General features: G+C 46.8%; 5 protein-coding genes and 1 pseudogene across 7 annotated transcripts; 5 read left to right on the top strand and 1 right to left on the bottom strand.

Moving 5' to 3' along the window:
* Nucleotides 1–6,123: 6,123 nt before the first annotated feature.
* On the top strand, nucleotides 6,124–24,671 carry LOC114196759 (ADP-ribosylation factor 2). The gene is made up of 5 exons (XM_028087558.2): nucleotides 6,124–6,315; nucleotides 8,738–8,904; nucleotides 15,637–15,747; nucleotides 20,490–20,614; nucleotides 22,824–24,671. The coding sequence occupies exons 2-5, from the start codon at nucleotides 8,757–8,759 to the stop codon at nucleotides 22,983–22,985; spliced, it is 546 nt and encodes a 181-aa protein (XP_027943359.1). The 5' UTR covers nucleotides 6,124–6,315; nucleotides 8,738–8,756; the 3' UTR covers nucleotides 22,986–24,671.
* Nucleotides 24,672–150,989: 126,318 nt separating this feature from the next.
* Nucleotides 150,990–198,013, top strand: CRHR1 (corticotropin releasing hormone receptor 1). The gene is made up of 13 exons (XM_028087531.2): nucleotides 150,990–151,877; nucleotides 172,624–172,711; nucleotides 181,304–181,423; nucleotides 186,274–186,359; nucleotides 192,419–192,525; nucleotides 193,200–193,320; nucleotides 193,547–193,700; nucleotides 193,987–194,047; nucleotides 196,105–196,177; nucleotides 196,353–196,438; nucleotides 196,642–196,777; nucleotides 196,959–197,000; nucleotides 197,873–198,013. The coding sequence occupies exons 1-13, from the start codon at nucleotides 151,845–151,847 to the stop codon at nucleotides 198,011–198,013; spliced, it is 1,248 nt and encodes a 415-aa protein (XP_027943332.2). The 5' UTR covers nucleotides 150,990–151,844.
* Nucleotides 198,014–206,983: 8,970 nt separating this feature from the next.
* Nucleotides 206,984–209,062, top strand: SPPL2C (signal peptide peptidase like 2C). Its single transcript, XM_028087424.2, has one exon. The coding sequence runs from the start codon at nucleotides 207,008–207,010 to the stop codon at nucleotides 209,060–209,062; it is 2,055 nt and encodes a 684-aa protein (XP_027943225.2). The 5' UTR covers nucleotides 206,984–207,007.
* Nucleotides 209,063–240,106: 31,044 nt separating this feature from the next.
* MAPT (microtubule associated protein tau) lies at nucleotides 240,107–336,665 on the top strand. The gene is made up of 14 exons (XM_088028213.1): nucleotides 240,107–240,193; nucleotides 291,756–291,914; nucleotides 296,000–296,086; nucleotides 298,550–298,636; nucleotides 302,448–302,513; nucleotides 306,509–307,621; nucleotides 310,297–310,352; nucleotides 312,938–313,135; nucleotides 314,178–314,310; nucleotides 317,691–317,956; nucleotides 327,695–327,787; nucleotides 331,235–331,316; nucleotides 332,717–332,829; nucleotides 336,192–336,665. The coding sequence occupies exons 2-14, from the start codon at nucleotides 291,773–291,775 to the stop codon at nucleotides 336,405–336,407; spliced, it is 2,652 nt and encodes an 883-aa protein (XP_087884339.1). The 5' UTR covers nucleotides 240,107–240,193; nucleotides 291,756–291,772; the 3' UTR covers nucleotides 336,408–336,665.
* Nucleotides 336,666–341,555: 4,890 nt separating this feature from the next.
* KANSL1 (KAT8 regulatory NSL complex subunit 1) lies at nucleotides 341,556–521,795 on the bottom strand. 3 transcript variants are annotated; one of them, XM_028087410.2, is made up of 16 exons: nucleotides 521,734–521,795; nucleotides 520,031–520,168; nucleotides 471,615–472,986; nucleotides 393,778–393,919; nucleotides 386,705–386,809; nucleotides 373,042–373,154; nucleotides 372,071–372,266; nucleotides 355,321–355,492; nucleotides 349,329–349,511; nucleotides 348,651–348,839; nucleotides 348,163–348,311; nucleotides 345,643–345,764; nucleotides 345,032–345,089; nucleotides 344,684–344,796; nucleotides 343,656–343,908; nucleotides 341,556–343,361 (listed from the first exon to the last, which is right to left on the bottom strand). In XM_028087410.2, the coding sequence occupies exons 3-16, from the start codon at nucleotides 472,901–472,903 to the stop codon at nucleotides 343,134–343,136; spliced, it is 3,312 nt and encodes a 1,103-aa protein (XP_027943211.1). In that variant the 5' UTR covers nucleotides 472,904–472,986; nucleotides 520,031–520,168; nucleotides 521,734–521,795; the 3' UTR covers nucleotides 341,556–343,133. The 3 variants fall into 3 exon arrangements, with proteins under 3 accessions (XP_027943211.1, XP_027943212.1, XP_027943210.1); XM_028087411.2 differs by lacking the exon at nucleotides 521,734–521,795 and adding an exon at nucleotides 520,933–521,027; XM_028087409.2 differs by lacking the exons at nucleotides 520,031–520,168; nucleotides 521,734–521,795 and adding an exon at nucleotides 491,032–491,139.
* On the top strand, nucleotides 466,735–466,830 carry LOC114196767 (U6 spliceosomal RNA; annotated as a pseudogene).
* Nucleotides 521,796–522,734: the final 939 nt, after the last annotated feature.

Below are 522,734 nucleotides of genomic sequence, written 5' to 3'. Positions count from 1 at the left end.
CCCGCATCAGGCTCCCTGCTCGGCAGGGAGTCTGCTTCTCCCTCTGACCCTCTTCCCTCTCGTGCTCTCTATCTCTCATTCTCTCTCTCTCAAATAAATAAATAAAAATAAATAAATAAATAAAAATAACATAACATAATAAAATAAAATTTTAAAAAAGAGATTTACATTTAAATCCATGGATTTTGGGGCGCCTGGTGGCTCAGTCGTTAAGCGTCTGCCTTCGGCTCAGGTCATGATCCCGGCGTCCTGGGATCACGCCCCGCATCAATCAGAGCAGGAAGCCTGCTTCTCCCTCTCCCACTCCCCGTGCTTCTGTTCCCTCTCTCGCTGTGTCTCTCTGTGTCAAATAAATAAATTAAAATAAATTTTTTTTTAAAAATTAAAAAAAAATCCATGGATTTTGAGTCCAGTAGATGCTCTCCATAATGTGGGTGGGCCTCATCTAATCAGTTGAAGGCCTGGATTAAATAAAAGGCTGATCTCTTGGAAGCAACAGGAAATTTTCCAGCAGACTGCCTTCTGACTTCATCTGCAAAATCACATCTTCCTGGTTTCCTAGCACACTGCCTTTGGATTGGAACTGCAAATCTTTTTTTTTTTTAAGATTTTTATTTATTTGACAGAGAGAGAGTGAGAGAGGGAACACAAGCAGGGGGCGTGGGAGAGGGAGAAGCAGGCTTCCCGCTGAGCAGGGAGCCTGATGCGGGGCTTGATCCCAGGACCCTGAGATCATGACCTGAGCCAAAGGCAGACACTTAATGACTGAGCCACCCAGGCACCCCTAAATCTTTCTTGACTCTCCAGCTTGCCAGCCTGCCTCATCAAATTTTTGGACGCCTCCACAATTGCAAGAGCTAATTCCTTAAATAAATCTTTTTATTTTATACAGATATTTATACAATACACCCTGTTGATTCTGTTTCTCTGGAGAACGCTGTCTAATACATTCAACTTCCTGTCAGTGACAACAAAGTGATTCCAGGCTTCTACATAGGTAAAACTTAATATCACCTGTTCCTCCCTGATGGGTAACCAACATTTGTAGCTGGAGGCCTGATTCAAAGACTTGAAGACTGCATGGATATAATTCTATGTTCAAATTATGGCCCACTAAACATCAGTAAGAGCTCCATTGGAATGGGGCTGAATAACTTTCCGGTTACAGAGGTATTTTGCTTGTAACAGTTGGGTAAGAATTTAACTGGGGGAAAAATTTCTTCTGTGTTTTGAAGAGTGAAGGCAACAGTAACCCACGTAAACTGAACCAGTGTCGTCTAGTTTATTTAACAAAGCAATACAGCTTTTTGGTTCTTGCCACCTTACCCAGAGGAAAACTACCTTTTGTCTGTGGAAACTCTAGGTTAAACAAATGGTGCTGGGAACAGAGAGGTGTTTTAGTCACTTCGCGGTGTGGGTTTCAAACATCTTCCAGCAAGACTGCATGCAGGTGTTTCAGGGAACAGGTCTACGCAGTGAATTCACCACTGCATTGTAAATGTTGGAAATCATCCTCCAGTGGTCCTGTGTACGTGAGTGACAAGGACCGGCACCGCCCCTCTTGGAGAAGATGTCATTGTGGAGCAGATAAAAGTGGTCTCCAGAGCCCCTTTTACACCCTTCGCTCTGCAACCCCTCCTCTCTTTCCCAAGTTCTTTGAGCATTAGCAACCTCATATATTACACTTCCCAGAAGAATATGCAATTTAAGAGAATATTGCTGGGAAGAGCAACGCATAACCTAAAGAAACAAATTGCTACTGGTGGAATTTCAGAGATTGTGACATCTATCTAGGGAGCTTTATGTGGATAATGATCCTTACTTTGCCCCTTCAATCATAACTCACAGGTCAGCCACCCATGCCCTAAGCCCAGGCTTAAGGGAGCCTTGTTCAAAACCTCATTTTTACAGCCCCATGGTAGCCAGTTTTAGGAAAATGGAGTCGCCATCTGTTTGTTTTCTGTTGGAGAAAACTATTTTCCCAAAACAGTGGATAAGGCTAGGGAAGGGAGCAAAATGGAGAAAGGGTATGGAATTTTTTAAAGAAAGGAAGACAGGCTGATGCAATGCAGCATTTTAGCTGCAGTCAGGTTTTTTATTGTTGGTGTTTTTGTGTTTTTTGTTTTGATGAATATGTCTTTTCTCTTTGGAAGATCAAGGACAAACACCTATAGTCACAAAAATCAATTCATTCTGCAAAGTCTGAGTGGGCAGGAGAGATGATAGAATCCTCCGTGGAAAGGAATGAATGTTGCTATGGAAACCAGATGATCCTTTAGTGCAAGTCCCAAAGCGCTTGCCAGGCTGCCTAACCCTGCATATTAACATTGTGGGTCCAGAGAGCTGCTTGCAGTTCTTTGGAAAGGGATATTCAGATATTGGTCTGATGAGCTTTTATGCATCTTGTGAAAAGGAAGTCAGAGTCTCCTGGGAAAGGCTGAGTTGCCTGAAATCTTAAGACACTAAAGGCCCACAAACCACAGCTCACTGGTCATGACAATACTCGTTATCTGCGATAGTTCTCAGGAGGGCTTCTGAGAAAAAGTGAACGTTGTGTCTACGGTTTCTGGAGGGCTTTTTCCAGGGCAAGGAACATGTAGAGTAGGGCTCCTAGAGAAGAAGACATCTCTTGAGCAGAAGTGTGACCAGGATAGAGGGATAAAGGGGTGCCTGGCTGGCTCAGTCGGTAGAGCATGCGATTCTTGATCTTGGGGTCATGAGTTCAGGCCCCATGTTGGGCATAGATATAACTTAAGTTAAAAAAAAAAAGAATAGAAGGATAAGTTTACTTGGGGGAGGGTGGTATGGGTATACTGTGTGATGCTTAGACACTCTAAACTTAAATGTTTTCATGTGAGAATTAGATGAGATGATTACCATACAGTACCTAACACAGTCAGTACCTGATGCAGCAGTTACACAGATACTAATTACCACTACCAAGAGTACTATAATACTAGTAACCCTTTTAGCTGATTTTAAAGTCTAACTCAGAGAAAGAAAGCTATCTCCAAATGAGATGTTTCTCAGGGTTAAATGATCTCTGTTTCTCCCCAGAGCACTTTCTACTTGCCATGCTGTACAAATAACATTATATTGACAAGAAATGTTTTCTTTTCTCTCTCTTTTTTTTAAGATTTATTTATTTATTTGAGAGAGCATATGAGCGTGCATGGCGGTGGGGAGAGGCAGAGGGAGAGGGAGAGAGAGAATCTTCAGCTGACTCCCTGCTGAGTGAGGAGCCTGAGACTCGGGGTTTCCTCCCATGACCCTGAGATGATGACCTAAGCTGAAACCAAGAGTTGGATGCCTAACCGACAGCCACTCAGGCACCCCAAGAGATGTTTTCTATTAAGGAAAAAAACCCCACTCCATCAACATCACCATAAGCAATTCATTTATCGAGTCACCACAATTGAGCTTAATAAAACTTCCCTGAACAGTTACCATGATTTCAATTAAATCTTCTTCCTAATTGTGGGTTTTGGTTTTTTTTTTTTAAAAGTGAGTTTTGCATTATGAAATTAGTATTTTCTCTCAATCACTTAAAGAAAAAAAAATCACAACTCTGTCTCCTGAATACAATCATTAGTAAGTTAGACCTGTTTTCTTCTAGCCCCTCTCCCATACATTCCCCATGCATATTATTATTAAAAAATATATGATGGGTGCCTGGCTGGCTCAGTTGGAAGAGCATGTGACTCTTGATCTTGGGGTTGTGAGTTCGAACCCCATGGTGGGTGTAGAGATTACTTAAAAAAATAACATCTTAAAAAACATATACATATGAAACATATGTATGTATAAAACATACATATAAACATATAAAACATAAATGTGTGTGTATATATGTATATATAAACATGTCTCTGTGTGAATATGTGTATCTATATATGGTTGTAATCCTTTAACAATTGAGTGCCATGTGGGCAGGGACTTTGTTTCATTCATAGGCATCATGATGCAGATCTTGGGAAAATAATGCACATTCTCAGGTCATCGAGGTGGAGGGATAAAGCCCCATTATTATCAGCTCCAACATTCCTTCTGTAGGGTACAAACAGTGGTAGGAAAAATCTTTTCCTTGCTATTTCATCCTTTTTTCAGGTTATGATGAATCCATTTAAACAGCCTTCATAATTACAGGCAAAACAGTTTTGCATCTTTGACTTGGAAGTCAGCAGAAAGACATGAATAGATCATTTGTAGTGGATGAAATAAAAATACTAGTAAACTGTTGGGGACAAACAAGTAATCAAAGAAATTAAAATGAAACCAACATGAGATACTTTTTTCTCTTGGTTATCAAATTAGCAAACAAAATACATTAAAAAGAGCTTACCAAATGATGAAGTAAGCAGTTTTCACTTGGCAATGGGAAATGTACAAATGTACATTACCAAGTGAATGGGAAAATGTACATTTTGGGATGGGAATATACATTTGCATAGTCTACTCAGAAAATAATTTGGTGGTGGTGAGTCCACTTCTGGGGTTTTTCCTGAGGAAAAAAAATAGCCAGGAATGCTGGGGAAAAAAAAAGTTCACTGCAACATTATTCATATAGAAAAACTTAAAAACAATCTAAATGTTGAACTCCATGAAAATGATTAAATAAATCAGGGTATATCCATATAATGGAATATCACACAGCTTTCAGAAATGTTTAAATGCTAAGTAATGTGGAAAAAGCTCAAATTAAAATGTTTACTGGAAAAAACCCAAAATTTTATGTATTCACAGTCCGAACTGTAACAGTGATCGCCTCTAAATGATAGAATGACGGGTGATTTTTTTTTCTCTTCCCCCTCCTCTTTTTCGTCCACACTCTGGTGAGGAATGCCATTTTTCATGTATTTTAAGAAGTGACTTTATAGGGGCACCTCGGTGGCTCAGTCGTTAAGCGTCTGCCTTCAGCTCAGGTCATCCCTGGAATCCTGGGATAGAGTCCCACCTCTTGCTCCCTGCTTAGCAGGGAGCCTGCTTCTCCTTTTCCCTCTGAAGCTCCTCCTGATCGTTCTCTCTCTTTCTCCCACAAATAAATAAAATCTTTTTTTTTTTAAGATTTTATTTATTTATTCATGAGAGACGGTGGGGGAGAGAGAGAGAGAGAGGCAGAGGGAGAAGCAGGCTCCCAAGGAGCAGGGAGGCCGATGCGAGACTCGATGCCAGGACTCTGGGATCACGACCTGAGCCGAAGGCAGACGCTCAACCATCTGAGCCACCCAGGCGCCCATAAATAAAATCTTTTTTTAAAAAAGTGACTTTGTGTAATTTTTTATAGTCAGAAAAACATTTTTTAAGGAGTCACATAGAAAAACCTCTTATATATTTACTGTCATATATACAATCACTGTGACTGGGAAAGAAAATATGTGGTAAAGAGATTAAGACCTAAGCTTTTATCTCTGTTCGGCTTACTTTCCCTCTTTGTAGAATGGAAATTATAGTTTCTAACTCACAAGGCATTATGGTCATGCAGGTAAAGTCCTTGACATAGTTCATGGCACATGGTGTGTTCAATCGGTGTTCATTTTTCTGATTATGTCAAGTACTATTTACAGGAGTTGGTTACCTTTTTAAACCTAACCAAGTTGGCTAACCGAGTTTAAGGGGTCTGAGTTATCCAGAGGGCTGTGATACTGTGACATCTGAACAGTGCAGGTGGCTAGTATCTTACTCAACTGTTGAAAATCTGCCTCTAAAAGGCAGGGCTGCAATTTAGCTTCAGACTGAGTAAGAACTTTCCTTAAGCCTAACTTCTGTGTCAACGTCTGGGTATTTCCCACACAGGTCACCGCCCCAAACTAGTTTCTACTTTTAGCTCAACCGCGGCAAATTTCCTTAAGTAGCACTAGGAACTCGGCCCCGCCCATATGCCCCCACCCGGTTGGTTCGAAAGCTCCCGGGATTTGTTCAATCCCCGGGATTTTTCCGAGTTGATTGGCGGAGCAAATCGGAAATCCTTTGACTTTTCTGATTGGTCGCGTACGGCATTGGGGCGGGGCGTTATGGGAAGTGTCTCACCGGGACGCGGGGAGCTGTCATTGGAAGATGAACCCGGCATTTTCAGAGCTTCGTGCCGTCGCCTAGGTCGCGAGGGGCGGGCCTCCTCCGACCAGGCTCTAATTGTCCTTTGCATTGGCCAGACATGTCGTCACTCACGGAACTTCGAGGTCATTGGTACGAAAGCTCCAAGAGGCGGTGGGTGATTGGTTGGTTGTGGTTCCCGCCTCCGCGCCAGTCGCCATTTTGCAGAGGGAGCCGAAATCCGAAAGGCAGTGGTGTGGGTAACCGTGCTTAGTGCGGCGGCAGGTGAGTCGCGGGCTGGGGAGAAGGGGCGGCAGCACTTAAGGCCTGGCTGGATTTCCGCACCATCAGCGAGCGGGAAACCAGAGAGTGGCGGTTGGCCTGCGGAAAGGGGTTGGGCTCCCTTGCCTCTTCTTCACCCTCTGTGGGGCCGGCGCTGTCGGGAGTCCAGGGAAGCTTGGCGCGTTGCACCCGTGGTCCTCCGCTCTCTCTCTCGAGGGCCGATACCTCGAGGGGGAGCGGCTTGGCGGGTGGGCAGAAAAGGCGTTCCGGGCTCTTCCCGAGGAGCCGGCGCGCGTGCCCGCCCGCCCGCCCACCGCGCACGCCCCCTCGGCCACCCGCTCCCGTTAGTGCCCTGGGGGTCTCGCCGCCTTTCCTCCCTGATGGATAGTTGGTGCTTGTGGCAGGGAAGAGTGAGCGGGCCGAAGAGGCGCCAGGGTCGGGGACGTTTTTCCCCAGAGGGTCTCTACAGGCTCAGCGGGATTTGGGCACCTCTGGCAGATGAGTGGGAAGAAGAGGAAAAGAGAAGCAGCAGGGAAAAACCTCGGTGATATACTGTGTATAGTTGGGAGGGGGAATCGAGCAGGAGTATTTGCCTCAAAGGACATCTTAAGTGGGAAGTATTCCCCCCTCCACTTCTAGGACGTTCCTTATAGTCTTTCTCATCTATGCGCTTTGTCTTTTTTCGGAAACAAAGACAAGGCATCTCGAGTTTTGTTGCCCAAAAAGATTTTGACTGCTGCAGTGCTCCGGACGTTTATATACTTTACATGCCGACCTACTATGAATGGTTAAAACATTCATCATTCTTTGGTTGTAGCAGTTCACTTTTACTTCATTTATATACGGGACAAATGCTCTGCTTTTCTCTGGTCGTAGAATGGAATGGTGTATGCTTGGACGTCATCCATGTTAAGCCACCGCGGGAAACCGTTGAATTTTAGATGTGGGGCCTCTGGAATTTCGTGACCTCCCCTTTGAGATCACTAGGGTCCAGATGAATGAGAGGTTGGCTGTCCTTGTTGCATTTTCCCTCTGTTCTGCCAGGCAGTAAAGTTTTTCTTTGGCTAGCAGTTTATTTTATTTACTTATTTTGGGGAGGGGGAGAGGGAATCTTAAGCAGGCTCTACGCCCAGCGCAGAGCCCAATGACAGGCTGGATCTCACCACCCTGAGATCATGACCTGAGCTGAAATCAAGAGTCTGGCACATAACCGACTGAGCCACTCAGGCACCCCTGGTTAGCAGTTTGAAAGGAAAATCATAGTCTTTGGAACAAGGACTTTTTTTTATTTTTGAAGAATCTTTGTAGACTTTCAGGAGCTTGGTTAGAGGTGCAGGCATAGGACTACTTTTAAGTCTTTAGAATGTCAGGCTCACACTTCAAATAGGCTGATGTGTTAAAAGACTGTAGAATAAATTTCTGCAAAGCTAGTCTGTCTTTACTATTGCCTTTTTTTTTTTTAAAGATTTTATTTGAGAGAGAGAGAATGAGAGAGAGCACGTGAGAGGGGGACCCGCTGAGCAGGGAGCCCGATGCGGGACTCGATCCTGGGACTCCAGGATCATGACCTGAGTCGAAGGCAGTCGCTTAACCAACTGAGCCACCAAGGCGCCGGTTACTATTGCCTTTCTTTAAAATATTGAACACTTATGCTGTTAGAGGTCAATATAGTGACTTTTGGGAGGTAATGACTGGGATGGGAGACAAGGAGATCTGGGTTGCTGGTAATCATCATTTTGATTGGTTCATGACATTTCATTGAACTGTTTGGTTATCATGTGTGTTTTTATCTGTATGGAAATTACATTTCAATAAAAAGTTAACAGAAATTGGTTGAGAGTCAGGTGATGGTCAACACTGGATGCTATGGGATCTCCTCAACTCTTGCCCTAGTCAGTTTCTCTGTTAGCAGTGTGGTGTCACAATGCTGTATTTCCTCCCCTCCGAAATTGTTTTAGGTTCTTTTCTGGGTGTTGATACTGTTTGCTAGCCAAAGGCAACAACTAAATTTCTAAAGAGATACTGATATTTAACCTGCCTCAAGGACTTCGCTTCACATCCCGTTAAATAAACTGGTTCTCTGCTTCATTAGTTCTCATTTCAAGAGAGTTTAGGTGTATTTGTCTTGGCACTGCTTCCATACGTAGACTGACTAAAGCCTGCTGCCATAGTGGTAGCATTGAGACTGTGTTTCCACTTACCCACTTGGATGCTGCAGTGGAAAAGAATTTTCTGGCAAGGCATCAAAAGGCTTAGTTGAATTTCCCTTGAAAACAAGACACACTACTCTTTCTTGGCCGAATTATACTTAAAATTGTTTAAATTTTTTACTAGGAGTCACCTCTAATAGAACCTTTTGTTTATGTATGGTGTTTCTATATCTCTGTGAAGAACAATTACTTGACTTGCCTTTCTTTTCATTCAGGTAACAGAATTCAGTCACAATGGGGAACGTTTTTGAAAAACTGTTTAAAAGTCTATTTGGGAAAAAAGAGATGCGGATTCTTATGGTGGGTTTGGATGCAGCTGGAAAAACCACCATCTTGTATAAATTGAAACTGGGAGAGATTGTGACTACCATCCCTACAATAGGTATGTTCACGGCCTGTGACGAGACCAGTTTACAAGTTAGTATGTTACACATTTACATGCCTTTTATATTATTGAATACCTCTTTCTGAAAACCTTGTCTGCCCCAAGAGTGTAAACTTTTTGAGGCCCAAACTAGGTAATACAGAATTTCCTAATTGCTCCCTGGCATCTCTAGGACCATTGCTAGGTTTATGGGGCAATCAGAGGGACACATTTAGGATAAGCACAATTAACCTTATCTGCTTGCAAAAAAGAAAGATAATGATTAAAACAGGGAGGGCGCAGGGGTCCCTGGCTGGCTCAGTTGGTAGTGCTTGCGACTTTTTTTTAAGATTTATTTATTCTAGAGAGAGAGCGAGAGAGAGCGAGGGTGAGCTAGCTTTGTGGGGGAAGAGCAGAGGGAAAGGGAGAGAAACCCAAGCCAACTTCACACTGAGCGCGGAGCCTAACGTGGGGCATCTCAGGACCCCAAGATCATGACCTGAGCTGAAACCAAGATTCCGATGCTTAACTGACTGAGCCGCCTAGGTGCCCCAGAGCTTGCGACTCTTGATCTCGGGGTTTTGAGTTTGAGCCCCACTTCGGGTGTAGAGATTACTTAAAAATAAAAGCTTAAACAGACAACCAGGGAGGGCAGTTATGCCCTCTATTCCACTCAATTAGTGTGTGTCCCAGCCTAAGCCTGAGATGGGAGCTGGGAATCTGCTGTTGCCTCTTCAGCCCATCTTCCTTCCAGCTGGCCTTTCTAAGTGGAAGCATGTCCACAGGAAGTATGTTCCTAGGGTTTAAAGATGCAGTGTGATTTCCTTCACTCTGGCTCAAGCCAATTACTTGAGTTGGTGTCCAGCTGAAGAATCTGCTTTGTTCTAGTGCTAGAGGAGAACCTGGCAGTGGAGTTATTCCTGCGAACCAGCACTGTGTTTTGTGGGCCATTTGAGGATTTTGCAAAGGCAGGTTTGATAGGACTTAATCTTTGCCTTAAAAACTGCCTCTAGATCCAAACTCCTGAGTGAGAATAGGCCCCATGGGATGACATGTGAAGTCAGTAGTGTTCAGAATGTTGGATTAGTCACAGGAACCAAATGATCAACTTCCAACTTGGGCAGTAGTTTCAGAGATTGCAACATTTGGAGAAGGAGGAAACCAGCTGGAGAAAACGTTCACACCCACAATTTAAAAAATGTTATTAGTCCAAAATGAAAATAGCATAATTGCTTGGTTTTCTCCAATTATAAAAATTACTCATGCTTCCATAATGTTAGACATACAGCAAAACATAAACAAGTGTTAAAAAACACTACTGTTAAGATTTTGGTGAATATCTTTGTAAAATCGTATGCATTCTGTTTTCAAACTTTGCATTAAACAGTATGTTTGGATCTCTTTCTACATTATTTCCTCTCTGTGGAATGCTTTCCTGCCTTTTTCCTTAACTTCCTCCCCTTTTATGTGGCTAACACCAGCTCATTCTTTTGGTCTCAGTTTAAACGTTATTTATCAGGGACACCTTTCCTGATAGCCTGGACTGGTTTTCCCCTGTTAAAAGTTTCCATAGTAACCGGAACTTCTTAATAATTCTCAACACATTTGCCATTGCTTGCCCACTTCTCTTCCTTCCAGTGGTGTGTAGATAAGGGCAGGAACCATGTCTGTCATTTTCACCATTGTTCTCAAGCCCCTGGCAGAATGCCTGGCACATAGTAGCTGTCCAGTAAATATTTGGTGAATGAATGGGATACCGGTCTTGTAGATTGTGAAACTAATGGCCCCCAGTGCATCATCCCCCTCAGTGTCCACCCTCATGTGCAATCCCCTTCTACAGTGTTGCTGAGCTTGCCCACATGGCTTGCTTTGGCCAAGGGAACATCAGTAAATGTAATTCAAAGATTGAATGAATAAGTGCTTGTGCCTTGAGGCTTGTACTTTTGGAACATTGCCACCACCCTAAGAGGATGCTCAAAAATGAAAAGACCACCTGGAGAGAGATGGGCCAGTCCACTGCTCAGGGGACTCCATAGCTGGATGTGACTACAGGGGGAAGCCCAAGAAACCCACAGAATTGTTGGGTTCATTATTCTAAGTCCCTAAGTTTCGGGGCTTAAATAACAACTGATACAGATTAACATCAACATCAAATTTTAATAACTGGATAGTATTCCATTATATGACTGTATTTTTAATGAATTTCCATTGACAGTTGTTTCAGTTATTTACAGTGGTTCTTTTTTTGCAAACACAAACTTTACTCCTTGTAGTAATTTCTGGAGGAAGAATTGTTAAAAGTAATGTACATTTAGGGATGCCTGGGTGGCTCAGTTGGTTAAGCGTCTGCCTTCCGCTCGGGTCGTGATCCTGGGGTCCTGGGATTAAGTCCCACGTCGGGCTCCCTGCTCAGCGGGGAGCCTGCTTCTCCCTCTGCCTGCCGATCCCCCTGCTTGTTCTCTCTCTCTCTCTGAGAAATAAGTAAATAAACCAAACCAAAACAGAAAAACCTAATGTACACTTAGGGGCACATGGCTGGCTCAGTCCGTAGAGCATGTCACTCTTGATCTCGGGGTCGTAAATTCAAGCCCCACGTTGGGCACAGAATTTACTTAAAAAAAAACCCTTATGTACATTTAAAATGTGGGTACACATTGCCAAACTTCTCTCCAAAAAGGTTGTGTCACCAACTATTAAAAAGTGTTCATCTCCAGGGAATTTGCCAATCTGATGGGGAGGGAAAAAAAACACTGATTTTTATTGGAATTTCTTTTACTGTAAGTGAATATATTCAAACATCCGTTGGCCATTTGTATTTGTTCTGTACTCAATTTTATTTATTTAGTTTTTAAGCTTTTACTTACTTATTTGAGAGAGAGCATGTGTGCTCATGACAGGGGAGGAGTAGCGAAAGGGGGAGAGAGAATCTTAAGCAGACTCCCCTCTGAGCACAGAGCCCGGTGTGAGGCTTAATCCCACAACCCTGAGATCACGACCTGAGCAGAAATCAAGAGTCGGACGCTTAACCAACTGAACCACACGGGTGCCCCTTATTTATTTATTTTTTAAGTAGTCTCCATGCCCAATGTGGGGCTTGAACTCACAACCCTGAGATTAAGAGTCGAGTGCTCTACCAACTGAGCCAGCCAGGCACTCCAGTCTATGACTTGATTTTAATTTGGTTCTACTGTTTTTTTTCTTTTTGTTGGCATGTTTATATGTCTCTTAACAATTTGAAGAAGGACATCATGGGTCAGAAACAACTCTTGTCATGTGTTAGTTTTCTAGTCAATTGTCTTTCAACCTCATTTTTTTCTGTGTTTTGCCATATAGAATTTTATGTAGTCAAATTTACCAATTTTTTTTTTTAAGATTTTATTTATTTGAGAGAGAGAGAATGTACAAGTGGGGGGTGGAGGGGTAGAGGGACTAACAGTCTCCCTGATAAGTGTGGAGCCTGATGCAGCGCTCAAGCCCATGAGCCTGAGGTCAGGACCTGAACCAAAGGCAGATGCTTAACTGACTTTAACTGACTGAGGCACCCAGGCACCCCACCAAATTTTTTTTTTTTTAAAGATTTTATTTATTTGAGAGAGAGAGATAGAGAGCATGAGAGGGAAGAGGGTCAGAGGGAGAAGCAGACTCCCTGCTGAGCAGGGAGCCCGATGCGGGGCTCGATCCGGGACTCCAGGATCATGACCTGAGCCGAAGGCAGTCGCTTAACCAACTGAGCCACCCAGGCGCCCCCCAAATTTTTTTTTTTTAGCTTTGGTATCACTTTTAGATAGGTCTTCCTCACTCCAAGGTCATAAAAGTATTCACCAGTATTTCTGTGTTATTTTTATTTTAAAAAACATTGAAATATTTTATTTATTTGAGGTTTATTTTTCTGTTATGAGTAAGGTAGGGATTTATATTTTTCAAATGAGTAGGCCAGTGTTGTACGATAGAACGTTCTGCAGTGATAGAAGTGTTCTGTGTCCATGCTGGTCCAGGATGGTAGCCGTAGCCACAAGTGGCTGTTGAACACTTGAAATGTGGCTGGTGTGATTGAGGAGCTGACTTTTTAATTGTACTTAATTTAATTTTATTTAAAAAATTTTTTTAAAGTTATTTATTTTTTAAAGATTTTATTGATTTATTGATTTGACAGAGAGAGACACAGCGAGAGAGGGAACACAAGCAGGGGGAGTGGGAGAGGGAGAAGCAGGCTTCCCACGCGGAGCGGGGAGCCCGATGCGGGGCTCGATCCTACATGACCTGAGCCGAAGGCAGACGCTTAACGACTGAGCCACCCAGGCGCCCCAAGTTTTTTATTTATTTAAGTAATCTTTACACTTAACGTAGAGCTTGAACCCAAGACCCCGAGATAAAGAGTCGCATGCTCTTCTGACTGAGCCACCCAGGTGCCCCATCCATGCTGATATTAAATGCCTTCTTTATCGGGGTGCCTGGGTGGCTCAGGCGTTGGGCGTCTGCCTTCGGCCCAGGTCATGGTCCCGGGGTCCTGGGATCGAGCCCCGCATCGGGCTCCCTGCTCCGCGGGGAAGCCTGCTTCTCCCTCTCCCCCTCCCCCTGCTTGTGTTCCCTCTCTCGCTGTGTCTCTCTCTGTCAAATAAATAAAATCTTTAAAAAAAAAAATAAATAAATGCCTTCTTTATCATATACTAAGTTTTCATGGGGGTGTGTGTGTTTTTCTGGGCAACTCCCTGTTGTAGTCATTTGAACTTAATTATTTCACGTATTAACTGAGTTTTGATAATATCTTTAAAAATAATTTTATCTGTTTTCAGAGAGTTCCTGGTTACGTTTACTTGCTTATTTTTCCAGGTTACACTTAAGATCATTTTGCTAATTTCCTACCCTACCTCCCTTCCCTCATCACTTTAGGATTAGAATGGCATTGAATTTATACATTTATTTAGCAAGAATTGAGATTGCTGCAACGTAGTGAGTGCCCCTCACTAAAACAAGGCATGACTCAAAGTGAGATATGGAAAGTGAGCAGGCCCAGGTTGTGGTGGACCTTGACGGTCATGTTTGGGATTTGGGTGTGGGAAGCCAAGGAGAGATTAGTTTTTTTCCCCTATTTTAAATATTTCAGTCAAGCATAAATGTGTAGGGAAGTGATATGGCCACATAATGTGTTTTGAGAGTTTTGGCTGGAAAATGGTAAGTGGATGGAGAGAGGACGAGTAGCTGCAGATAGATTAGTTAGGTCCCTTCAATAATTGAGGCTACTGTCTCTTGGGTTCGGGTGACTATTAGATATTTAGGAGGTTGAATTGATAAGATTTGAAAATGAGATGTTTAGGGGTGAGAGTGTTGGGAGTGTCAGGGTTGCTGCCCAGATTCCCAGCTTGTGGGATGAAGTCAGTACAGGAGCAACTAGAGAGGAGCAGCTTAGAGGGGCGGGGATCTTTGTTTGTTTGTTTTTAAGTAGCTCCTTTCCCTGCTTGGAGCAAAATGGGGGGCTTGAACTCATGACCCTGAGATCAAAACCTGAGCTGAGATCAAGAGTCAGACATTCAACCAACTGAGCCACCCAGGCATCCCTAGAGGGGTGGGGATCTTATGTTCAGTTTTGACATAATGCCTCATTGGAGCCTTTCAGACATCTAATCAAAGATGTTGGATAGAGGTTAGATTATGAGCCTGAAGCTTAGGAGATCTGGGATGGGATAATGTAAATTTGAGAGTTGTTAGCAGAAAGGTGGTAATGAAGCCCCATGAGTGAATGAGATTACCTCTTGGGGCTGTGGAAAGAGGAGAATGAATGGGGCAGGACAGAATCATAGGAACTCCATCACTTAAGGATCAATCAAATGTGGTTGAGCTCACTGAGTAGACCAAGAAGGTTCAGCCATAGAAATACAATGAAAATGGGAAACCAGGGAAGAGTTTCAAGAAGGGAGTGAGCAGTAGTGTCAGATATAAAATCAAATTATGCAAGAACTGAAGAGCATCTGTTGGATTTATTGACATGGTGATCGTTGCTCACCTTGGTAAGGCCAGCTATGTAACATGGTGAAGCAGAAGGTGTTCTTGGGTGAGAGGTGACACAGTGGGTGCAGTGAATGTAACTAAGCTTCTTAGAGAAGTTTGGCGGTGATAGCAGGTGGAAGATGTGGAGTCAAGGAAGGGCTTTTTTGAAAGGTGTAAAGACTTAAGCATGCTGAGAAGAACAGGTTGGAGACTTCGGAGAGTTCCAGACTGTATGGGTGGATGGAATCGGCATTGGATAGATGCCCCCTTCTCTTCTAAGAGGGAGAGAAAAAAGTATGGGTACAGACGTAGGTCGGTTTCTACGCTGTGTGGTGGGAGGTGGGAGTCAGTCTCATTAATGGCTTCTGTTTGCTCTGAAGTACGCTGTAAGATCTGCTGGGAGAAAGAGGGGACGTGTGAAGTTGGAGAGAGTAGAGAAGGTTGGAGACACGGGTGCTGATGAATGGAACAGCAGAGCTGACTAATAGAGTCTTTTTGTAAGCTATAGATCTTTTTTTCTTTTTCTTTTTTAAGTAAGTGCAATGTGGGGCTTGAACTCAAGACCCCGAGATCAAGAGTTGCATCTCAATGAGTTGAGATGCAACTCTTGATGAGTCTGAGCCAGCCAGGTGCCCCCTGTGAGCTAAAGATCTTTGACTATCAAGTTGCTTTGTAAATTAAAAGTAGCGTCCAAATATTAGCTGAAATTCATTTGAATTGTTCAACAAGCCTTCATTAAAAATTTTCTTCATCTTCCCAATTTAGGCTTCAATGTGGAAACAGTAGAATATAAAAATATCAGCTTCACGGTCTGGGATGTTGGTGGCCAGGACAAAATCAGACCTTTGTGGCGACATTATTTCCAGAACACCCAAGGTAAAGATTGTCCAGTCTATGGCCTCGGACCCATTTGTATTAAATGTGTCTAAAGATGGATGCTTGAAGCAGAACTTTGTGTTCTGCTTTATTTGGACTGTCAGTCATTCCTTCTCTTCTGATGACCCACTTACACTTACTGGGGAGGTTTCTTTTTGGAAAATGGTCCCTGCCTTCCTAGAAAAAGTACTTGGGCATTAATGCCCTACATAGAAAACTGCTCTTAATGCAGACTAGTTAAAAAATGGCTATCCTGATGAATTTTATCTTTTGGTTAATGGAGAGCTGTATGTGCCTCAGACTAAGTACCAGGTTTTGGAGAATTTGAGTTCAGTAAACTCTTTTAAACTCATTGAGAATATCTAAAAATCATGCCACTGGTGAGAAAGGGATGAACAAGCATGGCTGGAACCCCACATACCAGCATCTTGTGTGGCCACGGTCCCTCCCTGCTGCCCTGCTATTCTAGAAGTGCATGAATCAACACGTGTATACCAGATCATTACCTTATTTCCTTATCACTAGTTTCTGGTTTTTTATTTATCTATTATTATTATTTTTTAAAACATATTTTATTTATTTGTCAGATAGAGTGAGCATAAGCAGGGAGAACAGCCGGCAGAGGGAGAAGCAGGGTCCCTGCTGAGCAAGGAGCCTGATGTGGGACTTGATCCCAGGACCCTGGGATCATGACCTGAGCTGAAGGCAGACGCTTAACTGACTGAGCCTCCCAGGCATCCCCTTATCACTGGTTTCTTAAAAGTGGGGTTTTAATGGGTCCACTCCCCCGTCAATCTACTTGAGGTTTTTTTCCATGGATTTTGTGTTGGATCGATGCTACCTTATAGAATATTGCCTCTCAAAATATCCATAAACTGTTCACCTCGTTTTTGTACCCTGATTTTTTGTAGAATCATAACCAGATGGCGTCTCCACGCTTGCTTTAGAACTTATTTGGAGTCTTAATTTTGAAGATTCCACAACTGGTGGTGTTTGCATCGCATGCATTTCCTAGTGAAGACTTGTGTTCGGTTGTCTCGTCAGACCCAGTGCCCACGCCAGCTGGCCCTTTACATTTTAGATCATTGTTTCAGCGCTTTGTTCGGTTTGTGGTTCTTGTCTCTGGATTTGATGATTTTTCCTCAAAATAGTGCATTTATCTTTTTTTTTAAACTTTTGTTAGAAAATTCAAAACAAAGAGAGAGGATACATAACGAACCCCCTTGTGCCCGTAGCCCAGCTTCCACAGTTACCACCGTTTTGCCCAGAGTATGTTCTAACAAATCCCAGACATGATAAATGAGGCCTTTTGCTCATACATCTATATCCTTCAGTTTTCATTTCAAACTGATAAAGCCTTTTTTTCTGCACATAATCTCCATGCCATTATCACACCCCCCAAATTAATATTAATTCTTTCATGCCAAGTACCCAGTCCTTAATTGAGTTTCTCCAGTTGTATCAAATATGTCTTTTCCACATTGGATTTGTCTGCATCGGGAACCAAAGTTCACACATTGCATTTCTTTGTTGTCCCTTTAGTCTCTCAGTCTACAACAGATCCTCTCCCAGCACTTTGTTTCTGTGCCATTGTTTTTGTTAGGTGTTTGTCCCACATTCTGGATTTCGCTGATTACTGTGGTATTACTTGTTTGTCTTGGGATATCTTGTAAAATGGTAGTTCTAGAGGCTTGATTATGGTTCATTTTGGCGGCAAGAATACCTCACAAGTGGTGCTAAGGATTCCTTTTGTATCACATCCTAACACAGAAGTTTGGCCGTCACACTTTTAGGGATGCTGAGTGGGTTCAGATGGTATCAGCCTAATTCTCCCAAAACAAAGTTCCCTTTCACGTACTGATTTTAGCATTCATGGAACACTATTACCTAGATCTGTTATTTCATCAGAGGTACAGAACGGTGATTTTTCTAGATCTTGTCATTTCATCTGTATTTGTTAGCTGAAATTCTTCTAAACAAAGAATTCCTTCAAATTCTTGGTTTCTCTGAAATACAGTGTATATAACAAAGGCTGAAAAAGTGCTTAATTCTTTCCTTTTATTGATCTTCAGACGAACAGCTTGATACCCTAGCAACTTCCATAATGACTCTTAGATTTTTCTATCTTTGTGTTTCAGTCCACTGCAGATAGTACTTTAGATACCCGGAGGGTTTGTTTATTTTGGCTTGGCACTTGCCATTTTGGCCAGACTGTTGCAGTTACTTATTACTTAATAAAATGAGAAAGCGTGGGTTTGAACCACAGCTCCGCTATGAAACCTTGGGAAAGTTTGTCTTTTCTCTCTGTTTCCTTATCTATAAAATGGAGGTAGTACCTGCTGTGTTGGATCATTTGGCTTAAATGAGACTGATTTTGTAAAATGCTTAGTTCTGTGGTTGGAAGGTAGACACTCAGAAGCCTTCATTAGTCTGGGTTCTCCAGAGGAAACAGAACCAATAGGATGGATGGAGATAGAGATAGAGATATATACACACAGACATATATATGTTTATCAGATTAATTATGAGGAATTGGCTCACATGGTTACAGAGCCTGAGCAGTCCCAGGATCTACATTTGGCAAGCAGGGGAACCGGGAGAGCCAAAGGTGGAAGATCCAGTCCAAGGGCAGAAGACCAGCTCCAGGATGGTCAGGCAGAGACTTCACTCCTCTTACGCTCTTTTCAGGCATTCAGTGGATTGGAGAGCCCCCCCCCCGCCACGCTGGGAGAGACAGTCTGCTTTACTCAGTCTACTGATTTAAACGTTATTAACTTCAGCTAGAAACACCCTCACAGACACACCCAGAATAACGTTAGACCAAACGTCTGGGCACCCCGTGGCCCCAGTCAAGTTGACACAGAGAATTAACCATCACCAAACCCAAATTCTGAGAGGTTTTACTTCCTCATTCTCTGGTAGGAGTCCTTTTGCCTGCTCGAGGTAGAGTCACATTCAGTCACCAAGTTGAAATGCCTTTTTGTTTTCAATCTTCTATTCATACCAAGCCCAATTTTATGGAACTTCAGTAACTTGCTGTGATGGCGGCCACCTGGCTATGATTTAGGGCCCTGGGGTGGGCCAGTTAGACTCTTTTTGAAACTAGCAAATGGGGACTGTTTGAAGAATGGATTTGCTGTCTGTGGTGGGTTCAGACATCTCAGCCAGAAGTAGCCTTGGATGCTGCCCCTGTTTCTCCTGCCAGCTTCTCAAAGGTCAAGCGGTCTTTCTTAATTTAAAATTTTTTCATCAGTATTGAGTATGACAGACTTAATGGTAGCTTTTAGCTCTCCATTAAGACACTTAACTGTGTGTTCACTTAGGCTCACTTGTATAGATTGAAATTTGAACTGTTTATATGATTTCTTAGTTGATATATAGAGTGCATAAAATGGTCCATTTCCAGTTCTCACATGGAAGGATTTTTCTCCTTGATTGTAGGTTCAGTTATTTTAATTCGTTAAATGGCCATACATATATATGGTTCAAAATTCCAAAAGATAGAAAAGTATACGAATGTACAGCCAGGGCTCTTCCTATTGGCTGAACCCACCAGGAAGTGGGAGGGTGACCAGTCAGCCCTGCGGCAGACGGCAGGTAGGGAAATGCTAGGGAAATGCGTAAATGTACAATTAGAGCTACATAAAACAAGTTGAACCTCTCTTTATGGCATAGCTCTTTAGATATGTAAAGACAGCTGTCAGTCCTTCCAATGGGTCTTTTCTCTCGATAACATATCCCCAGTATATCAGTTCTTTTTCGTCTGACATGGTATCTCGTTCCTTGGCCATCCTAGTCATTCTTTGAATCCTACCAGTTCGCCTGTGTTTTAGAGTGTGGGGTCTAGCAGCGACCACGGAATAGTCACAGGGTGTTCTGATTGTCGGATGATGGAGAAAAGGCCTTTTCTTGCTCATGTCCTAGAAACTGAGCTGCCATCACTGCTCTTGATACAGCCTAGGAGCACATTAGTTCTGGCAGCTGCTTCACATTTTTGTCGCACAGAGGGCTTATTGTCAGCTAACCACCAGATTCTTACTATCATTATTGCCTCAGGGACTACTGCTGAGAGGGTCTTCCCTGTTCTGTATTTGTGTGTATGTTGGATTTCCCCCTGTGGAATGCTCTGGAGATCGTCTTGCCCCACCGCTCCCTCCAGCCAGTGTGATAGCAGCCATTTCTGTGCAGGGGGGCAGCTGGCTTGGCTTAGACTCTTGCTTCCTGGGGATTTCTCCAATGCTGTCTAGTATGGGGTTCTGCAAAGCTTTCCTGACACCAGCTTCCTGGAGTTGGGCCAGACTTCACAGGTTAGGGGCACAAGACTCCCTCCCTTCAGACACCTGCTGAAAATGTGGGGGGGTTCCCAGAACATTGTCCTTTCCCTGTGGCATCAGGACGCACCACCTCCAGCCCCCTGATGCATGACTTCTGCAGGGTGTTGCCAACCAGGGATGCTTATCTGAACTTTGATGTCCCTGGTTTTTATTGGGACTTCGTTATGTAAACAGGATGTAGAAGTGAAGTGATTAAGCATGAACCTGGGGAAGGCCTGGATGCTTCTGAAGATAAGCTGGTGCACTGTGTGCGCGGCAGGCTCTCTTAACTCTGGAGAGTACATGTCCTTCCTCAGCTGATTGCTTTCAGTGAAACCATACGCGTAAGTCGGGAGAAGCTGTAAGGATGCAGAAACCTCTTGCCCTTTCCAGATTCGGATCACCAACATGCTTGTGATTTCTTTCCAGGTCTGATTTTTGTGGTCGACAGTAATGATAGAGAGCGAGTCAATGAAGCCCGAGAAGAATTAACGAGAATGTTAGCAGAAGATGAGCTCAGAGATGCAGTCTTATTGGTGTTTGTAAATAAACAGGTATATTATTGGCTTTCTGAGTACTGGGACCGAAATTGCTGCCAGACGTTCACTTAAAAATACAGATATTTAAATTAGATGTCTGCCTCCCTCTCTCTAGCCCCTACCATAACCTTTCCCTCCACCTCCTTTTTTTTTTTTTTTTTAAGTAAGCTCTAGGCCCAACGTGGGGCTTGAACTCACAACCCCGAGATCAAGAGTAGCATGTCCTACCGACTAAGCCAGCCAAGCACCCCCCTCCACCTCCTTTTTAGCTTATGTCTTCTGTTCATTCACTCAACAAATATGAATTGAGCATCTGCTAAGATCCAGGCATTGTTTTAGGTATTGGTGACATAGCAGTGAGCAGCAAGACAGACAAAAATCCCTGTGTTCATGGAGTTTCCATTCTAGTGGCAGGAGAGTCAGTCAAGTAAGTAATATGTAATGTGTCTGCTGGAAGTGTGGTAGAAGAAGGTAAGCAGAGGAAGGGGGCAGGCTGGATGTGGGAAAGGGCCAGAATGCCTCCATGATAAGATGACATCGGAGCAGACCTGAAGGCCAGCAGGAAGGGAGCCGAGTGGGGCTAGGAAAAGCACGGCAGCCAGCACAGCTGGAACAGAGGGCCGGGGGGGTGGGGGGACAGCGAGGGCAGAGATGGTTGCATCATATAGGGTCTATTGTCAAGGAAGAGAAGGGGCTTTTACATAAATGTAGTGTAAAGCAGTAAAGGAAGAGTGGGAGGAAGGTCAAATGTAGAGCTGTCCCGTCTTGGGATTCAAAGAGGATTGAAGCTTGGAAAAGAAGGTAGCATCGTGGAATGTACCAGCCTGAGATGATTTCAATCAGGTAGTGATGTGTTTTCCTTCATGAATACATTCGTTACGCGATTGAGCTCATGCTCTTCTGACAGGGCTGCATCCTGTTTTGTCACTTCAGATTTATCGAAGGCATTTTCTCTTGCCCTCCAGCTCTTTGTAAACATGATTTTGTTTTATATTTTATTTTATTTTATTTTATTTTGTTTTATTTTATTTTGCTTTATTTTATATTTTATTTTATTTTATTTTATTTTTTTTATTTTATTTTATTTTAATTATATTTTAAATAGGCTCCACACCCAGCATGAGCCAAATGCAGGGCTTGAACTCATGACCCTGTTTTGAGATCAAGACCTAAGCTGATCGGGACCGAATGAGCTACCCAGGCGCCCCTGTAAACATGATTTTAAATGGGTGGCTGGACCGTCATTCGCTCAGTCTTTACCCTACTGTTAGGTTCGATGCCAGTCCCGAATTTCACTCGTGAACATAATGGACTTTCAAAAAGATAATGACACTTGTTCTTTTTAATTATAAAAGCAGAACATGCTCATGGTGTAAATCTGGCGGCAGTTTAGAATACCAAGTGAAATATTCTTGCCTCGCTCTTCAGGGTAAAATAATATTGTTAAATTTCTTCTTTTTTCAGAGAGACAACTTTCTCTGTGTAAGCAGTTATATGATTGTATTCATATTTACGTTCTGGAGATCCACCTCCTTTTTCACTTAGCATATTTTGATGTCATTCCATATCAATATCTCTAGATCTACCTTAGTGTGTGCCAGGCACGGTTCTAGGAACTTGGAATTTATCAGAGGACAAGATAGAAATTCCTGCTCTTGTAAAGCTTGCGTTCTAGTTGGAGACAAATAATAAGTCATCAACATAGCAAATAAGTCAGTTTTATAATACAGTAACGTGTGGTGAGTGCTGCATTTGAAAAGATGAAGCAGGACAATTAGGGAGGGGTCCTGGGAGCTCGGGTCCTGAAGGCCTTGCAGACCACCGGGAGGACTCCAGTTCTTCCCCTGAGAGAGATGGATCCGCTACAGGGTTTTGAAAGAATGACTTGCTCTGACTTTCACTGGCTTGAGCATAGACCTGAGGGGAACAAGCACAGGAGCAAGGAGACCAGTTCAGAAGTTTTGTCAGTACCCCAAGTTAGAAATGGTGGTGGGATCGGGTGGGTAGCTGTGGAGGTGGCAAGAAGTGGTCAGATCCTGCGTCTGTTTTGATGGCAGAGCCAGTGGGTTTTCCCGATGTGGAGTTGGGAGGTCAGAGGGAGAGAGAGAAATTGAGGATCAGCTGAGCTAAGACTGTGACTAAAGTTTTGGGAGAAGAGCATATTTCATTACACAAATGCATCATTATAAACTGACTTTTTTTTTTTTGAATTTGCTTTTTCAAGGATCTTCCCAATGCCATGAACGCAGCAGAAATAACAGACAAGCTCGGCTTACATTCCCTCCGCCAGAGAAACTGGTACATTCAGGCCACTTGTGCCACCAGTGGAGATGGGCTTTACGAAGGCCTGGACTGGCTCTCCAACCAGCTCAAAACGCAGAAGTGATCGGAAGCGCTCCATTCCCTGTGCATTGTGGCAAAGTCAGCTGGCCTCTTCTGTGTGCGTGTGTGCGTGTGAGGAGCCGAGGATGGGTGTGTGGCTGGGAGTGGGAGCAGCGTTCTCACACCGTGCCTTAGACGTGCTAGAAGAAAACCAGGCTTACATTTGAAGAAAAACCAGTGTTACATTTTAAATGCTACCTTCCATTTCAGGATTAAGGGTCAGCTTAGGAGGTGATGGAGGGGTCCATAGGGCTTTCCTAGCGCACGACCTTCCTAGAGGCTCTGGGGGTGGGCGGGAGGAGGAGAGCTGGCATGGGGCCCGAGTGGAGCTGTGCCGTCCTGGGTCTGGCGGCTGCCTGCCTGGGGTCCTGTTGGACTTTGGTGGCCTTTTGTAAAAGAGGAAGGGCCTGTCATTCTTCCCCATCACTGCCGGAGCTAGCAACTCACTTTTCAGTGCTTTAAAGCAAACGATCCTCAAGAAAAAAAGGCACCTGCTTGCCGCAGGGTTGAAGTTCAGCTTTGAACTTTTCCCTTAAGTTATGTTCTTCCTGGTTTAATGTGCTTTATTTAAAGGAACTCGAGATCTTTTTCATTAGAGTATCAAGACTCCGTTGACACTAGAAAATCATCCAGGCCTTCCCTCATGCTAGTTCCTTCCCCTGTTTGCCTCTTATAAGCTAAATGGAGACCATTTGGGGTAAGTAACCCAGTGTGAGGCCAAGGCTCTTCACTGGGGCCACACAGTCAAGTGAAGGGCCGGGTTACGGAAGCGAGCTGAGGGTCGGAAGGGAGGTGAAGGTCGTGTTTGTGTCCTTGTATCACCACCTCGGGTTTCAGGCTCCTGAGACTGCTGCTCCCACTTCTCTGCTCTGTGCTGAATGTTCTATGCTCGAAGCAGGAGGTTCACTCCTGGGATGGAATCGTCACCAAGTTCAGTTGTCTCCATTTGACTTACGGTTTTGGTTAGTTTCTGTTCCCAGAACCACACACTGAGTTCTGAGAGTGAGAGAGGATCGAGAGGTTCATTTTGGAGATGAAATTCCCGGCAACCCCTGTTATTGCCCGAGTTGGTGCTAAATTTTGCTATGAAAAATGTCTAATCCTGACTGCTCTCCACGGTGCTGACTCCCTTTTCTGGGTGGCAATAATGTCCTATGTGGAGACGTGCTTTATGTTGTCTTCAAAATATTCACAGAAAGGCCTGGGGATGAGCTCGGTTTCACACGGTAGCCTAGAGCTCGTTTGCGCAAACAGCTGTTGGCCAAATGTGTACCTACGCGCTTCCCCTACTTCACCTTTGAAAATTCCTTTTTCAAGAAAAATGTTTATTCAAATTACAGAGGAGGGGAATGTAAGGTGAATTTTAACAAAAGTAAACCTTGTTTATTGATAATGAAGTTGATATTACTAGGAAAAAGTTTCATACCATGATACATGTGGGGTGTAATGTTTTTCTTTAAAATATTGACTTGAAAGAATGTTCATTGCAATACTGGCATCCAAGTCCAGATTTAGTTTTTAACCATGGAGTAATTCCTGAGAAATATTTAGGTTGTATGCCTCAAATTGGCAGGGACTGTGTCTTACACTTTTGTATTTATGGTTAGTACAGTGTACCTAGTACAGTGCTAGGCCTCATTAAACAATTGTTGATTGGTTGGACAATAAAGAACTTGCTTTGGAAGGAGGAGAGGACAGCCATGTGCTTCTCAATGTCTTGAATGATTTTAGAATTCCTTTTCCCCTCCATCTTTTTTTTTTTAAAGGATTTTATTTATTTGACAGAGAGCGACAGCAGGAACACAAGCAGGGGGAGTTGGGAGAGGGAGAAGCAGGCTTCCCACGGGGCAGGGAGCCCAATGCGGGGCTCGATCCCAGGACCCTGGGACCATGACCTGAGCCGAAGGCAGACGCCTAACGACTGAGCACCCCAGGCGCCCCTCCCCTCCATCTTGGCAGACTTACTTTATGCCTTTACCAATACTTCTCACTGACAGTTTTCCTGGCGCATTCAGCTGTGGTCTTCTAGGATTTAGGGCTGCTGATTGGGGGTAAGTGGGGCCACCTCAGTGTAGTAACTTTGGACTTGGGTCCCTGAATGCCATGTTGACACCCCAGCCGTGTCCCTTACTAGCTGCTGGCCTCAGGCCATTTACTCTTAGCTTCTGTATCTCTGAGCCTCAGTCTGCTTAATGTTAAATGGGGATAGTAATACCTGCCTAATAGGGTTGTACAGATTCAGTGTCTCGACCTTTGCACACCTTGCTCTGGGGTTTCCCTGGGAATATCTTGATGTCTAAGTGTGAACAGCAGTGCCGGCCGCAAACTGATGAACATTATTTATAGGAGAAGGGAAGTGGGATGGTGGGGGTAGGGGGCTACATTTAATCTCTCTCTTGCTCTATTTACTTCCTAATCCTGCTGAGTGCTCTGTCCTTTTCTAACCCTGGAGAATGCTAATGAGACCAGCCAGGACGCTTGTTCAACAAGCACATTGCTGTATCCTACCCTCACCTGTTCCTCTTCCTTTTTTAAATATTTATGTATGTTAAAGTTCTGTGGTTTCTAGTATATGCAACCACAACCACTAATTTTCAACAATCCCAAAAGAAACCCTGGATCCATTAGCATCCATTCCCCATTCTTCCCTTCCCCCAGCCCCCTGGCAACCACTAATCTACATTCTGTTTCTTTGGATTTGCCTATTCTGGGCTGGTGAGGGGTCTGGGGAGCTAGGGGTAGCTTTAGGAAGTGCTGAGGTGCTGTTGGCCTGACCACGCTCCGGCCAGAGGCATCAGTCTGAGGTACAGATGAGGCAGAACCCCAGGGAAAGACTGCCCCTTAGGGACCATGGCGTTTATTATCTTGAGAGGGAATGGGGTGCCACCAATACTTACGTGGGACATGGCAGAAAGTGGGTTGTGTGGTCACCCTATAGAATGGTAAGAGCTCTGAACCTGGAATCAAAGTCCGAAGCTGAAATTAAAGCTCTGCCCATTCACTAGTTGGATTCGGTTGGGCTACTCAACCTCTGACCCTCCATTTCCTCCTGGAAATGGAAGTTCCCAGGCTGACCTGGGATACAACAGCTCTGTGTGAATACCAACAATATGGGGTAATGTAGGGGTTCTGTGAGTCAGTTCTATAGACTGTGGGTCCTGTAGTTAGATCTATTTTAAATAATGTCTTAGCAGAGCTGGGAATATTTCCATGTGAGTTGCTTAGCACAGGAGGGTTGAAGTTTCCAGTGAAGTGAGGTAGGACACTTAGAAGTGACTGGAGACCTTTGCCCACAGATCTGATGGAGGTTGTCAAACGGTACACACAAAATCTGATGCACTGTGGAGATGAAATTTTTTTCCCTTTGAAAATTTTGATATTCACCTCACCAAAAAAGGTAGCAGCTTTGTAGAGATACAATTCACATACTCTACAGTTCACCCATTTAAAAGGTTACAATCAGTGGTTTTTAGTATACTCAGATCTGTGCGACCATTACCACAATTTTAAAACATCTTTTTTAATTTTTTTAATTTTTAATTTTTTTTATTTTTTTAAAATGTTTTATTTATTTATTCATGAGAGTCAGCGAGAGAGAGAGGCAGAGGCAGAGGGAGAAGCAGGCTCCCCACCTAGCAGGGAGCCCGATGTGGGGCTCGATCCCAGGACCCCAGGATCACGACCCGAGCCGAAGGCAGACGCCCAACCATCTGAGCCACCCAGGCGCCCTTAATTTTTTATTTTTTTTTAAGATTTTATTTGCGAGAGAGAGAATGAGAGACAGGGAGCATGAGCGGGAGGAGGGTTAGAGGGAGAAGCAGACTCCCCGCCGAGCGGGGAGCCCGATGTGGGACTTGATCCCGGGACTCCAGGATCATGACCTGAGCGGAAGGCAGTTGCTTAACCAACTAAGCCACCCAGGCGCCCTTAGAACATCTTTCTTATCCTGAAAAGAAACCCCGTACCATTTAGTATTCACCCCTCATCCCTCTCAGACGCCCCCCGTTCTAGGCAACCACTAATCACTGGTCTTTCTGTCTCTAGACTTGTCAGAGATGCTTTTTAAATTGCTTTGTCACACCCTGTGGTCTCTAGGAGCATCATGCGAAGAACTAATGTTTTGATTTTCATTTTTTCATCTTTTATTCTAACGCATGGCATGGGAAGGATGGCGCCGTGCATGCACAAGCCTCACACACGAGCATTGGATGGACTGCTGAACTTCAAGTGTGCAGTCAGACCAGCTACTAACTTGGCCAATAAATAACTTGCTGTGGCTCATCATCACTAGGTGGTGCTGCTGCTTCGTCCCACTGAGCTATCCGCAGCCCTGGCAGGGGTGGGCCTTGGGGGTGCAGCGGAATCCATCTTGCCTGGACACCGGGAGTAACCCAGAAAACAAGGACTGCAGGGACGCCTGGGTGGCTCGGTCAGTTGGGCGTCTGCCTTCAGCTCGGGTCATGGTCCCAGGGTCCTGGGATCAAGTCCTGCATCGGGCTCCCTGCTCAGTGGGGAGCCTGCTTCTCCCTCTCGCTCTGCTTGCTGCTCCCCCTTCTCGTGCTCTCTCTCTGTCTCTGACCGATGGGTGAGTGAAATCCTAAAAAAAAAAACAAACGGACGCAGCCAGGGATATGCCTGGAAGAGAAAGGCAAATGGGCACCCAGAGCAGGGGACTCGTGAGTGCCTATAATAAAGGTGGCAGCAGGCTGATGGTAACTGTGAAGCAGTGGTCACTGCTATCTACCGAGCATCCTGGAGACGTTCTAGGCACTTTACTTACGTCATCCCCCCCCCCCCCCCCCGCTCCAAGGCACATGTATTGCATCTGCTTTGCAAAGGGAGAAACCAGGGTTCCAGAAGATATAATGACTTTCTGGAGGCCACGTGGCCATGATGCAAATGTCGATCTGGGGCACTGGGACCCATGTACTTCCAGAACACACCGCCACCTCAGACTCTGCAGAAGACCACACACTGGCCTCCAGAGCTTGGCACATGGGGAGAGAAGGAAGCAAAAGTGCACCGTGGGGACAACTGGGGAGGGCCCAGAGCCCAGGGTCGCAGCAGCAGGTGCAGAACCGTGTCAGCTGACAGGAAAGGGAATGAGTGCTGGACGAGGGGAAGAGCCAGGGCGTGGGGATGTGAGATGCAATGTTAGGTCAGCGGAGACAGCAGCCAGGGAGACCTGGACCTACCTTGGACGCTTACAATGTTCTTTGGGAAGCAAAAACTACAATGTTCTAAAACTGGATTGTGTTGATGGCTGCACAGCTGTACGCATTATACTAAGAACCTTCAGATTGCTTTCAAAATAGGTGAATTGTATGGTAGGTAAATTACACCTCAAGAAAGCGATGTGAAATTTATAATCATGAAACCAATAGCAATGAGGGTGCCGAATTAGTAGGTCTCAGCAGTGCTGTAGCACTTTGAGAAGAGGGGAGAGTATCATGTTCGAGTAGAAAGCCTGGCTGATGGCTGTCCAGCCTCTGCTTGAATGCTTTCAGTGCCAGGGAGCTCAGTACCTCATAAAGCAGCCCATTCTAGTTTGGGATAACTCTCAAATCTTCAGAAAGTTGAAATCTATCACTTGCCGTTATCCTTTTTTTTCTTTTTCTTTTTTAAAGATTTTATTTATTTGAGAGAGAGCACAAGCAGGGGAGTGGGAGGGGCAGAGGAAGAGGGAGAAACAGGCTCCCCACTGATCAGGGAGCCCAGGGCTTGATCCCACGACCCTGGGATCAGGACCTGAGCCAAAGACAGACACGTAACCCACTGGATAAAAATACCAACCTCTCAGCTTTATATTTTAAATCTAGCCTTATTTCTTCATCTTGCTCACCAGGAATCCTCAAAGATTCTGTCAGGTGCTTTGCCAAAAGTAAGTATACAGGATGCATAGCAGTGTCTCCATGTACCAGTCTATCAACATGGGAAATGAGGTGAATTTGACCAGTGAGTATTTTGGCCATTAGTAACACCTGCCATCTTCTATAAGGACTCAAAACCTAGCTGTCTACAGGTCAGCATCAGACATGCCAATCTGTAATTTCTGGAATCCACTTTCTCCTATGTGGGCAATATTTCCCTATCTCCAATTTCCCCCCACTCCTTGTAGCTTCCTGATTTCTCAGTATTTACCAGTAGGGGTTCTGCAGTCACACCAGAAAGTTCTCAGATATATTTAGTTGGGATCAGGAGAGCTGAGCCCATGTACAGCAGCAGGGCTCTCCTTGAGCCTCATCTATCTTGGGTCCCAATTACCCCATAATCATGTTTGTTCACCTTTCCAGCTTGAAGATTATTCTCTTTAATGCAGGAAATGGAAGGAAATAGGGAGAAAGGAGCCTTTAGCTTTTCCCCAGTCTTTTATTAATATCTTTTATTAATATCATGTCATGGGCCTTGAACATCTCTTCCCTGTTGTTCTTGCTTGGAAAAATTTAGCTTTTAAAGGCTGCCTTCGTTACATGTCACTTTTATCACAAGCCCTCATTCTGGTATTCAATAATAATAACACCACCTAATGTTTCTTAGATACTTACCATGTTCCAGTCGCCACACTGTCTTACACATATTTGTTTAATTAGTAGACATTTCCAAAACCATCCATTCTTATAATCTGTCCTTCAGTGTTTCTCATTCATGTCCTCTTAAAATCTGAGTTTAGCCCTGGGCTCCCAGCACAGCCACTTGGATTTCTTTAAAAGCTGCTGCTCGTCCCTTCCTCCTGATTGGGTGGGCCCTGCCTCTGAGGAGTCTTGCATTCCAAGACCTGAAGGAGGGGTGCGGTCCCTGGGGCTGGATGGCTGACGCAAGGTCCTGACTCAGCCTAACTGATGGCTGCTTACATTTAACTAGGGAAAGATGCAGAAGATGGAGAGGTGGGCTGGCCCTAGAAGTGCAGTGGGAAGGAGTCCAAAGGTTAAAGTCTAGGAAGCTTGGCATGGCAGGAAGTGAAGAGAAGAAAGTCATTCCAGAGGGAGGTTGTAACAGTGTGACCCCATTTGCGAGGGTTCATTGTATGTGTTCACTAACCTGGGCTAAGGGATACCCAGATAGCCGCAAAAACAGTATTTCTGAGTCTATCTGTGAGGGTGTTTCCAGAAGAAGTTAGCATTTGACTCAGTAGACTGAGTAAAAGTTCATCCTCACCAATGTTGGGCTGGCATCATCCAATCCACTGAGGGCCAGAATAGAACAAAAAAGTGGAGAAGGGCAAATTCTCTCGTTTCCTTGTTTTTTTTTTCCTAATTATTCTTTTTCTTTTTCTTTTTTTTTAAGAGTTCATTTATTTATTAGCACGCACAAGCAGGGGGAGGGGCAGGCAGAGGGAGAGGGAGAAGCAGGCTCCTTGCTGAGCAAGGAGCCCAATGCGTGACTTGACCCCAGGACCCCAGGACCACAACCTGAGCTGAAGGCAGATGCTTAACCAACTGAGCCACCCAGTCATCTCCTCTCTTTTCCTTATTGAGCTTCAACATCCATCTCTCCTGTCCTTGGACACCAGAATCAGAGCTCCTGGTTCTTGGTCCTTGGACACTGGGACTTACACAGGGCTGATCTCCTTTGGCCTCAGACTGAATTATGTCATCAGCTTTCCTGTTCTCCATCTTACAACAGCATATAATAGCATATCTCAGCTTCTATGTAACCTAATCCCCATAATAAATCTCCCCTTATGCATCACTCTATGTCCTGTTTCTGTTTCTCTGAAGAAACCCAATACACCATCATTTTTCTCTTGAAGATTTTATTTTTGAGAGAGAGAGAGTGTGTGCGTGAGCAGGGGGAGGAGCAGAGGGAGAGGAAGAAGCAGACTCTGTGCTGAGTGCGGAGCCTGACGCAGGGCTCAATCCCATGATCCTGAGATCAATGACCTGAGCCAAAACCAAGAGTCGAACACTTAACCAACTGAGCTACCCAGGTGCCCCTATCATTTCTCTTTTTCTCTTTTTATTTTTTATTTTTTTTAAGATTTTACTTATTTATTTGACAGAGACAGTGGCAGAGATAGCAAGAGAGAGCACAAGCAGGGGGAGAGGCAGAGGGAGAGGGAGAAGCAGACTCCGCGTGGAGCAGGGACCCCCGACGTGGGGCTCGATCTCAGGACCCTGGGATCATGACCGGACCCGAAGGCAGCTGCTTAACTGACCGAGCCACCCAGACGCCCCTCATTTCTCTTTTTAACCATAAGGGTCAGAAATGAGTCCAAAGGAGTGGCTGTCTCCCCTACTTCCTCAGCCTGCTGAGGAGGAAGACTGGCAACAAGCAAGACGTAACAAGACGCTCTACTTTCAAGTGGAATGAGCCTTTCTACCTAATTCCCTGGAGAGCCACATTTCCTCACCACTCCTGGATTTTGCCTCTGTTCCGTTCTGTGATTTGCATTAAAAAAGAAAAAAGAAAAAAGATATAGCCTTCCCACCGTGCTGTCAATTTTGAGATAAAGGACTGAATTTTTGCAGAATCTTCCTAGGGCCTAGCACTGGGTAGGTGTTCCACAAATATTTGGTGAGTTAATGAATGACATCAAAGTGCTGTCTTACGCTTTTCTGGCTGGGTAGCGTACAGAAGAATCCCAGAACACCATCATTTGCGTTTCTTCCTTAACTGACCCTAGAAATTCTCCATCACGTATCCATGCTCAGATGCGTGGGTTTCCATGCAAGCGTTTTGCACACAAAGATTGTAAAATATATATTACTTGTTCATGTGACTAAAGACCCCAGAAGAGATTAACACCCCAAAGGAACAAATATTTCTCTTTTAAGGCTCCCCAACCCAAAGCAAACATCTCAGGGATAAGCATGCAGTTAATAAATACTTGGTTACTAATTAGGGACCATCAATATGCAAAATTGGTCAATTAAAAAGAACTGTGTTACAGATAATCAAGTAACAATTTATCTAGAACAGCTGAATCGACTGTGCTCTGCGTGTAGGGAGAGGAAGCCTCCACCCGCTAGAGAGATCTCCCTTCTAATCAGGCTTCCATCAGGATAATATTGCAAGTAGCTCGGGATATGGTTGCACTTATCTGCTACTCTTGGAACAAACCCATGGGGGATTTAAGTTGGGCGGCAGAAGAAGGCTGTCCCAGGAATAAATAAACACACTGTGAACTACTCCTGAGTGAATCCTCCACACACGGCTAATGAAACGTTCACCATCAATGAAAACCTGATTGGGTTGCTGTGTTTTGCAGCAATGATACTTAAACACAAGCTCAAGAATTTAGATGGCCAAGAGCGTCTCTACTTGCTAGGTGGGGTGTTGCCCAATTCACAAATCATTTAATAAAGCTATTCAGATTTTTTAAAAAAGAATTTGGGTGGCTAATTAACAAGACATGGCTCAGGAAACCATAGGTTTCCAATCTCAGAAAAATTGCTGAATTTAAACAACTTGAGTATCTTCTCATTAGGGCAGATAGCCTCAGCCTCCAAGCCCTGGCTGACAAGGCTTGCTGCCGAGTTGGGCACTGAACGGAGTAAAATATAACGTTCTCCGTTATCTTGCCCGTTATTGAGACGTGAAATAAATCTACTTCACCCCCTCGACAATCCCTTTTGATGAAACAGCTCAATTCTCTGTGTATTAATCTGTTGACGGGCCTGGGAGGATGAGCTGTCTGTCTGGGGGTGCTTGCTCCCCTCGGCTGGGCTGGGTGGGGTTTGGCTGGCAGAGGTTCCTTTCTGAGGGCTGGTGAGACAGAACCAAGTCACAAATCCGGCTTCTCTGACCCCTTCAGCCAGCAGAGTTTGCTTTATCTTCCACCCTCCATGCTGCTTCTCTTCTCAGATGGAAGAGACAGCTGTAGATGACAGAGATTTTTGTCAAAGGGCCTGAGCTGGAATCCCGCCTGGCTCCCCTGCCAACAGGTTAGGTGATGCTAGCTTTCCGAAGCTCAGCTTCTCCATCTATAAAATGGGTATGATAGTATTCACCAGAATCATTCGGAAGGTTGCTGGAAGGGGGTGGCGCCTCCTTGGCTTCCCTTAGCTTTGAAGAACTGTATGTACAAGTGCTGGTTTTGTCACCCGCAATCATCACTGGAAGGTGGATGACAGCAAACAGATGACAAGAGCTCTCAGGACCAGCCCCAGCAGCCTCCGCATTGACACAGGGCTGTCCTGCGGATAGCACTGGGGCCCGGAGAATGCTCCTGAGAGGACCCTGGAAGGTGGGACTACACCTGAGAGGCTGGGGCCATGGGGGAGGGGGGCCCAGCCTGGGTTTCTACTTCATGTAAGTCCTGGGTGTGTGCCCCAACAACAGGTGCCCCAGTGTCACATTTGGCTTCTCCTAGGGTCAGTTCCCTGTTTAACCAGTGATCCTCTGTTCCTTTTCTGCCCGCCCCAGTGGATGGAGTGGCGCGTCTTGCCTGCTTGGTCGTGCCCTTTGACTCCTGCGAACCACTGCAGCAGGTGGTATGTCTGTAGCCCCTTCAATCCCTTTGGGGCATCTTAACACTTAAGATGCCTGCCCCACCGCCGGCTCCATCTATCTTCTGATGGGGGCCACCAGCTCTGCTTTTGGAAACGGCCTTGTTCTGACTTTGTTTCCCATTGGAGATGAAGCGAGGCAATCTGAGAAAGGATCTAAGCCAGTGAAAGCGAGAAGGTGCCAGGACCCCCTAGTGGTGCTCAGAAGACAAAGGCCTGGGCCAAAGGGTGGGCTTGGCTCCAGCCTGGTGGGATTCTCCTCTCACCACCCAGCGTTTCTGTGACCAGGGGCTCGTTATGGGGGAATGCCTAGAGCCTCCTTCCCTGCCTGCACAGTGCAGAGGATGATACCTCTCGTTTAGGACGCAATAGCAAAGACTAAGTGAGATGAGTCATGCCACAGGCTTGGCAGGGCGCCTGGCACACGGTGAGATTCAAATTATGGTGATTAGTATTCAGTGAGGAGCAGAGGTGATGAGGTGGGGGGTATCCGACCAGAGAGAGGACACAGACAGCAAGTGAGGAGGCCCGACTATGGGAGCAAAGTGACAGTGGTGAGGAAGGTTTCTTGGTGACCCTGGAGAGCTACAGTGGGGACCCACCCTCGTTCTGCTGACCCCTGGGGCAGCCATGCCGTCAGGGAGCCAGGCAAAGCGAGACAACCATCTGGCCAGCTGTTTTCGCAACAAAAAGAGGTGATGGCTGGGGCTTGGAGAGCCAGACTCCTTTGACTACAACTGCCAGTGGAGGCCAAGACCTCCTGGAGAGCGCCCAGCCCTGATCAGCAACGTTGAGGCCCGCATACTGCAGCGGCCAGTGAGCGTGGGATCTAGCCTCCTGGAAGCCAGCAGAGAGTCCAGAGGGCCAGAGCGTGCACTGAGCCAGTCACAAATCATGAGAGGAGTGAAACGGTCCCTCTCTCCTTGTCAGTGATCCCGTCCCCCTGGGGCACAACCTCCTCTGTGTCCCACGAAGACGCCTCCCTACCATGATTACGGTATTTGTTACACTGCACAGTTAGAAGGGCGGGCTCTGAGGCCAGAACGCACGCGTGAGCTGTGTGACCTTGGCAAGTTGCTAAACCCCGCTGTGCCTCAGTTTCCTCAACTGCGAAATGAGTCCGGAGCGTCCATCGAGTTAATGTGTGTCAGGTCGCAGCTGGGCCTGGGTATGTAACGTGCGCCCCGCAGGCATGAGCTGCACAGCTGTGCCTGGTGCCCTAGGCGCCCCGACACCTCAACCTTCTCTCTCCTTTTACACTCCATCCATCTCTGTCTCCCCGCCTCTCTGCCTCTCTCTCTCTCCCTTCGCTCTTCCCTTGCTCATCCCCTGAGCAGACATGGCAGGCTGTGGGGAGGAGAGATGAGGGGCGCATAGTGATGGAATACAGAGTGAGCCCCGACAGGACTCTCCCAGGCCCCACCTTGTCACGGCCGCCACCGGCCCACACTGTGATGTCCATCCGGTCTCTCAGGCCCCCACAGACTTGACAGGGCTGCCATTGCCCTCAGCCTCCAGGGAGAGCTGGTGACCCTGGGGGAGGGGACCTTCCTTCCTGAGATGGGGGGCGGACAGCAGAGCTAAGAGTCGGGCTGCTGGGTGACAGCCTGGCTGTCAAATCCCAGAGCGCCTCATCTGGGGACAGTGTGCTTCTGCCCTGCTAATGACAGACCTGTCACTCAAAGGACACCACGGCATTGTGCAGGACCAGACACTGCTGTCTCTCCCCAGACAGTGTCATGGGGGCCTGGGAGGTTCTGAGGGGATAGTTAGGGTCTCCCCTCCCCCCCCCCAGTCATGTCACATCTCCCAGAGTCACGCAGAAATGTTCTTACGCACCTCAGTGCCTTTGCACAGGACATTCTCTTTGCCCGACCTGCCCTCCCCTACCTCAGGCCTCCTCCATCTGACAATGTCTCACATATCCTCCAAGGCTCAGTTCCTGGGGCATGTCCTCTGGGAAGCCTCCTTCAGGACACCAGGCCCAAAGGAATCCCGTTGTTCTCTGAGCTGCTCTGATGCTTTGCACCTCCTTTTCCTACCACAGTGGTCACGGTATTTGTTTGGGTGCTGTCCCCCTGTCACAGACAGTGAGTTCTTGAGGCGGAAGGCCAGGCCTCAGCTTTCTCTGCATCCTAGGGCTGAGCACGTAGTTGGCGCCTAACTAATATGTGCTGAGGAGGGGATTGTGGTTGCTGTCACCATCCACCTCTACACACGGGTCTTGATGCTGAGCAGGATCCAATCCCTCCTTGGTGTCTGGCCTGCAGCAACATCCTGCCTTAGGGAGAGGTTTAGAAAGCCAGCTGGATAGACAGATCTAGAACGAGGCGGCCTTTTCCTGTTGAGGACCAAATCTAAGCCTAACGAACTAGGAGACATCAGTTTGGAATTGTCTTTAAATGTACGTGAGGAGTTTGAGCTCAGAACCAGTTGAGCCTCTTGGTCCCGTCTGAGATGACCCACAAATGGTGAACGGCACCCACTGGAGGCAGAAGTGAGGCAGGACCCCCCCGGGGAAGACATCCAGGCAGATGCCTCACGGACCACAGGGGGAAACAACAAAAAGAGCAGTTTCATTTCAGTTTTGTAATGCAGAAACATTGAGTGTTCCGCATGTCTGCTTTTGAAACAGAGAAGAGAGAAGGTAAAACGACTTTAACAAATGAAGGAAGTAATTAGAAAAAACAAGTTTTGGGGCACCTGGGGGGCTCAGTCATTAAGCGTCTGCCTTCGGCTCAGGTCATGATGGGATCGAGCCCCTGCACTGGGCTCCCTGCTCAGTGGGGAGCCTGCTTCTCCCTCTCCCACTCCCCCTGCTTGTGTTCCCTCTCTCGCTGTGTCTCTCTCTGTCAAATAAATAAAATCTTTAAAAAAAAAAAGAAAAAACAAGTTTCTTCCATCCTGTGTGATGGGCAGTTGAGGAAGAGAGACAGCAGGGCAGAGAGAAGAAGAAGGGGAAGGGGAACAGAAAAGAAGTTGGGAGGATGCAGAACTGGTAACATGGGAGTGAAGGGCTGAGAGAGAGCGAACTAGAGAGAGCGAGCCCGAAGAGATGGTGGAAACACACACACACACACACACACGCACACACGCACGCACACACGCTCCTCCAAGAGTTGCTTTTTAATGATTTGTGTTTGTGTTTTGTTATTGTTTTTACCAGTTAAAGGGGGCAATTTTGAACACATTTCTCTTGTTTTCTGACTTCTAGAATGAGAAGCTCCTAATGAGATGTCTCGTGCCATTCTTAGTATTGATCTTTTTTTTTAAATATGTTTTTTTCCTTCTGAAAACTTCTAAGTCTTCTTTTTTTTTAAAAAGATTTTATTTTTATTTATTTGGCAGAGAGAGACACAGCCAGAGAGGGAACACAAGCAGGGGGAGTGGGAGAGGGAGAAGCAGGCTTCCCGCTGAGCAGGGAGCCCGATGTGGGGCTCGATCCCAGGACCTTGGGATCATGACCTGAGCCGAAGGCAGACGCTTAACGACTGAGCCACCCAGGCGCCCCTCTAAGATCTTCTTTTATCTTCATACACACTACCACAAAATCAGTGTGGACCTTTATTCATTTATTCATTCATTCATTGATGTGGGTACTCAGTGGGCTTTTATTTTTATTTATTTTCAATGGGCTTTTAATTTTTAAAAATATTTTATCTATCTATCTATCTACTTATTTAGAGCATGAACAAGGGGAGGGGCAGAGGGAGAGAGAGCATCTCTAGCAGACTCCCCACTGAGCGCAGAGCCCAACGTGGGGCTTGATCTCACGACCCTGAGGTCAAGACCTGAGCAGGAGTCAGTTTCTTAACCAACTGAGCCACCTAGGAGCTCCTCAATGGGTTTTTAAAATCTGGAAATGTAGGGCGCCTGGGTGGCTCAGTTGGTTAAGCGACTGCCTTCGGCTCAGGTCATGATCCTGGAGTCCCGGGATCGAGTCCCACATCGGGCTCCCTGCTCAGCAGGGAGTGTGCTTCTCCCTCTGACCCTCTTCCCTCTCGTGCTCTCTATCTCTCATTCTCTCTCTCTCAAATAAATAAATAAAATCTTTAAAAAAAAATCTGGAAATGTAGGTCCTTCAGGTCTGGAAAGTATTTTTGTATTACTCCTTTGACTCTGGACTCCCTTCCAGAGTCAAAGGAGTAATGGAGCGTCACGGGGGCCTGGGAGGTTCTGAGGGGATAGTTAGGGTCTCTATCCTGTATTTCTTCTGCTGGGCCTCCTAGGTGGATCTTTTATGTTCCTTATTTTTTCTCTCTCCTCTTTTCCATACCTTTATTTTTTTTTCTACTTTCTCAAAGATTTCCTTGACCCTATCTTTCAAAAACTCCTATTGGCTACTTTATTTCTGCTATCATATTTTCTTTCTTCTTTTTAAAAAAGTAAGATCTATACCCAACCAGGGGCTTGAACTCAGGACCCTGAGATCAAGAGTGGCATGCTCTACTGACTGAGCCAGAGAGGCACCCTTCTGCTATCAGATTTTCAGTATCCAAGGGTTTGCTCCTTTTTACCCCCTGATTATTCCCTTTTAAAAACAGGATTTTGAGGGGGTACAATTTATATATCATAACATTTTAAGTGTGATTCAATGATTTTTAGTAAATCTACGGAGATGTGCAACCATTACCACAATCCAATTTGGATTATTCCTTTTTGTATAGTCTTTTATTCTAGTTTCATAGGCGAAATATCTTCTCTCATCTCTCTGAAGGTATTAATGCCTGTTTCTTTGATGTTTTCAAGCTCCTCCCTTTGGTTGTTGGTCAGCTGGTCTCAGTTTCTGCCTTTCATGTTGGAGACTTTCCTCAAGTTCTTGGTTATCCTTTGCAGTTCACTAATATTTAAGAGTAAGACATTAAAAAGCCATCTGGATACTGTGTGTGCATGGGCGTCATTTGTCAATCGATGAACTTCACCCTAGGAGTTATATTAGGACCCTCTCTTTGAGCTTCCTCAAAAGCCAGTAGCAGTGAGTCTTTTTTAGGGGCCGTTCAATTTCTCTAGAAAAGAATCTACCAACCTTTCTGGGATTGAGGTGGATGAGTGGAGTGGGCTAGTGTTGATCTGGTTGCCAATATCCTTGGAGATGCATGGTGCGGGGGACCGGGGGTACAACAATTTGCAGATCAACTTTCATGTCAGCCTCCTGTTTTCCCTCTGGAGCCTCCCTCTTCTACCGTTCCTGCTGATGGGGGTTTAGACCCTCAATTTTTCCTCCTGCTGGGGGAGCGGAAAGGTGGTCACTTGGCTGTACTGAATGGGGGAGGGAATTCGGGGTGTCTTTTTACCGACCCCTCGGTTTCCAGTTGGGCAGAACCTGCCAAGTTTCCAGTTCTACGACTCATCCTTTTCTTTTGCAGTCCCTGGCTCCTGCCATACCTGTGTCTTGCCAAGAATCTGCAGCTTGAATTGGCTCTGTTTTCGTTAGCATCCCCCTGTGTAGGCACATGGTATTCAGATTTCTCAGCTCTGATAATTCTTCCACCTGCTTTCCATCTTCCAAAAATCTGTTGACATCTTTTGTCTTCTGCTAGGTTTTTTTTTTTTCTCTCTCATTCTTTTCATTCTTGTGGGCTCAGACATCTTTTTAATTCCTTAACTCACATTTCAGTGGCATTTCGGAAAGAAACAGTGATAAATCCATGTGCTTAATTTGTCAGGCTTTACCTGAGATGTGGGATTAAAGGCCTTTCAAGCTTTGTTTTTTTAGATGTTTTTGCAACCGTAGACATAAGGAGAAACAAGAGGAGGTCTCCTGTATTCTATACTAAATATGTTATAGATTCTCTTCTTATCAGAGTGATCTTTCTAATCTGGGTCACTGGTTCTTTGAAAGAAAAGGTGGAAAACTGAAGGAAATCTTGAGAAATGATGATCAAAGGGATGGACCTTGGATCCAGGGTAAGTTTGAAGGTGTTGGTGCTGTTTAACTGGGCAGAGAGGCTCAGGGATGGTTTAGTTATTCAGTGGAATTCATTTTCCTTAAAAGTGATTTTTGTCCTGATACGTCATGCTGCTCTGTCCTATTTTGCATTTGTATGAACTACCATGTTGCCGTAGAACAGTCATCCTAAAACTTGAGAGGGAGGAGGCGTGTGAGAGACTAAGCCTGTATTAATCAGGGTAGGTGAGGCAATGCTACTGTAATGGATAAATACTGATATGTCTTAACACAGTAAAGGTTCATTCCTCTCTCACTTCACCATCTTCTCGCTGCTTGGTAGCCCCCCCACCCACCCAAGAGGTGGCCTCGGGACCCATGCTACATCTATCTGTTTGCTATACTGTGTGGGACGCATGGCCTTCCAAGGTTCTGCAGAAGGGGACAGAGAATTGGAAGATCATGCTTTTGAGGGCCCAGACTGGAAGTGATTTATATCTTCTACCCATATCCATTGGCCAGAACTCTGTCCCGTGGTTCCAGGTTACCTGCAAGGGAGGATGGGAAATGTGGTCTTCTTGTGCGCTCTTAAGTAATGGTGTTGCATTGTCTCCGCCATCTGTCTACCAGGCTTTCTGAGGGGGGTTGCCAATATTCTTAGAGGGAGGGGAGATATGGTCTGTGTGTCCATAATGCCTGACCAAGAGGTAATAGCGTTCAATTAAAGTAGGAGACCGCCGTCAGACATAAAGAGAAATTTCTTCACTTTAAGGGAGTCTAACATCAGAATGGGCAAGTGAGAGGTGGCATCTATCCTTACAGATCCTTAGGAAAAATGTTTCTGGAAATTGATGGATCTATCTGCTTAAGAGGTGAACTGGATAATCTTTTGAGATCCTACCTAATTCTGGGATTCTATTCTCAAATATGCAGGCCTTAGGGTTTATAAAGCAGGACCACCAGGACCAGGGGTGGGTCCAGGTTTTGTGAAGCCTGAAGCTTACACTACTTTGGGTGCCTTCTATAAGAAAAATAGGTACCTTCTATAATTCAAAATTAGGTACAGAGCTTGGAAGGGGCCCTTGCAGGTGGAAAGCCTCAAGCGTAAACTTACTAGTTTCCCAATAAACCCTCCTCCAGCCGGGACAAACCCAGTGCTCCTTTGGAGCTAATAGATCCCAAAGTATATTCCCCAACAGACTCGCTCTTCCAAATTCTGGTTCACCCTCACGATTTTCTCCTACTTTTTCACTCAGCAAAAATTGTTGAATGCCCACCACATGCCAGGCACTGGGCTGGGCCCTTCATCACCCACCTAGGTTGCAGGGCTGAGCTGGAGACCAGCCCCAGAGACATCGGTCCTGTCCCCAGGAGCTCCTAAGTCCATGCCGGCAGCCTCAGGGCAAAGGAGGAGGAGGAGAATGGGCACAGAACAGGGCTACGTGTGACCTGAGGACACAGGGAGTCGTCTGTGGACGTCAGGCCCCTGTTTGCAGGGGAGAAATCCTTGCTGCTCTCTTTCTTTGAAAAGGAAATGTTCCTGCAGAAACTGCAGAGACCTCCGACCTGCTGTGGAACAGAAGGCTCAGCTGTGTCCTCAGCTGTGTCCCACAGCCCCTCCGGCAGACACATCACTCCTCTGGAGGGGCTGGAGCCTGGAGTCCAGTGTCACTGTGAAGAGTCAGCAGTCTGGGCTACGACACTTGGTCTGGAGCCCAGCTGTCAGCCCTGTCCCAACGATTGTCCCTGGCACTGTCTGGGCCTTTTCGAGCTGATCGAACTGCAGTGTCTGGAAAACTCCAGACCAACACTACTAGGTCCCTGCAACAGCTTGTCTTCTCTTAGAATTTGCAAACAGCAGAAAGTCAAACTAAGAGTGAATTCTGAAGCCCTCTCAGGAGACCAGGCCACAGGTTCGCTGGGTGACCCTTGCAGGTCACCTTCATCTCCCTGGGCCTCTTTTTCCTCTTCTGTAAACTGGGAAAATAACCCCTGGGCAGGACAAATTTTGTCACCATGGTCAAGGTCAGCAAGGATCTGGGGCGAGGCTTGGGGAAGGGACACTGACGTCTCAGAGTCTGTCCTCTGGTCCAGCTGCACAGGGGCTGGACAGGGGTCCCAGCCAGTCAGGTGGCACGGAGATAATCTAGCGGGTCCAGGCCCTTGGAAGTCCCAAATCTGCTTTATGGTTTATGATGTTCTTGCACGGTTTGCATGGAGACCTGGCGAGCCTAGGGGGAAGGAATAAAGACAACCAACCTGCTTAAAGTGCTTAAAGTGATTTGTCTGAAAATTTTTGCATCAAGACGCACTGTACCGAAAACAGCATTTTAAAAAGCTTTCTAATGAAGCAGATGCAAAACAACTCACGTTAGAGAAAGCTCCGTCCCAGCGCGCTGTTGGGAGAATGCAGGGTTTCTCAGCCAGAGAACCTGGGCTGAAGAAGAGGTCGGGGAAGCATCAGGGTAGAGAAGGTCTGGGAGGACTGGTTGGGGCTCCCCCGCCAGGGCTTCCTGGGATCCCGGTTTGTACCCGGAAACTCCGGGGCCCTGCATTCTGCTGTTGACACTAGTTCCTTCCCAAACCTAGCCGGTCTTCTAGTGGGGTCTAAAAGCCCACAGGGGCTTCTTCGGTGGACTTCAGGAGATGCCAAACCCACTGATCCACAAAATTTCATGTGGGTGGAAAAATTTCATGTGGCTGGGCTTGGAATTTCTTCTGGGAAGAGGGGCCTGAGCTCTCCTCCAATGTCCAGTGGGTTCTGCTTAAGAGGCGAACTGGATAATCTTCACTCTAGACTGTGCTGGCGGCAGGAGAAGGTGATGGAAGGGTCACTGGCAGAGTGGGGAATGCAGGCCACTGCCAGCTTTAGCGTTTAGAGCTAGCTACCTACAGGACGGGGACGCCTGGAACCTTGGAATGCATTTTCCTTGAGGAGGTCTGTCCCTGTGGAAGTCATGCTCCCTGGCAAGTAGCCAGAGTTTTCTTCAGATGGACTCATTCAAAAGCCCTGTTTGGCGCCCGAGGTGAGTGCTGGCTGCTGGGGACTTGAGGAAGATTAGACATGGTTCTTTTTTTTTTTTTTTAAGATTTATTTATTTGAGAGAGTGAGAGAGCAGGGGTAGGGGCAGAGGGGGAGAGAATGCTCAAGCAGACTCCCTGCTGAGCAGTGAGCCCTGTGCTGGGCTTGATCCCAGGACCCTGAGATGACGACCTGAGCCGAAATCAAGAGTCGGACGCTTAACCGACTGAGCCCCCTAGGCGCCCCCTGGACATAGTTCTTGTCTGCCCCTGTCAGATTCCCAGTCCAGGAGACGAGGTGCCCAGAGAAATGACCCTGGCTGGCTCAGTCAGTGGAACGTGCGACTCTTGATCTCGGGGTTGTAAGTTTGAGCCCCACATTGGGTATAGAGATTACTTAAAAATAAAATCTTAAAAATAAAAAGAAAGAAAGAAATGACAATACCATGCGGTCTGTGCTATAGGAAATGTAAAAGAAAGGGCTGGGCCGCACTGAGGGAGGAAAGGTTTGCTCAGTCCGGAAGCTGGAAAGCCACCCAGAAGGTGTGTGGCATGGGCCAGAGGGTCAGAGACATGAGGGTGTGTGTCCAGGCCGTGCGACCTCTGAGAACCTCGTTTCCCTTTTAAAATACATTAAGAATCATTCAGAGAATTGTTGAGAGTCCAAGGAAATCATGTTCACATAGCATGTCCACGGATTGGACCTTAAAGTGGGATTTGGCTTTTGGAAAGATCTAGGGGCAGCAAGAGCATCGGGGGTAGAGGCGTGGCTCAGGAAGGTACTTTGTGCCGACTCAGCAATGCTTCTGTGCTAAGGCTTGGAAGACTCACATTTGATGGTCCAGCAGTGTGCAGATTCAATGACTCAGCAATTTTGGATTCGATGGTACAAAGTGAGAGGACTGTTTATAAATCGGGGCTGCCGACGATCACAGTAACAATCGTTGTCACCAATGACCGAGAGCTTCCTACGCGCCGGGCCCCACCTGATGTTTGTGCATTAACTCACTGGGTCACTTGACCAGGCTAGTGGTCAAGTGACCCCCTCACCATGGGGCTGCTGCCACCCTCCGTCCCAGTTCATTCCTGCCCTACCCCCCCTTCTCACTCAAGCCTTCCCATCCTTACCCCCCATAAGGCACAGCTGTACTCAACATCCTAGGTCAGAGCCAGGAGGGACCTTGGAGAACCCCCCAGTTCAGCTCCTCATTTTGCAGAGGAGGAAAGAAGCCCTTCAAACAAGGGACTTTCTTTTCTAGACCATAGAAAAGGCTCCGGTACACCCTCAGAGGTGTCGGATGAATCCAGTCAGGAGGCCAGGCTTAGCCGCCATTTATTGCCCTCATGATCTTGGGTGGGGGTCCTCTGGGTCAGGGTCAGACCGGTGATAAGCTGGGTGTGTCCATGTGCTCCCCAGGATTCACATCCAGGCCATTCTCCTCTGGGCAGTCATTTTCCTCAGTGACCCAGGCTGCCTGGTTTCCCGTCAGGTCAAGCCCCTGAGGTGGGAGGCCCAGGCCTCTCCAGGGCTCTAGTTCAGGCCTTGCGGGGTGCGGGAGACCCGGTCAGGGTGTCGTGTCGACTTAGAAGTGTCACTGCAGCACGGTGAGGAGCCAAGCTCTCACCGACCTGCAGCCCCCCTCGCTTCCTTTGGGAGGACCCCCTGGGGGTGGGACTGCTAAGTCAAAGGGTAGCTCTATGTTCAGCTTCCTGAGTAGTTGCCAAACTGTTTTCCACAGAGGCCGCACCATTTTACATCCTTACCTGCAAAGCACAAGGGTTCCATTTTCTCCACCTCCTGGCCAACATTTGTTCTTTTGGAAACCGGATTCTTTTTCCTCTCTGATAGCAGTCCCCCCTGGGGGCCGCCCCCAGCTGTTCTCTTTAGACTCTGCTCTCAAACACCTCTAGCTCACCCTCCCCTCTTCCCTCCTCCCCTCTCCCCTCTCCCCTCTCCTCAGCCCAAGTGCAGCCACAGGAACAGGTGCTCAGACAGCGGTTCTCCAACCCAAGCGCAGGCCAAGAGCCTCCCCCCCCACTCCCCGCCCAGCAGGCAGGTAAAACATGGATCACTGGGCCCCATCCCCCAGAGCTTCTGATTCACTGGGTCTGGGGTGAGGCTCTAGAATTTGCATTTCTAGTAAATTCCTAGCTGGTGCTGATGCTACCTTCTCGGAACCACTGTGAGGACCATAGCTTGAAGGTACCACTTCCTACATTTTGCCTTCCGCGGTCCCTGCTGTGTTCCTTCCCTTCCTCATTTGCATAAAACAATAGCTCCTCTCACCTCACTTATGCTTCAAACTTCGCTTCCCCCAGATCTTCTTAGACTGGGCTGTGGGATGGGCAAGGGTGGAAGGGAAATGATTGCCCTGCTTCCTCAGTTCTGGCCCCGCCGTCCAGCCCCATCTGGAGCATGAATGTCCCCTGTTCTGACTCTGGAAACAAGATGGCCTTTTGCTGGGTCCCAGGGTAGCCTTTGGTCAGCTTCAATCAACTTTCCACTTTGAAGCTGTTCTCGGTGAGGGATTGATATTTTATTCAGTGCATTAAATGCCTGACAAGATTTGAGTGTGGTGAAGGATTGCCATGGGAATACTTCCCCAAGGCCTGGTGTAGGGGAGAAAGAACGCAAGCCTGGGGTGGAGGGCTTCTCAACCAGACCCCAGAATCTTCCACCGAAGCTCTGTCCAAGGTAACCAGCCACTTGCACAGTCCTCCCAGCTCCCATCAGCTCCTCCTCCCCTCCCCTGCTGTCCTCTCCCCAGGCTCTAGCATGGAGATCATGGCCAACCCTTGGCCTCAGGATTTGGCGAACAGTTTCTGGCATCTCAGCTCCAGCTTGGCTGCCCATTTTGCATGACAAATCACTTGCTTTTTGGAGGCCTCGATTCCCCATTGGTAAAACTAAAGACTTGACTATAGCAATGGTTTTCAACCTGAGTTCCACAGGGTTCTGCTGAGGGTCAAGGGATACTCCAAGTCTACCACCTCTGCTTCATTGGAGTGGCTTCAGCTGTATTTACTTTATATCTTGAGATTTGATGTCAACAACTCATTTGGAAGACAAAAGTCCTGCTGCTAAAAATCACTAGCCTCGAGGATCTTGAAGATTTTTTCTGCCCTGGTTTTATGGTTTGGATTCTGTGGTTCTTTGACCTCTACATCTTTTTTAAGTCCCAGCCCACGTGTGACCTCAGCCTTGAGTTTTTCCTCGAGTTTCTGAAACTCAGTGCTCAGGAACATGTGTTTCTTTCAGGACAGGGGTGGGGGATGGCAGGCTAGGCATGTTGGCCACTGTTCCAGTCACTGACCTGTCCTGGAGGGTGTCTCTGGGCCAAGCAGATGGGGCTCCCTGGCGTGGAAGAAGGAGGTTTGAGGGGATACCAAGAGCCTTTCAGGTATGTGTATGTGTGTTTTCCACTAAGGGAAGGTCATCTGTGAAGGAGAAGGAACCCATTTCACAGTCCCTGTGATAGGTCTTTGGGAAACGCCAGCAAACTTGCAGGCCCAGGGGAGGCATGAGAGCAGGGATCAAGTGGGACCCCCCTGTGAGGGTCTTTTCTGGATATCAAGTTGATCTCCCATGACTGAGTTGGTATGGGGCAACCAGTGGGCATAATCAGCTTGGCATACTGGAACATCTGAGCAGAAAAGGGACATGCTTCTGTGAGAGCCAGAAGGGAGGTAGTTAAGAGAGTAAAATTTGTTGAACTGGAGGAGCTGAGGCCATTTCTCTTGGGGAGAAGGAGGCAGGGGGTTCAGGTGGGTAGATGGGCGCTGTCTGTTACCAGACTCAGGGACACATATCCTCGTTCCAGGAAATGTGATGCACAGGCTTAGATTTACAGTGAGAGGGAGGCAGGTCTCTAAGTCATTTTATAGACCCTGAAGCCATGCCTGGGTCTCAGGCTGGAATATATTACGGGGTGGGAGCACCTCCTGTGATATGCCATAAATTGTGGAACCACGGCTACTCCAGAGGCACCGGAAACACTCAAAGGGAAGGAGGAAGGGAGTGGTGTGGCAGGATTGTGTGTGCGAAGAGAGTGCCCAGGTGGGGGGGGGGGGCGGGGCGGGGAACAGGCGGCCTGCAGTGAGGAAAAAGCTCCCACCCAGGAGACTCAAGTTCTAGCCCTGCTCTGGCACTTCTTAGTTGCATAAATTTGCTCAAGGGCCCTTACAGTGTACTAGAAAGGCTCTCAACCTTCCAGAGCTGGGGTCGAATCTCAACTCTACCAATTTTTAGTTGGATGACCTTGGCAACTTATTTGAATTCCCAAGCCTCAGTTTCATGATCTGTAAAGTAGGAATAACAACTGTGGATGTCGTTGTTTGTTGCCTGTCTAAAAGCTCATCTCTCCTTTCTCCTTAGATTTTGTTTGGATAACACATTCTCAGAGAAGGGCCCTTCTAGCAATCTCAGTGGATAAATTACAATTGGTCTAATCTAAGCATGGTCATGTCATTTTCTTTTTGTTATTGCTTGGTTTAGGAGTGGACTTACGGCCCAATTTTAACCAATGACTTCTGGGAAGAATTTTTTCCCCCTCATATGCCAAGAAGTCCTGCTGTCATCTTCCTGCCATAGATGAGGTTGGGTGAGGATGTGATGCTTGGAGCTGTGGCAGCCATCCTAAAACCATAAGGTGTGAAGACTGAGAAAGCAAAGCTAACATATCAAGGATGTTGGAGGAGAAAAATAGAAAAAAGACTGGATCCTAGATGACTTTACTGAGCTGCTTCATCAACCCTGGATTGCCTATCCCTCCGGACTTCTTATCTGAGATACTGACAGATCTTAATCCCTAAGACATTAGCAAGTACGCTGTTACCTGCAGCTGAAATATTCCTCCCTATAACACAACAGTCTCACAGGGTTGTTGTAAGGGTCAGCCAGATGTTAGTATATGGGAAATTCCAAGCCCAGGACTTGGCTCAGAGTAGGTGTTCAATACACACTAGTTTCCTCCCTCTTCCCTATTTTTGTCTCTTAATTTTAGATCTTTCCTGCTCTACCAATCTCACAGGATTGTGGTAAAAAAGCAAATGAGATAATTGTTATTTATTGCCACCATAATGCTCTCGTAACAACCACAAAACCTCAATAGTTATATCACAATAAACATTTCTTCAGCTCACAAATTTGGTTCTCTGTGGCGTAGGCTGGCTACTCTACAGGGCTGGTGGCGGGCGATGGGGTGATGGGTGTGTTCTCGGGAGCAGGAGAGGAAGCAGAAACACACAGAATTTGTTCCCGACTCTGCTTCCTTCCTGTTGGCTGGCATCACATTGGTTGAAGCCAGCAGTGTGGCCGAGGCCAGCATCAAGGGGTATGGTGAGATGAGACGCCATGCTCACATGGGCGGGCACCACCAAGTTGCATAACAAAGGGAGTAAGGAAGAATTGGGCCAGTATTTTTATCTCTTTATTTTTATTTTTTTTACAACCCATCTATCACGATAATATATAGGAAAGGACTTTATAATCTGTAAACATTCTAGAAATAATAGTGATGATGTAGATAATGGCCCATGAAGGAGGAAGGTTACATAAAAAGTCCAGAATAGGCAAATCTGTAAAGGCAGAAAGTAGATTAGTAGTAGCCCAAGGCTGATGGGGTTGGGGAGTTTGGGAGGTTGACAACTAAGAGGTGTAGGGTTTCTTTTGGGGGTAATAAAAATGTTCTAAAATCGATTGTGGTGATGGGTACACAACTCTGTGAATATACTAAAAGCCCTTGAATTATATCATTTAAATAGGTGAGTCGTATGGTATGTAAATTATACTGTAATAAAGCTGTGTTCAAAAAGGTGGAAAGGGAGGAATGAATCTGGATTAAGGAGGGGAGAGGTGAATCACCAGGTGGTGGCCATATTCCCCGTTTCCCAGAAAGCTGCCAGGATACCACCATATGTGACCATTAAAAAGCCAACTTGGTAAGGTTTTCTCTGCCACCCTTGGAAAAAAGTCTTGATTTTTTTTAAAGGATTCTTTTTTTTAAAGATTTTATTTATTTATTTGAGAGAGAGAATGAGAGATAGAGAGCACGAGAGGGAAGAGGGTCAGAGGGAGACAGACTCCCTGCTGAGCAGGGAGCCTGATGTGGGACTCGATCCTGGGACTCCAGGATCATGACCTGAGCCGAAGGCAGCCGCTTAAACAACTGAGCCACCCAGGCACCCAAAAAGTCTGATTTTATCATGGATTCTGTGGTGGGAAAATCACACTGTGTTTATAGCCATTTGCTGCATGGCCAACTTTGCAGGAGAGCAAGCCCCCACAAGCCAGGAGAGGAGCTGGGACCTCAGTGCATGCGGGGAGGGGAAGCTTTTCAGAGGCTCCAGAACATTGGCCCCCGTTGGACCCCACTGGCCTATGCAGGGGAGGAAACATCTTCCTTGACCCTCTTGGGGTCCCTGGCTAGCTCTGCCAATGAAACTGACAGGATAACAGAAAACCTTACAAATTAATTTAACCTACATTTTACACGACAGTGGAGCCATCAGGAAATAAAGACAGGGGGGAACGTTCCACCTGAGTGTTTTCACGTGAGGTTTCATGAAGAGTGGACAGTGTGTGGAAACAGAATATGTCAAAGAGCATGAACAAGGGTAGTAAACTGGGAGAAACTTAGCAAGGTCTCTTGGTTCAGTTCCTTCTCAGTCTTCCTCCTTCTTGGAAGATAGAATGCTCCTTTCTTCTGGGTATAGGGAGGACACCTGTCATGAGAGGGTCTTATGACCTGCTTCAGGGGAGAAGGGTTCAGAGAGAGCCTCCTGTTCACGCTGTTTTTTCAGACTTTCTCAAACTCCTTCAGCTTAAAATAGTCACTATGTCAAGATGCCATAATTTAGGGGTGGCATGTCCTGACCCCTGTCACCTGCTTCTGAGCTGGAAGGGGCATTTGCTGAGGCGGGCATGTGGAAAGGGAAAGGTTAGAGGGTGAGAGCGGTGATGGGGCTGGTGCGTGGGACCTACGGGGAATGAGGGAAAGAGGTGGGTTATGAGCTGGAGAAGACGAGCTCAAAGGTCAATGTAACAACCATCTCTGGGAACCAGATTGGTTGTTAACTGAGAGGGGGCCATGTCTACAGGCTCTTCTGCTGACTCTTTGAACTTGAGTCCTTAGGAAGCAAAATTTCTTTCAAGGAAACTGGCAATTGCCCCCAGCATCCCAGCAAGTGCATGGATACCTGGTCCAGGCTGATAGGAGCTTCCCCTTTCCCTAGAACTTCTCCTTCCACCCCCTTTGGCTGCCCAACTTCTACCTTGTCCTATAGGACTCAACAAAGACCTCTTCTTCTCCAGAAAGCCTCTCGTGATCCTCTGGGTGCCCCTTTGTGATCAATGCTATTCTCTAGATGAATGCTTATCATGCCAAATTGAGTTGTTTTCAGGTTAGACTGTAAGCTAACTAACTGTAAGCTGGGCAAGGAAGGAGGGAAAGAAGGAAGAGGGGGAGGAAGGGAGGGAGGGAGGGTCCCATTGAACCGTAGTGAGCAGCTGGTAGGTCTGGCATAGGATGGCCATTACTGGGGCAGGTCATGACCTTCCTGAGTTCTGACCAAGCATTGGCATTGCCTTGGTCCCCACTGCTCCACCACTGTGGTCTGCAGACATCCTGGGCCTCCTGGAGTGACTCAGGGAAACTGGAAACAGTGGCCAAGTCTGGACCCAGGGCTTGTTGCACTGGTTGCATGGGTCCAAAATAATGAATCATGTTCCATAGGCTGGATTCCCTGGAAGTGGAGGCTGAGACAGTTTACTGGGGATCAACACATGTGAAAGGAAGGGAGAAAAAACAGGATTGGGAAGAGGGGAAAGTGGAACTGGGAGGCCCAACAAAGGCTCAGCCAACTCCCAGGGGGTGCTGGAGCAAGAAGGGCCTGTCAGCTCTGTATCCGGGCAAGGCGGTGGGACCTTTGTGGCCCCTCCTTGCTCAGTCATCTGGGGAAGGCTGCCCTGGGGCCAAGAGGCTCTCTGCAGCTGAGAGACCCTAAAGGAGCTGAAGACCGGAGACTGTGTGCTGAGCCTTCCCCACACTCCCCACCCCTCACAGCTGGACAGTGAGTCCTTTCTTGAAGGGGGATCTGGGCAGCACGTCTCTGTGCCCACCATAGATTGACAGTCACTGAAGCTACAAGTTATTGAACACTTACACCAAGATGTACAATTAGCATCTCTTACAAGTGAGGAAACTTGAGGCTCTGAGAGGTAAAGTAACTTGCTCAAGGTCATACAGCTGGATCAGGAAGTAGGGGAGCTAGACAACTAGACAGGCTGACACTAGAACACCCGCTTTTTATTTTTTATTTTTTTATTATTTTTAAAGATTTTATTTTATTTAGTTGACAGAGAAAGAGAACACGAGAGAGGGAACACAAGCAGGGGGTGTGGGAGAGGGAGAAGCAGGCTTCCCGCTGAGCAGGGAGCCCGACGCGGGGCCCGATCCCAGGACCCTGGGATCATGACCCAAGCCGAAGGCAGACACTTAACGACTGAGCCACCCAGGCGCCCCAAACACCCGCTTTTTTGAAAAAAATATTTTATTTATTTATTTTGGAGAGAGAGAGAGAGAGAGCGCGCGCGTGCATGCAGGAGCGTGAATGGGGGTAGGGGGAGGGGGGGTGAGGCAGATGGAGAAGCAGACTCCCCACTGAGCAAGGAGCCCAATGCAGGGCTCCATCCCAGGACCCTGGGATCATGACCTGAGCCGAAGGCAGACGCTTCACCGACTGAGCCACCCAGGCGCCCTAGAACACCCATTTTTAACCACTGATCCTAAGTGCTAAGGGGAAGGGGCATAATTATACAGGGACCAAATAGATACTTTTCATGGTGAGTTTTTTAAAGTAGAAAAACCCAGGATGCCTGGGTGGCTCAGTCAGTGAAGTGTCTGCCTTCAGCTCAGGTCAGGATCCCAGGTCTTGGGATGGAGCCCCGCATTGGGCTCCTTGCTCAGCGGGGAGCCTGCTTCTCCCTCTGCCTGCTGCTCCCCCTGCTTGTGCTCCCCCAGCTTGTGTGCGCATGTGCGCTCTCTCTCTGACAAATAAATAAATAAAATCTTTAAAAAAATAAATGGAAAAGCCCATGAATATATATATATGTTGGGGGGGTGATCCCAAGGGAGCCCTTCACCCTTTAGCCTGGCCACATGCTTCTCACTGTCCCCAGTGGGGGTGGAAAAAACTCGGTTGGTCCCCTTCCCCCATCATCAACTGATCCTGTTGAGGGAAGGGACAACCCATGGGCACAGCCTCCTCTCCAAACCCCCTTATGTCCACTGAGCTGGGACTCAGGAAGCACATTCAGTGAAGAAAAACCCCGCAGTACAGTTCCAAAGATAGCAAAGGGGCCAAGGGAAATCGCCCTGCTGAGAGAATTGCTCACATTTTCATGCTTTTGCAGGAAGGGCTGCTGGAGGTGAGGGCTACCGGGGCCTGGAGGGGAGCTTGGAGGCTGAAGTGCTTTCTCCGTCCTGGGCTTCTCCAAAGGAGGGAGGCAGTATCCCTTCAACTCAGCCTTCTGGGCTGTGCTTCCATTTGCTCTGAGGTGGAGGAATGATTAGGATGATTCTTTCTCGGGGCTCAGAGATCTTTTCCCAGGTGCTGGCTCTTCGGCTGGTACTGATGTACCCTAAGCTGCTCATGCCTGACCTTCTCCAGCATGATGAAGGGGCAGAAGGACCCCTGTCCCCTGGTGCTTCTGTGGCTCCCCCTGGGGTCGGGGTGTCGTGGGAGTGGTATGGGGAGCACACCGTGTGATTCGCCTCCGGGGCTACAAACCCGGCCCGGGGTGCCTCTCACTCTCTGAGCTTCGAGGTTTGTCCTCCCCCATGAGCCCCCTCCCAGGCTGGTGTCCGCTCCATCCTCCATCTCCCTCGGGGTAGAGAGGCTGCAGAATCCATCTGGATAGAGAGCGTGGGACTGATGTGCTGTTTTTAGTTCTGTGGGAGAAGTCACAACAAGGGGTTGTAATTTCTCTGCAATTTCTCTCTTCGATGAGGCATCTGTTGGCATGCGGTGAGGAGATTCTCATCTGAGCACAGGACCTGGATCTGGATCCAGCCTCATGGGTGTGCCCAGGACTCCTCGTGGACCCTTCTGCCTGCCAGAGGCACTTGACTTTGCTCTGAAGGAGGGGAGAGTTTAGGGGCCTGTCATCCTTTCCTCCCCTCACTCCAGCTGACTCACACACATGGCCTAGCTCTCTTTGCCTGGAGTGGCACCTGCCCACGCCTCGATTACCTCTTATTTTGTGCTCTGTCTGAGTCAATGCTCCCCTTGATGCCACCCCTGACCCCCAGCACATCCGGTCAGCTCAGTCACCACTCTGACTGTGTTCCAGGCCCTGTGCTACGTGCCGGAGATCTAGAGATGAACAGGGACAGCCCCTGCCCTTGGGAAGCTGGCTGTGCGGGTCGGAGGGGCTTGTCCTAAGGCAGAATGTGCAGGGGGGCCTTGGAGCTCACAGAGGGAAACTCTCATCTTCTGGAGGGAAGTGATTGGCAGAGTGGGACCTCGGACCGCCAGGGTTTTGTTCCAGACCAGCCAAATACAGAGAGTATAACATTTGGGGGAAAATTATTTTAGATTTTGTAACAAAACATGTTGCTACATTTACCTGATGATAGACATTCCTCCTACGCAACAAGACACCTGGTAGGAAGAACGATTATTTAAAATAGGAAGCTTCCAAGTACCTATTTAACAATAGCCTAGCCATATCGGACACAACCCAGTCAATCTTTGTCCTTGCCCAGGGCAACAGGGTTGCCAGTGACAGTCCTGGTGACTAAGAGTGAACCCAGGAGCAGGTGCTGCTTGATCTGAGTCTTGATGGATGGGCAGGACTTTGCCAGGCAGAGGGCCTGGGGATGGGGAAGGAGTTCCAGGTGAGGGATGGAGCTGTGAAGGTACACACTATCTCCAGAAGAATGAACATGGTTTGGTTGGGCAAGGGTTTAAGGGAGAAAGAGCAAGAGGTGATCCTCAAATGGTAGGTGGGGCCAAATCCTGAGGGCTTTGATGCCACACCAAGGAGGTCATGGCTTTTCACCTTCAGTACTTTGCTCCTCAGAGACTACGAGCCCCTCAGAAGCAAGGACTGGGGTGAGGTGCCAAAGGGGCAACATGTAAGGAGGCACTCACTCTCAGAATCGTGCCAGTGCAGGGCTGGCCCCCTGAGAGTGAGTGAGTTTGGTCCTTTGTGACCTCTAGGTGCCTTCCTTGCCTCACCCTAGACCCAGCCCTGCTCAGGAGAGAGGTCACATTTTGTAAGCTTTTGTATTCTGAGGGCCTAAAACAGTGCTTGACCATAGTAGCAGACCAATAATTGCTTGTGGAATGAATGAATGAATGAATGAATGAATGAATGAGTGGGGTTTTTTTTTTCCTGTCTGGAATGTGTTTGCCATCCTCATGGCCAGTCAAGATGTGTCATTTCCTTTTTTCTTTTTTTTAAGATTTTATTTATTTATTTGAGAGAGAGCGAGAGAGCGAGAATGCATGGGTGGAGGAGGGGCAGAGGCAGAGGGAGAAGCAGACTCCCCGATGAGCTAGGAGCCCGATGTGGGACTTGATCCCAGGAGCTTGGGATTATGACCGGAGCTGAAGGCAGATGCTTAACCGACTGAGCTACCCAGGTGCCCCAAGGTGTGTTATTTCTTTTCAGGCTTACTTCTTCCCTGCAGCCCCTCCAGATAACCCTCCCCTAAGTCCTCAGCTCTTATGTTGTATGCATATCCCATCTCCCAACCAGACTGTGTTGTTCTGGTTTGGAGACAGATGTAGACAGTAGGTGCTTACACTGGAGGCATAATCAAATCTCAGAACCCTCCCTGGGCAGGCTCAGTAGTTCTAGAATATCCTGGCCTCTTGGATGGGAAGGACCAGTCAGGACCACTGCTGCTGCACAGCTCTTTGGGGTCTCCCTCCTTCCCCTCTTCTTCCCTACTCTTTATGGGGCCAAGGCTCAGAAAAGGTTCTGGAGGGGGTGTCTGCAAACTGCTCCTTCACAGTACTACCCACTTACCCAGCCTGCTTCCTTTCCTTAGCCCATTTGGACCACAACCACCTGGCTGCTGCTATGTAGTTACGAAGGCTCCAGAGGTCTTCTGAGACACCCCCACCTCCCTGCTTTTCTGACTGATGGCACTCCTTACCAGGTGTGGAAACCATTGGCTCTTGGCTAAGAAATGAGGTTAAACATGAACACTGCTGGGATGTGGAAGCTGGGGGTGATTAATGATGCTACTCAGGAAGGGTCAAGACATTCACATTTCTGTCCAGTGGAGGATCTGTTTCAATCAGGAAGTTGCTCCTGCTGCCCAAAGAAGCAGAATTGTCCCCTCCCACACTCACTTACTGCTGGAGGGAGGATGGTCACGCAGCATCGTGTGGGCCGTGCAATCACAGAGCTCCCAGGTGGGAGAGTTGCACCAGTGTACCCAGAAGGGGGCCACTGCCCCTCATCCATCAGATCTGGCATTCTGCAGAATATATCCCAGAGTGCACCAACCTCTCAGGAACACTCTTGAGAAAGAACTGGTGCTCAGGTGAACTTTGAGCAGCTATAGAGGATGGGACAATATGCAAATAACAACAAAGAACTGGAGACAATGCCAAATCTCTTGTACAGTGGCAACAGCATGGGGCCCCCAGAGAAGGTCCAAAGTCTGCAAAATACAGAACAGATTGTATGTCAACCAGAGTATCGGCTGCTCAAGGTCCAAAGTCTGCAAAATACAGAACAGATTTTATGTCAACCAGAGTATCTTCTCAGCCAATCCTGACCATACGTTTCTTACCAGCTGCTATGGTTGTTAATTACACTTGAGAGGCAGTGTAGGGTACTGTCAATGAGCTCTGCCATATTCTAGCTGTGCACCCTCAGGCAAGTTTCTTAACCTTGCTGGAACTTAGTTTCCTCATTTATAAAATGGAGATAATAATCGTTTCTACCTCATAAAATTGTAATGATTAAATAAGCCCTTAGAAGAGGGCCTGGCACAGAGTTGATGCTATGTAAGTATTGGCCAATAATGAAAATCAAAATATTTTCTGCGTAATTAATTGTATTGACCTCTCTTTCTAAGCCTGGAAGAGTTCCATCATTTAAAACATCAATTCTTGGGGTTCCTGGGTGGCTCAGTCATTAAGCATCTGCCTTCAGCTCAGGTCATGATCCCAGGGTCCTGGGATTAAGCCCCGCATCGGGCTCCCCACTCAGCGGGAAGCCTGCTTCTCCCTCTCCCACTCCCTCTGCATGTGTTCCCTCTCTCGCTGTATCTCTCTCTGTCAAATAAATAAATAAAATCTTTTTTAAAAAAAGCAAAAAACAAAAAACATCAATTCTTTGTCCTTTTCATGAAGTCCAATTCAAGAACATTTCTAGATATTATGGGTACCTGAGCCAGATGGGCCTTACCTGACTTAAAAGCCAAGAGTCTGGAGCCCAGTAAGGCGGGCCAGGTAAGCAGCACCCCCTCCTTCCTAGATCCCATCCTTTTAAGGTCCATCCCTGTGTGCATGGGTTCAAGTCACCCAGAAACAGCTCACCCTGGCCTTTTGGACCAGGCTGAAGGCAGCTCTGGATTCTTGCTTCATGTTCTGTGTGTCTGCTTCTCTTAGCAATAGTGGAGAACTTTATCTCCCCTCCTGGGAGGCACTGGCAAAGTAGAAAGAAGAAAGGTTCAATATTTGGCTGGGATATGTTTTTTCCCCCAATTCCCTTGTGCAGGAATGGGAAGAGCAGGTCCAGAATGGATTTTCTGTCATCACTGCTCAGGGTCCGGGAGCTGGAGCAGTGTGGCATCCCTGCCCAGCCTGGTTGCTGAAGTTGAGAATATAATAAACAGGGGAGGTGAGAGAAGAGGCACGTGGGGATGGGGTGCTTTGAGCCAGTTCTGGGCCCTGCTGATCCTGGCTTCGGCAGCAGCTCTGGGGGAGCAATCTGTGAGTCTTCGTGCACCCCCGCAGAGCTCCCCTCCTGGGTACCTTGCATTACCATCCTATTTGCTGTATTATAACTATGGATGGAGAGGTATGCCAGATTGTGGGGGCTGCTGATTGGGTTTAGCCCCAAAACCTTCTCACACCCTTCTTTACTGATCAGACTTTGCTCTCCTGGCACAGAAGCAGATGCCCTTGTGTCTCCCATCTCATCCCCTTGGACCACTTCCAATTCACACACAGTAGTGTTGGACAGCTCCATCCACTGCAAGCAGCACCTGGCCGTGAAGTCCTGGAAGCTGGCTCAGCCCTTGTATTGGGACAGCCTGGAAGGGGAGGGGAGGGGCAATCCTTAACCACTGGGGGACAAGGGGTAGGGTGAGAAGTGCTTCAGCCTCCAGTCCAGGGGTCAATCCTGCGGTGTACTCCACACGGCCTCTGGCGCTAACCAGCTCAATAACTCACCCTTCACTGGCTTTCTCAGCACCCCATTTTACTCTCCTCATGCCTGCTTCCTGCAATCATCTCCTGAATGAGAATTACCTGCATGGAAGTTGTCGCTGACTCTGCTTTCTGAGGAAGACAAGCGCAAGATAGCACGTGACTACCTAACTTGGCAAAGGTAATTGGTCCAAAAGACAGGCGTGTCACCCAAGCAGGCCAATCAAAATCCTTCCGTGGGAGAAAGGGAAGCTCTCTTTTGCAGGAGCTGCTAAGGTTGCCAGGTTCAAGTGCTTGGGCCGTGGAGAAGGCTATGGCTGTGGGGAGAGCGAGGCTGCCATGAAAGGAAGAGAGACAAGCAGGGACAAGAAAGGTCTGGGGAGAGTCTTGGCGTTTTGAGTCCCTAGTGTGAGCTCCAGAAGCTCCGGTTTCTGTTTTTCCCCAGCGCTGGGAGCCTGGAGCTTTCCCATCAAAAGAGGTAGTCAATGTCACAAAGCTGGTGTGAACTGGGGTTCTGTTACTTGCAACTGGGTGAGCCTTGGTCAGTAGAATCCTTCTTTGTCCCCCATGGGAACGAGAGCTCCTTGAGCTCCTGGAGTCTCCACTTTCCCTTAGATTCTAGGACAGTGCCTGAAGGCATCAGGTGCTCAGGAAACGGGGCTGAACAGGTGAATGAATGGATGTGAGTACCCCATCACGTGCGCCTTTGCGGTTCTTTCCCCCAGCTGTCAGTGGGCCTATCAGCCTGTTTTCCTATAAAATGGAACAAGATAATTAGGCTTTAGATTGTGCAGAAATTAAGAATAAAAAATTGAATAGATGATTCAGATCTCTGGTATAAGGAAAAAAGGGGCAATGGAAGGGAACTAAATGTACTTAGTATTTACTACAAGCCCTACTAGATACATTATTTCATAAAATTTTTTTTACATTATTTCATAAAATTTTGACAATAACCCCACAGGGTGGGTATTATGCCCATCTTAAAACTGTGTAAACTAGGGCATGGGGTGGTCAAGCACTTTGCCAGAGCTTTTACAAACAGTAATCATTACACCTAGGGTTTGATTGAAGCCATCCTAATCAACATCTGGTGGTATCTTGTGGTTTTAATTTGCTTTTCCTAATGTCAAGTAACTTCTCATGTGCTGATTTGCTGTTTGTATTTCTTATTTGGTGAATGTTTGTTCAATTTTTTTTATCCAGTTAAAAAAAAATGGGTTGTTTATTGGGTTTGTTTTTTATTGGCTTGTTATTGAGTTTCGAGAGTTCTTTTTATATTCTGGATACCAGTCCTTTATTAGATACAATGTATGCTTTGCTGATATTTTCTCTCAGTCAGTTGCTTGTCTCTTCATTTTCACAGTAGTATCTCTCTCTTTTTAAAGATTTATTTGAGAGAGAGAGACCTCGAGTGGAGGGAGGGGCAGAGGGAGAGGAAGACGGAGAATCCCAAGGAGGCTTCACGCCCACCACAGAGCCAATGCAAGGCTTGATCTCACCACACTGAGATCATGACCTGAGCCAAAATCAAGAGTCGGACGCTTAACTGACTGAGCCACCCAGGCGCCCCACACAGTAGTATCTCTTGAATAGCAGAAGATTTTTATTTTGATAGGGTTCGACTTAATCAATTTTTTCTTTTATGTTTGGTCCTTTTTGTGCCCTGGACCCAGAATTTGAACTGAGATCTGTGGGCCTCAAAGTCCTTCCACATATCCACTTAGTGTAGTGTTTTCTCAACATCTATCCTCAGACCAATGTCAGGTGGGCACCTCCAGAATCACCCCAAGGAGCTTGCTAAAGATCAGTATTCTGGGTCCTCACCCTGGGGAATCTGCTTCTGTGGTCCCAGGTTGACCTGGAAATCTGTATATTTAACAATTTCCTTTGTGGGTGATCTGCTAGGTGTCAAATGGGTTTGATGCAGGGCCCTTGGCATCCCTGAGCCTTTAAACATGGTTATTTCTTGGCTTCCAGCTGGGTTCTACAAAGTGTTGCTGATGGTGGCATTTCTTGGTCTGTTTCTTATTGTGCCGCCTCCTCTTCTTTCCTCCCCAGCTCCTTGACACAGTAGTCGACATTCAGCAGATGATCAAGACATGCTTTTGAACTAACCGACCTACCCTCCACCAGCAGGGGGGAGAGGCAGCCCGACTCCACAGCTGGCACTAAGTGGAACCAAGTAGAAACTGTAATTACTGACCTTGGTATGAAGTGCTTGTGTGCAACCCCTTGAGCTGTGGGCGGCCACTTAAGCCGGTTTCCTCAAACTCCAGCCCAGCTGGAGGGTTCCCCACCTGGAGTGACTGTTATTTTAAAGTACCTCCAAGATTGGCTCATTGGAGTTGAGAAGGACACTAACAGCTGTACCAGTCTCCAAATAAAAGAAAACTGTATTCATTTGCAGTAGGAGGTGGGGATGGGGAAATGGAGTGTGCTTTGGTTTAAGAGCAAAACAAGTATCTAGAGCTTTTGGCAACTTTCACTGGCATGTCAGATTGTGACCTGCTTTCCCCGAACAGACAGAATTCTTAGGGGGCAGAAATGAAGTTCACCTTCAAACCATGGGCACCAAAGAGGGTAGCAGGTCAAGGAACTAAGATCTGTTGAACCCCTACTCGGAGCCAGGTCTTTATATTTTATTTAATCCTTTCAATAACTCATAAGGTTGATATTATTATTCATATTTTGCAGAGGGTGTAAACTGAGGCTCAGAGAGGTTCCAGAACAGCCAGGAAGTGCTAGAGCCTGGATACAGAATGTAAGTGAAGCTGAGCTACTGTAATAAAGAGCCTTCAACTACAGTAGCTTAGAGAATGTTGATTATTTCTTTCTCATCTAACAGTCCCAAGTCAGTAGGAAAGCTCTGTTCCAGGCAGTCACTCAGGGACCCAGGATCCCACCATCTGTCACTTGACAAGTTCCTATAACTGGGGTTGGCAATTTTTTCTGTAAAGAACCAGATAGCGAACATTTCAGGCTATGCCAGACATATGGTCTCTGTCCTTGCTATGCAACTCTGTTGTATCATGAAAGCTGCCATAGACAATATGTAAACGAATGGGTGTGGCTGCATTTCAATAAAACTTTATTTACAAAAACACTCCATAGACTGGATTTGGCCCAAAGGTCCTAGTTTGCTGATGATTATGGTAGAACACTGGTTCTCAAAGTGTAGTCCTAGGGAACCAGCAGCAACAGCAGCATCTGGAAACTTGTTAAAAATGCAACTTCTTAAGCCAGTCCCCAGACCTATTGAATTAGAAACTTTGGGAGTGGGGGCGCCTGGGTGGCTCAGTCGTTAAGCATCTGCCTTCGGCTCGGGTAACAATCCCAGGGTCCTGGGATTGAGCCCCGCATTGGGCTTCCTGCTCAGTGGGAAGTCTGCTTCTCCCTCTACCACTGCCCCTGCTTATGTTCCCTCTCTTGCTGTGTCTCTCTCTGTCAAATAAATAAAATCTTAAAAAAAAACTTTGGGGGTGGAGCCCAGAAATCTGTCTTTTAACAAGTCCTCCGGCTGATTCTTATGCATGTTGAAGTTTAAGAACCCCTGTTCTAGAGCCCTGCCTCTCAGCCCTGGCTTCACATGAACACCACCACTGAGAGCTTCCAAAGCTCTCAGTGCCCAGACAATTACATTAGAGCCTCTGGGATGGGATACAGGCATCAGCACCTTTAAAGCTCCCCAGCTGATTCTCAAGTACAGCCAGCATCGAGAACTGCCCTAGAGCACCCTTACCATCTGCATGGTCAGAGTTAGTCTGCAACCTGACCTACCACACTGCTGCCTCTCCGAGGGGAATACCCTGCACTCCCCAAGGTCTAGGGTTTGGTTTCTCCCTTTGTCTTACCTTGCAAGCCCTCAACACTCTGGCCCCTTCCTGGGGACCCCACATGGGGCTTCATAATAGGGAGGATCTTGGTTCCAGTTTGTCAGGCTAACCCATCTCTGGCAGGAAGAGAGGATGACTTTGTGGTGGGTTAGAGGGTGTGGAACGGAAAGAAATCAGGAGGAAAAGGAACAGGAGAGGGAGGGGGAGGTGACTGCTCTGCTCTGGTCCAGAAGGAGGAGAACTTGGATATGGAGGCCACTAGCACAGTGGCCTGTCACTGGGGCTCAGTGAGGGCAGTTCCCTTCCCTGCCCATGCTATAGGGTGACAAAGAGCAGTCTCCAGGTATCTCCAAGCCTTCTTCTATAAGGCACTTACTGTTTGCCTGGAAGTACTCTAAGTGCTTTCCATCAGTTAACTCATCGTATCCTCACAGCAACCCTCTGGGGTATGGATTCTCATTACTCCCATTTTCTGGATGGAGAGACTGAGGCTTTAAGACTGCGGCTTTAATTTACACAGGGTTACATAGGTAGTAAGTAGTAGAGGTAGGATTCAGCTCAGGAACTCTGGCTGTGATGCTCTGCTACCTCTTTTCATAACAGCCACGATTATTATTATTCCCATTTCACAGATGAAAACACCCCCATGTAACTTGCTCAAGATCACAGAGCCAGGATGTTGTGGTGGCAGGAGTTGAATCCAGGTCTCTCCCCCACCAAAGCTCTTGGATTTGCCAGTTTGCCCCACAGCCTGGTTTCGGTACCCCCTCCCAACTCCCCTCCATCTGTCCGTTGGGAATATTCTGGGTTTGCACGTGTGTGGCTGACTCACAGGGGAGCAGGAGAGCCCATCCTCTGGAGTGGGAAGGCAGACTTTATTTCGGTTCGGAGCCATCTTGGGTTGATTCTGGGAGAGCTGCCAAACCCAGCTAACACATTTTCCCCTGCCAAAGATGCTGAGTGGGTGGGCCCCCGGGGGGGCCCCCGTGACACCAACTCCTCAGATGAGTTTCAGCACCCAAGGGAAAGACGGGCATGCCCGCTTCATCTGCCTTAACTACAATCTCTTCCCTGAGGGTAATTTACTGGTTCCAGTTGCTAAAATCTCTTTCTCACTTCCTCTCTGCTCTGGTCCAGAGCCAAAAGAAACCCCAAGAAGCCATTTGTTCCAGGCTTGCCTTTGGGCAACTGAGGTAACCCTAGTTATTCCCATTTTACAGATTTAGTAACTGAAGCTCGCTACGGCTTCTGATTGGGTTGTCCTCTTTCCATCAGCCCTATAATTTCCCAAATGTCCCTGATGATGAGTCACCTGGGGCACGTGTCAACTATCTAGATCACTAGGGCCTCTGCTCTGAAAATTCCAATACAGTAGGTTAGAGCTGGGGCCCAGGAATCTGCCCATCACCTGGGTGCTTCTTGTCATCAGAGACCCCTGTCAGGTGTGGGGATTCTCCCCCATTTCAGGCGAAAGACCTTGGCTGCCCTGTCCCAGGCTATCCCCCAAGTTGTCATAATTGCCGCTGACACTTGGATGAGTCTTGTGGGTTTACCTACTCACTTAGCAACATTTCCTTCCCAGCCCAATTTCAGGAAATCAGAAAGGCGCTGGTAGGATGGTGTGGGTGGTTCCTCCGTCCTCTCTGGCCAGTTCTGCCGTGTCCTCCAGAGGATGCTGGCTCTGGACCAGAGCAGAGAGGAAATGTGAAAGAGATTTTAGCAACTGGCACCAATAAATCCCCTCAGGGAAAGAGACTGCCAAGGGTCATCAGAGACCTCCCAAGTGTCCTCAGATATATGGATATCTTATCCTCACTTCAGCCAAATCTTCCAGATGCTGAGGGGCTCCCTATTTGCTAGAGGTCTCGAGCCCATTTGTTTCTGGTCTGTGCCGAAAAAACCAAAAGGCATTGGAGGGGGGAGTTTGTTTCAAGGTGTGACGGCTTTAAACTATGTGTGGAAATTCTTCAATACTCCATCCCATAGAGGTGGAGCCTGATTCCCCTCCCCTTAAGTGTGAATGGACTTAGTGACTTCTTTCTAATGCACAGAATAAAGTGGACAAGGCACTATTTGACTTCTCAGACTAGGTCACAAAGGGTGCTGTGGCTGCCTTCTCTTTCTTGGATTAACGATGCTGATGAAAGCCAGCTGCCAGGTTGTGAGGACACTCAGGCGGCCCAATGGAGAGATGCTCAGAAACTCGCAGTGAGAGACTGAGGCCTCCTGCCAACAGCTAGTAAAAAAGCCTTTGGCCAATAGCCATGTGGATAAGCCATCTTGGAAACAGGTCTACCAGCCCCAGTCAAGCCTTCAGGTGACTGCAACCCAGGCCAATGTTTTGTCAGCAACCTCATTAGAGACCCTGGTCCAGAACCTGCAGCCAGGCTGCCTCTGAATTTCTGGTTCACCAAAGCTGTGAGATCACAAGTGTTTGTTGTTGTAGAATAATAGAATACACACACACACACACACACACACAAACACATACACATGTAGAATATGCCTATATGCCTCCATTTCCTGGCACAGAGTTCCTAAAACCCTTGCAATTATTTAAATGATAAGAACACTAAGAATATCTTTTGATCTTAGTATTTGGTCTTTGTCCCTGGTTCCTGACACAGAACTCCTAAATCTCTTGGAATTTCCTGGGTGACAGGAGTGTCTTTTGTTTTAATGAGGTGACTCTTGGTAGGGCTCCTGGATGGTTTTAGGATGGGGGCTGGTCACCAGAAAGACCAAGCCATGATTGGAAAGAAGCTTGGAACTTTTAGTTCTGCCTCCATCCTTCAGGAAGGGGAGACGAGCACAGTGACTTAATGATAGGCCGTGCCCACGTGATGAAGACTCCAGAGCATGGGGTTCAGAGAGCTTCCAGGTTGGTGCATACATCCATGTGCTGGGAGGGTGGTGCACCCCACCTCCATGGAGACAGAAACTCCTGTGCTCCAGATCCTTCTTGAATTCGTCCTCTATATCTCTGCCTCTACTTGTCCATCTGTATCCTTTACCTTATCCTAAGTTATATAATAAATGGGTAAACCTAAGTGGTTCCCTGAGTTCTGTGAGTCATTCTAGCAAATCACTGAACCCAAGAAGGTGATCGTGGGAACCCCAATTTACGGCCAGTTGGTCAGAAGTGTAGGTGACAATTGGTATCTGGAGCGGTGGGGGGACAGTCCTGTGGGCCTGTGCCCTGAACCTGCGGGATCTGAGGTTACCTCCAGGTGGATAGTGTCAGAACGGAGTTAAATTGTAGGACACCTGCTTCCACCCATTTAGTGACCAGACCCTGGGGCTCCCTGGCACAGGCTGCTGTGATATAAGGCATGTGAGCACCCCAACAGCCCTTGCTCTGTGGGAGGCCCGCAGTAGGGTGGCCCTGCACACTAAGGACCTAGTGAGCAAGGCTGAAGATGTGGCAGCCCCGCCTTTGGCCCCTGTGCGAACTTGCCACAGCCCTTGGCAACACCCCCCCCCCCCGACCCTGCTTCCCCATCTAGACACACAGAAGCCTGTTTGCAGTCAGGCTGTCCTCAACCCCTGCCCTTGGCCTAGCTCCTCTCACCTCCACCCACCCAGATGCCAACAGCAGCAACTTGGTCAGGAAACGTGTGCTCGGAGGGATGAACCTTGACACCATCCTGCCACCTGGAGTCTCAGGTGTGAGGCTCTCAGCACTTACGGAGACATGATGGGGGATGCATTGGTCGAGGGGCAAACCCAGCCCTCAGGGGGCAGGGGTGCTTTCCTGGACGGTCAGGTCAGGGGTACAGGGCTGGGAAAAGGGTCTGGGGGCAGTCTTAAGTAGGTTGGCTGCTTAGCAGTTGCCGGAAGTTCCTTCCATCTCCTGGGGCCTTGGGCATTACTCTTGGCACCTGAACTCTTTCTTCTATATCTCCTTCTGCAGGCCCACAGCTTCCATCCTGCCATGACCCCAACACCCACCTCGGGGCCCTCCCTGCAGCCCACATGCTCACTGCCTCAGGGCCAGCCAGGCTCGCTCTGTCCCTGGAGCTTCCTGCAGCCTTACCCTCTTCCTGAAGAACCCCAGGGGCTCCTTGGTGCTTGTGAGGAGCCTGGCCTCCTCCTGCCATTCAAGGCCCTCCAAACTCTACCAGCCTCGGTCCAAGTGACTTGGATCAGAGCTCCCCAGGGCTCGTTGGGATGAAACCCCCTCTGTAGACACCCTGACTCCCCTGCACCCATCTCCCATAGGAGAGGGAGTGGGAAGACAGGAGAGGCAGATGGATGGGGTGTCTGCACAGCTTGAGGGGCAAGGTGTGGGGACAGGCAGAGAGGGCAGACCCCAGGATGGACAGATGGATAAGGCATCCAGCTCTCCCCTTTCCTGAATGGCCACAGGAGGAATGAGGTCGCTGTGCCATGCCTCTCGGAGAGATGCTGAGAGTGTGAATGAGAACAGCTTGTGAGGGGCTCTGACGGAGCGGCCTGGGGAGGAGAACTTTCGTAACCTTCCGGACCTGGCATTGAACCAGAGGACAAATCACATGACCCGAGTTACTCTGCCCTTTTAGCTTTCCTGGCTCACATCCCAAATGTTCTTACACTCTGCAGGGGCTCTTTAATCTGGTGAGGGGACATGGATGTGTCAGGGGAGGGCATGAAGGTTCTGAGCTGCATAGTGTATATGACATCTTATGGGTATGCACACACGTACATTTTGTCCTAGAATGTCTACAGCTTCTTGAAGGGGTCTGTGACTCATAAAAGGGTCTAACTTGGTACCAGGCTATCCAGACTGGACCCACATTTGCTGTTTACTCCCAGCAAATCTGGTTCTAAGTTTAAGGCCTGTCATCATTCACCCTGAAGAATCCCCACCTCTTCATTTTAAAACCCTAATACTGAACCTGCTTTGGGAGGCTTGAGATCAACCCTGCCAGGCAGGTGCACGCTCTATCCTTCTCTTCTTCCCAGGCCAGCCTCAGTTTCCCTGGACCAGCCTCATGTTATAGCCATACCCCACGCTTCAGGGAACATTCCCAGTGACAGGGAAATCATCTGCCCCATGCACATATCCTGCATCTCGGGAGCCTCTTCTCCAAGATTTTCTTTACATTTTAATTTAACTGCAGGGACTTCTGCTCATATAGGAGTTTTCATGTGTTTCCTGGACCCACACACAGTTTCCTAACATGACGTACACACGGGTCGTTCCTGTGATAATGTCAGTGGTTATGGCCAAATGGCTTCTTTCTTGGTCTTGTCTACCTTCTTCCTCAAACCTCCTAATCCTGAAAGCTGACCTCAGGATGCTCATTAAGACCCAGCGCAGCAAAAAAGGAGGTTTCCTCAAGGGTTGCCCTGTCCCAGAAGAACCTTACCTTGTTTTTTTCACATGTAGTGAGTTCCTGAAAGTGTCTGTGAATACCAAATATTCCAAAGTTGGGTTCCTTGTGCTACAGGAGAGGCAGTGTGTTCTGCTGGTTAAGAACATGGCCATAGATCTTGGTGGCATGGGCAAAATCTGCCACTTGCCTGGTATGTGGTTGAGAGAACGCTCTGCACCTCAGTTTTCTGAAAACGGGAATGTTTATAGTAACTATCTTGCAGGGTTCTCGTGCAAATGAAGTGATTTAATGTATTGAAAGCATGGAAACAGTGCTTTCTGAAGCAGGGTCTTACCCATTATATGTGTTAGCAATTATTGTATGTTTTAAGGTGGGTTCTGTACTCAGCTGAAAAAAAGATTGACTCCCTAATTATATTTTGCCTCTAAGACACAATCACTGACATCTATTCCAAGGCTTTGTTTTCTATCCCTCACGAGTGAATCCACTCAACCATCTCAAGACCAATGAGCACTCAGCTGAAGCCAAAGGTTTGCTGCTTTCAGCCAGTTGATGACTTTCATCTTAGTTCCAATTGTGTTAAGTGTGTGAAACTTCTGTTTCTTTTATTTATTTATTTATTTATTTATTTTTTAGATTTTATTTATTTATTTGACAGAGAGAGACATAGTGAGAGAGGGAACACAAGCAGGCGGAGTAGGAGAGGGAGAGGCAGGCTTCCCTGTGGAGCAGGGAGCCTGATGTGAGGCTCGATCCCAGGACCCTGGGATCACGACCTGAGCCGAAGGCAGATGCTTAACGACCGAGCGACCCAGGCGCCCGAAACTTCTGTTTCTTATTACTGTGCCTGCACTTTTATTCTCCTGTTTTTGCTCATTTTTTGCACCAACAAACACAACAATGTATTCAAACAATTATATCAACATGGTGTAGACCACAGGTGAAGTGGAATGGTAGTGCTTCAAAAATGGGACTGTTGGCCAAAGGTTTGTGTCACCTCATGACATCTCAGCATGTTTGCGGGTGGATGTGCAAAAGTTGGAATTTGGTGAAGGAAAACCAATTTAGGAATGTCAAAGTCCAAACTATGATGGTGGTGATAGTTCAGAAGCCAAAGACCATTGAGGCCAGGACATATGCTTGGGTTAAGGTTGTGATCTGCTTGTTGAAAGGACAATTTGTGACCAGGAAGTTGGAGACAGTCATCCTTCACCTTAATAGTAGACCCATTCCAAGACAGCTGGCTATAAAGCAACCATTCATAATGTGAATCACGTATTTTTTTTAATTCCATTATGAAGGTAAGCTGGTCTTCTATAAGAAAATGGATGGCTTTGACAAGTTTGGTGACAGGTATGTCTATGTCATGCTTGGATTGTGGTGAGAGAGATTTGAGAACACTTTTAATAATTATCTGTTCCTTCCTGTAGGAGAAACTTAATAGGGGGAGATTCTTAAATGGAATTGTGAGTTCTGCTGTGTACTCTGCTTAAGAAGTTCTGGGGAGCAGTGGACACTCAAGGCTGCCTCCTCAGTGTGGCCTGGATCCCTCTTCCCTTTTGTTCTCTGGGAGAACGTCTTATGTTATAGCTGATAACTTACTACCATCTCCATTCTTTACCCCATATTTCTTTCTTTAGTTTTGTGATTGGGGTGAATGAGACAGCGTTGGAATTCTTCACTCTCCTTACAGTTAGGGTTTATATAATCTTGGTATTCTCCAAGACTACCAAGCCCAACACGGGGCCTGAACTCATGACCCTGAGATTAAGACCTGAACTGAGATCAAGAGTCAGACACTTAGGGGAGACTGGGTGGCTCAGTCAGTCGAGCGTCTGACTCTTGGTTTTGGCTCAGGTCATGATCTCAGGGTCATGGGATTAAGCCCCACATCGGGCTCCACGCTCAGTGGGGAATCTGCTGGAGATTCTCTCCCTCTCCCTCTCTTTCTGCCCTTCCCCCCACTCACATGCTCTCTCTCTCTCAAAATAAATAAATAAATCTTAAGGAAAAAAAGAGTTGGATGCTTAACCAGTGAGCCACCCAGGCAACCCAAAATTCTCTTTACTTTGTTGGCTAGATCCTAGATTTTGGAGAGGACACATGTGACTCTGAACAAGTGTGTCTGGTGATGGACATCAAGAGAAGCTGATGCCCACGGAGGATTTCACCTGTCGACAAGATGGCCCTGTATACAGAAGCAACCAAGAGCCCCAGTCAGGGGATACCATCACCAGATAGCACTTCATAGGGACGAAACACTGAATTCCTTCTTTGCCCTCTCGTGGTAAGGCCCTGGGCTTTTTAATTCTGGGATGAAAGTTGTTGTAGTGATGTGGACCTGCTAAATGGACAAAGGATGGTGGCTATTATAATGTCAAGTGGAGTTTGGATCATATAAACATTTGTGAATGTTTGTTCTATTTCCATCCCCTCACACCGGTGGGCATGGGAGTGCAACAATGCCTTCCAAGCTCCTACAGGCCAGCCTGGCTGCCACTGTCCCTAGATGTTTCTGGGGACTCCAAGAGGTTCCAGACTGAGGAGAGCCCGGTCTTGTGGTCCTGGCCAGGTCAGGTTAAGTGGTTCAAGGAGCTCACACCTACCTCCTCTGTCCCGGATGCCTGTACATTGGTCATAGTTGATGGAGAAGGATGCCATGTCACATTCTACTGGTGGCGAGGGGCAGGTAAGATGTGCAGTGCTTCCCTTTGAAAGCACCTGAACTCAGGAGTTCTAGAAAATAAACTATTCCCTACCGTTATCCATCCTGGAAGCTCATATTTTCGTCAAGTTAATTTACTTCAAAGAAGATGTGATAAAATTGTTCAGACCCACTCGGAAATCCATTATAAGGGGTTCTGGCACCTAAAAAAATTTTATTATTTTCCTGATAATAAGAGGCATGCATGCTCATTACAAAGAATTAAGAACATACAGAAAGATACATAGAAAAGAAGAAAATCTCCCAGAATGTTATCTCTCAGAAATAACTACTATTATCATTTAATGGGCCATCTTTTTTTTTCTGTGCACAACTATTTACAAAATTCGGTGGTACTTCATATATAGTTTTGCATTTTGCTTTTTTTTTCACGTTGTACAACCAGAGCATGTCCCCACATCATGATCTATTCTTCAAAAACACCATTTTAATGACTACATAATATTTCATTGTCTGGTTATAGTGACATTTAGTTAACCAATTCTCTACTTGTAGGCACCTAGGCTGTTTCCTATTTTTTTATGATTATAAATGATGCTGTGGTGAACATTCTTGTCCAGGAAATCTTTATCTGGGCTTCTGTTAATTTCCTTGGAAGAAATTCCCAGAAGGGAAATTATAGAGTCTCAGCTCTGCTGTGTGGTACCTCTCTCCTCACTTCAAGATGCCCAGGGAGGCAAGTGGCTCCTGTCACCCCCAGTGGGCAGACTTCGCTGCCTTGGCGGCCCAGACTGGAGGATCTTTATGCATGCCCGGGGGAAGATGCAAAAGGGGCCCCACAGCCTCCCCAGGCTGTTTACCTGAACCCACTCCATGCAAAGCAGAACGTCCCCCTGCAGGAATCACTTCGTAATTAACTTAGAGACTAAAGCATATTTAATTAACCATGGAAACCCTCCCAGCCATCTGCCTCTGTTTTTATTTTGAGGAAGACGGCAGATCTTTTTTCCCTTAGTTCTCTCTTTTTGGGGATGGAGCTCATTTCCAGTATCTCGGTTCTTGTATGGAGCAGGGTCCTGCTCTGCTGGTGGTGCCCCCAAAGGGGCAGGCCCGGGGTGTAGTTTGAGGTGGCCGGCTGGGTCAGAGATCATGCAGGTCCCTGTCTGGGGGCAAGGCCAAGGCAGCACCTGCTCTGGCAGGGAACTAACTGGCCATCTGAGGGTCCTGGCCCCTGCCTCTTGGCTGTTGTCCTAAAATCTTAGGCATTCCGACAGGAAGGTGCCTTAGAAGAAAAGGTCAAAGCTCTTCTCTCTCAGGTGAGGAAAAGAGGCGTGGGGTAGCTCAGGGAGTGCTCGAGGACACAGAGTCTCAGGCCCTACTTCTTTGCTCCTTGGCTGTACCCTCAAGGGAAGGGGTGTGGCTTTGATTTCAGCTGTACTCTGTGGTCAGAGGATTCAAAGGGGGGGGGTCCTAAGGGTTATAATGGCCCACGGTGTCCAAGTGGTTTAAAATGTGCAAAATGCATCCCCACAACACATCTTGCTGGACACTCACCAGCCCCTGGGGGGGGCACTCACCCAGCCCTGGGGGCAAGGGAGACTGGGGAGGTCATGTGACTGCCTGCAGTCCTATAGCTGGCCAGCCAGTGTTGAGGCTGAAATGAGAACACTAAGTGCTTTGATCTGAATTGCTAATATGCCCAAGGGCCTTTTATTTCCAGGGTATTCCTCAGAGGGCCCTCCCTGACTGGTTGCTCAGGGAGGAAGGGTCTGATGGAACGTGAGTCCACATGTTTCTCTTGACATCACCTCCTCCAGGAGGCCTTCCTGGGCCCTTCCCCCCAACCCAGGGTGAGTTGGGAGGGAGGACCTGTTCTCTGCCCCTTTGTCACCCCACGCATACCTCCATATTATACCCTAAGCCTCTAAACTTCCTGCTGTACCCCCAATTCTAGCAAAGGGCCTGGCTGACACTCGTTGGTCAATAAATGATATTGAATTTAATGAGATTGAATGTAGACACTGGTGTGAGCGCTTTAATAGCTTCCCTTTCTCCTTTCTTTTCACTTTGGCAGGGGTCATCTGTGATCCCTCCAGGGCTGAGTGTTATGTGTGCCTTGGGATGGTCCCCAAGAGCCGCCATATGGACCCACTTTGCTGCCAAGATGGCTGTGTGCCCCAGATCCTGAGCTGTCAGTGGAGACAGAGATCTAGCCCCCAGCCCCCAGCCAGGTAACACCACTTCTAATAGCTGCGGAGACAGGCCTGGAGGGGACTCAGGAACATAGACCACTAGGTGGCCTTGTGCTTTTTTGGGCAAATCCTTTCCCCCCTCTGTTCTCTGACACTCATCTCCTCCTCTAGCAATAAGGCCATTTGACCGGCCCCTTCCATCCCTGATGTTGCACAACCGTGACTCCATAATGACCCTGTCAGAAGCCGGGAGTGGCAAGATGAGGACCAGGGCAAAAAGAGAGTCAACTCCAGCAAGAGGTCAGGACACTGGACCTGCTAACCAAGCTGAAATGCTTCCTGCATACCAAAGGCTCAAGGAGAGTAGAAAAGAGCAAATTTCCCGGACCTCCTTGAAAGTCCCTGCCAGGCTGACAATCTTTCTACTTTCAAGATGTAAAAGATGTATTCCCCGAGATAGACTCACTCATCTTCAATCATTTTCCACCATCTCCAGCCACAAGCAGCATCGAAGGTGATGAATTAGGACTCGATGGACACATTTTCCTCCAGAGCTGCGTGTTAAACCCTGGCTCTGTCAAAATCAGATTAACCGAGAAAAGCCCTCCGTGGCAGAGCCCTGGGGTCTCCCCCAGTGCCACCTCGTCGGCTCTTCTCTGAAACACAGTCAAATGAGGGTGGAGAACTCATTGTTTTTTATCAAGGACATGACCCACAGGATGGAAAAATGAATCAATGGGGAAAGATGAAAGTAAAATGCAGCTTCATTCAGGGAGCCTTGGGGAGAGAGAAAGAGAAAGGGTTACAGGCATTTGCTTTTACAATCAAGAATGGGGAGCATGTAACTCTCTCTGGCAAACACAACCTATAATAAAAACACACCTCAGTTATATACTGTGGCCAGTTACTGAGAGAGGCTGAAGGGGAGGGGGGCAGAAGGGTTCAAGGAATAGGGGAGGGGGAGAGAAGCAGAGTCAGAAACAGGTGACTCGAAATAAGGGGAAAAAAATCAAAATCAGGGAGGGAGAAAAAAAATATCAGGGAGAGAGAGACAGAGAGAGAATGTGAGCAACATACCCACATTCAAAGAAACAAAAATGCAGACAAAAAAGGAAAAGCATGCACACACAGATACAGACACTTGATGTGATGAGAGACAGAGATGGAGAAGCCCAAGCCAGAGCAAGGGACACATGGGGGCTGTGAGAAGGAGGCCAAGATTGAGCTCATCCTGGAAAAGAGTTATTTAAAATAAACAAGGCCATCAAGGGTCGTTTTTTTGTTCCCTAAAGAGAAAAATTTTACCAGAATTCCTTTTTTTCAGAATTACTTTGGAATGTGTTTTCCTTCCTATCTAAACTTCGAGAGGCACAGACATTCTTCAAAATCCATTTTCTTCATTTGCCAGGGCAGACACCCCTCGTTTATGGCTCTGGGAAGGAAGATACTACGCCTCAAGTGGTAGCCTTTTAGGAGGGCGCCACTGAAACTTTGAAGTACCTTGTGTTTCCACAGGTGCAGGCCTTGGGGTCTCAGCTCTCAGGTGCAGCCCATGGCCACATTCAGCTCCACCCTGTCCCATCCTTGAAGTAAAACCTCATTTGTTCAGAGACTGATGATTTGGAATCATGTCGGGGGGGTGGTTCAACCAGGGCCAGATCACTGCACTCTGCTTGGTGACAGAGTATGCAAATGAGTAATGAAAGTAAGATAGAAGCCAACGTGTTGAATGAATGAAAGGACCAAGCGCCAGGCGCTCTGGACACATCAGACTCAGCAGTTGCTTCCCAAACCTGCCAAATACTCTCACTTTTCTCTGCCAAGAACACCACTTCTTTCCTCCTCCACTTCTGTCTGATAAAACCCTTCCCGTCCATTGTCCATCAATCGATTCATCTGGATTTTAAGCAAGCACTCCTCTGCGAATCCTTTTCCAACAACTTCTTACTCCCTCTTGGGTTAATTGTTCCTTCCTTTGGGTTCCTGACCCGGGTTGTTGCTATGCTATAGGTCTTAGCAGTTTTCCATTAGAGCAGGCTTTCTCAACCTCAACACTCTTCTTTGGGGGCTGGGTACCGCGTTGTCGTGGGGCACTGTCCTGGGTGCTGTTAGGGAATAGTTGGTGGCATCCCTTGCCTCCACCTTCTAGAATACAGTAGCCACATCACCCCAGTTATAACAAATGAAAACATCTCCAGTTACTGCTGAATGTTGCCTGGGGGGTGAAAATGGAACCCAGGGACACTGCATTAGAACAAGCTGTGTCTGGGTGTGTCAGCCCCCAGAGAGGGTGCCTCCTCTGGACCCTAAGTAGTAGAATGGTGTCTGGCATAGAGAAGGCACCTGGATCCTATAGAGGAAGAATCCAGACAGTCGGATTGTGCCCATTGAATTGGCCAGGAGAGGATCTGTCATGTTGATCATTGAAATAGGAGTGCACTGGCTCGTGAGGTCTATAACCAGCTCCCTAGGTCTCTATTGAATGCAGACCTACTGTGAGCTGTGGGCCACATGCATGAGGAATATTAAAAGAAAGCGTCTACATTTAAGGCACTTGTGACGATCTAGTTCACCGAGAAGGTGTGTAGCCCGGGGGACACTGAGATAGGAACACCAAGCAGTTTGCAATGACATTCTGAAGTAAGTCCCTCCACAAGATGTTAGGGGGTTTTTAGAGAGGGAAAACCAGAGTGGGCTCCTATTCCTGTGGAGGGCTTAGGAGATTACATGGAACCTGACCTGGGCCTTTAAAGAGTGGTGTGGCCTGAGAGCCAGTTGACCAGGCCCAGGAGTTGGGTCTGGACTTGGGGAGGCCAAGTGTCTCCAAGTATGTCCTGAACAGCCTTCGTCAGGCTCACCTGGGATACTGGTCACAAATGCAGATTCCTGGGCCACCTAGGCTTGGTGAATCGGTTTTGCTGGGGTGGGCCCAGGACTCTGTATTGATGATTCTGATGCTTGATGAAGTTTGAGAGCTACTTCTGGCAGGGGGCGTGAGGCCTGCAACAGACTTAGGAATAACCTTGGTCTTCCATTGCGTGCAGCCTGCAGGGTTTATACAATCTAACAGAGTGGTTAAAGCACACAGACGGTGGAGCCAGAGGGCTAGGGTTCAAATCCTGGCTCTATCATTTCTAGCTGGACCACCTTGGGCAGTTTACTTGAAACCTCTGGGCTTCAGTCTTGTCATCTATACAGCGGGATTCACAATGTCCCTGCCTCATAGGATCTTTGTGAAGATTAAATATGTCAATACATACAAAAGATAGCATGGTGCTGACAGAGGGTAAATATTCTTTCAACAAATAGGAGTCATCATCATCATCATCATCATCATTTTAGCATTTGATGTTTGCTGAAGGTTTGACATTGGTCTTTAAAATATGGTCTGTCACCCATACACCTGCCTTGCTCCCCTCACCTTGCTTTCCGTTACTCCCAAACCTGAGGTTTAACTGGCCCCTTGCTCCTCCAGTAGGAAGCTGGGCCCTGATGCTCTCTGGGTGAGGGGAGAGGCAGAAGTGGGGAGCAAAGGAGCATCCTGGCAGGGTCAGGTCCCTCCCGGTCTGCGGCTCTGATGGGGTATACTCCCCAGCTCTGGGGCAGACATATTGGAGGCCCAGAACTCTTCCTGTCCTTGCCAGATGGCAGTTATCACTCCTCAGCCACTCTCTCCCTGAGGGGTCCCGAGCCAGAGCAGAAAAGAAGGGAGGGCAGCAAACGGCTCCATCTGTATGAAGGGCTACGGCCCCAGCCCTCCTCTTTGTAATAACATGACGCTGTTTCCCAAGCCCTGGCACACACGTCTTCCTCTGAGGCTCACGATGACCCTGGAAAGTGGGGAGGGAGGCCCGCCTTACCCATCCCATTTTTAAAATAACAGCTTTCTTGAAGCTGTTCTTGAGCTAAAATTCACATACTTTACAATCCACCCTGTTGAAGCGTTCAATTCAATGGTTTGTAGTGTATTCACAGAGTTGGGCATCCATCCCCTAATTTTAGAACATCTCATCACCCCCCCCAAAAGAACATTTTCATCACTCCCATTCCCCTCCACCCAGCCCTTGACAACCACTAGTCTACTCTGTCTCTATGGATTTGTCTATTTTGGACATTTTATATAAATAGATTCATACAATATGTGATCTTTTGTGTCTGGCTTCTCTCACTTTGCTTAATGTTTTCAAGTCCCACCGATGCTGTAGCTGGTGTCTGGGCTTCCTTCCTTTTAATGGCCAAATAATATTCCACTGCCTGGGTGTGCTACAATTTGTTTATCCATTCATCAGGTGATGGACACTTGGGTTGTTTCTACTTTTTGGCCACTGTGAATAATGCTGCTATGAATATTTGTGTCTAAGTTTTTGTATGGATATACTCTTTCTTTCTTTCTCTCTCTCTTTCTTTCTTTCTTTCTTTCTTTCTTTCTTTCTTTCTTTCTTTTTTTCTTTCTGACGTACATTTTCATTTCTTTGGAGCTACGCGTGGGAATACAATTGCTGGGTCATATGGTAGCTCTACGTTTCAACCTTTGAGCAACTGCTAGATTGTTTTCCAAAGTGGCTGCAACATTTTACATTCTCACTGAAGCGTATCAGGGCTGCAATCTCTCCACATCCTCACCAACACTTGTTATTATCTGTCTTTTTGACTGTAGCCATCCTGGTGAGTGTGAATTGGTATCTCATTATAGGCTCATCTCACTTTATAGATAAGGAAATTAAGCCTCGAAGAGGTGAAGCAGCTTGTCCAAGTACACTCAGATAGCCAGAGAAGAAGCCAAAATTCAAATCAGGCATGTCTCACTTCCAAATCCACCTTTTTTTCCCCTCTTGCATCAGGCAGCTCTCCAAGTGGAAGACTCTGGGCCTGGCCCCATCCCCAAGTCCAAGCCATTCTTGAGATTTACATCGGTCATGGGACAGGGACACTTTGGCTGTGAGCTGCTCATTGTTCATGCTCCTGGCCAGGCTACCAGCTGATGCTCATAGAACACCTACCATGGGCCCAGCTCAGGAGATATAATTGGTTAAAGAAGAACTGATTTCTTGAGATGCTTCATCAAATGAAAGATGGATTATTTTTTTTAGCCTCTAGATTTATTATTTGCCAGTGAAGGCAAAAAGCTGGCTCGAGGGAGAGGCAGGAAAAGAAGAATGGAGAGGGAGCCCTGGCAGGAGGCTTAGAGGATGATGGTTTGAGCCAGTTCAAGGAATATTTGGTGCCAATGGCGAAGATTATGACCAGAAAGAAGAGGGTCAAGTTAAGGTAGGTTGAACTGTCTTCAAGGATGGGGTTTAGTAAGTGACTGAGAAGAGATTAAGAGGGAGAGAAAGCGGGGCACCTGGGTGCCTCAGTTGGTTAAGCATCTTACTCTTGATTTCAGCTCAGGTCATGATCTCAGGGTCGTGAGATCAAGCCCCTGTGTCAGGCTCCCCCCTCAACGGGGAGCCTGCTTATCTCCTTCTCCTTCTGCCCTTCCCCCTGATCATGCTCTCTCTCTCAAATAAATAAATAAATCTTAAAAAAAAAAAAGAGGGAGAAAAAGCGAGGCTCGTCAGGATAATACCAAATGTATGCCTTCTGCTTAGTGAGTACTTCAGGGCGAGGCACTGGACTGGGTATGTTGCATATCCTACAAGATAAACGTTAAAGTCTTATTCTATGGATGAAGAAACCAAGGCTCAGAGAAGTTAAGTGCTTCAGCTAAAGACACACAGCTGGGAAAACTCAGTCTGACTTCAAACCCCATTCTCGCAACCACTGAAATATCTACTGAGTGGATAAAAGGAGTCTTATGGGGAATACACCACCAGAGATACTGGAAATGGGAACCGGTTCAGCCTCCCCTCTGGAAGGCTGGTCTTTTTTTTTTTTTTAAAGATCTTATTTATTTATTTCAGAGAGAGAGAGAGAATGAGAGAGAGAAACACAAGGGGAAGAGGGTCAGAGGGAGAAGCAGACTCCCCGCCGAGCAGGGAGCCCGATGCGGGACTCGATCCCGGGACTCCAGGATCATGACCCGAACCGAAGGCAGTCACCCAACCAACTGAGCCACCCAGGCGCCCTGGTCTTTTTGGAAATAGAAATACTCTAGAGCTGACGGTTTTCCCTGTCATGGCTTTGGCCTGTTTGGTCTTTCACACTTCAGTTTACAGCCTCAGCCCCTGATGTTTGCTCACTTGTTTATTCTTTTTTTTATAGGAAATAAAGTCAATGAATTTTTAATGAAATTGAGCTTGAGTAGGTGACCAGTGAATCAGAAAGCCTTCCAAGTCTTAAGGTGGTGGTGGCTGAGGGGACAGAAATTCATTCTCATCTGCCCAGAGGAGGTAGCGCTGCAGGGCGTGAGGCCCTGGGGCTTCCATAGAGTCTGGCACAGGATCACAGAAGATTAATCCTGCATCCCTCCATGGCAGAATCTCCAAGCTCTCTGGGAAATCTTGTCTCTCGGGGACAGCAGCTGGTAAAGGTGCTGCTGGGGGATAAAACATCCAGCTGCATGAGGATGGTCTAGCCCAGGGAGTGGCAAGCTTTCTTGTAAAGGCCCAGATCATTTTAGGCTTTGCAGAACTCCTATGATCTCTGTCACCTGTTCCTGTCTTCCTCCTCCCCTTCCTCTTCTCCTCTGTCCTCTTGTTCTTCTCCTTAAGATTTATTTATTTACTGAGAGAGAGACAGAGTACACACAGGGAGAGGAGCAGAGGGAGAGAGAATCTCAAGCAGACTCCGTGCTGAGTGAGGAGCCCACCGCAGGGCTCGACCTCATGACCCTGAGATCACAACCTGAGTGGAAACCAAGAGTTGGACGCTTAACCGACTGTGCCACCCAGGTGCCCCTCTTTCTCCTTTTTCCATAACCATTTAAAAAATAAAAACTGTTATTATTAGCTCATAGACTATACAAGAACCGACTGTGGGCCAGATTTGCCTCTGAGCCATAGTTTGCAACCCCTAGTCTAGAAGTATCTTGAAAACTAGCTTGGATAAATTGCTTCAATTCTTGGGGCTTCATATAACATATTTATTGACCACCTACTGTGTGCATGCCTTCATTTCAGAAAATGTTCATGCTCTTTGCAATGGAAAAAACATGAAGATAAATCAAGAAGCTCTGTTCCAGCTGCTGTGGGTGTGAGGTGAGAGAAACAGCATTGGGCCTGGAGAGAGAGGGCCTGGGTGTCTGGCCTACCTTGGTTTCCAAGGAACCTGCAGAACCACATCTGTAAAAAGGAGACAATAATGTATTCTTTGCTGGATTAAATAAGCTCATGAATAAAAATTTTAAAAGCACTATACAATAGAAGCTATATTTAGAGAGTTGGAGTTACACATACCTATGAATAATTGATTGACAGTATAAAACTACAATACTAGAGATGTCACAGGTTAGGAGAGAAAAGAGGCTGACTGAGATGCTGTGATTTGGGACCTACAATTTAGACATGTATCAATTAGGATTGGTTTGGCTTTGGCCAAAGTAATAGTGGCCTAAATAAGAAGTTGTCTTGCTCTCATTTAAAGTGCAAAAGTAGGCAGTCCAGAACTTGTGAGGCAGTCTTACGGTGTCAAGAATCCAGGATAGTTATTTTGTTCCATTATCTTTGCAAGTAGCTTCTATTCCACAAAGTTACTTTATGGTCCAAAATGGCTGCTAAGCCTCCAGCCATTATATCTGCATTCCAGGCATGTGAAAGGGAAAAGGAGCAAAGAAGAAGACACACACCAGCAGCCTCTTAAGAAAATTTCTTAGAAGCTGGCTCCAAATACTGTTATTTAGTTAACTAAGTAAAATTTAAATTAAAAAAATAAGTAATAAAAATGTTTTAAAAATCCACAAATAATTGGCTGTATGTAGCAGCAGAGGAGGCTGAGAAAGTCAATCTTTATCCTGAATGGCCACGTGCCCAGCTAAAATCAAGAAGTTCTGTTTTTTAAAGAGGACAATGAATATTACAATAGGCAACTAGCTATGCTACCCTAAGTAGCAAATTCACAGAAAGGACGGGTGTCTGGGTGGCCGCATCAGGGAGGGCTGCATCAAGGGAACGAGACTGAGCCTGGCCCTGAAGAAATAAACTGAGTTTTAAGTGGTAGACATGAGTGGAGAGGGCATTCCAGGCAGGGGAATGAATGTAAGTGAAGGGGACTGTACTCAGTATGGGGGAAGATCGTGGGCAAGCTAGCCTAGTGGGAACTCCAGTAGAGGAGGTTTGAGAACTAGTGCTAAAAGCTAGCTGTAACCAGTGGGGGGCCCTATACCTTGGAGGATGTATGGCTCCTTGGCCACTTTGTGACTCCCCAGAAGCTCCTTCCCTTGTCCTCCCCTCCCTTTGCTATGTCACCCACATAGCATCCTTCTGCTGGCCAGCCTCCCCCCAGGAGGTGGTCCTCAGCACCTTTTGGGTGGGCCCTCTCAACTAGTCTGTCCCCTCCCACCGCATCCACCCAGTCCTTGGCAGCACCTGGCATCTGTGTCTCACTAAACTCTGTCAATGGACATGGTTTCCCGCTCAGCGGTCTCTCTCCCCCGGCTGAGGACACAAGGCTGCACCCGCTGGGCTCTTTCAGGGTGAGCTGAGTCCTACTCTGTGTTCTTCTAGCTCCGGCGGTTTGCCGGTCAATGTATCTCTCCCTTCAGCTCCACGGAGGTGTCGGCCGGTGGGGTGCCCTCACTTGGCTTGGGGAGATGGAGATGGGTGGGTGCAGTCCCAAAACTCCCACCTGGCATCTCCTTTAAGAGCGTGTGGGCACTTCATGCCTGAAGTTTGCAGCCCTGGGGCCTCAGGGGAGATTCCAAAACAGCAGGGCAAATCCTCAGGGAGTGTCCTGATCAATATATTACATTTATTGACCACTAGCCACGTGTCCGGCACCTATAGCCCATTACCTATGAGGTTATTACAGGTGAAGAAATGGACAGAAGTGAGTGAGGACTGGAATCTCCTGCGAGAAAGTCATGAAAAGAGAGGCTGGGAAAGAGCTGGGGCCAGATTGCAGGGGCTTCTGTGCCAGGTTCGGAAGCACAGACTTTCTCCTCTGAGCACACTGAAGGATTGTGAGCAGGTTGTGATGTGGTCTCAGTTGCGCTTTTGAGAATTTGATCTCAAAGTAAAGTGTGGGATGGATTGGGAAGAGAGGGACAGATGTCTTCCCATTACAGTGTGAGTCCTGGGAAGGGCTGGGGTATGGGGAGGAGAAGCATGAGGGAGAGGGAAGGGAAGGTGGGAGAGAGGAAGGAGAAGGGATGAGGCAGAAAGGAGGTGGATGGGGTGAGAGAGAGGATTTGGGTGCTCTATTTCTTTCTTCATTTGGAAGCATGCAATTCCTGAGTGCCCGACACATGTGAGAGAGGCTTAGATAAACAGTCCAGGAACCATCATGGTCCTTGCTGGAGCTCACAAAGTGGAAGGGAGGAGGGAGGACAATGCCAATGGACATATGCAGGGCCTTTGGGGCTTACAAAGGGCTTTCACAAATAGCCCACTTGATTCCTGCATCTGTTCTATGAAGTAAGCAGGATAGACATTCTCCATTTCATAGACGAGAAGACTGAGGCACAGGCAGATTAACTTGCTCACAGTTATACAGGTAGGTGGGGCAAAGCTGGGACACAAACCCACTGCTCTTTCTGTTACATCAAGAACACACAGGAAAGGTACCCAGGGTTCTGGGGGGCATGCTGTTGGGCAGAATAGTTAAGGGCTGGGTTCTAGAGTTAGACCACTTAGCTCCATCTTGAACTAGCTGTGTGAACCTAAGGGCCAGTTTCTTAACTTCTCTATGCTTTATTATTGCCTTCAACTGCAAAACGGGGGGAAATGATGCCTACCTCCTAGGGTTGCTTGAGGCCCCCTCAGGATACTGTATGCATGTTAAGTGCTCAGCACAGGCTTGGCCTAAAGTGAGCACTCTAAGTGATTCTACCATTATTATTATATTTTGAGGTGGGTGGGACAGGGAGGACACTCCAGGCAGAAACAATGAGCCACCTCAATGGGATGTGGCAGGGACCCAGGCCATTGTTAGGACCTTCCTTCCATACCCAAACCCCCTATAATACCCAGTACTTAACCTTTGCTTTCTCTCTGGCATATTTTCCTCCCATCCTCCTCTTCCCCTCCTGTTCTTTGTCCCGCCCATTTCTCCCTCTCCTCCCTTATGCTCCCAGTTATGCTGGAAGCCCTGGGCGCTAAAGACTTTGCTGACACCTCCCTATCCCCTCCATGTGACTGTGGGCCAAGAGCCAGCCTTCCAAATTGCTTTGACATCCACTGGGGAGCACGTTCCAGAAATATCAGCTGTTCACCAGGTCTGCTAAAGGACATGGCCAGGGCATTTGGCTTTTCCTGCTGTGGGGCTGAGAGAGGTTTCTGCAGGACATTTGCCTTCCTTGTGCTATTTCTCCTGATCCTTAATCCAAATGGTCTCTTTTTATTAAAAGGAGATGTGCGCACACGTGCTTGTGCACGTGCGCGTACACACACACACACACACACACACACACACACACACAGAAAAAGAGAGTGACAGGGAGAAAAGAGAAGAGAATATTATTACAATTTACTTTCTGGTTTCATGGAAGGTAATCCCAGAAATGAAGGGAGAACTGGCTCTGTGGTTATCACAGCTGTTAGTGGGAGATTATTTGTTCATCAGCCTATAAACAGTTCCTAGCCTTGGCCAAGGTAATTACCAGCCTAGGTGGCTGGCCACATTGGGGCACAGGGGAGATGAGGCTGTCATTTCCAATTTACCAGCCTCCATTTGCTGTTTGGTCAAGGGGTTCAAATGAAAAGGTTAATTAAGAATCAGGGGATTTGCTCATCAGGTTAAGTCATGTACACACAGCACAAAGGCTGTGTCTACACACGGTAATGACTTTGAAAAACCAGTTGTATTCTGCATGCATTTATTGACATACCCACCTCTTCCCTCACTTATATTCCTTCCCCAACATATTTTCATCTTCTCTGGACCATGGGTGTGCTAGGTTTTGTTCATTACAGGGGATAGGAGAGCAGGTAAGGCATGGGTGCTACTTTTGTGGTACTCAGGAAATGGGGCTCATACCAGAATGGAGAGCAGCCTACAATGTGTGGGCTCCTTTCATACTAGCCATTTGCCCTGGGCAACTCACCTCTTTTGTCTCAGGGCCAGTTGGAGTAGATCAGCAATTTCTAATCATGATGGTCTATGGACAGAGTAGGGGTGGTTGATCTGTATCAAGATGGTCTTGAACTATTTTGGATAATTCTTTAAACTATGCCCCCTCCAAGGATTCTAATATGTGCCTTCCATACAATGTTGTTCAAATTTATTGGCACACGTAGTGGATGCTGTGGGGTCACCTTGATCCTTCTTGCAGGACCAAGGTCCTCATTCCCCCAGCTGCTGGGAGTGTTGGCAGATGATGACTTTCACCGGAGTCCCTTTCCAGGAATTGCCCTCAGCCAAAACAGCCATCTTACTTAAGGTCATGCCACCTCCCTGCTTCCTGGGGGCAGCCTGAATCCCACCATGGATATGGGGGCATAAATACCCATCTCTTTGTACTCAGAAGTGTCAAATCAGTCCAGAGATCTTTGTAGGATTGGCTGAGAACTTTGTTGAAACTTCAGACCAGTTCAGCAATTCTCTTTGCTCAGTCCCACTTCCTCCACTCTCTTTCCCTTCCCTCACCCCTGGCTTTTGATGCCCAAAGTACCCTCAATAAATTTCCTTTATGCAAATCTCCATTTCAGGGTGTTCCTTGGCTATCCAATCAGAGTTGGGTTTAGGATCACCAAGTCTGGTCAACCCCAGGGCTGTCCATCCATTCAGCAAACAATTGTTTGGTACCTATGATAACTCCAGCCCTGGAAGTCTTCCTGGATGAAGAAGGATTCCAAGCGGGCCTTAAAGGGCAGGCAGAATGTGGAAAGAGGAGGAGAGCAGATTAATTTAATAGAATCATTGTGTGTGTTGTGGTGATCATTACTATTTTGTGTCAGCTTGTGGAGCGTCCCCCACAATGGAGATAATAGCAAATGAGTAGGTTTTGAAATTATCCTCGATGGCCAAGTTTACTAATTCCAATTCTAGAATGGTGCTATCTGATCTCTAATGGGTGCTGGATTATTACCCACTGATTATTACCCTTTCTCTGAGAGAAAGAACAAGGGCTCTTCCCATAGCAATCCTGCCTAAATCACTGAAAATTCTATCATGTTCCTGCTACGTGATGTGTCCCACTGGCACCCTTTAAAGTGGTGACCCACATAAGGGTGCCTGAGTGCCTCAGTCCGTTAAGTGTCTGCCTTTGGCTCAGGTCATGATCCCAGAGTCCTGGGATGAAGCCCCACATTGGGCTCCCTGCTCAGAGTGGAGCCTACTTCGCCCTTTCCCTCTGCTCTTCTCCACTGCTCACTCTCTCTCCACTTCTACTCCATGGCCAGCATCAGGGAGGAGGAAGTTCCTAGCCCCATGGTATTATTTGCAGCCTTTGTTTTGAGCCTACCGTCCCATCCCACTTCCAATCTTCTCTGAATTGTTCCTGGGTACCTCTACCAGTCTCTTGCCCCTTTCCCCTGCCCAGGGCTTTTCAGACTCTCCTGGACTCTGATGACTGAGGTTGCCCTTCCAACTGTCAGCTTTTGACTCCTTCCTCATTTACGGTCCAGACATGTTCTTTACCCTATCTGTCTTCTCTCATGCCAGAGGTCCTCCCAGCCCTGCTTAGCCCAGACTCTATTCCGGCATTGCCCCAGGTGTTCTGCTAGCCTATAATCGCATGACCACAGACCAAGTTCAGCATTATTGGGAAGGGTATCTGCAGCTCTTAGGGAGTTGGGGTCTGTGGTTCTGGCTGGAACACATGACTGAAATGATCTCATTCTAAGCACAACAAGAGATGCTGTGAGGTCCCTTCTTTCAAGGGTCTTTCATCTCTACTCCCACCTGGCATGGTGTGGCTTCTGGGTCCTTGTGCAGGCCCCTAGGAAAAAGACAGGTTTGAGTGGAGCCCAGCCCTCAGTGAGGCAGCTGGAGGCTTCTCTTTGAAAGAAATCAGGAGGGAGACCTGAGAAATAGAAAACAGCCTGGGAGGAGGAGGAGGAAGAGGAGGAGAGGTTCTGTCCATGGTGCTGAACAGCAATCCCAGAAATAATTAGTTGTTGAGCTTCTATTTAAAGCTCAGCACTCACTGTGCACTCTGAAGAACCCAAAGGACACTAAGGAACCCAGTTCTTGCCATAAAAGGTCCTTTAATCAAGTTGGAGACAATAAAACACCCACATAAGGACACATAGGAATAATCCTAAATGGTCCATATAATGATGGGTCTCAGAAAACTGCACGGGAGAGAGGTTCTGGCTGTCTTGATAAAGGGGTCCCTGAGGCAAGCCCCATTTTAGGGTCTATGCCCTTTAGAGAAGAAAACATTTTATAATGAAGTGTTCTTTCTTTAGTCACCATAGCATCCCCTAGAGTATTTAAAGCCTAAAGGTCTTAGATATAAACTCGTTGATCTAACTGTAGCAGTTTAAATTTAGGTGCTAATGCTATGTTTGAGATGTAAGCATGTGATTGGCTTTTTAGTTATATCTTTAAAAAGGATTGGTGAGTAATTTTTGTCTGGGTGCCCATCCCCAGACCATATGGCCATGGTCTCTCAACCCTTGCGTGTTACAGTCACACCCAGCTGATCCTGTAACCAAGAGGCTCCAGAGGCTCACTGTTGAGTGCTTTCTCTTCTCAGTCCTTCCTCTGCCCTCAGCATTGTCAGGACCCTAGTATGATGGGACTATGCCCACCCCCCTTCTCCACTCTCAGTATTTGCCTCCCCCTTTGCCTTGAAAGGGAAGAGGCTGCAACTTTGGACTCCCTATTTAGCTAGGGACCTCCCTGCCTACCATACTGGGTTTTAGGAGGGACAGGAGGAGGCAGCCTGCTTGCACCTTTATCCAGACTGTATCTTTGTGAAGGTTAACTGCTCAAAGAGGAAAGGAATTGCTTTAGTTCTATCATTGAAATTGGAAAACTAATATTTCATCAGACTAATATACTGATCCCTGACTAACTTGCTGTATGAGGGGCAGGTCACATGTCTATTGGTCTCAGTTTCTCTTTTAAAACGAGAAGAGTGGACAAGATGGCTGAACAGGGTTCTTGCTGGTTCAGCCTCCCAGTCTCTGAATCAGAATGTATTGGTTGGGCCCTTACTTACATTGGACATCTACCTAACTTCCTGAAATCTTAACTCCCTGAGAGCTAATGCTCAGGGAATTCTCTATCCATGGGAACACTCTTTATTCTTATGTGGAATTGTTGTTTTCAACTTTATTTAGTGTCCCACAAAGGATCTAGGCTAGATAACATGAACCCTAAAGGAACACTTCCCTCATCTCTCCCTTGAGAACTTAATCAAAGCCAGACTCACTAACAAGCTCCTTTAATTTCCATTAACTCAAGAGAAAAGGCAGGGGGCATGACCAGCTCCAAAGCCTCACCACCTGGAATGAGAAAAGAAAAGAGAGAAGAAAGAATAAATTTTCACTCCTAGGATCCATTCACAGGGCTTCAGGAAGGGACTGAGTGATACCAAGAGGTGGCTGGCGCAGATAGCAAGGTTGGAGATAAGACATAAACCCTAATTCAGTGTGTGATAAAGATTACCCAAGAAGGTTTTCCAAGAGAAGCTTTTAGAAGAGGCACTGAAGCAGGCTTTGCAGAGAAATGGAGATAATCATATATTATAAAGACAGAAGCAGCAATTGGCAAGTTGAGAGTGTTTGTGGAGCCAGCAAGCTTAGTAGGCTCCAGTGAGCCAGGTGAAGAAAGTATGAGATGTGTGTGGTGGGATGCAGAACTGTGGGGTGGGCAGATGACCAAGGCATTGCATGCTAGAGTCTAGAGTTGCTTCAGTAGGAACAAGAGAGATGTTGGTCTTGATGCTGGGTCTCTGTGGATTGAGTTTTTGTCCTGGGACTCTTCAACTTGGGGAGACTTTAGTGCTCCAGACATAAGATGGTGTGTTGGTGTGAATATGTGTGGAGAAGACAAGAGAGATGGATTGCACTTAGGTCATTATGCTTTGATCCAAATTAGCTTTAATTTGGTCAAGAGAATTAACTCAATGTTTATTAGCAATTGGTAATTAGCTCCAACTCAGCCCAGGCCCCAGGGACTGGCTGTCAGGCTATGTAATTATTTCCTTGCCAAGAGAGAAGAGAATGGGGCTTCAATGTTTGGTAAATATTGGATTGGGGAAGATAAATGGATTTTTTTCTCTTCAGTCCATCAATTTTGTTATTCTCAATTGCTGTCCCAGTGGATCTTAAAACACCACCCCCCAAACATCCCTGAAAATTCTGTCACATTTGGCATGGCTGGGGACAGGAGAGGAAATGCTCGGATGGGTACCTGGTGGAGAGTTGGGGGCCCTTCTTGGAGGGAAGTTCAGCCGTATCTGGATGGGCAGTGGGACTGCACCAGCCATGTAGATTAAGTCATCTCTTACTTCTTGCCTCCAGCCCCAGTTCTTACCCTACTTTTCAGCTGCTATACTGCCTTCAACAAAAATCCAAGAGCCTTCTCTTCCAGGTCTCTCTCTTGCTTTCTTCCTAGCAGCATCAACACTGGAGGCAATGCTGGGTTTTACCATTCCCTGCTCCCACTAGCCTCATCTGCACTAGGGGCCAGTCTTGGGAGCTACAGGAAGGGTGGGGAAAGCATGTTGGATCTGTTGACATGAGTGAGTCACTCTGAGTGGGAGTAGATGACAAAGAGAATATGACTCAGTGAAGGGAATACAATGTGGGTGAAGGCAAGGGGTTTGCACATCTTTACCTGCCCAAAGAAATATGGAAACCCAGGGGCCCTGGAGAGGGAGCAGCTGGTGCCCACTGATATTGGCCTGATCCCCACCCCCCGCCCCGCGCGCCCATTCTCAAGTCTCTCTCTGGGTTGCCCACATGAATGGCATTGTCTTCCTGATCTTGTTCCCTCTGCATTCTTTGCCATTTCCCTGTATATTTTGTCTTGGTCCCTGTAGCCCTTCTTAGCCAGTGTGGTTGGTAAATAGAAGTTTCAGGCAATCTTAAACCACTGGCCCCCCAGCTACAGGGTCTACATCTATCAGAGGGGAATGGAGCTAGTTGCTAGTGTCCTGGCCTGAGTTTTGGAGCAGAATCTGCCATGGAGAAAGACTCTTAGTCACTGGACAAGGCAATGGCCTATGTGGCCCCTCTTTTTGGTGAATGGGGAGAGGGATATTATCCTGACTGCCATGGGCTGCTGCCTTCTTCTGTGGCCAGCACTTTGAAAGGAGCAGGAGGACAAAGTGTTGTGAGGAGGCCAAACTATATAAGGAAAAAGAGCAGGGAGGTGCTGCCACAAGCCACACAGGACAGATAATCACCTGCTTCGGGGCCTTTGCATATGCTATTCTCTTCATAGAGAAGGCCCCTTCCCATATATCTGGATGGCCAATTTCCTTACCACTTTCAGGTCTTTGTTCACATATCACCTTTTTAGTGAGGCCTCCCTGACCACACTACTTTAAAATGTCACTCCACCCTAGCATTTTCTAGTCTCCCTTCCTGCTTTATTTTTTATCCATATTACTTATGTCACCATCCAGTACACTGTATCTTCTGTTTATTTAGTATGTTTATTGGATATCTCCTTCCACTAGAATGCAGGCTTCATGAGGGTAGGGAATTTTGTCTGTTTTATTCACTGTAGTATCTCTTAGGCCTAGAAAAGTAGCTGGCATGAAGAAGGTGCTCAATAAATCTTAGCTGAATTTGTGAATTAATGAAGACAATTCTGAGTGCTTTTCGAACAGGTTATCAGCCTGGCAATGTGTTACCCACTGTAGGGGATCAAGTGCACAAGGTTTCAGACTAGGATTCAGGAGAGCTGGTCTCAAGGCCTAGCCCTGCCCCTCACCAGGGCTAAAGTGGAGATAAGGTAGCCTATCTTGCATCCCTTCAAGTTGCTATGAAACTCAGACCAGGTGATGCAAGTAAAAGCATTCTATAAATTATAAAGGGCTGCTCCTCATGGTCCTCCTCATTCTGACTACCGTTTTGACTGGGACTGACCTGAGTGATGGTATGATCAGGTGGGGCTGGTGTAGCTAGAGATTCCTTGGAGGAAGTGAGTCTTGAGGTGGGCTCTAAACATACACAGAACAACACTGGCTAAAGCCCAAAGGAACAAGGAGTTTGGGGTGAGAGAGAAGCAGAGCTTTTGTGGAGATAGTTTCTGATGCTATTTCTAGACACGGGGCTAGGAGAGTTTCTGGATGCTGTGGCCACAACTTCTCAGGCTAGTTACCCTAGCTGAGCTGTATTCTACTTAAGGCAGGCTTGTTACAAGGAACTGTGACCCACTGCACTGCCTTGGTGTGTTGTTGGTTGGCAAAGATGACAGGAAGCCTCAGGGCAGTAGAGATAAGCCTCCAGAGGTTGGAGCTGGAAGGTCGGAGACTCCAGCCCTTTTCCTGAGGTCCTGCAGCTACTCACTTTGCACAAGAGCCAACGAAGCTACCCTTGCCTTCACCCCATGCAAAAGAAATTTTTTTTTGTAGTCACCATTCCTGACTACAGTTTCTATGTGTCTTAGTGACATTCTTAAGAGAGGGTGTTTCTGGTGCCCTTGAATCAGCCTATGGATGGAGCCATCAGTTGCCCACCCCTCATCTAAGCCCTGTGGTCTGGAGGGGGAAAAGTTACATAGTACATGGCAGGAAGGTGTATGGCTTCTCCCTTTAGTGTTGTGGAGCAGGGAGAATTGATCTAGAAGGGCAGTTGGGCAAGGAAGGCCAAATGTTTGGGGGTAGAGTTCGAGTCCTCAATGCCATCTTGGGAGCTGGTGCTCATAGGGTGGATTCTGGGAGAAAGAACAAGGGCTGTTCCCATAGCAATCCTGCCTAAACCTTAAGCTGTATCTTCATTGTCCCTCCGCTCACTCACCAACCCCCAGTGCCGACCTCTGCCCATGCCATCTTTCTGCCTGGCTCCTCTCCGTTGATTCACACCCCACCTGTCCTTCAAGCTGAACTCTGCCCCACCTCCTCTAGAGTACTTCCTTGTCATTCCAGTCCCTTGGTGTCCCCTCCTCTCCTTCCTACCTCTCTCCAGGGTCATTTCCAGCCCCCTTGGCCCTTAATGTGAGCTTTCTGGTGACAGATGGCTTTTGGATCATCTCATATTGCTGTTTGGTTCCAATAACTTCTCAGGCCTTATCTTTCCAAGGTCAACAACACAAACATGCCCCCCCGCCCCCCCCAACCCCTAGGCCTTTGCTGGGCACACAGAGATCCTCACAGAACTACACAGTCCATTCCCCTCCGGGGCTGGAGGGGGTTTTCACCATCTTCAGGTCAAATCTCCCATTTTAGAGATGAGGGATCTGAGGCCCAGAGAAGAGGAATGTTTTGCCCATGGGCAACATCACAGAGGCAGGGGCAGCACTGGGATTGGAATTTAGGTCTCTTGGCTCTTTGCTCAGGAGAGAAGGATGAGAAGGAAGGGGTTTTGGCTGTGATATTAGTACCAAAAGGCTACAGAGTAAACCAGAGCCACGTTGGTCGGTGGTAGTCAGGGAGGCCTCCTGTATCTGGGAGTAAGTGCTCACCCACGTGGGATGGCACAGAGATGCCTGAAGGCCCTTCCTGCCTGGAGGGGCTCAGAGCCTGATATCTTACCAGGAGCCATTTGTACCTTTGGGGACAGGCACTTCCCCCCTGTTTTCTCTTTTAAAATGCAGATCCCTGAGAAATGGGCTGAAGGACACTGCCTGCCAGAGAGCTCTGGTGGGGTCCTTGTGAGGAAAGGGAGGGGTAGTAGTAAAGGAACCTTACGATGCCACCTGTTTCTCACCCTGGCTCCAGCCATGGGCGTGGTGTCTGTTTCCTTACTGACAAGTGATCCAAATAAAAGCCAGCCCGGGGATCCAGGGAGACAAGTGGACAAAATGACAAGTGGAAAAGGAATTGGAATGGGGAGTTGGGCCCTGGTGTGGGCTCCACCCTAACTGGCTGTGCAGAGTCGTCCAAATCTTGTAACTTTTCTGGGATTCTTCACTCAGTTGTGTAGGTTGGACCCGATCAATGACTTTCAGACTATTCTTTTCCATTCACGACTGCACAGCCTTGCTCCTCCCTTGGGCTCCTTTAGGACCACTCCAGGAGCTGTAATAATACAGACCCTTAGCCTTTCTCCAAAAAACTCATCAGAACAGTGACCAAGAATGGCATTGCAGGGATCTGCCCTGATTTCTATAACACAACTCAAATTCTTTTGCACTTGATGTTTAGGCTTGAGAAACTCCAGCCTTCCCAGGTCCCACTGCTCGGGGGCTGAGATGCCCCCATACTGGGTGTCTGGGTGTGCCCAAGCACTCATCCATTCAGGGGGTGACTGGGCCAGGGCCTGGTGTCCAGCCTGCAAGCCGTTCACTGATCAGAGGCTGCTGGGACCCCCATCGCCACCTCCCCCTGCCTGGACACCAGCCCACAGCGGATGGTGGGGAAAACAGGTCAAATGCCCAAGTTTCTCCGTTGGGATTGGGCAGACTCTACTCAGCGTCTTCTCTGGCCCACTCCCTGGGGCTCTGAGCTGTTTTTCCCCACATCCCTGAGTCTCCAGTGAATACTGCCACACAGGGAGCCTGAATTACCAAGGCTTTGAGGGAGTCTCGAGATGCTAATGGATTCCCTGGGGAGGACAGGCTGGGGAGGAGGCTGATGGGGGAGGCAGACTGTGCCGGCAGCTCTCACCCTGGCTCTGAGTCCTGCAGACTGCTTCCCCTGACATCCGCTGAGACACCCTGATCAAGGTCACTCCTACCTCCGGCGGGGGGGGGGGGGCGGGGAGCCAGGCTCAAGGGCAATGCTGGATTGCCCTGCGGGGGACTTCTAGGTGGCACAGAAGGCCTCCCTGGTGAACCCAGATTGAAATGTTTTCTTGCCCTAGGCTCAATCCAGTGCTGATTTCAGAATCTGAATGTGGTGGCTGCAAGGTGCCATTTGAAACCAGAGGAAGAAGGAAGAAAATTACCACTCACTAGGACCTGGTGGATGATGGTGACTTCCTCAGGCATCATCTTGTTCATTCCTCACTTCCCAATGGCCCCCTGCTGCAGGTGGCACTATTCCATTTAGAGGCATAGACTGCAACTCAGAGAGGGCAAGCAGCTGGCCTAGGGTAACACAGCTGGCCAGAGACAAAGCAGGAATTCTGCCAGGCCCATTGCCTAAACCAGAGTGAGGAAAGCCAGGAACTGGAACCCCATTTACAGGTGGAAAAAAGGGGACTGATGGGCATTCAGGAGGGCGCGTGATGTGATGAGCACTGGATGTTATACACAACTGAATAATTGAAACTACATTGGAAACCAAAAAATAAATAAATAAAGGAAGATATGTAGCAATTAGTAGAATAGTTAAAATTGTAGTGTGCCCTCAGGAAGATACATTTATTGTGGGTAAATTAATGTCTCAAAATAATAATTTCCATTGGGATTTGTAGGAAAATAAAAGGGGGACTTGTTTCTTCCTTCCCCTGCCCTGGATGGGTAAAGACTCTCTTCTTGCACCAACGCTCACTTGCCTCTCCTTATGAGATCCCGGCCAGGGCAATGTCTTTTTTCGTTCGAGAAAGAAGAGAACCTTCATTTCCTGCCAGCAGAAATCAATAATTTATGAACTACCGGGCCAGCCAGAGCAAAGAGTGATTTTTAAAAATATGCTTCTTAAAATACTATATTAACAAGTATTTTAAAGAGTGAAAATATTTGAATTAGGGGAAATGAATGTTTTACAAGCTGGTAGGGAAGCATCCCCCGAGATGGGCAGGGATGGCTGCGGAAGCAGGAGAGAATCTTGGATGGGGGCTGGCGAAGGCTCTAACCCTGAAGCCGCTGTCACTCTGAGAGGACGTAGGAAGGGCAGAGCAGGTGCAGAACTGGGTCCAGCCAAGGGCTTGGAAGGGCCTCCCGCCCTGATGCTTGTTTGATGTTGGCCACTTGGGTTCGGGTCTAAAACTGCTGTGGATTTTAAATTCTGGCCTCTTGGGACCAGCTCCCCGGGAATGGTCCTCCAGGACTGCCTGCGTGGGGGGCTGGAGGCAGAGTTACCCTCTATGGTAGACTGTATACTACTGTTCAGTAGAAGTTTCCTCTCCCCTCCTTGCTGTGCAGCTGATTAGACTGCCCTGCCCCCATCAGTGACTTTGGGGGCAGAACAAGCGCCCCCAATTTTTTCCCGTTACAGCATTTTTTCCTTCTATAGCACCGACTCGTGTCTCAGACCCCCAAGGTGCTGTGGTTGCATTTTGGTAGCCATCGATTGGAATGAAGTTGGGGGAAGGGATGCCGTGATTAAAAAAGCAGCTATGAACTACTGGGTATTTACCACAAAGATACAAATGTAGGGACCCGAAGGGGTACGTGCACCCCAATGTTTATAGCAGCAATGTCCACAATAGCCAAACTGTGGAAAGAGCCAAGATGTCCATCGACAGATGAATGGATAAAGAAGATGTGGTATATATACACAATGGAATATTATGCAGCCATCAAAAGGAATGAGATCTTGCCATTTGCAACGACGTGGATGGAACTGGAAGGTGTTATGCTGAGTGAAATAAGTCAATCAGAGAAAGACATGTATCATATGACCTCACTGATATGAGGAATTCTTAATCTCAGGAAACAAACTGAGTGTTACTGGAGTGGTTGGGGGTGGGAGGGATGGGGTGGCTGGGTGATAGACATTGGGGAGGGTATGCGCTACGGTGAGCGCTGTGAACTGTGCAAGACTGTTGAATCACAGATCTGTACTTCTGAAACAAATAACGCAACATATTTTAAGAAAAAAGAAAAAGAAGAAGATAAAAGGAGAGGAAGAATGAAGGGGAGTACGTCAGAGGGGGAGACGAACCATGAGAGATGATGGACTTTGAAAAACAAACTGAGGGTTCTAGAGGGGAGGAGGGTGGGGGGATGGGTTAGCCTGGTGATGGGTATTGAGGAGGGCACGTTCTGCATGGAGCACTGGGTGTTATGAACAAACAATGAATCATGGAACACTGCATCAAAAACTAATGATGTAATGTATGGTGATTAACATAACAATAAAAAATAAAAAAAAGCAGCTATGAATTAGTTACCCTTTAAAATTGATTATATTTTAGTATCTATGCCAGCCAATGAAGTAGCAGTTGATCAACATTTGAAAAACAGCACACACACATCAGAGGTGTTTATTCCATTATTGCTTGATACAGTATAGATTGATGGATTTCTTGCAACCCGAGACTCCAAGGTACGGGGGAAAGAGAGTGACTTTTGTTGGAAGGCAGACAACTTACCAGCAAGAACTCAAGCTTTCTAGGCCTCAGTTTTCTCTTCTGTAAAATAGTCATACATACATCTATGCTGAAGGTTTTTCATCATTTCATATTAAGGTAAAAACATGAATGACAAAGCACCTGGCAGACATGGGAGGGGTTTGACGAATTTTCTCTTTTCTGTTCTTTGTGCTTACTTGGTTCTGTGACCGCAGCCCCGATTTAGAGCTGACTCTAGCCTCATTTTCCCCATCTGCAGGGTGGGGAGCATAGTTCTTGTCTCAGACGACTGTTGGAAGATGGTCCGGAGTTCCGAATGTGAATGAACCCAGTGCACAGGATCCACTAAAGCAACTTTCTCCTTTCTTTCTTCTCTCCTGTCCTTGGCTGCTGTTTTTTCTTGACCATGTGCCGGTTACACCTTGTCCAGATAGCCTTCCCAAGTTCCCCACGCCACTCAGGAGCCTCCTTTAGGACAAAGCTCTTCTCCAGGAACACATTCATCCCAAGCTGAAGACCTGACCGCTGATGTCAGTAAGAGAAGACCTCATTGTAAATTAAAGATCCTGTTTCCCTGCCTCAACCATGCTCACATGCTCCTCTGACCTACAGTCCTGCACCTTAATTAAAGCAATTAGTGCACGACAGTGAGTGACAGGCTGGATCTTGCAGGCCTCTGCCAGTTTCACACTTGCCCGCACTGCTTGCGGCCAAGCGGGGTCAGCCTGTCCCCACCTGGTGTTTGTAATGGGGCCAGGCTCCCACCTAGGTGACACCGTGACTCTTCACAACAGACCTGGAAATGCAATTCCACCGGTGGGGAACAGCGCAAGGTAGGAGGGGCGTTTGGCTGAAGCAGGGACCATGCCTTTTTTTTTTTTTAGCACACACTTACTATTTTCACCTCAGTAACTGGGCCCCGGTGACCTGCATCAGCCTCAGCCTCCTGGAGACGAGGACAGGCTCTCCCCACCCACATGCCCCCTGCCTGCATCCTTTTGCCCTCTGCTCTGAGGACAGTGGCAGGAGATTAATATTACTGACTGAGCAGTTATTTGCTTTAGGCATGGCACTGAAAGACAGTTCTAAGTGTGGTGGTTGAGAGCTCCAGTTCTGGGTTTGGGTCTCGGGTTGGCTGTGTGACCTTGAACAAATTACTTGACCTCTCTGAGTCTCCGTTTTCTCAGCAGTAAAATGGGGCTGTAATAGCACGGGCTGGTAGGGCTGTCCTGGAGGCTAAAGTAGGTGATGGTGGTAGAGGGCACGGGGAGTGGCGTGTCAGAAGAGCTCAAGGATCATCAGATATCATTACACTTTGCTGATGAGGTGACTTCTCCCAATAACCCCATGGAATAGCTGACCTTATTCCCCCTTCAGAGAGGAGGACATGGAGATTCAGGGAAGTTAAGTAACACAGCAAAGAAAAGGCATTGAGCCCTGCTCTGTGTGGCTCCCAAGCCCCTGCTTTTGCAACCACAACAGGAGGAGACCACTGCGCCAAAGGCAGAAACAAATGCCTTCTGGGTGTCCTTGTAGAAACCTGCCTGATACCCACTGTCTTCAGTGAATCCCACTGTAGTGTGAGCCCTTGAGGAAGCCGTGGCACTGTGAAAACCAGGGCATGGAGCCACACCCCTTGGGGTTGGCAACAAGCCGCATGTCTCACTGACTTTGGGTCTTTGTGAGTTCTAGGCAGTCCTCAGCCTCAACTTCCTCCTCTGCACAATGGTCATGAACGAAGCCTGCCTGTGGCCAGGATTATGTGAACGCGGGGGTGAAAAGTGGTGTGGCGTGGTGTGTGGCACAGAGTAAGACGTTCAAGCAATGTTGACTCCTTTCTTCTCTACTTAAGGTTTTGGAGCTGGGGGCTACCTCCAGGCACTCCACCACCCAGGCCACCTCCTACTCAGCCCATCCATTTTTGAGCACTTTCTTGGTGTCTCACTCCGTATGTGGTCTTCATGCGGCACGGGCTCGACTGTGGGTGACCTGCTACCAGCTGCTCTCCAGCTCCCTGGGTGGTCTTGGTGAAATTACTGCTTCTCTGTGTGACTCAGTTTTCCCCTAAGTGGCTTGGTCAAGATTGGGGCCCCAGATAGCACCTCTTTGCTGGGCTATATCAGAATCATCTAGAAAAATATTTTAAAATACAGATCCCTGGACCCACCCGGTGGAAGATCTGCTTCAGTAGGTGGGATGGGATATTTTTAAATGTTTTCCCAGGTGATCCTGATGCTCAATTAGGCTTGGGATCCAACAGCCTAGAATCTAAGCTCCTTGCGGTTTCACTAAGCTGCTCTTCCAAGTAGGGGCCATGCTGCCTGTCTCTGTGTGTTCTCCTCCCTCTGGTGCCACTCTGCACCCCAGCCTGGGCTAGGTGGCTGCAGCATGGGTTTAGGGATTAGGACCTGCTGGTTGGAAGGAGGGACTGCTTTCCAAGACAAACAGGAACCTTGCCAGATGCTTTGGGGCAATCTCAAGCTCCATGGGAACTGTTTTCATTTTTTTACTGGGGTTGAGGCTCTTCTCAGCTGGGAAGATTTTGTTGATGTAATTAGATTCCCTTTTCTCATTCCTTCCAGAAGCTACCCCCCCATACACACACACACACACACACACACACACACACACACACACACACAGTGTTATCTAGACCTTCACTTTGCCCATATGTTGGAACAACTGGGTATATGGAAATCACTGAGGATGGGGGACAGGGAAGGGACGGCTAGACCTTTTCACTTGTTTCCAGTGGGGTGTGGCTTCACGTACCTGCTATGAGGGTATGGGGGTATGGTCCCATGGGAAATGCGTGCCCTTTTGTTGTTGTTGTTTTGGAGAGGGATGGGAATGGACTTTGAAATAAGAGCAACACATTATCAGCAAGAAACAAGGGTCAACCACAACACGAAAGATGGGTTAGACTGTAGAAAGAATCATTTTGTTGTTAATGATTTTATTTATTTGTAAAGATTTTATTTATTTATTTATCTATCTATCTATTTATTTATTTAAGAGAGAGAGTGCCAGCAGGGGGAGGAGCAGAGGGAGAGGGACAAGCAGACTCTGTGCTGAGCGCAGAGACTGGTGCGGGGCTTGATCCCACAACCCTGAGATCATGACCTGATCTGAAACCACGAATCAGACGCTTAACTGACTGAGCCCCCCCAGGGGCTCCTATTAAGGATTTTATTTGTTAGAATCAAAACAAAATCCAAAACTTACAAAAGGGTATCCTGTGATCCTGCTGCCGTCACTTCACATACTTGGTCCCACCCCACAGGATCCACTGCTCTGCTTTCTTACAGATCTTTCCAGAGACTGTCTACGTCAATAAACACAGACAGGGGAAATTTCTTCTGTTCTCCCTGAAAAGGTAAAGTATAATTACACACTCTATTGCCCCTTGGTTTTTCTTATTTGAGATCTTTCCATATCAGCACAGAGAGAGTAACCACGTTTTTAAAAAAGATTTCATTTATGTATTTATTAGAGAGAGAGAGAGAGAGAGAGAGCACAAACGGGGGGAGGGGCAGAGGGAGAGGGAGAAGCAAACTCCCCGCTGAGCAGGGAGCCCGATGTGGGACTTGATCTCAGGATCCTGGGATCATGACCTGAGCCAAAGGCAGACGCTTAACCGACTGAGCCACCCAGGTACCCCTTCCACATATTTTTTACAGTTGCTGGTATTCTATCTTATGGCCGATTCCTTTAATTAATCCTCTATTAGCCATTCAGGTTATTTTCCATTTTTTTTTTTTCCGAGAGATAATTCAATACAATACGCCTGCAAATGTGCACTTCTCTGCTTTATCTATGGGATAAATATCTAGGGGTAGAATTTCTGGGTCAGAGGGTATATGAATTTTTTAATTGTGATAGGGCCAAATTGCCCTTTTTGGAGATTGTACCAATTTACACTCTCACCAGCAATATACAAAAATGTGTTAGCAAATATTTTTTGTCTTTGCTGATTTGCTAGGTGAAAAAATGCTCTTCTTGTACGCTAATTTGCATTTCTTTTCCTGTGTCTAAGAACTATTTGTTCTTCTTTGTGAATTGTTTATATACTTTACTTGCTAGTTTTGCATCTGGATTGTTGTTTGTTTTTCTTGGATTTAGAGGAATCTTTACATATTAAGAAAACAATCTTTTTGCCTGTGCTAAGGGTTGCTAGTTTGTTGTTTGATTATGGGATTTTTTTTTCCCCATGGGAGAAATTTTGACTTCTATGTAGTCAGATTTATTAACCTTTTCGTTATGGTTTCTAAGTTTTATAATGTACTTTAAAAGGTTTTGCTACCTCCAAATTAATAGTATCTTACTGATTTCATTTTTTTTATGTTTAAACTTTTAATGCATCTGAGATTTATTTTAGTATAAGATGTGAGACAGGGATCTGGCTACCTTTTCCAATTATTCCACGCCATTGAGGAAATAGCCCATCCTATCCCCAGTGATTTGAAATATTATCTTCACCACATTCCAAATTGCTATTGCTCCTTGTTTTTTTTGTTGTTGTTGTTGTTGTTGTTTGTTTACGAAAAGTTTTACTAATGTGTTCTTGTTTCAGCAAAGTTATTGCAACAGGTTTAAAAGGCAGACAGACACACTATTACAGGCTCTAAAGTAACAAAGGAATTTTATACAATTAAAATATTGCTCCTTGTTTTTGTTCCAGAGATTTTTTTTTCTGTTCCATTGATCTAGTCTATTCATGTTGTTTTAATCACCATAGCTTTATACTATTTTAAATAGACGGTAGGTCTAGGCCCCCTCACTATTCTTTTTTAGAAGATTTCTGCGTATTCTTGCTTGGTTATTTTTCTGTGTGAACTTTAGAAAGAGCCTGACTAATTCCAAAAAGGAAGCCGCTTTGGCGGTGGCAGCGTGGGCAGGGCTTGCGGCGGCCGGCAGAGGGGGCGAGATGGTGCTGGACAGCCACAGATGACTCAGGGACGGACTCCCTCCTCTCCCCGTTAATCAAGGAGGGCTTTCTGGAGGAAGGGGAGGTGGAGAAGGTGCAGGAGGAAAAGCAGAGGGAGAACAGGATCTCAGAGCCGGGGAGAAAGAGGTCTCCTGGCAGAGAGGATTAAAGAAACTATTCTCTGGGGGAGAAGAAGCAGAGCAAGATGAGGTTTTGGGGGAGAGGAGCTAAAAGCAAAGCTTCGAGGAGGTTTCCTTGCCGAGACTGGACGCGAGTGGGTGGGTGAGGAGGTGGAAGCCAGCTGGGAGGGCCTGCGCCCTGGGCAGGTGGGGGGCGGCGAGGGGGTTAGAGAGGCGGTTGGCCTCTGAGTCATGCCACACACACGGCCTCAGCAAGCAGGCTGCGCTGGCTGAGCGGAAGGCAGGTGCAGACAAAATCAAAGCCAGAAACAACGATCGTCCTCTTCAGGCCTGTTGGTTCCCAGAGGCCCCGTCTCAAGTTCCTTCTTATGACTGAGGGTCCCTCCCCACCCCGGGGAACCGTGGCTCTGGGTTTGGACTGGACTGCTGTGATCAAGTGGGTGCATTTACTGAGAGAGAGGAATCAGAAGCCCAATTCTGAGAACTTGTGATGTGATTGTGCATTCTGGGCTACAACGGAAGCACCCCGTGAGGGGGGGGGGCATTGCTCTTTTCTGAGAAGTTGTCATTCTCCAGACTGAAGGCAGCAGGGGCCCCGTCCTGGGGACAGGGAGCGCAGAGCCCGGAAATGCCTCCCCGTCATGGGGGAGCTGGCTGGCACCGGGGAAGAAAGGAGGCTCAGTGAGTCTGAGTGCACTCACGGCCTTGTCAGGTCGGTCCAGGAGAGGGTGGATGAAGCAGGAAATGAATGTCTGGGTGCGTGGAGCCCCGAAGTGCTGTCTGCCCCAGGATTCACTCACCCCTAGCTGGGGGGGGAGCGGAGATCCTCATCTCCCACTACCCACCTGAAAGCAGGCTCTCCCCTCTGCAACCTCCTGGGCTGGGCCGGTCTGGGAGCAGGGACTGCTTGCCCACCTGAGGACCTAAAAAGGTTTCTTTCCTCAGCAGTTCCAGTCCCAGAATGTCATCAGGCCCACCCCTCTCTGAGACATCTCACCTGAAATGCTGAGGCTCAGGGAAGGCACAAGAGGGTCCCCTGGCCACACAGCAAAGTTATCGATGTGACCAGAATCCAGGTCGCTGGCTTCTGGCTGCGGGTCTCCACCTCCTCCGGGTCTCCCCGTCTGTGTGTGCTGTGGGGGCCCATTGAGCACCCCACTCCTGGGATCCTATGGTCCTCCCTAGAGGAGTCTGCCTCTGTCGGGCCGGGGGCGGGGATTCGGGGGTGATCTTCCTTCCCAAGAGCCAGGACATCTTGGGGGTCAGCTCGGGGTCACCGTTTGGAGGCACTGTGTTTATTTTCAGTAAGAGCGGTTGGAATGTTTGTTTGTGGTTTGCTTTTTGGATCCAAAATACATGCCATGGATATGAGGCCACCAATACAAATCTATAGGGAGCTAGTGGGGTCTAGTAGAGAATGTTCTTGCTCAGGAGCTGAGACTTAAACCCTATCTGGAAGTCACTCCTTCTCTGGGCCTCAGTTTCCCATTCTGTAAATTGAGGGGGTTGGACTAAGGAGTCTTAGAAGGCCTTCCCAGCTCTGACCTGCTCTGATTTCCTGAAAGGGCTATCAGGCCCATGACACTGTGTCCCAAGCACCTCGGTGGGGACAGGGGTGGAGGGAGGCTTTCAAGGTTTTTTCCCCCAGGATGGGGGTTGGCATGATTTGCATGGAGCACTCTCAGGCCTCCTGAGGGGGGCTGCTCTTGTACCTTCTGCTCAGCAGGTGGATGGGGGTCGCGGTGGAGGACTCACTGTCTACCCCATCAGGCACTTCACACACAGCTCAGTTTTAGAAGGAAAGTAGCTGCTGAAGAGGCCCCCAGGGACCCAGCCTGAGGCCCCAGTCCAGCACGAGAGACAGCCCAGGATGGAAAGGGCCAGGGCAATGGAGCCCAGTCCTCACTGCCTGGCCAGGCCAGCTGGGCTCCTCCTGCCCCCAACACTTCCCTCTGTCCGGGCAGCAAGGGGGACCCCCAGAAAGAGCATTTGCCCTCTTGAGTACTCAAAGGGAAAAATATGCACCAAGATGGTAAGAAACATGAGAAATGTCAGAAGTTCATGAAGTCAGGAACATAAGTTATGAAACAAAAGTCAAAGTTCCATTTGAGATGAAATAATAGTATTTAGAAAATCAAGAAAAAACCCAAATGAAAAACCGTGAGCCTTGCAGCATCACACAGGTGACAATGACATTTCGATGGCATCATCTCTGCCGAATCTTGCAGCCAGCTGCATGGACTTCTGGTTCACGCCGACAGATTGCAAGCTTTGCACATTTGGCACACATATTTCTGCTCCCCCCTCACTGGTACACAGCAGTATCCGTGCGTGTTTTCCTTGGTGTGAGAAGGTAAAGCAGGCTGCTGGAACAGAGGCCCAAGAACTCAGAAGATACAAGTTCAGTTCTTTCTCCTGTAATATTCCAGGTCAGCAGGCAGCTCTGTTCACGCAGACATCCAGGGACCAGATTCCTTCTGTGGTGTGGCTCTGTTGACCCACAGCCTTGGGTTCGAGAATCAAGGCTGGGTTTCCAGGGAGGCACACCCGTGTCCTATGGCTCCAGCCTGGAACCGAGCCCTTCTCTTTGCTCACGTTCTACTGGTGAACCCTAAGCAGCGCCAAGGTCACATCGACCTGCAAGAGAGGCTGGTTAATGTGGTCCCTAGCTAGGCTCTCATGCGCTTAGATACAACCTTATCATTGTGGAAGGAGGGGGATATAAACTTAATGGATCCCTAGGAGTCTCTGGATCTTTGAGAACTGTCATCCAAAAGTTTGCTTTTCCCCTTGGACCGTCCCTGCCTGCAATTATGCTCTTTGGCACTGTCTGTGTCTCTCCCTCTTCCTTGTTCTTCCTTCCCCTCCTTCTCTTTCTCCCTCTCCCTCCTCCCACCCCTCTCTCTTATTCTTTTTCCACCTCTTCTCTCACCCGAATACAGACCTCCTAGGACAAGCAGGATGGTTTCAAGTTTCCAGGGGTTAGGGTGCACACCTGTATTCCAGATGGTCAGAGCTAAGGACCATGGTGTACATCCCTGTCACCTTTCCCTGTACTAGCCCTTGACCACTTCCACCAGTGCTAAGCCATCCCCAGCCCAAGTGGCCCTTGAGGATGTAATTGAGAAACAGGTGGGCTGACTATACAACAAGAAATAAGCATCGATTTTACAGGCAGAAGACCATGGATTTCATGTTCTAATGCTGCCCTTTACTAGCTGTGTGATCCCAAGCAGATCTCCTGGCCTCTGCTCTGAGTCTTTATCCAAAAAAATGGAGCAAATGCAACTTCACCTTCATACCCCAAAGAGGTTTTGTGAGGCTGAAACAAAATAATGTTTGGGTAAGAACTTTGTATCTTTTTTAGTATTTTTCTCTACATAATTTAAACATGTTGGTTTAAAGTCCAAATTTTGTAATTTCAACATCTGAGGTCCTCTGGAGGTCTAATTCTGCTGTTTGTTTTGTCTGCTGATTTTCACTCATTGTGGTTTGCTTTCTTTTTTTTTTTTTAAGATTGATTGATTGATTTAATTATTTGAAAGAAGGAGAGAACATGAGCAAGAGCAGGAGGAGGGGCAGAGGTAGAGGCAGAGAGAAGAGAGAAGCAGACTCCCCGCTGAGTGTGGAGCCTGTTGCCAGGCTCAATCTCATGACCCTGAGACTGTGACCTGAGCCGAAATCGAGTAGGACACTCAACCAATGGAACCACCCAGGTGCCCCTCTGGCTTACTTTATGTATCTTGTAATTACAGGTTGTTAGCCATGTTCACCTGGGCTTTCTTTCTTTTTTTTTTTTTTTTAAGATTTTGTTTATTATTTGACAGAGAGAGACACAGCGAGAGAGGGAACGCAGCAGCGGGAGTGGGAGAGGGAGAAGCAGGCTTCCCGCTGAAGAGGGAGCCCGATGCTTGGGGCTCAATCGCAGGACCCTGGGACCATGACCTGAGCTGAAGGCAGACACTTAACGACTGAGCCACCCAGGCGCCCCTCACCTGGGCTTTCTTTATCCATGGCAATTCCGTGAGGCCTAGGTTAAGAGTGTCAGCTCCAGGATTAACATTAACACCCCAAGGTGCTCCTAATCTGGCCCGACTTTAAGTAAACTTCTTGGTTTGTAGTTTTCCAAATCACATAAACAGTGAACATTTGAATCCCAACCAGCAGAGGAGAGGAGCCTGTGCTTCCCAAACTCTCAGGCAAGATTGACTTTTTTCAACTCAGAGCCCAGGCCAAGATAGACATGTTTCCTTCAGCCTCTCTTTGCTGATGAGGCCAACTTTTCATTCTAGGTCCAGCCCTTCAAGGATCTAGGTTTTCTGCTGGAATCTCAATTCCAATTTCCCACCCTGCTTGAGTGCCCACGTGGATATTAAAACTTAAGACCCTATGTTAGGGAGGGGGGTTAATGCCCTGAGGGCAGCTTCAACCCTCAGTTTTCTTAGCATTCTTACTTCCTATTCTCTCTTCCTTGGGGGGCCCTGAAGATGGCCCTCACCTGCCTGTGAGCTCAGTGCTTCACTGAAAGTGTTTGTGGCATTTTACCCATTTCTAGGTGTTGTGCAGTAGGAGAGCTTTTCAGGATGGCCAGTGGACTCCGAAATTCCACTGTCTTTCAAGGTCTTTTTTTTTAACCCCTTCTCTCCTCTTTCCCTTTTCCTCTCTTGTCTTCATCCTGGTCTTCCATTCCTTCTCTCCACACTGAAGCCGCACTTGTCTGTTAGATCTCAACTGTTAGCTCTGCGTGTCCTAAGGGAACATTCTGGCAGGTTTTCTTCAATGCTCCTGGTTGGTTGGGCCTCCCCAGCTCCTCCCTTTGGTTCTCTACCTCCAGCCCCTTAATGTGGCCAGTGAACAGCCCCAGACACTCTACTGCTCCAGTCTGCCCCCTCAGGCTTTATCTTCTGCCCAGACTTGTCAGAATCCCTCTTTACTCCACTCGTCACTATTCCGCATGTCAAACTGTGCTCAGCCAGGAGGAGGTTTAGGTCAGAGCTTTTTATAATCTCTTTGGAGCTTTCCTCCTTTGAATCACTGTGAACATCATGCATCAGAAAAGCTCAAAATTTTGATCCTCAGAGACTCAAATGTCAATGCCAAGTCTTTCCTCCTAGCTCTTCACATCGGTGAGGTCCTAGCCGGTGAGGCCTGAGAGCTTGGAGGAGCCAGAACTTGGCCAACTTCTTCTTCCTGGAATAGATTCAGGGAACGCGAGAGAATTCTGGGGTGAGAGCAGGCAGAACTGTTCAAGAGGGAAAGAGGATCTTTGGTCCTAGTGTAAGGCTCATTTTTCTTCTTGTTGGCACTCCCCTCCCCACAGATTGGGCCCTGAGACCCTCACTCAAGCAGACTTCTCAGGAGGGTTTGCTGATACTATTCCCCTGGAGAGAACTAACAGGGACTTTGGACTGTGCCGCCTCTATCAGGGGATTTCCATGGTAATAGGGGCAAAGCCTTAAGCCCAGGGGACAAGATCCTAGGTTTCCAGGAAAAGGAAAGCCAACCACTGGGGATCAGGGATGCTCTTCTCGAGGCTACTAGAACTATACCTAGAAGATTGCCCGTGGATCCTCTAGTGCAGAGTCACTGTGCCCCAGCACCACACCTCATACACCGTGTCTCATCTAACGGTCATGACCACACTATGAGCTGCATTCTTACCACATTTTGCAGGAACCTGAGGCTGAGAAGGCAACAGAGGCCCTATGGTTGCTAGGTGAAGAGCCGAGGTTCAACCCCAGGCCTGACTTATCTGAAACCTGTCCTCCACTTCCCATGCTGAACTGTTCTCAGGAGGCCGAAAGACGGGTGTGCAGGCTGGCTACTGCAACTCTCTAGGTAAGAGCTGACATCTGTGTGTCACGCTTCAGGAGGCAGTGGACTCAGGGGTGAAGCTGAAGGCCTCTGGAGCCAGACTGGTGGATAGCTAGAGCACTCAACTAACCAAGTGACTGGGGCTGATTCTTTACTCCAGCCCCCCACCCCCGTCTCTCCTCTCCTGCAGCCAGAGTGAGTCTTTCAAACTCAAATTGGATCATTTCCCTCTGTTCTCAACCTTCTAACAGCTTCTCACCATTTTTAGAATAAAATCCAAGTGCCTCACCAAAGCCCATGGCAGAGGCTGCCAGTGCTCACCAAAACCTACATTCTCCTCTTGGTCCTAGACTCACCCCTGCAAGGTCCTCAGCCTCCTTGCACGGGTGGGGGTGGGGACACACGCCTGGTTCTTGCCCGTGGAATGTGAGTGGAGGTGACAGGTGCTGCCCCAGGCTGAGGCAGTTGAGAGGGACATGCCCTCTCCCCTTGCTTCCCCCACCTGCCAGCTAGATGTGGGGGATCCGGTGAGGACTCTGAGGAGATGATAGAGCCCCAAGGTGGAAAGTGCTGGGGTCCTTGGGTGTATGGAACAAAACCCCTCTACCCCCGCTCGGATGACACTAACTGAGCTGTTACACAAGCAGAAAACCAAGCCTTTCTGTGTTAAACCATTAGAGATTGGGAGGCTGGTGTAGCAGCTGGCTCGCCCTGATTAATACAAGGCCCTGCATGGTCTGGTCCCACTCCAAGCCTACGCGCGCATCTGTCCCTTTCTGTCGCTCTGCCCCAGCCACACCAGCCTTCCTGCTGCTCCCCAGATGCCCCAAGCTCATTCCACCTCTGTGCCTTTGCCAGGCATTGTTCCCTCCTCCTGGAATGTTCTTCTCCCCAAGCTTTGCATGATGCTCTTTCTCACTTTGTCCAGGTTTCTGATCGAATAACTGCCTCCTCAGAGAGAAACCCTCCTTAGGCAGGCGTGCTGTCTCTCTGCACCCCGACTCTGCTCTATTTCTCTCCAGAGCACTTGTCATGACTTGACATTCTATTATATATATTTCTTTGTTGATGTATTTATTATCTATCTCCTTCCCGTGTCTGTCTATCCCTGGTGCCTAGAACAGTGACTGGCACATAATAAGCATTCAGTCGATATTCTTTGAATGGAGAAATGAACACAGTTCTCTCTGATCTTGATTTGCCTGCTTCGTTCTCTGTTATCTCATCCATAAAATGGGGCTGTGTGTTGGGATAACAGGAGGCAATGCGGGTTAATCGTGGTACCCACACATCCCAGGAAGTGCAGGTTCTAATGTACTTAGGGACTGAGAAGGCAAAGGTTGTAGAAAGCCTTGAGTGGGTCAGTGGTAATGAGAAAACCAATTCCTTCTTGACTCTCAGATTTTTACTCAGGCCTGCCCCCCACCCCTCTCCTGTCCCCTCCCCATGGCTGTCGGAGGTCTGGAGACTTGAGGTGGGGGTGAGGAATTCACATTGGACCCAGTGCAAGGAGGCCCAAACCAATGCCATGTGCTGCTTAGAGCTGAGCTGAGGAGGGTGACATAGGTAGAAGATTCTTGTGGCTGCCCTCCCAGGAGAGGGAGCGGGGCTGAACTGGCCGGCTCTGGATCCTTGGGCTGGCTGCCAGCGACCACCACCGGCCCGTGGAGCTTCGCTGGTGTGGGGAATTGAACTAACGGGCTGAGCTGAAGGGAAGAGGGAGGTGTAGGCTACACTTCGGGCCAGGAGCCGCGGGACCAGCATCCGAGTGGCTGTAGCCACATGTGGAAGGAATTCATCCGCAGCGCTTCCAGCCTGCAGGGAGGAGCCCCGGGGGCTCTTGTGCTTGTGGCCCGGGGAGATGGACAGCTTCTGGGGGCCCTCTGGTCGGTGGAGACAGAGAAGGGCTTTCAAGGACACAACAGCACATGCAAAGGCAGACACTTGTGAAATAACAGAAGGACAGAGCCGCGGCCAGGTAGGATGGCGAGGAGTAGGTGACACTGGTGGCCCTAGATGGTGGGTGGAGTCGGGAGCTGGCCTTTACCAAGCCACATGTGGCAGAAGGTTGAGCACTGGACTGGGGGCCAGGAACCTTTGAAAGCTTCCTGGCCTAGGACATTTTCAAATCCCTGGACTGCCATGGACTGTGTATTCTTGAGCAGACCATTTACTTCCTCTGAGGAGAAGAAGAGTGGCTGCCTGTGCAAATTGCAAAGTGTTCAATTATTTGAACTGCGAGGTGGATGGGAACAGCCAAGAAATCCCCTGGGGCATCGGTGGTGGTGGGGGAGGGCTGACGGTCAACCAGGAGAGGACTTCGCTGAAAAGAGAGAGGGAGAAGACAGGGAGAGGAAACCCAAAATGGCCTGTGGGGAGAGGTGAGGGAGGAGAGGAGCTGACAACGGTTCCAGCAGGAGACCAGATGTGGCCGGTGGACAAGATCTTCGGTGTCTTGTGGCGGACTCAGCCCAGCTCCTTCGGGACAGGCAGTGAGAGTCCAGACTGGGTCCCTGTGGTTGTCAGTGGGCTCTGCACAAATATTCAGGTGTTCTCTCTGTCCAGGGACATGGCACAGGACTCGATCCCCTGTGCCTTTTAGGTTCTGTGTGGCCGTGTGACTTGATTTGGCCGGTGACATTTGAGCGGAAGTGACAGTATCACTTCAGGGGGAAACTTGAAGAGCATGTGACTCATCATAAAGGCAGAACCCTCTTGGCGCCCCACCCACAGCCTTGCGATCATCCTGCCACCTTATCCCTGCGGTGTCTGCATCTCTGTGCCTGGGGGCTTTTTCTAGACCACAAGACACAGCTCTGCCTGCATGCACAGCAGGCTGGAAGTGCAGGGAATTAGGCACATGGCCTCCGTCAGCTCCTGTCAGTGACTGGGGGGTTGAGATATAAATATCCCAGCTCTCCCCCCAAACCCCGCCCCCAGGCGGGCTCACCCTGTAGCATGCGCTCCTCACCATTTCCCCGGGATTTCCCATGGGATGAACTGTATTCACCCATAACAGCTGGCTTAATCCGTATCCTTTCTTAGCTGCTTTCCTTTCCCTCTCCAGACCAGTGTTTCTTGCACCCCCCAAATTAACTGTTTGCACTTGCCTCGTTGACTCTGGGTCTGTTTTGGGACAGCTACATTTCTCTTTCCTGCGGTCGTGAAAACCCACTGGCCAAACAATGGGCAATTCCCCAGAGAGTGGCTGTTCTGTCATCCCAGGCACTGGGGTAGAGCACCTAGAAGCTGAATCTCCAGGGAACTCATCGTGTCCGGTTAGCAGGAGGCAGAACCCCCCGCTGAGGGCCAGGGGTTGTTTGTTATTACAGCATCACCTCACCTACTCTGGCTGATATGGTCCCTTATCTCCTCCTTACGCATTGCAAAGACACATCTAATTCAAGGTCTCTTATGGGAGAGAGAGAAAGACAAAAAGACAAAGAAAGAAGTCACACATGCATATATGTGCACAACAGAGAGAGTGTGCAGGAGTGTGGGATTGTGTGTGTGTGTGTGTGTGTGTGTGTGTGTTGTGGTGTGTGTGTGCGCGTGTGTCAGGGCAGAACAGAAGGGAAGGGGAGGGACCAGTTTGAAGGGAAGACCAGCACAGAAAAAACATGCCCAAGAACTCTGGCATTGGAAAGACAGAGTTAAAGGGATAAAAGATCAAAAGGCTCAGAGATGCAGTGACAAAAGTCCAGAGTCATGTGGCAAGTTGATGGCTGAACTAAACCTAAAATCTGGGCCTCCTGATTCCAATCCAGTGCTCCCTCTCCCCTGAGCTCATTGCCGCATCAGCCTCCCTGGCTTTGCAGGAAGAAGCACACAGCAGGTGTGGGCTCCAAGCACCTCACACATGGATGACGGTGGCACGTCTGTGCTCCCTTCGGGCTCTGGGCTGATACTTGAGGATGTATGGGAATAAGCAGTTCGGGCTTTTTTGCTTGCAAGCAGCGCAAATAGACTTTTGTGCCATCTCAAGCCAGAAAGGGGGATGAACTGGGGAGTACTGGGGCTCTGAGCTCACAGTATGGGCCTTGGTTGGGACTCAGCCCTGTGCCATGGACCTTCCTGCCAGGGGTGGCCCTTTATGCCCCTCACCTGCTACTCTCACAGGTAAAAAGTTCCAATTCCTGGCAGAAAGAATTGGACTGGCTAGCTCCAGGTAGGTGTTCCTCTTGGCTCCAGTGAGCTGAATCCAAGAGAGGGGTGGGGGGTGTGACCCCAGAGTACGCTGGGGCCCATGCCTGAGGATGGCCAGCTCCTGGAGAGTCGGGGGGTGGGGGGTTGGTGAGCCGGGGGATTAGAGGGAGTCAAGTTTGTGAATGGATCCCTCTGGGACCATTGATGCATACCTCCTCTCAGAAGGTCCTGCTCTTCATTTTTCCACAGAGCGGGGGTCTCTGTCATTCATTTGATCCTCCCTGAAGCTCTCCTTGATGTATTCCAGGCACCAGGTGCCATGGAGATTATCCTCACCCCCCTCACATGCTACCATGGCACTGCAAGCTGAGGGGCCTGGAGCCTTGGGAGAGCCTGCCTTGTGGGGCGACCGCAGAGGTGGCCAGCTCGGTATCTTGGTCTCATCACTCAATCTGGGGATGCTTAGGATCGATCTGACCGAGCTAGCCAGCATAGTCAGATATGGACAGAAAGTGCTAGAAGGTGTTTTAACCTGCTCCCCAAGTTCCTGCATGGGCCTGGATTTATGAAGAATTCCAGAACTGGATTTCCTCGACTCATCATACTTGAGATTCTGCCCATGGGGTTTTTCCTAGAGAGGGACGCCTGCCCTTTGACTTAGTTGCTGGACTGCCCACAGCACTCCCTTGCTTAATCTCACTCCTCTGTTCCCCTCCAGTCTCTTGGGACTCCCTCTGGGTGTCTCTAGGTCAAAATATCCTCCTGTTCTTTGGGGGAGCCTGACCAGAGGCCCTGTTGTTATTTTCACTCCTGTTCTCATAAAAGTCCCTGTGGAAGGAAAGAAAAATGTCACCTAGATAAAGACACAGAGCATAAAGAAGAAAAAAACTAGAGTGACATTTGGGAAAGTTTAGACAAGAATGGCCTGGGCAGGGCAGAGCTTGGGAAGAGGGAGAAGGTCAGAGCCTGGGGGACTGGGGACGTCAGACGGCTGACATGGTGACAGATGTCTGGCCCTGGGTTCCTCTTTCATAATGATCAGAGTTTGCTGGCTGAGCGCTGCCAGAGCACTTGCTACATGCTGAGCAGCTTCCGTTGATTGTCTCAATCTGCAAGACACCCCTGGGAGATCGTTAGAGTTATTAATGCAAATGGGGGAACTGAGGCCCAGGGAGGTTGAGTAACTTTCTCAGGGTCCCATGTCCACCCGGCTAGGGCACAAGAGGCTACCGGGACCCCCATGATTTTGAGGTTCCGAGCAACTGAGATGTCCAAGTACTATTAAGCTTTATCTAAGCAGATGAGACTTGCTAAGAGAGAAATCTTTGTGCTCCTGGAGAATAGGGTGGAAGATTGGGGAGAAACTAGCTTGGAACTCGGAAGTCATTGAGTCCCACCCCAGGCTTTGCCTCTCATTATTGCGTTACCTTGAGCAACTTACTATTGGGACCCACAGGTAGAAGGGTGCCGTGATTGGCCAGGCTTGGATCAGGTGACCACACTCAGGCCAATCATTTTTAGCAAGTTGGCCGCTCCCATTCAGTTCCGCTAACCAGAACGGGAATGGGCAGTGCTTTGTCCAGAGGAGAGGGGGTGGAAGTTTCTAGGCAAATTAACGCATATCTTTTATTTTGTAAATGCCAGTTCTCTCTGCTTCTAACCATTCCCATCCAATATAGAGAGGCCACTACTGAAAAGTACATTCTGCCACCTCCTCTCCCCTCTCCCCTCTCCCCTGGTGCTTAGGTCTCTGCTTTCTGCTCGCTGGGCACAGCTGGCCTGATGAATCATCCTGGCTCACAGGCCTGATGGGTTTTCCTGAGTTCAAGAAGCTTTCCTTTACTCCAACTGCATTAAATGTCTTCCCTCCTCTGTCTGCTGGGTCGGCAATTTCACTATTGGAGATTCACTTTTTAGCCTAACAGGACTTGTCCCCATTAAGATGCACACTGTCGTGTGAGCAGACACTTGCTGTCTGAACAATTATCCAGGATTGCTACTACTTGTTTTGTTTGTTTGTTTGTTTGTTTGTTTGTTTTGCTTTTCCCCATTTTGGTAGAGAACGGAGGGAGAGGGCTTGAGAGGACTTGCCTGAGGCCATAGTGGAGAGAGGCAGAGACTGGATGCAAAATGGGGACACTGACCATCCTATCCTCCTGGTTCAACTAATCTCTCCTAGGTGGTCCAGGGGCTTTGGCTATCTGGAGGCCGTGGCTGTTATTTTATCTTGAAGCAGCAGCAGCAGCAGCAGTTTTCCCTTCTTTTCTTTCCCAAGTTTAAATTCATTTAAACTTTAAAAATTTTGAGATAATTGTAGATTCACAGGCAGTGGTAAGAAATAATACAGAGAATTCTCATGTGCCCTTTACCCAGTTCCCCAGTGGTAACATCTTGCAGAACTATATTAGAATATCACAGCCTGGATGCTGATGTTGGTACAGTCAAGACACAGAACATTTCCATCCTCATAAGACTCTTCATGCTGCCATTTTATAACCACAGCTACTTTCAGATCAACCTACCCTCTCTTTAACTGATGACAACCACGAATCTGTCTTCCACTTCTATACTTTTGTCATCTCAAGAATGTTACATAAATGGAATCATACAGTATGTAACATTTAGAGATTGGCTTTTTTCAGTCAGCGTAAGTCTGGGGATTCATTGAGGTTGTTGTGTGTATCAACAGTTCATTCCTTTTTATTGCTGAGCAGTATTTCATGGTAGGATATGCCCCAGTTTATATAACCGTGTTGAAGGACAACTGGGTGGTTTCCAGTTTGGGGCTATTACAAATAAAGCTGCTATGTACAAGCTTTTGTGTGAACAGAAGTCTTCATTTCTCTATGCAAAAGAGCTGGGACTAATTTTTCCAAAATGATAAAAAAATTGTATATGTGCATGATAAAAATACAAATATAAAATTATATGTAATATATCCTATATTATGTATTATATTATACATAACTGTTAATCGCTTTGGAATAATTTTAGATTTACAGAACAGGTGCAAGGTTAATATGGACAGTTCCCTTATGCCCCTCATCCAGTTTCCCCTAATGTCAACATCTCCCATTACACAGTACATTTGTCACTGGTAAGAAATGACATTGGTATACTACTACCAATTAAACTCCAGGGCACCTGGGTGGCTCAGTCGTTAAGCGTCTGCCTTCGGCTCAGGTCGTGATCCCAGGGTCCTGGGATCGAGCCCCGCATCGGGCTCCCTGCTCAGCGGGGAGTCTGCTTCTCCCTCTCCCTCTTCTTTGCCCCTCCCCCCACTCGTCCTCTCCCTCTCTCTCAAATAAATAAAATCTTAAAAACAAATAAACCCCAGACTTTATTTGGATTTCACCAGTTTTTACATTTATGTCCTTTTTTCTGTTCCAGGAGCCAATCTTGGATCCCACACTGCATTTAGGCAGGGCTTAGTTTTGTGGTTTTTGCATAAGCCCCTCAGGGATGTGGCAGAAAACTTCTGAGGAGGCGAGACAGGGAGGTGAGAGAGGCTTTTAGGAAAATGTTGGTATAATTTCCATACAGTAAAATTCAGCCTGTGTAAGTCTGCGAGTGTTGATGAACGCACGCGGTCAGGTAATCACCACCACAGTCATGATATAGAACATTTCCATCACTATCCAGAATTCCCACCTGCCCCTCATTGTCAACCCTTCCCCCATCTTCAGCCCAGACAACAACTGATCCATCCCTGTAGCTTTACCTTTTCCAGAAAACAGTATAAATAGAATCGAATGATCTGTAAGTTTTGGAGTCTAGCTTCTTTCACTTAGGAAAATGCACTTGAGATTCCATGACATTGTTGCTTATATCAGTACTTCACTTCTCCTTACTGCTGAGTAGTATTCCATTATACGGATATACCGATTTATGTATCCATTTACTAGTTGGAAGACATTGGGCTTCCAGGCTTTGATGATTGTGAAAAACTTCTCTATAAGCATTTACACATTGGTTTTGATGTGGACATAGTTTCCAGTGTTCTTGGTAAATAGGTATGAGTAGGACTGCTGGGTTGTATGGTAAGTATCTGTTTAATTGCATAAGAAATGGACAAACTGTTTTCAGAAGTGGCTGTACCAGTTTGCATTCCCAACAAGCAAGGCATATGAGTTCCAGTTGCTTGGTTTAGCCACAACTTGGTATTATCAGGTTATCATCATTGTTATTTTAGCTGTTGGTTTTGATGTGAGTTTCAGAACTTTTAGCCATTCTATCTCTGCTGCAGCCCCCCCACCCCCACCCCCCGGGCCCACCTTGGGTACCAGTGAGGTGTGAAGAGAGGGTGTGGTCATATCAGGAAAAGCAGAGGACTGGCTTTCAGAATTCCCCTGGACACTGGAAACTTTGGGACTGCGGTTTTTAAGAAGGGGTCATTGTCAGCAAGTGTGTGAAGAAGAATCAGGACAAGGGCAGAGGCACGAGGGGCACTAGGACACAGGGCTGCCCGTGAAGGGCCTGGGGACATCAATCCAGAGTGGCCTGCCCAACTGGGGCTTGTTGATAGTGGGACAGGGCCGCTGGGGGCCCAGGAGGGGAGGCCCCACTCCCTCAGTGCCTTCCCGCTCCCTCCTTTCCAGGGCTTCGAGCCCTTTCCAGCAGAGGGAATTGCAATCTCCTGGGATCCGCACAGGCTTGAAGGATGGGGAGGGAGCCTGGGAACCAGAAGCCTGGCTTGGGGCCCGGTTGTGTGACACCCGAATCTTAGGGAAGGTGGCTGAGGGGCCAGGTCCCTGGAGCCTCCTGGGACAGCTGAGGACAGGGAGAGGCAGCTCAAGTTTCATCACGGCTTGGTGTGTGACCTGGGCACTGACTAGGCAGCAGAATGATGCCAGGCCCTGGCCTCTGTGGGGTGATACCTTTCATCAAGAAACTACAGTCCTTTCCTTGCTCCATAGGGACTACTCTGGCCCAGACTTTGGGTCCTGTGCCTAGACTTAAAGAGACCCAGATTTTCATCAGGCCCCAGGATGGGGGCCTGGAGAGTTAGTTTCGCCCTGGGTATGTGTGGTGCGGCCGTGCATCTCTGTCATGTGGGTCCGCAGCATGGGGAGCGTGTCATGGGGGGGGGGGGAACCAGTGGCCTCCAAATATTTTCTTACAGTTTATTAGCTGTGTGACCTTGGACAAGTCATTTAGCCTCTCTGGGTCTTGGTTTCCCTGATTTTTGACTCAAAGTTTTGGACTTGGGTGATTTCCGAATTTCACTGAATATCAGCATCACCTGGGATTTGTTTAATAAACTGATTTCTGGGTCCCACCACAGACCTACTAAATTAGCATCTGTGGGCTTGAGGCCCCGGCATCTGGGTGATTAACAAGCTCCTCAGGCGGGATTTTGTGTGGCCAGTGGGGCACCGACATCTGGAGAACTACACCACAAAAGTTCACGAAGTCTGGTCTGGGGCAGCCTCTGGCGGAAGTTAGGGAGGTGGTTCGGGAGGGGTGGGAGGAGCCAGAGAAGGGGAGCCAATCAGTGGCCAGAAAGGAGGAGGAGCCAGAGGGGGCAACCAATCAGGAGAAGCAGGTGCAGCAAGACTGGGACGCTCCTTGGGCGGGAAATGGGAGGTTTTGTCTGGACAGGAGGACAGCAGGGCTTGAAGGCGGGGCAGAAAATTATCTGAAGAGAAGTGTCTGGGTGCAGCTCCTAGCACCACGAGGCAGTTGGAAGGGCATCACCTTTGGGGTTCAGGAGGACAATGGTGGGGCAAGGGAAGGGCGTGGGGGGGGGCATCCCGTGTCTGCCTGGAGACTCAGAGCAGGTCTAGGAGCTCGGCCCCTGCCGTGTGCTGTGCGGTCCGTGGGAGGGGGCACTGACGGGACCGCAGGAAGGAAGGGGTTGACCTCGCTCCTCTGCCCCAGAGTTGGCGCGGCGGTGCTTAAAACAAAACCGCACAGGCCATTCTCCTTTTAACTTGTTACATAGTCACAGGTAATCTCCTCTTTGACGCCCTGCCTCACTCTCAGAGCTAACAACTATATATGAATTTGATGTGATCCTTCCGCACTTAAATTTTGTTTTTCACATATACGCACGGGCTCATGAGAAATACATAGCATTTTGTGAGCGTGTGTGTGTGTGGCCCATTTTACATAGAAGATATTAAGTAACATATCATTCAGCAACATATTTTCTTTAACTCAAGATCTTCTGTTTCAGGTCTAATTAGGCCATCTCTTCTCTCCCCCCGCCTCCCCGCACCCAGTAGTTCCACCGTGTTGCACCCACATGTCCCCGGTTTCGTCTGATAATATTATTATAGAGCTTCCCTGTGCTTTTTCTTGTCCCAAGGTAGCCGAATGCGCGCCTTCAGCCACAAGGCCAGCAGGGTCAGTAAGAGGCCCGAGGCTGTGGAGGAAGCCTGGGGGTGAGTTGTCACCTCTGAGCCTGGAGGGAGCTCCCTATCTGCCCGGCCCTGCTGGTTCATCCACAGCAGTGGGAAGGAGAGAGAGAGAGAGAGAAAGAAAGAATGAATATGAGTGCGACCCTAAGCTGGCCTCACGCCTCTGTCCGGGGAAAAGGAAAGAAAGGGGTGGAATCACCTCATCCCAGGGAAGGGAGCTGAGGTCCCCGGTGCCAGAGACAGCCTGGTGCTGGGTGACTGTCCTCCAGTTATAGTGGCATTGCTGTCCCCTCACCAACCCCTTCAGATGAAGGTCAGTCTGTAGCAGCTCGCTCTTCCCTCAGCTGGTATGAGGGATGTTGTCCCTGCTGCACCCACCCCCTTGGGGCACACACAGCTCTGGGCAAGCTGGCTGTTACTCCAGCCCCCTACCTCCCCCCCCAACTGCCACTCAGGAAGACCCACGGGAATTTGGACGAGTGTGAGTGACGTTGGAGGGGGCAGTCCTCAAACTCTTGCCCTTCCCAGCAGACCAGCTCAGGATCAGCTCCAACATGATTACAATGCCGTTTCAATATGTACCGTGGACCCTGTTCATGTCCATCTCCCCCATTAATATACAGCTCTTGGGACAGGCTGGAGGTCATTCCTTGTTCATTGATGCATGCCTGGAACCTATATGCTGCCTGGCTCGCAGAAGTGCGCAGTAAATGTTCAGGGGTGAGCAAATGGATCCCGTGGCAAATGTTGGCTTTTTACTCTTACTAACAAATTCCTAGAGGTACGTCTCTCACAAAATCACTACGAACTTGCACTGATTTAGAACAGCGCTGTTTTATATATCACATTGTGAGGATTCAGTCAGTCAGTCACTATGCACTGAGCACCTACTAAGTTGTCATGCCGGGGCCCTGGGGAGACAGCGGGAATCTAGCCAATGTCCCTGCCCTTGTGGACAGGGCATTAACCCCTCCCTAGTGGGGAGATGGTTAAAAAACAGACACAGCTACACAGCAGTTTTATGCGATGGAGAATAATAAAGCAGGGAGAGAGGGTGGATACAAGGGGGTAGGTGGGATGCTATTTTAGATGGGAGGGTCCACAAAGCCCTGCAGAAGAGCTGGTGTTTGAATAGGAGCTGCCACTGAGAATGAATCCGGGGACCCGGGGCATCCCAGGTTGGGGAGCAGGATTCAGAAAGAATTCCTTGAAGTCTCAGCCTCCTGGATGAGCCAGTTGGGGACATGTTGTGCTTGCCATCAAAGTGAATTAAAAACTCATCCAGCTCAGAGCCTGTGCCAGCATCATCTGGGCAGCAGCGGCCGCTTTCAAAGAAAAGAGTTCACCAAAAAGGAGAGCAGCATAGCATCCTGATGAGGACTGGGGGATTTAGAATTTTAGGCAGAAAAGTGTCGAAATCCCAGCTCCAGCAGGATGAAGGTTCATTGCTTAATCACCCTGTTCCTTGGTTTCTTCATCTCTAAAGGGGATAACAATAGTGCCTCCACTGTAAGGATTCAAAGTAATACCCTATGTAGAGTGTTTAGCACCGTGCCTGGCAGAGAGGGAAAGTTGGATAAATAGCAGCCTTTACTACTCTTGTTCTCTTGGTTCCCAGTGGGGCTCTTTGCTTCTCACTCATTCATCCCACAGTGATTCCCTCGAGTAGCTGCCAGGCACTAGAGGCTAGGATACCCAGAGGAGGGACACCAAGCTGTCCAAAGGGGGGGGGGAACGGAGAGAATACCAATCCAAGGGGCAGAGCTTAGCGCGTTAGTCTACCATTCCCACTCTTGTGAACTGAGCTGCGTTGCTTTGTCATTGGGCCTCAGTTTCCCCACTGTTGATGGAGGCACCAGCTCGGCACTCACTGCAAGGTCAGTGCTAAGGCCTGCCACCTCCAAGGACCCAACCACATTTGCCAAGGCCCCTCATGGGGACGTGGACGGAACAGCCTGAACAGCGGGGCAGAGGGTCTAAAATATACCTTCATGGGGAAAACCTGTGTGCGCTCAGGAGCGTTTGGTGGGGGTTGCTATGGAAGGAGGAAGCCACTAGGGAAGTGCTCCAGAGGAGTCAGATTGAAGGTGAAGGCAGAGGAGGAGGCCTCGAGGGGAAGGGGCTTGTCTCAATCCCTCCCAAGCCCACTTTCCCTTCTAATTCTGGGAGTAATTATAAAGCTTATTTGGGGACCACCAGACCTTTTGCACGCCCTCTCCTCCTGTTCAGCACCCCCCCCCCACCTCCTCGGAGTGCCCTGAGCCCTTGTAGTGTTCCTTTCGAATTCCTTCTTCTTCCTTCCACATCAAAACTGACCTATCTTGTGCACCTTTCCCTCAGGGCTATGGGAAACTACGCTCTAAATAGTGTTTTGTTTTGTTGTGTTTTTTAAGATTTTTTTTTATTTATTTATTTGAGAGAGAGAGAGAGGCAGAGGGAGAGGGAGAGAGAGAAGCAGGCTCCCCGCTGAGCAGGGAGCCCAATGTAGGGCTTGATCCCAGGACCCTGGGATCATGACCTGAGCCGAAGGCAGATGCTTAACCAGCTGAGCTACCCAGGTGCCCATAAATAGTGTTAATGCATGTATTCAAAAAGCTTGTCATGGGTTCTGTGCCAGAAACTATTTGGATACTGAGGTTAGAGTAATGAATAAAACAAACATAAATCCCTGCCCTTTTGGAGCCTGCATTCTAGAAAGTGAAGGGACGAATAATGATTCAGTGCAATCACTTGTTAACATGCAGATTCTCATCCAGTAGATCTGAGGTGGGGCCTGTGATTCTAACAAGTGTTGCCCAAGGGTTTCTGTGTTATCCCTCCCAGGGGGGTTAGAGTCTGAAAGAACTCCCTGAGGTAGAATGACATCCAAAGGAATGACTATCTAATAGTGGAGCCCCGGATTGGTGGAAGTGGTGGTGGGCAGGTACTTGAGGGTAGTAGGGCCAGGGGACTGGCCGTATGGGAGGCTGTTCCTTTATGTCTAAGGCTGGCTCAGCTTTCCAGCTCTGGCTCTTTAGCTCCCCACTGCTCCTGCTCAGCCGGCCTGTGGGTGAGAACATCTGGAAGGGATTCCCTGGAACTGGAGGGAATTTCCAGGCAAATGAGACTCTGTTAGCCCAGCCGGGAACACCCACCCCTGCCATCTGGTGCACGAGAGGAGCCCGGTACTTTCCAGCTCTTCCAAGGGAGCACCCGTGTCCTGCCCGGGGCCCAGCAGGGCACTGCCTCGCTAGGGCTGATGGACAGCTGGGAGCCCCCTGTCCCTGAAGGCATGAAGCCAGGCCCCTCCTTTTTGCCCTTCCTCTGCCGGGAGGTGAGATGCCTTGGAATTCCAGAGATGTTATGAGGGTCTTTCCAAAGACAGTGATGGAGGTCGAGGCTGCCCTGGTTGTCAGAAGCAGTGCCATCAGCCCAGAATTTTCTCATCCTCATTAGGTAACACTTGTCTGACACCTGCGTGACATCTTAATGCTACCCACTTCTGTGCGCTGGTGGCTCTGCGTAGTGGGAGCTTACAGCTTGACCTCACTCAATCTTCCAGAAACTCTATGAGACTGCTCTTATTCTCGCCTTCTTGTTGGTAGGGTCATGGCAGCTCGGAGAGGTCAGCTCACCCTCAGGGAGTGGCAGAGACAGAATTTGAACCCAAAGTCACCAAAGCCCAGTGTTAATCCCAGGTCATCTTGCCTCCCTCCCCAGTCTGATAGTGGGCACTGGCCCAGAGAGAACTCAGGGCTGGATGGGAACTCATTCAGCTCAAAGTCTTGCCTCCTCTCTCCTCCAGCCCTATGGGAAGCTCCTTGCCCAAGCCCTGGGGTGGACATGCCCAGCCAGATTTGTCACATGCAGGTAGAAGACCAGGCAGCGGTAGTTAATGATGATGATGAGCGATTGTCATCAAGTCTGGGAGTTACTCAGCACCAAGGACGGGTCTCCTATCATGACATCCTCCTTAACAGCAAATGCCAGAGCAGAATGCCTCATCCCAAACCAGGAGGCCCGGGTGCTCACTCAGTACTCCCAGGGGACTGCTGGGAATCCCTTGTGCAGCCATGGGGCAGCCGGGTGGGAAAGCCAGGCCTCGGGGCCTACGCTCACGGAGGGATGACTGAGCCTGCATCTCCCCCGCTCCATCCCCAAGCCCCACCACCATCTGGGGGTATGGGTGGCGGCGGGGGGGTGGGGGGGCTTAACTGATGCTAAAGCCCGTGTTGGCCCCTTTGTTATTCTGTTACGTGGCAGCAGAGGTGCCCCTGGCCCCCGGAGCTCGGTGCTGAGTCGGCAGGTGGATTGACAAGTTTTGATGTGTAGAGCTTGTGCCAACCACAGTGAAACAGACCCCCTGTCCCTCCCAGCTGGCCGGCCCGGGGCTGCAAGACTAAACAGGCGACACAATAGCTCTGTCTTCACCTGCGCTGCTGCCCTCTTTGTCCGCTGTGCCCTTGGCTTTGAACCTGAGCTGGGCAGGTGCGCTCAGGGAGAGAGGGCTCCTCCACCATGATTGGCTGAGAGAATAAGGGCCCCAGAGGAAGGGCCTTTGTTTCTGTATTTTAGTTTCACAGTTTGGGGAGATTGGAGATAGTGTGCATTCCCCTGGGCCAACCGGCTGTGAAAGGTTCTCTAAAAGCCAGTTAGTGGGGCCCCTGCCCACAAATGGGAGGACAAACATCGCCATTTTAAGGGCTGTGCCATCTCCCCTCGGGAGGAGGAAAAAGAAGACAGGTTTGACTCCCACCTGAGGATGAGGCCGCAGTCCAACTAAGACAATGCGGCACGGAGCAGGATCTCAGGATGCTAGGAGACAGACCCAGCAGCCGACTGGCTGTGCATCTCCAGGCCAGCGAGGCACCTCTCTGGGCCTCGGATCCCAGCGGGAGGAAGGAGGGAGTGACTGTAGAAAATGATTGTAGGGTGAGGCACCTCTCTGATGAGAGAAGCATGAATGAGTGTGGAGGTGGCTGCAGATTGGAGGGAAGAAGGAAGGGGGACTGGAAAGTAGGCCATGGGCGGCTCAAGTGGCCATCCTCAGAGGCAGAAGGGCCTCATTCCACTGGCCTCTACCCCCGTCTCCTGCTCCTTCCTCCCAGCCTGGGTGCTGCAATTCGGACCAGTACTGAGCTGTCGAGAGGGTTAACAAGTCTCGATGTGCAGATCTTTTGCCAACCACAGTGCAATACACCCCACAGGCCTCTGAAGGCCTATCCATCTCCCTGCCCCTCCAGCATCACCTCACCCCACAACAGGGGCTGCTCGGCTTCCATCTGAGGGGCTGCCCCCTTCCCAGCTCTGCTTCTGCCCCTGTCCCCATGCTAAGGATTTGGGGGGGGTCTGTAATTTCAGCACTGAGCCACCTGTCCTCTGCTTGGCTCCCCAGGAATCCAGCCTTCACTCTGGGCCCTGTTCCAGTCGTGGGTTTGGATCCCAGATCTACCTACCGCCCTTAGACCTACATCTACCTTTTGCCCTGAGTTCTAGCTCCCTCTTTTGTAAAATGATCATAATAATAGAGCCTCCCTCCTAGGGCTCTTTGAGGATGAATTGAGATAATGAGCTCCCAGCAAAAATGCAGACACGTAGGAACTCCTTGACTGTTAGATTGCTTCTCCCTCGCCCTTCTTGATCAATTCCCTTGGGCCCGGGGCTAAATGGGCTTGTATACAAAGGCCTTGGCCAGCCAGCCCCCAGCTACGTTCAGTGACAGTGAGGGGGTAACAGGAGCTGTGGTTTATTGAGTGCTTTCAGAGGGCCAGACCCTTGGCCTGCGAAAGTTGTAATCCTCACATCAATCCTGCAGGGAGGGCTTTATTGTCCCTGTTTCAGAGACAAGGAAAGAGAAATTCTCGCTTCTTCAGTACCCTGTCCGGGTCCCACAGCTAGTTAGTGGTGGAGCCTGGATTCAAATCCAGCCCCCATTCCCAAGCTGCCTAGGCTCTCTCTACCACCCCAGCCTTCGAGACATAGTGTCCTTCAGGTGATTGGTGGCCGAAGGCTGATGGGACCAGGTGAGGAGCACCAACTCTAGAAGCAAAATATCCCAAATGTCAAGGCCAGGACAGTGAGGTTTGCTCAGGTGAACACGGAGACCAAGAGCAAGGCAAATAGCTGGGGGGCCCTGACACCTGCTGAAATGGAAGGCAGGCAGGCAGGCAGAAACCTGAGCAAAGCAGTACCCCATAGCCTGTGGGAACAGGAAAATGCTGGAGAAGCTGGGGCCGTGGTGGCTGGTGGGTTGAACAGGGAGGGGAGCTTATGCAATCTTTCCAGACAACACACTTCCTAATCTAACAGTGGCCAATAGTTAAAACTACCCTACAAAGACCCAATGTATAGGCAATACTGGCCAACATTTCAGGGAGCCCCCAATCTCCATCATATTTCCAAAGCAAGCTATTTCTCCCAGAATCACAAAAGGGCCAGGCACTTGGGCAATGTGCAGACTTGCCCAAGGTCAGTGATACTATTCCAGGTATGAATTTTATTGCTAACCAGGTGACACCTGAAGAGGCTCAGAAATCGGGGCGAGGAAAAGTCCCTGATTGTTATCACTCGGTGCAGCCCTGGAAGAAGAAAGGGTTCTTTGTGGAGCAATGAAAGGGATCCAGACAGAGGCAAGCCCCTGCCCTCCTGAGCAGAAATGATCTTTCCATCAGCAGTTTCTGCTTTGTGTGGCCCAATCTCATTGTTCCACCACATTCCGGGCGAGAAGAATACGTTTGGAGGCATCGCTTTCTCGGCGCAAGCTCGTCATTTCTACACGAGGAGCTGAGTGTAGATCTATTCTAGGCATCATTAGTTAGAAAGATTTTGACAAATGGCTTCTTTAAATGTACTACTGTTCCCCTCCCTTCCCTTTGTTGTTTATCTTCTTTCCCTGTCCCAGAAACAATGTAGTTCTTCCGTTGACAGTTTACCTTGTAAGGCTAGAGCAACATTGAATTGAAATGCAACAGTGAGGGCCTCGGTTGAGGTAATGTGTGTGCAGGACAGGAGCATAAATCCACGTGGCCACCAGCACCTGTGGCTTCTCCAGATTAGGTCTGCGGTGCCCACAGCCCCCCGGGGTGTCCACCCCATGCCTCTGTCCTTTTCCTCCTCCAAATGTCCCAGCCCTGGAGGGCCAGTGAGTCAATGAGACCTCTTCACGCCCTGGGGGGAGGGGGGAGAGCTGGGAGCCGGGCTACTCAGTAAGGTTGTCTCTAGAAGCAATGGGCCCCCGGCTGCAGAGGGCTGACGGGACTAGGTGAGGCACACTGGTTTGGGTAGCGGGGCACCCAAAATGTCAAGGCCAGGGCAGCAAGGCATAAAAGAGACAGCTCTCTAGGGTTTGTGTTCTAGGTGAGATGAGCTTTCCAATGCGTCCCTGAGGCTGTGACCTGCGTGCAGAAGGTACTGATGGTAAGAGAAATGTGGAGCTGATGAATGCGGGAGAGCAGGGAAGCCCGCCTCTGTCCCCAGTGTGCGGGCAGGGAAGCCTGTCCCCAAGGTGGCTACTGTCCATTCTCCCCTTTTCTATCTACGAATGTCATTCTCGATCTGAGAAGTGCCATCTATTCCTCCCGCCTCTTGAATCCTGGCATTCCTTGCTGATTTTGCTTGTAAAAATGTGGTGAGGAAGTGACGCTTGGAATTTCTAAGGCAAGATCGTAAGAACGCCGCAGCTCCTGTCAGTGCCCCCAGGGACTTCCCCCAAGGTGGCTGTGCCGTGAGGAAGCCCAAGGGGCCTCGTGGAAAGACCAAGCAGGGAGAGAGAGAGATGCCAGGCTCCCCTCCATGGGTTCTGGCTCCTGGCCCTTTGCACCATTTGGACTACAGCCACAAACATCCTGGGGCAGACACGAGCCATTCCCTCTGTCCCTGCCCAGATGCCTGACCCACAGAATTGTAAGACAGGATAACAATTAAGTGTTGTTTTAAGCCACTACGTTTTGGGGCTTGTGCCGTGCATCAGCCAATGACCAGAGCTGGAGGAGGGACATGTGTAAGTGGCCGGGATCTCTGTTGACTGCACCCACTTCTTTGAGACAGCACCCACCCTCTCGATTCCTCTGGACCTCCCCCTCCATGGCCCTCCTAAGCGCTGGCCGGAGCAGTCGTGGGTCCTACCCAATTTCCCTCAGGAAGCCCAGTTTGGAAACTCACATTGTGAGATTTTACGTAGGTCCTGGTGCAGGGGCCAGTGGGAGGGGAAGGTGTGCAAACCTTTGTGTGTACCATGGCCGTGCGACTCCCTCCAGGGAAATGATTCCTCAAACTAAAGCCTGTTCCTGCCTCCCTTCCAGGAAGAACTCACATTCAGTGTTTCTAGCCATCTGCTGGACGCGGCTCAGAACCTCCCTCAAGTCCCCCAAATCCAACATATCCCGAACCAGAGTGTTCCCTAAGCCTGCCCCTAAAGCAGTCTTCCCTGCTCCCCTATCTCTGCCAGGGGTGCAGACATCAGCAGGGCCCATCCAGGTGTGGACAGCCAACCCTCCAGGGACTGGACCTGCCCGGCCAGAGCTGGAGCCAGCAAGAGCTTGCCCAGATGGCTAAAGGGTGGTTGTAAGAACGCCAGGGTCAGGGTGGGGGTGCCTCTGGGTGGAGGTCGAGGTGGGAAGACTTGTGGCCAAGGAGATGGGCAGAACCCAGCCCAGGGCGTAGGTAACAGTGGGGCTCCTCCTGGAGAGGGAAGGGGTCCTGAGGCTATATCGTGGGAACTGGGGGATGCCCACAATGCCATCTGTAGTCTGGGGATCCCCTCTGCTCTTCTACCCCCCTCACCTACCTCTGGAACAGCCATCAGGAAACACTGTGGCTTCCTGCTTTTAACCCGCGTTTCCTTGCCATTCCTCACCACTTGTGGGATGAAGCTCCTCTGTGGCCCGGCAGCCCCAGACCCTTGGCCCCTGCCTGTCCTTCCAACGCGGCTCCAGTGTGAGCTCCGGCCTATGCCCCCTCTGTGCAGTCCTGCCTTTGCCGAACCTCAGCCTGCTGGGGTTCAAGCCACTGTCCAGTCTGGTGGCCAGGGCCCCCCATGGCTTTTGGGCACTTGGAATGCGGCTAGGGCAGCAGAGGGACTAAATTTCACTTCATTTACACCAATAAAAATTTAAAAACTGACACCAATCAGTTATTAAAAAAACTTTTCAATATGTTTGGAACAATTTGGGTATTAAAAATTAAATTTAAATTTAATTAAAATTAAAACAATTTGGGTATTACAAATAAAAAAAGGTATTACCTACCTTTTCAACTGTAAATTCAGTGAAATCCAATCTAATATCTCCAACGAGAAATACCGTATCTGAAGTTAGCATCCACATGGAGATGAGCTGTGAGTGTAAAATATACATTGGATTTTGAAGACTTTGTACAAAATTAACAAAGAATAAAATATCTCAATTTTTTATTGATCACATGTTGAAACGATTATATTTAGCATGTAGTGAGTTAGTATAAAGAGCAAAAAGCAAACCTATATCTTAAAATTAATTTTTTTTTTACTTTTTAAGTGTGGCTACTAGAAAATTTAAAATCTTCTGTTTCAGATAGCACTTATTTTTTAAAAAGATTTTATTTATATATTTGAGAGACAGAGAATGTGAGTGGAGGGAGGGGCAGAGGGGAAGAAAGAGGGACAGAATCTCAAGCCGACTCCCCGCTAAGCACAAGGGGCTCAATCTCACAACCCTGAGATCATGACCTGAGCCAAAACCAAGAGTTAGGTGCTCAACGGACCGAGCTACCCAGGCGCCTCAGATAGCACTCGTGTGAGCCACTGAGGAACAATTCAACCACCCTGGGATCCTCCTCTCCTCCCAGAAACCCTCAGGTTCAAACGCCGGCCTCCTTAGCTTATGTACGGCTCCTACCTGGCATGCGGATCTCAGTATGACACACACATGTTTGCAAGTACATATGTGTGTTTACATGGTCTTGTGCATGTATGTCCCTACCCACAGATGTGTGTGTGTGTGTGTGTGTGTGTGTGTCTGCACCTGGACCTCTCCAGGTTCAGGGGGCCCTCCAGTGAAGGCGTGCACAGGCCGGTGTTGGAACAGGAGCTCAGTGCCCCTGGGATGTTGTCGTGGGGACAAGGCCTCGGGTGTGAGGCCTCGGGCCAGTTGTCCACCCCTGGGGGATGCTGGGACACAGTGTTTCCTTGGCAAGTTGATGAGACTGTTATATAGGACAGAGCCAACATTGAAATCAAGATAGATAACAGCTCCTTCTTGCTCCTCGCCAGTGAGGCCCGTCACTCTGTCACTGGAGAGGAAATTAAATTGGTCTGGCACAGTTTGCTGTTCCCAAAGCCAATTCGGTCGCTGCTGTGTAGTGTGTGATGCACTTCTGGGTAGTGTCTAATTGCTCATTTGGTTTATTGATACATTTCCGAGGTTTTGCAGAGCGAACCACACCACAGGAAGCCAGGAGGAGTTCTTTGTTCCTTTCCTAAAGTTATGAAACAATCCATCCATCCATCCATCCACTGAGTCATTCAGTTATTATTCAGCTGGTATTTACTGAGCACCTACTGTGTACTGGGCAGTCGTGTAGAACAAAAAGAAGTCGGGTGAGCTTGGAAAACTAGATTCCAACACCAGCCTTTGTGCAGGTCTCTGCTTTCTCTGGGCCTTGGCTCCCCTCTGGAAGAAGAGGGGGTTGGATGAAAAATCTTAAGGCCCCTTCCAGCTCTGGCACTTTAGGGTTTGGGGCTGATTTTCTGGGCCGAGATTTCTCATTTCCAGGCAGAGACCCTCTCCTAGAGCCCAGGGGCTGCTTGGCCAATGCAGCGGGATGAAGAAAGCACAGGACTGCAGGGTCATCACTCACTCCCACAGCGGGGAAAGCCTGACTTACAGGAACGGGCTGACCTTGAAATATAGAGGGTTCAGCTCAGGGGGTTATTTGTGTGTTTCGCTGCACCTCAGAGACTTGAGGGGACCAGGCCCATGAGCAGTGCCTTTGTCCATTTGGGCTGCGGAACAAAAATACCACAGACCAGGGGCTTAACTTTATTTTTCACAGTTCTGGAGGCTGGGAAGTCCAGGGTCAAGGTGCCAGTAAATACTGTGTTATACACAGTCTCGGGGCACCTGGGTGGCGCAGTTAAGCACCTGTTCTTGGTTTCAGCTCAAGTTGTGATCTCAGGTCGTGGGATCGAGCCCTGCATCTGGGTGCCCGCTCAGCAGAGTCTGCTTGGGAGTCTCTTCTCCCTCTGCCCCTCCCCCACTCTCTCTCAAATAATAAATAAATAGATAAATAAATCTTTAAAAAAATATTTTGTGTTACACACAGTCTTCTTGTTGGGTCCTAATGGGGGAGCTCCCTGGGGTCTCTTTTCTAAGGACACTAATCCCATTCACAAGGGCTCCCAGGGGCCTCACCTCACACTGGGGATTAGGTTTCAACATGTGGATTTGGGGGCACACAGACTTTCAGTCCACAGCGCACGGACTCTGACGTTTGTGTTTTGGAGGCTTCAGTTCATCTTGTGGAGTCCCTCAGCCCCTGGAGCGTGTAGGGTTGCTGGAAGCCCTTCTGGTTCCTGAGCCTCTGGACAGGCAGGGCTCCTTTCTCTCGTGCCACACAAGCTCTCACCATTTCCTCCAGCCCCACTGTCTCCCTTCCCCCCGGAGCGGGCTTTGTCTCTGTGTCTGCGGCTCAGGGCCCCACATGTTGGCTGGAAAGCCCACCCCGGAAGCTCTGGGGCACCTCACCCAGCTGGCTGTCCTGGGCCTCCAGGATTCATTCCAGATCCTCTCAGGAACCTTGGGCCTTAGCCTGGTTGATCGGCACAGAGTGATGGAGCTGTGCCGATCCAGTAACCGAAGGCTCTACATTCCTACCACGGATTCAGACACCACAAAGCTGTCTCAGATCCCCTTCTGCATAATATCAGTCTGTGTAACAAAGGTGCCCGATTGCAGGCTGTCAGGGTTGTAGTTGGGGGGCAGCAAAGGGACAGGCACGGGGAGGGGAGAAGCTTTGTCGCTGACCTTTGGCTGCTTTGGTCCCGCCTGCAAAGAGCAGTTTCCTCTGGCTCCCCCTCCAAAATTCAAACTCCTGCCAGCAAACCCCCACACCAGCAAACCCAAACCACGATGATGACATGTTAGAATATTCCAGAATTCCGGGAACAGGATGGGAGGAAAGTGGATGTGATGTTGAGAGCATCTATGCTCGCCTCCCAGAAAATCCCTCCCCATAGCTCACCTCCACTCCTCTGTGATTTAGACCTTGAAGGGACTCTGATTTCTGCTTTATCCCCTGAGTCTAGCTCAGTGCCTGGTATATAGCAGTTGTTAGATAAATATTGTTGAACAAAGGATTTCTAGCACTAGGATTACTTTAAGAAGATATTTTGGTAATAAGCCAATGCAGTAGTGGCACAGGGTATCTTCTGTTCATTCAATCAGCACGTGTTTGGCAGCTTCAGGTCCCTGGCACTGTGCCAGGGGTTAAGGACTAAGATGACCAGATAATGAAACCGTTCAGCAACGTGCACTGAGCTCCCATTCTGCACCAGGCACTGAACTTTCGTTCTGAACATAGAGAGGACAAATATTCCTACCTCCACGGAACTCATGTGTTCCTCTCCATAGGAGATGGACAATAAGCAAGCACATAATTAATAAGTGAGATGATTCTAGGCTGGGTAGATGCTCTGAAGAAAACATGTAGGTGCTGTGATGGAGAGCAGTTGGCGGGCCTACTATGGACAGGGGCCGTCGTGGGAGAGGTCTCTAGGACCTGCAGACTGAGGAGAAAGAGCCAACCAAGGGCCGGAGGCCAGGAGCCAAGAGAGAGCACAGCGAGTGCAAAGCAAGGGGGCCCAGAGACAGCTCAGTGGGAGCGTGGAGCAGAAGGGAGGCCCGTGCAGGTTGGAGGGGACAGCGGCGCAAGGTAACGTTGGACAAGTCACCACGCTCCAGTGGGAGAGGCGGACGAGCATCGGAGCAGAGGGACAAATGCTGCAAAGGAGGAGGGGACGTGCAGGGAAGCCCTGAACTCAGGCTGGAGGAGGCAACACGGGCACCGAGTCTTGAGACTGCCCTTGAAAAGCTCTCTCTGGTCCAGCGTGTCCTTCCGCCCTTCCATCCCACACGCCTTGCTCCCCAAATCCCTCCCTTTCCCTGCCAGGAGCAGGGGGCTCTAGAGTGGCGCTGAGGACCCAGAGGAACTCCCCCGCCTCCGGGGATTTTCCTGCCCTGAAACTGCTCACAGCCTCCTCTGCTACTGCAGGAAGCTGCCTGGGTGAGCAGGTTTGGCAGATGGCAGCCCCCAGGGTAATAGCACCAACATGGCGCATCCTTCCTTTCATCTCCCTGGGCTCCCTGGAGCTTTTACTTTCATTGAGCCCAGCATCTAGCAAATAGCCCCATTGCTGCCTTTTATCTGGCTTTCAACGTGAGACACTCTTTCTGGGGGCCTTGCCTGGCGACAGCACTCTTTAGAACTAGAGAGTGGGCTCTGCCGGGCGTTTGAATAATAATCATTAATGATGTAATAATAACTGCAAAACAAGCTCCCCACTTATTAGGGTTCTGGGCATGCCAGGCACTGTGCTAAGTGCTCAACATGCATCATTTTTTGGTATTTCTCACCACCACCTTATAAGGCAAGTGCTGATACGAGGCTCAGAGAGGCTAAGGAACTTGGTAGGGCTGCACAGCAAACAAGTGCTAGAACTGATGTTGGACCTAGGGCTGTCCAATTCCAACAAACTCTTTCATCTGGATACTGTGCAGGGTGGAGGGGACAGCGGCGCAAGGTAACGTTGGGCAAGTCACCACGCTCCAGTGGGAGAGGCGGACGAGCATCGGAGCAGAGGGACAAATGCTGCAAAGGAGGAGGGGACGTGCAGGGAAGCCCTGAACTCAGGCTGGAGGAGGCAACACGGGCACCGAGTCTTGAGACTGCCCTTGAAAAGCTCTCTCTGGTCCAGCGTGTCCTTCCGCCCTTCCATCCCCAGTGGTTCCCAGGTCCAAGCTCGTTACATCAGAATTATCAGGGGAGCTTGTTAGAAATTAAGATTTCTGCTCCCTCATCCTCAGAAATTACTTTTTTTAAAAAGATTTTATTTATTTATTTGACAGAGGGGGGGGAGCACAAACAGGGGGAGTGGCAGTCAGAGGCAGAAGGAGAAGCAGACTCTCCACAGAGCAGGGGGAGCCTGATGTGGGACTCAATCCCAGGACCCTGCGATCACGACCTGAGCTGAAGGCAGTCGCTTAACCAACTGAGCCACCCAGGCGCCCCAGAAATTACTTTTTTAAAGATTTTATTTATTTATTTGAGAGAGAAAGAGAGAAAGTACAAGCAGGGAAAGGGGCACAGGGAGAGGAAGAAGCAGACTCCCCGCTGAGCAGGGAGCCCGACGTGGGGCTTGATCCCAGGACGGGGGGATCACGACCTGAGCCACCCTGGTGCCCCCTCAGAAATTCTTATTCAGTAGGCTTGGAGTGGGACCCAGGAATCTGGTTTTTGTTGTTTGTTTATTTCTATTTTAACAGTTTGTCTCAGGAGATTCAGGAACAAGGCCAGGTGTATTTGGGTGCAGTGCAGGTGTATTTGGGTATACCTCCTTTAGGTGTGCTTGTCATCTTCAAGAGTGGAAGGCAGAGGTGGGTTGGAGGAGGGGCAGTCTCCCTGGAGAGCACACCTGACTGGCCCCACCCTCCACCTGTCCTTTGCCCAACCCCAGTCAAGAGCCCAAACCCAGGGGCTCCTGGGTGGCTCAGTTGTTAAGCGTCTGCCTTCGGCTCAGGTCATGATCCCAAGGTCCTGGGATCGAGCCCCACATCGGGCTCCCTGCTCGGCGAGGAGCCTGCTTCTCCCTCTCCCACTCCCCCTGCTTGTGTTCCCCCTCTCTCTGTGTCTGTCTCTGTCAAATAAATAAAATATTTAAAAAAAAAAAGAGCCCAAACCCAAACCCTCGACCCGCCTCTTCTCAGGCTCTTCTGTTTCTCCTGCAGTGGGGAACAGTAAGGAAAACATAATTGAGAACAGACGGAGTAAAAAGGGCTTTCAGGGGACATGGGAGGGGCTTGGGGACAGGGTGCCTGAAGTTGGAAGCCAGCCAGGCAAAAGTCATGAGAAGAGGTAGTTTAGGTGATCTGTGGGGTCTTTGGTCTAAGTGTCCCCAGATTAACACACTGAGGAATCCCAGTGATGGTGGACCAGCATGACTGGTCAATCCCTGCACAATGATCTATGAAGCAGCAGGAAGAGCTGCTGCCCTGGAAAGTGCTGTAGGGCAGAGAGGAGCCTGAGCATCGCCCTCGCCCCAAGCCTCCATCCCGGCACCTAGCCTCCTCCTTGCCACATGTCAATCCTCCAGCCCAATCCTGTCAAATGAACGGGGATCTTCGGTTCTAGTCGGAGGGCAAGTCTGAAATCAAGGAACAGCAGAGATTACTATGGGACGACACAAAATCAAGTGTTCTCCCATCCAAGTACCAACGCTGCAATATGGGGCCAATATGCTGCGTGAAATAAGCCAGTTGTTAAAAGACAAATGCTGTAGGATCCCACTTATCTAAGGTACTTAGAGAAGTCAAATTCATAGAGACAGAAAGTAGAAGGGTGGCTGCCGGGGGCTGGGGGAGGGGGAGTGGGGAGTTAGCGTTAGGGACAGAATTTCCGTTTTGCAAGATGATAAAAGTTCTGGACAGGGATGGTGCTGATGGTGGAGTAACTGTGTGAATATACTTCTTGCCACTGAACTGCGCCATTAAACCTGGGTAAGAGGGACCATTTTATATGTATTTTACCCCAACTAAACTTTTTTTAAATTTTAAACTTAAAAAATGTGTGTTGTTGCATTGTGTGGGGTGGTAGAGACTGTTAGTTTCCTGCCAATATTCAGGCTCCTCTCTTTCCATAGAAATAGACATTTTATCTGGGCACAAGGCCACTCAGAATAAAGACTACATTTCTCAGCATCCTTTGTAGGTGAGTGTGGCCATTTGACTAAGTTCTGGCCAATGGATGTAGGCGAAAGGGTCCTGGGAGAGCCTCTGGAACCTTGGAACCTATCTCAAGAGATAGCACCAATGCATCCTTTATCCTTTCTCTGTGTCCCTTCCGCCATTGGCTGCTGGGAGCATGGGTGTTGCCATCTTGGCTTGTGAAGCTTGGGGCCAGGAGCTCATGGGACTCACACTTGGCAGAGCAATAGGTATGAGGCCTTAAACTTGAAACGCCCTATCAGCCCTGAACGACTTGCCGGGATGTCTGTGTGTGAGAGAGAGAGAGATAGACTTCTATTTCCTTCAAACCACTACTGTTTTATTGTTTTGTTTTTGTCATTTGTACACAAACTTAAACCTAAGGAATACAGAAGGGTAGAATGAATGATAGTGGGCTCTCAAGGAACAGAAAGGACCATGAGATTGGGGCATTCGACTAAAGCAGTACAGATGGGGTGGGACCCTAGCTGTCCTAAGAGATGAGTAAGGACTGGTTCATGTGCTCAAGGAGCTCACTGCCTCGTGGAAGAAGCGTACATTTATCTATAGCCAGGGCCACTGCAATCAGCCAATATTTGAGCAGCCCTTGCCATGCACGCATCAGGCCAGTACATGGACTTGTGTTCAATCCCCTCAATAGCCCTAGGAGGCAGGTGCTATTATTATCATCCTTGTTTTTCAGGGGGAAACGGACTGATGGAGGTTAAGCAGCTCATCAAGATCGTACAGAGTGGTGGCAGAGCAGGGACCGTGCCCCACGTGGTTTGATCCGTAACCACTTCACTAGGTGGGGTATAAGGGAACTCAACAGACAGAGTGCTCGTGGTCTTGGTGGGGTTCTGGAAAGCTCTATGCAGAAAGCGACATTTGTTCTGATCCTCAAAGAGGCATGGGGCAGGGATATTCCAGACGGAGGACACAGCAGAGGTGATGGCGTGTCGGGGGAGGTGGTGAGGCTGACCCAAGAGGGGTACGGTGGGAGACAAGACTGGAGAAGAGGAAGCTCCATCTCCACACGCAGGGTTGCATGGAAGCCATCTCTTGGGTCCAAAAGTGTTCCTGGCTGAAGGGCTTGGATTATAGAAGACTGTAGACCTGGGATGATGGATCTTCCAGAAATACGATTTTTTTAAAGTACAGATTTTTCTTGGGAAGAAGGGGTTGGAAAGGTGCGGGGGTAGGAAAGCAGGTGAATCCCTGCCTAGAAAATTAGTAGTCAACGGCTCAATTAGTATGACAGGTGGCAGCACCTGGAAAGGCTTTTTTAAAAAGCAAATTGTTTGCAAATATCTATGGATAATTCCAGGCCATGGATTTTGAAAACTAAAGTATCTCCAGAGATGCTAAGGGAGAAGTCAGAATTAATTTAAGCAGAGGTTGATAACAGTTTTGTTGGACAGAAGGTACCCATCTGTACTCAGGAGCTGGGAGTACTTTAAATCGTGCGCCAAATAAAATTTTATCCTAAATTTAACAGGCAAAACAGAGGTATTAGATAAGTATTTATATCATTGTTTTAGTGTCTCTGCTTTACAAAAAAAAAAATCTATTTACAAATAGAAATGCATAAGATGGAGCGCTTCCTGGGGAATAAACCATCATCTTACTTGTGCTCTGTGGGGTCAGTTACTTGGTTTGGGGACAGGTGGCCAGAGAGAAACTAAGCAGCCCCTCCAGGGCACAGCCCTGCCTCACCATGCCACCCCCAGGGAGGACCAGGAAATGGGTAGGGTGTGGGTGGGGGAAAGGAGAGGGTGGCGTGAAGGGAGGCATCTGGGCGGGGGAAGCCCTGCCTTTCAGAGGGGTGGGCAGTGACAGCCCCACACCCCAGCCCTTGCCTTTGGGGGCAACTTTTAGTTTCTGCCAAGTGCTTTTATTTTCTGTAATCATAACATTCCTGTGGAGTAGGCAGGGCATCCACAAAGTGGCATTATCCCCGCTTGCAGAAAAGCTGAGCCTCAGAGAGATGATGTGGTTTTCCTAGGCACACAGTTGCCAGGTGGTGCAGGAAAGGCCCAGACATTGGGTTGGGGGGGATGTGGGTGCAGGTGTTGTGAGCAGAAGCATGACCCCCACGGAAGGGGTATGGGCTCCAACCCAGAGTGGATTGTGGGAGGGAAGGGAGTGGGTAAGGACTGAGGTCTGGGGGACCTCTCTGATCCCAGGTCTTTCTCGTGCCCCCCTGTCCCACCCCCCAGCACCCTCCCACAGCCAGGGCTGGGTCCAGCCCTCTCTCCATGGAACTGTGCGCCATTGCCCTTGAGGGAGCTTTACACCAAGCCATTTGCTTGCCAAGCTCCCTGTCTCCAAGTGCATCCGTGCTCATTTTTCTTTTTTAAGAAATCAGGGTGAAATTTTATTAAAAAAAATCAATACCCACCACATAACCTACAGCAGATAAATCAGAGGAGCTTACGTTTCTCAGTCCCAGTGGCTTTTTGCAAGGATTCCCCGGTGTTGCTTCTGCTCCCTTGGCCAAAAGTCTTTCTGTCATGGGGTCTTTGATGAGCCACTTCTGGAAGCCAGCCCCGCCCTCGAATCTTACCAGCAGCTTTGCTAGCAGTCCTTTGTCTCTTCCGGGCTCAACTCTGTTCTCCATTCTGGCTGATTCCCCCCAGCCCCAGCCAGCCCAGCCTTGCACACACTCACTCCTGCCCTCAGCCCCAGTTCACCGGCCTCTCCAGCAGTCTGGCCCATCGTGTCCTTCAACACCCGTTTCCATGTCACCTCGTCCAAGAAGCAGGCACTTTGGAGTCAACAGCCTCTGGTCTCCACTCACTCCTGTGTGACCTTGGGCCCACTGCGTAACCTCTCTGAGCCTCGGATCCCTTACGGGTAAACATGTGGACGATAACACCACTTTCACACGGTTTGGGGCCGAGGAAACTGCCTAGTGTTTGTAACAGTCCTTAGGACGCACTCAGCACTAGTAAGCTCTCAGTAATGTTTGAGTCCTTTCTTTGGGCCCACCAGGGCTCTGCTCCTTCATTCTACTTCTCTGCCAGAGAGCTTATCCTGGGAACGGAGCAGCCTATCCCTCTCTCCTCTGCTTGGTGCACAGTGTGGGAGGCATCCAGCTCCTATCTGGAGGGTCAGGGTCAGAATTCTGTATGTAGTGAGCACTTGGTACATGCCAAAAGGAGATGCGGATGGAGAGGCAGAGGAAGGAAAGGAAGAAGAAGGGAAGGGGAAGGAGAGGGAGGAAGGGGGAATGAAGGAGAGGGAAGGAATAAAGGGAGGAGCAAGAAAGAAATCATGGGGGCAGGAAGGGAAGGAAGGACTCCTTTATCAGGACGCACATTGTGTGAATTCCACACTGGTACGGAAGAGAGGCTTGAGGCACTACTTGGGAATGGGGGCGTAGATGGAGGGAGAAAAGAAAGGAAGGAAGGGAGGAAGGGAATTTGGCATGAGCCTGTGTCCCCCGGTCTGGACTTCCCTTTCTGTCCAGCTCAGCTCTCCCTTGAGGTGACATGGGGCTTCCAGGTAAGAGCCCTTGGCCCCAGTGACCCTGTGCTGCCCAGGAGATCCAGGGATGCCCCCCTCCACCCCGGCCAGGTGTAGCACGGGGGCAGGGGGAGTAGAAGCAACCCATCGGGCCCAGGCAGGCCAGAGCATGGGCCTACGCCATCCTTCTCTGTTTTCCACCTAGCCCTATGCTCTCCACCCTGGGGCCCCGCGGAGGGGCAGGGCTGTTTAGCATGCAGGGGGCCTCCTGCCTGGCTGTAGTAGGAGAGGCAGCAGGACAAGAGTCCCCTGGAGATTACTGAGCTTGTAAGGGCCTGCTTGGGTGAATGGATAGCTGTGGGGCAGGCAGGGGGCTGGAAACTAGCCGAGGCCTCCGTGCCCTGATGCCGAGGGAGCGACTGGAGCTGCTGGAGCCGACGCTCACTTGGAAACCCCCCCCAGGAGAGCCCTTTCCCAACTGGGCTCTATGGAATCTTTAAGATGACACGAGGGAGGAAGGGGCTTCCTTAGTCTCTGCCCCTTTTCCTGGACATTCACACTGCAGGGAACACAATGAAGGCTCTGAGGAGTCCCGCAGCTAAGAAACCCATTGCATTGGAACACTGCTTCCCAAACCTCTTTCGTCTCTTGAGAGCACTCAATTCACATCTTGAAGATACTAGAGTTTTGTAGGATGAACTTTGGAAATGATGAGGTGGACTAGGGAATAGGATTTGGGCACTGGGAGTATTGAAAAGTCGCTGGGGCGCCTCTGGAAAACCCATTGCAGAAGCCTCAGGCTCTCCATGGTGTTTCCCTACTGGGAGAATCAACCAGTCATTCATCTGTGCTCATGACCTTCGCACACCACTTTACTCTGTTCTTTTCTCACAGAGTTGTTTGGTTGTGCTTATTTCCTGCGAGGCAGAAGCCTCCTTGAGGTCAGGAACCGCGTGGTGTTGAACCTGGTTTCTCTACCACCTGACACATAATAGGTGCTCAGTGCTCATTTATCAGTGGAATTTATTACAGCACCCTTATTTTACAAAGAAGCAAGCTGAGACCTAGGGGCAAGCCAGGACTTGTCCAGTGTTTACCGGCCAGACTTGGTGGGGGGAGTGGGGTAAGGAGTACCTGCCAGGCTTCCAGGCGCCCCTGAACCTGCCTTCTCCCCTTCCCTGACACCAAGCCGGTTGTCATGGGTGCTGGTTTTTCTCTCTGGCATTTCTATTCATAGTGAGGCAGGAAAAGGGCTCAGGTAGGGGGAGTCTGTGGCTAATACCTCCACTTGGTTTGGCAGATGTCAGGGGGGTCATTCTGTTCCTACCTTCACTGTTGATGTCACTGGTGGGTGCACGTTGGGTTCGAGGCCTAATGCCCCTGACCTGGGTCCTGCTCTGAGCCTGCTCAGTAGAGGATTGTGCTTCCTCTTATTCTTTTGCGTCTGAGGCTGATGGCTGGCGTCCTGGCGGGGAGGGCAGCCATCAGTTAAATAAAGCTAGGTGAGGGCAGGGAATCCTGAAAGCGGGTGAGAGGGTCTCCACAGCACCCCCATCAGCGGCTCACCCCCTCTCCTGTCTTCCTCAGGGGCCTCGGTGAGGGGGGCCTGGAGCTCTGTGCCAGCCTGGCAGGAAAGCAGGTGTAGAGAGCAGGGAGAGCAGGCGGAAGCGTCCTGAACCCGGAGGACAGTGCCCCCTCTGACACCCAGCCCTGCCCACCTTCGGAGGCAGCCGGCCTGTGCATTGGCCAGGCTGACTCCTGGCATCTGTGTCCTCTGTGTGGCCTTGCTCCGCCTCGGGGTTCACATGCAGGCGTGCAGGGTGTGGGTTCCAGGGAATGAGGGCAGAATCTTCTCTTGGGCCAGTTACACAATTATGGAGTAGGCACATTTTGTGCTGATGCCTGGAGGGTGGGGGCAGGGCACGACGGAAGTGCCAGATGAAGTTTCCTTTCAGAGAGCTTGGTGTCTAGTCACCTGAGATGTGCCTCTGAACCTCCTCTAGGGCTTGGCAGCCAGGAGGGAACCTGCAAGGGCAGAATGACACGGTGTCGGCTTGGGACGGGGCCGCAGGGTGGGCAACCACTCCACAGGCTGTCAGTGTGGGGCAACAGGACACCCCACTTTCTGGAGGAGCCCTCATGACCCCAACGGGTTAATTCTGAGGCCTGTGCTCCACAAAGGCTCTCCAGTTTCCTCAGGGGGATTAAGCTCCAGTCACTACAGGGGTAACTCGCTTGGTTTCCTCCCCTCCCTGTTTTGCTTTCCCCTCCCCTACAGGGGCTTCCTGGGATCACCCCCCGAAAAACTACCTTGCCTTTGGATCCTTATCCTCAGGTCTGCTTCTGGGGAAACCCACCCTAAGATGGTGCAAGTCGGCACAATCGATCTGGGGGACGATCTGGCAATAAGTGTCAACATTATAAATGCCCCTGTCCATGGGTGAGCCATTCCCCTTCTGGGAATTTATCCTATAGATATAGACTTATATATGCCAAAAGATTTAGGAACAAGATTGGCTTTTGCAGCACTGCTTATAAGAGCCAAAGATTGGAAACACCTAAATGCCCGGCACTGGGGTAAGTAGAACATGGTTCATCTGATCAGTGGAATATTACGCAGCCGCGACAAAGGAATGCCTGGGGACACTCTTTATGGACTGATTTGGGACCATTTCCGAGATGAATTAAGTGGGGGAATAAACAAGGTACGGAGAAGTATGTTCGCACGAAACAAAAAGAATATGCAGCCATAATTGCTTGTTTATGTGAATAGACAGACTATCTCTGGAAGCGTACCAAGAAGCTGACAAAGAGCCTCTGGAGAGGGATTGGGTAGCTAAGAGCAGGGAAGGGGGGGAAATTTTCAGGATCAAGTCCGTGCACTTTTTGATGTGTGCATCACGTGCAGGTTCTGTGGTCTCCATTAAAAATATATACAACTTAAAAATAATTATAAAGAATAACCACAAACCCAGGTACCCGATCACAGGGTTTTGCTATAATGATCAACCCAATTTTAGCTTGTCTCAGGAAAGTTGAACCCATGGCCAGGGGCATTCGACCTTCCTTTTCTCATTTAGCATTCCCATAAGGTGGTTCTGCATCATTACTCCAGGTGTCTAAATAAGGAAAGTAGGCCTGAGTCCAGCCTTCCCCCAAGATGCTAAGAGTCCAAGCCGTCCTTCCCCTACCTCTTACCCGGGGATACCAGAAGCTTCCTAAGTCTTCCTGACCCAGGGAAGCTTGCAGCTTTTCCTTTCCTGAGCTATTTGAAATGCAGACTGTTACCTCTGGAGGAGATGAGAGGAGGCAGGGGGCTGGATGGAATGACCTCTCCACATGAGTTCCTTGTGGGCGAGCACCGTGTTCTATTTCTCTGTTCCAGAGGCCCTGGCATAGCACCTGGCACGTCCGTCGGAGGGATGGGCGGACGACTGTCTTTTGCCCCAGGATTTCAGGCGTGGAGGAACCAAGGGGAAGAAGACAGGCTCCTTCCAGCTCCTGGGATCCTAGGTCAGTGAGAGCTGGAGAGCAAAACTCTGGAGTTGGACACATTCTCTCTGAGATCTCGGCTCTGCTCTTCTGGTTGCCGTGTGAGCTTAGGTGAGTCTCTTCACTTGAGCTTTAGGCTTTTCATCTGTGCAATGGGTAGAGAGACCCCCTGTGCAGAAGACTAAGATCCCATCGAGGGGCCACCCAGTGCATCTGGCACAGAGTGGCTCTGCTAGGTGTCTGCTCATCCCCCTCCCCTCCTCTGGGCAGAAGAATGACCACCACCAAGATCAGACATCGTCCCCTCCTTGCCTCCATCAAGCATCCTCCTGTCATCCTCCTTCTAACTGAAAACCCTCCTGCTGTACACTTCACCCATGCCTCCCGTGTCCCTGTCCATGGGCAAGGGGACAAACTGGCAGGCCGGTCCCACGGGTGCCTTTTCCAGATCTGGAGGCATCAAGAAAGTTAAGGTTGAGTCTCATCAACTGTGGCCCCATCAGCCCCAGCCCCTCCTGCTAGCCCCAGTCCAGGCTCCATCCCTTTTATTCTCCCTGTCCCCTCCTAGGCTCAAGGACTCCAGGTGCAAGGTCAGCTGAGAACGGTCCAGGGTCCCAGGGCACAGCACCTGCCCCTTCTCTACCCCACTCCCTTCCCTTCTACCGGAGGAATTGGCAAATAGCTCAGATTCTGATGACAAGGAGATTGAACCCCAGGCGTGGCAGCCCTGATAAGTTGCATTTTACAATAAATCCCCGCAATGAGACACTGTCGCTTCTCTGATATACAGCAGGGAATTAGCTTAATGTCCCTGGCAACCAATGCTTGGACTAAAAATAGTATGACTGTGGGTTCACCTTCTCCTGTTCAACATCCAATCTTCGCTGGTGCCAAGGAGGGTCTGGGTCCTGCCCTGGTGCTAGGGGCTGGGCGTCAAGAGTTAACCCAGCTTTAACTAATGTGTCTGTCGAGAAGTTATCCAGCAGGGCGGGGGTGGAGGCCGCCTTCCGTGGGGGAGGGAAGCCAGGCTGAACTGTTTTATTTTAAATACAGGCTTTTTGAGTAGGCAGCCACCCTCCCAGAGGACTCCCTGGTTGGCCTCCCGAAATACCACCTCTTCTCCGCCCATCGTGCCCTACCCACCCAACAGCAGCACGCCACCATTTGGGGTACAATGGACCAGGAATGGGTTCTAGCCCAAGAGGGCTCACGGTCACTTCTCTCTGGTTTGCGGTTTCCTCATCTACAGAAGGAGGGATTCAATGAGTCCATCTGATCATGTATTGGATTCGCAGACACTGTAGACTCACAATTTCCAGTCTTTTGTCCCAAATGTCCTCACAAACATCATGATCCCTGAAATGCCAACACATCAGTGTGCAAAGCCCCTGACAGACCATCAGGAAGCACATGCAGAGCGGCACGGTACACACATGTGTACCCACAAACCCACAACCAGAGGAAATTTCTTTATGTAACACTTACTTCTACAATGTGCGGTGCTCTGATACGTTTGCTCCTTTTTTCTCTTTAATAATTGAATGCTGGTTCCGACTCACTAAATTTGTTTCACCATTTTGTAACGGGTTACAAACTGCAGTTTGGAAAATGCCCACCTAGTTCAAACCCTTATTTTACAAATAGAAGTACCAAGGCCCAGAGAGAGGGGAAGGGGCTAGGCCAAAGTCACACAGCTGGCTGGTAGGAAGACCCGGGCCAGATTCCAGGACTGCTGGCTTCACGGCGGCGATGTCTCCTCTCACACACAGACCCCTTTACGTCATGGCTGCTCCTGCAGGATTATAGTTCCACAAGGAAAAGGGCCGGGTCCCCAGCACCACTGCCCCTCCCCCTGTGAAAACCTTGCCCATGGTAGGTGCCCCCCAAAAATGGCTCCATTGGGCTGATGGAATAACGATGAGAAAGTGTTTGGGGATCAGTGCTGGTCCTGCTGCAGTCGGGGGAGGGGGTTAATACGTGCAGGGCCTCGGCCCAGAGACCAGGTCAGCTTTAGCTCATCCACAGGACTGGGCTCTCCCCGGGCTTAGGGAGGCTGACATTCACTGCGGAGGAGAAATCCTCCTGCGGGGCTGGAGGGGGAAGGCGGCTAGAAGAGAGGGGGCTCTCATTAGGAGGGGGTGTTAGAGGTGGGCAGCGGCTACAGTGACCGGGCGGGTGTCAGGGCGTGAGGAGGGCCGCAGCCCATTGGAACACACTCCAGAGAGAATGGAACTCTGTCTCCTGTGACTCCTTCAACTTTCTGGAAGGAACTGCTGGGGAGGTCTGAGAGGCGAGGCAGGGACACGAGTAATTTCCACAAGCCCTGCCGAGTTAACATCAGAAGCACCACTGCCCAGGGGTGGCCAGGAGCCCTTCGAGGCCTCCCACAGCTCCTCCCCCACCACGGCCACCCCCACTCCACCCCAGAGGGGAGGGGCTGCCCCCATACCCTGTGTCTGTGAGAAACTAGAGCTGGGGCCTGGGCAGCCTGGGAGGGACAAGCACTCATTCACTGACAAGATGAGCAGTTATTCTGCCCACACCACGTCCTCGTCACGGGAGAGAGACTCGGAGCTGGCAGGCGGGGACTCCTCAGGCGGCCATCCCCTGTGGATGACCCCCCCTGCCCCGCCGCACTCCTGAGCACCTATGATCAGCACAGATGAAGGACATAGAAAATGAGATATGTAGGGTGTCCTGGCAGGAGCAGGACCCTGGCCATTGGTTTATTCACTCATTTGACAAGTATCCGTTGAGTTCCTGCTATGAGCGGGGTTCGGGGCTAGGTGGGCGGGAGTGTCGTTGTGAACAAGACGTAGAGCTTGGGGTAGCAGGGAAAGTAGACTTTGCACAAGGATGTTTTGAATGGCAAGGGGGTGCTCACAGAACTAGTCTGCAGCACCAGCAAAGCCTTCCTAGGGTGAGTGAAGTTTAAAGTAAAATTTCCAAAAACAAAACTGAGGATTCCAGAGTTGAGATGAGGAGTTGCAATGTGACAGGTGGCCCAAGGAGCCCCTCTTGTGTGCAGTTTATTGCAGTCTCCTCAACCCTGGGTCTTGGCCTCAGCTTGGCAGCATTGGGAACTTTGTCATTTCAGCCACCTCTAGTGGGCTTGAGCTCAGTGGGGCTGACTCACAATAAACAAACTTTCCAGAGACTGACTCATACACCAAATGCCAATTTGTTTTTCTGTAATGGAAGTATATTTGATAAGCTCAGCCTCATCGGCAACCTGCTTGAGGACTAGAAAACTGGGGTGTGTGTCTCAACGCCACCTTATACCAACTAAGGAAATACAAGCAAAGCTTTAATCCTCTATGAGCTCTACTTTCCTCATCTGAATATAGGGATAATAATGGCTACCCAGGGTGGTGATGAGGATTAAGTGAGCTATTGTGTAGTAAAAGAGCCTCATTTCTCTATAAGAATATCTACATACAAATTAGTGATTTCTTAAAGTTGTGGGTTTTTTTTTTTAAATAGATGATCAATATACATGCTATGAAATCCCAAAGGTACCAAAAGGTAGAAGTTGACAAGTGAGTCTCGTCCCCGTTTCTCACCCCTGCCCCAATCCTCAGCTACCCAGTTCTTCTCTTTGGAAGAAACAAATACTTATCAGCCTCTGGTATATTACTTTTTCTTCAAAGAGACTTCCTTTATATTATAAAAGTAATTCATAGTTGGGGCACTTGGGTGGCACAGTTGGTTAAGCATCGGCTTTCAGCTCAGGTCATGATCCCAGGGTCCTGGGATCGAGTCCCATATTGGGCTGCCTGCTCCTCGGGGAGCCTGCTTCTCCCTCTCCCTCTGCCTGCTTCTCCCCCTGCTTGTGCTCTCTCTCCCTCTGTGTCAAATAAATAAAGTCTTTTTTTAAAAAAGTAATTCATGGTTTAAAAGAAATCTAAAGAGAACAAGAGGGAATATGGGAACATTTTCTTTCTCCCGAGACCCCTAAGCTCACACCCTGGAGGTGACTATGGCTGCTGGTCTTTCATGTTCCTTCACAGGGTAACTATTAGTCCTGGTTCCAAATGCACTTTCAAGGGGGAATCTGCTCAGGGGACCAGGTTACAAATGAGAACAGGCAGGATTAGTCAGGAGGTGGGTAGAGGCAGTGGGAAGTTCCCAGGGGACATTTCTGTCAACTTAGGGCCATGGAATGAATTGCCTTTCTCCACTCCAGGGAAATTTATCATCCACCCACCCACCCACCAGTCCATCCATCCAACACTTGCCGGTGGGGCCCTCTGCTAGGTGCTGTGGGAACACAAGATGAATGAGTGAAGCATGCTCTCTTCTCTTGCATCATCTCTCAGTGGGACGAAGGACATACATCTATGGATATATTTAAGTCCAAAAGGGACAGGAGAGGTCCCCTGATATACCTCTAAGCCACCACGATGTTTCACAGACAAGGAAACTGAGGTCCAAAGAGAAGATGTGACTTTCCAACACAGCAAAAAGTCCACCGGGCTAGGGCTGGAAGGCAGGTGCAGAGACACAACCCTGATATACGGTGGGAACTGGTGCCAGAGAGAAGTGGGTGTGGAGTGTGTGGACTCCAGGACAGAGATCTAGTCCTGGGGAGGGGGTGGGGCACTTGGGCATCAGGCAGAACTTAAGGACAAGCACCAAGGCAGGGAGGTTGGAGGCTGGATATTTACAGGGGAGGACCCAGAGCAAGCATGGAGATATAGGTTGAGCAGGAGATTCTTGTCCAGAGAATGGGGCTTATTCTTGGGAGTTTAGCAGCCACAGTCCCAGGGACCCTGGGCACCCCTGGAGTCATGCAGTGCACGGCTGCCTCCATCAGCACAGTGAGAGAGGCATGGGCAGAGCCTGACCTTGCTCTTCTCTGTCTTGGGCCCCTCCACCTCCTGCCCTCCCCGTAGCAATATTTTTCCAGTGAGGTTTGGGGAGACCCCCAGGTCTCCTCCTGACATTTCTACCAACCATGCCTCCAGCTGGATCCCCTCCACTGGGGTCTCTCCTCATTTCTTTGAGGTTGCCTCATATCCTGTCTTGCATCCTTGCTCTGTCTGTCCAGTCAGGCCCCCTGGGAGGCCTCCCCATCCCTCTGGTTCACTGGAGTCATGTGCAAGAAAAGACTCATTGTGTACTGTCTCACATTTGCAAACTCAGCTTCTGAGCAGCCTGCATTGACCAAAGTCTTAGTGAGAAATGCACAGCCCACTTGAATTGGATAATCTGAGAAGGGCTTATTAAAGAGACCGTTCACAAAGATTTGCACAGAATGGGGAAACCACATGGGGTCATGCAGGATCCTGAGGCCAGTGAGAACTGACTCTCCTTCGATCCAAAGGGATGAGGGGAGGAAGAGTTTACCAGAACCTGTGGAGAGAGGTTGCCATGAGAGCAGCAGCGGCCCTTGGTCAAGCGACACAGCCAGGCCAAGGCCACCCCACAGGGAGAGAGGTAGTGGGATAAATACCCCAACTCACTCTCCTCTCTTCAGCTGATCTACAGCCAGGGTTTCCTATTGGCTGAACCCAACAGGAAGTGGGAGGTTGACCAGTCAGCTGTGGGCACAGAGCAGGTGGGGAAGTGTGTAGGGTAGATACGGAGGGGCAAATGGACGACCCCTGCCCAACCACCATGACCTCCTTCATCACTGACATAGCCACTCCCCCTTTGTGCCCTCACAAGTCCAACCAGGCTCTGTTTCCAGCAAATGGATCTCCCACCTGTCTCACAGGTAATTACCCTCTTCTCTTCTCCTCTGCCCCATGACTCAGGAGCTCTCTGTGCTCTTCCCCCACCAAGCATGCAGATGGGATGAAAGAACTTCAGGCTTTATCACCCTCTTGTCCTGACCACATGGGATGGAACCGTCTGGCCAGACTCAGGCCAGTCCTCTCATGCAGGAGGGACCCGTACAGCGTGAGGCCTTCCTCTTCTGGAATGAACTGCTATTATTTGGCCATTAGCCTATGCCCTGGTCAGCATTTCTCTGGCTCAGGCATACTTGGAGGTGCTGGCCCACGTCCAGCGGAGCCACTGGGGCCTGGCCAGATGGCAGCCAGCAAAGCAAAGCCTGGCTCTGAGCCACAGGCCTGGCTTTGGAAATCAGGCAGTGAGTGGCCCACGGGAGGCAGCATGCCTACAGGCACTTCAAGGCAGGGGTAACGTGGCCTAGCCCCTGTCCCAGCCAAGGCCAACTGGACTGAGGCCTCAGGTCTACTGAGTCTTGCAGGAGCTCTGGGGCATCCGCCAGGCCTGAGGAAGTCAGTGTGGTGCTATGCAGAGTGCAGGAATCTGACAGTCAGGGGATGAGGCTCTGCCCACCTCTGCCCCCAATACACCTGGTCTTGGACAAACTGCTTCTCCCTCCGGGAAGAAGCTTTTTCAAAAAATGACATTTATGGTATACCTCTAATATATAAGACTGGTCAAACAAAAATGCAGCTGTGTTTTGAGCCTTCTCCTCAATCTCCCCATCACCACTTCCTCCCTCCTACCCCATCTTTAACTTCAGTCCCTGAGGCATCTCTTCAGAATCCTGGGATTCCACAGAAGATGGTTTGGGGGTGCCTGGGTGGCTCAGTTGGTTAAGTGTCCAACTCTTGATTTCGGCTCAGGTCATGATCTCAGCCTTGTGAGCCCAGGCTCCCAGCTGCTTCTCTCCTTCTCCCTCTCCCTCTGCCCCTCCCCCCCCACTCGTGCACATGCATGCACTATCTCTCTCTCAAATGACTAAATCTTAAAAAAAAAAAAAAAAAGAAGAAGCTGTTTTGGAAACCCTGGCATATATGTTCCCTAAGTCGTCCCAGGCAGTTCTCACATGCTGTGAATTTTTTTAATGCATAAAAACAGACAAAATGTTACCACAAAACTCCCATGTACCCATCACCCAGATTCAACAGTTAGCAATTCACATCCAACCTCGTTTCATTAATAAACCTACCCACTTCCTTTCTTCCCGTATCACTTTGAAGGCAAATCCCAGACATCATGCCATTTCATCTATAAATATTTTAGGTTGTGTCTCTAAGAGATAAAGACTCGTTTTAAACACATAATCACAATGCCATTATCACACTTTTAAATATATAATTAGAATTCATGTTTCCGGTTGTTTATTTATAGGTCTTTTTTTTTTTTCAATTTGTTTGAATCAGAGTGCAAGTGAAGTCCTCATAGTGTAGCTGTTAATATGTCCCTTCAGTGTCTCTGTCTTGCTCTGTGAGTTATAAGTGGCTAGTGAAGGTCAGGGTGACCAGTTTTCCTGAGTTTCTCTGGGAGCAATGAAGACATTCCCAATTCCCAGCAAACTGGAGGGGAAATCTGCTCTGCCATGAGCCCTTCTTAAGGCCTGAGGGGAGGGAAGGGGAGGAGTGAAAAGGCCAGGCTGAGGCTCCGTTCTATGGTTTCCCACCAGGAAGGTGTAACTGCCTGTTTTGGGGGGCCCCAATCCAGGGTTGGGGTGAGGTCAAACTTCAGAAGAAAGAGTACTACGCTGGTGGTGGGAAGGATCCAGAAGAGGACAGGTGCCTACAGAGTGCACTGCCCTGGAGGCAGAATCCTCGGGTCTAATCCAATGCTAAGATTGACCATTAACTGTAAACATTTCATTTAGCATCTGCTGAGGAAAAAGACTTTGCCAGAGGCTGGGAATATTGAGATGAAGAGGAAGCAGTATGTGCCCTCCAAGGAGCTCACAGCTCTTCAGGGAGATAGATAAGCACCTTGTATATTTAACTTCTGGACTTCAGTGAACTCATCTGTAAAACAGAATAATAGCACCATACCTATTAGACCAGTAGGTTTGTATGAGAACCCTCCTAGTTCTAAATAGGATTTTAGGACTAGGAAAAAAGGGGAAAAAGGGGAGATGGGAAGGCTGAGTGCTAATCTGGGGGAGGGTGAGGAACATTTACAGAAGACCCCAGACCTTAAGTCCTCTCCTGGTTCTACCAACTACCCAGCTGGGGGGCCTTAAACAGATCTCCCACCACCACCATTGGTGTTACCACAGTGCCTTCCCTGGGCCTCAGTGTTTTGGAAATGATGGAATTCAGGAAATGTAGAGTGGTGAACCCTTGCTTTCCTGTGGTTTTCAGACAGAATAGAATGTGGGTTCCATGGATCATAGCCCCATGGAAAGCCCAGGTTTCTGCTGTCCATGGTACCAAACTATGGCCTAGGCCATGGAGCTTCAACCTCAGCACTGTGGGTGGATACGTTGAGCCAGATAATTCTTCGCTGTGGGGGCTGTTCTGTGCATTGGAGGATGTTTAGTGGCATCCCTGGCCTCTACACACTAGATGCCAGAAACTCTTCCCCAGTTGTGAAAACCAAAAATATCTCTAGACTTTGCCAAATGTTCCCTGAGGGGCAAAAGTCTCCAGTTGAGAACAACTAGTCTAGGCTAGAGGGATGCTATTTCTCTGTGAAGAGATGTGAGCATGTGCCCTTCCTTTTGACTCTGCACAAATGGCCAGTGCCTCTGATCTATTTTTGCTTCCAGAATGTTCCCAAGGTGTCAACACTTCTTACTTCAGCACACCTTTAAAATGTTTTCATTAGGGGTGCCTGAGTCTTCCTTCAGCTCGGGTCATGGTTCCAGGGTCCTGGGATCGAGCCCCGCATCGGGCTCCCTGTTTGGCGGGGAGCCTGCTTCTCCCTCTCCCACTCCCCCTGCTTGTGTTCCCTCTCTCGCTGTCTCTTTCTCTGTCAGATAAATAAAAAAAAAGTTTTCTTAAAAACAACTTCAATGGCCTTCTTGGCCACACTTTATTTTTTTTAAAGATTTTATTTATTTGTTTATTTGACACAGAGAGACAGCGAGAGAGGGAACACAAGCAGGGGGAGTGGGAGAGGGAGAAGCAGGCTTCCCGCTGAGCAGGGAGCCCCATGCGGGGCTCGATCCCAGGACCCTGGAACCATGATCCGAGCCAAAGGCAGTCGCTCAACTAACTGAGCCACCCAGGTGCCCCGGCCACACTTTTTAAAAAAAGATTTATTTATTTATTTAAGAGAGAAAGAGAGAGAGAGAGAGAGACAGCGCATGTGCACATGCAAGCCAGGGAGAGGGGCAGATGGAGAAGAGAAAGATAATCCTCAAGCTGACTCCCTGCTGAACAGGGAGCCTGATGCGGGGCTTGATCCCAGGACCCTGAGATCATGACCTGAGCCGAGATCACGAATCCGATGCTTAACCCACTGAGCCACCCAGGTGTTCCTTGGCCACACTTAATAAGTGCAAAAATACGGTCATTGTACCCAGAGTAATCACACTTGCCCTTGATTGATCCAGACTCAGGCAGGAGGAGAGGAGGAGGAGTGGGTAGGTCATCTGAGACCTCTGTGGCTGAGTGGGCCACCTTGCCTGCTGTCCCTGCTAAGCTTGTCCCGTGCCTTGCCTTTGCTCCCCTCTTTGTCTATCCACTGGGAAAGCAAAAGGAAAAAATAATTCTAGAGCATCATTTTCCTGGAGCCAGGACCCCCTCTAGGTGATATCACAGCTCCCTAGGGGTCTAGGCTCAGGTCACGTCTCTGTGGTACACTGAAAAATACGTGAGGTGGGAGCTGGGGACATCAGGCTGGAATCCTGACTGTGCCAAAGCCAGACTTGTGACCTTGGGCAAGGGATCAGCCTCTGAGCTCAGATTTCTCAACTGTAAAGTGAGGCTATTAATACCTTTTTTTACAGGGTTGTTGTAGGGATTAAATGAGAAAATGTTTGTGGAAGAGCTGTGTGGTACAAACTGCCATACCAATCCTCATTACTATTGTTATTATCTGTTGTTCTAAACGAGAGAAGGACTCTCTCTCTGTCAAATAAATAAATAAAATCTTTTTAAAAAAATAAATGAGAGAAGGAATAATATCAAGTCCCTTAAACAAGGGGATCCTCAGCCTGTCCCCTTCCCCCCTCAATTCTGCAGAGCCTCACCAGGTCCCTGCATCCCCATCACTTGTCCCCATCAGACCAGTCTCTTCCCCCACCCCATACTTGTTCCTCTGGCTGTGTCTCTTAAGGGACCCTCCCACCTTGAAGGCCCCCTCTCTTCCTTACTCATCCACACCCACGTCCTTCAATATCCAACTCCCAACCTACCTCCTCTAGATCTTTCCTCTGACAAAGGGGGTGGGTGAAGTCCAGTTTGCCCTCTTCCCCCAACTGAGGTATCTGTAGCCCCACAACCCCAAGACAAACTTATCCTCAGTTCTGGGTAAATCTGGGTGGATGATGATGATGATGATTTATCAGTTTTAATAATAAGAACAGCTAACATGTGCCAGGCACTGCGCTAAGCACTTTACATGTATTAACTCATTTATGGAGTGCTGGCTGGCCATATGGGATTGGACACCTGTCTCTGTCTCCAGAGCCCAGCACAATACCACTTCCTTGGTAGAACCTTCCCCATTGGGCCCAGGCAGAATTAATTTTTCTACCTCTGTGCCCACAGTGCCTGGATATTATTGACCTAATTTCACTAGCTTTTAATTATTTATCGAAGTGTCCCCTCCCACTCTGTGAACATCTCGAGGGCTAGAGCCCTATTATATCCCTCTTTATTCATCTTGGTGTCCAGCAGTGACTGTCACATAGTTGCTGCTCATTAAATGTTTGTTGAATGAATGCACAGATGGATGGGATAATTAATACCATCTCCCCTGATAAACATGTGATTTTATAAGCTGCTCACTCCACGAGGCCATTTTCCTCACCTCACGCTTGAAAAGCATTCTAGACCAGTGCTACTCCAAGCATGATCTGTCTGCAAAAAATCTGTTGCCCGTCCATGACAAAGTAAGTGCAGACATTGACCGTAAGCACTTAGAAAATTTTAGGTAACTTGACAGAGTAGTTTTATGTCCACTGGATCTAATAGCTTTAAGAATTGGGCTTTTATTTTGTCTGTCTTTGTTATTTCCTTTCTCTAATAAGTCATCCCCACCGTATTTTGCCATCATATCATTCTGCAACAGATTAAAATTTAAAAATCAAGAACCGGTTTTTCTGCACAATAGTCTGAGAAGTATGGTTCCATACCGTCAAACTCACCAGGATATCCAGGACTAAAGCCAGCAGAACCCCACAGGTAGACGGGGCATGCTCGACCCTCCCTCTCTGGGTCCCAGCCATCACTGCTCATTCACATCTGTCTCTCCTACTGTTGGGAAGGACATGGGAATGTCTCTTATTCCTGTTTAAATTCCTCATTTTTCTCCTTTCTTCCAAATCTGGCAGGTTAAATGAATGAAAGCTGACTCTGGTCTGGGCCTGGATAGGAAGAGGAGAGGAAAAGGGAGGGGTCTGTAGAGAGTTTGGGAAGGGAATGGTCGGATGGAGGATGGAGCAGGCAGCTGCCCTGAGGAGGGTGGGGAGGCTGCTAAAGAGACCACCGGCAGCTGTCAGGCGGGCTGGCCGGGGCAGCTGGGGCTGAGATGGGGGGAGGGCACGGAAGACCTCCTACTGGCATCTTCACCAAGCCCAGGAATGAGAGCCAGGCTCTCGAAGGTGGAAGGAAGCAGTTTCAGGACAAATGAAAGGGAATGCGGAACCCTTTTACTAAGAGATGTTGAACAGGAGGCTCTCATTACTCCCCGAAGCAAGTGGTCAAGGCCAAAACTATAAATAAGTAGGTAATGGAGTGATACAGAAGCCCCCCTCTGCTCGTCCCAGAGTGGGAGTGGGGTGTAGATGTTCAGTCCGGGAAATCAAGAGAGATGATCAACTTGGGGGTAGGGGAAGGAATTGTACCATCTGTAGATGCTCTTTTAGAAAAAGAAGGTCTGAATCCCACACCAAAAAGGCAGGAAGGGCAAGGCTTCATTACAGCCTAATCGATGACATTAGCATATTTAAGGATCAGGTCCAGGGCAGGACAATGGGACTCAGCAAGGCAGAATTTGATGGTGTTTATGAAACATACAGAAGCACAGAATCTGGAAATCCGGAGCTGTCTGGTCCCTGGAGAGTCAGCTCTAAGGTTGGGCAGGACTTAACAGGGCCTGGGCAAACCTCCCTGAGGGCCCACCAGCTTATGATCCTCTGATTTCACAATTCACTGCTTCTGTGACCTTCTAATCAAGAATTCTGCTCCCACAAAGAATTGCCTAGAAAGGAGGAACCATGAGGCCCATACATTTGAGCATCAGGTCCACTCAACTATGATAATGGTGGTTGTGGTGGTGGTGATGGTAATAGTGACTATTGCTAACCTTCACTAAGCCCATGCTCTGTGCCAGGCACCGTTCCAAGCCATTTACAAATATTAACTCATTTAAACTGACCTACAACCTTATGAGGTAAGCATTCCTACCCCCATTCTATAGATAAGAAAATTGAGGCTCTGTTAAAGAATTTTTCAGGTTTATACAGCTTGTAAGTAGAAGAGCCAAGACTCAAACTCAGGCTACATGACTCCAGAACGTGCACTAGGCTAGACCACTCTGCATTTAATTTTTGTTGAGAATAATAACACATTGACAATCTGGCTGGTGCATCCATCTCTTTCCGGCTTGGGTGGGGTGAGTCTGTGCTGGATTCAGCATAACCAGCTCGCAGCACTAACCTAATGGGGGTTTTGCAAGACTCAGGACTGTGTGCTTCATCTAGAAAGTGCCATCCTGTGTGGCTAAGCCAGTGTGACCAGCTGGCTTCCTGGGCAATGCCCCTCCCCACTTGACAGCCCCAAACCCCTTCAGAGCCCCAGCCTCCAGGCACTTTGAGCTGGGAATCAGGAACCTGAAGTCAAGGCTCAACAGCTATGGGACTTCAGACAGGTCACAACCAGTCTGCACCTCAGTTTCCCTGAAAGCAAACTGTGCATGTCGAATCACACTACCTCTTACAGTAACTCCCTTTCTGAGTGAAGAATCAGCTGGACCCCTGAATGCGCTGGTTCTTGCCTAATGTGATGAGAGGTGGGTGGATGGGGGGGACGTGTGTGTGTGTGTGTGTGTGTGTGTGTGTGTGTGTGTGTGCAGCAGGGCACGGAGTCCAGGGCAGTTAGGATCCGAGTTTGATTTCAAAGTCGGCTCGCCACCACTCTGGGACCGTGCTCTGCCTGGGACTCCTCGGGCTTGCTCTGAAGGGGCTTTGCTTGGCGCTGCAGGCTGAGCCTTTGCCCGGTGGCTCCACCACTCTCTTCAACTTCTCCGTGAAGAAAGGAAGGGGTAGGAGAAGTCAAAAATTCTGTCCAAATGCAAGGGCTGGAGAGGAAAGTTTAAGGGGCTGGAGGAGGTGGGAACTGCTTCCCATAGCTGGGGGTGGGGTAGGGAGCTAGGGAGCCAAGCCAGCTGAAGACCCCGAGGTCCGGCTGGGAGGCTGACCCCGCCCCCGAGGGTCTGGCCGACAGGGGGCGCTCGGCCTCCTCCACGCACTGCTCTCTGGATGCCTAGCTGCTTTCCCCTGCTGTAGTGCTATGCGCGCACTGTTTTCCCCTCCACGGTGCTCAGATGCCCGCTAGTCCTTCAGGGCACCGCCGTCTCCCCTTCGTCTTAGGGTTCCCAGGTTCAGCCCCTTGCCTGGACCAAACTGGGCAGGCGCTTAGTTTGTGGAATGAACGAATGAATGAATGAATGAACGAACGAACGAATGAATGAGAAGGATTCGTCCCGCAGAGCTTCGCGTCTCTGCGTGCACCTGGGGTGTGGGTGCCAAAGGGGGTGAGGATTCAACGCCCGGACCCTGCTGAAGTGGGGGCGGCGCGGACCTTCTCCCGGCCGGCTGCAGGGCGGGAACTGCCCAAACGCAGTGCCCTGCTTCACCCGGTTTCCGCGGCGTCTCTGCCCATTCGGGGCTGCCCAGTTCCCCAGTCTCCAATCGCCTCGCTATTATAGATTCACCTGAGCCCCCCAAGTTCCCCCAGACTCCCTGGACTCCCCAGACCCCGACCTCAAGCCCGGCGGGAGGAGGGAGGCGGGAGGCGGGAGGCTGCCTCCTCTCCCGCCCCCGCCCTCCCATCCCGGGCTGCGGCGGCCGCCACCGCTGTCAGTGCGTCCCGCCGACTGCCGCAAACCCCGGCGCAGGGAAAGGGGGTCAGCAAGGCGAGCGCGCGGGGAGCCAGCCCGGGAAAGGGGGGGGTCGGAGGAGGCGAGGGGGAGCGAGCAGAGGGGCGCGGCGCGGAGGAGGGACCGAAGGGGAGGGGAGAGGCGAGGGCGAGAGGGGAGGGGACGCTAGGCGAGGGGGCGGGGAGTCGAGGCGGGTTGCTGCGCGGACCGAGGGGGAGGCGGCGGGGACGCGAGGCGGCTGTCGGCCCGGCTGAGTCTGGCAACGGCGGCCGGACTTGCCCGGGCCGGGGAGAGCGGGAACCCGCGGGGCCGGGCCGGGCTGCGGGGCCGGAGAGCGCCGAGCCGGGCACCTCGGAGCCGGGCAGCGCGACACCGGGGCCCGGCTGCCCAGCCCGCGCCGCGGCCCCAGCCCGCCACCGTCGGCCGGCCCCTCTGGGATGTCCGAGGGACCCAGGCGTCCGGGACGGTGATCGAGCGAGCCCGAGGATGGGACGGCGCCCGCAGCTGCGGCTCGTCAAGGTAAGAGCGAGCCGGTCAGCCCTCGAGCGCGGGCGTCCCCAGCCCTGGGCCGGCGCGGGACGCGGGTGGGCTGTGGGTGTAATGGGGGTCCCTGGGGAGGGCTGTGCACAGGTCCCTGTCCCTGGACCTCTGGAGCCGGCGTGGCGGGGGTGGGGAGGACTCAAGAGAAAAAAAGACATCATTGTGGCGAAGCTGCTGGGATGTTGGCGGAGGAGGGGGTCCGCCCACCCGGGCCACCGGCTGTGTGCGGAGAATCGCTTAAGGCTTTGGGAGTGAAAACTTGGTTCCACCGCTCCCCCCACCCCCCGATGCAGACCCCGACCCCGGGACAGGCGGCTCTGGAGGTGGGTTCCCCACCGGCCCCAGCACCCTCTCACCAGCTCCCCCACTCCGCCCGCCCCCGCCCTGTTCTTGGGAGCTCCTTCCTGCCCCTTCCCCTGCTCGGAAAGCTGCGAGCCCGGGGAGATAAATGTCCCCCGTGTCTCCCAGCCTTTGATCAATCTCGCAATCTCCGGGGAGGAGACGGTGCAGCCGGCGGCGGTTACAGCCCTGCGCGGCAGCCGGCCGGCAGGAGCCCAGCGCTCGCTGCCCGAGCCTTTGCACTCGCGAGTCCCTGTGCCGCGCGGGCGGCCGCGCCTGCTTCTCCTGCTCCGGGTCTCGCGACGCGATTCCGGCGCCCGGAGTTTCGAAAAAGTCGCCAGACCGCACGTCCAGCGTTTGCAGGCTGAAGTTCGGGGGCGACGGGGAGTGCCGCGGGCTGCGTCGGCCGGGGAAGGGCCGGGGTGTCGTCAGTCCGGCCCGCCGGTAGTGACAGGCGCCACTTCCAGGGCCGAGCCCTTCCCAAAGCGGTTCGGCTTGCCGGTTGTAGGCGCGTAAGCAGCAGCCGGAGGGAGAGGTGGGTGGGCCTGGGCACCGCTGCCTGGGAGCCCTGCCCTCGCCGGAGGATCCGGACTCTTGCAGGGTCGGTGTGGATGGCCTGGGCTACAAACACAGACCACACCAGCTTGACTGGGTCCGGGGCATTTAAAAGCGATTACATTGAAAAGAATTGAATGGATTTGGGGGAGGGGTGCGAATTTCATTTTTCCATCAGTTATTAAACCAACTGTACGTATACCAAGCTCACAGTGCTTTGACTTAAAGCACCCAAATTTTAAAATGTAAAAGCTGTCAGTTGTTCAATGGAGACGTTACTGAAGCTTTCTCCGTCCTCTCTCCCTCCCCTCCTAAATATTTATAAGTGGTTTTTTTAAAACAGCTGAGGGGTGGTCTGATTGAACCCATAGCCCCTCCCCCACCCATTAACTGAGGACTAGGGGTGAACCCAGAGATTATTTTCTGGGTGATGGGGGGGGGAGGGAGGAAGAAAAACATCTAGGGAAGTAGAATAGATGGTATTGAATGAGAATATTTTCCGAAAGGCTAGTGTGTACCCAACCTTGCTCTGAATTCACTAATCAGTTAGACTGAATAGGATCTTTTAAATGGATTCAAAGAACTGAACTGTAGGTTTTGTTTTGTTTTTTAAGTTTACATGGTAATAGGTAAATGTTCTTTCTCAGAATCCTGGGCAATTCTCTGCTTAGAATTGTCACGTTTTTCTACAAGAAAAAAGGAATATTTTTTTCTTGTCGTTATGTGTGTGTTTTTCCTTGTATATAGTGAGATGTGTGTTTCTCCTACTAGATGGTGAGGTGTGTGCCCTGTGTCCAATAAATACCGAATGAGTGAGAGGCAGTGAATGAATGGACAGCTAATGCTGGTTTCAATTAAATAATTACTTTTTTCCTTCTATTTATGTAGCATGGACAAGTTGCTGGGTGTTGTTCTACCTGCTTTGCAAATATTAAGTCACTTAGTCTTTATAACAGCCCTAGGAAGTAGGGATTATTACCGAGGCACAGAGAGGCTAAGTAACTTGTTCAAGGTCATACAGCCAGTGAGTAGTGAGTGGAACCAGAATTCAAACCTGGACACTGTTCTAAGGGTTTGTTAGCTTTGATCAGCAAATATTCAAAGCCACTTAAATCTCATCCTAGACCTCTGCCAGATGAGAGCCCAGGTAGTTCTGTGAGTTTGAATCTAGGGGAGTTAATCCAACATCCAGCTCGGTCCCCAACAAGTCAGCCAGCGTTGGGAAAGGACCCACTCTGGGGCACTTATTGTGGGGTTAGCACTGCCCTGGTTACAGGGGACTGGATGGAAAGTGTGGATGCAGAGGAGGAGACAGGTGAAATATTGTCTCTGCCCCCAGGTGAGAGGGGAATGGAGCGCCTCTGGGTCACCGACCCACCCGCTGCAGCTCCTCGCAGGGAGACCCAAGTGTGGCTCGGCTCCCAATGGTGGGCTCCAGGTGGGCCGCGGGTGTGAGGGTGAAGAAGGCAAAGCCTGGTGGGATGGCAGAAGAGATTGAGTTCTGAAGCCGGCGCTGGTTTTATTGCTACTGTTCTTTTTTTTAAAAGAATTTTTTTTTATTTATTTGAGAGAGAGAGAGAGAGAGAGAGAGCACAGCAGGGGAGGAGTAGAGGGAGAGGGAGAAGCAGACTCCCTGAGAACAGGGAGCCCGATGCGGGACTCCATCCCAGGACTCCAGGATCATGACCTGAGGCAAAGGCAGACGCTTAACCGACTGAGCCACCCAGGCGCCCCCTATTGCTATTGTTCTTATCATAAGAGCAATCGAGTAGCATCACACTGTCTAGAAACCAGAGGGGGCAATTATTACCCCCTCGCCCTCCTCACACAGCCACTGCAATCATTTTTGAGGTGATCCCTGTAGGCCCTTTCTGGGTACCCTTGTGGCTGTTGGGCACACCTTCGTACTATGTCACAGCCTGAGTCTGTCCCGGGTTATTCCCGAGCCTCCAGAGGGAGCTTGTCAACATCTGCGTATTGCTTGTACGTGGATATACTTTGGATCCCGAACCGGCACATATTTGGACCATTTTCAAATTCTTTTTTGACAGATACTACAGAGCCACTTCCTGAGGGGAGCATTGGCGGGGGGGGGGGGGGGGGGGGGGAGTGAGCGGGGTGAGTGGGGGTGGGGGCATGGGCTGCCCCAGACCAGGTACAGAGTAGGAGAGTGCGGCTGAAAGGCATCCAAGGCCTTTCAGATTCTATATGAGTCTCTAGGGAGAGGGTCAGTCCAGTGGAAAAGCAGACCTGTGGAAAAGCAGGACACTGACCCAGAGCCTGTGAGGATCAGCTCAAGTGGAAAATCCATTTCTCACCCTCTCTGACATTTGCCCCTTGGGGAGCATCAGCAACCAGCAGGGTTCAGCTGCACAGAAGAAGGAGTTTGGAGGGTCCAAGGTGCCCCCTGGCAGCACCCCATGCACCCACAATGCATGCCGAGCCCAGGGGCCCTAGCCCTGGCCATGGTGTGGCCTGGAAGGAAGGCATTAGGCACAGGGCTGATCATTTCTGCAGTTATTGGGGTGGAAAGGCCATCAGCCTGGGATTTGGCAAACGTGACTTGGGTCTCAGCTGTACCTCTAATCAGCTGTGTGACTTAAGGCAGCTCACCTTCCCTCTCTGAGCTGCAGTTTCTCTGTCTATAAACAGGGGTATTGGACTAGATTCCCTGGTACCTTTCACATCTCTGTGAAAGATCTGTTCCCAAACACTCCTTAGGGCCATGACTTTCTCCGGGAAGAGTGGGCTACAGCGGAGCCACTTCCCAGCTCTGTCCTCCCCAGCTGTGGTACCTTGGTACTTGGCACCTGGACTCAGTACCCTGTCTGAGCTTGAGTATCTCCAACTATGAAATGGAGGCAGGACCTAACTCACGATGCTGAAGTAAGGATGAAAGAATTAATCCACGGAAAGTACCTGAAATGGCACCTGGCAGTTTGTTTTCAGAAAACGTTGCAAGGTGACTGCTCTTCAGATGAAAGGGGATAATGTAGGAAAAGCAACTAGGAAAACCTCTTGGACGCTCAATACATAGCATTTTTGCATCTTTCACTTTTCACAGCACCAAGCCTAATAATCCACTGCACGTAGTGGTCATTTCATGAATGTTTGTTGATTGGATGGATGGCATTATTGTTGCTTTTTCCAGTTTGCTATTGTACGATCAGGGTGGACCAATTGCTGTTCCCACGAGATGCAGATGTCATGTCAAAATCACCCTAGCAGAAAAGCCATCTCGGGGCACCTGGGTAGCTCAGTCGGTTAAGCCTCCGACTCTTGATTTCAGCTCAGGTCATGGTCTCATGGTCATGAGATGGAGTCCCACTGGCTCTGCACTGGGCATGGGAGCCTGATTGGGATTTTTCTCTCTCTTCCTCTCCCTCTGCCCCTCCCATCCCCCCTCTCTCCCTTAAAAAAAAAAAAGAAAGAAAAAGAAAAAGAAAAAGAAAGCCATCTCTGATGCTCTGATGCAGAAGACAGGAACTGCCCCTTAACTCCACTATTTAAAAAAGGAAGGAAGGAAGGAAGGAAGGAAGGAAGGAAGGAAAGAAGGAAGGAAGGAAAGAAGGAAGGAAGGAAGACAGGAAGACAGCAAGCAACAAAGAGCCAATGCAGCATCCCAGTGATTTAGAGGCTCCGTTGAGGGTAGAGCCTTGTCTGCTGAAGCTTGAGCCCCTTTGCTGTGTCTGGAGGAGAGCTAGTTGGTAGCAGGTGACCTGCGCCTTTCTTGTTTCTTCCTTTGTGCAGAGAGGGGTGGGGGTGGTGATCTCTCCCAGTTCTGACTCTCCCCTAACCAACCCTGGAATCAACAAAAGGAAGAGTGAGCCCATTTTGGAGCTAAGGCCAAATCTCAATCTTAGTTGCAGTTTCACATTCAAAGAATGGATCTGTTAATTACAAATGACTCCTATAAAGTCTATTTAAACCTTGAAAAAAAAACAAAAAATAACCCCCAAATGACTGCTGTTTACTTAGATTCTCAGAATCCTTTTTCAGCACTTGCCTTCAGACCTGGCTCTTGGCCAGCCAGCCCTCACTCTGCCCGATGTGGTGGTCAGCATCTTCTTGTGCAGGTGGGAACATCAGGTGAAGCAGATGTGGGCAAGTGAGGTTATCACTTTGAACCTCAGTTTTTTCGTCTGTAAAAAGGGAGAAAATAGTACCTACTTTAAGGGATTAATCATAATGATTTCATGAGATGTCAGGTGTGAAATTAAGCACAATTGCACAGTGTCTGGCTTAATAAGTAATTAGCTAGAGTAGTCACTTAATAAATCTTACCAAATTTTATCAATCCAAATAAGACCACCAAAGGATGGGGTGAGGGAATGGAAGGCGGAGGAAGGAGTGCTTGGCAATGGAGAATCTCCTCCTGCCCCAAGAGTCCTTGTCACAGTCTCTGGGGAGAAGGGCTGGAGTCACCTGCCGTCAGCTGAGTGCAAACGTCAAAGGACAGAGGTGCCTGCAATTGGCCCTCTGAATGTCTGACATGTGAAAACACTTGATAATAAAAGTGAGACATGTAGGGAGGATAATACAAAATGATTAACTCACTGATGCAAGCAATCATTTTGAAAACAATTAGCTGGAGTCCATTAAGCAACAGATTCTTCACCATTCCTTTCCGGAGTAAGCGGTGTCTGCTTCAGCAAAATGGAGAAGAGGGGTGGGGTGGGGAGGGGGAGCCTTGGGGAGCATGGACATAAACTTCCTTTTCTGTGAAATGGCCATGTTGAGAGGTATTTCTGGGAGACAGGTCCCGTGTACACAGAACTGCCAATTCAAATGCTCTTGCCAAATGTGTTCTTTGGCCAACTGTCCACGCAGTGGCCATGAAACTGTTTCAGGGACAAATGAAGATATTTGTGAGTACCCTGCCTGCCCTATAAACACAGGCAATTTCATGATCCCACCCTGGCCCTGCTGAGCCCTCGGGGAACAGCCCCAGTGAGGTGCTTTAAGGAGGGGTTCTTGGGGTACACGCCTGCCCCCCCTCCACCTCTCCATCTGTTTCCAACCTCCAGCCAATCTGGCCATGAGCCAGGGCGCCTAGGTCAGAGTCCAGGATAGAAACTGGCCAGACTGGTCCAGCCGCTTCTGTTGCTCTAGGCTGTCAGACTACAATTTGGAGATTTAAGAGGAGTAGGGTTATCCTGAGGCACAGGGGGGAGACTTAGCTGAAACTTTAAGCGCTGGGAGGCGGGGCCTTTGGGACCTTGAACCGCTCCGTGTGCCTGGCAGGTGCCTGGAGCCCAAGAGCCCGGGACCAAGCCTTGCCAGGGTAATGGGCAAGGGCAAGAGATGGCTGTGTCATTTCATTTAGGGCAGGGACTTTCTCCCCCGGGATCCATGTTTTCCCAGCCTCCTTGGCATTGTGTGGGAAGGGCTCAGTGGTTTCTAGAGGAGCCAGCCCTGACACGTGGGGACGGAGCTGGGTGGGGAGAGGGAAGGAGGCCCAAGAATGCGGGGCTGGACTCTGCAGGCTGGGGGAGGAAACTGGGGGGGTGGGTGGCTACCCTGGGGGAGGGTTGAGGAAAGCTCTGGGCTGACTAAGGCACAGTCCTCAGGGGTCCAGGCCCCCAGCACTGGTCCCCCCCACCCCCCATCCCACTAACAGAAGCAAAAGCCCAGCAGGCCATGGGCCTGCTCAGGGTGGACAATTTTATTATTATATAAGATGTGGGCATGCAGAGAGACAGCAGAGAGGCAGACAGAAACTAAAGGTGATGCAGAGGTGGGTACCACTGGCTAAAGTTGGCATGAGAGAGAGAGAGAGATCGGGACAGAAAGCCTAGAGGACAGAGGAAGGAGGAAGGGAGAGAGAGAGAGGGAAAGAGAGAAAGAGGTATAGCAAGAAAAAAGACCTGTGTGTCATTTTTGGTGGTTTTGCTTTATACTTCTGTACCCCCTTGCACGCAACAGAACGCGTGCCCCTGCTCTGAGGCCAGAGATCGCATTTTCCCTCTTCATTTCTTCTAAGAATTATCACCCCCCATCCCTACCCTTCTGCCTGGTGCCTTCCTCCGCTGTCAGGAGACCCCGGGAGAGCAGGGATGCTCTGAGGCTCGCTGTGTGGAGGCCGCTGATGCACATGCACAGAAAGGAGCCCTCCCCTCACCCGCACCAGCCTCCCACTGCCTCCAGGGCTGCGTTCCCCTCCCCAAGTTCAGAAGGAACAGAGCCTGCTGCCTTTGTGGTCCTAACTGACTGCCGGTGTGCAGTCTGTCTGTCTGTCTCTTTCACAAACACACACACACACACACGCACACACACACACGGATTCCGGGGAGTGAGCCACCTTGGCAGCGTTTGTACTAGGATGCCCCCACCTGCTGCCCCTCAGATGGTCACCACCCCGTCCTCTCTTCCCTAAGCACAGCTGAACCGGCAAGGCTGGTGTGTGGCATCCACCAGCTAGAGGCCAGGGCTGGAGGACAGACTCACAGAGGAGTAGCACAACCCAGGGGCTGTGTGCTCACAGTGGACAAGTGGACGGCAGGTCGGACAGTCTCCATGGTCACTCCCGGGGCCACATATGGCTGGCTGGGAAGCTGAGAGGCTGGCCCTTGGAGGGAGGCCTGTGTCCTGGGCTTGGTCTGAGCCCCTGCCCTCTCCCCTTCCTCCTGCCTTTCTCTCTAACCAGCTTCTCTTGGTCAGATGCGCCATTTAGTGAGCTGCCTCTGTGCCAGGGCCCACACACACCACCCTACTGAGTCCTCCTCTCCCATTCTGGACGCGAAGGAATCAGACACTCTGGGCAACCCATCAATGTTCCGGCCCTCCACCTCACTCAGACTGTCCTCCTTCCTACCCTCTCTGTACCCCCAGAATACGCATTTCTTTTTTTTTTTTTAAGATTTTATTTATTTATTTGACAGAGAGAGACACAGCGAGAGAGGGAACACAAGCCGGGGGAGTGGGAGAGGGAGAAGCAGACTTCCGGCCAAGCAGGGAGTCTGATGCGGGGCTCGGTGTGGGACTCGATCCCAGGACCCTGGGATCACGACCTGAGCCAAAGGCAGATGCTTAATGACTAAGCCACCCAGGCGCCCCCCCCCCAATACTCATTTCTAACGGCTGCCCTGCCTTTGGCCATGCTGCTGCTCATCGTGGGGCTTCCGCCCTCCAGTCTCTGCACCAAACCTGTCTGACATGTCCACCAAAGTCTTCCTGAACTATCCTCTTCCTGAACTAACCCCCTCTTCCAGGAAGCCCTCCCGTCCAAGTGCATCTCTCCCTGGTTGTTCCTGTGCTTGCTCTGTGTCTCCTCCTCCTGATGTGAGCCTCTAGCTCAGGGTGGGCTCTCAAACAACAGGGCACTCTCTTGTTCTTTGGTGTGTCCCCCCACAGGATGCTCAAAACATTTGCTAACCAGACCCCACACGGACCCCTAGTCGCTCACATCCCCTGAGCCCTTGTTCCTACCACACATTCTGAGCTCCGCCGGGGCCAGGAGGAGTCCCTTAAACACACACACAAAGGTCCCTGGCACCCCGTTCAGTGCTCCAGGCCCGCACGCAGACCACAGATGCGGAATTCAGGGGAGGGTGTCTCCCGGTTCCTGCTCCCTGCTGCATGTTTGTCGGTGCACGTAGAGGTGCTATGGCGACAGGAGACACAGAAATGACAAGCTAGACAGATAGTTCCTCTGCCTCTGTGTGCGGATTTATGACTCAATGGCGGACCGAGTGCTACGCTGTCGGTGCCACTTAGTAACACTGAGCGATTCCGGCCCTGCCCGGTGTCCCACCCCTGTCCCCACTTTGTCTACATGTGAAAAGGGTTCTGGGCAGGGTTGGTGGGAGATGTCGCTCGAGGCAGATTTGGAGCTGGGCTCACAAAGGTGCAAGATCCTTCTCAGAACCTGGGGTCTTCAGACAGCAGGGCACTGTGGTCCCCAAGCAGGGGCCGGGGAGGAGGTGTGGCGGCGGCCTGGGGTTCCCTCCACACCGCTGCCCTGGTTTTGCTGAGAACGAGGCACGAACAGTCAGGCAAGACAGAGGTGGGTAGGGGACACTGGAGGAAAGGAGTGGGCCCATGCTTGCCTCCCTCTAGGGGATCCTGTCTCTCAATCCACATCCTAACCCCCCAGGTCCATAAGGGAGGGGGTGGGGCTGCCTCTGGTGTCTTTCTCTCCAGTTTGCTGGGCCCCCAATAGCCTCCCCATTAATGCTGCTGCCAGGCTGTGAAATGCAGGGCCCGTGCACCCCTGAGAAGCCGAACACCCCCCACACTGAAGAAGGAGCGCTGTCCCTAAAGCTGAGGGGGCTGGGTGCCTGGGGTTGGAGCCAGCTCTGCCACTTCCCAGCTGGGTAACCTTGGGCAAGTCACACAGCCTTGCCAGGTTTGGTCCTCCTCTGGACCATGATGGAAAATAAAGGAGGAGATGCTATGTGGTGAGGGTCCCGCCCCCCGATAAAACTCACTGAGTGAGACCTGCTGCTTTTACTGGGGGGCCCCTCCCCTCGCCTCTGCCACCCTGGACGCTGGCCCCAACCATGGAGCCTCCTCCGTGGGGCCTCCCCGATAAGCCAGCCACAGTCTGCTCTCTTCCAGCTAAGGCAAGGCTTCTCACACAGGCCGTGGGGAAGGACCACATGGATTTTTCCAGTCCATGGCAGACTGGCACCTGGCCCTACTGCGTGTGATGATTGTGCAGCCTGTACCACATGCCTGTCCTGGAGAGGTGGACGGAGTTGGAGTTGGTCTAACCCTGTTCACTGAGATGCATCTCTCGACAACCTGGAAGGATGTCCGAGCGAGGACAATTCACATCAGTGTTTCCAAATGCTTACTCTCAGTGACAAACGGTTTGCAGCCCAGCACCCATCCCGACTACCCTTCGAGTACCGCTGGTCTAAAACCCTCCTTTGGAGCCAGAACTGATGGCCCAGAATCCCTGGTTCACTTTTCATGGGAGCCTGGCTGCCGGCCATGCTCTGCACTGTGGGGACTGGGAGGACTCTGGATGGAGCGGCTCTTTCTGGCAGGGGAGCCTGGGGCCTGACGCGGGAAGAGCTCATGGCCAAGAGGGTGGAAACCTTTGCTTTCCTTGGAGCCCTTAACTCTGGCAATTCTGCGTGGGCCCCCTCCCCTCTTGGTTCTCACTCATCACCTGCACCTTGTCACTGAGGTGGAGGGGGGTAGATTCGTGCCCTTCTGTGGTCGCCATGCTCTGGTGAGACAAGAGAAGCCCTTCCTCTGCGGTGGGTTCACCCCAAAGCTCACGGAAATCAGCCCCACATGGGTTCTAGCCTGTGGCCCCGGGCTTGCCCAAGATAAGGAAGCCCAACTTCTCCAGTGCTCCAGGGCCCGACTCTGGAGCAGTCCCGCCTCCACGGTGCTGGCCCTGGGCACAGGCTGCCCCAGAGCCTTGTCTGGGTGAGCCCAGCTTGCTGGCTTTGGGGAAGAGGCTGCCACTCGTGGTGCCTTCCCTGTGCTGCTCGTTTCCCTGCATAGGCTGCACCCACAGGCAGGCAGGCACTTTCTTGCTTCATCCCTGCATCTCTGGCTTCATCCCTGTATCTCCTGCGCACATTCCCACAGTTCCCCGGCTTTCAGCCAGAGGCTAGGAGGTGGGTGAGTGACTGGTCCAAGGTCCCACAGGGCATTTGCTGGAGGGAGTGAGATCAGGGCCTCTTTGTGTCCTACAGACCTGTCTCTCTTGTTCCCCCATCCTTTCCAGGGTTCGTCACCTGCTGGTCCCCCTCCCAGCTTCCATGATGGGCCGGCAGGTGCGTGTCTTCAGATCTGGGAGGAAGCTACAAAACGCTCCAGTACAGAGTTTCCGAGTCTCGGCATGACTGACATTTGGGGCCAGGTCATTCTTTGCTGCGGGGGCTGTCCTGTGCCTGTGAGGCTATAGGGCAGCAGCCCTGGCCTCCAGCCGCTAAATGCCAGTAGCTCTCCTCCAGCTGTGGCTAAATGACATGTTTCATAGGGGACAAAATTGCCCCCAGTTGAGAACCACTGGGTTAGTTCAGGTACACTCAGTTCTGGGGGACCTGCAGAATCACCTGGAGAGCATTAAAAACTAGTGTTTCCCCGCAGGCTGGCTGAACCTGAATTTCTGGGGCGAAGCCCAAGAAACAGAATTTTCTATCTCCCAGATGCCCAGGACTGTCTGGAAACTTCTGATTTCACCTCATTCACTTCTTCCGCAGGCAAAGAAACAGGGCCATTGCCTGTTGCATGGACGATTGTATGATTGTTCCTAATCGCTGCCCTAAATTACCCTGGTGGGGCTTGGTGGCCCAGAAGCCCCTTTAGACCAGTGCCTCATGGCCTTAGAAGGCAGTTGTTTCTCCAGAAAAAAACAGCCTCAAAACCTTTAGCAGTTTTCTAATAGAACCTGATTTCCACATGTCAGATGATCTCACTCTGCCTTCCTGGCCCTCTTCACACACCTTTTAAAACCCAGCTTCTTAAAGGACATCCCTTTTCTGCTGACACCGAAATCCCCCTCACTTCACACCTGTCAGACAGTGGCTAAGCCGAGGGCACAGCTGATAGTGACACCTGCGTAGCTGGTGTCTTCGCACGCTGTCCCCAGCACCTCAGCTCTGTCACCCAGAGTAGCAGATGCCTCTCCCATACCCTCAGCAATGGTTTCTCAGTGGCTGGGGGCCATCACCACTCCCGGGAGCAAGGGGCTGGATCAGAGCCTCGGCCCGGCTCCACTCCTCTCCAAGAACCAAACTCAGCCCTGCCCTGAGTCCCCTGACAGTGTCCGACTGGTGTCTACCCCCCCAATTCCCACAGCCAGTTCTTGGGGAGCCAGGTCATAGCCTAGAGCTAGACATCAAGAGGCAAAGGACCCTCCTCTTTGGGAGGGTCCATGCTGAGGGGCGGGGAGTAGGAAGGGGGGCAGGACAGGCAGGGTAACAGGCTATCCCACCCAGGGGTACAATCCCAGCACTGGAACACGGTTCCCATGCCAGGCCCCCCAGTTACTGTGGTAAGCGACCTTGAGTAGATTACCCTCTGTGCATGCATCAGTCTGTCATCTGTGCAGTGGGAAGAGAGTAAAGGCTCAACTTCTTGGAGTCAAGCAGGATTAAATGAGAAAAATCAGAGTCTGGCACAGTGCAAGCCTTCAACACAAGCTGGAATTTAGAGAAAGGAAGGAAAGGAGGGAGGGAGGGAGGAAAAGCTGGAGAGGTTAAGGCCAGGGGAGAGAGGAAGGTGGGTGGGAGGGAGGCAGGGAGGCTGAGAAGGTATGAGCTATGAGGAAATAGTAATGAGTGAATCTGAGGGGGGTGGGCCCTATGAAAAGGGGGAGAGAATGAATGCCTGAGAAGCAGGAAAAGGAGAGCAGACCAGGCTGGGAGGTCAGCAGGGCTCTGGGCACCGCCTCCCCGCTGCCACCCTTCCCCGTGCCTGGCCAATCCCACGGAGAGACATACTCCACTTCCGCAGGAGGCTGCTGGCTCCTGGGAGCAGAGAGGTGGTGGAAAGTGGGTGCACGTGACCTGGGTGGGCAGGGGACCCATCAGGGGGTGCTTCTGGAGAGGAAGGCCAAGTTGGGAAGGAAGCCACTTGTACGGAGTCGAGTAAGAGTTCTCACCACCACCTGTTACCTGCTTACCCTGTGTTCGGCCCTGTGTTGTTTTATTTTTATTTTTTTATTTTTTAAATTTAATTTAATTTTATTCAAATTCACTTAATTAACACATAGTGTATTATTAGTTTCAGAGGTAGAGTTCAGGGATTCATCAGGTGTGTGGAGCACCCAGTACTCATCACATCACATGCCCATGCTGTTTTACATGCATGGTGGTGTTGACTCGATTCAAGAGCTTCAGAGTGAAACTTTCATCCCTATTAGCCCCATTTACAGGTGGGGAAACTGAGGCTCAGAGGAGTTAAGCCACCCAAGGTCACACAGGTAGGAGGTGCAGATAGAAGACCCCAACGCGGATTTCTCAGGCCCCAGAGTTAGAGGTCTGATTTCTACTCTCCTGTGCATCCTGAAGGCAGAGCGTATTCAGACCTGGAAAGGAATGTAGGGAACACACTGCCCTCCTCATTTTACAGACGAGGAAACTGAGGCAGGAAAGGGCACGGGGCAGTGACTTGTCCAGGGAGCAAATTTGCCAGGGTCAGAACAGAACCTCAGCCCCGCATTTCCACCCCCTAATGTTTTTCCTTCCACACAGCCCGCTAAGGAGCTAGGAACTCAGCCTCTGAGAGAGCACCTGGCAGCTGGAAGCATAGAGATGCAGGAAAATGGGGAATAGGAAGTGTCCTGGTGGGAATTACAAGGGGACCCCATGGTCAAAGGAGGCAGAGAGTAGAAACCCACCTGTTCTTTCATTCAGTCAATCATTTATTCATTCAGGCATCGTGGGGCCTACTCTGCGCCAGGCCCCACTGAGGGTCCAAAGGCAGCTGAACATAGAGCCCGCCCTCAGGGAGCTTAGAACCCAAGGGACAGTAGATCTGGGATCCTTGGAGGGGTCTGTGTAAATCCAGACCTGGGGTCTTGCAGGTCCTCCCTGCCCCTGGGCTGGGAGAAGCAGGTACCCGCTGCTTTCAGCTGTGCTGAGGGTCCTTATTAGGGGAGCAGAGGAGTCACTAGCTCCCCAGACCCCTGGGAGAAAGGGCGGAGGCGAGGAACACCCCAGCGATCCTCTCCACCCCCCCCCGCCCCGATCTGTAGGCAGGAGACTTTCCTTTTATTTTTTCCTCTCTGCACAACAACAATTTAAGTTAATTAAATGTAACAATAAATTATGTCTCATCTGCCTAGAATAATCTTTCACTGCCCCCCCACTTTGGGAGCAAAGCACAGGCTCTTTGCCTGGAGGTGGGGACAGGCTGTGGCTGTCCTAGAAAGAGGCTGTCGGACGAGGACCTGGCCTGGGCAGGATGGGGAAGAAGAGGGGAGGGCTGAGAAAGGGCACATGACTTCGCTGTCCTTCGTTCCAAGTCTACTTTACCCTGGCTAGTCCTCAGAGCACCTCCATGTGGATCAGAAAACACACCGTGGAGGGTCTCAGTTCTGCTGGGACACAGCCTACAACCCTAGCCCCCAGTAACCGCTCTGCTTGGCACCTCTGTGCACCACCATTACATGGGGGCCCTGCCTCTCCCCCACACCGTAACTCCGTGTCTATAGTTATATGCCCTGTAGGCACAGACAGGTTTCCGAAGAGTTTGGCAAACCAGATCCTAGGATTATTAAAAAATGTTTATTTATTTATTTATTTATTTATTTATTTATTTATTTGAGAGAGAGAGAGAGAGAGAGCACTTGTGAGTGGGGGGAGGGGCAGAGGGAAAGAATCTCCATGAGCACGGAGCCCAACATGAGGCTTGATCTCACAACACTGAGATCGTTACCTGAACCAAAATCATGAGCTGGATGCTCAACCGACTGACCCACCCAGGCACACCCAGATCCTAGTTTTTAAATGCAACAGGGGAGTTGGCTTTTAAAGAAATCCTGATTTATGACCCCTCCTCTTTTTCATATTTAGATTTTCTTCTCTTGGCTTTGCTCAAAACAGGCTACACCTTGCAAACCATATATCTGATAAAGGGTTAATATTTAAAATATATAAGGGACAAATACAACTAACTCAATAACAAAAAAACCCCAACAACCCAATTTAAAATGGAGAAAGGATTTTCTTCTCTTGGCTTTGCTCAAAACAGGCTACACCTTGCAAACCATATCTCTGATAAAGGGTTAATATTTAAAATATATAAGGAACAAATACAACTAACTCAATAACAAAAAAACCCCAAACAATCCAATTTAAAACGGAGAAAGGGCCTGAATAGGCATTTTTCCAAAGAAGATATTCAGATGGCCAACAGGTATATCAGAAACTCGCTCACTCATCATCAGGGAAAAGCAAATCAAAACTACAACGAAATATCACCTATTAAAATGGCTAGGATCAAAAAGACAGGAAAGGGGCGCCTGGGTGGCTCAGTCGGTTGAGCATCCAACTCTTGATCTCAGCTCAGGTCCTGATCTCAGGGTTGTGAGTTCAAGACCTTCCGTGGGCTTAAAAACAACAACAACAACAACAAAACCCAAAAGGCAAGAAATAACAAGCACTGGTGAGTCTGTGGAGAAAAGGGACTCCCTGTGCTCTGTTGGTGGGAATGTACATTGGTGCCGCTACTCTGGAAAACAGTATGGAGGTTCTGCAAATAATTAAACATAGAACTTTTATATGAGCTAGCAATTCCGCTTTCTAGGTATATGTCTAAAGGAAATGAAATCACTCTCTCGAAGAGGTATGTGCACCCCCACGTTCATGGCAGCATCATTTATAAGAGTAGGGACATGGAAACAGCACAGGGGTCCATCGAATGAATGGATGAAGACATTATCATAGATAGATATATAGATGACACTGCGGGAACCCTGCTCTTGTTCAACTCTCTCCATAACCAAGCACGATTCTGAGACCCAGAGTGACCAGGTCATGGTAGTGACTCCCTGGACACCTGTGGAAACTTTAAATTTCAGAAGTCATCTCTCTCTGTGTTTTCCTCAAGTGGCTCACATCCATGCCCTGTGGGTAGGAGAGACCTGATTGCCCAGAGGGCCCAGGTGACTCGCCCAAAGTCACAAAATCAGTGGCAGGACTGTGCTCAGAACTCAGCAGAAGCAGGAGGGATCTTGCTGAGGGATCACACTGAATGTGGCTGTGGTTGTGTCCCTGGACCCTGCAAGAGATTTTCCTGGGGCCTGGGGTGGGGGTGGGGGAGCGGATGGGGGAGTTTCTCCCAAGCCCAGCATCAGAGGTAGTCATGCCAGGGGAGGGAAGGCAGGCCCTTCTCCTTTCTCATCATGAATTTTCGGGGGGCGGGGGCAGCCCCCGGTGCTTCCAGACCATCCCTCTCCTCCCTCCAGTGGCCCTTCAGAACCTTCCCTAAAAGGTTAATTACCCAATCATCCCATCAAAGGAAATTGCACTTTTGTGCCTTAAGGAGCGGACTGAGCTTCAGCAGCATAGTTATTTATGGCCTCTAATAAGCATTTTCTGGGTGTGATTAACCTTTATGCCAGAGTCACACTGGGAGTCGGGATGGCAGCTTCAATTCTAGCCATCACGCTGGCCTGTGGGGGAAGGCGGGGGGGGGGGGTGGGCAGCAGCTGTCAGACTCCGACCCCCACCCTCCCTCTCTGAGGGCCCCTGCACCCTTCTCTCTCCTCTGCCCATCCCTTCTTTCCCTGCCCTGATCTGGGCTAGCCCCTTCCTCCAGCCTCCATCTGCTTGAAAGTTCTGGCTCCTAGTCCCCACCCCGCTGTTGAAAACAGCTCTGTGACCTTGGGCACCTCAACTAAAACCCCTGTAAAATGGGGAGTGTGAGACCTGCCCCATCTGCTTTCCCCAGAGCAGTCCCTGTCCCTGTCAGGGACCCACTGGGTCCTTGGACAGTCATTTTCTGTGACGCTGGAATTGAGCGGCAGCACACCCGTGGCCTTCTCGGGTTTGGCATTCGAGATTTGGCTCTTCGGTGAGTGGAGAGATTTGTCACTGAGGTGCAGGTTTTATTTTGGGCCCTGGGGCCGCCAGGCTGGCTCACACAAGTGAGGCATCACCTAGAGAGTGATCCTAGTGGTCTGCCAGCTTCCGCTTCCTAGGGCCATTTTGGTTTTTCTCTACCAGCTGTTGGGAAATGGTAAACCTCACACAGTCCTGAAAACTTGGTTTGTCAGAAATGGCTCTGAAAGGAGAGCCAGGAGCCCGAGTTAATGACCACGGGGGAGGACCCAGTGGAGCAGCCCAAGGAAATGGTGGTTCCTAGGCCCAAACCACTTTGGGTTTGCTTTGAGAGAGGATGACATGTCCGATGTGGTGGAGGCCCAGGCCTCTGATGTGAGCCCATCCACTGGAAGTTCTAGCCATCATTTTGGGTGCTAGACTTCCCTGAGCTGTGGAGGAAGCTTTGCATCCTCCCCCGGAAAATGGCTGTCATTACACACGACATGCTGCATTTCCGTGCAGGCTTTTGGGTGTTTGTGGACCCCAGATCAAGAACTCTCAGCCTTAGAAGGAAACAAACAATATCCTGGAAATTCTGGGGGCCTGTTCCCACAGTGCAGTAGTCACCTGTTGATGGGGCTAGAAATTTAGCGAACGTTGAAGAGATCAGTGTACGGTGGAGGGGAAATATACAGGAAAATTCCAGACTTTTCCTGGAAGTGTGATTCAGGAATAAGTCAGAAGCCTTTACAAATCCTTCCACAGAGCAAGAGGTGGTACAAGCACTGATTCTTTACAGAACTGAGCTTTCCTGAGAGGAGAGGTTGGTTCGGGAATTTGAAGAAGCATTTTTCTTTGCACAATGCAAACCGTGTTGGTAGAGAATGACTTTGTGAACCGTCACATTCGAGATGTAAGGGTCAGGGTTATAGGCAGCCAGCCAAGGACAGGCTTGCCCTTTGCCCTTTGCATGGCATTTGGTCTGGTTTCATGATGAATCTGGATTTGCTCTGCTCCTCTGTGAACCCTAGGACATTAGGGTGAGAAGCTAAGATCTTCTGGCCTGTGTCTTTGCCATTAATCAGAACTGAGGGGAGGCAGTGCTTTGTACTGAGGTGATTTCACACTCTGTTTGTGAGCATCGTGAGCACCTGGGTCTGGTGCCATGTGCACAGGAGCCTGGGTCCATTAGCAGGGTGACTGAGTTGTGTTGCTTTGCTTTGGAGTGTTGGGGAAGGGGCTGCCAAGGGGAGGGCTCTGGAACTGGCTTTCGAGGACTGCAGGGCTCACTGGGTGCAGTGGTGAGTCAGGAGTGGGGGGTGCAAGGGGGCAAAGAACCGCAAGGGCAAAGGTGTGTGGACACCAGCAGGATCCGGTGACTGGGCATTGATAAGTAATTTAATGTGGATAGAACACAGTGTGCTTTCAAGGGGGATTTGAAAGACCAAGGCACAAAGCACAAAGCAGGGTTTTAGGATTAGAAGGATAGTGGTGGAATGTCAGGCAGGGGGGCTGATATTTTCAAATAGAGCATTTCCAGTTTCTTTCACTGGCCTGAAAGACAGTTGGCTCTGCGAGCCCTGCTCCCATTCTGTGTGTGTCTGTGTGTTGGGAGGTGGCAGAGGCAGCGGTGGGGGAGGGCGGGGGACAAGCTGGGGGCAGGGATTCCTAGCTTCCTTCTAGAAGGGACCTCTGGCCGTCCCAGCAGAGTGGTCCCTCTCTGGGCATAGCACAGAGCTCTGTGCCGAGCTGAGCAATGCAGGTTTGTCGGCGAGGATGCTACTCTTTGCTTAACTAGCAAGAGCTGCTGGCTGGTCTAGTGACTTCCTCTTCTCTCTCCTGCGTTTTCATTTGGAAAATGAGGGTAAAGATAGTTCTCCATCTCTCTGGGGACTGTGAAGTTTAATTACTGGTTAATAAAGTATTAGAAGTTCCTTGGGGCCAGAGAGATGAATGGGTTTGTTCTAATCACTTCCAAGTCCCAGGAGCGAGTTAGCCAAGTGTCCCGAGTGCTGGGCAGAGAGTGGGGGTGCAGGGCTGGGGATATGTTTCTTGGACTGGGGTTTGGCCCAGTCAGAGCAGAAAGACTCCTAGGATGTGACAGGAGTGTGCCAGCAAGTGAACAGAATAAACAAAGCCCACAAAGGACTCAGGCACATGCTGAGGGGACATGTGGGTGAATCATTAGGGTCAACGGGGGTTTCCTGCAGGAGGCTGAGGGTGGGAGAGACTCTGACCGGAAGTGGGGAGCATTTGATTCCACCTTGGGAAAGAAGGCGGGAGAGAAGGGAGTAGAGCCTGCCTCTGTCATGAGACAGGAGTGGGGAGGGGCAGCTACTGGGGAAGGTGGGTGGCGCTAAGGGGGGCGCAGGGTAGGAGAGGATATTCATGGCAGGTGAGCAAGGAAAGCTCACTTCTGGGAAAGGGCAGATCAGGTTGCTTCTATGGACTGGAGGAAGGTCCTGAGGTCCGGAAAGGGTAAGTGGGGGGGTGTCCAGCTTGGGGAGAGCAGGGCAGCGCTGGGACTAGCGTGAGGCGAGTGAGGCCTTCTCCTCAAGCACAAAATTTAAGGGTGTCCAAAATCTCATAATGGAGATAAACAATATTTTAATATCATTACTGATTTTTCCCTTTACCCCAAGCTCCAATAGGCCCAGCACTATTACAGAGCCTGTCTTTTTAAAAAAGTTTTTGATCTTTTGTCCATCGTGGATTTTTTTTGCATTCATTTAGTTTTAAAAAATACTGCATTGAAATATTATGTGTCTTTTTGGCATCCCTTGAAATTTTGGACCCGAGGTGAGTGCCTCACTTTCCTCACCCTCGCCCCAGAGGGCTGTGCACAAAGGCTGTGTGCTGCTAGGCTGGCCCTAGACTGAAATAGAGACCTGCTCACCATGGGACAAGCCCCTGGCTCTCTCCCCATCTCAGATGCCCGCTGGGAAGTGGCTAAGACAGCTTCTAGATCTACCTCTCTGTCTCTGAAGTTCTGTAGTGAAGTTTGCAGATTGTGCGGAAGTGGCCTGGGGCTGAGAGGTACCATCGCCAGGTGGTCCAGGGGAGGGTCCCAGGGAGGAGACCCCAGGAAGAAAGAGCAGGGAGCAGGGGTGGTGAGGTGGAGGACAACTTTCTGTGAGGCTCCCCTGCCTTGGGAGCTCGGTCAGGCAGACAGAGCTTTGCTGGACATTGGCACCCATGTCCCCACCAATGGACAGGCCCCCTCCATACTCCAGCCCCCCACGTGCTTCTTATCCCCTTGAACCTCAAATCCCAGGGGAGACCACTGCCTTGCTTCTAACCTATGACTAAATAAAAATCACCAAGTTCCAATCAACCAACCTGACCTATTGAGTGCCTGTTGTAGACCTCACATACAATGCGATTCGTGAAGGTAGTCAGCAAATTTGAACACCATGACCAAAACAAAATTCCTGTCCTTGTGGAGCACAGTGTGCTCCTCCGAAGGACGGCCCAAACAGTGCATTGTGGGAGCCTGGGAGGGAGGGAGGACCATTTCCACGTGAGGAAACAGGCCCAGAGAAGTCAAGTAACCCACCCCCGGCAACACAGTGAAACCAGGGCTAGATGCCAGGGCTCTTTTAACTCTAACTCCGTAGGTGGGGTGGGGGGCAGTGTTGACCCCAAAGGAGGGGGACGCAGTGATTGTGTGAGGGTGTTAGCTGAAGGGGGCCCTGCCACTCTCCTCCCACATGGGCTAAAATTCTGGAGTCAGAGTGACATGGAGCCCCCGGGAGGGTAAGGGGCAAAAGTTCTCCCTGGAGTAGGGCAGGCATCTTTCCAGACACATGTACCCCTTCACCTCCGTGGGCCTCCATTTCTCATCTGCAAACACGGACGGCCACCGCAGCCCCCAGGGAGAAGGAAGAGCCATGGCAGCTGTAAAAGGGCTTGATGAAGGATGAGGCAGAATTTGTAGTGACTGGTAATCGGCTGGGTGAGGATGGGAGCCCTCTGAGTGCCTGCAGCTCTGGAGGGAGGCCAGCAGGTGCACTACTGAAAGACACCTATGAGCCCACGAGCGCCCAGCGGGCAGGTGTGTGTGTGTGTGTGTGTGTGTTGGGATACAGGTGAACCATCCTTGGGATTCCATGCGGATACAGGTGGCTTCCTCAGGCGTAGCCTCCATGAAGGTCCCAGGTCTCCGGGAGAAGGTTCACCATTGTCCCGGGAACCTAGGCTCCTGCTGTTGTTACCTGCCTCCTTTCCAAGCCCTTCTAGAACAGGGCAGCTCCAGACCTTCCAGACACAGAGGACATGGGGGGAGAGGGAGAGCAAGTTGGGGCGAGGGGAAGCAAGGGGAAGCAGGAAGCTCACAGCACAGTCTAACGGTGTCCCTCGCCTCCCTGTGCGCACAGGCCCTGCTCCTCCTGGGGCTGAACCCCATCTCCGCCTCCTTCCAGGACCAGCACTGCGAGAGCCTGTCCCTGGCTGGCAATGTCTCTGGTGAGTCCCCCTCTCCCAGTGGTGCAAGATTCCAGGTCTCCACGGCCCCCTCCCCTGGGGCTCCGGGGGCCTGCACACAGAGCCATGCCCCAAGGTAGGAAGAGCAGAGAGATTTCCTCTCTCCAGCCCCACGCAGCTCATCACATCTCCACAGAGTACTGTGCTCAGGAGGATCCTGAGGTTGGTGCAAGTGTGGTGGGAAGGAGAGCTGCCGTGAGGTCAGAGCATCAGCCATGGGGCGGACAATGGGGGAAGTCACCCCAGCCCCTGCTGTGAGAACCGACAGAGCAGAGGGCTGGGCTGCGACTCAGGCGCCCGTGGGGAGGAAGGGCCACCGTTCTCTGCTGCTAAAAACATCCAAAGCACAATGCTGTCGGGTGCTAACTATGTGTCAGGCACTCTTGGAGGTATTGGAGATATAGTAACCCAATTTTCATTTATACCTAAGGAAACTGAGGCGCAAAGAAAATAACTAGTAAGTCCCAGAGCCAAAATTTGAGCCGAGGCAGCCTGGCTCTACACCCCCTCAATAGAAAATACTGCATAACTACAAATATTACTAATAACTTGTACAAGCACACCATTTGCAAAGTACTTTTGTAGAATTATCTCACGTCTCACACGAGTTTAAGACTCAGCATCCGTACAGGTGAGGAAGCTGAGGCATGGGAGGGTCAGGCCTTTGGCGTCCAAGGCCATGTCTTTTCTAACTTCGGGTGTGGTCCGTGAACCCTCGCCCTGGCCACTTGAAGCAGGGTTCCTGGGGAGGCTGCTGCCCAGCAAAGGTGGGGAGGGCCCCTGCACCTGAAGGTCTTTGGGAGGCTCGCTGTTCTTGGGTGGTGACTCGGTTTCCTCTCCGGGTCTCTCCTTGATTCGAACCAACTCATGAATTGAGCACCTATTGTGAACTGGGCCCCCTGGAAGCCATGAGGGGACCAAAGAGGGCTCACCATCTGGGTCTGGGAGTCAAGCCCACAAACACAGTACTACGAAGCCGAGCACAAGGCGCATGCTGGTGGAGAGGTGGCCACAGGCTGCCAGCAGGGAGGCAGAAGGCATGAGCTTCTGAGCCTGGGCCTGTGGGGGGAGGAGGCTTCCACACCTCTGAGCAGCTGCCGCTGGGCCTCCTGAACCTTCACTGTGGGAGGAGCCTGGGGGAGAGGAAGAGCTCCGGACATGGAGAAGGCCAACTGCGTCCCATGCTCACGGTCGCGCTCTTTTGTCCTTCTACCCTAGGGGCCCCTCTAGCAGCCCCAGGGATGAGCAGGCCCTTGACCCTCTTGAGCCTCGCTTTGCCCAAACTATAAAGTTGGGTGCGGGGGTGGGGGGTTGGTACCTACCTCAAGGATCTGTAACAACTAAATGCACTAAGTTTTATGGCAATATGTTACAAACTGTAGAGAGCCGTACCACTAGTGAGCATTGTTTATGATTGTTGGTAACATCAGCAGGCTTTTGAAAGTGCGAACCGTATATAGCTGGAATGAGGAGAAGGCATTTGCTATGAATTGCTCACAACACTGGAGGTGGCAGGGAGGATAGATCAGGGGTGGTATGAATGCAGGAAGGCTTCCTGAAAAATCACTTTCACAGTGAGTCTCTGAGAGACTCTGAGTATGAACTGGCAGCGAAGAGCCAGGGCTCTGAGCCAAAGCTAGAGTTAACCGAAGACCAGCAGGGGGGCTTGGTGGAATGACAGGGGAGGAGTGAGGAGGGAAGAGCAGTAAGCCTGGGGAGGTCACCGGGAGCCCGGAGCATCTGGCTGCAAAGTTGGCTAAGCCAGGCCATGGGGAATAGGAAAATTCTTGAGCAAGAGTCTGGAGTTCTAACAGAGAGAGACAGGGAGGGAAGAGACCTGTCCAGGGCCTGAGTCTGAGATGAAGGGCCCTGCCCGCAGTCCCCCAGGCACTGAGGCCAGGTCAGCCTCCATTCACTTGCTCCTTGTGCGTGGAGCAGTGACGTCTCTTGAGCCCACGCAGGTGTCACCTGTCCTTGGAGGCAACAGGCCATGATGAATGTCGTTCATTCCCCCACAATTTGTACTCCGTGCCCCTACTCTCAGCCCAGCCCAGCCTGGCGGGCTTCATGGCATACAATCCATCACCCTCCACAACAGCCTCTGAGAATGAGCTATTTGTCTTCCAATGCCAAGACCTACCCAGACCGATGGGCACTGGTAGAGACAGATGGTGAGGGTGGGGTGGAGGGACCGGGACAGATGGACGGGCGTCTGGCTGGGGTGGCTGGCACGGAGTTGGGGCCTTTGGGGGTCCTCTCATATGCCAGGAGCAGGGAGAGGGTGGATCCCTAGGGCCAAAGTTCCATCATGTGGCAGATCACAGACTTGGCAGCTCATAAAATCATGGCATAAATATGACAATACCAGAAAGTAATAGAATTATTGACTAATGACATCAGAGACAAATGAACTCATACTTTTGACAAGGACCGAGGGTCATTCGTTCCTATCCCTTGTGTTAAGGTCATGAATGTTAATAATAATAGCTAATACTTATTTAGTACCTACTATGTGTCAGACACCATTCTAAGTACTTGAATCTCATTCAATCATCATAACAATATTGTCAGGAAGTATTTTTATCCTCATTTTACAGAAGAGGAACCTAAGACTCAGAGAGGTTAAGTAACTTGCCCAAGCACACACAGTTACTAAGCAGTAGCCCCAAGATTTGAATCAAATGGGCCACCACATATGTGGCTGCCCAGAGAGCCACAGTGCCCAAGGCCGGGTGTGGCCTGTCACCCCTGCAGTTCCCCACACCTATACAGGGTTTACACACAGCCCCCGATTTCCCTCAGGACCTACTATGTACCTGGCACTCTACTAGGTGCCAGGAATGCAAAAGCAGAGAGCTCGCAAACCCACAGAACAGGAGGCTCCCAGCCACTTGTCCTGATGAGTCACATACCAGCAAAGGTTTCTTTCCAGTCTACCCAGCCAAAAAAGAGGCAGCTCAGCCACAAGGTGGCCAAGACAAGAGCAGGACTCTCTGCCTGCCCTCTGCCACCTTCTCCATGCTGGATGACCCAGGCAGAGCCCCTGCCCGTGCATCCCAACAGCGCCTTCCTCTGAATGGGCAAGAGTGTCTATTTCAGAGGCTGCCCTTGGGCCACCTGGCTGCTCCCATTCTGGGCAGCCTTGGCTGAGTCCCTCTCTTGAGCTTAACCACACAAGTGCAGGGCTGCTGCGAAGTGCCCACCTACTCTCGTTCATTCAGAAGCCGCTAATGAGACACCCAAAATAACTGGGGACGGGACCCAGATTCTGATTTCCTTCTGAAGTTACCTACTACAGAAGGATCTGCTGAGCACTTTCGGACCCTGAGCCTGGTGAGAAACCAGTGCCCAATTGTGCACAAGCATTAAGTAGGCCACCTTCAAAGGGTTCTCATCGGGTTCATTAAAACAGGCTCCCCAGGCCCCTGACTCAGCAGGGGTTTTGTCAGAGGCAGGAGGGAGCTGTCCACCTCTTCCTCTCTCCTCTTCCCTCCATTTGCACAGATTTGGGACTAACCGCAGTGCTCCCATGAGCATTGGAGTGGGCACGTGTGGGGTTAGAGGAAGATGCAGGACCAGTCTTACACATTACTCTAGCCCAGTTGGTTCCACTCCCTTGCCTCCAGAAAAAAGGGATGACGCTGAAGGGATCTGGCTGCCTCATGAATGGGGGAGCAAGCCATCAAGCGATAGGAATGTTAAAACCTCAGACATGCCAAGTACAAACTAGCCTCAGGGCCTTTGTATGCGCTGTTCCCCCTGCCTAGAACACTCTTCCCCCAGATGTGCACATGGCTCCCTGTCTCACTTCCTTTAGGTCTCCGCTTAATTGTTAGCACCAAATTACAATAGCGGTCCTGGCAATCTTTATCTCCTTACCCTGTTTGCTTTCTCTTCATAGCATTCTCACTGCTTAACAGCTATGTCTGTCTGTCTTTCTGTCTGTTTGCTGCAGCCCTTACCTCCCACCCCCAACTAAGGGAAGGGCACTTATTTCATTCATAACTGTATTCCCAGCCCCTAGAACAGGGAACTGTGTCCCCAGCTCCTAGAAAATTTCTTAGGAGGTCAGTAAAAACTTGTTGAATAAAGAGCAAAGTCATTATTCCTCCCCATCTATGACTTAATTGGCCAGGAGGGGTGACCTGGAACAGTTTGGTGTGGGGAGGAGTTGACTCATAATAAACAGTAGCTCCTGGCCGGTAAATCGGCCTGGCTATTTGCAAGGCTAGTTTACTCCCATCCAAACTGCTCCTCACCCCCAGAACTATGCTATCCAAGTGGGAAAATAGCCCCAGGAGAGCAGGAGGGGTTGGGCATTTGTGCCAGTGGGACAAATGGAGGGGACTTGGCTCAAGAATCAGAGTCCAACCACCCTGACCTCTAGGTCTTTATAGCCCCCATGCCGAGGGACATCCAGACTTCCTTTCCTTCTCCGCTTCCCAACTAGGAGACCCACTCCCTCCCCACCCCCAGCACCTCTGGAGTTATTTTTCCCTGTACCTTTTTCTCCTGGCTTTCTGTCTGCCTTTCCCTGTTTTACTCTCCGTGTCTTTGTCTCCTTCTATTTCCTCTCTCTCCCCTTCTCCTTCCTCACTTGCTCCCACCCCCTTTTCTTCTCTTCAAGTCATTTAAATGGATTGAATGAGTGGTGTGAATTTCCAGAAGTACCCTTCACACTGCCTGGTATACAGTAGTGTTCAGCAATGGTTGGTTCTCCCTGCCTACACACTCTTCCCCTTTGGAGGCCCGGGCTCTGCCGGATCCCCAGGGACCGCGTATACGCAGCGTGGTGAGCTGAAATCCCTGCGTGAGCAGTGAAGGGCTGTGGCCCGCGGAGGCAGGCACCTTGCGGAAGGTGCCTTCGAGGCGGTCGGGCCAAGAGGTCTGGTGGGCAGTGCCCACTGCCAGGTACGGCGCCTGAGGCCCTGTCCTGCAGCCTCCTCCCTTCCCTCGACCTCTGCGTCCCCCGCCCCCCCTTCTTCCAGCCTCCTTTCCACTTCTAACTCCCTGCCTCTTGCTCAACCGGCTCCCTACTCTAGGACTGACTTCTCCCAGCCCGGGCTCTGCCGCAGCTCCTGATTGGCCCTGTGCCTCTGACCACGCCCCCGTCTGACCACGCCCCTCCATCGGACCCCGCCCACCCAGGTCCAGCCCGGCAGGGAGGCTGTGATGCTGATGGCTTCTATTCTTCATTCTTGAGGACTGTCCCTCCCTTTCTTCCCTTCTCGCACACAGACTTTCATTCCTTCCAGGATTTTCTGGACTGTTAATGTAAAGGTCATGTCCATGGCAGTGTTACCCCGCTCCCTAGCCCCCCAAGCAGCCTTCTTTGAGCTGCGGGGGGGGGGGGGCAGGAGGGAGAAGAGAGAGACTGCGGCAGCAGGGGCTAAAAACCAAATAGCAACCAAATGCTATGAGGGCCAGTGGCCCAGACTAGGGACTTCTATGGTGCAGTGGGAAGACCCCTGGACAGGTGTCAAAAGCCAGTGTTCAAACCCCACTCTGCCTCTTGGTGTTTGTGTGACTCTGCATAAACAATTTGGCGGCTCCGGTCTCAGTTTCCTTACCTGGAAATCAGAGAGAATTAGCACTCACCGCAGAAGGTGGTATGAGACCCATAGTAGGGGCTAGGGGATCCTAATCCATACCGGACTAGGGGCAAATAATGTCTGTTCTGCCTACTCCCACCCCCATACCTCCTCACCAGCTGTGGGTGGGTCAGGGCTCTGGCCATTGGCTGGTACCTGGTCATCGAGGTCAGAAGGGCCATCTGCTTAGTAGCTGGTTTCTGCCTTGGCTCTAGTCCTGTCCTGGCTGTGACTGGTGCCCAGTCCTGCCCAGCCCTCTGTTCTTGCCAAAGGGGTTCTGGGGAAGTGTCCAGGGCAGGAGAGAGAGGGAGAGAGAAGGGAGGGTGGAGGCCAGCTCCTACGTCAAGAGAGCATGATAGAGAAGTTCCAGGTGCTGCCACACATGATGTTCCATTTAGTCTTCCCCGTGCCCAGCTCAGGAGACACTGTGAATGAATGAGTGAGTGAGTGAATGGACAACCGTCTGACGAAGGTACAATGATATCATTAAATCAGATGGTATATGCAAAGTACCTGGCACATGCCTGGCACACAGCCCTCAAAACTGTCTCTCCCTTCCCTGCGGCCTCCTTGGCTTTCTACCCTCCCTTTATTGGCACAACATGTGACATAATAGAAAGAGCACGTAGTTTAGAGTCAAAAACACCTGGCTATACTTCTTGGTTCTTTCACTCATTGACCCATGACTTTGAGCAAGTCGCTTAACGTCCCTCTGCCTCCGTTTGCTCATCTGTAAAAAGGGACTAATGACATTGCAGGGTGGATGAGGATCAACAAAATAGATGAGGATGAGCCTTGAAAAAGCCGAGCATGGTCCATAATATCATTTCTCCCTCCCTGTGGCCACTTGCCTCTAGCTTCCCCCCACCTCTGGGCTCAGCACGAGGGGCATGACCCCTGAGAGATTACAGCCACAGCCTGCTTTCCTCCCTGCCCTCCCCCCCGCCCCCGCGCCATGATGCCATTCATGGAGGCTGTACTGTGGCACAGCGCCAATGCCTGGGCTGGCCCGCCAGCTCCCCGTGTCCATGAAGCTCCAACCCAGACTTCTTTCTCTTTCAGTTAAACCCCTTGGTCCCAAGGCCTCTGCCCCTAAGCCCCGATTCGCAGGAACATCCTATGAATCGATTTGATTAGAAAGGAAGCCCAGCATTAGGTACAAGTGCATCGCCCCGCATCCAGCGGGGGAAAGGCGCCCATCTAACCCTGGGCTGTTTCCTGAGAGACCGAGTACAGGCTAACAAGGGGAGGAGTTGGCAGGTGGGCCCCAGTCAGGGCTTGGCAACTGCTGATGCCCAGCCCTGAAGAGGCGGCCCCTGCACTGGTTTATGGCTCTTCCTGGCTTGTCTGTGCATCCTTGTGCCCATCCCAAGAATTACTCACCCCCTCCCATTGGGATGGGCACACTGGGTCTCAACAGGACAGGTGTGCCAGCCTTTTGTGGAAGAGGGGCGTCCTAAGGCAGAGAAAGAAGGGCAGCATCAGGAGGGGTGCGGGGGCCATCCTCAGCCCAGCCTCCCCCACTTCAGACTAAAAGCCTCCCTACCCTCCAGAAGCATTCCTGTAGCCTCCACCCTGCCCCAAGAGACACACATACATACACATATGCACACAGTCCACTCCAAAAAGCTCTTTGAGGGAAGCCTGGGTGGCTCAGTTGGTTAAGCGTCTGCCTTCGGCTCAGGTCATGATTCTAGGGCCCTGGGATCAAGTCCCACATCAGGCTCCTTGTTCAGAGAGGAGCCTGCTTCTCCCTCTGCCTGCCACTCCCCCGTTCGTGCTCTCTCTCTGATAAATAAATAATCTCAAAAAAAAAAAAAAAAGCTCTTCAATTAAGGGAAAATATTTGGAAGGGGACTTCAACATCCTTTTTTGAGTCACAGACCTCTTTGAGAATCTAATGAAGCCACAATCCCTTTCCCAATTAAGATGCACATATACACCAATTTTTTCACTTCAGAGTCTCTATGAACCCTTAAAGCTTCCAGTAGACTGAGATTAAGAATTTCTGATCAGAACCAAACTCTTCATTTTATTATAAAGACACAAAGGCTGGGGTGCCTGGGTGGCTCAGTTGGGTAAGTGTCTGACTCTTGGCCTGGGTTCAGGTCATGATCTCAGTGTCCTGGGATTGAGCCCTTTGTCCGGCTCCGCGCTCGGCCTGGAGTCTGCTTGTCCCTCTCCCTCTGCTCCTCCCCCTGCTCTCTCTCTCTCTCTCTCTCTCATGAATAAATTAAAATCTTAAAAAAATAAAGACACGAAGGCTTAGAGAGCAAATGACATGCCTGTGGTCACACAGCAAATTAGTAGCAGAGCCCAGTCTGAAGTGTGTGTCCCAGTCTATTGGTTCAGTGTCCTTTCCCGTCCCCCTAGGTGGTGTCTCCCTCTTTTTTCTCCCTGTGGCTCCCTTGTTGGTCAGTTCTCTGCTGGGGCCCAGCACAGTCCAAGCACAAACACTGCATGTTCAGTAAATGTGGTTATCAGGCCTGGGAAGAGCTCAGCCAACTTCATCTAACTGGTTCCTCACTGCAGAGCCAGAGAAGATGTGGTCTGGTTCCATCAATGTGTGCGGCGGGCTAGATCAAGGATTGGCTGGGTCTGTTCCAGGCTGCTCCAGACTGTGAAGTCTCAGAGGTCCAATCTATATCAAATGAGGGGCCAAGAGAAGTGCCCTTGGGCTACAGAGCAGAGGACCTGAAGTATGTCCAGCATTGTCTCTAAATGCCAGTCAAGATCTCAGCTTTTAACACCCCCTTCACGTGTCTCTGTTCCTCCTCTACTCTGGAACCCACGCTGGCTCCCTCGTGCCATACCATCAAATTCAGATTCCTTTCCTTGATGTCTCCTCTGCATAGGACGAGCTCATCTCTACACTGGGGTCATTGCTCCCATCTTGTTCCCAGCTGGTGTGTGAATGTGGGGAGGTGGGTAGGATACCAGAGTAGGGAGCTCGCCCCGCCTCACCGGCTGTCTCTGCCCCCAGGGCTGCAGTGCAATGCATCCGTGGACCTCATTGGTACCTGCTGGCCCCAGAGCCCCGCGGGGCATTTGGTGGTTCGACCCTGCCCCGCCTATTTCTTCGGCGTCCGCTACAACACCACAAGTAAGGGAACCTGTGGAGGGCGGGCCCTCTGCTGGGAGGTGGGACAGGATGGGGAGAGCTTGGGACTTGTTGGAGGTGGGAGGAATAATAATGACGACGACAAGACTGTAGTACCTCCTGTGGATACAACCACCATTTACCAAAGGCCAGCTCTGTGCTCTTTACCGCTGATTTCCACAATACCCCTGGGTGATGCCATATGTGACTGTGTAGTTCTCATTATATACTGAGGCCTCCGAGGCTCAGAGAGGTTAGGGAATTCACCCAAGGTCACCAGCTGGTAAGAGGTGAAGCTGGAATTTGCCTGCAGCTCTGTGTGACACTTTCTTCTGCAGGTGACAAACTGGGTTAGTCGGGATAAGCCTACCACAACCCTATGAGGTAGGGCACGAATCATCAGAATAGCCCCCACTTTGAGCTCAGAAAGGTTAGGAGGTCTGTTCAGGGCCCTGCAGCCAGGAGGTGGGGGACCCCGTTTTAGATCCACAGGCAGGGGGCTGAGCCTTGCATGCACGCTCACAGGGCTGGTGAGGACTACCCAGGGTCTGTCGGATACTTGATCCCCACGTAAACACCTCGATACCCAGAGGCCCTGAGCCTCCTGAGCCTCCACCTCCAGGCTTTGCAGCTCCTTGTTACACCACCTGTCACCCTCAGGATTAATTTGCTCTGCCCTGTCAATGACTCACAGCCCCTGCTTATGAAGAGAGAAACAGCTGCAGGCCAGGGGCCCTGTCCTACCGAGGGGGGGTGGGGGTCCCTAGATGGGTTCTTGGGTTCTGGTGAGCCTGGGCTCCGAGGCCCAAGGGGGTGCCGAGGGTGACCAGCCCCCAGGTGGTTCACTTGGAGAGTTGCCAAGTGACCTTAACGTATTTCCCCCGTCGTATGGCTCTTTGGCCCCTGGTCTGACGATGAGAAGGCTGGAGGGCATGGCTTCAGCTCAGAACTCCCACGTTCCTCCTTCTGCCCCCTCTCCTTTACCAGCTACATGAAGGGGGTTGGGGTGGGGGTTGGCTGCAACCCAGGAGGGGTGGGAGGGCCCCGGGGAGGCTGGAACAGCCAGACTACACAGCTTCGTGTGTCTGCAACCACTTCTTGGACCCCAAGAGGAGGGTGTGGGGAGGAAGTGCAGGTAGGGGGAAGGGCAGAAGGACCTCAGAAGAGAGCTTAGTGTGTGCCACCTGCCAACCTCCAATCTAGTAGGGCCCATTTTACAGTTAGGAAATGGAGGCAGAGGCTGACAGCTGCCCAGGGTCACAGGGTGTGGGAGGCAGGGCCACGGCCTCACTCACAGTGCTTCTGGGGATCCCAGGGGCTGGTGCCTGGCGGGGGGCAGTGAGGCTTCTCCCAGAAGGAGGCCCTTCTGTCTCCGTAGCACCGGGTCTTGTCGATTTCACCTCCAAAGTGATGTTCACGCCGGAGCTGATTTCTCCTCCATCCCCAGAGCCACTGCCCCGGCCCAAGGCACCGGCTCTCTGACCCTGGTTTCCCATCCAACCCTTCTGTGGCTCCTGATTGTCTCCATGGTCAAGTCCATACTTCTGAGTGGGGCCGGCCAGGCTCTCTGTGGCTCCAGCCCTGCCTCTCCGCATGAGCTCACTCCACTCTTGTCTCCAAGGGTGACTTGACATGACGCCAAGAAAGACTTTAGTGTCTGGGCACGAGCTGCTGATTAGCCCACCCCACCTTAAGTGGAAGCTGAGAGTCCAGGATTCTAGCCCCAGCTCCACCTGGAACTGGCTAAGGAACCTTCTGCACTGCCTTCTCCAGGCCTCAGTTTCTCCACCTGCAGGATGGGTGGGAGGTTTGGGTGAGGTGCTCTCTCTGCTCCCAGGAGAGGGGCTGGGGGTGATGGTCCTTGGACGTGGAGCCAGGGCTGGAAGACTCTCCCTTCACAAGTGCCCCCAGTGCCAGAAAGTGAGGGACACACCCGTGTGTGATCAGTAGAGCCTGGGAACCCAGAATTGTACCTAATCATTAGGCACGAATTAATTCATTTACTGATGAGATACTGCCAGGACTTCCAGGCCTTTTCCTTAATGCCCTCCCTCCTGCTGCATCTGATCTTCAAAGGGATGGGAAGCTTTTCCAAAAATATCCATTTTCCCAAGACTCTCTGGGAGGACTGCTCAGCTCAGCAATTAAAGACAAGGAGGTCGCATCCTCCCTGGCAATGACTTGCAGCTGGGGGAGCTGTTTCTCTTTCCAGATCATCTCCTCTCTTCCCACCAAAACCTGCTCCCTCTGGATGACCTGGCCCAGGAGGGGCTCCATGCTCCCGCCCCACATGTGGGGTGTGAAAGGGGAGCCTGAACCAAGGGGCATCTCTTGCAGCTCCTACCAGTACCCACTTTGACAGGGATATGTAACATGTCCTGAATCTTATAGAAGGTTATATAAGTAACAGTTCAAAGACAATAATAATGAAAATAATAGTGCATGCCATGCACCAGGTAGAGCTCCAAGCACTCTGCATGTGTGAACTAAGAATGCCCACTCAGCCACTGAGGCAGGAGCCATTGTGAAGCTTATTCCTATGCTGCAGATAAGGAAGCTGAGAGGTTGTGTGACTTGCCCACGGTCACACAGTTAGGAAGGAGTGGCATCAGGATTTAAACCTGGGCCACCTGGTTGAGAGCCATGCTCTTCACCCTACATCGTGCTCTGTCTCCTAAAGCAAGACCACCCCCTTATTCCAGCCCCCCTCCCCATGCCTCTTCCAACCAGATCTCTGCCTGGAGTCCCTTTTTTTTTTTTTTAAAGATTTTATTTATTTATTTGACAGAGAGAGGCACAGCGAGAGAGGAAACACAAGCAGGGGGAGTGGGAGAGGGAGAAGCAGGCTTCCCGCTGAGCAGGAAACTCCATGTGAGACTCGATGCCAGGACCCTGGGATCATGACCTGAGCCGAAGGCAGACGCTTAACGACTGAGCCACCCAGGGGCCCATGGATTCCCTTTCTTTGCAGACATTCCAGAGTGGCTCTGGTCCCAGGCACGTCCCCTCCACGGCAGACACACTGGATTCCCCGGCTCCTTGCTTCCTCCCAGACCTTCCTGAAATCCCAGTCACTGAGCCCTCAGCCCTCTGGTAGCTTATCCCTCATTTAGCAATTAGGAGAGAATCAGCAGCTCCTTCACCAACTCTGCCCAAGGGCTCAACTCTACTGGGAAGGGAAGCTGAGCTGAGCTTTAAAAATGCATTTAGCCTCATTTTCCCACTGGCATGCTGCGGCCTGAGCAGCCTCTCAGCAGGGTGGCCAGGGAGTGCGTTAGAGAGGCCGCGGCCCTGTGGTCCTCGGGGCCAGACCATGGCTCCCTCTTTCCCAGAGGCAGCAACATCTCCCCCCACCGGCCACGACCCCACCATCTCCCTCTTGGCCTGCTGCTGTCAGCAGAGAGGCAGGTCCAGGCTGGACACACCCCCCTTGGAGAAGCAGTTGGCCAAGCCCTTCCCCTTACAAATGACAAGAGGGGCCTAAGCGGCTCGGGAGGCTGGCTGGCTGAGGCCACTCTCGCAGCCCAGCAGCACTGAGCCGGACCTAGGGCATCCCACTCTGTCTTCCACACAGTGCTCTGTCCCTGCCGGGCTCCGGGCTCAGGGACTGGGACTCAGGCAGCTTTCCCAGCCATCCTCGAGCCCTGCTGGGGTGGGGATGTGGCATGAGGGTCAGTGTGAGCCATGAAAAGGCCTGCAGCAGGGGATTGGCTCAAGATTCAGTTGCTCTTCTAGCCAGTGCTGCCTGGACTCAGGGCCAGAATTCACTCTAGGAAACATATTTAAAGCCACCAATGCCCGAGTGAGGTGAGGCAGGGCGACCTCCACCGGCAAAGGAGAAAAGACTCAAGGTTTGGATCTCCTTTGGTCCCTTCCTTCCTGGATTTTAGGGCCCTGGTGCCTGCCAGGGGGTATGGGCAGGAGAGAGGGTGAGAGGGACCCTTTGTGCAGCTCCATCCACCCCAGAGCCATGGAGCCAGGCCTCATCTCGACCGCAGGGCTCCTCCCCATCTCCTTAGAAGGCGATAAGTTCCGGGCCGCAGGCCAGTGTCGTGGCTGCACGGGCCCCCACGCCTCCCTGGGGCGCCCTCCTGTCTTTTCCCCCAGGTGCCATGTGCCAGGCTGGGAGCTGGTTGTAGTGGATCCCATGAGACCCACCCCTTATGACATCCCCCAGTCCACTTTTGCCCCCTGTCCTTTCCTGTGCTGAGAGACCTCCACCATGGATGTGTCCAACACATGACCCTCCAACATAAATTCTGCTGTTAGAGAAATGCCACCCTGAGGACCTTCCCCGACCCCTGCCCTGTGGGCCCCACCCCATGTGAAACACTGCCACGCGAACCCCCCCTCCATGGGAAACCTCACCACGGACAGTCATTCCAATGTGCCACATCAACTGTCACCACATACCCTTCCACCATAGCATGCCCAGCCTTGTGAGGGAGAATCGACTCATCAGCTCTCACCATCCTTTTTGCTACCATGTGAGATGCCAAAATGGGACCTTTCTCCGAAGGGCACCCACCACATAATCTGCCGCCACATAAGGTCTTGCAAGGAAACAGCCCCAGCAGGCTGGTCAAGTCTGCCCGCCAGCCCACCGCGTGGACATGATCATGGCAGCCTGGGTGGGCAGCCCTGGTGGGGCCAGCAGGCAGAAAGAGGCAAGAAGGCAGGGGTAGCAGGGAAGCCCCTCTCCTCAGCTTCAACTCCAGAGTCCCCCAGCAAGCAGGCCTCTGTGTTGGCCCAGATGGATGGATAGATGGGCGGACTGATGGACAGATGGATGCCTGGGTTTCTCTTTGGGAGAGGAGCCCATGGTTCGCTCTGACTCTCTCTCCTTCTTCCAGACAACGGCTACAGGGAGTGCCTGGCCAATGGCAGCTGGGCTGCCCGCGTGAACTACTCCGAGTGCCAGGAGATCCTCAGTGGGGAGGTAAGGCTGCCGGTGTGGACGGTGGGTGCGGCCCCAGCCCAGGTCTGGGTCGGCTGCACGGGCGCCCAGCATCATGGCTGTGAGCAGCCATCCCCAAGGGAGGCTGAGCCGAGAGGGCGGCAGCCGGCTCTGACACAGGGGAGTCGGGTCCTTGCTCCTTCCCTCCTTCCCCCCATCACCCACCTGCGCGGCACATCCGGGTCCCGCCAGGGGGCGCTGTGTCAGAATCAAAGATGGGGGCGGGGGGAGCAGTGCCGTTGGAAAAAGCCCTTGGAGAGGCTTTGAAATATTTAAATGTTTTTGAGAAGATGGTGCTTGCACATAATACAAAATTCACAGAGAAGTCTCCTTCCCTCCCTGTCCCGGCCACTGGCTTCCCTCCCCAGAGGCAAGGCCAGTTTCTTAGGTGTTCTTCCAGAGACATTGTCTGCATATGTGAGTAATTACATATAGAGATACTCTTTTTTGCTTTAATCCAAATGTTGCATGTTCTCCACACTGTCTGACACCTTGATTTTTGCATACGACCCTCCGTCTTGGAGATTGTTCCGTATCAGTACATAAAGAGCCTCTTCGTTCTTTTTTACATTTGCGTAGTATCACATTGTGCAAGATGTGCCATCGTTTATTTAACCAATCTTTATCCTCAGTCTGGTTATTACCAACAGCGCCACGATGAATAATCTCTTAAGGGTGGCATTTGGCAGAGGCACGGGTGTGTCTGGTGTTGCTGCTGCCTCTGTCCTCCGTGCCCCCTCCCCTCCATCTCCACACACCTTTTCAGTGGGTGCTGAGGAAGGAGAGGGTGGTGGAGCTGGAAAAACGAGTGAGCAGACAGCGAAGGACAGACGGGAGGACACCCCAGGCTGTGTGACGGTTCCAGGCGTCTGGGGCATGGAGGAAGGGGGCGGATCCACACTGTCCTGAGAATTCCAGCGCCTGAATGATCTAAATTGGAAGGGACCTTGGAGACCCTCCATCCCCTCTTAATCTGCCTGGTACTAAGAGCCACCCAGAGCACTTGTTCAAATATAGGCCCCAGGGCTTCATCCAACACCCGATAAATCAAAATCTCCAAGGAGGACGTACAGAGTCCCAGGGGACCTTCTGATGGGGGGTGGGGGGAGTGAATAACTCTGATTTGGTGCAACCCATTCACCTTGCATGTGGGGAGACTGAGGCCCAGGAAGGGGGAGTGGCTCATGCAAGGTTACACAGCAGAGTGAGTCAGAGCCTAGAACCTGGGCTTTGGAGTGGAGGCTCGCTTCTGGCCCCCACCAGGTGGTCAGTGGGAAGCGAGGTTGATGGAGGAAGAACAGTTTTCCCCACCTTGCACCCCACCCGGCCCTGGGTGCTTTGGTGACCCCCTTCCCCAGGCTGCCTGGCTTCTTGTCACTGAGCCATCGGGACTTTGCTGTCTCCTTCCTGAAGCTGCAGACATAGGGCACAGTTTAGCTTAGAAGAATGGCACGTTCTCTGGTGGGGCTGCTTTGGCAGGGTGAGTTACTAGGGACGCCAGAGAGAGGTTTGCTGGCATCTCCACTCACAGGCCAGTCTCGTGGTCCCCCGCAGGCCATGGTGGGTTGGCCCGGCCCCCCTGACCTGAGCAGGGTGCTAAGCACCCACATAGTGAGCCAGCCTGGGAAGTCCTGGGGTTGCAGATGAGGGCACCCCCCCTTGGGGGGCACTGAGGGAGGAAAGTGGGGTCAAGAAACATAATTGGGCCGGAAGATCTGGGGCGGGGTTGGGCAAGAAGACTACTCAGCCTGATGGGGAGCTCCTTACCTGGCACCCAGGAGATGAGGCAGAAAGCAAGGTCAGTGCTGTGGACAACTTAGACCACAGCTCACACCCACGGGGAGAAGGTATGGGGGAGGCACGGCCAAAGCAAAAGGTCTTCAGCCCTCCACTGCACCCCACCTTGTCCTGCTGGGTGTGCAGAGCCTGAGGCAATGATATATCTCCAACTGCAGGTCAGGCCAGCCTCCTGGCTTAAAACAAACTGCCCTCCCCTGACCCCCGAGGAGGAGGCGGCGTCTGTCGCCTTCTTGAGCAGGAGAAAAGCTGGAGGGCCACAGCTGCTTCCCGCCTTCCCCCTGCATGGAGCCCCCTGAATGTCAGAGGAAGTTCACGGTTCACCCGAATCCCTCCTGCTCTAATTGAAGCCCCATCCTTCTAGTTGGCTGATGGGGGACACCACCCTGTAGCTCCCACCCCTTTTGCCTTGACAGGGGTCTCTCCCTCTCTCTACCAGCAGGGTTAGGGGAGAAGGAGGATTGGGGAACACCAACTTTTCATCAGCCCCCTCTTTGGCAGAATAACAGGAACAGCATGGGCTTGGGAGGTGGCTGGTTTGCAGTTTGGATTCTGGTTTCAGCACATGTGCTGTGTGACCCTGGGCAGGCAACTTAGCCTCACCAAGGCCCAGCTTCCTTGTCTGTAAAAGGGCCCAGAGAGAGAGGGGCACGTCTGCTTGCATCTTGGTCTGTGGAGGGCGCTCCATCCATGAGCCATCCCTCTGCCTCTCCTCTCACCAGGGGTCAGGGGAGGTTGTAGGGTACACCTAGGGGGTGGGGGGGCTGTTGATGAGGAGACCAGGTAACACGGGCACCCCCTTCCTCTGCTTACCAACTCGGTGGGGGCTGCCACCCACTCCTTTCCCGGGCAGCCCCTGCCAGCCCGGCTGCCTGGCTCTCTGGGTAATCAATTAATTTAATTACTGAAAATGCCATTCCCTTCTGCCAGCCTCTAGCCAGACCCCTCCCCACTCTCAAGATTCCCCATCCACTCCTGAGCTATCAAGAAGAGGAAGAGAAGTCTCCAATTAATGGAGCAGCTGATTTCTCAGCTCCGGGGCCTGGGCTAAGCCCTAATTAAGCACCAGTGCCCCCAGGGGATTGCAGATAATGGATTTGCAGGGCTGCCCCGTGAAATGGGACTCACGAGGGCGCCCACAGGCCAGGCCAGGGAGGAGACTGCCTACAGCCACCACCACCAGGGGACAAGTCCCCAGCTGGGAAGCTTGACTTGTTGATGGCCCAACCCTGGGAATGGCATTGACCCCCCCTCCCCTGCACTGGCCCCCACTCTCCATATAAGCACCCCCCAGACACAGTCTCCCTTCCCTGCAGTGACATCCACCCTCCTCCCAGCCCAGACTCACCCCCACCTCCCGTGACGCTTATACATGCTCTGCTTCCCTCCCCCACACCCTGCTGATCTGGGGAACCCTGGGCACTTCCTGGGAGGGCGCACCTTGATGCCACATGAAAGGGGTTCTGGGGGTGTAGGCTTGTGTTGGTTGGGCCAAAACTTCTGAAATACTTAAGAATCATCGGGGCTTCTGGCTAAAATGAAGGTTCAGACTCAGTGGGTCTGGGGCAGGGCCTCAGATTCTTGCAAACTCCCAGGTGATGCTGGTGTCACCGGTCTGGGGACCACACCTGGAGGAGCAAGGGGCTGGAGTGCCCACGGATAGGGTGAGGGAGTAGCTCCGGAAACCAGCTGGTGAGAGAGAGAGAGAGAGAGCCACAGAGTGGGACAGGCAGAGGTGGGAGAGAGACCAGGGCGGGAGCAGGGGGAAGGCCATAGCGAGCACTCAGAGTCATCCTGTAAAGACATCGGCATAGGTCGGACACAGTCACACTTGGGACAAGGTGTGTCTTGCAGAGTCTGCCCGAAGTTGGCCGGGCACTAATTCTTTACTGGGTCCTGGTCACTGAGACTATGGCGGAGTGGTTCCACCCAGAGCCACCTTGTGACCCCTTCCTCGCGGTACCACCCGGTCTCCACGCTGAACAGGGACAGTGCTGGTCAGGTTCTCAGGGACTGGCTGTGTCCATGTGTCCTTCGGCTGTCCCGGCTGCTTCTGCAGTTAACAGTGGCCGTCTCACAGGCCGTCAGAAGGGTCTCTTGAAGTGTCGCTGGGTGGCTCCTAAGATGTTGCAGGCACTTCGTCTCAGGCTATTGCTGACCGTCTCCGGGGGTGCCGGGCTGTCTCCTGAGTGGGGCTGGCCATCTCCGGTGGTGGCCCTGCCGCGTCCTGGGCAGTCTCCCCAGGCTCTTGGCACTGTAACCCCGCGGCCTGCTGGGCTGCCGTCTCTCGGACTGCGCCCGGCTGGTATGGCAGATGAGGGGCTGGGCTCGGCCGGGGCCTTCCAGCTGGAGGAGTCACACTGAGGCAGCCCCCTGAATGGGTTGGCTCAGTTCTCCCCTTTTGGCCTCAGTGGAGAAAACCCCTCATTCGTCCCCATCCTCCCTGCAGAAGCCCTCCAAGGATCCTGGGCGCTGCTTGTCTCTCAGAAATGCGCCGCGGTCGGGGCGGACACGGGAGGAGGGGGTCTAGGAGGCCAAGCCGACCAGAATTGCCGTAGCTGGCCCGGCAGCTTGGGCCGATTATGCAGCCTCTTCAACTGGAAAAAACAGACAGAAGGACAGTCTCTGAGGGCCGTCGTGAGAAAGAAAAGTAATGACCTCTGTAAAGCCCCTGGCACAGTGCCCAGCATACAGTAGGTGCTGAATAAATCCCACTTGTCCTACCTCAACCTACAACCCAGGCTCGGGCTGCAGTGGGGGCCGGGGGGGGCGGCTAATGGCATGTGGTGGTGCAGGGGTTCCCCGCACATCCTGCTCGCTCACCTGCGCCTGTGAACGGAGCTGGGGCATCGCGCTGTTCCAGTCCACAGGCATTGTTATTACCCGGGGCTTCGCAGCATGGATTTGCAGAAAATGTAATGAAAGGAAATTAAGTACCAGCGCCAGACAGACTGGATGTGTGCATATCTTCTGGAGTCTTTGGATTTGGCATCTATTGCCAGGCACTCAGAGACCCTTCCCCATCTGCATGGTGGTGATAGATACCCTCTGCTCTTCTTCCCCTCCCCTCTCCCCCTGCTCCCCCCGCACCACGGCCTCTCTGTCTGCCTCTCTCTCTCTCTCTCTCTCTCTCTCTCTGTTGCCTGCCTCCATTGACGCCTCAGTGGGTCTCAACCCTTTGGAGCCTGAGTTGCTAATGTGATTTCCTGCCACGTTCCTGAAAGCCTCTGCCAGGAAAATCAGCCCCTTAGAAGTTCTTCAGGGAGGACATGCCTTCAGAAGGGGTGTGGTGGGCACTGGGAAGAGCAGGGGGAGGGAGGGCTTGGCCTCTCCTCGGATGCCCGCTCGGCGTCCTGCTGCAGAGGTACGTCCTTCGAGCTTGGGTGAGTGAGTTTGGGCCTCAGTTTCCACATCTGGAAGAAGAGTGGGGCTGGACTCGATCCTTAGGACCAGTTCTGACGTCCAAGGATTCTGGAATCCCAACAGGAATTTCTATGGAGAGCCAGGCGCTCTTCAGTGTCCCTGAAAGGTTGAACAAGGCCTTTGTGAACTTACCCTTTTCTCACCACTGGCCAGTGTCTGTGCGTCCTCATGGCCTGGCCCCACTCCAGAACCCTGAAAAGATAAGGGAAGGAGGTGCTAACAGGGCCCCTCCCCCGCTTTGCAAAGCCAGCCGCTTTCAACAACCATTCCCCCTTCCTTTACACAGTTCTGGAGCTCCACTGTGTGCCCGGTTCTGGCTCCATGGGCCCTGCCCTCTCGGGACCTGTCTGCCTAGAGCTGGGCACTGGGGACCACCGGTCCCCCATCATGGGGTGGGGGACACAGTTGTAGCCTCAGCATCTCGCCAGTCTGTCACGCTGGTTAAGAGGTGGTTCGAGGCTGAGGGACCTTGGATGGCCCCCTGGTGTTTGGGCAGAAGGGAAAGGTGAGTGCGAGAGCTGTGCACATGGAGTGGGGACCCCTGTGTGATGTGGAGCCCCGAGGTAGCCAGTATTTGTCCAACAGGACGGAGCAGTGGACAGGAAGTGGGATTCAGGGACAGACAGACAGACAACAGTCTCAAATTGGACAGCACAGCTCCAGGGCCACGCACGACACACAGCCGGGGCTCGGGCAGGGGAGTAACTACTGTTATTACCAACTCCGTCTCGGCCACCCGAGGGGGCTGCCCTCACATGTCCAGTGGGTGCAGGGGTGCCGCTGTGTGGGAGTCTCACCTCTGTCCCTCTCCCCTACCTCAGAAGAAGAGCAAAGTACACTACCATGTCGCTGTCATCATCAACTACCTGGGCCACTGCATCTCCCTGGTGGCCCTCCTGGTGGCCTTTGTCCTCTTTCTGCGGCTCAGGTGAGAAAGGCTGTGTAGGCCGGGACCTTGAGCAGGGTAGAGAAGGAAGATGCAGGAGGCAGCTCTGGGTGAGGGGTTGATGATGAGGGGCGGGCCTGCCCCCTCACCTCAGTGGGAGGGGGTGACAGATGAGTCCCACGTCCCTTGGAACCTCTGGCAGGGCCACTGCTGCACCCCCAGCCCAGTCACTACTAGGGGGACGGCGGATAGCTGAAGCCCAGGCTCGCCTTGTGCCACCCCCACCCATGCCAGGATGCACCCATCTGGGAGGCCGGGAAGGTGGAGCCCTTTGGGTTCGAACCTGCTTGGGCCCAGCACTATTGCAAGCCCACAGTGCCAGGAAGGGGGGTAGGGGTAGGAGCTGAGCGTCAGGCCTGCATGCGGGGAGCTACAGGGAGAAGCGGGGTGCCATGGGAGGAGGGGCATCCCCAGTAAGCAAGAAGCCCCTGGTCCCTGGAGCATCGACTGTGTGGCAGGCTCTGCCACCAGAGCTTAGGTCTGGGTGGGTCTCTGGGAGGAAGGGCCCTGGGGGGCATCAGGAGTGTTCTGCTGCCACCTCCCGGTGTGACTTAGCCAGTGAGCCCTGCCCTCAGTTTCCCCATCCACCCATCTGGGCTGGAGGGATGCTGGTGGCCCATCCCTCAGCTTACCCACCCTCCCCTGCTGCCCCCCAGGAGCATCCGGTGCCTAAGAAACATCATCCACTGGAACCTTATCTCGGCCTTCATCCTGCGCAATGCCACGTGGTTTGTGGTCCAGCTCACCATGAGCCCCGAAGTCCACCAGAGCAATGTGGTGTGTCCTGGAGGGGCAGCCCCAGGGTCAGAGGAAGGGTCTGGATGGGATGGCCCTGGTGGAAAATGGGCTGGGCACAGGCCTCGAGCCCCAATAAAACAGGAATGGTTCCCTGGTGGGGGCGGGCGCATCCTACTGAGAGGTCCCAGGCCCAGGGTGGGGTGCTGCTGTTGCCACGCCCCCTCCCCCGTCTAAGTGTCATCTCTGCTGGGGGGGGCGGTGGTAGGGCTGGTGCAGGTTGGTGACAGCCGCCTACAACTACTTTCACGTGACCAACTTCTTCTGGATGTTCGGGGAGGGCTGCTACCTGCACACGGCCATTGTGCTCACCTACTCCACCGACCGGCTGCGCAAGTGGATGTTCATCTGCATCGGCTGGGGTGAGCGCGCTGGCCCCTGCCCCGGCCGGGCTGTCCCCTCCGCACCCACACTCTGGCCAGATGGTGAGGGGGCCTGTGAGCTCAGGGCCAGGTCCGGGGCTGGGGTGAGCACGACGGCCCTCTGCTCCTACTTGCGGGTGGGTTGCAGCAAGTTGGATGCGTGAGTATGAGCTCTACCCAGGGGAACCCGTGCCCACCTCGGGGCTCTGGGTCGCACAAGGCTCCTCCAGGCCTTGCATCCCCCAGACCCCACTGATGAGCTCTGTGACAGCCAGTCTCTCCCCAGGTGTGCCTTTCCCCATCATCGTGGCCTGGGCCATCGGGAAGCTGTACTATGACAATGAGAAGTAAGTCCCCTCCTCCCCTGAGCCCCGAGGTCCAGGCTCCCAGCCCAGCTCCGCCTCACGCTCCCCAAGGACCTTAGGCCAAATCACCTTCCCTGGTGGGCCACGGTTTCTTTATCCATATAGGGGAGGGTGCTGGGGGCTGGACTCGATCTGAGGGTCCCCAGCAGTGCTCTACTCGAGGTGGGGCTGGCTAGACAGGTGGATCCAGGCTCCTTTATCTGTCTTGGGATTTCATGAACAGCCTGAGCATTACTGGCAGTGTCTGGAGACAAACGGCCCAGGTCCTGAACCATGGACCCATCATTAAGTAGTTCTATGACCTTGGACTAGTTACTACAGTGTACCTCAGTTTCCTCATCTGTAAAATGGGCATCCCAGTAAAACTGCCTCCCATGAAGGGTTTTTGTGGGGATGACAGGAGTTCATATAATAGTAAGCCTTTAAAAGAGTGTCTGGCACATAGTAAAGGCCATATAAATGTTTTCTATGAATATTAAGATTTATTTTACAAAAGATTCTATGGATTTAATAGAAATGAATCCTGATGATCTCATAGAGTCCTTCCAGCTCCGAAGTCCTGAAGTGACTTTGGTCTTGGGTATTCCCAATTGCCCCTGAAAATTAGATTTCTACTGTAGTGGTTCTTAGCCTTGGCTCATGCTGAAATCACCCAGGAAACTTTAAGAAAGCACCAAACCCCAAGCTTGACCTTCAAAGAGAGGGACGTAACTGGTCTGGAGTGTACCCTGGGCACCATGATTTTTAGCTGCTAAGACTGAGAATCACTGAGAGAAAGGCAGAAAATGTGGATACAGACAGCCGGGGAGGTGCCAAAGCATTTTTAGGAACCCATTGTCTAAGTGGGGTTCCAAGTGGCCTCCATCACAATGACAATTCCTCCCCACCCCCATAGAGGGGAGGGGGCCGCCACAATGTCACTGGGCTCGACAAGGAGCCTGGAAAATGATATTCGTATTTACCAGGCTGATCCTTCCTGACTCTGGCCCTGCTGGCTCTCTCTGCATTGGCACAGCCGACGGGGTAGGGGAGGGCGGCCAGCTGCCAGAAACCACTGGGGGCTTGGGAGTCATGCCCGGGATGTTGGGTCCTGGCACAGGAGCATCGTAAAGCTGCCTGTGCCTGCAGGTGTGCAAGTGAGTACAGGGGAGGACAGGAAGAACAGGTTTCAAAAAGCTGCCCTGTGTGTCTCGGAGGGAAAAGGGCGCCTATCTTAAGAAAGTCTGTCTGAGCGGCTCTGGAGCCCCATCTAGTGGTAAGATGCTGACACTGCAGCAGAAGGGATCCAGGTGTGAGACACCAGAAAGAAGTTGTAGACCCCGGGGTTAAGGACTCGACTTGGGGTCTAGCTCGTATTTGGCCTACGTGGTGTTTTTTGAAACCTGGAATCTGTTTCAAACCTTAAAAAGTCAAGAGGTTTCACATAAAAATCTCAGTTTCTAAGCACTGTGGGTCTGCATCCCCTGGAGGCCATTTCTCTGCACAAGGACATAGGACTTTCCATGTGCCCCATCCCAACCCACTCCCCAGATCCCCCAAGAGATTGCTGGAGGGAAACTCAAGAAAATGAAAAGCAGTTCTGGCTCTCAGACAGGTGAGACTTGTGGAATCTCGGCCTGGGGGTCATTCGGGCTGCAAATAAGGGACTCAGAGATTGCTGGCTGCTGGGGGCCCACTGCGTGACGGGCACCAGGCACCAGGAGGGGGCTCGTGCCAGAGCCCCAGCGGGGCCTCAGGGGAGCAGTGGTGTGCTGAGCCCTGGCCTGTTCCACTCAGGGGTTGTTTCCACAACCCCCCTCCCTGCCACATTGCCTGCTTCCAGCTTTACATCTCCTAATACAGGGTGCTGTCTGCCCATTCTGCAGATGAATAACTGAGACATTGTGGTGGGGTCTTGATCTTCTGCCGGGGTTGGAATTGAGACACCCAGCTCCTGGCTTCTGGTCCCAGTCCTGCCCTGGCCAAGCACTGCCCTTCCCCATGCTGCTGAACTGGACCCAGGTGACCTCTCCACTTACCTCCCCTCTGTGGCTTTCTAGGTGCTGGTTTGGCAAAAGGCCTGGGGTGTATACTGACTACATCTACCAGGGCCCCATGATCTTGGTCCTGCTGGTAAGAACCTGGGTGGAGGGGGGCGGGCAGCAGAGGGGGACAGTCAGTGCCTACTGTGGACTGACAGGGTCCCCATGCAGACCGAGGCCCTGCCCTGTCCACCCCGCCTGCCTCCAGCATCTTGTCCACACACACACACACGCCCACACCATCCCACTGTGTGCTCTAATTACAGATCAATTTTATCTTCCTTTTCAATATCGTCCGCATTCTCATGACCAAACTCCGGGCGTCCACCACATCTGAGACCATTCAGTACAGGTAACCCAGCCCGCCTCCCTCCCCCAACCACGGGGGCTCCAGAGATCCCAACCTCGGACACAGGTCCAACAGCCCCTCCTGAAAACCCCAGCTCCCCGTCTCAGACATTCTGGGGACCTGGCACGCCGCCCCCAGGCCCGGCGCTCTTCCCTGCTCCTGGGGTGGGCTGTGACTCTGGGCCTCCCCACCCTGCCCCACCTCAGGAAGGCTGTGAAAGCCACTCTGGTGCTGCTTCCCCTCCTGGGCATCACGTACATGCTGTTCTTCGTGAACCCTGGGGAGGACGAGGTCTCCCGGGTCGTCTTCATCTACTTCAACTCCTTCCTGGAATCCTTCCAGGTACCGCCGCCCACCCCTCGCTCTGGCCCTGGCTGTCCCCCGTGCCCCCTTGGGTGGAGTTCTTCCAGGCAGGGGAGGGCCCGGAGGGGCAGGAGGCTGTGGAGAGGAAGGGGGCGGCCCGGAGGCTAGGTAGGGCTCCAGCTGCCCCTGTCCCTTGACCCACCTTCTCTGTCCACCCCAGGGCTTCTTCGTGTCTGTATTCTACTGTTTCCTCAACAGTGAGGTAAGGACACCAGGGTCCCAGAGCTCAGCATGGTGGGGGGCCTCCTGGGACCTGCAATTGTCTATAGCCTCCTCCTGCCCTCCACACGCCAGTTCTCTCCTCCCTGCCCCCAAGTCTCTAATGGGGATGCTGCTGGGAGCCCCAGGAGCTCACAGTGAGCACCTGCTCACTGCTCACCTGCTCACTGCACACCTGCGCACAGCTCACCTGCCACCTGCCCACATGTTCCTATAGTGGCAAGCCCACTCCTTTGCTCTCATAGGCAGTTGGCATGGAGGGGAGGGGGTCAGAAGCCTGGGCTTCAGTCTCATCAATGAGTCTAGGAAAAGGCTTGTTGAAACCAGGAAGGGCTGAGCCCTTGGGTGGGGCGTTCATTTGTGCTGAAGGTAGGAATTCTTCATGGCAAAGGCGTCTGATGCCTTTGCCTTTGTGTGGATGGGGAGAAAGCACCCCTTCTCAGAACACTTGAGAAAATCATCCTAACAAATATGCAAATAAACAACGTTGACGATGTGAATGTCACCGCCTGCTGCTCAGCTGCCTGTGCATCTCACACCTGTGCACTGCTCACCTGCTCACTGCACACCTGCGCACTGCACACCCGTGCATCTCACACCTGCTCACTGCTCACCTGCTCACTGCACACCTGCGCACAGCTCACCTGCGCACTGCACACCCGTGCATCTCACACCTGTGCGCTGCACACCTGCGCACTGCTTACCTGCGTGCTGCACACCCGTGCACCTCACACCTGCACGCTGCACACCTGCGCACTGCTCACCGGCGCACTGCACACCTGTGCACTGCTCACAAGTACAGCTGCTTGCGGTGGCCCCCGGGCTCAGGCAGCATGCTCTGCTCCATGCCCACAGGTCCGCTCGGCCATCCGGAAGAGGTGGCACCGATGGCAGGACAAGCACTCCATCCGTGCCCGCGTGGCCCGCGCCATGTCCATCCCCACCTCCCCAACCCGGGTCAGCTTCCACAGCATCAAGCAGTCCACGGCGGTCTGAGCTGGTGGGCCAGCGACTGGAAGATGGGCTCCAGGCTCGGCCAGCTGCCCTGTCTGTGGAGGGGAGCAGTCCCTTCCCACACTCTGTATCCCCAGAAGCTGCTGGCACTGACAGCCTGGGCACCCACCCCCCCGATCCCCGGCTAAGCAGGAGTTCGAGGCCTGTGAGAGCAGCCACCATCTGGGCCATGGGATGAACGGGAAATAATCTCCAGGATTGGTCTGGGTCCAGGGCCTCTGGCTCCCCCCGTGGAGAAGGAATGAGAATGGAGTGGAAATAGCCAGCTGGAAATCCAAAGCAGCACATGGGTCCCTCCGAGATGTGTCTTCTCCCAGAGCACAAGACGGCCAGCCCACTGGAGACCTGGGGCCTGTTCTCAGCCCCTGGGGCGTGGGGGCAATCGCTGTCCTAGGGGCATCATGGGAAACTCCAGTGACAGCATCACCGTGATGATGCCTCCGGGTGTTGGCAACGCTTTCCAATACCAATGGGAGCCAAGGCCAGGTTGCTAGAAGCCCCAGGCAAGGTCATTAGAAATCAGGTGACATCATCAGATCACAGGACACACCACAAGAAATCCTCCCAAGCCACCGTGATTTCATCTGTGGCACTGCCATCAGAAATGCCCTGTCTTGCTGCCTCGCACCCTTGGACCTTTACTCCCCTGCAGGCCACTCAGGCTCCCCCTCCTTAACCACCCACAGTATCACACCCTGCTTTCTGTCACCTCCTGTTCTTGGTGTCTCCCCCTGTGTGGGAAGATGGGGGTGGGAGGGAGACGGAGTGTCCTATGAGCAAGAACCAGGGTGTGCCCCAGACAAAGCCAGGCTCCCTTTCAGGGGTCGGAGAATACTCAGGGCCCCCCTGCCTGCTGGCTTCAGTGGTCTGGCCTCCGGGGCAGCCTCTCTGCTGGTCACAAGGTGTTTGTGGTCCCCTGGATGCCCTCTGGGGCAGCACGATTAGCTAATCGAAGGTAGGAGGAGGGGCAGGGCACTTGACCCCTCTCTGCCTGAGTGTCCTGGAGCAGGACAGCTGGCTCTTGGGGCAACCAGCCAGCACCCCCTGGAAACTCCTGTGGCCGGAAGTACTGGGCCAGTGGAGCCGGGCTTTCAGAGAAAAGGGTGTCAGCTCTGGTGGGGAGGCTGCTGTAAATAACCAGCATCTGTGAAGGCCTGGACTGTGCAGGGCTGGGTGGGGAGCACACAGAGAAACGGAGGCCGCTTTTCAGTCTTTGGGGCCTGCGTGTGGCTGGGAAACCTGACACCACCCACACCCATCCAGATGGGGTGCGAGGTGAGCAACTGGGGGCATGGGTCTGCAGACCCAGCTGACAAAGACGGCTCTTATAGAAGGGGGGAGTCACGGGGAGAGAAGGGCCACGTGTGAACAGTGCTGGCCAAGGACACTTTGGATGGAGCGGGGGACTATGGGGACAGCTTGAGCCAAGGTGTGGCAATGGGACCGACAGGAATGTGTCCCAGCCCCAAGGGAGGGGTGGAGCTGGAAGCAGGAGGTAGAGTTAGGGAGGCCTTGACACTGCCTCGGCTTGAGATCCCCAGAAACAGACCCAGAGACAAGGTTTCCAGAACCGATTCAGGGAAAGGGAGCACAGGAAGCGGGTGGGGGCACGAGGCCAGGAAAGGGAGGCAGCAGAGTGGCGGATGCCCACCCCACAGCCACGGCAGGAGACAGCTGGAGCATAATCCTACTGCAGAGGCTTGGGGAGCTGGAGTGGGGCCCACCCTGCCTTCAGCCCACCCCAGGGGACACAAGGGAGGAAGGCTGCTCCCGGGTGCACTTCCCCCTGCCACACGGGCCACAAGACCAGGAGAGAAGGTCCGGGCACAGCAGTGTGCTGTGGAAGGCAGCCCGCACCAGCTCCCGGGGCAGGAGAGAGGGTAGGACACAGAAACTTCACCCTGGCACCCAGGGACAGGGCAGCCTGGCTCTCACTCCTGGGTCTCGGACCAGGGACACAGGGAGGGGACCAGACGCACCAGGACAGAGATGGGCTGACAGCCTCCGGAACAAGTGGGGGGTGAGGGCGAAGTCCCAGAGAGGGACGTGTCAAACCGGAGGGACCAGAAGTGCCCAGGATCGAGGCATCTTTCCCAACTCTGCCTTTCACCCAGTGAAGAAGTGAGAAAGCAAAACTTCTCCTGCACAAGCTGGACTGTGGGGGCAGGGGCTCCCCAAGGATGGAAGAGCCTGGGAGGAGCGGGGGACATTGGAAGGAGGTTGCATGGCGAAGAGGTCCCGGGGGGCCGAGCTGGGGCTCTGCCCCTTTCCTGCTGGTGCCTCCTGGGCCCCCTCCAAGCACCTGCTGTGCATTCAGCCCTGCCAGGCTCAGCACAAGGGGCAGAGATGAGCAGCACTCCCAAGACGAGTACCAGCAGCCAACTGCGAAGCCATCAGCTCTGGAAGGACGTCAGAGGCCACCTCCAAGGCGAGGCTGACAGTCATCAGAGAAGCTGCTCGGGGGCCCTGGGCAGGCACGAGCTGGTCCCAGTGAGCCTCAGGATGCTTCCCATTCAGAGAGAGAAGGGAGAAGGGGCTGCTTCAGGAACATCCAGGTCCCAAAGAACTGTATCTCCTCTGCCACAGGCAGGAGCTCAGAGTTTAACCCTTCCACAGCCCATGGCTCAGGGACCAGGGTGAAGATAGGCCCCCAGATGGGGTTTCTGAGGGTCACTGTGCCCTGAGGTTCGGTTTATGGACTGGGTGGGAAGAAGTCCTTTCGGAGTGAGTGGGGGTGTGATGATCAGATGGATACATATGTCACTACACTGGGGCAGCTGCAGGGTGTTGGGGGGGTTCACTGCAGGACCAGCCCCTCCCCCAAGCCTGGGAGAGCTCTTCTCCACGTCGCACCCAGAGGCTGCAGTCTCTGGAGTACCCCATCTGAGCCCATTTCTCCCTGGGACCCTCCTTCAGGGGCACAGATGGAGGAAAAACTGCCCTGTGGGGTTTTGGTTTTCCAGTTCAGGCCCCTCCATCTCTGAGTGTGACAACATGGCCCCTGCCCTGGGTCCTCAGTTTCCCCTCCAGGCCTCCTCAGTCCTGCTGCCGCTACTGGGTCAGATACCCTGGGATAGGACTGCGGAGGGAGTCAGATGTGGGAAAAACACGTGCTAGGGAGGGAGGGAGGTTTTAGAATCCAGATAATAATACCTTAATTGTGGGCATTTGTAAACTGCTTTGCAATCAGCCAAATCCTTTTTAGCATTTATTATCTAATCCTCAAGTAACTCATGGAGGCAGGAACCATCCCATTTTACAGCCAAAGAAACTGAGGCCTGGGGATCCCACTGAGATCAAAGTCTCGGGGCTCTTTCCGCCCCCTCAGTGGGCTGCAGGCACTGGGCTGGGGTTTCAGGAGGCCAGGACAGATAGAGCAGCTCTGGGGGGAGGGGGCAGCAGGAGGCCTCAACCAGGCCTTGTCTGGTTGGGGACAAGTCCCAGGTGAAGATAGGACCAGCCCCAAATGGCAAGGCCAGTGTCCAGTTGCTGAGCTCAGCTGGGTGGAAGCAGTGAGGGTTCTCTGTACGTCCATCCTGATTCCCAGCATGCACTCCCCTCCTCTCCAACATCCTCCACCCCTCCACCCCTTAAAAGGATACTTAACTGCAAACAGTGCAGCCCAGGGCACCAGAAGCTTCTGTGGGTCTCCCTGCACCCACCCAGGCTCTGCTCAGCCCAGGCAGGGGGGTCATCAGCCCCCAGCTCAAGGGTCGCTCAGGATCATCTCATGGAGCCCCTTGACTTCAAACTCAACTGCCCACCCTCAGTCCAAAGAGAAACGGGAGCTGGTCTCTGCATTTCAACACCAGCAATACTATCATTGATTGAGTGCTTACTAGGTGCCAGGCACAGTCAAGCCCCTCACCTACTCTTCATACCACCCTGTGAGGCAGGGGCTGTTATCCCCACTTAACAGATGGGGAAAGGGAGGCACAGAGAGGGTACAAGGCCTGCCCCAGGGCACCCAGCAGTGGCATGGCTGGATGTGAGCCCAGGCTGGCCTCACTCAGCCTCTACCGTGTTTAACCCTATGCAGCAGTTCTGCCCCACAGGTCCCTCCAACACCCTCCCTAGAGAAATTCCTCAGTTTCCCTAGTTTGTGGACTAACAGCATGCAGACACAAAGCTGGTTGTAGAAGTTGGCCCCTACAAAGCGTGGGTGTCAGGGAGCCCACTCCTGAGCCCGGCCCAGTCTCCGAGTGTCCCAGCCCTGTTGCTGTTTCATGCCAGAGCACTGCCTGCTATCCCTACCTTGTACAGCCCGCCAACCCTGCAGATCCAGCTGGTCAGGCTCGGGCTCAAGACAGGACTGCACCACATATATTTTTCAAAGCTCTATGTGTGTTGGAAACATCAATGAGATCATTGTTTGGAGATAACTCCAGGGACCATCTTCGGCCACCAGACTGCCACCCACTCCCAGTGCCCCTCCGAGGGGTCCCGGACAGATGCCTGCTGCCCAGCCTCATTGCCCACTGGGCCAAGGCAGGTGGGGGCAGAAGCAGGGGCGGGGGCCGTGTGCTCAGTATACCAAGAGGAGACTGGGAGAGTGGAGCGGGAGCCCAGCAGGGGCAGGAGACGACGTGGAGGTAGACCTGCAGGACGTCCTGTCTCTCGCCTTCATTACTGGGGTAGTCGGGCAGGGAGCAGATGGGGATCCAGTCCCTTCTCAGTGTCTGTACCATCTCTAGAACATGCATCTAGGACAGCGCTGGGCCAGGAAGTGAGGGCAGTGAGTGGGCCAGGTAAACTGGGCGCCTTCCCCACCCTTCCTGAGCAGCCACACTGGGCTAAGGCCTGCTCTGCGAAGTCAGCTGTCCTTGCTGCCCTGAGTGGATAAAGATAAATGCTCCAGGTGTTCCCCCAAACAGAAGGCAGAGACATCGCCTCTAGCCAGCATCAGCCACTTGAGTGACCATGCCTTCCATGGCATTGTGCGGGGCGCCCCTGCAAACAGCCAGAGAGAAGAGCAGCTCCAGGGCCTTGGTGGGGGGGTTGGGAGGATCTGGGGAAGCAGGGATTGGATAGACACCCAAAAGCATTCAGTGAGCCAGGTCCCAGGAAAAGCCTCAGAGGGAGTGAGCCTAAAGAGAATTCTTTGAACAGGACACCAGGAATCCAAAGGTAGATCAAGGAGGAAGGGCGGGCACCCCCAAATAGGGGCATAGAGTGGTCTAGTTCCAGAACTTTTTCATCACCCTAATGGAAACCCCATTCCCATTAAGCAGTCACTCCCCATCCCACCTTCCTAGCCTCCAGCCACCAGGGACCTGCTTTCTCTCTCTGTAGCTTGCCTGAGTCTGGATATTTCCTAAAAGTAGAACCATACAATATCTGTCCTCTTGTGTCCGGTCGTTTTCAAGATTCATCCACATCATAACAGGTATCAGAACTTCATTCCTTCTTATGGCTGAATGACATTCTGTTGTATAGAGCCCACACTACCCATTCATCCGCTGAAGGCGCTCGGGTTCTTTCCGCCTAGTCCATGTTATTGTGAATAGTGCTGCTATGAACATTCACATACAAGTTTTTTTTTTTTTTGAACACCTGTTTTCGATCCTTTTGTTATATACCCTGGGGGTGGAATTGCTGGGTCATACGTTTCATTTATGGAGGACCCACCAAATGGCTTTCTACGGGCAGTTGCACCATTCCACATGCCTACCAGCAATGTAGGAGAGTTCCAATTTCTCCACATTTTCACCAGAACTTGTTACTAGCAATGTTTTCAACAACAGCCACCTCAGTGGGTGTGCTGGTCAGTTTTTAAGAGATCCAAGACTCCCTGTGTTGGGAGAGCGGGGCCCGGAGCGAGGGTCTAAGCTGAACATCAGCGGGGGTCCAGACAGTTTTCTTATCACAGCACTCAGGGAGGGGCTGGCCAGCTGCCCTGCCGTGCTCAGATCTAGGTGCCGGAATGCAGAGAGGTCTTGCTTCCGTGGGAGCCCACGGGAGGAGCGGTGGGCAGCCTTCCCCAGTCCCCAGGCCCTGCCATGTGTCCCCGCACCAGCTGGGGGTACGCTTACCAGTCTGCTGGCTCTGTTCCCTAATGTATTTTTGGCAGTTACCTTGTCATTGCAATTACTGTTTGTAATTGAATTAAATGTTATAGCCATGGATGAAACAGAATTGCACAAACAAGGAGAAATGTTGTCTCTTCTGAAAACTCAGTTGAAAGACACAATCTGAGTCACACAAACAATTAGCTGTCAACTCAGGTGCGGATGAGACAAATGGAAATATCTGGGTGGGAAGAGATTGGCAGAGTCCACGTGGTTCTAGTTGCCAACCACTTTGCAAGGTCCTTGAAGCTGGCCCTCCACTCCCCCCGCCCCCAAAGAACCCAAAGCTTGGTGTTACGGATGGTGTCTCATCAGCGTGAAGTTTACAAGGAAGGTGACTTGGAACTCCAGGGGATGGACCCGTAATCAAAGCAGATGCCTTAAGGAGATCAGTGACTGGATGCTCTGTGAAAGTGAAAATAAAATGTGTTTTCTAAGTTGACTTGTGTTCCCAAAAATATGTTGGAGTTCTAAACCTCAGGACTGTAAATGTGACCTTATTTGGAAATGAGATCTTTGCAGATGTAATAATGTTAAGATGAAGTCACCGGATGGGCCCCAATGCAGTACAAGGGAGAAGGCCCCAGGACAGCAGAGGCAGAGATGCGAGGGATATGGTTGCAGCTAAGGGACACCAAGGACTGCCAGCCACCACCCAAATGAGGAAGGGGTGAGGAAGGACATGGGGAAGGGTCCTACCCAGAGTCTTGGAGGGAGCATGGCCCTGCTGACACCTTGATTCTGGACTTTGTCTCAGTCAGCATGGGCTGTATAACAAATAGACCAGGGCTTAAACAACAAGTATGATTTCACACAGTTCCGAGAGGTTGGGGAGTGTGAGATCAAGGTGCTGGCTGAGTGCATTCCTCGTGAGAGCTCTCTCCCTGGTTTGCAGACAGCCGCCATTAGGCTGGATCCTTATGAGGTGGAGAGGGAGATCTTCTCTCCTGTGTCTCTTATAAGGAAATCAATCCCATTCCCGAGGGCTCCACCCTCATGACACTATTATCTTCCAAAGGTCTCACCTCTAAATACCAAATGTAAAGTATGGGGGTGAATTTTTAATGAGTCCCATCTTCAACCGATTTTTTTCAACACACCCATCTGCTAGCCAGTCCCAGTCATCTGGGACAAGCGGGCCGGCCACCGTCCCCTGAGCACAATGTGAGAGCATGGCAGCGTTAGCCATAAGATCCTCCGCCCAACAGCCTGGGTTTCCATCTCATCTCTACCACTCACGTGTCACCTTGGAAAAGTCTCTTCACTGCCCGGGGCCTCAGTCCCTCCTACTGAAAAGCAGGGTCATTCATGCACACATCCCACACATATTTTCTGAGTATCATTTGCTATTCCAGAATCTGAGAGCAGCAGTGAGATGAACAAGGTCTCTGTCCTCATGGAACTCGACCAGGGAGACACAGAAAATAAACCAGGAAACACATAAGCAAAGACCTGAGTTGTGATCATGAATGCTAAGAAGGGGGCCTGTTTGCTCCTGGCCATGGTGGTGGAGAGAACATTGGGGTGCAGGCCTGAAGGATGAGAATAAGCAGTGGGCGAGGCCTCCAGGTAGGGGGCAGAGCTGCATGGCCAAGAAGCCTTCTGCAGTCAAAGAGCCGGGCAGCTCCCTGGACAGCTCAAGGCCGAAGGGAGGGGGTCAGTGTGGGAGCTGGATCCAAGGCCTGTGGGGTGGGCTTCTCTGAGCTCAGGTTTACTCACCCATGAAGTGGGGGTGTTCAGGTAAGGTAATCTGCTATAACAAAGAGACCCACAATGAGCCGAGGGCTTAAGGAAGATAATGTGTCCAAGAGTCCGTGGTGAGCATCCCATACCACTGCTCTGTGCAAACATCCAGGGTCCTGTTTCCTTTCCTTTCTCTCTTTCCATCCCTTAGGGCTATGTCCTCCTCACCATAGTCAATGGCCTTCCCATGACTGATTTGGCAGAAGGGAAGAGACAAACGAGGAGGCTCATGATCTCTGTCCAGGCTCCTGAGGGGCTCACATCATTTCTGCTCAATTCCATTGGCAAGGACTTGACCATATGGCCTTTCCTAACTCCAAGGGAAGCTAGAAATGAAATTCTGGTCACATGTTACTTGGAGCATGGATTTTGGAGGACGTCACGCAGCCTCAGGCCAGCTGGATATAGTAATACCTCCCTGCGAGGACGTGATGAGTACAGATTAAGTATGTGGCACTTAGTAAGTGCTCAATAAAAGTTTGCAAGGTCACTGAGGCCAGGGCTCCCAGGGGCCTCAGAAACCCTCTGGTCTAGGGGCGCCTGGGTGGCTCAGTTGGTTAAGCGACTGCCTTCGGCTCAGGTCATGGTCCTGGAGTCCCAGGGTCAAGTCCCGCATCGGGCTCCCTGCTCAGCAGGAGTCTGCTTCTCCCTCTGACCATACCCCCTCTCATGTGCTCTCTCTCTCTCATTCTCTCTCTCAAATAAATAAATAAATAAAATCTTTAAAAAAAAAAAAAAAGAAACCCTCAGGTCCAGTGTTCTCATTTCTTGGCGGCTGAAGAAACAGAGGTGCAGAAAGGAGAAGCATCTGCCCAGTTACCCAGTCCGTAAGGGTCAAAGTTGGTCCAGAATTCATGTCTGGGATCCTCAACCCCATCCTCTCATGTCTTATTTCAAAGTACGTGATCCAGGCCCACCAGGAGCTGAGCAGAGAGGGGGGACCCGAGGGACCTCTCTACCGGAGGCAGGGCTGGGGGGCGGGCACCGAAGAAGGACCCTGTGCTCCCAAGCAGTGCCCTGGGCCCTGGCTGCGACGCTTTGTGACTAGGTAGGTGTGGCTCCAGTTTCCCAGACAGGAGGCAAGGCTGCTCTGTGACAGCGGGGCCACACCCAGCCCCTGGGGGCCGCTACCACGTTGGGACGCAGCAGTAAGCCGCTGAGGAGGATGGCGTTCCTGGGCTGCTTCCTCTTCCTCCTCACCAGCACCATGGCCCGGGGGGAGTACGGCGTGGTCCACGTGGTGTCAGAGAATTGGAGCAAGGACTACTGCATCCTGTTCAGCTCTGACTATGTCACCCTACCGCGGGACCTGCACCACGCCCCACTCCTGCCCCTGCACGATGGCACCATGGCACCTTGGTGCCCAGGCCAGGACTCCTCCCACCGGGCCCAGCCCAGCTCCGCCAGCCAGCGGCCCCTCCGCCACACCACCGCCATGGTTATGAGGGACAACTGCAGCTTCTATGCTAAGGGCTGGCTGGCTCAGGGCCAAGGTGCCCACGGGCTGCTCATCGTGAGCCGGGTCAGCGGCCAACAGTGTGCAGATACCACGCCGGCATCCCAGGACCCCCACCAGCCCCTGCCGGGCCTCACCATCCCTGTGGCCGTGCTCCGCTACAGCGACATGCTTGACATGCTCAGCCACACCCACGGCAGCACCGTGGTCCGCGTGGCCCTGTACGCGCCCCCCGAGCCCATCCTCGACTACAACATGGTGGTCATCTTCATCCTGGCTGTGGGCACCGTGGCTGCCGGCGGCTACTGGGCGGGCCTGACCGAGGCAGACCAGCTGCAGCGGCGCCGGGCCCGAGGAGGAGGGGGGCCCGGCGGGCTCGATCAGCAGGGGGCGGCGGCGGCCGCAGGGGGGCAGGAAGGAGAAGATGAGGACGTGCCGGTGGACTTCACGCCGGCCATGACGGGGGCCGTGGCCACCATATCCTGCTCCATCATGCTGTTGCTCTACTACTTCTACGACCGCTTTGTCTATGTCATGATCGCCATCTTCGGCCTGGGTGCGGGCACCAGCCTCTACACCTGCCTGGCGCCGCTGGTGCACCACCTGCCCCTGCAGCAATTCCAGTGGCCCGTGGCCAGCCAGCGAGCCCGTCTACGGCTGCCCCTGCTGCTACTGGCCGGCCTGTGCGCCGCAGTGACCGCCCTCTGGGTTGCCCACCGCAATGAGGACCGCTGGGCCTGGCTCCTGCAGGACACGCTCGGTGTGGCCTACTGCCTTTTCGTTCTGCGGCGGGTGCGGCTGCCCACATTCAAGAACTGTGCCTCTTTCCTGCTGGCCCTGCTGGCCTTCGATGTCTTCTTTGTCTTTGTCACGCCGCTCCTCACCAGGACCGGGGAGAGCATCATGGTGGAAGTAGCCTCGGGCCCCATGGATTCCTTGAGCCACGAGAGGCTACCCATGGTGCTCAAAGTGCCTCGGCTGAGCTTCTCGGCCTTGACGCTGTGCGACCAGGCCTTTTCCATCCTGGGCTTCGGTGACATCGTGGTCCCTGGCTTCCTGGTGGCCTACTGTCACCGCTTTGATGTGCAAATCCGCTCACGCCAGGTCTACTTCGTGGCCTGCACCGCAGCCTACGCCGTGGGCCTGCTGGTCACCTTTGTCGCCATGGTCCTCATGCAGATGGGCCAGCCCGCCCTGCTGTACCTGGTGTCCAGCACCCTGCTCACCAGCCTGGCCGTGGCCGCCTGCCGCCAAGAGCTCACCCTCTTCTGGACCGGCCAGGGCAGAGCCAGGACACGCGCCCAGCCCGTGGCGGGGCTCCGTGGCGCGCCTTCATTTGGCTCGGAGAAGCAGCAGGAGGATACAGCAGACGTCCACACGGCCAGCAAGTTTGAGGGCGCCACCGGCCACCCAGCAGGGGACTTGGACAGCAACCTGGGGGAGGACACGGCTGAGACTGCCACCGCATCTGAGGATGAAGCCGCTGGTCTGCATGGCCACAGGGACAGCTCCGAGGGCTGGAGTGATGCCAACCTGGACCCTGATGAACTGTCTCCTGCCTCCTCTGGGGCCTCGGAGGAGCCGACGCCGTGGATGCCGACCGCCATGCTGAAACCGATAAGGCGACTGATGCCACCGCCCTCAGAGCTGGGCCACGCCCAGGCCCAGCCCCAGGCCCACGGTGCTGGCCTGCCCCGGACGGGGCTCCACAAGAGGAAGGGCTTGAAGGTAAAGACGAGTATGTCGACGCAGCCTCCCTTGTGAACGGGAACCCTGAGACGCGTGCCTCTGGGAGGGCTGGCAGGGTACGTCAGCGCAGCCGCACGTGGTCAGAAAGAAATGGGGGCATTAAAGATATCCCACATCTACCCTGCAGAGCTCCGTTGTCTGTTGCGACTGGAAGAAAGCAGCGACCACAGAATAACTCCATGCAGGGCCCAGAAGGTTCTGAGGCTGGGTGCCACCCCCCAGTTGTGCTGAGTGGTTAACGGGCCCAGAGAGGGCACGTGACTTGCACGAAGTTACTCAGCAAGGTCAGGAATTGCTCCCAGGGCTTACTGGACAGCCGCTTGCCCTCTCCCCACCTGCCCACCCTCCACGCCAGAGCCCCAGCTCCTCGGCCTGACTGATAGCCCCCACCCCTGCGGTCCCACCCCTACCTCATGCTCAGGTCCAGCGGAACCATTACTGTTCCTTGATCACACCATGTCCTCCCCCTCCCCTCTCTCTCTTTGCACATGCTATTCCTTCTGGCTGGGATGCCCTTCTCGTCCCAGACAGAAATACCCTAACCCAGGTTCACTAAAACGCTCTTAGACACCCTTCCAGTGCGGGCTCACATCCACCCTTCCCCCCAAACATCCCTGCTCGAGGCATCCTGGATAGCGCAGCACACACCCAGCGTGTTCCTGTACTCATCCACCCATTGCATCCACAGACATTGAGTATGCACTTGCTGTGTGCACCACCCTGTGGGGAGCACAGAAGGAGGTTGCTGTCTAGCTGGGGAAGCATGCTGAGCTGAGAACAGACCAGAAACAACCCGAGAATCATCTCAAAGCAGGGCGGGAGAGATCGGAAACTGAGTGGAAGAATTTAGAAGGTCAGGGCTCTAGTCCCCACACCCCCTTCACTGATTCTGGACATGAACCCTAGTCTCATCTTCAAAATGGGACTTATAATACCGTGTCTATTGGAGGCAGGGGCACGGACGAGATGACCTCTTGAGGACCCCATGGTTTTTTAGGTTGGATGGTGTGGTTCTATGTTGCTTAACGAAGGAAATGAACTCTGGGGTCAGGGAAGGCCTCCTGGAGGAAGCTTTGTTGGACGGGAGAGACAGTGTGGTACAATGGTTAGGGTCCTTGAGCCAGCTGTCCACTGGAAATTCCAGCTCTACCGCTGACCTACAGTGTGTCGCTGAGCAAGTGACTTAACCTCTCAAGGCCATGGTTCACTCATCTGTAAAAAGGAATAATAATAAAAACCCCATTTATCATAGGGTTTGGGGGAGGTTGGAATGAGTTGGCTGATTGATGCCATGCTTTATGAATGTTAATTCTGTTTCCATCACTCCCCTAAATCCAACTCCCACCAGGCGTCTGAGTCTTGGCCCCCGACTCCCCCACCAACCGCTCCACGCCCAGCATCCCTGCTCCTACCTCTTCTGGTCAGGGAGTGCACACCAGGCTCCCCCACACCCACCCTCCCCCCACAGGGTTCCCCTGCCTGGAACTTTCTTCTCCTCCCACCCCCAGCACTGGGCCTGGCTGGCTCCTTCTCCTTTCAGCTCCAGCTCACATGCCGCCTCTTCAAGGAGGCCTTCCTTGATGACCCTTTCTAAAGTAGACCCCAGCCTCGGTCACACTGGGGGAGGTCTCACCTCCCCCAGGCCGGTGTCAGCTCCATGAGAGCAGGGGCCGCTCTGTCTTATGCATCTGTGTGGTTCCAGAGCCCACAACAGGGCTGGGGTGCAGTAGGCACTTGATTTATGTTTTGCTGGAGGAATGAATGAACGAAGAGTTGATCCAGCTTGAACTCTGGAGGAAAAGGAGATGCCATGAAGAAGGCCTCACTGCCCAGACCACCTTCCTGGGTTCCCGCAGGGCCTTGGTCAGTGCAGAGATGGGACCCTGAAGGGCTGGCTGGGCCCTGGGCGTGGGGAGTAAGGGGTCAGTGCAGGGCGGCTGGTAATGCGCATCTCGAAGAACGCCCCCTCACTGGCCCGCTCCGCAAACCTGAAGGCCTGGACTGGGCAAGGGCAGCGTGTGGAACCTGGGCCAGGACACTGACCGGCGGGGTTGGCAGCCCCTCCCACCGGAGCCGGCAGCCATCTGGCCTGGACAGAGGGGCCTCCGCAGGTCCTGGCTCACCCCCAGCCCAGGCGGCCTCCCCACTGCTGATCTGCGTCACTGGGCCTGCCAGGGGTGGGCTCCACCCCTCCACCAGGCCCGAGGGGGGAGTGCTCTCGGCCCCCTCACCCCCAGACTGGAGGACAAAGGACATCCTATCTCCTGGGAATTTGCGGTCAGAGCGGCTCCCTGGGGCAGGAACTATGCCTGCCTTGCAGGACGGGACTCTCAAGGGGAGAGAAGCTCCTCCCCCCCAATCAGGGAAGGGTGAGTCCTACTCTGTCCTCTCTGCTCCACCTAGCAGAGGCAAACGTTCAGAGAGCATGCTATCTGTAAAATGGGGAGAATAATACTCTCTACCTCACCCCTACCAAATGGGTAAGGGGCTGAGCCTGGGCTCCAGGAACCTCGCAGGGCTTCTGCTGTTGTTCTCTGGCGGCCCAGGGTCCCCCCCCACCACCACCACTCCTGCCCTGACCCCAGAGCCAGTGTCCCTTTTCATCTGTGGGTTCTACCTCACTTTGCCAGCTCCCTTCCCAGGGACTGGGTTGAACCCAGGTGGTTGGACCGAGCTGCCACCTGTCAGACGTGCCCAGAGCCGGCAGCCCCCACCTGCATGCCAGAGGGACACAGGATACTGCACGTGTGCATACATGTATGCACATGCGTGTGGGCATGTGCACACAACCAGACAGGGCCCTTGGGTACATGTCCATACACACACGAGTGTGTACCTCCATACCCTGCACACACGTGTGTGCAGGCTCATGCCCAAGCACATGTCCCTGTACTGGACACTGGCACATACCTGTACACAACTGCCACGCGTGCACACATGCACACACATGTACACCTGGGCTCTGACTTGTTGCTGCTGTTCCCTTCAGACTCAGCTCTGCCCCACCAGGCCTGCCCTGGGCCTGAGGGCGTGGGGGTGCTGATGCCTGGGACCTCCCACCCCACAGGACAGGGCAGACATTGAGATGCAATGCTCAGACCTCCCTTCGAGGAGGGCATTTGGTCGACAGCCCTCTCTGGCGTCCCCTCAGCTAACCAGCCCAGGTCGCTTTTCAGGAAGGTGGGGGACATGGAGGGCCAGCTAATGACGGAGCAAGATGACGGAGCCAGGGCCCAGGCATCTCCACCCAACACTGGGATCCTCAAATGGGCAGTCTTTGCCCCTGAGCCCCGCTGCACAAGCCCAGGAGGTGGCAGGCCTGCATTCCAGACTGAGCCACGCCCTGCCCCCCCCCCCCCCGCCGGGCCCGGCCCCCACCTGCTTCCTCCACTGCCTTTGCATTCCTGACTCCATCTTAGCATCTGCTTCCCTGGGAGCTCTACCAGTGACAGGTGAAGCCTAAGACGGGGCCAGGGCAGAAACAAGCTTCCTGAGGCCACATGCAGAGTTCCAGGTGGCCGAGCCCTGGCTCTGGGGCTGTGCTTTGCTCGGGCTACCCAGCATTTCTCTGCGTAGCCTCATTTAATCCCAGCAAGAACCCCTTAAGGTGAATAGTCGCAGCCTTGGGTTTTTTTGAGTTAGTAAAGAGTTTGATGCTGGAGCTTCTGGAGTCCCTGGAGAGTGAGAACCAGCAAGGACCCAGGAGATGCTCTAATACACAGCTGGGAAAAGGAAAGCCTAGAGAGGATCAGGACCTGCCGAAGGTCACACAGCAATGGGATAGCAGAAATAGAACACAACTCTGATCTTCTGCCTCCCAGCGCAACAGCTGGGACGAGCTCCATGCCTCAACCCCCTCCCCTCCACACATCCTGGTCTGCAAAGCAGGCTTCTTCCAGGAGAGCTCTGGGTCTGCTCAGTCCTTTACCCTGTACACCGCCCCCCCCCCCCCCCCGCCCAGTAGGTACAGCCCTTCATTCTCACTGAGGAGTAGTTGTGTGTGTTGCTTGATAAGGAAGGTTCGTGATTCAGTGTCAAGCATCTCTTCAGCTAGCTCAGGGGGACGCAGCTGGACCCTGAGACCTCAGAGCTCAGCATTGCTATTCACTTGCCCCGTGACACCAAGCAACCAAGACCACCCCTCTGTGCCTCCATATCCTCGTCTGTAAAATGATCTGCTAAGATTTACCTTGTAGGTTTGTTGTCAGGATTAAATGAGGTGACGTATGTGTATCAACAGCTAACAAGCAACAGGCTAGATATACACGTTATCTCATCCCATGACACCCAGGGTTTAGAGCGGGAGCTTCCTGGACAGCACTTGGCATACGCCCAAATGCCATCTGTCCCAAATCAGCTTACAGTTCCTCAGGACTGAGCTCCCAGAAGTGGGCTCATCCTCTTCCTGTGCCCCCCCATCCATGCCCAGTGGGATGTGGTGGATGAGTGGGCGAACAGGCACATCACCAGCGAACCAGGAAGAGGGGTCCCTCTGCAGTTGGATGGACACAGGAAAGGTCCTGTGCCTTTTCCCCCCCGACTGTAACCCTGAATTTTGTGCGCTTTTGTGCTGCCACCTGCTGGTCAGTAAGAGAAGAGCAGGTGGGCTCACACCTTAAGGGCCAGGGAGAGGCATTCCATTAAGGATCTCTGGAATCATCACAATTAGGGATGACATTCAAAAAATATATAACAACCTACTCATCAGCAGAGTTCTGAAGCCCCAACTGGCTCAGGGTTAACCCTTTAGAAGTTTGGTGAGAAGGTGGAGGTTCTGAGAGTATTTCAATATTTTATGAAATGAAATAGTCTTGACACACCATCACTGAATGTCCTTAATGTTTGAAGATGGTTCCTGCTCTGACGCTTATCCCATTTCATAGAATCAGGACACCGTGAAGAAGTGTTTGTGGCCACCAGCACTTGGACCATTGCTGGGAGGTTGAACTCTCCATATGGTCTCCCACCCTAGTCCTTGTTCCTGGAGGCCCACGGACACCCCTTCCACAGACACCTTAGTGATTATTCATTATGTTTGGGAACAAATCCCTGCCCACCACTGGTTCACTTTCCAAATGCTTAGTTTTACCTTTAGGAGTCACATTCCCCAGGACTTACCCTTTGGCCTCTAGGACTCTCCTCTAAGGCCCCCCTGGGATCATGGGACACGGGTCTCAGAGAGACCCCAGGAAGCGAGGCTGGAAAGGGAAAGTAAGGTTGCTGCTGGGAGACCCTTGGGCTGCTAGAACACTGAGGCATTGTTCTGAGAAATGCCTTTCTTAGCCTCCCCCAGCCTCTTAAGGACTTGAATGCTAGAGAAGACAGGTGGAGAGAGCGGAGTGCGGGGTCTGAGTGAGAGTGTTGCCTCCAGACACCTTCCGGAACTCTCCAGAACTGAAGACTAAGAGGGAAAGCAGCCTGCCTGAGGTCACACAGCAAGCCAGTTACATAGCCAAGACAACTAGGAATCTGGAAACTAACCCAAGAATCCTTCATAAACAGGAGACCTCTCTGGAATGCAAATGTTTGCCTTTTAGAGATTGCTTCCTGAGGTCCACTTTCCCCACATACTTGGTCTTCTTAAAGCAGAAGGCGCCTGGGTCCAGAGAGTAAAGAACTCCTCTGGGCAAAATCCCAGAGGGATTTATTTGCCCCCCACCCCACCCCATAACCCAGCCAGGGCAAAGCCTCACTGGTGCCTGCAGTTCTGACCCAGGCAGGGCAGTGAACTGGGGCAGGAGGGACAGCCCTCCTGAGAATCCTTGCCCGTCATAGCTCAGGGTGTCCTCCAGGCCATCCATCCACTTACACAAGAGTGTAAGCCAAGGGCGGGGCTGATCTCCACCGGCCTTGCTTAATCCTTAAAACTGACTGTGGTCAATTAGATACCCATATACTAATCCCTGGAACCTGTGAATGTTCTTCTGTACAAATGGGAAAGAAAGGACTTGGCAGATGTGATTAAGCTACGGATCTGAAGACGGGAAGATTATCCTGTATTATCTGAGCAGGCACTAAATGTAATCACAGGAGTCCTTATAAGAGGGAAGCAGAGAAGCGTTATGCAAGCAGAAGTGGATCAGGCAGTGGGATGGTAGAGGCAGAGGACACAACGATGTAGCCACAAGCCGAGGAACACCAACAGCCACCAGCAGCTGGAAAGAAGCACAGAACGAATTCCCCTCTGGAGCTTCCAGAAGGAGCACTGGCCTGCTGACCTCTTGACTTCCGCCGGGTGATGACTGGCTTCAGAACCGTGATAGAATATATATCTGGTGTTTAAGCCACCAACTTTGTGGTTAATTTGTTATAGCAGGCATGGGGAATTCAATTCCAGGTCAACAAACACCCATATCACAGCTCCTATGCTCCCAGCACTGGGCTTGAGAATGACACATTTTGCGGAACGGATGAGACAAAGGAAGAGCAAAACAGCAAAACCCTAGTCTGTGTATTTCTTTCCGAAGGGGACAACCAGGCACAGGGGAGTCAGGGAAGGATAGGCAGGAATCGGGGTGTCGGTTACAACGGCAGTGAGTGTCTTCTCACTTCAGGCTCCGGGGACTTGTTTTTACCGTTATATTATTTTACGTTGGAGAAAAAAGTAGGAAGGACAAAAAAGTAGGGGGAAACACACAATTTGGTTTATTTCTGTCCATTTTCTTTTCCTTTCATAGGTTTGCATGTGTTTCATTTACATATTGGTATTTTGCTATAAATGTTCTATATAACCTTTGAACCTATTCTTGGAGTGGGCTATGTAATATTCTAGAGCAGATAAAACTATAGATTTTACATTCTTTTACAGATGTTTGGTCTGTTTCTTACAGCACCATGAAGAATGTATTTGGCTGTAAATTACTTTATCTATTTTAGAAGATGTCTATAAGGTAGATCTAGTCATTTTACTTCTGGGAAACAAGGGATACGAAAATCTTTGAAGATTGTAATTCATTTTGCTGAATTACTTTCCAAATCATGTTTGTGACAATTCATCTTCTGTGCATGCCACAAAATATGGAAGTGACCATTTTACCACATCTTTGCTAATTTGACATCATGATAAACAGCATCTCTTTAAATTTGCCTATCTCTGATTAATTGTGAGGTTAGATCTTTTATTTCCCTATTCCAGTTTATTGACGGAATACTCTCCATTCCAGGGCTTAGCACAAAGTCCACCAGTTACCACTTCCAATTGATTCTGCACTGGGAAAATCTCTGGGATCCATTTTTCCCATTCCTACTTTTACAGGCTTAATTTGAAGATGTTGTGTCTCACGTGGACCATTAGGATCTTTGTTACAGAAAAGAGCACAGTTGTTCTTGGTCATGTCCCTCCAGCTGAAAGACCTCAGATGCCTCCCTACTGCCTGTCAAACCGGCCCCAACTCTTCAGCTGGGTGTTGAAAGCCATCCACAGCCAGCTTTCTCTGCCAGCCAACTTGGCCTTCTACCAGGCCCCAGCCACTCAGTGTGTGTGGTTCCCCGTACATGCTTATCCTCACTCCATGCCTCTGCTCCACGGTTCCACTCACTTGGAATGTGCTCCTTCCTCCTTCCCCTGATTCCTCTGTACATGGCATCCACTGAGATCCAGTCCATGCTCCCGGGCATCCCTGTGCAGGGCCCTGTCCAAGGTCCTGGAGATGAGCAGTCCCAGGATGTAGTTCCTGACTCAGAGAGTTTTCACTGTCAAAAGCAGGTGGAAGAGTGTACAGATAACATTCTGATTAATTAGAAGCCTTTTGGCTGCAAGGAATAAGAACCCACTCAAAGTATCTCAAGAAAAAGAAGAGCTTATTGGAAGGATATGAGATTTCTCAGAACACAAGGGCCAAGAGCCCAACTGGGGCTCGTGGGAATTATAAGTTAGAAAGCTGTCAGAAAGCAAAGCTGCCCTCTCTGCCTCTCGGGGCTGCATGGTCTCTGGGCATTCACTTCCTCCTCCCCTCCCTGAGCCAACTGCTTCTGCACATTCATTTTGCTCTTGGCCCATCTTGGCACTGGCCCAACTCCATATCATGGTCTCTTGGCCCAGGGATCACCACCAATGGGCAACAGTCTCTATTCAGACACCATTCAGAGTCTCGAGAGAGAGAATTACTCTGTTAGATTTACTCTATTTGGTCAGGGTCTTACCCTTGGCTCTCAGTGAGCCCATGGGCCCTTGACTCGGGTGTCTACCCTCGGTTTTAATCAGCTGTGGCTAGAGATGAAGGGCAGGGAGAGCAGGGTCAAATAGTACAAAGGGTTGTCAGAATCTGGATTTTAACAAGCTCCCTAGGTTGTTCATGTGTTCATGAGAGTTTCAGGAGCACTGCCATGGAGCAGCAGTTCTCTGAATGACTCTGATCCATCACCAGGGAGCTCGTCAGAAAAGCAAACTCTGAGTTCTTTCCCCAGGGCCTGGAGGGGGTCTGGGAAGGAGTTGGGTGCTTTACCCAGGTGCTCTAAGCAAGTTCCACCCCCTGCCCTCCGTTTTCCACAGAGAAAATGCCCATCTTCTTTCCATGATGGAGAACCCGTGTCTGGCTCTCTATCTGTCACCTGTGGAAATGGCCACACTGCTGCTCTATATAAATGGAACATGTTGGCTCTGTTTATGCTGGTCAGAGGCATGTCACCTCTCTCTGCAGCCCTCCTTTTCTTATTCAGGCAGCAACAGGACCAATGATTTCTGTTGTCCCGTCAAGGATCACAGGTTTTAGTACCCTGCTTGGTGCCCACCTGTGTTAATGTCCTGTGTAACAAACAGCACAAACTGGGCAGCTTAAAACAATGGAAGTTTATTATCTCACAGTCTGGAGGCCAGAGGTCTGGAATTCAGGTATCAGTATGACCCAGACATTTAGAAGCTGGGCAAAGGCTCCCTCTGAAGGCTCTAGGGAGTATCCTTCCTTCCCTCTTCCAGCTTCTGGTGACTCCAGGCATTCCTTAGGCTTGTGGTCACCTAATTCCAGTCTCCGCTTCCATCCTCATGTGGCCTTCTCCTCTTCTCTGCGTGCCTCAGAGCTCACTCTGCCTTCCTCTTACAAAAACACTTGTCATTAGATTCAGGGACCACCTGGATCGCCCAGGATGAATTTAACTTGAGGTTCTTAACTAATTACCTCTACAAAGATCCCTCTTCCAAACAAAGTCACATTCACAGGTTCCAGGTAGACATATATTTTGGGGGGCCACCATTCAAAACACTACACCACCCGCCCTGCCAAATGTTTGGGACCAGACCAGGGACAAATGGTGTCCTGTCCCATCTCCATCTTTGTCTAGAGTAACTACAAATGATACGATTTCTGGTTAGCCCCATATTCAAGCCAGAGGGAAAAGAATATTTAAGAAAACAAGGCACAGCCTCTCTTCTCAAGGCACCAATGGTTGGGTGGGACCAGAATAGTCAAGAGGGAGGCTGCCTTTACACCCTGCCTCTGGTGCCCAGGCGCCATCTTCTGCCAATTTCTGGAGCTCCCACTGGAGGATGTGAGAGTACCCTGAGAGGAAGATGGAACATCCTGGGTGGTGTTCTGGGAATTGCAGGGCCCCCAGCACTCTCTCCCGCAGCTTCCGTTCTGCCAGTACAGGACATTTTATGGTTGCCAGGGTGGCAATTAAGGAGGGGACAATTGGCCAAATGGTGCATTCATAGGCCTCGGCAGCCAGAGTTCTGTGTAGTCTGTCTCAGGGCCAAGGAAAAAAAGACTTTCCAGAAAGTGAGCTGGCATCCAGAAAAGGCCCATCCCAGATGGCTGCTAATGTCATTAGCCCAATAATGATGAGTGGAATGAATGAGCTAGCCTGGCCCCACTGTGCTTCTCTGAGGAATGCTGATAAGAACATGATCTCCCAGCTGGGGACCACTACGCCTGGACCAAGGAAGTAAAGAAGGGAGAGTCGGGAGAACTGAGGACAGAGCGTTCATTGTGGAAATAGGGAATCAGGTCAGACTTGGGTTCTCTTCCCAGGTTGGCCACTAATTAGCTACGTGAGCTTGGAAGAATACAGAACCTCCACACATCATTAGAAAAAGACAAACAATCCAAGAGGGTAAAAATGGGCAAAGAATTTGAACAGGCATTTTGGAGCGCCTGGGTGGCTCAGTCGTTAAGCATCTGCCTTCAGCTCAGGTCATGATCCCAGGGTCCTGGGATTGAGCCCTGCATCGGGCTCTCTGCTCAGCGGGGAGCCTGTTTCTCCCTCTCACACTCCCCTTGCTTATGTTCCCTCTCTCGCTGTCTCTCTCTCTCTGTCAAATAAATAAATACAATCTTTAAAAAAAAAGAAAAAGAATTTGAACAGGCATTTTTACAGAACAAACACAGATGGCCAAAATACATTTGAGAAGATGTTCAATCTCTCTAGTAATTAGGGAAGCAAAACTGAAAATGACCAGAACACGAGTGGGAAAATCAGCGACATCTGAGTAAAGTCTGAAGTTTCGTTAATAGAACTCCACCAGTGTTAATGTCTTCGTTTTAATCACTGTATTATGGTTATGTAGGATGCTCACGTTAGAAGCTGGACAAAGGCTCTCTCAGAACCCCGAATTGTCACAACTCTTCTGTAAGACTAAACTTTTTGCAATATAGAAAGGTAAACAAGAACTACTAGAATAACCATGACAGAAAACAACAAAGATGTCCCTGTCGACCCAACAGAGTGACAAGAATGACAAAGATTAAACAGATCCATTGCCAGAGGGTAGTGCTGAGAAGCAGGCTGGGTCATGCACCTTTGGCGGGGGTGTGATTTGGTGCCACCTTTTTGGAGAGCACTGTGGCAGTATGGATTACAATGTCATTGTGCATGCCCCTGGGCCCCGGAAAATCCACAGCTGGCATTTACCCTACCCAAATCTTTCTACTTGGATTCAAAGAGGCATGTCCAAGGGTGTTTGCCATAGTCCTATTTGTAATAACCAGGAGCCACCTAAATGCCTAAATGGAGGAAAGTCACCCACACAGGGAAGGTTAAATGATACAGTGCACCTAGCTGTGAAATACTATACAGTGGGTAAAAAGGGTATCATACATCCAGCGAACAAAAATGAAAAGGCTTCCAAAACAAAACAAAAGTGTAATCTCATTGATGAAAAGGAAAAGCACAAATAAAGCCATTCATTCCTAAACATATGTATACAAATGTATACACCACTCCAAAAGTTGACAAAGATACCTTCCTGACTGGAGAGGGCAGTGGGACCTGGATGGGGCAGGCAGAGTGGGTAGGGTGGTGCCAAAGGGAATTTTCGCTTTTTCTATATTCTTTGCATTTTTAACAATAAGGTTTTCTTGTATTACTTGTGACTTTTTTTATGGTAATTTTTTAAACAGGAGCTAACCTTGTCTGACCTGCATTTTCCTCATTTTTAGAATAAAGGAGTTAGTGGACGCCTGGGTGGTTCAGTCGGTTAAGTGACTGCCTTCAGCTCAGGTCATGATCCTGGAGTCCTGGGATCAAGTCCCACATTGGGCTCCCGGCTCAGCAGGGGGCCTGCTTCTCCCTCTAACCCTCTTCCCTCTCATGCTGTTTCTCACTCTCTCTCTGTCAAATAAATAAATAAAATCTTTTAAAAAAAAGAATAAAGGAGTTAGTAATACAACATCATACATCAATTTTATCCCGATTTTTAAAAATTAAATTGAATAATTGATTTGATTTAATAAAGGAGTTGGGTCAGGGCTCCTCTGTGGCTGCTTCCAGCTCTACAAGTCTTTAACTGGAAGCTGAGGCTGTGGGGACGCTGTCCCCTCCCCACCCTGCCCCCACCCCCTTCTCTCTAGTCCTTACACTTTCTAGCTTGTACAAAAGCCTTTGCACTTGGGGAGCCCCCCAGCTGGTGTGGTCTGCCAGTCCCACGTCTTCGTGTAGCAGGCTCTTTCTTGTCGTTGAGAGCTTCACGTAATGCTCACCTCCTTGGGGAGGCCTCCCTTACCCCCCAAGGTAACAGTGGGGGAGGAGAGAAAGGCAGGGCCAGATCAGAGGGGCCTGGGAGACCAGGGGAAGGAAGGCGGATCTCAGCCTCAGGTGGGTGGGGAGTCGGGAGGGATTTAATGCTGGGGGAGGGGTGGGTACGAGGGGAGGCGAGCGGGAGAGGTGATGTGAGGCTGCCTCTACACCTCATCAAAGCCCAAGGTCAGTCTGACCCGACGGTGGGCAGAACGTAGGACATCAGGTAGAACCTGCTGTGAAGCAGTTGGAGGTCATCTCAAGATAAACAGAACCGGAAGAGGAGGGAAGCGTCAGAGTGAATCTATTTCACGTGAGTTCCCTGTTGAAGTATGTTTAGACTCTGTAGTACAGTGTCCTGGGTAGTAGTGTCCCTCCTAAATCCACTTAAGACATAAGGTGTCCTATTTTGACCTCTCTTCAGATCCGAGTCTCAAAAATGTCTCTCAACACAAGGGTATGTCCTCCCTTTTTCTCTTTATGCCTTTCTCCTTCTTTCCCTGACCACTGTTTCCCACCCATCTTCTTTCCCCCAAACTCCCTCCGATTTTGGCCGTGTCTCCTACCTCCTCCCCTTCTCTTTCTTTCCTCACTTACTGAGACCCGCCAGCCCTCCATAAATCCTCTTCCCAGCGGGATTTTGTTGCTGCGCCTGCCTGCCCTTCCCGAGTGGTCCCTGGGCTGGACACGCCCTCCGTCGCTTTGGCTCCACGCAGTTTCCAAGGCTGGCGTCCGCAGGCTGAGCACACAGAAAAGCTGCCAAGACTCCCTCCCTCTTCCTTCTCTTCCACAAGCTCATGAGTTGCAAATGGTTACCTGCACCTCACTTGGGTGGAGAGGGGAGGTTGCAGGTTCAGCTGCGGGGAGGGCAGGGAAAGGTCCAGGCAGGGACCCAGACCCCATCATGTCTTCCCTCTCTTCTTCCTGCTTCTCTCAGAGGCACTTTGTCCATGGGGTTAGAACCCTGGAAGGGGTGGAGAGGAAGGGAGCCTCTTCCCCCGGTTCTAACTAGAAAGAGTTCAGGGGTCAGCCCAGCTTGGATCACGTGCCCACTTGCACGACCAGAGAGATGGACACCATAATAGGGGGCCCCATCAGAACAACATGGTCCAAATGGACAAAAGGGATAGTTCTCCTAAACAAGAGGACATCCATGTATTATGGAAGGGGAAAGAGTCCTAGGCAGACAAAACAGGGGGGTGTCCACATTCCCCCATGTTCAGCACATGGCCTGACCTTCCTGTCTATGAAGACTGGTTCCTCAGCAGGCAGGAAGATCTTGGGAGGACCTGGCCGGGACCGCTGGTTGTTCATGCTTGATTTCCTTGACCAGTTGCTGCTATCCCCAGCCCGTGCCCCGGCTGCACTGGCTCCTGACTCCATCAGCCCTCAGCTCAAGGCTTTCACTTCTAACGCATCCTGGATGCTGCCAAACCTGATTGTTCTCAACAGCCAGCCTAGCTGGAAGAAAATTATTTTAGATTTTAAAATGCCAGATTTGGAAGGTCAGTTGTCTTAGAAGATGCATCGTTTGTATACAAAGGATGAGCCCATGCTTCTTGCCAGGATGCTGCTTTTCAAGGAATTAGATTTGTTTAGAGCTAAGAGACCCCTGGAGGTCTTCTACTCCAACCCCTTCATTTTACAAACGAGGAAACAAGTGCAGAGAAGTTGAGCATTCTGCCCAGTGATAGCAGCTAGTTAGGAGCACTGGAAACCAGGAATCCTAAAAATCCTAAAAAAAAAAAAGAAAAAAAAAAAAGACCTGAATCAACACTCAGGGTTTCCACCTGATGTCTGTGCATTATTTCAGAAGACAATTGTGGTAATGAAAATTACCCTGGACAGATATGCCTCCCCCCCCCCTTTTTTGAGGTTTAAAGTTTAGGCCATCGATATTTTTTTTAACTAGATGAATATTGGACCTAATTTTTCCCTTTTGTATATTCATTGACACAATGTTTTATCTTTACATGCCTTTGATCTTCAGTGGGCGGTGAATCTTAGCATTACACCCTGCTGCCTTTGGCCTCCCGCTCAGGCGTTCAGGGACCTGGAAACAAACACTTCAGGACACGGACGGAATGAGGACAGAAGCATTCTTCATAAAAGAGTTGCTTCGGTCATTGGTCACTCTTTCTGGTTGATCTAGCTTGGGTCTTCCCATCTGTCTTCCATAAAGAGGCATACTCCCCTGTACTTAATAATACGTAGTACAATCTTTCTTCTTTAGTCTGTTCATAATTTCGATTCCATATCCCAAACGGAAAGTAATTGGCCCAACTTGCAAGAGAAAGCAATTATTGTGGATGAACAAGCAAAGCACATGGGCCCTGAGATGCTATTGTTGCAGACAAAAGCCCCTCTATGACTTTGTGAGAGTCAATCCCCCGCATCACACAGCACAAAAAGGGCACTCACTGTGCTCACGCTCTGTTTAACCCTCCAGAATTTGTAAACAACTGAAATGTAACACAAACAAGTTGTTTTTGTTTTGTTTTGTTTTAGCTTGCTGGTGTTTTTAACTCAATAAAATGTTTGTTAATTAACTTCACGAGCTTTTTTTTTTTTTTTAACCCCAGATTATGTCTGCATTTGAATGGTCTCCACTGGCTGGTTTGAATTGGATGGTTTCTTTGAACACAAGCTGATTTCTGTGTATGTGCCTTGCAACAGTAAGGATTGGCTAGACTGTGGTGCAGTAACAAACAATACCCAAGTATCAATGGCTTGACAAAAGTTCGTTTTCTGCTCATGTTATATGGCCCATGAGGATCAGGAGGGAGCTTGGAGCTTATTACCAAACAAAAAGCCTGTCTTGATTTCCAGCCCTCCAGCCCTGTACACTGGCTTAGTTGAGAGGTCGTACCTCCAGTGGAGAAGGCACACACGGGCGACCCCGAGATGGGCTGCAGCTGGGCCCTGCACAGGGTGGGGACCAGATCCCTCATCGGATAACTGATTTACAAGTGGCTTTGACTCTCCCAATACCAGTACCCCTCCCTCCCCAGCAGTGACAGCGTCACATGTCTCTGAGGGCAGAATCTCCCCCAGTAGAGAACCCGGATCCCATACAATGTCCAAGTTCATGGACAATCCCCTTTCGGTTGTGCTGCAGGGAAATCCTGAGCTGGGACCTATAAGACCTGACTTTAAATCCAGCTCTGCCTTTATATCACTTCCCTCTTGGGGCCTCAGTATCCCGATCTGTAAAATGAGAGGATCGAACAAGACAGTTCCTAAGGTGCGTTCAGAACTTCTAAGGGTCTAGGGCTCAGGTTCTGGAATTTTTCATTCTAACATAGTTCCAATCATAGCCTCACCCTTTCCCCAAAACAATAAGGGAGTGAGGATTTCAGCTGCACAGCAGCACTGTCCAGATGACAGGAGGGGTTTGGTGAGGGAAGCACAGAGGGTGGAAGGCCAGCAGCCAGTGGAGAAGGAGGAAGATGGGGAAAAGGAACCAGCAGTGGAGGTGCTGAATGCACCAAAAGGCATTTCCCAGGCTGACCCTGTGCCTCCACACTAAAAAGTCACCTGTGACCTAAGGCATAGAAGAGATGGACAGGGGCTGGTAAAGGATTTTTGGAGGAGAAGTTAAGAGGATAAATAGTAAACATTTCACAGAGAAAACAACAATGCCCCTGAAAGTGGGAGAGTCTTAAGAGTGTGTGTGTGTGTGCGCGCGCGCACGCACATGCCTCTGCTGTATCCTCACCAATTGCAAGAGAAATTGGACAATTTCAATTCAGCTGGATTGAATCTGCCTGTAAGCTTTTAAAAAAAAATCATGATCACAGCCCTAATAGATTTGCTGAGCCCTTATTGGCCTCTTGACTCGTTCAGCTATAATCGAGACAAGGGTGGGAAGAGGAAAGGGAGAGATGCTCCCTGTTCCTCGCCCTCCGCACTTCCTCCTAGTCCATCTCAGAATCCAATAAAGTTTGACAGTGAAACTTAAAAGGGAGTGAGAGGTACTTAATAAAAGGCTGTTCAGTCTGAACGATGATTCAGGACTTTTTGAAAGCTGGAAGAGACAGGCCAGATGACCTTTTCCACTCTAGATCCCCTACAAAGGGTGTATACATATCTTTTCTTTGGGTTAGGCTTGTATTTGTTTGGGTTTTTTTTTTTCCACAACAACATTAACACTTTTCTGGATTGCTAATAGACTGAGCTCCCAGGTTATCCTATATCCACAGTCAGCACCTGTTTCTTAGAAATATTTCATCCAGTTGTTCTTTCATCCATTCTGTCTTCCAGCCCCTCACCAGCTGTTTCTGAAACACCTGCTATGTGTCAAGTACTGTGTTATGGGCTGAGGGTAAAGAATTGACTAGAATACAGCCCTGGCCTCCCAGAGCTCCACGCTCAGGTAGGCACAGACATGTACAGGAGCAAGCACACCCCAGTGTGGTAAGTGGGACACTGGGGCAACACCTGGCCCTAAAAAGGAGACCTCAGGGGAGCTAAGTCTTGAAGGACAAATAAGAGTTATTTGGGCAGAGATGAGAGAAAGATCCAGGCTTACAAAAGGCATAAACAAGAGAGAAAGTGGGGTGATTCATTGAATCATAGAGAGTGTATTGTAATTGGACAGAAATGTTCAGACAGGAGATGGTCAGACCGGCCCCGGATGGCCACCCCATGTCCACAGTGGCCTTGGCCCCCATTACCAAACTTTGGTTCCGTTATTCACGGTCCCGTTATTCACAGGAGCTACGTTCTATAGTCGCCATGCACACTGAGCTAGCGGTATTGAGCCACTGCCCCAGGGGAAATACAGGCTAGGATTCCTACAACCTCCTCATCAACTGGATGATAGGTACCCTTGTTTTATGTGTGTTTCTGTTTTAAAACACCTTATTTAATGCATATCATTGCCTCATTCATGTTGAGCTCATGGCCAACAGCACTGCCCCTCATACTGAATGATGCCTACCTAACGTACATATTTTCTCCGTGAGGCTCGTCATGGCCTTCTCGTGCTTACAAACACTAGACAGCACTTCAGAGCTATCTGTGGGGACTATTTTCAAAGGCAAAGTCACCAAAAAGAAACACAGAAATGCAAAAAGCGTGGCACTAAACAAACTATGAAAAGGATACTTGTTTACAGCATGAGAGCTAAAACAAGAAGGCAGAGCGTTGCCTTGTTTGACCTCAGCTGGGAACGTGCCCAGTTGGACCAATAACATTTTTTGCCACGCTGCACATGTCCGCAAAGGAACGCAAAAGCGCCGCACGTATTGATTCGGGGGTTACAAACCCATTTCAGAGAGTAGGAAAATTGACACATGTGGAATCATGAATAAGATGGATTGTCTGTATTTCAAAACCACACAGACAAGCCTTTCAATGCTTGGAACTGCCGATGACCACTATAGCAAACAGAATATTTTGATTCTCTTTATTTTGATTTTTCCTGCAATACAGAAAGAAGGCATGAGTGCATTTAGGGCCAACTATGCATTTAAAACTCAAGATCTGAGAATTCATGTGAGGCCACATTACACTAAAGCAGTGTTTAGAACAGACCATTGTGTGTCGCTCCAAAAGGGCAGCCTGTCAGAGGGTGACTTACAGTTCATTCTCTGATGCCAGGGAAACCAGACTACTTAACTAGCAGAATCATTCCTGACTGGGACGAAGCAAAGAGCCTCAGAGCCCCAGAGGGCTCCTCTATTACGTCAGCTGTCAGCCAAGTATTCATATGTGGAGGAGCATCAGGAAATCACAGCCTGCCAGTTGCTGGCAGAAATGTGACAGGCTCTGCCCAGCAATGTGTTTTGAGAACAGTCTGGGCAGCCTGGTGCTTCAGAATTTTCTGGAACAGGGTGATAAATAACTTCCCAGGGGATGCTTCCAGGACAATTATTTATTTGAAATGCTAGACATGGGACTAATTGGTTTTATTTACTATTTTAAAATACAGGGCACCTGGGTAGCTCAGGTCATGATCCAAGGGTCCCGGGATCGAGCCCCACATTGGGCTCCCTGCTCAGCAGGGAGCCTACTTCTCCCTCTCCCTCTCCCCTTCCCCTGCTTGTGTTCTCTCTCTCTGTCAGATAGATGATAGATAGATAGATAATAGATAGATAGATGATAGATGAAATATAGGTAGTCTCTTGTACAGGAAACAAAAAATTGTAGAAACAGTTCCCTCAGCCTAATCTCCTAGCTGACGCACTGATTCCAATAGGGGATTCTCTTTATCATTGAAGAGTGTACTTCATTACTTAGAATTTGCTCTTTAAAGAATATATGCTTTATTATGCTTTAAAGAATAAACTGCCTAGGGGCGCCTGGGTGGCTCAGTCAGTTAAGCCTTCGGCTCGGGTCATGATCCCGGGGTTCTGGGATCAAGCCCCATGTCATGCTCCCTGCTTGGCGGGGAGCCTGCTTCTCCTCCCTCTGTCTGCCTCTCTGCCTACTTGTGCTCTCTATCTCTCTGTCAAATAAATAAATAAAATCTTTTAAATAAATAAATAAATAAATAAAAATAAAGACTAAACTGCCTAGGTGATATGTAATGCCAATTTTTTTTGGCATTTTCCCAATTTTTTAAATGTGATTTTGTAGATGATGGATTTTATTTTTTCGAGTAGTCTTAGGTTCACGGCAAAACTTGGGTAGAAAGTACAATTTTGGGCGCCTGGGTGGCTCAGATGGTTAAGCGTCTGCCTTCAGCTCAGGTCATGATCCCAGGGTCCTGGGATCGGGCCCCGCATCGGGCTCCCTGCTCCTTGGGAGACTGCTTCTCCCTCTGCTTCTCTCTCTCTGTCTCTCTGTCTCTGTTTCTCATGAATAAATAAATAAAATCTTTAAAAAAAAAAGAAATGGGGCGCCTGGGTGGCTCACTCGTTAAGTGTCTGCCTTCGGCTCAGGTCATGATCCCGGGCTCCTGGGATCGAGCCCCGCGTCAGGCTCCCTGCTCAGCCAGGAGCCTGCTTCTCCCTCTCCCACTCCCTCTGCTTGTGTTCCCTCTCTCTCTGTCAAATAAATAAATAAAATCTTAAAAAATGAAAAGAAATAAAAAAAATAAAAAAAAAAAGAAAGTACAATTTCCATTTACCCCCGGCCCCCACACATAGCCTTGCCCACTACCAATATTAACATCAGAGTGGTACCTTTGTTACAATCCATCAACCTACATTGACACATCATTATCACCCAAGCCCCAGTTTACATTAGTGTTCACTCCTGGCATTGTCCATTCTATGGGTTTGGACAAATATGCAATGACAGGTATCTACCATTATAATATCATACAGAAGAGTTCGCTACCCTAAAAATCCTTTGTGCTCTACCTCTTCCCCACCAACCCCTGACAACCATTGACCTTTTTACTGCCTCTATAGTTTGGGTCTTTTCCAGAATGTCATAGTTGGAATCAGACAGTATGTAGCCTTTTCAGATTGGCTAACCCTGGATGTGTAAGATCAATATCAGTTAATAAGACACTTGCAAATCGCCACACTATAAGCAGCTTGAGGTCTTGGTCATAGGTGTCTTCCCAGCACAGAGGAGGCACTTAAATGTTTGTTGAAAGCATGAATGGATGGGTCTCAGATTAAAAAAAAAAGAAGAAGAAAAAGAAAAAAAGCAGATTCTCCAATTTAAAAAAAAATCAGAACACTAATAACAGTCAGTGTTAGTACTTACAACTTAGTATTACCTGGGAAAAGAAATGATGATGATATTCACTCTGAATAAAGAACAGCTTGTAAAAAATAAGGTACAAATACCAGATTGTCTCTCTCTCCCTTTCTCTCTCTCCCCATGGGTGATAGATGGATAGATATATAGATAAATAGATAGATGAGATTTGATTCAGATCTTAAAATTCTGACTACATCCTCTATAGAGTGGGATCTTCCATCTGATGTTATGGTTTAAGTGAAAGGAATTTCTGCTCAGCTTTTTCAAGTTTTGTGTTTGGGCTCTCCTCTGAGCACTCCGCAAATTACCTGAACTCCCCTAGGTTGGGCTATCCAGGGTGTCTGAGCAAAGCCAAACATAAGGAGAGAATGACATCATGGATCCGTTATGTGTCGTCCCTATTTCTAGCCCCAGAATCATCTTTGCTTTTTTAACAATAGAGCTGACTGCTGAGTCATGTGTAACCTGAACCTTCATCTGCAGTTCATCCTGTTTCCTGCTGGAACCCAGGGAACCTAGACAAGGAGCAATTGCCTCAGCAGGGCAATGGAGGGAAGGAGAGGTGATAAGTAAGAGGCATTCAGGAAATAGAAAGGCAGATAGGAAAACCTGAGCCCAAACAATGATTAGTGAGAGCTAAGTCCAGAGCAATTAAAACATGGATCTGCCTCACTTTACACAACTAAGGTGTTCATAAATTTGCTTGTAAATCAACCTGCATTTCAACTGCAACAGGGGAACTGACATTTAAGGAAATCTGGTGATGGTTCCTTCTGTATTGTGATGCATTTGTCTGTAAATATTCACTTTCTAATTTAGCTGCATTTTATATATATATATATTTTAAAGAGTTTATTTTAGAGAGAGAGTACATGAGAGGGTGAGCAAGAGGGAGGGGCAGAGGGAGAAGGAGAGAGAGAAAATCTTTTTTTTTTTAAAGATTCTATTTATTTATTTGACAGAGAGACACACAGAGAGAGTGAACACAAGCAGGCAGAGTGGGAGAGGGAGAAGCAGGCCTCCCACTGAGCAGGGAGCCTGATGCTGGCCTCAATCCTAGGACCCGGGGACCATGACCCGAGCCGAAGGCAGACGCCCAATGACTGAGCCACCCAGGCTCAAGAGAGAGAGAATCTTAAGCAGACTCCACACTGAGGGCGGAGCCCGACACAGTCTCGATCTCATGACCCTGAGATCATGACATGAGCCAAAATCAAGAGTCAGCTCTTTAACTGACTGGGCCACCCAGGTACCCCTTGCTGTATTATATTGGTATTTTCCTATGTTGTCTTTGAGAGAGGACTGTAGGTGTCTCATCAGAACACCTTGCCTAGCAGACAATTAGGCAGGACAAATACATTTGAGGCTAACTAAGTATGCCATGAATCCGGGCCTTCGACTTTATGTTGAAAATAAAGGAGTGTTGGTCTTGAATGCTGTCATATGTCTCAAGAGCAAATGTCTTGTTATGAAAAACATGTTCAGGAATCTATTTCAAAGAGAAAGAATGGGTTGCTCATTCAGAGGAATTACCAAGTGAGATGGCTTCCTAGCATTACTGTGGCTATTACTTGACATCTCTTCCTGCCCCTGGAGCTGGTATTTATCTGGCCACAAGGCCCTCTCCAATAAAGACTACATTTCCCAGCCTCCCTGGCAGCCTATGCGAGGCCATGTGTAAATCCTGGCCAACAGGATGTTAACAAGAATGTTATAAGTGACTTCTAGGAAATATCCTTAAAGGACAGAGATTCTCCTTCATTATCTCTTCCTCCTTTCTGGGAATGTGATGCCTGGAGTTCAAGCAGCCATTTTGGACTCTCAGGGAGTGAAGGGGTTCAGGACAGTACCACCGCCCCCCCTCCCGAAAGTGCCACTTTGGCATATGGATTATTTTGAGCTGGAGGCTTGAGACCCTGTGGGCTCAAGAGAAATTTTTAGTCTCCCTTAACTACATAGAGGAATCTAAGTTGGGGGTCTTTCCCAGAATAAGGGTTATTAGCAAAGATAAATCTTATCTGAGTGACCCATCTGTATGGCAGGATAAACATCTAATTTCCAAACATCTGCTCTTCTCATCGCCCTGTGAAGTACATTCCATTCCTCTGAAATCCCAGAGCCCTACTCACTGCTCCTTAGTTCAGAATGAACTAAGTCCAGTTAGAAGGACCTTGGGGGAACAGGAATTCTTGCTCCCCAACAGGAGCATGCTAAGGATGATAGAGAAACCAAACAGATGGACATGGGCTTCAAAAAGGTCTTGGAATTTCTAAATCAGCCTTTGACTCCTCTTTCTGGGCTCCTATGTAAGAAAGAAATACAATTTTCTCTTGTTTAAACCACTGCTGTGTTGCATTTTTCACTCAGAGCTGAATTGAAGACTGATTTGAGTTATAAAGGAAATGCTTATTTCATCTCAATGTAGACTTTATTTAATTCAATTAAATGCACCTATTAAACCCCTCACTACATAGAAAAAGAAGAGAGGGGTTCTTAACCTGAGGGTCCATGAACTTAAAAGGGAAAAAATACATCTTTATTTCTACATCCTTTCCTGAAATTTAGTATTTCAGTATTGAATGTAGTATTAATAGTACCTGTGACTTTGTCATTAATAGATATTTTCATATCATAGTTCATGCGTGACAGATATCTCAAAGTATCATTTATATTTACCCCTACTTGAAATTAGGAAAGTCATTAAACCCAGTGCTAATTTGTCATTTAATGCATTCATGCAGACAGGCTGGGTTCTCGGGGAAGCATATTCTGAGACAAAAGTTAGCATGTAAGATATTTAGACAGTGCCCGTCTTGGGATCAATACCTGTGGAAGGGAGAGGAAGGAAGCAGGATTGTACAAAGGGGGAAGTCAAGTTGCAGTCAGGCCTGACAACAGCTTTGGGTGACCTCGTGGGAATCTCTGAGCCAAAATGGACCATCAGAGTTGCCCCATGTTGAATATTCATTCCTCTGCCTGGGTTAGCTGTTAAATGTGGGGTACCCCAGGAAGGACGTGGCCTTGGAGGAGCCATCTCTCTGCACGTGTGGCCATCCCTGGAAGGTGTGACGCCTGAAAGCCATCAGCTGACTGTACAACCTTCGCTGGGGCAACAAGTCCTTCCTGAGAGTGGATCCAGGTGGTACATCATCTCCATGTCCATCCCAGTTCACCCCTTGAGCTATCCAGATCCATTTTTCCATATATTCAGGGAGCAGTTTTTCCAATATTCCAGTGGGCCTTTCTTCTTGGAAGAAACTTAGGAAAGTTAGTTCTATTAATTCTCAACACCTGCAGCTGTAACAGGTGTTAGGGCCACAATTGATACTCACCAAACCCTTACTCTGATACCCATTTTAGATCCCCTTGTCCTCAGCTAGCATCTCTGCTCATCTTGGGGCTTACCTGAAGGCATGACCCAGGCAATCTTCCCTGAGGGGTCTGTGCCCTGGTCACCATGCCTTCTGTGGTAAGCAGAATCATGCACCCACCAAAGATGTCCATGTCCTGGACCATGTGAATGTGTTATTTCATATGGCAAATGGACTTTGATGATTAAATTATGGATCTTGAGATAGGAAGATTGTCTTGGATTATCTGGGTGGGCCCAATGTTATCATTAGGATTATAAGCCAAACAGGGAGGCAGGGACATCAGAGTCAGAGAAGGAGATGTGAACCATGGGAATGATGACTAGGTGGGGTCTACAGACCCGATGGACTCGTTCTCAATCAGACCCTGGCCAGGACTCCATTCATTACCTGGTCTTCACATGCCCACACTCTCATGAGGACCCTGATGATACTTCAGGTCTTGGGGTACCAATGTCAATTCAGACCCTGAGTCCAACTCTCCTCAAAATATTTGGGCATTCCTCTTTCCCCAGTATACACTTGCCATAGTGTTACAGAGTCCTTCTGAATGGAGATCCAGCCTTCTTTTCAATCAATTGGTTCTGGATTTGAAAACTGGCTCAGGTCAGGCAAGGGAGCATGACTTCTTTTTTTTATTGTTATGTTAATCACCATACATTACATCATTAGTTTTTGATGTAGGGTTCCATGATTCATTGTTTGTGCATAACACCCAGTGCTCCACGCAGAATGTGCCCTCTTTAATACCCATCACCAGGCTAACCCATCCCCCCACCCTCCTCCCCTCTAGAACCCTCAGTTTGTTTTTCAGAGTCCATCATCTCTCATGGTTTGTCTCCCCCTCCGACTTACTCCCCTTCATTCTTCCCCTCCTGCTATCTTCTTCCTTTTCTTTTTTCATAACATATGTTGCATTATTTGTTTCAGAAGTACAGATCTGTGATTCAACAGTCTTGCACAATTCACAGTGCTCACCATAGCACATACCCTCCCCAACATCTATCACCCAGCCACCCCATCCCTCCCACCCCCCCCACCACTCCAGCAACACTCAGTTTGTTTCCTGAGATTAAGAATTCCTCATATCAGTGAGGTCATATGATACATGTCTTTCTCTGATTGACTTATTTCACTCAGCATAACACCCTCCAGTTCCATCCACGTCATTGCAAATGGCAAGATCTCATTCTTTTTGATGGCTGCATAATATTCCATTGTGTATATATACCACATCTTCTTTATCCATTCATCTGTCGATGGACATCTGGGCTCTTTCCACAGTTTGGCTATTGTGGACATTGCTGCTATAAACATTGGGGTGCACGTACCCCTTTGGATCCCTACATTTGTATCTTTGTGGTAAATACCCAGTAGTGCAATTGCCGGATCGTAGGGTAGCTCTATTTTCAACTGTTTGAGGAACCTCCATACTGTTTTCCAGAGTGGTTGCACCAGCTTGGGAGCATGACTTCTTATTGGGCAGACTGCCTTAGCTTCCTGATCATTTGTCCTTGATTTCTTCTGATGGTGCAAGCTGCCCATCTTCTTCTTCTTTCCAGGGCTGTGTTCCACTACCTGATTTCCTAACTCTTTGTAGGTCAATCCCACTGGCTGCCACTCAAACCTCACCAGTCATTTATGATAAATGCATCCATCCATCCAGCTTCTTTTTTTTTAAGATTTTATTTATTTGGCAGAGAGAGAGCAGGAGAGCACAAGCAGTGGGAGCGGCAGAGGGAGAGGAAGAAGCAGGCCCCCTGTTAAGCAGGGAGCCAGATGCGGGGTTTGATCCCAGGACCCTGGGATCATGACCTGAGCCGAAGGCAGTCACTTAAACTGAGCCACCCAGGCACCCCCATCCAGCTTCTGATAGTGCACCAATTTATGACTTTTTGGATTAATGAAAGGACTTAAGAGACTCCAGAAAGTACACCCCCATAGGGTGTTAATAAAAGTGAAGGAAATAATGTAGCAGGATCAAGAAATGACAGGTAAATATCAGAGGTGTCTAAGACACCCAGGCTCAGCTTCCCATCAATCACATAGGATGTACTTTATCTTAGGACCATAACCCACCAGGATATGCACAAGATGCCTTGATTTCAAGGAGGCTATATTCTCATCAGTCTTTAATATGCTTCTGGTCACATAGCCCAAATCAGTCTGCATGATTGGGTTCATAATGGAAAATGAGATTATATAACAGAAAACAGGTACAAACAATCAATCTCTACGTTTTCTATAAACGATAGTGACAAGCTGGTACAGACTGTCCCTAGTGCTTTGTGGATTTAGCACAGAACCACATTAATCACTAGTTTGTGAATTCCACTCTGGATGGGCCAAGGGCAGGCACCACTTCTTTTAGGGTCCCCCTAAAATTAAGCTCAGGGTTGCAACAAACCGGGTAAGAGGAACCCTGTACCTACGTAGATGATTAAAGGCCACATCTGGCCTCTACTGTCTTGGGTCCTATCATCATCATTGTTCTAATTTGGCCTAATTCTGTAAGAGCCTCTCCTATGCAGACCTGACCTGTAGAGAATTTCCTCTCAACCTACTGATGCTGGTGTCCCTCTTATCAACACATTCCTTATGGCCTTGATTCGGTTGTCTTCTGTGCTTCCCTGTGAAACTTTATCATCTGGTGGGGTGTCTGGACTTTACACCAAATATCTACTCCATCCTGCTGCCCTTAACCTATGAATGCCTTCCTCCACTGGCCATGATGCAATTCTGGCATTTCTATGCCACTTAGTGTGGCCTCTGTCTTTTTCATGCTTCTAGGAAGGAATGCAGACCATCTCTGGGAGTCTTTGCTTGGATATCAAATTCCTGTCCTCCTTAATCAAGCACCCTTAGAATCCAGTCCCACACGTACCCTCCAGGTTCTCAATGGTAAATGCTGGTTAGATCTATGGCTCCTTTTCTCCCTTCTCTCTCTCAAGTCATTTCCCTGGTTGAGTTAAGTCACTGATCCACTTAATCCTGGTTATGTTTAATGGCCTGGAGAGGAGTTGGTGGCAGGGGGGCAGACTGGGAAGGGATTCCACATTGACTTAAGGGAAGATGACTTTGCATTTTCTTCAAGCAAGGGGGAGGGGGGTGCTCCTGCAGGCTCAGAGAGTTCAAAGGAATCTGGGAATCTGGGATTTTCAAGGGCATCACTAAATATCCATTTTATATGTCAGGGTCCATCCTTTCCCAACAAGGATTCTGACCCAGTCATAGCAGGCCTTGGTTGGCAGTTTAAGCTTCTTTGGAGCATGGTTATTCAATTGAATTTAGCAATAGTCACCCAATTATGTTATCCTTAGTTACTATTCCCCCCCCCCACCCTTTTCCTCAAACACCTGATATCTCACACCACCTAGTGCATTCCCCCCCACCAGTATCCCATCCCAATTTACAGTTTTAACTGGACCCACCTAATGCCAGGAGCTATCTCTGCTCTGCCTACCACCAGTAGTGGATCTTCCCTGAAGGCGTGGTAGCAAACTTTCCAGCTCCCAAACTGCATCTTATCATCTGCTTTCTTAGACCACTCCTGACACCAGTTGTCCTTGGTTGGGTTGTCCAAGAACCAGAGTTTAGAATACAAATGTGTTTTAGGACATGCAGACAACACCTAAGGAAGTAGGAAAAGGAAGCAGGACTGAGCAGAGGAAGAAGATGAGTTATGATCCAGCCTGACAGCAGCCGGCCTGGTCCTCTGGGGAGATCTGGAATTAAAAAGGTTAAAAACCCTCTGACAAAAAGGTATACAACGATGCCTCCTCTCTCCAGAATTTAATTTGAAATTTGGCTATCATCTTTCTCTAGTTATCCAGTACCCACCTCAAGATCCACTGACATTGGGGCGCCTGGGTGGCTCAGTCATTTGAGCACCTGCCTTTGGCTCAGGTCATGATCCCAGGGTCCTGGGATCGAGTCCTGCATTGGGCCCCCTGCTTAGTGGGGAGTCTGCTTCTCCCTCTCCCTCTGCTCTTTCCCCTGTTTGTGCTATCTTGTGCGCTCTCCCTCTCTCAAATAAAATCTTTAAAAAAAATCTGCTGACATAGTCACATATGTGAGAATCTTATGATAGAAAAGCTCAAGTTCTTTTCCCAAGGGTCTTTTTCACCCTCTATGTAAATCAAGGTGTGTATGGTGGAGACTATTACCTTCTACCCAAATCCTTTCTCTTCTTCTTCTCAATTCTTCCACATATGTTGGTGTTCCTTGCAGCTGGGGTGGCCATGTGATTAAATTCTAACAGTGGAACATGATTAGATGCCATGTCCAGTCTCTAAGAGAGCCAGTGTGCTTCCTCCATTTGCTCCTTCTCCTGCCAACTGGACCCAGGATGCGATGACCCAGCCCCAACCAAGCAAACAACCAGAAGGCTCTAAGGAGTGGCAGAGCCACAAGTTGAAAGGAGCCTGGGATGCTGAACCTCAAGTGGAGGAAGACACCTACCTACCCAGAACACTGCCCCCCTAGGCTGTGAAGGGAGTTGTGTTTGAGCTATTACATTTTGGGGTCTGTTTATTACAACGGTTTAGCTTACCTTTTTTTTTTTAAATAGATTTTATTTGTTTGTTTGAGAGAGAGAGAGAACACAAGCAGAGGGGAGGGGCAGAGGGAGAGGGAGAAGCAGACTCCCCACTGAGCAGGGAGCCTGATGCGGGGCTTGATCCCAGGACCCCGAGATCATCACCTGAGTGGAAGGCAGACACTTAACCGACTGAGCCACCCAGGCACTCCAACAGTTTAGCTTACCTTGACTGAAATTGTATATGAATAGATTTGGTAGCAGAGTGCCCAAATTCTATGGGTAACTGGAGCTTAGTTCTAAACCCACCTGGGACACTATTACATAAAGAAATTGAAGTCCAGAGAAGTTAATGAATTTGTCTAAAGACTCACAAAATGGCTAAGATTAGGACCCAACTCTTCTGAAACCTAATCTGGTTCTCTTTCCCTATGCCATTCCACCTTCTATGGTTCTCTAGGGTGGGCATGGCGTGCTGAATGTGGCCATGAGATTTCTATTTCAGCAAGAGGGAAGGGCAGGGAGAAAAGGAGGGGATGCATTTTCTTGGCCTCAATTAGTGAGCCATTAGCTACCCACGGTGATTAAATTATCTGGAAAGACTCCCCAACTCCACAGCATATACAGTTAAATGACAGATTGGCTCACAATTGTTTGAGCACTCATTGCTTCAGTTTAAGGTAGGCAAATGTGATCTTCAATATCAGGGCACCACAGTGTTATCAGGTCCTTGTCAGTTCACAATCATCTTTATCTTTTCTTTAAGATTTTATTTATTTATTTGACAAAGAGAGACACAGTAAGGGAGGGAACACAAGCAGGGGGAGTGGGAGAGGGAGAAGCAAGCTCCCCACTGAGCAGGCAGCCTGATGTGGGGCTCAGTCCCGGGACCCTGGAATTGTGACCTGAGCCAAAGGCAGATGCTTAACGACTGAGCCACCCAGGCACCCCACAATCATCTTTATCTTAAAGGAAATAAATTCGAATGAGGATGCCTGTTCATTTGACTGCTATAGTTTATTTTACATATAGAAATAAAATCACACGTAGCAAAAGCATTGATAACAAACATGATGATAAAATAAATAACTACTATTTATCATCTGATGAATGCCCACTATTTGTCAGGCACTGCGAAGAAACTTTATACACATGCACACACATACAAAAACACACAGTGTAAGAAATTTATATATATATATAATATAGAAATATATATATAAAAGAATGTATATATTCTTATTTAATCTCTGTATCATCAGCTTTGCTGTGGTGACAACTCTCAAAATCCCAGTGATTCACACAATAAATGTCTATTTCTTACTCATGTTATATGTACTTCCTTGTGTTTTTTTTTTTTTTTTTCATTCTGGGACCTAGGCTGAAGGTGCAGCCCTATAGGACATGTCATTTTGGTGGTGGAAGAAAGAACAAAAGTAGTAGAAATTTGCAATGCCTCTTACAGCTTCTGCTCAGACAAATCTACAACATGTCCATTAGTTCTACTAGCCTAAGACCATCACATGGCCAAAGTCAAACACCAGTGGGGAATTAGAGTGGAGGCAGCGCAGATCACATGGTAACAGGCTAGGACATATAATCCCCATGCAGGAAAAAGGGAAAGGAAACAATTGGGGATGATAACAAAACTTCAATGCTACAAGATAGATATTAATTCCACTTCCCTCTCCACTTTCCCAGAGAAGATAAATAACTTTTCTAAGTTCCTTCTAGAGGTTGGAAATACCCCTTTCAGTTAGGGTGACTAGGGAGACTTTGGCAAAATTTGAGCTAGGGTTTGAAGGTTAGGTAGGACCTTGGTAAGGGAAGAGAGGGCAAGGACTTTGTCGGCAAAAGAAAACCCCAGAGTAGAGGTGAGGAAATGCCAGCCAAACAGGATCAGTTGACCATAGGGTAGAGAAGAGAAAACTGGAGAGGACAGGGGCTCCTTGAATGCTGAGGAGTTCAAGGCTAAGTTTAACTTCATTTAAGAGGCAGTTAGAAACCTTTAGATACTTTTGAGAAGAGAGTGCCATGATTAAAATGATTGCTTCCTCAGACTGATCTGACTACAGGGTACAGGGTGGGCTGACATAGGGAGAAAAGGAAAACAGGGAGACCAGTAAGGTAACTACATTTCCACAACCAAGGTAGCAGTCTTTAACTAGGTTGGTGGCAGCTGCAACAATAAAAAGGTCAATTCCAGAGACTCAGATCCAGTGGTTGAAGAAATTAACTCCCCATCTTCATCACCCATCCCGTACTCCCAATAATATGTGTGAATAACATTTTTAACAGCCTGCTTTCTGTATTAACGTGTAACATACAATATTGTTTTTTGGCTTTGGGGTTTTTTTGAAGAGAATATAAGTGCTATGCACATTAAAGCTTCGGGACATGCCCCATGCCCCTAGCACAAGATGGCTGCTCCCCAACCCTCATACATATAAAGCCTCCCACTGCCAGGGCTTAAATTAAATGTTGGATAGACCAAGTAAGGCCAAAGTCCGGGGGCCGGGTGACTGGGGGAATGAAAGTCACTGGTCAATTTCAGTGAGGTGTGCTATCCAGGTGAGAATCTCCAGCAGGCACTTGGAAATTCAGATCCCAAGTTCTACTTAACAGAATAATGGTGTTTCAACAAGCAAGCTAAAAATAACTGCATATATGAAAATACTTTGCAACGTGATAAGGGTTATTGGAAACTTCGTCTAATTTAAAATTTTATTCTAGGGTCACGGTTGGATAAACAATACATTTGAATGCTCCTTATTAAAAAACAAAACAAAACACAAAAACCTGTATTACGACTAAGTCTGTTTAAAGTGGATTTACTAAAAATCCACTTTGGCCAATAACAAGGGTGGAAAGAAACCAGGTGGAAAGGAAGTTGACCCAGGGAAACTAATCTCCAACAAGGGAGACCATTTCAGGAAACTCAAGGGCTAAGGATGCCTGGCCAGCCGTAAGCAGGGCGAGCCCAGTGGAAGCCCCGAGTTCCGGGGTGGACGGACTGCGGAGCTATGTGAAAACCTGCCCAGGACCTTTCCGAGATAGGACAACACCCCGGGACAATAAGGAAAAGGGGCAGCGGATCTGGGGGACGGAGCACCAGCTTCTTCCCAAACCCAGAGCGGGGAACCTAGCCTCTCTCCCAAGGGCGGAGACCTCTTAGACAAGACAAAGACTCCAGCCACGGTAGGAGACCTGAAGTGCGCGTGCTCCATGGAACGCGCATGCGCGTAGCGGCGAGCGCCGTGGCTCGAGGTGTCGAGGGAGGGGAGTCAGGAGAAGGGAAGCGTCGAAAGGAGGGAGCCAGGAGGCTGGGGCGGGCCGAGTGGTGGGGTGCTCGCGCGCGCCCACTAGTGGCCGGAGGAGAAAACGTCCGCGAAGGCCTCGCTGCCCACCCCTCCCTTGGGGAGGCTCGCGCTCCCGCTGCTCGCGCCTGCGCCGCCCGCCGGCCTCGGGAGCGCGCCCTCTCGCTGGTGCACGCGCTCGCAATCTCCGCCACCCACCAGCTCCCGCACCAGCAGCCGCGCCGCCGCCGCCGCCCACCTTCTGCCGCCGCCGCCACAGCCACTTTCTCCTCTCTTTCCTCTACTGTCCTCGCCCTCTGTCGACTATAAGGTAAGCGCGAGGTTCCTAAATCTGCCTCCTCGTCCGCCCCCTTGCACCCCCAGGCTGCCGCCCCTTGTCCCCTGCCTCAGAGATGGGTTTCATGAGGTAAGCATAGGTCGGGGGCAACGGCTGGGGCCCCTCCCTGCGCCCTGTGCGCTCCGGGGCTGGGACTAGGGCGGCTTGGAAAGGCACCCATGCAGGGATCCGCGCGCGCGCGCGCGCGCGTTTGTGTGTGTGTGTGTGTGTGTGTGTGTGTGTGTGTGTGTTAGGGGGTGTCCTTAAAGACCCGCTTCGCGCGGACCCGGGCAGAGGTTGTGCCCGAAGGGTGGGGCGCGGATGGCGGTGACCTGGGGGAAGGGGCTGCTGTGCACTCTCGATCGTCACCTTTTGCCGCAATGGGCGTGCGTCTATGTGTGTGTGTTGGGGGGTGTCCAATGACGACCCCCGAAACCGAACCTGTAATCCTATTTCTCTGCTTTGGTTGGCCATAAGCCCTTCAGGAAGGTATGGATCCGGTTCTAGAAAAGATGAACCCTGCCTGCCCCTCCCTACACCTCCCCGGCAGCAATTCCAGTGGGGCTTTCACTGCCCCTGATTTAAGGCGGTGGCCCACCCCCTCCCCGTTTTCCTCCTTCAGAAACCCACAGGGGACATTTGGGGGCTGGGAGTGGAATCGAGGAGATGGGGAGGGGTCCAGGCGCTGTCACTTTAGTTGCCCTTCCCCCTGCGCGCGCCTGGCACCGAGACGCGAGCAGCGCCGTGCCCGAGAGAAGGTAGTGCGCGGATACCGATGTTGAGGCTCCGAAAGACGAAAAGGCTGGAGTCACCTGGCCTTGCAATGTGGAAGGACTCGGCAGCGGCGGATCCCCGCTCGCTGGCGCTCACAGCCGCAGCCGCGCACAGACAGGCGCGGGGGCTGCAGGTGCATTTCGGGGCGGGCCCCTTTCTCTGCGCTCTGCGCCTGGCGTCCGGCGTGTGCGCTCCCTGCCGGAGGCGCAGGGCTGGCGCGCAAGGCTCGCCCCTCACTGCGGCAGTGGGTGTGGACCCGGGTGGGCAAGGAAGGGGAGGGTAGGCTCTGCCTCCTCCCACTCCCACCCCTGCTTTTTTTTCCCTTCTAAACGCGAGGTGCCATCTTTTTGCGGCGTGTCACGTCTTTACTGTACCGTGCCAAGCCGGGTGGCTAGGCTTTGGAGGACCGGGCGGGGACTGTAATTAAGTGTGTGTGTGTGGGGGGGGGAGTAATCAACGCTGAAATCTTGGTATTTTGCTGCTGTGGGCTTGAGCCCTGGGGGCGTTCACCCGGAATCTTTCTCGGGGGCTAGATGCTTTGTTTGTAGGGCTTACGTGATCTGCGCTGCCAGCCCTGGTTTTTTTTGGCTGTTATCTATGAGAGGTTTAACCTAGGCCCCCGCCCCTCCCCCTATTTTCCGACCCTCATTTTCGAGCCCTCCGTTAGATCTCGGGCTGGCTGGGGTCAAGGAACCCCGGTCACAGCCCTGGGGGCACGGATGGAATGGGCGTGACCCCCTCGACCCCCTCCCGGAGCCGGGCGGCGCGCCAGGAAAAGTCCGCGGGGCCGAAGGGCTGGGATTTAAGGTCTCTGCGCGCTGTGCGGGTGGCCGCAGAGGGAGGAAGACCCTCCCTACACCCCGAGAGGCCTGGGGACCACCTCCCACGGGCTGCCCACCAAGGGTCACCAGCGACCCCTGGGAGGTGGCGGGGACAGCGCACAGGCGGAGCCCCTCATCGCTTCATGCCCTGTTGCTTCGCGGGGCAGGAGAATGTAAGGGGGCAAGAGGGTTCCTCCTGTGCTTCGGGCCACACCCATTTTTCCTGAGATGACCGGGGGGGGGGGGGCGCGGAGAGGATGTTGCTATGGAAACCACACGCGTCCCAAGAACTGACCTCAGGGCTTTGCCCTGCCCCTTCCCAGCCAAGATTGAGAACCCTAGGGGCAGGCGAGGCCGCGGCCCCTCAGTCTTTACCAGGCCGCTGGAGGGAGACCCCCTCACCTCAACCCTGAGCGGGTGACTCTTCATAATGGGCCTCCGGCGGCCTCAGCCACCCAGATCAGCGTCCCTCGTGTATTCTTATTATTGTGGCCGAATATCATTTTGGAAACGTACAAGATTTTAACTTGAAAGCCCGAGTACACCACCTCCCTTGGAACGGGGCCGAGAGCGGGGAAGGGGGGCATGGACCCCTGGCAAAGGAGTCCGAGCCTCGCCCTCCTGCGATGAGCCGGGTCCGCGAGGTTTTCTGGTTAATTCTATCGCTGCAGACTGATGCGGGGGCGCAGTTCCGAGAGGGATGAACATCTCTGGAACCGAATCATGCACGCGAGCCGCACAGATTGATCCGAATGTCCAGGGAATGATCCGGCTCGGGGTCGAGAGCCCGCCAGAGGCCAGGCCGAACCTTCCCGGCTGTAGCGTCGGAGGTCGGAGCCCGGGTAGTGTGGGGCCTCCCTGAAGAGTTGAGTCCGCCAAGGGTGGGGTGCAGGAGAGGTTCAAGGATCGCTTCGAGCATCTTCTCCGCTCGCCCCTCTCCACTCCCTCCACCCTAGAACTGGGCGCGGAATTCAGGTTCCAGACAGAGCGAGGGTCTCGGAGCGGTCCTGAGAACCGGTAGCCCGCGGCCACTGCTGCCCGGGGCAGACCGAGGGCGGAGGGGTCACCTCCTGTCGATGAGGGGAAAGGGAGCGTGGCGGGAGCGAGCACATTTAGCTCAATGCCGGAAACAAAGCGCAGTCCAGACGTCCGCGATTTTGCTCCATTTTGAAATGTGTTGGCGCTTTGGTGGGTCTCTCGGTCGGCATCCCGGGCGCCAGGGGATGGATCTTCGTACGCGGATTTGGAAACACCATCCCAGCTCTCCGCGCGCTTGAACTAAACGGCTTCCCCCCTCCCCCTCCCGGGATCTCGAGGGATGCAGCATTTGCGCCCATGCTCCGACGGGAAATGTCCGGGCACGGATCCGAGGGCCATCGATTCCTGTCCCCGATCCCCATCAGGCGGGAGCTCATTTACGACCCCACTTGGCCTCTGGCACCCAGGAACCTCCCGGCCCGGTCTCCAGCTGGGCTGAGTTGGGATCGATGATGGAACCTGGGAGAGCAACTGCGGGGCCTGGCTCTCCAGGCCACTTCTCCTGTGTGCTCAGGTTCGGCAGGATGGCTTTTTGGTCCCTTACCCCTCCAACTGACCTATCCTACAGCAGAAAAAGAAATGTCTTTCCTACCAAAATTAATGAAGGTATTATTTTGCATTTTATGATGCTGCTTAGGTTTGCTAGATAAGAATCGCTTATCTATTCCTCCATCTCCAAACCCTTCCTCTAAACAATAAATGAATTACCACCCCATCCCACTCCATCCCAGTGGCTGGTCTCGAGTGACTCCTGAAGCTAATCAATTTCTTGACCAGCAGTTGATTCTGAAACAGCTTGTGTTTACTGCAATAACCAGGCTTGGCTCTTGGGATTGCCTTTGGATAGTTTGTGGGAGAGTTTTGTTGGCTTTGCTGGGTTTGGACGAGTGACAGTCCATGTCTGTATGTGCCTGCCCCACACAGACCTCCTCTGCACCTGCCCTTGGTGGAAGGGCGTGGCTTTGAACTGGTTTCAGGTATCAGGCTCAGCATCCCTGACAGGAACAAAAGAAATGGATTATTCCCACAAACTGAAAGAAAACTTAGAATCAGTTTGACTGAGAAAGGGTCAGATATACTCCAGTTGGGGAAAGAGCCCCTTCTATTGAATAGGCGCTTTGACCCACATGCCCTTGGAGGGCAGTGCCAGCCTGAAGATGTAATAGGATTGTGGTGCCCTTTGTTTAGGCTGAATTTTCTTTCTGCCCTTTTAACATCAGTTCATGAAGCCCATTTGTTGAAAATTTTTTAAAAGTTGTGTTTTATTACAACTTCCCTCAGCATTTATGTATACGAATATGGTTTGAGTGGCTCCACAGCTGTATATGAACATATATTAACTTTCTAGTTAAACACGTGATAGTTTTCCAACTAGATATTATTCTCCTTACTCCCACCTTGAAAAAGAATCACTCAAAAACAAATAAAAACACCCCCAGAGGCTTAAAACAGTGCTAGGTATACAAATAAGTGGGTAAAATGGGAAAATGCAGGTCAAAAAGGTGGCAAAAAGAAAACAGAATGGGGGGGCTATATTCAAGGTCATGGCATCAGGAGGGTTTGGGGACAAATCCAGCCCAGTTTGTCCCCTATCAGTGTCCAACTGGCACCCAGAAAGCGGCCTGTGCCCCTTGGTACACCTCCACACCCTCCCTCCTCTGCTTCCGAGCCTTCTCCCTTCCTGGTACAGCACTCCTTGGCCCCAGAGCCCGGTCCCCACTGCTCACCCCACCCTGGTTGGCCAGAAGAGTTCAGGAGAGAGGGTGGGAAGAAAGCACACAATACCCCAGGGGAAAGAAGACCCTGCCCTGCCATCTCTGGGACTGTAGGTTCTCCTGGTGCCAGAGGTCAGAAAGATGGGGTGGGAAACCCCATTTGTTTCTGCCCCTTCCCCTTCCTCCTGCCCTGCATTTTTCATTATCCCACTTTAAAAACTGCCCCTCAATCCCTCCACATCCCCAGAAATATACACTTGATTAATCGCTCCTAACTTGCCACCCTTGCTGCTTCCATGGTGATTTGCAGGAGCCCTGACATGGAGGGGCACGCCTGAGCAGGTGAGGGGAAGAGAAGACTGCTGCCTGACCAGCTGGGCTGCTTCCGGGAGAGGACCCCAATATTCCAGCTGGGACTCTGGCTGTTTTCCTCTAAAACAGTGGTGTTCAGTCCCCAGGGCCATTGAGATGTCTAGAGATGCTTTTTTTTTTAAGTTTTTATTGATATATTTGACACACAGAGAGAGAGAGATAACACAAGCAGGGAGAGATGCAGGCAGAGGGAGAGGGAGAAGCAGACTCCCCGCTGAGCTGAGCAGGGAGCCCAACATGGGGCTCGATCCCAGGACCCTGAGATCATGACCTGAGCCGAAGGCAGATGTTTAACCAGCTGAGCCAGTTTTTCACAACTGGGGTAGGTGCAACAGGCACCTAGTTGGTAGAAGCCAGAGATGCTGCCAAACCTCCTGCAATGCACAGGACAGTCCCCCACATCAAAGAATATCCAGCCCCAAATGTCGCTCATGCCAGGGTCAGAAGCCCTGCTATAGAAACATTGTTACTTTGGCATTCCTATCATAATGGCACTTATGTTTAAGGAGTGTCTTTTAGGAGGCACTGTTCTAAGTGCTCCCCAGAGATTATCTCATTTCATCCTCCCAACAGCCCCCTTTGGTAGCAGGTGCTGTTATTATCTCTGTTACGTATGGAGAAACTGAAGTACAGAGAGGTTTAGTAACTCACTACAGGTCACACAACCAGTGAGGGGTAGAGCTGGAAGTCTGACCCTAGCTCCCTCCCCTTCTCAGCTACGTGTGGCTTTAATAGGTCTTTGTGGGCTAGCCTGGGAACCCAAGCATGATCTGTAACATTGACCCAGTGGAAGATTCAAACTCCAAAGCCACTGACTCACAAAATGAACTTTTGAAAGAGTCTGCAATTGGAGCACAACCTAAAGCTCATAATTTCTGATCTAGCCTTGACACATGGAGCAAAGGATTTAACTCAACCTCTGTGTCTCTGTTTATAAAACAAAGAGAAAATATCTCAGGGACCTTAAACCTCTTCCCCCAGACCCAGGTTTTCAAGACCGTTCTGTCATACAAAGGAACAGCTGGTTCTGATTGGCTCAGAGAAGGCTAGAAATCAAGATTGGGGGATCATGACATAGACTCAGCTATGGTCACAGTCAAATCGGTGAAGTTTTAGGGACAGCAGATACTCATCTATGGACAGTGGACAGTGCCCTCAGAGGGATCAAAGTTTTGGCACCAGCCAGTGGGACCAGCTCTGAGCCTGTGGCTGAGTTGATTTGGGTGGACATGGGAAGGGCCTCATGCAGGAATCTCAGGGCTCCCTTGGCAAAGGTGGGCCTGGAGGCTTTTCTTACTTCTTGGGGCCCAGTCTCTGCAGTAAATATTCCTTTATGCTGTGGCACAGAGGAACTGCCTGGAATCCTTCGACCCCACGACACACTGCCACTCCACCTGGGGGAAGATCGGAGGCCACTGTCATTCTGCAGCCGACCCTATGTGGGCCATCAGACATACACCATACACATCGGTCTCACCCCTATTACCTCACCAAAGGGGTTACTGTCCAACCATGTTTTCCTGTCTCTAGGCGCCATGCCCCCGCCACCTTGGCCAGGTTCCTTTCCTGCACAGATGGCCTTGGCCTGAGTGTGGGCAAGCAGTGTAAGACCATCTTGGGATGGTTTCTGAACTTTCTGGGTTCTCTGATTAGGAGACATTCTGCAGATGTGCAGCTAAAACCAGCTTCCCCAAAATACAAACTTGAATGACTTCCAGGTGGATTATCTGAATTTGTTTTTTGCTGCATTGGCATTTCAGTGGGCTCTGTACTTGCTCCAATCAGGGGCACTATTGAATGAATCCGCCCAAAATGTATTCTGTGCCTCAGCTATTCAAGGATGGTTACTGAGCATCTTGAAGGCAGACACTGTTTCTTCCTCGACAGGCCCTCTGTGCAGGGCAGTGTCTTGCAGGTAGAGGTATTAGGTTTGGCTAGTGGTTAAGGGTGTGGACTCTGATCAGACCTCCTGGGTGCAAATCCAGGGAGTGGAGTGTCTGTGGGACCCAAGCTGTGTTGTTTAGCCTCTTGGGGAGTTTGTTGTTGTCTTCACCTTGGGGTATGGCAGTACCTATCTCCCTGGTTGCTGTGGGGTTTAAAGGGGGTAAGGAGGGGATGCAGCGCTTAGCCCAGGGCATGGCACATAGTAAAATTCTTAGTGAATGGTCTCAAGGGCAGCAGCCTCTGGATCAACACTTGTGATGAATGTGCAAAGGCATCTACTGACCCTGGTGATGGATACACTTGTAACAGATAAATTGTTGCACTGACTAAAGATCAAGATAGAAGTGGGCAGCTGCCCGGTCCCCCGAAAATCCCACACACCCATGTTTAAATGTACAGACAGAGTTCTTGCCACAAGCAGGCAGAGTAACTTATTTCTGTTGTCTCCGCTTCTCTCCTCTTCCTTCCTGAAATCTGCTCCACGCCAGGAATAGACTGTGCTCTCCACACCAGCCGGAGCTGAACCGCGCCCTCCCACCATCCTGGGAATGGTGACCCGGCTTAGCTAGCGTGTTGGGTTCAGAGCTCTTACTAGCTTACTCACTGAATAAAAAGTGGGCACAGGGGCGCCTGGGTGGCTCAGTCGTTAAGCGACTGCTTTCAGCTCAGGTCATGATCCCAGGGTCCTGAGATTGAGCCCCACATCGGGCTCCCTGCTCAGCGGGAAGCCTGCTTCTCCCTCTCCCACTCCCCCTGCTTGTGTTCCCTCTCTCGCTGTGTCTCTCTCTGTCAAATAAATAAATAAAATCTTTAAAAAAAAAAGCAAGCACAGATGGAATTGGGAAAGTAATGGAAGGCAGTGGAGGAGAGGATTTACAAATGAAATAATTAAGCAGGCTGTTGAAGTTGGTAAACTGGCAAGCGGGCTTCATGGTCAAGAGAAGAGTCAAGCAGAAAATGTTAAATAAAACAAACTCAACATGTTCTGAATCCAGGAAACTCCAAGCATCCCATGAGCATGCTCATATCTGAATTACTAAATTTGGTTTAAGAAGCCTTCTTATCTATGAAATGAAGACTGAGGGTCATACTATGTTAGTTTTTAAAAAGTCATTAAATCAGAAAAATCGTTATGAAATGATACTCCTGGTGTTTGGATCAGTTGGTTGGAGTTTCTTGTCTTTTTTACCTAAGCCACACTCATAATACATTGTTTAGGAATTCAGATTTTAGCTCCTTGGAAAAAGGGCTTACACTACAGAGTAATCTGAATGCAGAATCTCTCTAGAGTTTTACTGTTTCGTTCACAGTCTTTAATATCTTGTTTGACAGTAAAAAAAAATTACTCACTTTTATGAAGTCTTTCCAAAGTGTTCAACTAGATTTTCCTAAAACCAATTAATGATTTTAAGAGTTTGCCTTTCATTTTGCACTCGAATCTCATCGGCTTGCATCTTATTTAAATTATGTGATTATGGTAACAAGTGTGACGGGCCTAGAAGGTTGGCTGTGGTAGGAGGAGGCCTTGGCTGTGGACATCGGGTCCTTTGGACCCAGCCTTGAATATTTACAGTCCTTCCTTTCTGTTTCTTACATGGTGTCAGCTGGGACAGGGCCCACTGTGGAGACTTTGGTATTAAGTGAATTGTGGGCAGTCAACTTCCCCGCCTGCCCCATCTCTTGCCTGCCTTCCAGGATGAGCTCAGCACTTTGAATTCATTCACATAAAATCCCAGGTTAAGGGGGTGTTACAAAATTCTTCCTTTAAGACCCAAAATAAATATAAATCTCATCTACTATATTAACCCTCCTTAGTGAAGAGATTTTAGATAAAGGTCCGACTATTAAAAACCATTTTGAATCAGCAAGGTAGAATTAAATCTGAAGCCATTGGAAATGAGGTTCCATTCATGGCCCTTCCTTTGGTCTTGCCCCCTCTCCTGCTCAATCTGGCATCTAAGGGCAGAGGGACGTAATTATCTCTGGTCCCAGCTGCTAGTTTGCCTACCCATTTGTGGCCCAGTTTTCTGTTCTCCCAGGAAGGCTGGCTGATGTTGTCTTCGGACTTAGTCTGCAGTCGTAGCGTAAAAAGCCCAGGGATGCACTTTCATCTTCGGGCCCTCCTCCCCCGGACGCCAAGGATATTAGAAGACCCCTGGGTGCATAATTGCTGTCATGTGATCTCCAGCCAACACATAATGCCAAGAAGGAAGGGCTGGGAAAGACCAATTCATAGAACTGTGGAACTGTGTCCCTCCGCCAGGGTAAAGGACCTGAATGAGAACCAGTGTTCTAAATTATGTGTCAATGGAATTGTCCTGGACCAAATCCAGTTCGGCCATCGATTTGTAGGTCATATTGGCACCAAACTATTGTCTTAACTCATGCCCCCTCCCACAGCCTAGCCCTCAAAAAGAGGCGTATTGGATAATTAATAATCTAAAACCAAATGCTTTAATGCCCAAGGGAAAGTTACAACTTAAAGAATCTCTTTGGTTTAAAATATATGTACATATAAATATTATAATTATATATATATTTTAAATATTTATTTATTTTATTGGAGAGAGAGCACGCGTGTGGGAGGGGGAGGCAGGGCAGAGGGAGAGAAAGAGAGAATCTCAAGCAGATCCCTGCTGAGCGCAGAGCCCAACATGGGGCTCCATCCCAGGACCCCCAGACCATGACCCGAGCCGAAACCAAGAATCAGACGCCCAACCGACTGAGCCACCCAGGCACCCCATAATTATAATTATATATTTAAATGTGAATATTTACTCCCTTATTTGATGTAGGTCTAGACTTTTTATATTAGGTTTGCTGAACACCTGACAGCTTTCAATTTTAGTATTGGTAATGCATCCGAATTTAAATCAAGGTATGTTAATAAGCCAAGCAAAGGTTGTATACATGAGTAAAACACTTGTATATAATCTTCTGTGTTGGGGTACGGTAATAATTGCGGTATAAATTCGTGTGAACCTGTCCCTTTCAAAGCTCCCCTTGCCAAGAATCACCAGGAATAGCTGTTTGGAAGAGTCCCCAGCCCTTCTGCCATCCACATGCTGTCTTGTCTTTTCCCTAGGAACAGGGAAATTCACACTGGCCCCAACCCACGTGCAGCAGCTTCTGCCTGTGCCTCACTGTGAGCCCAGCTTAGAAAGGAAGGATTTCGAAGAACATCCCTAAATCCGCTTGAATAATGGAGTGATCAGTCACAAACTCACCTGAACCTGCTTTAACCCTATTTAATCTTTCCCCAGGGTTATTCCTGTGTGACCAGCCTGCTGGGCACCTCCACTAGGTTCAGTTCTGCCTCCTGTATCTCAAGTCCCTCCATCTTTAATCCTGCGGGGAGCAATGGCTGCACTCTGTTCCCTGCAGAGTGTTAATAAAGACCAAATACATGGAAATAAATCCCTTACAGTGTCACTGAAGTGCTATAAATAATTATGAACCGATGCTTGATGTCTGATGGGAAATGCATGGGAAAAAATTTGTTTAACTGGCAGGATTCATGTTATAAGTTGATAATCTGGGCCAAGTGATAAAGAACCAAAAAAAAAAAAAGATCTTATCATTTATTGCTGGCAAGACTGAATTCCAGAAGCTAGGCATCGCCTCATTTTGTGGGCCTGTTATCACCCACTGCGTGGGCTTGCTTGCCAAACCCTGAATTTAATTGCAACCTTTCCTGTTTACCAACTTAAGAGACCTGGGGCGAAGTGGAAGATTTCCTGTACCTCCATTTTTCCATCTGTAAAATGGGGATTGTGCAATGCCCTCACCCCCAAATGGATGATAATGCAGGCTCCCTTCGCACTGGGTAGTTGCAGAACTGAAATAAAACCATCTATGAGAATGCCTTCGAGCTCCTCAGGAGACAAATGCCACAGGGAGACAGAGTCAGGCGCCGGATCTGAAGTCTCCGTGGGCTGAGTGGAGCCCGATGCCCGAGATCATTCAGCTGCCGCCACCCTGCTCCCCTCTTGGTGGGAGGATGGTGCAGGCTCGTTCCCAGGGGTGAGCAACCATCAGCAGGGCCCGTGCCCAGCAGGGATGGACAGGCAGCTGCAGTCCAGCCTGTATTGGTCTTGTTGGTTCCCTTCTTTACAGAAGACGTCTAAAGCACAGGACAGGACAGAGCGTGGTCGTGCCTGTAGCGTAATCTCAGGTGATCCCCTGTCCCTGCTGGCACCGACTTCTCCGGAGAGGGGCGAGGGCCTCCCTGACCTGTATCGTGACCCTCAGATGGCATTTCCTGGGAGCCTTTCCGTTTTCGCAGGGGTTTTCAGTTTCTTCCTAATCAGACAGGGACTTGGTACAGAATCTCCTATTCTAATTATGCCCAGGGGCAGCCTCTTCTGGCTACTCAGTGTTCAGCCCAGGAAGGGAACCGATTAAGGCAATAGTGATTGAATTAAAGGCTGGAGTTGACTTAGGTGGTACGATATTCTGATGGCTGTGTGGTGGCCAGAGGCTTGGCGAAGTGTATTAATTGAAGCGCTTGCACTTAGAATTTGAATGGAGCTGGGGCTGGGTTATCGTCCAGCTGTGTTTGTCCTGGGAGTGGAGGGCTTCTCTTGCGTGTGGGTGGTGGGTAGTATGTCAGGGCACGTGTGTAACCCCAGCCTGCCAACAGCCCGGCTGCCCTACTTCAGATGGACTTAACATACTCCCTCTTGGTCTCAACTAATTTTGTTGTATGAAGATGCTGATAATAACGGTACTAGCCGGTTGCATTTATTTTACTAAAAACATGGCCTCATTTAACCCTCCCTCCCCCTCGAGGCAGAGATTATCATCCTCATTTTGCAGGGGAACCGACTGAGGCCCAGAGACTTCACCACCCGGGAGCCAGATCATGCTTCTCCCCAATTCCTGTGCCTTGCTGCCTTCATGCCTCCCATGCCTCCTCTCGCGGTCCACTCTCCACGCCAACAGACCTGTCTTTAGTGCGAATGACCCGAGAAGCTGTGCCCTCCAGCCTCCCTGAATGGGTCATATGCAACCTGAGACTGGAGAAAGTATTTTAAACCGAAAGCTAGCCTCTAAACTGGGCTGTGGCTTCATGTCGCCGGGGACAGCAGAACCAAATTTAGTGTCGTGGGCAGGTCGACACTTATCCAATAGAGAAGCTCATTTTTCTTCCAGTTTACACAAAGCATGAAAAATGTCCACACCTGCCACACTTCTGTGGAGGGTTTATGTGTGACCGAGGGCTGGGAAAGGTGGCCAGGAGGGGCCTGGGTGTCTAAACTCAGGGGAGATGACATTCAGGTTCCCAGGCAGTGTCTACAGGGAGAAATTTAATTCCAAGTGGGCGTTTCCCTGTCTGCTCTTAGGGAAAAGGGTCACAGTGGGAGGGAGGGAGGGGCTGGGTGGCATCGTACAGCCTCCTGGTGCACTGTCTGATCCCCCTCACTTGACAATCCACTTTATTTCCCCTGTGTCTACACCACCGCCATTCACCTCTAGGACTAGGTAAAGGGGGGATGATGGGGAGCAGAGAAAGGAGGCTAACACGGATAGGGTTGGGGGTCACACATAGTGCGTATTTAGAATTGCAGCCTCAACAGGCACTTTTATGATACTGAAATGCATTTCCACAGCCACCCTTGCATCTAAAGAAAACAAGAGCCATTTCTCAGTTCTGTTCTTGCCTCCCTCTTTCCCAACTTTTTTTTTTTTAATCCACTTAGCTTAGAGCTACATACCATATGTGAGATTCCCATCCTAGTTTGTTTTCTTGGGTTTTTCTGGGGTGGGGGGAGAACTGTGATCATTTCATGGTATTCATAATAATAAATTGTATTTAGGGTGTGAGTAGTGTGAGTCGTTCTTCAAGAAAATTCTTAAAAGCACCCCAAACTGAAAGATGGGGCCACCTGGAGGAATGCTGTTGGTCTCGGCACTGAGCACAGGCCTGCTTAGCTCTCGTGGATCTGGGTGGGAGCTGTAGGGTGCTGACCCCTTTGCACAAAGTGCTGGATGCAAAGGTAGGAGCATGGGAACGCTAGGCAGAGGGCAGCTCTTTTGGCCATTGGACCGGCCAGGGCATGCTGGCCACATCTGGGCCTCTGGGTGCAGGGAGCTCATTCATCATCAAAGGTTAGGGCCACATTATAGGCACCAGACCCTACGTCACTGGCACTTAATGACTGAGGCTCCTGGGATTGCTCCCTTCTAGTAGAACAGACCCTGTCCCCAGTGGGCCCAAGTTTGAAGAGAACATTTGGGATGACCTGGCTTTCTGGACATACTAATATTGTTCTAATTTGGACTAATTAGGGAATGGCCAGTCTCATTTAAAAAGCTGATTTATTTTAACATTCTTATTTAGATATTTGGGAGAGGGGAGTCATAAGGGAACATTTTTAACACCAGGCATGGGGCAGGGCTCACATTTGGGTGGCCTACATGGTGTGATGTCGGGGTGCTAGGGGGGTCTCCTCTTTCCCTGAATTGCTAACAAGCAGATAGTACTTTACAGTTTATATGATCTCATTTAGTTCTTGATGTGAGCCTGTAAAAATTCTTTTCCCTTTTCCAGATCGTGAAACTGAGGTTCAGGGAGGTTAAATGGGGTTCAGGAAAGTTAAGTGGCACCTCAAAATCACATGGCTAGTTTTAGACCGACCTGGGATTTGAACCCAGAACTGCTGCTTCTCAAGAGCAGGCCTCGGGTGCCTGGGTGGCTGAGTCATTAAGTGTCTGCCTTCGGTTCAGGTCATGATCCCAGGGTCCTGGGATCGAGCCCCATATCGGGCTCCCTGCTCCACGGGAAGCCTGCTTCTCCCTCTCCCACTCCCCCTGCTTGTGTTCCCTCTTTCGCTGTCTCTCTCTCTCTCAAATAAATAAATAAAATCTTTAAAAAAAAAAAAAAAAAAGAGCAGGCCTCACCCTGGCTTTTCCATCCTTGGATCTCCATTCATTGCTTTAGCCTGAGGGATCTTACTACTTGTTAAAAGGCCTGTGCCTGAGTAGGGGGTAGGGGAGAGGAGACCTCACTGCTTCCCACACCCTGCCCCAGGATAAAAAAAAAAAAAAGCTTTTGATTTTTTTTCTTAAATATATATATGTCAGTGACCTGGAATTTTAGCTTTATGATTATTAAATGAAGAGATTGCTTTTTCTTCTTAAAAGTCTATTCAGCATAAGATGTGTTTGGGTTGTGGGCATAATTTGTGCCCCCTGAAATGCTCCCTGTACCCTAGGAATGGGGAGGGAGTGGCACTGCAGGTGAAGGCAGAAATTACGGAGTCCAAGCAGCCCCCCTCTGGGCTGAACCGCTGGACTTGCCCTGATGATTTGCTTTGCTGCCATCACCCACATTTCCAGGGATCCGGGAGACACGGGGAGAGGAAGAAACCTCTATCGTGTTAAAGCAGACCCCACTAAGTAACCCATCTTGTAATACAAGTTATTTTTTCCTTAATTAACAGCTAAAAACGGTTGCTAGAATTTAAAGATAATTAGCAAATTAATTGGGTTTTTCTCTATACGACTATTTTAAAGCAAATTGATTAACACTTTGTGCTTTCACATCACTAGGGCCCATTATCTTGTGTTTAATTTCCACAGTTTTGTCCGATTCCACTGTTGGGGCTTCCCCGGGGCGCCAGGCTCCCGAACACCTCCATCTGTTGGGCAATGTTCGGCTCCTCTTTGTATCCTCAGTGCCTGGCACAGCACACGGCACAGAATAAATGCTTGATAATTCTTTAAAGATTGGATAGATGGATGACTGCGTGAATTCAATACTGATCGAAACTTAAGGCCTTTCTTAAAGAGACTTGAGAACTGAAAGGGTAATAGGTGTGTAACCTGTATATTTGTGGGTGACATGCCACCTTATGATCATTTATTTATTTATTTTGAGAGAGTGTGTTCGAGTGAGTTAGGGGGGAGGGGCAGAGGGAGAGAGAATTGTAAGCAGGCTACACACCCAGTGTGGAGCCCGATGTGGGCCTCGATCTCATGACCCCAAGATCATATCCAGAGCCAAAATCAAGAGTCAGGCTATTTTTTTTATAAGATTTTTTATTCATTTATTTGACAGAGAGACACAGCGAGAGAGGGAACACAAGCAGGGGGAGTGAGAGAGAGGGAGAAGCAGGCTTCCTGCGGAGCAGGGAACCCGATGTGGGGCTCGATCCCCGGACCCTGGGATCATGACCTGAGCTGAAGGCAGACGCCTAACGACTGAGCCACCCAGGTGCCCCAAGAGTCGGACGTTTAACTGACTGAGCCACCCAAGCACCTCCCACTTTATGATTTTAATACCCAGTCCTTTTATATCAAATACAGTTCTGGGGCACCTGGTTGGCGCAGTTGGTGGAGCATGCAACTTTTTTTTTTTTTTTAGTTTCAAGTTTTTATTTAAATTCCAGTTAGTTGGGGCGCCTGGGTAGCACAGTCAGTTGAGCATCAGACTCTTGGTTGTGTTCTGCTCAGGTTGTGTTCTGCTCAGGTTGTGATCTCAGGGTCATGAGATCGAGCCCCATCTTGGGCTCCACGCTCAGCAAGGAGCCTGCTTCAGGTTCTCTCTCCCTCTGCCCCACCCACTCGTGCTCGCTTTCTCCAAAACAAATAAGTAAATCTAAAAAAACTAAAAAATAAATTCCAGTTAGTTAACATAGTGTAATGTTAGTTTCAGGTGTAGAATTTAGTGATTCATACAACACCCAGTGCTCTTCACAAGTGCCCTCCTTAATACTCATCACCCATTTAACCCAGGAGTGTGCAACTCTTGACTTTGGAATTTTGAGTTCAAGATCGAAGTTGGGCGTAGAGATTACTTAAAAATAAAGTCTTTAAAAACAACAACAGGGGTGCCTGGGTGGCTCAGTCAGTTGGGTGTCTGACTCTTGGTTTCAGCTCAGGTCGTGATCTCAGGAGTCATGGGATCAAGCCCCGTATTAGGCTCTGTGCTCAGCCAGGAGTCTGCTTGACATTCTCTCTCTCCCTTTCCCCCTCCCCCCACTCTCTCTCAAATAAATAAATAAAATCTTTAAAACAACAACAAAGAAAACAAATCCAAGGCTATATTTTCTCTTAATGCTTTCATATAAAGACCTGAAGTGGGGAGGAGTGTAGGTCAGCATTTGGAGTTTTGAGTGTTAAAAGTAGAAATGCGTGCATCATTTGCCAGAATCTTTTCAAAAGCTAAGACTTCGTATTAGTTTAAGCCTTTAGATTCTCCTGAAAACCGGAATGCCACCATAAATCATGAGCCCTACTTCAAAGACAAAAGATTTTGATGAGCAGGATTGGGTCTGGTCCCCAAGCTCATTCTAGGAGGAGTGATGAGCAGGTAAGACAAACTGCTTAAGTCCCTGCCATCTCAGGAGAAACTCAGGCCCAGGGAAGGCTGTCAGAATTAGCAAATTAAACTCCTGGATGCCTGGTTAAATTTCAATTTCAGATAAACAACAATTTTCTTTTTTAGTGTAAGTGTGATAGGCAGCAAAATGCCCCCCAAAGATATCAGCTCCTAATCCCCAGAACCTGTGACTATGACCTTATTTAGAAAAAGGATCTTTGCAGATGTCATTCAACTGAAGCATCGTGAGATGAGATTATCCTGTATTATCTGGGCAGGTGATAAAAGCAGTCACTTGTGTCCTTACAAGAGGGAGGCAGAGAGAGATTAGAAGACCCTGTGACTGATGACAGGGGGCACAGGTTGGAGTGACGTGGAGTGACGTGGAGTCCAGCAGCCACCAGAAGTTGGAAGAGGCAAACAAAGGATTTTCTTCGAGAACTTCCGACGGGAGTGAGCGAGACCTTGCCAACACCATGATTTTGGCCCAGTGATCTGATTTTGGACTTCTGGCCTCCAGAACTATGACAAAATAAATATCTGTTGTTTTAACTCAGTTTGTAATTTGTTACAGTGGCCACGGGAAACTATCACTCTAAGCATGTCCCATGCAGTCTTTGGGACATACTTACACTAAAACAGTTGTTGTTTATCTGAAATTCAGATTTAACTGGGCGCCTTGTATTTTAACTGGCAACCCTGATTGCCAGGGCCAAAGAAAGGGGCTTTAGAAATTTGCAAGAAAGCTGATTGAGGCTGTCAGGAAGTAGACTTCCTTACACTAGGAGTCTTTGTAAGCACAGTTCCACTGAACCCATTTGAACTGTACTATCTACCCTCTGGACAAAAGAGGGGGGCAATTAGACAGGTGTTAATGATTTATTCTTTCAACAGTCACTTGAGCACTTCCTATAAAACAGAAGCTCTGTGTAAGGGTGGAGGAGTTGGGCATTAACGGATCCCATCCATGACAAACCCTGCGAGATAAATCACACGAAATATTGCCAATCACCGAGTTTGGGTGATTCCACATTTCTAATACCAGAGCTGCCCCTGGGGAAGCTTGCGCCCTTCCACTGAGGGGTGGTGGGGCCCACGTAGAAGCTGGGCGGTCCCTGGACTCTCGGGCTTTTAAAGATGCTCACAGAATCCATGGTGTTAGCGCTTTCAGGGACCTTGGGTCATCCAGAACACGCAGGGAGTCCTGGGACACTCCAGGATTGCCCCAGAGGCTTTACCAAAATACCCATGCCTGGGAAAAGAGGAAAAAAAGGGTGGTTTACAGGAAAAAAAGCCAAAGTTTTCAGTGGGGACTGAAAAGATGCTCAAGCTTGCTGATTCTAAAAGACTGCTGATAAATCACTGCGGGATGCTGCTGTTGGTGGCCCAGGTGGCAGAGATCCTTTCTATGCAAGCAAGGGCAATCTGTATGGGGATTCAATGGGGAGTCGTCTGTTACACAAAAGTCTGGAAATAATTGCTATGAAACTGGTTGACTAAAGTGGGCCCCCCCCCAAAATGCACTGCTGTTGACACTCCCTCAGACATGCTAAGCGAGGAACAAGGGGACTACCATGTGTTCCCACTTGTACAAAAAGAGGGAGAATGCCTGTGAATGAGGCCGTGTATATGGAGCCCAATCTGAAGGAAAGATGAAAATCAGATTTTGATCGTAGCCTCTGGGAGAGAGGAATCATGGGTGCGGGCAGGACATGCCATTGTCACTCTGTACTCTACTATTGATTTTTTTAATCATGTACATGTTTTTAATTTTTAAAAATTTTTTAAAAACGATTTATTTATTTGAGAGAGAGAGGCAGAGGGAGAAGCAGGCTCCCTGCTCAGCAGGGAGCCCGATCTGGGGTTCAATCCCAGGGCCCTGGAATCATGACCTGAGCCGAAGGCAGAGCTTAACCCACTGAGCCACCCAGGTGCCCCCATATGTATATGTTTTTAAAGCTAAATTCATATATATGCTTAGGCCCTAGCTCTCCTTAGAAGGATGAAAATATCTGGAAGAAGGGTTCTTTCAAAGGCCCCTGAGGCAAAGCTGACAGGCATGACACCCCTGGTGGAGAAGTTCTGAGGTGGCTTCACCCTCTCATTTCAGAGAGACGGAAGCTCTGTAACTAGGTCTTTGTGGGCTAGCCTGGGCACTTCACTGCCTTAGACAGAAGGACTTCCCAGATGAGTTGTAGGAATACAGCTTACCAGGAGCGTGTATACGCAGTGTGTGTGTGTGTGTGTGTGTGTGTGTGTGTGTGTGTGAAGCATATATAAAGTGTAATTGAATACAGAGAGCACCTTCTGGAGTATTCCCTTGGAAGTGGGGGGGGCAGGAGGACAAGGAGAGGTGGGTCCCTGTGTTTTTTAAGTACCCAAGCCTTGTCGTTGTTTGTGACAACCCAAACTAGCCCCACAAGCCACCACGGTGGTCTCCAGCGTGCCTGGCAGCCTGCATTCCAAGTGAGACCCCCATGGGTGAGTTCCTTGGGGAGGGGGGAGACCGGACGATGTGCCACTTGACGATCTTCATGCCCAATCCTTTTATATCAGAAACAGCTTCAATACTATTTTCTCTCTCAGTGTTTTCGCACAAATGACCTCATTTCATTCCCCTGCTGCAGGCTAGGGGGCACTTCCTGTTTGGAAGGGGAGAAGAACAAAAGCTGCCGTTCTAGCACCTCAGCAGTGGGGACAAGGCAGTGGTGACTTTTCTGCCCACAGCCCTCGAGGCCCGGGCCTGTGTCCGCCTGGCCCCGCCGCCTGTCTCTTCTGGAGTAACTTCTGTGAGCAGACTGCACCCTGTGCTCCAAGGCCTGTCTGGAGTTCCTCTGGAACCCCCCACGTTCCTTGAAGGACATAGAACGTGGCCCCAAGACCCTGCTCTCTGGGGACACTTCCCACACCCAGAGACGCAAAAAGGCACTTCTAGTCTCTTTCAGATACAACACAGCAGTCCTCAGAGACGTTCCAGCCAGTCCTCCGAGGGCCTCATTTCAGTTTTAATTACCGTGTTGTCCTGTTGGCGCTCTCCGGAGAGGCTGACAGGCACAGCCGTGGCTAGAATGTTATTTTCCTGCCCCCCCAGGCCGGAGCATCTCCCACTGTTTGTTGGCTCAGTCTGCTTGGCCTGTAGGACCCTGAACTCCCAGAACCTTGAAGGTGGAAGAACCCCCAGAGGCCACCTGGTCCCACCAACTAGCCACAGCCCAGGCCTCCTCTGCTGCCTTCCTGACCGAGTCACCAGTGTTCCCTCATGATGGTGGCTCACGGCCTCTGTCAACCATTTGACGGGGGGACTGAGATGGAGGAGAATGAAGGTGCTAGCAGAGAAAGGTGAAAGTGTTGGGAGCTGCCCCCAAATGTATGACATCCTTAAAATGAATCACCACTTTCCCTTTCCTGCTTTTTTTCCCTCCTCGAGGGACCCTCCTTTCTCTCACACCTCCCCTGTTCTCTGAGGTTATACTGAGAAAAAATCCACAGAGGTGCCAGTGCAAGGTGTTAAGGCCCACGAGTTTGGCATTTTAACAGATGCCAGAGCCACTTGAGCAATGAGATAACAGCCCAGAGAGGTAAAGTGACCTCCCCAGAGTCACACAGCAAGTTCATGGCACAGATCTCCTTCCTCCTCTTGCACATCCCGTCCCAGGCCTCTCATTGCCTCCCTGCAATGGCTGGGCTGCTGGAGGGGGACTCTCAGACCCACCTGGCCAGTCAAGGGATTTTCGTTAAAGCAGCCAGGCTGAATTGGCTTCGCTCCATTTGAAAGGAGAAGCAAACACCCTGCTTAAAAACGCCTGCTAATTTTCCTAGAGCATATCCACGATTCCTGGAGGATGCCTGGGGGTCTCTAGTGGAATAGCTTTCCCCTCGGGTGTGCTTAAATGCAGAAGCAACATTTGTTGCTGGAAAATATCCATTAGGTTAATGAGGTTTTTCTTGCCCACGGAGATGAAGCACGTCCCAGCTGTGGACACCTTGCGGTGTGAGCAAGAACTGCACAACCCACAGCCCGTTCCGCCCACCCGTGTGGTGAGTCCCAGGAGAGCCTGCAGTGGGCTCATTCATTTTTCCGTCCACTTTGGCCATTTCCTCCATTGCTGTCTCCTGGAGCCACCTCCCTTTCATTTCCAAAGTCTGCCTTCCCCAAACCCCGCGTTAGCACGAAAGCAGCTATGGGGGCTCCTGGAAGGTCAGCCCTCCTTGCACCTGCCTGGTCTGTTCTTAGTGGCTCAAAAAATTTCCCCAAGTGTTGTTTGAATCATTTGTGGTTACCATGTCTTACTCAAGAAACGGATATGAGACACAGTTTACCCACCTCTTCCCGCTCTCATTCTGAATTACTGGATGAGAAGTGGTGGCAAGGGTCCACGCCTGGGAGGAGGGCAGACCAGGGTTGACTCCGGGCTGCCCTCTCCCAGCTGTGTGACCTTGGGTAAGTCGTTTGACCTCTCTGAGCCTGGTCCCACATCTGAAAAATGGGGAATAATAGCACCTCCCTTTCAGGGCTGTGGCTAAGGAGTGGCAATGATTCATATAAAGGGCAGAGCACAGCGAGTGACTAGCCCTTAGTTACACTCCTGAACAGCTACTGTGACACCCTGCAAACATGCCCCTGTGTCATTAAGCTTTTGGAGGCCAGGTTGTGGAACTGAAGATGGGTTACAGAGGGACTCTCACTTTCTACCACCTGCATTTGCATTTTTTCCCAAATCCAATAGGTCTGTATTTCTTGTGTGTGTGTGTGTGTGTGTGTGTGTGGCTAAAAGCTTATTATTATTATTAGTAACACATGAGTGGATTCTCATTATCAAAAATTCCAACCGCAGCATGAATTACTTTTATAATCAGAAAAAAATACAGATACCATTCCGAAAAAACTCATCTGCATAACCCCATTTTCCACCCTTCCGGCGTTTTTGAGTCTTTGCGGGCCCTCAGCTGCCAGGGACACTAACCACTCCTGCCCTGTCTGTTGCCACCTCACCCCCCCCTCCCTGGCCACGCACCCCTTGCCCTGGCCACGCACCCCTCGCCCTGGCCGCGCACCCCTCCACCTGGGCGAGCTGTTGGATTGTTTCCACTCCCATCCAACATGCCGGGTCTCGCCAGGAACTGGAGGAAAGGGCGCCCGCCCCCCCCACCCTCCTCCCAGTGCAACCTCACCCCTGCCAAGGCGGGAGCCCCTACCCTGCGGAGGACCCTGGAGGTTTCCTCAGACCCTGTGCAGAGAGCCCTGCTCAGGTTAGTTCCTGTGGCCACACCCGCAAATGAGCTTGTGGGAACCTGTGGGCTCCTAACCAGAGCTGACTACTTACTCCGCCTTGCTGACGTTTCTTTTCTTCCCTTCCCTGCTGCTGGGCTCTAGTGGAGGTCAGTGGGCTCACAGCTCAGAAGGATTCACGGGGAGCTCAAGATGGGCCTGGCAGCTCAAAGCTACTAAGGTCTATCTGAGACATGAGCTCTGTTGCTAGGCCTTTGTGGGCTAGCCTGGGCACCTGGCGGCCATAGGGAACCTTCCAGGTGAGCTGTAGGTGGAGAAGGTAAGTACTGGAAGTGTTTTTCCTGGGCTCTGTATGCACCTGTAATTCACCTGTAAGTGCACATGCTTTATACAGATCCAAGGCCTCAGGTCCCTTTTGTGTTTTTGTTTTTGTTTGTTTCGGAAGATGGATTGGGCTTTCCCCCAACTCCTCTGCTCTCCTCCTACTGAGCAGCTGCCTGGCTGGAGTTGACAATAACAACAAAACAGGGCACCTGGGTGGCTCAGTTGGTTAAGCGACTGCCTTCGGCTCAGGTCATGATCCTGGAGTCCCGCGATCGAGTCCCGCATCGGGCTCCCTGCTCGGCGGGGAGTCTGCTTCTCCTTCTGACCCTCTTCCCTCTCGTGCTCTCTCTCTCTCTCATTCTCTCTCTCTCTCAAATAAATAAATAAAATCTTTAAAAAAAAAAACAACAAAACAAAAATGGTAATGGCTAACAGGTTAGCCTGGTTCATCTCATCTTCCTGATTCACCTCATTTCATCACTACATTGCCCCATTGAATTTGCAATTCTATCCATCTTTTCACCTGGGGAAACTGAGCCTCGGGGTGGCTAGGTAACCTTCCTACAGTCCCTTAGCCCTTAAGGACCACACTCAGCGGTGTAGCAGTCCTCTCCTCATCCTTGGCCTGGAAGACACTCCAGCCTGAGCATCACTGCCTCGAGGGGCCTCCTTTCCCCAAGCTGTGGATCTCCTGCCTGGCTCTTCAACACCGTGCCTGATTGCAGGGGCTCAGCTCCGCCCCTTGACCCATCTCTGTCCTTCAGGGACACCAGACTGGAAGGCTCTGGCAAGGTATGGGGTGGCTGCCCAGGCCCTGCCACCTGCAAATGCCTCCTAGTGCCTGGAATCCACACACACACACACACACACACCCTCCCCTCCCCAGTCACCCACTAACCCACAGGGGACACATCTGAAGTCCCGAGACAGCGGGGGCGGGGGGGCTCTGCAGGCTCCAGCTGCAGGGCCTGGGAATGCTAGCAGCAGAGCTGAGCAGTTACAATGACAGCTGGCTGGAGATATGGAGCCTTCAGCCTGTCTGCCCCTCATTTGCCTGGCACATTGTGGGTACTTAATAATAATTAAATTCATAATGAATATCAAAAAGCCCAGCATGTGGTAAATGCATGCATCTTTGCACAATTGTTCTATAGCATGATGAACAAGCCATTAATGGTTAATAAGCGATAACTGTGAATGTGGGAAAATCTGATTGCAAAGTTTACTCTTTCCTCCCCTCCCCAGACTTTTAAAACATAGGATCATTTCCCTTACGTTGTCCTTGTAGCAGGATTTACAATGAAAAGAACTGGGACAAGAACCTTTCTCTGCTCCTCCCTGTAGAATTGGGCACACATTTGTAGTGTGTCTCAGTCGATGAGAACCAGCACGGAACAGGCGGTGGGAAGTTTTCTCCTCCGACACAGGCCATCAGTATCCCTTGCAGGAAAATCCTCTTCTCCTAATCCCCCTGGCAGCCATTTTGGGAGTGTGTCCTACGAGACAAACTGGGTCAGAGCATGGAGACTGCTTACTTCTTGATGCTCACCAGCCGCTGAGTGTGCAGGACACTGCAGCCCTTCCTTCCTTAATAGCACGCTCTGGGCAGGCTTCCCTGGAGAAAGCACAGTGCCTGGTCTGGGGTCACAGGGCTTGGAGGGAAATCTGAAGGGGTTCGTGATTTCTTAGGTAAGTGGGTGACAACAGATTGCTTGGTACCCTCAGGGACAAGGTGCAAAGAGCCCAGACCAGAAGCATGTCACCTAATGTCCACACAGGAGTGGCACTGGGGAGACCCCAGCCAATGGTGGCTTCTCATGGAAGCATGGACCCAGCCTGGCCAGATCATTCCAACTTCTCAAGATAAACCAGAGACTATATACTTCAGAGGTACCTGGCTGGCTCAGTCTGTAGAGCATGGGACTTTTGATCTTGGGGTTGGGAGTTTGAGCTCCACATTGGGTGTGGAGAGTACTTAAAAATAAAATCTTAAAAAAAAAAAGATCATTCTCTTAGCAACTTAAAAAAAAAGAAATTGTACTTTGATTAAATGTCCCTATTTTCAAGTATGGGTTACTAATTTAGAAGCTTTAAAACTCTGCCATATAACTCACAGGCTGTTTGGTTTAAACTGTATCTGGAAGAATTCAAGCTAGACAGCAGGAAGAACTTCTTGAGGTGGGGATTTTGAGACCTTTGGGGAAGGGCATATGGTCCTGGTCCTGCCCCTGCTGGTTTGGAATCGGGGTGACAACAAGGAGTCGCTTATAGAAAATCATCCCAGTGGAGTGACAGCACGTTTACTGCAAAGCGCTGGGGTGGGGAGCTGTTCACCTCTGTGGCTGAGGCCCGCTCTTTGTCAGCTTTGGGCTATTCTGGTGCCATCCTGCTGGAAGTGAGGAGCAGGGACTGAAGAGTCCCCTTAGGGAGGCTCAAAGCACCTAAGCCCGTGACCCTCGGCAAATGATTTTTGACTGACGTATACTCTGAATCCTCTCTCTGGTCTGTATCATCGCTGACTCTGGGCAACTCTGTGCCCCTCTTTCTGAAGGCCTCATATGTTGCTCTTTGAGGGTTCCATTCATCTGATACTTGTTGGTTGCCATCTTTTAACTAGGAGTATTTTATCAAAATTCCCAGTCAAGTTGTCTAAACAAGTTATACCTTAAAGCGTGAAAAGGTTCAGCATGTCCATTTGAATGCCTGCTGTGTGCTTGGGAACCACTCAATCCTGGTCCTTGGGAAGCTGAGTCTAGCTAGGGAAGAAACACACACAGTGATTTTATAAGTCAGTTTTATAGGTGCAATGAAGGTGTTATGTTATCATGTTGAGGCATCTTGACATTCTTTTTTTTTTTAAAGATTTATTTATTTATTTTAGAGAGCGTGTGTGTGAGCGTGGGGGAGGGGCAGAGGGAGGGGAAGAGAGAGAGTCCTCCAGCAGACTCCTGGCAGAGCCTGACACAGGGCTAGATCTCACGACCCTGAGATCATGGCCTGAGCTGAAATCAAGAATCTTGATGTTCTCTTTAAAGAGAGGATGCCTAGAACAGGTGTTATCCGAAGGCTTCTCTCCAGTATTGGTTGTCCTCTCTCATGACTCAGGGATTTTCACTGAGAATAGGATGGGTACGTGGCCCAGAGATGAGGTTGGAACTGGATCCCCACCAGGAACATCAGGCTAGGCTAAGACGGGTCCCCAGAGCCATCAGGAAACAGTGGTCCCTCCACGGCTAGTGTAGCCCAAAAGCCCCAGAAGCGTTCACTCTTGAGACTCAGGGAGGGGTGGCCTGGATGTGGTCCAACCATCCCAGGTTTGCTTGTGGGTGCCAAGGGAGTGTCCCGAGCCAGCCCGCGCCCAGGGCTCCACGTAGCTCTGGTTTCCTCCCATAAAAGGGAATCTGAGTCTCTCTCATTAAAGTCTCTCTCACCTCTGCAGCACATAAGGACACTGCAGCTGTTCATGGACTCAGCCACTATCACCACTGTGTGGGACCTTGACCTACCCACTACAGTCTTTAGGAACACATCCCCTTCTTGAAGGGTACAAACCCATGGGGAAGGAGAACTTAGCCGTCACTTCTGGGAAACAACTTCTCCCACAGTTTCTTGGACATGGCAGTGAGGTTTCATGCACATAATCTAGAACCAAGTGCCTTGGTTCAAATCCCAGCCCTGCCATGTCCTAGCTGTGTGAACGTGGGCAGGGTGCTCAACCTCTCTGTGCCTGAGATTCCTCATTTGTAAAGTTGGTGTAGAAATCATAATACCCACCTCATAGGGTTGGGAAGAGAATGAAATGAACTAAAAGAGGTTTGCATGCAGCAAGTGATCGCTGAGTGTTTGCATTTAAAAGACACGATCCTTAAGTACATTCTCTGGATTTCACGAGCCCTCTTTTTGCATTTCACAACTAAGCCCTGTCTCCCTTGAAATCCAGCCAGAGTTCTGCTTCACAGGTGTGAGACAGGCCCACGTCCATCTGCAGAAGGAGGAGAGAGCAGCCCCCAGCCCACCGTAGTGACACTGGGACATAGCCTCCTCCTATCTGCCCCATCAGGTGCTCAAAGTCTGGAATCTCCAAAGCCCATTCAAATGTGAGTGTAGGGTTTAAGTCACCTGTGACTCTGAAGGCTCCTTTGTTCAATTCATCCTCACTTAGCAGGGTCATGGGGGATGGAGGAGGGCATATCAACTCCCAAATATCAGAGAGTGGTGGGCTGCCTTCCCAGCCTCCTCCACTCTGCTCTTCTCTGCCTGTTCATCCATCGCTTCCCATTTGAAGGCAAAAAAAAAAAAAAAAGAAAAGCCAGTGCCCAGAGCAGGGGGAGAAAGGCCCCAGAACTCCATGACTCCACAGACCTGGCTCTTCTCCTAGGGTCATGTGATGTCATGCCCGCCCTCCCTGGCCCTGCAGCCCCTGGGGCCGTCCCACTCTTAAGCAGGTGTGTGCAACACCACCTCCCTGCAGCCCCCATCCAGCCCATCTCTGCCAATAGGGGCTGCTCCTGCCCGTTTGGAATCAGGGTGACAACCAGGAGTCACTTATGGAAAATCATCCCAATGACGTGACAGGATGTCCCCTACAAAGCTTTGAGGTGGGAAACTGCCTTCATCTCTGTGGCTGAGGCCAGCTCTCTGACAACCGGCTCTCGGCAGAGAAGCGGCTTCAAGAGGCCTCCCTGTTTCCTTAGGTAATGTTGGTAATGCCCTTCCCTGGGCAATGCTGGGGGCTGGCACTCAATACCACACCTGACTTCCCCTGCCCCCTGCATCTTGCATCTTCCTAACTGTTTAGAAGTTGGAGCTGAATCAGATCGAGACTTGCCTATAAAGCAGGGAGGTCTGCAGATATCAGCACAAGCCGTGGGCAGGTTGTCCTAAGAAAACTTGCCATATTGTACGTGGGTGAATTTAGTTTTGACTTCTGCACGCCCAGTTAGCGCCTTTCATCCCATGATCCCTTGCTTTTCCTTCTCTTTCCCTGTCGCTTGTGTTGGACATGGGATCGGAATGCAGAAATACATGTTTGTGGATTTGTTTACTGGTGCAGTGACTATTTCTCGAGTGCCTGCAGGCGGCCAGAATGACAAGCCCTGAGAGGCAGGGTTTCTCCACCCCTTCATTTGGTTTCCACTGTCAGAGGTGATTTGGGACTGGTCCTCCCAACTAGGGCCACACCTCCCTCTGTCTGTGCCGCCGTTCAGTGATGTTCTGCTCCCATACAATGCCCGTGGCAGGAAATGTTTGGGAAAATTTCCAGGAAGCAGTTTGGCAGGATGTGTAGAGAAGCTTAAAAATATTGCTATCCAGGGGCGTCTGGCTGGCTCGGTTAGTGGAGCAGGGGCCGCTTAATCTCAGGGTCGTGAGTTCAAGCCCCATGTTGGGCATGGAGCCTATTCAAATATATATATCTCAAAGATATATATATCTGCCCCCCCGTCAATCCTTTAATTTCTAAGATTAGACTCTTTGTCTATTCATGATATCTGCCTCCTGTCCCTGGTAAAAGGTGAACACTGTTCAGAAGCTCTTCTGATGTGGGCTCACTCCAAGTTCATATATATATATATATATATATATATATATAGAGAGAGAGAGAGAGAGAGAGAGAGAGAGAGAGAGAGCTATCCTTTGACCCAGAGTTTCACTTTTGGAATCTGTCCTAAGGAAATAATTAGAAACACGAACAGGATGTATTTAGTAAGAAGTTTACCCAAGTGTTGTTAATATAGGAAATCTCAGAAGCAGGTGTCTGACCTCAGGGAAAGGGTTACGTAGAATGGTAGGTAGTCGTTAGAAATTGTCTATGGAAATTTAAATGATTAGAGAAAACACTTCGGATGTAATAGAAGAGCATGGTACAAATTGTATGTTTAGTATAATCTTGACTATGTTTAAAAATGTATATGAAGATCCAAAAAGGACATGCATGTATGGACTGGCTGGCTCAGTCCAGTAGAGCATGCAACTTCTGACTTCAGGGTCATGAGTTCAAGCCCCACATCGAGTGCGGAGCCAACTTAAATTAAAAATTAAAAAAAAAAAAAGGACATGTACAAAAATATTAATAGTGATTGTCTCCAGTGGTAGGATTATAGGTAAGTACTTCTTCTATATACTTTGATGTACTTGATTACATGTGCAGATACTGCTTTTATAGTAAGAAAAATATTGTTCAAAACTAAATTCTATATATGTATAATTATACATATATATACAGAGAATGACAGAAAGAAAGCAAATGATGAAAATATTAACAATTGGTGAGTTCAGGAGGGTATCTAGGAGCTGATTGTATTTTTCGTACAACCTGTCTGTAAGTTAAAACATTTTCAAAGTAAAAAATGGGTAGAAAGCGGGAATATCAGGCCACACCTGAGCGCTCTTTGGAAGGCTGGAAATATAACCAATGGGATTTGTCGATTTAATTTGTTTTCTGTTGTGGAAAAAATGGCCCTTAAATGTTGCAGGGGAGTGGGTGGTTGTATTGGGATTTGGTAGTCTTAGGAAGGAGGAAGCAAATGTCCATCCCCGGGGTGGGGAGGGTCAAGTTGCTGTGCTAGGCTGACCCTAATGGCAAGTGCTCATTCAGCACTGTTCTGTTCCGGCTGGAATGCGCTCTGTGCACCTCTCCCTGCAGCTTTCCTGGGCAGCTCTGTGACCTCTCCCTGTAGCTTTCCTGGGCATCGCTGCTAAGGCCAAGCCCTGCTCCACTCCATGCCCAGGATTCCATCCCTCCACCTCTCCCACCATTCAGCAGGCTTCCATAGCTTTTACTTTTCCCCTTCCCCTATTTCTGTCTTCTCCTCCTCTCCTGACTCCTTCCTCAATGTCGCCATTTAGGAGGTTTAAATGATTCCTCTCTTTAAAACAAAACAAATGCCCCTTTTGGTCAACCATCCTAGCTCACTCCTCATCCCCAGCCAGATCATTTCTTAAAGCATCCTTGACACTCTTGCCACCTCCTTGTTCTCCCAGCATGCCCGCCCTTCTCGGCTGAAAGCAGGCTGTACTCTGCATTCTTAGAGAAATCTCTGTGCCTGACCACCAAGGGAACCCCCCCCCCGGGGGGGCGGGGGCGGTACATATGCCCCACAAGGCTTTGGCTCTGTCTCTGTAGAATATTTTATGTCATTGTCGAACACTAAAGGAGAAGTAAGATGGTCTCAGGTATTCAGAGGACAGACATGATTTCGCTTCATCTCAGGACAGCCTTTAGAGGTGGGGTTATATCCCCATGTTACAAACAAGTAAACTGAGGCTCAGAACGGTTAAGTCACTTGTCTCCAAGATCACACAGCCAATAAATTGCAGAATCAGAATTTGAACCCAGATCTTTCATCTTCAAAGTCTGTGTTCTTTCCACTACCCCCCCATCAATCCTTTAATTTCCAAGATTAGACTGTCTATTCATGATATCTGCCTCCCGTCCCTGGTAAAAGGTGAACACTGTTCAAAGCTCTTCCGATGTGGGCTCACTCCAAATTCACTTGATTTTGCTTTGTCACGCCTGCCCGGTTCCCCTGTGGGAAGACCGGGAACTAGGTCATGGCTCAGCAGGGACCACACACTCTGGCTGCTGTGAGGGCCAGCCTCTGGTTTCAGGCCTGGGCAAGGGCCAGACCCCAGTGGAGCACCACCCTCTGCGGGCCCTGCTCGGGTTTCTCATCCCTGGCCCTGACAAGTCATCATGAGCCTTCACATCACTGAGTTTTCCATTCTAGAACTCACTGTCACCATAGCTGCTGTGTGAGGTGGTGTTTAAAGAAAGGAGCATTGAGCATTAGCAGAGAAATTGGTGGTCTGGGGAGAAACTACTCTGCATTCTCTTGCAGATCTGTGATGCATGCATCTGGTGGATTGTTGAAGGGGTTTGCTCGCTCATCACAAGCCACTTTACAGAACAGGGGTATAAGCCACCAGGTACCTGTCACTTCATTGTCCCCCCCTTTCTATGACAGAATTATCTTCAGAAATGATCATGAGATGATCATAATGATAGCCAGAAAAGAAACAGAAATAATAAAATGTTTCTCTTACTGAATGCTACGCGTATAATTATGCCACAATGTAAAAAAAGTATTATAGTACAAAACAGGAAAAAAGCTCAACTTCTTATTAGTTTTTATATCCACTGAATTTTGATCTTTGGTTGCAGCCTGATTTAATGATAATTTATGTAAATCACTGTTACCTTACTAATAAGTGAGCTTTAATAAAAGTGAGACATCTGCAGAAGTGTCCTGTAATTTAGGAATCACTAAATCATACCATGCATGTACCACTTTATTGCTTAACTTTTTTGTTTTAAACACCATACCTCAACAATTTATTTTATTTTTAAAGATTTTGTTTATTTATTTGACAGAGAGAGAGCATGAGTAGGGGAGTGGCAGGCAGTGAGAGAGGGAGAAGCAGGCTCCTCACTGAGCGGGAGCCCGATGCGGGGCTCGATCCCAGGACCCTGGGATCATGACCTGAGCCGAAGGCAGACGCTTAACTGACTGAGCCACCCAGGCGCCCCAAGGTTTCCTGATTTCTGATAGTGACCTGATCTCAAGCCCACTTCCCGCTGAGTGCAGAGCCCGACATTGGGCTCGATCTCACGACCTGGAGATCATGACCTGAGCCGAAACCAAGAGTTGGTTGCTCGACGTACCATACCACCCAGGTGCCCCTTAAAATATTTTCTGATGGAACTTTTGCTCTGTTATCTTTACTGCCTTAAAAAAAAAAAACAGCAGTAGATAAACAAGAACATGTTAGGTTTGAGAAGGTTGAAGTAAGAAATTGGTTTGAACTAAATTCTCACAGATTTTTCTTAGGAGGAATGGTCTCTCCAGCCATTTGCCATCAGTTGACTCTGAATTCAAAGAAAGAGCCTTCCATTTGTTGTTTAGACTTTGCTTTATTGATTTGTTTCTTTATGATCATTAGTGGTCACTGGGACATTTAAAAGGGATGTGTTGGATCTAAATGATGCATGAGTTCTTCTTTTCAGAGAGTAGTTTATACTGTGGGCTTTAATTTAACTTGAAAAAACAAAACAAAACACTTCTCTTGGACAGTTGCCCAAATGATCCCATAAGCCATTCAGCTGAGACTCTGCCTCCTGCTGGTGCCTCAGTCCCTAGACTTTTGCTTGCTGACAGCCACTGGTCTGGAGACTGGTCGGCGCGTGGGCAGGCATGGACTCGAACACATGACCGGGCTGATGTAACGTCATCAGTTCTCCGGAAAATGAAAGCCTGCTTTCTGAAACCGTGTGCAGCCAAAGGAGTTCTCTGCTCCGGGAGGCTAATTTCTTGTCTTGCTTTGCTGTGGACCAGCCTGTGTCTTTGGGCAACTTGCTTAGCTTCTCAGTTGCCTCATCTGCAGAGGATCATAATCTTCTTAGGGACAGAAGGTGGACCCTGAGCCCCAGATTTTTTCATGTTTTTCTCCTCTTAGAAGGACCTCTGATCCTACAAGCTATTTAACAACCCTGGGTTAATAATTGGGAAAAGCAAGGGAACGCTTCTGTTTAGATACGTATGCATGTTTTTGTCCTCTGGCTTGAAGCGTGACTGGAAGGAACTGCCAAGTTACAGACCTCTCCGGGCAAGGTTGCCATGTCCAGGAACCCAACACTGGCATTTGACGATCGCCTGTGGTGGGGTGTGCTGAGAACTGTCCCTCCACAGAGGTCTTCCCATTGCCTCAGGGAACTCTGGGCGTCCCCTCCTGGGTGCTGTGAGGCTGCCTCTTCCTCAGCCCCCACCCCATCTGTTCACCTCTCCTTCCTTTCCCCAGCCCTCCTTCCTCTTGCTAGGCTTTAGCTGCTGCTACCTTTTCGGATGAGCAAGTGCTGGCCAGGGCCTCTTCGCAGCTGCATTATGGAACCTGTCACTGCTTCTGGTCCAAGGATCACCCTGCAGAGGCGGCCAGAGGTGGGCACACAGCCAGGGCCAGTTTACTTACCCCCTCAGAACTCACAGGCGGTGCAGGAATTTGGACTCTGCAAGAATTAGCGGCTCCACCACCAGCTCCGGAGCCAAACCTGCAGGACACAGGCTCTTCATTCTTTGTTCATTTCCAGCAAACACGACTGTCGCAGAGCTTGTGGGCTGCCCTGGCTCCTTGGGGGACTGTTTTCCCGACCTTGGCTCAGGGCCTTTTTAGCTGGCGCCTGGCCTTAACTCTCTCTGATCTGGGCTTCTCTAAAACGTCTTGTCCCTCAACCATCACCCTCTTGACCAGTGACGCCCTTTTGCCTGAAGATGACTCCTTTGCCTGATAATGATCCTGTCACCACCCTCTCAGGCCTAGAGGAAGGGCTTTGTTGCTCCAAGCCTGCCCTCACTTTGAGTCTTAGCCCCAGGTCAGCTAGAGCTTTATCCAGCCTTCTCTACCCACATCTCCTTTCTGCTGCTGCAATCTTTGTTTCTTGCACCTGTTCCCATACTAAGCTCACAGAATCACAGACTCTCGGGGCACAAGCCAATCTGCCTTCTCTCTTCTGACCTGTGGTCTTAGACTGTATTCATCTCTTTGACTTCCCTCCCAGATCTGAGAGAGCAGGGAGCCCCTTCCATCCCCTTTGTCCAGCCTGGAGCCCCTGCACGTGGTAGGCGGCATTCTGAGAATGGAGTTGACCGTGGGGCCACTTTGCTCCGAAACTATCCCTTTGTCATTCAGTATTTGTATATGTTTCTCCCTGGCCAGGCTGAAAACACTGATGGGCAGGAACCACATCTGCTCCTTTTTCTGGGTCTCTGGTGGAGGCTGGTACATGCCTGCCCTATAATCTGCTCACCACCCTCATCCCTGAGGTTCGCCCAGCCGCTCAGCCAGGGCTGGGCCAGTGGGGTTGCTCTGCCTGTTTATATCATCCTCTCCCTGCCTGGCCTGCTCTGCTGCCTGAGGTGTCCTGGGGCCACCTTTCAGGAATGGAGCACATACATGCCCATGCATGGGCATGGTACACACACACGCGCGCGCGCGCACACACACACACACACACACACACACACACACGGCCCCTAAGCACAGTATCAGGCATCTGTACACAGTACAGAGCTGACACGCCTGAATCACCCCCAAGCCTCGCTCCATGGTGTGGTGATTGGTGAGCCTCTCACTTAGGAGCCCACTTCTCTCTCTGTTAATAATAAATGCTTCCTACAACCTCAACGTGGCTGTTTTGATTTCAAAGTGATCTTAACTGAAGAGACTAATGGGTGGTCCTGAATTTGTGCCTTTTAAGCACAAAGCATTGCTTCTTAATTAACGGGATCCTATCTTTGATTGGGAAAAGGCGCTCCCCCCATCCCATCATTAGCTACCCACATCTGGACAGCTCCCAAAGCAGACTCCTGCTTTGAGCTAAGCCCGGTTGTGTTCCCTGAACACCCAGGAGGCTTCGAGAGCCCCATGTGCCATCTGAGCACACACAGCATGTGGGCCTGGGGTTGTGAGGCAGCATGAGAAGTGCAGAGGGGTGACTCCCACTCCATTTCTTCCGTCCTGGGAGAGGAGGGCTCTTCCATCCACTTTGCCATTCAAAGTGGAAAAGCAGCCTCCCGCTCCCACAAGTGCCCGCTCCTATTTGCCTCTGTAACTAACTACTACAAACTTGGTGCCTTAAGTCAACACCAATGTTTATCTGAAAGTTCTGGAGCTCAGAAGTCTGACACAGGTCTCACTGGGTTAACATCAAGGTGTCGGCAGGGTGGCACTCCTTTCTGGAGGGTCTGGGGGAGAATCTGCTTTCCTGCCTTTTTCCACCTCCTGGAGCTGTCTGCATCCCTTAGCTCATGGCCCCACTGATCTTCAAAACTAGTGTTGACCAGCTGAGTCTTTCTCAGGTCACATCACTCTGATACCAACTCTCCTACCTCCATCTTCCATGTCAGAGGACCCTTGTGATTATGTTGGGCCCACCTGGATAATCTAGGATCAGCACTCTATTTTAAACTCAGCTGGTCAACAGCCTTAATTCTATCTGCAATCTTACTTCCCTTTTGCCATGTGAAGTATCAGATGCGTAGCTTCTGGGGATTAGGATATTGAACATCTCTGAGAGGCCATTATTCTGTCTCCCACATTAACTAAGTGCAAATGCATAGTTTTACTTAAGAGAAGATTTAATAATTGAACTTTTCAAGCCAGAACTTGAAGGAGTGGGGTAAGTATCTAAATTAGGGTACAAAGAATCTGAATCATATTTGATAATACCTGTGGTCACGTTGCACTTTTTTTTTTTTTAACCAGGTTTTCCTAAATAAGATGAGTTCCTTTTGCATCCTGTTAGGGCATCTTCTCTCATTTTGTATTTTTTCACCTAAAATAAGCCTTTAATCACTGGCTTGAGGTGTTTAGACACTCTTGGTCCCTTGGATATTGCTTATAAGTCAACATTTCACGGCTCCCTGGAAAATGCTGTCCAAACAATAAGCCACAAGAACGAAAAGGGAAGTAAGTACAGAGCACTGTAATTGTAAATGGTCTTCTTCGTGGTTTCTGATTACTCTGCTCTTTCTCGTGAACTGAGGAATTGAAGGGTGACAGGTTCTTAACAGATGATCATGTGATGTGACTTCATCCTGAGCCCCCAGGGACCTAGTGACAGAGCATGCACATCTACTCCCAAAATGTCCCTGGGGCCGCATGCGAGAAGAGCCTTGGATTTCATGCATGGCCTGCAGCGGGGACAGTTTTTCTCGACATGTTCTCTCTGAGCATGTTTCAGATTCTCGTGTCCTTATTTTTCTTCAGTAAAAAGTGATCTGTCCTCTCAGTGAACTCACTTTCTCATGTTTTTCTCCATTGTAGCCTGAAGGAATCAGATGATTTCTCTCCTCCCTGATAGGAAGCACAGATTGAGTATTGTGATGGGGACTCAGAACAGTGAGTTGGAAAATCTATGAAATGGGCAAAGACACCCTGTATACTACAAGTTTCTGTATTTATGGCAAAGACGTGGTATTTTCTAAGTAAACGGAACTACATTTGACCTGCAGTATCAAATGCGTGGATTTGATGTTGTGGAAAACAATGAATTTTCTGCCTTACTTGAGGTATCTTCAGTGAAATGTCCCCCTGACTTAGGTTTGTATCCTAGCTTCAGCGCTGACCAGCTGTGTGACTTTGGGCAGGTTACTTCACCTCTCTCTGCCATAGAGGGGCTCTTCCTTTAAGGCCCATTCCAAGCTTGAGAACCCAGGATTATATGGATCCATCCTGGCCAAGGAGGGGCTCCCAGAAAAATGCCTGGAGAACAAGTCTGTTTTGGGGGGAGGGGAAGAAGGGACAAAAACAGGAGAGACCTTGATGACAAAGATGACAAACTCAAGGTCATTCCTGGTTAGCCCAGCACCCCGCCGACAGAGCAGTTACATATCTCGTTTATTTTGGTCACTTGAGATTTACAAAGGGGTGGGAGAGTTTGAGCTCCTTCTCTGATCACAGGGGAGCATTCTCTCCAGTGAGGTGTCAGAGGTACGTCTATGACCCAGGGAGCTGGGGTGGCCCACCTGAGAGAACAGGCTGGCTGTCAGATTTGAAACAGACCATGAGCCGTGAGCTTGGGAAGTGTTAGCAATTAATGTTGACCCATCTCCCCCTCCATCCCACCAAAACCCATCTCCCTGCCCCACACACTCATTTGTTCACCAATTTACTGGGGGCCTTCCTTGTGCCAGGGATGGGCCAGCTGCTGAAGCCACAATGGTGAAGAAGGTGGCATGGCCCTCCCATCTTCAGGGCATTAACATTCCAGCACAAGCACCAGGTAACCAGAGAACCACAGCACTGTGCAACAAGTGTTCATTAGGGCACACATAAGGGCTTTGGCAGAGCCAGGAAGGGCTGCTTAAAAGTGCTTCTAGGAGTGCTTTGATAAAGCCTTGGAGCTTGAGTAGAAGTTAGCCAGACAGAGGGGCGGGAAAGTGGAGGAGAGGGCTTTCCTGGCAGGGAGACCAGCACGTGCCAAGGCCCGGATGTGAGAAAGAGTTTAGTAGTTCGGGCAGCACCCATCATTTGACCAAGTGCGGTGAGTGGCTCTCAGTTCACACACTTTCATTCATCCATTTGGAAAGTATATTGAGCACCTGTCTACCCCATACCAAGCAACACACTAAGAACTGAATTGTTTCCAGTGGTTTAAAAAAACAAATGCAGGGGCGCCTGGGTGGCTCAGTGGGTTAGGCGTCTGCCTTTGGCTGAGGTGATGATCTTGGGGTCCTGGGATTGAGCCTTGCGTTGGGCTCTGCTCAGCAGGAAGTCTGCATCTCCCTTTGTCCCTCCCCCAGCTCGTGCACTCTCTCTCTCTCTCTCTCTCTCTCACAAAAATAAATAAATAAATCTTAAAAAAGAGAGAAAAAAAGAGAGAAAAATTTAATTTTGAGCCTCTTTTGTGATGTTTTGAAAACATCATTATTAAGATAATTTGCATGCCATAAGATTCACCTATTTAAAGTTACAGTTCAGTGGTTTATAGTATTCCTTTATGATTTTGATTCTGATGGTGATTCCGGAGACACTGGGAAGACCCAGAAGCAGCTCAGATCACAGACAGGGATGACTGCATCGGGTCACACTTCTTTCCTGCTCTCCTGCTTGATGACTGACAGGTGTGCAGAGTCTCCCCTTGGCTTCCACCCCCCAGGGTATAGGGCTTTCTCGTTCTCCAAGTAGAATTTAATTTCCTATTATGTTTCCAAGTGTTTTGTACATCTTCCTTGCCAACTTTTTCTCTTTCAGATGGAAATTGAGTCATTCTCTCCTCTTCCTTCCTGAACTACAATTTCTGTTTCTGAACGTAAATATTGTCCACGCCTTTCTGCCAGATAATGGACATTTTGTGTCCGGGCTTTTTCTGAAATATGTTCTTGGAGCCTAGAACCTAAATGTGTGCCCCGGCTTTGATTTCCTGTCTCTCCCTGATCCGAATTTCTGATGGGTCAATTTTAATTGATCCATGTATTTGTATACCTGGATTGGATCTGGTTCCAAGTTTGTGTTTAAATTCTTACTTTCAAGATAATTTCTTCATTCCGTACAATTTTCCATTTTCTCCAGCTCCAGCTGGATACTCCACATTGTCAAGCATAATGATTTTATCCAAATCAGAGGGGCATGACCCGGGATCCCATGCTGGGTAATATTTGCATTTCCTTATTCTAATTTAAATGAAACATCTTATTGGTAAATATTGTAACTATTTTGCCAGTCTCAGGAGATGCAGCAAAATTGTCTGGTTTCCCCTTAATCTAAAGAGCCTTTATTTTTCTATTCTGACCTAGCCATGGGATCTTACAGGACACACTTCATCTTGGAAGGGACATTTTCTAGGGCTCGTAAGGCTGTAGCTTCGGCTCTGTGGGGCCCCTCACATCCCTGCTTCTCTAAATTCCTTTTGGAACAAGGTGGTTATAAATGCATGAACAGTGACAGCTCTGTAGAGTGTAGACACATCAACCCTCACACGTCACTGGAACTTAGAGAATCACGCGATAGGCAAGGGTTTGTGACATCAGAGTCCCCGCGCCTCGGTATCCGTGGCTTTCTTGTTAAATGTGTGAGCAAACCCAACCCCCTGGTCTCATTATCTTCCTCCCAGAATGTTAACCTTTCCCATCCAGGGGCCCCTGCTGGCTCCATAGGACTCCACCCCTGTCCGGTACCTCTGGTGGCCCTCCTATGGCCTCAGGTAAGAACCCCACCTGCACATGTCACCCTAAATGACCTCTGTCTCTGATTGATCACAGAGGGGTCCTGATGCCTGGAGTCAATGTTAAGTGTCTTGGCAACCTGTCCCTCTGGCCTTGCCAGTGGCTGAGGGCACTTTATGACACGTGAATCAGAGAAGGACACTGTGGGAAAAGTCCTTGACTCTTACAAGGGTGTTTTTGCATTGCCACAAGGGGACTGTATTTATTGCTTTTTATTAGATTATAAACATAATATGTATTTATAAAACAATATAATAAAACAAAAATGTAGACACCAACAAGAGAAAGTCTCCCTAAATTCCACTTCCCTTCCCAGAGAAAACCTGTGTTCAGCCTTCAGGACTGTTTGTCTGCCCTATCATGTTATTTTTCCGTTTACAAAAATTCTGTACAACCACATTTCTAGAGCTGCTTTTTTCACTTAGTAGATGCAGGATGGCCCTCTCTCCATGCCAGTGCGTTCCTTTCTCCCCCATCCCTCTTACAAAGGAGTCAGCTTCACGCAGGGTGCCCCAGGACACGATTTTGGCCCCGTCTCCCGGCGTCACGGGACCAGGGGATGATCTCACTGGGTACACCATCTGCCCTGCCTGGCTGGAGGCTGCACGGGGAGGGCCAAGGGGGCACCACGTGTCATTAGCTCCAAAGTGGGGTGGGGCTCTGTGCCCTGAGAAGCTGCTTGGTCTGAAAAATACAAACAGGACGCAGGAAGGTTTGGCCAAATGAATGGCTAATACGGTTGTCACGATAATAACCACAGGTGGCACCTACAGAGCGTTTTCCGGGAGCCAGTGATGGTTCTAAGCACCTGACGTATATTAACTCATTTAAGCTCCACATTTGACGGGCAAAGCAGTGGAGGCTCTGCGAGGTTGCGTGACTTGCCCAAGGCCGCCCAGCTGGTAAGTGGCAGCCTGGCCTGATGCCCACCGTGCTGTACTGTTGTTAACACGGGCCCCGATGCTGTGTCGGGGCACCTTTATCAAAGGAGGAATTCAGGGATGGTGTGCCCGGGCTGCTGTGGCATTTCTTACGTGTGTTGGAAGGACACTGTTTATTTTCTGTCCTTCTGAGACAATGCTGAGTTCAGGCCGCTCATTACTGAGGGACAGCTGCTAATTAGCGACAGCCTCCCGCCACTCTCCTCTCCCCTGCGTCTTCCAGAGATGTCCTCAGACTCAAAAAATAGAAATGAAAACATCTTAAACATGACCGCTTTCCTTCCTCGTTCTCCTCTTCCCTCTGTGTCTTCCCCGTTGTTCCCATCTAATGAAATGTCATGGCAAAAGGAGCCCATTTCTGGTCATACCTGTGGCTTCGCCAACTCCAGCCTCCCCCGCGGCTCCAGGGCCACTCCCAGCAAGCTGAGACTTTGGGGCCACGTTTCGTCCTGGTCCCCAGTCACCTGCCACACCCTCTCTGTGGCTGCCCTGGGAGGAATGTGGAGCTCAGACTCCTTAGTTCTGCTTTTGGCATTTACCTTCTCTCCACCACTTCTGAGACCTCCCCAGAAGGACCCCCTCATCTCCCCTCTTCTCCCCAGGCCCGCCCAACGCTGCCCCTCACATCTTTGTGCCATTCCTCCCCCTCCTTCGGAGCAGAGGCACAGACCAAGGCCCGCAGATCGGCTCCTTATCTTATCCCGTCCCCATCTTCAGATACCTTCTTGCTCATTCTCCCGCATCTTGACAACAGTCCCTTACATCAGTCTGGAACGCGGCAGCTCACTAAAGTGCTCTCTCTCACATGCACGTTTTCAGTGACCCCCACAGTCACCCTGTGAGACACGTGTCCTCACGGCCCTGTTACAAATGAGGAATCCATGGGACAGAGAGGGCAAGTGACTGGCCCAGTATAGAGCAGCTAGTGGTCCCCACTGAGCCTCGAACCCAGGGCTTTTAACTCACACCAGGTGTCTTTTCCACCCAAATCCATGGAGAGATCTGAGCCGAGAACAAGGGTCCTTCAGGAAGGTGTGGAGCTGATGCCTGCACCTCAGAAGCCAAGAGTCCAGGCATTCATTCAACTGACAAGGCTGGACTTGATGCATGTCACAAAGGAGTTGGGATGGGGGCGCCTGGGTGGCTCAGTAGTTAAGCTGCTGCATTCGGCTCAGAGTCAGACGCTCTGGGGTCCTGGGATCGAGCCCCACGTTGGGCCCTGTGTCAAGCTCCCTGCTCAGTGGGGAGTCTGCTTCTCCCTCTCCCCCTCCCCCCCATTCATGCTCTCTCTCTCTCTCTCTCACTCTCTCTCAAACAAATAAAAAATCTTTTTTTAAAAGAAAGCAAAGGAGTCGTGGTTGAGCAGCCTCTTGGTGCACCTGTGGGGGTAGACACAAAGATGGCCTCTCCAGATCTGGAGACCCCGCTTCACAGGAGAGCCCTGGGGGTGGAGGGGTGAGGGAAGTGAAGCAAGGGGTCCTCCAGGCTCACCTCTGGGCCTAGGATGGAGGGGTCAGGATGGGGGGTACCTCCCCAGACCCTGCTGTGAGGGTGAGGCCTGGCAGTGTTCTCTAAGTGCCTTGAGAAAGGGATACCTGAGTGCCATCCATCAGTCCCAGGAATGGCTAACGGAGAAGCCCGTGCTTCTCAGAACCCATAATGCACTTTGGCAAGTAGCCCAAGGGTACCTCTGAGAGGCTTCTCAGCTCCCGAGGCGTTGCAGAGGCAAGAGCCTGATGGAGGAGGCCCATTCATCAGCTATGGCTCTGTCTCTGTCTTCTTGTCCGAGACCCCACTCTGCCCTGCCCACAGTCAGTTCCCGTGCACACTCCCAGCCGACTTCCCATTCCTAAGCTGAGCTTTCCAGCAAATCACCACACGCCAGACTCTGTCCCCAGTTCTGCCACTACTTCTAGGTCCCCTGGAGGTCCCTCAGCCTGTCTGTGTCTCGGTTTCCCCAGCTACAAAATGGAGCTGAGATGACCTGCATTAGGGTTTTGGAGTGGAACTTCATGATTCCTTGATGGAGGTCTCCACCCAGTGTCAAACCCACCCAGTGAAGGCTAAGACTGCAGACTCACAGCCACACGCATCCCCTGCCCCACCCTGGGCAACTGAGCCTCAGTGCAAAAATGGAGATAAGAGGGGCGCCTGGGTGGCTCAGTTGGTTAAATGTCTGACTTTTTTCTTTCTTTCTTTCTTTTTTAAGCGTCTGACTCTTGATTTCAGCTGTGGTCATGATCTCAGGATCCTGGGATCGAGCCCCATGTTGGGCTCTGCACTTGAGATTCTCCCTCTGCCCCTCCCCCTGCTTACTCTCTCTCTTCCTCTCAAATAAATAAATAAATCTTTTTAAAAATGGAGGTAAAATAATATTTCCTACTTCACGTAGGTTGTTGCGGGGATGAAATGAGATAAAATGTGTAAAGAGTGCCTGGCTCTAGATATATCTGTTCTTAGAAGGGGAAGATTACGGATGGCTAAAAAGGTGGGGGGAGGCCCTAAAACTCCCCTCCCCCCAGCACTTGTTAAGTGTAATCTTGTGTTGGTTTGTGGACCCTATGCTCCCTGTTAGAGCTGGAAGACAGAGACACAGCAGCAGCACTACAAATTATATCCACTAAAGATCAACCAAAAATAAGATAAAGCTTATTAATATACCACATTATTAAGTGAATAAAATAGGTTATAGAATATGGTCTTATTTAGAGAAAATTCTGTGCATGCCCAGGAGACATATCTGCAGGGAAGTTCCCTAACACGTTATTTTGCTTTGCTCTTTCACATTTTTGTATTTGACTTTTTAATAATGACTATGAATCACTTTTTAAAAGAAATTTATTTATTTTGGAGAAAAAGAGAGTTTGCACATGTGCGGGGCGGGGAGGGGCAGAGGGAGAGGGAGAGAATCTTCAAGCAGACTCCTCGCTGAGTGCAGAGCCCATCTCGGGGCTCAATCCCAGGACCCTGGGATCATGACCTGAGCCAAAATCAAGAGTCAGATGCTCAACTGACTGAGCCACCCAGGTGCCCCTATGAATCACTTTTATAAAACAATACATTTTCTCTCTCTGTTTCTCTCTCTCTCTCTAAGAATTAAGAGTGGTTTGCCCAAGAAAAGCAATTGTTTGCTCTTGTTTTCTTGGCTTTGATATCAGAAGAGACTCCTCTTTATCCATTTGGTGCTCTGAGTTCAGGGGTTTCATCTCAGGTAGAATTAAAAGTGGTGGCCAGGGATATTGGTGGTTCCTGAACAGGACAGAGGCTCAGCAACCTGTCTCTACCACCTATCAACATGTCACACAGCCGCGCTGTCCTCCTTGAAACCTGACTGATGGAAAACATATCAGAAAGGGGGATGGAGGGAAAGCGACCACAGTTCTGAACACAAAGGCCACCCAAGCCTGATCGGTCACCCTGCCAGATGTTACACAACTATTTCACTATGCCAGTGACTACAAAAGAGGAGAGAAACCTTTAATGAAAAAAAAATTAAAACAGAAATCTGAGGCTTAGAACTAGAATTGTCCTCTCAGACACAATCTGAATTTTCTTACGATGGTGGACGTTAGCCAGCTGACATCAGCCATGACACATTGTGTGTGCACAGCAGCACCACCTCCCCCCAAAAAGTGCCCTTCATTCATGCTTTCATACAACCGTTGATTGTTCTCTTTGGATGGAGGCCCAGGATTATTCCATTTTCTTCTCACCGACATAAGTCTTCCCTCTCTGTGGGCTCCTTTATCTTCTCTCCTCTTAATTTGGCAGTTATGCTTAAAATCTGGGTATTTTTTTATTATTGTTCAGTTTGGGTTCTAGAACATTCTGTGGTACATCTGCTATGATGTGGCCATGATCTCACACGTTAGAGCTCCTCTGAGGTTTGCCATGCCACGAGCCTTCCTTCATGCACGTCTTCCTGAGGACGTCCCTGTGCCTGCCTCCATGCTGGGTACCACCTCTGGGGGGCAGGGGAGAAGGGGGGCAGCACAGACGGAGAGGCAGCTCCTTAGACACTCACAGTTGGGACCAGCTGTTAGTGAAGGGTGTCTGAAGCATCGGAGTTGCCAGGAGTCAGCCTCAAGGGTGTGTTGATTTAAACCCTTGAGGCTCTTTCTCTTCCTCTGGGTACAGTTGGCTCCCAGCTTCCTGAGTAGAGGGATTTCCTAATGACCTGGGGCCCCGACTCCACCTCAGCCCAGGAGACCCGTATGTGTGCCCTTTCACTAATGTCTGTATCTTAAAGTAAAACAGTTGGACCGTAAGATTAAAGAATAGAGTGTAAATATGACGAGGACATTTTCGAGGTAAAAAGCTTTAGGGTCCTGGTGTTCCTAAGTGGGCATCTCCCTCACTGCTTGATTCAATCACGATTATCAGTGTGCTGATAACATTTTAGGTCAGATTCTGGTGCCAGGCTGCCTGGGCTTTGAACCCCGACTCCATGACATGCCTATTGTGAAACCTGAGGCAACTTACTCAACCTTCCCGTGCCTCAGTTTCCCCTCTGTAGAAGGAGGCGTAATAATGGAGTCAGGTGTATGAGTTAAATGAGTCAATACCTGGAGACACTTGAAACATGGCTCCTGTCGTTGAGAGGAATTCTGTTTTCCACCCGAGTGCACTCACACATTCCCGATGGTGCAAAAAAGGGACCAGAGCAAAGGAAAAATGGGATGCAGTAGCCAAAAATAACTTTGGGGAACAAAATTCATTGTAAGGTTATTTTGGGATTCTAGATTTATCTCTACTGGATCTTCAGCTTTCTGAGAGAGGTCCATTTAGGGTGTTTGTTTTTTTAATAACAGCTTTATTAAGATACGTCCTGTACCATGAAATTCACCCTTTAAAGGGTGCAATTCAGTGTTTTTGGCAGATTGGTGAACCTGGGCATCGGCACTGCTCTCTATTTGCAGTGTGGGATTTTTCAGCGGAGGGGTTCTGAGGGCGAATGTCCTCTGTCTGGACAGAGCCACGGGACGGCGATTCGGCTTTGCGCTGAGTCACGGTGGGCGCCCCCGGGCCTGCGGTCGCTGCTGGGGCAGAAGCCCGCCGCCGCCGGCTGCGCGTCTGCTGCCCCCTAGCGAGGCTACCCCTCGGTTCGGAACAGCCCCGCCTTCGAGGTGGGTTCGCGGAGGGACTTGCGGTTCAGACCCGCGAAACTCCGTCCGAGGGCGCCGGCTGCCCTCGGCTCTCCCTCCAGCCCGGGCAGCCCGTCATGTCGCCCAGTGCTGGGCGGGAGAAAAGGGCTGTGCTTTTTAAACAGTCTGTTGGGACGTAGTAGCCTAGAGATGGGTCTGAGCATCAAAAGATCCGAGTTCAGACCCGGCTCTGCCCCTTCCTAGCTGTGCGACCCTCAACAGGTTATGGAACCTCTCCTAGCCTGTTTCCTTATCTAGAAAGCAGGAACAATGATTCCTCTCATGAGGCTGTTGTATTACAGAGAGACTCTCTCCCTCTCTCTGAAGTCCCTGTGACTGGCTATAGACAGGGCTCACATAAGCAGATGCTATTAATATTCCAAAGCTGCCAAAAGGGTGTCCAGTGTTGCCCTGACTTACCCAAGGAGCTCTCTAGAACCTGAATTACTCATTACCAAACTGCAGTGCTGTGGGTAAGACAATTCGGAAGAACAGGAAAGAAGCAGTAGGTGCGGCAAGGCCATTTGGTCTTCATCTACAGCAGATAAAGACCACCCTAGGTCAGAAGAAACCTACAGACCCCCTGGAGAACCGTGCAGGAGGAAAGGCCTGGGTGGGGAGGACACGGAGGCGACCGAACTGCCAGGAATCCGTGTCTCAGAGGACAGCAGGGCCAAGGGAGTCCTATGTCAATCTGAGTCAGGTTCCAGACTGCCTCCATGGTCTTCAGCAAGTCGTTTAACCTCTGGGGGCCTTTACCTGTCTGGGATTTGTGTCCTGCCAACCTCACAGGTTTGTAGTGAGCCTAGATGTTCTGTCATGGGGAAGTGTCCAGGGAAATGGCAAATGCGCTCCAAATAGTGAGCAGGGTCCCCTGGTGACCTTCCAGAAGTCACTTCTCAGCTGGACTAGGTGCCTGGAGTTCCCTCACCCACCTCTGGACACCTCCGAGGGCAGCCCTGGATGATCAGAAAACAGAGGTGCCTCTTCAGGTAAGCTCCACAGAAGACGTGATCTCTGCCAGGCAGGAAGTTGGTTCCTTGCAGCCTCGGAAGGTCCCATTCTTTGCGAGCAGAAGGGAGCCAGGGCATGGCCTCACCTACACATCACCTACACATCCCTATGCCCCAGGGGGGCCCAGCCTTGGCAAAGTGAGGAGGAAGTTGAAGGCTGTCTGGGGCCCCCTGCCGGTCTCCTCCTTCCATCATCCCCCTTCCCACCCACACCTTTCTTCTCCCTCCCCCCCAGTTTCACCGTTATCAGATAAAAGTCACAATAAAAATTTCTATTTTACCTTGTTTCCAAACTTGTCATTTATTAAGAGACCATGAGTGTCCATCAAAGGGTAAATGGATAAATAAAATGGCATGTGTCCATACAGTGGAATCTTACTAAGAAATGAAGCCCTGAGTCCTGACAGCATTATGCTAAGTGAGAGAAACCAGTCACAAAAAAAGGCCGCGTAGTCAATGATTTCAGTTACCTGAAATACATAATCCATGGAGACAGAAAGTAGACGGGTGGCCGGTGGGGAGTGGGGGTGGTAGGGATGAGGAGAAACCGGTTCATGGGCACAGGGTTTCTTTTTGGGGTGATGACAATGTTTTGGAGCTAGTTAGAGTTGGTGGTTGCCCACGTTTTGCATGTACTAAATACCACTGAATTGTTCACTTTAAAATGGTTAATCTTCCGTTGTGTGACTTTTTCCTCCATAATAATAATAATAATAATAATAATAATAAAAGACTGGGGGTAGCAGCAGTCATGATTTGATTCAGGGATTCATCCCTCCCTGTGCCTTCACCCCCTTGCCTTTCCCTTATCCTGTCTTCACCTGCATGTCTTCTTTGTCTATCTGTCCCTCTCACCCTGTGGACACTTGACCCCTTCTCTGCCCTACTCTGACTCTGTCCATCAGCAAGGTGGCGTGGGGCTGGGGATGTGACCTCGCAGGACAAGGCACCTTCCCGCTCAGGCCGAAGCTGGCTCAGCTCCAGAACCACAGGGACAGACCCCAGGACGCTCTGGCTCTTGTCTTCTCTAGTTAGGAACTTTCCCAAGGGTGCCTAAAAAATGGCCCTTTTTAGTTTACAGGTTTAACTCAACTTTTATGCCTCTCCTAAAATTTCTTGCTTACCTCCTACCCCCCACTGCCTTTAAGTCACTGCCTGGGGAAACAGGAGGTAGGAAATGAGAGAGAGAGAGAGAGAGAGAGAGGAGAAATTGGTTGATTTACAAGAATAAGAAAGCAGAGGGCAGCCTTCGGAAAACAACTCCCTGTGTGTTTATTTTCCCGTCTCTACGTCCCTCTTAGATTACAGGGATCCGTGAGATGGTGACCGAGTCTAGTCTGGGCTGTGTACCCACCTCGGGTCTGTGCTTATTTTTGTGTTTTCCAGTCTGCTGTCTTTGGCTGAGAGTCTTAGGGCTGGGATGTGTGGCTGTGCCATTTGTCGGAAGACGAGAACTTTAATCGGGGAGCCCCGCTTTTTCAGGGCATAAGTGGAGGGTGGGCTTTGGGACTTCGTGACTTAACCATGAGCAGAATGTGGCGAGCCCTATAGCGCATGCGGGGCCCTGGTGTCTCACACCTCCCAGGCTCCTTTGGAAGAACTGCTTTCTCGAAAACCAGTGATTTTAAAATATGAGCAACCAACCACTGGATGGGGGGAAACTGACCTCAGGAGTAGAGAAAAGAGAATGCCCCCTCCCACCCCTGCATTCTTCTGCAAAAGCCTCCTGAACTCTGCCAACTTCTTTTCACAAGCTCATTTGAGTGAGAGATTTTCTGCTAAGGAATCACATCTGTCTGATAGAGAGAGGCCTAGAAAATGTTTCCTGCGTTTATTCCCCGGAGACCTCAAGGGGAACCTGTCACTTCTGGGCCAGTCCCAGCATTGGAACTGCAGCTTGATCACCTCCACTGCAGAAACCCGGATCCCTTCATAAATCATCAGCACGATGAGGGTGAGGGTCCCACTCACAAAGGCAGCACAGAAGATGGCAAGACATCAAGAGTGATCTCCCCACCAGGAAAGTGCAGGCCTACATTCCCCACCTCCACCCGGAGAGATTTAGGAACCAGAATGAATGGGAAGACACACTGTGCTCTTGCAATAGGAACACTAAATATTCTTTTTTTCTTTTTACTTTTTAAAAAAATTTTATTATGTTATGTTAATCACCATACAGTATATCATTAGTTTTTTTACATTTTTATTGTTATGTTAATCACCATATATTACATCATTAGTTTTTGATGTAGAGGAACACTAAATATTCTGAAGAGAGCAATTTTTATCATCTTGGCACATGACACAATTCCAGCCAAAATCCCAATGGAATTTTGAGAATTTGAGAAAAAATATTCTAAAGGACATCTGCAAGAGAAAACATGCAAGAAGGTCAAACAGTTTTTTTTTTTTAAGATTTTATTTATTTATCTGAGAGAGCACACAAGCAGGGGGAGCAGCAGAGGGAGAGGGAGAAGCAGGCTCCCCACCAAGCAAGGAGCCCGATGCGGGGCTCCATCCCAGGACCCTGGGATCGTGACCTGAGCCGAAAGCAGACGCTTAACTGACTGAGCCACCCAGGCGCCCCAGAAGGTCAATAGTTTTGAAAAAGAAAATGAGAGTGTCCATGGCCACCTAAAGAATAAGACTTGAGATCCAAAGTTTCACTCGGGGGTGTGGGTGGGGGGCAACTTTAGCACCAATATGGGCAGATAAATGGGGCAGAGTAGCTGGTTCATTTGCTTGGGCGAGAGGACAGATTCTATGACTAGGGCTGGGCCATTGGTTTAACTATTATATTTGGGAGGAAATGTTTAGATTCTCACCTCATGTCATACACCTAAATAAATTCCAGATGAATTAATGAGTCACATGTAAAGAATTAGACCACGGAAAACGTAGCAGAAACTATTGATGAGGGGCGCCTGGGTGGCTCCGTTGGTTAAGCATCTGCCTTCGGCTCAGGTCGTGATCCCAGGGTCCTGGGATCGAGCCCCACATCGGGCTCCCTGCTCCGCGGGGAGCCTGCTTCTCCTTTTCCCTCTGCCATTTCCCCTCACGTGCTCTCTCTCTTGCAAATGAGTAAATAAAATCTTTAGAAAGTAAAAAAGTAAACGTCTTTTAAAAAAAGAGAATATCAATGATCTTTATGTGCCATAGCAATAGAATAAATCACAAAGGAAAATAGATGTGACTCTACAACTATTAAAACTTGCTGGCCAGGGGCACTTGGGCGGCTCAGTCTGTTCAGCAGCTGACTCTTGGTTTCGACTCAGGTCATGATCTCAGGGTCCTGGGATCGAGCCCCGAGTCAGGCTCTACACTCAGTGAGAAGTCAGCTTGAGGATTCTCTCCCTCTCCCTTTGCCCCTTCCCCCTCAAATAAATAAATAAATCTTTAAAAAAAGCCTTGCTGGTCGGAAGCCGTCAGGAACCAAAATAAAGGTGACTGACTGGAGAAACTACCTGCCACAAATGTGATAAAGGGTTGATGTTATTGATGTGTAAGGAGCTCACTCAAGTCATTACAATGAGCACTGAGATCTGAACAGAGGTGCAAAGGATATAAACGGGCATTTTATAAAAGAGGAAACCAGTAAATGAGATTTTTACTTGTACACCTCCATCCACCATGTTCCAGGAGGGGAAACTTGGTCATTCATTGAAAGGAATTGATCAAATCTAAAGAACAAAACCACAGAGAGCTCATTAAACTTAGCATTCACTGAATCTTGAGCTGCAGCTTGCACAGGGTAACCTGAGTTGGCTAGCCTGGCTCATCTGGGCCAGGTGTAGTGTCTCCAGCCAGCTTGCGAGGCCTTGAGCTTCTGGGGTGATCCCACCACTCCAGGGTGGGGCATCTGGTGACTCAGCCAGATGAAGTGACTCATGGACCAGTCTCGGGGACGAGCCATTGGGCAGTGACCAGGGACGCCCTGAGAGGCTCCACCAGCAAGGAAGATGCTACTTCCTAGAGCTGGGTGGGGAGCAATAGTTCTCTCAGATAATGGAACGGGTCCCTCTTAGAAGAGGGGTTCTGACGTTTTGAGATTTGCTAAGGGCAACAGACCATTAGCATATCTAAGGGTAAAGAATATCACCACCAAGTCCTAAGCCTTGAAGGATGAATGCGGACTCTGATCTGCCCAAAATAAAGTCCTGCTCATCGTTGGGGAGATGTCAAAAATTTGAAGAACCTCAATCTTGGATGCCTTTGCCAAGAGCTCCCTGAGGGACAGGGTCCTCAGTCAGAATGAAAAGAGGCCCCTTCTCTATAGGCAGTAAATACCTAAGTGGGGCCAGGCTACCCACACAGCAGAGGTCCTGCTGAACTCATTCTTTTTTTTTTTTTTTAAGATTTTATTTTTAAGTAATGTTTATATCCAACGTGGGGTTCAAACTCACAACCCCGAGATCAAGAGTCGCACGCTCCACTGACTGAGCCAGCCAGGCGCCCCCGCTGAGCTCCTTCTTAAAACCCTCCTAGGCCATGTGGCTCTCACTAGCTTCTTACCCTACTTTGTGGACAGAGAAGAGAGCTCAGACACCCACCCCAGCATGTCCTGCCCTAGAAGGGAGAGGAACGAATCTGGACATGATTCTGCCAGTGGCCAGTTGGTTTAGACATGGTGCCAGAAGCCTGTCTGTCCCACCACCAGTGTCAGTCAGGAAAGCATCACGGAAGGGTCTGCCCCAGGTGGACCCTCCCGCCTTGTAGCCCACCCTTTATGGGACTTGCCCAACATCTGTCAGAGGTGAGATGTGGATTTTAGAGCATTCTGTAACTCGTAATGCATTTAGAGAATGCATGACATCAGGGGTGCCCTCCACGCCTTGCCCTTGGGAGACGTCATTAATTGATCGTGGAAACGAGAGCACTAGATGCAGTGGAAGGGGGAAGGAGAAAGTCCTCTGTCCTGTCCAGTTTGTATTATCAGCTTTCCCCTTGGCAACCCACCCTCGCCGCCACTCCTGGGTGCAGCTGAAAACACTCCATGAAATGGAAACAGAAACCTAAGAGGCTAACTATTAACGAATTATAAAGGAAAAGTAGAGATTTAAAGCAAAGAAGGCAAACAATTAGAATAAAAGAAAGAACATAAATGAAGGCAATTAAAGAAGGGGAAATGGCAGTACACATTTTATTTATTTTTTTAAAGATTTTATTTATTTATTTGAGAGAGAGAGAATGAGAGAGAGCACGAGAGAAGGAAGAGGGTCAGAGGGAGAAGCAGACCCCCCGCTGAGCAGGGAGCCCGATGCGGGACTCGATCCCGGGACTCCAGGATCATGACCTGAGCCGAAGGCATTCGCTTAACCAACTGAGCCACCCAGGCGCCCGGCAGCACACATTTTAAAAATGAAAATAAAGACTAAATTTAGATTAAAATTATGAAAAATTATAAAAGTTGCAATTTTAAGAAGGAAAGATTAAAAGAAAACAAGCTCAATGTAAAAAGTCAGAAAGATAGAAGGATAACATAGGCAAATATATTTGAAAGGGATTTCAAAAGGTTAGAAATAATAAAATGATCCTCTGGGCTACTTTTACTAAGTCTAAAATTATTTGTAAGTCTGTAAGTCTAAAATTATCTCAAGTTAAAATATTAATTAAATGAAAAGCTGACATGAATCTGGGGCAAAAAGTAAAAGTAAAAGTAACAAAACACTATAAAGATATAAATAAATACATGTAAAATAAGTCAACACGTGTTTATTATATATACTTACTTACATATACTTACATTTACATGTGTGTATTTATTATGTATACTTATGTAACTATGTAATAAATCAAGTGAATACATGTAAAATAAATCAAGACAGAGCTGAGATTTTTAAAGGGTTAGAAATAAAAATCAAGACCAAAAATTACAGAAGGGTAAAGAGAGGAAGTAGGAACAAACAAAACAGGAGAGTTTCAGAGATAAGAGTAAAAATAAATATAAAGTAGAAAATAAATAATATGAGATGAGTAATTTAAAAGGAAGGTGTTGGGGCACCTGGCTGGCTCAGTCAGTAGAGAATGTGACTCTTGACCTTGGGGTCGTGAGTTCGAGCCCCGCATTGGGGGTAGAGATTGCTTAAAAATAAAATCTTTAAAAGGAAGATAACAAAGTAAAAGACAGAGGACTCAAACTGCAGAGATAAAAAATGAAAATAATAGAATAACCCAAAGTGGCATGAATGGACCAGAGCAAAATGGCATTCTCAGATGTGCAGAAATTCAAAGTTAGGAGTTACTTTTAAAATCATGAACTAAATATTCTCAATAAAGATGAGGACAGAGTATGAGCAAATGACCATTTCTGGTGGGTTCTATGGAGCTGGAGCAGCGGGTCCGGCTGGGGCTCCAGGGGGAGGTATGCATGTTACTCTTCAGCTGTTCAGGATTTCTGAGCCCCAACCTTGGAATGCATGCCTGAGGGGCCTGGTGGGGGCCCCTGAGGTGAGTGGAGGCCCAGCCCTGACCTCCAGTAGGGGCCATTCCATTCAGACCTAGGGGGATTCAGGACATTTGGGTCAAGAGTCAGTTTTGCTTCACTGTTGTCTTGTGATGGAAAGATCATGGTTACTTCTCTGTGCTTCGTTTTCCTTGCCTGCTGGTGTCTTCCCTCTCCTATTTGGTCTTACCCTTTCCATTAAAAAATTTTTAAAAAATCAAGCTACTAGTCAGCGGCATTTATATTTTAATGAAGTGGAAAGAGTGCTGGGCTTAACAAGTCAGGCCCGCTGGACCTGCCCACCTGGTGGTTTTGAGTAGGACCGGATGTGATACAGGTGAATTAAAAGTGCCCATACAGGGGTGCTTGGGTGGCTCAAGTCATTAAGCGTCTGCCTTCGGCTCAGGTCATGATCCCAGGACCCTGGGATCGAGCCCCGCATCGGGCTCCCTGCTTTGGCAGGAAGCCTGGGAAGCCTGCTTCTCCCTCCCCCATTCCCCCTGCTTGTGTTCCCTCTCTCGCTGTGTCTCTCTCTGTCAAATGAATAAAATCTTTTTTAAAAAGTGCCCATACAGGTAAACAGCGCACATGGGATGAGGTTGGGCATCCCATGGGGAGGGGATGGGGAGGCGGAGCGTTGTCTTCTACGACCCCCTGGGGAGGTGGCACTTCTCTCCCCGCCCCGACCCCACCCCCCAAGCGTGCAGGTCCCTCTGCTCAGCATGTCCTGCTCATCCTCCCCATCTCCCTTCCCCAGGTGGGCCTTGACCCAGGATGGCTGAGCCCCGCCCGGAGTTCACCGTGACGGAAGATCATGCTGGGGCGTACGGGATGGGGGAGAGGAAGGATCTCCCCTCTCAGGGGGGCTACACCCTACTGCAAGACCATGAAGGGGACGCGGACCATGGCCTGAAAGGTGAGTGCATGGCCACACACACAGCAGGCTCAAGCGCTTGCTCTGGGAAGGACTGGCCGGAGGGGTGCGCATGGAGATTTTAAAAGGAATTTTAAATCCTTCTGTTGGATTGTCAACAGAGTGAAGCCTCTTAATTTGAAAGGGCCAGGAGAACTCAAAATGTGAGGCTCTTTGAGACTACCTCTCCAAAGGAGAGTTTGACACATGTGTGGATGGCAGCGTGACAAAGATGGCAGGGGGTTTGTCAGTCCGATGAATACAGGGTGCTCACTTCAGTCTTTAGCCACACTGATTAATCTTTAAACCAGCCGCATGCATTAACATTCAGAATCCTCGGCTTTGGACGTTATTTGTGTGTCCTCCTTACGAGCCTGTCTGGGCCCTGTTTCAGCAAGAGTCGGTCAGCTCTGGGATTCCTGCTGTACCTACACTAACAAACTGCATCCTCAAAACCTCGAAATAGTCTATAATACAGTCTTTGGGCCAAATTGTCTTGGCCCCCTCCTCTCCCCTACCAAACACATGTGTTTCATTTCACTGACCACGGGTCTGGGGAGGCCCCTGGAGACCACTATGCCCTCTCTCCTGCTTCGGATGCCGTCCTCTGCGCCCTTGCCTGCAGCTCCAAGCGGCCCTAGTGTAAGGATTCCGTCCCTGCCCTCCAGACCCATTTCTAAGGAGACAAAATAGCAAACAGACTGCTGTTTGTTCTCTGTTAATGCTAAAAGTAATAAAAACACTTTGCAGCCTGAGGTACGGAGGAGTGGCTGGAAGTGGCAGAGCTCCGAGGTGGAAGGGGTCCTCTTCTGGGTTCATCTGTCCGGGAGGGTTCCCTGCAGGAGGTGGGGTCACCAGCAGGTCCCCTGGGTTGGGGAAGCGTGAGGAGCAATAATCCCCACTTGCAGGACTTCTCGGGGGCCTGGTTCCAAAGGTGACTTCTGTCTCTCTGTTTAAGCAGAGAATGTAGGAGTCCGAGGAACCCGGGGGTCAGACAAGTGGGCTCCTGGCTGGAGGAGGTGAAGGAAGTGTGGGTATGCTATCCTGGGGAGCTCAGGGGCTGCCCTGTGGCCTTCTCGGGGCCTCCCAGCCCCAGGTGCTGGGGGAGGGGAGTGGGGGGAAATACCCCTGCCAGCCAAGTGTCCCAGGCGGCCAGACCTGCCCTCCTCATGTCAGGCTCCAAATGGGGGGCAAAACAATGTGCATTCTGACCTCTCTCCACCATAGCCCGGCTCCAGCCAGAGCTGCTAAGGGGTGGCTCCCAGGGAGGGCAGTGCAGAAATCTGCTTTCTCCTTTCGGTCTTGTTTGCTCCCTTTCTCCCTTTGTCCCGCACTGTCTCCTCCTCTCCCACGTTCTCCGTTCTCTGTTTCCTCCTTCCCTCTTTCTCTTCCCACCTTGTTCTTTCTCCTGCTGTCTCCCCCCCACCTCCTCCCTCTACAGCCCCTTCCCCTTTTCTCTCTCCACCCTGACCCCAGGCGTGTAGAATGAGAAGGGTGGTGGCTCCCAGGACTCGATTCCAAAGGTTAGTGTGGCACCCCGGCTTTCTCCCCACAGCCCTCACTGGCTGAGGCAGCTTGGGGTGGGGGCCAGAGTTTGCCTCGTTCCCTGACTCCCTGACCCCCTGACTGGGGCCCTAAGAGCTCCTTCCTCTGAGGACCTGAGTCCACACATCCCCGGGCAAGTCTGTTCTATGTCCTGATGGCCATCGCTGCTTCCACACTCAGGTGTCCTGATTTGGGTAATGAAGTCTGTGGCCACCTTGCTTATGAGGGAACTTCCTTAAAATGGTAATTCAGACATTTTTGTAGAACTCTAGGATCGCAAAGGCCTTCGCCATCAATGTCTCAGGCAGTGCTCACAGTAAGTGCTAAGGGCAGGTGTCACTTTCCCTGGTTGACAGATGACAAGGGGAATTCCCTCTCTGAGTCACGGGCTGCTAGGTGGTGCTGCCGTATCAGAAGGGCTGCTCAGCTCCTTGTCATCTGTTTTGTCCCTTGTCCCTCAACCAGGTGCCCTGGGAACCCCTCGTGGGTGGAATCCAACTTGGAATCACCACGTACTGAATTCTGCCCCGTGTGCATTGTGCCAGTGACGCTCTATTTAGAGCAGGCTGGGTTATATATTAAATTTAAAATATATACAATGTTGCAAAGAATGTACTGTAACAATGTAGGATGTTAATAATTGGGGAAGCTGGATGTGGGGTATATTCTCTAGAGTATCTTTGCAATTTTTCTGTAAATCTAAAACTGCTCTCAAATAAAAATTTCATTAAAAAAATGTCTAGGAGAAAAGGTGGTTTTTACCATTCCTACTTTTTGGAGGAGAAATGAAATTCAATTTGTAAGGTTAGAACAAGTTTACCAAGTTCTTTTGTGTCTCACAATTGTCTCACGTATGCTTCCTAAAACCACTCAGTTCTTTAACATAAAACATGATCAGGAGATTTATGCTAAAACATATATATATATATATGCAAAATTTAAGTTGCTAACTTTTTGTCACTGCTATGAAAGGAAAACATTTGTATAAAGTTTGCTTACCCAAAGAATATACTTCCCAAGAAAGCAAGTGATAAAGAGATTCCATAGTTCTCATCAAATTTATTCTTGTTTCTTAAGGATTTAAAATGAGTTATTTTTATACGGGGAGTGAGCGGTATGACTTGGCAAGAAGGTGTCACTTTACTAGCAACGTTTTAGATAAGTGACTGACTATCTTGAATAATGACAAGAAACCACGTATAAAATACTAGAACGAAGAGTATTTACATGGAGGCTCCCAGTTGGACAAGGCTCCGATACAGCCAAGAGCTGCCAGGTGGGAGAGGGGACAGGGGGTTAACTGATAGAATTAACGCACCCTAAGGAATTAAAAGGTGTGAGTGGCATAACTTCTTCGACCTTCCAGATAAGACATTCAGAAGAGGCTTCTTCCTCCTTCTTTCCCTCCCTCCAAGAAATTTAACAAGGTTAATGGAAGTGGTGAGGATGGCAGGCTCGGGACCGAGCCGGGGAGGGGCTATTCTGGGACAAGCGTGCTTGGGGCACTCTCGTGCCTTATGCTTCTGTACTCGGACAGTCAAGGCTGATTAGTAATGACAAGACCCAGCAGACAGTCTGCAGATGCTTCCTTACCATGTGTCCAAAGCCTTCTTAAGGCAGTTGGCAGGTTTTTGCAAGCCCCCGGCTCAGGCTGCTGTGTGGCTGCTGGAAGTTGGTTTAGAATGAGCCCTTCTTTTGGCCACATGGTCGCCCCCAGGGCTGGGTACCCAGTGCCGGCATTTTAGCAATGGTGTCTGATCTCCCAGTGCAGTTGAACACCACTTGCCTTTTCTCATTTTGGGGTTCTTCTTCATGCACAAACCCACCCCCACCCCCAGACCCTGCCCTGAAAATGTCTCCAAGGCTGCCCCCACCCCAGGTGGAGTGGCTTTCCTGGAGCCCACCAGAGCCTCCTTGGCTCCGGATTCTGAAAGGACAGTTGTCTTGTAGGTAACCATGGCTGACATTTCTGGTGTGACTCCAGTTCTGTCGGTCAGTACTTGGGAGATCTTTCTATGAAAGGAACTGAGTCAAATCCAGACACACAGCCAGAAGTCCAGTTACAAGGCACGGTGTCTGCCCTGAGCCCATTCCTTTTCAGAGGAAGGAGTTGGATCTGAGTGTTTTTCCAGGCATCTACTTGTCATCGACGAGTGGTAGTGATCTCCTATGAACCTCTCCGTCAGGAAAGACACAGCAGCAGGCTTATTTATGGCTTGGCTTTGTAGTATCGGCCTCCCTTTTGTCAATATAAGAGCCCTTGCCTCCTTTGAAGCCACCAGCTGATTAAAAGGCAGTTTCTCTTCTCGCCCGGGAATGAGCATCTTTGCCTGATGACCCTGATGTGGGGATGCAGTTGTGTTGGGGTGGGGGTGGGATCGGTCCCCTTGGTGAATTTATCATGTGGCCACGTCCCATCCATCTGGGTTCCACAGCTGGGGGATTTTCAGGTCTGAAAGACACTGCTCCCCATTTCCTCCTGAAGCCGAAAGGAGGGGTGGGGAGAGGCCGCCGTTCTGAGGGGCTCATTGTGTATGTTCCAGAATCTCCCCTGCAGACCCCCGCTGATGATGGATCTGAGGAACCGGGCTCTGAAACCTCTGATGCTAAGAGCACGCCGACCGCCGAAGGTGGGCCCTCCTGTCATTGCTTCATTCAGACAGCCGCTCCACGCCTCCAGCCTGCGCTTAGCCATGCTTTCAGCCCTGCGTGCCCCCCTTCCTGGCTGCGGTGGCTGCCGCCTCTCCCTCTGGCTGAGAGACATGCTTGTTCAGGGCGTCGCAGGACAGGCTCAGGCCCCAGAAGCCAAGCCCTGCTTTGATGCCTTGCTCGCCAGGGCCAAGTTTGGGCACCTTTGTCGTGTGTGGGCTTTGAGGTGGCCGCATTTGCAGAGGTCAGGATCTGTGGCAACGTGGGGCCTGAGCACGGCTCCACAGAGCCCCTGCTCCATGTCGATCGTCCCTCCCCACACTCCCTCAGAAGCCCCCACCCACCTTGCTCTTCTCTCAGGAGTCGCAGGCCCCAGAGCAGCCTTTGGGCTGTGGAAGGGGCTGGCTCAGTGCACATCTCCAAGCTCACATGTTGGGACTGGTCTGATTTAGTATCCTTCATTTCTTGGGCTCTAGGCTTGGTCTGGGCCTCCGGACCTTGGCCAGGCTGTTCATTCCAGCACATCTCCTAACCTGTCCTCTCTAGACGTTTGGTGTCTAGGTTATTATAAAGCTCCTCATGTATTTCCTGAAGAGCTCCTTGGTGCCGATTTTGACTACCTGCTCTTCCCATCTATGTCTGTTGAGACTGCATTTGATTTCAGATCATGGGAAACACAACTGGCTGCGGCATATGTATGAAGAGGTTTCTGTGTCTCACATAATAAGACGTCTGAGGGGCAGCAGGTCCCCAGGGTCATCAGCGCTCTTCTGTCTTTATCTGCTGCCATCCTGAATAGTTGGATTGTTGCTTCATGGTGACAAGATGGCTGTGGCACTTCCAAGTATGACATCTGCTTTCAGAGCAAGAAGAAAGTGGCCAAAAGGGCCCTGAAACCAAATGTGTTTCCTTTTTATTAGGAAAGCAAGAGTTTTCCAACAAGCCCCAGCTAGCTGATTCCCACTTACGTCTCAGTGGCCAGAGCTGAGTCTCATGGCCTCCCTGGCTGCAAGCGGGAGGCTGGAACATGGAACATTTTGCTTTCTGACTCATTAGTCAGAGAAATCAAGGGAGAGGGGCATTGGGGATGGCTTTTGAGTAACCAGTCTGTGGTATCTGCCCTTCCGTCTTTCCATCCATCCCCCAGGAGGCTTCTCAGCACTTCTCCTGGCCCTGCCCATGACTTTGGAGGCTGTCACAGGATGAGAACCTGGCCCAGCATCTCCACAAGTGTCCACTTTTGAATGAATTCACAAAGCGACTGTCAAGTGCCTGCCAGTTGCTTGGCATAAGGGTGCATCTATGGGGGAGAAAGTGGGCGTGGCCCTTCCCCTGTGGTGCTCAGCCTAGTAAGGAGAATACCCAGGCCTAGTGCTCTTTGCTCTTCTTAGAGCTGGTGATGCAAGACATTTCCCGCTGATCTTTTTAGGACAGTTTTGCAAGTTGCTACTGCCCTGTGAAGATCCTCAGAGCCTAACGCCAGACTTCATGGCAGCCTCCCAAATCAAGGTTTTCAGTGCTCCCATCAACATTATTCTGGAAGAATCTTCCAGCCAAGTCTTGCTGCACTCTGGATCCTGTACATGTGTGAGCCCCAAGAGCTTCCACTCTCGCCCCATGAGGAAGGGGACCCTGCTGGGGGTGGGCTTTGCCAGGCTGCTCAGCCTACTCCCGAGACGACCATAATTAAAATGGGTTCCATTTGACTAAACTGACTCAGACTCTTGGAAAGCTTTCAAAGCTGACAACTCCTTATGTCTGCCTGGAACAGCCTGGGAGGGTGCCAGGGCAGTGCTCGGGGAGGACTGCTGATTTGGAAGGGTTCACCCTGATGAGAGGCTGACAGCCATTCCTGGTGGTGGGTTTTTACCTCTGGCCTCTGCTCTGAAGGTGGACCATCTGTAGGCCTGTTGTCAAGCACCCAGTTCTGGACAGGACCAGCCTGTTCGTTGCCCCCCAGGGGAGTCTGTACTTCCAACCATCAGTCATGGGCTCAGGGAACAGGGGGCTTGGAGTTGGGAGAGCACTTGCTGGTCACCTGGCAGTGATACTCTCATTTCGCAGATGAGGAAACTGAGACCCAGAGAACAAAGGTCTTGCTCAAAGCCTCACAGAGATGATCTGATTTTCAACATTTCTTCTTTAAAAGCACCCGGGCCCACACCCAGCAGTTTTCTTTTGCTGCAGTGTTGACATGGGGGCTGTCCCCAGCAGATGGCCTGGGCGTCTCATGAGCCGGTGCCACCAAGCCCAGGATATGAATGTGCTTCCTGCAGAGACATCAGGCAAGAGCATGGCTCTGGGCCCTGCTTTGTGGTGTTGCTTTTTGCATGCCGCTAAGTCCCCTCCTGCCTCCCCGCCCGTGCCTGCTCCCACACTAGAAGTAAGGTGAGGGGCTTGGCCTGGCTCATCCTAGCCCCCCTAAGGCGACTCTCGGTTTTCAGACGTGACAGCGCCCTTAGTGGATGAGGGAGCCCCCGGCGAGCAGGTGGCCGCTCAGCCCCACACGGAGATCCCAGAAGGAGCCACAGGTGAGGGTCACTCCCATGGCGGGGTGGAAGAGACCCTTGCCGGGTGCCCGGCTGCCCTACGTAGAGGAGTGGGGTGTGAATAGGGGTGATGCTCTTCCCCGAGCAAGGCAGCCATGTGGGTGGACGCTGGGTCCTGGGAATATTTGGTCATTCCGAGTTTGGTGCCTTGATGCCCTGTTGCTTCCGTGGCTGCCTGCCAGCCTCTTGGAGGATAGAGGACCTTCTGGAATCCTTTCAGCTTCTCTTTTCCCGTCTCAGCTAGCATCTCAGCTCAGAGCTCTCTGCTGGGTCCTCTGAAGCAGGCCGGCGGCAGATTGTGCCTTCTTTACGCCCAAGCTCAGTCCCCTCTCCTGCTGGGACTCTGCCCAGTGACAGAGTCACCTCCTAGTGGGTAGTTTACCCCCAGGGACACCCTAGCATGTGGCAGGTCCAGATGACTAACCCACACCTTTGGAGGATCTTAATGGGACAGCCCCTAAGGAGTTCAGCAATGTGATCTAGCATCCATTTCTAGGACCGTTGCTTCAAACATGTTTGCATAGAACAGGCATGACCAGACTGCCCTGTCAACACAGATGATGGAAATAGCCCAGTCAGGACACCGACCAGAAATAGTGGTGACCTCAGGGCCACGAGGGGCCCTCAGAGCTACCCATGCCCTTAGGAAGTGGCGAACTCAGCCCAGACAGCTTGCTTTCATCTCCTTCTCGTCCTCCTCTTTGGGCTTACGGAAAGATTCAGCTGTTGGCGTGGTGATTTGGAGGGTGCTCAGCAAGACAGGCAGAAGAGTTCTGGACAAGATTTCACCAGCAATGGAGAGTGGGGGAAACATCCCCAGACAGGAATCTTCATTCCTTCCTACAGACGGTGCTCACAGCAGCCATTTGGGAAACTGCAGCCTTTTTCCAGGGCTCCATTTGTGGAGAACACCCACAGAGAAGTCCAGCAGCACACCACCACCCCCCCACTCATCAAAGTAGTTTCTGCTTTGTGAGTTGGTCTTTTGAAATGGAGAGAGGCGGGGCCTCATCCTGACAGCGAAGGTCGTTTGAAGGCTGTGGAATGACTCATGGGATGAGATCTTGGATAACCTGATTTTTGTCTCCCCCGTCCCGATACAGCTTACTCAGTGGGGGAGCCCTTCCCCTCCCAGGGTGAAAACTGTAACCTGTTCTTGACTTCGTCATCACTTCTAGGTAACCAAATGTACTGAGGTCTCCTCAGTTGCAAAACACAGTCTTCGAGTGCTGGGTAGCACGTCCGGCTCGTTGCAGTAGCCCAAGCTCATTCGGGGTTACAGCCCTCCCCTCTGGAGCTGGGGAGGCAGGGGAGACCAGAGGCAGGAAAATTCGTCCTGGATTGGCACTGCTGTGAGACAGCTTCACACGCTCTGCCGTGTTTAAAGTGGACTCTTTCTCTCGTGAGCACGTGTTTGGAGCTCTTCAAGCCCCTCGATCCCAGTCATCACCCCGCAGGTCCCTCCCCCTGCACTGGCTTCCAGCAGACACTTCACTCTCCTCGGCCCCTTGGAATCCGAAGATCCACCTCCAGCCTCACTTGTGCTGAGGTTGGCAGGCTTCTGTTGGTGGCCTATCGGCCGTTGTCCAAGACGTCTCCGCACGACTGCTGCCCTGGGCCCATATCAGGTCTGTGGGAGACACACGGGCATTCTTTACCCAAGCAAACTTGGGGTGTGTGGACTGACCGCATGGGTTGCAGCCGCACCCCTTCACTCTGCCCCCAAAGCAGGGCCAGCCCATCTCTCCTGGTTTTCCCAGGTGGGATTCTGACAGCAGTCTCACCCGTGTCACTAACCAGAGGGGACACACACCGAGTGTCTCCGAGCCCCCCTCTCCACCCTCTACATCCTCCATGAGGTAGGGAGGTTTCAGAACTGGGGGACTTTTCTCCAGCTATCGTCCTGGACAATGTGTACCCTAGTTTAGTCCTTGCTTTGGCGTGTCACAGTTGCTGTATCTTGGTGCGCCGATGAAACTTCTCCTTTGAGGTCCATTTGGGGGTGCAGTATGGCCAGCCCACTGCAGGCATCCCTGCCTTGCTGGGGTGGGAGCCCCTGCTTCTGGGGGTTTCAGGGATAGAGAGAGGCCATGTAGTAACATGATGGCCCGGCCACAGTCATACACCTGCTCTGTCCCCTTTGGCTTCTCTGAGCACCGCCCCCCTTGCTGGAAACTGGGGAGGGGGCATTGGACTTATCAGCAACCTTCAATTTCTGACACGCACCAGGGCCAAGATATTCAACCCTGCACTGGCTCGTGAGTGCAGTGACTTCCCAGCGCTCTAGCAGTGGTGACATCCCCACGTGTCCCCTCCTGTTCTCGGTCTCCAGGACTCTGTGCCACTCAGCTGGACTTGCTGTCACTCCGAGCCTTTCTACCACAGCCTCGTCAGAAACTCAGACCAAATCTGTGCTTGGAGCTGCCTCTCTTGGACAGTTGGCTGTTGTCAGATGACACGGACCTATCACCATTGGACCTCGCGGGTGGCACAGTGTCAGCTGGTGGGGGCCCAGAGGGCGGTCGTGTTTATGATCTGGCCGATGGGGAGCCCACTGCCGGCCCCTTCCCACCCTCACTGCAGCTGTTCTGGGACAGCCCATGGGCTAGGTGTTTATAAGGCCACCGTGCAGCTCTCCTGCAACCCCGAGAATCTTTCTTTTCCCTCATCCACACTCTCCATGGGGGGCCCATGCTGGTCACTTGGCATTTCTCTTGTAGGTGGAAAATCTCAAAACATTGCAGGACTGGGAGAAAAGATTGGTGGCCCAGCCAGCAACTTGTAGGCATTTCTTCGGGGTGGTGGCTTCTCTGTCACTGTCCATCGGGGCAGGATGGTTCTTCTGGGGTCATGAGGCAAACGTGCATCAACGAGTGGCCAACTTGCTTTATAGACTCTTTCTTCTGGACAGTTGTATCCATTGTCCGGAGTAATGTCCTGGTTCTTCATGGTGCAGAAATTGGCGTTGCAGTAAAGCTTACTGATTTTGGTGCTGTTGAAGATGTGGTCTTCTTCATTTGGGGTGACCTGTGGCTCCCTGAGCAGGAGCCCAAGACGCCCTAGAAGTTGGTCACTGGCACCACTGCCCTCCCTCTAACCAGGTGACACCTACTCCTAGCTCGTGGTTAGAGGGGTTTGCCCAGTAGTCTGGAGACAAGAAACCGAACAGCTTTGGGGCACCTCCCATACTCCCGGCACTTAGCTAAACACAGTCACACAAATTCTCATATTAACTGTCACTACTGTTGTACGAGACAAGCCGGCATCATCACCTGGGGGTCTAGATGAGCAAACAGGCTCAGAGAGGTTAAGTAAATGGTGGTGCCTGGTTGTGAACCCCAGCCTGACTCAACAGCCCTAGACAACTAGTGCTTCCTTGTACCCTTGGGGCCCCCAGATTCCTGGCTGGGGCCGGGAGAGCACCTGCCGCTCAGACATGGTTCCAGTGTCAGTGGCTGAGCAGCAAACTGCCTCTCTGACCTCACCCATCCTGCGTGTCTCTGTTGAGTGGGGTGCTCTGGACCCTGGGCCCACTGTGGAGAAGGTCTTTCCTACAAGTTCATGGTCACATGGAAGGTATGTGGGTGTGGTGGGGTTCACTTGGTAACCTGCTTTCATCCACATCCCCAGCAATAATATTTGCAGAGAGCCAGAGGTGCAGCCCCTTGGTACTCGTAAGATGTGCCTTTCCTGAATATTCTTGGAAAAATACTGGAAAATGCAAAGAGCTTTGTTTCTGGCAAACAGTAACTGTCTTTGCTTATATCTTCTTCATTTGCTGACCATAAACCAGCTGAGGAAGCAGGCATTGGAGACACCCCCAACCTGGAAGACCAAGCTGCTGGACACGTGACTCAAGGTCAGTGGGCTAGAATGGCCGACCATGACTTGGGGGTTGGGAGGAGGGAGATGGAAACACTCGGAGGGGCTCTACGCTGTAAAGACAATTTGTACCTGGGCCCTAGTTCACGGGGCCAGGAGATTTCTCGGAGTTGGCTCTCATCGCGGTTGGGCTAATTGGATATAGAAAGAGCTCTGGTCCCTTTTGTCTCCCCTAATTCCTAAGCTGTTTAGTGGGGGAGTCAAGAAAGAATGTTCCAACAGAAACACAGAGATGCACGATAGGTGATCTCCTCTGCAGGCTGCCCTCTGGCCTGTCCCTGGAGCAGGGCCTCAGCCATATCCCCACCAAGCAAATTCTTTTCAACTTTCTCCTGTGCAACCTTCAGACCTTATTGTGATACTCTTCTCAGGGACCCAAACTTCTGTGTTCAAGGAAACCAGCTTTCTATAATCATTTAGCACAAGTGTTTTAAGAACTTAATTTTATAGGGCGCCTGGGTGGCTCAGTTGGTTAAGCGACTGCCTTTGGCTCAGGTCATGATCCTGGAGTCCCGGGATCGAGTTCCGCATCGGGCTCCCTGCTCGGCGGGGAGTCTGCTCCCCCCTCTGACCCTCTTCCCTCTCGTGCTCTCTCTCTCTCATTCTCTCTCTCTCTCAAATAAATAAATAACATCTTTTTAAAAAAAGAACTTAATTTTCTAAATCCTAAAGATTCCTTATCTCAGGAAATGGAGACCTCTGATATAAATTGAGACCTCTAGGTTCATTTTCTATCACTCGCTCCATCAATGAACTTGAGAGTCTACTGTATCACGTGGAGGTTTCTAGATTGCCAAAGAGCTAGGAAGACCCCGTTCTTTTCTCTAGAAAGTGATGTGGGATTTGTCCAACATTTAGTGCTGCCGCTGGGACCAGCTGGCTTGAGGAGGACTCTGGGCCCAAAGAAGTGTATCGCTGAGGGTATTTTGAAGCTTAACTACATGTGAGAGGCGTCAGTGCCCCATAGCCGGCTAACGTTCTCAACTCACAGGGCATGGAGAGGTGTGTTTTCATTCTTAGGCTTACAAAGAGCTTCAAAAAGTATTAGAAGGGATAATCAATGTAAGGGGGAACCCCAGCCTGTGCATTACATAACGAGAACCACACCTCCTGTTTTTTTTAGGTCATGGTTTTTGACTTAGGTAAAATTAGAGGCTTTTATAACCTCTGGAAATGATCATTTATTTCCATAGAAGGAAGTGGATTTGGGTTTTTTCCTACGAATTTTTTTTGAAGATTTTATTTATTTATTTGACAGACAGAGCACAAGCAGGGGGAGTGGCAGGCAGAGGGAGAGGGAGAAGCAGGTCCCCTGCTGAGCAGGGAGCCTGATGCGGGGCTCCATCCTAGGACTCTGGGATCGTGACCTGAGCCGAAGACAGACACTTAACCAACTGAGCCCCCCAGGCGCCCCTTCCTACACATTTTTACTGTAGGCTATGTCTTCATGCCCCTGTGACATATTCCATGTAATGAAAAGATCAGGCCAACATCTTTTGTGGGAACTTTTTTCTGTGCTCACTGAATTTTTCCATTTTTGCCATCAGTGGCCTAGAATCTTGTAGATATAAAGATGAACACCAGATCAATATTTGCCATGGGAAGTGGGCACCAAATCTGTGAAAACATGGAGGTTTCTACCTCCACTCCCAAGAAGAACACTTCATGTCTTGATGGGTATTGCTGGTCCACACTGACAAGGCCACTTCCCTCTGGTGAACCTGTGCGAGGCTCGGACACACTCATGATCCACAAACACATCTTATTTCCCAAAGGCCTATCATCTGTTTTCAGATTTAGGAAAAGCCATGTAACAGAAGCCCCGTTACTAGATCTTCTTGCAGTTTCTGCGGCGGAAGGCAGACCTCTGGCAGCCTGTGTTCATGAAGTTCCCCTAAGGTAGATGAGGATGTTTCAAGATGGCGTGCGGTGAACTGAGTGTCAGGTGTGGGAAGGCCTTACCCATGTCCTGCTCACACCGAGGGTAGACCTTTCATCTGTGTCACGAGCACCAGGCCTCCTGAGGGCGATGTGAGGGGACTAGTTTATCCCGAGTCCAGAGGTCTTCACACATGTTGCCCAGATATCGCTTCCCTTGGACCGCCCCCCCCACCTTCTCACCCCCAGATGATTGCCATGTTTACTACTTATGGAGCACTTCATAGTGTTCTAGGAACTGAGTAGACTATTCTCCCAGCCTGGCTCCTTCCTCCAGAAGTATATGCATGATGTTAGGTTCAGTCAAACACACACACACCGTACAATCAAATATTGATGACTTTTTAAGGTGTGTTTACTATTTATGTTTGGGACCTTTGTCTCTTTTTTCATGAGGGTCATTTATGGTCTTATGGTATATCAAAACAGTCACATCCTGACCACGAGCAATTTCTAGGAAGCTCTGCGAGGAAAGCTTTTTCCAGAAGGCAGGGAGACCTGGCCTGTCAAGGAGGTGTAAAGACTAGCACCTACCGCACGCGGCCTCTGGTCTGTCGAGCTGGTTGGTTGATGAGGCGTCATGGCGTTGAGGCAATTGCTCAGATTGTCTCTTGTTCGGGCTGTTCTTCCCGGAGACTGACCGACGGCCCCAGTAAGGTGCCCGTAGACCCTGCAGAAAGTAGAAACGAGCATATCTTCCTGATACCAGTTCATCCATGCAAGATTCCTTTATTGATCATCGCTGGGGGGCAGGCACCGTGACTGATGCTAGGAACATGAAATGAGGGAGATGGTGAGCTCGAGGCCCTGGTGTAAGTGTGGGGGTGGAGGTGAGCTGTGACTGGCTTCTCGGTAGTGAGCCTGCCGGCGTCTGCACGGACTCTGCCTGGATGGGGAGAGAGGGCGGTCACGTGAGAGGTATGTCCATGGCCACACGACTGTGTGCACACGTGCATTTCCCACCTCCCTCCCCTCAGCTCCTCCAATACCCTGAATCTTTGGGGTCCTAGGGTGGAGTTGTGTGGGTTGTTCTGCAGGGACTAGATGCGAACTGTGAAGGTTGGGAATTAAAAAAAAAAAAACGAAGGGTGTTGGTTAGGAGTACCAGAGAGTGTGACTCTCCTATCCTTAATACATGGTCAGGTGCTTTAAGGAGGGCTCACATGAATGCTGCACGAACGAGCCAGAAAGAATGAAGTGTGCCCTCCACCAACTGCTAGTTGTGGGACGGGCTGAAAATAGTGGTCTCGTTGGCAGGCAATGTCTTTGCCACGCAGAGTCCTTTCCCGCCACAGTGGTCTGCCTCGCCTTATGCAAAAGGCCCGTCCGTGATCCATGACCCGGATAAATCTGAATCGTGCTTCTGTTTATAGGAACCTTGTGGCAGGTCTGTTAGTAAAGACTTGAGCCCTGGTGGTGATGAATTTAGGCATTTTCCAAATCGTAAGGCGGGGTTGGTTTATGGGCACCTGCTGGTTTCATTTTGCAGAAAGGGGAAACAGAGAGAGGGAGAGAAAATGGTATCCTCACTGCACCCAAGCCAGGTCCTATCTAGAGGCCAGAATCTTCAGGAAGCTCAGTGTCCCTGGAGAGAAGAAGAAGCTTCTATAGCCTAGTAGATTCAGCACAAGGCAGCCCCAGCGCGGGGTTGGCAGCCCTGGAGGTGCTGACATGCTCTGAACCCACCCAGAGCCTGTGAGAGGCAGAGGAATAACGCTGGCGCTGAACGGGGCCTTGGAGTTCAACAGGTCTGAGCACCCGTTTTACAGATGAGGAAACCGAGGCCCAGAGAGGGGAGATGCCTGCCCACCCAGCGTCACCCAGTGAGTTGGTGTTAGGTAGACCAACAGAGCTTTCATTCTGAGCAATGGAAAGCAACAAGCATGAGCCCAGAGCACACGCTCCTTTTTCTTTGTTAGTTGGGCTTGTGGTGCTATTTAAATGTCCTTTTCTTATTTCAAGAGTGCGTTCTCTCTCTTAAACAATTATTGCGTCCTTGCCAACCTTTTGCCACCGCTGCCTCTTCAAACCCAGAGGAGTTGAGAGTTCCAGGCCAGCAGAGGGAGGTACCTGAGAGGCCCCCGGTCAACGGGCTTAGCTCTCAGGATCAGCCTGAATACGGCAGAGAAGCTTCTGGGGTCTCCGTGCTGCCTCTGGGGGAGAAGCGGCCAGAGGCCGCTGCACTGGTGGTCTCCTGCCATTCCCAGCGTCACCCCATCTGCGAACCACCTTCTCCAACAGGAGGCCCTCAGGAGCCCCACCAGGAGTGGGGACCAAAACCAGGGGATGGGGCCAAGGGGGTTCTGGCCTTTCCGAAGCCCACCTCCCCTGGTAGTCTCCAGATGGAGCCTGGGAGTGTCAAGGCTGTCCAGGAGAGCCTACTCGGAGAGCCAGGGCACCATCGAGGTGAGGCCACTGACCCGGGCACCCTGGGTCTGACAGGCCACCATGGGTCCTACACGCCGTGGGCTCCCGTCGAGGCTGACAGCCCCAGGGAGGCCACGTGCCAGCCTGCGGGGACAGAACCTGAGGACACAGAGGGTAGTCGCCATGGCTTGGAGCCACTGGAGCACCAGCTTTTGGGAGACCTGCGCCAGGATTGGCCGCCTCTGAAGGGGGACCGTGGCAAAGAGCGGCGGGGGGGCAAGGAAGTCGACGAAGACCGCGATGTGGACGAGTCCTTGCCCCAGGACTCCGCTCCCTCCCAGGTCTCCCCAGGTCTGCAGAGCTCCCCCCCGCGAGGCGGGCCACCGCCCCCCACAGTTTCCAGAGGAACCACCGGCTTCCCTGGTTTCCCAGCTGAAGGTGCCATCCGCCTCCCTGTCGATTTCCTCTCCAACGTCTCCACAGAGATCCAGGCCTCACAGCCCCACGGGCCCAGCGTAAGGCCCTCGGTGGAAGGGCAGGACACGCCCCCCGAGTTCACCTTCCACGTGGAAATCAAAGCCAACGTGCAGAAGGAACAGGGACATTCAGAGCTGGATTTGGAAGGGGCTGCCCTCCCAGGGCCCCCTGGAGAGGAGCGAGAGTCCCAGGGCCCTTCTGAGGGAGAGGATACAAAAAAGACTGACCTTCCAGAACCTTCTGAAAAGCAGCCTGCCACCGTTCTGCCAGGGAAGCCCGTCAGCCGGGTCCCTCAACTCAAAGGTCTGTGTCTTGAGCTCCTTGGCTCCTTCCCGGCGACCTCGTGTGGCACCCAGGCTGCGGGCACTGCCACTGAGCTTCCAGCCCCTCCTTGACTCCTGCTGCTTCCGAGGTTCCTAGGGAGGGTCACTAAACCGGCCCCCCGGGCACGGCCGCTCACCCTCCCACAGCCGCCTCCTGCCCCTCGGGCTTTGGCAGCACGCACTCCTCTCACGCTTGCCCGCCATGCTGCATGTGACCTCCAGCCCACCCAGTGCTTTCCACCCTGTCCACTTCTCTGGACCCCGATGACCCACAACGGTCCATCAGCCCACAGGTGGCTGGTGTGCCACCCTCTGCAGAGCGAGTAACAGCTGGTCCACTGTGGAGGGCTGATTATGTGCCCTAAATTCATCGTCTAGAACCCTCCCAACACTTCCAAGAGGGCATAATTAGCCCCACTTTGCACATGAGGAAGCAGGCTCAGAGAGGTAACGTAACTCGCTGAAGGTCACCAAGTAGTAAGTGACAGAGCGGCGTTCAGAATCCAGGTGGGTCTGCGCTGAAAGTCACGCTCTTCCCTGTTCAGCACAGTGCCTTCTGGAAGGTTCTGAAGTATGCCCTCCAAGCCCAGAGACACAGAGGGCATGAGCCTGTCTTCTGCTGCTCTTGTCAGTGGACAACACATCACATGTAACAGGTGACACATACATGAGCATTTGGGGGTAGCCCAGAGCCCAAGCTGAGTCTTTGGCCCAACAGCCCCCACCCCTACCCACCCTGCCTTGTGGCAGGGGAGACAATGAGCACAAACAAAATGTTCCTGTCTGAATCTTCTCTTCCTCCCTTGCGGCAGCCTGGGAACCCCTGTGCTGAGGTTGCAGGGGCCTCAGCCCCAGCCTGCTTCCAGCAACAGCAGCCCTTCGGGAGCCGGAGAGGTGGTAGGGGAGTTTCCCCCTTGTTGGCATGTCTGTCAGGAAGACAAGGAGGCCAGTGGAGACGTCATGGTTACTAGTCAGGTGCATTCATACATTTAGGACATCCAGTGTGTTGGAATTATTCACAGGGCTCAGAAACCCGTTACTTGAGCTGTCAATTGCAAACATCTGTTAGATTTTATTAGATTTTACTTGTGAAGAGAACTTTGAAATGTTGTACATAAAGGAACTTGTATTGAAATTTAAGACCCCTCAAAATTCCTATATTATCCTATTTTAAAATATCCTAAATTCCAAAATAGTAGGGGACAAAAAACTGTGACTTGGCCAATTATAATAGTGTTTCCTGAAACGGTGTTTTATTGAATACTGGCTATTGATAGATGTGTCCAGGGGAAAAGGAGCTCCGTGATCCAATAAGTTTGGAAAAAACAAATGAAGCAAAGTTAAGCAAGGTTTGTTGCAGCAGGACTTGTCAGAGCCTTTAATATTCTAATGCACATTATGACGCTCTGAGAAAGACACAGAGTACAGATTTCCCAAATTTACTTGCTCTGACCTGCTAACATCTCCTGGAAGAGGACTTGTGCAGTAGGACCCAGTTTGGGAAATGTGGATCTAGCAGATGCTTCTGTTGTGACATGGATGGTGATAATCACGTTGATTTGGGCAAAAGCATGAATCAGTTCCACCTGGGGCTTTTATTAAAATGCATATTCATAGGCCCCACCTTGAGCTTACCGAGTCTCACGTGAGCCCAGGAATCTGTGTTTTATCAACCTGTCTCCCGAGCAGTAATGTGTGAGGGTCTCTGGGCTGGATCATCAGTCCGGGCCACTCTAGAAATCCAGTGGGAAGCTCCAGGAGGCCCCACTGACTTTTCAGCAGGGGGGAATACGATATTGAAACCAAGGACGAAAATCTATCATCAATTTTCAGCAAAGAATGTCAACAAAAGGGAGGGATGAGTTAGAGAGGATGCTGGTAGACACCTGGTTTCACCAGGGGGCGTGGCTTTCTACACACAAAAGCCGCCTGCAGTTTGGTCCTAAACTCAAGATACCTGTAAAATGTTTGATGGTAACTAGTCTATAGCTAAGTTGGGGAAATGGCAAGGATTAGTCCCCTTGGGAGGGCCCGTAGGCGGCGAGAAGACCCTTCCCAGTTGGGTCAGGGGTGGACCGGGCTTGTCAGGGGGGCAGGGCAGCTGGGGCTGGCGACCATAGCCCTCATTAGCGAGGGGCAAGCTCTGGGTGACAGCATGAGTCCGGAGGTCCCGCAGGGGGTCGGAGGTCCCGCAGGGAGTCGGAGCATAGCTGAGCTGCTCCGTCTATGGCCCGGGGGCCTCCAAATGCCCTTCCTTGGAGTGGGGTCGGTCCCCACTAGGAGAGGCTGACCCTGGCAGAGACAGGGGAGGAGCCTATGAGAGATGGGGTCTGCACTGTCTACCTTCCCTGATCGCCCCTGTTGCCCGCGTGTGCCTGGAAGAGTTTTCACCGAGCCCTCTCTGCATGTCCCCACCCTCAGCCAGCCTGCTGTCCCCTCTTGTCAGGGTGCACCAAGCAATGACCCCAGTGTGCTGTGTTGATACTAACAACGAGAGACAGATTCAAGGGGAAAGAAAATCCACTGGATTTCCACCCAGCCCAGCTGAACAGAACACATTGTACGGATCCCAAGAAATCAGCGCAACCGTATCCAGCTCTTTCCAGGAGCTCTGCAATTGGGTGTAACATACATTCTCATTTTATATCTTATCAGCTCGCATGGTCAGTAAAGGCAAAGATGGGGCTGGACCCGAGGACAAAAAAGCCAAGGTAAGCTGATAAAACTGCGAACCTCTGCCGACGTCAAGTTTATCAAGAAGCCATGCTTATCTGGATTTTTTTTATGTAACGTGGGGAACGTCTGTCACTGAAGGATGATTGTCATTTAAAAAGTGCTTTGTATTTTTATGCAAACAGTTAAAATTCCAGCATTTATCCACTTTGCTGCTTATGCCTGGGAAGGGCGGTCAGCAGGTGAATGAATTCATGCTCCTAATTGCAATTCCGTGAGCATAGTTGAAATGAGATGTTCGTAGCAAACAAAGATACACTTGAATTTTCTGCAATAAAGTTTGAATTTCGCACATCTTACACTTCCCACTGCAGATCCAGGCTCAGTGAGCGTATATGTACACACACATACTTAAGGTGTAGAGAAAATACCGTTTATTCAGGTGGCCGAGGGAGCATTGATCAAGGAAGTGACCTCTAACCTAAGGTGGAGGGTTCTGGATAAGCCCTAGAAGAGGGGATCTATGAGCCAGACGGGGAAGGAAATATAAAGGAGGGTTGCTGAGGCAGGGATGGGAACAGCATTCTGAGGAGTAGGAACAGCACAGCAAAGCCCAGAAGCATGAAGAGATGATGCGTGTTCTGAGAACTCTAGGCAGGTGGGTTGGTTGCTGCAGAGCTCTGAGTGGGGCTGATGTACGGTGGGACGTAAGCTGTGCAGTAGACGCCGTCTTGAAATCTTGCCAAGGCGCCCGTTCAACACAAGCTTTAGTCAGACTTCAAAAACCAACCTGAGGAGCAGTGAATGAAGCACCTGCTCCCACTGAAAGTGCATCCAGAACCATGCTGGTTTTCTCAGTGCTTCCTGTCAGCTGTAGTTTCCCCCCTTAATGACTTTGCATCCTGGAAAATTCCCCCGTAACTGCACAGTAGAGTTTCCCCAGGAAAATCCCAGTGAGGCCCTAGATGAAGACCTATTTTTTGTAAAGGCACCTAAAATTTCCAGTATAAATTCTGCCTGAAACATCTGGGTCTTCACCCATCCCAGAGCCCTGGTGGGGTCCTCAGAAGCAGAGGGTAGCTCTAGGAGATGGGTAGCATGTGCTGTGCCTCCCTCTAGGGGGTCAGGGTTTGCCATCACAACCCTGGTGAGGAGCTGAGGGTCCTGCGGGGACTTGGGGGGCTCTGCCGTAGAGGCGCGAAGCCGTAGCAAGAGCTGCTAGCCAGTCGGGATGCACGTCAGGGGAATCCCAGCCTCGTGCATGCATGTATTCCGTTCATTCATCCATTTGCACACGTGGGAACGGCATCCCCGCCCTGGACAGCGAGGGGTTGGATCTTGCACGAACCTGGGCCAGGTAGGGAGTGCCTCTGGCAGAAGGGGGCCTTGTGCAGCGGGGGAAGGAGTATCCACCCCCAACTTTTCTTATCACCAGTTCCAGGACCTCAGCCTGTGTCTGTCCCCTCACACCTTTCCCCGCACCTTGGGCCCTCCTCCTCGCCAAGGCTGGCCACGCACAGGGCCTCTGCCATTTTGGTGGAGGATCCGAGGGCAACGAGGAAACAAAGCCAAGGTCCTTGTTTGGTAGCTCTGACTCCCTCTTGGAAACACCTCTGGACTAGGCCTCTCAGTTTTATGCCTGAAGGTGTGACCCCTCCTCCTCCTCCTCCCAGCTCACCTCCTCCACCAGGGCCATGCTTCCTGGTCAAAGTCCCCCAGAGCCAGTTAGGACAAACCATGGGTGCTAACCACTGTCCATCAGTTTCCCTCTCCTCGAAGGGGCAGCTCCGTCTGTGAGGTCGTCCAGCCCCACGGCCTCTTGTTGGGCTCACCCAGACACTTTCCTTAGGTAGAATGTGTTCAAAAGTGAACACGGGCCAGGTTAGGATTTACCAGATAGTGTGAAAGTTAGTTTTGTTTGAGACTTTAATCAGAACGTGTGTGTTTGTGTTGTACGTGCGCATGCGTGTGCACATAAAACCTGAGGCATAAGGCAGAATCTTTAAGACTTGGGATAGGCACAATCCTGGTGTTAGCAAGTGTGACACTCTCCATGTGGCGGAAGAAGGCCTAGGGTTAGCAGGCCAGCATGAGCTCCTCACCTGGAATTTAGTGGAAAGTGGGGCCCTGCTGACCCATGACACATTGGGGATGACCCATGACACACTGGGGATGTTTTCTTGGAAAACATCCTAATAATCATATGCTTTGGCGATCTCCATGAACTCTTTGGGCGTGAAACACCTTTAAACCAGTGGTCTCCAAAGTGGCAGGGTGCAGCACAAGAAGATCCAATGAGCTAAAGAACATTCTAGAACTTCTATCCATTTCTTTGTCTCTTCTCTTTTAAAAGTTCTATCAGAAGTAAGTTTTATAATGTACATCGTATGTTGGCATCGTAGTATATGTATTTAGCTGATAAATAACCACGAGGACGTTAGAGTGTGTGGCCACTTGCAGTCCTTAGGGGATGAGGACGGATGAGGGAACACAGTCCAGTTTGGAGATCACTGCTTTAAACCATTGCCTGCCTTGTTTATTTTTAGTTACTCTCCTTTTTCAGTTTGTTCCCCTCCCCCATGTGCTGACTTTTATTTTGATTTTATTTATGTTTATGTTTAAGACATCCACACCTTCCTCTGCTAAAACCCTGAAAACTAGGCCTTGCCTTAGCCCCCAACGCCCCACTCCTGGTAGCTCAGACCCTTTGATCAAACCCTCCAGCCCTGCCGTGTGCCCAGAGTCATCCTCCTCTCCTAAACACGTCTCTTCTGTCACACCCCGAACTGGCAGTTCTGGAGCAAAGGAAATGAAAGTCAAGGTAAGGAAACCACCTTTGAAAAGAATCAGGCTGCTCTAGTATGGTTTTCAAATGGATGCTGTTTTTAGCCACAAAGACCTTCCTTCAGAGAACCTCTTACCTAGAAGCACCACGTAGAACAGTGAAAATTCTGGTTGAACTGGGACGAGGGGGTGTGGCACTGGTTTTCTCAGACCCTCCCCCCCCCCCCGCCCTGTTCGTTTGTCCCTTACAGCACCCGAGGGGGCCCTGGTTTGAAAAATCACCACCCTAACTGGGAGTGCTTCTAGGTCGCCCCCTTGTGGGTTGGATGTGGCACCACGCCCAGAGCCAGTCCCGCAAGGGCACGCTCCCCTCACTCCCCTTGAACCATCCTGTGATCTTTGGTGAATGTCAGTTTCTTTTTTGAGTTTGTGTTATGTGTCAAGGTCAAACCCAATAACTGCACCCAGTCAGCAGACGGCTTGCACACCGGCTCTTAACCACTGGCCAGTTTGCTAACTGGCACTGGTGTTCACCCCGCCAAATGCTCTTAGCCCTCTCAGGAGTCACCGAAACCTAAGGGCTGTTTGGGAGAGAACAGAAGAATGACCTAGCTCTGTTAGCACCCGCGGTCTGGTTCATCAGTGTCCCTGGGAGCCTCTGGTGAATCCAACCACTGGCAGTCAGGTGAATCCCTGTGGAGAGTTGGAAAATGGCCGTCCACACAGGAATGTCCTGCCCTTCGATCAGCCCTGGGCGGATGATGAGCCTGATCGTCACTCTAAGCTCTGTTACCTTTTGATAAAACACAACAGCACAACTCATGCTGAGAACTCACGTAAACTGTTCCTCCAGGAGCCCACAGTGGTCGGGGAGCTTGGCGATTGGGTGGAGCTATGGGTTTGTGCGGCCGGCAAACCCTTGAGATTGTGGAAGACGCTTGTTGCATCTAGCAAGCAAAGGGTCACCCCAATCTTAGCCTCGTTTTGAGTTAAGGAGGTTGAGTGGGGCTGGCATGGACTCTAGGTGAGAGTCACCTTTCCCGGTCGTAAAAACCACTGTACGGTGCTTCGGTTGACAGGGGGCGGATGGTAGAAGCGGAACGAAGATCGCCACACCCCGGGGAGCGGCCCCTCCAGGCCAGAAAGGCCAGGCCAATGCCACCAGGATTCCAGCGAAAACCACGCCCTCCCCAAAGACCCCGCCGGGCACGGGTAAGAAGACCGTTCTCTGGAATCCAGGTCAGGGGCAGCTGTCAGTAGGGGCCGTCCTCAACTTTGAGGGCCCCTGGCAGTTAATCACTGCCGTAGCTGAAGGACACACGGACACCTGCTGCTCACTAAACACCTGAGTGCTCATTTTTGACAATTTTCCAAGATATTGAATCCCCACTTTTGAGCGATGACGAAATCAAGGCCCTAAGAATGTGCAGGTAGAAGTCTGAGCAGCCCACTTCAAGCAGGAAGAGCGTGCAGCCGCGTGACTAAGTGGCAGAAAGGGGATGCTCTGAGTTTCTCTGACACCAAGCCTCGGGGCCCCCGCCTGGCGGCTCTGTGTCTCTGGAAAGAGAGCAGCAGCCGGGATGGGTCACTACAGGTGACCTCACACCAGGTGTGGCCCCCGCTCAGCTGAACTTGCTGGAGTGGGCCCTTTGGCGGGCCCTGAGTGGCTCGGCTGAGCACCGGCAGGCTGCGCCTATATCCCTGCGCTCGTGTGAGTAAAGCCCAGTTAGTTCTGAGTACCAGGCAGGCTTCCGTGGAGTAAATCTGCTCCCAGTGGTGCTATAAAGAATAGTTGCCCTCTTTGGGGATGGGAGACAGCCAGGCTGAGCTCCTCTCTCCCACTCCCACCCCTGCCCCAGGGGCCCTGTCCCAGGTGACCAGGTTTGGCTTCTGCACAACTCAGGGGGCATCTGGCCTGCCTTAGCTTTGGGGTGGTGCTCAGGGCCCCGTGGATCTTGTACAGGCCTCGAGAAGCCCGGACTGGTTCAGGGGTCTCTCTGCTGTGCGCTGACCCTGGGGTGGCAGCTCAGAGCCCTTTGTCTGCATGTTTTTGCAGTGATGTTTGCCTCCTTTGCCCTGGGGTGGTGCTTGCAAGGATGTTCTGCTCGCGAATGCCCGCTGGATGGTTTCTTCCTGTCTATAATTCATATGACATAAGAGTAATTCACAGAATTGTGATTGGATTTGGTACATGATTTTGATCCTGCTTTTCTTCACTTGGCATTAAGCCAGTTGACTCACACAACTCACATTGCTGGGAGCGAGAATGTGCCTTTCTCTTTGGATCTCCCCTGCATTTGGGTGGCAGCTTGCGGGTGGACAGACCTCAGTGGGCCACCTTGACCTGTGTCCTGCCAGTGGGGACCCCTGCTCCCTGAACACACTCCCTGCCCAGCTCACCTCTGCCCTGTGGCCTGGCTGGTGCCTGCAGCATGAAGACTCATGGAGGTCCCGTTTAAGCTTGATTATAATGAGGCTTTCTGTGGATTTTTCTTTTTAAGCTACCAAGCAAGTGCAGAGAAAACCACCCCCTGCGGGGGCAAAATCCGAGCGAGGTAATTCGGGGGCTGCTTTGCCCAGTGGGGCACTCGCGGTGCGTGTGTGGCTGTTTGTTGGCCTAGGTTTGAGAGCAGAGACGACCTGCTTCTGAGGTGTGGGTTTCACACATTGAATCTGAACGCAGAACCGTCCGAATTCCTGCTGCTCTTTTTGTGGCTCACGCAGATGCGTCTGTCTGACGGACCTTTCGATTCCCGCGTGTTCTCATGAACTTCATCCGAGGCTCTGGGGGCAGGAAGCATGAGTCTCCAGCTGTTTTGGGGTGCTGGAGGCTCGGCCCAAGGTGGAGGTGTGAAATTCCCGCTGACATTTATGAAACACACACCCTGTGAGCACTCACCCCTGCACCAGACACTTGTCCTGGTGCTACATCCAGCCTTCAAATCAGCCCCATGGGCTGTGGCTGCTCTCCCCACTTTCCAGATAAGGACGCAGGCTTAGGAGGTTGAATGGCTTGCCCAAGGTCAGTCTGCAATTAAGTGGCGCAAAAAGGATTTGCAGCCACCCCCAAGTCCAGTGGTCAGCCTGTGTGCCTGGAGGCAGGAGCAGGGGAGCGGGGGGCTGAGCCTGGAGTGGAGGCCCCATCTGTTGCTTCCCGATGTGGAAAAAGAGGAAAAGCTTCGTTTGTTCTGTTGCCCCAGAGCTTGACGACCTTAGGAACGTCCCACAGACATGGAAATTCAAACTCTTAAAAATGGCGGGGCTTCCTCTGCCCCTTGATGAGAGAAGTTGCCTTTTCACTGCTGCCCAGCGCTTCCAGCCAAGAGCCACCTTCTCCAGGGTGGGGCCTGCAGGTCCCGGTTTGGTATAGATGGTTCCTGGGGCAGGGACCAGGGTATCTGGGAAGCTTGGAGGTACCAAGAGAGCTCAGCCACCCTCAGAGCTGAGGGGAGCTGGGCCCTCACCCAGGCACAGCACCCAGCCCCATGGCTCTGAGACTCAGGTGTGCTCAAGAATCCCCAGGGAACTTGGGAGCAACCGGCAGGACAGGCCCCAGCCTAGGGGCTTCTGTCATTCCAGGGCTGGACGGGCCCTGGAATCTGCATCTTCCAGGTCCCACGCCTGACCCAAGGCTCTGGAGATGCTGACGCAGGGGTCCCTGGGCCACACTTGGAGAAACGCTGCTTCATGGGGCTCATGGAATAGTAACTGGAGTGTGCAGGGGTCTGGGAAGTGCAGGACGGAAGCAGGCTGAGGAGCCAGGACTGCGTCTGTTGGGGAAAGAGCAGCCCCAGCAGCCTTCCTGGCAGTTGGGAAAGGTGCATGGACAGCCATGCATCGGTGTAGGGGGGAGTTCTTGGAGAGTGCAGGACAGGGAGGCACAAGGGGACACGGCTCGTCTGGAGAGCTAGGGACAGGTGCACACAGAGCAGGCATCCCGTTCTGGAGCCCACATGCCACAGAGGGGTCGGGGAGGCTGCACGGGGGCCTGTGGGGAAAGGGGCCTGGAACTTGCTGAAGAGCTTAAAATTCACCCAGTGGGTAAAGGGTCTAATAGATCCAGACAAGCGTGTCCCCTGGTCCTGTCACCGTGTCACCCTTATTCAGGGAAAAGCCACATAGGATGGCACTAGAGTCTTTCAGAGCACATCTACGCGCATCCGCGCCTGGCCTCCCTCCCTGCGGGCACTGTCGTTATTCTCATGTTCCAGTTGAGGCCCTTAAGCTCTTGAGAGGGAAGGTGACTTGTCTGAGACCACAGAGCTAGCTGGACCTAGTCTCTTGACCCTGGGGCTGTGGGGCAGAGTTGCCCCTAAGGAAAGGGTACCAGGCGGTCCTTGGTGACTGCTCTGTTTCCTCCCTGGGAAACAGGGAGTCTCTGTCCCTAAGTAACCAGGCCTGGAAGAAGAGACATGTCTCTAGAAATGAGGTCAGGGGCAGCCTCCCGCTGGCTTAGCGGAGCCTCCGACTGGTTCCTGCCTGCCTCACCAGCCCTGCGTCTGGGAGTGGGCCCTCGGGACAGGCAGCCCCCAGGGCCTTTTCTGGCTCCCACCCACCCCAAGCGCTGGCCTCACTGCCTCCTGTCTCTGCAGGTGAATCTGGGAAATCTGGGGATCGCAGTGGCTACAGCAGCCCCGGCTCCCCGGGCACCCCTGGCAGCCGCTCCCGCACCCCGTCCCTGCCAACCCCGCCCACCCGGGAGCCCAAGAAGGTGGCGGTGGTCCGCACCCCACCCAAGTCGCCGTCTTCAGCCAAGAGCCGCCTGCAGACCGCTCCCGTCCCCATGCCAGACCTGAAGAATGTCAGATCCAAGATCGGCTCCACTGAAAACCTGAAGCACCAGCCAGGAGGCGGGAAGGTAAGGGCGCACGGGCCGGGGCTGGCCTCAGGACGCCAGGAGAAGGAGTGTGGGTCCCCCCACCCCTGCGGCAGAGGCAGGAGAGTGACCCTGCCCCCGCCCCTCCCCTCACACCCTGGTCCCTCCCGGATCTCTTCAAGGAAAGGCAGCTCTGGTTCAGTTCTGTGTTGGGGTCACCACCAGGTGGTGAGTGCCCGGCCTTAGGGGAGAAAGTACTGGTTCTTTCCTTCCCTGTTTGAGCCCCTGCTGAACGGGCAGTCCCTGAGATTATGAGGTTGGCTGTATGACCTGGGGGCACCCACAGGGGTTCCCCAAACTGTCTTGTGTTTCGAAACGACCAATCTGCAGGTGAGTGTCTCTGGCGTTCGTTGGACACCAAAGCGAACCTCTATGTTAGGTTACTCTAAAATCCTCAGTTCTGGGGGAATTTGGGGTACCCTTCTGAACAACTGGTTCTTTGGGGCAAGCGGGCGCTCGTGAGATCTTTGGGTTTCCTAAAGGTGGAGAAATGTGAGCTTCCCAAGGCCTAAAGTGGTGGGAGTTGGGGACTGACCTGGACCCCCTCGTCCTCCTCTGCCCCGCCCCCCCGGCCCCCGTTGTATGAGTTTCCCAAGGCTGACACACAAAAGACCACAGACCGGGCAGCTTTTGTAACAGAAATGTGTTTCCTCACTGTTCTGGAGGCCGGAAGTCCAAGATCAAGGTATCGGCAGGGCTATTTTTTTTGAGGTCCCTCTGCTTGGCGTGTGGATGGAGGCCTTCTTGTGTCCTATTGTGGTCTTTTGTCTGGTTGCCTCTCTGTCCCAGTCTCTCCTTCCTAGAAGGACACCTGTTATACTGGATGGAGGCCCACCTCTTGAAAGACCCTATCTCCAAATATGGTCCCATTCTGAGGCACTGGGAGTTAATACATCATCATATGAATTTTGGAGGACACAGGGCAGCCCCTAACAGCCTACCCCACCCCCAGTACCAGGGGGCTGGGTGGAGAAGGGAGAAGAGGTGGCTTATGTGGACTACAGAGGACCAAGGCTCCGTTGTTAGGAGCACAAATGTGTTGGGCCTCCCCAGCTTGGGCTGTTTGGGGGGCCATGAACCTCCTGCTGTGCTGGGCAGATGTTACAGCACCCAGAGCCAGCATTTCCCTTTAATCAGTCAGAACCACTCGTCTACCCCCACAGCGGGGGACCTTTGCACTATTGATGTCACTCTTGGCTGGAGCCTGGGTCTCCGTGAAGGGAGGGCGTCTCAGGGCTTTCTGTCCACGTGGGTGCCTTAACCGAAACTCTGTGCTTTGCTCCCCATGGAGCCTCAGGGCCTCCCCCTGGCCTTTCCCATCCTTGGGGCCTGAAGAGTCCTGCCCAGTTGGGAGGTCTGGGTGCCTCCCAGGGTAGAGCCCTGGGGCCCACGGCCACTGGTCTGTGGTCCACAGGGTTGGCGCTGGGCCCTTGTTTATTTTTCTGTGGTGTTTGCCTGGGCTGCTCCTTGTAAAGATCCTGTGTCCTTCCAGAAGAGACTCTGGGGCCGCTGGGGTGTTGGTTGCAAGTTGACCCCTCCGCAGAGCTTTGCGGGCAGAGGGTTGCCAAGGTGGTGGGATGATCCCCCTGGCATCCGCACACCTCCCTCAGCACCGTGAGCGTCCCGCGTGTGCCCTGTTTTCATAGCATAGCGGGACCATTTGCCCCTCGTGTTGAAAAAGGGCAAACAAAACCCCACCCAGCCAGCTCTACATCTACAAGATGGTTGTGGGGCTGTGACCAGTGTCTCAGGACAAGTCATGACTGCAAGAGGCACACTCACCATCAGCATCCCCCAGCCCGTGGGCTGTCACATACCAGCAAACACCCACCTCTTCCTTCCGACCCCGGCCGCACCGCCCCCCCCGGCCACCCTGAGTTCCTCCAAGGTTAGCTCGGAAAGTGTGGGCACCCCTGGCCCATCCAGCAGTTCTCCAGAGACCCCAGTGCCGGGGCTGAACACTTCCCACTGAGGACCTTTCTGGGGCCAGGACCTGCCCCTCACACCCAGGGCCGCCCCGTCTGTGGGGGAGGGGGAGTCCGGTGGATGGGAGCCAGTGACCTGAGGCTCCGAGTGACCCACTTCCCCCCCCTCAACCATGATCTTACCATGCTGGGTGCAGACCTATGTCCTCATTTACTGAAGGATTAAAGGGGAGAGGGCGACTTTATTCGGGACTCAGTGTGAGAAGAGGCAGGGAAGTGGCCAAGGGAGGAGTAACAGTTTCCCTTAAATCCCATGGAAAACCTAGAAAATTGTCGGAAACCTCAGCCATAACAAAGAGGAACACTAATCTCCAGGGAAAAAGAAGAGCCAAGAAACAGGAAGGCAGGCACGTGGGATCTGTGGAGAAGGCCTTCCGCATGCCAGGACTAAAGGCTTCCTGAGGCCTCCTTGAGATCGCTGGGGCCCCGGGGCCTCCCGTAGGGCCCGGCAGACCGTAAGTGCTCAGTCGGTGCTTATCTCAGCTGCAAAAGGGACGGCGCTGTGAGTCTGAAGAATACCATGACCCCTGGAATAGCAGGTCCCACTGAAGAAGAAGCAAGAGGGTCCAGTCTGAAAAACCTGCAGACTGAAGACGCAGAGGATCAATGTAAATCAGTGGCTGGGAAAAAAGTGTAAAACATCTGTGTTCTGCGTTGTACTTTGTTTTCATGATGTGCAACTATGAGCAGGTATTGCTTGAAGATTCCAGAACGGAATTATTTTTCAAGGAAAATGCAGATAGTCACTTGGCCGCTTGGCCAGAACCAGCTGAATCCACCAAAGATTGGGAGAGAAGGCAAGGCAGGCCAGCGTTGTGGACAGGTATGCCTGCTCCCGGGGACAGCAGCTCTCCTACCTGACAGCAAGAGAATCACCTGGGGGGTGGGAGGGGAGATTCTTTTAAAAATCCTAGTGCCAGAGCCTTCCCCAGGCCCATTAGAATCTTCCAGGGAACCTCCCCAGGTGTTCTCAATATGCAGTCCCCGCTGAGACCCAGATTCTCACCTGCTGGCTCTGGCCTCAACCCCAGTAGGGTCTCCTGTGCACCCTGGATCTGAGGACTGATTTTCCTCTTTCAGGCCTGACCCTGTCCCTTCTCAGATCCCATGCACCTGCCTCCTCCTTGGTCAGCTTATTCCCAGCCCAGGCCCAGCCCCTGTGTCCTGCAGCCTGGCTCTGACTTTGTCCCGCCCTCTTCTTGGGTGGGGAGGTGTTCAGACAAGAAGAACCAGCTTTGGGAACACATCTAAAAAAAATAAACTACCCACGCAGGTGTAAGTGATGTGAAATTGACATCCTTTCATCCCAGCAGCTGGAAATCAATACAGTCCCTTTGGACATAATGAAGGAATGTCCATAGTTTTCACAACTTCATTCTGCCAAACCAGTGATCTGTCAAAGGGTCTCTTGTCTCCTTCCTCTGGACTCAGCTGAAGGTCACCTTGAGATCTTTGGGTCCCCTCACACAGAACAGGAGAAGTGTTTTGTACTCTAAAAATGGGGAAAGGAAGAAAATCCAACTCAGAAAAAGCTTTAAGCACAGAAGTGTGCGTTGAGCTTTATTTAGAATTGCAAAACAAAACAATTTAAAGGCCTGACAATAGAGAGGTAATTAATGGTGATGCCATACTATAAAATATTATGTAGCCACTAAAAATATCTTGAAAAAATTTTTATAAATATAAACATTTATAAATGTTATACTGTGAAGTTAAAAATAATAGTGTAGGGGAGCGTCTGGGTGGCTCTGTCTTCGGCTTAGGTCATGATCCCAGGGTCCTGGGATCGAGTCCCACATCGGGCTCCTTGCTCGGCGAGGAATCTGCTTCTCCCTCTGCCCCTCCCCCTACTCGTTCTCTCTCTCTCAAATAGATAAAAACGTAAAAAAAATAATAGTGTAGGAATATTCAGGTTTTGCCTACTGTTGATATAAAAAGTTTGCAGAGAAAATGAAACTATGACAAAATGCCAATAATGACTCAGAGATTGTGTGTTTTTCCCTTTCCTCCCAAATTTTCTACAGTGAAAACATTTCTAATCAGAAAAACATGGATAGGAATACATTGTACCTGGAAGTGTTACAGTAGATGATAGTAAAGCAAAAAAAAAAAAAAAAAAAGAAGGACATAGAAAGTCCAAGCAATTGAGAAGGGAAATTTTTAAACACCAGGAATTAAACTGTATGACGGAGGATTTATCAGATGCTATGCCAATAATCCATATAGTCTGTAAAAAAAAAAAAAAAAAACCTATAAATACAGGGAAACATTGCACTTGTCTGTTCCCTCAGTGTCCTGCCCCAGAACCTGATTGTATACATATCAGCTACATTACCACAAATACTTGGGAATTAAAAAATTGTCCTGTGTCATATACTCTTAGTTTGGAAGCGAAGAATGCCTTTTCCGCGTGCATTGGTAACAAACACCGTATGTCATGTGGAGGTTCCCCTAAATTGTACTTCGAAGGAATTCATCATTTTAAATGCTTTTGTTATTTAAAAAAAATTAAATGGCTGCAGCAGGGTGATTATGTTTTTGGTGGAAAAAAGAATGCAGATGCAGAGGTAAGAGCAGAAATAGATTTGAAAACACAACCAGTACAACAGCACAGACAATAGCACTGAAAGCTTGTTCCTTCCTCCCGTCCTTTGTTCATTCACTCGACAGTCCTGGGGCCCCTCTGAGCGCCAAGCTCTGTGCAGAGAGTTCCTGCCCCCGAGGCCTAGAGAAAAGGGGGCGTGAGGACAGGTTGGCCAAGGGAAGGAGATGCAGCAGAGAGCCGCCCTCACCGGGGAGGGGTCCCCCACATGGAAAGTCCCCCACGCGGAGAGTCACCTGTGTTACCGACCGTCACCCACAGTGCGAAGTGTCACCCACAAGTCAGAGAAGACAGGACAGACCCTTTTGGAGACCATCACCTGGTCTCTGAACGGACAGTCCCCTGCACAGAGTGCTAGGTTCACAGGCTGAAAGAAGACAGAGGGAAACTGCACCCTGGAGATGTTCAAAGCAAAAGCAAAATTAAGCTAGAACTGGCACCAGCTGGGGCGGCCAGTTTAGGGTTTAGGGTTTAGGCTGGAGTTGTGTTTGTTTACACCAGAGCTCAGGGCAGTTGCCAGCCGATGGAGGGAGGTCCCTGCCAAGTCCGTGGTGAACCAGCTGGGCCTTTGCCCTGACAGGACAGGAGAGAATGGAGGAGGAGGGTGGTGGAGGGCACTGGCCGCCCGGAGGGACCCTCAGGCTCCATGGTCTGTGCGTCGTGGGGACTGAGGTTGGGAGGATCAGAGTTGAAAGGCAGGGTGGGTGAGGGCTCCGTGAGGTTAAGGCAACCCCACTGAGAGCCCTCAGCATCCCTCTGTGTGCTCAGTGCAGAGCACAGAGGGAAGAACAGGAGTCCCAGGGACCATCCAGAGTGGGAGAGAGACGGAGCTCACTTGGGGCCAAGGCCACCTGGTCAGAACTGGGGTGGTGCCTGTGGCTCTGAGGACGTCCAGACCAGTTGTGCGCTGCAAGGGCCCCAGGCGGGACAGAAACCAACCAAGAGCCGAAAGATTCCCCCACCCCTCCCCTCGCCCATCATCCAGAACCTTGGGCTGCAATATTTCAGGTGGCCACTAGATGGCAACAGAATGCTGCCTGTCTCCACGCTGGAGCACTGAAGACTGTATTTTTAAAATTCGTTATATTTAGTGACAGAGTCCCAGTTCTCGTTGTAAAAAGCACACAGAATATTTACGTGGAATAAGTTAAGTCAGCTTGTACCTGGTATAGTCTGCCTCTCCTGGATCAGGGCCAGGGACTCAGCTGAACCTGAGCTGAGGTGCCAGGCCCTGCAGAACCAGGTTGGGACCCTTCCCTGGGACAGCCCTCTAACTCCCAGGCCCTCTGGGCACCTCTCCCTGTGCACAGCATCTGTATCTCTGAACAATCTCGTGTAAATGCCATCATTTTAGAGATGCACCAGGTATGTCGACTCCAGTGGAGCCAACCTGGGCCCAGCAAGCACCAGGCTATGCTGGAGACAGGCTTTGCCAGGGACGGCCGGTGGACACTGGGCCAGCCTGGGAGCTCCTGGGGGGAGGAGTGGGCCATCTGGAGTACCTTGAGAGCTCTGAGCCCACACCGAATCAGATCAAGGCCCAGGGAGCCTTTGGGACAGCTTCACATCCTCAAGGAAATAGACAAAACCAAAGTGGAGCTGTCCTCAGCCCCGCCCCACCCCAGCCTCTCCCCCTGGATCAAACCCTGACCGCAGGAATTTCTCCCTTGACTGTGAGTCCCCTGGATCAAAATTCGGAGCTCCGAAAACATTGTTCTTTCCTTTGATGAGGATTTTCAGTGTCTGCTCAGAGCTGAGGCTCAACATCCTACATGTTGCTCTAGCCGAGAAATTAAGTTTCTGGATTCCAGTTTCAATGCCAACCCTTTCATCTCCCTTATGTAAATCTAACACTCTGTAAAGGGTGTTGACTTTATCTGACGACTAACAGTAATTCAGGTCTGCTTTGTAAATATCCTTATGTCTACTGCCAAATCCCACAAAAAAAACTTGTTGCCTTTTGTGTGGGATTGGAACGAGAAAAAGCCACATAAAAAAAAAAAAGTCTACGTACATTGCAGATCTTGTTGTTGCTTAATGTCGCCAAATTCATTTGGTGAAGTTCTTAAAAGGGTTAGTTCAGAAAACAAGGTTATCTTCCTTGAAAAACTGGCAAGTTTTCTTTGTGGAATAAAAAGAGTTAAGTAGCTCCTCATGTTTCCCGTTTTGCCTTGGCTTCCAGGAAGCTCGGAGTTCAATATCATGTACAGTCTCATTGTCAGTCCTGATGACCTCTCCCTCTTTGACCATTATCCTTTTAATTTTGTTGTGTTAATATCTGGTGTGTTTGCGTGTGTGTGTTTTCTAATACTAGACTGCCGCAGTGCCTTTGTGAAAGCAGGCAAGTCGGCTTCTGGGACTCAACCAGTGGAAAGGGATGAGTAAAACATGATCCCCACAGAAGGAGTTCAGGTTCGACTCCTTAAAATCTGAGGATGGCATGAACTAATTCAGAGACATTGTGTGCCGAGGGGCAGCGGCAAGTCTTTGAGAAGCAGGGTGAGAAAGCCCGTCCCACTTGCTGCTCCTGCTCCAGCCTGGGCTGAGACACGGCCACTGCATCTCCTTGCCACCAGAAGAGAGTTTCCGTGTCCCCCGAGAGTGAGTGTCCTTGTACTTGGTGTATGAGACACCCAGCTTGAGGGAGCTGGGGCAAAGCTCTGTTGTCACGTGGGGAGCCTGTAGTTATGTCCTGATTGTGAGAAGGTTGCTGAACCTCTCGGGACCTCAGATGGCCTCCTCATCACGAAGTTACGGGCATGGAAGGTGAGGAAGATGATGTGGAATTAGAAATTTACCCAACCTCTAAATGAGGAGTGGTTTTTACGTTTAAAAACCAAAGAAGAGGGGTGCCTGAGGGGCTTTGTCAGTTAAGCATCTGACTCTTGATTTCAGCTCAGGTCATGGTCTCAGGGTCATGAGATCGAGCCCCACCTTGGGCTCCACATGGGGCATGGAGCCTGCTTCAGATTCTCTCACTCCCTCTCTTAAAAATAAGTAAATAAATAAATACCAGAGAAATGACAAAGGAAGAATCTGAGTCTATAAAGGTATAAACATTCGTAGAAAAAAATACATCTACCAGCAAAAAGGGGGCAAAGGGGCAACATCGTAATAATAAAAAAAAAAATGCAGAATAAGCCAACAATGCAGTCCCATTTATTTTAGTGAAAGAAAGCAAACCAAGTCTTTAAAATGCCCGACGTTGGCAGCCATGTGGCGAAACGGACTTTCTTGATGGTGTCCACAGGGTAAATTAATCCGACCCCTTTTGGAAAGCCACTTGGAGAGTCGTATTGAGAATTTTTAGAATATTTATAACTTTGACCCAGAAATTCTACTTCTGGGACTCTGCTGTGAAAATAATCTATAATATGGAAAGAACTCCTTGCAAAAAGATGTTCGTGGTGAGACTTTCTGTTATTTAAAATAAGTATCTGATCACACAGATGTCAAAAAATGGAATATGACATATTATTTAAAATAGTGCTTTTCGTGACTGTAGATAAGACAAGTGCTTAGAAGGTGATGGTACTTGATAAAGCAAGATATAGAAGTGTGTGTAAGTAATTACTACCCTTATATGTACGTGATGGTAGTTTTATTTATAGATCTGTGACTTCAAGGGAACAGAACGAAAAGTGATTGTCGTGTTAGGGTGGTGGGAAAACTTTTGTGTTTTTTGCTTTTTTTAAAATATATTTTTCAAAATCATAATGTTATGTTACTTTTCTAATGAAAAAAAAATACATAGCTTTTTATTTTAAAGGAACAGAGAAGAGAATGAAAAAGGGGGGGCAGGTGTGTGCTTCCCTAGTGTTTTGATCCAGACCAGTGAGATTAGGGGAAAAAATGGGATGGGGTCCAAGAGAAGATTACTCTGTATTTTGTCAGGCTGAGGACATCTAAAAATGATAAACATGATCTGCTACCAATGTAATTTAATAACCAATAATTTAATAAAGGAAAGGCCGTTTTAACACAGAAAAGTAGGATGGACAGATTTTGCCATCATGTCCTCGTTTCCTCATTTTGCGGAGGACCTGCGGCCCCCCCTTGAGGGCTGGCTCTGGCTCTGGGGTCAGGGCTTGGGACCCTTCTCCCCGCCACGAGCCAGGCCAGGGCTCTGTGACTCCTGCAGCCACAGCTGCCCTCACGGATCCCGAGTCTCCGGAGCAGGGGGCCCCCGCCCGCCGTTCACAAAGGCCACAAAGGAGGGGTTGGTGCCATTTCCTGAATTTCAGAGAGCAGTGCTGGTTCTTACTGGGGAGCTCCGGCTCTCCAGCTGGTGGCTGTTCTCAGTGGGGAACAGGGACACTGTTTCCAAGCAGGGAGCTCCTGTGGGGAGAGACCCCGGGGATAGAGATGTTATCACTGCTTAGACAGACCAGACTCTCCTCCTCTCTGCCACGGTTGTCTGTGTATTTCAGTTTTTAGAGAGATTGAGTAGAAATCAGTCACTGCTAAAACAGGGATCTCTCACGCGGAGGCGGGGCTGGATTCGTCTTTCTCTGTAGAGCCATCTGCGTCCCCCCTGAGAGGAGAGGTCAGCGATTCGCAAAACTCGCCAAGCGTCCGAAAGAAGCAACCGGGGGAGCCTTCCAGAAGCACAGAGACGGAGATTCTAATTCTAGGTCCGGGTGGGGTCTGGGATTAAAAAAAAAAAAAATCTGGTGATTCCAGCGCCTCCCAGGCTTGAGGGCAGCCACAGAAAGCTCTCGTGAATGTTCTGGTGGGCCTGGTAGGTGTGTGAATGAGGACACAGATGGGACTTTGTATTTCTTTGATTTATTCATTCAGTTACATAATTGAGCACATCTCACTCCATCCCAGCCTGGTGGACACTCAGCTGTGGCTTATAGGCCTCCGACGTGCTCTGGGGGGGCCTCGGTGATGCGAATCGCCTCGCGGTGGATGTGCTTTCTAAACCCAGCACTGTAAAGTGGAGCCCGTCACCCACAGTTCTGGAATGCCTTCCTGGGGCAGTTCCCCTGGGACGGTGTGACTCAGACCCCCTGCCCTCAGCCTGGGGCCTCGTCTCCCCGCCTGGAAGCCAGACAGGGGAGTATGTTAGTTCAGAGCAGATGGAGCTGGGCGCGGTATGTCACTCATCCTTTTTTCTGGCTATCAAAGGTGCAGATAATTAATAAGAAGCTGGATCTTAGCAACGTCCAATCCAAGTGTGGCTCAAAGGATAATATCAAACACGTGCCAGGAGGAGGCAGTGTGAGTACGCTCACACTTTCCCTGCGCCGTACTGCGGTTTGTAAGCAGCAGCATGGGTGTGGACACATGCGAGACATTGCAGAGAATAAACCATTCTCCGGTTCGGGGTCTGTCTGTGGCCCCACTACCCGTAGCCCAGGCTCCCCGCACGCGTGCCCACTGTTCTAGGAGGGCTGCCCCAGCATCCGTGGGTTCCCCGGCCTGTGCAGGCTGCAGGGCCGGTAAAGGGAAGATGACCAAGCCCCTCTCTGTCCCAGACCCAGAGGCCAGGTCCTCACCGCATAATAGCCCTGGTCGGCGCCACCCACCGCCCACCATGGGCTCCTGGAAGCCCCACAGCCTGTGTGAGGTTGGGCTGAAGGTGGCAGTGCCGGGGACTGGACTCTGTCACCTCCTCCCCTGTCACCGGGGCAGGTTCACTTTGACAGCCCTGTGGACAGCTGGTCCACCTGGGCTGATAAGCAGACACAACATCTTCCTGTCCTACTGCAGGGCAGGAGAAGTCCAATCTCTGCCCATGTTTGTCTCCTGCATTTGCAAGGGATGAGCAGGTCCCTAAGCCCGGGCTCGAGTGTAAAACCAGCCCCCCCACCCCATCGGCAGAGTCAAGTGCAAAAGAGCCCCAAACAGTGCACCAGGGGACCCTACCTACAGCAGTCAGGGATTGACAGAGAAATGCGGCTTTGCACCCTTTTAAATTTGGCTTCCTCCAAATGTCCTGGGGGCTCCTGGTGTTCCCAGTGGGTGAGGGCCTGAGATTTGGGGCTGGCATCCTCACTTCTCACCCATGCACTCGGTCAACTCTGCTGTTACCCTCCGGCTGCTCCGTGGCCACTCACAGTGGGGACGTCTGGAGGTGGGGCGCCCCTTCACCCCGGCCCCCTCCCCCGCCTCTCGGTTGGCTGGCAGCCCACCTTTAAACACACCGCAGGAAGAGGGCTGCGCCCCTTTGAGGTCCCCTTCTCCCTCCCCTGCCCCGAGTGGGGGACGGTTTCTGAGAGCAGGGATCTCACTCCCAGCTGGTGGTGCCAGGGGGAACGTGGTAGCCCCGGGCAGCCTTTCCCTCCAGAACATGCCCAGCCCGGGCCCGCACCCCTGCATCCAGCCCGCCCCCCCCCCCCCCCGCCCCGCCAGGTTTATTCTTGCAATGTGCTGCTGAGCACCTGGATCCCGCCGCTTGTGCCCGGGACTAGCGTGTGCTTTCCCGCTGCTGCATGCGCTTCGGTAACGCTTCCCCACCGGTGCCTGCTCCGTGTCCCCTTTGTATCCCCGGTCCCCGCTCTCCCATCCCACTGCTCACAGAAGCCAAGAGAAGGTGTGGGGACCAGGCATGCCCCCCGGGCTCCAGGTGGAGCGCGGGTGGCTGTGTCAGCTTTGACTCCTGGTGCTCTGGTGTCACGGGCTCTGGCCGAGGAGGAAGGCCACGTGCTCTCTGCTGTGACGCCGGTCTGGTCGCTGGTGGCGGGTGTGCGGGGCAGGCCGAGTCTGTGGGGTCCAGGGGGCCGCAGCCGGCAGACCGCTCCTCCAGGCATGAGTTTTGGGGAGACAGTAGCTTCCCATGGCTGTTGGCAATGCCCAGGGCATCAGGGGACTTCCTCGGGGGCGGGTGCGCGCGCGCACGCACACACACACACACACACCTGTCTGGCCTGCGCTCTCTGCCCGTCTACAGCCAGCCTATAGGACCTGGGAGGCCCAGGATTTCTCAGGCTGGCCCTGAGCATGGTCCTTTGCAGCAGGAGCCTTCACAGAAAGCGCTTCTCCTGGTGGAAGGTGGCTGGGGGGCTCCAAGCAGTTCCAGGTGTTCTGGGGGCGCTAGACCACTGGCCTGGGCCCCAGCCTCTGGCTGGCTGCTCTCCCTTCCTGAGCCTGGTGGTGACTTCCCAGCAGGCAGACCGTGCTCCTTGTCCATCTCGGGATCCTCTCCGCCTCCTGGCTGGCTCTGGGCTCCTCTCCAGGGCCTGGCCTCCCTCCCCCAGCCTCCAGTCGGCCTGACCTCCCCTGCCCTGGCTCCCGCCCTCAAGCAATACTTTTCCCTCTGCGGATCCAGATTGCTCCTTCTTCACGCCTCCCCTCCACTCCCTGTTCCCTCGTCCGGGCTGAGGGGAAAGAAGGAAGGCTGGCTCACAGCATTGACTTCCCTCTCCCTCATGCCAGGAGGAGCCCCACAGCCCCTTCCCCGCCTCTCGGCGCCCCGCGCAGCACGCGCTGTCTCCCAGGCCGATGCCCTCAGAATCGTTCCTTCCCCACCTGCTCACCCTCACAGGCGCGGGCTGCCTCCCCCACACAGCCCATGGGCACCTCTCGGCCTCAACTCTCCATCAATAAATGGCAAATGCCAGCATGATTTTCATTAATTTGGAATTGTTCCAGATGATTTAGACAGGAGTTGATGTCCCCCTTTTTCTGGCTCTTTGGCTCCAGGCCATCTCTCTCCTGGGTCACTCCGGGGGCAGAGAGTAGGAGCCAACTCCCCACTCCATGGTGACTGGCCGCTTGTACCCACAGGTGGCTCACACAGGTGGCTGCTGGAGGCTCTGGGAAGTGTCCATCAGTGGCCATCCAGGGACCCCCCCCAGCCATGCCTATGCGGCCGAGGTGGGGGGGGCGGAGCCTGTGGATGTGCCCCTTCCAGGGAGCTGGGTCTTGAGCTGGGATTGGTGGGCCACTGGGGGGCTGTCACCCCCTCCGGAGGGTGGGCAGTGTGGCCAAGCCACATGCTGGGCCCTCGGCTGGTTCTGAAGAGCCCTGAGGTCTCCCCTACCTGTGTGTGTCCCAGCGGGTTCCTCTGTGCTGCCTGCCCAGCTCCTGTCGCTTTGCTCCCTGGGATACAGAACCGAAATGTCCAGGACACTGTGTGTCCAGGTGCTGGCTGGCTCTTCCCACCGAGTTGCCAGATGGCTCTGGGTCCCGCTTGCTGTCACCGTGCTCGCTGTGGGGCTAGGGTTGGTGGGAGGCTGTTCTGGGAGAAAGCCCACCCATCAACCCTGCTCTGCCCGCTCCTCTCTGAGGCCCAGCGACCAGCAGACCTAGCTTCCTTGCTTTTCCAACAAGATTTTCTAAATGTGGCACAAATGGATCGTGCTGATCCCTTCTTGCTTTGTCCCCACTGAATGTGATGTCCGTGTCATGTCAGGGAAGAGGGACCGAAACCAGCGGTGCGGGCCCTGCCCCATGACAGAGTCTCCCTGTTTACCCCTGAGGGACGGAGGGCACTCCAGTCCCACAGTTACTTTGTGACGACCCGACTCCCCGCGGGGCAGGGTCGGCAGAAGTCCAACGGTACATTTTCCCACCATGGCGAGGGTGTGTTCCTTGGGGCAACAGGAAGCACTGTCCCCAGCAGGGCCTGATCTGATTGACACAGCTGCTTTTCATGGTGTTCCGCCCACAGTGAAATCATCCTGTTTTATTCTTTGTCTCTTGCTCATCCTCTCTCACCTCCAGGTGCAAATAGTGTACAAACCAGTGGACCTGAGCAAGGTGACCTCCAAGTGTGGCTCATTAGGCAACATCCATCATAAACCAGGTAGCCCTTGCAGAAGGCGGGAAGGGGGGGAGGGCAGGACCGGCCACGGGTGGCGGGGGGCTTCTCCTGAAGTGGCTGGGAAGGATGCAGGGGACGGGCTGGCAAGGGGAGTGTTGGAGTTGGGACTTGCTGGGCCCCTGGAGGGGTGGCTGCCCTGTCTCGCTTCTCAGCCGGGCGCCATCCTGGCCAAGGCAAAGCGAGGACAGAGGGCAGATGCTGGGCCTAAATCCTAACTCGTGGTCCTCGGAGCGGGTGCACGTAGGGCCTCTGGAGCTGGGGGAGGGCCTCATCTGGCTCCCGGAGGCTGGCTTGTGGATTGTTCCAGTTTGGTCCCTGGCCGACATGGCGGGGGTGGAGGGGCGACACTTCACCAGCCATTGCCATGCTCCTGCTGTGACTTTAACAGAAAATACTGTTGGCGCTCTGCCATGCTTACCTTTCTCCTCCCCGTCCCACACCGTGTAGAAACCAGAGCTATCTGCAGATTTCTCTCTGCAGTGATGGGAATATTCTCGACCTGCTCTGTCCAGTATGGTAGCCACCAACCACGTGTGGCTGTTGAACACTGGAAATGTGGCTAGTGCAGTTGATGAAATGAATTTTTTTTTTAATTAAAATTTGAGTAGCTACACGTGGCTGGTGGTTACTGTATTGTCCAGCGCTGATCTAGAATCTTAACTCCTGCCTGGGAGTCCAGAGCAGGGGCTTCTGCCTTAAGCCCGATTTCCGAGCAGAATCTTTACTTGAAGTGTTCCCGTGGGGAGAGAAGGTTGGCAGAAACATAGTCCCGAATGTGTCTCATCAGGTTCTGGCTTCACTGGGACATGTCGTGGGGGTTTAGTCTCTCCCAGTGAAAACCATCCCTCACCTGGTGTCATCATCCTACCATGCTGGGAGCAGCTTTCTTGGGTGGCTTTATCCTTTCTCCAGAAAGGAATGCTGTTTGTCTCTTCCTCAGGCTGTGTCCCCCATGCTTGGGCTCGGCACCTAGTGTCGGAGGAGGGAGAAGGGTCAGGCCCCTTCCTCGGTTAGGGTGCATTTTGCCATTTAGTTTCATTCCGAGATCTCGCAGGGCTGTGCCTTACAGGATGTTGACATAGAAGAACTTCACTTTTTGGAAGTCAACCAGTTTAGAGTGTGGAACCGTTCCTCCCGGACTGAGCTGTCATTGACCTGTGCATTAAAGAAAAAGGAAGTGTTTGTTGAGCAAATATTGGATGCACACCTTGATGAGAGTGATGGAGCAAACTGTTGTGAAGCCCTCTGGAAGGGCTTACTTGGGCCCAGAGCACCTTCTAAATGAAGGATAGTTTTACCTACTCGGAGAGACTGGCGTCTGCCTGGCGTCACGTGCTCCACCCTCCTTCAAGGCGCGGTGCCCTGTGTGCATTGTGTTTCAGGGGGTGGCCAGGTGGAAGTAAAATCTGAGAAGCTGGACTTCAAGGACAGAGTCCAGTCGAAGATCGGGTCCCTGGACAACATCACCCATGTCCCTGGCGGAGGGAATAAAAAGGTAAAGGGGGCAGGGCAGGGGGAGGCTGCATTTGGATGTAGCTGTGAATGGAGTGGGGTGGACAAGCCTGGTCCAGTTTTCCAGGGGAGGAAAGCTGGGGGGGCCTGTCTTGATCGGCTTGATGTGGATTCTCAGCAACCCCCAGGACCGTGAGTCTCGACCTTTGCTGCCCGTTGCGGTCACCTGGGAGCTTTACCAGATTTGATGCCCGGGCCCGACCTGGAGACTCTGATGGGTCTCAGGTGCCACCTGGGCACCTGGAACTTCTAAAGCCCCCAGGTGATTCTGCCGGGCAGTTACAGGTGAGAACCGCTGTCCTCGGTGACAGCACTCGGCCCCGTGGTTGGCAAGCATCCGCAAAAGGAGGTAGCCAGCCCCAGAGCCCACCCTAGCCCACCACGAACAAGTCATGGGAACACAACCTGATTTTCTAAATGGGTCACTAGGCCGTTAGAGCAAAACAGTGCTGCTGAAATCCAGGTTCGGGCGGAGCCCCTGCCTGTCCGGCACGGAAACGTCCACGGGGAGGCTGCCGGTCCGAGGATCTCGGCGACCCCCGCAGGGTCTTGAGCCTCCGGGTCTCACTGTGTGAGCACGGGGGAGGGAGACACGGGGGTGCGTGTGGCCCTGAGCAGGCTCCCTCTGGGCTCATCACAGGACGTGGGCTCGTGGCTGCACGTTTCCTCTTTTGCAGAACTGCAGCCAAAGTGCCCTCTGGGGGGTTCCCACCCACGCCTGCCATGAAATTCTGGAAATGGCTCATCTACCAGTTTGTGGTGCCTCCCAGCGGCTGACAGAGCTGTGGTGGGAGGAGCAGGGGGGGTTCCAGAATGGGCACAGACTCTTGAGACCTGACCCAGCATGAGAAAGGGTGCTGCCCGAGGTGGCCTGGCTGGTTGGAAGTGGCAGCCGGCACAGCACGCTGGGCGGGGCGGCAATGGGGAGCCCCCAGGGCCAATCGGAGCCCCCCTGCCCCCGGTCTGGCTCATCGCCCGGCCTTCTCGATAGACATACCCCATGTTGTGTTGGAGGTGAAAGCCCAACAGTGCAGTTTTGGAGAAGCACCTCCTGGGATAGCTTAAAGCAGAGGCTGCAGACTCAGGCCTGGGGACACACCTGACCCCCAGATGAGCTCCCTGAAGGGTGGGGGGGCTGGGGCGGACGACAGGGTATGGGCCCTTGGATGGCCGTGAGCTTCTCTGGCTCCCCACGGTGCCCCATGCGGTCCCCCCCCGACCCCAAGGTGGACCGGAAGAGGTTCCCGAAACGGCTTCCGAGGTGCAGGAATACTTCTCCGTCCCTGGGTCCCTCGTCAGAGAGGGTCCTGGAGGCTGTGTGCCTCAGGGGAAGTGAGGAAGGGCCCAGTTCTCTGGGGCTGTGGAGAAGGTTCTCGGCAAAAGCCCAGCGGCTCTGCTAGCTTCTGTCACCAGTCCCCTTCCTGGTTTAAAGCCTGGGCATTGCTGACTCCCTGGGTGAGGGAAGGTCTCCGCCCATCTCTGGAAGCTTCTATGTCCTGAGCAAAGCTCTGGGTTTGACTCTGCTTGGAGGTGTGACCCTGGGCAGGATGGGCAAGTGCTCTCGGCTCATTTCTCCATCAGCAAAATGGACGGAAATATCCACATCCCAGGGTGGTGGGGAGACCCACATGAGACCATGTTCTAGAAGGTTCCTGGTACTTTGTAGCCGTCTAAGAATGTGAGTCAGAGTCAGGCCTGAGTGTGAACTTCCGTTTTAACTCACCTCTGTGCCGGCTCAGAAAGGGTGGGCCTGCCCACCCCCCAGAAGACACTGTCGTGATCCCAGACAGTCCCCTCGTATTCGGTCCCCCTCGTCCTGACATGATGAGCAGAACTGCTGACGCGTAGTGGAGCACAAGACCCCTGCCACCAGCGCTGCTTCCAGTTTGGGAGATTTGGGGACATTTCCAGGACCCTATCACTTTTTTCTACAAGACACCAACACTAATGCTCTTATCAAAGCTTACGTCCCCACGGCCTTTCGAATGCGGTGATACCGAAGGGCTCTTTTTGCAAAGCACTGCACCAAAATGGACAAAATAAGCGTAGAGCTTACATGGGAGCCTGGTTTCTCGTTACACCCACATTCAAGCCCCCTGCAACGGGGACTCTTCACCCCATGGTCCACGGACTCCTGAAATCACGTGGAAGAATTGTGGGTGGGTAAGCGCCTGCCTGCCTGTGTGTACATTTTCCTGGCTTCACCGGATGCACAACGGTTCCAGGGTCCAAAAGAGTAGGGAATTCCTGTGTCCACCACTTCAGGGCTTATCCGGAATTATTACGAACTGCTCACATCTCTAGCAAATGCTTTGGGTGTCCCGGGCATCCTGTGGAGCAAAGACCTCTGGACTCCTGGCTGTGTCATCGTCTCTGTACTTGAAAAAGGACTTCGTCACGTCAGGATTTCTAGCCCACTTTTAGGGCTGCCCACAGCTGCTGCCACCTCCAAACCCCCCATCACCAGCGAGGGGGAGGAATGTGTGTGGCTCATCGCCAGCCAGCAGTGACTCTGGGGATGTCCCTTACGCCTCTCCGGCTCCTCCTTCATGCTTTTTATTATTTTTTTTAAAGATTGTATTTATTTATTTGAGAGAGAGCGAGCACAAGCGGGGGGGGGGTGGGTAGACGGAGAAGCAGACCCCCCGACGAGCAGGGAGCCCGATGCGGGGCTTGATCCCAGGACCCTGGGATCATGACCTGAGCCGAAGGCAGACGCTTCACCGACTGAGCCACCCAGGCGCCCCATCCTTCACACTTTCATTTGCAACTTGTTAGTGTCTATAAATCAAATGCACATGCCTTTTGACCTACCAACCATTCTGCTCTGAGGATACATTTCCCCGCGTGTGAAATGCTGTGCACTCGCGGGTGTTCAGACACAGCGCTGTTTGTGATAGGCAAAGGTGGGGACAGCCTGGGGAGCAGGTGCATTTTGGTACAGGGCAACGGAATCCACGCCGCCGGCAGCACGCATCGGGGAAACCGGGTGCCGATAAAGGAAGGTATTAGGTCGAAACACCGAAGCGTAAAGCGTGTGGATATTGTCACTGTGTGTATTAAATATACGGACACACTTCCTACATCCCACGTACTTGCGCACGTGTGGGCATCTCTGGAAGGACACACAAGAAACGAACGCCGGTCACTGCGTCCGGAGAAGGGAAGCGGGTGGCCGGCAGGCAGGTGACGTGTGAGCCGTGCGCAGGTGCCCCCTCCGGGAAGGTGATCACACAGCCCCCACCGCCACCACCACGGCTCCCTCCCACCCGGGGCCCGTGGGCGGGCCGGGCTTGCCTGCCTTTCTGTGGCTTCACTCGCCCTCCCTCGCCTCCTCTCTTGCAGATTGAAACCCACAAGCTGACCTTCCGCGAGAATGCCAAAGCCAAGACCGACCACGGGGCAGAGATCGTGTACAAGTCGCCTGTGGTGTCCGGGGACACGTCTCCGCGGCACCTCAGCAACGTGTCCTCCACGGGCAGCATCGACATGGTAGACTCGCCCCAGCTCGCCACGCTAGCCGACGAAGTGTCCGCCTCCCTGGCCAAGCAGGGTTTGTGATCAGGCCCCCGGGGCGGTCAATAATCGTGGAGAGGAGAGAGTGTGGAAAAAAAAAGAATACTGATCTGGCCCTTCGCCCTCTGCCCTCCCCAGCTGCTCCTCACAGACCGGTTCATCGGTTAATCACTTAACCTGCTTTTGTCGCTCGGCTCTGGCTCGGGACTTCAAAATCAGTGACGGGGCAAAAGAGCAAATTTCATCTTTCCAAATTGATGGGTGGGCTCATACCAATAAAATATTTTTAAAAACATTTAAAAAGATGGCCACACCCAACATTTCCTTGGGCAATTACTTTTGATTCTTTTTTTTTCCCCTCTGAGTAGAGGGAGGAGAGGCTCTGAAAGCTGCTTCTGGGGCATCCCAAGGGACTGGGGGCGCCCCTGCTCTGCCCCATCCTGGGGGTGTCACAGAGGCAGCGGCAGCAACAAAGGAGTTGAAACCGGGGTGCCATGTTGGAGCCGCAGGCAGATGTCACCCTTGTTGGGGGTGGGGGCGGGGGGGAGGGGAGGGGAGAGGCTGGGCGGGGTGGGGGCAGAGGGCAGAAGGGAGAGGTGGGAGGGGGTGAGAGGTGCTCGGTGGGGAGGAGCCACTGTCCTCCGCCTGGAAGGGCAGCAGGAAGGGCCAACTGTCACTGCCGCCCGCAGCAAACTTGGACCAAGTAGCCTCCTGTGCTTGGTGGCCCGGGGTCCGCTGCGGGCCAGGGTGCCACCCTCTGGAGAAGGGCTCCGGTCCCTCCCACACCGTGAAGGGACGGTTGGCGGGAGGGTGGCACCCTGTGATCACTTCCTCAGAGAAGCCTAACCTTGATGTCCCCAGTGCTGGCCTCTTTCTCCCTCCCTGCAGGGTGGGGGTCCTGAGCTGAGGGGCTTCCCTTGGCCCCACGGAAACCCCGCTTTATTGAGTTCTGAAGGTTGGAACTGCAGCCACGGTTTTGGCCACCTCACCGACCTGGGACTTTAGGGCTAACCAGTTCTCTTTGTAAGGACTCGTGCCTCTTGGGGGCATCCGCCTGTTCCCAAGCCTGGGCCTCGGGCATCTCGGGCGCGTGCGGGACTCCGGCAGGTGGGTCCTGAGCCTCCTGCCCCTCCCACGGCCACTGCAGCCACCTGTCCCCCCTCCCCCCACCATGCCCGTGTGTCTGCTGTGCGGAGCCCAGTCACTGCCTGTCCCCCTCCCTATGTCACGCTGTCCCGAGTCCCCAGCCTCACCACGGCCCTTCTCAGACATTGGATACGGGAGGCACCTGCCCTCCTCTGCGGGGTGTGAGCGAGTGAAGGTGAAGCCCGGGCACACGGTGAGACCTTGGTCTCTTGGCTTAAGTTCTACTCACCAGCTGGTGCGGCCCCCACGAAGCTGACGACCTTCCTCAGTTCCTTACCCCCCACCTCTCCTCACAGACGTGGGCCAGGGTGGGCTCAGCGATGACCCAGGATGTTTTTGCCTTGTTTACTCGGAGAGCCTTTTCCTCCCAGAGGGCCTGGCCCCCTTCCTGAGCTGAGCTGGCAGCGGGTTGGCTGTCCTGGTTCCAGAGGTGGCACCTGGACAGGCAGGCGAGGCCCCCAGGGCAGGACCACACTGCCTCCCCCCCCCGGCCCCATGTCCCCCCACTTGAGCCCAGGCTTGTGACCGCCAGCCTCTGAGAGAGCCCCGCCACCGCCCGACCTCCCCCGACCATGCGGACGCCCCGGAAGGGGAGCACCCCCCTTGGAAACGGTTCGTCCCCCCGCCCAGCTGGAAGCAGTGCCGTCTGTCCTGCCGCAGCAGCTGACATATACATAGACGTCGCCTTTCCCTCCCCGTCTGCACCCTGTCGCCTTGTAGTCGGATCTGTTTATGCTTGGATTCACCAGACTATGATAATGAAAAGGAAAAAAAAAAAAAGGACGCATGTATCTGGAAATGCTTGTGAAGAGGTTTCTAACCCACCCCCGCGGGGGTCCTAGATGTCCCCCCCCCACCCCCCACACACTGGGGCTCGGCTCCAGGGGGCCAGTGTGGCTCCACCCTGCTGGGGCCTCCGGACTGGAAAGGCTTTCACAGCACCTGGGACCCAACCGAGACCAGATTGTGACATCCGAGGACCCTCCGCTCCGAGGAAGGCCGGGAGCTACGGCGCCCCCTCGCGGCCCCGCCGGGGCTTCCCTTTGTCGGGGCGGAGAGCGCGGCCGGCCTGGTTGGCCGCAGGAAGATGGCCCTCTCTGGTCCCAGCAGCCCTGAGAGAGGGTCTCGGAATCCAGTGCCAGCCGGGGAGAGGCCCGCAGCCCCTCCTCACCCTGGGGTCCCACCGCAAGCTGTCCCCGCGCCTGCGCGGACGGCCGGCGCCGGGGGAGCCCCGGGAGCCCGAGCTGCCCGACTGCAGGGGGCTGACGAGTCGGAGACACGTGGCCCAAAGCCGCGGTCGGGGCCCCGTCTGCCTCCACGGGGGAAAAGGGAACCGCCTTTGTAGAGAATCACTGTAAACAAATTCGGCAACCTCGGGCCCAGGCTCCGGCAACCCTGGGGGCTGCTGGGAGTCCAGGGCCGGGCGCCTCTGCAGCCGGGGTTTCCGTGCAAGGAATCATCTGGGCCCAGAACCGGCCACCGTGAGGCTCTCCACCGCTTTGAGTCCCAGCTGTCCTTAGAAGGGTCCTGAGGCAGAGAAGGGAAATGGAGTTCACGGTTGGTAGCCCTTGGACACGCGGCCCCTCCTCACTGCCAGGGCCTCGGGCTGCCCCTTTCTGCAGTTGCTGAGCCCTGCTCTTCCATACCTTATTCTGAGGGCCTTGCTAGAGGGCTCTGGGCTCTCCCCGGTGGGACGGACTATTGGGGGTGGCCTAGAGATCATGGTTTAGGGTGGGAGGGTCAGTGCTGCCAGGGGGACTGCAAAGGGATGCTGGCTTGTGACCCTGAATGAGGACAATCCCCCTCCCCCAGCCCCCCAGGGCTGGGCAGTCTGCCACCCCCATCCCCCCCACCTCCATAGTCAGTGTCCCTCGGGCGTCCCAGACAGGCTGTGCTGTTTGCCTGGTCCCTTCGAGCCCTCCACTAAACTTATCAGTAGTTCCATTTAACTTGACTTCAATGCGGAGACTGTATCCTGTTTGCTTGTCGTGCTTCTGGGGGGAGGGGGGAGGACCCTGTAAGATAGTTACCGCGGGCAGAGGGAAGTCTTGGAGGGCAGCAGTTCAACCGCCTTGTAACCCTTTTCTTCAGATCAGCCGATTGCTAGAGGTCCCTGGGGTCTCGCCTCTCCACGGACAGGGTTCCCCAGGGCAGCAGGCTGCCGGCTCACCTGTCTCCCGCCCAGCCTGGTGCCGGCAGCAAGGCTGGTGGAGGAGCCTGGACAAACAGCTGCCCTCTCTCGGGGGCCCCTAGGCCCGCAGCCCTGCCTCCCACAGGCCCTGGCACCCTTCCATCTAAGGCGCTGGCCCCTCCGTGTCACCTTTCCCACCAGCTCCGGACACGCAGCCTGTCCTCCCGGCAGCTGCCAAGAGCTCCTCCTCCACCGTCTTTTATCTTTGTCCCCAAGTAAAGCCAACAGGTGGGGATGAGGGTGGAGGTGGTCAGCTTGTCCCATCTACGGGTCTGAGGCTTCGAGACTTCTGGTTTCTCTTCAGCTTTGGAAAGGGTTACCCTGGGCACCAGCCCAGTCTCCCCTCCTAATGGACTTCGCCCCGTGAATTTGCAGTGTTCGGCAGGACAACTTCTGGCACTTGCAAGTCCCACGATTTCTTCGGTAATTTTGAGGGTGGGGGGAGGGACATGAAACCATCTTAGCTTAGCTTCCTGTCTGTGAATGTCCCTATGGTGTATTGTGTGTTTTAACAAATGATTTACACTGATTGTTGCTGTAAAAGTGAATTTGGAAATAAAGTTATTACTGATTAAGTAAGATCTCCATGCGTGGATTCAAAGCAGAAAATGATTCAGGATGTAGGATTTGCGAGTCTTTTCCCAACCTGAGAATTTGGCTCTGAACAGGAAATGTCAAGGTTGCTAAAACCTGGACATCAGAATTTAGCAGCTCTCTGCAGGGCCCTGGAGGTGCAAGAGGAGTCCTCAGACTTGTTCATTCTGAGTTGATTCTCCGACTCTGCTGCGCTGCTCGCAAACCATCCCGGTCCAACTCAAAGGGCAGTAGCCCTGGGGCTGACCTCCGAGGCTGCACTCCGAGCCCGTCAGACGTGCGCCCGCATACTGCGACCGGCCGAGGCTGGGCTAGGTGGAGGAGAGAGTCTTCTGTCTGGCTCTAGGCTGGCCAGTCAGCTGAGTGAATGGCTTACGGAGCAGCTTCCTCTCTCCTTTGGATCCTTACTTAGGTGGGGGAAGAGGTCTGCTACATCAGGACCGGAACCCCAGATAGCCCCCAGCAATGCCACAGAGAAAACCAAAACAGAAAACCGTAACCTGTTGTATTATTTAGTAATTAGGTCAATGTCCTAACAAGGAACCCTTAGGTCTTCATACAAAATTACGAGACTCGTTTTCTTCCCCCCACCCCCCTTGCTTGAGCCCCTGCGGGCAGACGCTCCCACACGGTAGCCGCCGAAGCAACAGGGCAGCCAGAGCCCCGCTGCCTCTGCACTCATGCCTCCGCACTCACGGCGACCTGCCGGGCCGGGGCTTCCCGGGCTCCAGCACCAGGACTGCCGGGAGAAGGGAGAAAGGAGAGTAGAGGGATCACGCCTGCCCGATTACTTGTCTTACACAGAGAGGATCCAGCACTTAGCCACCTCAGAAAAATGTTACAAAACATACATTCTCATTGACCCCAACCCCAGGGAGAGGAAAAAAACACCCCAACAAAAAACGATGGAGAGGGGTGAAATCTCCGTTTAGAATTTAGCCATTTAGGAGAGAAAATGTCACACTGCTGGTCTCCCTGGAGAAAGGCACATCAAGAGGAGATGATCAATCACTTACAACCAACAAAAAGATTATCTACAGACATTCCATCCTCCAGGCACCCCTTACCTCCCCCGACAGCCTCTCCCTAGTGACCATCAGGTGACCCTGCCAGGTGGCCAGAGACACAGTGGAGACTCCCGAATGGTTGGAGCCAGTCCGGGCACGCAGAGAACTGCTCAGCAGAGCAGGGCCCTAGGCTGCCGCCACCACCACCGCCATGCAGAGCCCGTCCAACGTCAAGGAAAGCCTGGCAACACAACATTCTGTAACTTTTTTTTTATTATTTTTTTTCAATTTTTCCTTCCTTTTTTTTTTTTTAAGCACTAGTCTGTGCTTTGCGAACAGAATCAAGACATTAACAAAGATCAGCTTCTCTGAAGAAAAGCATTTCTATAGAACAAAGACAGCTACATGTTTCGCTGCCAATACACAGCTCAAAGCAGGAAAAGAAAATATTTACAAAATACAAGGTTTTTTTTTCCATTTTTGTTTTTGTTTTTTTTTTTTAACAATGCTAAAAGGGTTATTCAGAATTTTCAACCTTATAAATAGAAGAAGCACTTTATGCATAGGGATATGGTGCATTATTGTTTTTTAAAGAAACAATGACAAACTCTTTAACTTGCAAACAGAATCAAAAAAAAAAATCACTAATGTTGAAAATTGTGAAAAAACCCCAACCATTAAGCAGTTTGTCTACTATTTTTATACGATTACAAAATGGCAAAAAAAAAAAATAAAAATAAAAATAAAGAAGTCCTTATTGCCCCCCCTCTTGGTGATGTGATCATACATGAGACAGGCACAAGGTTAACCAAGGGGGGTGGTGAGGGAGCGATGGGGACCACAGCTAGGACCAGACAACGTTCCACAGGCCAGGGGAGCGTGGGAGGGGAGAGGCCTAACTGACACCAACAGGGGACTGGATGTGAAGGAAATGGGACTAAATGCATCCGTGACAACAGAATCATACGGGGGGAGATGGCTGCTCGTGTCCCTGACCCCCGAGTTTGCACAGCAGTGGGAATAGAGGTGAAGTAGCCCTAACCCTACCTTCCCAGATGAGGACAGGTGGTAAAAACGTCCAAGTGGAAGGACTGGTGTGTACAGGGGTGTGGATAGTGTCGGGGAGCAGACAGGGCATGAAGGGGCAGGCTGGGGACCTAAGCAGCCGCAGCCTAGGTTACTGCAGTTAAGGAGTCAAAACAGAGAGGACCGAATGCAGAGGAAACCCAAACTAGGTCTCCAAGATCTGGATGACAAGGGGAAGCCATTCTGTCAACTGAGAGCTCAGTGAGAACAGGCGGCAGTTATGGCCAAGAGGCTCCGGCGGGGGTGCTCTGGCACAGATGGCCAAGGGGGACCCAGCCACTGATGGGACGGGAGGGGCGAGGGGAGGAGTCCAGAGCACACTGTTCTCCCTCACGTGAACCGAGGGCGGTCACGCTGAGCTGGAGCTTTCCACTCCCTGTGCCCACTTGGCCAGTCCACCCTGCCCACAGGTGCGAGGAGAGGGGGGATCATCTAACATCGCTAAGTCCAGTGATTCAACAGTGCAGAGGACGTGCCAGGACCAGGCCAGCAGGGTCTTATCCTGAACTTCTGTTTGCCAACTGGAGGAAGTGCTCAGGTGTGTGTGACAACAAAACATGGAAACCAAAACCAAAACAAAACAAAAATCAAAAAAAAAAAAAAAAAAAATACCAAAGAATCTAAATTCCTTAAATTCACTAAAAACTGTGAAAATTTCCGGCATATGATGTTTGAATATCAAACGCAGAGATTTCTGAAGCTTTAATGCCAATAGTTAGTGAGTCTGTTTAGATTCTCGTTTCCCGCTCATCTGTGAGTTGGACGCTGAGCTGTGACCGTTGTCGCCAAATGCCGACTCTTGAGGGGGACAGCGGGAGGTGAGGTGGGGGCCACCTCTGCCTCTCGGCCAGTCTTGCTGCCTGAGGTGCGCCGAGTGCAGCGGGCTGCCCGTTCCTGCGCATCCAGCTGGTCCTCACACTCTGCCTGGGGGCTGTAGGCCAAGGGGAAGGTTCGCCGTTCCCACGGCTGGACGGACTGTGGGGGAGACAAACTGCCGCAGTGAGGAGCCAGTCCTGGCCTACATCCTGCCCCAAGGCCCTGCCCCCCAAACTAGTCCAAGACTAGTCCCTTGAGAGTTCTTGGAGTGGTCCAGGAAGACCCCTCGGAGTGGGCACCTGTTCCACGGTCCCTTCAGGTCGATTTTAAGTGCAACCCCTTTAAAATGGGGATGGGGAGGCATAACATGCAGCCCCATCTTCAGCGGGTACGGTCCCTTCCCCATTCCGTCCCCAACCCCGCCGACCCCCACGCAGAGGCTGCAGCCCCCACCTGTTCATCCAGCCCCAGCTCCGGTGTGGAACAACGGGTGTCTTCACTGGCTAGGTGTCGGAGTGCGTCCCGAGCCACAGGGGTGAGGGGCGCCGAGTGCAGTTCCGGGCTGATGGGGCTCCTCGGGGACTGACCGTGGGAGAACTCCGGCAAAGAGTGGCTACTGCTGACATCAGGGGAGGCGGGCTGGGGGGTGGAGGGGTTGGCACTGCCCAGCTGGGGAGTTGTCCGGCCATCTGATGACCTGTAAGACCTGGACACCAAGGAGTGCAAATCTGAGTGCCCCGGGGAACAGGGGGTTCCTTGAAGGTTGATTTTGGGGGGCTGGGGAGGAGGCATGACAAGAACATCCCAACCAAAGGAGCTGAGGTAGACGGACACGAACACTTCTTTCCCAGGAACCATAAATCCCCTCGTTCCCTCCCACAGCTATGTGCTGGGGCAGGCCCACAATACGACAATCTCAAGAACTGGGTGCACCTATCGTCCCGAGAAAAACCACGGTGGAACAATGCCGACTAATGCCGACTAGGGGCTAATCTCTGGCACAGTGCCCAGTGAATTCACAGGGAAGGGAAATTCCTCTAGACTCTGAGGGGGGAAAAAAGCAAAAACAAGAGCCCTACATCTACTTAGCTTCCAGTTCTTTCAAGCAGGACCACAACCCCCCATATTCCAGTCCCAAGGAGGGTTAAACTGTGCTAAGTCCTCCAAAGCTCCTCTAGTTAAGTCACCACAACCTTCAATTGGCCCCCTAATGGCACAGACAGCCGCGACCCAGAGCCCAGGAGACCATGCAAGTTTGCCACAACTGGACAGCGACCCCACTGCTCAGCAAGGATCCAGCCACATGACCCTCATACCCTCATGAGTTCCAATGAACAGCCGGGAATGTCTGCGTTCTCGACCCGCACCAGCAGATGGATATGCACAGAGACTGAGGGGCAGCAGCAACCCCACGGACGCAGTGCCCGACCCCCCGCCCATCCTCCCTTCACAGGCCAGGGGACCTGTGCCTGCCCCATCACCTGCTGCCCCGCCGCTGGGGTGGCACACTCGTGGTCCACAGCCACCGAGCCCTCTCCATCTCCTCACATTTGGCATGAAGGGCGGCAAAGGCTGCGTCGGACAAGTCCTCGACCTGCAAGAGACCAGCCTCACTGGCCCCCCATCCTCCAGGAAGCCGAGTCCAAGTATGGCTGGAGCAATTTTAGAACCAGCCCCAGCCCTTACTAGGCTCTTTCCCATCAGGACAGGAACACAGTGAGCCTGTACCTGACACCCACAGGTTTTTGAGGCACTTGGGGTGTGTGCACCCAACCACGTGAGCATGTGTGCATGCATGTCCCTCTGCAGAGAATGACCCTGCTGTTTACCTCCTCATTTTCCTCGTCAGGACTCCCCTTCAGAGACCGAAGATCGACCTCCCGCCAGCTGCAAAATCAAAAAGGGACAATTGTGAGAGAGCAGGGCCGCCGGGCAGGGTGTGTCTGCGAAACGGTGAGCGCTGGGCGCCTGTGGACGGCCCTGCCCTCTGCCCTGGCAGCCCCGGTGGCCTCTGAGAGAGGCCCCACACAGGACAGACACGGGCAGCTGCTGTGAGACTGGGGCAAACGCAGGCAAAGGAACGGCTTACACCAGCAGACTGCTACCCATCTACCCAATTTCCTAAGTTGTCAACAAAAGCTGGAAATAAAGATTCACAGGTGAAATACTGTTTTGATGAGGACAACAAACTCACTATTTGCAAACACACTGTGCTGTCAAACAAACATGGCTAGAGCCGGCACATGGCCAGAGGTCTGGCTGGTACTCTTCTTAATGGAATGAGAGAACGATACGCAGAAAGTTTCACTTCTATCAGGAAAGAATTTCTCTTAAAGAGAAGACAAAACCTAAGGCCAGGACCCAAAGCTCGGGGACCAAAGAGGGGAAAAGGTGGTAGCGGGAAGAACATGGTGCGGAGCCGTTTAGCGAGGGCCTCTACCTGGGCGTGAGGATTTCCTTGTACTGTAGTTTCTCTACCCGAGTTGTGGCAGCAACAGACATTGGGATGACAATGTTGTTAATGTCGAACGAGCTCTCTCCCCTTCTCCTCCTCACTGGCTGCTGTAAGACAAAGGGGAATTTAAAAGGGAGGCGCAATTCTGCAAACATCAAATCCTACACCCAAGACACACGACAGGACAGCCAGCACGCAGGCACCTGGGCCTCGGGCCCCGCTACCCGCACTGGGGACAAGGTCTCCCTCCCACTTGGATGTCCCCTCAGGAGAGCCACCAGGTGGCCCCGAGGAGGGCCTCCCGCTCCCGAGTCTCTTCCTTCATGGGCTCACTCGCAAGAAGACTTCTACTGAATTTTGCAGGGGTGAGCGCCCTGGGGCCTCAAGTCAGGTGCTGTGGTTCTGACTCCCCAACATACACCCTAACTACCCCCTCCTTCAGAGTTGTCCTTTCTGCTTCCCCTCGCTATCTCTATCACCCGGACCCTTAGTAGCCCCTAAACCAATGCTTCACTAAGCCTAGTGCACTCTTCAGGTTAGAAAGGGGAGTTCCCTTATCCTGAAAAGATCTTGGACAGGCCCAGCTCAATGGATCATCTAACCTTGGACATCATGAAAGCACCTCTTCCTTGTAGATTTGAACTCTTCAGCTAAGTCTGTACCCACCATCTGCTCAGCCCTACGGGATTTCCCCTCTTTTTGACTAGTAGATACTTGTGGAAGAGTGGAGAGCTTTCTAGCTCTAGTGGAGCTGAGTGGAGGGAAACAGAGGAAGAGGACCTGGACCTGGCTACACAGCTCAGACTCTTGGAGAACGGAGACTTGCTTCTACAGGTTGAGATCAAACTCTTAGGAAAGAAGACTGACAAGGGTCCAGTAACAGAGGAGGAGGTGAGCATCTACAGCAGCTCAGAGGCCAGAGGAGGAATACAGGAGGGAGCTGAAGGCCTTGGTTGGTTTCTATGCCGCAGGAAAAGTCCACCTGCTGCTTGGGCCCAGATAGCAAACAGCCCGCCCTGAAACACACACTGGGGCCGGGGCCGGGGGGGGGGGGGGGGTGCCGCCAAAGGGCAACAGTGGGATGACACAGCTGCCGCCAAGGCAACACAGCTGGAGACACCCAGGGGCTGCAATTCAAGGCCAAGGCCCAAGTGCGGTCAGCTCAGAGGGAAGGGGTTGGGGAAGCACGATGGGGAAGATGCTGTCCCCTACAACTAACCACCCTGCTCTCTGTTCCTGGAGGGCGATACGGGATTGATTCAACCCCTCACGCCAGGACGTTCCGCAAACGCTGACAGGCAGCGCTTCCTGGGCCAGGACTTGAGCTGCTGTCGCCTCTCACCTCAGCCTACCACAGTGTCTTTTTCACCTCCATTTCCTTCTCTATCAAATGAGAACAGATGGCCTCTGCCTTACAAATTTGGGGTAACTGGTTAACCAAAATGGTCGAAGAGAACTCTGCAAATCTTGCCCGGCTGAGCTCTGTAGCTCAGGCGTAGTGACCTCATACCCCAAAGCCTCTGCCACTGTCCCATCTCTGCTGAAAGGACACACCCCACTACCGAAGTGTGCCTCATGGAAGCCTCAAGAGAGAGCTCTCCCTACATCTTGGTCAAGAATGAATGTGAAGCTTGCAGAAACAGGTGTGTGTTTTCCCTGAATCTTCTTGGGCCTGCTGTTAGTACCTTCAAGGGAAAGAGGTGGGAGTGGGCTGAGGACAACAACCCTTTAAGCAGTTTACTTAACCAGGCGGAAGCCTCAGCTTCCCCACCTACAGAGTAAGAATCGTTAGTATCACTGATCTACATTTCAAAGGGCGTTATCAGGATTGAATGATACAACGTGGGGAAAGCAGGCAGAACAGACACAGTGAAGACTATTTTATTACCACCATCACATTACCATAATCACCACAGAAAGGGCCCGGCGGTGGGCACCAACAATCTCTAGGTACACATGTTGAGGAGGCACATGCTGAGAAATTAAAGTATGAGAAAGAAACCAGCGGGAAATGTTTGTCTGGAATGGCTGTGCCAACAGCTCTCGGAGATGGAGCGAGGCCCTGCCTTCTCCCCTCCCTTCCAGGACCCCTCACGGCAGGGCCTGTTCTCAGGGCTCCAGCTACACTCACCGGGAGAGTAAAAATAAGGAAATGGAATGCCTCCAATGTTCCTAAGTCCCGGTCCTCTACCGCTCCTCTCAGATGAACTTCTGGAACCAACAGGATTAGAGCCATGCTACTGCTGAGTGCTGGGTGAGACCTAGCCCCACAGATCTTGAATAGTCCACAGGCCACCTTCAGGGTCTGTCTCAGCATCAAGCTTCCCACCATGGAAAACAGAAGGTCAAATACCACCCCTCTGACTTAAAGACGACACATCGTGGTGGGCCGAGCCCCCCCAAACACCCTGGGTCTCAATCCCACTCCCTACACTGTCCTCCAGAGCCACCCGAGGAGCGGTCACTGCAAAGGGGCCATCTGGCCGACCCCACGCAGGTACTTACAGACGCGCTGGCTGTAACCTGTGGGCTGGAGCCGGTGGGCGCTGAGGTGTCTGAGGAGGTGGAGAGCTGTCGCACCAAGGGGCTGTGCGGGGCGTGCTGGGCGGCCGCCAAGTAGCCGGAACTGCTCATGTCTGTGTGATGCTTGAACACTGCAGGCGTCAACAACAAAGAGGAATACGTGGCTACCTCACCGGCCCTGCCGCCAGCACAAGCTACAAATGCCAGCGACACAGTATGAGCCAAAGCGCTTTCTAAGCCCAGAGGATAAAAAGGTGAAGCAGACTGGTTGATGGAAGGTAGGGGGGCTGGGCGGAGGTTGCTGCAGCAGTTCAGAAGTGACCTGCATTTAGAAGCAGTAGGGTCCCTCTACTCTGCCTTGCTAGAAAGTGAAGGACCCCAAAGCTGGGGGCAATTAAGAGAAGCCCAGGCTGCCCCAGAAAGCCCTGAGCAGATGCAAATGCAGGCAGAGGTGCCGGGCCTGGCCCTACCTTCACTTCTCTCAGATGAATGGTCTCGCAATCTCATTTTGCTGGGGTTTGGGTCATGCACAGGTGGCGGCGGGTTGAGCAAGCGCTCTGCTTTTGGCGCTGTCACTCGCTCTACCATAGGCACGGCCCCCACATCGTCTAAGTGCTGCCTGTGGGTCCTGTCAGGCCGGATTTGGTGATGGGACAGCTCTGAAGAGGGGAACAGAAAAGGAGCTGTGAAATCTTCTCTCAATCTTTTTTTATTTGAGTTCCGAGCTCTTGAGTTCTCTCTAGGCCAATGATAAGACACCCAGGGCAGGAGAGTCCTCTGGGACTGATGCTCCTAGCAGACAGCACAGAGGGCCAGGCCAGGCCAGACAGCCCACAGGGCCCTCAACCAGAGAAATCTGACTCCAGGCTACAGAAGACAGCCTGCCCACAGATGGAAACAATGTCATGCCACGGTTAGCTGTTCGTCCAGCACTGTGGGTCTTGCCCCGAGATGCATGGTGTCTGCAAGAGCTTTCAAAGTCCATCTGAGAACATCCGAGACAAGTAGAAGTAGACGGTGAGCTGAACCTGTATCAGTCAACTGCCTCTCCCAACCCCAAGATACTGCCACAGCAAAACAGTAACTTGAGAACATAAAAGGAATAGAGAAATAACCGGAGGTCGACTCCCGAGTCCCCTAAAACTTACTGGCTGTTGTTAGGAAGGAGTTGACCAACTTGTGCCTGTCTTTACGAGTTGGATCTGGCAGGCTGCCTGGCATGGGTGCTCTGTGCTTAAGTGAAAACTTTTTGGGAGGTTTGATTTTGTCAAAAGGCTTGTTCTGCCACTGAGATTTCAGCATGCTCTGGAAGTGCAGGCTTGTGGGAACATCTGCAAGAAAGATGAAACGCTGCAGGTTAGTCCAGACACCTGGTCTCCGGGCTCCTCTCTCAAGAAGGGAGATATGTTCACAGGTAACCCGGGCTCTCCAGTGGGCGAGGATCTACATCACACCCTTCTTTTATGTGCCCAGCGGCAGGATGACCCGGCAGGGCAAGCACTGTCCTGTGGAAGATCTGCTTATCTGAGCTTTACTGAAGGCATTCTTTTATTCACAAAAGCAAGTCACTTTTAACATGTTCAAGTTAAACAAATACGCCATCTAAAAACACCTTTTGGTAGATCAATGGAGTTTTCTTTGTTCATGTAGTCTACGAAGTTTGTTACACTTTATTGGTTTAAAAGACTGATGAACACCCTGCTTCTATTCTTCCAGAGACTAAAACATTTAAACCTAATACTGTTAACAGTTAATCAGGATACATTCATTCAATAAATACTTATTGTCTACTGAGTATTACTCCCCCCCCCCTTCCTTCCTAGCTCCTCACCCTCCCACCTGGAGATTTCTTTTTCGCTGATTAGTTAATATTCGACATCAAAAATTAATCTTTTAAACTATAATTTTTATCCACTTTGCTTTACCATTTCTTGGATCTTTCCATTTTCTTACTTCCATTTTTTATTTTCCTAAGAATGTGTCCTTGAGCAATTTCTTTAGAAAAAGTATTTCCAGACTGAAACCATTTTTCTCTGACCTTAAAAGCTGTCTCTCTACTTTATTCTAACATTCAGTACTGCAGATAAAATGGAAGTGGATTCTTCCTTAATTGGTGGTTTTTTTCTTCTTTTAAGCTTTTGCAAAAAACTCAAATACAAAAAAGCTTGTCGTGTATTACACTGACTCTACAGGTCAATCTGGGGAGAAATGCCTTCTGTTCTGCAATCAACACCAAGTCTCTCAATCCACCAATGTGGTATATCTATTTATTTAGGTTTTCTTAAATTTTCTCTCAGCAGTGTTTGACAGTTTTCATTTTACAGGTCTTATACTTGAGAATTGACTTAAAATATGTATTTCATTTTGATGTAAGCATCATTATGCTCCTTTTTAAAAAGACAAAACAGGTTCAGAGAGGTGAATTAGCTGTTTCAGGTTATACACAGTTTAGTAAGTCAACCAACATTCAAACTTAGGTTTGTAGAACCCTAGAGCCCACACTCTCAGCCACTACACCATGAAATTATTCTTTGGTCCAGAGAACGGAGAGGTTTAATTCTGAGGTGGAATGTGAGATTTCTCAAATTATTGGCAAAGAAGTAGAGTACAGGATATTTTTCAAGGGAGTTCTACAGTGTAAAAACATTTAAACACTCTTTCCTGTAGTATATACCATGGATCTCATGACACTTTAAGAACAAATTTGAACACTGGGCTTCTCAGGTCTGGAATGAACATATATATCCCTGAATGAATAAAATAGTTCTGTTCTCAGGGATGCTTTTCCCCAATGGGCAAGCAGCCTCAGCGCCAGACATTATTTTCCAGTTCTGAGAATAGACCACTGGACCTTATGGCAGTCAAACAAATTAGTAAAACTCCTGAAGTTTTAAAGATAAACATTTGCTGTATGTCCCAAGTACTGAGATACAGTATGTGAGGACAGTGCTGTCGTCTGAAATTTTTTTGCATAATCATTCTTTCTTTTCCAAACTTAAAAACAAATTCACCTATCCCAACCTTCAAAGATAAACGTCAGCTTTCAGCAAGCTCAAAGGTGGGGAGATACCAACCAGACCAAGGATGTTGGATCTCATGGTGTTCCCAGCCCTTCCACTCCTCCAAGCCCCTCAATAAAATGGTTTGATTCCCCCCAACCCTCCCAACGAGGGTCAAATGTTTAAAAAAGGGATTTCCCATTAATTAACAATCAAGAATTGAGTTGAGGTTATTAATGGTAAATATTTTTTGCTGCAATTCAAAATGGTTAGGGAAAAGGGTGTGTAGGAAATAAAGCACCGTCTGGAGGCACTCTGAAAGCTGGGCTAAGCTGGAACGTCTAAAGGCCCCAGAAAGGGGAAAACAACTCCTCTATATCCCAGGACACCTCTTGTCAACAGAAGAATTGGCAAGGTCTATATAATGGGACAACAGAAGCCTAGTGATTTCATTTTTTCCTTGTATCTTCCCCAGTCATTGCTCTCCCAAACCTGGAAATTAAGCCAGGGAAAAAAGGAGGTAGGGAGGAATATATGCGATCTGATTTATAATAGAAACAGCACCAGACTAGAAATAAGTAGGCCTGGATTCAGGTCCTAATTCCTTCACTGAGTAGAAGGCGAAAACAAGAACAAACCACTTAGCTAGGCAGGTACATCCCAGTACACATGCTCTAGCTCTCTCCTCCCCTGCTGCAGACAAAAACGAAAAAATCTTAACACTCTTTACCCTATTGTACCCCAAGACCTCAGATTCATCTTTAAAAATTATAGAGTCCAGAAAGCCACTATCAATTTGAGTTAAGCACAAGAGAGGACACTATTTGTTACTCCTAGACTAGACTGACTGCCGAGTCTCTCCATTCTTAACACATTACATCAGACTCCAGGACCATACCTAATCTCCTCCCCTCACCTGAACACTCTGAAGTAGAAGCTGCTACAATTGGGGACTACCACCCTGTGCCCTGGAGTTCACGTATTAAGCAGAATCAAGAGCAATTTCCCCTATAAACCCACTGAATAAGCAGTTAGGATAATAACAAACTGCTGAAAGAACTCAGGCTGCTATACTTTGCTAGAAGTTTGCTGTGTGTTTTAAGAATGAACAGGAAGTCAGTTAAATCCCCCAGTCAATGAACAAAAATCTCTGAGGAATTGCTGGTCTAAGTTCATGCTCTAAGTGGTAAGTAATAACACCTGAGATCCATGTTGCACTAAAGCTCTGAAACGGATTAGATATGCAGGACCTGAAAGTAAGCAATGAAAGGGTATGAAAAAGAATACAACAAGGACCCATTCAGCCAGAAGACTTCACACATTCCATACCCGCACAGGCCATGCCGTTAAAGTGCCATCATCAGAGGAAGAGGAGCAGATGCTTGATCAGGTCAATAACAGGAAAACAGAAGTGTTAAAACAGGAAATAGGAAATAGAAGGAAACTAACATCATTTTAAGTTACTATTTCCTCAGACAAAATGAAAAGACCTTGACTTCACGCTCACTGGGGTCTGACATTCCACGTTGCACTTGACTGTTCTGCTCATTATGTTCCACCATTTTCTCAAGCAAATTTTCTAGGGTTGTTTTTATAAATACTCACTTCCTCCTCCTGCTGGTAAACTGCGGTAGCCTCACATACACCCGTCTTGGTAAGCTCTCTCAAAACAGCATAGATCTTCAAGGCCAGCAGGTGGTGCTCTTATGAAGCTCAAACTCAAGTTAACATTCCTTCCACCAAGGTTTTAGACTTCTACATTTCCAAGCTAAGGATTAACTGGCTTGATAAGGAAACAAGTTCCCCCTCCTAGGAGTACTAAAGAGTTATCACACCCTAATGCCTCCACCTTGCCACCAGGCACCAAGCTCCTCAAATTCTATCATCTCTAGACACGCTTATTGCGAATGGCTGAGATGTGGTCAACAGGGGAGAAAGAACTCTAGGATTAAGAGTTCAGTTGGTTCCCATCCTACCCACAAACAAATTGATTAGGGTACATTAGTAAAACTACTTGAAAATCCTGCCATCTCTAAGCATCTTCTAGAGAACAGGCTGTAAAAGGGTGGCCCAGAGGTCAGGTCTGGTGCATGTATGTTTGACCCACATGCTGGCCACTAGTCTTCACTGTTACTTACCATTCTACACAATGATACATGGGAAATCTCAATACTTAGAGGGAGTGCTATTCACACAGAATAATGGTGCCCTCTGGAGTTGGACATCTTTGTGAAAATCTTACAGTTTACAAACATTCTGAATGTGGTATTTGTTTGGATCAAAGCAAAATTATCCCAAGGGGAACAGTATTAGATATGGTAACTGTGTCCCCCGGGTCAACCTACAGAAAGTCTGATTTATCCATAGGCAATTATGTTCATACATCCTACATGAAATAATAATATATATATATATTCTCCTTTACAATCTTATAAGGAGATTTAATGACCAACTCTCTTCTCCAAACCCCAGTATCATGGGGTCAGGAGCTGTGTGAGACAGAGAGGGGGGGGAGGGAAAGAGAGAAAGAGAGAGAGAGAGAGAGAGAGAGAGAGAGAGAGAGAGAGAGAGAGAGAGAGAGAGAGAGGAGAAGTATTTAAGGGCAGGCAGGAAAGTGAAAACGCTAATGACCAGAGAAAGGAGTCTCCACATCTTTCCTTCCTTTCTCCCTCAAGGCTACTACCTATAGTTGCTTGAAAAGGGGTTGAGTAGGGAAGTGTAAGGGCACCAGTCTGTGAGGCAAACAGTCTGAGCATATGTGATTGGGGGAAGGGGAAGGCAATTCACAACTGTATACGGTAACGCTATTGACAAAGAAATATCACCATGTTTATAAGCTGACATTCAGTGAATATGGAAGAGGCCTTAACAGAATCAGAATATAACTACAGGCTTCAGGCTTCTTTATTCAAATACGGGACCATACAATTCAACACTGTGATCCTGCGAGAGTAACCCAAGAAATGTTCCTCAGTTTTCCTGGTGGCTCCACCTGCAGTCAGAGTCTCGAAATGGGTAGAAAACTGGTTTCCCTTAATAATCTGGCTGGGAAGAAGCATATTATATAGTGAAATGAAGGACAGGCATTAGATGACCCAAATTTGAATTCCAGAGCTATCTAAAACTCATCAGCCATTTAGCCTGAGATAAAGCACAACTTTTTAAGCCTTTTCTTGATCTACCAAACTGAAGTTAACACCTTATGAGATTACTGAGAGAAGCAAATAAGAAAGGTGCTTTGTAAACCATAAAATGCTATACAAATAAAACCTTAAGTTATATAAGCTATAATCCAAATGGCAAGAGAAGGTAAAAGCCAATGAAACCCGGAATCTGAAGTACACAGGAAGATGTGTTCTAAAGTTTATTTACTGCTCTACCACTCCCAACCTAAAATAGAACCCTGCCTAGCTTGCTATCCATATGGTCCAAAAGTTTATAAACTTTTTCTTAAAGGACAGATGATAAATAATTTGGGCTTTGCAGGCCACACTATCTATGTTTAGTCTGGGTTGCAACTACGTAATGTTACTGCCAATCTAGCAGAAAAGCAGCCACTGACAAGATGTACACAAATGGGCATGGCTGTGTTCCAATAAAATCTTATTTATAAAGAACAATCATTACTAACACCTGTCCTAGAGAACGCCCTCTTCTGTTTGACAGTTGATCAAACATTAAATTACTAAAATCCTCTCCCCTTTTTCTGTTCTTCAAATGACTAAGTTCTTTTGTGCCTACCTAAACCCTGTAACTGCTCCAGGACCTGTTACCGGAACTCCCTTGACTAAGAAGGAGCTTGATCTAATATTCCTGCTGCCATGTGACTTCTAGGAAAAGTGGAAATATTCAGTAGAAAACGTGGACCATATGGATAGCAAAGCTAGGCGGGGTTTTATTTCAGGGTCAGGGGCAACTTGAAAGGCTGGGGCAAATCTCTCTCCTGGCAAGTTGCAATCCTTCAGGGGCACATTCTGGTCTGGTGGATCTGCTGCACCCTATCTGCAAAATTCTGAGAGACTCTGTTGACTGAAACGGATACCTTGATAGCATCTGGGTTGTACCAGGATCCTGGCTCGTTTTCTTTCACTTTGAAGCCCTTAAGTCCCATGTAAGCTTTATATTCTGTGGCCTTTCTTACCATCTGGAAACGCTAGGACTGGGTGGACGCAGGAGTCCAACTGCGAGAGGCGTTCCAGCAGAGGGGCTTCGTAGTGAATTTCTGGAGGCACGGTGACGGTGCTGCCCGAGCCACACAGTGCGCAGGATGGGTTCACATCACAGCCAGAGCGCGTTGTGCTGTTCCGATGAACCTGTGAAAAGCCAAACAAAACTGACAATTCAGTGTCTGATAAAACCCAGCCCTCTCTCATTATCCCAAAGATTCAGAAGACTCTTTCTAGACACCTATATGCCACTACTAACCAAAAGTTCAATTGTTTCTTAAAAAACTCCCCTTTCTCCAACACACTAACCTTCAAAGTAATTAAGTAAACTTGCTTCTTCTTCAATGATGAAATCCAGTTACTTGGAGCCGGGCCCTAAACACTTACCTAGGTACCAAACTTGTGAGTTTAAAAGCTACTGAAACTGTGCTGAGAACACCTTATAAAACCTGAATGTTTCCACCATCTTGATGGTTTTCAACGGTCCCTGAGATGCACAGCTGGCGCCTGATTCCCAGATGGACATGACTTGCTCTCTCCAGCAATTTCATCCACCTAGGAGCCTAAATAACCAATCACACCTCTCTTTCTCCTTTTCACACCTCCTTCTAAATAGACTTTCAGGTGGTCTCAAACAAGGTGGCAAATTTCGCTGGACTACACAGAACTCATTAGCTACATTTTAACCTATCCTAAGATCCATGGTTATAAAGTTCATGCCTAACTAATGAAAATAAATTTGGGAGCGCCTGAGTGGCTCAGTCGGTTAAGTGCGTCTGCCTTAGGCTCAGATTGTTATCTCTAGAGGTCCTGGGATGGAGTCCCGCCTCAGGCTCCCTGCTCAGCGGGGAGTCTGCTTCTCCCTCTCCCTCCTGCCCATGCTCACTCTCAAATAAATAAATAAATAAATAAATAAATAAATGCAAGCTAAAAAAAGGCAATTTGGTAATGGTGAGTGTTCACACCATAGTCTTTATGTTAAATTCAAGGAGGTAGAAATTATTCCCATTAAACTTCCTTTGTACACATGTAAGCAGGCTAAGAAATAACCTCTCCTGCTAAGTCCACAATGAAATGTAATCTAACTCTTCGAAAGACAATATTGGCGGGAAAAAAAATGCTTAAAAAAAAAAAGTTTTGTTTTTTTTTAAATAAACAATTTTATGCTTTGGGGAGAAAACTTCAGAGGTCATGCTGAATGCAGGATTCCTAGACTCTAGTGTTAGGATGGACAAATCTGGCATGTGCCAAATCATAACCCATTAGAAAGTCATTTGGGCAGCATCCAGTCCTAGAAGAAAAGGACTTGCTTGTGGAACTGCACCATGAAAAGAGATGCTCTGAGCAAGGGTAGTATCATAATAAAAACAAAAGGGCAGCATGGAAACTCTGCTAGCAAAAAGCCTACACCAACTCCAAGAGCGGCATTCGGTTTCAGCACAAACCTCTCTTGAAAACTGTTTGCCTTTACACACATGTACAGGAGAAAGATTAATATGAGAACAACATGGTCTTTATCAACATTCCCCAACTGCCTCCTTCATGCAACCACATAGATGGGTGGCATGCAAAGAAGCTCCTGTGAAGGTTAGACTGGGCACCTCGCACTAAAGTAAAAAGAATTTTAATAAGCTGCAATTGTAGATGCCACTGGAAGGGAAATATACCAACTAAACATGATGCTACTGTGTAGACATTAACTGGTACTGTTTTGGGAAAAAATATCCCTTGCACTCACTCTGTTTATCAGCGCTGGCTTTCTGAAAGAGATAACATTTTGAGACAGAGCTGAGAGAGAGCTGCTGGCAGAGATGAGAACCACAGACCACACAGCAGATGAATGGGAGGAGTCAGGTAATTAGGTAGGATCCAGAAATTGCACCAAAACTTAAAACATTAAAAAAAGATTAGAAAAAGATAACCAAAATCAAAACAATCAATCTTAAGATGGAGATATGTTTTTCCTCATAAACTAACCAATGGCATCAATTACCTGTCTATATGAAAAATGAACATTCCCTTTTATGGCTGAACATACCCTTAAGTCAACAGCCAATACACTGGGTGTAGAGGAAAAAGAATATGGCAAAAATAACAAACTAAAGGAAGAGATTAAGATAAAAGCTAAAATTGCCAAAAGAGGAAATAGATGCCAGAAATAGCAAATTTAAGAGCTGTTCTTTGGGAGTTTTCCTTCTTCCTAAACCCACCTCAAGGGTGGGGTGGACAGGAACAGACCAATTAATAATCAGATAAACTTTAAGACTGGCTTAATGAAGAGAAAAAGGAAGAAATGCAAACATATAAGAATTCCTCAAAAAAGCACTAGTTAAATTAAAAACTGGAAACTGTGTACATATGTAGTATGTACAAATTATGCATTTCTGTGATGTTTAAATGTTACATATTTTTGTATTCCATCTAATAAGGGAATACCATATACATGCATAAAATAAGGGAGAGGCTCAGACAAGTCTATTTCCCTGGTCAAATCTTTAAAAACATTAAAGAGGGACACCTGGGTGGTTCAGTCAGTTAAGCGTCTGCCTTCAGCTCAAGTCAGGATCCCAGGGTCCTGGGACCAAGTCTTACATCAGGCTCCTTGCTTAGCGGGGAGCCTGCTTCTCCCTCTGCCTGCCACTCCCCCTGCTTGTGCTCTCTTTCTCTCTGACAAATAAAATCTTTAAAAATAAATAAGTAAAAGCATTAAAGAAGAGGTAATTTTCTATTCAATTAAGATGGCTGATACTAACATAAAGAAATTATAATTCTATTGTCCTTTCAGAAAAATAATTCTTTTTAAAAAAGATTCTGAGAGAGAGAGAGAGAGAGAGAGAGAAAATGTGTACAAGTTGTGGGAGGGGCAGAGGGAGAAGCAGACTCTCCACTGAGCAGGGAGCCTGACACAGGGCTCAATCCCAGGACCCCAGGATCATGACCTGAGCCGAAGGCAGATGCCTAACTGACTGAGCCACCCAGGCGCCCCAGAACCTATTTGTGTTTTAAAAAATCACAACATATATTTTATAGTAAGAAAATAAATTTTAAAAATAACAAATATAAACAACCAAACCTGAGCCAAGTGGAGATTTCTGGATATCAGGATTACTCAATATTAGTATATCAATTAATATAATTTCATTTGAATTTAACTGCTCACTCAACTTCACTTAGATGTCTTAACAGGTACCTCAGTTCAAAACTGAGCCCCTGCTCTTCCCAATTTCTAGCTGCTCAGTCCTAAATCTCTGAACTCATCCTAAACTCCCTTCTTTTACCATACCCCATATCCAATCATGAAATCCTGCGGCCTCTACCTTCTTAATGTATCCAGAATCTGACCACTTTATACCACCTCAACTGCAATAACCCTGGTCTAAGTCAGTATCTTTTCTGACTTAAAAGGGGGGTGGTGGGGAGGGAGAATCTTAAGCAGGCTCCACACCCAGCAGAGTCCGATGTGCAGCTTGATCTCATGACCTGAGCTGAAATCAAGAGTCGGGGGCTTAACTGACTGAGCCACCCAGGCACCCCTCTCATATGAATTTATTAAATAACTCCTCACTTGTTTTCCTGCTTACCCCTCCTTCCAACTAATCAAAATACAGTATTAGGTGTAACCGTGACTTACCAGTCCTCAGCTCATAACATTCCAATGGCTCCTCATCTCATAAGGAACTAGAGCCAAAGTTCTTGCAAATGGTGCACACAAGGCTTTATACCATCTGTCACTGCTATCCCTTCTCTGACCTCATTTCCTTTTTCTTCCTGCTTCTCTCCTTGCTCACTCTACCATTGCTATTTCCTCAATATGCCAGGCAAAATTCCAGATCATGGGCCTTTCCATGGTTATTCCTCTCACCTCAGGTCTTTTTCTGAAATGCAACCTTCTTAAAAATAACCGTTACTTAGAAACATACAAGTGAAAAAAAAAAATCTTTTCTTGACTGTAACAATAAAAAATATTCTGGAGTAAGTTTAACTAAAACTTGTAAACACAAACCTTTTTAAAGCTACTAATAATCTACAAATTAATCTGCAATCTAAGTAAGGTTTTGTTGGGGAAGGAAGAGGCAAATAAGATTTAAACAATCTTAAAACTGGAACTGAAAGAATATATGCTAAAGGGAAAAGTCCCCATAAAATTTCTGATAAGCAAAGATAGAGGGGAGTGATTTGCCCTACCACGTATCAAAATATCTTAAAGTTACAGCAATTAAAATAGTCTGCTACAGAAAAACAGAAAGAGAACTAGACCAAAGTATACATGACAGCTTAATATGTAGCAAAGGTGGTATTTCTAAATAAATTAGTTTAGGGGTGCCTGGGTGGCTCAGTCGGTGAAGCGTCTGCCTTCAGCTCAGGTCATGATCCCAGGGTCCTGGGATCGAGCCCTGCATCGGGCTCCCTGCTCAGCGGGGATTCTGCTTCTCCCTCTCCCTCTGCCGCTCCCCTTGCTCGTGCTCATGCTCTCGCTCTCTCTCTCCATCAAATAAAATCTTAAAAAAAAAAAAATTAGTTAAAAAAAAAGGAAAAGATGATCAATAGAAAACTGTGCATTTAAGGACACTTCCACAGTCTAGGGATCACACAAGACTCCTATAGAAAACATGCCCTGCTCACCCTGCCCTGGGTGAGCTCACTGTGAAAGATTACAAAGCAGACCAAACACAGACTGATGTGTGGCAGTCAGCAGATGCAAAAATGGGGACAACTGGTCCTCAATAAACTAGAAATGGAGTAATTTTTTAAAAGTCATTTCTAGGGTGCCTGGGTGGCTCAGTTGGTTAAGCGACTGCCTTCGGCTCAGGTCATGATTCTGGGGTCCTGGGATCGAGTCCCGCATCGGGCTCCCTGCTCAGCAGGGAGTCTGCTTCTCCCTCTGACCTTCCTCCATCTCATGCTCTCTCTCTACCATTCTCTCTCTCAATAAATAAATAAAAATCTTAAAAAAAAAAAAAATAAAAGTCATTTCTAGCCCAACATGGAGCTCGAACTCAGGACCCCAAGATCAAGAGTCCCATGCTCTACCCACTGAAACTGCCCGGCACCCCTGGAAATGGAATAATCTGAAAGCGATTTTAAAGTAAGTATATTGGCCAAAGATGTGGAAACCTCATGTTCTCTGCCATTGGCAAATATATACATACTTACATGGTTCTCTTAAGAAAAAAAAAATAAAGTACATTACAGTTGTTCAAACAGATAAAGGAAGGAATGAACATCATAAAAGAACAGGAAAGGATGAAAAAAAAGGATGATTGTAAAAGTAACCAGAAATAAATTCTGAATGAAAACCACACACTGGGGTGCCTGGGTGGCTCAGTCATTTAAGTGCCCGCCTTCGGCCTAGGTCATGATCCCAGGGTTCTGGGATAGAGTCCCACATTGGGTTTCCCACTCAGCAGGGAATCTGCTTCTCCTTCTGCCCTTCCCCCCTGCTCATGCTCTCTCTCTCAAATAAATAAAATCTTAAAAAAAAAAAAGAAAAAAACCCACAAAAAACCAAACTGACAGGTTAATAGTAAACTAAACACAGCTGGAGAAAAACCTGATGAATAAAGGGAACAGTCACAGAGGTTTACGGAGAATAGAACAGAGCAAGAGAGAGATGGAAATGGGAAGTATTAAAAAAAGAGATATAGAAGAGAGAATGACAAGATCTACAACAATCTACATATAAATAGACATTCCATAGTAAAGAGGAGAAAAGAGGAAAAGTTTAAAGAAATAATAATTTTCAAAACTCAAGACAGAGAAGAACTCTCAGTATGAGGGTGCAAACCAAGCCCCTAAGTGGCTAAAAATTAATTCATACATCTAAGTATGCCCTTTGTTATTGCAAAACATAAAAAAAAAAAAAACCACCTGAAAGTAGGGGGTTGGGGAATTTAAATTACTAGAGAGAAGATACAGATAAACTAAAAGAATGACAAACTGACATCAGAATTTTCACCACCAACAATAAATACCGGAATGCAATGCAATATCAACCATGAACTTGTCTGTATCTAACCAGTCATCCTGGAACTATAAGAATACATATGCTTAAAAAAAAAAAAAAAAAAAAGTGAGATGGGGAAATAAGAGAGGTTATTTATTTATACATTAAGATTTATTTGAGAGAGAGAGAGAGCACAGGAGGCGGTAGGGTCAGAGGGAGAAAGCAGACTCCCCACTGAGCAGGAAACCTGATGTGGGACTCGATCGTGGGACTCTGGGATCATGACCTGAGTCAGAAAGCAGTCGCTTAACCAACTGAGCCACCCAGGAACCCAAGAGAGGTTGTTTAAAAGTATAAACCTGCAGTTAGTAGATAAGTGTCCTAGAGATCTAATACACAATATAGTGACTAGAGAGACAACAGTACTATATTGTAAATATGCAAAGAGACTAGATCTTAATTATTCCCACCACAAGAAAGAAATGATAATTTTGTGACATGATAGAGGTATTAGCTAAGGCTACAATTAGTTGGCAGGCGTACTGCAATATCTATGATCAAATCAACATGTTGTATACTTTAACCTTACACAACGTTACATACCAAATATATTTCAAAGAGAAATAGAAAGCAGACCAAAGGACACAGAAGACAACACAATTATTAAGTGCAAAATAGAAGTTAAATTTAGAACCCTGAAGTCAGCAAACGGGATATGGATATACTCACACCCACACAAACATTGTCTTTTTGAAGGAAATGTGGACTATTTACAAAAGATGAACTAAAATTATGTCTATCAACATGGAGGTCTTGAAAAGGCAACAGTGAATTAAAAAACACACACACCCCAAACAAGTTGCAGAATATGTACACCATGATGGCATTTATATAAATTTTTATATGAACATTAAACTAAACAATACATACTGCACTTTGCTCATGGATACACATATACGTGTAGTAAAAATCTAAGAGAACCTGACCTGGGAGTATACACAACCAAATTCATGATAGTGGTTACCTACGGGGAAGGAAGCAGGTAGAGGAGATGACAGAGGATAAAACAAACATTGTTCATCCGTAATTTTCTTTTAAATATTAAAAAAAGATATTAATATTTAAGGTGGTATACACATAATGATTGTTTTATCATTCTTTATACTTTACAGAATTAAAAAAAATTGGGGAAGGAGGCAGGTAAACCTGCTAAGCTTTTCCATATACAGGGAATTGAGGTTCTTCACACAATTTCAGTGGTGCAGAAGAGCTCCAGAAAACTGGCAGAGTGAGTGAAATGAAGTCCAACTATTTTCTCCAACTACAGCAATAGGTATGTTAAGTATGAAAGTTGCTGAAACCCAGTAACTGAATTAGGAATAGCACCTTTCCAGATTTAGAATTAAGAAAAAGATTCAACCAGCACATGAGTAGCAGAGACAAGGACCAATGGCCAGTGTACTGAGTAGAATAGTGACCCCCCCCAAGACCCCCCCAGATATTCATGCCCAACCAGAACCAAAGAATGTGACCTTATTTGTAAATAGGATTCTTTTTTAAAGATTTTATTTATTTATTTGACAGAGAGAGACACAGCTAGAGAGGGAACACAAGCAGGGGGAGTGGGAGAGGGAGAAGCAGGCTTCTCGCCGAGCAGGGAGCCCGATGCGGGGCTCGATCCCAGGCTCGATCCCAGGCTCGATCCCAGGACCCTGGGATCATGACCTGAGCCGAAGGCAGACGCTTAACGACTGAGCCACCCAGGTGCCCCTGTAAATAGGATTCTGATGTGATTAATTTACCATGAAGTGATACTGAATTGGGGTGGCCTTAAATCCAATGAACGGTGTCCTTATTAACACCACGTGAAAACACAAAGACACAGACACACAAGGAAGATGATCACGTAAAAACAGAGGCAGAGATAGGAGATATGCTGCCACAAGCTAAGGAACGCTAAAGTTTGCTAGCAAACACGAGCAAAGAAAGCAGAAGGTGGCAAGAGAGGACTCTTCTTTAGAGAACCTTCAGAGGCAGCAAAGGGCTATCACCTTGATTTCAAACTTCTAGCCTCCAGAACTGTGATAGGAAACAAATACACCCAGCTACTACATTTTTCTAGTGAAATCACCAAGTCTGGATAGATCAACTTATTTTTTAAGAATAATGAAAGAAAGAAAAAAACCCCTCAGCTTTGGGACTACGAACAGAATACTGCAGAATAAGGGAAAAGGAAGCAAATCTGAAAAATTCACAAAGAACATACCTCCAGAAAACTATTAAACCAGTCTGGTAAAACAATTAATGAATGAAACTTCTCACATCTCCAAGAGCGTAAAAGATAACACAACTTCTGTTACATGGAAACAGGGAAGATGAAAGGGCAGTAAGATGACATAAAAAGGAAATATAAAATCTGAAAAGAAAAAAGAAAAAATCTTAACTACCCACGGTAGTAGAACTAAAACCTACCTAAGAGGAACTATGGTCAGAACTAATGATATGGAGAATTAAAATAGAATGTGAGCAATAAACCTGTCTTTCTTCCTTTATACTACAGGAGAACCAAAGAGATGAAAACCATGACAGAAATGTTAACAGCTAACATCTGAGTACTTATTATGTGCATCCAAACTCTACTAATCACTTCCACGTTTAATTTAATGATGACACCAAGGAGCAGCAGGTAGTAAGGGCTAAACAACAGGAGAGAAAACAGTTAACACAGAGATAAATGGAATACTTCCATTTCCAACTACAAACTTAGGGGAATCAAGAACCAAAGCTAGTATAGAAGACTTGATAGGACCATATTAAAAACCTGCAGCACTGTCCACTGCAGTTTTGCAATGATGAAAGTATTCAGTATTTGTGTGACTTAAATATGGTAGCCACTAGTCGCATGGGACGGACCACTGAACACTTGAAATGTGGCTGTGCAAATGAGGTACTGAATTTTTTATCTTAATTTTAAATAGCTACACATGGCTACAGTAGCTACCATACTGGACAGCGCACAGCAGAACTGGTTACCAACATAAAGGATTGAAAATAAGACCATTTTAATTCTATGCCAAAACAAAACAACAAATAATCACCCTCCGCCACCGCCAAAATACAGTGAAACAGTTTTAAGGGACAAAGGTTATGAGCTAAGAACCTGAAACATGGTCAAACTGTTGTTGTAATCCTGAAAAACCAGAAATTAAGATTAAGAACTCAGTAAATTGGCATATTAAGGTATAAAAAAGACTATCAATAAACAATGAAATGTTACAGTCAAAATAAACCTAAATAAGCCTTTAAATCCAGTTTTAAAACTTAATATAAAATGAAAAACTTTTTTATTTAATAAAATCCCCATTAAAATCAAAAGACTTTATGGAGGTTAAAATAAAACATGATGTTTTAAAAAACAAAATGCTAAAAGTAAACGGGTGAAAAAAATCACATACTATAACATTAGTATTAAGAAAAGTAGAATGTGAGGCAAAAACTACTGGAGAGAGAAGCCTTAAGTCACTAACAGGATATAATTACATAGAACTCCAGACTAGACACCAATGACATTTTTTAAAAAAAATCAACAAAATATAAGCAGAAACAACAGAAACACCACTTTAACCCAAATACTATAAAAATTAGTAATTAAATAACGAAAGGTTTAAAAAGAAAAACTAACAATTTTGAATTTGGAAACTCAATCTGTAACCCTTGGGAAAAGAACTCAAAACTCACTGGCAACTTACAAATAGCAAAAAGAATACTTCACACATCAAAGGCTGTGGAATGCCATCCAAAACTACACTCAGAAGTAAATTCAAAAAGTTGAATGCTTTTATTATTACATAAGAAAGAACAGAAAATAAATTAAACATTTGAATAAAGGCAGAGAGGAGAGGAAAAAAAAAACCAAGACCACAGGAAGAAGGAATTATCAGCAAATAACTCATCTTTGAAATGTCCAATAGGAAAACTGAAGACAAGATTAATCAAGTAACAGAAGACAAATATAATTAAGACTGAGACATGGACATAACTACAGATAACAAGGACTTAAAAATTAAGAATGCCTTCTATAAAATTCTGTATGAGTTAATTTGAAAAATCTGATAGATGGACAATTTTCTGCAAAATAGATGCTGGTCTCAGATGGTCTTTACCTTAAAGCTCCAACAAATTTTAAAGAAATAGATACTTCCCAAAAAATCTTTGAAGTTTTCCAAAGCACAGAAAATGGTAAAGTGTCCCAATTCATTTTAAGAAGTTATCCGACATCAAAATTAATAGTGAAATTCTAGAAGTATCACCATGAGGGGCACCTGGGTGGCTCAGTCGGTAAGAGTCTCACTTTTGATTTTGGCTGAAGTCATGATCTCAGGGTCATGAGATCCAGCCCCATAGTCTGGCTCAGCACTGGGCTGGAGTGTGCTTAAGATTCTAACAATCAATCAATCAATCACAAAGAAGAAGAAGAAGAAGAAGAGAAAGTATTGCATTAAAACCAGGAATGAGATGCCTCACTGGGACCAACTATTTCTTAACACCGCTCTATAAGTACATCACATCTAGTCAAGGAAAAGGAGTAAGAAGTGTATAAAGAGGTATCACATTATTTGCTGGTGATAGATAGCCTATCTAGAAAATTTAAAATAATCAACCAAAACACAGAGTTCAAAGAAGTGTTCAATTACAGAAATCAACAGCACTTACAAAATAACACTAACAGAAAAGATCTCGTTTGCATCACAAAAACATCAAGAATGTAGGAAATATATAAAAACTGAATGAAGAAATAAAATACTTGGATACATGGAGAAATTCTTTGTTCCTTTAAATAGCATAAATTATGTTAATTCTCTCTGAAGGAGTTTCCATTAAAAACCCAATGCAATGCACATGGATGAATTCCACAAAGTAAAGCTCTATTCACCATTTTCTGTTAATTACAGAATATTAATTCAAAGCATTAAAAAAATTCTTTTGGCTTGAGGACAGTTTAAAAATAAAATATCAGAGCTGCTTCTTCTATTTATTTTATCTTCAGCTTTTCAAAATTTGTCTGTGTCTTATAATGACTGCAAATATCCACATGGCATTCCTGCTCTTTCCCGAAAGTCTGACTAGTCCTGAAAAAGTTAGGCCTCCCAGACCTATATAAGAAGGCCCTGTCAGTAAAGAATGTATCTTATTTGATATCAAATTATTCACTTTTATTTTTCTAGTTTTTTAAGGATTTTATTTGAGAGAGGAGAGAGAGAGCAAGAGAGAGTGCATGTGTGGGAGCAGGGGGAGGGGCAAAGGGAAAAGGAGAAGGAGAACCCTCCAGCAGATTCCCCCCCAGAGTGCACAGCCCAATGTGGAGCTCAAGTGCCATGACCCTGATATCATGACAGTAGCAAAACCAAGAGTCAGCTGCCCCAAATTCTTCACTTGTAATACAAACTCAAAATCATTTTAGTTCTTTAGTATTTCAACCACAAATATCATGACACTGTGCCTTAAGAGAATGTCCTACTATATGTAATGTCCTGTATATCCTCAAGTGTGATACAAGAGGAAGAAGTGAAAGACCACCGGGAATTCTCCAGAATCCAACTTTAAAAATTTAACCCAGGGGTGCCTGGGTGGCTCAGTTGAGCAACTGCCTTCGGCTCAAGTCATGATCCTGGAAGTCCTGGGATCGAGTCCTGTGTTGGGCTCCCTGCCCAGCAGGGAGTCTGATTCTCCCTGACCCTCCTCCCGCTCATGCTGTCTCTCATTCTCTCTCTCTCAAATAAATAAAATCTTAAATAAAATATAATTTAACCCAGAGCAATCCTCCTATAATTATCCTCCAACACAAACAATAAAATTCCAAAATCACACCAGAGCACCGCCAAACCATCTGATAAGAAACGCTACCCCTATGTTTATATAACAGCATTATTTATAACAGCCAGATTACAGAAGCAGCCCAAATGTCCATCAAGAGATGGATAAACAAGAGGTAATGTGTGTGTATGTACACGCGTGCGCGCACACACACACACACACACACACAAATGGAATAATACTCAACCATAAAAAAAAATCTTGCCATTTGCAAGGACATGGATGGAGCTAGAGTGTATAATGCTAAATAAGTCAGAGAAGACAAATACCATATGATTTCATTCATGTGGAATTGAAGAAACAAAGAAGGAAAAAAAAAGCATGAGAGAGGCAAACCAAGAAACAGATTCTTAGTTATAGAGAACAAACTGATGGTTACCAGAGGGGTAGTGGGAGGGGGGATGGGTGAAACAGGTGATGGGGATCGAGTGAACTTGTGATGAGCACCCAGTGATGCACAGGACTGTTGATCTACTATACCCTATCCTGGAAATCAATATAACACTATATGATAACTATACTGGTGTAACACTGTATGGTAACTATATTCTAAACAATTCTCTAAGAAAATAGAAAATTCTAAAAAGAACTGTACGATCTTAAAAAAAATTAAAAAGAAATGCTATTAAGGCCAATCCAAAAATCTCATGGCATGTTATTTTTTTAAATAATATCTGTACTATGATATACTTATTTTATAAAATAACTAACAAAATAAAAAGCAACCCCATATTGGCCCCACATTTATTTTAAAACTTTTATTGATTTGAAATTTCGGTATCTAGAAACTAATGTTTTAGATTAAGCTGTAAATATCTACCTCATAGAGGCAGAGCAGGAAATAAACAGTAATGATACATGTTACATAATTTCCCATTGTTTCTTCACTGGCTTAGCTAACTGCTAACATCTACCAAACCAGATCCCTGACAGTGATGAAATACTTGTTCCAATCTGCATTAATATTACAATAAAATGGTGATACAGAAGTACCCCCATGTTCTCCCCAGGCCTTACTGATTTCCATGGAAGATAACCCCACTCTCCCAATCTCAAAGCTCTCAGTCCTCCCAGCTCTGATATTCACAACATCTTGATAATTCTTCCTTAGGACTAGTTTTGAAATCTACTGCATCCTGAGAGCTTTGGAGCCTTCAGACAATATTATTTCCTCTAGAATTACTATTGTTACTAGTCTTTCTTTCTGACTCCAGTCTCTTTTATGGCCAATCTACTCCAAACATAAACTACCTGCACACTTTATCTTTTTAAAAATAGCTTATGACACTTCACTGCTCAAAACTAAAATTCTCTAAAATCTAGATGGTAAAACCCAAATCAACAGTTTGGGCATGGGGCGCCTGGGTGGCTCAGATGGTTAAGCGTCTGCCTTTGGCTCAGGTCGTGATCCCAGGGTCCTGGGATCGAGCCCCGCATCGGCCTCCCTGCTTGGCGGGGAACCCGCTTCTCCCTCTCCCTCTACTGTTCCCCCTGCTTGTGCTCTCTTGCTCTATCAAATAAATAAATAAATAAATAAATCTTAAAAAAAAAAAACAGTTTGGGCATTCAAAGCCTTTCATTATTTACTGATAGGTCTCATTCCTATTTATTTCCAACAAGTTCAACCTACTGAACCCCCTTTGCTGTAGTCATTCAATTTAACATACTAATGACATAAAAACAGCCTTTTAGGAGCTAAAGAAATGTGCTACTAAAGTACATCTCAATTGTAAGATATACTATAATTTCAGAAATGTTGGTAAAACTTGATGGAATAAAATTCCAGCTGTGATTCAGTTAAAATGACTGTCCTGGAAAATTGAGTGAGTTGAGTTCCCTAAAGTGAGTTTTACATTTGGATCTAGAGTGAAGTAGAGATAATTTAGAATATGTAGTTAAACCAGTAACCACTGACATTAAACATCTGTTTTTCACACTCTATATACTCGTAGGTCTACTAGTAACCACCTTTCTTGGGTAGGTAGGAAATGTGGTGGGAGGGGCACTAACAAAGGTACTTTGAGTTAATCCAGAAACATGTAGTTCCTGTTAAGATTCTTTTTTTTTTTTTTTAAACATGGAAGCAAATCCTATTACAGTGAGTGTGAACTCAATGCCATTTACCAACATCAGAAAATGGTTTATCTGTTAACTTCTTTGCTATCTAGGCTCTGTCATTAGAAAGTAAGATCCATTAAGGCAAGGTTCACCAATGAAACCTGAAGAATACCTGGAGCACAGCGGGCACTCGACAAAGTGCTGAATACATCTGCTTGGCAAATCCAACACCACAAGATGATAAAAGGCAAATATCACGGAGCAAGGGGACACAGCGAGCAACCAAGAGACAAAATGGCCGTTGCCTCCAACACTGGCAGACCTCCAGCACTGCTGTTCTAACCAGTGAATGGTTTGTTTCTCCAAACTCACTTTATTTCTTTTGTCTTATTTTCCACGTAGCTTACTTTCCTTGTAAGGATGATTGTGTTTTAGAAACTGGCAGTGGAACCAAAGAGTCTTTAGTATGCTTTATATGTCTCTCCAAAAGTACATGAGATCTTAGGCACAGACTGGAAGAATCTACTGTCAATAGCAACAAGGAAGGTTTACTAGATCACAGATTGAAAAGAATCCAGGAGGCCACCCTACACCACAGAAAATTTTTATAAAAACCCTAGATGTCATGACACAGGACAAGCAAACTGCCAAAACAGAGGAAGGACACTATTTCCCCATGAGGTTTTTTGTTTGGTTGATGGTTTTTTTGTTGTTGTTAAAAGCATCACAGTCATGGGGCGCCTGGGTGGCTCAGTTGGTTGAGCAACTGCCTTCGGCTCGGGTCATGATCCTGGAGTCCCGGGATCGAGTCCCACATCGGGCTCCCTGCTCAGCAGGGAGTCTGCTTCTCCCTCTGACCCTCTTCCCTCTCGTGCTCTCTCTCTCTCATTCTCTCTCTGTCAAATAAATAAAATCTTAAAAAAAAAAAAAATCTTAAAAAAAAAAAAAAGCATCACACTCATGATCAAAAACCACTTTACATTTGACAATAATATACCGTTTTCTCGCTTTCCCAAAATCAACTCTTTAACCTTTAAGAAAATAATTTAGATTTATAGGACTATTAATAAAAAATTGAGACTCAAATGTCAATATGAGAAATCTGCCAAATGCCTTTTTCTTTTCTGATATTTTGGTAATTTAGGAATTTTGAGGAATAGACAAAAGAAAATGGCATAACCTGATAGTTAATTTTAACTTACAATGCTTTCCTTAAAAAAAAAAAGGCAAAGTTCTGCAGTTCAACTGCATACTATAATTACAACATAAACCAAACACTGAAAATCCACTTTCCAGATATTAGTGGTTCCAACAATTCTCTCCCCTCTTCTTTGTCAGTTTTCTCATGTGTAAAAGCTCTATCACAAAAAAGATTTCCCTTCAAATAAGCTATTTCTCTGCTCTCCTTTACAGAAGGAGACTTTCTTTTAAAGTGTTATCCTAAACAGTTCCCTCAATTCTTTGCCTCCCATTCTCTCCTGAACCCACTCCAAGCAGAATCTCACTCTTCTCCCATTAGCAAAACTGCTCACACCGATCTCGAACAGCTCTAACCCTACCACACCCAACAGTTGGTTCGCAGTCTTCATCTACCTGGACCGGCTACAGCATCTCACACACTCCCCCCGCTGCTCCTTCCTCTCTGACACATGTTGTTCATTTGCCTTCCATGTGTCTCACTTTCTTCGTTTTCCTTCTACTTCACTCTTCACTCCTTCCCAGTCTCTTCCTCATCCTTAGAATGCCTCAGGCTTAATTCCATCATCTGAGCTCCCCAGCAGTCCCTATTCCCTTCGTCTGCTACATTTTTCTCCCCAGCACTTAACACTATAGGACATACCATTATACTTAATTTATTGTTTTATTCTGTTTCTACCCACTAGAGTATTTCAGGAGTGCAAACATTTTTATCTGTTTTTGTTTTGTGTTGTATTCCCAGTACACAGAACAGACCTAGCTCGCTGTAGGAGCTCAATAAATATTTGTGGAATGAGTGAACAAGTGAACAATAACAAAAGTGCTAACAGTAACAGCCTCTTTGTACCAGTAACTTACCACCCAGATACGATACCCTCCATGAGCAAGTTATATTCATTTCATTTAACCCTCAAACAACCCTATGAGATCCCTATGAGGCCTGGGGGGGAAGGAAAGGGTCTGGGGAGGAGAGTAAGGGGGTATTAACAGGCTCCGAATCACAAAACTACCAAGTGGCAGTGCCAGGATTCAAACCCATGTTTATCCTCTTCAAAGTTAATGCTCTTAACCACTACATGGTATTAATTTTACTAAAGTATTAGTTTTCTAATACTTCATTAGTTTTGGAATATATCCAACTCTGTTATTTGAAGAGGCAGCAATCAAGTTCCCTGAACTCATGAATAATCTCCATTTTCTCTGTGAAGACAAACATTCATTTAGTCATAGCAATTTAAAAATTTTAATGGAGACTCTCATTCAAAAGGAAAGCATACCACATCGCCATTTTCAGTGATAACAGGACAAGTGGGAAGCATATCACCCTCCTTCCATGTGTTGATGGCAGCACTTTTCTCCCATTTATATTAAAGAGCTCAAACCAGTGATTTCCAAACCTGGCTCAAGAACGACCTGGGAGTTTTTTGTTTTCTGAAAACAAGTCCCAGGCCCAACTTTAGAACAACCAAATCAGAATCTCTAGGAAACAGGTGTCAGGAACCCAGTATTTTCTCAAGCTCCCCAGGAAACTTGGGTGGTTAGCCAAGTTTGGAAAACACTAGTTAAATGAACCAAAGTTGGCAAGAGACTAATAATTCTATCTGAGCCTCTGGCTCACTGTTTAACAATGACCAAGTGTCACTGGTACTGACCTTCCTGGAAAGAGGAACGATGCTGTTGGGTCGAACAAGCCTTCGTTTCTTACAGCTCAGCACAGGACGTGTTCGGGCTGCCACACAGGTGCCATCAGTTGATGAAGAAACTAGATTGAGTCGTTGCTTTTTTTGTAACTGTTCTTCAGCATCAGAGATGTCACCTGGAATGTGGTCTGCCAAGATAGGCTGAAGACTATACAAGGGGAAGGAAGAATATTCACTTCTCAGAAGACAAGGAAACAAAGCCTCTAATACCGGTTCAACCTCCTGTGCTTATAGATGTTCACAGACACAAACAAGTATTCTAGAGCAGATGCATGTCACTTCTTAATATAAGTGTGTGTGCAGTGTCTGTGCTTATTTTTAAGACTCCTGGTTGGCATTAACATCATGTCTGAAAAGTGCAAGTCAGTAAGTGATAAACTCAGGTTCTAAGTGATTAAGTTCTCTTCTACAACAGAAACACCAAGAAAATGAAGAAAATTGCAACTGGTAAGAAAATAATCTTGAAAATGTTAATGAGCTGCCTAAGAATCAGTTCTTCTGTAAAATTCGACTTTTAGGGATGGGTACACATTGTTCACTTGTAGAGGGATTCCTTCAACTTTCATAAATACAGATTTACAAACACAGCCTTTAGGGATCTAATCCATCCTAAAGTAAAAGAGTTTATGTAAACACTTCTCAAGAATTCTACCAAGACCAGGACCAACTAGAACGACTCACAAAAGTAGGACCTATTATTTTTTCTCCATTGTGAGTTAAGTTTAGGCTACAGTAAGTAAAAGGGAACTACACTAAGCATGCTAATTAATGTATACTTGCTACAGTAAGCATGCACAATACTATTAAGCAATAAGGCTTCTGTCTTTAAACCAGGGTTAGTCCTGGCTATGGATAACTAAGAGCCCCAAATTCATCTTTTACAAGCCTACTGCACCATAGGAAGTAGAAGACACAAAACTTACGTGTTAATAACTCCATTGACAGGTCTCAATGCTCCACATGATTTGGTAGACAATGACTCTGAAGGATGACCAGAGGCACCATGGTTTTCCAGTGGCTGAGAAACGGATTCGATCTAAAGGAGAAAGATAAAAATACATGATAACATTTAACCAATAGCATCCAGACTGAAAAGTGGCACCATTTCATTATTTAAATGAAACACCTCCAATTTCAGACAACTAACCTGCAAAACCAAATATGTATGACTGAGAAAAAAAAAAAAAACAAAAAAAAAACTAAGAGAACTGGCTTTTGCTTTGGGGTGAAGAAGATAAGGAAACAAAATATTCAACAGACTAATATTAAGTGCTTACTGATGGGGAAATGCTTTAATGATTCCATGGAACAGAAGCTTAGCAAAATAATTACGTGGTAACAAGAGTCTTCAAGGGTCAAGAGGATACACAGGTTCAGTATCAAGGCAACTAAGAGAGAATGTAAACGTAGTTAATACCTGCTTAACTTGACAGTGTATGCTGGAACCCTCTTTCTAGAAAACCATACTTTGTGTAAATATATATGCATATACTAAAATAGAAAAAAGTTAATAAAAGTGAATAACTAATTACCTGATGCTATCAGTTAGTAACTACTGTCTCTGGACTACACAAATCAAATACATGCTTAGGACATAAGCTGAAAAAAAGGGAGGTGGTAAAGAATCTGGAAAAGTTTGAATCCGACTATTTCAAAACAAATTATGTATTCATTAGGCTCAAAAGGGACAGGCAGAGCCATGAGATGTCAATCATGTGGAGTCTCTGAGTTACACTCAATAAAGCCACAGATACACCACTTATCCCTCCATTCTGGTGTTGCTGGAATACCACAGAAAGGCAGTGGGTCTTTGTCTCCTTACAACTCAAAATGACTTAGGGTGTGCTTAAGTTCTCCTCTCTGTAAATGCTACCAGTCCATATCAAAGCCAGTATTTTGAGGCTGAAATTCTCTTTTTTAGTATTATTTAATTTCTTTTAGATCTTTATACCCCTGGGGGAGAAAACACCAAAGAATCTGCAGAACAGAGCAGTTGTAGGCAAGTATCAAGAAAGGACAACAGAGGGGAACCTGGTGGCTCAGTCACTGAGCGTCTGCCCTCGGCTCAGGTCGTGGTCCTAGGGTCCTGGGATCCAGCCCCGCATCGGGCTCCCTGCTCAGCGGAGAGCCTGCTTCTCCCTTTCCCACTCCTCCTGCTTGTGTTCCCTTTCTCACTGTCTCTCTCTCTCATATAAATAAATAAAATCTTTTAAAAAAAAAAAAGGCAAGAAAGGACGATAGAGGGGAGCCCGAGTGGCTCAGTCGGTTGAGTGTCTGCCTTTGGCTTGGGTCATGATCCTGGGGTCCTGGGATCGAGCCCCATGTCACACTCTCTGCTCAGTGGGGAGACTGCTTCTCTCCCTCCTACTCCCCCTGCTTGTGTTCTCTCTCTCTCCTTCTCTGTCAAATGAGTAAATAAAATCTTTAAAAAGAAGAAAAGGACAATAGACTGGAAAGCTAACTAAAATGTTTTCACACAAATTAACCAAAAAGCTAGATCAAAGTATACAAGCAGAAAAGACATAAACCAACTACAATGAGTGAACACTGAGAAATGTTCTTAGAGATAGCCTGTACAGGTACTAAATTACCACATAAATCCTGATCAGACCAGTCAATGATGCCAAAATCATGGCAAATTTGGCACACATACTCATTGCCTTAAACACTACACGAATTTCCTCTTGGAAAGTAAAGTGGTGTTAAGTGGCAAGACTTACAAAGATGTTCATATCACTCAATCCTAAAAATTTATCTTAAAGAAATAACCCAAGAAACACATTTCCCAAAAATCTTATATACAAAGCTGATCACTGCAATGGTATCTATCAATAATCTCAATGCTCAACATCTGAGGCACAATTATAAATTGTAGCACAGCATATTAGAGTATTAAAAATAATCACAAAAGACATTTCTTCTTCCTTTATACCAAAAGAATATTTAAAGGTAAAAAAAAAAGTCTTTTATGTAGAAATGATTTTGGAAAAAGATTAAATTCAAAATGTTTTTAATACAACTGTGATGACTATAAATGTACATACACAGACAATGACAGGACAAAAATAGTGTCAGAGACAAATTTTTTTAGATAATATTTTTACATTAAAAAAACCCAGGAAATCCCAAATATCCTCCTGAATGCTAAGATTTACTATTCAGGGGGAACCTCAAAAAACCCAAACATTACGGTATGAGAAAGTACTAGATAATCAGAGGATTTAATATTCAGGTTGGCATTAACTAGCAGATGTGTGACTCCAGGGATGTTACAGCTTTCCTAAGATTACAGAAGTTCTGGTTTAGATGAAGAAGTTTCCTTTCAACATGAAATTTTGGTGACTATGAACTTTTTGCTGGTATAGCGATCTTAAGAATTTCAATTTTACATTCCCTTAAAATAAAAGCATTCAACATTACATTATGGCAGAGATATGATCTATATATCTACATGTTTTATAAGATGTCACTTACAAGTAACAGGTTGAATCCACATTTTTTTTTTTAGATTTTATTTATTTATATATTCACGAGAGACAGAGAGAGAGAGGTAGGCAGAGGGAGAAGCAGGCTCCCAAGGAGCAGGGAGCCCAATGCGGGACTCAATCCCAGGACCCTGGGATCATGACCTGAGCCGAAGGCAGACACTTAACGACTGAGCCACCCAGGCGCCCTGAATCCACATTTGATTAAAGTTTATTTTGTAGGGATTATGGGAAAATTAACTGTAAGGACGCCTATCAAAACAAAATGTTGCTGCCATTCTTTAACAAAATCTTATTTCAGAAAAACTTACGTACAGAAAGTCTGAAGAAAAAGCACAGAACATCAGAAATCTCACGACCTACAGATAACTACTGGTAAATCCTATCCTGTTTATGCCTACAGATATATAGATATATATATATTTAAATGCCATTAATATTCAACGTGAATTTTCCTGATTTTCTTAGAGGAACTTAAAATTTTCCTGGGGGCAATTCAGGCCCCCAAATTAAAACTGAAGGCAACAGGGAAAACATTATTTAGCACAGAAATGTTTGTCAAAGATAAAACAGCACACAACAAGCAATCAAGAGCATGAACCTCAGAGGGAATGTGCCTAGCTTCTAGTCCCAACCATACAAGGAAGCACTCGATAACCAGAGGACCGTGGGATATCCTATAATCACACTGAGATCTAAAAGCAGGGCACTGGGGCAGTTAGGTTCATCACCCATTCTCAAATGTAAAGAGCTTAAAACAGTAGCCTCAATCCTCCAACAGTGTTCCATGTGGAAAAAGAAAAACACAACTCACAACACAATTTTACTTAAAGATACTTAAATGCATTCACAGTTAAGAAAAAGCAAACACTCCCTTATCCTGCGGTCCAAAAGGGTGCAAAAAGAGAGAGGGCAGAGATACATTAATAAACACTTCACAAATGTTATACCCACATACTAACTTAAGCTTGATCATCACTATTGCAGTGGTTTACATCATTGGTATTTTCAGGAAACTAATACATGACTCAGATATGGTCTTCCAATGGGAAACTGTAAAAAGGATCAAAGACTCTAAGGCTCTCCTATCCAGAAAGCAGGACTTACTACTGAGCTTCTCTTGAACTGTATGTGGTATTCAGATACACTCTGAGGGCACGTGCATCCCACAGCCAGAAAGAAAGGAGTAGAACAGCTGAAGAGGTAGAGAATTTCTCTTAATTCCCCTTTCCCCAAAAGCAGAGTCAGGGGATTACCTTTTGGGGTGATCTTAGAGTTAAAAGTAGCAAGGAGGGTTACTGAAGTGATTTCTTCCCTGACTGAAGGGGCTAGATATATGGAAGAAAATAACACAGCATTAAGATTCAAATTTGTTATACATATAAAGCAGACATCTGTCTGATTCATCACTACTCCCTTTTGGCCAAACCACTAAGTATGACCAAGAGCCTTTAAAGAAAAGTTAGGCTGAATTAAGGTCTAAAGGGGTAGCTTTTCTTGGGGTCTAAGAATCCATGCCCACTCAACTTACTCTGCCAAATAGGAGAGGAAGTAAAAGGATAAATATCAAAGGCACACACTTAAAAACATAACCTGCACAACATATGTGTATCTTTAATTCAATTAATGCCACGTCATAGCTGCTTGAAATACCAATTTTTTTAAGTGCAACACATTTGTTCAGAAAACTTAAACAGTTCCATTTTGCTTACTGGTTTTTGGACCAACGTCATCAAAAAGGAAAGAAAAAGCTAACTAGAGAAGTCAACTTTTATTCTTGGTTCAAAATAAATTACTCTTTGGCTTTATATCACTTATTTCATGTTTCAAGCTCATCTCAATAATATTCAACATAGTCTTGCTTAAAATCACCAAAATATTACTGGCCAATAAACAGTATACCAGTCATTTCCATGAACTAGCACTATGGCCAGGAAATTGTGCTAAATTTAGAGAGTGGAACCTTCTGAAAATTCCACTTCCATCAAGTTACTTACCTAAGTTCACATTTCTGCACATATAAAATGGAACTATATGTGCGCCTCACTTTCCTATGTCTCTATGTTGAGGTTAAAAGAAAATCTATACAGGGGCACTTGGGTGGCTCAGTTAAGCAACAGACTCTTGGTTTCAGCTCAGGTCATGATCTCGGGTTTGTGGGATCGAAGCCCATGTTGGGTTCCACGTTCATCAGGGAGTCTGCTTCTCTCCCTCTGTCCCTCCCACTCCTGTACACTCTCTCTCTCTCTAATAGATAAACCTTTAAAAAAAACTATATAATTATGCAAAAGTAATTTTGAGTTTTTTAAATACGTATGTATGCATGTGATCGCTACACTCAACATGGGGCTCGAACTCATGACCCTGAGATCAAGAGTCGCATGTTCCTCTGACTGGAGCCAGCTAAGCACCCCTGAAATATTTACGTTGAAAAATTTCAATCAGCAGGATGCCGTTACATGCAAGTCCAAAGGCTACTGCACCTAAGATTTATATTTACCAACACCATTGAAAATACACATCAAGAATCTAGAGAAATATAGTAACTGCTAAAAACAGTCCTAAATTCTTGTTCAACTTATTATCCACATCCCTATTTTAATAGTCCTAACTAGTCTTTTTTTTTTCTTTTTAATATGGTAAATCAAATATTCCTCAGCCAGTATCTATCACTCTACTCTCTATCTCAAAACCCTTGTTGGGCCAATACACTATTCACTGCCCCTGGTGACTGCAAAACTTCAGGAAAAAAAAAAAAGTTGTTCCTACTTAACCAATGGTTGAAGATTATAGCTTGGACTGTTTAAAAAGAAAAAGCAAGAGCTTACATTTTTAGCATGCCTTTCTTCTGAGAAAGCATTTATCCTCTGACTTGTTATCACCATCACTCCACAAAGTAAGGAAAGGGTAAAAGAAATGAGGCTTGTTTTACAAATAGAAACAAACACATATAGTGAAGTCATCTGTCAAAAGCCACAGAAGCAACATTTTGTTAAACAAATCTCAATTTCAAATCTAGACCTTTAAAAAATATTTACCCAGTAATTACGTTTCCTGGAAGAAAAAAGGGGATATAAGAAAATGTACATGTCACTTGCTCATTTGGGCAAAAGAAATACAGGAAAGCCAATCCAAAAACTAATGAAAATGGCCCCCTATAGAAGGCTGGAACATGAGGGAAAGAAGGGGAAATAGAGAAGATGGAATGATGGTTTTGTGTGTAGCTCTGACTCTTAGAAATGTAGTAATGCTTCACATACTCAAAAATAATAATAAAGGGGCGCCTGGGTGGTTCAGTCGGTTAAGCACCTGCCTTCAGCTAAGGTCGTGATCCCTGGGTTGTGGGACCGAGCCCCATGTTGGGCACCCTGCTCAGCGGGGAGTCTGCCTCCCCCCCCCCACGCTTGTTCTCTCTCAAATACATAAAATCTTAATATATACCCATCTGCATACATATATGTACGTATATGTATGCTTTAGCAACATGTTTCCCAGCTTTGTCTGTTGAGAAGTCCTAGAAGCAATGACACCACGCAGCAATGAGCACAACTAGTATCCAGATCTTGGTTTCTGAACCCAATAAAAGGAACCAGGGCTGGAGCAGGTAAAATACAAGATGAGCTTGGAACATCTTTTGGTGCCTAAAAGTGAATACTAACATAGGGGAACACGTTGAAAAGACACAGGAGCCAAGATGAAAGAGGCCAAATACCAAAAAGTTGTCTCAACAAGTGGATCAACTGAATGAATAATAACAGTAACAGATTATAATACATAAAATAAATATCCATGAATCCATTCTGATACAAACTGAATGACTGAATAAATACATAAGTAAATGAGAGAGAAAAGACAGCTCTTTCTAATAGAATTCCAACAGATATAGAAAATAGAAAATCATTCAGTAAACACCACAGTAAAAATTGTTGCAGGCAAAACCCACTAGTAGATGATAAAATTGTGGATTAAAGTATAATGAGCAACAGAATATTACATGTATGAGACAGACATTCATTACAAAGGGGAAAATACTAACTTGACAGTGGGGAGGGCTGGCAGGCACCGCCTTTAAGCAAGGCCAAGAAGCTATCACCACCAACATCACGTCTCCCCAGTATGGTGCACTTAGAAGGGCAGAGTACACTTCTGTGGTATTACTGTGATAAATGCATAACCTCTAATAATGATAAAACATCAAGCGCCTCCAACTGGGAAGAACATCATACAAAATAACAGACCAGTATTTTGTATTAAGGCCGTGAAAGACAACAAAGAGGAAGAACCACCACAGATTGGAAGGGATTTAAAGAGATAGGACAACTAAATGCAGTGTGGGATTTTGGAACCCCCCCCCCAAAAAAAACATCAGTGAGAAAATGAGTGAAATTTGAATACAATCTGAATAGTACTGTATCAATGTTAATTCCCAGTTTTGATCACTGTACAATGATTATGCAAGTTAACCACACTATAGGAAGCCACGTGAAGGGTACGTGGGGACTCCCACGTGCTACTTTTATAACTTTTCGGTAAGTTTAAAATCATTTTTTAAAAAATGAAGAAAAGTTTACCCAGCATTATTGAGTAAAGCAAATTTCACTCATACACAAATCTAGTATCAGACTACAGCTTCCTGTCACCTTACAGGATGAAATACATAAACTCATTAAGATAAATACAAAATCCTTTATGAATTGGCCCAATCATCCAACACTCCATCAAAGAAAAGTATTTGTAGTTCCTCTACAACACCGGGCTCTCTCAAGCCTTTCATATTATACATGCAGTACCCTCCCTGTCGGAACTCATTCTCAATCTTCAGCAAGTCCACAAGGACTCAGCACAAGTACATCCTTCTCTATTACACTACCTTTCCTGACCTCCCTTAGAAGTGAGAACTCTTCCCCTCTTTATTCCCCCGTTATGTGCCTGTTTTAAGACTATGAAGCTCTCAAGGGAAGATACCTGGTTTTGCCAATAGGTGTTTCCTAGGCACACAGCACAGTCTGGAACAATAAGCTTTTACCAAATGTTCATTATGGACCAAATGCTGTTAAAAGCATATTATACTTCTTCAATAATTACCAACCATTCTAAAGAGGTATAGAAACAGAGCCACTCTTACCTATGACCCTTGAGGGCTGATGTGTCATGGAAATTCATACAGACTTTCACAAAGTCATACATTGTATGCACTGGGTTAAGTGCTTCAAAATCAAATACAAATCCAAACCCAAAGAATGCAAACACCAAGAGTGAATTGTAATGTAAACTATGGACCTTGGGTGGCTGTGATATGCCAATGTAGGCTCATCAGTTGCAACAAATGCACCACTTTAGTGGGGGATGTTGACCATGGGGGAGGCTACCCAAGGCAGGAGTGCCATACCAGGAAGGGGGTATATGAGAAATCTCTATCTTCTGCTCAATTTTGCCATCAACCTTAAACTGCTTCCCCCAAAATAGTCTTAATTATTTTTTTAAAAAATCAAATACATTAATATTTCTGCTTCAAAAGGTATGGATAATTAAAAATATAAAGTCTTAACAAATATCACTTCAGGTCAAATTCTGCCACCAAATGAGCTTGATGCAACTTAGGAAAACCACTTTTGGTTCTCATAGATCTTTGGAGTTTGGAAATGCAGATAACAGAGTAGGGACTTGCATTATTAATCCTACTTTGCACAAGAAGGTATGGGAAGTGTGGGGGGAAAGTAGTGTTCTACACATGTCAAACAGGCCAAGGTGGTTGGCAGTGTTGTCTGGATCTTTTATTTTCTCATTTTTTGTTTAGTAATTCTATGAATTACTGAGTTAGGAGTGTATGTATTTGAAGCATCCACCTTTATGACTATTCTGCCTCCTTGATGAAATGACCCCACTTATGAATGTAAAATGTCCTTCTTTATCTCTGGTAATCCTGTCTTGAAAGTTACTTTGCTAATATTAATACACCCACAGCAGCTTTTCAAAGCTTACTGTCCGTTAAGTACACCTTCCCGCCCTTTTATTCCCCCAGATCTGAGCTTCCAACTGTTACTATTCACCTGCAACCTAAAGAAAGTTCTTTAACATTTCTTTCAGAGCAGATATTCTGCCAACAGATTCCTCTCAACTTTCCTTTACCTAAAAAGGACTTTATTTCACCTTTATTTTTTTAAAAAGATTTTTATTTATTTATTTGAAAGACAGCGAAAGAGGGAGAGAAAGCACAGAGGGAGAGGGGAAGCAGGCTCCCCGCTGAGCAGAAGCCCGATTGGGGGCTCGATCCCAGGACCCTGGGATCACGACCCCAGCAGAAGGCAGACGCTTAACCTACTGAGCCACCCAGGCGCCCTATTTCACCTTTATTTTTTAAAGAATTTCTTTTCGCCATGTATAGAATGTTGAGGGGCAAATCCAACCCCCCCCATTTTAATGATCTCACCCCATCACTGTCTGTCCTCCATTGTTTCTGAAAAGAAGTCACCTATCCTTATCAATATTCACTTACATGGAATGCATCTTTTTTCCCCTCTGGCTACCTGCGAGATTTTCTTCATCTTTCATTCTCACCATGTTATCTTTTTCCTGCTTACTATTTTCCGAGTTTCTTCAATCTGTAAAATTATCTTTTTCATTCACATATCCAGTCATTATTTCCTTTAACCCCACCCCTCCCCACCAGTACCACTCAATCTCTCCTCCTTCTGGAACTCTAAGTATACATATTCACTGTTCCCCTAGGATTATGTTCATTTCTGAGCAGTTCTATGTTCAGTCTATTTTTTGGCTGGTTAATTTCCACTGATCTGTTATGTGCCCTAACCCTTTTTAAAGATTTTATTTATTTGAGAGAGTGAGAGAACACATGCACAGGGGAAGGAGCAGAGGGAGAGGGTCAAGCAGACCGTGTGCTGAGCATGGAGCCCGATGTGGGGCTCAATCTCACGACCCTGAGTTCATGACCTGAGCCAAAATCAAGAGACAGATGCTTAACCGAATGAGCCACCCAGGTGCTCCATGAGCCTTTCTCTTCTCTAAAGTTTTCAACCTGCTGCTTAGTATACCAGTACACTTTTTATTCAGATATTGTACTTTTCAATTCTCCAATTTGTGTTCCACAAGTTCCATGTGATTCTTTTTTTTAGTTTTCACCTCTATGCTGAGATTCCCCCATGTTTACTATCTTTTACTCTAAATCTTCAAACATATTTTATTAGATGCTTTTCAATTTTTTTTTTAAGATTTTATTTATTTGAGAGAGAGAATGAGAGAAAGAGAGCATGAAAAGGGGGAGGGTCAGAGGGAGAAGCAGACTCCCCGCTGAGCAGGGAGCCCGATGTGGGACTCGATCCGGGACTCCAGGATCATGACCTGAGCCGAAGGCAGTCACTTAACCAACTGAGCTACCCAGGCGCCCTAGATGCTTTTAAACTCTTATTTCCTAATTCCAATCTGAGCCATTTCAGGATCAGTTTTTACTATTTTTTTTTTTCTCATGACTAAGGAAGACGTTTTTCTGTTTATTGCTAGGTCTAATAAATTGTTATTGTGTAATATATTGTATATGATACTGAACTCTGGATTCAATGAATTTTCCCAGAAGCATGTTAACTTTTGCTCTAGTAGGCAAATTTCTAGTTCTATTTGGTTAGAAACCAAATGAATCTTGATTTTGTATAACATGTATAACATGTTTCATGCAGAAACATATTAGAGTCTATTTTGGGTTTTTCCTTAATCCTATGGCGAGTCCCTTAGTCCTGGGAAAGTCTTTAAATCCTAAAGCATGAGCCTTCCTTAGTTTCAATGTAAGGCCCAGGCCCAAGGTATTTACCAAGTCATGGTAGAATTCAAACTCCAAAATTCTGTGTTTACTGCAGTGGGCAGTGATTACATTCTCTGCTCAGCTCTTTCAGCCTACCAACTGTGGCTTTCTACTAGGTTCTATCAAAACTCACTGAACTTGTGAAGTTCAGGGGCTCGATTAGCTGAAGGATCTGAGAGGGATTTAAACAGATTGTGGGACTAAGCCCTCCACCCCCATGACTCCCTCTTTGCCACTATTCCCTCCCTCAATTTCTAGCTACTTAGCAGCGGTGACCTCCAACCTCTGACAATATGAAAACCAATGAGATTGTGGCTCTCTAGTTGAGTTCTAAAAACCCTGTACCAAAGGGACTAAGGAGGCCCTCATCTCTGAATGTGTTTTCTGTCTGAAATTTTGACTTTCTCTGGTAATTTTTAAATGCATTATTCCTACCTAGTAATAGGCATAAGGTTCCAAGTTAGCTCTTTTCACTCGTTAATTCTTAGTTGGGGAAAAGGGGACTACTATTTATTCAGGAGAGGGATAAGGGAGGAGAAGAAGGAAAGGACATGTTTTAGAACATGGGAGAACAGCACCCAACAGCTTTATACACTTCCTCTTTCCAGGAACACAGCCTTTTTGTTCAGAAGGTTTTTTTATTTCATATCAGAATTTATTAGTGCAGCAGTTGACTTTATCAGCACCTGCAAAGCCCTTAGTTTCTCTCCTCCACCTACTCTTACCTTTCAAACTGCCTTTGAGTTAGAAGTCAGACTGAAGTAAGTTTTTTTTTTTAAAAGGGGATTTTTCTAGAAGTTTCTCTCTTCTTCTCCCCTACTACTCTGTGGTATAAAAACAAAACCCACTCCATCTCAGGAAATATTTCCTGCTTGTCTCCATGATTCTAAAAAGGCTCACCCATGTATCCAGTCTCTAAAATAATTCAGTTTCTGCAATATCTGTACTGTGCTCATAACCAAAGCAGATATATATTAGTTCAGTCAAGAAACACTCATTCAGTTTGTAAATAAGGCAAAAAGATGATTATGTGTCCTCTCGGTATAAACACTTGAACATCATCTAAACAAGCCCGCCTAGGGTCATATAACTCTCATTAAATTACTTAACTTTGTTTTACTTACTACTTATACCTGATTAGGGCTCAGATGCCTCAAGTTGGATGTTAATTTTTAGAACACTGAGGAGTTAAAACTGATCTGTGTTTAGTTGAAAACCTGACTCCAAAGGTAATGGCTTTATTATTCTTATAGGATATTATAAGTTTTGGAGGCTACTGAGTGTAATCGCACTCCAGCACTCATTATTACCACCTTAATCAGTAATTCACCATGTATTTCTTTGAAAATTGTGTTTAACTTCTTGAAACTGTATCTTGATAGTTTTAAAAAAAATCCTCTGGCTTCTTTGGTGAGTTTCAGAAATGAAAATACAAAAATGAACGACACAACACAGCACAACAAAACACACACCTCTGACATAATTATTCTTAAACCACAAGTCTTGAAATGTTTTTTGAAAGGAAGGAGTAAAAAGGGGGGGGCAATAAATACTTCCATTTTAGAAAAAAATTAATAAGCAAAATAGAAATGAAATATAGGGTGGTTAAATGTGAGTATGAAAATTTACAGCTGCCCCTGTCAAATGTGACTTAAGATTTTTTAAAGCAAAATTGAAGACAAGGTATAAAAAGAAGCTGGATAACAAAAAGGCAAAATTAAAGATTACCCTAAGAGCTACAAATATAATTCGAAGTAAGCCAACTGTATTTGAGCAACCAAAACTATTACATAAAACAAAGGTGAACAGTCCAGTCCCTACAATATATTACAAACCAAGAACTTTAAAAAGTCTTCCTACAGTGAAAACCTGCTTGGCAGTTGACATATCAGGTACAACGAAGATGATCTTGACATTCAAGAATCACATGATCTAACACTAAACATACACATGCAAGTGAATGGTGGGTAGGAAAAGAGACAAGTCCCGAAGGGGTGCACGCACATGCACACATGTCAACATGTGTAAATACAACAATGAGAATCAGAACACAATGAGAGACTGTCATGTCCTATCCTTCACGAGCACTGAGGTGAGAAAACCCTGACTACAAGAGATTGTCCAAACATTTTTGGAATTCCTAAATACACAAATATATAAATGTCTTTACAAAACTCACTCCCAATCATGTATGCCTCAAATCTCATGTTTCCTGTACATCATACCACCAAGCACCAGCTGCCCTTCCAACCTTACCCATGTTTTCTCTCAGACTTGTAACAATTTTTTTCTTGGCTAGAGCAATCACTAAAACAGTTTCACAAATCATTTGTAAAAAATAATTCTACAGATAGCATATAATGAGTCCACACTGTGGACTTGAATACTCGCAAAATCTGGCATTCTACTCTTTAATTTATTTAAAACCATTTTCCAGTTAAGAACCATTAATCTCTTAATGTCTTCACATTTATCCCTGGCTTTAAGTTCTCTCATTAGGAAAGTTAGTTTCCACCATATCACATGAATTTCTGCTTAAAATGATAATAACAAAGGATAACAAGCTTTGTTGATTTGCAGATGAAAGAGACGAGCTGGTTTAATGCAGGATTTAAAGACCCAGCAACTCTAGCCTCCCAAACCAACCACAGTCGTGGGACTCTGGAATTTCTAATGAATGACTTCAGAAATGCTAATATTCATAAAAGCCAATGAGCTTCGGGGGAAAAAAGTGAAACAAATTTAAAAAAGTGCTCTTGGGATTCAGAAGTTAAAGAAATTAACTGGGTTTTGAGAGAAACAGAAAAAGAAGGAATCATGGAAGAGGAAGATGTGGACTAGGCTTTAAGGATACAGAAAATTAGAGAAAATGACAGCTTTACTCTCATTACAGAATTAAAGGGGGTAACTCAGAGAGAGCTCTTTCAACATCTTTGTGATGTCCAACCTCTAGTCCAACCTTTTCATTTCGTAGTGTCCCAGAAATGCCATCAGAGCCACAAGGTCTCCTGATTCTCAGTAATACTCCCCACTGCCACACTTGCTCTGGCTGTGTCGTCCTGAGTTAGGAGCTGCTTTTTAAGATCAAGGTCAATGACACAGCTGCAGGAGGGGCCCTGTGCCGCTCTATTCAGGAATTCAAGCCTTGAAATGCCGAAGGTGATAAAAGGGGATATAGTCCCTTCCTTCAGCCAATGCCAGGATCCTTGTTACAGAGAATAAACTGTGTACTGATGCAAACCCCAGAATTCTCACTCATTTCCCCCCTTTTCTGTCTTTTATACTTACCAATTTATCATTCCCATGATCTGTCTTCATTTCAGAACTAAGTGGAAGGAATAAGTCTGTTGTTGTATGCTCTGGGGGAGGTGCCTCCCCGAGAACTATCAAACCCTGCAAGACAGAGAGAGAAGCAGCATAAGGGAGTGGTATCCTAAGTCACAAATTTAATTTATGAGTTAATATCACAAGAGTTAGGGGCAGGGGACTGGTTTACCAAAGCCCTTTTCCCTTTTCCTATGGTTCTGAAACAAAAACACACACTACCAGCAGCTTTGCTTTCCCAAGAGTTATTTCAATATAAAGCCTAGCAGTAGCAAGGAGTAATAAGGCCCAAGTCAGACCCAAGCTTCCCCCTTTTCCCATTTGAATGCTGTGACCTACATAAGCTTGTTACCTTCAGCATCTTTTAATCTGGAATCTTGAGCCGAGTATTGTACTTTATACTGTTTTTAATGCAATTTTTCTAGGTAACTTGATCACAGATGTGGCTTAAAGATTACCTTAAATGCTACAAATGTAAATGTTAAGTGCTACAAATGTAAATGTCAAGTGCTACAAATATAAATGACAAGCCAAAGGTATTAGAGCAACCAAAACAACTACATGAAACAAAGGTGGAACAACAGTGCAGTCCCTACAATATATTACAAACCAAGAACTTAAAACCGTTCCAAAGGCACCTGTTTCTCATAAGCATAAATAACACTCCAGGTTAGGTTCCTGCTTCACAACCTCAAAATCAGATCTTACATTCATCCCAGGAAATAAAAAATGTAAAAAAAGAAACTTCAAACGGCTCCACAAATCCTATCCAGGCAGCAAGGGCCCAGCTTGGTAAAGACAGAAGTGAGCTTACAGTGTAAAACAAACAAAAAGCCACGACTCTCACCATGAACTCAAACAGAGGTAACCAAAACCAAGTTTTGACACTGTATAACAGAAAGGCTGGGATGAAAGTAACCTGGGCTTTGTGTCTTTGGTTCTCCTCTGATCTAGAAAATAAGGAGATCTGAATGGTAAGACTCTCTTAAAGGTAATTTTGTATTAGAATCACCTGGGGAAACTTACCAAGCTATACCTGTCCAGCTTCAACATCAACTCTACTCTGAGTCCCTGGGGTTAGGGCATACCATTTGACATTTTTTAAAAAGCTCCACTGCTAAGTTCTAAGGCAAGCTCTAAATTGAAACATACTAGACTTGATTAGTCTTGACTCAGCATCAGAATCCCCCAGGGAACACCCTAAAATATGGATTTCAGGACCTAAAGATTCTGACTGTATCAATTTGAGCTCCCTAGACATTATGACACAGACTTTTTTTTTTTTTTAATGACACAGACACCAGATGATCCATTCCTAGGGTCCTTTCTAACTCAAAAATCTCTATGAAATAGGGGATTCAAAGAGACGAAATGGGGGAGTGGGGGACTGGTATTAAGAAAAAACAATGGCATTCTACCTGATCCCCCCCCCCCAAAATGAAGGAAAAAAAAGTGTTACAACACCCCCCCACCCCCAAGCAAGAGAAACAACACTTACATATCCTGGAGTAAGACCACGACTAGCCTATGTAGAAAATGACGTGGTAACTCCTCAGAAAGGGAGGGAAAGACCATTAAGAAACGTTTGCCCTAGCCTTCAAAATGAAGTTTATCTGGCTAAAAGAACTGCTGAAAAATATTTTCTTCCCTCAATCACAGCATAAAACAGACTTGATAAACTTTACCATGTCAAAGTAAAAACTATTAACAAAAACGAGTTGTCTTGCACACTATTCCCTTCTTAAAATAATGCATTCAACATCTTCCCTGTTTAAGAGCCCTGGTTACAGTTATACCGGTCTCATGATCTCCTAGAAAATGTCTGCATGTATATGAGGTTGTTGCCACTGAGAGGAGGGTTATTACAATACAGTTACTAGGTAAATAAATGCAATTAAAGGTTACAATACTAGCTGCTCTTATGTCCTTTTCTTCATATTGATTCTGCCCTTTAAAAATATGTATATCCAAAACGTCATTCATCCTTTGAAAGAGCTTGTCAAATCCAAGTCCCATCTCCTTCCAAGAAAATGTCCCTGGTTAACTGAGCCCTACTTGTTTTATCTACATTATCAGAGTTCCTAAAGCATCCGGATTATGTCCCACATTCTGTGTATTTGAATCTCATTTCCAGAGCAGAATCTTGGGCCAATTTATTTACTACTGCCTTAATTTATTTATTAACTAATGTTAAGCCCCTTAAATACTTAGACATAATACAAAGACATTTGAATCCCCCATATTCCCTAGCAGAATCATACACTAAGAAAGGAAATGTGTGACAATTGTTTTTTGAGTTTTAGGTTAAAAATTTTTTTTTCCTTGAACAAGAATATTAAGTTTATATTAATTACAGCCAGAGCCTAAATAATCCAATTACCAGGTATAAAGTTACTCCCTCAATTTTTTTAGGTGAGAAGGTAAGTCAGGATATAAGAGCCACTATTTTCCGGAGAGCACTTTTTCCTTAAACCACTGAATAATTTCTTAAAATAAACACCTCTCTGAAAGACAACAAGGACACTCTCCTGAGACTTATAAATAAGACCTGGTAGGGACCACTTATTCCCTATCATTTTATAGACCCAGAGAGGATGGAGGTTGAAGATCATGTCAACAGGCCAATCCATGGCAGAACTAGGGCTAAAGACTGGATCAAACTACTCTTGTTCTTTCATTCATTCAAATCAAGCCATCAATTATCCATTTATTGACTTTTTTTTAGGGTCTGGGGACACAGGAAAGGAGAGACATACCCTTCTACCCTGTATCCCCATCCAAACCCATCCCTGAAAGTGCTTACATTCCAATACTGGGGAAGACAGATAATAAACAATATGAGTAAATAAATTTTATGTAGTACATTAGAAGGTGTAAAATGCTAAAGAAGGACAGTGTGAGGATTAAGTGGGAGTGGTAATCTCAGGGCTATTACTGCACTCTAAAATAGACAGCAAACTCACAGAGGCCAAGATACAAAGACTGGGAGAGTCTCCCCATCCTTCAACACCGCTCAATTCAAAACCAGGATCATGCCCAGGCCCCCAGGCCTAGAAAACTCCTACATAAGGATCCAAGAAATTGGGATGGGTCATAGTTGCATGTTGTCATAATATATCTTATAAATTATTTCTCTGTGGAAACACAAAGCTGTCCTACAGAAGTCAAAAAAAAAAAAAAAAAAAAAAGAAGAAAACAGTATGAACCAAAATTGAAAAAGGAAGAATTGGTAGAAGGAATTATGCTAAGCCTAATTACAAAACAGGGCAAAAGAAAGCAAGCAAAAAAGAACAGAAAAAAACTTCAGTTGTAGACTTAACTGCTTCTATTTCACCAATTTCATATAATATATGGAGTCAAAGATTAAAAAAAAAAATCACCTCTTAATTTATAATACAGAATTAAGATTAATTTCACATACCCCCCACCCCCATCTTAAGATAAATCAGTTATCTCACTGCAGATCAGTTCCCCAGGAACCGTCCTGGGTTACCTAGATAAGACATAGCTGTCCACAATGCCTTATAGGGTTATAAGGTATAACCCTGTAAGATGGGAATGTCACTTTTGAAGACAAAGGTGTATTTCTAGGCTTCTGCTATTCCATTCAGCTCCTTTTCTATCCAGAAACTTCAATGCTCTTCCGCCTCTCATTCCCAATAATATGTCCATCCTTAGTTAGCAACTGCTGTGTAATTTCACAGATCAGTCAGAAGAGATAAAAGAAAAAGGGTATGTTTTGTATTAGACATGGATGTTGAAGACTGTGTGTCCTTTAGCAACAGAACCCATTTGGTCCCTGTGCTTTCCCCCTCAGTTTTATTTGGCAGGTATGAAATCTCAAAAAAAAAAAAAAAAAAAAAAAAAAAAAAGGCTCAAGACATATAATGAAGACAAAAGAACAGCAGAGTGTTAGAAAATGCTTTGGAGTCAGATAAATAGCTGTGAGTTCAAATTTAGCTCTGCCTCTTACAAACTTGTAAGCTGTAAGATTTGCTCTGCGCATTAAACAACACACATGAACATACCTATCTATGTATATACTCCAGGTACATACACTGTTTTCCTTTATCATTCTATAAGGCAAGGGAACATCTTTAAAAAAAAGGCTTACTGAACATGAAAATTAAAATAGTAAGGAGCAGTGTACAGAGGAGCTCCTAAACACTGTATCCTTTCTCCAAAAAGCAACAGGAATCATTACTCCCAAAAGAAACTCTCAAGATTCTCTCAACCTGGAAGTTAATACTTAATTTCTGACAGAAAAGAAACTGGTAATCAACTAGTGGTAGTTCTCAAATACTTTTTTTTTGTGGAATATGTCACTTTAAAAAAATTAATGTTAACATGCTAGAGAGTAAATCCTTAAAAAGAAAAAGAAAGCTTCACCCTCTAATTCCCCAACCTAAGACAAATTATAACTCTACAGTTGATCACTAAACCTAGATTCATGTCATGAAAAGGCCTGTACTACCCAGGCAATCCTAACAAATCTTGGAGCAGGATAGGAAATGGGAACATCAATCCACTTTACCAAAACACAGGCAGTTAAAAATTTTAATAACTCAAAAAGTAGGCAAGCTCTTGGAAGCAACTAACTTGAGCAACAGTCAAATGCTTGTACCTCAGCTCTGCACTCACATGTTTACTTGGCCATGAGCAAACTGCTTACCTCTCTGACCTTCCAGTGGTTTACCTTTACATTTGTAAGTAATAGTAAAACGCTTAGCACAGTGCTCGGCACACAGTAAATGCTCAAACACTTCTATTATTATAGTGATATGAGACCAAATGCACGTTAATTTACCTTCGGGGTAAATTTTATTGCTTACATGTTATACAGGCTTGAACAGTATCTGTCTAAAATTTATGTAACCTAAAACCTATAAATGTATCCTTATTTGGAATTAGGGTCTTTGCAGATATAACTGGGTTAAAATGAGCCCTACTGTGGGCCCTAAATCCCAATATGACTCGTGTTCTTTTAGGAGGGAAATGTTGGCACAGACACACAGAGACAAGATGCCCAAGTGAGGACAGAGGCAGAAACTGGAATGATGCTTTAAACAGAGGAACACCAAGGACTACCAGCAACCACTAGAAGCTTAGAAGAAGCAAGGAAAGATTCTTCCCTAGAATCTTCAAAGGGAGTGTGGCCTTCCCTATACCTTGATTTTAGAATTCCAGCCTCCAGAAGATAAATTTCTGTTGTTTTAAGCTTACCACCCAATTTGTGCTGTTATGGCAGCCCCAAGAAACTAATACATTTGTTTTAAACGGACATTGTATAAATATAAATAAAGCTGTCAGTTTTCAACATATTACTTGTTAGGATTATCATTCAACTTTTACTCTTCCTATCACAATTTTGTAACAGACATTTTGTATTCAGACTGCAGACCAAGAAAATATATTGTAATCTTGAATGTCTTATTTTACAGACCATGAAAATGGAGACTCAGAAAGGTTCAGTGACTTTTCTTCCCAAGCTTATACAGCTATATGGTAGCAAAGACAGGACTAGAACAAAAGATTATCAACCCCAAGCCTGGCATTTCTTTAATACATTATGTTCTGAATAATAAGACTCTTAAAGAGTCAATATATGCACAAAACTCCAGAATAACCACTTTCCAGATATTTAGAAATATCTAAGACTTTTTTGAAAGTTTCCTAAAACTGCTGTCATTATTGCTCACTTATGAGCTAAAGAATAAAACAGGAACCAAAAGTGAATTAAGAATATCTTCTCCGGGGTCCTGGCTGGCTCAGTCAGTGGAGAATGTGACTCTTGATCTCTGGGTTGTGAGTTCGAGCCCCGAATGGGTGTAGAGATTACTTAAAAATTAAGATCTTAGGAGGAAAAAAGTCACACACAGCTAGTGAGACTGTAAACTAATAAGGCTGTTGCCAAAATACTTCTGTGAAGTATGCATCAAGAACATAAAAGTATCCATGATATGACTTAGCTAAAGATGTTTATTATGGTATGCTTTATAATTTTAATAAAGGGCATAATTAAAGTAGTTGCCAAAAAAGGCAATAGAATATAGCCAACAAAATGTTTTCCCCAAAAAACAACTAGAAGAGCACTCCAGTGGAATTTTTGGAGTAAAAGCTTAGATGACATATACGGGAGCCTGCAGAACTTTAAACTCTCATCATTTTATTGTCAGTTGGTCATCCTTTATCTTTTGGCCTACTAATTAATTTAATGCATAGAGTCCACACAGTACAGCAATTCTCTGAAGACTGTGACCAGCACTAAGGCAGGACAAAAAAGTGTTGCAACACTTATTTTTTAAAAAAAATTCTTTAAGAATGTAAGCTCCACAAAAGTAGGATTCTTATTTAACCACTGACCCTTCTAAAGTGAACAATGCCTGGTACACAGTAGGCACTCACCTATTTGCTAAATGGATGTCTTTTCCATGTACATTTATCCCTCAGTCAAACCCAAACTGAGAAAGGGACTCTTTTCTAAGCTGATTTTTAAGAAGAAAAATTACCACAGTGTCACTATCAAAGATAAAAAAAGTTCTAAGGTAAGAACCAGGACTCTGCAGATGAGAGGACACAGAAAAACCAAAATCCCAAACACCCATGTCTAATTTCACTGAACAGTCTTTCAGGAAAAATCCTATTTTTCCTTAAGAAAGGGAAGCTTAGTGGTAAAATAGAAATGCATCTAAGTAGAAAACGCAAGATGATATCCTCAGTCATCATTGCTTTTCCATAAATATAACAAATAATGAGTTACATCAATGGCTTATATTATATAGTCCCTTCTTATGTCTCCTATTAGCCCAAATATAGGAACTGTTTTGTTCTAAACACATGTTCAATTTAACATTATATTCTAATAGTGTTGTCTGCACTATTCTAAACAACATCAGGCCCTTAAACAAATTAAACCACTATATCAGATCATATTAAACCCTTCTCTTTGACACAGTTAAGAGTCATGGAGGGACTGGGAAAAAAGGATAATGGTAATTTTTAGCTGGGCTGAAAAAGACCAGACATTTATCTCTTACCTTATTAGCACGTATCTGTTTGTAAATATCTGTTTGCTGCCGAATTCGATATTCCAAGTCAGAAACATGAGCCTGAAGCCAGTTCCAGCGGCTGACAATAGCTGCTCGGTCTGCAGCCCATCTCCATTCTGACCTGCGTCTCCTAAAAGGAAATAAACTGAGTGAAATTCAAGAGTAGAAGCAACATTTATACGCAGTGGGAATGGGAGGATTTTAACATCTAAAGGCCCTTATGTCGCCCACTCTACTGCCAAGAAAAATCCAAGACTTTATGTATATATGTATGTATGTCAATCACAGGACACACATGGACGAAATTTCACATATAGATACTTCCCAAATTAACTAGCTGAAACTGCCTTCTAGTATCCTGATACTGTGGCAATTTCAGAGGAGACACAGAAATATTCTCAGAAGACAGAAATTTCTCAGGAGATGGAGAAGTATTTTCTACTTTTACATAAGACATATATAAACAATAAAGATTATCTACACAGAAAATCCAAAAGACATCACAAATTATTAAAGCAAAGAATTCAGCAAAACTGTAAAGACTGGCATACAAAAACTAAAAGTGTGCCAATAAGTAGAAAATATTCATTTTTATAAAAAGCATGATTCACAACACCAACTAATGCTAACATGATACATACAAGATCTTTAGAGAAATAATAAAATCTGAAAACATAAAGACCTATAAAAATGATACAATTTTTTTTTTAAGATGGCAATTTTCACATGCGTATAAATTCAAATAAGTTCTAATCAAATTCCCTACAGGGTTTTTAATGGAAGCAGATGAAAAGATCCAAAAATTCACACGGAAACAAAGACGAACAGTAGAGAATTCTAAAGAAAATATGATGGAAACTTCCTGGCATTACAGACTTACTGTAAAGCCATGACAATTAAAGCAATCTAGAAAGATAAAAAGACCAGTGAGACAAAATACAAGGCCCCAAAACTTAGAACTGGATATATAAAAGGGATGACATCCATTATCAGTGGGGAAAGATTGAACTATTCAATGAATAGTACTGAAATGGTCAGTTCTTTACAAAGAAAAAAGTAAAATTAGTTCCCTTCCTCATTATATAATTCCGTAATTTTGGAATTCCTAAATCTGAAAAGCCAAACTGAAAGAAAAGTATCTTTGGAAGGATTCCTTAAATAAGACAACAAAAAACATTTTAGCTAAATTTCAACATACAACAAAAGACTTAATAAAGTTAAAGGCAAGCTGCTGTTCGGTAGAAGATTAAATATCAGAATACAGAACAGAACTCCAACAAGGTGAAAAAACGGACAATCTAATAAAAAATAAATAGACAATTCATGTAAGAGAAATCCAAATGGTCAATAAATACATAAAAATACGCCCTACCTTGTTAGATTTTTGGTTAAAATATTAGTATCAGGTCAAATATTAGGAAGCTATTTCAAACCCAGACTGGAAAAACCAAGTTTTGGTAAGATGTGGAGAACAGCAATTCATACACTGCCGGTAATAAAACCTGGCATGTCTGCTTCTGAAAGGTAATTTCAAAACACTTGGCTAGAGAGAAAAATGTGAATACCCAACCATCATGAATTTCTATTTCTAAGAACACCTGCACATCTGCATGAAGAAACAGATTCACTGCAGTAGAGTTTGTAATAGCTAAAAGTTACAATCTAATTTGCTAAAATAGGGAAATAAACTAAGAAATAAGTTGTTTGAGATAACACAGTAGTAGTAGAATTTAATGCACTACTGCTTATTAATAGTTATTATAATATGTATCAACATGACTAAATCTCAACAATATGGAATGGAAAAATTGTAAGAAAACTAAAAAAGAATAAACATACAGTAAGGACTGTTACCAATAGATAAATAGTAAATGTATAAAAACATGCATAGAACTGATATTCAACAAAGTCAGGATCGGGGTCCTCATCACCCTGGGAAGGGGAATGAAGATGTTGGATTTTAGCTCTATTTAATAATGAAATGTGTGATTTCTCTTTAAAAACAAAAGTCTGGGGTGCCTGGACAGCTCAGTTGGTGGAGCACGTGACTTCTGATCTTGGGGTGGTGAGTTCAAGCCCCATGTTGGGCACAGAGATTACTTAAAAAAAAAAAAAAAACCCTTAAAAAATATAATAAAAATAAAAACAAAAAGTCTGATAGAAATATGACATTTTAACATTCCTTAAATATTAGAGGGGGTATATGGCACCTGGTATATTCTGTAATCAAGATATTTCATAATCTTCCATAAAATTCTTTTCCAAGAAAGTAGCAGTCACAATGACCGTGTAGCCCCACCCCCAATCAGGATATACACACTCACTACTAAAAATTTTAAATGCCTTTAAGTGAACTTTAACATAGTTTACTGATGAGATTAAAAACAAACAAAACAGCATAATATCGGGGCGCCTGGGTGGCGCAGTTAAGCATTTGACTCTTGGTTTCAGCTCAGGCCGTGATCTCAGGGTTATGAGACTGAGCCTCTCTACAGGCTCAGTGCTCAACGTCTGCATCTGCTTGAGACCCTCTGCCCTTCCTCCTGCTCTCTCCCTCTCTCAAATAAATAAATCTTAAAAAAAAAAAAGTCAATGAGAGAATGAGAGAACACATCTAACCACAGCAGGATTAGAAATGAGTTAATAATTATACCATTATAATTAAGACCAAGGTTAGCAATGATATTTTACTTTTATATGGTCCAAAAATAAGCCATTCAAGCCAACCACTGTGATAAAGTATTATCCAATTATTTCTCTTTTAGAAAGAGGGCATTTTATAGTTCATTAACCTTGATGGAATCAGTACAAGATGTAAAGATACCTTTTTATTTTTTATGTTTTTTAAAAGATTTTATTTATTTATTTATTTGACAGAGAGAGAGACAGCGAGAGAGGGAACACAAGCAGGGGGAGTGGCAGAGGGAGAAGCAGTCTTCCCGCCGAGCAGGGAGCCCGATGCGGGGCTAGATCCCAGGACCCTGGGATCACAACCTGAGCTGAAGGCAGACGCTTAACGACTGAGCCACCCAGGCGCCCCAAGATACTTTTTTAAAAAGTATAATTATCTGAGGTGCCTAGGTGGCTCCATCGGTTAAGCATCTGACTCTTGATTTTGGCTCAGGTCACGATTTCAGGGTTGTGAGACTGGGCCGCAGGTCTGGCTCTGGGTGGGCTCTGTGCTGGGGATGGAGCCTGCTTAAAGATTTTCTCTCTCCCTCCCCCTCTGCCCTCGCCCCACCCCCATTCTCTCTCTCTCTCTCTCTCTCTCAATAAAGAAGTGTAATTATCTGGTTTAATGTTGGCTGCTGGTCTAGTTCTAGCCCAAATTCAGGAAAGAACCTCAAGAGGTTAAATATGCCCCTCCACCTTTTTTATAGGAGGCAAAGCTAGTTAACCTGTATATCAAATTTCCAACTTTCAATCCTCTACGAGGTTCACCTTCCTATCCTGCTAAATCTCTTGGTTTTATAAGTTCATTTCATTCCCAAAGCTACCACAGCACCAAATGTCCATCTATCATATCACCACTGGGCTACTCCAATAAACCTCCTTAGCTACTACTCCTAACGTAAGTTACACACTACTTTTCCTAAATAAACTCCCTTCAAACCTCATTACTTCCTGTCACTCTTATGTGTAAGGAACCATATAGATCCTCTGTGGCTTCTTTTCAAATCCAGTCTTCAGGAAAACAAAGTATAAGGGAAGTCAAATATTGTAAAAGCAATTCAAAGACAGAAAGTGATTAGTAAAATTAACACAATGTTCATTTAGTGACAGTTTATTCACAAATTTGTTTTAACAACTGACAGTGGCTAGCCAAAACAAAACCCTAATGTTGAAAACTAAAGCAAAGGAAAGAAAATTTCTTGGCAAATTTACAGTGCTTCCTCCTTAGTCACCCTTGATGGACAACGAATCCTGGCAGCCTCTCCCAATGATCCTGAACTTAGCTCATAAGCCTTCTCATGACACTGTTCCAGGACACCAAGCACTCTTAATTGGCAAGAAAGATGAAACCTATTTGTTATCTCTGAATTTAGATACATCTTAACCAAAAGCATTCATTCATTCATTCATTCATTCATTCATTCGACAGAGAGGGACACAGCAAGAGAAGGAACACAAGCAGGGGGAGTAGGAGAGGGAGAAGCAGGCTTCTCGCAGAGCAGGGAGCCCGATGTGGGGCTCGATCCCAGGACCCTGGGACCATGACCTGAGCTGAAGGCAGACGCCCAACGACTACGCCACCCAGGTGCACCCAAAAGAATTCTTTTTTTTTTTTTCCCCTTTCTTCTCTGATGTCAAGGGGGGAAAAAACAAAACAAATAAAAACATTTTAAAATCTGTTTGAAAGTCTGAGACTCAAAAAGAAAAGATTACTTAAAATATTTCAGTTCACAAGAACTTTAATGAATAAATACTATTTTTCTCTGATATTAAAGAACAGCCTTTGCGCGCGCACACACACGCACACACACACGAGTGGGGGAAGAGGCGCAGAGGAGGAGGAGAGGGAGAGGGAGAAGCAGACTCCTGCTGAGCAGGGAGCGAGATGTGGGGCTCGATCCCAGGACCCTGGGATCATGACCTGAGCCAAAGGCAGACACTTAACCGACTAAGCCACCCAAGCACCCCAGTATCTTGTGTTTATAATAGCAGCAATATGGGCAGAAAGCTAAACTATTAGCAAAGGTATACAGTTAACAAGTCTGAGGTAGCTCTGAAGATGTCACCACACTCCAGTGACAGAGCAGAACACCACAAAATATTATTGAAAGAATAAGATCTTCACATCTAACCTTCCTCCCCCATAACAAATAAAACATGTCACAGAAACTCAGTTTACCAGAGGGAGAGGTGGATTCCCCCAATGTTGAAAATGTAAATTTATTACTCTGATAATTTACAGATCAAGGAGATATTTAGTATTAGTCGTATAGACTTCAAAAAAGAACACACCTAAGGTTGCACAGTGATAATTACATACTGAATTGGTTTCTAATGTAGTCCTTGTGAACGATGAAGAAAAAGATATGGATTCCAACACAGATGAGTCTTTCAATTCTTTCTTGTTGCTTACTCTTTGCTAACAATTCGTGAAATAATTGTTTTAACTTCATTGCCTATACAGGACACTAGAATGCCTCCTATTATTCTGCTGTATATTACTTTATTCCAGTTTTGTACCAAAAATGTTTGTCTACACCTACCAGGCTACTGCCTGAGAATTAATTTTAACTCCTATTTTGCCCCTCACTTTTATAAACGTTTCATTGGTAAATTTGCTTTCTCTCCATGTGCTATATGAAAATCCATTAAAATTTTACATTATGGATTGATTTTTGGTTACCTAAATGCAGGAAGATACAGTACCAATGTTTCCTTTGGTAATACCACATGAATAATACATTTTAATGTTGCCAGCTATCTACCAGTATCTATTTGTATAAAATAGTATGTGCTGTATATATAGATTTCTTTTTAGAGGGTTAGAAGAATATTACCATATATCCAGAACTTAGGGTATTTTATAGGATCCAAGAATATAAAATATTTATGCTACTCACTTGAACAAAAAATCATTTCCTCTAAAAAAGCTCTTTTATTTATAAACACTGAAACTACATAGTGGAAAACACTTGAAAATTTAGGGTTCAGCTTACATGATGGCCCATGTAGAAAAAGAAAAAGTGATTTTTGTCTTTAATTTCTAAAATCACCTTGAATGGTAATGTTAATGGAAATGTTTCATTAGAAGAGGAGTAACAGATCAACATGGGGATTTTTAAGCTCCTCCTATTTTTATTAAATTAGGAATTATACACTAAATCCTCAAAGATGTCACTGATAAAAACTTTCCTATTGTACCATGAGAGGTAATGATATGAATCACTTAACTCAGAGGTGGTTACCACTGATTTTATTAAAATAAAAGCCATTAAGGAATGTAATTTCTGCTAAGAGAAAAACAAGAATTTGCAATATTACTAACATATCAACTCTTTCTATTTGATCAACCCTATCTTCAATGCCTGTAGCACCGCCAGACAGCAGAGCAACAAGCAGCAGTGACAGATACTTCTTTTTTCTCAGAGATAAACTACAGCAAAAACTGACTTATCTAAAAGGAACAGTAAAGCTAGGCACCAAACCGTGTCATACTTCACCTACTGCTGTCTTTAATGAAATCACCTAAGTTCTACTCCAAGATGGACAATCTGTTAATCCAGCAGAACAGTGCTGGTGGATACTACTTTTCCCTGATCTAGAAATATATATATGGGGGGGGGGGGAGGCAGAGGGAGAGGGAGAGGGAATCTCAAGCAGGGTCCATGGTTCCAGCAAGGAGCCTGATGTTGGGTTTGATCTCACAACCCTGTGATCTAGAAATTTTTTAAAAATCTCATTAAACAACAATGAACAGGCTGGAAAGACCTGATGGTAATAATTCCTCTTCGATTCTGATTTCATTTCTATTTCCAGTTCTTTCACTTTATGTAAAAAAAAAAAGTTCTATTAACAAATTAAAAGTAAAATGACTGTCTACAGCCAAGTTACACAGCACTATGTTGAAAAACTGGCACACAAATTATCTCAGAGTTCTGTGCTACTTCCAAGTGTGCAAGAAAGTCTGAGACACCTAGATTATGAAATCTCCAGGTTCTTTAGATGACTTATAAAACCAACAGAAGTGGCGCCTGGGTGGTTCAGTTGTTGAGCCTCTGCCTTTGGCTCAGGTCATGATCCCAGGGTCCTGGGATTAAGCCCTGCGTCGGGCTCCCTGCTCGCCAGGAAGCCTGCTTCTCCCTCTCCCACTCCCCCTGCTTTTGGTCCTGCTCTTGCTGTCTCTCTGTGTCAAATAAATAAACTCTTTAAAAAATAAAAAAATAAAACCAGCAGAATAAAGTAAGTAAAGTTGAGATCATCCCTGAACATCTAGAGCATACAAAAAGTTGCTAGATTCACAGTATCCAGGGAGTTAGGGTCACAAGAACAGAAAATCTTGACATTATTGAGAGCCACATTAAAAAAATATATATATGGGCGCCTGGGTGGCTCAGTTGGTTAAGCGACTGCCTTCGGCTCAGGTCATGATCCTGGAGTCCCAAGATCAGTCCCCGCATCAGGCTCCCTGCTCAGCAGGGAGTCTGCTTCTCCCTCTGACCCTCTCCCCTCTCATGTGCTCTCTCTCTCTCTCAAATAAATAAATAAAATCTTTTAAAAAATTATATATATACATATATATATATATAAGTATTCACTACCTAGCTCAAAAGTAGTACTGAAACGAATAGGTGAAGGAGCAGGAATATAGGTTCAACCCAAATTCTTACTTTTATTTACTTTATGTGATCATAGACATGAAAACCGACCTCTGGAAATAACAGCAACATCAGCCTCATGGGAATGTGGCACTCATAAAATGATATAATCCTAACCGCAAAGTACAATCTGTGTATTAGAAAAGATTAAATAAACATAACCTTGGATTCCAATTCTGTATCGTAAAAGATACAAAAGAAGGGAAAAGAGGAGAAATAAAGAAATCTCTAAGAGGCAGAAAAATACAGGAAATAGATGTTTTCAGTTATCAACAGAATTCTGAGTCTGAGTGCTGGGCTTCACGCTCATCTAAAGAAGTTCCACTCTAAACAGCAAAACTGAAGTACAGTTGACCCTTGAATAACGTGGGGGTTTGCGATGCCAAAACAACTAACTGCTTACTGTTGACTGGAAGCCTTACCAGTAACAAAAACAGTCACTTAACACATATTTTGTATATGTATTACATACTGCATCCTTCCAATAAAGCTAGGAAAAAAAATTGAGAAAATACATTTACAGTACTATATCAAAAAAAATCCACGTACAATGGACCCTCCCAGTTCAACACATTATATTCAAGGCTCAACTGTAGTTCATTAGAATAGATACTGTATTCAGTAACAACTTCAATGACATTACCCTCTGCCCAAATTTACAGAGATGGAGGAAATAAAATAAGGGGGGGGGGGGAGTCTACCATCAAATATCCTTCATGTTTTGGCTGTAAAATAAAACTTAGATGGGAATGGGTTAAGAAGCATTTTGTATCTGTCATTCTAACTGGTTATATCAGCTTTCTAGAGAGGTTTGTAGTAACAGGAAACAAATCTACCAGAGCCAATTCTAAACTTCCAACTCATCCTGATAAAGACTGGGGTGAGGGGTGTGGGATGGGGGGTTTGAATACTTAAACCCCTTTGTCCTACTTCTTAAACCAGATTACCTGTGAAATTGAAGAGATTTGTGTATTTGGCAAATTACTTAAGCCAAACTTTCATCCACCAAGAACTCTTCCTCTCCCCCACCCCCGCCCCAGTGCCACTTAATAAATATTTAAGCACCTATTATTTATTACCAGGGATTACAGTAGGTGCTGGAGATACAGTAGTAACAAACAAGAACTGTGGCTCATTAAGCTTAGAGTTTAATGGGCAATATAAATGTTAATAAACAATCATGCAAAATGTGAGGTAAGAGATTTTGGCTGTGACATAAGATCTAGGTTGAGGGATCTGGAAGACTTCTCTGTGGTATAAACATTTAACCTAATAAGCTCCAAAGAATAAATGAGGACGTGAACAGGCAAACTTGCTCAGGATGAGAGGTCCCAGGGGGAGGGGGATGTGGAGATGCATAGAAGATACAAGGGATTGTGGTATGTCTTAAGAAGAAATGATATGTATACAGGTTCTGTACCTGGAGCTCAAACAGTAAACAAGTGGAAGAATGCACTGGAGTTGACACTGGATATAAGCAGGTAGTAGGGCCAGATCATACAGAACTCTGAAACCCATGTTAATTTTATGAAACAATATTATGCAGTCCTGGTCTTGGCCTATGTTCTTGCATTTACCTTGGGCTCTTTTGTTTTTTATTATTATTATTTTTTAAAGATTTTATTTATTTATTTGAGAGAGAATGAGAGAGAGAGAGAGCGCGCGTGAGAGGGGGGAGGGTCAGAGGGAGAAGCAGACTCCCCGCTGAGCAGGGAGCCCGATGTGGGACCAGGATCATGACCTGAGTTGAAAGCAGTAGCTTAACCAACTGAGCCACCCAGAAGCCCTCTTGACTTTTTAAATGAAAAATCTCAAATACAAGCTAACAGATAAAGATCTGCCACATAACCATCAACTAACTTCAGTAATTATTAACTCTTGGCTAATCCTATCTCATCTATACATCTACCCCCGATCCCCGTGGATTAATTTAAGTCAATCCCTGCCATCAGATTAGTACATCTGTATGTATTTCCATGTGTATCTCTAAAAGGTAAACTCACTTAAAATATAGTATCTATATACTGTGCTCTATGTATATACACACACACACACTATCATAATCTAAAAAACAATAATTCCTTAATGTCAAATATCCAGTTACTGGTCAAATATTCTGGACTGTCTCAACTGATTTCTCCAATTTGAAAATCCACACACTGTATTTGGTTAATACATCTAAAATTTGTAAGGTTTCCTCTTTTTCTCCTTGCAGTTTATTTGCAGAAGAAACAGAACTATTTTTCCTTTAGAATATCCCACATTTATTTTTATCCTTGTCCCAAAGTCCACACTTCTGAACTTTATAAACTCAACCTCTACTTTTAGTTTATTTAGTGTTTAGTACAGATCAATAGATAAATTATTCGTACTTTTGTACCTTTAATTTTTTACATGTTTAAGACTGAGACAGAGAAGCCTGGGTGGCTCAGTCGCTGGGCGTCTGCCTTCGGCTCAGGTCATGGTCCCAGGGTCCTGGGACTGAGTCCCCCATCGGGCTCCCTGCTCCGCGGGGAGCCTGCTTCTCCGACTGCTGCTCCCCCTGCTTGTGCTCTCTCTCTGACAAATAAAATCTTAAAAAAAAAAAAGACTGAGATATGTACTAAAATACACCCAGCCTTTGAAGATTTAAGGTACTCCAAACTCTTCTCAATGCCCATTTGTCAGGTTTATTAATCACAGTAAAATTTACATAATATGTAAATCTGCCAAACACAGAGAACAAAAAAACGTAATAATTCTCCAACACAGCCCCTGAGTAGCAGTACTCAGGTCAATCTGTTTGTCATATCCAATTCAAGTTTCCAACCTGAAAATATCCAGGAGCACCCACCTCCCTTTCCCCTGGAGAACTGTATCTCAGAATTCATTACTTTGTTTTCTTCAAGTTTACTGTGATCATCTTATTTTGTTATTTATGTGTTCTCTATTTCCAAAGTCATGTCATGAAGACTTCGGTCTTCAATTAGATTATCCATGCCTCTTTATGGGTACTACCCAGCATGTGTTTTAACTGTAGATCAATTTTCAATGATATCTGCATACATGTAGTTTACAAATAAGGAATTCCCAGGAAATTAAAAAAAAAATATGAGACAGATTTAGCCAATGGTTTGTACTGCTTAATTTTCAAACCGTTTAAAAAACAAAACAAACAAAAAAAACACCCACCTAACTGAAGCTTGAAAAGCCCAGAATGCCTTTGACACATTGAAGGGTTCCAACAGAGAAAAACACAGCATGACAAAGACGGATGGAAGTGGCTTACAGTCCTTCTTGGCTGGCTGTAGGACTAGACACAGAATCTAAGCATGAAGATTCAGAACAAAACACTGGCCTAGTTACTGTGTCTTTTTTAGAGAACAGGACTGTTATGTTTTAAGAATAAAGCAAAATGACAAAGTTAATAGTGAAAGACTCTCCGTTATTCAAAGAACTGCTACCCCAGAGTGGCTCCTCCAGAGTGAGCCAATCAATTTTCTACTTTTGTGCCCTACAGAGTTCTTTTTAGAGTGGATTCCATTTTAGAACCTTTCAAAATTCAAACTGAGGTCAGAATATTCAAATTCTACATATGACACTAATTCCTCCTTTGAAAATCCTGAATAGGTAAATAATCCCACTCGTTCAAGAGCTATAAATTAAAGTATAAGTGTAGCTATTATTTGGGGCACCTGGGTGGCTCAGTCGGTTAGGCAGCTGCCTTCGGCTCAGGTCATGATCCCAGGGTGCTGGGATCGAGGCCCAAGTCACGCTCCCTGCTCAGCCCTGCTTCTCCCTCTCCCTGCCGCTCTGCCTACTTGTGCTGTCAAAAAAAATGAAAACCTTAAAAAAAAGTTAAAAAAAAAAAAAAGAGTAGCTTTATTTGATCTAACTCATTCACCTAAGCAAGAGACTGACAAGGAGCATATCTTACAACTTAAAGTACTTATTGTAAAGCAGCAGGGGGCTTAGAAACTTTCATAATCATCACAACATTGCCATAAAAACTGAAAGAAAAACAATCTCCAATCTTCAGCATTTCCCAACTTCCCAGCCCTGGGCTTTAAAGTAGAGTGGAGGAGCAGAAAAGCACAATGTATTGACAAAAAGGAGGAAGGAGGAGGAAGGTACACCAGCACTTCTTATTCCACGGGGGAGACTTGTTTCTGGCTAACTCTAGATCAAAGAAATCTATGGATTCAGCCCCTTAGATTAACTATATAATAGGATTTCTATAGAGAAACATTTTTCTACTCACTTCAAAAACAAAGTACAGCTTGTTAGAAAGAATATGGTGTATGCAGTTAGTCAACACTAAATTCCAAATCCTGGCCCTGCCATTTAGCTACTTCTAGTTACTGAGCCAGCTAACTGAAAGATGGAAGAACAAATGTTCTTTTCAATGCTCAACTCTAGAAGTGATGTTCCAACTTTAGCGTGTATAAGAAGTATCTGAAAGTTGAAGTGAGTCCCAGGGACTTGAATGAAAAGAAGCCTCTTGGATAGTTCCTATGCAACAAATGTGCAAGACCATACTTTCAGAAACAGTACTCAAGAGCTACTGGGGTTTAGCCATAAAAGGACACATCTTGAAAAAAATGAAGCTGAATCAAAAATCATTTTGTTAATTTATCAGTTCTTAAACAGAAGAACTTCTGGTCCAGGCAAGACGGTGTAGACTCTCTTCTTCTAGCTCATCCCTGTAAAACACAACTATAAACCCTGAAAATTACACCAAGAGGCAACCAAAGAAAAACTGTGAAAGGTGGAAACAGGAAGGTGAACTGGTTAGGGACCTCAGGACTAGAAAAACGACAGAGTAACAAGGCATCTAAAAAATCCCATTCAAAAGAAGGTAACCCAAGCCTAGCATTTCCTAACTTCCAACCTAGCAACAAAAGTGGCCTGGACGGGCTCATCATTCCCCTGATGGAACAGGAATACCACCCACAACAGCAGGTAAGCTCTGCAGCAAAAGAAAAGGGGAAGGATCAGGAGGTCAGCTAACAATAAGAGGCCAGAGAAAACATTATTACCACATTTCTCTCTTTCCTTTTTATAACAAAGATTCATTATGTCTAATCTCTCTCCCATTACCTCTTAGATCCAAGTTCTCACCCCCACTACTGCATTGAAACTGCTAGTCAAGGTCACCAATGACCTCCACTGTGCTAAATCCAATTCTTTGTCCTTATCACTCTTGACCTATCAGCAGCATCTAACACAGGTGATCACTCTCTCCAACTTAAAATATTTTCATAGATTTTTCTCTTGCCTTTTTGAATTCTTTTTAAGACTCCAACGGCCCACACCTCTCAATCTTTTTTCCTACACCCACTTCCTAGGGGATCTTATCAAATATCATAGCTTTAAGTATTGGCTATGTTTCTGATGCTCAAATTCTTATCTCTAACCAAAACTGCTCCTCTGAATTCCTGATTCCCGTATATACCTGCCTACTCAACAGCATTTGAATGTCTTAAAAAGCATCTCAAACTTACTATTCAAAACTGATACTCCCTCTTCACCATCCTTTATACCATTCCAAACCTGCTTCAATTGGATTGATCTGCTTAGAGGTAAAAACAAAAACAACAAAAACAAAAAACCACCTCTGTTATCCTTAACTTCAAACCCTGTACCCACCCCCCCCACAGACACACTCCCACCCCAACATATACACACATTCAGTCCATCAGTAAATCTTATTGGAACTATTTTCAAAATATGTCTAGCATTCACAGACATTTCCTGCCACCCTCACTGTTACTTCTTTGGTCCATACTACCCAGATTATTGCCAAGAGCCTCTTAAATGGTCTGGCTCTCATCCTTGACCAAATTCAGGCTATTCAGCATGAATACAGCAGCCAGAATGATGTTGTACAAAAGGACAAGTTAGAAGACATCACTCCTCCTCTCCCCAGTATCAGTTCTGGTTGCTTCCCATCTCTCTAAACAAAACAAAACCGAACCCTCCAAGTTCCTTACAATAACCTGTATGGCCCCAAATGGTCATGCACCACTTACTACCTACTCTATCCTTGCTTGCTCTCTGGCCTCATCTCCTACTCCCCTGGTTCATTCCTCTCAGTCACTGCTTTTTACTACTATTCACTGAACATGCCAGATAAGCTATCAACCACAGGAACTTTTAATCAGTATCCCCAAGGTAGACATCCTAACTTTCTTCAGGTCTTTTCCTCATAAGTCACTTCAATGAAGCCTTCCCTCTTCCCCAAACAAATACATTCTCTCTCTTTCCTTTCCATCCCTCCTCCTGTAAAATATTTTAATTATCTATCTTACTTATTGTCTGTCCCCCCCCCCGACAGATACACTAAAAACCCCCCTCTAGAAGAGTAGGGACTTTTGTTTACTATCATATTCCTGGTGTCTTGAACAATGTCTGGCATGCAGTAGGTAGTCAGACATTTGTTGAAATGGAGGGAGGAAAAGAGGAAGGGAAAAAACAAAGGATAGAGGTTAGAACTATGATCCCAACTTTTCCTTGTAATACATAAAACCAAAGTAATCCTTGAGTGAAGCTAACCTCTTTCTCATTTGGTACCAACAGATCCCCATAAGCCATTCTGGCCTCTCTTGACCAAAGAAAAGACAAAACTATAACCCACACTTTTAGTCCAAGTCTACAAAGACCAGGGAAAATATTACAAAATGAAAATGGCCAGTAAGGTATTTATATGATCCATATTCTTAAAACCAACCATACACAACTTGAATGGATACTTACTGAGGGTACTATAAATGTTCCACATGCTTTTACAAATAAAACAAACTTCTCACATCTCAATTCCCACACTCTTTCAAACCATTTCCTAAATAGTTAGAATCTTGAATTGTATGACATATATAAGCTATTCTATTTCAAAGTTTCCTTGGTAACTTTTGAACATTCCTCCACATGAACTTGAAAACTATTTTGTCAGGTTCTTCTTTACCATATGGTATATAAATCCACTCCCCGCTCACCCCCACCCATTAGGAATTAATTTTTAATGACCTAGTCAGCCCTCAGAGATCAAATCAGCTTGCAGTAAAGAACGACTGAACGCACAAAGACGTTTTCAAATGCCCTAATAATTGTGAGATATCAGTAAGTAGTGCTATCCATTAGAGCGCTAAGCACAATACCTAGCATCCGGTTAAGTGCTCAGTAAGTGGTAGATCCCGCTGACCTTAGTATTTTTAAAGATTTTATTTATTTGTTTGAGAGAGAATGAGAGAGAGAGAGCACGAGACGGAAGAGGGTCAGAGGGAGAAGCAGACTCCCCGCTGAGCAGGGAGCCCGATGCGGGACTCAATCCCAGGACTCCAGGATCATGACCTGAGCTGAAGGCGACCTTAGTATTTCTGACTGCCATACCTGACTGAACTAACCAGGCTACCACAAGGAGCTCTGTGCCCTTCCATCTAATGACAAGCATTTGTTTTAGTAAATGTGAGTTCCTTAAACACACTTGAGAAACAGGAACTTGACACCAAGTATCTTTTGCATAGAAGGGGGGGAAGGGTGAGGAGGGAAATGGCTTCAGAGGCAGATTATTCTGTAGCGGTCCCTCACTGAAAAAAAGTGATGATAAACACACCACAAACTGAGGATCATTGACAAGTGACCACAATAATTGTTCATCTTAACTCAGTAAGAACCTGTTCTTGCAATACTTAAAACAAAACAAAACAACCCAAGCACATGGGAAAAATTTTTTATGTGCTTCTAGAATAATGGCAATATACCTGCGTTAAAATCTCTGATTTTCAGGACGCCTGGGTGGCTGTCAGCTGAGCATCTATCTGCCTTCAGGCTCAGGTCATGATCCCAGGGCCCTGGGATTGAGCCCTGTGCGGGCCGTGGTCCCTGCTCAGTGGAAAGTCTGCTTCTCCCTCTACTGTTCTCCCTGCTTGTGCTCTCTCACTCTGTCAAATAAATAAAATCTTAAAAAAAAGAGTCTCTGATTTTCAACAGGACTAGTGAGAAAAAACACTCAGTGATCATATAATAAGATCTTAAGCTTTACTTCCTTTTACTCATGTTTCCTCTTAAGTAACACAAATTGTAAAAATCACAAATGTAGTGCTTACTATATACAGAATACTGCACATCATATATTAATTCATGTAAACTTAATGACACTCAAACAGGTATTATTTCATTATCACCCCATTATACAATGATGAATTTAAGGAAATTAATATAAAAAGGTTGAGAAATTTGTCCAAGCTCACACTGCTGCTAAGAAGAAGAGCCAGGACATGACTTCTCTACTCTGGCCCAGAGTTCTTGTTCTTAACAGTAGGGATAGTATAAATTTAAGAGAGTATCCACTGCCGTATTAACTTTTTCAGAAATTGTGCTTAATTCACTAAGGAAAAGCTCAATTCACTCCAGGTGCTTTAACAAAAATTCTTTCCCTTAGTTATAAGACTCATACATATTTTTTAAGTTTCTTGATCAATCTCTTGATGATGCCAAGTCTAAATCTAAATTGCTCTCTCAAAATGTGCCAAATACTTTTAAATCTGAAAGAAACCTCAGAGATTATCTCTAAGCATCTCAACTTTTAAAATGGTCAAAAGGAGACCAAAATGGGGCCCAACAGAGTAAATGACTTTCCCAGCATCAAAAGTCAATCCAGTCAGTCAACCTCTTTAAAATTTTTATTTATTTATTTATTTATTTGAGAGAGAGCGGGAGACAGAGTACGAGAGGGGTAAGGGTCAGAGGGAGAGGCAGACTCCAAGCTGAGAGGGGAGCCCAAGGTGGAACTTGATCCCGGGACTCCAGGATCATGACCTGAGCCGAAGGCAGTCACTTAACCAACTGAGCCACCCAGGCACCCCTAGTCAGTCAACTTCTTAAAGCAAGTATCAGAAAAAGATGCTCAGAAGAGTCTGGCACACCAACACGAACTAAAAGTTACACTCTGATTTTCTTTTTAAAGATTTTATTTATTTATTTGACAGAGAGAGACACAGTGAGAGAGGGAACACAAGCAGGGGGAGAGGGAGAAGCAGGCTCTCCGCTGAGCAGGGAGCCCGATGCGGGGCTCAATCCCAGGACCCCGGGATCATGACCTGAGCCGAAGGCAGACGCTTAACGACTGAGCCACCCAGGCGCCCCTACATTCTGATTTTCAAAAATTATTTTGGCTTAACTAATTGGTACAGGTAACTATGACTCATACGTCGTCTTTTTAAAATTTAACAACTGTTTTACTGACTCAGAAATAAGGCTACTTGTCAGTATGACCATCTTTGACATTTTCTTCCTAATAAAAATATAGAAAATTAAGACTAATGATCTATTCTGAGAAATAAGCAGGAGCCATATAGGAGAAAAACACACACTGACTATCCAAATGGCAACATCTATACTGAACTAATAAAGAATTCCACCATTAAAGGAAGTCAAGTCCCCAATCTATTCTTTACTTGCATGGCCCTCAAGTTTTCTCACTTGCAAAATTGATCTCTGGGATCCTTTTAGCTCTAAAATTCTACCCATCTTTGCTCCTAAGTGTCACATTATAAACAGGAGACTCAACATTTTGTTCCCAGTTTAAGACATGTTTGTATGTCCTGCAAACAAGGTCCCTACCAATTAATAACAAACTACAATAACTGGTGTGTCAAAAGTTAGCTCTTACAAAGTTACTTATCTTTATGCCAAGGAGTTCCTGAACTACGAACTATGTACCTAATCAATTTGTTTACTCTTAAGAGCCCTGGACCCAGAATTAGACTAAAGAGACTCTAAGCAACCCAACATCTAAAACTAGAACATCTACCTGAATCGGACTGGTTAAGTATCAAAAAAATCTTACTCTTAAATATGAATTCTAGGGCGCCTGGGTGGCTCAGTTGGTTAAGCGACTGCCTTCGGCTCGGGTCATGATCCTGGAGTCCCGGGATCGAGTCCCACATCGGGCTCCCTGCTCAGCGGGGAGTCTGCTTCTCCCTCTGACCCTCTTCCCTCTCGTGCTCTCTATCTCTCAGTCTCTCTCAAATAAATAAATAAAATCTTTAAAAAAAAAAAATATGAATTCTAAAGAGGGAAGAAGGATACGGATAAGACTAGAAAAAAATTTATCTGAAGTTCTTTAAGCACACAACCATCAAGTTCCCCATAGGAGTACTACATTTTTGATAGTTTATAATAATGTTTCCCCAGTTTAGTTATGACCACATGTTAACATTTTATTATAACCTTGTAAGCGAGAGAAAACATCTCTAGTATGCCAATTCAATAATCTTTGATATGAATGTTTAAAAGGAAAAGAGAATGGCAAAAACCATTTTAAACTAGACAACAAAATGAAAACAATGCCTAAGTTATCAGACTCTTGACTGACAGCTGACAGTCAACTTCCTGAGTAGATAACTAGCTTGCGGGGGGGGGGGGGGGGGGGGGGGGCGCAGCAATCTTAATCCCATTAAAAACTCATCAGCCAACTGCTTTAGCATTTTAATAGAAATGCTAATTTCTTCCCAGAAGGAGGTTATAAATTACATCACATAGAAGATTCTGTCTGGATAAAGCTTTAGAACAATTTTTCTTTTACGGTCTCTCCTTTTCATTTAGACACTCTCTAAAGGTCTGTCCAGTGGCGCCTGGGTGGCTGGGACGACACCACTTCAGCTCAGGTCGTGATCTCAGGACTGTGAGATCAAGCCCCAGGATGGGCTCTGCAGTGGGCATGGAGCCTGCTTGGGAATCTCTCTCTCCCTCTGCCCCTCCAGCACATGCTCGGGCAGGGGCTCTCTCTCTAAATAAAATAAAGGTCTGTCCAGGGAGAGGTCCATCTCATTACAATTTTTTTAACTAACGATCACAACTTTGCTCCAACATTTCTTTTACAACACTTAGTTGTTTTTATAAGTAAGGCAAGCAGAATTGTTTTAAAGAGTAAAAAGTTTACAACAGTTGTTCTTTCTTTCCTACTGCAGGAGAGGAAAGAGGATAAACTTGTACAGAGCAGCAACAGTTCTGTATCAGCCCCTCCCCACCCCCCACCAATTATACAGCTCATGAAAGCTAAACAAAAGTCCTAGGAAAAATATACATTCTAGAGATGAAGGTAATTTTAGAGTGTATTACATGATGGCGTATGCATATATAACCTTTCAGAAGCTATATGTGATTTCAAACTAAATGAAAGACAAATCTTCACTACGACATTACAAATGAGAAACAAGTTTATTTGTAGGACGCTCCCACTCCCACCAAAAAGTGTGTTCAAGCAATCCAAACATCTCTAAGGAAACCAATAGATACAATCCTTATAGAGGAGCAGAAATGCTATGGCAATTACAAAACATGCACACACAGCTTTTAATGTTTCCCCAGAGATCACTAGGGTCATCATAGAGGATGGCCATAAAAGGCTTAAGTTGCTCACAGACACCAGGCAAATGGCACAGAAGTGCAGGAAAGTGGGTTATTCATCAGGCTAGTCACCAATGTCATGAAGCAGGGAAAGAGCCTCTGGGATTGAAAAATACAATAGAAAACAGTCTGGTTTGCTTCACATTTTCTGATTAGTTTTAGAATTCACATTACTAATTTCAGAATCACAGAAGAAAAGAAAGAACCCTAGGAACCAAGTCTTTCACAGATAAGGCAACTGATCTGCCAAGACTTATGGTACAGTGAGAGAGCTAGACTCAACTTCTGAGAGGACGTTGTACCACACAAAAATTAAACATTTAGTAATTTAAATTTTGTTAGCAATAGCCTGTTTATGTATTTGGTAGTCCCCTACTATTTGTGGGGGATATGTTCCAAGACCCCTTGTAGATGCCTAAAACCTCAGATGTACTGAACTCAGATATATACTATGTTTTCTCTATTCATACATACCTAGGATAAAGTTTAATTTATAAATTAGGCACAGTGAGAGATTAACAACTAATAATAAAGCAGAACTATTATAACAATATGCTGTAATAAGTTATATGAATGTGGTCCCTTTCTCTCTCTCTCTCTCTCAAAATATTATTGCACTGTACTCACCCTTCTTGTATTGATGTGAGACAATAAAATGCCTACATGATTAGATGAAGTGAGGTGAATGATGCAGCATTAGGCTACCACTGACCTTCCAGTGATATGTCAGGAGGATCATCTGCTTCCAGACTTCAGGAAGTAAAACTGTGGATAAGGGGGGACTTTGGTATTCCTCTCAAAGGAAATGCTGATCAAGTCAAATAACCTATTCAACTATTAGAATCTTTTCTATTAAGGCACAAAACATTAAAAGTAGATCAGGAAGAAACAGAACTCAATTCATTTTCATCCTGTAACTCCTCTGTTCAGCCTCTACCAGTGGATCCCTTCACCTCTAAGTACAATGTAATCTCAACTTTACCATTAAAAAGTCTTCATTAATAGTCCTCCAACTTCTATTTTCCAAGAGAGTTCAAAAACTTTTCTAACAGCAAGTAAAAGTTCCATCATTATTCTTTCAAGGCTTGGGACCCAGGAATTATTTTATACACAGAACAAAAATAGGTCTATAGCTTCTAAAAGAGCACTTGAAATTATTTTTTTAAATGGCAGAACAACCTCAATAATCAACAATGTTGTCATAATATTTTAAATTACATTTTTTAAAAGTGTACACTGGCGTGTCCAAATTTGAAAAAAATTGTATTATGACAGCTTTAAAAGATGGCTACAAATTCTTTGACACTTCTTCCATTCAGAGGTAGGGTTCTCTTGTCTCTCCCCCTTGAATGGGAGAGCCTATGACCCCTTGTCAATAAAATATGGTGAAACGTGATGCTAGGGGACTTCCCAGGCTAGATATTAAATGAACAGGCAGATTCTACCCTGTGTTTGCTAAAACACAGAGATGCCATGTAAGAAGTATGACAACCCTGAGGCTGTTATGCAGGTACATTTGGCCAGCAGGTCCCAGCTGAGCAAAGGACTCTAGGCATCTCTAACCAGGTGCCACATATATGAGTGAAGATGCCATCTTGGAAATGACCAAGTAGTTGGCCCCCAGCCTTTGAATCGTCTCTGGCTGAGCCCAACCTCCTAAAACAGAAACAAGCCAACTGTATCCTGAATTTTGACCCACAGAACCTGTGACAATAAACCTTGTTTTATGCCAGTTTGAGGTGGTTTATTAAGCAGCAAAAATAACAGAAATAGCCATCATCCAATCAAGTTCAACATTTGCATACCTTAGTTACCATCTAGTAATTCTATTCATGGGTATATACCAAAAACAAAACCTTTAGCATGCATATACAAGGAGGCATGTTCAGAATAAGAACACTGAACATTATTTATAAAATAAACTAACCCAAGGGAAACCCCAAACATACAAAGAGGAGAATGGATAAATTACAGTATATTTTGCTCAGTGGAGCAATTTTTGAAAACGGACTACGGTTACACGAAATAGCACAGATGAATTTTTGTAACAACGCTAAAAATCCAAGTCCCATAAGACAACTTATAGAATACTCTTTTGTAAAGCTTAAGGCTAAACAAAAGTAACCTAGAGATCACTTAAGAAACTTGAAAAGGTGTGAGTACATGTTTTACCACTGCTTTTAGAATCTTTGTTGGAGGGGCAGAAATGCTTTCTGTTGGCTTCCCTATAATTTTTTACGCAAACACAAATAAATGATGCAACAACAAAAAAATTTAGGATAGAAAATGGGGGTGGATCTTATAAATTTTGGTATTAACAGTCACTGAATTGGGCAGTAGTGTCAAAGGTGTATATTATTTTTAAAATAAAGCCATGCATGGACCAATAATAGGGTCATGAGCCCAAAAGTCTAACTAAAAAAATAAATACATATACACAGGAGTACATAAAATAGGAAGACATGCTATGAGAGAATGGGGGTTTGGGGCAAGAGTAATCACATTATCATTAGGTTAAGAAAAATACCTTTTCTAGTTTAAGACAGCAAATACCGAAATCCATTATGCACTCCACCGATTTCCCTTTAAATACTCATGAAAATTAAGAATTTTATAGTTTCACGGAGCTAGAAACTAAGAATACCGGTCTCTGAGTATCCAGAGAAATTTCCAATAACCAAACTCAGAAGAAGGCAAAAAAAAGTAGGGACATATAAGGAAAGATAGATTTCCATTTCCTGCCACTATATCATGCTTAGAATCTTCAATAACCAAAAACAGTGAGGGCATCTACTCGCAACTCCTTCAGCAAACTTTTAAAAAAATAAAAAAGGAACTCATTTCTTTTTCCTTCATTAAATTTCAAATACTGAAATGAAAACCAGACAAAAGTAGATAAAAAATTAATATTCAGTTGGCAATGAAAAGATGCTAAAGCTGATAAGATAAGATGATGGATTGACTGTTTCTAGCAAGGAAAGGACTATAGACTGCACCGGGTTATCCAAGAAGCAACACTACTCAAAATGGGAAGGCAACATGATAATCAGATGTAAGATCCTTTCTCAGGGCAGCACATATGGGCACCATCAATACCAGCAAGTTGGTCAGAGGCTGTACTCAGTCACACTTAGGAAGCTGTAAGTAGAAATTTGAAGCAACCAAGTGGACACTGGGAGGAATCCATCAAACTGTTTACTTGCAAACACCAAGACCTTTGCAAAGCCCTTTCCTCCTAGGCAATGTAACTGTCTTATCTTAAAATCTCCAGAGGAAAAAAACAGGGAAACTACCAGAAGTAGAGTTCACAGTAGAGGTAGCCTTAAGATAAATAAAAGGTAGCCATAAGATAAATAAAATAAATGTCCCCAAACTAAAATTCTTACATCCTTCCAAAACTGTTTTTGGTCTTCCCCTCCTTTGTAAACACACACACACACACACACACACACACACACACACACACAAAACCAAAACACAGCAAAATATTCTTCCTCCAGTTCCTCAAAAGCTTGTTATTTCCAACTCCTCTCTTTCCCTCACAACCATGTTTAGTCTACCAGAAACGTTATGGGTTCTACCTTCAAAATAGTTAACTTTTGAACATGGGGGTAAGGGGCACTGACCCCTGAGTGGTAGATCCATGTATAACTTCTGACTCCCCCTAAACTTAACTACTAATAGCCTAGAGCTGACCAGAAACCTTCCCGTTAATATAAAGCCAACTAACATACATTTTGTATGTTGTATGTACTATATACTGTAGTCTTATAATAGAGTAAGCTAGAAAAAAAATATCAAGGAAATCATAAGAAAATACATTTATAGTATCATACTGTATTTACTGAAAAAAATCTGGATATAAGCGGTTGTCGAGGGTCAAGTGTACATCTAATCTCAGACCACTCCAGATCACTTCAACCAAGCAACCACCATCTCTCACCTGGAAATGGCATCAACTTCCTGAGTAGTCCTTCTTTCTCAGATCTACCTGTCACTCCTTTGCTTCAGCACATTCCCAGGTAACCCAGAGTAAAACTCACAGTTCCTATAAAGTTCCTGGCTAATTCCCATCTCCTCTCATTTTCTGATTTAAACTGATTTGATGTGGAACACCTTTTTCTCCTGATATCCTTGGGCAACTGTCCCTTATTTCCTTGAGGTCACCTTATCAAAGAAGCCTTCTTTGACTGACAAATAATTAGTAAAGCTGCTGCTGCTATCACTACCCTCCCCCAATCCTGTTTTGTTTTCCACAGCACTCACCACTGGACATATTATACAAGTTTATTGCCTCTGTTCCTCTAGCAATTAAGTTCCAAGAGGGCAGGAATTCTTGAATGTTTTAACTAATGTATCCCCACAAACTTAACAGTCTCCTCATATACAGTGAGCATTCAATAAATGTTAAGTGAATGAATGAATACTAGTGATGGTGGAGGTGAGAAAAGGAGTATCCTATATACAGTGGTTCATGTGCATACAACCATGTACATGCCTGGGAAGTCAGCCAAACATCTTTACTGAGGGTTATTATAGATTCAATCTAATTTCAATTAAAATCCCAGTGAGATTTTTTGAGGGAATTTGACAAAGATGGATGCATCTAACTAGACAAACTTAAAACCTCTATAATTCAAAGAACATACAAATTCAAAGGCAAATAAAAAGCTAAGAAAAACAATTTGCACTTACAAGGCAATTCAAAAAGATAATTTCAGAATGTTTATTTGGAAAATATAAATGGCCAATAAATACAAAGCAAGGGTTAAACTACATTAGAGTAAATCGAAGCAATAAAAATGTAAAGAATGCCTTTTTTCCCCTATCAAATTCAAAGTCTTTAAAAATAGTATCTGGGGCAACCTGGGTGGCTAAGTCGGTTAAGTGGCCAACTCTCGATTTCAGCTCAGGTCGTGATTTCAAGGTGGTGAGATCGAGCCCCAGGCTGAGCTCTGCACTGAGCTCTGCACTGAGCCTACGTGGAGCCTGCTTGGGATTCTCTCTCTCCCTCTACCCCTCCCGCTGCCACCGGGTGCTCTCTCTCCTTAAAAAAAAAAAATTTTTTTTTTAATCTATTATCTGATAGGTTTCAGGGAAACATTGACAAAACAGTTCAATTCTGGACAACAACATAACTCTTATCAAAAACCTTAAAACTGGGGCGCCCAGGTAGCTCAGATGGTTAAGCGCTGGAGTCTTGATTTTGGGTCTGGTCTTTATCTCAGGGTCATGAGATCAAGCCCCGCTTGGGGCTCCACGCTCAGCGTGGAGCCTGGAGATTCTCCCTCTGCTCCACCCACCCCTGCCTGCACGGGCACACACTCTTGCTTTCTAAAAATAAATTAAAAAAAAAAAACTTTAAAACTATCATTATCCCATGACCAAAACAAATTTTCTCATCTAGGAATTTAACCTAAAATAATAATCTGTGCTATGAAACAAGCTTTACTGACAACAATGTTTTTTAAACTCCCTACCTAAAAGATCACAACTTCGGTCACATTGCTTAAGTTGGCTTTATTTGCTTGTAGTTGAATTTTCTTTGGCCTCCATATGGGTATCAAATTTTTTTCAGTCTGTTGCCAGCACTTTAAAATATATTTTAAAATATATACAAAGACAAGATGATCTGCCAATTCTGGGTCTGTTAAGTGTCTCTCAATGACTACTATTAGCTAAACAGTAGCTGGTCCCTTCAGATGTGGCACATGACTCACAGTTCACCATCATCCTCATCCTAAGAACCTGATTCATTTATATTATATGCCTGATGATCTCCTGAAGTTACCAGAGTTGGAAACCCTACACCTAGAAGTCAAACTTTGAACCTATGGGGCTTTCTAAACACATATAGTTGGGCCCCACCCCCAGAGTTTCTGATTTAATAGCTCTGATGTGGGGTTCCAGAATTTACATCTCTAACAAGTTCTTAAGTGATGATAATACTAGCTAGTCCAGAGAACGCCTCTGAGAACCTTAGATTAATGAAGCTTTCTCATTGGAGTTAGAGAAGGGCCCAGCCTCCTGTGAATTACACAATTACAGGATACTTGAACGATACTGGGGATTCCTTGGGAAGGAGGGAGAGGCAGCACCGTAGAAAAGCTGATAGATAATCCAACAACTCATTGCCTATGGTCATTGTGCCATCATTGCAGATATCATAGTACCACCTCCATCCCTAATTATCAGAGGTGGAAAACTGCCGCCCCACACCTAATTTAGCAATAATCCTAGATTAAATTCTTAGTCCTATTTTTCTCAATTCTACATTCTTCCTCATGGGTCTTATCTATTCTCTAAGTTTTAATTACCTCTTCTACACTTCATGTAAAAAACAACAGGGGTTTCAAATAAGGATGGTTACACAAAACACCTTATAGCTCCAATATTTTATAACCAACAAAAATGTGTATTACTAGCCCTAATGTTTTCTACTGAATTCGATTTTTCTTCAGCTGGTTCACTATAATACAGTAGCTACCATTTGTTGAATGCTTCCTTTTGTTCTGGGTACTGCTACACACTTTACATGAATTTCATCCTTTAATCATTATAACACCCCTAAGTCAACAATGCCTATTATCCCCATATTGCAGATGGAGAATCTGAGGCAGCAAGAGATTAGGTCACTTGCCCAAAGAAGAACAAGACCTACATCTGAACCCAGACAATCTGGCTCCAGAGCCCTCAATTATAACCCTTGTACTACACTGCCTTCATCATGTGAAATTCAACACAGCCAACTTTAACTTTCATCCAAAACTAGCTCTTCATTTAAACTTGCCTATTATCTGTCCATATGCTCAATTTCCTACTCAGGTCCTCAGCACTGAAATCACAAAGTTCCTGCAATTATTAAGTCCTATTACATTTCACACCTGTCCTTTTTCTTTTAAATTGCATTAACCTAAAAAGTCCTTTAGACATTCCTTCACATGGTCTTTAAAATAACTAGTCTCTAACTCTTCCTGACTCTAGTCTTCCCCCAACCAAAGCTACAGGGCTTCTCAGCCTTTGGGTCAAAGGCCAACTTAGTTAACAGGGAATTCAATTCAATTCAAGGTCTTTATTACCTCTTGGACCCATTTCTCTATTTCCACACATAGACAAGAACTCTACTTAAAACACACTAACACATATGCAGAACGTTCCTTATTTCTGGGTGAGGAGAGTGAAGGATGGAGGCAATGTTCAACCTAAAAAAAAGTATCATTGCTAAGTGTAAAGCTACAAGCTTTGAAACCAGAACACTGAAACATCAAACCCCTCTTTCACGGAGTCATTAACAGTTAAAAAAGAACCCTTAAGTTTATCTTAAACTTTACAAAATGTTGTTATGTCAATTACAGTTGAACAGAGCTGGGAGGGGGCAGGGAAAGAGAATACTTTTAACTGGTGAACATTCCAGCATAACAAAATGTGAATGCCAAAGTGAGCTTCATTCTTGGTCGGGTTGGGCAAGAGCTCTGGAAACAGAACAAAGTCTTAGAGACCATGTACAAACCTCGGGAGGAACTCTAAGCTGTTACAGGAGAGTCCTGTTTTTAAGCCTGAATGAAAGCAACACAATTTCCTAAAGTATATTTATACAAAGCCATGCGGTTTCAGACAATATAACAATCTACCACCATGATTCTGAAGAGTCATATCTGATGAGTCAGATAGTAGCAGCTATCTTAAAAGGTAACATAATAGGTAATATTTTATCTCGGGCAGATAAAATGTGAGAAAGGCAGCACTTCAAAGAAGAAAGAGCAGAGATAAAACTAGACAACTGGATTCCAATCTTCACTCCGGTGCTTACTGGGACTCTGGGCAAGTTTCTGCCCCCCTTACTCTGAGCCTCAGTTTCTTTTCTGTGAAACTACCTAACTTCAGAGTTGTGGTGACTTAATAAAATTGTGTGTGTAATGTCCCTAGCACAAAAGTACGGGCACTAAAAGAACATTAATACCCTCCCTCTCTTCTTTATCCTATCGTCTAATGTGTTAGTGTTAAATTGGGTATTAGGATTACCAGTAATTTATTGTTTTGCTTCCTATGTTTTTAAATGTTTTAATAAATTACTTCCATAAGAGTACTTTTTTTTAAAGATTTTATTTATTTATTTGACAGAGAGACAGCAAGAGAGGGAACACAAGCAGGGGGAGTGGGAGAGGGAGAAGCAGGCTTCCCGCTGAGCAGGGAGCCCGATGCGGGGCTCGATCCCAGGACCCTGAGATCATGACCTGAGCCGAAGGCAGACGCTTAACGACTGAGCCACTCAGGCACCCCTCATAATAGAGTATTATGTAAATAAAATTTATTTTTTTTAAGATTTTTTTTTTTTATTTGAGACAGAATGAGAGAGAGAGAGAGAGAGAGAGAGAGAGAGAGCACATGAAAGGGGGGAGGGTCAGAGGGAGAAGCAGACTCCCCGCCGAGGAGGGAGCCCGATGCGGGTGCATCAGAAGAAATGAAAAGACAATCCCCAAATGATTTAGTTTTATTTAACATTTTTTTCCTGGCTCCACAACATGCCCATTCATAATAAACTCTCAACACAAGTTAAATCTTGTATCACAAAAAAAGCAACTTTCAATTAGAGACAAACTATTCTCAATATTCACAATGTCCCTAAAACTGAAAATCACTTACCTAAAAAGCAACATGTTTTATATTAAAAACCTTAAAATTCTTGCTATATTTCTCAATTAAAGAAGCAGACAATTCCACTATAATATTAATAACATGTGTGACTTTGTGTGAGATAAACAAAATAAAAACACATTAGGCCCTGCCTTTAAGATACAACATTCAAGACGAAGTGATACCCAATTCACCCTGAACTCAATCTCCACATAGACAGGCATAAAGATGGAAAAGTCAAGAGTGTGCTAGCTATAATCCTCTGAGAGGACCATCAAGACTGGTCTACAAAACCCAGTAGAGATCTACGACCCTGCAAAGCAAGGGAAGTCGCAGATAGCAGACTGAACGAAAGAACATCAGTGAAATCATGGTTTTAAGCCTGTTGCCACATAATATTCTCTTATTTCTCAAACATGTCTTACTATTCAAAACCACTTACTGAGCTGCAAGATACCGGTGATGTCCAAGACAAAAAATTATGGCAAAAATGCTATGAAGAGGGACAATCTTTACTTGACTTGAGGAAAGAATTCAGATGTAACTGAACAACTTAACAGAATGGAAAAGAGGTCTACTCTGGGTATGAAATTATGTTAGAAATCGATCTGAATTAGGAGGGAAAGGCAATTTGATGTGCTACTGCGAAAGAGGGAAAAAGAGATAGGCCTTGGCAATGAACCAAAGACCAAGATCGGAAAAAGCATGATAGCATATATCAGCATGACAGCTTTATTTAAATGAAGAGAATTTATTTTTTAGAGTAGTTTTAGGTTTACAGAAAAATTAAGCAAAAATTAGAGTGCCCCCCCCCAGTTTCCTTTATGATTAACGTAATGCATTAGTGTAAGACATGTGTTACTACTGATGAGCCAACTGATACGTTAGTATTAAAGTCCATACCTGACATTAGGGTTCACTCTTTGTTTTGGCATTTGACAACTGTATAATGACATGTATCCACCATTACTTGTTTTTTTTTTCTTTAAGATTTTATTTAGTTATTTGAGAGAGAGAGAGAAAACAAGAAAGGGAACACAAGCAGGGGGAGTGTGAGAGGAAGAAGCAGGCTTCCCGCTGAGCAGGGAGCCCGAAGTGGGGCTTGATCCCAGGACCCTGGGATAATAACCTGAGCCGAAGGCAGATGCTTAACAACTGAGCCACTCAGGCACCCCCACCATTACTTTTAATATATGATACCAAATTCAAAGAGTAATGTTCTAGCATCTCAGTATCTTTATCACAGTAATATAAACTAAACTGATCATTCCCCCACTCTCCCCTCACCTTCCCCATCTCAGTAAACATTTTGCTTCTACAGGATGAGACCAAAAAACTTCTTTCACAACCCACACATCTAGCCCATCAGCAAATTCTACCTGTTCTGCTTTCAAAATATATCCAGAATTGAACAATACTTCTGACAAACTCTACCACCCTGAACACCCTCACCCAAGCCACCATCCCTCTCTCTTACTAGAATGTTACAATAATCCCCAGTTTAACTCGTTTCCCTACTTTTGTCCACAGCAGTCGTGTTTCTTTCAAACTAGGTCAGATCATGTCACTCCTCTACTCAAAGGTGAAACTGGCTTTCGACCTTGGAGGAAAAACACAGTTAAAAACTGAGTAAAGTCGGGGCACCTGGGTGGCTCACTCGTTAAGCGTCTGCCTTCGGCTCAGGTCATGATCCCAGGGTCCTGGGATCAAGCCCTGCATCGGGCTCCCTGCTCTGCAGGAGGCCTGCTTCTCCCTCTCCCACTCCCCCTGCTTGTGTTCCCTCTCTCGCTGTGTCTCTCTCTGTCAAATAAATAAAATCTTAAAAAAAAAAAACAAAACTGAGTAAAGTCTCAGTTGGTTAAGCATCTACCTTCAGAAATCCCTGGGTCCTGGGACTGAGTCCCTCACCCAGCTCCTTGCTCAGCAGGGAGCCTGCACTCTCCCACTCCCTCTGCCTGTTTGTTCTCTCTCTCTCTCTGACAAATAAATAAAATCTTAAAAAAAAAAATAACTGAGTAAAAACTCAAATAGACTTTGCTCATGGGGCTTCTGCACCTGCTGATGCCCTTGCCCAAAATGCCTTCCCCACATACGTCACACTTGACTACCCTGTATTTAATGCTGCCCCCTCCTCCTTCACTGTGTTCCTATCCCCCATCTACTCTGTTCTATCTCCACAGCATTTACTGACATTTAACATAACATATACTTTGCTCATTTATGTCCTGATCCCCCAACTAGAAAATAAGGGCAGGGACTTTTATCCATTTTGCTCTCTGCAGCAACTACAAAGCACCCAGCCTTCAACAATAAGTAATGGGTCCTGAAGGTGACATAATTAAGTACTGGTAGGAAAGTAAAACCAGAATAGAGCTGCTAGCACCTATAGCCTAAACAGACAAAGTCCCTTAACAACAATTTAGTGACTGATTCTGGAAACACAGAAGTTCCCTCACTCTTTTAAAGGCTTCAGAGGTTCCTTTATTAGAAAAAATGTTCAGGGTCTAAGAGGCTGGGCTTCTGCCTTCACAGAACTTCCCCCATATACTTACTAGTCCCTTACATAGTCACTAAGTAAACCAGACAGGAAGAGATTCATGGGTAAGGACATAAACATATTTAGGCTACTATAATAAAGACAAAAATGCATTTAGCCTTGAGTACTTAAAGATAAACAGGCATTCACAATGTGAAATATGAAACATTTCTAATCATATTTGTAACAAAAATGCTACCAGATTACCTGGCTGAGAAATATGGGGACCGGATCTCCCATCAATGAGAAGCATGGTTAGAAACAGTGAATTAATCCATTATAATCCAGCAACTTATACTCATTTGAGCTTTAATGTAAATAAAAGTACCTCCCCTAGATCTAGAGTTCTAGACCCCAAATACATCTGCATACAGAGGGGTACCACCCAAGGCCCTAAGAAGGAGGTAAGAGTGGAGATGGCAGAACCATAAAATACTATACATACAGTAACACATCTCATTACTCTTTATTCTCTACAAGACAGCTATGTTCAGTGGGAATCTCTTATAGAATGGGAAGAATGAGAGAACCCTGTCCATTAACACAATAAAACGAACTCATTTATATAAGAATGCCCTGCCTAGGGACACCTGGGTGGCTGAGCTGGTTGAGCGACTGCCTTCAGCTCGGTTCGTGGTCCCAGAGTTCTGGGATCGAGCCCCATATTGGGCTCCCTGCCCCACAGGAAGCCTGCTTCTCCCTCTTCCACTCCCCCTGCTTGTGTTCCCGCTCTGTTTCTCTCTCTGTCAAATAAATAAATAAAATCTTAAAAAAAAAAAGAATGCCCTGCCTAGGGAAAGGTGAGTTAAAGGACAATGTAGAAGAACCAACAACTTCAGCCTTTCAGATCAATTTGTGTTGACTGTGTTCAGTGTATCAGATTTTACCATCAGTACCGTTCATTTCATTTCCGTTCCCAGGCTTTAAAATCCCAAAGGACAGAAAGTGGTCAGTATATTGCATGTAAGCATTAGTAATATTAAAAATAGTTGCCCCTTATTGAAACCTAAAGGGCCTAGTACTTGACACATACTTTCTTTTAATCTTAATAACTAACAAAGTATATATTGTATTCCAAGGCTATTAGACACTGAGCAATTTGGACAAAGTCACACAGTTAATAACAGTAGGAATTCAAACTCAGATCTGACTCAAAAATCTGCATTTTAAAATAAACCTGAGTAGGGGTGCCTGAGTGGCTCAGCAGGTTAAGCGTCTGCCTTGAACTCTGGTTATGATCTCAGGGTCCTGGGATCGAGCCTTACGTGGATCCCCACTTAATAGAGAGCCTGCTTGTCCCTCTCCCTCTCCCTGTGCCCCCCAATCGTGTACACGATCTCTCAACTCTCAAATAAAATCTTTCTAAATAAATAAATAAATAAATCCTCTGTAAAGCTGTTAGAAAAAAACTCTGCATTCTTTCCACTAGATCACTCTGCTTTTCTTAGTCAAAACTGAAATCCTTACAACAGATATATAAAGCATATCTTTATACAGTTCTGGAAAATATTTTATTTTAGCAAAATAAAGGAAAGGGGGCTTAAAAATCTGAAAATATTAACCTACTAAGAACTGCAATACTTTCCCCCAACTTTAATTTAAATGAATTGAGGCCTCAGTTTTCCATAGTCCTTTCCTCCAAGATATCTGAGTACCCTAAAAACAAATATGTGAATAACCTGGTTATTTATCTCCATTGTTGTTAAGTGAAAAAAAGTATGTGAAAATGTTTCTGGCCATACTCAACAACAAAAATTGCCCACCAATATGGAATCTTTCCTTCAAAAATTGGTCATGGTCATTACCCAACCTCTAAGTAATACATCTGACTGGGTTATCATGCTAATAAAGGAGAAGAAAGGGAAACCACAGGAAATTCAACAGGTAATTTATAACTGGGTCTCATTAGAGACACAGACTGGGTCTAATCAGAGATCAAATGACATGGTGGGATTATGGAAGCTGGGAACAACCATACTTAATAAAATGTCTTTTACGTAACACCATCACTTTCCCCGTAAGAGAGTTCAAAAATTATTTTCATTCCTCAGTTACTCTAAAGATAAGAAGGCCAGTAACAGCTCAGAGCAACCAGATTTTCTGAAAAGGAATTCAATTCTGTGTTCTCTTCAGAATCTTCCTTTCCCAATAATGGAGAAAAAAATTTCATGTATGAATCAAATTGAGAGAAAAAAGAAAACACAAAAGGAGCTGTAAATCTCTGTTCGTCATCTTCAAAACAGCATCAAAAAATTGATGATTGAACATAGTACCTCTCTATTCTCCAATATAAGGCCCAAATCTTCCCAAGCCAGTTACTAGTTGAAGTACCTGGTAAGAGTTGAGAGATAACTTCATCCTTCACCCTTGTCTAACTATGAACTTAGAACACTGCAATACCTACATAAAAGACTTAAAAAAGGAAAGAAAGAAAAGAAAGAAAAAGGCAAGTAGTTCCCTAATTCCTAACTAGAACCAAAGGTCCTGCTTGATCTGGCCCCTGCTCGTATCATCAGCATTTTTAGCAACTACTCTCAACACCTCTCCTTGCTCTTTCACGCTCTGGCCAAACTGGCAGAGACCAAAGGGGAATTCCCTGGTAGCCCCTTTTCATGGAACTCCTTGTCTTTGGCTATACTCATAATCATTTAATTCAAGCATTTGTTTTTAAATGTCTGTTTCAAGATACTTTCATTATTGTGGTGAACAGTACAAAGTCCCTAACAGGAGGAAATTTACATTCCAGAGGTGGAGAAAGACAAGAAGCTAGTAAGCAAAAGCATGTGTGTGCGTGCCAATATAAAAATGTCATTGCAGGGATTGCCTGGGTGGCTCAGTTGGTTGAGCCTGTGACTCTTAGTTTCAGCTCAGGCGATGATCTCCAGGTTGTGAGATGGAGCTCCTTGCTCAGCAGGGAGTCTGCTCCCTCTCCCCGACCCTCCCCCACTCACCTGTGCATGTGCCCGCTCTTTCTCTAAAATAAATAAATCTTTTTTTATTAAAAAGTCATTGTGATGTGAAGCTGTCCGTTTATAACTGGTGGTCAAGAACAGCTCTTTAAAAAGTGGCAGGGAACTGAACAGTATGAAGAACCCAAGTGATAGGAGACCTGCACAAAAGCTTTCCAGACAGAGGGAATAGTTAATGTACAGACAGGAAGGCACTACAGTAAGAGTAAGAAGACCAGTGTGGTTGGAGCGCAGTGAGCTAAGGGAAAAGTAATAAGATGATAAAAAAGAGGCGAACCAAAGCAGACATAACCTAGATCCTGTAGGGCCTTTGTCGTCTATAATAAAGAGTTTGACTTTTGGAGAAATTTGAGCAGGGATACAATGTGCTATCATTTACATTTTGTTTGTTTTGTTTTCTTTTTTAAGTAGGCTCTAAGCTAGGCTTGAACTCATAGCTGAGATCCAAACCTGAGCTGAAATCAAGAGGCAAGAAGCTTAACCAACTGAGCCACCCAGGCGCCCCTATCATGTACATTTTTAAGCTCACTCTGGCTGTAGTATGTACACACTGTAGATGGTCCAAGAATCAGGAAGACAAATTAGGAGGCTGCTGAGGCTGTCCAGTCAAAAGATAATAATAGCTTGGACCGATGTGAAGCATTGGAAATGGAAAAAGGGAAATTCCATTCATAATGTAATTTGAAGGTGGAGTCAACAAGATTTACCAATGGATCAGAACACGGAGATGAAAGAGAAAAATTTGGTATCTGTGTCACCCCCGTGAGAATGGATTTAACCACTATAAAAGCAGGGACTGTGTTCGACTTACATTTAGGTCCTTGAACACAGGAAGAGTACAGTATGTTCTAGTTAAATGAACTAACGAATGGCTTATTACATTTCTCAAAAGAATAAAAATACAAGCATTTACTTTTGCTGGCAAATACAGGTAGGGTGTCAGACATGGAAATTAAGTACCTTAGGAGAAGAAAGGGAAGTTAAAAGATTCCGAAATAAATCAGAGACTCATGTTTCACTGAACTTCCAAACTCACCTCAAAGCACCACCTGAAAGTGGAATATATATGTAAATGGTTCATTTAGGGAAATGAATCACGTATCTGAACAACACTGCTTTTTTGTGTGTTAGATTGGCTACACCATCTGACATGATTACTTAAATTGACAGACTTGCTTCATCAAGTAGAGCTAGAGGTCCTTGGAATCCTTGGTATCAGGAATCTGGGTAAATCAGCCATAAATCAAAGCATGTTGAATTTTTTTTTTTAAGAGACAATAAGTTTAGCAAACAAAGTCTGTTAAAGGGGAGAATGGAAATTATTCTTAAAATAACTCAAAGCCTACTCATGTATTTGCAAATTACAGGACTAAATTTCTATGCTTTTAAATAAAATTCAGATTTGACATTCTTAACCTCCTCTGCAGGAGCTACTTAGAATGGGGACAGTGGGGAACTATTTTCCTCCAAGAAATTTATTGGAGTCTTAAGGTAGTATTTCTCAATGCTTGCCATACATTAGAATTATCTGGGGAGGTATTAAAACATGAATACTGGAGACCTACCCCCAGATAAATTAAATCAAAATTTTATTGGGAGTAAGGCCTGGACTTTTTCCTTAAATGCTTCCCAGGTGATTCTATTTAGCAGCCCAACTTGTGAACCACCAACCTACAGCAATAAAGATTAAAGTAGAGTGATTTAAATAAAAAACTCTTAAAAAAACTCAACATCTTCTCAAAATTGAGCCCTCATATTAACATGTGGCTCATAGGGGGCATTTTGGAAAGCAGATAAAAGAACCTGACTTATCGGATGGTAAATGGTTCTGTTTCATACATACTCAAACAGCTCAGGTAAGGAGAGAACATAATTTTAAATAAATAAAAACGCTGGTTAACCCCACCCTACAGCTTGCATTACTACAGCAACAACACTGGAGAGTCAAATCAAGGTCTTCTTCCTGAAAAGCTGCCTTAAATCTCTCAATTACTGCTGCAAAGCTAAATACATCTCCAGCCATCAAAACGAATTTAAGAAATTCTATAGAGCACAAGAGAGTAAAGCATAAACCTTGGTTAATTAACTGACGTACCTCCTTTCCATCCTCCTGAACAAACACCTGAAGAAGGCTGCCATTAGTTTCTTTCCAATTACACTCTGAAACCCTGATCCTTACGTCATTACAGATGCCCAAGCTGCCACCAGTTTTATTTTTAACTATCACAGAAATGACAAATTTCCAATCTATGATCAACGATAAAAGAGAAAGGAATAAAAGAGAAGGGAAATTGAGTCTGGTTTTTACACTAATTTAGATCCTTCTACACTGAATTAATTGGATAGTCAGAATGATAGCTGAATAGGAATACAAATAAAATATGGGAAGCATTTTTAGTCATAGTATTAGGCTAAAAGGATCTACACCACTGCCCTTATTCATCCAGTTCCTGGACAACTGAAATCAGAACACAGGACCTTTCATTTCATGTTTATATTTAAAGTTCAGCTAACCAATTAAGAATTTTCTCAATGAAATTACTTAATTAGCACGCAGCAAAGTGGTAAGAAACTTGAATGCCATGAGTATTCAAAGTACACCTTATGCATTAAACCTGAGTGCCTAATCGGTACTTGCCAAAATGATTACAGTATCCATCATCTTCATCATCTGGACCATTACGATGTGAACAGCATTCTGCTGAGCACTATACAATGATCAAAAGACAGGGTCCCTATCCTGAAGCAGCTTATAAATTTGATGAGATAAGCAAGATAGCAATAAAATACATATTAAGGCTTAAACCAGGAAGTACAAAATTAAGTTCTTAATGGCAGTTCCAGCTTTGGAGTCTCAGAAATTAGTAACAAAAAAACTGCTGGTAAGCCAAATACTTAACAAGAAAAACTGTATGTTGGAAGCCGAGATTAGAAGCCATTCCTTTGGATCAAGAGAAAGGTGCTCTGTGTCTAAGCAAGCAGACCAAGGCACTCTCAACTTTGCCATTTATTAGCTAATTGTGTGAACTTCATCTATCTAACCCTTTAAAAGACGATACTACAACCAATCACCATGAGAACCAAATAATATAAACGCAGAAAGCATTCTGCACCCACCTCAGGCACACAGTCTCAAACTCTAGCTATTACCACTATTACTGTTAAGACAACAGTGCAATCCAAGGGCTGGCAGGATTATCTGATTTTCAAGTCCAGTTGTTTTCACGGCTTGGATCCGAGACAAGCAGCAGCTGCATCACCTGAGAACTTTTTAGAAATCCACACTCTAGGGCTCCACCTCAGCTCTATCAAATCATAAATCCTGAATTTGGGGCCCAGCAATCTGTGTTTTAATAGCCTGTTGGTGATGGGGTTGGACACTGAAGTTGGGGGACCACTGCTCTAGTCAAATCTCCTAACTTTACACATAAAGAAACAGAAACCCAGAGACTGATTTGTCCAAAAATAACAATAATGGAGAGTATTTGTTTAAGAGTCCATTATATGTCAGATACTATGCTGGCCACTTTATGAGGTTTTCCTCATAACCACCCAGCCAAGGCCTCCATTTAATAGAAGACGGTTAATTTGTTAAAGGTTATTCAATTATTAATAATTATTTAATTATTAAAATACTGGTAAAACCAACACTTATTTTAAACCCAAGTATGTGACCCCCAAATCCTTACTAGACCTATTACTACCAACTGGCATGAGGGAGCAGTACTGGAAGAATGCTAAGGCTCCTTCACTCAAGGGCACTGGTCTTTTCATACCACTTCAACTGCAGTAATTTTACTATGAAACACAACCAGAAATTACAACTTTAAAAGCAACTCTCAAAAGAGAGGTAGTAAACGGTTCTGCACTCTAGAAAGAGAAGAACACAACATATTATAAAAACAGAAGAGACAAAGAAGCAGAAATGAGAGCATGAAGATACAGAAATGGGACAGATACTTTTGCAGATACCTAAGTATAAAAAACCATGTGCTGTTCAATCTTCCTAACCTCCCTATTCCCAAGAGCCTAGAAATTTTATATAGTGAGTTATCGGCTCACTACGGTGGCTACAGATTTGTAAAAGCGGAAATAACAAGGGGTTTTTATTCTCTTAACTATTAGAATTTTTAATTCTAAAAATTTTAAGTAAACATACCTGATAACTTAAATCCGAAATTAATTTAACCAAGTTAAACAGTATCCTTTCTTTTGCATCCTCCAGTTTCACTGGTTAAAAGATACCAGAAGAAAGCAGAAAAAGAAAATTCCTCATTAATTTCTACCTTATCTATTATCTTCATTCATACAATACGTACTGTTTGCCCACGCTGTGTTAGGCACTGAGCTACAGAGTTAAGTACCATAATAGAGGTTACACTGTAGTGGACAAGAGACAAAACAAATCAAATACATTAACAACATAATTTTAACTTATGGTTAGTTCAATGATGGAACCTGGGTGATGGGACAAAATAACTGGGAAAAGACATCTTGAAAAAGGTGGTCAAGAAAGGCATCACTGGCGTATTTTAAGGTGTTACCTGAAGAAGAGACTAAGGCAAAGGCAGTACGCTAAGTAATGGTGATGGGGTAGGGAAATGGAGTTGGGGGGTGGGTGAGAAGGGTACTGATCACAATAGAATAAGCTGGATTTTAGCAAGAAGAAGCAAGAGCTCCATTTTAAACATATTAAATTTGAGGTATTTACAAGACAGACCTTGGATATAAATCTGAACTTCAGAAAGGATATATAGCCGGGCCTGAAAACTAAACCGTTAGGCACTTTAACATTCAAACAATAGGAAAAGAAGAGGAGCCACAAATTTGGATAGAGCCCTATAAGGCAGAGGGGAAGGGGGGGAGGATTGTACCATCTTGTGATAATTAAATGGATTCTAGTTGATATCCCCTTTATGGTTCTGGGTCTCCCCAATTCTTTTCTCGAAGTCAAGTAACAGTTGGACCTAATTTCTACTCTTTGTCCCATCCACACTCTACATCATTCCTTCGTATTTTTTTTAACAAACACAGGAATACTTAAAGAAAAAGATGGGGAGGGGGCAGCAAAAAAGGCTATTATCTTTTAGAGACAGATTCTGAAATATTTACAGATGAAATAATATGTTATTGGCAGTTGGCTTCAGAATAATCAGTGTGTATATGTGGGAGTGGTGGGGTGATCTGGGTAAAACTAGAATAGCTACGAGTTGATGCCTGTTTGTAGCCGGTGATACAGTGAGGGTTTACCAACACTGTCCTCTCCACGTCTATGTGAGCTTACATTTTCTATAATAAAACCCAAGGGGGTGGGACGTGGCAAACACCAGCCTAAGAGAAACCTCTTGATTTTATCCAGGTAATGAGAGGTACAATCAAGGATCCACAGGGTTGACAGGGACTTCTCAAAGATTAAAGGCATAACAGCAATGAACTTTAAGGGTGCAAGATTTCTTCCTAAACTATACAGTTATCTTAAAATGTGTCATAGGTGCTTAAGTCAGGCACAAATCTACCAAAATGGTGACTCAACAATTCTCCAAAGGGATATGGCAAACTAGGCTCTACTCAACACTTGGGATTTAAGACAGCTACTTGAATTTAGTAAAATTTCATTTTGAGAATCTCCTACCTCAGAAAGCTAGGAAACATTAACATATAATGGAGCAGGCATCAAATGATCCTACACCAGTTAAAAAAAAAAAAAATCACTCATTATACATTCTGTGAGATGTAGTAGGCTCAGTAGTTGTTAACCGGTAAGGAACTGGGCGCTGCATGTTCTGAGTCATAACCCTATACACTAACCAATTATAATAGTGTATTTAAAAAATAATCCAGAATAATCTTCACACAGAAGACCCCAAGATAAAAATTCCTAATCTACATTCTTTAAACAAAGTACTACTTCCTTCTGAATGCTATGAATGCTATATAAGCTAATGTCCCTTTCCTTGTTCAAAACTCTTTTCTGAAACCTGACTTATTTTGAATTCACCACAAAGTTTAGATTAAATTTTATTTTACATACACACACACATACACGTTCACATACCCGTAATCATCCCTCTCAGGAGTAAATAAGAGATGAACCAAATTCATTCTCTCTTTTGCTAAAATAATTTCCTAGAAATGACCTAAAATTATCCACAAAAAGCAGAAATTTGACAATATCAGGACTCACATTTAAATTGAAATCCTCAATGATAAAGCGCATGATATAAACGCATTAAGCAGACAGACTGCCCAAAGCCCAATCCCACCTCATTTCCTCCTTACATTTATCAGCCACATTTGTAGGCCTTTCCCTTTGCCCACCCTACTCAGGCTCTCCATTCCCAAATAATTTCATAAAGATTCAGAAAGAACCAAAAAGGGAAGGGGAATCTTTTATTAAATTTACACAGTATCTTTCCTCCCAAGGTTCAAAATTAAATAAAACCAAAAGAAGAAAACCAGAAGGTCAAAACTCTAGTAACTTCGAAGGCAAAACACAAGAGCAATTTAACGTCATTATGGATCAAATTATGTCAGCCAACACACAGTATTTCCTAGAATCTGTAAATTAAAAAACAAAGCACTTAGTCTGTCACGGTTACTTTTATTTTCTGGGCTGGGAGTTGAGTCCCACAAACCAAATATAAATACTGAAAAATCACATTCTTCAATTATTTCCAGATTACAATACCTCTCCCAAACACTTGTTATTTGGGGTGGGGTTATAGCAGAGCTGAAGTACAGTGTAACACAGAAACAGAAAGCAGATGCTCCACAGTGTGTCAAACCCTTCTGCCAAAACATTATGCTTATCTTTTCTCCTGGGCTTCTGTGCACACTTATTCCCTTGGCTTACTTCCGTCCCCTGGCCTTCCTTCTTCCTTTTTTACTCTACTTATTTATTTTCTACTCAACCCCATCCTCTCTAATACCTAACAGTCAAAATAGTATTTCACGCCAAAGCATTTTCTGAAATATTTCCAGATATTCCAAACAGATATCATCACCCCCTTTCTCTAAACCTTAGACGCTTATTACATTTTTTAGAGTGCATTACTATTTCTGCTCTGTATTCATCAGACAGTACTTATATATCTAATTTTGCATTCTCAGAATTTGACTATAGCATATTATCTTCAGATCCCAGCAAAAAATCTTTGTAATTTTGTAGCAGATACAGTATTTATTGGAGAAAAAAGTGGAATTTGCTCCCTCTAGATACAAAAAATTGTCACAAAAGTTTTCAGTGTGCACTCAACAACAATGTGCCTTTCATCTTCCTGTTGTGAAAACTGATTTCACAAGAATGATTCATCCTTCAGTGGAAAAATCCAGGTGAAAAGGTGGTTTAAGTGTGTTACACCCAGCTTCCCACCTCTCTAGCTGCCCTCAGAAGTGAACAGTGGCTCACTGCAGGTGACACAGGTTAAGTGATTGCCCCAGGTTCAGTAAGCTATCCAGGAACAGAATTCACATTTCCTGACTTCTGACTTAACTTCAGGAGAACACTGTTCCCTCACACAGAAAATAAACACTAGTCTTCAGTTCACTAAATTAATAACAAGCCCAGCTGTTTGGATATACAGTTATCTAGAGGTTCAAAGATCTTTAAAAATATTAAGTCCAATACAAAAATGAGGTAGTACTTTTCACTTGATCCAAAGGCCTCACCTGACAGCAAGAACTGGAGTCCAGGGATCATCACAGTAACTCACCAACATACTTAACAAAGGAAGGAGAATTCAGGAGTAAGAGAAATACAGGACGCATACAAATTTTACCTCTAACCAGGAATCCTGTCCCAGAATTCATTAAACCTATTCACAGTCAACAGCCTCCAGCAGCTTAAGAATCAATCCTAAAAGCACCAAAGTATTACCATTAAAAGTCTACGAAGTCTTAATTTTTTGAGAAGAAATTAATGTCAATTCACTAAAAGGGAAAGCATGTAAAAGGAAAACTAGAAGGCTTTATTTGCTGCTCACCCCCAAACCCAGAGCAATACATGGGACGACATAGGAACGTAAATGTTTACTAAATAAAGGAAGGAAAAATCTTTTCATCTTTATTAAACTGAACTCACATTATTCCCATTATTTTCTGTCCTCTTATGGCACTTGCCAAATTTCTGGAACTGAGTTTAAAATCTTTCAAAGGCAAAAAAAAAAAGCATAGTCCCTAACATGCGTTGGATATTGTGACAAATAAATACTCACTCTCATCAAGTTCAAAAGTTCTAGCTTCCTCAAGACACTTTATGATTTCCATTATTAATCTTTTCTCTTTAACATCTATTTCTCCATTAGGATTCCTCGACCTATTATATTATTCATCCATCTATATGGGCACATGCTTTCCGAAGCATTCAATGAATTGCTTACTATGTACTAGTCAGCACAGAGAAGCACAGAGAAAACCTAAGCTTTTGAGTGACTCAACCCTGATTCTAGTTCTTGCTTTTAACCAACTACTAAGCTATCAGACAATGGTTAAGTCATTCATGATGCCTAGTACTCATTTTTTCCTATCTGTAAAAATGTGAAAGATTAATATATATTAACATACAGAAAAGCATTATGTCAGTAACGGGCACTAAGTGAGTGTTAGTTTCCTTCCCACTTCCCTATCCTATAATAGCACCCACTGACTTTGGAAATGATCACTCCAACAACAGAAAGCATTCTCAGAAAACACGTATGTGTTTTAAGGACAGTGCTTCTCGCCCTGGTCTAAAAGCTGCCATCAAACGGGGCGCCTAGTGGGCTAGTTGGTTAAGAATCTGCCTTCAGCTCAGGTCAAGATCCCAGGGTCCTGGGACGGAGCCCCACATGGAGCTCCCTGCTCAGCGGAGTGCCTGGTTCTCCCTCTCCCTCTGCCTCCCGCCCCACTGGTGCATTCTCTTGCACTCTCTCTCAAATAAATGAATAAAACCTTTAATAAATAAACTCTGCCATAATTATTTAAGTAAATCAGTATAATCAAGAGTTATTATTTTCTATTTTTTTTACATTACAAATTTTAAAAGTATTAAATAAATAAAAGTCAGCATTTCCTCTTTCTCTATTCCCATCCCATCCTTCAGAAATAGTCACTGTTAATACTCTGGTGTGTGTGTATTTTTTTTTAAAGATTTTATTTATTTGAGAGAGAGAATGAGAGAGAGAGAACACGAGAGGGGGAAGGGTCAGAGGGAGAAACAGACTCCCTGCTGAGCAGGGAACCTGATGCAGGACTCAATTCCGGGACTCCCAGGATCATGACCTGAGCCGAAGGCAGTCGCTTAGCCAACTGAGCCACCCAGGTGCCCGGTGTGTATTTTTGTCACCAAGGTTCTTTACAGATATTTGGAAAATAAAAAATAGCAAAGAATATATCACCTATACACCACTGAAATTTAAAAAAACAAGTACGTTTCCATTTTAAAATTATATGCATTTCCATCTTAAAACACATGATGGGGAAAGAGGAGTCTTTACAATTAATGATGCTGGGAAAACAAGCAAAAAAAAGGAATCTGGACCCCTACCTCACACCATATACAAAATTAATACAAAGTGGATCACAGGATTAAATATAAGAGCTAAACTATAAAACTAGAAGGAAGCAGAAGAGTAAATCCTACATGTCCTTGGGTTAGGCAATAATGTCTCATGCTATGATACAAAGAACAAAAGAAACAAGAAAAAAAAGGTAAAATGGACTATGAAACTTTAAAACTTTTGTGTAATGAATAAATCAGGAAAGTGCAAACAGCCCCAAGAATAGAAGAAAATATCTACAAATCATATTTGAATATGTCTCTGACAAGAGACTGGTATTCAGAATACATAAAAAACACAACTCAATAATTAAAACAAATAACCAAACCACTTTAAAAAATGGGCAAAGGATATAAACAGGTATTTCTCTCATGATATACAAACAGAAAGTACCTGAGATACACAAATGGATCAACATCATTAGTCAACAGAGAAATGTCAAACCACAACAAGATGCCACCCCACACCACCAACATGGCTAAAAAAGCAGACAATAAAAAATACTGGCAAAGATGTGGCACTGGAACCCTTATCCACTGCCGGTGGGAACGTAAAATTATGCAGCCTCTTTGGAAAAGGTTGTCAATTCCTCAAAAATTAAACATGGAATTACCATATGTCCAAGCAATTCCACTCCTAAATACACACCTAAGAACTGAAAACATGTCTACAAAATCTTGTACATGAATGTTCCTAGCAACATTTCTCATAATAGCCAGAAAGTTGAAAGCCCAGCAGTGAATGAAAGAATAAACAAAATGTGGTAAAGCCATACACTGGGATATCGTTTGGCCATAAAAAGGAATGAAATACTGATAAATGCTGTATCATGTATAAACCGTGAAAAATGTTTTTTTTTCATTATGCTAAATTTAAAAAAAAGCACAAAACTAAAGGCCACATATTATGTGATTCCATTTACATGAAATGTCTAGCATAGGCAAATCCAGAGACAGGAAGATTAGTGGTTGTGGGGGCTGGGGGTAGGAAATGACCGGGGGCGGGGGGACAGCTAATTGGTAGAGGGTTTATTTTGGGGATGATGAACATTCCAAAATTAGCAATCATAGCTGCACAACTCTGTAAATACATTGAAACACACTTAACCATACACTTTTAAGAGGTGAATGTTAAATCAATTATACCTCCATTTAAAAATACTAAAATTCTCTAAAAATTCACTGACACTGCATCCTGTCACACCAAATATGAGTTGGTACCTGGCAACTTAAAAAGTGCTGTAACACTAATCTTCCAGTTTATAAAAAGAATAATTCTTCAAAGATATTTAAAGTAATTATAAATACAGCATGTTTTGATTTCATTTTTTCTTTTTTCAATTTGCTGTGCAGCCACCAGCACCATCCATCTCCAGAAGTCTTTTCATCTTGCAAAACTAAAACTCCGTACCCATTAAACAGCAACTTCTGATTCCCCCCTTTCTCCAGACCCTGACAAATACCATTCTTCTTTCTGTATCCATTGAGTTTGACTACTCTAGGTACCTTATGAAAGTGGAATCTTATCCATTTGTCTTTTTGTAACAGGCTTATTTCACTTAGCATTGTATCCTCAAGGTTCATCCATATTGTAGCGTATGTCAGAACTTGCTTCCTTTTTAAGGATAAATAACATTCCATTTTACATTTAGACCATATTTTGTTTATTCATCTGTTGAAGGATACTCAAGTTTCTCCCACTGACTTAATTTTTGTGATCAATAAATAACTGGAGCAAATCAATTTATTAGGGAAAAAAACAGATTATGCAAATTTTGCACAACTCTGTGAATACACTAAAAGCCAATGAACAGTATACTTTAAACGAGTGAATTACATATGAATTCTTATCTCAATAAAACTGTTATAAAACACACACACACATAAAGACTCCTTTTGTTCATATTAAGTAAGATGAAATACAGCCTAGCACCCAAAGAATCACTGTGAAGTATTTCCATTGCTGAAACACTGGAAATATCTGCCATCATTTTATGCTGCTTCTAGCCAGTATGCAGGACTGGATTAGGAATGAAAATCTTTACCAAAGTGACCCAGCAAAAGATTCCATTAAGGTCCACTCAGGTGAACAAAAATCATCCAAAAATTCACCTTCCTCCATCAATATTAATAGTAAATTGTTTTAATAGTCAAAATATTTTTATAGTTTAAAAGAAATGAAAAGCAATCATAGCCTCCACACTAGCAGTGAAACTAACCTACAAAAGTCATGAATTTCCATTAATTATATATTCTATTCCATTCCTTTCCTTCTGAATTTCAGATTCTTAAATAATTCAGATGAAATAAATAACATCCTTTCTTTGCTTCTCAAATCAATGGTTCTCAAAACATGGCCTTGCACCAGAATCACCTGGGGGGCTTTCTTGTTAAAACACTGTTAAGTCTCAGGGCGCCTGGGTGGCTCAGTCGGTTGGGTGTCTGCCTTCGGCTCCGGTTGTGATCTCAGGGTCGTGGGATCAAGCCCCGCACCAGACTCTCTGCTCGGTGGCGAGTCGGCTTCTCCCACTCCCTCTGCCTCTGTGAACTCTTGTCTCTCTCTCTCAAATAAAATAAAATAAAATCTTTAAACAAAACACTGTTAAGTCTCATCCCCAGCGTTTCTGGTTAAGTAGGCCTGGGGTATGCTCTGAGAACTTGCATTCGTAACCTAGGTCAGAAATTCCTAACCAGAACTTTAAGTTCCTGGGTCATGTGCATTCTGGTCTGGGGACCACACTCTGAAAACCACTGTTAAAGCTAAGTCTAAAAGGCAAATTTAAAAGGTCTAGATATAATTGATAATATCAGTATGGTTTTATGACACCTTACTGTTTATTTAGGTAGAAAGTAAAAGGTTGAAATTACGAGGTTTTGCCTATGTGTTCTTTGGTATTTTTTTAAATTGTTTATAGAGTTAAACCATGCAGATCAAAATAGCTGAAAGAAGCTCAACCTCTCAAAATTTATAAATGATACAAAATAAATAACATTCATTAGTGTTCATCCTTAAAAAAAGGTCTTATACACAGTAACAATTGATACAAACAGTTCTCAAGAGAAAATATTTCAGAGAAAATCAAGGAGGAATGCAGACAGACGTACACATCAAGGGACACTGGTAATTTTACACAGTGATGAGATAAAGTTACCCATTAAATTTTGAGTGTTACCGCAGTGAACTAAATATTTGAAAAATGGTTTTTAACTGCGTGTCTTTTGCCTCTTTCTCTGTTCTAATAAGTGCATACATTTGTGAGATTCATCTTAAAACATCAATTCCATTATGTTAGAACTCTGAGCAAAAATGTTTCTATTGCTTAAATGAAAGCATCTGAAACCCCTCTCAGGCGTTCTCAGACCCTCCACAATCGCTCCAACCCAGGTGGTTCACGAAACCTCCCTACTGCCCTAGCACAGTAATAGTCATTGCAGCTCTGCAATATAGCCATTAACATAAGTGTGCCATACCAGGGAATGCTACTCATCACTAACACATATCTGAGCTAGGAAAAAGGAAGATACAGTTCTATGCCACAATAATCTTTATTTACTGGCTAAAACTGAGCTAGGTCAAGTAGGTGGTTACTAAATGTGAAAGACTGAAATCTTGCAGTTTCTAGTCACATTCAACTTCCTAATAGACGGTTGAAATACCCATGCTTGACTAAAATCTATCTCCCCCCACCCCACCCCCACACCGGGAATCTAAGCAAGCTGTTTTCAAATTATAAAGCTACCTTTCAAGACAAAAAGGTCTTGAGACAGGGAACATCTACATTTAAACTCAGAGGTTGTCCAATGGAACAAGGTCCAAACTGAAGTTCTGCTGCTAGGAATCTTTTCACATTTCACAGAATTCTAGATTTGGCTACTCCTAGAGGCAAGAAAACAGCCAGTGTCCTTCTCTTCCCTCAAAGTTGTCTACACATCTAAGTCAAGTTCACTGAAGGGAGGAGAAAGGGGCTGTTTAAGGGTCCATGCAGTACCCTGAGTTCACAAAAGGTCTCTCGCGCTAAGCTCAGAATATTCCACTGGGCTACGCTAGAAACACTGGGTGGAAAAATAAGAAAAAGGAGGCAATTTTCACCTTAGATGCCAAAGAATGGAATATAATTACATTGTTTTTCTTCGTTGTTAGGTCTTTCATTGTTGTTTTAAACTACATGAAAACGGCAGAAAGAGTAAGCTGGTCAAACATCACCTTCCAACCCTTCCCCAAGACCTTTAACAACTGACCGTGTTCTCCCAACTAAAATTAAAGTTTGAAGAGACACAAGCTCTTTAAACCATCAAGCAGAAGGTTCTCACAGTTCCACCTCTTCTGGAAAGATAATGATAATAACCAGTTAAAGAAAAATTAAACGCATCAACTGCAAATACATCATATTAATTAAAGCAGTCTCTACTTTAGACTTTATGGATAATCCATGTCTCAGCAGTTGGTTCAAAAAGCCAGCTGCAAAGACAAAATGAGGAAGACTATCTGTGAGAAAGACAAAGGTTTAAATTGACACCAGGCAGGATAAGACTGTCCACGCAGCTGAAACTGCAATAATAAAAGTACTGTTATCAGAACAGGGGCTGGTGATTACACTAGACTCCTTAACACCACTCAAGCCACAAGACAGTTGTCCCACAGATCCAGGTAGAAATACAAAGATAAGGAACAAGAATGGTCCATCAGACCTAAAATGCTTAAAAGAAACCAGCTATATTTAGACAGAAAAAAAAAAGCACATTCATTAAATGAAATAATCCAGGTTAAAAGTGTTTAATAAAATATCATAAGCCAGACAACTGTCGGTCCACAGGTAAACATCTTTCACATACTTGAGCAGTTATCAGGAGAAGACATTCTGTGAGTGGGGAGAAGCACCAACACTGAAGTTGCAGGGGAAAAAAAACTTTCCCACAGATGTGTAAAGGCTTTCCCTATTGTTCAAGGAAGTTGTGGTCTTCATTCCAACCAAGTATGGATGACAACCCTTTTAGGAGAGTTACTATAAAAGGGTATGAGTGAGTCTGGGCTACATTCATGATTTCAGTTGCTAGTCTGCCACTAACACCAACAAATTTATCTAGAACTCAGTTCCCCTATCTGTAAAAGAGAGTAGCCCAGGTACCACCCAAGGCCTCTTAAAACTTCTACCACATCCATGACTCTAAGATTATTATATAAAAGAGAAAATTAAACCATTTTCATCAGAGCACATGGACTGGCCAGATTTACTTTTCACACCATAGAACCACCACTTCAAAAGAGAACGCTGGCAGTGTTTTAAATATGTATAGATAAATTTTACCAAAAGCAATAGGTCACACAAGTTTTAGAAAAAGGGAAATGTAACCAGACCGCCATTAGTGCCTACAGATGGAAGGCAGTGATTTTCACTTACATTATCTTGTTTAACATTTTAAAGATGTGCAAAATCACTTAGGCCTTTCACAGATTGCATGAGATTTTAAATCACCAAGATAGTTTTCATTTAAAATATCATTTATCCTGTCATTATCCTTTCAACCTACTAGAGACAGGAAGAGGTAAACTGCTTATCAAAGCAATTGTTTCCTATTACCTGTACTTATTTCTAGGTTTTTAATGTAGATAAGATACCAAATAAAAGACAAAAAATTATTTTTTAGTATTTACTATTTTTGCTATTTGCCAGTAATAAAAATTTCTAATGAAAGTAATCCTATTCATAAAGACGTTTAAAAAAAATAGAAGATGCTAAAAAATGCCCTTAAAAAATAGACTATATGAATATAAAGGAAACTGTGGACAAGCCAAATTCTGGATGGAAATACATTCTTTCAAATTAACATGTAGGCTAAATGCAACTTCAAAAGTCCCAAAGGGAAGTAATATAAATATAAATAGTTCTGAGACATTAGTTAGCTATTTGGGAACTGAGATGGAGAGGACTTATTTAGATCATAGCATGCAACAATAAATGTTTTGATGAATTAAAGGGCTAATTTCTAAAAATAAAGCCACTAAAAACATCTAGAAGAAAACAAGAAAAAATTCTATTAACGTCTGGAAGGGATAAAGGATTTCCACTTTTAAGGTTGAGAAAGAAAGCTCAAGAGAAAAAGATCAATAGAAACAAAAAGTTTAAATACTTATAATTTGTATCTTATCCAAGTTTGATTTCCAGTATTTCCTTTTTTTTTTCCCCTCCAAATTCCTGGTTTAATAAGGACTTGTTTATTTTGAGAAACAAGGGTCCCAAACATCAGGCTGTTCACAAAAATAACCCACAGTATCAACTTTAGAAAACAAATCTTAAGACTATTACACTATTTTTCTAGAGGATGCATTTGACATGCCAACTCTCATTCACAAAAATATTGTTACATTTGTGTTGAACAGCCCCACATAGCCCTCTTATGTGGGTATAACACACATACCTCTAACTCAAAGCTGCTCTCAGGTGCTACTCAAATAATGCGATTGCCTCTGCAGTCAGGGAAACAACTACTGAGCTCATGTATGAATGAATGGAAAGAACTGTACTCCCTGCATAACAAGAGATTATTTTGGAGACAGTTGATAAAAGCCACACATCCTTTTTATTGTTAAGTCATAAAGAGATATCAAAATTAAAAGCAAAAATTACAGGGTTAAGAGCTGAACATAACTACTAGGAGCGTCAAAGGAAGCGAAAACGGGACTAGGGCAGGGCACTATGAATTAGTGAACGTGGAAGGACAAGGATGGGGAGAGCAGTGAGCATGTGCTGAAGATGCTAGGGGAGAGGGTCTGCTGAGGACTTTGGTCTTAGACAAGCGCCTAGGTAAGAAATAATGGGACAACATTTCTAAACCCCACTATGTGCTTAAGAGTCATCCTCTCCTTCCTGAGCCTCTTTTTCATCATCCTTGATCAACTCCAGCAGGTCATCCCCCCGATCCTCATTATCATCATCATCATCCAGTAGGTCCCCCTCCTCAGCAGAGTCATCTGCACCCCCCTCAGACTCCATCTTCACATCAGTCTCATCTTTCTTCAGGGAGCTGCTGCTCTGCTCCTCAAAACCGAAAAACAGGAGGGGGAAGGGAGAAGAGATTCGCTTCTGAATCTCCTACTCCCAGGTTCTACATGGAGAAGCCAACTGCTGCTCGAGGTCGACAACGCGGCCACACCGCTCAGTCTTCGTCTCTTCACAAAATGGCCGATTTCCAGTATTTTCAATAAAGGATTAATAAATATCTCTATCACTATATCAAGGAATCATAAGAATGGACAGAACTCCTTTTAAAACATTAATTAAAACATATCAGAGTGTTCAACCTCACTAATAATTTTAAATGCAAATTTAAGTAAAGATGTTATTTTTCACCCATCACTTTAGCAAACATTAAAGGATCATTCTCCATGCTAACTGGAGTATGGTTAAACAATCCAATATACTGCTGGTACAAATGAATACAACGGACAATGAATGAATACAACTCAATAAGCAACCTAAGAAGATATACATGCAGTCTTCTGAAGTGTTCAAACCCTCTTTGGTAGATTTTGAGAACCTAAATACATACATAAAGAACTTTATGCACAAACAATAAATATTAGAAAAGTCCATCAATGGAATAATAATAAAGCGTAAGTATGTAGTAAAGGAAACCTCTTATACCTTCCTTGTTTATGTTCAATGCAATGGATACCAAAATACTGCAAATTTATAAAACTCCCAACTCCACAAATACACGGCAAAGACAAACACATTCACACAGCTATAGTATACACAAACTAAAAGGTCCTCAAAGGCCATGAGACACACTAAAAATATGAGACCTTCAGGTGAAACAAAGGGAAAAGCAAAAAGTAGGGTAAGAATATCCATTAAAAGTCAAATACCATATTATGTACTCATACATTAAAATTATCACAGCAATACTCTGAGTAACTGTCTTCCCAGAAGGAGAGAGAGGAATACTAGAGGTCCAGAGTGGCTGAGTGATGTGCTGAGGACCTGAGAGCTAGTAAAATGAAAGAGATGGAACTCTGATTCCGAATCAGAAGCTCTCCACACTACCCTAAATGAAGGGAATGTTTTCTACAGTGGCACCACAAGACACCAAGTAACACTAGAGGTAAAACATTTGTTTCATATATCATAGGTTTCATCACTTCTGTTTCAAAACATAGGTTGTTTTTATGACTTTGTCATCAGCGGAAAAGGCAGTAATTTTTTTTTTAAATTAACCCAAGGAAGGATAAAACTAGTTTGAAAGGTTTACTTTCCAAGTCCTTTCCCCAAATCTCTATTATTCCCAATAGCAGGTACAGATTGTACAATTCTAGATTTCCCACGGTGTGCCAAAACTCTAGGAGATAATAAAAAAATGTTTGTTTAATGAATGAATGAACAAATACTAATTTAAAATAGAACTAGAAATTCCAGATCTCCCCGTAAGTGCAAGAGGCCTACAACAACAAACTTCTGAAATACCAGTAGACTACTAATTGCATATTCAAACTTAAAACCAAAGACAAGTTGAACCAACTCTGCCAATTTCTGTGGCTCTCTAAATGAACTCAATACCAAAATATACACTCAGACTCAGCATTCTTTCTAATCATTTATGAAAATAAAAGTATGTTACATAAGAGTAGGTTCTGTTGAACCTTTATAAACAGCCATAAATTACAGGTGTAGGTTGCCGGGTCCACAACCAGTAGATAGTTTAAGGACACCATCTATAAAGAGGCTGCCCCCACCCCCTCAAAAAATGTAGCTGGGGACAATGCACAGCACAAAATAATCCCAAGAATGAAATTAAGACCCTTTAGAACAGCTGGTTATAATTTTGCTTTTGTAGTACTCTCCTTCACAAAGGAATGATAATGACTCTGCACCGAACTTTCCATGTGAAAACAGAGAATATTAGGCCTCCTAGGCCAAATGTATTGCTAATGTATGTTTTTTCCCCCACAGGATGGATGGCACTTCTAACTCCCCAGATTATTTATACAGTTACTTAGATGGCAGGCAGCAGGTAAAGAATAAAGTATCAAGATAAATACTAATCTGTTATAAAGTTCACTAGGAGTTGGATATTCTAAATTCAGTTTCTAATTCTCAACAGAGGGAACAAGGTCAAACTATTAGGTGATGAAAAGAGAGAATATGGCTAAATACAGATCTTTTAGGACAGGTACTCTACAAATTCTATCTTCCCATCTAAAAATCTGCTTCTTAAATTCTGCTTTAAACCTACTCTACACAAAGAAAAGCCATGGAGAATGGTTATATTTGAAAGTAAAGGTGTTTTCTAAGACTGAAGACTGGTAAACTCAATCAGGAGGTACGTTCACTTACGGTCATGTGCCAATTCACCCTCAATGGGCCCATCCCCGTTTCAGATAAAGACACCACCATTTGGCCTTTCCTATTTTCTAAGATTCTTAGGAAGACAGCTCTGATTTAAGCCACAAATTTTCGATTCCTACTTAACCAATTTGATAATGTAATATCTGGAAACAGTTCTAAATTCCCCAAACCTCCATCATCAGGAATTTTTAAAAGGTAGCTATCCAGAAAATTATCTTCCTGAAGAACAGGAAGTGCTATGCCAAAATACAGCCTTATTCTCAGGGCGAACCAACTACTTAGGTCTGAATTTTCATGAAATAAATAGCTCATAAGGCTTTTTTTTTTTTTTTTAATAAAAAAAGTATAATTGTCAAGCTGGTACAGCTTACAGAATCCCCCATCTGTTATGACCTAGGAAACCAAACTACAAAACTTACCTAAAAAGTGTGTCTAAAATAACATCACAAGCTCTACATGCAATGATGAGTACATCCACATTAGCTTTTATAAATATAAAGCCTTTTTGTCCTCCAACCTGGATAGCTAAAAACATCTCCTAAAAAGATGTTTTGTTACCTCCATAGAACCAAACCCTCAGTAAGCACTCATTATTTTGACACTAATTGTGAAAAGTACTAAAATAAATGCATCATTCATCCACAAGCTTCTGAAAATACTACTGACCTATTTGAATAGGCTTTTAGTTTTCACAGAAATGTTCACATAGGCATCTGATCAAAACAATAGGCAAGAGGGCAAGCCATGAAGCCACGTTAAAATCTCTACAGATAAGAAAATGGATTAGTAAAGGTTATATGGCATAACCAAGAGGTCATAAAGTAACTAACTGGCCCAGTTGGTACACGGTCTTTTGACAGTCCAAGGCTCTTCTACTTTCCTCTTATACTGATCATAGGTGTGAAACTGAAACGTATCACAAGAATTCGATAGGCCTAAGACTCTTCACATCTAGATAATGTTTCTTCTTTTAAAAAGGTAAAAGATCCAACCAACTGGCTAAGGAATGTGTTGCTTCAAATTAGAACAGCCTGGAAAAGCCACAGTACCTGGATGCAAAAATATGATCCAATTAAAAAAATGGATGTGCTCAAAAAGCAATAAATAAAGAAAAAAACAATGTATGTATTTTGTATTACTGGTTTAAAATTCTAAACGTGTTTTAAAGAGAGAGGGTGGAAAAACCTCAACTGATGATACTACATAACCACATTATCTTCTGCTTGACCAACTTAAACATTTCAAAGTATTTTATTATAAAAACCAAAAACATGGGTCAGCATGGAAATAGGCTGAAGGTAAAATCGAGTTGTTTTCCACATGAGGCAATATCTGGTAACAGAAGTCTACATGGCAGTGTTTTCTCCAAGTTTGGTTCAAGGATTACAAATATTACAATTACCCATGAGGTAAAATCCTTGACAGAAAAAGGCCTAGAAATCTGGATTTTTTTAAAGTGCTGGGGTGATTCTAATAAACTTAAAATTTAAGAACCACCAGGATACCAACTGAAGACAAGCTTAGGTTAAAAATAACCTTGGCCTTGGTAGCTGTAGAACTTGAGCAATTACTTATCCTCAGCCCTGGTTTTCGCAATGGTAAAGCAGGGGTGGTAGGGACACAATTTTCCTACTTCACAGAAAAATTCTAAAGCAATAAAGGAGATGGTTTATAGAAAGTACTTAGCATAGAATTTTGACACATAGTAAGTAATAAACAACAGCAGCTATGGTGGAAAACTTCCTCTATTTATAAATATTTAACACTTTTAACATTAGTGAATAGCGTATTAAGCTTTATATGTTGTGTCATTTCACTCCTTCCCCTACAACTCCCAAAAGAAAGCAGCATTTTAAATGAGTCAAATGATTTGAAAGGGGGGGATGCACAAATCAACCTTGTTTCCTTTAGACAACAGGAAAGTTTGGTCACTTTTTTGGGGGTCACATTTTAGGGACTAAAATTTAAACATTACACACAATTTGTTATACATTTACATATATAATCACTGCCTGGTTAGACAAAAACCCAGTTCCAATCATAACAGGAAGGAAATATTTACTGTTTACCAAAAGAAGGAAAAATTCATACTTCCCAAGATCTGAGCTCTGCACCAATATTTAACGTAAGGTTTTTAAAAAGAGAACACAGAGAATGGAGAATGACTTACAATTAAAAGCCTATTCTAGGGGTGCCTGGGTGGCTCAGTTGGTTAAGCATTTCAGCTCAGGTCATGATCTCTTCAGTCCCGGGATGGAGCCCCGCCTCAGGCTCCCTGCTCAGCGGGGAATCTGCTTCTCCCTCTCCCACTGCCCCTCCACCCTGCTTGTGGTAGTGCACGCTCCATCTCAAATAAAATCTTAAAATAAAAGCCTATTCTATCCCAAAAGACCATCCTCACTTACACTTGTAAAAAAAATTGATACCTTCCTCTCCTTAAATCTTGATAATCCAATCAATTGCCAAACTCAGTTTATCTCTCATCCATTCTCTCCTTTCTCTTTCTAGTAGTGCTACTGCAATTCTGGCTTTCATTTCATTTGACATGAAGGCACAGGTTTAGACCCTAGCCAGAACAACAATGCCTCCACTCCTTTAATCCAGGGGTTGGTAAACTTTTTCTGTATAGGGCCAGATGGCAAATATTTTAGGCTTTGCGGTCATAAAGCCTGTCTCAAGTACTCAACTCTGCCACTGTATGCCTAAAACAGCCATAGGACAATATGCAAGTAAATGAGCATGGCTAAAAAAACCTTTATCTACAAAAACTAACTTCAGGTCAAATTTGGCTTACAGGCCAATCCACTGACCCCTTCTAATCCAACTAACAACAACTTTGCTAAATTCCATCATAGATCATGTTGTATCTGATCAAAAGTCCCCTTCCTTACAAAGAACTCAACAGTTCTTAACCTGATACACAAAGGCTTCCTCCAAATGGGTCTAATTTTCATTATCGACAGTTTTTTTTCCCTTCCCTCCCCCTACATTACAGACAAACTGGCTTCCCTAGTGTGGTTCCTTCTACTTCCCCAACTCCAAGCTTTTGCTCAATCTGTATACAGAATGACAACCTTTCTTTCCCTCCCTTTGGAAATACCTAACATCTCCCTTGTTCTCCTCACCCCAATCCAAGTCTACTAAATCTTATCTATCCTCCAAAAAGTACCCTTCTCTTTACCAAGAAACTCTTTTTTAGCAGAACTTCCATGGCACCTTATTTATCCTTTGTGACAATGATTGTTTCGTATCTTATATACCACAGTGAATTATGCGAATATCTTAGGTCTCTTTAGACTGTAGACAGAATCTATTTATGACTCATCTGTGTATTTCCCACAGTACTTTGCACTCAATAAATATTTAAAATAAGAAACTATTGTTTTCAAAGAAAATATTCCTACAATTAAAAGCCCTCACTTTAACCTAGCACTTTTCAGGGACTAAGCCTGAGGCTTTCTTGTTCTGTATTAGTATACTGCATAAAAACTAGACACTAGCTCAACAAATTATGCCGTCAAAAATCAGTCTCAATCTCATTACTCGGAAAGCAAAATGGTAAAGTGGGAAGAACATAAAAGGGCTGGATTCAAATCCTAGTTCTGCCATTGTGTCTGTTTCCTCCCTGTCAGGTATTAACACTACCTCCACCTGGGGAGAGAGGGGAACAGACTAGGAATAACTATTAGCACACAGCAGGCAAACAGTAAATTATCATGCATTAGGACTTTCATATAAATTTAAAAACACCTATCTAAAGTGATTGCAAGGTTCCTATTCTGTTGTTGAACATCTTCTGTACTCAGCAATATGAAGAATAAAGACATAGATGGTCCCTTGTTATGGAGAAATTCAGTCTGGTAATGATCCTTTCACAGATAAGTCACAATATATTGAGTCCAGCTAATTCTGAAAAAAAATGAACATTATTTCAAAAATATTTTAGGTATAAAGCTAAACATTTAACAACAGTGAGTTATAATCAAGTTAATAAGTTCCTATTAAATTAAAATGTCAAGCTTCTTACAATGGCCTACGCTTTCTAATTTCATCTTCTGCCACTCATTCTACACCGGATTATCACGTATGCTCATGTCACCCTGGCTTTCCAGATGAAAATCCAACAAGCCAAGTTCAGCTCCACCTTAGGGCGAGACTGCAGCTGTTCTCTGCACCAGGAATGCTCTTCCTCAAGGTCTTTAAGGACATACCTTCTGCCTTCATTTTGATGTCAGCGCACACCACCTCCTTAGAGAGGCTTTCCCTGATCACCCTATCTAAAATAATCACCCCACCAGGTAACCATCACTTTTGATCTCCTTACATTGTTTTATTTCTCATGATAGCAAGTGTTAAACTAGCCTTCGTTCATTTATTCATCATCTGTCTCTCACGTTAGGGTAAAACTTCATGAAAAAACCAATTTCTTATTGGCAGCTGTATCCCTAGCAATTAAAATAGTGTCTGGAACATACAGCATACTAGATACACGTTTGTTATTTGTTAAGTGAATACATGCTTATGAGGGATGAGGAATATTCCTTCATCATCACAAATTACAATACCTTCTTACACTCAACTGCTTCCAATTAAATCTAGAAAGTCAAGGCTACTCCCAGGACAGATGTTCTTAATTTGAGACCTCAGGGAGTCATTATACACCGCCCCTTTTTTCTGAGGGAAAAGTCTATAGCATTTCTTTTTTAAAAGGTCCCTAATCACAAAAACATCCTAGGAGCAGTGATTTACAACTCTGGCTATAGTATGGAATCTCCTTGGAGAATTTTTAAAATAGCCTGGTCCCACCCCAAAGATGATATCTTATCTGGTCTGGTACAGCATTACCATCAGGTTTGTTGTTGTCGTTTAAACTACCCAGATGATTCTAGTAAACAGCAAAAAAACAGAAAAATGCAACTTGGAAGCAAGAGATGTTGGATCAGATTTCTCAAAGCCACTTATATATGGGAGAAAATAAAATTTAAAAACTAAGGATTCTGAAAAAATTAGCATCTCTGGAAAACAGATTCATTTAAAAGTGCACAAATAATTCTTTATCATAGAAACATTTTAAATAAAGATTAATATCTCTAACTCTACCTTAAATACTAATCTGCCATTGAGATTTTAGACCTTACCCTCAGAACATAAATCCCGTTTTTCATTTAAAACACACTTATTTCATATAAAAGTTCACTTGTTAATAATATAGTAGCTAAAACCTAAACATATCAAAAGAATGACAAAATACTTTTTGAAGACGATTAATCAAGAGTACATCACAACTATGAAGCCCTCTGCAGCTTTATCGCTAAAAACTTCTTTGAAGCAATATACATGTACCATTTAGCCTCCACTGTTATACAGGATGACACACAGTAGATTTAGGTGAAACTAACATTGACAACACATACAAAAGGAGAAAGAAGATGGACAATTTCAAAGATTTATTTAGATCGTGCCAACAAGGATGTGAAAAGAGCAGATGTCAGACAAGACACGGGTGGTGGGTTTTGGGTTTTTTTTTTTTTAAGTCCAACAAGCAAACATCAAGGAATGAGCCAGTTCATCGTTACCAACCCAGAGCGTCACAGGTTACTGGTTTTAATATCCTCACCCGAGTAACCCCTTTTAAAAAATGATTAACGGGATGAGAGAACAAAAAGCCAAAACGCTAAATATTTGAAGAATAATAAATAAATGCAATGATGCTAAAGTCCCTAGTGGCAAATTTAAATGTCGGGATACTTAGAATAACTAAGGCACCACCTACTCTTCCGTCTCGACTCTTGACTGTATAGAGATTTTTGCTGAAGCAGCAGATCATGAGCTCACCTGATAAAGAACACACAAACTTAAAGCAACAGTTTTTAAATCAAAAAGGCTTTGGGGAAGAAAGCCAGACTTCTAGCTATGAAGTCTCTCTGGCTTGACTTAGTCATACCGCAGTGATAGCCTATCCTAAGCCTTATATATGAAAAGCCCTCATCAAGTGAGTAAATTTAGTGAAAAAAGTGCAAACACAGAGACACACATGCAGGTACACAACTCATCAACCCATTTTAGCTGAAGAGATTGAGCTTGAAATGCAAAGAAAACATGAGTAAATGTAAAAGAGTCAGAGTTGGAAAATTTCTCTTTGAAATTTCTTTCTTTTTTTTTTTTACAACAATGGGCACAGGGGGAGCTTTAGCATGCTACATCATTTTACTCTACAAAAAATAATGTCCTCTTATTAGTAACTTTCTCTTTTATCAAGAGCCTCTGGAAATAAATGTTCTGGGATAAACTAGTAAATAAATAAAGCCACAAATACACATTCCCAAAATGTGGGCTGGAAACAAACACAAAGCAGCACAGGATATGAACTCCATTGGCTGCTTACAAAATGCTTTCATGCACAGAAGCCTCATAGACCAGGAACAGAGCTGCCAGTATAGAGGAGGAGGAGGAGCTGATAACTGTGTGAAAGGGCTATCTGGAGGTACAGGCATCAGAAGACCTCATGACCATCAAGAGACCAGGGTCATTTATTCAGTAGCATGTTACCAACTCTGAAAGTCTGCAACCCACTCATTCCTTTTAATCTGGTGAGACAAGAATAAACAAAAAAGAAAATATCAGTGGGAAGGAGAGAGAGAAGTTAAGAAAATCTGATCCAAAAGGAACTACAAGATGGGGGAAAAACCCAGCCCCAGGAGTTAATTGCCTAAGTCAGAGAAGAGCAAAAAAAAAAAAAAGCTGAACAGTAAAACAGCCTATTTCATGAACAACTTCAGACGCCTCCATATGTGAGAGAACTCCCAGGGTCCTGGATTGAGACCTACCTTGGGCTCCCTGCTCAGTAGGGAGTCTCCTCCTCCCTCCACCACCCCCCATGCTCTATCTCTCTCAAATAAATAAAATCTTTATTTTTTTTTTAAAGATTTTATTTATTTATTTGACAGAGAGAGACAGAGAGAGAGGGAACACAAGCAGGGGGAGTGGAGAGGGAAAAGCGGGCTTCCCGCTGAGCAGGGAGCCCGATGCGGGGCTCGATCCCAGGACGCTGGGATCATGACCTGAGCCGAAGGCAGACACTTAACGACTGAGCCACCCAGGCACCCCTAAATAAAATCTTTAAAAAGAGAGAGAGAGAGAGAGAAACAGAGAGAGAACTCCCCTCTTTCTAGCTGCTGCTTCAATGACCTGTTCTCGCAGCCAGGTAATACTGCATTTAACTCTGTATACATCCCTTCTAAATGGGATGCAGTGTTTTGAAATCAGCCCATTTCCCTTAACTCTTAACTTCTGAAGTAGAGGCTAACGGATAAAAGGATATCTAATGGGGTGGGGTGTAAAACAGTGATGAGGAAGAGAAGAGTAGAAAAGGCAAAGGAAAACAGACTGGAAAGAACAAAGCAGTGGCTCACAACCTTTTTCTACCTCGACTGAGGAAGGCTGACTGGCATATATTCATGTGTCTGAATCATATGTAATCGGAAATGGAGGGGAAACTGAAAATATCTAATTGATTCTGATTTGTCCTTTAGGGGAATATTCCTCCTCATGATGGCCCTTTAAGAATTTCAGTCTGACTCATCAATGTCCATCTTCATTGCAAAGCCCTAAACACCACCAGAACACAGTTAAAGTATATTTTCTTAGGGCTGGTGACAAATGTGAGGGTGGGATGAGGGGAAGGAATAAACAATCAGAGCTAGAAGTACTCCTATTATATAGTTTACAAGATGCCTTCTCAAGATTTAATCTCAGCTTTAGTTTCTTCATCTATGAAACAGACACAAAGATTACTACATAACTAGAGAATACTGTCAAAAATGAAAGAACTATATACATTCCAGGCACCCAATATAAAAAGTGCCCTTTCCCTTCCAAAGAGAGATAAAGACGAATCCAATGGTTCTCAACTGAGGATTTCCCCCCAACCCCAGGACATGTATTTTTGTCAGGATGCAGGTGGCAATGTTTGGAGACACATTTTATAGTCACAACTAGCGGGATGGAGGGAGGGTGCTGATATTTAGTGGGTAGAAACCAGAGATACTACTAAACATCCTACAATGCACAGGACAGCTCCCCACAACAAAGAGCTATCTGACCAAAAATGTCAGTAGTGCCTATGTTGGGAAACTCTACCCAAACAAACTCGTTTCCAGAAAACCACACAAACATGGAAAAGAAGGGAAAAAGAGTCTATATATTCTCCATAGTTTATAAAAACCTATTTTAAAAGGCAGTGTAGGGACACCTAGGTGGCTCAGTCGGCTAAGCCTTCAGCTCAGGTCATGATCCCAGGTCCCGCTGAGCAGGGAGCCTGCTTCTCCTTCTGCCTCTGCCTGCCACTCCCCCTGCTTGTGTGGGCGATCTCTCTCTCTGACAAATAAAATCTTTTATAAATAAATAAATGGCAATCTAAAGACACCACTCCTATCTTCTGGCAGCCATTACTCAAATGACAAATGAAAATGTCACAAATGTCAGGAAAAAAGCTTGTAAACGTCAGAAAAAGTGTCTTCCTAAACGTTATTTCCAAATGCAGGTAAAGTGTCAATGAGAACCTATTAAATTCATTTTTCTAAATAAAAGTAGGAACACTGAAGCTTGAAGTTAAAGCTGGCGCGCTATCAATCAGAACAGAATAAAGTGACACAACTCTTTCAGAAAGCAACCTGGGGTAAAAATAAGCTAAAAATGATGATATCCTTTGACCTCAGAACCCAATTTTAAAAGAAAGAACACAATGTGCAAAAGTACTCAACGCATAATTATGAAAAACTGACAATAATATCCAACACTCAAAATCTAGACACAAAGTCTGGATATCATTACTACTATTTATGTCCCAGACCCTAAAACAGGATATAGGCATTTTGCATATATTATCTCCTCTATCCTAACAAAACCCCCATAACGTAAGGGTGACAAGTCCCATATTACAGAAGAAACTAAGGTGCAAAAGATCACAGAGCTAGCAAGTCAAGAGACTAGATTCAAATCCAGGTGGACCAGGATCTAAAGTTTCAACCACTTTAGTGCTATACTGCATGCCATGAGTAACTGAGGTAAAAATTTGATGGGAGTATTATGAATTTAGTAAAAATAATCATGACTACTTCTTACAGATGGAATTTTATACCTAAACGGAGAACAAATACTTTTCAAATACCCATAAACGGTTTAACAATTCATGTAACGGATCACAAAGACATAGCTCAAATTCCAAAAATCAGACAGAAAGCATACGGGCCACATTCTTTGAACACAATGGAAAAAACCCTAGAAACCAACACTTTTTAAAAGGGGGGCAAAAAAAAAACAAACAAAAATTTAATACATCTTATTAAGTAATTCTGATGAGGAGAAACCAAAATTGCTCTATTTAGAAATGAACTATGAAGATATGACAGACCAAACTCTCAGAATTTGGCCAAAGAACTAACTCAGAGGAAATGCTATTATAACTTAAATGTTTATTTAAGAAAGTAAGACAGATTGAAAATAAATGACCTAAATGTGTAACCTAAAGCTGCTTAAAAAAATCCGAAGCAGAAGAAATGAATAAAGACAAAAACAAAACCAATGAAATACTGTTAACAAAAGATAAATTCAATCAATATAAGCACAAGTTTTTTAAGAACCTAATTTATAAAGCAGAAAACTTTGTATCCAAGAAAAGAAAACAGAAGTGAAAGAGCAAATTAACAACAGAGTAAAGCAATACAAACAAACCACAGTCTACGGGAAGATTCTAAGAGATTACCAGGCAGAATTTCGTGGCAATGAATTTAAAAATTTAGGCAAAATGAGTGATTTTCTTAAAAGATGTTGCCAAAATTGGGTCATGAAGGAAGAGGTTAAAAACCTTAAACCAATAACCATAGAAACAATTTACAACATCAGCAAAGATCGATTCATAATAGTAAAAGGGCAACTATGCTATTCAGACATTTTAACAAGTCAAGTTCTAGCAAAATGTTAGCAAACAGATTAATCCTTGCCAATTATTTCCAAGTGGAGAAAAAGATGGGAAAATTTACCAAGTCAGTCTATAAGCCTGCCACAACCACAGCCAGCCTAAAACTATGTTATAGGTCATTCCAAGTTATAAATATGGGGGAGGAAAAGCAGTCCTTCCTCCACAAAAACACCTAAATCCCATTTGACATGTAATAAAATAATAATCCAAATCATCCAGATAGTATCTGATGATGTTTAGCCTAAGCACTCTCCACTGGAATGCAAACTCCAGAGAGAGCAGAGTTTTTGTTGTTGTTGTTGTTTTTGGTTTTTTTTTTTTTCCTATTTTGTTAACTGCCCTGGAGAGCTCCTGACAAATAAGCACTCAAATAAATATTTGTTGAATAAAATCATGGGCCAATCAACATCAGGAAATCATTTAAAGACTCTAAAAGAAAAAATATATCTTTTACTATCTCCAAAGATACTGACTGAAGAAGCATCGATAATATATTCACAGTTGTAAAAAAAATTCCTTAATTAGAAATTAAAAGAACTGTGACTGCCCTAACAAAAGACAATTATCACAACCGATAGCACAAATCACACTCAATGGCAAAACATTAACTTCTCTAATTAAAGTCAGGACCCTGATAAGAAAGTCCCCTAACTCTGATACTATTCAACCATGTACTAGAAGGTTCTAGTCTGTGCAATCAGACAAGAAAAAGAAACACAAAGTATTAACAATTGAAAAGGAGAAAACAGGGCGCCTGGGTGGCTCAGGCGTCTGCCTTTGGCTCAGGTCATGATCCCAGGTCTGGGATTGAGTCCCACATCGGGCTCCCTGCTCCACAGGGAGTCTGCGTCTCCCTCTCCCTCTGGCCCACCTCCCACTCGTTCTCTCAATCTTTCAAATAAATAAATCTTTAAAAAAAGAAAAGGAGAAAACAAAATGTCACTGTCACTCAGGTGACTATCCATATAGTAATATCAAATAAAAATAAATCAAAGAATTGCTAAGAGTAGGAAAATTCAGTAAGGCAGCCAAAAACAAACAAAAAAGTATAAAAATCGAGTTTCCCCATATATCAACAAGAAATTATCTCACTCTTAATAGCATTAAAATCTGCAAAATATCTACAAATAAATGTAATAGGAAATATGCAAGGCCTATAGAAAGAAAAGTATAAATTTTACTCTAGGGTGCCTGGGTGGCTCAGATGGTTAAGCACCTGCCTTCCGCTCAGGTCATGATCCCAGGGTCCTGGGATTGAGTCCTGTGTCAGGCTCCCTGCTGAGCAGGGAGCCTGCTTCTCCCTCTGCCTCTCTATGTCTCTCATGAATAAAATAAAATCTTAAAAAAAAAATTTTTTTTACTCTAGACATAAAGGACCTCAATAGAGGAAAACACCACAACTTTGGAAGACCTAATGCTGTCAAGATGTCATATCTCCAAATTAATGTACAGTCACAAAACAGTCCCAACCCAAATCCCAAAAGGATTTAAAGGAAGCTGATAAACTGAATCTAAAATTCATATGGAAGAAGATAATGAGCAATACCTTCACAAAAATATATAATTTTAAGGAAAAGGAGAGTGCAGTTACTCTATCAGCTATTTCAAGCTATGGCAAGTAGTATATATTTGATCATTTAAAGCTTTAGTAGTTCATTATGTTACTTTAATCATTATATTATATTATATTATTATAGTATTCCTTATATTACAATTCATTATAACTTTAGTAATTCAAACAGTCTGACATCCATGCAGGAATTGACCCTGCATCAAACAGGAGACAACACATCAACATAAATATATATGGGGTTTGTTTACAATAAAAGTGCTATTTTTATTCATATAAAAAGAATGTTCTATTCAATTTATTGTCTAGGGACAACTGTTTATCCACTGGCGGGCAGGGGGGGTTAAAATGTTGCCTCAAACCATAGACAAAAACATAGAACAGACTGGTGGTTGCCAGAGGCAGAGGGCTGGGGGTGGACAAAATGGGTGAAAGGAGTCAAAAAGTAAAAACCTCCAGTTATAAAAAGATAAATCACAGGGACACAATATATAGCACAGCAAGTAGAGCTAGTAACACAGTACTGCATTATCTGAAAGTTGCCAGGAAACTAAAACTTAAAAGTTCTCATCACAGGGGCACCTGGGTCGCAGAGTCGGATGGGCATCCAACTTCTTGGTTTCAGTTCAGGTTGTGGCCTCAGTCATGGGATGGAGCCCCACATCGGGCTCGGCCCTCAGTGCAGAGTCTACTTGGGATTCTCTCTCCCTCTCCCCTCCCAACTCGTGCTCTCTTCTCAAGTAAATAAATAAATCTTTAAAAAAAAAAAAAGTTCTCATCACAAGTAAAAAAAAAAATTCTATAACAACTTATAGTGATGGATGTTAATGATTTTTCAAAACATACAAATAGTGAATCATGTTGTATGCCTGAACTAACATAATACTGTATGTCAGTTATATCTCAGTTAAAAAGAAAACCAAGTTTAAGAGTTAAACATAAACGCTACATATAGTCAATCCTCTCAGAGAAACATTTCTCCCAAGGAAAGGCCTTACACTCCAAGTAATTTCCTTCCATTTCTTTCCCTTCCCACACACTAATACACATTCCTTCTTGCCTCTCCTAGTTCCATCAATATTCTGCTAATTTTCTAACATGAATATCCAGTCATGTCAAAAGTTTACTTAAGTGTGTAATCAATGAAATACGTTAGATTTGGAGACAAGAACTCTAGGACAACCTTGACTCTTAACCTAGTTATTTTTAGCACGGTCATTTGACCTCTCTGTCCTGACGTTTCTCAACTGTAAATGACAAATTTGTGCCTATTCCCAAAATAAGTTTTAAAATGCTCTATATTTTGGGCGCCTGGGTGGCTCAGTTGGTTAAGCGACTGCCTTCAGCTCAGGTCATGATCCTGGAGTCCCAGGATCGAGTCCCACATCGGGGTCCCCGCTCAGTGGGGAGTCGGCTTCTCCCTCTGACCCTCTCCCCTCTCGTGCTCTCTCTCACATAAATAAATAAATAAATTCTTTAAAATGCTCTATATTTCATCAGTCTTGCATTTGTACCTTTCTTTCCGTTCTATGCCCATCACTCCGGTTCAAAAGACTTTTACTCACAGATAGGTTACTTGCCTGTAAAGTCTTACCCTGGCTTCCAAACCATCCTACACTTCCAATCCATTCACCCCACATCACTACCAGAGGTTCTTTTATCAGCACTCCAACCACACCATTCCATGTTAGTGATTCTGCACTAGTCGCAGATGGCTCTCTTCCCTGTTACCCAACACAACATCCTCCCCTGAGGTCCCTCATCCTTCGATCTGAAACATCTTATTTCCTCTTGGAAACCTAAGTGTCATCTCGGATCAAACTAAAGTTCCACTCTTCTCAGGGTTTCTGATCACCTTAGCCCAAAGTAATCACTCTTTCCTCCTAAATCTCAGCATTTAATGCCTGTATCATGCATCTAATTACAATTAAGGTGTTCACTGCCATTCTAATGCTTCCTTTTCTACTTGAATGTGGGAGAAAAAGAAAAATCAAGTCCAGTACATTACTCCTTGAAGACAGAAACCAAGTTCTCAATTCTTAAGTGTTTTCATCATTCCTTATTTTACTATCAGAGAAGTATTTCCCTTGTCCTTTAGGGGCAAAGTCAATCTTGATGACAGATGATTTTGAAAGGTTAGGCTCCAAAAAATTAAGAGTTACCTTGAAAATTTTTCTATCTGTTATTCTTTGCTTAGAGAATTCTGGATCACCTTTTCTGGAATTGCCACAGGGACACTTTAGACTATCCTCCATCATGACACATACTAGTTTCTATTCAGATTATCAACTATAGTAACTTCTGTACCTGTTGAAGGACTATCTGTTAAGGGAATATAAGGTATAGCTCTTGGAAGGCAGGCCTGCTGGGATACACCTAAGAGCAATACTGCACCTCACCCTTCCACAAGTTTTTCAGTAAATCTTAATGTTTATGGATGAAATCAAGGGAAATGTGTCTCATCTAGTAATACCATTACACTGTCTATTTAGAATAAAGCATGTAAGTGTAAATAATCTAACACTGCTTTGGACATTAATAGAAATAATAACTCCCTGCATCTAATAAAATGGAAAACCAAGTACAGCTGACCCTTGAACAACACAGGTTTGAACAATGCAGGTCCACTTATACATGGATTTTTTTTCCCAATAAATATAGTACAGTACTTTCTCTTATCGTTTCCCATAACATTATCTTTTCTCTAGCTTACTTTATTAGCTTATCAATTATTATTTAAATTACTATTATTCATTACCTGCTGTATCAGCTTATATATATAATACATACTACATACAAATTATGTGTTAAATGACTGTTTATGTTCTTAGGCTTCCAGTCAACAGTAGGCTATTAGTAATTAAGTGTTGGGGGAGTCAAAAGCTATACGTGGATTTTCCACTACATGGGAGGTCGACATCCTTAACCCCAATGTTGTTCAAGGGTCAACTCTATATACATAATACATCAATGTCTTGAATGTACACTTGAAAATAACAAAGTCACCTCACACCTCTCAAGTCTGAGATCTACTTACTATCAAGTTATGATTAAGAACAAATTAAGAGAATTCTCAATTGGGAGGAAAATCACTGCACCAAGCAAACTTCCTGCAAATACAAAATTAGCCTTTCCACTTAAAACTTCCAAGTCAAATTTCTTCTGTGAACGCTTGAATGTATTTGCATACGAGATCAATTTCAAATACAGCTGGGTAGAAGCAAAATGAGTCTTAAGCAAGCCTCACTCTTGTTTTCATCTTACAAAGAGAAGATTGGCCTGTCTTCCAGCCTTGTGAATAAAGATCTTGCAAAATTCACTATGCAAAGGGTGTGCCCAAAGAATACTTGGTGGAAAAATCTGCTGGAGGAGTGCCAATTTAAAAAGAAAAACATTTTCACCCAGTTGGAAATCTAGAGAAACAGTGGTTGCAGCAACTCAGCTGAAAACTCTTAAGATCTGAAGAAAAATTTTTAAGAAAAAACCCAGATCTTTTCATTCTCACAGTGAAATTCTATGAAAGCCAATTGAATGAATCAAAGAAAGAGTCATCTATGTTAACTTTATGCATCTAGGCAGTAACTAAAATTCCACATTTGATGTTTGACAGTGTCAAAGAGCAATTGGTCTCTAATTCTATAAAAATGAACTTTATAATCTGTAATGGTCTTTAATCAATTATTTCTGGGAAAGAAACAGGAATAAAAGAGAACTTTTTATTGTTTTCTTTTAAAAAATGAAAAAATGTTTATTGTTTTGCTTATTTGGTTTTTGGGTTTTTGTTTAAATATTTATTTGACAGAGAGAGCAAGAGAGCAAAAGCACGGGGAGCAGCAGAGGGAGAGGGAGAAGCAGGCTCCCCGCTGAGCAGGGAGCCTGACTTGGGCCTATCCCAGGACCTGAGAAAAAGGCAGACGCTTAACCAACTGAGCCACCCAGGCACCCCTGTTTTGCTTGGGGGGGAGGGCAGATATAGAGGACTGTTTTTCATTAGGGATATTTATTTCCAAAGTATGACATTCCAAAGACTTTATTCAGCAAAAAGGATACCCATACGGTAAAAAAAGCCCTTTGTCTTCACTCTCTCACTATCCCCCACTCTCAGGGTCCACACCTTCCTTTCAGATTTCTGCATTGCCGTAAGTGGAACACAATTAAAAAAATAAAACGACAGTTACTGCAGGTACACACTGGCAGCAGGTTGCCTCATGAAGAAACAAGTGAGCAGACTGCTGCTGCAGCTCTGCCACTACCTCCCTGACGGACCAAGTCTGCAGACTCCCTATGCAGATACAGGCAGTCTGCGCTCCATGAAGGATCGCTCAGCGGCTCAGCGTACCTCAACAAGATGGACAGAGTGCCCAACAGTGATAAAAGTCTTTCCCATCCCAGTCTGGGTCTCATCATTACAAAACAACAAGTGACATTTTCCAGAAAGGTGTAATTTAGACTTTGTAAGTGAGGAACCTAGGAAGATTAAAAGACAAAATTAAAATGAACAATTCTCAACAACAGTCTAAAATTCTTTTTTACCATATTGCTCCCTAATCCTACAAATGCTAAGAAAAATAATAACCTCCAGTTCACCCTTCAAGTTTTCCAGTGATTATCAAATCAATAAAAATAAGATACTGAATGTTAATCATAAACTCCATTCTCAGACATGAAAACAACACAAACCCAGATAAGTGGGTGGAAAAACCAATCAGGATATTCTTTAACTGCTATTTTATGCCGTTCAACCTCCTATAATAACCAGACTCACCAGAAAAAGATTTTTTGAGGAAAATACTTCAATAAACACTGTAAGTTTATAAACACTTATAAACATTATAAGTACATGCTTATAATTCATCTATCGGTCATAAGCACAATGCAAGACTAAAGGAAAAGGAACGTAAAATACTTTCATATTTTAAAACACTTCTTTTTCCAGCAACTGGGGAAATAAGGATTTTTCCACGTAAGTTAAAATATAAATCATCCCTTTAGAATGTCAAAAATGTTTTTAAAAAATTATGAACTAGGTCACTTCTCTGGATTATTTATTATAGTAGAGGAAAAACACCTTCCCATCATCCCTCATAATCAGTGCCATGCCCACCAGTGTACTGTACAGTCAAAGAGGCATCTAAAGAGCAGTGTGCCTTCAGGTTGCTCCATTTCTGGAAACAGAATCTTCTTTCTGCTCCCTCCCAGTCAGTTCAGTAGAAAAATACTCATAGAAAGAGCAGCAAGAAAGAACTAGCTTTTTATCTTTGCTAAATTATGTAATATGTTTATAGTCTTGGGCCTCAACTGTAAAATGGAGATATCAGCTTCATCATATGAATGTTTTAAAGATTAAATAAGATACCAAATGTAGGGGGCACCTGGGTGGCTTAGTCAGTTAAGCATCGGCCTTCGGCTCAGGTCATAACCCCAGGGTCTTGGGAGAGAGCCCCGTGTCCTGCTCCGCGGGAAGACTGCTTCTCCCTCTCCTCCCCACCTGTGCTCTCTCTCGCTATCTCTGTTGCTCTCTCAAATAAATAAAATCTTAATAAATAAATTCTTAAAAAAAGATACCAAATGTAAACCACCTAACATATAGAAGGTGTAATCAATACATACTAATTCTCTTGTTTTCTTCTCTTTTTTAAGAAAAAGTCACTCCAGCCACTTCCCAGATGCTAGGTCTGCTCTAGCAAAATGACCCTCCCAACCCATCCAACCTCTATTCCACAAAAGAAATGAATAACAGGTTATTGCAGGCCAAAGGGTATATCTGGTTAAGATACAGACTATTTACCTTTCCTCAAAATTTATTACCAAATTACTTAATATTACTATAAAGTCTCTTGAATACAAAGATAAATGCCCTATTTTACATTATGTTTGGTAGATTCCTTTTCATCAACCAAGTCTAAAGGGCAATTTGCTTCTGTTTCCACTAATACAGCTCAATGTTTATGTCCAGGCTGTGGGTAAACAGCCTAGAATAATACCCTGATTTCTTGTTAGCTGTGAGACGTTAAGCAAGCTACTTAAACTGTTCATTTCTCATTCTCAGTCTGTAAAACTGAGATAATACCTACACCTCATTGTATTGTGAGAACTAAATAAGTTAGTAAGTATAAAGCACTTACAACACTGCCTACACCTCAGATATATTCAAGCAATGTAAGCTATTATTTTTTTCCTGACATGTTTCAACTCTGTTGTCTGATTAGGCAAAGTAGGTTAAAAATGTTGTTCCCTAGTTCCAACAAATCACTTCAGTCAGTCCCCCCGGGGTTCTGTGATCTCCCAGGTTTCATACTAATTTAGTCCCAGTGATCCTAAGCTCTGTCTCCCCCAGTTTCTATTTTCCCAGGATGCATCCTCAAGTGCCAGAACAAATGGGAAAAAAAGATTAAAGGGTGAGCAAAAAGAACCAGTCACTACACATATACGATTCTCATTTAATCCCCTGGCTCACGTCCTCTATTCTATTAGGCAAAAGTAAAACAACTTGAAAATGATTTAAAACTGAATATAACCCCTCCTTCCTGGTTGTCATTCCTCAAATCCTCACCAACCCCCAAACCTTTTCTCCACAAATCCTCTTACCTGAGAGTTCTGAATATAATCTATACAGTTGCTACAATGCTACTAAATAGGTTACCAGGGCAACCTGCAACATTTGTACTTGACCAAAAACTTTTCAGGATATTCTACTTGAGGAAAAGACTCTCCAGACACTTTTATCAGACTGAAACTGATTTCAAAACAATTTTGTTCATCATTTCGATGCAAAACCCTTCTTTGTAACTGTTGAACAAATATAAAATCAAACAGGCTGAAGTGGCCACAAAGCATTACGGGGAATCCAAAATAGTAAAATTTACTTTATATATATTATATACTGCACCCATTAGTTAAAATTTTAGACTCAATGCTCTCTTTACATTGAATGTAAGAGCGAAACTTCCCCAGGTATACATTGGGAAACAGGAAAAAAAAGAATGAACTGGTAGATATTAAAGGACATGACCTGAGGTATAAATTTCTGCCTAGCCTGCAAATTAGTCTGTTTTGATCTTTGTTTAGGGACAGAGTAAAGAAACTAATTAGATTACTATTCATTTGAGGGGTGCCTGGATGACTCAGTCGGTTAAGCAACGGACTCTTGATTTCAGCTCAGGTCTTGATCTCAAGAGTCATGAGTTTAAGACCCACAATGGGCCCCATGTTCGGCGTGGAGTCTACTAAAAAAAAAAAAGATTACTATTCATTTGAAATAAAATGTGGTCCCACGCTTTCCCTTTCCTACTAAAATAATTTATCATGCACATGGAATCTAACAGGGTGCTATGCAAATGACACTGAAATCCTGGGTATACCCAACAGCCAAAAATGTTTAACTGAAAATTAGCAAGAGTCCACCACATTCAATAACCTCCTTCCAACTGTTCCTTCATCTCAACATAGCCATTCAATCTAGTTATTCCTGCCAAAAACCTAGGAATCACTCATAATACCTCTTCCTTCTCTCTCAACATCCACTCATCATATCCAATCAATCACAAATTCTAGTCACTCTATCTCCAATATCCAATTCTCTCACTCTTTCCTGCCAAAGTCTGAGTCCACCATTCTCTCTTACCTGGTTTACAACAATAGCCTAACTGGTCTCCCAAAATCGACATCCACTTTGTGCTCTTCACACAATTACAAGAGGTTTTAAAAAAAAAATCCAATGATGTTTACACATCATTGGCTCCACAATTAACATTTTAAATGTGAGATAACCAACAAAAACACCAATATGACTTGGCCTCTAACTACCTCTCTGGCTCATTTCTCATCACTCTCCTTACACTGTGCCCTCTTTTTGAAAGTGTCAAGCACCTCCCATTCCCAAGGCCTTAGCATATGCTGTTTCTTCAGTCTGTAGCACACTCTTCCTTCTTCACCACCAATCATCTCTCATCATTTAGGTCTCAGCTTACATGTTACTTCTTCAGTATACTTGCTATAATATCCCCACCCATTTTAATTAGATGTTCCTGATATGCACCCTTCAAAGCTCTCTGAACTTCACTTCTGTAGCACCCACAACCACTGTAAATACATCAGTAACTATGTGATTACTTGCTTAAATAATTAGTCTCTCTTTCTAGCCTATATTGTCCACAAGGACAGGGCAGGGATTGTATCTTATTCACCACTATATACCCCTACCACCTAGCACATCTCAGTAGGCAATCAATACATCTGATAAATGAATTCATCCATTTCAAAGTCTCCAATATAAGGCTTTGAGGTACAGATCCACTCACTCCTCACTTTGTTTATACAGGATTACTTGGAAGCCCATTTCCTGATTTTTTTAACACTTGCTGGAATGTACAAAGGAATACAGAAATTTCATTTTTAAGACACTAGTAAAGAACCTGGACCTTCACATGCTCTTAGGGTTATTTTGCAAAATGTATTCTTACAATCACCCACGGCTTGAAACCCCATGTATGATACTCCCTCCTTCACTGACCCCTCACATCCACTGTTCATCAAGTCCCACTAACTCTGGGGCACCTGGGTGACTCAGTTGGTTAAGCATCTGCCTTCGGCTCAGGTCACAACCCCAGGGTCCTGGGATCAAGTCCTGCATTGGGCTCCTTCGCTCAGCGGGGAGCCTGCTTCTCCCTCTGCCCGCCGCTCCCCCTGCTTGTGCTCTCGCTCTCTCTGATAAGTAAGTAAAATCTTTAAAAAAATAAATAAATAAAAATAAAGTCCCACTAACTCTACTTCTGCATCACCTCTGAGATTTTCTCTTTCCTTTTTTACATTTAGCACTCTTACCTATGTTGCTAGGTCTCAAAAAACACACCCCAGTCTAGCCAACAAAGCCCCATGCCTTTTAGCCTCTGTCTTCACTGTACACCATGCCTTCTGCCTCTACTGACCTACCTCAGTAGGCCACAACCAAGAGAAAACTTCCTACCAAAATCCTAGCCACCCTTCAACGCTTATTCTAATATCCTTTCTTTCCAGTTGCATCAACCAGCTGTGATCTCTTCCTGTTTCAATTATGTCATCTAATATTTGCCTTATATTACTGTGTGCTAGGCACTGTTCTAAATATTCATCTTTATCTTACCGTTTCTCCACATCTAAAGCATACTTGCAGATAATCTGTTTATTCACCTACCTCATCTCTTGCCTCTTTTACATTTGCTCATTTAGTAAATACTATTCTATGGGCATTTCAGCACTACCATTACCTTAAGAGTACTTTCACTCAATTTTAGAGAATGAAAACACCAGTCACAAGGCCACAGAAAACATCTGTAGCAACTAGATCTGCAGCAAATGGGTAACCCCCAAATTCCTTGTTGCCTAACTTCCTTCCTTCAGAATCACACAAGAAACACCAAGAATAAATTCTATCTACATATCTTAGAAAAAAGGAAGGGGGGAGAGGGAAAGGGGAAAAATATAGAAGCTCCTATCTGCCACTGGATGTCATATGCAGGTTAGCAGAAAAACAAGGGGCATTAAATCAAAAGTGTTCCAAAAATGAGTTTATTCACCTCTGAAGTAAGTTCTGTAAGAACACAATGGAATTATTCTCAAGTATGTATCCCACACAGTAACAAATTCAATAGTCACTTTAGTGGACTATTAAAAAAAACAAAACAGTGCTTGCTTCCGCAGCACAAATTGGAACGACACGGAGATTAGCACGGCCCCTGCACAAGGAAGATACGCAAATTCGTGAAGCATTCCGTGTTTAAAAAACAAAAACAAAACAAAAGACACACACACACACACACACACACACACACAGAGGCATTAAAAGAATCAAAGCTGTAAGTCACAAGTCAAGAAGGCTGTTTTGTTTCAAGTTACACCAGTGACTTATAGGGACTTTTGCTTCACAGTTTCCCCAAATGCAAAAAACAAAAACAAAAACAAAAACACTACAACAAAAACAAAAAAAAAAAAAAACAGTGCTGAGAACAGCTCCATCAATCCATGCTATTTAAAGATAGTATAGTCACAATTTTAAGTAGTTTCCGACTCAGAAGTTATCTAGTCAATTCCTTCATTTTTATTATAAAAGTAGTTACATGATTAGCCCTATAGCTAGTCTATAGCAGAGACGGATTAGGTATGACTTAGTTCTCCTGGCTAATACTACTCTCACTCCATCATTCTATGAAAGGATAAGGAATAGCAAAATAAGGACAAATCAAGTTGACTACCACCTCCGGCAACATCATTTGTGTATACTTAATAAATTCAAATAGGAAGCTACAACACAAAGCATTCCCTGATACCTAAAAAACAAAACCTACAAACACACAAGTAATTCGGTATACACAGAAATCTTTATTAACAATAAATTCCCCCAGAAGAAAAGTCACTGCAATCAAGATAATCCAAAATTCAAATAATTTCTTTAATCACTAAACTGAACATCTAGTTTATTTTTACCCAACCTTGATCTGAAACAGACTTTAGGAGGCTATCAAATAAAACATAGGTTAGCATAAATTAGGCCAGAAATAAAAGCATGAAAATAAAACAAGAACAAGGAGAACAAAATGAAGCCAAGAATGAGGCTTAAAAAAAGGTACAAGACCTACAAGCTTTAACTTCCAAAAGCCAACAGGACAACAGAAACCTAGTGAACAACACAAATTCTAGCATCCAGGTAACAGACACAAGACTTAAAAGCTTAAGGGAAAAAAATCAGTCTTGGTTGCGTATCTTTCTCCCTGAGGTCCTTATAAAGAAAGCATTGTGTAACATAAAGATATATGTAATATATATAAAACATATTATTTCTGTAGTCCTAGTGAAACATTTTATGGGATTCTTTTTTTTTTTTTAAAGATTTTATTTATTTATTTGAGAGAGAGAGAGACAGAGAGAGCACAAGCATGGGGAGGGGCAGAGGGAGAGGGAGAAGCAGACTTCCCATTGAGCAAGAAACCCAATGCAGGACTGGATCCCAGGACCCTGGAATCATGACCTGAGCCAAAGGCAGACGCTTAACCAACTGAGCCACCCATGTGCCCCTATGAAGGATTCTTTTTATGATGACCACCAAGATAAGCCTATAATAACAGTTAAGAAAAAATATAATTTTTTTTTAGAAAAGAGAAGTTTATATAATCCATGTCCAGGTAACCAGAACACTACTATTTAAGAACACATTTAAGAAAATATCTGAAAAAAAAAATTATTTTCTTAACAGCAAGTACTTACTATAGAAATTTGTAAGTACAAGGGCAAAGGAAATGAAAACCAAATTTAGCAAAATGAGATTGTCAGTCCAGGAATTCGTAACAAAATGGCAGAACAAAACTCTTAAAGGGAAAAGAGAGGGAGTAATATAAAGGAAAACGAAAGTGGAAAGGAGAGACACACACGCACATACTCAACAATTATTCTGTGTACACAAGAGATAACTTAAATGCTCTTATTTCTATTTCTACGGTTAAGAATTAAAAATTAAGGTGATTGCTGAAACATATACCTCCCTTGCCAGTTCATCCCTCCATCAAGAAGATAATGTTAAAATTCCTGCTCCTTCCACAGTGATATTACTAAACAATGATACAGGTCAAACCCAGTATAGTGCCGAATTCCAAAAGTAATTAATGTACCAAGACAGGAAGATACATGAAACGTTTTAGGATGATTTTCCAAAAAGAGTTTAAAATAAAAAGGTATAACAACAACAGTTTTAAACTAAATAAAATCAGTTACCCAAAAAAATTAATCAAGAAAAAGGAAAGAACTTCTCTAAGATACCTCATCTGGCAATACAGATTTACTAACTGTAAAATATAATATGATGATAAATACACAATTTGCCAAAAATTCAATAACATATAAAAGTCAGTCATTCCACTACTGCTAGCATGTACCTATGACTTACAATGGATCACTGTTTTTCCTCTTGGAGGTAGGAAAGAAGAAAAAACACAAATAAATTCTTGGTGAAGGCTTATTACTTTCACAGAACCATGCACTTGTAATTTAAGCACCATCATTTAAAAACAATTCATTTCAACAGCTTCCTCTGCTAAATATCTTCATCATGGCTGCCTAGACTAAATCTAGCCAATTTTATCTCTGACAGGAGTACTTCAGCAAAGGAGTGAAATATTAAGCTACCTTAGGGAAAAAAGTTGAAATTCACCAGCTGGGTCAAGCTCCTGAACAGTGAACTAACTTCTTATTCTAGGACTCAAGAATTATAAATGTGGTTTAGGAGATTTGGGAAGAACTATTAAATCACAAAGAAAAGGCTTCTCAGCGTCCAAAGAACCACTTCCCCTGCCCCTTTCTTCTTTTTTAATCAAAGTAATGCCTCCATTCTCACTGTCTGGCCAATTGCTGAAAACCTTTAATAAAATACTCAGAAGGTCAACAAACACCTGGCTAAATACCAGCCTTAGGGAGTCAGTCTGGTGACCTTGTTCAACAAAAACTTTAAAGTACTTACGCTTTATTGGTGGTTTTAATTTAAATTTAATTATATCATAATGAGAAGAAAGTATATTTACTTCACAGTATTTGTACTGCCCCAATTTCCTTACTTTAATATGATCCTATACTTGGAGATTCAACTTTTTAAAGCATTGTTTAGCTAATTTAATTTTAAGAGGATTCAAATAATTCCAGAAAGTTTCCTAAAGTGATCCCTTAGCTGTCCTTACACTTTACAACCTTCCAATCAAGAAACCATTACGTGATAAGAATGCTCAGAACTAAGTAGTGAGTGAATGGACTAAGCCTAAGCAGTCTTTTCAAATCACTAGTTATTCCATGAAACAAGAAAAGTTCTCATTTAGGTATTTTGATTTCACGGAATTGGAATAGTTCCCCACATTACCAAAACTTAGAAATGTTTTCAAAACAAAGTATCCTGAAAACAGTAAACTTATAGATTCTAACTTTTCTCAAATATACAAAAGTACATGAAATTTAAAATGGATCAACTACAATATTTGTTTCATGAAATTACTCTTAAAACACAAAATATTCAACATTAACCATGATTTTTTAAAGCAGTGGCTTATGCAGTAAAGTCAGCAGGAAAATGCCACAAATATTTGCAAGCTGGGTTAAGTCACTAATCCATTTAAAGAAACATAACTACGTTACAGCAGTAGCAAGCCTCTGAAATAATATCTGCTTTAGATGGGAATATAGACGTGGACTCTCAAGTACAGTAAGCTAACAACAACAACAAAAAATGAACTAGGTCTACAAGGAAGAAATTCAGCAAAATTATCCAGACTTTTTCCCTTGAAATAGAAACATAAGCTAAAATTGAGAAAAAAGGAGATTTACTTATGCTTAAAAAAAGCATGGCTGTCTCAACAACGTCTTCAGTGAAAACCTTAGTCACCTTTTTACTACTGTAGGCAAGGAAAAACTAAATATTCCAACATAACCACCTGTATTTCAGGCTACTTTAGCAATCTAACCTTTGTAACATCGCTGGCCCAAAAAGGGAAATGAAAGAGGACCTACTAGTCAACTCTCCTGACCTTCTTTTCCAACATCTCATGCTTCCCTCTCTCCTAAGTCTAACCCTTATAAGTAGATAAATTGTAGACTGGTTTATTTTTAAGGAGATATACTATACTTCCTTGTTTATCTGTAAGGAGCCACTGGAGGAGGGAAGGACATGAGTAAAGCACCTCTGGATTCACCATGCCAATCTGGGGTGCCACCCAAAGCTTGTGTAGAATTTTCCTCCAGACAACAGATTTGGAAAAACCAGAAAAAACTTATCCCACATATGTCAATAAATTAAACTTAGCTGAGAAAAAAATAAAATTCAAATCTGATAAAGATGGGCTCTTTTAGGAAGTAAATCAAGTTGTGAAAGTGGATTGTACTTAGCGGCAACCTATAAAATACTCTGAAGCATTTTCTGATTCTTAGTCCTTAAAATATAAGGAAATCTCAGTTGTTAAAAATGAAAACTGGGTACACTCTGCTGAAAGTTTAACTAAAAGCAACTACAGAGGCACCTGGCTGGCTCAGTCAGTAGAGCATGCCAATTCCTGAACCCTGGATAGTGAGTTCCAAGCCCCATGCTGGGGGTGGAGTTTACATTAAAAAAATAAATAAATAATAAAAGCAACTATAAATTCCAGCAACATTAACAAAGTCAACTAAACTTCTGTCCCCACTTAACTAGAAATAAGAGAATCTGAAGTCAAGCCAGAGACTTACAAAAAATATCCTACATACGGTTTCAAAAGAAATCTACTTTCATTCTGAAAGAAGTATATAGTTTTACAAATAGGATGTCTTCTGGGTTTTTCTTAATAAATAACATCTATGGCAACACACTATGCCAGAAACATCTTTCATTTCTTCACTAGCATGTACATGCAACCACGTACCTAAAATCAGAAAAAAGACAAATGGAACATAGGCACCTATACACAAAGAATCCCATTCTCCCCGTGACGGGAATTCACTAATTCTTTCTCCCTTGCCCTAACATTTCTCAAGAGTGACATCATGCATGGGTTTTACTCACAGGGGCACATGGCGTTGCTCAGGATCAGCTCTGGACAGTTCCTCCTCTTCGATATCAGACTCTCCTCCTGAGCTACTGTCGGTGACGTCTGAATCAAATGCTCGTTCACTGCACCTCAAATTGGCTATACCACTGGCTGTAAATCTCTCCAATTCTTCTGAAATCGAATCGTTTTTCAGGAAATTGCTAAGTCCCTCGGAAGTGGTGGTCTCACTGGCAGCTTTTCTCAATGCAGCTTCAGCCTTTCGAGTCAGCATCAACTGGCTCCGGGGCCTCAAGGATTCCAAGTTTGGCAGTTTGCTCAAAGTTTTCTCTAAAAATCCACCCAGCTGATGCTGTATATGCCTCTCCACCTGCTTGGCTTGCACAACCTGTAAGCGCTTCTGTAACCTGCGGGCACGGCTCTCAATATCAGCCTGCCTCCGTAGTAAAGCTGTTATCCTTGTGTCAGAATCTAAAGCACTGAAAAGAATGGAAGACAGGGGAGACTTTTTATCCTCTAACTTGACACCCCCCAAGTTAGAACTGGAGTCTGTGCCAGGTGATAATCTACTGCTTCCTTGAAGTGCCGGCTGTTCCATGGAATTTACAGAAGATTTGTTTGCAGTGCTATTATTGCTAAATATAGTTGTGTGTTCTACATCAAGGCTTCTATGTGGAAGAGTGCAATTGGTCATACCCCCCTTCAAGTCCCCAGATTCAGATGCCACCATTTCACCCCCCTGAAGAGAAGATGAAGTGAGAGCTCGTTTTCCTGCATTGAGGGGATTGGAATTGTCATGATCAGAATGTGTTGAACTTTTAGTCAATTTCTTAGCCAACCCATTTACAGGTGCTTGTGGCAGAGCTGTCTGACCACTCGTATTCATGGTTCTAAGATTTTCTAAGGAAAACTCCAAAACTGGCTGTCTCCCCAACAGCTCAGCTCGGAGTTCATAGGACTGAGATAAGAGAGGATGAGATTTAAGGACCGTCTGCTTGCTGAAGACACCTTGCAATTTCAACGACTCCTTTGAGGGCACAGATGTTACATCGGAGCAGAGATAAGATGCTACCAGTGGTTGCAGCTTTCCCAACTCTTCCTTGGTAGGATTATTTCGGAAGTCTAGACTGGGATCCTCTGCAGCAATGGCTTTTCTTTTGGTTCCGTTGGCAGCAATAAGGATGTTGGCGTTGCCGTTATTTTCGGCACTGCCAGGGGACAAAGTGGAGGATGGGGGAGCCAGTTTGAACCGGATATGGTGTGCTTCAGCTGCTGCGTCAGTGAGAGCGGGCGCCATCGCAGCCATTCAGCACAGAGAGACAGGAAGTCCAGCCTCTCCCGGTGCCGAGGCCAGTTCCACGGCCCCTTACTGCCTCCCCAGAGAACAAACTAAAAGAGAAAAAAGAAAAGGAAGTTAGAAATATATGCACATTAGAAAACAACTCACATGCTTTTAATACAAACACTGCTTGAGGCTATAATCCAAACTCTGCCTCCAGAAAGAAAAACACTTAAGACTATTCTGGAAACCTGGATACTCAAATATGGGGGGGGGGGGGCGGCGACAATCCTTGCACAAAGAAAGAAGTCCACCCTTCTTTTTTGTCACTTGTTACCACAGACTGAAAATAGCCAAAACAGAAGTTACGTTCTGAAAGAATCAGATTGTTAAAGTTAAATCATCTGCATAAAAAAAACAAACACTATAAAACTTCTTGAAATTAGTAGATTTAAAGCAAATGCATTGGGGGCGCCTGGGTGGCTCAGATGGTTAAGCATCTGCCTTTGGTTTGGCTCAGGTCATGATCCCAGGGTCCTGGGATCGGGTCCCGCATCAGGCTCCCTGCTCCTTGGGAGCCTGCTTCTCCCTCTGCCTGCCTCTCTCTCTCTCTCTCTCTCATGAATAGATAAATAAAATCTTAAAAAAAAAAAAAGCAAATGTATTGGGATGCCTGGGTGCCTCAGTCGGCTGAGCATCTGACTCTTGATTTCAGCTCTGGTCATGACCACAGGGTCATGAGATCAAGCCCCGCATCCTTCTCTTCTCTCCCTCTCCCTCTGGCCCTACCCCTGTTCGGGGTGCACTCTCTCTCCCTCTAAACTAAATCAATCTTTAAAAATAAAACAAAGCAAATGTATCAAACACTTAGCAATTAAACAGAAAAGAATTAGTAAGACACGCCCCATTCCTACCAAAAAGCTTGTAGGCTGAACAGGTCTCTGCATTTCTCTAGCCAGAAAATCCAGTGCACATAAGCTTCTCACTTCTCTGACAGCTCACACCACCAACTTAACTGTATCACACCTGTATTTTTGCTTCATCCAGTTTCTCTTCTTTCACTGTCCTCAATACAGCCCACCTCTGAAACTGCCCAACACATTTCTTTTCCTTTACCCCAAAACTTAAGTTTACTTAATTAATCTCTACATCCAACGTGAGGCTCAAACTCATGACCCCAAGATCAAGAGTCGTATGCTCCTCCAACTGAGCCAGCCAGGCACCCCCTTTACCCGAAAACTTCTTGAAAGAATAATATAAATAGCTGCTTCTGCACTCTTCACTCATAATCTGGCTTCTAATCCTACTGCTCTGGCAAAGGGCACTAGTAATCTCATTATCAAATCCAATGGTCAAGTCTCAGTCCCCATTCTATGGGACTTCTCTGAAGCATTAGGTAGTGCTGACCACCTCAGTCTTCTAAGAAATGCTCCTTTCCCCATGTCCTTGACACCAAGGTCCCTTCTGCCCTCCTCTCTCTCAACTCACTTCCTTGGTAATAACCACCTAGTATAGTGAGGCCTCCTAACACTCAGAAAAACTTGCTGAGCTTCACTAATTGACACTCCCACCCCCACGATCCTCAAGCTCCCTGAAACTCAAAACTCTCTTCTTCCAATACACTCTTCACCCTGTTTTATTATCTCAGTTAATGGCATTGCTTGCATTTAGTAGCCCAAGCTAAAAACCTGTCATTTGCCTCTTCTACATCACCTTGGACTTATTTGGTCCAACAGCAAAAGGAAATTTATATAAAGAGCTAAGCCAATTATTTTTTAAATTGCTTTTTTTTAAATTCCATTGTAGTTAACAGTGTTATTTTAGTTTCAGATGTACAACATAGTGATTCAGCAATTCCATACAACACTAAATGCTCATCACAAGTGCCCTCCTTAATCCCTATCAACTATTTACCCATCGCCCCACCCACCTCCCATCTGATAACCATCAACTTGTTCTTTATAATTAGGAGTGTTTCTTGATTTGTCTTATTTTTTCCCCTTTGCCTAATTTGTTTTGTTTCTTAAAATCCACAGATGAGTGAAATCATATGGTATTTGTCTTTCTCTGATGTACTTCGCTTAGGCATTATACTCCCTAGCTCTTACCCATGTTGTTGCAAACGGCAAGATTTCATTCGTTTTTGTGGCTGAATAATATTCCATTGTATATATATATACCACATATATGAATGGACTTGACCCATTCATCAGTCAATGAACACTTGGGCTGCTTCCATATCTTGGCTATTGCAAATAATGCTGCTATAAACATAGGGGCTAAGCCAGTTATTCTTAAAGCATGGCCTACAGACTTAGGAGCTCGAATTTCAGGGGTCCACAAGACAAAAGCTATTTTCATATTAATACTGAACATTATTTGTCTCTTCTCACTGCATGGAAGTTTACATTGAGGGTGCAAAAACAAGGCTGAGCAAAACTGCGGGTACATTCACATAAATCAAGACAGAGGCAACGAAATGTACTAACAGTCACTGGTCATTGTATGCTCCACTCCTTTACAGTTAAAAAAAAAAAAAAAGTCCATTCCTTCTAACAATGTCTTTGATGAAATTATAAATCTTATTAAATCTCCAATCTTGAGTATGTACTTTTTTGAGTATACATTTTTAAATACTGTGTGATAAAAGGAAAAGTACACATAAAGCAACTTTTGCTTCTTTAAGAAGTCTGAGAAAAAGCATTATACAACTGATTTGCAAGCTGAACTGGAAGCATTTTTCACAGAACACTATTTTTACTTGGCAGAACAACTGACAAACTATGGTTATTCAGACTTGAGTAGTTGGGTATTTTCTCAAAAATGAACAAAGTGAATCTGTCATTTCAAGGAAAACCACTAATGTTTGTTGCCAATGGTAAAATCTGAGTTTTCAAGCAAAAATAAGTATTTTGAAAACTTGTATCCACCACCATGAGCTCCAAAATTTTCCCAATACTTAAAAAGCTTGTTTCCGATTAAATAGATTACTTCTAATATCAATGAATGTGAAATTTTTGATACCGTATGTGTCAACATCTGGAAGATCTGCATAACTCAGTGAATGACCAAATGACCAATGTATGTTGGAAACTCGTGCATGGGTAAAAGCAAATGCAAGACAGACCAATGGATTTTATCTAACAGAATACAAAAAATTCACTGACTTAGTTTTTGCTTCCACAGTGCAACCAACCTTTATGAAACTACTACTTGTCAACTATGTGTGTAAGTATCAAAAAATACCCACATTTATCTAAAAAGGCTATTATACTATTCCTCTATTTTCCAACTACCTATCTGTGTGAGGCCAGATTTTCTTTATACACTTTAACCAAAACAACCTATCACAACAGAATGTATGCTGAAGCAGATATGAGAACCTGTTTTCTATGAAGCCAGACATTAAAGAGTTTTGCAAAAACATAAAACAGTACCATTCACTAAACCTTTCTGCTCTGGTAAAAAGTTATTTTTCATAATACGTAATGGGTTTTGTCATTTTAAAATGAATTAGTAAATAATTACTTTTAAAATTTCTCAGTTTCTAATACAGCAACTACTGATAATCCAAGGAAGTTCTTTGTGGTTCTCAACATTTTCTAAGAGTAAAAAAGGGCCTTGAAAAAATTTGTGTATCACTGAAGCTAACGCAAACTCCTCCCCAGTCAAAAAAAAAAAAAAGGGCAACTTCCAATTTGGTCAAACATTTTTTATCTCTAGATCAATACCAACACAGGAAAACAGGCCCTACAGGAATACACTAAGATTCTTTAAAGTATGACCATTCAAATTACAATATTGAAATATTTAAGCAAATGACTGAGAAAAACATCCATACAAATACCAGTACACTTAAAAGTCAAATTTGTCTATTCCGTTATATAATTTGCTGAAAGTTTCTTGTTCTAAGATTGTAGTTTAATAAACGTCCTATGAAATAACTAGATCTTCTGGGGCTTACGGAGCTTTATCCTTATGGACTTTTCGGGCATATGGCATTCTATGTGTCACAAACTGTTCTATGTCCACTTTCCGTATTTGATTTTAAATTTAGTAATAATTCCTAATACAGTATAAACAGTTGTGCTACAGACCAAATGGCAAATGAACCAATGTTCACATTATTTGTTCAAAATACATTGAGTTAGTTTTATAACATGCAAAGGGTTTTCTCCCAGGGGTGCCTGGGGCTCAGTCGTTAAGTGTCTGCCTTCAGCTGAGGTCGTGATCCCAGGGTCCTGGGATTGAGCCCCGCATTGGGCTCCCTGCTCGGCGGGAAGCCTGCTTCTCCCTCTCCCACTCCCCCTGCTTGTGTTCCTGCTCTCTCTCTCTCTGTCAAATAAATAAAAAAAATCTTAAAAAAAATTATTAAAAAGAAAAAAGGACTTTCTCCCATAAACAAAAATCACTATCAGGTCTTTCCCATCAAGAATGTCTCCTCTTTTGAACTGACATCAATACATACTTGATAATAGCAATGAAGAAAGGCGTGTTATCAGTATAAGATGAGCAATACAACATGTGAGAAGAGTAGCTCTGAGTAGTTGTAGTCTACTAACCCAGAGCTCTGCAGTAAGTCTCAGCCATGGCAGGAAACACCCCCCCTCCATGGGGACCCAGGCAAGGACACAGATGTTACATAGCTTACACAAAACTTACTCAGGAAAACCCAGGCTCACCCAGCACACATAAAAAGAGTCATAATTAACATCACACCACAGAAGGTACTTAAGCAGTTGGTTTAGAATTATACAATTCCTTTAAGTTCACAACTTAAAAATCTTCTGGCTCAAATCCCAACTTTTTCAAGATTTCTCTGACCCTCTGAAAGTACATCTGTGAACTTGACATTAATCACGTACATCTCAAAGACAAGAGTTTATTTTGTTACACACACTCTCCTTGGTCTCAATATCCCCACAGGATGCACTGCAAATAGTTACTAAAACAATCAGCTAAATAAGTAGGGAGGGTGAAAGGAGAGAAGGGGAAAGGCAACCTCTTCAGAAGGTATTCCATTCCTAACTCCTAAATCTTTATCCTTCTATATCAAAACAATACTGTTAAAAAAAAAAAGATTGAAATCTTCATCCTTTCCCTTTACTGACTTAAAATACTGTGCTGAGATTCAATGTTACCCCCAAAGACACTCACTTTTTAAGTATGGGGAACAGGTCTGGCTTCACATTCTGGCTCTACCCTCATTTAAATTATTTATGTTGTTCCTCAATTTCCTCATCTGCAAATGACAGCCTACCACAAAAGGCTGCTTGATGATTAAATAAAATACTTACAATTATTTAGCCTAGTGCCTGATACAAACACCCATTATTTGCACTATTATTATAACCTATAGACAAAAAGCAAATATAAAAGGAATAAATTTCAGTAAGACTTCTTAATGCACAGGAAAAATATAAAACAAATAGTTCCGTAAAACATCACTGTACTTGAGGACCCATGCCCATAAAAATAGACATGGCAAATCTAGTTAGCACTCAATATTAGCTGTAACTGCTATAAACTACCAAAGCTTAGAACTTTTCTTTCGTTTCTGCCATATGTTTAGATTTACTTTTTTGGGTGCAGGGGTAAAGAGCACAAGTGAGGGGTGGAGGGGCAGAGGGAGAGAATCCTAAGCAGGCTCCATGCCCAGCACGAAGCCCAATGTGGGGCTTGATTTCACAACCTTGAGATCATGAGCCAAAATCAAGAGTTGGATGCTTAACCAAGTGAGCCATCCAGGCACCCCGAGATTTACTTTTTTTTTCCATCATTTATTTTTTTTAAATTTTTTATTGTTATGTTAATCACCATATATTACATCATTTGTTTTGGTGTAGTGTTCCATGATTCATTGTTTGTTCATAACACCCAGTGCTCCATGCAGAATGTGCCCTCTTTAATACCCATCACCAGGCTAACCCATCCCCCTACCCTCCTCCCCTCTAGAAACCTCAGTTTGTTTTTCAGAGTCCATCATCGAGATTTACTTTTAATACTTCATGATGTTACTTACAATAAAAAGAAAGCAAACCAAATGCCCAACAACTTGTTTAAAGTATGCAACAGCCATACAATGGAATACTATGCAACCATAAATAATAACAATGTGGAACTGCATTTATTGACTTGAAAAAGTGCTGCTCCACTGTTAAATGAAAAGGAAAGGTGTTACAAAAAACGACTCATACTATGGGCTCATTTTTGTCTAAAAAAAAGTAGGTGGTAAGATTCTTTTGTCTTTTGTTTTCTAGCATATAAAATGTCTCCACCATAAACATCTATTACTTGCATAATAAAAGGAAAAGAAGCAAAAAGAAAATAATGCAAATTCTTAACCAAAAAATCTGAGTAAGGCAAAATGTCATGGTAACTTTCATAAATTTAACATACTGAGCAAAATGTTCATTAAAGCAATGATTCCCATACCACTTCAATCCCAAAAGCTTCACTCTTCAATTTAAAGCAGAGAAAGACTCTCAAGCAGTTTTTTTTACAAATACAGAACTTATGATAAATAACCTTTCTCCAAAGAATACAAAGCATTAAAAGCTATAATTAACTTATTAATCCTCATAACAACCTGGGCAGGTTTCAGGATGGGATTATAACTTCCAATTTACTAGTGGGGACAGATAATACTAAGTTGTACCGTACATTCAGAATAAAGAAACCTAAAATATCCCAATTTTTAGTTCATTTAATAAACCACAATCTGACACATGCTGTCACTGACATTAATTAAGATCCTGCAGTAAGTTTGAAGAAACCCAAAAAAAGAGCTATAAAAGACTGAGCTAGGTATTAATGGTTCTCCTCCCAGTTCCAAGGAAGCATTTTGGGGACTGGAAGATGTCAGATGGGTTCAGCAGGCAAACACATTTGGCGAAAACTGTCCTGACAGAGACTCACAATGCATTTCATCAGACTGAATACTTAAATGTTTGCCTTTACCAAACCCAATGAACATTCTTTTTTCCCATTACACCTATTAGTATCTTGCAGAACACTGTTTTTTTTTAATTTTTTATTGTTATGTTAATCACCATACATTACATCATTAGTTTTTGATGTAGTGTTCCATGATTCATTGTTTGTGCATAACACCCAGTGCTCCACGCAGAACGTGCCCTCTTTAATACCCATCACCAGGCTAACCGATCCCCCCACCCCTCTTCCCTCTAGAACCCTCAGTTTGTTTTTCAGAGTCCATCGTCTCTCAGGTTCGTCTCCCCCTCTGACTTACTCCCCTTCATTCTTCCCCTATCTTCTTTTCTTTTTTCTTAACATATGTTGCATTGTTTCAGAAATACAGATCTGTGATTCAACAGTGTTGCACAATTCACAGCGCTCACCATAGCACATACCCTACCCAATGTCTATCACCCAGCCACCCCATCCCTCCCACCCCCCACCACTCCAGCAACACTCAGTTTGTTTCCTGAGATTAAGAATTCCTATCAGTGAGGTCATATGATACATGTCTTTCTCTGATTGACTTATTTCACTCAGCATAACACCCTCCAGTTCCATCCATGTCGTTGCAAATGGCAAGATCTCATTCCTTTTGATGGCTTGCAGAACACTGTTCTGAGGGATACGAGTTGGGATAAAGTTCAATTATGTGACCTTCAGGGTCTCTTCCTACGCTTATGATTCTATTAGTCTAAACTGAAACACAGGCTCAAGGAAAAACTTCCACCTAACACAAGTAGCACTTGGGAAGCAAAAATATACCCCTAGGGCAGTTTCTCAACGCCAGCACTATTGCCATCCTGTGCCAAATAATTTTGTGGTGGGGGAAGGGCCTCTCCTGTGTGTTGTCAGACATTTAGCAGCATCCCTGGCTCCACCCACTAGATGCCAGTAGCACCCTTCTACCAGTAATGACAACCAAAACTGCCTCCAGACACATCACTTGTCCCCTAGGGGGCAAAATCACATGTTCCAACAGAAAACCACTGCCCAGATACAGACTTTATATATACATACAGATATTTTTTTAAACTGTTGTCCACATAAATGTTTTCTTTGCAGAAAGCAAAACGTTTCTAGCTGCTTCAAATACTCCACATCTACAAATGAAAACCTTTTTTCTTTAGAGTTCCCAAAACAGGACTCCAGTTATACAAGAACAATCTGGCAGCATCCACCTTGCAAAAATGTTGATAAGCTGCAGAGACCCAAGGAGAGGGGTTTGGCCACTGGGCTGGCCAACAAACCACACTTTCACTGGAAACAGAAGCACAAGTCAGATGGGGAAGAAAAGTCTGCCCATAATGTGGCTTCTATTAGGCTCTTCCCCACCATTACCTCATTACTCTGCACTAAGTAAAGAAATAGAAGCAGGAAAGATGGTTAGGGAAGTGTCCATGAGGTTGTCAAAATTTCAACTGAAACTTGAAAATTAGCTAAAACGTCATCACGCAAAAGGCTATAGCAAGAGAATGGTAATGTGGCATTCTTGTGAAAGGAAATGGCATGGGAAAAGGCAAGGCTGTGGGAAAACGTAGGACATCCTGAAGACTAAAAGAAATGATCAATTTGCTTGAAATATAAAGCATATTTTAACGAAGGAAACTACAGAAAAAAGTGGAAAGGCAGTCTAAAGCCAGATCATTAATGGACAACCTTGAATAGCCAGCCTTTACTCACACTTAAAGGCAGCAGAATGTCATTAAAGGTTTTTCAAATAGGAAGTGACACATCAGAACTGTGCTTTAGAGGCCAGGTGGACAGGATGGGTTACAAGAAAGTAAAAAGGCAAAGAGCACTGATGAAGCTGCTACAGTAACCCAGACAGGGTGCAGCCAGGAGCGCAACTAAGGTGGCCACCACAGCAGAATGAGCAGTTTCCCCTCCAAGCTTAAACACAGAAGTTGGAAGCGGCTAAAGTTTGCAGAAGGGCCAAATAAATGACACAAACAAAATGTGAAGGCTCTTAAAGACAGAAGACTCTCTTTCTTTCATTAACTTCATCTCCTTCATGATGAAATCCTTCCATTTATTTCTTATAAGGCTATTCGGGTGGTATATCCTTTCTATTCCTAACCTTATCAACCCGAACCCAGTGTGGGGCCTCATTAACTCACACCTAAATTATGCTAATAACTTCTTGACAGCCTTGGTCCTTCAGTCTGGTCTGTACCTTTTTATTACCTCACTTCTCTACTCTGGAATAGCTCCTCGTGCATTTCTCAGAAGTCCAAATTCTCCAAGATGAAATTTAACACAGTATCACAGCAAATGATCAGGTGCAGTGGACCTAGAACTCCCCCAGATTCCCAACTCCATAAACTTTGCCTATGCTGCAGCTTCTACCTGGAAGACCCTTCTAACTTTTAGGTTCAAAATTTAATTAATACTTCAATACATGTCATTTCCACAAAAACTTTTCCAGACTGTTCAGATGCACATCTCTCTCTTCCTGCTTAAATTGTACGATGCACTTAAAAAGTCAACATCACTCAATTCAAACTATCTGAATGTTCCCCAATTGTCAATTTACGAATTCTATTTCCATGATGGCAAAGTTCCTTAGTATCCTTCTTAGGCATGCTAACTTTATCTAAAGCTTGGAACACAGTAAGCACTGTGGGTACTTAGTGACTGGGCTAGAGCAGTCAAAAGACAACATTTTGCTACGCAGAGAAAGATGAGGAAATTCTAATCAAGAAACTAACACACTCAAAATAATGGGAAAGGATTTGAGAGACAATCCACAGAAGACCTCGTATGAACCAAGTGGTACATGGACAGCTTCTCAAGAAGAGAAAGAGAGGAAGAACGCAGCTATGTCGTGATCTCTGATAAAGTACTGAACGCAGCTATGTAGTGATCTCTGATAAAGTACTGAAAGCTACATAATGGGACACATTGGAAAGTATTTCTTTTACATGGAAACAAATGTTTTGTTATGAAATACAATAGAGAATAGGAGGCAAACTTTTTATTATAAAATGAACTAATGGGGACTGCACCCACCCTAGTCCCTGACATGTTCCCATGCCAACAGGGCTTCTTATAACTGAATATGGTTTTGGTTTATAATTACTAAGGGAAACACAGCTCTGGCTGGAGGATAGGTTATTATTATGACTGCTGTTCACTAACATTAACTAACCTTTTACTATGTCATTGTACTGTTTTATACATATGCTCTCATTTAATCCTCACAACATTAAAAAGCAAGTACTCTTACTCTCGTTTTATAGATGAGGAACATTGATGCTCAAAAGTTATGTGCCCAAGATCAAACAACTACTAAGCTACAGAAGGAGGATTCCAATTCAAACCTCTAGATCTAAAACCCATGCTTTTAACTACTATCCTAAGTAGGTGAAGGCTAGGTTTAAAGTGGAAGAGCCTTAACTGCTAGACACTAGACTTGGAATTTTAGTCTTTAGACAAAAGTCAGTGAGGGAACACCAACTGATGATCTCCAATAAACATTTTATGAAAATGCCTACAACATTCAAATCACCACACAAAGTGCCTAGAAGAATGAAAAGGACCACTCAAGAGAGACACTACTGTGTGATCAGGGAATCCCAGGGAACCACATTAAGGGGCCTTCACACAAGCCAAGTCAGTAGGGTCATAAAAGGCTTCCCAAAGGAGGCAGTATCTTAGTTGAAACCTAAAGAGTAAGTAGGGAGGGCCCAGCATCACTCATAACAGCTACTTCAAAAATCCCATATCCAAACCCATTCCCTGCCCCCAACACCAAATCCAAACCAATTCCTGTCGCTCAACATTCCCCATGTGAGTGAATACTAATCCCAACTACTGATTTACCATCTATCATAGATAACTCATTTAAGCACATACAATGCCACATGCAAATAATAAAAAGACTATAGGAGCAGTTTCATTAATGACAAAGATAAGAGAATAGAAAGTAGGTGCAAAGGTAAACCCAGATGATAAATACTGTGCTTTGCGTGAAGGGGTCAAGGAAGGGTTCCAGAAAGAGAGGACATTCTGACTGAATTTTGAAGGCTGAATAGGGAGGGTTCAATAGGTAGAATGATAGGCACATTCATTCCATCCTAATGCCACTGCCTTAGTTCAGAGCCTCATTATGTACTACAGTAATTCAGGCAGTAATAATCTCCCAACTGTTCTTTCTTCCTGTCTCAGCAAGCCTTCAATCTAGCGTCCACTACCAAAATGATTATTAGAAAAGGAGAAAGAGAACATAAATCTGACCATGCTGTGCTCCTCTTAAAAATCTTTCAGCGAGGGGTGCCTGGGTGGCTCAGTCGTTAAGCGTCTGCCTTCAGCTCAGGTCATGGTCCCAGGGTCCTGGGATCGAGCCCCGCATCGGGCTCCCTGCTCAGCAGGAAGCCTGCTTCTCCCTCTCCCACTCCCCCTGCTTGTGTTCCCTCTCTCGCTGTGTCTCTCTCTGTCAAATAAATAAAATCTTTAAAAAAAAAAAAAATCTTTCAGTGACTCTAGGGTAAGGATGAATCCGAACTCCCTACACAGCATATATCTGGCCCCTTTTTACACTCAGCTTCATCTCCAACCTGTCCCCACTCCAGCCACCTGAATCTTATTTATAGTTCCAGACTCTTTCCATGTCCTTGCACCTTTGCCCACACTACTCTTTCTTTTCAAGGTTCACTTCCAAGATCACATGCTCTTTCAAGTATTCCCCATTCATTACAGGTTGAGGGGTCCCTCCCTCTCGAGGGTCTTATCTGCACTCACATGACACCCTGGGCAACAGCTCATAATGTAATATAAACTCCCAATCTTAGTCTGTCCCCTCCTTTCCTAGACTGTACACTTCTCTTAAAAAAAAAAAAAAAAAAAGAGGGGGAGGGTTATGGCTTGTTTTATCTCTATCCGCTACATGTAGCACCGTGCCTGGCAAAAAAAAGACCAATACACGTTAGGTAACCTGAGCATTGTATGTTGAATGCATCAGATGGGGATCCATTATGAAGTTAATAGAATGTCTGATCATAAAGATAACAACCTAACGAGAAGCAGGCATCAAGTGAATCTAGGACAGACTTCATCTACCTCAGGTTCCAGTCATTTACAATACCAAGCATCTGCACTCAGACTGGAAAACTTTTTAAATGTACTTTTTAAACTATTAAATTTGGTTACATAAGCCTTTTGAAAGCAGTATCTACCAAAAATTTTAACGCAATTACCCAAACATTTACCTAGTAACTGCACTTCTAGGAACCTATCCAACAGAAAATACTCTCATAGATAAAGAAATACGCTTAATTCTTTCACTGAAAAATTGTAATACAAGAAAAAAAACCTAAACTTAAAGACACACTAGAGGGGCACCTGGGTGGCTCAGCTGGTTGAGCGACTGCCTTGGGCTCAGGTCATGATCCTGGAGTCCCGGGATCGAGTCCCGCATCGGGCTCCCTGCTCAGCAGGGAGTCTGCTTCTCCCTCTGACCCTCACCCCTCTCACACTCTCTCTCTCAAAAATAAATAAAATAAAAAAAAACACACACACACTAGAATACTATGCAGTTATTTAAAAGAGAACTGCATAATTTAATTTGAAAAACCTCTATGATATACAGCTACATAAAAAAAAAGCCACATAACAAGTATAATCCCATCTGTGTTTAAAAAACGTATAAACAGAAAACGGTTTCAAAAGATGACTATGTATCAAAGTATTTATTGGAGTTTTATCCTATTTCTACCCTATCATCTGAATTCAAATTTCCTACCAATCTAGCTCACAAAAGAAAAATATATTTTTATCTCATTTCTTTCTAACAAACTTTAATAATACAAGTGTTTCTGAACAATCCTAAAACCAGACACTGCTTGAAGGGTCCAAGCAATTCAAAAACTTACCTTATCCCTTAAGAGTTCTGAATTAATGATAAAAAAATTAACTTTTCCAATGCCAGGAAAATGTTAAAAGTTAATACTAACATCCTTCTTTCATTCCCTTGGGAGGCCAAAGGGAAAACTAAGAGGTAAGCAGTAAATCAGTAACTGAAAAACAGCAGTCCAATTTTTTTGATATATGCTTGAGGTCTTCAAACATCCTCAGTTCTCCATGGTAATGTATGAACAGTTTAATGAAACTTCCCCGACAGTTCAACTTAATCAACTAGTATTTCTACAAAGCCTCTCTACTAGCAAACATCAGAAACCAAACTAATTAGCTTTCACCTCTATCCCTTCACACCCTCCGGGGGAGGTGCTAATAAGCAGTCACAAAGGCCAAATAGCAAATAGCAAGAGAAAGCCTACATACCAGTTTTTAGCAATTTTTGGTTTAACATCCTAACAACAAAATTGTTATTCATCTTTTTTATTCCTCAACACTTGCCCTCCAACTGAATTTAACCAGGTCTGACCTTAAGCTGCTCCTTTTTTAAAAAGAAATTAGAAGGTGAGGGGCTCCATTAAGTTTGATACTACTCAAGCAACTTTTTCCAAACAAGGGAAGAATATGCTGTATTTAAAATTCAAAAGGAGATCTCATTTGGGATTCCTGTTCAAGTAACAAGAACCAGAGTTTTTGATAACATTTAGATAAAACTGCACTGAATTTACCTCCACCTTATTACATTTCCTGACTCCCAAAAGCTTGATGTGGCAACTGTAATTCTAAAAAAAATCAGAACTAGAGAAAAAAGGCAAGTTTACAATCAACAACAATAAAATGTATAGCTAAATAATTCTCAGCTAAATAACTCTCTAGGGGGTCGGGCATTCAAATGTTAAAAAAAATTTTTCAAAGATTTTTATTTATTTGAGAGAGAGCACATGGGGGGGGAGGGTAAGAGGGAGAAGCAGACTCCCTGCTGAGCAGGGAGCCCGATTGATTGCGGGACTCGAATGTTGAATGTTAAAATTTCAGGGAGCTAGCTTAAAATCTTGGAAAAGCAAGGCTTGCAGAAGGTAACATTCATTAAACAGCTACTATTTGCCAGACACTGCGACCCAACAAAAAAAACCAAGAATTTAAAACGTCTCCATGTTGAAGGCCTCCCGGCATAAAAAAGTTTAAAATCTTCATATATGCTCTTTAAGTTTCTTTCAGACTACGCAAGCTTTTCATTCATGAATTATCAGTTGTGCTCTCTACACTTTAGTTGGTTTCCTCATACTCTGCATTTTTAGCTTTACCTTTGTTCTATCAAAGACATGTAAAAGGTTAACACACGTAAACAGTACATATTTCAGTTCTTTTTGGAAAATCACATCAGCTGGCTTACTTTCTTCTATACATTTTACCCTACATTGTAAAATGGCATAATGTAGGAACAAACGATAACTGAACTAATTAATAACTAACAGAGACCCTTCCATACATCTTCTTCCTATGACCCAACAAACTGCAAGTGACACCCAAGGATACCACTTTCTTTCTACCCCTTCTTGTGGCCTTCAAAATTGAGTTGGTGACCTCTGGTACAGTGGGATATTTGTCTTTTCTAATTCATACTCATACTGTCTTTTTGATCTCACATTCCAGGGAATAGGAAGTACTGATCAAAGAGTCTTATTTTGTGTTATGAATTATTGCACTCAGGCAGGAGTATTTTTGCACAACTTTTAGTATGCCCAGAGGCTAATAAACATTTATAAGGATAGAAACTATAATTCAAACATACATCTTCAGAATCAACATGAAGACTCAAAAACTAGTCTGAATTTAGATTTCCAGAATGTATTTAAAGTCCTATTTTAGGAAAAGGACATGGTCCAAGTACTCATTGCACTAATACAGTAGGCAAGCCAGGTGTTTAGGCCATTTTATTAGAGACACCTGCACTGTACTCTTTCATAAAGTGATCAAAACGGGACAAAAGTTAAAATATGCTTCCTGAGACATAGAACAATTTAACCAATCAAGCCAGACACTTAATCTAAAATAGAGAAAGAGGGTGGTGAAAAGGTGCTTTAAAACTCTAAATAAACCACTCAATGACAAGATTTGTTCTGGGGCAATCCACAAAAGACCACATACTTAGCGTGTACTATTCCCTCCTTTCCAAACTCAGGGGAGATATCCTTTGGGGGTGCGGGGGAAATCAATTTTTAAAAATCTCTCTCCAGGAAGGAAGTCACTTAGTTTCTGTATCTTAACAGCCTCACCAAGAAAAAAATAACCCCATCAACTCCCCCAAGGAAGCTGACTAAATATAAGAGGAATAGGCATTACTCTTTAAACAACGGATTTTCAATAACTTGTTTTGAAAATCCAATATGGACTAGCATATTCTTTACATTTTAAAATTGCTTTTCCAGTATAACAAGGCAACTAAGCTTTACTCCACTCAATGCTAAAATACCTTCTCAAACCAGCATCACCACTCATAATGGCCCTGTGTTTACAGTTTACATAATTCTGGTTATGTCAAACAGAACAAATCTAAAACTTGTTATTCACCTTAAAATACAATTAAAATCTGTAGTCAACCCAATAAAATGAAGAGGATGTAGAGACACTGCTTACAGTGTAGCATTACTAAAGAAGGAAGAGTACTGGCAGTGTTTGAAGAAGAAAAATAAAATGGGGGGTATTTTTCCCTTCTTCTCACCTTGATAAAAGCTCAAAAGTGAACTAGGCTTACTCATTTTCCAGCTTCCAGAATTTTCCTCAACAGGATAATGATAAGTCTAACAATCAAAGAATGTTCTGCAGGTTTAACCACAGAAATAACGTGTGTAGGCAGGAATAAAAAAAATCAGACAAAAATTTAACATCTCACTTTGGTAAAGCACAAAAGTCAAATACTAACGTTCTGAATAAGGCTTTCAGGAAAGATGCAGGGACACTTCTAAATACTTCGTTCAACAGATTCATATAAGTGGAAGGACCAAAAGCCCTGCCTTACTCAAACTCTATCAATAATTAATTGATCACTCTCTTAACGGTCTACAGACACAAATCAAAAAGTTATTTTATATATACTTAAATGTAGTCCTCAGAAACCAACCACCTTCACTATAACACAGATGTTAAGAATCGTTGTCACATCTAACGTTTCCCTCCAAGTAGTGCCTACTTGAGAAATAAAAAGTTAACTATCTCAAATCATGAGATCACTAACAAATACAGCAAATACGGGAAAGGTCAAAGAAATTGCAATACTCTGTTGGAGAAACAAAGCAGAAATCAAAATCGAAATTCCATGACTGAGGACAGTTACCCCACATATAATACATTTTTTAAATTCCCAAGGGATGAGCATTTTTACCTTGCCTTATTTTTAGAACTACACATCACACTGTACATATCACATGACATGATGTAACTGTTAGCAAAGAAAATGGCCCAAACCATTAAAAATATACATGTTAAGAGGAAATGAATCAATGCACTTAATCACATTTCGTTTCTACTTTTTTTTAAAGATATTTGCTAACTCACTGTAGACTTTTTTAATTGGAAAAGTGGCTAGTAACCTATGTAAAACAAGAGAAAAACACACTTGATATTTTATAATATAGAAATTTACCCAATTATTGGGAAAACTGAGATGAAGAAACATAATGAAACAATTCTTCTAAACCTCAAGGATTAAAAGCAAAAATTCTCTGGATCGAAAATGCAACAGAAACATGATGAAATACCTTTAGGTGGAAAACAAATATTACTCAAAAGTATTCCCTGTTGTTGGGAGAAAAAAATAGTTTTAACTGACAATGGCTGCAGACAACTGAAAATTTCTAAATTGGTCAGGCAGTTTATTAGAAAAGGAACCAAGTATATCGTATAGAAGGGGGAGGGGAAAACACACCCACTTAAGCCTTTGTAAACAGTGGTACTTAAAAGACCCAAGAAGCTGGGAAAAATCAAAACTACAGACTTCTAAAAAAAGCAAAACATATTCCAATGTACTACTTTACATACTTCAAAAGGCTTTAGAGACAAAGTTCAGTAACAATCTATAACTATATCATGATTATGCAAGGCAAAGATTATGTAATTTTATCATTTATTATAAATGTTCTCCTCTCAAACTAAAACAACTAAAATGTTTTGACCTCTCCAATGGGGAGAGGGCAGGTTCTTCTGGACTACAATTTAAAAATATAAATACACACCCCAAAACAAACAAAAAAACACAATGATTGCTAGCCACGTGACAAAGGAGATGGCAACACCAGGATTGTGAATGGAGGGGAGGGAGGCGAGGCAGGAGGACTAGGAAGATTTCTCGGAACTTTGGGGAGCTCGGGATTCGGGTCTCCCGACCCTTAAGGTACCCAACTCTAGCCCTACAAGTTGTATCGTTAACATTCTCAAATATAGTTTTATTAACAGATCATGAAAAATGCTCCAGTTGACCTCCAGAATAAAAGGGGGGAAAGTCAGAGGAAAGAGCAATTTAAAGTGGCGCCATCATGTCACCCCTTCTCCCCTAAGGCAATCTATAAGCAATAGTTAAGTAACGTGTTTCTCCAAAAAACCACACTGGAATCCCGACAATGGAAAACAAAAGGATTTTTAAGTAAAACATGAGGGTAAGGTTGTTTATCGGATGGAAAACAATCAAACTATTTGCTGAAGAATCAAAAGACAGCCGGAAAACAGGCCCCCCAAACTCACTTAAAAGCAAATAAATGCCTCTTCCTCTTTAGTTTTTTTAAAAAACAAACAAACACGTCCGCCTGAGGGAGACTAGATCTGAAAACCCAAGTGACCTCAATATACAGGCAACAAAAATAATAAATACACGAAACAAATAACCATCTGACTTAACAATCAGAGTTGTGATACACACCGTGAAACGCGCAAGATGTGTGTTTCGAGTAGAGAAAGGCCTTCTGCAGTCAAGAGAAGTTCAAGGCGAGAGCCAGAGTTTGTTTGGGGTTTTTTTTACGGGAACAAACCGTGTTCGTAAGGCCGCATTTTTAAATAGAACGCCAAAGGAAAAGCTGGCGAACGAGGCGGCAGCTGGTGGGGAAGGGCCCCCGCACACCCCCGCCCTTGGGGCGACTCCCAGCCCCGGACCCGCAGCGGGGAAGCCCGGAGAGGCCATTTAAAGTTCCGGGGATTTTTCCTGCCCTGCCCTGCCTTTCTAGTTACAACTAACAAAGAGAGAGAGAAATGGGAGCCACAGGGAGAGCGAGGAGAAGGAGAAAGGGCAGCGGGAGGAGGAGGAGGAGAGGAGCAGCAGCAGCAGCACCTACCACGTGATGGAGGAGCGTTGCCCGGGCGGATTCAGCCCCACAAAATGGGCGCAGTTTGCAAACAGCCCCCGGCCGGGGCGCCGAGGGCCGGCGGCGGCAGGCGGGGGCGCGCGGCGGCGGCAGCTCCGGCCCGGGCCCGCCGCTCTCCTCCCCCCCGGCGCCCGGAGCCGCCCTGACTTTCCGGGCGGGGGGGGGCGAGGCGGAGGGGGAGGGGAAGGCGGCGGCGGCGGGGAGCGGCCGCTTTTTCTTCTCTTTCGGGCCCCTTCTCCGGCCTTCCTCGGCTCCGGCGGGGCCTGGGCACGGCCGGGGACCGCAACCCGGCCGGGAGGACTGGCGGGCGGGGGCAGAGGGTGAAGCCGCCCCCCCGCCCCGCACAAACAAGCGCCGCCGTCTGCAGCCCGAGCCCGCACCCCAGCCGCCACCCCCGCACGCCTCTTCCCGGCCGGGGAGCGCGCTCCGGCCGCCCCCCGCGCCTCCGCGGCGAGACGAGTCGGCTTCGCTACGGTGCTCTGTTCTCCCGCCGGCTCGGCGAGCGGTGGCGGCGGTGGCGGCGGCACTGGGAAAATGGCGGCCGAGCTCCTTTTCCCTCCCCCCCTTTAATCTGAAGCGGAGGGAGAATGGAGCGAGCGAGCGAGCGGGCGAGCGCCGGGGACACGGGGAGGAGGGACAGCAGCGCCTCCGCCGGCTGCGGCTGCGGCGGCGAAGGGCCGCTCCGCCCCGGCGCGCCGCCAGGGGGCGCCCGCCGCGCCGCCCCCGCGGGCCGCCAGGAGGCGCGGCCGCCGCCGCCTCAGTCATGGCTCCTCGCCGCGGCCGCTGTTCCTGCACCTCCATCTGTGGAGGCCGCAGCTCCGGAACCCAGCTGCTCCCAGACGTGCGGCGACGGCACGCGGCACTGCGGCAGGCGGGAGCGGGCCCTCGCTCCGGCCGAGGTGAGGCTAACCTGAGGCACTGACGCCGTCACATTCCCTCCGCGCTGGGGCTGGCGGGGCCGCGCGCCGGCTATGAGGGGGCAAGGCGGGCAGGCGCGGCGGAGCAAGAGGACGTGAGCGAGGAACTGTTTGCACTATGTAGTAAACAGGCTAATGCCGTCGGTGCCACACTATTCCAGGGCTAAACGCGCGCTGAATCGGGTAGGAAGCTCCCTGACCAGTGAAGCGCTTTCTGCCGCCCTTTGTCCTAGCCGACTGCCTCCGTACACTGCAGCACGCCTGGGCACTAGCCCCAGCGCAGCGCTCCGCAGCCGCCAGGGTGAGAAAAAAAAAAAAAAAAAAAAAGGCGCACGTCGTCATTGCGCAGGCGCAGGCCAGGGCCCGCGCCGGGCCAGCCCGGGAAGGGACAGCCGGGAGCGAGAGGGGAAGTGATGGCCCACCCGCGCCGGGCCCGCTGGGAACTGTAGTTTTCGTTAAGAAGCACGCGTCTTGTTTTTGGGTGTCATGGCTTGGCAGATCCGCCAAAGCAGGCAAATGGCATTACACAATGAGTATTTATGCTTCCTGTCGCCACCAAAAGGAAGTTCACTGCTATGCTAAAAGTTTAACAAAGAACTCCATAGAGAAACCCAAATCTCACAACAAAAAGCAAACTTCCCACTTTCCTACCAGAGTTGGTTTAAAGTGGTGGCACTTTATCGTTTCTCATGCCCAGTTTGTCGGCACCGTATTTTATTCCTCTCCCAAAATAGGGCCATAAAATAATGGAACCTTTTCTAGATGAAAAAAGTTAAGCAATATAATGCAAAATGTCACACGAAGTATAATTCCACTATCCTTTAAAACCAAAGAAAAAGTTGCCAAAAGATTAATTCAGTGCTTTGAGATTTTAAAAAGGAACTCTGGGATTCATCAGAATTTACTTTAAATGACTGAACAACAACAACAAAAAATTCCAACAATTAAATCATCAAATTCAGCAAGATAGAAAGGGCATGCTCTACTGCGAAAAAGGAAGATGAGAAATGCTCAATACTGTTTTGTGGCTTACCAGAACCAATATCCGGTGGTATGCCTCACTTCTGCTAGTCAAAAAAACACCCTCAGTCCTCCACAAAGTTACAATAACTCACCAGCTCCTATAGCATCTACACCTATATTTCCATCAGTTTCCATTTGTACTCTTAAAATCACACTATCAATGATAGTCATGGTTCTCAAATATCAAAAGCAAGCAGCTAATAATGAAGTCACAAATTACACAAAGAATAAACTAATATATGTGTACATATTTGTATATACATCCAAAAGAGATGCTAGTCTTGGCTTTTTATAATCCTGGGAAAGAATTTAGTTGATTAAGAAATGTATATACATATCTCCACATAAATAGTAATTCCCAAAATATAGCAGAAGGGTGTTAAACACAGACCAATAGATGGCGAACTAGAGCCCTAATCTAAGGATTCTGAAATCTAAATGAGCAGAATGAAAAACACCAAATAAGGCAAAGCCCCTTGCAGTGTATACTTAAAAATATTACGTTTAAAGACACCCACCCACAAAATAATCTTACTACTGATTAATAAGTAGACTGCCAACTCTTAAAACTCAACTGTCAGATTTAATTAGGCCCCCAAATAACCAAGGTTATAAAATACATTTTTTCAATGGATTAGGAGAAGGTGGAAATGCTTATTTTAAAACATGCACTTTGGGGGCGCCTGGGTGGCTCAGTCGGTTAAGCACCCGGCTTTGGCTCAGGTCACGATCCCAGCATCCTGGGATCGAGCCCCGCATGGGGCTCCCTGCTTGGTGGGGAGCCTGCTTCTCCCTCTAATGTTCCCCTTGCTTGTGCTCTCTCACCCTCTCCATCAAATAAATAAAATCTTTAAAAAAAAATAAAACCTGCATTTTGGGGAAAAATAAATTCCAACTTTCCCATTCTCTCATTGCTTCACCCAAGACTAGGAGTTCAGTGTTTATGGCATTTAAATCAGTCAACATGTTTTACATTCTTATCTCAAACCAGATGTCTTTATGCTAAGGCACCAATTTTTACAAATAAGGACATTCAAAGGTAAGCCACTACAAATGCAAAAACCTTAAGAAGAGAAATACATTTTCTTAAAATTTACCCAGAAATATAGTGGATGTCAAGGCTGATTAAACATACACACACACACACACTCACACACTCATACACACCTTACTGTTCAAATCATTGTGGTTGACTCTCAAATATCCACTTTGTCCTAATGGATTAATTTAACCCATCCTCTCTGCCAATGATTGGTTAGGAATGGGCATGAAACCCAATCCTGGCCAATGAAACATGAGTGGAAGCCCACTGGAAGGCCTGCAAGAGAGAATTGTGAGAAAAGCTTCTTCATTCCTAAAGATCAAATGAGGAGGAAACAGTTCCCTCTTCTTCAGACTGCTAAACATGACACCTCAAAATGCTACAGTCCCCCTAGAGCAAGCCTAAAGATGCCACCAACATCATCAAAGGGAGCAGAATGGAGAGCTGGCAGGCACCTTTGTCCTTGGTGACACCATGAAGCCATTACATCAAATAATCCTGACATCTGCAAGACTTTTGGACTTCCAGCTACATGAGAACAATGTAACAACAAACATTTCTTTATTGTTTCAGCCAATTTGAGTTAGCTTTTCTATACCTAAAGTCAAAAAAAAATTCTAATTAATTTCTCATATTTTAGAATATCTGTATTGATTATTCATATTATCAGACTATATAAAACCTTATTTATTCTTCAGCAAAGTCCTTCCCTTCTATACACAACTCTGTATCCATCCATGTCTTTATCTATATGTTCTTTCCGCCTAGAAAAAGAGGACCATCCCTCCTCACAATTATTCTTTGTTCATTCCTCTCCCCCAATATACTGCCACTTATTTTTCCTTCAAGATATGTTCCACCAGACCACTATTATCATTTACATACTTAACAGTAATATAGATAACTGGCAATATATTTCCCTGATCTTGATTAAATGCTTTCTGTAATTCCTTTGAGATTGTTTTCATATATCAATCTTACTTCTGAAGCCTGCCTGAAAGCCCTAAAAGGCAGGAACTATGGCTCAGATTTATAACTCTCACCTGTACAATAAACATATTCCAAGAAGACACTCTCTAATAACTTCCCCACCATTTATCTCTTTAACAAGCCAGATATTCTTAAGCAGAATGTTCTATCACAAATTCAGTACTTTATATGTCCAAACTAATCTCAAAATGACAAGGGATTATTTTGTTTTGCACTTAAAAATATATATATTAACTCAGGGGGTGCCTGGGTGGTATAGTTGGTTAAGTGTCTGACTCTTGGTTATGGCTAAGATCGTGATCTCAAGGTCGTCAGATCGAGCCCCCCTTAGAGTTCAGGGCAGATTCTGCTTGAGATTCTCTCTCCATCTCCCTTTGCCCCTCCCACTTGTGCTCCTGCTCTCTCTAAAATAAATAAATCTTTATATATACAAAAAACTCAGGAGAGAACGTCCTAAACCATTTAGTTTCAAACAAATAGGGTCCCAGTTTCTGTTATTTATCATTGCATCATTAAATCCCCGGGACCTAGTCCACAGTTTTGCAGAAGGAGGCACTTTGTAAGAATTTGCTGGAAAAAAAAAGAATAAAAGGTATAGTGTGGTAACTAAGAGCATAGGATGCAGGGGTAGCCCTAGATTTTATCTCCCTCCATGAATTATCAGCTGTGTTACTCTGGGCAAAGTATTAACCTATAAGCCCCAGTTTCTGCTCTGGAAAAAGGAGATTGTAGTGCCTACTTCATAAATTTAACTATGAAAGCTATTTTCCAAAGTTAATAATTGAGAAGGTTAAAATACGAGATAAGGTCAGCACCTCTTCCCTAATTCAAACTTCAAATTCCTATCTACTCTGGCAAACAATGTTTTCATTCATAAACTCAGATAACACTACCAATAAAAATACTTTGAGCTCCCTAAAAACATATTCTAATTCTGAAAAAGATTATTTACATTTATAAACTAAAGCCACATAAAAAGATAAAATGCATTCATTCAACAAAAATTTAGTGAGTACCTATTAAGCTCAAGACCCTGTTCCAGATATCACAGAAATGAATGCATCAATCTATTTAAGACAACATTAAATTATATCATGAAAGAAACATCTTTAAAACTGAAATCGGTGCATGCTCTCATGTTAATATTTCACCAGCTAAATATTAAGTAGAAAGCCAGAATGAACTGAGCCAATGGTAAGAAATTTAAATAAAAGAATTTTGGATGTAGAAGGAATATGGAGGGTCATCTAGTGAAACTTCCAAATTTTATTAACGCAAAAATGAGATGAGGCCAAGAGAGAACAGTTAGGATTCTGCCCTAAGCTCTACAGCAGAAGGACACGCTGAGATCAGAGGTCAGTCTCCAATTCTCACTTTCCCCCTTCCATCACCTGCCTTTCAGAGTTCCAGCCTCTCAACAGAAACAGGCTACTCACTTGATAAGAACTACAAGCGCGATAAAAAGTATTAAACCCAAACAATACTACCTATTTCACAGTTCCACAAGTATCAAGATTTAGCCAAATATAAGTAAAAGAAAATCCTCACCATGATTACAATGACTATATGGAGGTCTCGACTGATTCCAAATATATTTTTTTTTTAAGATTTTATTTATTTGACAGAGTAAGAGAGCACAAGCAGGGGGAACAGTAGAGGGAGAGGGAGAAGCAGACTCCCCATCGAGCAGGGAGCCCGATGCGGGAGCTCGATCCCAGGACCATCATGACCTGAGCCAAAGGCAGATGCTTAACCATCTGAGCCACCCAGGCGCCCCCCAAATATATATTCTTTTTTTTTTTTTTAATTTTATTTATTTATATGACAGAGACACAGCAAGCGAGGAAACACAAGCAGGGGGAGTGGGAGAGGGAGAAGCAGTCTTCCCGCCGAGCAGGGAGCCTGATCCGGGGCTTGATCCCAGGACCCTGGGATCATGACCTGAGCCGAAGGCAGACGCTTAACGACTGAGCGACCCAGGCACCCCCCAAATACATATTCTTATGTACTCAGTCCAGTAGCAAACTTTCAGTAAGATTAAACAACTTAAGGCATGTAAAAAACTTTTGTAAATGGCAAAGTATTATAAGAAAGCATGGCATTCCTTAGTTTCAATCCCACCTAAAAACAAGATAATTTTCTTCTTCAAACTAGAGATAGACTCCCAAATTTACATAAAGTTGTTACCTTATCATTTCACCTTGAGAAGAAAAACTAATCTTAGGCAGCCTCGTGTTTTAACTGTGTTAATAATAAAGAACAATAACTAAAGTTACAGGTTAACTCTGAAAGCACTCCTGAATCAAGAAGTACTTTATTTTGGGATAATTCAGGAGATAGCACTAAAATTCAACTGAATACAACCAGTTAAAGAAACAGGTCAGGTTCTTTCAGGCCATCCGCTACATTAGGATCTAATATCCAAGACTGACGGTTTTCACTTCCGTGGTACCAGATTGCAAAGTAGCAACATAAGCACTAACTTCTAATGCATGCAGTTTAACAAGGACTTGGATATTTTAATAAAGTTTCTCAAGCTGCTAAACAAAAAAATACACTGATTATTAAGGTGGATTTTAATTAATTCTACTGCTTTAAATTTTAGTATAGAACATTTAAAAATTCTCAAAAAATTAGAATTAACCAAAAAAGTTAATTGACCAAACATTAACAGGAGTGCTCCAATATACTGATTTTGCAGATGAGGCAATGTCAAATGAAGCAATCTGCCTAGGGCCTAAACACTGTTTCAGATAATAAACTTGAATGTCAGAATTTGCCCAAAATCTGCCAAGAACCTGCCTGGCTTCTTTTCCAAATGAAACATAAAGGTAAACATGCAGAAGAACTTCAAGGCAGCAGCCATGAGCAGCCAACTTGTAGAGGGCCTGATGAAGAAAGTCAGAGGTAAAAAAAAATGTTCAAAGAGAAAAGGAGGCAACAGGTGGACTATGCAAATGTCATTTAAAAAAAAATTAAGTCAATTGCTAAGTCCAAAGTTAAGGTGCAACTTCTAAAATCTCACTCTGATGGCACAGCAAACCTAGGGATTTTGGAGACAGCACACCTGTTTCCTCCCGTGGAGAAGCACACCATTCTCAGAAAGAAACATTCCCATTTAATTCACTAATTCCTGGATTCTTGCACTGGGTTTTCATGTACACTCTGGAGCACAGAGCTATATGAACCGGGGAGTAACTGAAGTCAACAAATAATCAGGAGACACACCTTTTTGGAGTGTCAAGTCAATCAAAGACTGTAGTAAAATTGCATGCACTTGTTAAACACAAGTATATTACAGAGCAAAAATGCAAAATTCTCATTTTTTTTCAAGATAGAGGAGTCTTGGGGTGCCTGGATGGCTCAGTCGTTAAGCGCCTGCCTTCCCTTCCGCTCAGGTCATGATCCCAGGGTCCTGGGATCAAGCCCCGCATCGGGCTCCCTGCTCAGCGGGAAGACTGCTTCTCCCTCCCCCACTCCTGCTCGTGTTCCTGCTCTTGTTATCTCTCTGTCAAATAAATTAAATCTTAAAAAAAAAAAAGAGGAGTCTTCAGGAAATGTCCTTTTTGTGACAAGTTGCTCTGGACAACCCCAGACTGAGAGTACTTTTTTTAAAGATTTTATTTATTTATTTGACAGAGAGAGAGGGGGCAAGAGAGGGAACACAAGCAGGGGGAGTGGGAGAGGGAGAAGCAGGCTTCCCGCTGAGCAAGGAGTCCGATGTGGGGCTCTATCCCAGGACCCTGGGATCATGACCTGAGCCGAAGGCAGACGCTTACGACTGAGCCACCCAGGGGCCCAGACTGAGAGTACTTTAAAGGAAAAGTTGGAAAAACACTGCTTTAGAACATTTATTGATAAATATGCAATGCCCCCAAAATCCTGAATATAATCCCTCTATACAGATAATGAAACTTGCAAAGATCTAATGTAAAAATTGTTGTGGATACAATATTATAAATGAGATCATAAGCTACTAAGAACATGACTAGAATTCAGGAAATGCTGAAGTCCCTATCTTATCTCTGTCACTCATTTACTAAGAAATCATACGTAATTTCCTTAACAACAACCTTTTCTCATTTCTGAATTAGACAAAAAGAATACAATAGTATTTTCAGCCATATTCCAAATTAATTCCCACAATCAAATTTAGACAAATTTATCTAAGAAAACTTGTCCCAAATGAACTTTAACTAGCAGAACAAAAATAAAAAAAAATTTTTTTTTAACTGCTAAATGAAACTATATCTTCTGTGATATAAAAAAGAAAAAAACTTTCTGTGTAGAGGAGGGGACAAAACTCACATTTCTTATTATATCTATACTGGCAATATCAAAATATGATCCTGCTGGTAATATTTAGGCTAAGTCATTAAATTTTTATAATATGACAACAGTAATATTAATATTCCTGCCTTGAATGACCTTCTTTGATTTTCAGTAAAACTGGATATCCCCTTAAAGCCCTAACATTCTTTCCTGTTCATTCATAAACATTTATTGAGGTCCTAGCAGATGCTAATCACTGTAGTACGTGCTAGAAGAAACTACCCTGAGTCACCCTCATAAGTTATGTGGCAGCCAAGAAAAATCCCTTCTATTCACTGACATTTTAAATGGTTAAAAATTCAAAGCTAAGAAGTAATGAGAACAATTAGCAAAATTTTAGTGCTTTTGCTTCCAATTACACTTTCTTCTGATCCCTTTTGTGAAGCTTGCCTAAACCACTCCCAAGAATGCTAAAACTGGGTATTATTTATGGCATAACTAGAATGAGGTAACAATGCAATTACCCCAAAATAAAACCAAGGTTAAGGAAACCAAGTAAGAGGTGAAGATCTAAAGTACTGGACTTAGAACCTCTACCCTGAATATCTAGGATAGGCAGAATTCTAGAAAAGGAAAATTTGTGACCTAATCCAATTGTATTTAATTCTGCATCCCTCCTTTCACTCTCAAATATTTTCTCTTGCACTGGGGGGAAGCTTTTAGGTTTCTTCTGACTGCCACAAATTCAATAGCACATCATTTCTTAAACATTAGTTATATTAACTATTCATTCAGTAATTAAGCAATTAGAATTTACTACTGCTAAACGAATGTCCAAAGTTAAACCACAACTATTTCAAGATGAAGTCAAGAACATATCTCAATTCATATGATAATACTGTTATTACCCTAATACCTAAACCAGACAAAGATATTTCAATAAAAAACAAAACATACAGACCAATATCCCTTATGGATATAGACATAAAAATCCTCAACAAAAAACTAGCAAATGAATCCAGCAACATATAAATAGGGCAGTACACCTTTGCCAAGTATGACTAATCTTAGGAATTCAAGGTTGGTTTAATATGTGAAAGTCAATAAATGCAATACATTATACTAATAAAGAATTAAAACCACATGACTACTCAGTTGATGCAGAAAAAGCATTTGATGAAGTCCAATATACCCTTGCATGATAAAAACACACAAGAAACCAGGAACTGAAGAAAACTTCAACCTAACAAAAGGTATCTACAAAAAAACCACAGCTAACATCATAGTGAATGGAGAAAGACCGAATACTTTCTAAGATCAAGAACAAAACAAGGATGTCTGCTCTCACCACTTCTATTCAACATTGTACTGGAGATTCTAGCCAGGGCAATTAGGCAAGAAAAAGAAATAAAAAGCATTCAGTTTACAAAGGAAAAAGTAAAACTAATCTATTTCTACATACCATAATGCTGTATATAAAAAATCCTTAAGGAACCCACAAATAAACTATTAGAACTAAAAAAACAAGTCCATCAGGGTGCCTGGGTGGCTCAGTTGGTTAAGCAACTGCCTTCGGCTCAGGTCATGATCCCAGAGTCCTGGGACTGAGTCCCACATCGGGCTCCCAGCTCAGCGGGGAGCCTGCTTCTCCCTCTGACCTTCTCCCCTCTCATGCTGTTTCTCTCTCTCTCTCTCTCTCTCTCTCAAATAAATAAATAAAATCTTTAAAAAAATAAAAAAACAAGTCCATCAATATACAAGATCACTATACAAACATCAATTATATTTCAATACACTAACAATGAACATTTTCATTTCTGAAAATGAAAATTATATTTCAATACACTAACAATGAACAATCTGAAAATGAAATTAAAAACAATTCCACCTATACCAGCATCAAAAAGAATAAAATACTTAGAAATAAATTTAACAGAAGTATAAAATTTATACTCTGAAAACTACAAAAACTATGAAAAGAATTTAAAGAAGTCCTAAGAAAGACATCCCATGTTCATGGATTGGAAGACCTAACATTGTTAAGATGGCAATTCCCCCCTAAATTAATGTAGAGATTCAATTTAATCCCAGAACAATCTTGAAAAGGAAGAATGAAGTTGGAGGACTCACACTAACTAAAAGCCATAGAAATCAAGAAAGTGTGGTACTGGCATAAGGACAAACATATAGATCAATAAAATATAGGTGAGAGTCCAGAAACAAGACCTCACATTTACAGTCAACTGATTTTTTCTTTTTCTTTTTTCTTTTTTAAAATTTTATTTATTCATTTGACAGAGAGAGAGAGAGCACAAGCAGGGGGAGTGGCAGGCAGAGAAAGAGCAGGCCCCCTGCTAAGCAGGAAGCAGGGCTTGATCCCAGGACTCTGGGATCACAACCCGAGCCAAAGGCAGACGCTTAACTGACTGAGCCACCCAGGCGCCCTACAGTCAACTGATTTTTGACAAGGGTGCCACAATAATTCAAGAGGGGATAGAGGGATAGTCTTTTCAGTAAACAGTATGAGGACAACTGGATATTGTGCAATAATATGCAATATGCAATAAAATCAAGTTGGACCCCTATCTCACACCTTACACAAAAATTAACTCAAAATGAATCACAGACCAAAATGTAAGAGCTAAAATCATAAAATTCTTAGAAGAAAACAAGAGTAAAATCTTCATTATACTGGGTTAGGCAATGGTTTTTAGATACAGCACCAAAGTACAAGTAACAAGAAAAAACATGTAGGTTCGACTTCATGAGAATTATGAATTTTGTGCATTAAAGTACCCCCATCAAGAGGCACCTGGGTGGCTCAGTCGGCTAAGCATCCAACTCTTGATTTCAGCTCAGGTCATGATCTCAGGGTTGTGAGATCAAGCCCCGTGCGATCAAGCTCCCACTAAGTACAGAGCCTACTTGAGATTCTCTCTCTCCATCTCCCCCTGCCCCTCTACCTGCTCGCATGCTCTCTCTCTAAAAATAAATAAATAAATGGGATATTTTTAAAAAAATAAAGGACCTCATCAAGAAAGTGAAAACATAACCTACAGAATGGGAGAAAATATTTGAAAATCATATGTGACAAAGTCATAAGTCCTTTGTCTTATAACTCTTATAACTCGATAATAAAAAGACAATCCAGTTTAAAAAATGGGCAAAACTTTTGACAGAAAAATCTTCTCCAGAGATATACAAATAGCTAATAAGCACATGTAAACATCTCATCATCATTAGTCATCAGGAAAATGAATTCAAAGCCACAGGGAGATGCACAAACAATGAATCATGGAACACTACATCAAAAACTAATGATGTAATGTATGGTGATTAACATAACAATAAAAAATGAAAAAAAAAAAAAAGCCACAGGGAGACACTACTTCACATCTACTAGCATGACTATAATCAAAATGATGGATGGTTAAAAGTATTGACAAGGATGTGGAGAGACTGAACCCTCATACATTGCGGGTGTGAATTTAAGGGGTGTACCTACCTTGGAAAACAGTTTGGTGGTTCCTCAAAAAGTTAAACAGAGGGGCGCCTGTTGGTTAAGCAACTGCCTTCGGCTCAGGTCATGATCCCGGGGTCCCGGGATCGAGTCCCGCATCAGGCTCCCTGCTCAGCAGGGAGTCTGCTTCTCCCTCTGACCCTCCCCCCTCTCATGCTCTATCTCATTCTCTCTCTCAAATAAATAAATAAAAATCTTTAAAAAAATATTATTAAAAAGTTAAACAGAGTTACCATATAACCCAGTAATTCTACCCCTAGGTATATACTCAAAAGAACTGAAAAGAGGTGTCCAAACAAAAACTTATACAAGAATATTTATAGCAGCATTATTCATAATAGCCAAAAGATAGTAACAACCCAAAGGTCCACCAATTGATGAACAGATAAGCAAAATGGGGCATATTTATACAATGAAATATTATTTGACCATAAAAAGGAATGAAGTACTGATCTATGCTACAACATGAAAACATGCTAAGTAAAAGAAGCCAGTCACAAAAGAGCACATATTGTATAATTTTATTTATATGCATGTCCAGCATAGGCAAATTACAGACACAGAAAGATTAGTGATTGTAGGGGATTGGGGGACAAAAGGGAATAGGGAGTGACTGCTAACAGATATGGGGTTTCTTTATGGGGTGTTGAAAAACGTTCTAAAATTAGATTTTGGTGACAGATGCACAACCGTGTCAATAACACTAAAAGAAAACAGTTGTACGTTTTAAATGGGTAAATTTTACATGTGAAATGTATTTCAATAAAGCTGTAAAAAAAATGGATGGAGCCAAAATAATACTTAATTTCTAAACAATTTCACTTTCAAAAACAAAAAATGTTGAACCACTTGCAAAAATCTCAAAAAAAGGCAAGCCATAATTCCTTTATTTCCCCTTAAGAGATTACCTCAGAGCACTAATCTGCCTTCATGTAACACTTGCAAACTCATTACCAGCAATATACATAAGCAAAAACTGAGGTTCCCATCAAACTCAACTTACTCTAATTAACTCTATATGAGAATGAAATGAGGAAGACCCAACACGTCAGCAATACAAACAGTTACCTATAGATATATGCAAACTAGAACATCAGTGAGGGAAGAGTTTCAAGAACACAAAATCCTATTACTGGAAAGGTTATCTTCAATGAGATAGGACTGGAATGTATTACTATTTTATTTTTTTTTAAAGATTTTATTTATTTTTTGACAGAAAGAAAGACAGCGAGAGGGAACACAAGCAGGGGGAGAGGGAGAGGGAGAAGCAGGCTTCCCGCTGAGCAGGGAGCCCGATGCGGGGCTCAGTCCCGGAACCCTGGGATCATGACCTGAGCCGAAGGCCGACGCTTAACAACTGAGCCACCCAGGCGCCCCATGTATTACTATTTTAAAAGCTTAAAGAAAAGCAACGATATTATACTCTGCCCTAAGAATTTTATAACAGATCGTTGACAAGGCTTCTATAAATGGGTAGTTCAAAGAGAAAAAATGTAGCACTGTCATCCCCAGCACTATTCAGAATATAAAGAAGGTACCCTGACCCACAGGTACAGGATCTGAGAGGTAGAGTGTGCTGAACAGAAAAGCATGCTGATCAGTCAACTCATTTCCAAGCCAGATTAATCATTTGTTTTTCTCCCCCATCAATCAACAATTTTCTTTTGCATATGATCCAATATAAATGTGTTTATCATCTAAGTCTATCCCTGTAATCATCAGACTGATAAAATTAATGCTGAACTGGCATTCAAGTTCTAGCTTTGCCACTTGGTAGCTATGTGACTTTGGGCAAATGGCAGCACCACTCTGTTTCTCCACGTAGAAAACATGTCAGGGAGCCTGACTAGTTTAAATCAAGATTTCTTTTCAACTCTAATGCTCAAGGATTCAGAAACTTGAAAACTACAACAATAACTGTAATGCGGGGTTCAACAATCTATATGTTTACCGACACAAAACTTTGGGAGGGAACTGATAAAATTTTAAGTAATACAATAATGCTTTCTCAAAAATAATTAGAACAGGGGCACTTGGGTGGCTCAATTGGTTAAACATCTGCCTTCACCTCAGGTCATGATCCCATCATGATCCCAGGATCCTGGGATCGAGTCCCAAGACCTGAGTCCTAAGTCCCGAGTCGGGCTCCTTACTCAGTGGGGAGTCTGCTTCTCTCTCTGCCCCTCCCCTCATTCGTGCTTTCTCTCTTGCTCTCTCTTAAATAAATAAAATCTTAAAAAAAAATTAGAACCTATAACATACACATATAACAAAACTTGGTTCTAAATTATAATCATAAACTGACATACATGATCCATAGGTAACAGAGATACAAAACACACCCAACCAACACTCTGTAGAGTGAGGGAAAAATAAAAATATTTATATGAATACCTTCACCTTCCTGCCTCCTCTCCTTTCTGCCCACCCCTTTCTATCCTAAACACATTCATAAAACATGTGCTTATCAAAAAAAAAATATATATTATATGGTTACCTAATTTTAGAAAAAAAGTGTGGACTTTAGTTATAATTAAAATTGTTTAAAAAGCAAGTGAGTAATACAAAACATAGAGGTGGACTTTATAGTACCGTACTGAGTGCGAGAGATTAAAAAAGTCAGGAGCTCAACCCAAATTTTTTTAAAATGTTTAAATTTTAAATTGCTAACTAGTGTGGGGTTGGGGGAGGGGAGTGGAGGGGTTGGTGGAAGAAGGGGAAAACTTTACTCAAAATAGAACAACAAAAATGAGGAAAAACTATAAAAGACCGTAAACTGTAGCTAATCAGGAGCACTAAGACATATGTAGGCAAACAACAATTAAAACCTTATAAGAGGGGTGCCTGAGTGGTGCAGTTGGTTGAGTGCCCCATTCTTGGTTTCCACTGGGGTGGTGATCTCAGGGTCATGAGATCAAGCCCCAATTCAGGCTCCATGCTCAATGCAGAGTCTGCTTAGGACTTTCTCTCCCTCTCCCTCTGCCCGCCCCCCCCATGCTCACACTCACTCTCTCTAGAATAAATAAATCTTTAAAAACAAAAACAAAAAACCTTGCAAGAAAATGCAAAGCCACAAAGAAGTAGTTTAAATATATATATAAAAAAATTATGCCAGGGTGCCTGGGTGGCTCAGTTGGTTAAGCGACTGCCTTCGGCTCAGGTCATGATCCTGAAGTCCCGGGATCGAGTCCTGCATCGGGCTCCCTGCTCAGCGGGGAGTCTGCTTCTCCCTCTGACCCTCCCCCCTCTCATGTGCTCTCTCTCTCTCTCTCATTCTCGCTCTCTCAAATAAATAAATAAATAAATAAATCTTTTAAAAAAATATGCCAAATAAATACTGGATGGGTCACTTGATAAATAGGGTATAAACAGTGATAAAAGCAAGACAGCTAATAGCTGATAACTTTAATTTGCTTCAATATTTACCAAGGAAGACATGAGGAAGAAAAACCTATTTCTAAATTACTCTTTAAAGCATATAAATCACTGATAGCCAATTAAATTCATCATTAAAAAAAAACAGATGCTTCCAAACTAATATATCAGATGTTAGTCATGGAATCCCAAAGTACTCTCTGCATTTTAAAACAAGGTGAGTATAAAATTATAAAATTGCAGGGCAGAACTTAACTGGCTGTTTTATGAGAGGAGTGACCTCCTATAAGCCCCAGAAGGATGGAATCGAGATCTGTTTCCCCTATCAACATTTATCCAGCCCCTTGCTCAACTCCTGGCATATTTAGGCACTCAATAAATATTTGCTGAACAAAAATGAACAGAAACATGCCATCAATATAACTCCCATGTACTCAAGAGAAGGGTTCTGGCTGCAAGCTTTAAATCAGCCAAAACTGGCAAATCTCTAATAGAAGTTGGGACCAGAAGACATACCAGCATGAATAACCTTCTGAGGAAAAGATATCACAGCTTCTAAAAGACCGTACCAGTCTACCCAAATTCTCTAAGAAGAAAGTAAGTATGTGAATATGATTTATGTGGGCTTTTATAAAAGTCTTGACAAGATTCTAAGTAAAAGGTTTTGTTTTTTTTTTTTTAAAACCTAAGTGACCACAAAATTGAGAATATTTATCATAAATGGGTTGTAAGTTAGAAAATTATGGTGGGTGCCGAGGCACTTCCCCAAATGAAGAAGTATAAGCACAAGACTGATAATTAGGTAACATTTTGGAAATGCTATATTTAACATTTGAATAAATTACATTAAAAGACATATAGAAAATTCCCCATTTTGCAAATGGAATGATGAGCTTCCTGATAGTGAAATAATACAAAGCTGAAAAAATAAGGGAACTGAGAGGTGGAAAGGATTTTTAAGTGTATCAAATGAGAAACATTTGCAAAAAGTAGGGATTCATTTTCAGTTTAGAGAATACTTTGGCATGCATGAAAGTTATCTAAATACCTAAAAGATCTGTCCAGCAGAAGAGAAACTAGAGTTGCTCTAGGCAGTTCCTGTGTAGACAAAATTAGGCCCAAAGTGGAAACTGCAGAGGGGCACATTTCAACTCAACATAAGGTCAAGCTTTCTAACCATCAGACCTAACTAAGAAGGTAATTCTTACCCTGAATTAGCTCTAAGAGCCCAGTGAGCTAGAGAAAGCCAAGATACCGCAGACAGGAAAATGGCAGGTATCACAGCATGGACAAATGGAAAGTAAGGCATGTACAGGAAAAAACCCAAGTTGTACCTAAAGAATTCATGGCTTCCAGTTTAAAAAAAAAAAAAAGAATTTTTTTTAATTAATTAAAACTTTTTTTAAAGATTTTATTTATTTTTCAACAGAGAGAGAGACAGTGAGAGAGGGAACACAAGCAGGGGGAGTGGGAGAGGAAGAAGCAGGCTTCCCGCCAAACAGGGAGCCCGACGCGGGGCTTGATCCCAGGACCCTAGAACCATGATCCGAGCCAAAGGCAGTCGCTCAACGACTGAGCCACCCAGGCGCCCCCCAAAAAAGAATTTTTGAATAATTATAGTGTTCCTCTAAAGAGACTGTGATGTTCTGTGCAAAGGTGGGGGATAGGGGGTGGTTGGAAATTCTATTGACAACAACAAGGAAAAGACTATAAATAGAATATATTTTCCTATCCTCCTAACAAATCACAATTTAGCTATATCTGAAATGTAGTTCTGACTGGTTACCATAAATCCAGAAAGGCAAAGTAATGCTGACAAGGATCCAAAGAAATGTAAATGGAATGACTAAGAGGCTGAAGGAGGTTTCACCAGAGATTACATTTTAAAATCATCATCTTCAACTGAGAAACATGAAAGCTAAGGAGCACTATGATTAAAATCTGAAAATATATAAATATGACAAAAATACTAATTTATTCACCACACCTTGGTACAATATATTAAGCTTTTAAACTTGAAAATTTAGTCTTTTTTTCCACAACAGATAAGAAATGTGTGGCACCCCAATGTTCATGGCAGCAGTCCACAATAGCCAAACTGTGGAAGGAGCCGAGATGTCCTTCAACAGATGAATGGATAAAGAAGATGTGGTTCAGATATACAATAAAATATTTTTTTTAAGATTTTTTTATTTTGGGGGCGCCTCGGTGGCTCAGTCATTAAGCATCTGCCTTCGGCTCAGGTCATGATCCCAGGGTCCTGGGATCGAGCCCCACATTGGGCTCCCTCCTCGGCGGGAAGCCTGCTTCTCCCTCTCCCACTCCCCCTGCATGTGTTCCTGCTCTCGCTAGCTCTCTCTGTCAAATAAATAAATAAAATCTTTAAAAAAAAAAGAAAAGATTTTTTTATTTTTTATTTGACAGAGAGAGAGAGAGAGAGAGCACAAGCTGGGGGAGTGGCAGGCAAAGGGAGAGGAAGAAGCAGGCTCCCTGCTCAGCAGGAAGCCTGACGTGGGGCTCGATCCCAGGACCCTGGGATCGTGACCTGAGCCGAAGGCAGATGCTTAACCGTCTGAGCCACCCAGGCGCCCCTATACAATGGAATATTACTCAGCCATCAGAAAGGATGAATACCCACCATTTGCATCAACATGGATGGAACTGTAGGGGATTATGCTAAGTGAACTAAGTCAAGCAGAGAAAGACAATTATCATATGGTTTCACTCATATCTGGAACATAAGGAATAGTGAGGAGGACCACAGGGGAAGAGAGGGAAAACTGAATGGGAAGAAATCAGAGAAGGAGACAAACCTTGAGAGACTCTGGACTCTGGGTAACAAACTGAGAGTTACAAAAGGGAGGGGGTGATGGGTATTAAGGTGATGGGTATTAAGGAGCGCACGTATGGTGATGAGCACTGGGTGTTATAGACAATTAATGAATCGCTGAACACTACATCAAAAACTAATGATGTACTATATGCTGGCTAACTGAACATAATAAAAAAAATAAAGTAATTATTGAATAAGTATTAAAAAAAAGAAATGTGTGGAATGTGTTATCACCAAGAGGTATTTAGGGTGAAGAAAACTTAAGAAGTGCATAAATTGATGTATATTAAGTCCATTCTGGGGTCCTACAGGATAGAAGTGACATCTTAGGTTGGGCCCTAAGTTTCTGGGGTTAACAGCTTATAAGGTAACAATGCCTCACCTCAAAACATCCCTTGGTGACAGAACAATTGGCTGATGACCCTTGTCTAATAGGCTCAGTGAGGTTTGTTGCTATAGTTTCTTTCATTCTTTTATTTATGTATACATGTTTTTATATTTTTTTCTTTATCTTTTATACATTTAGAATCCTTATATAGCTCTATATCCTTAATTTTTCACTTATCAAATAGTCAACATTCTAAGACATTAAAAGTTCTTCAAAAATATGATTTTATGGCTGTATCATCATCCATCCTTAAATATGCCATATCGTACCTATTTTTTTTTAATAAGATTTTACCTACACCCAACATGGGGCTCAAACTCATAACCCCAAGATAAAAAATCTCATACTCTACTGCCTGACCAGGCAGGTGCGCCATAATATATCCATTAATCTCACTGCTCATTTAAGTTTATTCTGAATTCTCCCTCGTATAGATAATGCCACGACAACTATCTTTGTTCACAAATCGTTCTGTATATCTCTATTTTTCTCCCCTAAAGGTATATTCCCAGAAGTGGAAAAAATTAAGTTAAAGGACATCTTTAGGTTTTCGATATAAGTTGCCAAAATACCTTCCAGAAAAATTGGGCCCAATGCATACTTCAACTAGTAATTGCGGAGACTGCCCCCATATTACCTTTGATAGCACAGTTCAATTGCCAATTTGATAGGTTAAAATAAAAATGCCATATGGGACACCTGGCTGATCAGTCGGTAGGGCTTATGCCTCTTGGTCTTGGGGTCATGAGTTCCGACCCCACATTGGGGATAGAGTTTACTCAAAAAATTTAAAAATTTAAGAAAAGAGTATATCATTTTTGCATTCCTGATTACTTATCAGAATAAAAATGTTTCTCATATGCCTCTTGGCAATTGTATTTCTTCCTTGTGAACTTTGATTAGTTCTCTGTCCATAAGGCTTTTCTTCACTTTTTAAAAAAATTTTTTTAATTGAAATTCAGTTGGCCAATATACAGTAAGTACATCATTAGTTTTAGATGTAGTGTCTTCCTTTCTTTTGGCTGGAACAAACTGAAAACCAGTTGAGATGTAGTCACATATCAGTGGCTTCAGCTCCCCCTGCTGGCCAAAAATTACTATATGATTAAGACCTAGATAAAAATAGACCACAGGCTACAATTAGAGTTGACCCTTGCACAAGGGTTTGAAGTGCACTAAACCACTCATACATGAATTTTCTTCAATAAGTATGTTGGAAAAACTTTTGGAGATTTGCAACAATTGAAAAAACTGGCAGATGAACCACACAGTCTAGGAATATCAAACAAATTAAGAAAATGGTAAATCATGAAAGCACAAAATGTATGTAGATACTAGTCTATTTTATCACTACCATAAAATATACACAAATTATAAAAAATTAAAATTTATTAAAACTTACACACACAAACAGACTGTACGTTATCTTCTCATTTTTGATGTCTAGTGTCAGTAACATATATAACATCTACAGTATTTTGTGTCATAAAAGACAATATTGATGTAGATATTGATAGACACATGATTCATCTTATAAAGAGGCAGTGTAAACTGACAGCATCTATAAATATTTTATCTTCCTTATGATTTTCTTAATAACATTTTCTTTTCTCTAGCTTACTTTATTGTAAGACTACAGTATAGAATACATGTAACATAGAAAATACAAGTTAATCGACTGTTCATGTTATCAGTAAGGCTTCTGGTCAACAGTAGGCTATTAGTAGTTAAGTTGTGGGGGAGTCAAAAGTTATATGTGGATTTTCAACTGCACAGGGTTGGCACTCCTAACCCCTGCATTGTTCAAGACTCAACTGTATAAGCTTGTCCATATTCTGGATTGTTGCTAAAAACACAATTTATATACAATAATAAAAGGTAAAACAGCATGTGTCTAAACTCAACAGAACAGTGACGAAAAAGGAAGGGACATCTGATCACTAGTAAAGAATTCCAAAATCATAATCAGTTTACTGCCAAATATACTACCCAGTTGGAACATCGTAAGCCTAAATACTATTCATTTCCCCATACTTTATTCTAATAATGTGAAAATATTCTAATTACCAGGTGACACTGGGCTGTCAAAAAATTGGCCTCTTTTTCAAAAGCAAAACTAAGAAAACGAGAACACCTATGCCCTTCATCATTCATTGGAAATTTAAAACAAAAACAAACCAAAAACTTCCTTGTAATCCTTATTCCAAGCTACACAGCTGCTCACACTGAACAGGCTGAGTCCTATGGTTCCAAAGGGGAAGGCCAGGACTGGTGAACAGATGTGACTAACTCAGCTTTTCCACTCATACCCTCCTAAAGATGTACTTTACTTCACAGATTGGGCAATGTAGTCCTTAGACCACTCGTTCAACACACATTCACTCAGTGCCATCACATGGCAAACAGTGATGATAAAACGTAAGACACAACCTCTACTCTCAAAGGACTTGGGAGACTAGGTGGGGGAGAGAAGCAACCTGCAACCCCCATACAACAGAAGTGCCAGGCGCGTGCACACACACCCAGAGACAATGCCTGTGTACACGGGAAGCTCTGTCAGTGTCAGCTACTATTGCTGTTACTCTTCTTATCATCCCTGTTATTAAAGATCTAGGGGCGGAAGCCATTTTAAACAGAAGCAAGTGCCCATGTGAAGGCCCAGGGGCAAAGAAGCAATCAGGTGCACAGCAGGAACTGCAAGCAGGTCAGCATCATCAAGGGCAGGGTGCTCAGGAAGGAGAGAGATGATCTGGCCGAGGCCAGATCACCAAGGCCTGGATGCTTGCCAAGAGCATTTGAATTCTACCTTGAAAGCCAGGTAAGCCAGGGGAGAAGGCATATGATCAGACAATGAGATCGACATTTTACAAGGATCGCTATGGCGGCACCTTGGATAACAGAAGGCAGTCAAGTAGAATGATCAGAAGGCGACAGAGCTCACGCGGGCAAAGGGTGGCAAAGGTCTGATCTCAGGAGAGAGAAGTAGAGGCGACTAAGGAAACATTATGAATTAGGATCTCAAGAACATGGTAACCATTGGGCCAGAAGAAGGAATCCTGACTTGAGTGACTGGGTGGGTGAATGTACCACTCACAGGGACATGAAGAGGGGAAGAGGCTGCACTTGGGGGAATAGCTGATTAGGTCATCTTGAAATAAACATGGGACAACCAAGTGGAGATGTCCAGGAGGCAGCTGGGATCAGAGATGCTAAGACCATGTGGAGCTGGAGAAAACATAGATGCAAATCATCAGTATATGGATGGGGACTGAGACACAAACCTCTCTATGATGTCTGCCAGGAAATGTAGAGGTTAAGAGGAGAGAGGGCCAAGGTAAGGCAAACAGTGATGTGAAGGAGGAAAAAAGTCTGCAAAGAGAACAGAAAGGGCAGCCGGAGAGGACAATGATGACAGAAAGAGCCTGCACTCACATCGTTTGTACTTGACTGTGCCAAGTACCTTTCCATGCGCTTTTCACTTATTAACTCATTTCCTCCTCACAACAGTCCTGAGGGAGGTGCTATTATTTTTATTATTTTCCCCATTTTTTAGAGGCAGTAACTGAGGCATAGAGATGTTAAATTATTTTCCCAAGGTCACACAGTTAAGTGGCAGGCCCGAAATGTGAATCTAGGATTCTGGATCCGGAGTGTATGTTCTATATCACCCTTCTATGTTGCTTCTCAGAAATGAAGACAAGAGGCCAGGAGGGACCACCGCCACCACAGCCAGGGGGCACGGTCCACGGTGCCAGACACTACGAGGAGGCCTCAGAAGATATGGGCAAAAAGGGATCCTCTGAATGTGGCAACAGGGATGAATCCATAAGGGTACACATAGGCAGAAGCTACTGAAGGACCAACGGCTGTAATGTAGGGATTTTGTATTCTTAAAAAGTGAAAGAGACTTGAGTGTATTTATAAGCTGAAAGACAAGAGCCATCAGGGAATAGGAGGTTGAAAATTGGTTGGGAAAAGAGACAACTGACAGCCAGAGGTCCCTACAAGGAGGAAGAAAATAGCTCAAGAGGCCAGAGGGGTGGGCCTAGCATGGGAAGAGACAAAGAGACACAGGGATGGGCCCAAGAGGTCTTCTTTCCTGACAGGCTTTGTGTGCTCTCTGACCCAAGAGGCAAAGTCACCGGCAATTTCCTTTATAAGGAAGGCAGCTGTTTAACTTCCAAAGAAGCCCCTACAAATAAGATGCTTTTACAATTATGTTAATTAAATTTTTTATTTGACTCTTCTACCCCTGTTTTCACTCTCATCTGGCTGTCTCACTTACCAAATTATGATTTAGGTTACAAACGTTTCACAAGATGATTTTCAAGGAAGAAAAAAATCTAGGGCGCCTGGGTGGCTCAGATGGTTAAGCGTCTGCCTTTGACTCAGGTCATGATCCCAGGGTCCTGGGATCGAGTCCCGCATCGGGCTCCCTGCTCCTTGGGAGCCTGCTTCTCCCTCTGCCTCTCTCTCTCTCTCTCTCTGTCTCTCATGAATAAATAAATAAAATCTTTAAAAAAAAAATAAGAAAAAATCTAGCAAAAACTTAAATCACTAAACTGTTCAGAATAAAAAGATAATTTAAAAAAATATTTTTTTTAATTTCTTCAAATCAAGTACCTGCATATATTCTTTAAGCTTCCAGAATTACTATGGCTACTCCCTTTGTCCTCTGGAGTAAACAGGCCAACAAAGCCCAGCGCTGCTCTCCTACCCTCCACCTGACTTCTCTCTCCAACGCCAGCCCCTACCTCTGGTGCTCTGCCCCGGCCTGGTCAGCACTCTCGGACCGAGCTGAATGGCCCTTCCTCCCATAGTCCAAACAATTACCCAACACTCTGAACTCCACTTCACGGTAGGGAGCTAGGAGAAGGAATTTAGGAACTGACCTCTGATGACAACTCACAAAGCAATTTCATAACACGTATTTATCTAGAACAGTCCCAGACCACTGTAAAAATCTGATGAAAGCGGGGCGCCTGGGTGGCTCAGTCGTTGAGCGTCTGCCTTCGGCTCGGGTCACAATCCTGGGGTCCTGGGATCCAGCCCCGCATCGGGCTCCCTGCTCCGTGGGAAGCCTGCTTCTCCCTCTCCCACTTCCCCTGCTTGTGTTCCCTCTCTCGCTGTGTCTCTCTCTCTCTGTCAAATAAATAAAATCTTTAAAAAAAAAAAAAAAATCTGATGAAAGCAACGGACCCTTCCTCTCCATAAAATGCACACAAGTAAACCGTATCATTTTGTATCAGATTGCCAGAAAATTGTCATTCTTCATGTATTTTATCCATAGAAAAGTCCCTCCAGTCATCACTAAAGATCTATTTACTTTTCCGTGGCAAATAATTTATATAAGCTCAGTTTGCTGGTATTCTATAGGGCCTACTACAGAAAGAAAGCATTAAAATAGAGGGGAAAGCTGCCAGAGGCTGGAACAAGGCCAGTAACTGCCTGACACTAAGGTAGGAGAGCAAGTAAGTAGATGATAACAGACAAGAGAATATAAATAACCCAAGAGTGGGCACCTCACTGGCTCAGTCAGACAAGCATGTGGCTCGTGATCTCAAGGTCCTAAGTTTGAACCCCACATTGGGTGCAGAGATTACTTTAAATAAATAAAATTAAAAAAAAAGAATAACCCAAGAGTATAGAATACATACATACTGGTCCATTTATAGAGTATATTTTATGGCCTCCAAAGGCACATTATAGATCAGTCCAGTACAGTAATTGTGAGGAATAGTGAGGACCTTTAATAATTTTGGATTCTTCTTAAAAGATAAAATTTTGTGCAGGGTGCTTTCTTTAAGGAGGCAGAGAAGCATCCAATACCTTTAAAAAAACTTTCACCTAAATGCTAACTGTTTAAGTCTTAACACTCGAAGTTTCAGGAGAAGGAAACCATCAAACAAAGGTATAGGTCAGTGGGGAAAGGTAAGGCTTAAAAACAAAACAGAAAGGTCAGCAGCAGCTAGATCATCAGGGGTCTACATTACTACATCACTACATTAAAAAATGTGAACTTTACCCTAATGGCAAACAGGAAGGGAATGGAAGCACAGGGCTGACCAAATTAGGCCACAGGAGGAACTTCCTCAAGGTCTTGCTGTTTGCGTGACCCATACTGTCTACCCCAAAAATGACAATTTGAAGCCAAATGTTAGAGGCTAACCATGCCAGCTTCATCAAAGATGGCATCTGATTGCATGTAAAACGCAGGCAAGGGGGTGTTAATTCCCCATTGGGTAGCCTTAGCTCCCAAACCCCTAGAGACAGACATCTGGGCCCAATTCTTACAGAATAAAGAAATCCCAAGGTTCTATCAATTTCCACAAAGGATGGAGAACAAGACCGTAATCTTGACCCTAATTTTTCAAACTGGAATTTTACTGATAGCTTAATAAAAAAAGAATAATCTAACCTTGTAAAGTTTTGATTTTATATAAATCTAAAGCTTCAATGGCAACAAAAATCTATACATAATAAAGATAAATCCATTAGAAGCCTAAGGAAATAATCTACTTCTTTAAATCATGTTACTAATTTGCACCAAAATTTTCATTTCCTACGTACAGGTGTTGAGGCTCCCCATGTTGAGCGACCTAAGTCTGTGAAGCTGACAAGGCTACTGAATGTTGTTATGAGTTGCACTGTGTCCCCAAAAAAGATATTTTAGACTCCTGATGTCCAGTATAGCAAAACTGGAGATAGGGTCTTTACAGAAGAAATCAAGTTAAAATGAGGTCACTGGGGTGGGCCCTAATCCAGTATGATTGTTGTCCTTTTTAAAAAGGAGAAATTTTAAACACAAAGACATGCACAGAGGGAGAACTCTATATAAAGACTGAGGTCATGTGGCCATGGGCCAAGGACCTACCAGAAGCTGGACGAGAGGCCCGAACAGATCCTGCCCCAGCACCTTCAGAGGGAGCATGTCCCTGCCCTCAGACTTCTAGCCTCCAGAACTGAGACACAACCCATTTCTGTTTTGTAAGCTACTCACTCTGTGTTACTCTGTTATGGGAGCCCTGGCAAACAGATGTCAGGAAGAGAATTAGCAGCCCGTGTTTACTGAGCATGTACCAAGTGTCAGTCGAAGCATTTTGCAGCAACAAACTCATTTAGTTCTCCCAAAGTCCACCCTGGGATCTAGATACTAGAATCATGCCCTTTTTACATATGAGGGCACCAAGGCTCTAAGAGGTTAAGGAATTTGCCCAACATCAGCCAGAGCCCTCACTCTTACCACCAGGCTATAAGGAACTATTATTAATGGTAATTATTGTCATAACTGTAGTAGTTCACTAAGCCAGATACCATGTCCCTTACAGCTATATCACAACAATCCTGTGAAATAAATGTTAATAATCTTTAATACAAAGGAGGACTCTGAATCTCAGAGAGATTAAGAAATTGCTCAAGATCACACAACCAAGAACATGATAGTGTATCTAATTGCCAACATGAGGGAGTAAACAATGAAAATCTTTTTACTAAAACCTGAAGAGCAAGTAAAAATTTTAAATGCCTGACCTTCCAACTCAATCCTAGAAATACACAGCTATAAATTCAAAATTCTTCAAGATCTCAGGAGAATGTGTGTACTAGGTGACAGTACCCTTCAGCCACTGTTCAAGGGCTCTCTGCTCCCTCAGTGGTAGCCCTGGCTATTTATTTCTGACTTCCAGACACTGGAGGAGAAGAGATGTAAGGACCGAAATACTATTTTTTAAGGGTCTTTAAAATTTTGTATTAAATTTTTTAATTCTGATACAACTATCAAAAGTATAAAAAAATATAATACAGTGAGAAGTCTCCTTCCCACCCTGTTCTCTACCCACCCAGTTCCTAGACTTAACAGGTAACCAAAGTCACCATTTTGTTTATTCTTCTAAAGTTTTTTTTAACGCATATATACCAAGCCAATACAAATTTCCTTTTCTCCTTCCTGCCTCCCGCAAAAACATCAAGGGTAACATACAACACACACTATTCTACATCTTGCTTTTATCACTTAACTATGTATCTTGGAGACCTTTCCATATCATATTGAATTATATTTTAATTCTGTCCTTTTGTCAAGAATACTTTTTTACTTGCCTTCCATCCCAGTTCAATCTAGCACTCAAGGCAACCAGCAGTCCGTAAAGCTACCTGAGAAGTGATGGTGGTACCACAGCACATGCCAGAGCCCACATATCCCTTCTCTCTGCTACCTCAGCTTCTCCTTGCTCTTTTCTCCAGCTTGCCCATTTCTCCTCCTCCTCCTTGTTCATCTTCCATCTCACCCATGCTCCAACCCTGACAACTGGACTTAGGAACATCATAGTGCTTAGTCATGGCTAGCAATGAAAAAACTGTAGATCCCTAATATATGGAAAGGGGTAAGTAATCTCCATGGGAATTTGTAATTAACAACACTGCCTTAAATTGAGGAGTGTTTGTTTGGAGTTCTTTTGCCTTTGTTACTTATCTTTCCTTTGGTACTCTGGTTTGTGAAAAGGGTGCGCAATGGCACTATTTTCTATACTCATGGAAACAAGCAATACTCAGGTCTAACATGATAGAACTAGAGTTCAGTCTGAAATAAGAGAATCAGAAATGAAGAGTAAGAGCTATAAAAAATGAACATTTTGGTTCCAAAGTATACATTTTAATTAATCTACTTTTTTTTTTTACTTAAAAATAAGCAGCTGTAATCTGAAAATACATCTCAGAAATATTTTAAGGATATTCACAATGAAAAAGAATAAAGTTCTCTCTTCCTTTTAATTTTCTATCCTTTAAATTCAGTGCTATACTCTTCCTCCCAAAAGATCTCCAACACAACAAATTTCAAGGTTTTTTTTTTTTAAGGTAATAAAAGGAATAGGAAAATGTCAGCAAATAAAAAATTTGTTTAGACTCAGAAGAGGTTTCCCACTGATCAAAGGATTGATGGGGAACATAAAATTAAGGCAGCCACATAACTAAATTCTTAAGTAGGGTAACTCACATAGTACGGAACACTTGACTTCCATTCTGTTTTCCTGCCAAGCCAGAGGTCTTTCGTACAACTTTGGGGCTTACTGTGGAACTATATTGTAACATCCCAGGTTCAGAGATCTAGAGTTAAATCTTAAACATCATATATATGTTAAATAGCAGGACTCTATGTACCTAATACATTAGTTAAAACTAAGGTGACTAAAAAATAAAATCCGATATACTGATCTCAATTTCCTTAAGTTTCTAGAGAACTAGTACCCATTCATATCCCCTTGCCTACTTCCTAAAGATAATAGGGGCCACCAGATCCTGGCACTAAACACTTGGTACCAAAGAGAAATACTCTTGTACAAGGTCCTTCAATTCTTATGGGTTCAGGACTTCTGCCTAGATTCCCCATGCAACCCCTCCAACTCTACAAGCAGAATGGCTCGAAACTGTGTCACTTTGGCTTCCTTTATACTAATATAAGCACTCCTTATCCAAAAATAGCAGCTGGAACATAAATGAAGATGAGAATTCAGTCTACATTTACCTAAAGATTTTCCCACAGTCCCATATTTAAGTTACCCAGACTGCATTATTCGCTGATTTATTCACTGCATTAACTTAGAATTCCACAGGACAGACTACCACACAACAGTCTTAACTACACTAGTATCTAGCTCCGAAGGAAGGCAACCGGCACCCTCCCGGTAAAGCTTTACCCTCTGTTTAGTCCTAAAGTCCTTTGGCCACCTCTACAAGAGATTGGAAGGAAGCAAGAGACTGGAGAACCATCATTATCAATGAGGGCTTTTTCATCTAAAGATCATCTGTCCACACTGCCCAAGAAGTTTATCCTGTGAGATGAAACTTGGCACAAAATGCTACCTGTTGAAAAAAACAGGTAAATTCGAGTGCAAAGGACTAGGGGGCAGCAGGAAGACTCTCCAACAGAGTTGTACACAGAAACCAACAGGTCTTAGAATGTTCTAATCTACTATACGAAGTCTCTTTTCTTTTTTTTTTTTAAAGATTTTATTCATTTGTGTATTTGAGAGATAGAGAGAGCATATGAGAGGGGGGAGCACATGAGAGGGGGGAGGGTCCGAGGGAGAAGCAGACTCCCTGCCGAGCAGGGAGCCCGATGCGGGACTTGATCCCGGGACTCCAGGATCATGACCTGAGCCTCAAGTAAACAAATGGTTAATGACACATCTTTTGTAACATATGAATCAGCTACAGATTTCCAAGAGTGGGACACACCCTAGTACCTATGACTCTTAAGTACCTGCTTGAAAGTGGACCTGGATGTCTGATTGCCAATCCATCCTACTGAGACTGGAGCAGAACTTTACAACTATGTGGGTTGTCATCATTTAAAGTTAAAAAGTAAACACATCATTATAATGGAAGTTAATTCAAGAACTTCATTAATACTTTAACACCAATAATCAAGAACAGTAGCAATACAAAGTAAGGAGTAACCAATCAGTCCTAGAAGCAAACACAATAGTACTTTTGGAGGGGAAAGGAGTGTCAGGTAAAAGGATTGAAGAACTGCAAATTCAAGGATTCGAATATTCTTAATTCTAAAGAAAAATAAAATGAGAACTTGAATTTTAAAAATAACACATCCTACCTTGAGAGGCATCCAAATAGCATTCATAGTGTCAGAAGAGTTCAGACAATACTCAGAAATGAGCAAGAAGGGAATCTTAGTAATCCCTCAGTCACCAAGTATGAGCAGGTAGGAAAATTTTTTGTTTGAAGAAGGTATCTGAAAGAGAGGACTGTCAATTAGACTAAAAACTAATCAAGAGTAACCAAATACTTTAAGCTATCAGGACAGAAATTCAAAGTACTATTTGCATCACCATCCTAAAAAGAGGTAGAGATCACAGTCCCCTTAGAAAAGGGCAAATGTGTCTATGTATATCTCCATGTATATGTAGAACTATATTTTACATAAAATGTGGATTAAATGTCTAACACATGTTTTAGATAATATAAAATTGCTTATCAAATAATCAGAAAACCAAAATCCCTGATTAAAAAATGACTATTCATTTTTTGATGTTAATTGACCATCTAAAAAGACCCTTGCCACAGTTAATTTTATTTGATAAGTTAAAACCTCTCTGACCATTCTGATAGTCCTAAATTTTATTAAATTTGAGTTTCAGAGCCCATTCTACGTGAAAAAGAAAATCTATTCTTGTCTGATATGCTACAAGCAAATAAAAGACGCTTCTTTCCTAGAGATCTTTAAAAGCAGACCAAACAACTTAATTTTGAGTTTGGGAGGGAGGTAAGTTTGCGTGGAGGAAGGAGGATCGATTAAATGACCTCTTGTAGGATCCTTGTTCAAGTCTTAGGCCTGAATGAAAATTCCAGCTTAACCAGTTACTGCTTCGCTTAAAATGGAGGCTTGCCCGAGTAGGGACAAAAATAACAGCACACACCCCCCCCGCCCCGTAAAATAAATTTGAAAAATCAAAGACTACAATACCCTCGTTTTTAAGAAAAATTAAAAATAAAAACCTCTGGAGTTGATTTGTTCTTGCTATGCGCTTGTCACTTCTGCTTCGAAGACTTGGCATCACTTTCCTTACCAATCATCGGATTTTTGGGGGGGTTGGGGGGCGCAAAGGGGGGGAGGAGTTTGACTGTTGACCTAAGTCTCAGGAGGTTTAATAGCCCCTCCATGATCCCCACCGCAAAAGCCAAGGAGAGAAGAGAAAGGGGAGAGCCCGAGTTCCCACCCCTCCCCCCGCCTTGGACCCTAGTCCCAAACGTACCCCCCCCTTCCCGCAGTGGGGCGACTCCTTCTGCCCCATCCCCATTGTTAGGACGGGGGCGAGTGGGGGAGTGGGCTCAGGGCAGGGGCGCCTGCGGCCGTTGCCCCGGCTTGCCTCAGGAGGGGCGGCCCGCGGGATGCAGCTTCCCTTCCTCCCCGCGTCGGTCCGTCCCACCTCGGCACGGCCTGGCGCCCCGGGCTCTGCTCGGCGCCCCCGGCCCCGGGCCAGGCCCCGGCCCGCCCCCGGGCAGCCAGGCCCCCTGGCCCCCCGGCCCGCAGCCCGCAGCCCAGGCCTAAGGGTGGGCGTGGGGCGGGGGTCCCGGTGCCCCACACACGCGTCCCCGCTCCCCCAGCCCAGCCGCTTCCAGGGGCCTCGGCGGCGCCCGCTCCCCGGGCCCTTCGGCCCGCCGCCTCCAGGCCGGGCCGCCCCCTCGGGCTTCCACGCTCGGGGCCGCCTCCCCTTCCCCATCATCACCCCTACCGACTCGTGCCCCCACCCCCCCGGGCACCAGTGCCAACGGCGGCTCCCCCGGCCCCGGACCTACCTGCACGGCTCAACCAAGCCTAGAAGTGGGGGCGGGGAATCTTCCGCCCTCCTCTGTCTCCCATTGGCCCTTCCGGGGCACATCGTGAGCGCCATTGGTTGGTCGAGGATGTCCGTCAGAGCGCTGGGGCGGGACAGAGGGGGGAGAGAGAGGGATGCTGGTGTCTCGGCGTCTCAGTCTCTGTGTATCTCGCTGTCTCTGTCTCTGTCTCGGCTCTTGGAAACGACAGACATATGGACAAGAGGACGGGAAGGGGGGCCGAGGCGGGAGGAATAGAAATAGGAACCCCGGCAGAGCTTCCCACCAGTCTGCCACTCAACCCCCCCTACCTAAGTGCCCTGTAGATCCTCTTCTCCATCACCCCCAACCCCGGCCCCTCACCCCTGTAGGTTCCTCATCCAGGAAGCGACGTGATGAAAACTCGATGCCGGAAGGCCATAGGGGGAGATTTTTTTATATGTACATAAAATATACACATACCAATACTTATATATAAAGTCAAACACATATGTGGTCATGAGGGCCTGGAGAGGAAAGGGCACTCATCCTACAGACAGGGAAGGACTTGAGATAAAGCCAAAAATAAGAAGGAATCAAAAATCACTCTTAAGAGCTAGTAACAGTGGTTTCCTCCTGGGAGGGGAACTGAGTGCCTAGGAGACCAGATGGGAGGAAGACTTGTGTTCCCCAGCACATCCTTTTGTATCTTTTGATTTTTGTACCATTCACAAAGATTCCAGTTTTTTTTTTTAATTAATTGATTTATACTTTTAAATAATTCCAAAGCCACAAAACCAGGGGGACAGACAGGAAGATCATCCAGGCAAAGTGGGACAACATGCAGATGTGGGGAGGAATCTTAGTTTTTAATATGTTCCTTCCAGATATCAGGGATAAAAGCAAGTGGAGGTGTCCCAGAGGCAGCTGGGGTTATGGAATGAGGGAGAGAGTGGGCAATCAGGACTAGGGGAGATTTCCAGTTCTCCACCTAATATGGTGGT

The sequence above is a fragment of the Eumetopias jubatus genome, unplaced genomic scaffold, assembly GCF_037043125.1.
Source record: "Eumetopias jubatus isolate StellerSeaLion01/CBP00866 unplaced genomic scaffold, mEumJub1_p1.0 scaffold_10, whole genome shotgun sequence".
In the NCBI taxonomy this organism is placed as follows: domain Eukaryota; kingdom Metazoa; phylum Chordata; class Mammalia; order Carnivora; family Otariidae; genus Eumetopias; species Eumetopias jubatus.
The sequence above is the reverse complement of the archived record's forward strand: the minus strand, read 5'-3'. Positions and strand labels throughout refer to the sequence as shown.

Excerpts from the sequence above, each read along its gene's own strand:
- LOC114196759 (XM_028087558.2), top strand. The coding sequence starts at position 8,757 with ATGGGGAACGTTTTTGAAAAACTGTTTAAAAGTCTATTTGGGAAAAAA. Across the intron at positions 15,748-20,489 it reads TTATTTCCAGAACACCCAAG|GTCTGATTTTTGTGGTCGAC; the intron begins GTAAAGATTGTC and ends ATTTCTTTCCAG. Across the intron at positions 20,615-22,823 it reads TGGTGTTTGTAAATAAACAG|GATCTTCCCAATGCCATGAA; the intron begins GTATATTATTGG and ends TGCTTTTTCAAG.
- CRHR1 (XM_028087531.2), top strand. The coding sequence starts at position 151,845 with ATGGGACGGCGCCCGCAGCTGCGGCTCGTCAAG. Across the intron at positions 151,878-172,623 it reads CGCAGCTGCGGCTCGTCAAG|GCCCTGCTCCTCCTGGGGCT; the intron begins GTAAGAGCGAGC and ends CTGTGCGCACAG. Across the intron at positions 192,526-193,199 it reads GTCCTCTTTCTGCGGCTCAG|GAGCATCCGGTGCCTAAGAA; the intron begins GTGAGAAAGGCT and ends GCTGCCCCCCAG.
- SPPL2C (XM_028087424.2), top strand. The coding sequence starts at position 207,008 with ATGGCGTTCCTGGGCTGCTTCCTCTTCCTCCTCACCAGCACCATGGCC.
- MAPT (XM_088028213.1), top strand. The coding sequence starts at position 291,773 with ATGGCTGAGCCCCGCCCGGAGTTCACCGTGACGGAAGATCATGCTGGG. Across the intron at positions 307,622-310,296 it reads CCGGGTCCCTCAACTCAAAG|CTCGCATGGTCAGTAAAGGC; the intron begins GTCTGTGTCTTG and ends ATATCTTATCAG. Across the intron at positions 332,830-336,191 it reads CTGGCGGAGGGAATAAAAAG|ATTGAAACCCACAAGCTGAC; the intron begins GTAAAGGGGGCA and ends CCTCTCTTGCAG.
- KANSL1 (XM_028087410.2), bottom strand. The coding sequence starts at position 472,903 with ATGGCTGCGATGGCGCCCGCTCTCACTGACGCAGCAGCTGAAGCACAC. Across the intron at positions 386,810-393,777 it reads AACAGATACGTGCTAATAAG|GGTTTGATAGTTCTCGGGGA; the intron begins GTAAGAGATAAA and ends TCTGTCTTGCAG. Across the intron at positions 348,840-349,328 it reads CTCCTTCCTAACAACAGCCA|AGCTGTCCCATCACCAAATC; the intron begins GTAAGTTTTAGG and ends TCCCCTCTTCAG.